The sequence below is a fragment of the Acromyrmex echinatior genome, chromosome 5 (assembly GCF_024713525.1).
Source record: "Acromyrmex echinatior isolate Ae372 chromosome 5, ASM2471352v2, whole genome shotgun sequence".
In the NCBI taxonomy this organism is placed as follows: Eukaryota; Metazoa; Arthropoda; class Insecta; order Hymenoptera; family Formicidae; genus Acromyrmex; species Acromyrmex echinatior.
In genome coordinates, this window is record NC_141856.1 from 10,253,342 (window position 1) to 10,719,104 (window position 465,763).

The 465,763-nt window shown below is 36.4% G+C and overlaps 24 protein-coding genes and 2 long non-coding RNA genes across 56 annotated transcripts; 9 read left to right on the forward strand and 17 right to left on the reverse strand.

The window, feature by feature from the left end:
• The first annotated feature begins 32,774 nt into the window (after nt 1-32,774).
• Nucleotides 32,775-51,756, forward strand: Hmx (H6 family homeobox). Its single transcript, XM_087406442.1, has 3 exons — nt 32,775-34,799; nt 44,880-45,214; nt 48,547-51,756. Exons 1-3 carry the CDS (start codon nt 34,192-34,194, stop codon nt 49,476-49,478), a joined length of 1,875 nt encoding a protein of 624 aa, XP_087262568.1. The 5' UTR covers nt 32,775-34,191; the 3' UTR covers nt 49,479-51,756.
• Nucleotides 51,757-64,525: 12,769 nt separating this feature from the next.
• Nucleotides 64,526-66,008, reverse strand: Tpx-3 (thioredoxin peroxidase 3). The gene is made up of 3 exons (XM_011068449.2): nt 65,829-66,008; nt 65,412-65,635; nt 64,526-65,332 (listed from the first exon to the last, which is right to left on the reverse strand). Exons 1-3 carry the CDS (start codon nt 65,871-65,873, stop codon nt 64,873-64,875), a joined length of 729 nt encoding a protein of 242 aa, XP_011066751.1. The 5' UTR covers nt 65,874-66,008; the 3' UTR covers nt 64,526-64,872.
• Nucleotides 66,009-66,572: 564 nt separating this feature from the next.
• Nucleotides 66,573-69,294, reverse strand: Nelf-A (Negative elongation factor A). The gene is made up of 6 exons (XM_011068451.2): nt 69,027-69,294; nt 68,396-68,828; nt 67,906-68,319; nt 67,636-67,835; nt 67,457-67,556; nt 66,573-67,374 (listed from the first exon to the last, which is right to left on the reverse strand). The coding sequence occupies exons 1-6, from the start codon at nt 69,234-69,236 to the stop codon at nt 67,142-67,144; spliced, it is 1,590 nt and encodes a 529-aa protein (XP_011066753.1). The 5' UTR covers nt 69,237-69,294; the 3' UTR covers nt 66,573-67,141.
• Nucleotides 69,295-70,976: 1,682 nt separating this feature from the next.
• Nucleotides 70,977-77,584, forward strand: p53 (transcription factor p53). Of its 3 annotated transcripts, none has more exons than XR_847099.2 (4): nt 70,977-71,682; nt 74,295-74,517; nt 75,264-75,391; nt 75,474-75,615. XR_847099.2 is itself a non-coding variant. In XM_011068453.2 (4 exons), exons 2-4 carry the CDS (start codon nt 71,645-71,647, stop codon nt 76,200-76,202), a joined length of 990 nt encoding a protein of 329 aa, XP_011066755.1. In that variant the 5' UTR covers nt 70,977-71,491; nt 71,625-71,644; the 3' UTR covers nt 76,203-77,584. The 3 variants fall into 3 exon arrangements, 2 of the variants coding, with proteins under 2 accessions (XP_011066755.1, XP_011066754.1); XM_011068453.2 differs by lacking the exon at nt 75,264-75,391 and having other exon boundaries at nt 70,977-71,491; nt 71,625-71,682; nt 75,474-77,584; XM_011068452.2 differs by lacking the exon at nt 75,264-75,391 and having other exon boundaries at nt 70,978-71,682; nt 75,474-77,584.
• On the reverse strand, nt 77,564-80,782 carry LOC105153547 (uncharacterized). Of its 2 annotated transcripts, none has more exons than XM_087406351.1 (4): nt 80,323-80,782; nt 79,915-80,014; nt 78,568-79,407; nt 77,564-77,926 (listed from the first exon to the last, which is right to left on the reverse strand). In XM_087406351.1, the coding sequence occupies exons 1-4, from the start codon at nt 80,562-80,564 to the stop codon at nt 77,684-77,686; spliced, it is 1,425 nt and encodes a 474-aa protein (XP_087262477.1). In that variant the 5' UTR covers nt 80,565-80,782; the 3' UTR covers nt 77,564-77,683. The 2 variants fall into 2 exon arrangements, with proteins under 2 accessions (XP_087262477.1, XP_011066756.2); XM_011068454.2 differs by having other exon boundaries at nt 79,915-80,134.
• Nucleotides 80,783-80,936: 154 nt separating this feature from the next.
• Nucleotides 80,937-83,597, reverse strand: LOC105153548 (oxysterol-binding protein-related protein 11). 2 transcript variants are annotated; one of them, XM_011068456.2, is made up of 2 exons: nt 82,749-83,597; nt 80,937-82,648 (listed from the first exon to the last, which is right to left on the reverse strand). In XM_011068456.2, the coding sequence occupies exons 1-2, from the start codon at nt 82,978-82,980 to the stop codon at nt 82,296-82,298; spliced, it is 585 nt and encodes a 194-aa protein (XP_011066758.1). In that variant the 5' UTR covers nt 82,981-83,597; the 3' UTR covers nt 80,937-82,295. The 2 variants fall into 2 exon arrangements, with proteins under 2 accessions (XP_011066758.1, XP_011066757.1); XM_011068455.2 differs by having other exon boundaries at nt 80,937-82,666.
• Nucleotides 83,598-83,744: 147 nt separating this feature from the next.
• vret (vreteno) lies at nt 83,745-98,629 on the reverse strand. 10 transcript variants are annotated; one of them, XM_087406332.1, is made up of 17 exons: nt 98,457-98,629; nt 98,156-98,191; nt 92,209-92,381; nt 91,905-91,959; nt 91,423-91,679; nt 91,142-91,312; nt 90,935-91,067; nt 90,581-90,747; nt 88,340-89,785; nt 87,432-87,636; nt 87,189-87,350; nt 86,735-86,849; nt 86,471-86,658; nt 85,767-86,001; nt 85,007-85,176; nt 84,700-84,940; nt 83,745-84,270 (listed from the first exon to the last, which is right to left on the reverse strand). In XM_087406332.1, exons 3-17 carry the CDS (start codon nt 92,259-92,261, stop codon nt 84,092-84,094), a joined length of 3,777 nt encoding a protein of 1,258 aa, XP_087262458.1. In that variant the 5' UTR covers nt 92,262-92,381; nt 98,156-98,191; nt 98,457-98,629; the 3' UTR covers nt 83,745-84,091. The 10 variants fall into 10 exon arrangements, with proteins under 10 accessions (XP_087262458.1, XP_087262455.1, XP_087262454.1 ...); XM_087406329.1 differs by lacking the exons at nt 98,156-98,191; nt 98,457-98,629 and adding exons at nt 96,783-96,858; nt 97,032-97,226; XM_087406328.1 differs by lacking the exons at nt 98,156-98,191; nt 98,457-98,629 and adding exons at nt 96,783-96,858; nt 96,949-97,226.
• Nucleotides 98,630-98,793: 164 nt separating this feature from the next.
• REPTOR (repressed by TOR) lies at nt 98,794-104,107 on the forward strand. Its single transcript, XM_011068458.2, has 5 exons — nt 98,794-100,421; nt 100,631-101,038; nt 101,237-101,728; nt 101,806-101,928; nt 102,089-104,107. Exons 1-5 carry the CDS (start codon nt 99,803-99,805, stop codon nt 102,181-102,183), a joined length of 1,737 nt encoding a protein of 578 aa, XP_011066760.1. The 5' UTR covers nt 98,794-99,802; the 3' UTR covers nt 102,184-104,107.
• A 1,236-nt stretch (nt 104,108-105,343) lies between these two features.
• LOC105153552 (uncharacterized) lies at nt 105,344-112,643 on the forward strand. The gene is made up of 10 exons (XM_011068459.2): nt 105,344-105,823; nt 106,239-106,314; nt 106,481-106,884; nt 107,243-109,429; nt 109,711-110,019; nt 110,122-110,464; nt 110,549-110,715; nt 110,922-111,205; nt 111,288-111,405; nt 111,525-112,643. Exons 1-10 carry the CDS (start codon nt 105,627-105,629, stop codon nt 111,631-111,633), a joined length of 4,194 nt encoding a protein of 1,397 aa, XP_011066761.2. The 5' UTR covers nt 105,344-105,626; the 3' UTR covers nt 111,634-112,643.
• LOC105153553 (SET domain-containing protein SmydA-8) lies at nt 111,587-117,135 on the reverse strand. Of its 2 annotated transcripts, XM_087406352.1 has the most exons (7): nt 115,556-117,059; nt 114,720-115,094; nt 114,521-114,655; nt 114,063-114,249; nt 113,848-113,943; nt 112,806-112,897; nt 111,587-112,740 (listed from the first exon to the last, which is right to left on the reverse strand). In XM_087406352.1, exons 1-7 carry the CDS (start codon nt 116,033-116,035, stop codon nt 112,654-112,656), a joined length of 1,452 nt encoding a protein of 483 aa, XP_087262478.1. In that variant the 5' UTR covers nt 116,036-117,059; the 3' UTR covers nt 111,587-112,653. The 2 variants fall into 2 exon arrangements, with proteins under 2 accessions (XP_087262478.1, XP_087262480.1); XM_087406354.1 differs by lacking the exon at nt 112,806-112,897 and having other exon boundaries at nt 112,660-112,740; nt 115,556-117,135.
• A 280-nt stretch (nt 117,136-117,415) lies between these two features.
• On the forward strand, nt 117,416-124,446 carry eys (eyes shut). 3 transcript variants are annotated; one of them, XM_087406346.1, is made up of 16 exons: nt 117,416-117,548; nt 118,303-118,530; nt 118,981-119,129; nt 119,222-119,332; nt 119,396-119,503; nt 119,618-119,731; nt 119,957-120,743; nt 121,022-121,421; nt 121,629-121,939; nt 122,015-122,225; nt 122,368-122,519; nt 122,734-122,870; nt 122,976-123,221; nt 123,553-123,750; nt 123,992-124,220; nt 124,346-124,446. In XM_087406346.1, exons 1-16 carry the CDS (start codon nt 117,541-117,543, stop codon nt 124,395-124,397), a joined length of 3,441 nt encoding a protein of 1,146 aa, XP_087262472.1. In that variant the 5' UTR covers nt 117,416-117,540; the 3' UTR covers nt 124,398-124,446. The 3 variants fall into 3 exon arrangements, with proteins under 3 accessions (XP_087262472.1, XP_087262473.1, XP_087262474.1); XM_087406347.1 differs by having other exon boundaries at nt 118,354-118,530; XM_087406348.1 differs by lacking the exon at nt 117,416-117,548 and having other exon boundaries at nt 118,440-118,530; nt 119,055-119,129.
• On the reverse strand, nt 123,240-126,301 carry l(2)k14505 (ATP synthase mitochondrial F1 complex assembly factor 2 homolog l(2)k14505). The gene is made up of 6 exons (XM_011068461.2): nt 126,035-126,301; nt 125,718-125,911; nt 125,322-125,432; nt 125,055-125,235; nt 124,871-124,986; nt 123,240-124,739 (listed from the first exon to the last, which is right to left on the reverse strand). The coding sequence occupies exons 1-6, from the start codon at nt 126,123-126,125 to the stop codon at nt 124,593-124,595; spliced, it is 840 nt and encodes a 279-aa protein (XP_011066763.1). The 5' UTR covers nt 126,126-126,301; the 3' UTR covers nt 123,240-124,592.
• A 387-nt stretch (nt 126,302-126,688) lies between these two features.
• On the reverse strand, nt 126,689-324,225 carry LOC105153557 (rho GTPase-activating protein 20). Of its 5 annotated transcripts, XM_087406343.1 has the most exons (14): nt 324,020-324,225; nt 323,597-323,658; nt 318,475-318,835; nt 278,120-278,309; nt 277,706-277,890; nt 263,584-263,629; nt 262,175-262,347; nt 133,595-133,777; nt 131,781-131,939; nt 131,442-131,659; nt 131,171-131,297; nt 130,115-130,779; nt 129,663-129,964; nt 126,689-129,500 (listed from the first exon to the last, which is right to left on the reverse strand). In XM_087406343.1, exons 3-14 carry the CDS (start codon nt 318,664-318,666, stop codon nt 128,299-128,301), a joined length of 3,642 nt encoding a protein of 1,213 aa, XP_087262469.1. In that variant the 5' UTR covers nt 318,667-318,835; nt 323,597-323,658; nt 324,020-324,225; the 3' UTR covers nt 126,689-128,298. The 5 variants fall into 5 exon arrangements, with proteins under 5 accessions (XP_087262469.1, XP_087262470.1, XP_087262467.1 ...); XM_087406344.1 differs by lacking the exons at nt 323,597-323,658; nt 324,020-324,225 and having other exon boundaries at nt 126,689-129,497; nt 318,475-319,776; XM_087406341.1 differs by lacking the exons at nt 323,597-323,658; nt 324,020-324,225 and having other exon boundaries at nt 318,475-319,659.
• Nucleotides 324,226-325,298: 1,073 nt separating this feature from the next.
• LOC105153558 (Suppressor of Cytokine Signaling at 44A) lies at nt 325,299-327,729 on the forward strand. The gene is made up of 3 exons (XM_011068467.2): nt 325,299-325,854; nt 326,002-326,540; nt 326,662-327,729. Exons 1-3 carry the CDS (start codon nt 325,564-325,566, stop codon nt 327,026-327,028), a joined length of 1,197 nt encoding a protein of 398 aa, XP_011066769.1. The 5' UTR covers nt 325,299-325,563; the 3' UTR covers nt 327,029-327,729.
• Nucleotides 327,730-328,072: 343 nt separating this feature from the next.
• Coq9 (ubiquinone biosynthesis protein COQ9, mitochondrial) lies at nt 328,073-332,094 on the reverse strand. Of its 3 annotated transcripts, none has more exons than XM_087406355.1 (5): nt 331,955-332,094; nt 329,195-329,389; nt 328,731-329,059; nt 328,426-328,644; nt 328,073-328,203 (listed from the first exon to the last, which is right to left on the reverse strand). In XM_087406355.1, exons 1-5 carry the CDS (start codon nt 332,004-332,006, stop codon nt 328,177-328,179), a joined length of 822 nt encoding a protein of 273 aa, XP_087262481.1. In that variant the 5' UTR covers nt 332,007-332,094; the 3' UTR covers nt 328,073-328,176. The 3 variants fall into 3 exon arrangements, with proteins under 3 accessions (XP_087262481.1, XP_087262482.1, XP_087262483.1); XM_087406356.1 differs by lacking the exon at nt 331,955-332,094 and adding an exon at nt 329,602-329,753 and having other exon boundaries at nt 329,195-329,405; XM_087406357.1 differs by lacking the exon at nt 328,426-328,644.
• LOC105153561 (glomulin) lies at nt 329,544-331,944 on the reverse strand. Its single transcript, XM_011068472.2, has 2 exons — nt 331,523-331,944; nt 329,544-331,424 (listed from the first exon to the last, which is right to left on the reverse strand). The coding sequence occupies exon 2, from the start codon at nt 331,412-331,414 to the stop codon at nt 329,645-329,647; it is 1,770 nt and encodes a 589-aa protein (XP_011066774.1). The 5' UTR covers nt 331,415-331,424; nt 331,523-331,944; the 3' UTR covers nt 329,544-329,644.
• Nucleotides 332,095-332,146: 52 nt separating the features above from the next.
• Nucleotides 332,147-336,463, forward strand: LOC105153560 (G patch domain-containing protein 1 homolog). The gene is made up of 4 exons (XM_011068471.2): nt 332,147-332,287; nt 332,437-332,713; nt 332,807-333,179; nt 333,378-336,463. The coding sequence occupies exons 2-4, from the start codon at nt 332,650-332,652 to the stop codon at nt 335,764-335,766; spliced, it is 2,826 nt and encodes a 941-aa protein (XP_011066773.1). The 5' UTR covers nt 332,147-332,287; nt 332,437-332,649; the 3' UTR covers nt 335,767-336,463.
• Nucleotides 336,464-336,514: 51 nt separating this feature from the next.
• LOC105153559 (uncharacterized) lies at nt 336,515-347,228 on the reverse strand. 2 transcript variants are annotated; one of them, XM_011068468.2, is made up of 29 exons: nt 346,818-347,227; nt 345,315-345,413; nt 345,161-345,244; nt 344,820-344,977; nt 344,596-344,687; nt 344,281-344,367; nt 343,530-343,695; nt 343,157-343,382; nt 341,955-342,108; nt 341,672-341,801; nt 341,370-341,597; nt 341,125-341,298; nt 340,814-340,974; nt 340,435-340,717; nt 340,253-340,367; nt 340,033-340,147; nt 339,829-339,951; nt 339,312-339,662; nt 338,950-339,120; nt 338,713-338,868; nt 338,522-338,629; nt 338,142-338,417; nt 337,962-338,016; nt 337,742-337,883; nt 337,548-337,656; nt 337,254-337,363; nt 337,012-337,153; nt 336,829-336,932; nt 336,515-336,711 (listed from the first exon to the last, which is right to left on the reverse strand). In XM_011068468.2, the coding sequence occupies exons 2-29, from the start codon at nt 345,410-345,412 to the stop codon at nt 336,642-336,644; spliced, it is 4,188 nt and encodes a 1,395-aa protein (XP_011066770.1). In that variant the 5' UTR covers nt 345,413; nt 346,818-347,227; the 3' UTR covers nt 336,515-336,641. The 2 variants fall into 2 exon arrangements, with proteins under 2 accessions (XP_011066770.1, XP_011066771.1); XM_011068469.2 differs by lacking the exon at nt 344,281-344,367 and having other exon boundaries at nt 346,818-347,228.
• Nucleotides 347,229-348,712: 1,484 nt separating this feature from the next.
• On the reverse strand, nt 348,713-352,035 carry ScpX (Sterol carrier protein X-related thiolase). Its single transcript, XM_087406350.1, has 4 exons — nt 351,867-352,035; nt 351,153-351,591; nt 350,690-351,065; nt 348,713-350,602 (listed from the first exon to the last, which is right to left on the reverse strand). The coding sequence occupies exons 2-4, from the start codon at nt 351,580-351,582 to the stop codon at nt 349,786-349,788; spliced, it is 1,623 nt and encodes a 540-aa protein (XP_087262476.1). The 5' UTR covers nt 351,583-351,591; nt 351,867-352,035; the 3' UTR covers nt 348,713-349,785.
• A 1,460-nt stretch (nt 352,036-353,495) lies between these two features.
• On the forward strand, nt 353,496-362,748 carry LOC105153564 (uncharacterized). Its single transcript, XM_011068476.2, has 8 exons — nt 353,496-353,996; nt 354,425-355,017; nt 355,087-355,419; nt 355,523-355,591; nt 355,735-356,284; nt 356,383-356,641; nt 356,788-356,970; nt 357,152-362,748. Exons 1-8 carry the CDS (start codon nt 353,825-353,827, stop codon nt 358,833-358,835), a joined length of 3,843 nt encoding a protein of 1,280 aa, XP_011066778.1. The 5' UTR covers nt 353,496-353,824; the 3' UTR covers nt 358,836-362,748.
• Nucleotides 362,749-363,886: 1,138 nt separating this feature from the next.
• ACXD (Adenylyl cyclase X D) lies at nt 363,887-384,980 on the reverse strand. Of its 5 annotated transcripts, XM_011068477.2 has the most exons (21): nt 381,649-384,980; nt 377,579-377,802; nt 373,110-373,244; nt 372,538-372,758; nt 371,551-371,707; nt 371,276-371,425; nt 370,404-370,528; nt 370,086-370,333; nt 369,268-369,625; nt 368,643-368,924; nt 368,301-368,477; nt 368,041-368,221; nt 367,850-367,933; nt 367,584-367,685; nt 367,333-367,476; nt 367,076-367,171; nt 366,871-366,994; nt 366,524-366,733; nt 366,244-366,424; nt 365,956-366,091; nt 363,887-365,876 (listed from the first exon to the last, which is right to left on the reverse strand). In XM_011068477.2, the coding sequence occupies exons 2-21, from the start codon at nt 377,720-377,722 to the stop codon at nt 365,709-365,711; spliced, it is 3,423 nt and encodes a 1,140-aa protein (XP_011066779.2). In that variant the 5' UTR covers nt 377,723-377,802; nt 381,649-384,980; the 3' UTR covers nt 363,887-365,708. The 5 variants fall into 5 exon arrangements, 4 of the variants coding, with proteins under 4 accessions (XP_011066779.2, XP_011066780.2, XP_087262465.1 ...); XM_011068478.2 differs by lacking the exons at nt 377,579-377,802; nt 381,649-384,980 and adding an exon at nt 375,175-376,983; XM_087406339.1 differs by lacking the exons at nt 377,579-377,802; nt 381,649-384,980 and adding an exon at nt 374,200-376,983.
• On the forward strand, nt 367,111-367,438 carry LOC147909798 (uncharacterized). The gene is made up of 2 exons (XR_015545129.1): nt 367,111-367,215; nt 367,290-367,438. It is a non-coding gene; the product is annotated as an uncharacterized LOC147909798 (long non-coding RNA).
• A 131-nt stretch (nt 384,981-385,111) lies between the features above and the next one.
• Nucleotides 385,112-392,486, reverse strand: LOC105153567 (importin-4). 2 transcript variants are annotated; one of them, XM_011068479.2, is made up of 15 exons: nt 392,001-392,486; nt 391,613-391,699; nt 391,420-391,527; nt 390,774-390,926; nt 390,397-390,582; nt 389,712-390,012; nt 389,497-389,645; nt 388,546-389,143; nt 388,224-388,459; nt 387,941-388,152; nt 387,532-387,872; nt 387,276-387,451; nt 386,990-387,201; nt 386,336-386,646; nt 385,112-386,071 (listed from the first exon to the last, which is right to left on the reverse strand). In XM_011068479.2, the coding sequence occupies exons 1-15, from the start codon at nt 392,052-392,054 to the stop codon at nt 385,947-385,949; spliced, it is 3,249 nt and encodes a 1,082-aa protein (XP_011066781.1). In that variant the 5' UTR covers nt 392,055-392,486; the 3' UTR covers nt 385,112-385,946. The 2 variants fall into 2 exon arrangements, with proteins under 2 accessions (XP_011066781.1, XP_087262475.1); XM_087406349.1 differs by lacking the exons at nt 391,420-391,527; nt 391,613-391,699; nt 392,001-392,486 and adding an exon at nt 391,256-391,287.
• A 5,122-nt stretch (nt 392,487-397,608) lies between these two features.
• On the reverse strand, nt 397,609-405,432 carry LOC105153568 (uncharacterized). Its single transcript, XM_011068481.2, has 2 exons — nt 402,592-405,432; nt 397,609-399,080 (listed from the first exon to the last, which is right to left on the reverse strand). The coding sequence occupies exons 1-2, from the start codon at nt 403,841-403,843 to the stop codon at nt 398,818-398,820; spliced, it is 1,515 nt and encodes a 504-aa protein (XP_011066783.1). The 5' UTR covers nt 403,844-405,432; the 3' UTR covers nt 397,609-398,817.
• A 14,596-nt stretch (nt 405,433-420,028) lies between these two features.
• LOC105153569 (uncharacterized) lies at nt 420,029-434,682 on the reverse strand. 3 transcript variants are annotated; one of them, XR_015545173.1, is made up of 5 exons: nt 434,437-434,682; nt 426,953-434,159; nt 423,039-424,817; nt 422,409-422,595; nt 420,029-421,227 (listed from the first exon to the last, which is right to left on the reverse strand). It is a non-coding gene; the product is annotated as an uncharacterized LOC105153569 (long non-coding RNA). The 3 variants fall into 3 exon arrangements; XR_847100.2 differs by lacking the exon at nt 426,953-434,159; XR_015545174.1 differs by lacking the exons at nt 420,029-421,227; nt 422,409-422,595; nt 423,039-424,817 and having other exon boundaries at nt 426,535-434,159.
• Nucleotides 434,683-446,583: 11,901 nt separating this feature from the next.
• Nucleotides 446,584-454,966, reverse strand: croc (forkhead box protein crocodile). Its single transcript, XM_011068484.2, has 2 exons — nt 450,697-454,966; nt 446,584-449,801 (listed from the first exon to the last, which is right to left on the reverse strand). Exons 1-2 carry the CDS (start codon nt 452,055-452,057, stop codon nt 449,675-449,677), a joined length of 1,488 nt encoding a protein of 495 aa, XP_011066786.1. The 5' UTR covers nt 452,058-454,966; the 3' UTR covers nt 446,584-449,674.
• Between the last annotated feature and the right edge of the window lie 10,797 nt (nt 454,967-465,763).

A 465,763-nucleotide genomic window follows, 5' to 3' on the forward strand; every position in this document is an offset into this window, starting at 1 on the left:
GCGCGACACTCGCACCCCCCCGAACGTTTCGAACATCGACAGTGGCGTAACTTCGTTATAGGTTTCTGCGTGCCGCGAAAGATTCTTTTTCTGAGAATTCTCCCTCTCATCTTGCCTTTGCAGTTACAGTCGACGTAAGAAACACTTAATTAATGATAAACACCGCGCTCGTTATGCTTCCAAGTAGCTATATGTTTGGCAAATTTATTTCCTCTGCTTGAACATCGTTACGAAAATTATCTTAATCGGTCTTAATCTACCTATTAATTAACTCTATGTTCAGTTTACAGAAATCTCTTAATTGTTGCTGCAATTATCCTAAAATATTTACGAAATATTGCATACAGCGTTACAGATATATCTTACATGTATAACGTATTAACATTATCATCACGTATTAATTTATCAACTTTCATGTAGCCGTTTATTGCTTCGATATAAATAGCAAGTATCGCTAAATTATACGACAAAAATATAAATCTTCTTTGGAACATTCAACAATATTTTAATTAAAATTCTATTCAAGGTAAAAAAGATTCGAAAAATAACAGTAGAACAAAATCTTTTCATTTCTTCGTACTATGAAGTCTTGTATTTTATGGTTATTCTAGAGAGTATATATTCTAGAGAGTATATATATTTTGGTGAATCGGACGTGTTAATTCGTGCGATATCATCACGCGGTAGAGAAATAATTCTAATCTGAGCCGAGCTCTGCGCTTTCGTGGCACGAACGTTGACGGGTTAAACAGAGTTGTACCGCTCTGTGTTCTCGGATTCGTATGGGATTACTCGCTTGAGGTCGTGACACCGCACGCATCGAGAGCAGCAAGGCACGCCACTGCAGTCAGTTCATTCCAGTTAAGCGTGTAATAGTTCAATAGCTGTCGCAGTCGTGTCTACGAATACTCACTCCTGCGTATCCCCATATGTATAAATGCGTATATTTGTATGAGCGTTTAATCGCGCATTACACCCTGCGGTATTTTTCTATACTTCTCGCCCCTCCTCGTCGCTGTCGAAGCGAGGAAAATATCATCGTGACGGAATTAATTTTGATTTTTTTTTTTTTTTTTTTTTTTTTTTTAGACGCTGAATACTCGCGAAACGCGACGATATTTAGTAAATTTTCAGTAAATTAAATTTATAATACATCGTCTTGCGTATGTCAGATTTTTTTCATTTACGCTTCTATTCGTTTTAACATTTCAATGATTCTTTTTTCTAACAATGTTTCATCTTACAAAATGTCTTACAGCATTTTTCTTCTCAAAAGTTTCAAATTTTATAACCACATTTATATACTTCATACTTTTTGTAAAATATAAAAACTATTGAATATCCACATTTTTTTATATCGAATTATTGAATTTGAAGAATCTGGAACAAGTTTTTTTTCTACAAAAATATTTTTTTGTGATAAATATACTTACGCTGATTTTTGTATGTAGTACTTTGAGCGTATGTGTCTGCACGCTTAAGATCTTCCTCCCCCAATTCTCGCGCGACGCTTTCATGCACTTTAGCTTAACCGGGAGATAAAAGCCGCTTCTTACCGGAACGCCTTGATACGCCTCTTTCCATCAAGTATTCGTAGTTAAATCGGATAGCAGGCCTCGTAGACGAACAAAAGCCTCGATGAATCGATCGATCGGCGGTGAGCCGTTATCTTTCACGTCCGCGCTTCTCTCTTTCCTTGTTCAGCTTCTGTCACTTTGTTTTCTGCCATCGTCACTGGAACGTCTCTCGATTATCCGAGGTATCATGGTTACAACGTATGTACGCGCGTCAGGGGAGATCGACGATTATGAGCTCGTCAACTCGCCTTTTCGCGCACCGTTAGTTTCTCATCGGTTCACCTTCACGTCACGCTTGTTACAGCTAAATAGGATTTATAGAGCTAGGCTGGTCTCTCTATATCTTTCAATAATATTTTTTTATTTAAATGCTAATAATATTAATATGCAAAAAAAAAATGTGAAAAAAACTATTAAATTTTTGCTAAGAAAAATTGATTGTAAGTTGTCAAATCTGCAAAGATAGCTATGCTTAAAATATTTTTTTAAATAGATATATATATATATACATGTAGTACAAAATTACGATCTCTCTTTCTCTCTCTCTCTCTCTCTCTCTCATAGTTTTCAATAACTGTACTTTATTTTAAAAAATTAATTTACAACAATAAGAGAAGCATAATAACACTAATTTTGGAAGATATCAATGAATGACCTCCAGCTGTTTTTATAAGTATTCTTAATCGATATAAATTGTTACAAGTCATCTAAATCCATTGTTATTAACTTTATTTCTACGATACTGTAATATGGAGAAAAATGGAATCGCTATCTAGAATTGCTCGATCAGCTGTCAACATTATGGGCTCTTCTAAGGAGCACCAATTCAGTCGAAGCGAAATCCAATAAGTGATTATGATAATTAACGTCGCGTACACTGACGTACACATACATTAGTCCGCTTTATTTGGCGAGAGAGTTCGCGTATTCGTCAGCACGTGCGAGGCGAACGCGTAAGTGTATAGGTGCAGGCAGGAACGGAATTTGGTTCGACCTCAACAGTGCAAACAGAGGCATTGATTTCACCGCTTTCAAACACCCCCTAGCAAAGCGTCAGTCGCTCGGGGTGGTCCCTGGTCCCGTACGTGTGTATGTATGTATACGTGCATGTATACGTGTGAGAGACCTGCGCGTTTAGACGAACTTGCGGATGGACGAGAAGGACGACAAGGACGGTAGCGACGATGATGACGACAACGACGACGTCGACAACATTCAACGTTCCTTGTCGACGACGCGGCCCTAATAATAATGCTAATTGAAATCAGCACCGCCACGAAAATCGGTAGCGCAACCCTCTGAGCTTCTACGCTCGAGTGGATTGCGCTTCAAATCGGATACCGACCTTCGCATGTCTCTACGAGTGATTAAATTTCAACGATTCGTGCGACGGTTAAAATAATATAAAATGATATTCACCAAAGCGCTTGATAACTTTGTCACGTTATTGACGTCGCTCGATTATGCGCAAACGCGTAAAGTGCAGTAAGTCTGTAAAAAAAATATAATCTTCCAATCTGTTGAAACCTGCAATTTATGCGTGAGAAAAAATAAAACAGAAAAATTATTAGATTAAATTCATTAAATTTATAATCGAATAAGTTCCTTCAACTCTTTCGCACGCGTTAAAATAACATCTCTTATTTTCTTTATCTTAATCAATAGATATATTTATCACAAGATATATTTACAAGATGTATTTGGTAAAAATAATAAATTCTCTCAAATGTTCTCATTTCTTATATGAATATCTAAAATAAACTTTAATTATATTTTATTCAAGATGAAAATTTTATTAAAAATGAAACAAGTATAATCGGTTACTAAGCCTTGATTTATCATAATATAATATTTATATAATATTTATTCAGATCGATTTTTATTATATTATAAAAAAGCTTACATGTTTTTTTATTGATATATGACATGACAATAATTGAACATCGATTCGAGAATTTCATCTGATAACGATACGACTTAAAAAGTGAAGAGAGATAAGCTAGTCGTAGCTGACTTACGATACGTCGGTACACGACGCGATCCTCGAGAGGAACATCGTCGACGATCTCGACGAAGCTCGCTCCATGGAACAATGAGGTATGGCGTGGATCGCACGGTCGGTCAATCCCCGCTCCTATCCTGAGTCCACCAAGAAGAGAGCAGTCAGGGTGGCAGTAACCCGGCCATGTCGGGGAGCGGGTTCAGGGCGGGATAGGTGGGTGGCACGCGAAGAGTAGAACGGGGAGGAAGCGCAGGATGGGCACGCAGGGGTATACGGGGCGAAAGGACGACGAAGCGAATGTTTAATAAAAGATGCGCAGAGATAGCGCCATTACCCCGGCCTGCATTATTTACCAGCGAGGCAACTCTCTGGCCGCGTTCCGCCGCAGTCGTCCGCGCTACGTGCGCGTCTATGTTGCGTGTGCGTGTACACACGCGTACGCGTAAGGTAGTACACGTGTAAAGACAGCGCGCACCGTACCCGTGTAATCACTCCTTCTAACGTCAGCAAGACCCTTGTTGTCCTGGCTCGAGGAGTAGCCTATGAAATCAGGAAAATCTTCACGAAAGCCGAACAATTTGCCCTATACGGACAACGTCTGATCTTGATGCGGTCGAAATTAAGAAAAGATTCAGAAAATATCATCATCTTACAATTGGTTCTTTGGAAGGAAACGTTATTTCGTTAATATTTATAATTCAATATTACAAAATAAAGTGTGAACAAAAATAATATGGATACAAAGATTTTTCCCTGTTATGTATTTTTTTATAAATAAATTTATTGCTTTTGAAACGAAAATTTTTCCATTTATTCTAAATTCTTTCAATTATTTTTGATGTGCGTATTTTTCCTACAATTTTTCTCGCAACAAATAATTTTTTTCCTTAATATATAATAATAATAGTTAGAGAATAGTATCATAGATCAATAATAATATCATAGGCATTTTTATATTCGGAATTAAAATATCTTTATCTATTATTACTTTTTTTATTTACTGTTATTTCTGTAGTACTGATCGTGCCGGATTATTTTCCATTATATATGACGGAGTTTGAAAATGTCGAGCGATTTACGCCATCGTGATCCAAGACGCCCTTGAGATCCGCGGTTGCTTTCATCGCGATCAAACGTTGGGAAACTGAGCCCTGCGCGCGAATAAACCTTTATTCATCCTCAGACATACTTTAGATAAGGTACAATCGCAGACAAAAGGATGAAGGGTACGTCATGGCGTTTCTGTAAATGTTGGCGATATTTTCCCGATTAAGTTATAACAATGAAAAATACGAAATCATAATCCGTCAAGACGTGCTTTAGATATACTGTAAATACGCTTGCAAAATTGCATAAAAATATAAAACTTGAAGAAATAAAGTTTACTTCTCTCATTTTATTATGTCAAGCTTATTTGAATAAGTAAAACTGCTTTTGACCTCCGTTGACGACTCAATCTATTAATTCTAAATTAATTACTGATTTACTCTCAATTAATGCTAAAGTCACAAAAATCATGAATTTTGATCGATAAAATATTGTTTTATCAATTATTATGAATCTTAACTAGAGGTCGATTTTTTGTTATCGCCATAAACTCCTTCTGATATACATAAAATAAAAAGCAATTCTAAATAGAGATTAACTCTCGGTTATTTCGCTCGGTTATTAGGTTATTATATATGATTAAGCGGCATTTTATTATTCTCATTATGTTGTACAATATGTTTGTCTCGATCGTCGTCGCTGAACTCATCGTGCACAGTCGAAGAAAGTCTACCCTTTCCTTGCTACAAACTTCTCTCCTCTCTCTGACCGTTCTATGTGCTCTACGAGCGGGAACCGTCGTAACGAGGAACATTACTCCGGGGGATGGAAAACACCGTTAATTACCTCCCGTAGGGCCGTTCGTTATCCGCCGGACCTTCTCCTCCCTCAGTCGGTGGTGTGCGGTTCGCCCAAATTGCCTTCTCACTTCCTGGGCGAAGATCGGCGCGATTACGCCCAAGCCGGGGCGTTGTTGCTCCTCTTGTACTTCGTTTGTTGTTTCGTCCTGGCGCGAAATGGGCAGGACTCGGAGGAAGAAGGGAAGGGAGGTCAAAAGGGGAGACGGACAACAACACGAGGGAGAGAAAGCTCAAGCGCGGGGACTTTGGAAAGATGAAAATGGATACATGTAGGTGTGCTCTCGAAAGAGACCGAGAGGAGTTGAAATTTCAAGGCGGTGTGAAGACGAAGGAAGATAAGAGAGGGTAGTTGAGACACAAGAGATCAGAAAATACGGGAAAATAAGGGAGGGATGGGACGTATAGAGAGGGAAAGGAACAGGAAGATACAGTCACGTCGAGGGATAGCAAAAGAGACAGTTTCTCCCTCGACGATGAAAGGCAAGAGGGGTGAAGAATGCGAGGAGAGCAGGGAGGAGGTGGAAAGCCGAAAGGCGAACTTGACATTTATATCGGGGATTCTCGGCTTTGCACCGTGAAGAACCCTTTCAAGAGGAAGATCTCGCGCACGCGACCGCTTATTGTATAAGAAGAGGGTGGAATTGCTGAGAGTGTGTAAACTTTTTTGAATTCTTCTTCAATAGTCTGAAATTCTTTTATTTTCCTTTACCGACGTGAGTTTAACACAAAAATTTATATTCAAATATTTTTACGTTTATTGTTAGAAAAACTTTCAATCAGGTTCGACGCTAACAGCGATGTCGCATAATTAATTATTCATATTTTACAATTGAATATGAAAATACCTATACATAAAGGAATAATGGATTGGCGCTAAAACTACTTTTATTTTAGTACCTTGTAATTAAATATCTTTATTTATTAATATAAAAGTTGAATAATTGCTTTCTAGCAAATAAAAGGCACACAATTAATAATTTCAAAATTAGCAATTTCAAAATAAATTATAATATTTTATCATATTTAGTATCACTCAATTAAATTAATATGCTCTGTTAATGTCAAATCAATTATTTCATGTAACATCTGTTTACATTTACACAGTACATCAAATCGATAAATACATCAAGATAAAGTTAAAGATATGAACTTATCGCACGGTAAATTCAGTTTTCTGTATTATCAAACAGTTCGATCAAATAAAAATTACAGTTTGAAATGACAATTACCATAGATATAAAGTAGTGATAAAAATATTGCCTATAGAGAGTGAGATAGGAAATGTATTTAGTGATAGACGATTAAAAGAAACTGTATTCGCTGTAAACGGTAACGTTTTGTGCAAGTTTGTATAGGGAAAAACAACTTTACTTCATGACGATAAAGCAAAATTACTGTCTGTAGTCATTCATTTCCAGGAGCACAGAATTGTGGTTGGTGCTGCCTCCACTCCAAGGGTATCATCCCTCGCGAACTGTTCGCTCCCCGGATACTCCACTTTTTCTTTAGTCGGCAAATGTCTATTAAACGGTAACTGAAACTTGTTGTTAATTTATTATGATTAAATATTACAAACATATTGTTATTTCATTTGTCTAAATAGTAAAAAGTTTACACCTATCTCTATTTCATGCTTAATTTAGATATTTTTGATATTTAACATGCTGTTAAACATTACTAAAACTTTATGTAACATAACTATAACACATTTATTTAAAACGTTTTTAAAACGTATTTAATAAAATTATTCAAGTAAAACATTTTGTATAAATTTTTATTGTAACAGTTTTTAATAACACATTTAGGTATAGAGCATATCCAAAATGTGCGATAAAAAATTGAGAGTGTATTCCACTCATAAATAGAATGAATAAACGTTACACATCTATATAAATCCTGAAATATTTTTGAACGTTTTTTCATCACAAATAAAAATCAACCGTACATCAAAAGAATCAAAGGAACATCAGATACACTCTATACGAACTATTGATATAAACACAAAATAGATTTTCATTGATTGGATAGCGTTTTTATCTGTCTTCAATGTCTTTAAATAAAACGGATAAAACAGAATTTTTTTTTTGACTTTCGGTTACGTATATAATTTTTTTTATTCTTTCATCGTTATAATCATGTCACGTTCCCCAAGTTTTATTATTAGAATTTATCGCTAATTAAATTAATTATTAAAGAAACGCTGTTTTTTAAACTTCGAAGGAAGTTGAAAATCTATATTCTTAATTCACAATTTAATTTTTTGCCAGAGACACGTTACTTCCAATCCTCTAGTTTTCAGAAAAAAGTCGTTACAATCGCTAATAATTAACTTCGATATTATATCAATTCTTGTGCGACGTGAAAGTTGCACAACATCTGTTACATGAGATGTCTTGAGGAGCGGTCGTGTCTTTGACGATCGGAGAACAAGCGGAGAGTTTCATAGAGTTGCCAAGTAACAAGGGCTCACTATCACGGAAAATCGCGGATGAAGTAGCAAACGCATTTGCCGCGCCTCCTAATGAGGTCGTTTAGCACGGCTCCTCACGAGTCTCTGGAGATCCGCGTTAATGAATCGGAGCTGAAATTGGTGCACCGTGCGGCCAACAGTGCATCGCGGCAAAGCGAAATGTGCATTGAGGTTTCGATGTCTGAACGTACAATTAGCCGTCGTATCGATGACAAATTGATACGCTTGCGGGAAAAGAGAACAATTTTCCTTCCGATGTCAGCCAATATAAAAAAGAAATATAAATGTAATGGCACACGCGTACGATTGATCATTGCACGGTTTGATCAATGAACATTGATAAATTTTTCCAATTCCTATACCATTTAAAATATTAACGACTTTTCGCAGTCTTCGAAAGCACTGTGAGTGCTCACTATCTTTACTCACTCATCCGCAACGATTTATAGTAATTTTTTTTATGTTTATCTCAAATCAAACGTCTCAATTTTATTTGCTACATTCGATCCTATATATAATTACGTGAGAATCTTATTTTACTGACAAGGAAAAGAAGACGTTCCAAATTGTAAAGACAAGACGAAAGTTTCATGAAAGAGAGATCGTAAGATGTCTATTTTTATTATTCAAATATAAATTTATAATAGAAACGATGGTACAGAAGTACCATTATAGAAAGAGGTATCATTCGTCTCTTCGACCGATTGAATATTTATGAATTATTACGGATCCAGCCAACGCGGGCCGAGCAGCATCGGATAATCCGGCAACTATTTCCTATCGGGAATTCAATGTAAATGCTGATATGCGCGTGGGGGTCGCGTTATTTCAAAGTTCGATAAGGAGACGCGACCCAACGACGCGACAGTGGCGAGCGTGATCCCGGCAAGATGGCGGGGATCCGGAAATTCATAAGAATCCCGGTAAGCCGGGGGGGATACCATCCACCCACGGAACGGTAGACGAAACCTCGTCGCGCGATTTTCCCCCTTTCGTCTTTCATCCCCGTCCCCGCCCGTCCCATGGCCACCCATCCCCTTCTCCATCTCCGCACGGTAACGGGAATAGGAGTCCTTCTGGAGCGAATCCGTCGCGGGAGCCATATCGGCGGTAAACCGACAGATTGGAGCTTGCCGCCTTAATGCGCGCGTGATGGGCGGGGGTTTGCAGTGGCAACGGGGTGGGTGACAGGGCAAACAAATTTATAGGTCTCTTATCCGAAAGATACACGGGATTATCCCCCAGGTCGCGCGCGCCGTCGCGAGGGACAGAAAAAGACATGAGCGAGAAAGATAGAGGGAGGGGAGGGGAGGGGAGAAGGGGGTGAGAGGAAGCGAATCTCGAGAGATAAAGCTCGAAAAATCGTAAAAACTTTATATAAGTCGGCTGAAAGAAGATATTCAGGGCATCCGGACGAGAGATGAGGGAGGGAGAGAGTGAAAGAGAAGGAGTGACAGAGAGAAGCGCCGGCAGGGGTTAGTGCTGGCAAGATTCAATGAAGGGCGGTGAAACGGTGACCCGAGAGAGGAAAGCGGAAGGAGCACATTCTCGATGGAGGCACAGGGATGATTTTGTGCGTGGGCGACGCACGACGGCGAAGCGTTTCAACAACTACGGAAAGATAGAATCGAGGAACATGTTGAGGAAAGAGAGAGGTTAGAGGATAGAAGAAAAATCTATGAGAGGAGAGAGAGTATCAAAGAAAGAATGCAAAAGGGGAACGAAAGACGGTGAAGGGAACCTCTGAAAAGGGAGGTGAGGGAGAGCTCGAAAAGCGCGAGAAGAGTATAAACAAGAAGGCGGAAGGGAGAAGGAGGCGAAAGGGCAGACGAGGGTCGATTCATTCTAATTCGGTTGTGAAGGCTACAGCTTGTCCAACAGCTCGGCGGTATCTGTGGGGTGGCTTCGGGGTTGCTAGTGTCGCTGCCGATGTGACTGCAGACCGCGTACCTCCGCCTCCTCGTTGTCCTCTTTTCTGCTCCTCTTCCCGCTCCTCCGCACCACCTCTTCCCTACGTAGATCTGTTCTGCCGATCCGACACTGTACGTGACTCTTCCTCCTCCTCCGAGGAAAAGGGCATTTTTCAAGCGATTCCTCTTGGACACACACGTTGTCAGGATGACAAGTCGAGTCCGCATTGAAATAGGACGGGTGCGCGAGCTTACGACGAAGACGAGACGATAACCGTTGCTTCCAGACTGTTGTTGCTTGAAATGAAATGAACCCTTGTTCCTAGCGTTATTAAGCTGACAGAAATAATGAGAAATATTGATATAGATGGATTATCGCGTTGAAAAAGAGAAGCTTTTGATAATAAAAAAGATTTTTTTTTTGTTATCAAAAATCTAAGAAATACATTAAAAAATTGAAAAATCTAGAACCGATCGTCTGTCGCAACTTTTTAGTTTTCAATGTTAAATACACCTTTGGAATTAGATTTTTAATCGAATTTCGGTTAATGTTATTCGAAGTTTGTGCATCTTCGGTGCAGAGATTGCGCGCGCGCGCACACACACACACACACACACAGTTCTCGAAATTAGTAGATTCAAATCTATTTTCGAGATAATTATGTAACAGGATATTCGATTTCGAAACTAATCCGAACGATTATGATGAAAAGCGAAACGTAAATAGAGATAGTACCGAAATCCATCGCGCTCCCGTTGTAATTCCGTACAGTCATAGACGTGTAATATTTTCATCTCGAATTTCTCGTAGATGTTGACCTTTTTATCCTTCACATCAATTTTTTTGCGCTCCCTTCTCCCAGCCCGAATGCACACTGTCTCTTTTTCTCAGCGATTTCTCGTTCCGTACGGAACCATAGCCGGCGAAATTTCACAGCTACGAAAGCCACCGCGGTGACAAGTAGCGCCATAAATAGGCCCAATACGACAGATACGTCGCATTCTCGTTCGTTCTGCCGCGCCTTTAGCCGCCACCTCGATATCTTTTCGTACTTTATTCCGATCCCGTTTCTCGGGGAAAGATCCGGGACCATCAACGAGCGGATTCTACTACCTTCGTGCATGCTCGAATCAGGCACGAAGTTATATCGCTGTAACCGAAAAATAAAATGCATTCCTTCGTGTATTTTCCAGAGCATATACTATATGCAAACAGAAGTTTTGTCTTAACTATTATATTAAAAGTATTGATGATTTATTTCTTTTTTCGACATAATTTGACAACGTTATTAATTTTTAATATATTTTTTTATTCTGGTATTAATAGTTAGCATCAAATATATTTAGTTTTAAAAAATTGTATTTTTATGCTACGTTTTATTAAGATGCGAAATATTCAATCGGAAACGTTTGTATAAAAAAAACGAAAGAATTGTTGATTGAAAACATAAGATATCTATTTTTGAAAATATGTAAACATTTACTGCTATTATTTTTTTCATAGTGGTTATTTGTAATAGATTATTTTATGATAACCGATGATCTAGTATGATGTATAATCGATGAAGTATGATGTATAATCGATGCATGTGACTCATATATTGTCAAATGGTTGATGATACAACTTTCGAATGGTATTTTTTGCCGTGAAATACTGTATGGCAATTTTATTATCGACGATTGGTTTCAGGCGTTAAACTGGCCAACATCCAACAATTATTGTACAGCATTGCGTAGTGAAAAATCTCACACCAGTTACACGATAAACCGGTACCGTGCGCACCCACACAAGATATATTTTACACTTTTTATTATTGCCCGGTTTCTCTTCGGCCGCTTATTTATCCGATAATTACCCACCTTACTAATTACCTATTCCGTATATTTCTATAAAATCCTTTAGTTAAATTGAGATACAAAATTGAATTTTGAAGTTAATTATTCGGACAAAGGATCGGTATACTATAAATTAAACGATTTGCGAATACTGCTTAATACGTAATAACTAATTCAATAAAACGGGTAAAAAGAAATAAAATCTCGCATTACGTACAATATTTGAAAATACTGGTAATTCTGGTCGATATTTAAAGTGCTGGGAATAATATAGATTTTAGTTGTAACAAAATTTTTTTATAATATATATATATATATTTAAAATTATAACAAGTATCCACACATATTTACATATTTTTGAAAATTCTTATTAATTTATTGCTAGATAACTCGCGCGTTGATTTGCTTATTACGTACTGAAATATCATTATATATACTATTTTCAGTTATTTACACATCACTTTATACGTCATAGAAATGCGAAATGTTTTTATCACATACTTATCTATATATTGCAATCGTATAAATTTTATTGTGGCGTCGTGTACGAAAATTGACAAGATTTGCCGCGTTAGGAAATCCCGGAATGATTTATCCCTGTCCCACGTGTTACAGAGTAAGTTTCCGCGCATACAGATATAAAGGTCCTCGACGCGTTTACAAGTTAATCGATGATAAATGCCGACAGATACGACTCGATTCGTCCCCGGCGAGAATCCACTCTCTACCGAGCTCTGCTCTATTAGGGAGATACATTTGCCAGCGTGGGCCGATCAGGGCGCGAGTCCCGTTTCCACTCTCGCCTCTTCGACGTTAACGACGACATGTGGGCTCACCGAAGCAAAACCACCGAGAGAGCCGCGGGTGTCGTAGGTGAGACAGCTTCCATCCATCTATTCCGCTCAGTCGCGACCTATTCGTAGAGAGCGAAGCCCAGGCGCGCGCAATATCCCTTTTGGGACATCTTTCGCCCTTTTAATGGCTCGGGCTACACCGAGGAGGGTGGAGAGACCCACCAGCAGTGGTAAAGAAGACCCGTCATCCGATCAGCAGCCCCGACATTCGTCGCTCATCATCGAGGATAATGCCATCGCTCGTACTCTAACGTGGCGTCGTATCGATCAAGTCCGCCCCGACCGACAATCCAAGTCCGGCAATGACATGTTTTGACTCCTTTGTCAATGGGTTGTTAAAATTGGAGCTGCATGCAACGCGCGGTGCAGCGACGCGACGTGACGCGCGGAAATTAAAGAGCGCTCGACGAGCGATGGACGGACGTTTCACCTGCGGTGCCCGATTGGTTTCGCGGCGATCATCGTCGCATATGACGGGGTCGATGCGCCGGCGATTGCATTCTCTCGCGGTTGTAACGATATTACGCTCGATTTTAACCGTCCGCACTCGGAACACCATTTCGTTCGAACGAATGTCACGCAATTCGCAACACGGAATTTCAACGAAATGGTACACGTTGAGTTAAAAGGGATTTTTTACTTTCACCGCTATATCATCTTTGGTATTTGCGAGATTAATTAAATACATCCCGCTCACGTATGCATATATACGTGTAGCTCTTGATTGAAAATGATTGAATATTTCCGTTTCCATCGGTACCGTTAATTAAAAATGTTAGAAAAATAAAAATCAGATTTTGTCGTGAAAAAATTTGGTCAAATGATGAATTTGTAGATGAAGCATTTTCGTGTTAAAGAACTAAAATTAACTGTTCCCGATGAAACAGGTCTTGATTCTCGCTGACGTCGCGAAGGAAAGAATCGTCCGAAAATAGAAGACTTTTCTGCTGTTAAACGTCTACTAAAAAGCGACGCGCAAGGAAGAAAACAAAATAAAGCTTCTGTTGGCTACCATATTCATTCCTGATACCGTCTCTTCGAGGAATCTTTCACGTAAACATCGGAGAGACGACAAAGTGGAGTATATCCGGTCGAGCAATCCGCGACGATAACAGTCTACGAGCAAACATGCACATTTTTCCGAGTGCGAAAGGTTAAATTAACATTTGAAAAACACACCCGAGAGCACAATTTGCATCTTGTTTGTTGTTTCGTAAGGTAAACGATTAAATTGCCGGGGAAAAGTCAACAAACCTTGTCAACAAAATTAGACGAGGTTGTCTGACGAATTTTATGATAACGCCGAAGTGGCTTACAAATTATCGGTTAAGTGATACTAACTGCTGCTGCGCGCTGCTCTACAGATGTTTCATAATGACGTTAAATGTTTTAAGAGCTTACAGGATTTCGCTTCAATATCGTTTAAGCCGTCCTGCCAGTACTAAAGTGCAGTTTACCGCGCCGGTCTACTATGTACGTGGAGAGGTCAGTTTCACGCTAAAGCGAACCACGCGCCACACACCATCGTACTTCTCTAATAGTCTGCATGTACGTTAGCTTTAGGGGCTGCTCGTATTTTGCGCTACTCTTGGCGGAATAATGCGTGTTTTAGCATTCGGTAAACGGGTAAACGATGCGTATTTAACGTCGTTCGCTTAATGTCGCAAAAACTTTCGAAAATGCGGGCGCGTTTCAGTCTCCAGAGATTCATTTAACTTTTCGAAAATACTTCCGAAAAATTGCTCCAAAGGGAGCGAGATTTTGCGTCATCGCGCAAAATCTGCCGTGTTCGTCACTGAAATAAAATAATCGTCGACGAGACGAACCGCGGGAATTTGCTCCGACGAAATCGCGAACGCGAAAATGCGGAGGACCACGTATTCGCGAAAAGTCGAGATTATAATACCGCTGTTCCACAGAATGATTAAAAAAAAATCAAAGTTCAAGTTACACGAACGCGAGTTTGAAACAGAATTAATTTAATGCAATTCCGCCCGACCGTTGTAAAAATTAATGCGGTGTTCGGGGCTGTCCGTTATTACCCCGATTTACGTGTAACGATATATGCATAATCCGAGAGTAATATTAGCGTCGACCAAATTACCATCTCCTGAAAACTGAAATCGGTATGCATGGTATTGTATATATATTAGTATATACATGTAGTACGCGTAGTATACATATAGGATGCTGAATGTTCCGTTTTACGTGAACTTTACCGAGATGTAACGCACCGATCTCTCAATGAGCTTTCGAAGCGCGTAGGGTTTCTAATATCAACCGATGCGCGAATAGAGACGACATACGAGTCCGTGGGTTATTGCATAAACACCGGACAGTTGTCGCCAAGTCGACATCAGATATCTCGGAGTTTGCCGCACTACGTCGGGCAACGCGTTTTTAATAAAATATTTCCGACGCAAATGAATTTTTCCATTAAAACGCATAAAAACATTTTCGCCGCCGTCTCCTTCCGATAATCGGCTTACAGCCACTCGATGCTGTTACAGCTCTCTTCGGTTGCGATTGCATACACTTTTTGCCTTCATCGCGCCGTATCCTGCCACGGTGAAAGAGTAGCGGTCGCTTTGGCATTTACATGTGTATGCTATATGTATCTCGCGTAGAAAATGTATTATCGATGAGATTGCTTTATAATTAAAGCTAAGCGACTTTAACGATTTATGTGAGATATTTTTCTCCTGTTGATTTCAAATAAATTTTACACTAATAGGATTTACTTTAGGAATTATTTTATTATTGTATTTACTTTCAATTATACGTATACAAGAAACAAATTTTTAGAAGAATGGCTTTACGATCGAACTTTGTAGAAAACATTTTGTTTTTCAAATTATCTATATCTCAAAACAGTATACGGTAAAAACAATCGAATTCATGCTTGATATTGAAAAAGTATAAAGAATAGAATAGATAACAGATTAAATTAACTGTACTTTTGGTTCTCATCACGAGAATGATTTTGAATCTCTTCGACAACTACATCACATAGAGCTCAATTGATCAAAATCACGATTCAAAAAAACGCATCATCGCGAAACGAGTTTGTGAGGATACACAATACGCCCGACCTCGCGAAGCAATCGTAATTCATTCGCTAACAAACGGAACAATTGTTTCGCTATTGGCATCCCCGCCAGCGGTGACGGCGGCGGCGGCGGCAGCAGCGGCGGCGGCGGCGGCGGCGGCGATGCCTGATCGGGGTGGTTTACGGGAAACGGTCGATAGCAATCTCGAGTGACGAACAAAGTAACGAACGAGGACGAAAAATAGTTGGCACAAAAGTAGATGTGCGCGTGTGTGTCTTCAATCTCTTCTCTCTCCCCTCGCCATTTTTCTGTCTTTCTGTCCGTCTCCCTCTCTCCCTTTTCTCCTTTCCTCTTTTTTTTTTTCCCCCCCAAGTACCTCACAACGCGGAAACGTGGAAGGCGATGGAGAAGACGAGTGCCGGCCCGGGGCGGTGGTCGTTTCCCGGGCAAGTAGCCGGAGTGGATGGATAACTTGGCCATTGTGACGAGCGATGGCCTCCAGCAAGAGTAAATGATTGCCGGGGAAGCGGATACGGTGCGGAGGTAGCGCCGGCGGGGTCTTTTTGTTGTTTAGAATAACTGAAGGGTTCCTCGATGGGGCCCATCGAAACCACCCTCCCACACCTCTTTTCTCCTCTACCCTGAATCCGCACGCCGACCACTCTTCTCCTCCCTATACCCGCACCTTTCCAACTATCCCATCATCGTTGCTCTCTACTCTCTTTTTCTCTGTCTCTCGCGCCCCTCGCTTTCGACTGTTATCGGTAATTAGAGGTACGCTCGTGGCCACGCGACCATTTTCGCCCGACCGAGGGTGTTCGTTCCCAATGAAACGCACATCCCTAAACGCGTCAGTAAGGTCGCTAATTCGTCCGCAACCCTCGATACAAATATTTATATACATCAGTAATCGTGTAGCAGAATCAGTTTAGAAATCTCTTCACTTAGAATTGATATCTGTATTCAACTTTTGGAATATGTTATTTTTCTTTTTAATTATATTTCAATGATTATCAAATTGATTTACCAACCTGAAAAATATTTTTTTTCTTAAAAAATTTTGTTTAACGTTTTTTTGTACATTTGCGGAAGTATATACTACTAGAAGATGGTCGATTCTCTGGTTTATGATATAATATATTTTTAAAAATGGAAGAAATCTTTCAAAAAATAATGAGTTCCATTTTCAAATAATCAAGATACAGTCACAATTTAAATAAAATTTATTTTTAGTTTTTCACAAAAATTTTAAGACATGTTTTAATATTCATAATTCATATTCAAAATTTAGGAGTATTGAACGTTTGATACCTGAGGTGAATGCATCACTTTTCTGCTCGATGTAAATTTGATCAAGATCAATTAACATTTGCACGCAGCAAATTCTTGTGCTTTAAAAGATTAACATTAACATTTGATGAAGTCAAAACAGTCCTACAGCCGCTTAAAATTACTGCAATATTTCTTTTAATTTTTATTACATTTACTCGCGTAATGTACCATTGCAATCTTTTTGTCATAACTTTTAATTTTATAACAATTCTGTTTCAACATAATCTTAATTCCACTTTATATCTTTTATTAAACTTTAACTGTTAATTGTGTTATGAATGAGAAATAGTAATTTCTTGCCAATAGATATTTTCAATTAATTAAATAAGACAAATATTAGCACAAAAGAGATTTCACATTTCGAATCTTTACGGTCCAATATTTCAGACATCAATCACATAGGTATTGTGTCGTCTGCATTATATCAATCGAACTTATCGAGAACAATATACTCCCTCGTGTCGCTACACCGTATAAGCATAGTAGAATTTTCGCGTCCATTGTAATGCGTCCACTTAGGTTTTCCTGGCTACATCCATCGCACTCAATGAGTTATGTTATCTCTATTATCAGAGGAGAGTACTGTAGCCAAAAGGCCAGAATATACCCTCAGTCGCATATTCTTCGGTCTTTGATCAGAATCTATTAAAAGGATCAGTTGCTCCATTGTGGGCCGCATTCCCGCATCGATATTACTTCCTAGCCACACCGAAATATTACTTCAACGTTACGAATAATATTCTGCACGAGAGTTGGAGAAAGATGGACGTCATTCGTCCGCGATATTCGCCGGCCAATCTCTCTAATAGATCTTGAAAAAAGTTTCATTCATGTGGCCTGTATAGCTCTGCACTTCGTTGTTAACTTAACGATATCCTTTTGTATAACGATAGAAAATAATCCGAGCGGAATACTCGTGCTTTTAACACGCATACATCGCCAACCTTACTAATTAGAAATAAAAAGTATGCACCTGTATTGAGGCGCGCGCGGACTCGTTTACCGCGCATCGTAAACTTCGCCATTGCGATGGATGTGTTACGTTGTATATTTCACCCTTGAGTGTAATTACGTTGCGATAGCGAGGTTTATGAATGCATTTATTCATAGGTTGAGATGAACGAGTAATATCGGCAGTCCGGTACTGGCAAGGAGATATTCAAGTTTGATATTATACAGAGCGCGTGTTTTATTAACCAGTGTTCCGAGAGTATTCTTTATCCGCGAAATTTCCACTGAAAAGGTAGATATCTCTAGAATTCTGTTCATCGAGAATCAATCTTAATTACATTTTAAATTTTTTAATTAAACAACATCAATACAGGAAACTTTGCGTAACTATGAAAGAACGAATATTAATTTAGGATTAATTCGGACGATTGAAATGTCTTATTCATCAACAATAGCCTTTGTATTTTTGAGACTTTTTTTCTCGACTCTCAAGAGATATAAGAAAAAAACTAAAGACTTTTTGTTCTTTAGTACAACAAGATGATTAATATTACTCGAGTATGCTTAAACACCCTCTATCATCTCCCCTATCATCGATCAATTAAAATCTCATCGATGCCACGTCTAATTGTGAACGCAGGTAGGAAAGGTAGCCTTGTCGATGGTGACGAGAAATTATAAGCGACGTGATAGTCGAGCAGCCCGTCAAGCTTTGGCGTCGGGGACAAGCTCGGTATGCTTGTGCATATTTATCAAGCGTGCGGCTACGCGATATCAAACAAGGTGCGTAGCAGGGCAAAAGATAAGCGAAGATGACGACGACGACGTCGACGACGTCGGTGACGGCGACGGCGACGGCGATGGCGGTGATGCGCGGTGTCGGGCGTATCCACCAGCAAGAGAACAAGCCCGCCCTCGGATATATATCCTCCCCCGTTTATGTAAAAGCCGCGCGTACGGGTACGCGCGTACGGGTACGCGCGGCTTAATAAAAGGACGATGGAACATGGGGAAACGAAGGGGGACAAGGGATGGAAAACGAGAGACGGAGGTGGGCGATGAGAGAGGCGATGTAGAAACGCGACGCACGGATGGGAATGCAGATCGCGGGATCGAAGGGATGGAGAGAAGAGGAGAGAACGGATGGAGAAGGTGGTTGCAAGAATCGAAACTCGGGGACTTTGAGTTCCAGTCGATAAAGCTATTAGCATTTAGACGAGCTGTCGTCGCCTCCACCGCCGCCGCCTCCGCCGCCGCCGCCGCCGCCGCCGCCATCCGCTCTTCCTCTTCGCCGCTGCTATCCCTCTGTCTCTCTTTCCTCTTTTTCTCGCTGTCGCCCCTCCGGCCGCCCTCTTTTTTCCCCGTACCGTTTCCTCTTTGCCTCCCGCCTCGAACGGTAGCTTTGCGGCTGAAATACATACCGATGTATCTCCAACCCCCTCGCGTACTCCACACCCGTCGTTCTCCAGCTTCCTCCCCCGGCACTCCAGCCCTCTCCTCCCTCTCGTCCCTTTTCTCTTCCCGCCCTGCTTCTGCCGCGGCTCCTCCTCCGCCATCCACGAATCTGCACGTATACACACGCGCGTGCGGTCGCTCGCGTACACACGCCTAGCACAGCGCGCCGTGACTCCACCACCTTCTATTGCCAACAGACCGAGCGGGCAAATGGTAGAAAAGGAGAGAGGCGGCCAGACGTCGTAGCGCTGACAAAGATAGAGAGAAAGAGAGAATGAGGAGGGTTAGGAGAGAACAGGATCACGGAGGACGCAACCACCGCACCGCCACCCAATCGCCCTTCCTGCCCCGAAAGGTAGTGTACTTCTCGATATGCTCTACGTCCGCTTACGACTCTTGCACGAATATCGAGGGAGGGAGAGAGAGAGAGAGAGAGAGTGTTAATAGCTGGCGGTCTAAACTCTACTTACATATAATATATACTCTTCTCGTATATATATCATATATCCGTATCCTGCGTAAAATGTAACAATGGCAATTTCCAACAACTCTGAGGACTGGTTGCCACAGCGATCTTTGACAATTAAACAAAAAAAAAAATGAAAAGAGATCACTGCAAGTTATTATAAGTCGAGGAACTTCGTTTACAGATTAATATACGCAGGAAAAAAAATAGAAAAATTTTATTCCGCGATAAATCTCTTGAAAGATTTTATTTTAACGGACATCCAATTTAAGGCTTTATCATTGGTTTGGATTTACGCTTGAATTGAAGATGCTATTAGCTTCTCAATATTTAGAGTTTGTAAACCTATATTGACGCGTCATAACATTTTCATCGAAAGATCTGTAAGTGGTAAAGATCATTATTGCGGATACACATAGTACGTGAATCAGTATACATGGATAAACCTAACCACCACAGAGACGAATACGGCGGAACGTTTACGTGGAAGCTAGAGGGTCCATCTCCACCAAAGAGATACCTATTAAAGGCATCTCTCTCGCAAGCACCCGTTGCCGTGGTAACCTGGCTCGGCCACACGCGTGTGCACACGCTCTCACGTGTGTATGCATGAACACATACTAACACACCCATACCCGTCGGCGAAACCGCACACTCCCTTCGCCGAATCGCGAATGTGCGCTCGTGTACGCGATCTCACACGTCGAGAAAGAGGAATAGAGTAGGTGGAGAAGCAGAGAAGGATGACGATGAGGACGACGACAACGATGACGATGGGACACACACACACACACACGCACACACACATACACACACATATATATATATATATATATACATACACGTCACATATACTGTTATACGCGCTACTGTTATACCACGCGGTGTTTCACCGACGAAGTAGGGGTGAAACAACCCTCTAATAGCCGGGGCGGCGCCTATAGCCAACCCTAATAGCCCTATCTCACCCTCGCCTCTTGCTGCATCTCACCTCAACTATGAGCGGCTTATCTCCTGTCTCTATCCCTTTAGTCTCCTTTTCTTTCTCCGGTACCGAGGTCCCTCTCTCTCTCTCTCTCTCTCTCTCTCTCTCTCTCTCTCTCTCTCTCTCTCTCTCTCTCTCTCTCTCTCTCTCTCTCTCTCTCTCTCTCTCTCTCTCTCTCTCTCTCTCTCTCTCTCCAGCTTTTCCGCGGTTTTCACTGTCTCTCAACCGTTCTCCTGATCTCCCTTCGTTTACTCACCGTATCTTTATCTCTCCCATCGAGAGTCACCACTAGGCTGACTTGTCTCGCGCTCTATCTACTTTCGCTGTCTCTGTTTGTCCCTGTTCTCCTCTCCCTCGCTCCACTTCCCTCATCCCCATTCTCCCCGTATCTTCCTCTTCGTTCGTCTCTCCCTCCCCGTTATTCACCCCTCGCGCCCTTCCGTCCCTCAATTCCGCCGCGCCATCCGGTGTTTGTTTATTTGATGCCTTTTCACTCTCTATTAGTCTCCCGCGCTCCTACATTTTCTGATTAGCCGGATGTCGCGCGTATACAAGCTTTACCTACCTACCTATCTACCCCGCCCGTCCGATTTCGCGCGCCGGCTTTTCTTTGAACCGGAGGCAACGAGAGCCATCCGATCGATCGTGCCATCCCACACCCCATCCCCTTGCCCGTCGGCCCACCACCCCCTTGCCCCCTTGCCCCCTTGCCCCCTCGCCCCCTCGCCCCCTCGCAGCCACGACCCCGCAACGCCCCGTCGACCCCCCCGCGCCACTCTTCTCGAGAGTCGAGCGTGCGTGCGGGCCCTGCCGCGTGTTTGTGTCCGTGCGTGTTTAACGATTCGAGTTTTCGTTTCCGCAATGAACGCTCTTTCCGCTCTTTCACTAACGGTCAACCGCTCGCGCTGCGCGCTCTACAGGGAGAAGGAAAGAGAATGGCTTGTCTCACGCCCTGTGAAACCGACGAATTTCTGTGAAGCCGAATTTCTTTATCCCGATCAGGGCCGCTCGCTCGTGAACGATTTCCATTTACCTCGCACCACAACCATGTGTAAAATTCCCCATCAATTAATTTCTATCGTTAACATAAACGATATTTCTTTACAGGGAACATGGAGGATAAAGCCTTTCTTTGAGATTACACGCACAATATTTATACACATTTATCTTCGATATAAAATCTATTTTTAGATAATTTACAGACTAATTTTAAACTTATTCTTAATAATCTTCCTGTTAAGCGTCTTAATTAAATTTTGGAAAATTTGTTAAAAGTTGTAACACGTGTCAACGTCTATATCAACACATTTTAATACGTATATATTTTCGTATCGTTTTTCACTACTACGTTTCTGCTATTTTAATCTTCTGAAATCTGCCACGGAATTGAGAGAAAACACAGAGCATCTAAAATGACCGCCAACGCGACTTTTGCCTGCTACAAAAGAAAGGAGGGAAGTAACAATGTATGAAAAATACTAAGATCCATTACGTGCTGGTTCGCAGTTCTGGAGTTAAACGCGTAGAATAGTGGAGCTCGCGCTTTTTCGTACATCATCAGCGAGAACGAAGCGAAACGTGATGCATCCCGATATTACTTTTCCAGCGCGCATTCGCGCCCGTAGCATTTTTCGAAATTAAATGGAAAACATCATTGAGCGGTGTATGGTGCGAAAGGGAGAAAGAGGGAGAGAGAGAGAGAGAGAGAGAGAGAGAGAGAGAGAGAGAGACGATCGATCGCGTGTAGGCGTCGGGACAGCTAGGCTCGGCGAGAGAGGTGCTCTCTCGCACCTCTTACTCGTCAGTTTTTCACGTGCGGTTTCATTTAGCCAGCCGGCAATATCACGGAGATCCATGCACACCACAGAATATTTTTCTCTTTCTCCATCCTCACGTTCCCTCTTCTCTCTACTCAACTACCACTCCTCTCTCCTCTTTCTTTCTCTCTCCCTCTCTCTCTCTCTCTCTCTCGCTTTCTCTTTCTCTCTCTTTCCTCTATCCTCTTAACGTATATTTTTTTCCATCTTTCTGTCTTTTCTCTCCTTTCAGAGATCGTTTTTGTCCCGCTCTTTATTTCTTTCGCGCGCTTAATCACCGCGAGCGCAAGACTCCATTTCGGTCTCCAAAGGAAACCACCACCCCCTATGCCCTTCATCTACTTTTCCAGCTACCCTGTCCATTCTCCGTTGCACTTCGTTCTTGCACGGTTTACTAAGAACCGAAACCCGCGAATCCGCGAATGTTAACGGAGACTAAAGTTTGTAATTCACGTGGATACGTGCGCGTAAGTTCTCTCTCTCTCTCTCTCTCTCTCTCTCTCTCTCGATTTTTCCCCTTTCCTTTGCGCGCATCAGGTCGAAACCGCGACTTTTCACGAGCTCTCGTTGGCCCTGGTCGACAGAATTTTTCAGGTTTCCTTCCAGACCACAGTGCTCGAAACGATGAGCACAAGGGGAAAGAGACCGAAATAGAGATATTCGCGAGGAAAATATGCCGGGTGGACGGAAAAGCCACGAGAAAAATGGTAACCAAATTAACTGTGCATTATTCACGAGATATATTTAACGGAGTGTAATATTAATAACGATGGAGCGCAATAAAAATTATATGCCAAGCATTGCGCGTCCCTTTGCGAATAGATTCGGAAGTATACAATGAATTATTTAGAGATGTGATAAAGAAAAATCATTCTGAATATTCTTTACACAAAATGATCCGAAATGACATATTTAAACGTAGATGGATAACTGAGAAATATATGCCAATAAAATTTTTAATAATTTCTTTTTATCAATTCTATTATTAACCACAGCTAATTTTTGTTAGTTAACAAATTTTGTTAACAAATTTTACAAGATAATCTTACAAAAAAATGTAAATAAAATCTTTTATCATTTCCGAATATATATCTTATTTCAATAGAATTTTAATTGAAGAGAGAAATTTAATTAGAAAAAATCTGAAAAATTAAAATCTCTTTTGAAAAAGAAGCTCATAGTTAATTGTTCAGAGATAAAAAGAAAGCGTTTCTTTTATATAGAATTTTTTATCGCGACGATCCTGTTAAGAAATCATACGTTATTATTTAATGACAAATAAGTTTATGTTTCAGAAGCAACTAATTATGCAAATGAATTTTATGTATAAAAGTAATGGATGTGTCGCGATGTACCATATTTTATGATACGTTTTAACTCGAAGAGAGGGAATTAAAAATTTACTCGTACGTAATACAACGCGATACATGCTCCTATATATATAGTTTATTGTTTAATTAATCATGCATTAAAATAAATGTGTACGTGTATTTTTAATTGCGCGCTTAATAATTCGATATTCGTCCACATTTTACTCGTATTTGTTAAAGTCATTATGGAATATTTTGCATTTTGCAGAAATAATGACGTATCAATTTTTCCGAACAACTACTCGCAACGTCATTAAGCATTAAAAGCATTAAACATTAAACGCGTAATTAAATTTATGGATAATGTCTTATCAATATGTAAAAATAGCAATCGATACGAATTTGTGATATATACATTTGTGTTGTATTATACACAAACTTCCAGCGATATTCTTAATTCTTTATTACCATTATTAAATCTCATGTAAATTTTACATAACTATGATAATGTTTATTTGAGTCTAGTAATGATATTTCATATTAAAAATATATTGTATTGATATATAAAATGTAATGAAGAATAACATAAAATTTATATCTTTTATTAATCCTCATAATATATAGAAAACAATAAGCAGTAAGTTGCAAATGAATTACATGTCTTCTCTAGATTATAGTAAATATTAAATATTCATCGTTATTTTTTTGTCTAAAGAAAAGATTTTACTTTCCAATTAAATGAAAGAGATAATTTCAGAAATTCTTTAACACTGCATATTTCCTGTTCTGACCAGAAAACCACACCAAGGCTATTCACGAAAGTTGCCTAATTTGACCACTACGATTGTCCTTAGGGAATATATCCCTCGTCCATTAACGCAACCCCCTACTTCACCGAAATGTAGATCGTAACCCTCCTCTGCTAGTTGAAACGTGAAAACGCCATTATTGAGTGTAATATCGCATTATCTCCCGCCGCAATATTGTAATATGCGCAACTTATTCTCAGTGACGTCTCTTTTTGTTGAGAACAGAGAAACTTTTGTAATATCATCTATGAAAATGAAAAGCTCAACCCACGTTGCAGAATGTAAAGTTGAATTTAAACGGTGAGAAAAAGGGAAATAGAGAAGAACTTCTCATTATTCTAATAGTTTTACATAATCACAAAATTGCACTGGAATATTCTCTGAATAAAAAGTAAAAATAGCGATTTGGACTGAATCATATCTTTAGAATGATTAATTTTTGGCAAAGAATGTTATATAGATGGGTAATTATTTTACAATTAAACGACGTTTAAATGATTTAACAGATAGAAGGATTCGTCATATACAAAATAATTTTGTACAACGATTTTTGTAAAATGTAAATGTCTGAAGAGGGCTCAATCCGGTAGCCGAAACTTGTAATATTTGCATTCTAAACTGTTTTAATTTTTATTTTTCTTTATTTATAATATATTCTATTTAATTGTGTGTCACAATTTTAAAATGTGTTCGACTCTTACTTTGACGTTTAAATGTTTTGATTAGTTTAAGATAAAATTAAATAAGATAAAATGAATTTATAAAACACTCATATCTTAATACGTCAAATTATATTAGTTACAAATTCTCGGACATATTTTGCCTGGAGATTTTACGCATTTATAAAATTAAAAGTCCATTTAAATTGAAAGATATTTGAAAAATCTACATAAACGAATACACGGATACAAGTTGTGCTCGTTAATTTTGATATCTTCATCGTTATCTTTGATCGCATGGGCATTTCAGACAGCGGGAAACATATTGCGGCTTAGCGGCCCAAATAAAGTTTACTTGGAAACAAACCCCCGGTACAGCTCCTTTTAATTCGCGTTTACTGTGAACGGCGTCACGTAATTAGTCGTCCGCTCTCCGAGCTTAATGTAAGGTATTAAAGCCGGAGTCAGCCAACGGCACCCACCTTTTCTCCTTGACACCTCATCCTACAACTTTCAGACTTTTTCTTTATCCCTGTCGCCATTGTGTCCTTTTCTTCTTCTTCCCTATCACCTCCTTACTTTTTAAATTGTAACTGCTCTCGTTAATAGCCCGTTATTTATAAATATATCACGCATATTCATACGCTCCTCGATGCTGCCTTTTAAGCAAGAGTAATTCAATTTTCTCACCCCACGATGAGAAATTCTTCGAATACTTCGTTACAAATTAATGGAATCAATGTCTGATGCTTTAGAAATGAAAATTAGTTACATATACACTAAACACTATAAATTAAAATATCACAATTCAAAGATAAATCTATAATGCATGGAAGGAATAACATAAACAATACTGCATACAATATATTGCAAGTATATTATATGAACATTTAATGATATTCTTTAAATCAAATAAATTCTTTACATGAATGTATTGCTCGCACACATTCGTTCACAGTAATTGCTATATTCTAGATATATGACATATTTTTTATTAACTTGGAATTTTTTAATAAACTTTTAACACATATACATAATTTGTATATCATCTTTCACGATTAAATAAACTTTAAATATAAAAATAGATAAAATTTGATTTCTCTATTGAATTATAAAGAAGAGAAACTGAGCTTTACGTATAATATATGTGTAAGAAGTTAACATAAATTATTATAAAAAAAAGTTATTTATAAAAACATTTAACGTTGCGATAATATGAGATTCTATATAGAAAGAGACGTCATCGAAAAAAAATTGGCTAAAAGAAAGCCGACATTAATTTTACCAAAGAATCTGTAGTCGAGAAGGATACATATGATACCTAAGACATCTTATACATATAATCTCTTTATACATAATATAATGTGCGGGGAAGAGCACGGTCTAATTACTTCTCAAAATAAATTCTCGTGGTAGGATGAAAGAAATCTTGAACGATAACACAAATCGGGCGTGCTAAAATGCGGAGGCTGCGATCATTGTTGCGGTGCACGGTAAGAGTATAAATTTCACAGCAGGTCGGCAGCTCCCGATTTTCCGACAACCGGCCGTGAGGGAACAGGATAGGGAAAAAGGGCACACGAGACGAGAGAACAGGACGGAGAAATTGAAGCGACGATGCTGATGCACGATAAAGAAAAAGAAAGAAAGAAAGAGAGGGAGGTAACCACGTCGAGTGGTTCAAGAAAAAAAGAGGAAATACCGAACGCCTCGCAGCCATCGAAAAGAGATAACAAGAGGGAACGTGAAGATACACGGAGAGTATCGGAAGGAGAGAGAGAGACGCAGAAAAAAAAAATATAGGGAAGAAGGAAAGTGAAACGGAGGGTACTTTGGTTTAGTAACAAGCCGATCGCAATTCTACGTCGGGGTTCGCGCGACTCGCGAGAGAGTAGTTCGGCTAGAAGTATAATGGGGACCCCCCGTGGTAGCTTACCTGCATCATCGACTAATCACATCGGATAATAGGGAACAAAGGCGCCCCTGTGAAAAGTGAAGCATACCCACCACTTACCTCTCTTTCACCCTCCGCCTCGTCTCGCCTTGTCTATCTTTTTCTTTCGCTATCTGGTCTCGTGTCCGTTTTCCTGAGTGTGAGAGAGAGAGAGAGAGAAAAGAGCACCTTCTCTCTTCTGAGTAGAGAAGAGAGAGGATATAATCCTCTTACGCACCAGGCACAAAGTAAAATACAGGCGGCACAAGCGGCGCACTCGACCGTGGACGTCCCTAGTATTACGCATCGGCACGAATGAGGAAGAGAAGAAAAAAAAAAGGAAAAACGGAGAGAAGAAACGTAAGAAGGAAGGAAAGATGCACGAAGAAGGTGGGGCATCGGGATACTCATGCAGGAGAGGTGCCGACGAGAGAGATCGACACACCGGGAAACCTCCTGGTTGTATTATTCAGCCTCTACACCCGCCCGTCCGCGAAATCTCTTAAGCGGCTGCCAATTTGAGCCGAATCTCGAAACTTTAATCGCCAGCACCAACCCCCGGCATTCTCTCTCTCTCTCTCTCTCTCTCTCTCTCTCTCTCTTTCTCTATTCATCCCCCTCCCGATTTCTCTCCTTCCAATCGCTCCTGAAACACGAGCCAGTTGCTCTCTGAGAGAGCTCTCGATGTAACCTCGTTATAGCGGCACGTCATAGTCTTTTTGTTCCGGGATCTTTTCTCACTTTACATTTAGCACTAATATAGCCATCTAACATTGAATATTATCCTTGTATTAAGGCAACAAAACTCAGAAGATTATATTTGAAATTAAATATTTAATAAAGTATATACGTAGATTTATTCATATTAACAAAGCTGTTTTACTAACTTAAAATGATCTCTAAAGAGATCTCTAATTTTTACTTTTTAACATTATCTTAGCGAAGACCTTAAATTGCTCGTACATTCTCTAAATGTCAATGTACAATTTTAGACATTAAAATTCAGGAAGAGCGCGATTTTCATTAATAAAGTTCTCAACTATGCACTTAGTCTAAAGAAGCAACTTTGTGCGAATGTACGCCAGATATGTGCGGCATAATAGGATTTCACTATCCGCAACGATTGTGACTATCGGCTATACGCATATTCCGCAAATATTCGGACGCCTCTGCATTTTCGATGCACCGGGCGGAAGTCCAATTCTGCGGAACACATAGTATTTGGTCGAACCATCTAATACTCTTTATAGGATATGCATTTTTCTATTTCCCCTATAGACTATTCGACCATTTCGGGGCGATATTAAAAGTTACTTTGCCCGTCGCTAATTCCAAAATTGGGAAACCACAAACGGCAAATCGTTCGCTTTCTAATAATTGTGTATTTTTTTTTTTTTTTTTTTGCTAATGCTAAAACAATTTGTAGTGCAGAGATTTTTATTCGGAGATATTATAAGAGCTATTTTTGCGCAATTAGAAAATTTACAAGTATAGATATTATCGTTAAACATTTATCTGTTACATTTTGATACAATCTCACCACTTACATTTATAGAGGAAACATTATTATATTATATTATATTTAAATGTATACAGAATATGGTTGCGTTAGATAAAAGTTTATGGTTTGATCAATTTTTAGAAATATAAACCGTTTTTTAATTCATACATGTATATTGATCTACCAGTTATATTAGATTATCGTTGAATTATTTTAATTTTTATTTCGTTCACACGCTGGTAAATTACATAAAATATTGCGTGTAAAATTAAAATCTCTGGGTAATAATGGTGGACGAAACATATGTACGTTAACGTACGCGGTGTTTTTAAAAAATTGCCATTATACGAAATCATATCTCGTGACTTGAACGCGTACAATGCAATTCAAACGCATTAGAGGATATTTGACCGAATCGTGATTGGAGCGTGAATGGAATATGACCATCCGTCATAACGTGAATCAAGTGTGCGTTTATTGCACAGAAACATATAACTGATCTGTGCAAAATCATATAACATATATATATATATATATATATATATCTGCATCGAATAGTAACATATAAATAATTATGCAATTTACATAGAAATTATATTTGATTAACATATTAACATTTAATTTTTAAATGAATTCGTGAAAGACGTCAACAATTGTCAACAATTTTCTTGAATGCCTTAAATGTTTGTTTAGAGAATTAAAAATGTTTTATACATATTTCCAAAACGATTACAAAATTATGAAAAAATTACAAATTATTCTAAATGACGTTTAAAAATAATACGACAAATTTGGTGACGGTTTACTATTTGAATCATGAGTTATTTTAATAAATAGTAGTCTTTTTTAATCTGTGCTCTAATAAAAATATATGGAAATGTATTATAAAATAAATGATAAAAATCTCAATTTTTTTAAATATAAGTACATTATGTATTCAAGATTATTTACATGGAGTTACATTGCGACGCATGAACTAGTTGTCCAGCAAATAAACAAAATATTTATTTGTTCTATATCTTTGTAATTAATCAATGAATCGCAAAATGTTGTATAAATTATTTTGAATATTTATTAAACAAAAATATAATCTTATTCACACAACTTTCATATGTATATAGTTTATTTGAAGTATAAATATTATTATACTTCCAAATTTAATTTCCTTTGCAAGAATTACGTCTAATATACATCCTTAACATAAACTATTTTGAAAACCCAACACGAATTAGTACAATAAACGCAAAATGATGTTAGATAAAAAAATACTTTTCATATTGTTTATACAATATTCTTTCTTATAGAAAACTTTTTATATTCTGTCTTTATTTATTACAAAGGACTTTCAAAATTTATGAAATACTAATATTTTTTTATATTCAAGCTTTTTATTCCTAAAACTATCAATAAATCACTTTCGGCAGTATTACAAGAACAGGATGCATAACGAACAAAGTACCTATAAAAAAAAAGAAGAAAGAAGAGCATCGCGAAGTGCGATGCCTTTGTCTTTGCTTATCACATATTGTAAAACGACGTCGCGTCGCCTACGTTTGACCATTTCTTTTTAATTCACGGGCGTGTAACAATTTTTTCCTTTTCGCCTTCAGGCGGAAACGACGACCACTCGGGACTCGGAGCTCGGAGCTTTGAGCGAGCTCGGGTTGCCGTTTGCGGCTTTTCGCTTTCTCGCGAGCCGCGAGGTGTGGCTATGGCTATGCGTGCGCGCCGCTCATTTGCGTCCATCCGACTTAGAGCCGTTAGCAGTGCTCTGCCTCTTTGTGTTTTTACCGCGTTTTTACATCTTGCTTATGCCTGTGTATTAATTATCTTCCGGTCCCGGAAGAGAGAGGTGGTTTTTTTGATACGGTTTATCGGCGACATCGAACCGGTTGAGCCAAATGGGATTAAATAATGCTTCCTCTAATTAGCTTCGTGGATTACAGGAAGAAAACTCGGACTAGATTAAGAGATATAACCTCTTTTTTAGATGCTAATAACATGATAGTTGGCAGAAATATATCTCATTTGAATTTTTTCTTTTTAATTATGAGCGACCATCATATTCGAATTGAAAATTGTATTTCTCCTATCTAAAGAATATAACATCACGCTTCGTAATATTTATTACCTTCATTCCAAAATTGTAAATTTTTTACTAGATGCTAGAAAATAATTTAGAAAGACTAATTTTTGTATTTTGTCGATCTCTTTTCCGTGGAAATTTTTAAAGAAATTTTATGGTGAATATATTTTAGTCAATAAAATATTATTTAGTATAAAGGGGATAAAAAGAATATTCAGATATATCAGAAATATTTGTTTTGCTATTCCTTTCAATATAAAAACAATCACTATTTTTAGTTTGACTTTCGCAAAAATAATGTGTTTTTCCAGCTTATTAAATAACATCCGGAAGCAGTCATTGTAATATTTATGTGTTTGAATATCTAACATTGTTCCGAAGCAATTGTTCAAAGTTAAAACCAATGCGATTACATCAAGCGGTGCGCGGAATAACTCCGAATGGCATTGTTATCGTTTCACGCAGTCGATTCGTGCGATTTGGAAAATCAGGGATTTTCACGTGTTTAAATCGATAAATGTGACACGTAACTCACAAGAAAAGGAAGCAAGAAGAGGATGTCGCGTAACATGGCTCGATCGCGTCCACTCTTAATTAGCGTTACCTTGCAGCGTATATCTAGTGCCGCCGCAAGAGCACTCTTCTTCCACTAAACGATGAGTATCCAATACTACCGTGCATGTGCATCTTCTGGCGCGTACGTGTTTAACGTACTTGCACGCGCGAATGCACCGCGCTAATACACCAACGCGCATAATGCTCATACATACATAACGAGGAGGCGCAAAGACGGAGAGAGAGAGAGAGAGAGAAAGAGAAAAGCCAAGTGAAGGATAACATTGAGAGAAAGAGACAAATAAAGAGAGAGAGAGAGAGAGAGAGAGAGAAGAGGAAGGAGGGGAGGAGAGCCGGTAAATTAGGTGGGTATATCGTGCGGTTGTGGACGAGGACATGGTATAGGATACGTAGGTACACCAACGTGGCGGCTACCATCGCGCGCCACGTCGGTAGGAAGAGACTCGACGAGAGGCGAGCTAGTAGGGTGGCGAAGAGAGGGATCGACGGGAAACGGGAGGACGGAGGGAGTAGGCTATAAAGGCTAATTGGTTAAAAGCTCACCACTGGCTGCAGGCTTAAATCAAGATCTTGGAGTGTTATAATGGATAAGTAACACGGCGTGGCACGGCCACCGCCACCGGGTTGTGTGTTACCCCCACACACCCCGTCGCGCGTATTCCGCCGCTTCCCCCGTTTCGCTATCCTTCTTTCCCCCTCGCGTCCCCTCTCGCTCGCAGACCTCCACGTTCACGTCGCCTCGCGTACAACCACCCCGTTCACCCGCCGCCGCTGCCGCCGCCGCCGCCGCCGCCGCCGCCGCCGCGCCGCGCGTCGAGGGCGAGTATCTTTCGAGTTAAGGACGGCGCGACCGACGCGATTGGTCCGCGGCGAGGGTTACCCCAGCGGGTAGTCGTGTGCGGCGCGAGTCATCGATCGCGCCTCCGTCCTATGAGAAATCCGGAAAGCCAACCCCTGGCAAGCCGTAGGCCCCGCCCCGCCACCTACCCCGGCCGCACCGACACCCCTTCTGGTAACTTGCAGCTTAGCCGTCCTCGCGCTCGCTTGCCACTCTCCCCTCCTCACCCTGTTCCGCGCGCGCGTCAACGTGCTCCATCCTGCCATCTTCCTCCGACACTCTCTAATTTATCCATTCGCCCCGTTCTAGCCACTGCACTGCCGGCCTTCCCCTCTCCCTCGCTCGTACCCCGCGCAGTCTAGCTATCGCGCGCGGCGCGCAATAACTACCCCCGTGACTCTCGAAGCGTGACTCCGAACCGTCCTTTCTCTCTATCTTACTCCTCGCCGCTCCGTTCTCCCTCTTTCTTGCCCCTCTGTCGCACCCCTCGCGCTCCTACCCTCGCGCTCCTACCCTCTCGCCTTCGTATCGTCGCGTATGAGCGAACAAACGCGCGAGTATACATATGTGAGCCGCGAGCTAAGTGTGTACGTTTACGCGTGTGCGAGAACGAGTTTCTCCTCCGTCCGTGTGACCTGCGGTTTCTCCGGCGTTTTCCTACCCTTAGTATAGCGCGAGCACAGTGCATCCATCGGCCGCGGCCCGTCACTCGCCCGTCACCGCGAAGCGTATCGCAGGACACGAGGGTGCTCGCTCTCTTTCTAATGTGAACGCGCAACCGAACGCGTTGTCAGTACGCGCCGACGCTCTGACGACACGCGCGCGAGTCGAAATTCCGACGCGACGCAACGCAACGCAACGCAACGCAACGCGGATACAGCGTCGTCGGACTCGCACGGACCGATACGATATTTCTTACCAATTGCGAACTCTCCATCCGAACGGCTAGACATACGTCTTCGAGTTCTTTCCGAGTTTCTCGTGTCCTCGACGAAAATCATCGTGTGAAAATTGCGGTTTCGGTTTCTCCAATCCAGAAGAATCCATAAATTGCGGGCGTCACGATTAACAACTCTCCCGCGATGACGACCGATACGATGTCATCGGTTTTGTGAGGAGTGATCGGCAATCAGTGAAAGTGACTCGAGAAAATTTAAGTGACGACACGATAGGGCATCTCGTCTCGGTGTTACTCACGCGGGAACGTTTTACGCTTACGCGGGTGGACGGTGAAGAGCGGAAAGCGAAAAGGAGAGGAGAAGTTACGTATCAGGCTCTGGAACGGACATGTAGTGGTGAAAAAGGAGAGAGTAAGAGAGAAAGAGGGAGAGAGGTGAAGATAGAAAGAGGGGGGTGTGGTAGGTGGCGGAAGGACGATAGGGGGAGAGGGCGACTCCGCGAAGGGTGGGCCGTCCAAGTGTCTTGTCTCCTATCATCCTGTCGTCCAGGGTATCGCTTACGAATGTCGCGCGATCGAGCGATCCGTCTGCGATCCACGACGACGCGCGAGGACGTCCTGGCGACGGTCGCGCATCGACTACCGATGAGTCGTGCGATCAACCTCGTCTGAGTCAACGACAGCAACGCGCTCCACGTACCTGTGTGTGACATCCTGATGTGCGATTGTCCGGGGTGGACAATCGCCGGGTCGCGTCGCGCAAAACGACGCGGGATATCGCTTAACCACCGACCAGTTGACGTCGGATATCCCCTAATATAAACGAGTACCGAAGCGTACTCGACGACGCGCGGCTATCATCGGGAACGAAAGCTCCGACCTTGTTCGAAAAGTCGTATCGGGCTAGCTGGGCTAGCCACGGAAGAAGTGCCGCAGCGAGGAATCTCCCCCGACGGGCCGGCTCGAAGGATGTCCGGCGAAACGGAGATCGAAGTGTCGGTTGTGTCGGAAGAGGATCTGGAGCTGGAGGGCTCCAGGAGTAGCTCGACACCGGCGGAGTTGCTATTGCAGGAGAAGAACGGCAAGTCTGGCTGCGGCCTGAGTAATCACCACCACTCCTTCAGCTTTGACACCGTGAGCAAGCCGGCGCTCAGGCCTGCCTGCAATCCGCAGTACACGTCCTTCAGTATCTCCAACATCCTTGGCAGACCGGAATCGCCGCCCGTTGATTCGACGACTTCCACGGGATCTGGCGAGAGACAGTCGTCGGACGTCGACCGGACGTCGCCGTTACCGCCAGCAAACTCGCAGAACTCGCAGAGAATCCCGCCGTCGTGCGGCAGCCCCGGAAGGATCTCATCCTCGCCCACATCCTTGAGATTGTCCGGCGGTCAACGCGGCGGATTGTCTGCAGCCGGTCACACCGGACTGGAGCCCAGAGCGAATTCCACGGGTATCGGTATCGGATGTGCTACCAGTGCTACCAGTCCAGCCGCGACCTTTTCGCCGCCCGGCGATGCCTCTACCAATCCACTACTAGGACATCAGGCGTCGGCGGATCTCGCGATGCTATCGAGGTACGTTGCTTTCGGTTTTATTAGATGACGAATTTCTAATTTCGTTACGTTTCTAATTTTGACAAATTTTATGAGAAAGAGCTGTAAATATATACGAAACTCTTGGACGATGGAGTATCTAAATCAGTTTCATAAAACGGTCGCTTTTGTACACCAAACTTTATCATTCAATCAATATTTATAATGTTAAATATTTCTCATTAGCACAATTTGCGAAAAGATGTCTTGTAATTATTAATTTAGGTACGGTAAGAGCAAACAAGATTATTGTTCTCGATATTGCTATAATTATGAAAATTAGTGGAGCATTTAACATCACAATTGTACTCATCAATTGCTCGAAAATGTACAGTTCGAAAATGTACAGTTTCGTCATAGTACAGCCATGTTTTTGTTATGTAATATCTATAAAATTATAAAGAATCGAAGTGACGAATTGACTTCCGTCAATTGAGAATAACTTCTGCATTATTTACGTACGTGGAGAATATTTTTAAACTGAATACAAAATTTAAATGACGTTATGCGTCAATGAATTTTACATGTCGCGTTTTGGGAAATAAAAGATAGACGATATATATCGAATGATGTCACACAGGTTTATACGAATGTAATTTCGCTAAAGATGCCTGTTTTCTATAAGAAAGAAAAATTGCCTGCATTTTCTCCTGACGCTTCAATTTTCAACATCGCATATTTTAATATTTACATTTTTCCATATCTTGCTAAACAAAACAGAAATGTGCATTTAAGCTTAGATGAAGAATAAGCCTCTTTTTTCGACTATTTGTATTTTGTGACTCTTCAAGTTTTTTCATCTTAATCGATTTTTGAAACCTTAAAAGCTATTGACGTATCAAGAACTGTCAAAATAATTAGTCTTCTTTTTCTTTTAATTTCAAACGACCGCAATTTCTATGACATCCTGTAAGTATATATCATAGTATAAGCGCAAGTAGCCTCTCGGTAAGAAACTTATGAAAGTGAAACCTTGCGTTTCTAAATTCGGTCTTGAAAACGATTAGCAGCGGAAGATTTGCGTCATTCCCAAGAATTTGTACTTTATTTCTACGAACGCTTTTTCGCGAAAAATAGCACAACTGATTTCATTAATAATGCGATACACATCGCAAGTATACTTTACATCGTAAACACGTGTATAGCGCGCATCATTTATTGGTATACACAATGCATACAGATACAATACCGTTACATTAAACTCAGTCAGATGCGGCAATGTGACCTTCGATTTTATAGGTTGGTGCCGCCAAAATAACTGGCCGAAATTCGAACCTTTATACTGATCGGCGATCGCCATTCATTTCACCGCATAGAACGGGGGGTACGTCAGTTACCCGAGTAAAATACATAAAACATGTTGATTTGTATTTATATAATATAATTTAACTTGTATTTACAATACGTGATTAGCGAAATTCCTAACGGGCATCTGTGAAAGAAAAAAAAAAAGGAGAGGAAAAGAGTCCTTCTGCATAATTTAACGATTTAAACGCCATCGTTTAAACGGCTAATTCAATGCCGTTGCCATTTAATATTAATGCAAAAGTGTCGGTAAATGGAGTTGCTAATACTTGCTAATGATTAATTAATTCGTAACATCGTCGTTATTCATATTCGCCGCTCGCGTAATTGGCGGAATTGTTGAATAAATTAAGACCGCGCCCTCTCTCAGGCAATTAGAAACTCCGCCGCGCTAGCGTTTTCCACGATAAAAACACGCATTCGCAAAGCTTTGACCCGAGAGATTCGACAACACCATTGCGATAGATTAATATCCGACTCTTCACCACCGTTATTCGCATAATTATACACAAACGCGTGTACGAATGCACGATGGGACGCGTTTCGCATTAGCGATGTATAAATTGCATTAACTGCATCACGCGCGTTAATAAGAGCATTCATTTAATAAAAATCGAGGGAGCCTTAATATTCGCAATATGCAACGTTGTGATTATTGTTAAAAAAAAACTTAGGAATTATAATTAAAGAAAATATATTTTTACGAATTATAATTTCAAAATTATAGCTCTCCCCTTCTCTCTCTCTCTCTCTCTCTCAATTTCGATTAATTTAAGAAGCTCTTCCTCAATTATACAAAAATATGTAAGAAAGTATCTTTTCTAGTAAAAGGTTAATATCCTGGAAATATCTCAATAATAAAACTTTATTTTTGATTAATTTCTCGTCGACTTTTAACAAAAACTTTATTAAGACTTGCTTTTTATCAAGGAGCTTAAAAATAAAGCTTAAAATTGAGAATTAAGTCAGAACGAGTTTTCTCCTCGACATCTTTGACCGAAAGAAAAATCAACTCCAAATTGTTCAAATGAAGCTCGAGATATTTTTCGGTTGATGCGGAACACCGTGTTTCACGACCCAATGTCCGCACCCGTCAACTTGGATTACCGGGCGGAAAGGGATGTATCCAGGGTCTTCGTAGCCGTCGCGTCGTCGACCGAAGATTTTTGTAGGCGTGAGCTCGCCCGGATCAAGATACACGACATATCACGGGGGTGGCGAAACGGTAAGGGTAACGACAACGAGCGAGCGCGTGCGGTGAGGATTATATTATGTGGGAATGGACCGACGAGGGGACCGTAATGGGCCTATTAGGCTGTCTCATTTAATAACAACCGTAGCAACAACACCACCCTCTTACATTACTTACGTTATTTAGGAGGACCCCCGCATGCTATCGGATATATCTACGAGGAATCTGAGCACGGTACTGTGCCCGCCGTAAGGGGCAGGAGAGAGAGAGAGAGAGAGAGAGTTCGAGGGTTCGAGATGATTTTATCAGATTTACACCCCCTCCTCGATTGACGACCCACCTCCTCCCCCTCCCTCTGTTCTCGTTCTCGTCCCCGTTCGCGCCCTTTCTCCGCGTCCTCGCCATGCTTGGCTGCCGACACGACGGCTACGATTGCTTGTTTTCCACCCGTTTACCATTTGATTAAGTTCCACTCGTATGCACCGTTGGGGTACACTTCGCTAACAGAGAAAAGCCGCGTCGAGTGGGGCCCGTCACGCAAACGAACTTATCGCGGCAGATAAATGGTACCTAAACTGTAATAAACAGATTTTCTTTTCAAAAGTACGTAGATAATTCCATTTTCACTGAGAAATGGGAATTTTGGCATCGTCTTTATGGCCGGTAAAACTCTTCGAAGTGTACGTGAAATATTTCTGATTTGTAAACACCTTTGTCTTTATCAGATTTATAAAGAATTTATTAATTAATATGCAATTGAACATTAATTCATTTAAAATTGAATAAATTGGATTTTTGCAAAGTTTTTGTTGTACATCCATGATACGTGTGCGATGATGTGTATAAAATAATCGAATTGTTTTCTTCTTTAAATAACGATGAGGAATGCACAAATCACACACAAATGCAACTTGCAAACGCAAAAAGGATACAATGACGGTGCAAATTTCCTGGTAATGCACGGCATAATTCACACATCACAAAGAGTTACGAAAGAGGCGCGTCTCGCTTGTAATAATCACTCCGCGGCGATACGTAAAATTACAAATGCGTATATATATATATATATATATATATTCCGTTCGGATCCATTTACGCGTTTAAATGCAATTCAACAAAAATTCGCGTGATGGTATAGAATTACGCGATGATCGCGCGCGTTTGCGCAATTTTCACACATACATACATAAAACGCGCGCGCGTGTCCAGGGCATAATTGTGCGAGCACGCTAATTAACGTCACGAGCAACTGGCAACCGAAATTTGTTATCGAAACGCGCGCATCGATAAGAGAAGGGGACGGCAAAAAATCAATTAGGCGTAGAGTGCATAATGGATGCGGATGAAACGCCGTACACGTATAGTCCAAGGTTAAGGAGTCTAAGATTCCCTCGAGAAACAGGCTACCTATCCCGCGGCCCATTTACTGCCGAGTGAGCAGCCCTTACGTCTCTTCCGGGAGGAAGTGCGCAAGTTCTAGGCTCGATTTATTATTAAATCGCCGCTCTACCAGCCTGAGATTCTCGTTCGCCAAGGTCGTGAAGAGAGAAGTTGGCGCCATGCGATCTCAGCAGAGCACTATCCATCTTCTATATATATGTATACATATATATATATATATATATATATATATATATAACTTAACTGATCAAATAATAATATTTCTCTACAAGGGAGTAAGTACTCGCACAGGGATTTACGCGCTGGATACGCCCGGTATAACATGCGCGCTTTATGAAATTGTAACAATCGCATCCGACTCCTCTTTAATGAGCGACTTGAAGATCTTCGTATCTTCATAATTGACACGTATACATCATATTCTGAATAAATCTTATTAAAGATGCCATGCTTTAAATTAATTAAAATTGTAATTTTTAGTTTTACCAAAGCATATTTGAGCTACGTATATATCTGTTATAATTTAAAGTTAGTTTTGCGATTACACTGTGAAGAACACAACCTAAAGTTGAGGTCAAAACATTTGTAGATTCTAACTTTTAATTATGTTAATATAATTTTGAATTTGTTGTACAAACACTTAATTTAGCTCACAGTCTCCTTTCTTACCTTATTTGAATTTTAATTTGCTAAATTTTTTTATATTTAATTAAATTTTTATATTTAATTAAAATTGTTACGTACATGAAATTCGGCTAAAGGAAACGGCTTATGTATTTATTCTGAAAAATTACGTTGGGTAAAAAAGTAACTGGATTTCATCGCAAGCCCTATATTTAGAAGAATTAATTATCTCTTCACGCGCGTCCATCTTGTTCGTTCTCAATACGTTTCGAATTCGTTCGCGCGGTCCATTGATTCTGGCGCGGAGTATCGTGAAAATATTTTTTTTTCGATTTGCTCGCGATTTCACGAAGGCTTACATTCAAAAACGTTACCGCGAACACAGTAGAACCGCGAACAGAAGATCCGTCTGATATAATCCGCGACAGAGACCGCCTCGTTAATTACAGCACTGATGAAATGATTCGTTAATTAGGGTGGGATCGCGCTACAAGTTTCAAAGGAAGATACGATAAAGCCTATTGTGTATGATCGCCTATTCGCGAGCGATATGGATGTTTCGACGTTGGGAACAAATGCTCGGGATGAGCGATGGCGGCGGCAGTATGGATCACGGATCGTAATTGCGTTGAATACAATTCCCTCCGATTTCATTCGACGCTGCTTCGTCTACGAAGTAGCAAATCCTTGATTAAAAAGTCACACAAGGAGACATGACTGACATAAGAGTCCAAATGGAATTACAATATAAATAGATAACACATTAGCATGTCATACTTCTAATATGTATCAATTTTAAGAAACTTGTTATAACTATATCAGTTCTATATTATTTCTTCACAAAACTTTCAAGTTTATCTAAAAATTCGTGTATCAAGAAACATTTTTACAGTAATAATAATTTTCTTTAGAATACACATATGTATATGAGTTACCGAGTTATTGCTGTAAACATGGAAATAGATTCGTCGTTCCGTCTATCGCAAGCCAATAATGTAACGAAGCCAGCTAGCGGATTTAGTCGAACGCTTTGAAAGCCAATAAATCGTTGTTGGGTCATCCTGACGACGCTTTATAAGACACAGTGTTAACAATAGATTTCATCGTGTTGCAATCGCACACACGTATGGGGAAAGAGAGAAATTAAAAATCGGATTGAAATAAGTAATATGCAAAAGGAATATATGTACAAAAGAATGCTTCTTAACATTCTCTCCGAGTCGATGTAATAAACATAACTTGAAAATTTATCCCATCCATCTACTTCTTTTCCATTTATTTTGCCTCATTAATAATCCGATAATCTATTTTTCGCCGTTTTCTTCGCCCTTTTGTTTTTATTTTTCTGTGTAAAGCACAACGTGATGATCGCATGTTGAACATACAGATTGCAAACCGCTTTGGGCGCACTTTCGCTAGCGAACGCGATCGACTTCTCTTTCTTCGCTGCGCTCCTAACTACCCTCGGTGTAACGATACACGACGAAACGTATCGTATTACGAGCGATCGTTAACGGCATAAAGAGTTTATATTTGAGAATGGCACTTACTGAGCGCGCAAGCAGAGGTAGAATAATAATCAATACAAGCAAGCGGTATAACACGTCATTGAAGACACGGAAGGAAAATTTTAACGGAAATGCCCAATAAAGATAACTCGAGCGCGTCTCGTATTAAAAATTTATATAGGCCTAATGAAATAAATCCTAAAAAGAAAAGAAGCGAATTTATTAAAAAGAATTTTTATTATGGCGGTAAGAGTTGCAAATTAATATTTCTGCACGTAACCAATTATAGTATCAAATCCTTAATATAAGAATAAATTTAAATCAAATTTTCCAATCAGGGAAATCATAAGAAGGAATTTTTATTATCGTGATATTGAATTTTAGAAGATATAAAACCGATAATTTAGAAATCTATAGAGCAAACAAATAAGAAAATTCATTTTCCAATTAGTTTTCAATTAATTTGTCTTGTTAGAAATTTATTTCGTATTTTCATTACGAATATGCATACATATATGTGTGTGTATATGTGTGTGTGTGTGTGTGTGTGCGTGTGTGTGTGTGTAACAGCATGAATAAAAATTATTAATTATTTCTTTTAAAAATTCTTTCTTTTTTCAACTACTTTATAAGTAATAAAATAAACAAATTAATCTTTAATATATACCTTTGAGTCATTCATGTGTCCTGCGAATTTCTTTTCTTTGATTTACATACAACAATATTATATACAACAATTTTATATGACAATTTATAATAAATATACAACTTTACAATACACAAATATACAAATACTTTCTTTTCAAAGATGTCAAAATATATATGTAAAAAATGCTTAATAATTTTTATATAGTATTATTTTTGTAAAAATGATGAAAATTAATTCACGACACGAAAGACCCATCATGCGTAGTAAGGGTGCCAAAAACTAAGGTGTGTACTTAAGGGTTAAGTTAAAAATGAAAATATTATTACATACAGAATCAAAAGGCTGCACAAAATAGAAAACTGGAAATCAAATATGAATGCTTAAATATAATTGTTACACTCGAAAGATCATCGACGACAGGAGAGAAACGGAAAGGCGAGTCACGCGAGTCAAATGCATGCTTGATAACCTAAGAGAGATTCGAGAGAGCGTGTTAAAAGGAGGAGACCGCTGAGAAAAGTTCTTGAGTGCCTACCTACGTAGAGAGTAAGACTCGTAAACCTAGTCAGCCACATTGAGTGTTCGCGGCAGTCTAAGACGTAAGATCTGCAGAATTAGGCAGTAAATGGTGGTGGATCTCTTCACCGAGAGAGATCCGAGTGTTTGGTGTTTATACCTGCTCCTTCAGAGAAGGGTCTCTGAATGCTTACAAAACAGGCGGTTGTCAGATTTCCTTTATCTTTTCCGGGGCATTTGTGTGTACCCGGGCCATCATTTCTCCTCTCCCGTTAGCCGCGCGAAGCCTTCTTGAGAATACCTCGATATATCTCGTCTCGATGCCGAGAGAATCGTGGGGAAGAGGAGTACCAAAGATCGCGTGTCATTGAGGAATTCTCTTAGGAAGGGTCTTAATTCCTCCTTTACTTCGATCCCAGGCAGCCTCGTCGTCGTCATCGTTGTCGTTATATTGTTATGTCCTACCTATCGCCTAACGTGACTTCCTCCTAGTGATAAACGATTGACACGTGTGGAATCGACGTGGCATTAACTTACATAAGTGCGATTATCGTTGATACAAGAAGATAAAGTTAAAAAGAAGCTCAATATCCAATCGATTCAGCGAATAAGAGATAGATTTCGTAAACCATCTCTTGCTTGAAGAACGAAAAGGGTTCGCATTTTATAACGCATTTGCTGTCTATTTAATCGAATTCTATATATTAAGCTTCTCAAGACAATAGTATCATTATTACAAAATTTCTTAAAAAAGTGCATTACGTTATCTCAAGATGAAGAGTAAAGAATATTTTCGGATAAAATAAATGTAACCAACTATTAAAAAACTGATGGTATATATTAGAACGCGAGATGGAATATTAGAACAAATAAATTGTTTGCCATATCTTCATCGCAAACGAGGCCAGAAATGAGCGTAAAGTGCCACTCATACGATGGCAAACAAAGTCAAATGCGCTTTCATGTGGCGAGCGCGTATCGAAACGAGATCAGATCGCTCGTTTCAGCAGCAGACGGACTACAACGGGGAAGCGAGGAAGAAACACGGGAAAGTACTAAGGCTTCCGAAGCCTCCTCGGCCTGACCAACCTGCCCTGCCTGCCGATATCGGCCAGTCGACCGGCGGATCCTGCTTGCCTATATTTCTGTTCACCACAAATCGGTTACTGTCGCATTAAGTTTCGACGCGTGCAGCTGCAACAATGGCGCTTAGCTGCGATCGGAAGTAACGGAAAAGAAAGAGAGAAAGCACATAAGCGGCGAAATAACAATCAGAGGACAACCAACCGTGAAGAGACCCAAAGACAGATTTACCGATAAACGATCTAAAGAAGATTCCGACCAAAACAAAGCCACTAAATTCGCAAAATTTCAGAGAAGCTTTGTTGTAATAATTTTGTTTACACTGTTATATTGATGTCGTATTTACATAATTTTTTAAAGAAACTACGTTTTTTATTGGAAACTATGTTATGATTAAAAATAATTTCAACACATTGGATACCGACTCTAATTCGTTTGTCCCTCTAGCAACGCCGGAGTGAAATTTTCACACTGTGTTGGATTTGTATCAATAAAATATACGATTGTGAATTATGCAAAATTATGATATACATAGTACGTTTATTGCTTTAGAGACTATTATTTGAATATTAATTATATGTAGAAATGTTATTTTGCACGAGTTTTGTATATTTTGTGAATTTGGTAGCGACGGGTCAGCAAACCAATCACTGGTGATCGGCAAGGCGCCACTAAAAATTCAAGTGCCGTTTACTAGTGACCAGCACAGCATTCAACGTGTTAATCAAGGTTTCCGCATAAAGCTGCTACTGAATTTGCCACCGGAAGGGTCCGCGACGCGCAGGTATGCTTCTCCCCTGGTCAACGCGACGATTTTCTCGAGAGCTTCTTGCTCTAAGCGGATTTTTGCTCTTAATAACCAGTCGAGCGTTTATTCGTAGCACGTCCAGCTATTGTTGCGGTGCAAACACCGTTTCCAAATATATTCTATTCAGTGAAGAGCTTTGCTTTCTCCCGAGTGGTTGAGTAAATCTGAATGGTAATAGCCGTCGGCTACGAGCTACGAGCGACGGCACTTATCCCGAACGTAACGATCCCGCATGCTCAAACTATACCCGCGACGCACACTAGACTTTATTCGTATATTTACACGTGTGGCGACAGTTCATAAATTTCTTTTATAAACAAAGCTAGAGACCATATTCGATTTGTTCGTGATGTTTCGGTGATTTCTTTTTTAGTCGCATATTAAACGAAACTCACAAACTTGGCACGATCTGTCTATAAAATAGTATCTATACCAATTGATACTTGACGTTTAATTACTCCTATTATTCCTCACGTTTGCATTATGTTATAATAATTACATTTAACTATTAAGAAAAATTATTATAAGATTATATTAATGTATAAATCTTTCATGTCTTAAAACATATGTTATAATAATCGTTATAACAAAAAAACCAAATGAGAATTCTGAAGAGTAGAAGTTTTCTTCATATAAATGTGTGAAAAAATTTTTTTTCAATTTCTCAGAAAGCAAATTGAAAATTCGATATCCTTTGCTTTCAATCGTTTCTGATTTCGAGGAGCTACCTATGTCTCAACATTTTAGTTAAGAAAAAAATTTCACTCCGAATTAATCGATACATTCTCAAAAATCAAAATAAAGTTTATCTGAAATTTATATAGGATTTACTAGACACAAAAATCTTGATTACGAAAGAATCTTGCTTCTCTCGTTTTGATTTTAATTATTACAATATTATTCGCAAAACCTTGGATCTATATTACATCGTATTTAATAATGATCATAAAACGACTTTTGTCATCTCTTGTTGTAGATTGATAGCAAGTCGATACCCAGTCGGCATCGGCGGCCTATTCTACCCGTCGACACTACAGCATCTCCATCAGCAGCAACAACAGCAGCATCAGCATCATTCGCGGCTGGCCGCCGCGGCTTCGTCCGCCCTCAGCAATGCCGTGCAGGTTGCCGGCCAATCACCGGACATTGTCGACGCCGACGGCATTCGTGGCGTTCTACTCGGCGGCGCCGGCTGGCCGTTTCCATGGAGGCCGGCGCACAGCCTGCAGACGCTCGAGCATCCCTCACCAAGCGACGTGGTCGGCACCCTCAGCCGCGTCAGTCCCGCGTCCGCATCTTTTCCTCAGCGAGGTGAGTTCGATTCTCTTCCCTGCCTCTCGCCCCGCTCTCGCCTACTCAGGCAGATCGAGACGGCTTATTAAGGATAATCCGAGGGAAAACGCGCGCCGCGCCGTGGTCGAAAGGAAATGTTAACATTGTTTCGCAACTGAGGTCTCGAACACCGGCTTTCACCGAGTCAGACAAAAGTAATGTGAAGTTCTCTTTTTTGAAATTTTCTTATTAAGTGGAAACCGAAACATATAATTAAGAATAATATAAAGAAACGAGATATTTTATGCCTGATGCCAAAATAGGCTTTCCTTTTAATCGTTATTTAATCATTATTATTGTAATAATTAAATTATTCTAGAGAAAAGTAGAATATTTATCTATATCTCAAAAATATGTCTCTGAGAAAAATAAATAAATAAATGTTTTTGATTACATAAAAATTTTATTACTTCTCTCTGCTTGATAATATAAAACTTTCACCGAGTCAGACAAAAGTAATCTGAAGTTCTCTTTTTTGAAATTTTCTTATTAAGTGGAAACCGAAACATATAATTAAGAATAATATAAAGAAACGAGATATTTTATGCCTGATGCCAAAATAGGCTTTCCTTTTAATCGTTATTTAATCATTATTATTGTAATAATTAAATTATTCTAGAGAAAAGTAGAATATTTATCTATATCTCAAAAATATGCCTCTGAGAAAAATAAATAAATAAATGTTTTTGATTACATAAAAATTTTATTACTTCTCTCTGCTTGATAATATAAAACTTTCACCGAGTCAGACAAAAGTAATCTGAAGTTCTCTTTTTTGAAATTTTCTTATTAAGTGGAAACCGAAACATATAATTAAGAATAATATAAAGAAACGAGATATTTTATGCCTGATGCCAAAATAGGCTTTCCTTTTAATCGTTATTTAATCATTATTATTGTAATAATTAAATTATTCTAGAGAAAAGTAGAATATTTATCTATATCTCAAAAATATGCCTCTGAGAAAAATAAATAAATAAATGTTTTTGATTACATAAAAATTTTATTACTTCTCTCTGCTTAATAATATAAAACTTTCACCGAATCAGACAAAAGTAATGTGAAGTTATCTTTTTTGAAATTTTCTTATTAAGTGGAAACCGAAACATATAATTAAGAATAATATAAAGAAACGAGATATTCAATATGCCTGATGTGTCCAAAATAGACTTTCCTTTTAATCGTTATTTAATAATTATTATTGTAATAATTAAATTATTCTAAAGAAAAGTAGAATATTTATCTATATCTCAAAAATATGCTTCTGAGAAAAATAAATAAATATTTTTGATTACATAAAAATTTTATTACTTCTCTCTGCTTGATAATAATACAAAACTTTCTCAGCTTGATCAACTTCAAAAATGTGTGCTCTCGACTGAAGAAATTCCTAAAAAATGTTATACACAAGATGCACTGATATTTCAAGACGATTGAAACATGAAATCGCCAACTCGTATAGATCGCGAAGAAAAGACGAAGGAAAACGAAGGTAACGCGGGGGACCTCTATAGATATACAGATATATTGTCTGTGTGCGCATTATAGACGCGTTCGTGTATCTATGTGTATATCTTCGCGTATACAACGCGTAAGGCTTCCACGGCTTCCATCATGACAAACCAACGTCGATCGCCTTACCCAACGATCGTTTTGCTTCTGCCACCTTGCCTAAGCACTTAGACAGTTACCATTCCCACCTATGAACACACTTGCACAATTATCAATTAGTTCCATCTTACAACGCTTAATTCTTTAACAGTATATATGATAACGATAATAACAACTGCTTAGTGTTTAGTTGCGTTATTTTTATTTTTTCTATAAATCTTGATACGGCTGAAAATTAAATTTTTTTCAAAATCAGCCATTTTTTTCGAAAATAAGCGAATATATTTAAAGCAATTGTAAAAAAAAATGAGAAGAAAAAAAAGAGAAAATATATTTAAGGCTGTATACAAAATCAACAGATTTTTTAATAAATCTTGTTTTAATGGTAATAATAATGATTCTCACTTTACGAACAAAAAAAGTTGAAAAGCACATATTTTTAAAAATATGTTCTGCTCGATTATATTTCCGATATAACAAATATCAAATTATTGATTATAAAAATGTATCGTATCTAGTTTCGTTTCAGCCGACTTTTTGTCTGTGCCACAACGATCATTTGTAGAGAGAAAGGATTAAACATTCTACACACATATTAATGACATATTGTCGCTAAAAATAAAACGATCATATTTATCCTCGATTTTGCATACATGGAATATCGCACACCAGTTAATAAAGACATAACAATAGAAAAAATATTTGTAGGAAATGAATAAATTATTGCATGTTTTATTGTCTCCCTCACGTTCTCATCGCAAAAGACACACGACTGTATAATGGTATTTTATACAAATATGTAGGTATACATCGCAAATAATGTCATTGGATGATGCATTTGCATCGATAGCGGCATAGGGAATTCAATACGCAGCAATTATGTCAAAATGGATTAATAGAATATTAATTAGCATTCTATTAATTGATTAAATATTCAATACGGATAGAGAAATGTATAATGGCGATTTATCGGAACGCGCGTGAGAGAGAATTTGTAAATTCAAAGCGCTCTCACCGGACTGATTGACGTATACGGATCGCGTTTAAAAAGAAAAGCGATTAACGCGTTTACCTTTCTCTCGTTAACGATTTGATTATATCGATAAATATACATGATGTGTCTTTCATACTTCACACACATTACAAATATCATTATTTGTTATCGTTATACGATATCGCAATTCTCTGATCTCCGCGAATTTTTGCGCCATTAATCAGACTTATCCCGCGTTACTTGTTAAGAATAATCCCAGTTGAAGGATAATAATCCTCGTAAATAAAAAGATCTTTGTTTCAGTAACTTGTGAAACAAAAGAGATAATTAACAGAAAAATATAACTCTACGAGGAGCTATCGATTCTAAGTAAAAAGTGTCCGGAAGCTTTTCATTGTGAGAAAAGATAATTGCATTGGAAGAGAAAAGTAATTATAATTTTCTTTGTTTAAAAAAACGTTATATATGTATATATAACAATTTTAAGAGAAAATTCGTGTCTATTGATACAACGATATAATAATATTAATGATAATCGATAAGCAAGAATAGTTTCGATAGGTTCTAGAAGAACAAAAAACACATGAAAAAAAAATTCGAAATAAATACATGTGTGTGAAAATCGCATATTTTTTTACATTGAAAAGCAGTTTATAAATAGAGAAGCTGTATGGTGATTGAAATCAACACGTGTATCTTCCTCCAGACGAACTCGACGATGACAACGGCGATGATCGTCTACATCGCGCGAGGAGTCCATCAAGTGGTGACGAGGCGCACGACGATCTCGGTGAAGGTGACGACTGTGCGGATGCCGACGGTGAAGGCGAATCGACATCGACAAGTCTCCATGGCACTTCGGTGGGCGGTGGTGGTGGTGGTGGTGGTGGTGTTGGTGGTGGTGGTGGTGGTGGTGGTGGTGGCGGCGGCGGTGGTGGTGGTGGCGGTGGAAACGGCAATAGTAACGGTCAAAACAACGTGCAAGTTGGCGTAGACGGTCGCGAGTCGAATAGCATAAAGCGCAAGAAGAAGACTAGGACAGTGTTCTCTCGGTCGCAAGTGTTCCAACTAGAGAGCACGTTTGACATGAAGCGCTACCTTTCATCGTCGGAGCGCGCCGGTCTCGCCGCCTCGCTCAGGTTGACAGAGACCCAAGTGAAAATATGGTTCCAGAATCGGCGGAACAAGTGGAAACGGCAGTTGGCCGCTGAACTAGAAGCGGCGAACATGGCCCATGCGACCCAGAGGCTAGTCAGGGTGCCGATTCTGTACCACGAAGCGTCAGCCAGCACCGGCGCTTCCGCTGGCGTGTCGGTGACGGCGCCGGGACCACCGGGACCTCCGGTGCCGTCCTCGGTAGGTGCGACCTCCGCCCTGTCGCACTCGGTCGGCGTCGGAGTGGGCGTCGGTGTCGGCGTCGGCGTCGGCGTCGGCGTCGGCGTCGGCGTCGGCACCTCGTGCGCGCCCACCACGGCGCAGCCTATCTTCTACTCCCATCACCATCAACATCACCATCACCACCCGGCGGCGGCCCACGTGCAGGCGCATAGTCTGTTGTCCCACCAGGTGCACCCGCAACCGCCGCCCCCGCCTCCGCCGCCGCCCAACGGCCAACCACCGCGGACGTCCTCGCAATAACACCGTCCGACGACTTACGAGGGTAGCGTGCGGTTGCTGCGGGAGACGACGACCCTGAACAAGATGATCACCGTCAACGATGCGACGGCGACGCCTTCTCGGCTGGACCGCGCCGTCTGGCTGATCGATGTCGAGTGACACGGCGAACGCACGCACGTTGGCACGATATCGACGCGAATCGACACGGACTGACGGACGTCCTCCGATCGTCCTGCGACATCCCCTGATCGATCCCACGATACCACGGACACGGACACGGTTGTCCCCTCGGCGCGACGCGGCGCAGCGGTAATTCGAGAGCGTTGGAATTTAAAAATGCTTTTCTAATATGCGGACTCTGGACGATGTGGATAAATGTGAGTATGCGCGAGAAATGTAGAGTTTTGATTCGCTTTTATATCTCAATTATATAAGAAAAATTATCTCGTACAATTTAAATTGTACTCTACATTCTACTTTATTTTTAAATGAGTGAGTTCACACGTTCTAGCAGTCATCATTTTACTCAAAACATTTGTATAAATGTATAAGAATTTTCTCTCGTGATTGTGTATTCATAATTACTAGGGAAGCTAATCTAAAATACTCGTAGATAAAAGAATATATAAAAATATTTTACTTATGCAAATTTTAATAATATGTAATAGCAATAAATAAAAAATTATTGTTAGAATATTATTTCCGTTAGAATATAAACTCAATAAGTTGAAACTCTACGTTTTCTGAGCATAGTAGACTAATTCATGTCTATTCACATCTTTGTTATTATCTAGAAAAGTATTATCTCTTGCAAATAATTTCGTAAAATTATTTTTGATGCTCGATAAAAAGGCTTTATATAAGTCAATTTGTTCATCTCGAAATAAATTATCAAAAAAAGATGCGTTAAATTGATACAATGTTGTGTGATCACATTGTAATAATAAAAATGATATTATATTTAGTATTGGAGAATGGATATCCCATTTTTTTAGTCATTTTATCTTTTCGAGAAAAAGCAAGACATTTTGACTTATATCTTTTTCTATCGGGCCAATTAGAAATATTTGTGCTAGTCCGCGCAATTATGCAGAGAACTAAACTGTGATTATAATGATTTTGTGTCGCTTCTGTGAGCTACGGGTGACGAAAGCTGGTTACGAACTCATACGGTTTCCCTTCCGGTTTGTCGAGATACAATATAATAATAGCGCATCGTTCCTCGTTCCAACTCAGTTTGTCAATGTATTAAAACAGGATGCAAAATTTCATGGTACCGCAATTGACGGACGGAAATTAGATTCTGTTTACGTTCGAGAATCCTCGATATATATTACCCGGGATCTTTGTAAATAGTATAATATATATATTGATAGCGATTCTTCGATTTTGCGCGGATATACGAGAAGGAAAATTTTTAAACCGTCCTTGATTGTGCGACGCCCGATATTTTAATTATGGTCGATTACCGTATCCTTTTCTCTGATCGTTTCTCCTGTAAATAGTCTTTACGCAAAGTGTAAATTTGTATTTGGAATTATGTGCGCCGAGGGGAACGCACTGTGAGCCAGTGATCGGAAAAACTTCGTTTGTATAATTCAGGGATTAAAATCGATGCAATTTCGAGTTCAATTTTCGATAGACGAAAGATAGTGAACCTCACGGCAATGTCGCATTTCCATCTGCCATGTGAATATAAGCGCGGAGAAAAACCGATTTCCACATGTGTATCTACAGAAATTTAAACTTGCTGAAATTGCATCGTACAATACCTGATGTAATCGGGATTCGCTGTGGTTGTAAAATTGAACACACACACATGTACGACATATATACATAGACACGCAGCAAACAAACACAAACGTATACAACATAAGACACAGGCAGGGTTCCTACGATATATTCCACCTGTTGTGATAAGTATCTAAACGAATAATTTTATTAAACAGAACGGTAGAGCTATGAAAATATCGCCTCTCTCACATTATATACTACCTATCTATAGACGTCAATTAAGGAGAAGGTTCGCCTGGAATACCGTGTTTTATACGGATATTTGTGATCCGGAATCTCTTATTGTACAGCCGATCGTTTCGTAATGAATCGCTAAATAATGATCGTTGAACCATATAATACACGTCGTTCGAATTTCCTCTTAAGAACTTAAGAACTGTATCGAGCTGATCTACATTGATGATCATCATCGAGCTTGGTGTGAGGTAATCGGCAAACGTTCCTAGATTCAACGATATTCGGCGAGATCGACGAACGATCGAATAAAAATACGAATACGTTTAAATTGCGCTTTTTTTTTACTATGGCGCCCATAAAGAGATAGCAACGAAACAATGGAACGCGCATCGACAGTGTTCACATAAAAATATTAAAAATCCGAACTCCGCGCGGGGATTAAAATTAATTGTTGTGCGGTTTCATAAGAGGTCTCCCTATAAACAAATTGACACAGAAATAAAACATAGTATTCCGTTTTCAAAATAAAATCAACGAATGGACTCTTTGATGGAATTCGAACGGATCGAGAAGCGTGTCAGTTGATAAAATCTATTAATTCACATTTGTATCACCGTCTGTACTGTCTCATAGAAATGAAACGAGGGATAAAATTCACATGGAGCGAGAAAAATCACCAATTAAAGATGCTTATTTTGTTATATTTTACAAGTTTCTAAATTCCTTACGGATAAACGTCAAAAAGAATGATACAACGTTATGAATTCTCTAAAAATAGCAAATTAAAGATATCCATAACTTTTCTATGAAATTCTACGATTTATTAAAACGGAGATGCACGTTCGTGTATCTAAACATTTTTCACAGAAGAGCAACAATCATTAATTCACTGTCACAATCATTCATTCACTTGCAAAAAAGCTTTTTCTTTAAGCAAACTAACAAACTGTGAGTAATATCAACGAGACAGTACTTAGAAGAAAAGCTTAAATCAAGTCATGCATGAATCATTTCCTACGGATCCGATAAATTGCGCTTCGAAAGATCTTAACTTTAAAATCATCAGCTGGAAATGGAACGATAAAAAATAAAACGGTCAGCGAAACTTCGACACATCTCAGGGAAAAAAGTACTCATATTTCTAGTCAATATTTTTATTGACATTTATTGAACATTCGTTGCGATGCACTTCACTTAGGTAGGTAAGTATGATTATTCTTTGTTTCTTAAGCAAAAATTTATTTAAAAATTTACGTATCAAAATATTTAAAAAATAGTAAAAGAGTACTTATCAAACGTCTTATAGCGCGATCTGTCGCTGCGTAATGAAAAACGCGTAAAATTAATTGCTTACTTGTAACTTTTCACATCGCTCACGTACTCCTGAAGCAACTTGCGTACAAGTATTTACGCGCGTCGCTCCTCGTGTCCTTTGTTCTAAAACGGTAAAGCTAGCAGCGTAATCACGAGGGACAATGCACCTACACAGCCCACATTCTGCATTCGCTGCACATGCAGTCGGCACACACGACGTATCCTGAGTAACGTAAGTAAGTACATGGCACTTCAATCAATGCGTTCTCGCGTCATCGCACTTTCATCTCTCTTCTAATCCCCCCCTGATCTCTCCACTTCTATCTTTTTATCCATAAATTCTCTCTTTCTCATCCTCCTCTCTCTTTCTCTTCTTTCTCTTTTTTATTTTTATTTCTCGCTTAGTATCCACTCGATATATCCGTGCTCTACATTTTGTCGCCATTCTCGTCGCAATTCTCGTCTTGTCTCGTGACATCCGCAGCGCAATGTCTCTTCGTGGATCGGACGAAATCGTTGATATCGAGATGAAACTGTTTAGCGTCTCTATCCGTTTCTCCGCGGTTGTTTTCTAGAGAGATACATCTCTCTATGATCGAACTTGCGTTGTACAATCATCTATATCGGAGACGGATAGACGGGAAATAGTGACAGATATCTCTTGGATATTGAATGACTGAATATATTGCGGGACATTTCGGTATCCAATAGATATCCGAGATGTGATCACTGGATATCTGTGTTGCATCCGTAAGAATGAATTAGGTAGGTATGTGGAAAATAATAAATTCTGATATAATAAAATAAAGACTTATTAAACATTTATCTTTCAATTTCCTCTTTGTGATTAAGAATTTTATGTATTTAATTATAGTACTTTTTTAAATATACGTACGGAAAATTATCTTTACAAACTATTGCTTTTATAAATAATTTATATATATATAAAGAATTTTATAATAAAAAAATTTATAATAATACGTCGAGAAGATTTGTAAAAACGATATCAGTCATTCAAACAAATTTTTAAAGTTTATCATATCATCGGATAAGCCTGATCCATTTCCAAGATTGCATCGCACCTAATGGCTTCGTGAAGTCGACTATACACAAAAATATATTTCGATAGATATATCGCAGATATATTGGAGACCATCCGCAAACATTTTCGCAAGACTTTTGTTGTTCATAAACGGAGAGCGAAAAACTATCTGTGTATAACGCGTCGTGTTGTACAAAAAACAAAAAGAAAAAGCAACCGTCTCGTTACGGAAAAATATCAAAATTGCATACAGATAGAGAAGTATATGTATAAAATTCAAATATATCGGTTATTATCTAATGTTCCATACTGTTGAATACTAATTACGAGACTAACAGGAAAGCTTCTGTATATCTTCAACATTATCTTTCATTAATATCGATAAGCAGCGTGGTTAGTTTTCCCGAATAAATTAAACAAGTCTAAATTTTTAAATTATAATATGACATTTTATAATAATTAATAATAATTTCCACGTGAAAGTAACATTAGAAAATAAGGATACGAATCTAAAGGTAGTAATATATTATACTGGATCATTATTACTATCATTATTAATCCATTTATGGAAAACAGAAGAAACTTTTCGCTTCGTGAAAAACGAATATTTAACAATCGATATGTTACATATTAATCAAATTCGGGATGGAAGCAAGCAAAAAATTCAACATGCTAAAACCCGAAATGCTATTGGTTGGAAAAATACAATAATATATTATCGCTCGCTCATTAAAAACGATTTTATCGTATAATTTGCAGTACGTGAGGAATATGCTCCGATTTCGTAATTTCTTTAAAGCTTATTATCTAAAGCTGCATTTTGATGCGTGACGTGTGTGCACCGATTAGCTTGTCCCTCGTCATATTACTCCTCTTTTGAAAACAGATTTTCCGGTTTTTAAAAGCAGATATCGAAATCGTGTTTGTCGAGGATCGAAAGTTCACCGGCTCATTGTCGCCGACAATCCGGAGTCGAGTTGCAGTCCTCTCGCGTCACCACGCCTCCCCCCCTCCCCCTCCCTTCTCCCCTTTTTCCTACCGTATCGTGTCCCAGAGTAATTTAACACGTAAGGGGATGACAACGGACTCGAAACCCGCGTCCTTTTAAGGGCCCGTAAGTGACGATCGTGTTACAGCACTGAATTCACAAAATTTGTCAGGACCGATGAGTTTTTCTCGTATTTTTATAGCGATTATAACGATTAATAGTACTGTCGAAAGTGTTCGACAATTTTTTTCGAAGACGTTAACAAAATTACAAAACGATTATCGTCACAGATTAATTGAATAAAATATATTAAAGACCCATTATTTTTGCAATTAATATTAAAAAACAGATCGGAGGGGGGAGGTTTATACTTTTCAAGTATAAAAGTCGGATTAAAATCCAACAAAGAAGATAGGAATAAAACTTTACTCTTTTACAATCTGTTTCGAGAGAATTAATTTTCAGAAAACCTCGAGCAATCCTAAATATTATATTATAGACATACTTTTATTATTTTCTCTTAAATATTTTATGGTATTTTTAGTCGAATCATTAAATCGGTGATAAGTAATTACGTGTCTCTCTTTAAATCACCGATATTACAATCTTGCAGTACTGCGTCATCCCTGAGATGTCATCTATTCTGCGTGATCCCAATTACTTCAACGAGATATGAATTGATAAGGAATTAATTGTCGCATCTACCGCGAAAGGTCGTTTAATTTGCTCGCAATCGGCGATCGGCTAATCGAGTTAATTACCGACGAGCAAGAATAACACAACGATGACTTGCGACAGCTGTAGCGTCACGAAATAGCATAGATGATCGTCGCAGATGACGTCTTTTTCTCTTTCCGAGCAGGAAGGTAAGCGCACGGTCAATTTATCGTGGCCCATTATCGCCGCCATGATCGTTCCGTGACCGTTATTATCCGTCTGACCGTAAAGAGGACTCGTCAGATAATTACTCTAATGGAATAATTTTTTGGAAAAATCTATCGTCAATGCCACGAGTGCGCACGATACAGCAACAACAAAGGCCACACCCCGAAGAACCGTGGCGTCCGCGTTCCAAGGCTTGTTAACTGCACGTACACGATTTCCTAATAAAAGAGAACGATAAACGCGTATCGAACGCGATTATCATTCTACTAGAAATTGTTAGTTGAAATTATAGTTGAAAGAAAATTTTCATTTGAGATATTGCGCCACTTGATATCTAATTAATAATTTATCTGTCTACTTGCTTGATGCATCTTGCATATTTTTAAATAGCGAAATTCCTTTCAATTAGGAACTATCCGATATAAATAACTTCTTTTAAACTTGATTATTTTGTATAATTTTATGTCTTAAAAAAGTTACATAAATGAAAGAATGATGCTTATTAAAATTTCATTTCAATTAAATATTTTAATTAAATATCCAAATATATAAATAAGTATATAACAATAATGTTAAATGTATAAATGAAATTAATTGGAGAACACAATTTTTAAATTATAAATATTGTGATCCTTGTAAAATGTTTCGTTCGTCAATCAATCTTCTTTTATGATTGTAATCTTTAGCTAATTCTTTTGAGTTAAAGAGAAATGTGTTGCCACGATTTTAAGGTTTTTTTATAGATGATGAAATTCTTTTCTATATATGTGGATATATATATATATATATATATATATATATATATATATATATATAATCCCTAAAATAATATTTTAATGTAGACACAATAACACAAAAATTATTATTCTGACAAGATATTTGACAAAAATTCGTGCATTTTTTGAAATTTATTATTGAATTGTAATATTTCCACAGATTTTAGAATTTGTTGCAATAATTTTTAACTGACATTTTTACGTATACGTAATAAAAGAGGAGAACGAATGTCTGAATACATTTTGCATCCCAATGAGACTCTGAAGGTTAGATTAATATTTATGATGTTCCATAAAATGTATTCATGTTGAAAAGAAAACTTTTGTCCCATGTATCCCTAATCGCCCCTCGCAATCTTGTGTTTTACTTTTTCACGTAACGTTTCGAGATCATATTATATGCTTCTAGAATTCTAGAAAGTCAATATCTCTTCGGAAACATAAAAAAAAATCTTCTATTTTCTTCGTACAAAATCAAATTACGTTCAAAATATCCAATGAGAATTATTGCGAATAAAATCGGAATACCTTCAAAAATGTAATAATTCGAAAAATAACTAATATATATATATATGTATCGATATCTTCGCGGTGTTCCACTTTCTGACATCGAATTGAACATGCACGGTTCTCAGCATTCGTATTCGATCGAGACAGTTTTCGAAACCGACGATAGAACTCGGGGTACGAGGCCTGACGCGGCGACAAAGAGGGCAAAAGAAAAGGAGGAAGGGAGCAGGACGGGGGGAGAGAGAGAGAGAGAGAGAGAGAGAGAGAGAGAGAACGAGAAAAGAGGAGGGAGAAAGAGGGAGAAAGAGAGAGTCAATGGCTATAAGCACTAAGCACGTAACTATAAAAGGAGCCGGGGGTTGCGAATCGTCGCTAGATTAAAAAGAGGCTCCCTTTTTCGCTTGCTCTTTTATGCCTATGCGCGCCGCGCCCCACACGCCCCACATACATCGCGTACGGCCTCCTCATCCTCCTCCTCCTCCTCCTCCTCCTTCTTCTCTTCGTCATCGTCTGTAACGTTAACGTTACACGCGCGCTTGCATGTGGGCACTACACGCACATTCGCACATTTACGCGCATCCGATATCTCGCGACCGTTCATCCGCTGGAAAAGCAATTCGATCTGGCGGCGCAAGTACGGTGGATACAGCCATCCTCTCTCTCTCTCCCTCCCCCCCCCCCTCTCGTTCCTTTTTATCTCGTCAGACGCTCAAGCGTCGGATTTCCTGATGCTGAATTCGACTTCGCGATGTATGCCCACTCTCGCGTTTATCGGAAATGCGAATTGCGGCGAGCGCAAGCGTGACGTTTGTCGAAGATACCGGCAACTACCTTGAATGCGACTTGATTCAATCATAAAATAGTTGAAAGAAAATTTTCATTTGAGATATTGCGCCAGTTGATATCTAATTAATAATTTATCTGTCTACTTGCTTGATGCATCTTGCATATTTTTAAATAGCGAAATTCCTTTCAATTAGGAAATCTCCGATATAAATAACTTCTTTTAAACTTGACTTGTATAATTTTGTATAATTTTATGTCTTAAAAAAGTTACATAAATGAAAGAATGATGCTTATTAAAATTTCATTTCAATTAAATATTTTAATTAAATATCCAAATATATAAATAAGTATAACAATAATGTTAAATATTGTATATAAATGGAATTAATTATTTTTCGGAGATATTTAATTCGCGCGAAGCAACTGCGTGTGTGTAACCATTCCAAATTAATTTAAAGTTTAACATGCTCGTTAGCATAAGTATAATTGTATTTTTCGTGCGCGCATGCAAGTTATATTTAAACATAATATGCAGTTCTGCATCATAGTCTGTGAATACTTAGAGAAACAATGATGATTGGAGTAAGTGTCTAATGTTGTAACACGCATATAATGCCTGCAAACGCACAATGCATGTCTATCCGCTTCTAATGCATACGCAAGGCTCATATTACAATTAAGTACTACGGCTGATCGTATTACCATTCGGATAATATACAAGGGCATAAGGAAATATGAATACTCAGGTATACTAATAGAAGCAATCAGCTGTTCAGATAAGTAATCAGGATTAGCGTCGGAATTGGCATTGTGAATTAACAATCTTCTTTTAAAGACTGTGTAATGCTCGATACGTAAACTTACTATTTCTTTTTGTTAATTTACAGCTACATTTATAGAAATTCTTATCGAGCAATTTTAACATAAAGTGCATTTAATAACTAAATATGCAAGAACAATAATTTTTTTCTTTCAGTTATAGCGCTTATATCTGTACCTTTTGTTTCAACTTTTCATCTTTGAACCGTCCAGTTCTCCAGACTATCTCGAGCCGGATACGAATTATGATCGTTCGATTCTCGCTCGATCTCGTCGTCTTTATCCCGAAAAACGAGAGATAGAGAAAGAAAGATAAGCGAGTGAAAAAAGATAAGCGAGAGAGAAAGAGCGCTTGTACACGCGCGGATACAGGCGGCCCATCGGTAAATGGATGGATGAATCTGGGCGAAAAAGGGTGCCTTTGAGCTGCCGAGTCCGTTGCTGCCAGATTAATTAACGAAGCACTCGCCCGGGGGCCGGAGGAGGATCAGCAGCAACTCCGTTATCAGGGTGGAAAGCTAATAGACAGATACCTCTGCCTACTTATCTATCAGTCCACCTCTCGATCAACCACCTTTCCATCGAACGGCGAATGCCGCTACCATTCGCGTCAATCGTTAACTAATCGCTCGTGCTATTACCATCATCAGTATATCACTTCGATCGGTGCTTTTTCTATCATTCTCTCTCTCTCTCTCTCTCTCTCTCTCTCTCTCTCTCTCTCTCTCTCGTTTTTTGCTATAAAAAATTGATACATAAAGATATAACAATATTTAATTTTTCCCATATCCAATACTAATGTGAGCTATTTGAATTTAAGAATTTAACGGTAAAAACGATTAATCCTGTATATCATCTAAATAATTATTTAAAATATATTTCTACATAAATATAAAAAAGCAATTTGAGAAAATAATAAGTTTTTATAATTCCTTTTTTTCTCTTTTAATTGGGAGTATCATATAATGACTATAGTAAAAAAAATGATTATTTGCTACATAAGCTTTCTTTCTCATTAATACTTGAACAATTTTAATTATTCTCCTACATTCCATACATCAGTGATCATCACACATTTATTTCCAAATCTAAAGACCCCGATGATGAAGTCCGGTAGGGTCCTGAAACGCTCAGAAAGAGTTCAAATGTAATCGTTGCGTCGAAAAAGATTGTCGGCCGATTGTTTTTCGCGTTACACACAGATCTAAAGATTTCGAAGCGTCCATCTAAGTAATTACTGCAGCTTAGGAGCGTCGTCAGAGTTGGGGTCAGCAATGGTGATTAAACGTGAGATAAAATACAACCGTACCGCCTCCACCGCACACATGCGATATGCGGTTCTTTCTCTCGTGTTAAACCAAGTCTCTTAATTGAAGTAGCAGCCTTTTGAATATTCCTAACAACGTGCTACATGAAACGTTGTAGCGTAGCGATGTTCCCCAAACACGCATCAAGATCCTTGATATCTGGTTCAGCATTTCATAATATTAATATTTACTCCTCTTTTTTACGTACTGTTTAAAAATTTTCTTTGAAATTGCTTCTTTATTATCTCTCATATCAGGTATTGAATTTATATAAATCGCATTTGTGTAAAATTACATGTACATGCTGTTAAATCTATATAGTGTCAATTTTAATCTAATTTAAGTTGCCACTGCGCCTACTCGATATATCGTTATTTTACATATTTACACTAAAACGATATAGTGTCAAATTTCTCCATTGTTTCAGTATAAAATAATGATATATTGAGTAAGAGCAGTGGTGACTTAAATTAGATTAAAATTGACGCTGTAGATTAAACAGAACATGATATAGTTTTACGAAATATAAGAAAAAAGAAATACGAACGTGACGAGAACAAAAAAGAGAGAGGCGCGGAAAGGAACTGCAGAGGATGGTCTACGTAATATTTCTATGGTATTGAAATTAATTCGTGAAAAGAGACTGACGTATACGCAAATGCGTGGCCTTTCTCCGCGCTAATAGACTCGTCTGCTCTCTTGCGCTTTCACTTTCTAAAGCACAACGTTGACCCTGGCGTTCTGGGGATAATCGACTGAAAATAACCCCAAGAGACGAACACCGGGGACCCCCCTAGGTCCCTGATAGACTCGTTCTTCAATACAGTCTGGTGCATCTGTTCCTTTTGAAGAGGACGAATGACTTCGACAATTAGAGGAGCAGCAGCAGAAATCCTATCGAAAGACTGCGCGCGCCGCTCGACCTGCGTCTTATTTCTCGCTTAGAATGATTGGGATCGTCAAGATTACGCGGACGTATAATATTGGATCATCTAAAAAGTATCCGCGGTTTTTTGTCAGATGGTGTTGATGGTCAACACATCTGAGTGACAAAAAACCGCGGATACTTTTTAGATGACCCAATATATCTGCAAGGATGTATTTGAAGATATAATAAAGGTCAACCCTGAGGAATCCGAGTGAATTTAAGCATGGCGTGTGAACAAATAAAAGAAGGTCTAATAAAGTGGAAAAATTAAAAAATTATTATCAACTCTATTTTTAAACGAAAAATCGAAATTTTCAGAATTAATGAAGATTAATGAACGAAACGTATGTAGATAATATTGCGAATAAAGACTATCTATCTATTAAAGAACGTTATACTTTTTAAAAACGTCTTATTAAAAACTAAGTTATTATTACTTTTTTGCTTCAATTAATAAAAACTAAAAACCGAAAAACCGAAATGAAAACCGATGAAATGTTCGTCGATATCGCAAGATCCTATTTGATCCCCGTCATTGTAACGGTCGAGGATTAATGTTGGTGCACAGTCAGACATAATTGATCTACTCATAGAATTTCCTACAATTAAAGTATTTGCATAACGCGATGGCGTGTCGGAAATATCTTTTCATCAAACTGATGAGCAACTAGCGGTGCCGTGTATTATATATACACGAGGTGATATATTGTCGGGGACGGACACGCTAAGGGGTTTGTTCGTTTAATACTCATCCCTAACTATTCAATACCACGTAGCGAGAGTGTAACTGCTTGTTTGTATTCAAATCAAGGGTCGGCAAATGCTTTTTTTTCTTATCTTTTCAAATCGCCTCAATGGCAAGCCTTAAATGAGCTGAGTACAAAAGAAAGAATAAGTAAAAGCTTTTTCCTTTTACAAAATATATTAATATAGTTTGCGCAAACGACTCCGCACATTTCCAATTTTTCTTCTAGTACTGTGAATTATGAAAATAAATATAATATTATTTATGCATGACAAGCACGCAGAACTTTAAAGAAAAACAAAACGGACATTTTTATCGCTACGCATTACGCAAGGATTGTTCGACTAAAAGATCTCTGTACCAAATCGGGAAGCCCCCAGCTTTAAATTCGACCTAACTGACGACAGGCAGCGCAACGTCGTGATTATTGGAGCATAGGCTGCGTGATCGGCGCGGTTCGCGGTTGAACGAGAGTGCTAAACGACACCAATAAGGAAGTAATAGCAATACGCAGGGAGGCAGAACCGTGGCTCGTCGACGGACCGGCGCGGCGCGGGCGAGAGAAGGGGCGGCTTCCGCGCGCAATTACGGATTTTGAGTGACAGATGCTCGCCCAGTCGGCAGTCGGAAGATTAAAACAAGTAATCAAAGTCCCGGTAGCCACCCCGGGATGGATATGGATGGATGCACGCCTCCGGTCCCCCTGTTCCCTTCCCGCGCTCCACCCTTCTGTCACCCTTCCGTGCGTTCCCCTCTGATCCCGCTACCCGTTCTTCCTCCCCTTTCGTCGTGTCTCCTCGCCTCGAACCCCCGTACCCCGTACAAGTTCCGCGCGCGCTCCTCCTTTACTCATCTTACTCCCTCCTGGAAGCAGCAAACCACCAAGGGTAAGCCCCGCTACTATAATATCCACCTATAGCCGTCATCAAGGCGCGCCCTGAATGCTCCTTTAAGAAAATGTTCCTTTCGCGAGCAGTCGCGTAGGAAGGTTATTAGGCGTCTTCAAGAGGTAGAGCGAGAGAGGCGGGGAGAGAACTTGGGATGAGTTATATTCAAACGACGCAGGTTCTCTATCATGCTTAAAATGCTAAAGACATGCCCAACGTGTCGGCGATAGGGATTCTTTCGAGATAAAAGAAATCGACGGAAACGTATATAATATTATTAGGTATTAATGTTATTATTAGGTAATAATAACATTAGTAAACATGCGTCTGAGAGCGTAAGTAAAAATTTTACTTTTTCTACAAGATACAATTTCCCAGATAACATACACGTTGCATAAGATATCTTAGAAAAGATATTTTATACAACATAAATGTTATCTGGGAAGTTTAATTATTACGAATGTTTAATAATTTTATTGCGAGAGAGACCTTCTCAGGAGCAAAGTAATTGGATCTAGTCGTCTAGTCAGGATTAACAATCATCGTGGGATAATAATTTTTTAATCAAAATAAAAATTTGTGTAGTGCTTACTAAGATCGTTTAGAGTACTGTCGTCAGCACAATTAGGATCCGAAACCTTACTGTTACGCGCTCAATTGTCCCACAATGGAAGGACCATAAACCGAGGGCGATGGACAAGAAATCCCTCGATTAGACTCGGCAATACAATGCCGATATAATCTGACCACTTAATCGACAAAATATAATAGTGAATTGAACGATTACGTTTGCAATTTTGTACCGTGGCTATTGGAATACAAAGCGAGTTATTTCAGTGAAATAATATTGCTTATAATTTGAAATATGCTTCACAAATCAATTGCTTTCTACAACGCAAATTACACAATACAAAAAGACATATAGAGAATATAAAAATTACATTAATTTTTATTATTTAACTTTTAACATTTCTACTAAATTTAATTGCCTACATGAGAATATTCTCCAAAAATAATACAAACAAATATAAATATATAAGAAGTCTCATTTTTCCCGACACACTCTTCCTACTATTTTATATTTTGATAACAAGGCTGTACTGCTGCGACATGCGACTTGTTGACACACAGCGGTGCCGTGAGACGCGAATGTGATTAGTCTTGAGATTCTCATGCGCGCACGGGGGTGACGAACTGGGATTGGATTTGGCGTGAGGATGACGTGTAGGGAGGAACGAAGGATGAGCCGTTTATCTCAGGCGGCGCTTTTCGGTTTTTCTCCCTCTTACGATTTCCCGACGCTCTCGCGACGCATTCTAGGCTCATCGCTTTCCCAAGAATCACGGCTTTCATCTCATCTCATCTCATATCTCTCTCCCCCCCCCTTCCTCTCTCTCTCTCTCTTTCTTTCTCTTTGATTATTTTATCTTCCTTCCTCGGAGGCGTTCCCTGAGACTTCGTGGTGCTCCGACGTGGGTATATCCTCTCTCTTCGCGAAATAATAAGCTCACTCTACTAAATTTATCATGAGCAGCCTTTAGAAGCAGCCTCCGCCAACAACGCGAGCTTACCTACCTACTGATATTGTAACGGCTTTTAATTCCGTCATCTGCCTTACGTTGCACGCTTTCTAATTATCTTATATTGTATCCGTACATACATCTATATAATGTATATATATATATATATATATATATATATATATATATGTAATATGTATTTACACATCTCATGTTTTCAAATAATTTTAGCAACCAACGCTAATTATTCATATACTGCGTTATCATATTTTTGCATGAATTAAATGATTGTTAAATGACAATTTACCGAATGCATTTAACATTTTATATTTTATAAAAGATAAATTAAAACATAAATATATAAAATATGACAAATATAGTTTTTTTGACCTAACTACTCATTTAATTAAAACATAAGTACTTTCTAATAATTTTAAATTACACTCGTATACTGCTGTAAATAAAAAAGTTGTTAATGTATGTCAATCTGTATAAAGATTATAATATCGATTTTTCTGAGCATAAATATATATTATATCCCATATATTTATTAACTGTGATGGGAAATGAAAAAAAAATTGAAACGCAAAATCATTCCATGTCATCTAATCTTCTAGAAAAAAATCAGATTAATTAACAATCCTTTTTCCCCCCCTCTATGTATTGAATTTATCTATATTCAAGTATGCAGGCATGTACTCACACATTTATCTTATTATCCACTTTTAAGATTTTATATAAAATCACACAAATAAATGTAATGTACATATAATAAGTGTAATGTACATATGAAAAGAATATATAAATATGATACATATTATAAAATTAATCTTATTGAATTAGAATTATATTAAGTTATTAACTATATTATATTAACTATATTATATTATATAATAATCTATTATGTTTTATATATATATTCCCCCTAAATGCATGCTTAATTAACCGATTCAAAATATTGTTTGCTATCTTTTGGATTTGGTTTAATGGTTTTGGAATCTGGCTGCCAATTTGCAGGACATACCTCACCATGCTCCTCAACAAACTGGAAAGCTTTGATCAATCTCAATGTCTCTTCGACACTTCTGCCAACTGGAAGATCATTAACGCAAAACTGTCGAAGAACTCCTTCCTTGTCTATGATGAAAAGACCTCTGAGAGCAATTCCTGAATCTTCTAACAAAACGTTGTATTTGGTTGATACGGTCTTGTTGAAATCGCTCAAAAGAGGATAGCCTAAATCTCCTCCAAGACCACCTTGCTTCCTTGGAGTATTAATCCATGCCAAATGGCTAAAGTGCGAATCTGTAGACACTCCGATCACTTGCGTATTCAAGGCTTCAAATTCTGAGATCTTTTCACTAAATGCAATTATCTCTGTTGGGCAAACAAACGTACTGCAAATAAAATATAATATAAAATTAAATATTATACTAGACGTACATTAGAAATGATAATCGAGGTAAAATTACATACAAATCTAATGGATAGAAAAACAAAACAACGTATTTCCCTTTGTAGTCGCTCAACTTGATTTCCTTGAAGTCACCTTTAACTACCGCAGTACCAGAGAAATTTGGAGCAGGTTTCTGGATTTGCGGTCCATCGCTGAATAATTTTGAACTCACTGTCAAATTACGGACACCTTTCGCCAACAATGTGTTGTCAGTTCTCACTAAAGAACTAGTTGCAGTGGCAATCTACAAATATAAAGATTGAATAAACAAATTAAAGCAGGAAAGAAATCCACCACGGATTGAAGAAACAATAATAATACTTTTGTTTGTATCGATATGTTAAAGCAGTGGAGAATTAACCACATTTGCATGCAATGAGTCGGCAGAATGTTAGAGCTTAATCGAAACATATAACGAGAAGTTCGGTAGCACTTACCAGTGTTCTACTTTGTGCGCGCAGCGAAGCAAGTAATCGAAACATTGTGAGAACAGATAATACACCCTAAATTCGCTGTGCAGTTGTTTGTAAAACTCGCAGAATCGTAGAACCGAAAACTAGATGCAAGAAATTTCGCCAATCTCCCTCAGCGACACGCGAACATTGCAACCGGTAGGATCGGAATAAAAAGGTTATGAAACATTTTGAGAGAGAGAGAGAGAGAGAGAGAGAGAGAGAGAGAGCGAGAGAGAGAGAGAGAGAGATACCAGCGTATTGCGCATGCATGCATAGTTCCTTTCATAAATATTGGATCATCTAAAAAGTATCCGCGGTTTTTTGTCACTAGATGTGTGTTGATGGTCATATATCTAGTGACAAAGTACCGCGGATACTTTTTAGATGACCCAATATATATTGTGTGTGTAACCTATATAAATTCTACGAATTTAATAAATTATGTGCAAAATAAAATAGCAAATATTTAGAATATAATCTCGTAAAAATAATTATAAAATTAAAAAATTTTATAAACGTAAAATTAAAAAATTAAAAAAGCAAGATTCGGCAGCTCTAACTAAAATATTGTTCCTTGTATATCTATTCAAAAAACTATTGAAAATTAAATTTTTTAAACAAAAATTATCATTTTTATATGAATGATTAAAAAATATAATACGACTAATGAATATAATTAATAACAAATTGCAAAAAATATTGCAAAAAATAAGCAATACACACAAAACAAATGTAATCATGTTTATTCAAATAACAATATTATAGAAGTCTTATATTCATTCTTATTAAAATATATATATATATATATATATGTGTGTATATATATTTTCATATATCTGTGTATGATATATAGATTTTTAATAGTAGTATTATAAACAAATATTTGACTATTCACATTGTATATATCTATCAAATAATATGTATTATAAATCATATATTTCTTACATATATAAATGTATGTTTAAAGAATAAGCAAAGATACTCGAAAAGCAACATTTGGATAAATTTTCATTTAACTGAAGCCTAAATATGAAAATTATCAAGACTTATAACTTATATAGTTGATGTGAGAAAGCGATAAAGTCCATTATAGAGGGATAAAAATTCAACAATTCAAAATCGACAATTCAACGATTCTTATTAGATTTTATATGAAATGTGAATTGTTAATTTAGTAACGTCTTTGTCAATTTATCAAGAAGACGTATGATCACAATATTTGTTATTCTCTAATAACCACAAAATGATATTTCATATACATATAAATTTTATATTAGCGATTTGAACAAATTCTTTCAATTGGAAGCTGTGGCGGTCGCGTTTGGCGCAGGAGTGGACGTTGATGTAGATTCCTCTGTTACAATACGTCGATTTTTCTTTATCCTCTTCCATTCGCCATTCGTGTAATTCATTTGGAAATGAGTTTCAACCAACATCGGAACAGTTGTTCCGTCAGACTGTGTTACTTCTTCTACATTCTCCGAAAGCATCACTGTGACTATATTACCCAATTTTGGACAAGGATTATCTATATACAAGCGAAATGATTGATAGTATTATTAAATATAATTTACAAAAGAGAAAAATACATGTGAAAGAGATAGACATACCCCTCGAACCAGCCATAAAACCTAAAATAAGAGCTTTTTCTGGACGCGTTACTTTATTTGCAGTTCTAAACATTTCTTGTGCTTCTAACATTTGTTCTCGCTGTAATCCAATAACAATAAACAGTAAGTATCCTATATTTATAATATATAATTAAATGCATACAATTAATCTTACGTACCGTAAGAGATAGGCCTTTTCTTGGGTTAGCTGCCGCATTAGTCGTAGTAGTCTGTATACGAATCTGTGTGACTGTCTGAGCTGGTCTGACAGTTTGCACAGCTACTGGCGTGCTTTCCACAGATGTTATCACCGTCGGTGTAGTCACTGCCAATACAGCAGTGGGTGTTGTGGTGGTGGTGGTAGTAGTTAACGTAGTAGCTATGTAATACGAAATGTTTAATCAAAATCTGAACAAAATAACATGATCTTTTTAATAACTGTAACTTACGTGTTTGCTGCGTAGTCGTGACTGAAATACTGCTTGGCGTGCTAGGTGCGGTATAGGATTGCGTTGTAACTACTACAGTTGGTGTAACAGGCGTAGCAGGCGGATTTATTGAGGCCAATCCTTGCGCGTACTCCGGAGTGGTAGTTTCTACAACCGATGGAGTTGCTGAATTCTTTTCTGCCACAGCGATCACTTGTGCTTCCACTGCTTTTTTCTGTTGCTCTTCGAAGTCCATCATCTTTTTCCTCTTCTTTGCTACAAATCCCATAGGTTGTTCAGTAATATCCAGCAATTTAATACCACCATCCTTTCGAATTCTGCTGATTGATGTTCTATTAGACATAGAAGTATTTGTAAGCGATGGGGACCGAAAACCGCTCGTTGGAACTCTACTTGGGATTCCTTTCAAAGGTGCTAAAAAAATATATACAATGCAATATATTGCAGATAACATAAAGAAGTAACATAGCATTTATAAATTTATATATACTTGTATCAGTCATTTTTCTTGGCATTCCTCTGCTTCTTACTGGTACAGTAGGAGCTGTGCTCTTTTTGAGATTACTAGCGGCATCAGTGCTTTTTTGAAGCAGTTCTGCTCTTAAGGCTGCACTTTTTGGTTTCCTCTTGAGAGTAAAATGTTTGACTGGCGTAGGTTGCTGACCTACCACTGAAGTCAATGCAGTCTTGTTAAGATAATGACATTCTAAGGGAAGCATAGCAGGATCATTCTGTTTCTTGAGAAGTTTCCGTAAATCATTGACTAATTCACCAAAAATTGGTCTATGTTCATCTAGATCAGTGATGTCTGTATTTAAAGAACCAGTCGATGGAAAAGTTTTCATCGCTTCGGATAACATCGATACCCACAATTCACTGTCCACAGCTGCAACCTCAATAATCTCCTCCAGTTCTGCACGCCACTGTCATCAGGTTTAAATAATAAAATTTTAATAAAAGTAAAAATATAAAAAAAAGTTCTAAATCCATTAGTAGGCGAATGCTTATTAGAAATATGAATTCACTATTAATTTCACTATTTTAGAAAGCAAGTATGTATATTTCGAGAAAGCAATACTCGATAAAAGTATGAAAATATAAAGATAGAGGAAAATGCTTACCTCTTCAACATTACGTCTAGGTATGTGAAAAAACGACAGCAGTAGCTTGAGTTTAACCTGCGTTTGTAAGTCGGGAAAACAATCCTTGATGTTCCGCAATACCTCGGCATTGAGTTGCGAGCAAATTGAGCTGCCGGTCCAGCTATCATTTGATGTACCAAGCTTATTATGTAGCCACAACGATGTATCGCTGTCCCTCACATTCGCCATATTGGAGTCGTTTGCTTCCGGCGCGTGCCGTACCTCACTGTAGTGCGCCACATGCGATGACATGCGGTGATATGCGGTTCCCGCCATGAAGCAACGAGCATGCGTGCGCATATCAACACAATGTGTTGATCCTTCCTAGGTACCCGTAGCCTATAAAGGTGTCTTTTCATGACGATCGACGCTTATTTTTGCCGTCAAAATAAATCACGTGATAAAAATTGACACTCGATATTCGTCAATTTCTATAACTTGATTTATAAATTGCCAACACACCATCGTCACTCGCAATGCGATAGCTTCACGATAGCCAATCAGAAGCATCACTAATTATTATTGACGACTTTATCGGCTTGTGCAAGGAAACCAGTTCAGTACCAATTTCACGACGCGAAACTAGAGAGCCTCAAGCTAGCATCACATAAGCGGAACAGAACAGCGAAACTAATCACAATCGCAGAAAAGAAAGTAAAGTAATGACAATCAACTGCAGAGTTGTGATTGGCCGCGCTGTTCCGTTTCGTTGTAAATTTCCGCTCATGGGAGAAAATGGCAAATTGCATCACGTGACCCATCTCCTCTGATTAGACATGGGCATCAAAGCTCCATCGGCATGGAAGATTGAAGAAAATAGAGTTTATACCACTAGAGGAGAAATACGGACGTCAAGGCTGTGAACAAGATTTAAAGGACACAAATATCTTTCTATCCTCTTCTAGCCTCTTTTGGCACATGCGCCAGAAAGAAGAAAAGTTAGCTGAGCAGAACAGAAATGTATCCATAGAAGTATTGGGTCATCTAAAAAGTATCCGCGGTACTTTGTCACTAGATATATGACCATCAATACACATCTAGTGACAAAAAACCGCGGATACTTTTTAGATGACCCAATATCATCTGCTGTCTCTCAGATCTTCCTCATACTTTCCATTGCTTGGATAAGTCATTCCCCCTCCTGTAATATAAGTTCTATGGAAAAAATTCCAATTACCTGATTGGACGTGGGCATTCACGTGATACAATTTGCCACTCTCTCTCTGTGAAGCTCTCTACGCGAAACAGATTAGTATTCATAGGCTGCTTTTTCATGTTGACATTTGACGCTCTTTTTCAGCATCAAAACAGTATCAATTCAATATCAATTATGAAACTTCTTTCCCAGGATAAAAAGTGAAAAGTAAAAAATTTCTTCATTAACTTCAATGATTACAATTTTCATCTTTCACTTTCCATTCTAGAGATAAAGTTTCATGATTGATCCAGGTCACGTAATCAAAATTGATGCTATTCGTCAATTTTTTGATCACGTGACCTATTTTGATGCTCGAATCGAGCACCAGCATGAAAATGTAGCATTCTGTCTCATTTTATCTTTGTTCTAACAAGGATAGTATTTAGATTTGTTCTATCTTTGTTATAAACAAGATTTGTTTTATCTTTTTTATAAATAACGAAGTTGTTCCTAAGTCAATTCGAAGATTAATAATCTCATCTTAAGACTATGGCTGTGTTCGCTTTGGCGTTCATAATGCTTTAACCGTCCTTTTCATCCTTGTTGTTTAGTAAATATTAAACAAGGATAATAATGCTCACGCTATAAGCGGCAAAGCGAACGCAATCATTATATTGGGTGTTGATGGTCAACACTATCTAGTGACAAAAAATGGATACTTTTTAGATGACCCAATATTTTAGGACGGTTTTAAAATAAAAACAAACTATGAATACTGCCCCATGTTTTTCGCGTTTCACAGGTATAGGACTTAAATCTACAAGGTGCTCTTTGTTTCCTGTTTCTTGCTTTTTACCTTTTGTTTTTTTCTCCTTTGTAATCGTTTTATCGACAATTGTTGAAATTTCTTGCTACATATTTCTTGTTTCTTTCAAAGTTGGTTAACTTTTATCTCGGGCGACAAAAAGCCGGATAAGAAGCAAAAAAACAAGAAACATGTCAAAAAATAGTAAAAGGCAAGATACAGGAAACAAAAAGCACATTATTAAAATAGGCTTTACGGAACGAAAAGGCAGAGAAATGATGAGACAGAGAGCGCTAATTTTAAAGAGAGACGCATACAAACTACGCCATATAATCTTTCCACTATGAATCATGACACACCATGTTATCCCTTCTACATCCACCATGGATTGTAGACGAACGAGATTCGAGATGAGAAAATTTCGATCCTCCCCGTAATTCGCATTACTGGATCCCACTGGATCCTTCCCGATCACTCGTGTGAAACTAGTGTGCAGCTTTGGTTGGTATATGTTCTGTGGCAGTGTTGTGTTCGATGAAATGTACTTGCATGTGTCCACTTCGATTTATGCATTTTTCTCCAATTAATCTTCAACTGCGAATCGCAAACATGCTAGGCTCGAATGTTGTTTCAGATTCTCAGGAATCTGCATTGATGGATGATGAAACGTATAAGGATATAGAGAAGACTTTGTAAGTAACTTTCATTTAGTTCTGTTGTTCGTCCATTGTACCGGTCGGACGCATTTCTGTATCACGAATATGTTCTTTTACACAATAAAAGGTTCTTCTAAATTAAATGCTTCAGAAAAGGGTTTGATTCAGCCTAAAACAAAGTTAATCAAGTGATATACAATCAATTGTACGAAATACAAATGCATGAAACTAGACCAAAAAAATTCAAACAAAAGATGATGCAATATTCAGATCAATGTTTCGAGTTCGAGATCATTGTTTGAAACTATGGGTAAAGCCTACGGCACATGATGTTTATTTTCTTGCTGGTTTAGCTAATAGATCCATTGTGTTGCGTATTGCTTGTGGCTTCGTATGTATTAACTCATTTGCGAGTTAGCTTGATGCTTGATGAACAATATATGGACATACACATGTAAGATATTACATACAATAACATAAGAATTATATTGAGACAAGAAAAAATAGATCATAATATATATATATATATATATGTGTGTGGTGTATGTATGTGTGTGCGTATATATATGTGTATATATATACATATATAATATATGTATATAATATATATATATATTGATAATATATTAGGTGCGCAACTAAGTTCTCGCTGTTATTTTGATAGCATTTTCATCAAAATAACAGCGAGAACTTAGTTGCGCACCTAATATATGCAGACTGCTAACATAATGTGATCTAGCAAAAAAACAAGCATTGTGTGTTGACTTAACTGTTTAGTTGCATACTGCAACGCATTCTTTTTTGTGAAACGAATAAATCTGGCAGAAAAAAAGTATCTGCTCCAAAAAGTATCTGCTCCGTGAACCGAGATATTAATCGTTGACCGACTATTCAAGTTAATAAATCTATCATGGCTATGAAAAAGTGAGAAGCTGGCATCTTATTTTAAAAAACCGAAAATTTTATTAACAATTCTCCTTGCATCCGTAACAGTTCTTTCCTATTAGGAAAGATATAATATAATTCTGTTAATTTAGTTAAAAAAAATAAAAATATGAGGTGCTAACTTCGCGTGGCATTTCAAGTTTCGGAAAAATTGATTATATTATGAAATTTTATGGTTCTCGAAGAATTATGTAGTTTCTGATATATTTTAGCAATAGTTCTTTAAAGACTCCTCTACATAGAAGTCGTAGGAAACTAACTAATCATAATCAAATACAAGGAGAATATTCTATTATGCTGATTCTACAATGAGTTGGTAGTCGGAAGTTTTAGTTTTAATCGATGATTGGCCAATCGGTTTTATTTGTACAAGTTTTGCTATACTATTGGTCAACTTCACCGATAAAACTTAGCGTTAGAATTGATCAGTTTCCTATGATTTCTGTGTAGAGGATCCTTAAGTATATTTAAATAAATTTTTTATCTGAGAGCTAGCATCTCAAGTTTCAAAAAAATTTATTTTTATTATGAAATTCTCTTATTCTCGAAGAGTTTTACAGTTTCTGATAAGTTTTAGTGACAGCTTCGGCCTTTAAATACTTTTAAACACTTTTTTAATATGAGCGCTGGAACTTCATCACAAACGAGTAAAATATCTCTTAACAGCCAGTTCCAGTCGACTTTTTGGTATTTTCCGATAATTCTGCAATAGTTCCGACACTTTCTATAGATTTTATTTGTAGTTTCAGTCTTCAAATATTTTAAAATAATTTTTTAATCTGAGCGCTGACATCGTAAGAATAAAGTATCTCCAGTCAAAAGCTGAAACTCTGAACAAAACTTATACAAAACGTTGGAACTATCGGGAAATGCCAAAAAGTCGGCTGGAACTGGCTGGTAAAGGGTTTCAGCACAAAGATGGTCATAACTGAATCGTGAAACGTGAGTCGTAGATTAACGCACAATGTTTTGGCCAATCTACAACTATGACTTACGTTCCACGCTCAATTATGGTTATCTTTGTGCTTAGGCTCAAAATCAAAATTTTTAGTCGTAATTCGTAAGATCTCGAGCAAATCGATCAATCACAATCAAAATTGCGATCTCATATTTTAAAACGCTCGACTGATTGATTTGCTTACAGTCTTATGATTACGACTAAAATTTTTATATGTGTAATAGCCATTCTATAATAAATCTAATAGTTACAAATCAGAAATTAGAAGTTAGAAATGGACCAATCACAGGCGTCAATTTTTAGCTTCTAACTTTTGATTTATGACTCATGGTAGAATGGCCGTTATGGTCTCCGTCTGGAGAGCCATAAGAAATTAACCAATTACAGTCGAATGCGAGGAGAATAATTGACTATGATTCGTCCATTTCTTATAGCCTAAGACTTAAAAACTTATTGTAGATATGCCTGGTAAAAAAATTTCGTTGAAATTATTCCATGTTTTGGAACATTTTAGTGAAATTTCTGAAAATTTGCTAAAATTTCACTGAAAATGAATTTTTCTGAAATTTTTGCCAAAATTTCGTTGAAATTTTGTTGAAAATGAACTTTTCAGCTAAAATTTTTCTGAAATGCTGAAATTTTGCCGAAAAGTATTTCAAAACATGGAATAATTTCAGTGAAATTTTTCCACTAGGACTGAGAACCATATAAATCTAAATTTTGTGTTTGTTTTATTTTTTCAAAGCGGAGGTACATTGCCGCTACCAGAAGATATGAACGCATTTGATGCAGAAGACAAATATGATATACTACTTACCGAGTCCATGTATATCCCTCCGGAAAAGAGATTAAAAAGTCAAACAGAAGAAGATGACGATATTTATTATTCACGTGGGTACGCCAATTATTTAGGCCCTCAATTAAATTTCCAGTATACCTTGGCAGAGAATGGTGGACAGGATTGGTCGGTAAGCAAACTTTATGTTATTTTATGTAATTTAAACTTTATGTATAATAATTTAAAATTTGTATTAAATTCAGAATTTATAAAATATTTATCCACAAAGTATGTTGAACTGTACTTATTTAATTGTTTTTATTTCACGAGTTAAATTGAAATCTATTATCACATAACATGTTCTTACTTGCAAATCAATTTTGTCCTTTAATGATAATTACAATTAGTTTTTATAATTTTTATATGGGATATTTCATGTAACTTGCAAACAATTTCTTGTATCATCTTATTCATTAAATTGTAAGAAGATAAAGTAAAATAATAAAGATGAAAAAGTAAGAGATTTTGCTTGGAAATGCTTGCTTTGATATCTAATTATTAATTGTATACTATACTGTTAAAAATACATAAGACTATTCTTTGTCGCTGTACTGAACTATACTTTCTGTCTCTTTAAATATATGGATATTTTCCATTTGATGACACAAATTGATATAAATCATTCTGGATATTATTATTTGAGTTATCGGAAACATTTAATAATGTTTGTATCGACTTGTGTCACAAAATGGAAAGCATTCATGTTTAATTCATTTTAAGTACAATTGTATATTAGTTTGACTACAAAGAATAGTTACCTTATGAATTTGCTTATTAGATTTGATCATTTAAACTTTCAAGTACAAGTTATCAGATTAATCTGTTTATATTGTAATCTTGTGTTTAATGTGTTTAACCAAATATTATATATCGCAGGTGTAAGATTTTTATGTAGTAGATAAATTGGTGCTAAATGTATCTTACGTATCAGTGTGATGATTTTCTGTTAACATTGATATAAACTAAACTATTTTATGAACCAAACTTTTATAATGTTGCATATAGTATGTATGATTCTTAGTATTATTTTTTTATATAGTTACAATAATTTAATATATTTATTTATCTGTTATTTTTTTCATGTAGTACTCTCAAAAATCGAAAAGAGTATTTCTAAAAATGGAAAAGACACTGCCTTTACGATTTACATGGGAACCAGCTGCATCCGGTTTATTTTTGCGTACAAAATTAGTTTTTGTATTAGAGCAATATAAAAACGATCCAGTAAGACGATGCCCTAATCATATAGCATCAACCAATTATATTAATCAATCAATAGATCCGGAAAGAATTAAACATGTAGTCCATTGTGTTAATCATGCCGCGAGTATCTACGAAGAAGAAAATGAACATCTTTCTATCTTAACACCGCTTTGTACACCCGAACCTGGCTCACAATATTTTCCAATGTGTTTTAAATTTTTTTGCAAAAATAGTTGTACATCCGGTATGAATCGTAGGGATACTGAGCTAGAATTCACTTTAGAAGATAAAAGAAAGCAAGTTTTAGCTCGCCAAACATTGGGAATTAAAATATGTAGTTGTCCCAAACGCGATAAACAAAAAAGCGAGACAGATCTGGAACGATCAATATCTGTCAAACGAGAATTTGTTTTAACATCGGGAAAAAAGTTACCGTCTTATGACACGCACGTTTATAAAGTCGAATTAAATATCGTCGGCAAAGAAAATTATTTATCAGTTTATAAACATGCATATGATATTATGGCCGGTCAAGCAGCGAGAACTGGTCAGCATGAATGTTTTAAACCGTATATGGATGAAATATCATGCAAAGTGCCTTTAAATCATTAATAATTTCAAATTTCAAATCCCGCTTTTGCACGACAGTTTTCGTTTAATAAAAAGAAATAGATTAAGTTTGAATAAATAAGATTTTTTTTTATTAAAAATATTTCGTTTTTGCTAATTAATTTTTTATTCTATAAGTATGCATGTGCATGTTATGTGATTTTACTATTATTCGATGTTCGTAATTAATGTTTACATATTATGTTTATATGTTAAATGCTGAAAATGTATTAACATAGTATTTTAATTAATGACTACTCTTTTTTTACGAGTTACAAAATGAAGTTAAAAAATAGTATTTGTTAAGTATGAAATTAAGTTAAATCTCCTGGATGGATATTCTATATTATACAGGATATTTGAAAATACATGAATTAAAGTCTTTGAGCAACTAACAAAGAAACACACACAAGTATCTTTCTTCTTTTTCAATGAGCTTTGCATATTATAATGTGTAATGTAAAACAACAAAATGAAAAGAAATATTTTTATAAGTATATGTATTTTATAAATAATTAATGCATATTAATGTCCATCAAAGTTAACTTTAATCTCAATTCAACTTACTTTTCATCTTTTCCTAATTTTTAGAACTAGAAAAAGATGAAGAGTAAGTTTTGAACAGAGATTGAAGTTAATCTATATTGATAGAAATAAAACAAATCCTTGACAGAAATCAAATTTTATTATTGTCTGAATAAAGTATGTGTATGTTCTTTTGTACGTAGTAAATATCTTTGCAATATCTATAGACTAAGTATGTCTTATTTTAAATAATAATTTTATTATTTTTTAGTTTTTACTAAAGGCGTATTCCAATATACATTGCCAGTACTGAAAATCTACAATATATAATAATGTGAATTATAGATTTTCAGTATTAGCAATGCATATTGGAACACGGCCTAACTTGTATTACTTAGTGTTATTAGAACTTAATTTTCCGTTGTGACTCGTAAATTTTGAAATATTCTGCGTGATGTTACAATAATATTAATTAAGATTTTAGCTCATTAATTAAGATTTTAAATAAGTACTTACGTAGTTAATTAAATCGAACCACAATTCGTAAATTATTATTATGGCGATCATCGATATTCGATTTTTTTTTATTTTTACAAAAACACTGACAATTGGCACAAATGACTGTCAAACAACAACTGAGCGTCCAAAATGGCTACAATTTTCATAGGTATCTTGCAAAACATGTACGATTGTAATACCAGAATGGGTTTTGATGAGTAATGCCATTTTCATGTTGAGGCTTAAAACTTTTCAAACGACCCTCGTACTTTATTATATTCGAAATAATTAACATATTACGTATTATTACATGTTAAATTGTATCAATGAAAAATAAATACTTTTGTTACTTTTTTATATAATTTTTATGTATATTTTTTCTATGTCCTTTCAATATACATTTTGCGCTAATTAAGTGTATAATAATAAATTTGTTGAAAATAACAAATGTATCGGTCTCTTCACATATATAATCTATCGTTTGCTCCATATTCTATTTGTATTTCAATGGCTTTCAACAATAATGTATTTGGCAATGGGGCAATATGCTGTGAAGATAATGTCGCGGAATTCTCGAGACTCGCTACGTGCCTTCGTAATTGTACTTCTGTACCATTGTCACCCCAAGCGTGCAATATCCATTCCCATGTGTTTGAATACGTCATCTTAGCAGGATGTGTCATCCATGCTATTTCATCTCCATACTATGTAAGAATAATACGGTTTTTATATTTCTGCAAAAGTTATTCCGCATATTTTTGTCTATGAACTAATATAAAGCATTTTCTAAGATAAAAATATATAGACTATATAATATGAATTCTTTACAAAACTTTATTATCAAAGTTTAATAATGCTAGATAAAGTAATCGAATCTTGATTCACATACACAGATATATTTTTTTATCTCGTACATTCAAAATACTTTTTCTCATCTTGTTTTGTTTTTATACACATGTATACAAATTGTATTGATACAAGATGATTTATTCTAAATTAAAAAATGACTATCTAAATTTTAATATGTATGTATTCTAAAAGAGTATATAAAATTTTTTCTATTTCTGTTGTATATATATTACAATTTTATACTAATACCAATATATACTGATACCAATATATACGAATATTTTTAATTAACATTAAGATTGACATCAAATTGTAATTGACTGGATAAAGTATACGGTAAATTTTATATACATTCAGATAAATATTTAATCCAAATGAAAGAATATCATTAGAAGTAATAAATATTTCTCCATATCAATATGATTAGATACGTACAATATAATTGAAACAACGAAATGATACAAACTTTATTTCGTTAAAGATAAAGATGTTATACCTGAAAGAAAAACATGTTGTTTCCATGATGGAATATGTAAAGAGCGTCGCGTCCGAAAGGAAGCGGAAGAGGAATTCTTGCGCTGCCAGAATAGAAATGAATTTGCGGCACCTTGTGATTCTTGATATGTTCCAGTAGAGAGTCGGACATCACTACTTCTGTACAAGATTGCAAAAGTGGACATGTCAGTTGTATACAAGACACAGAATCCGTGGAGCCACCCCAAATTGGCGTCTCAGGTAAACTTAGCGATTGGTGACTAGCATTCGCCGCAGATGATTCAACAATTTGCGAAGAGTCATTAATGCGAACTTCGCTGTCCTTCGACAATTCGCCGGTACTGGCTGATTTAGTGCGATCATTCAATCGCACACGTAAACTGTTAACATCTCCATTAGGAATCGCCACGGTTTCTTCCGATATGTCAGATACTCGAATTAGATTATCTACAGAGGCGGCTTTCTCTCTGCCTCCGAGCAACAATCTGGCTAATAAGAATTGTCTCGGTTTCAAAGCAGTACAATTGTTCTTTGATTGGTTTATAATTGGAGTCTCTTGCTTCTTGCTAGTTTTACCAAACAATTGATCACGCAAGTTACAGCGATCGGTTATAACAGATGTTTTGTCTATTTTCTCGTCATTATCCATGTTAAAGGCATCGCGAAGTGCTTTATGCAATTTATCTGCAAGAAGACATCGGCCTTGGCCAAGCCGGACTCTACAGACCGGACAACGCGTCGTTTTCGGCCTGCAGACGACGCACAGAATGTGACCATGTACACATTGTGAGACTGGAGGCGCAGCGCTTTCTAAGCAAATCGGGCATTCCAAGGCACGGACCTAAAAAGGAAAATTTTATGACAAACACATCCTTGATGCTTCATTCGATAAAAAGAAGTTTTATTTTTAATTAGTATTTAAAAAATTTAATTGTGTTACACTGGTATAGAGAGAAAAAATTATGTTTATGTAGCTTGTATTATTATGTAGTTTAATTTTATAATATTAATTTCTTGGATTTAATAATATTAGGTGTTGGAATTAATTCGTAGCGTTTTACAAGTGATGGGAAGTACTTTCATTAATGTATTTTTTAATGCTCATGTGAAATAAATAACATTCTTTCATTAAAAACGCTACGAATTAATTCCAACACCTAATAGATTAACCAGTTAATGATAGAAGACTAATAATGAGAATTCAAATTTTATATTATTCAATTCATGAATGATATAAAAAATAAAATGATTATTAAAACGATAATCGCTCATTTAATAAATGATATAAAAATAAGAAAAAAATAAAACAGTAACTCCATATTTTGAATTATAGAATGTGCATGCGCACCGTTCCTGATAATGCATTTGCAAGATTTCTGGCTATATTCGGAAGTGGACCCTTCAGAGCTAACCCACTATCATTTTGTTCCTCTTTTTGATGCGTGTACCTCCAAATAAAAAAATTTAAATCTCGTACATCTTCCTTATTATGAATTAAATTAGCAACGTCCTTGATCTTTAGCCCCAATAAATCGGTGTCGTCAATGCTCAATAAACAATCACCCGCTCTGATGGAGCATAATAAGAAAACAATTTATGTGAAATTAATTTACGCAAAAATATACTTATACTTGATTTAATATATAAAATTATGTGTTATATCAATATATATCTTCAAAAAATATATATATATATACATTTTAAACTTTTGTATCTATGATATACTCAGTAGTTTTTAAAATGAAGTAAAACTCACCTTAATCCTGTTAAGTCAGCAGGACTATTACTCTCAACATAACCGACCCACGGATACGGATCCCATTTTGATTTGGTCAAATGAAATCCATAAGATTTACCATGTATATATGATTCCACATTCCCTTTCCGCATTTTAAGAACTATTTTTCCTGGCGGAAGTAAATCTTCTTTGGGCAAAGACATCACGATTTTCACGCCTGCCGCTTTCGTCAAAACCTCAGAATACGAAAAATGCGACATGTTTTTTGCACTTTATTATTATTATTATTATTAGTTTTATTAATACTGTATATATATATGAAGAGTAAAAGTTATTTTACATAACATTCTTCAACTTCACTTTCAACCACATGAATTTTTCTTAACAACAGAGTATAACATACGAATAAATTCAAATAAACATTCGCAATTTATTCATAGACTTTATCGCTCAATACGTGTTAATTCATTTTGATCTTCAAAGTACCTTGAGCAAGAGCAGTACTGTTGTGGAAGCACTGAGTCGCGTCTGATCTCTTAGCGAAAGAGAAAAGTCACGTACATGTTTACCTTCACCCATTTACACATTCTTGACATTGAATCTTACGTCATATTACGATGAGACGCACATCGTTTTCTTTTTTTATTCTAATATACATCAATGTTTCGGAAATATTTTCAATGAAAATTGCATTTTGTACAGCCATACATTATATTGTAATTTATATAATATATACATACTTAACAGTCTTTATAATATGAAAATGGAGTAATACTTTAATTAATTAAGATTCTTAATACTTTACAATGGCAAAAATTAAACGTATTAATGTAAACGTTAACGCAACGTTTACATTGTTATAACGCAGAAACAAATAACATATTAATAATATATTTTGTATCAGTTTTCATTTGAAGTAAATAGAAGTATAAGGGAATGTATTATTCTGCTTAATATATATGTATAGTATATATACATACATACACACACATACACACACGCGCGCGCGCGCATATATATACACATATATATGACGGGTGTTACAGCCAAAGCGTTAACTCAATAAGGACAGGTTGTTTCATCTTTTGGTAAATTTTACCTATTGGGTAAGTAGCAAGATTACCTAGTCACATGCGTGGATTATCAGATTTACCTCACAGGTAAAATTTGCCAAAAGGTGAAACAACCGGCCTTAAAATGTATACACTTCTTACTGTAGTCAAGGTATACATTTACTAAAATTAACACTTTAACTGTGACATAAAAAAAACATAATTCTTTGTACAACGTTTTAATACAATTAATACGTAATATGTATCTTAAATTCTCAATTACATGGTATTGTTACATTGGAAGAACATACCGAGACTGTCATTAGCAGGCCTAGATTAAAATGGCAAACAAAACAATTGATTTAATATGCATTGTAGATAAAAATGTATTCATGTTATATAAATCATGATATGATTGGAAGATCAAGTGTAGAAAAATTTTAACATAAAAAATATTCAATAAGAAAAAATTCCTGTATTACATAATGTAATATGATCAACATCATTCAAAGAATCTACTATTAAAATTCAATGAAATGATGTACCTTTTTTTTCCAATGGAATAAATAAAAATGGGTTTTTATTTCCAATGGGATAAATAAAAAAAACTGTATTCTTCTATGATTGAAAATAGTATAAAGGCCTACTAATCATTAACATTCCATTTACAATATATAAAAAATCTTATTTTATAAAAATTAACTAATTATTTAAAATCAATTATTTATAACAATCAATTATTAAAAAATAGATACAATATCAAGAGGTATCAATCTCATTTTTAATTGTTTACGTCTAAAGCTAGCTTTAATTATAGATAAGTACATAATTGTTTAAAATAAAATAGTATGAATGTTGCATGACGGAGAAGATAATCTTACATATTCACGAGTATAAAAATCTCAATATTGATAAGCATAAAAATAGATGATTAACTTCCTACTGATATAATATGTTAAGACATTGGCTCAGTGTATGCAAAGTGGTATGCGCCATAGCTTTGAGAACTAAGAGATCAGAGTCCAGATGTAAATCCGAGTTTTCAATAGATTGTGCTAGGGCAAGATTGTGCTTCTCCACCTTTCTCAATTGTTCCTGGCAATTGGCAAAGGCATCCAATACTTCCAGCTTAACGACAGGATTCCTACTCGAATTTCCAGAATGTTCTCGTGGTGGCAATGGAGGATGGCTGCTGGCTATCGCTCTAGTATACATTTCTGTGACTGCTCGTAACTTATCGACCCATTCCTGGCGTGCTCGTGCATCTGTGGCTCGTAGTTTGATCATGTCACCTGAAAAGATATTGAAAACTTAATAATCAGATTAAATCAAATATCCATATTTATTATAAGAAAAACAATCAGTAATGATTTGATTTAATCAGATATATACCAGTAGCAGAATTGACGGTGAATGTGTTAGAATCTTCGTCACTGGGGGCTATTACAGCTCCTGCTAGATAAATTGAACACCGTGGCCTTTGATTCTTCTCAGATTCGCTGAGAAAGTAATGCAACTCGCCGGTCTCTGGACTCAAAATAAACCAACGGTATTGCCAGCCCTTCATGGCATTCGTATATTTGTGTAGCAAACCCTCGTAAGGGTGTCTCGTTTGTACGTTCATTGTTTATTACTCTCGCTTTTTAATTGGAAGCCTTTTACTTGATGAACAGCAGGACTTTCGCGCGAGATATGTCATTTGAGTTAAAGCGATCAGTCAGCGCTCGGTCAGCCGATATCTAGAGAGAGGTTAGGTTATCGTAAAAAAAAAAAGAAAAAGGTTAAGATTCCGTCATCTATTGCAATCCATTGTCATGCTGTGTATTGTGAAACTATGGAAGAAAACACCATGACTGTGAATACGCAGCAATTTACATATTCTATCGTTTCACTTATGACCAGCTACTTCAATCTTACGAATAATCCAATATTTCCTTAAAATTCTTTTATTTATACGAAACAATTAGATGAGTAGGTACTGCCCATCGAACAATTAAACATGATTGGTTGGATTCATAGGTAAAAATCAATGAGCGCGTAAGTTGACAAAGCAGACTAGCTGCTCATCAAGTAAATGAACATAATTGGTTGTTATTTATAGGTCCAACCAATCATATTCAATCACCTGATAAGCATGCCGCTTTGCCGGCTAGAACTCGCCCAATGATGTTGTATATACATAAAACGCCCAATTATTTGTACATACATAAAAAAATAATATATATTATATATATCATTTATATCATAATATGCGATATGTAATAATATAATCTTTTATTTAAAATACATAAAAGTGGCTCAAAGAAGTACTCAAGAAAAAATAATTCTAAAAAATTATTAAAATTAATAAATATATAGGAAAAAACAATACTATGAGAGAATAATATATTTCGATTATTTTTTTATTAAGAAAAATATAGTCTCTTCTTATAAAAGACAATTTTAAACTTAAATATTCATAGCAAAAAAGCGTCTTCGCAAATATAAAATAAACATAGAAATAAAACTGATCCTCGAAAAACAAAATATGATAACAGTAGACTGAAACATCAAATAAAAAGTAAGTTAAAAATAATAATCAAATACGTAATTATGCCCACTGTTTAAAATACATAAATGGCAATGCAGTCAAATCCTTAAGATCAAAAATTATCTTAATTCTACACAAGATTCACATAATCTATCAAATACATAATCTATCAAATATAGTAAATTAAAATTTTTAATTTAGAAGACTACACGAGACCGTGTTTAATTAGCATGGCACGAACTTCTGGTACTTCGATTTTATAATAACCATCTTCAGAATATTCGACAATTTTAATTTTGATGAATGAATTTTCCGTTATTAATTCCTTTAATTTTTTCTGTACCGCTTCTGAATACTGTCCATTATGGTCGACTGGTCCTAAATCTGTAACACAATAGATAGAAGTTTGAATAAAAGAATTATCTTTAAGTTAAGATGGAATGATACGATGTTCAATTTCTTAAATAATAAACATACATGTATGTTGTTATGCTTGCTTTAATGCATATAGTTTGACATTTGACAAATAACTATGAAATTATTTCTTCAGCAATTATTTCTTTTGATTGTGCTTACAAGGAAATAAACTATAAAGTAATTGACGCGAAGCTCGAAAACACTTATAAAAGCTCTTTATTAATTTAGAAATTATAAAAAATTTACGCAAAAATATTATTAAAGTATAATGTATATCAGCGCTTAATATATGAACGAATTGTAACATACATCAGAACAAGCATGTCTATATGCATGCTTGTCATTCAAGAAATCGAATAACATAATTCCACCTTTATTAACAACTTTGATACTCACTGACAAGATTACACATATTAGCAAATGCTCGAGGTAAAATGAAGTCTTTGGGCATTAATCTTATATCCTTATGCTCTACTAACTCTATATTCCCATAATCAATAAAAAAAATTTGAGCTGTCCTATGCGATTCTTTAGGATTGAGACAAACTGCCCGATACCAAATCCCGTCATACAATGCCAAACATAATTCTTGCGTTCTTGGAATATAATACTCCATTTTTTCACAATACTCTTTCAACTACAATAAAATAAAATTATACATTGTTGTATGATAATAAATACTTCGTAATAACACATCATTTACCATTGCCGGCATCACTTCGAAGATATGAGTCATTAATTCAAAATCTTCAGGACCAATCATATATGACGTTACATCCTCCTTCGCTACATATACTACCAATGCATTCACTGTATCACCCACATGTCCTAAACTTGCTAGTTTGATGTCATTGAACATATAGCATGTGTTATCTGTAAAAAATTCTAAATTTGCAATTCTTTATAAAACATAAAATGTACATATATTACGAATATATGGCAATATATTAGGTGTTGGAATTAATTCGTAGCGTTTTACAAGTGATGGGAAGTACTTTCATTAATGTATTTTTTAATGCTCATGTGAAATAAATAACATTCTTTCATTAAAAACGCTACGAATTAATTCCAACACCTAATATATATATATATATGCGCGCGCGCGCGCGCGTGTGTGTGTATGTATGTATGTATGTATGTATGTATGTATGTATGTATGTATGTATGTATGTATGTATGTATGTATGTATATATGTATGTATGTATGCATGTATGTATGTATATATACACATATAAAATGATCGATGTACTTGAAGTACAAAGAAAAATGTAATACATCGATGAATTTTTTAGTGAATAAAAATTATCTTACATGTTAAAATTTTTAAGGGTTCCTTACATTAAGGGAATTACTATTGAAAGATAATTAAGTAGCAACATAATGTATTGAAATTCTGTGTATAAATTGTGATGAGAAACAAATATTACGTTATTTTCTAAAAATATAATTTGTGATTAATTACCATTATTATTTGCTTGTTTCCATCCTGGGATTAATAGCTGATTGATTTTATCATTAACACATTCTCCCGTATCAGCAATCGTCAAACGAACTCCATCCTTGGATAAACCCTCAAATGTACATATTAGAGGCACTTCTGTGCCTGATATATGGCGAAGATACATGTCAACTTCTTGATTCATGGGTACATCACGAGGTACATCTTTTAAGATTACTTTTACCGCACAACTTTGTTGCTATAACAAGCATATAGACTTTGATATTCAAAATAACATGTATTTTTTTAATTAATAAAAATAATGAATTTTCATATTATATCTTAAATCTATGTTGCATTATGTTATGTTGCGTTTTATATTCTTTAATCCAACTTTTATATCGTTAATTTTATGTTTCGCTTTTGCATTTTTGTATCAAACAAATGTTAATTCTCTCTTTTCTGATAAGTGTTAGAGCAGCAGATTTTGTTGATGCCTTACCATTTTGTGCACTTATACTCTTAATTTTTCCCATCAAACTCTATAATCGCTATGTTATTTATTTTGTAATTAATGTACAAATAAATTGAAATTGAAATTAAATAATTCTATTTTTGGTCAAAGTGGATTTTAACGTTTAATAATACTAAATACAAATTTTTTGCAAATATATTTCAGTTTTATAAACTGAATGTTTTTTTTATTGTCTTAATATGCACATCAGTACCTGTGAATGATATGGCATGACTTTAAGATCTTTTATGTCAATTTCAGTTAGGTTACCGAAATCAATATATACTATCTGAGCTTTATTGTTCTGTGTCTTAAGTACCATTGCACGGTAATTGTTACCATCTTCTTCGAATGGCGCAATCACTACTTCTTTATCAGATGGAGGTTCGGTTAGGTATGGTGCTGCAAGTGAATAAAATAATTTGCAATTCTTTATATAATTGTCAATTTATCTCATTATATTATTCACTGATTTTACCTGTTTGTGCATATTGCGCAACAGATTGCATAACATTATTATAATATTCTACATCCACTTCTTCTAAAGAGCGTGCAAACATACAATAATGATTTCGATAACTTGTAAGACATATCTAAAATCAGTCAACACAGAAATAATAAAACTTCAATCAATAATAAAGCAATAAATATATTGATATGTTATCGTTTATTTGCTACAACATAATTAAAAATAAAATTAAAAAATTAAAAAATTATAATAAAAAAATCACTTTTATAAATCACATTATTTATAAAAAGGGGACAGGAACATTAAAAAAAAAAAACATGTAGAAGTACATATTTTTATTCTACAATTAGTTTTTACATTATTAATTGCATTTTAAATTTAATAATTTAAAATATTTGAATTTATCTTCTGAAAAACTTTTTTTTAAGTTATATTATGTTGTAGTAAATAAGTGATATTATACCTTAGATCCATTCTTTAACTCAAAATTTGATAAATTTGTCGGTTTCCAGGTCTTTAGTACAGCCTGTATCACTTCAGAGTTTACATATATTTGTATCTCGAGACTTTTTTGTTTGTTGCTATTCTCATTTACAATTGATGTAAATTCGTAATTGTGGTTCATCTTGTAACATAATACACAATAAAAAACTGTATTTGTATCTATAACTTGTGTCAGTAGACAAAATACTTCAAAGATACTTACTTCCAATTTGACAGTAGAATGATTTATTTCGCACATTACTCCAAAGGCACAAATATTCAAATATTTTTTGGGACATGGTACAATTTCATTTACTTGAAGAATTCTTGCCTCGTCTATTGCAAAAATGGAATCGGGATACGTCGAAATATATCCTCTATACCAGCATTCCTGCCAGTAACCGCAAACTAATTCTTCTGCTTTTGGTCTAAAAAATAAAATACTTCAAGTAACGAAAAAGCATTATCAGTTTAAATTGGATCTTAAGCCGGTATTCATAGTTGAGTATATATTTCAGATTGTCTTAAGTACAATCCTAAGATGTCATAAGCCAATCAGAGATTCTTATTAACATCATAAAATATTAGTTAAGACGATCTTGAAATAATGGACTATGAATGAATGCCGGCCCCTTAATGCTGAAATATTTCAGTGTGAATTTATATATTTCTACAACTATGCACTGAAATCTCATTAACAATCTTTAAACGCAATCTTAAATCAAATTGAAGCAGTAATATCAAATTAAATTCAAAGTAATTTGATAAGACTGATAATAACAAGCATAGAAAAGCTGTAAATAATCTGATAATTAAAATCTTAAAAAGCTGTGAATTTATTATGAAAAATATCATCTCAACCAAAATACCAACATGGATCTCCCCATGACAGATGTCTTAACCAATTTGACCAGTAAGGCTGTGATGATATTTTGTCGCAATAACAAATATATATAAGAAAATATTATAATAGTATAACATTTGTTAAAGATACATGAAATAAACAAAATGTTGTAAGATCATAATAAATAATAAAGACAAATAAAATACCCTATTTATTCCAATCTACGCTTAATGATATTCAGCAAATGTTAAAAAATTTATACTTATAAATTTTATGCATATACATACTTGTAATCTGCAGGTATTTGTATTTTTGAACATTCCTCTTGTATATCTTCGAAGATCATTGTTACTTCAGTACTGAAAACTTGTGGCAGCAAAGTTACGCTATAAACATTCTTTTGCGTGGATTCAAAAAATTGTATAAAACCGTCAATTTGCAACTCTGAACTATTTTGTGTCAAATCAGCCAAAGCATCTAAGATGCTAGATATTTGAATCGTGGAAGGATTAGTACTTTTATTTGGTGGTACCTTCTTTTGCGGTAATAATTTTTTCTTTGTACCGTTTGAAACACTTTCTGTAGATGAAGATAAATTTTTTGCAGTAGATTGCTCTTCTTCTACTTCTACTATTATTGTTTTCTCAGAATTTAAAGTCAACATTCTAACAGAAATTTTCTCGCCTTGCTGTAGATCTTTATATTTATCCCTTGTGCCTTGCGTCAAGCGAATTTTTCTAGCAAACTTAGGAAATTTGATCAGATCACCAATATCTTTGATCTCACTACTTTTTTCTAGTATCTCATAATTACCAAAGTCAATAAAATGGACCTTAGTAGGATTCAGAGATGTTACCATAGCTCTTTGCCAAACAGTTTCATGTAAAACGCCATAAATCTCACCAATGACCGGCTGCATATTACGTGATTTTCTTGCGATATCTTGTAATTTCGTCATTAAGTTCATACGTGCATCTGTATCCTCTAATTTATATATCCAATACTCATTATTATCTACTGGTATTATAACTTCCACAGTTATGAATTTTGTTTTTGACAACTGTGTATCTTTGTAAAAAGCTAAATCGTTGTTCACCGAACTATTACTGGAAATACTTCCATTTCTATTAGTATTTTCTCTGCCATTATAATCGGAGTCTTTGTCACTTTGGAAGCTATTCCTTTGAGAATCATTTCTATCATTATTGTAAGTTTTATCTCTTATATTGCTATTATTATCATGTCTTTCTTTAAGATTAGTCTTTTTTGAATCGTTTTGATAATTACGGCTATATTGATTTCGGCTAAATGATGTTGGGGAGCATCCATTTTTTTTTTTTGATTGATCAATACTTTCGTTAGTATTATTATGTCCGCGTAATCGATGCTGTTGAGAAAATTCTTTAGTGTTTGTGGCATTTACTACAGGTTGATCCGCCATTTTAGTTTGAAATTCATTAATATTACTAACACGTTGAGATGCAGATATGTGTTTATCCTTAATATTGTTGATAGACTTATAAGTAGCTTCTATATTATTTTCATGCTCATTAATATTTTCACTCGTATTATTCGAATTTTCAATTTGCATCACACTAAACGTATTAGGCCGTCGTAATTTCACATCACCAGATTTAATTTGTTTATCAACATTTGAGATTGTCTTTTTTATTTGATTTGCATCTTGATTAATTTGCAAAGATGATATATCATTAATTTCTTCCACTAATGCCCTGTGAAAAAATGTATAAATAAAATATATCTAAGAAAATGTATAATTTTAATTTGTTACAATTAACAGAATGGAAATTAAAGAAATTAAATAAATATGATTTTTAACATATATATATATATATATATATATATATATATATATATATATATATAGTTTATTTTCTTTAATATGCTACTTGATGATAATAAAAACATATCAATATATAAAAAAAAACTATTTTTAAAACTAACATAAAAAAATATGGATAAGGAGATTTGTATGTGTAAAAAATTTATTTAACAATAGTTATTAGAGGTAGCTCAATAACATAAAACATAAATGGGAAGGAGCATACAGATATAATAACTTATATAAATTTGTTTATCAGAATTTGGCAATCCCGTGGTTAACATACGGTGATCAAGAAATAAGATTTAATTTCATATGTCAAAAAGATCGAGGAATCAGAATAATTTTCAAATATAAAAATATTCCTAAAGTTCATATATACTTCGACATCTTAATTAGTGTTCTATTATTTAACATCTCGCATTCATTTATTGTACTGATGATGGCCAAGACTTGGCCGAAACATTTACATTTTTAATTGAAAATATACGAGTTTGGCAAAAAACTTTTTGTATATATGGCTGTATGCTTCTTCCCATTTATGAAAAAATTTATTATTTTATTGCATAAATTTAAGTGTATAAGTTTAAGTTTATAAATATATAATTATATATAATCATCTAAGTTTATAAATATATAAGTTTAATATCAATATATATGTATATATATATATATATATAATTACGGAATACGTTCGCATTCAGCCTGATGCTGTGGCCAATCTTCCAATTGGCAAGCTTTGCTACAATAATATGTACGGCATTTTTCACAATGTTTTGTTGTCTTTGTAGAACAAACGGAACAGTTCTGCACTTCATTCTTAAATTTGTCTTTAGAATATTCATATAATCCCTGTATAACAAACAATTATAACTGATTAATTCTTTAACAGCAGATTATTAATTGTATATATTAAACATATAACATATATATGTGTGTGTGTGTGTGTGTGTGTGTGTGTGTGTGTGTGTGTGTGTGTGTGTGTGTGTGTGTGTATGCGTATATATATATATATATATATATATTTATAATTTCATACATTCTTTCGTTGTTCATATATGTTTGAAATATATTCTTCAACTTTAGGATGCGGTTCTGGATATTCATATAGTGTATAACCACGTCCAAGGGAAACATGTCTTTTTCCATCTGGCGTAACAGTTATTATACCTCTGAAATGAAAAAAAAAATGTAAAATACAATAGTTTAAACAATCATTTAATATAAATAATTGTATTTATTTAACCTTGTCCACAATTTATTAGTACTCATGTAAGGATCTTCGAGCTCATAGGTACCATATGTTTGTGAACACGAAGATAAAGATTCGTAGTTTGGAAAACTACATGGTACTGTTATATGTGGCATTACATGCTTATGGAATGTATGTGTTGGTTGACCATGATCCACATTCTGACTAAAATAATATATATTACAAATTATCCAATTACTCTCTCGTACTAAATATGTAAAGATATACCCTTTTCTATAATTATTATTTCAATAATCAACATCGATTATGCTTACTATTTTATATCATTGTGAATAGGTGGCGGTGAATCGGCAGTATCTATCACCTTCATTTTTTCAAAATGTTCTTCTCTTCTAGAATTCTCCTTTGCTAATGCTACTTTCAGGCATAATGGTTTCTTTTCGTGTAGTTCTCGCATAGCGAGTTCAGCTTCACGATATGTTCCATATGTAACATAGGTCCATGTGGCACGACGAGGATGGAACATTTCCTTAATTTTGCCATACTGACTAAAAATATCTCTGATACCATCCTTAAAAATTATTAGAATTTATGTTAAATAAAGATATCTCATGGATATACAATATTGATTTGCAAAGTTATAATAATCTATATATACATATATATATACATATATATATGTATATACATATATATATATAATGTATAATTTATACGAAAAACCAATTCAAAAATTATTTTAATCAGAACCGTCTCAATAATTATAATTTATAATTAAACAAATTAATAATTTTACCTCATTTAACTCTATTGGCAAATTCCTCACATATATTGTATATTCGGCATCCATTCTGTAAATAATGTAAAATATAAAAAACTATGTACATACAAGATATAAATTATCATTAGAATATCGTTCTAAAGATACTACATGAAACAAATTTATAATTTCAGAGATACGTATATAATTTACTGATACCTTTCAAATTACGCAAGTATATACACAAATATTTAATGTAAAGGTTTTTTTTACTATACAATGCATCAATGCATTTCCAAGCAGATTCATTTATCTAATATACGTTTTTTTTTATTCTTACCGATCAACACCCGGCATTTGCTCAGCATTCATATGAGCATCATAGTACGCCATATTATACACGTTACTAATTTCACGCTTGCGAAGTTATAAACGATCAAATTTTTAGCGATTGGAGGACGTAATTCATCACGCACAAAGCCGTGAAATAAACAATAAAGGACACTGGTTGACCTGCAAAAGCGGCATATTAACACAACGTAATGAAGTTAGAAAGTTAAAAATATATGTAGATAAACACATAGAAAGAACGCAGATAAAAAAAAGTTATAAGGCGGCACACACGTTTTTGTCTGAAAGAAAAACGCGAAAGAAAGAAAATTTAAATGGACGAATCGGAATCTTCAAGATAGCGGAACAACAAACAGTTGTGTTGGTTTAGTCCAAAAAAAAAAAAGCAGCTCAAAGTTCTAAATCACTCTAGATATACTGAAGTAGCGCATCTCCTTTTACCCGAGTTAAAACGTCAACTTTCCTATTGGCTATTTCGCCATTTTTAACCTGGTGGCTGTAGTCCAATAACCGACTGTAATTGGTCATGTGCACCAGTGCAGAAATAAAGAACAGACCTAGCATCAAGTTCGCTAAATCAAATACTGTTTATATTATACAAATTATATATATATATATAAAGGATCCCGCACAAATCTTATGGAAATTGAATTTCGGTTGAATTGCTTGAAAAATTTGATATGTTGTAGATCTTGCCGTCCTTATAAAAAGTTTCCACAGGCACGACTCCCTATAATGAACCGTTTGACTTCTACGAGGCGTCATTTTTCGAAATAGACTAATATTACAATTTCTTATTTTCAATGTGTACGGTGCATTCCTACGTCATTATTTACACTTTCTATGTATATTTTTAAGTAAAAAGTTATAATATTCACCTGTTTCTCATAAATCAGGATGCTTTCGATTATTGTGAGTATTGTATTACAAGATTCAATAGAAAAATGAATTATTATATATATTTAAAAAATATAATTTTCTTACGAGAAAGAAATATTTAACAGATAAGAATTAATAGTATGAGTAGTTATGAAAATAATTGTTGAAAAATAGCTCTAAAAAAAAATTATTTGTAAAAGTAGTTGTGAAAAAAACTGATTTAAAGAGTAACTCTGAAAAGAATAGGTCGCAGGAGTTCAAGCATGATCTCGGGATGCGTACAAAGATTCGTTGTAGTCGTACAAGCCGGATGTTCATTGAAATGAGATAGCAATACTTCGACCGACACACGGTCTACTCAATATAAATAAAGCGCGCAGTGGTTCTTCGTGTGCGCTCCATAATCGTCCCAAAAATTCCGCGCTCTAAACGTGAAGCAACACAGCGTTGACTTAAATCTCAAAAATCAAGTTATCGACTTCGATATCCTTATAGCTTTTTTTGTCAGAAACAATTAATATTATTTTTGTAATTTTTTTACTTACAAATAAAGAAAGAGCAAATAATAATGTAGAAATGCACCATGCTCGTTGAAAAGATATTGTATTAGCCCGTTTTAAAAAATGACGCCTCGTAGAGGTCAAACGGTTCAATTATCATTACAAGGGGTCATGCCTGAGACTTTTTATTAGGACGACAAGATCTACAACATATAAAATTTTCAGGCAATTCAATCGAAATTCAATTTCCACAAGATTTGTGCGGGGTCCTTTATTTTCCAAAATAAAAAATTTGTTTTAAAAAATTGTAAATATGTTCATGAATTTTTAGAAATTTTGAAAAATTATTTATTTTAAAAGATGAAAAAATGAACGTGCTCGAGATATCTCTCCGAACTTGTTCGCGCAATTAATGCCTTCCACCCTTGTTTTAACATTGCGTTGAAGTTTATCTTCTCGACCGTAGTCAGACAGAATTGTCCGATGAGACAACAAGCCTGTTCTTTTTGACTGAACTTTTGCATCAGTTCATCTTTCTTCCTTTTCTCTCCAGGAGAAAAAAAGAAGAAGAAATAGGCCTACCATTTTGTGCCATTTAATAGTAATGTCGGCTGCAGACCAATGTGATGTTCGTCGCGTTCGACATGCGCGTAATAATGAGCGTATAGCTTTAGATTTTAGAATGAGAACATCGATAAAGCTGTATGTATGTACGCTCATTGGATATCGCATGTCGTGCGCGGTAAATATCGTGCTGGTCTGCAGCCGGCATCAGAGTTAAACTTTTTATAGCATTTTTGCTAAACTTCAAATATACATATATCTATTACATTTTTTAAATGAACAAGTGTTACTAATTAAAAGGTATAGTTCAGTCACAAAGAAGGCCTAAAAGACGAACTTATCAAGTGCCTGTAAAACAATCTCCTCAACCTTATCAGAAGTATACGATGTCTCGTGCATGCAAATGCATGCGTCAACATTTAAGACTTAAGAGTTTCGGCACAAACCATTCTTTAAGAGTCGACAGAAAAGACTATGAAGATCTTTAGTCGGAGACAAATTTCTTCCTATTGAAATTACGGCTAAAATACTGCATGAATAACATTTTAATTACGATATTCATAATCAGGTAAGTCACGTGAAGAAGGTTTGTACACAGCAATTTTTTTTAAAAAGACAAAATAAAAATTCGTTCTGATATTTCATCCGATATGTATTAAGGCAGTTGCACATAATTAATAATGTATTATATAATAAGTTATAATATATTATAATAACTTTTTAAGAATCAATTTGCAAAATCCGACTTTGTACGCGTCTTTGTAGCTTCATAAAAAAAAGAAATCAGAAAAATTTCTGACGTAATATTATTTCTCCGAAATAGAATATCATGAAAATATATGTATCTGCATGAAAAAGGAGCATATTATTTTAATATTATGTTTTTTAGAGCGGAATTGCAAAATTTGACTCTTTAACAGACTTCATAAATTCGTGAAATATAAACGAAAAAAAATTTCTTCTTTTTCTTCTTCTTTTATTGGTCCTGCAGCCGAATTTGACTGAAACTAAATTACTGATGTTCAAACGTCAAAAAATACAATAATTGAGAGAAGCACACGAAGTGATAAATTCTAATTTTAATGAAACTTTGTATATACATATAGATTATATAAAAAGATGAATTTAGAAAATGACTGTCGCGGCAAAAACACGGTTTCAAGGGATGAAATTACCCTTTATGTAGTATAACAATTTTCAGTTTTTTCTGTTATATCTCGAAAATTGTTCGAAATATCAATAAATGTTTTATATAAAAGCTTTGTAACAAAATTACTTCTACTCATTTACGTCAATATTTTTATTAAACTATTTTTTTTTAATTAAAAAAATTTTATTTTTCATATATATTATTGAATGAACAGAAGTAATTTTGTTGTAAAAGTTTTGTATATAAAACATTTTTAATATCTCGAATAATTTTTAAGGTACAACGAAAAAAGCTAAAATCCGTGTTATAAGGGATGATTTCCCTTCAAACTGTTTTTCCGCCGTAATTAACATTTTATAAATTTATCTTTTTATGTAACTTACATGTGTACAAAGTTTATTAATACCAGTGTTTAACATTTTATGTGGCTCCCTTGTAACTTGTAAAAAAGGTATGCATATACAATGCAGGTCACACAATCAAAAAAAATGGTTTTCCAGACACAAAACCTACGATTCTCTTTATACTCATTCTAAGGATGAAATCACACGGTGCAGAAAAGGACTGCGGAATAGAGAATGCGTCACTGAACAACCAATTAGCGCTATTCGGAATATTGGAATGTAGCCTAAATCTGAACATAACTCTAAGTTAGCATCATTTCCTTGTAGTTTCGCGCATTTTAAACCATCATGGCAGACTTCCTTTTTCGCAGAGGACGCTAAAGAGGATGCTAAGATGTTACGAATGGTAATCACAATCCGACTTTATATTCAAGATCTTAAGTCTGTTCGTGGATAATTTTAGTTCAGGTAATTCAAAATCAAGACGTAAAATGTTTAAAAATACTATTTAAAATATTAAAATATCTTTTAAATATAGTATCCGAAAGATGCGGAACATCGAGAAATTTCAAGAAGTTTCGAATATTTTGATATGCATGTTTGAATCTTGAAAAGAATCTGGAAAAAAGTCAGCTAATAAAATGATTTTAAGCTTAATTTTAAAGCTTATTCTACAATGTGCTTTTTGTTTCTTGGGAGGGAAACAAAAGCGTTTCCCTCTTTTTCCCTTTTTACAGCCAACAATTTTATATCTCGCCACGTGTTTATTGTTTCTTTCCAAGTTCGTTAACTTTTATCCCGTGCAACAAAAAATGAAAAACATAAAAAGAAAAAAAAAGTAGTAAAAAATAGAAAAATGCAAGAAACAAGACACTAAGGTTAATTCTACAATGTGCTTTTTGTTTTCGGTTTCTTGCTGTTTGTTTCTTGTCTTATTGACCAAAAAGGCAAGAGACAGAGACAAACAACAGCAAGAAACAGAAAATAAACTGTGCACATTGTAGAATTAGCCAAAAAGTACATTGTAGAATAAGTTTAACAGATCGAGCTTTGAATACCGTTTTACGTCATTAAAGAATTTCTCATTGAGGATTAATAACCTTTATCGTTGTGTAGTTGTACTTACTCTGCTGTTTCTCTCAGCATAAACGCCACCAGCCTCCGAAAGTATTAATGAATGGAATACTCTTTTTCACCTTTTCCTAATAATGAAACTCTATTTATGAAGAACTCTATTTATGAAGAACTAATGTCGATTTAGAACATTTATGCGAAATTAACTTATTCAACACCTTTTTCTGACTGCGACTTCCATTGGGGAGAACAGCCACAAAAACAAAGCACCCTTACATTGTCTTACTTTCCTATTACTTACTAAACAGTGATGAGGTCTGTTTTCTGTAATTGAACTGGTGTACACTTTTAGAACTTAAAGTGAGACAGTTATACGTTTGATATTTATCGAAAACGAGAAAAAGAGTTCTAGAGCAATCTAGTGCTCCATAGTAACATAAGACAGAAAACAATGGTATATGGATATACGGTCACTTTTCTGGCACGCGCATGCGTGGCACTGCTTCAGTAACGTATTTAAAGGGTATTCCGAATCGGGTTAACCTAACTTATTTTTTCCCCCCTAGATGTTGGTAGTTCCATAATTAAACCGATAAGTGTTTTGGCAGTCGATTCTGTATCTTCAAACAAGATGAAAATTACAAAAGTGAACAAATTTACTAGATATTGACCAATGAAATTATTAGTATTCTAGTAAATTCGCTCACTTTTGTAATTTTCACCTCGTTTTAAGATACAGAATCGAATCTTGAACGCCATCGTCGGTTGTCATAACTCATAACTAATGGAAGCCAGTAGCTGAGTTTGACGGCCGATGAGTTTGTGGTATCAATCATGAAACTTTATCCCCAGGATGGAAAGTGAAAAGTGAAAATTTTAATCATTGAAGTTAATGGAGTACCCTAAATACTTCTCGGTTTAGTTACGGAATTGCCAACATCTAAGAGAAAAAATAAGCTAAAGCAATAAGCATGTAAATTATCATGGCAACATTATGCTAGATGCTCATTGGTCCAGCAGTCTTATGTTATACTTATTCTGTTAGGCCGGGTTCACATTTTGATGGAAAAGCGGAGGCCAATCAGAACTCGCGAAAAGACAAGCGAAGCAGACAAGCGAAGCAGACAAGCGAAGCAGACAAGCGAAATGTACCGCCTACTACTATTGCGAGTTCTGATTGACTTTCGTTAAGATGTGAACCCAGCTTTATACGTTTCATGTGTGAAGCCCTTTAAGCCTTACACAATGCGGAGAAATAGCAATAACGATAAAAATAACACGATTTCCTATCAGAAAGTGTATATTCTAGTGTATTTGATTTCTGATAAGTTGAAATCGTGTTATTCTTATCGAATAGCGAATTGACCAATCACGGTAGAGTCCGTAACGTAAGCAATAGCCAATTCAACATATTGATTTCCTTACTGTCTTAAATTTGTTGTGTGCCATGGTCTTAAGAACCTGTAAAAGTAAGATATCGCGATTAATAAAGTGCCCAATGTGTATTTTATTAAATAGCACAATAAAATATATTGAATATTTCACAGTTTAATTCGTTTCTATTCCGTATTCAGGCCTTAGATTTAAGGCTTTCTTAAATTTAGAGATGCTTCACTTCAGGTGCTCTACGAATTTTATTGGCTATTGAGCATCGAAAGATAAAGTTAAGAAAACCTTAAATATAAAATAAGACTATGAATACGGAATATATTTTTATTAAACGTACATCTTTACGATTTTTGTACAATAGCTTTAAAGTGCACTGAGTACGCACTAATTCTGCCAAAAAACACTATAAGGCACTTGGGTAACTCGGATGAGTTTCCGAACGCAGTCCAGAAGTTTTGATCGACGTCCTTGACAGGTAGCGTCGTCGCGCTTTTTTCCGCACGCACGACAAATAACATTAGTAGAATGACAATTCTGCGCCAAACTGCGTCAAGTCGCAGAACGAGTCACAAGAAGATGCGCGCGTTTTTGCAGATAGAGGGAAACAGCGGCGCACGATTGGTCGGCGCCGCAGACTGGTCGACATTCGTTCGCGAGACGTGTCATGTGACCCGTTCTTCTATTTATGCAAACATCACCGATCACTCAGCCCCCGCAGTCTCGTGGCAAAACAATAACAAACAACACACGTCGTAACATCTCCGCGTTTCGACCGATTTCTCGCGCGATTCTCTCGCAAGTCGTTCGCACGTACAAGGAAAAATCCGTAGTACGAGATTTGCATGATTATAGACGTGCTCGATTGACGGCAATCGAGGATCCTCTCGCTTTCGTGAAACCCGTCTGCCGTCGCGGGCGCCACGCGAGTCGAGTGAGTCGGGTCTACTCCGACAATTCGGGGGGGAAGAAAAGTGAAACCTACTCTAGCTGGCCTCGTCGCGAGATGCTGTCAGCTGCGAAAAATGCCTACTGACGAGAGACGCGCGATGTGTGCGTACTGTGTCAACTGTGTCAACTGTGTGCGCGCGTGGACCAATATGTGATTTTCGACCTGTGCTGTGCACATTGTCATTCTCTCCGAGCAGGTCAGCTCTCGTTTAAATATCGCTTAAGCGGATTAGGAGACTACAGAGTAGCCGTTCCCTCGTGGCCGAGCCTTTCAGTGCGCGAGGCCACGCGAGGCTGCGAATCACTGCGAATCGATCGAGCGATATCAGGCGTGGACAAGTCAAAATCAATCAAAATTGTAAACGGTGCAATTCGCTCAGTGAGCGATAAGCCGCGCGCGTTTCCTCTTTCTCTTTCGTTATCGTCCCGCTGCGCTGGGACATTGTCCAGTCGCCGTGCCGTTGTAATGACGCGTTGTTGTAACGCGTGTAATAATAATACGTAACGATTTTTGTTGCCTGTAACTGCACGATATTCGTCTCTGATACATACAAAGTCGAACGACGAACAGATTGAGTTTGGGACGATTTGTTTTATTCAGCAAACTTTTGTACTTTTTACTTTCCGTAGAAAAATAATTTCCAGAAGTATAATTGTTGACATTGTTATAGCGTGCTTGAAGCGCGCGCGAGAACTACGTTCTCTGTTGATTTTTCGTCAACGCACTTGTGACTGATGGATGACTCCAAGTACAACGACTTTTCGCTATCTAACACAATGGATAGCATAGTGAAGCAGGAACCTGCCCAGGAGATGAATTCGGCGTCGGCATCTGTGCCGATACCGGGAGGACACAGAGGTACCACGCGAGGAACTTACGATCAGTTCTCACCGTCCCCTCTAGCGGTATCCTCAGGATGGGATATGAGGGCCGAGCAAATGGAATATCCTTTTAAAATGGATCCAGATCAGATGGACATCTCGTTTAAGATGGATGAGGACGACATATTTCAGGTGGACAAAGCTGAACTTATTCAAGGTCCAACTCTGGCCGAATTGAATGCCAATGACGATACCTTGCTGGGAGATTTAAATTTTGATGATTTGTTATTACCCGAAGAAAGAGTACAGCCGATAAAAATGGAATATGCTGCTCCATTAACTGGCTCTCTGTTTAGTAGTAGCATAGGATTTGCGCCCAGTAGTTTTCCTCAATCTGGAGTAACACACCGTAGTTGTCCCACATATACAAATACATGTGGCTTTAATTTAAATAGAGGTTCAAATATTGTGGATAATGCTGAAGCTGTTAGTCCTACTGCGTTTCCTAGTCCAGGCACTAGTAACATTGCAGGTATAGTCAAAAAACAAATGTATTTAATCTTTTAATAGCAATAATATTAAGTAACAGTATTTTTTTACATGTAACAGCAAAAACAATTAGATAATATTAATATTGTGTTTTTGTATTAAATATTAGTATTGTGCTTTTGATGATTTATATTTGTGTTTTTTTACGATTTGTTTGTTGATAAAAATGATAATGTATTACAATTCATTCAGGTAGTTCAACAGCAAGCTCATCGACTTCACCACATCCTGTAACTCGGCCCATTGGCTCATCTACTTTACACGAGCTACTTATGAAAAGAGGTGAAAATCCATTTAATCCAGTATCTAATCAGGCTGATAATATCTCTACGATAGGTGGTAAACCTAAAATTTCGAGATTGTCTATGTCTGCACCAACGCAGACAATGGGACATTTGGATCATATCTGGGCTCACAGGGAACCACGACAACATCTCTTGAGTACCGGTAGTTTGGTGGAGGCAGGATCGACGAGTAGTCTGAGTACTGGAGGTGCTCTTAGTCCAGATCCACTATGTATTGATCCTCTTAGCCACGATGAAGGTTATGAAGACAGTGATGATGATAGTGATCACTATGATGACTACAGCAGTGATAATGGTATATATATATATTTGTGTGATTAAGAAATATAGATATATAGTATACAATATAGTCATATAATTTATAAAAAATTATTTTTTTGTGTAAAATAAAAATCGATTGATTAAATTAATCTCACATTTTTATTAAATATTTTGTAAACTAAAAGAGAAAGAAATGGAAATATAGCTATATAAATCATCGTTTATCTATCAGATACAGGTGGAAGCGATGGTGAGGAGCAAAGTAATAACAGAGTAGGAACAGGAACTACAGAATTGGGAAAGGAAAGGCATAGTAAGAAAGAAAGATTCTTCTGGCAATATAACGTTCAAGCTAAGGGACCAAAAGGACAACGATTAATTGCGCGAGCGCGTTTGGAAGATCCACATGTCTTGAATGAAGCAACTGATCCAGTATTTAGTCCTCATTGTGCTCTTAGAGGAATTAAACATAGTGGAAAGGCACGAAAAGGCGACGGAAATGATCTTACACCGAATCCTCGCAAGCTCCATAACATCGGACGAGAACTAGATAAATTAAATCGCATTATAAATGATATGACACCTGTTTCAGAATTACCTTTTCCGGCAAGACCGAAAACGCGTAAAGAAAAAAATAAACTAGCTTCACGAGCATGCCGTTTAAAGAAAAAGGCTCAACATGAAGCAAATAAGATAAAGCTGCATGGACTTGAAACAGAACACAGTTGAGTATACGTCGAAATGATAAATGTATTGAAACATATTGAATATATTAAGAAAAACGAATAATTCTTTTATTAGGACGTCTTATACAAGGTATATCACAAGCTAAACATACACTTGCTGCTAAATTAGCTGAATCCAATCCTGACACTCAAGAAGAACTTACACGACAAATGGAAAAATGTTGCAAGCTAGCTACCAGTGAGTAATATCAATATATATATATATATATATATATATATGTATATATGTATATAATTTCTTAGATAAAATGTATCATAAGTATACAAATAAAACATACAATAAGCATACTCATATTAGTTATTATTATTTTAATACGTATGCAAATTTCTGATTGCAGAAATGCGAATAGCAAATTATTCAACAGATTTTGTGAACAAAGTGTTGGAGAATATTAGAGCCGGTATTCCTGATGGTGGAATCGATAATTTTTAATATTATAGCGAATCGTTTTCCTATAAATATGATGTCTACGCGTGTATATATATCTTTAGAAAAATATGCTATGTCTATACACACATGTAGGATAATATTGCTTTTTATCTTTAAAGTTGCTGTTAAATGCTTGACAAAGGAGATTTACAGTTTAACTTATTGGTTAACGTATAATTAACATATATCTTGTATACGTTATTTCCAAAAATGTTTACTGATGTAATAAGAAACGAAACCTTGATATACGTATTGGTTTATCTTTTAGACTTTCAAATCGTTAATTTTTTTTACAAAAGTATCTGCGTTTTCACCTATTGTATATATTGGTCAATCTGTATATAACATTTTTCATGCATCACGTACGATAGTTTCAATAATGTATTTATGCAAACAAAGGATACGATTTTTTTGACAAATTAGCTGCAAAGATATCATTTGATTAAAAAAAGAACGATTATATATCCTGATGAAAGTGCAAAGAAAAAAGTGCCGAATGTCACTTAATTATAATACATTAAAGAGAGATGATATCATCAATGTCCATTATCAATCAACGTTGCATACGTTGTGTGATTCTAAATTTAATTTTTAAATTACAGTGAATGTGTATCATACACAGCAGAACTTTTGGCCCTAATAAAATTGATATGTAAAATTTAATTATACTTAATGATATTAAAAAATATTTAAAATATCGACGATTTTTTTCCGAATAAGTCTAATCAATTCCATTTTTTACGCAATTACTAATCAAGGTTTCGGAATTATGATGGCGGCTGATGCAACAATACTAAGAATTGACATTGATGATCTTTTTTTTAACGTTCAGACGATGTAGTTTTAATCATAATAGTAAAAGATTTAGAATGTGCATTTAGATGCACTTAGAAATGAGCTTTGAATTATATAGTTGTTTGCTGTTTGCTGACTCGATCTACCTCAGAACGAAACGCTATACCTACGTACATATATATTTGAATTATATAAAGATAAAATAATAATGTATGTGGAAAGATTGTAATCGTGGCGCGAGGTGGAATATCATTGCTTTAGAATTTTAGAGAAGAGAGATATAGCGAAGCATATAGCGATGCATCTCTTCTGTAGCGTCTACATCTCTTTTAAACAATCTCTTGAACGATTGTTTAGAGCGATTTTACGCCGCGATTAGAATTATAATTATATTTTGCTAATCACTAATATACACATACATATATTTTAAATATGCAAGATGTTAATTCATATATTCATACTAATATTTTTTTAATCGATTTTTGTATGTAAAGTTGCGCTGAAGATCATGTTGCGAAAGAAAAAAAAGTCCGTGTGGATATATAGTCATACGATTACATACATATATAAATGATGTTGTATAATCCTTATCAAATCGTTATGCAGTCTAATTTATTGTTATGCGGGGTACCACCGTAGGTTTCATTCGCTGTGTACGTAACGTCGGCAAAAATTAATATGTGTAATATCAGTGTAGCACGAGACGTCACTTCGACGATATCACCATAATTACAAGTGTGCGGGAAATGTTGCGTGTAATAAAAATATTTCTTTCTTCTTTCATGGTGTGCAATACGCGCGTTTGTGCGAAAAACGCCACTTTATTGTTTTTCGACGACGATCCCGATTTTACGATAATGTGCTTGTGTTCGTTCGCTCGCTCGCGCATTCGTTGCCTCCGATTGCGATCCATACGATCTATATTCATCGAGAAGTAAGGATAAATGCGCACAATCCTTTGTTATTGCGCGGGTCAATGTAAGATATAAAATTGCAATTAGCGTGCGAATGCATTCCTGACGTTAATCGTGCTAATCGAGTTACGGCAAACGACCCGAGAATAAATTGATCAGAATATGTAATGATGATTGAATTATTTTTATTCTAATAAAAAAACACATGCGAACGGCAAGCGGATTTTTCATTAGAATTATTTTAAAGATAATATATATATGTTTACAATGTCTTTTTTAATGCAAGATTATACGTGATCAATGCAAAATTAATAAAATTTAATATACAAGGTGGGTGAAAGGAAAGAAGAGTTTGAGATATTAATTAAATTTAATTAAAAGAAATATATATATATATATATATACACACATAAATATACGAATATTTATGTTGTAAATAGCAAGATTCTGCGAGAGACAATACGGCACTATTCCACAATCATTAGTCATCGGACGCGTCCGATCGGTCATTCTCATTTAATTGGTATGATTCGACATGATTCTGGCGTTAAGTCATCCGATTTCCGCATGTTTTCTGATTCGAACATGTAATATAACGATGGATGTCACGCGCGCGCTTTGTCAATCTCTGCGAATTGATCAAAATTGAGATGAAAACAATTGGCATGCAACGCGAATATTCATTAAACGTGGAACATTCATGCAATATTTTTACATTGTTGCGATATATAAACGCGTAAAGCGTTTTATAATTGTGTATTAAATGTAGATACATATTTTTAAGGCAAAATATTGATAAAAAAATATGGATAATCGATTCTTTTGAAACTTTCAAATATCCTAGATGCCTTTGCTGATAAAGTTACAGTTGTAATAACAAATTTATGGAAAAAAACTTTCCAGAGTTTAACAATTTTATGAATTTATGCGACTATCAAAATTTGACTTGAGTAACTCATATATCTAATATGATATTAATTTTACGATTTATTGTTCTTAAATATATGTATGCATGTATGGTCCTTAGTTTGACTATGTCATCTGAAAAAACATCAAAACTTGATGACTATTCCAAAATAAATAAATTGAACCAAACGTTATAAGAAAATCGAACATCTATAATAATTAATCTATATTATAAGAAAAATAATCGACAATGAGATTTGATTTAATTAAATGTCTACCAATTAGACATGTCAATATCGAGCAAAAATATCAACTATGAATTCAAAAACTATTATTGAAAAACTAGTTATATTTATTCTGAATGAATAGACATTATATTAAATATACAAAATAAAATGAATAGATTTTTCTGAAAATATATTTTCTAAAAAGCTAAACAAAGCGATAAAATCCCAATTTTTTTTAATAGTAAAGCTAGATTTCATGGAGTTTTGACCAATACTCCAATTTTGATTGACTCCGATTTGCTCCGATCTCATTACCGACAGTCGGACGTTAAATACAAGCTGAAATCTAATTGGAGGAAGAGCATATTCCGAGCAGCCATAGCATAAATATATCTATTCTCCTTCTCGTATTGGCCTGTATAGTGTATTACGCGCCAAGAGCCGAGATCGGACCGGAGACGCCAAGACGAGACAAGCCGAGATCAGATCGCCAAGTCATATTGTTGCATGACGATCAATGACGGTTTCGCACGGCACGTAAACGCCTGCATGCTCGCAGTTATGCGCTTCCATTGTGAAAATACAAGTGCTTTATGGTGATAATATGTCAAAACCAAACATAAGGAAAATAACGGCTGACCCTACGAAATGTAATACAGACTCTTCACGACGGCCGAGTGTGTTTGAGAGGTTGGGCACCAAACCAGCGATCGCCGCCGCCGCCGCCGCCGCTCAAAATACATCGGATTATTGTAGAAATTGGGCCCTCAACGGCAGTTGTTCCTACGGAAAGAGTTGCAAGTGAGTGCCAATTTCATTTGTCATAATCTCTCGCCGAAGTACGCAGTAGTAGTCGGCTGATTGATTATTGCAAGAATTTACACTTGCAGTTTCACAAAAAAAAAAAAACAATTTCGCTTTATAATATAAAGACAATAGTAGAAGAATTTTTGTAACATATAGTTAATTATTTTACGGTTTATTATTAATTGGAGTCATGATTATGAGTGTGTACTATGATAATTTTATATTTTCTCCAATATTTCGAATAGCTGTTTTTCGATGATTTAACAGTCTTATTTATTTTGCACAATATGATATAATCCGAAAACTAGTTTCTCATAAAGATCTGATTTCTGATTCAATTTTTTATTCTTTATTAGCATATTGCTTATTGGTCTAATGCAATTTCTCATTTCTCTTATTTCTTAATTAGATACGCAAACACACACACATTGATAAGTCCATCCAAACGTGCTAAGAAAGATAATGCGATCGCAGGTACATCTGGGGTAAGCTCATCATATTTTTCTATTTGATAACAATTTTATTTGATATGCATATACATAATGTTTTCAGCATTGTAATATAATTAATAAGAGTAAAAATTGGCAGATGACTATAAATTATAAATTTAAAAAAGTCAAAATTTTTTCTTTGATCCTCTCGATATTACAGCTCATTGCAGAGGATCCCTTCAAACGGCTCACATCGAAGATCGTGAAAAAGGCGTCGCATAGTCCGGATTTAAACATAGAAGAGTGGAATCAGACAGATCTCGAATACGAGGACGAGAAAGTGTTGGAGAGACGGCGGCAATTGATACAACGGGAACTGAAATTACAAATGAAGAAGGACAAAGAAGTACATGGCAAGGATAAAGTAAGGCAGAAGAAAAAAGCGATGAGCTCTTCCTCTAGTTCGCATACATCCAGCACGTCTAGCAGTAGCAGCAGCTCTAGCAGTGAAGACTCTTCTTCTACATCCACGTCGGACTCGCATAAGAAAATCAAAAAGATCAAGACTAAGAGACATCATAGTATTTCTGCCGATTATAGTGAGGACAAAGAAAGAAAGAAAAAGTAAATACTCATTTATAGCATATTTGGTCCGAGCGAGTTTGCATCAATCTGGGTTGGATTAATGATATTGTATGCTCTCCTATTGGTAGAACATGTAACGTCAACTAAGTAACTAGCAAAAATTATCCAACTTAAATCGGTGCAAACCCATTTGAGTCGAAAATGCTATTAGTGTCTTTTATTTGTACTTTATAATGTGTGAATATGTAATTGCAAGTATTTGTAAGCAAACAAATTACTTGTAGTTTTATATTCAATAAATAATCTATTATTATATATATAATTTATTATGTATATTATATTTTAATGCTGAGGAGTTATATATATAAATACTTGCTGTCATGGGTGAATTTTATAGATTGAAACTCAAGAGACTAGGAACAAGAAATGACAAAGCCGTCAATAAGAAGAAACGCAAACTTGACAATTCCACAAAAAAAGATCTTACTACGAGACCAGTCAAGAAGTATGGTTCGTCATCTGTAACCAGGAAGCATACCAACTCATTGCGCGCTAGATCACCTGCGATACAACAGGGATCTACGAGTGGAGTCACCTCTGCAGTAGCTGCAACATTGGGCTCGCAAGTTTCTGTGGCGCATCACGCATCATCCAGCAAAATTCGGGAAAGGAACAGAAGCGAATCACCGAAAACGATAAAAAATAATCGAGAAGTGGACAAGGAGGACGGCAGGCATTACAAGAAGGTTCGTGATATGGATGAGTGTCTGTCCAAGGACGCTGTCAAGTGCAAGTCATTCGATAAAATCAAAGAACAACAGGAGAAAGAAAAGAACCGCTCTATTGATGAAAAAACCAAATCAGACGATCGGTTGAGGTCCAAGTGCAAAGAGAAGGATGTGCGTTCACGTACACCACCGCCGCCGCCGTCGTCATCGGAACGATCATCCAAGTACCAGCACGTTAAAGAGAATGCGTCATCAAAAGTACAACGTAGTCGAACGCCATCGAGGAGACGCGATCTTACCCCGGCGAAGAATGCGGAGAAGCAAAGCAACTCGTCGAGTCGCGTGAGAGATGCAGAGAAGAAAGATCGCGACTCGCACAAAAGAGATAAAAGCAAAGAACGAGATGATGTAAGAAAAAACGAGCAGGCATCTTCCGGTAAAACAAAACAAACAATAACTTCGAATCAAGATGACAATTATCGAAGGAACAACATAAATAAGGACAACTTTGATGATAAGACCTACGGCGGTGATAAGACGCGACAGAAAAGCCGTGAGCGTCAACGTGAAAAGGAGATGAGAGACGAACGCCCCTCGAGACTGACTCGTGATCAACGCCAAGAACCTCAGCGTGATAAGGATAAGGATGAATCTCAGGAGCGTTGTCGGAATGAAAGACAGCGCGAGCGTGATCGAGAAAGGACCGATCGGGACCGGGATCGAGAAAGAGAACGAGAACGCGACAGAGAGAGAGATAGAGATCGCGAACGAGAACGAGAACGCGATCGTGAGCGGGAAAGAGATCGTGAAATACGAGAACGAGATCGCGATCGCGACCGAGAAAGAGAGAAGTCTATGAAACCACGCGAAAGGGACGTGTCTACGGTAATTTCACCCGCGGCATTGAACCTATCGGCGGATAAGAATTCGCGTTACAATAATAGAATCAAGGAACGACCTTTGGGTAAAGATATGTCATTTGAGAAAAGCGGCGGGACTCGCGAGCGAAACAGAAATGAACGCGAACGGGAACGATCTGAAACGAAAGCTCTCGCCGAGCGTGAACGGAACTCCACGCAGTCACGACTGGATGGAAGATATGAAAGAAATACTGTTGTTGAAAAAGATGTATCGTCAAGTCGCAGCAAGTCGACAGTCAATTCACCCCGGGATCGCATGGATCGTTTTCGAGAAACGTCTTTAGATCGTGCATCCTTACACGACAAGAGTGGGCATGCCGCGCCGTCGTCGAACGTTCAGTCAACAGCGACGTTGCCACCCGTACCTTCGGCTTCATCTTCCTCATCAGTAGTGGCTGTGACACCCGCTTTATCATCTCGCGATCATCTTATAGATATGGTGGACAATCACTACGACAGGGACAGACATAGAAGGTTCGGCGTGAGATATGAACGGGGTCATACATCGGAGCACAGCAGCAGGAAGGATCAGGCAAGAATAGAATCGAATCGCGTTCCGAGCAAAATCAACCGAATGGTGGATCGTCGGGATGCAAACAGTCCGCGACGCACCATGGAAGTGGAGAGGAATTTTGGTAGGAACTACGGCAGATTGCCGGAGCACTGGGACGAGCAGGAAGAATCAGCTCCACACGTTGAGTATCGGGATCACGCTCACATTCATGAGGATGACAGAAGAAAGACTATCGAGGGTAGAAGGTTTGACAGTCCTTTTGAAGAAAGACGCGTTGCTCGCGACGAAAGATCCAGAGAGGCAAGATATGTGATTCAAACTACAGAACGACCATCCTTCGATGATCATCGTCATCATCATCATCATCATCGACATCCTCTGTATCCTGGCGATAAATTGAGAAGTGGTGGAGCCAGTATCAGGTAATAATTAATATATTAATATGAACTGAAGAAATATTATTCTTTGAAAGTTAGTTCGAGATAATATTGAATTATATTTTCTATGTTATTCTTTTATTAAAATAGTGTATTGTTCTATCTTAACAGATAACTTATCAGAACTAAAACAAAGATTTTATATGTTGTATCTTATAATCATATCTTATAATTATAAACTTTTTCTTTTTGGAATTTCTTTTCTTCAAATCGTTACTAAAATTTTACTTTTTTTTATTATTGTTTATGTATATTTTCTGTTTTAGAGATGAATCTGTTTCTAATGATAAATGGGAGGGACATCATCGTGATGTAGAACACGGTCGAGACCGTAATTATCAGACAGTAGAATGGGAGGAAAGAGAATGGCGCAATAGACCATTATGGGAAAGCAGAGATAGTCTTCCTCGTTCGGAAATACATGATGACGAGTGGAATTCCAGATATGATAATACTATAAGCGACTGGAAGCCTAATGATTCACGAAAATGGGATAATCAGAACGTTCACGTTCGATCGCATTACAGAAATGAGCGCACGAAGGACTTGGAGCACGGAGAATCTACGCAACATAAGTAAACATAAAATCTTACCATCTTACACGATTAAAATGAAAATTATAATATATATCTGCATTATATTAGTTAAAGCATGTTAAATGAAAATAATTCTTATAGCAAAAGACGATCGTACAATGCGCCAGAAACAAGAGAAGAGCCAGTGATTCATCCTTCTGCTAAGCAAGCTGCTATTTATGGCAGCATGAAAGAAGAGCCTATCAACAAGAAGTTGATGGAACTTGCTGAAGGTAGATTGTGCACAACTACTAGAGAAAAGTCCACGGATAACTTCCAAAAGAAGAATCAGCAAAAGGATAAACCTGAAATTAAGGAATCTGTCGCGGTGGAACCAAAGCGTCCTGTTGCCGATGAGTCTTTACAGACTCTTCATACCGAGAGCGATTTGAGTGATATTAGCGATGATCCTGATGATATATTGAACATGGAAGAAGATACTACAGTGCATATTTTTATATTCCTATATTTTTATTTTTTTTTATTTCAAAATGTCATGCTCACACTTTTATATATAATTTTTTAACAGGATATGGAAACTAATAAAACACGGACAAATAAGAAAGCATCAGATGTTGCGCACCGTGATGTACAGTTAACAGTACAAGAGTCAGCTCAATTATCTCCGAAAGAACCTGCAGAAGAAACTATTTTCAGTTCAAAATCTAAAGATAATGCCGATACAGCATCATTGAAGTAAGATATATAGATTATAAAATATTATAAGAGATAAAACGTTTTTGTTAAAGAAATTATTTGATATTAAGATCATAATTTATAACGAAAAATATGCGATTATCTTTTAAAAAAATTAATTTCTTTTGCTTCAGATTGCTTTATTTATGCGAAAACTCTAATTTTATATCTAAAACATCAAATTTTATATCTGACTCTCTTTATAGGAACATGGAAGACGATAATATGGAGACTATGGACTTCGAAGAAATTTCTGATGGTGAGTTGGAGGAGGATATCAAAACGAGCGGAAAAGGATTAGGTGATGCTTTAGGAGTCGATTGGGAATCTCTTGTGAAGGAAACGCAAGCGAGGAGAATTGTTCCGTCCAATGAAGACTCTACGGAGAATCGATGGCAGTGTAAAGCTATCTACTATAGAATCGGTATATCTAAGAAATATGCGGGTGAAGATTTCATGAAAAAGTTGATAAAAAAGTATGAGAAGAATGGTGAGTTTTAATAGTTTTGTTAAAATCAGAAATAGGTTTTTGTGCAAATAAATAAATAATTTTTATTTCTTTTTTTTTATAGATCATAAAGAATTTTTACTGAATGATATTGCGCTAATGCACACAGGACTTGCACGAAATCGGTTACTTCAAGATTTAGGTAATGGTGCAATGCATGTTGTAGACGATACTTTGTATAGGTAAGGTTTTATATTATTCTTATATTTAAAATTTGCTTTAAATCACGTTATAAATATCAGTTAGTTATATTATAAACTTTAACAACGTGTAATAGTATTAATAGAATAAAATTTTGTAGAAATAATAATACAAGTTACGATGAAGACGTGGACTATGATTGGGAAACATTGAAGCCAAATATTGCTTTGTACGAAGAAGCGAAATGTTTATTACAGCAAGTGAGATGAAAAAGATAAGTTTTGTACATAAAATTATGAATAGTCACTGTTTTCTTGTATTTATATATATATAAAGTATATTATACATAAAATGTGTGTGAGATACAGTCAGCAAAAAAGTTTACAAAAATTTACATTATTTTATTATGGAATGTACATTATGTATTAATATTTGTTCGAAACAAATTTGAAAACATGAAATCATTGAAGAATATACAAGAAGCACAAATATGCTATTAAATTTCAAAATCATGTTCTGAAAATGAAGGTTTGTATTTTAAAAAAATTTTTTATATTTTATTTTGTTGCAAAGTAACACTCTATTGTTACTTGCGCTATCTATATTGTCCTAGTGTGTGTGTGTATAGACATATGTATCATCGATGTTATAACTTCGGCGTAAATCGATGATTCGTGTAAACAAATAAAGTAAACAGCGTAAAGTCAGAAAACTGGTCAATCACAGTCATTACATTCTTCAGAAGAATAATTGACCAGTTTCATAATATCGATGTTATAACTTCGGTGTAAATCGAACCGTATGAACGTAGTCATTGTAACAAATCTTATCTTGGTTGTGTTCAGATATGCACTGTATTGAAAATCTGTAGTTCACGTTACGTATACTGTAGATTTTAGTATAGTGTATATGGGAACACGTATCTATGATCACGACTTATAATTGCTAATCGTATATTTGAATAACGATTATAAGTCATAATAATTTATGTCTAAATTTGCATTTTTATTTTGGCAAAGTTCATCAATGAATCTTCACACATTTTAAATCTCATGTTCTATATATATGTATACATATATATATATATATATATATATATATATATATATATATATATATAACTATTTTTGTATTATACTTAATGTATGTTCATGAATTTAAAAATACAGTATCAAATAAGTAATTATAAATTGTGAAAATTGTAATGTAGACGCATTCTTTGCTCTCTCGTAATACATGTATACAAATATTGGCAATAAATAAGAACAGTGTCAAAATAGTCATTTGCATTAATCGCTTTTGCGAACACAAACTGCACCAACATCGTTTTGTAATATACTCATTGCCTCTTTTAACAGTTGTTCATTATCGTCATTCTAAAAAAAAAAGATTTAAAATAATAATTAGGATACATATAATAAATATAAATTATTCGTCATACTTTTATGTGCAGATATGTCTGTTCATCGTTATCAGAAATCTGGCGTTTAAACAATTCAAGACTTGTGCGATACAATTCATATAAAACAAGACCTGGAATATATTAGAAAATACATTAAAAATTTTATTTCAACTTTTTTACTTTACTATAAAATAATATGTGTTAAAATTTTTTTTTTCTGAAATCTTTCATATTTCATTTTGACATAAATAATTTACGTTAACATATTATTATAGAATGTCCTTTTAATAAAAAAAAGAACACGATCTTCATTTCGGTCTTTCCTATATATATCTTTCATATATACCTTTCTGTATATCTCGTTCATAGGAACAAGAATGAAGGAAAGAAATACTTTATAGAAATACTAATGTACAATATAATATATTGGGTTGGCAAGAAAGTAATTGCGTTTTTTTAAAAGGCATCTATCAGTAAAAACCGCAATTACTTTCTTATCAACTAATATAAATATATCTTGATAGAATAAAGTTTTCAGCTTTAAGAATCTCTTTTTTAAATTGCGATACGACAATTTTTAACGGAGTTATGAGCAATTAAAGTCAAAATAATCCTTTTATTTAATCCGCGATAACTCAGTAACCAAAAATCGTAGAAATATTTAAAAAAAAAACGATTTTGTAGGGAAAGTATCAAGCTTTCACGATAGGTAGTCGAAAATTTTCTCAAATTTGTTTTGGGCACGTTACAATTTCATAAAGTGAGAAAAAAATTTTCCGTTCTTTTCAGCTCGTAGTTTTTGTTATGTAAAAATTATCAAACTCATAAAAAAATCACTTTAAAAATATGCTTTTAAAAGAGATTTCAAGTTTAAAAATTTTTTTTTAATTTAAATTTCATTATTGATGAAGATATTGTATATATAACATTGAGCTAAAAAAACGCAATTATTTCCTTGCCAATTCAACATATTATAATATAATATAATATTATATATATATATTATATGTATAAATTTTATATGTATATATATACATATAAAATTTAATATATAGGAGAAAAACATTTCTTACATCATTACCTTTTTTAATTGAATCTCCAGAACCCAAAGTGTCTAAAACAGAAAGTATATCGTCACAATACATCTTTTTAATTCTAAGTTCTGTATCTGTGAGATCTGCAATAATAAGAATTACATTTTACTATGACGTACACACATATATTAAGCAACATAAAGGTAAAAGGCTTCTATAAAAATGTCACAATAATATTTATGGAATATTATGTATATCTTACTTTCCCATTTAAGGTCGGGAACTCTGCCAAAGTAAGATATTATACGATATTTCATATCCATCATAATATAATTAGTGGCAGGTACCAATCTCGATAGTATTGCTTCTGTAAATCTTAGAATTTCTCGCGGAGTTTTATACATAGCATCGGATACAAATGTGTTCAATCCTGAATGAATACATTCGATCTGTAAAGCAACGAAATTCACATTCATAAAAGAAATCAGGATAAACTTTGGTATTGTCGAAATACTATAATTTTAATACTATAATTTTTCATATGTTCATGCAAATGTAAATGTGCGTGACTTATCAATATACAAATATTATTTTTTCTAAAATTAATAATTATATAAAAAACATTTATTTTTCTTATAGAAAGAATCGTTATAGATTATTTCAATTATTTTTATATTTTTATTAAAAATGTAGCGTTATATTTCAATGCTTAGATACCACCTGTCTGTAATTTACACTGATTTGGCATTTATCACAAATCCAGGATGATTCATGATTGAGAGGATTACGAGGTAACAAGCATCCTGAACAATTGTCCTTCGCGCAGAGAAGCGTGCTGAGTTGAGAACCGAATTCCTAGGAAAAATAAAAAGTCTTGCATAAATTTTCGTTGCGAAATATTGTCGCAATATTGACATACCAGAGGATCGGAGCACCTATTGCAATTGCAGGAGAAACGTTTGGTGACTTTTAAGAACTGCCTTCTGCTCGACGTATCCCACAGCAGATCGGTATAGGACATGGTGATCTCTTCACCAGCAGCGATAGGCAGCACGGCACTCACGTACAACCGTTGCTGATCGTCGAAGTGATGCCTGGTATTTGGCACGCAACAATGATTCTGTAACGCTCCCATTGGATAAAGACCACGTAAACTCGTGGTATAGTCGTTGTCCCGTGAAGGTACAACTACAACTTCGAACGAATTTGTATTGAAGACACCGCAAGTGCGCCTCATGAGTTCCATTTGCTCCTCGCTAGGAAGTTTGGCTACGTTTCTCTTGAGCAAGTCGATCTACGGCAAATTTGTAGAACGCATGTTATAAGATGCTTTATTTTATATTTTACACGATATTTTTTTACATTACATGAGGAAATTGTAAAGCGACACAATAGACTAAACAAGATAACTTGATGTTGAAGTACATATATTAATTATAAGAGGACTATGTCAATCACATTCTCTAAAATATATGGTGAATAGCTAAATTTTTAAAATAATATTGTTTATAGTATTGCAGTACACATTACTCAACAAAATTAAAGGATCATTTAAAATCCGTACTAAAAAGTTATCTTTTAATTTGATTCTTTTAGCGCTGATTTTAAGTGATTCTTTAATTTTGAATAGTTTATGAAGCAACAAACAATATTATTTCGAAGATTTAGCTATTCATTTTCCACTCTTCTACAGCTAGATATTTATTATACAAATGAAATACTTATGTGAAATCTTATATATAAAAGAAAACGTACCTCATAGTTGCGAGTAAGATTCGCATGACACTCAAGAGCATACAAGAGTTTATATTGATCTTTCGATAATGTAAGAGCACGTATCGGCACTACTGCGAGTAACAGGTCTTTGGACCAGGTAGAACCGCAAGTTGGCGTCCATTCTCTCAAGAATCGGCATTCCCGTTGGACATGCATCATGGAATTTTCGCATTCTGCAGAACAGATCGGCAAACCGCAGCCGTGATCGCAGGGGAACAGAGCGCAATTGTTCTTGTAACAAACGACGCACATTGGCAAGTACTTGTTGTAGCATCGTGGTCCTATTAACAATGGGACGTCTATGAAGATTAACTCGTTAGCTCGTATGTCTCGCGTGGCAAATATGCCGCGACCTCCGAGAGGAGAACGACCAACGATCCATGACCTGGGTTCATCTTGCAAAAGATTATTCTCTCGCAGATGAGACTTGAGCAACTCTTCCGTCTCATTCAGTTCCATCTGGACGATAGATGTGCTCTCTGCTTATAAGTGTTCCTGTCGATTCTCCTCCTCGACGATTTGATCTTCCTCTTTTATATAGATGATGAAACGTATCAGTTCACGGCACTGAGCCAGTTTTCGTGTAACTAAACAGAGAACATTTAAGAGCTAGGAAAATCTTGTTTTGTTGATCGGCACAAATAGCGAGTGGGTGTTGAGATCTTACAATGTTTACAAAATAGAAGCTCTTCTTTTGATGAAACTGATTTAATTTGTAATGAGATCAATTTCTAATCGTTACAAATACAGAGAGACATTCATGGATCTGACCTAAAATTTTTTTAATTGACCACAAGATTTCTAAATGTGAATTTCAGAAAGATTGACATATACAAAACCTACTTGATAGCAAGAATGCAACAAGGCAGTGATGGCACTGGGATATTTATACTCGTCCTTTGTCAGATGTGATATACCGCAGACCGGTGTTAGAAGTATCAGAGAATTTTAGCTTTCGTAATACGTATTCACGGATCATCTTACAAATTAATTATATAATTAAGATCAGGATTAATATTACGAAGTCGAAAGAGTTCTGATTGGAGGCACGCGAATAGCACTGTGTGTTCTATGAGTAGCTCTCGTTATAAATCTTAGTTTAAAATAGAATTATAATTTGGCAGCACATCGACACCAAAAACTAGCCAACTTGCCTATCTGTTTACACATTTACGCATTTTGTGAAATGTCAACAGATTGCAAATAAGATACTTAAATATTTGAATAAACAATTCATTTGGCAATTGGAGAAAGCACAAGATTATACTTTGTTCATTATACGTATACCTGCGCCTATTTTAATGAAAGTTTTCCATAGGACGGAAAGTTCATTGGATGTAACAATATATCATTACGACCTTGCACGGTCATAAATCGATTTATTCTTCTGTAAACGTGATATTGATCTGTTTCTTGACTTTGTTCGCATGACTAAAGTGTCTCGTGTTCTGTAGTTTGCAAATATTGTAATTCTCAAAGAACTAAATTTTACTTTTTATCGCAAAAAACATCAATAATTACAAAATTGGTGCTGATAATACAGCTATGTCAAATAAAAAAAGTTAGTTTCGAACTCTTTTTTTTTTCTTTTCGCAATTTGCAGACGTTACTCTACGACCTTGTGAAGGCAAAAAAATCCAAAAAAATATATCTCTTTCTATTAATAAATTTTATTTATGTAATAGTAATGTCAGAATTAATGTCAATATGATTGCTTCACGCAAGCGTACAGCATGTAATAGTTATATTTGTATGGTCGAGCGTTGCTAAGACTACAGGCTGAGTCCTCATCGTCGACAGGGTATCGTAAACGGTATCGTCAAGAATAACGTATATACATGGCCTATGCCGCGATATATGCCTACAGCATACCGTAATTGTGTACAGAGATTGTCGAAAGTGCCGTGTTTCTCGACGACTCGCGTTCTCCCTTTTTTTTTTCTATTGCCCACCGTCGTACAGAAATGGGAAGGTAATGGAAAAGAATGATCCGTCCTCTTCTTCCGGCGAATCATTTCCACTTTTTATATCCTTTTAGGGATCGTACCGATCAAGTGTAATTAATTTTCCCTCTGCGGCATTTTAACTGATAACGTAATGCCAAAATTCACGAGAAAGGTCACGGACGAACGTTGGCACAGTAACGTGACTCAAAACTATTACTCTAATTTAATCGAATCGTACTTTATATCGAGGCAACTAATACTTGAGAGAAATTAATCTCAAATATATCTAGAATTTTAATATAATATTTTATATAATATATAATTATATTAAAATTCTAAATATATTTGAAATTAGAAAAATTGAGATTAATTTTTCTCAAGTATTAGTTGCCTCGATATAAAGTACGATTCGATTAAATATATATATATACATATATATATATATATATTTACTCTTGTTTTTGTTAACATACAATTAATTATAGTTTCTCCAATCATTTTAATATGATACAACGTATTAATAACAATGATATATTAATTTATATAGAGATATTTTGTTATAATTTATTATAAAAATATAAGTATTATATGTTGAACATCTATACAAAAGCATTATTCAACCTGAAACAAATAGATCCATATCTCATTAATTTACATCATCATGTAATGGTTGTAGAGCTTCTTGTCTTAATATACGACATATAGTAAAAACGTAATTTATACACTTATACACATTCCAGTGCGCGTGCACACATCATACACATTATTATACATTATTAGCAATAAATCGACATGTGTGTATGTATATCATGCTATAATCATGCTACAAAGGTATGTAAGGCTATTTAAACTGGCTTATAAGTCGAGTTACTATCCATCATCTATGAGGACTACGTGTAAAAATATTTTTACTCTGATATTACTGTCGACTGCAATGGTGTTTGCATTAGGATCAGATTGTAGCGGAGATCCTTGTATGTATGGGATCTGTTTGGACAATGAGAACAGGTACATACATATAGTTTTACGCTTAATAAAAGCACGCATCTTAATAATCTGAGAATAAGGCAAACATTTCGTTAGATATAAGACAGATATAGCTCACGCTATATAATACATGAAAGATAAATATAGTTTTTTTTTTTTTTAATTTAGAATCTCGCACGCAGAAAATACAAAGATATATTATATTAATTTATTGAAACCAATTAATAATTGACATCTATAAGAAGTATTGTATATAGCAAAAATTATAAAAATGTTTCTTAAAACCATATATTTTTAATGTATAATAAATATTAGAATAAAAATAATTTATAAAGATTTAATATTATTTATTCTTGTTACATATATAGTATTATACTAATTAATTTAAAAATATATATGTATCAAAATAATTAAAATTATTAAAATATCTATTTATTTTCACTTTGTAATTTTTTCATGTGTATGACACAGCACTTATTCTTGTTACTGCATCGATGGTTACACGGGGATTAATTGTGAAATTAATTGGGATGAATGTTGGTCAGATCCTTGTCTTAATGGTGGCACATGCAACGATGGTGTTGCCGCATATAATTGTACTTGTCCCGATGGGTTTGTAGGTAATTCATTTTTTTTTTCGTCATATTGTTCGTCACAAATTAATACAAGAGAATTAATAAAAATAAATAATACGATTTTATATTAAAAATAGGTGCAAATTGTGAACAAAGATATAGCGAGTGTTCGAATCATCCGTGCCTTAATAATGGTACCTGCGTTGATTATGATGGCATCACTTGTCAATGTTTGGATGGATACTCAGGTGTGTGACAAATATGTTTATTAAAAAAATTTTCACGTTTTTATTTTCTTGTTTTATTTCTAGGAGAATATTGCGAGATCGATGCGTCAGTCTGCAACGAGACAATGTGCAAAAATTCCGGTGAATGCATCGAAGGACCCGGTTTCTCATTCTATTGTCGTTGTCGCAAAGGTAGGAAATTCGTAAAACTACTTACGTGCGTACAAAATATTTTGCTCCTCTGCATTTTTTATTCTATCATAATGGTACTTTCTCTTCTCATATTCACGATTTCACTTTGAAAAGGATGGACCGGTGTTCTCTGTGAGGTGGACGTTGACGAATGCTTGGAGTCACCATGCAGAAATGGTGGTCTCTGCATCAATATTCCCTCTTCCTACACTTGTGCTTGTTTATTCGGTAAATAAATTATTCTTGCCATGAGTTACAGATATTTTTGTCTAGAAATAGCACAAATAACTTATGAAACATAATTAAATTTCGGAAGTTACAAGTATCGTTATCTTTTTAGAGCGAGCACTCTTTAAAGAATTTAAAAAATAATATATACCACTTTCCTTATTTTCCTAACATTAATTACAACATATAAATATTTCAATGAACATTTTATTGTTTTTATTAAAGGTTTTACTGGCAAAGATTGCGATAAGGCAATCGTGCCGTGCAAAGAGAATCCTTGTCAAAACGGAGCAGTATGTCTACTGGAGGACGATCGTTCAGTTTGTTACTGCGTACCCGATTATCATGGTGTATTTTGTGAGCTAAGATATGACGATTGTGAATCGAAATTTGCACAATGCGATAATGGAGGTACCTGTATCGATGGTATCAATAGTTTCACTTGTGCGTGTCCACCGAATTACGGTGGTTCTATGTGCGAATATAGTTTTCCATCGACAACTACTCTAGAAATGGAAGACACATCTGAACAAGGAACGAGTTTAATCGGAACTACAACTGCCATAGTTTCACCTGAAGAATCGACTTCGCTAGTGGACACATCTTTATCTTCTCCATCTTTATCATCTCCATCGACTATCAGCTTTGCCACTTATTCGACATCTCCGAGAACAAGTAGTTCACCTTATACGAAGAGATATACAATTATGGAGAAAACTACGACATCAAAGTACGAAGATTCTAGTGTTAGCAGCGTTTTTCTTACTGAAGTTCCATCAACGAGTTCAACTCGAGATGATTTCGTTACGTTGGAGCCCGTAACGATATCGTCGATCACTGTTACTGAAGGCTACCTCCATGAGACTGAAACAGAAGTTTATTTGCCAACTGGGAGATCAATCCATGACGGTGAAATTACTAAAGAGCCTGACGATTATGGTCAGACCACAAAGATACGTCTACCGGTTTCCAGTAGAATAGACGATGTAACGGAGTACATGACAAGTTCTAGGTAAATGAAGTTTTCTTATTAGGATAGAAGAAATGAAATAATTCTCATTAAGAATATTGAGATCAATGTATTTGATAAATAATAATATTAATTATCTGCAGTTTAGCCACAATAATAAGCGATATAATTTATATCACATGAGTGAATTTTCATCCAATAACATGTAAAAAAAATATATATTCTTTAAAAGATCGAATCAATAGTTTTTTCGTATATACAGATTCACATAATTTTTGTGTTAATTTAATAATAATATCACTATATGTTCCGTTTCTTAGTTATCGACCTACAATAGATGAAGGCCAAAAGGATAACAGAACTAGCGTCACAAGTGCTATCATGGATCACGCTACTAATGTAACACTTCCCATCGATACGACATTTCGATATACGACGGATTCCATACAAAATAGAACATTTGAATTTGGAACTACGATCATGGATACACCAAGAACTGTTGTACCTTTAACTACCTCATCGACACTGCCATCGGTCTTATCTTCGACCATCAAACTTGACACTTCCACAGTACCTTCTTCGTTAACGTCTACTAGCATATCTTCGTTAAGCCAAACTACTGTTACTAGTATCGAAGTTAATACTACAGAAATAGGCGCCTGTCGCGGAACTCAATGTTCTACGAGTACTACCGTGATAACTCCGCGAAATATTACTGAAGTAAGTGATTAATAACAATAAAAACAATAAATAATAATAAATAACAATGAACAAATAATTTGTAAAGAATTTTGAAACTGAAACTATAGGTTTTCTAGCTAATCTTTGTAAGCAATCTATATGGAAAATATAAATAAAGTTAAAACTAAATTTCTCTCAAAATAAAACATTAATAGTTAATATGTCTGTATTATAATTGTTATTCAGTATGCCGATGGTTGCAAGACAGATTCGACTATTACGCAAGCGGCCTTTAATGGCAAATCTTTCGTTAGACAACGCGTCGAAGTAATAATGACCGAGAATAAGAACGCAACGCTTCGAATTTACGTTAAACTTAAAACGGCATTTAAAAATGGAATTATATTACACGTTTATTTTGACAATGAAAGATATTCTTTGGTGTACTTGGAACTCGGATCGTTAAAGTTCCAGTTTTCTTGTGGATTAGAAACTATGTTACTTGGTGAAATCGATGCGATTATCGATAATGGATACGAAGTGGGCATCGATATGAGGTATTCCATTTGCATTAGATTATTCTTTTAACTTTAATTAACAGGAAAGAAACATTTCTTTTCGTTTTATCACAGTTTTCAATATGTTGCCAATGATGAAAACGAAAAATGTTTTGCCAAATTGCTGGTGAACGGCACTATGGCTGTGACCGGCGAACAAATACTGCCACAACGAGGAATGGTACCAAAATACGCTAATTTGTACATAGGAGGCATTCCATTAACGTTCTCACATTATTTTCCTCATGTAGCTATGGGATTCATTGGTTGCATGGATTCCTTGAAGGTAAAGGAATTTGTTTTAATAAAGAATTATTTAGCATTCTAGGAGATTTAAGAAGATCGTTCAATTATTTTAAAAACTTTCTCAATAAAAAGTTTGTTAGTTTTATACAGAGTGGCTCAGAATTATTTCGATTACATTGCAGATAAATGGAATTATGCGACATTTTATTCACGATTCTATAGAAACGTTCCAAATTGAAGAATGCACATCATTTTTATGTTTATCGAATCCATGTCAAAATTTCGGCGCGTGTGAAGAAAGCGATGGAAGAATTCGTTGTAAATGTATAGCGGGGTAAATATCTATTAAATAGTAATAAAATTAATTTACGTAAATTTTTCCCTTCTTTAATACATCTTTATATATTTCTAATAAAAAGGAAGTAGTGTGAACGTAATAAAGAAAGTAAGAGCTAAATTATAGATAAAATATTTTGATTAACACTAATTAATTTTAGTGTAGAAGCAATAGTTTTTAAAACCTGCTCAGCAGCAAAAACTGTTTACAGGTATACTGGCCCTTTATGTGAACATTCGGCATGCAACGACAATCCTTGCTCGATGGGTGCCACATGCGTAAGCTCACCGGGAACTGGTTTCATCTGCGTCTGTCCACTCGGCAGTCGCGGACTTTTCTGCGAAGAAGGTAAATCGTAATAATAAAATATTCAATAGATATTCCATAGATGCAATAGCGATGCAATAAAATCGCAATGCAATAAAATTCTTATAAAGCGAATCGTCTTCTCAGATGCCATTCTAGTGCGGCCAGCTTTCTCGGTCCTCGTTCCTGGCTTCGCGTCGTACATTGCCTACGGCGTGTCTACTTCGATAAAGGACACAATGGAATTGAAGCTGCGACTCATCCCGCGCACGTTTGATCAAATCTCTCTGATAGCATACTTCGGACAGAGAAGCTCGCGCCGTGATGTTTCGGACCATCTTTCGATAACATTTGTGCGCGGCTATATTATGCTTACGTGGGATTTGGGTTCCGGTGAGTTATCAATAAGTGTAAATTAGAATCTTTCATATATTCGAAGCTCTCATCTCTTTTTCAGTTGTATCTTTAATAACAATAATCGCATAGATATAGATTATTTATGAGTCTAAAAAGTATCTAGGAAATAATTATATTAAGTATAATATAACAAATATTATGAGGAATTTTGTAATTTGCTCTATTTATTATATTTACTTTGCATCTATCTAGAATAAAAAAATTTTTCTTATAGAAAAATATATACTGAAATATATATCCAATTATATAAAGTTTTGGCATAGAGAGTTTAAAGAAATTGTATTTCAATATTATAATCTTTTAATAGGAGTGCGAAGAATCTTCACTAGCGATTCGTTGACCTCTCTGAGCGTGACAGGATCGGTTGGTAAAAGTAAAACGTATACTCTTCGAATCGGAAGAAGAGGCAAGGAAGCGTGGCTTGCTGTAGAGGGTCTCAAAAACGTGACTGGTCAGGCAGTAGGATCTATGACTCAACTCGATGTATCGCCTGTTCTTTATATCGGTACGTTGTTGCAGAGAAACGCGATTTGACATTTGGCATAATGTCAACACTCCGAACGTCTGTTATCATATATTTTACGCTAAATGTAGCTATTCAATTCTCACTCATATCTGACATTGACATTAAATACAATCTAGACATCTCAGATGAATAGAAGTTGAAATGAAATAATACTTAATAATGAAATGGAGATAAATGAATAAAAATATATAGAGAAGACATTTTTCTCATTCTTTTTCAGGTGGTTATAAATCCAAAAACTTTGAAACGTTGCCGCACGACCTCCCTCTTCATACCGGCTTTTCCGGATGTATATTCGACGTTGAATTGCGTACAGACACGACAATTCTTCCACTGACTGGTTCCAGTCCTGCCACCGGCCGTGGCGTAGGTGAATGCAATCGTAATGAATGCATTCGCCACTCGTGCAAGAACGGTGCGGTATGTTTACATCATGGAGCATCGTATAGGTAATATATAAAAGAAATTACAATTTCTCCTTTTACATAATAAGGAAATATAAGATACCCTATGTGGTCACAAAATTATGCCATCTATTATATATTATATATAAAATTGTTCATCGTCTTTTTAGTTGCATTTGTACAAAGGAATGGGTTGGGCCTGACTGTTCCATTCCTATCTAAACCTATCTAATCGTCGCTGAAAACGTTCTTCTAGATGTCCGTAAGGGATTTCTCTCTCGCAGTTCTTATTAATTACCACGAAGGGAGAAATCGGTCGGCATCGATGTTATGTTATACATATATTACAGTGAACATGTTGTTCTTACAAATTTTATATCTATCGATGTAGTGGTTCTCTAATAATCTAAAATAAGATTAGCTTACATTAGAGACGTCATTTTTTAGTCGAGAAGTAGCGGAATGAGAGTTCAAATATACAAATAACATCGCCGCCGATAGACGAGCCTGCAGATCTTGTTTGCCGTATTCATGATGCCATTCTACGTTGCCCCAATGGGAAATCTACGTAAAAAGAACATAATAACGACATACACTAGAAATATATCACTTACATATTATAACAGATAACGGAAAACAAAATGGACTCTCACAATCATTTTTATCACAAATCCAATCGAGAAGGTGATATATACCTGATATTCTTCTTCTAGACGTGAAAGACTTACAGCTTCCGGGATATTAATTATTTTTGCAGCTGTGGCAAGAGTTAAAATAACTGATTTTAATCCATCCATTGCATATACAAGACCTATTGTAGATAGCAATTAATATATATACAAACATAGATCATTCTATCTTACAAAATTCTATTATTACCATAAATACTATTGAAATTATGAGATAATAAATGTTTCGTTAATGCAGCTTTGGTTTCCATAGATACTGTAGGTGCTTGTATACTTTGAGTTCTCATAATCTCTACATTGTAATCTTCACAAAACCAATGAACTATTGGTTCCCACTTTTCAATTTGTAACTGATACAGTTCATCCACTTCCTAAAATCATAAAAACTATTGTAATCAAGATACTATCACATTAAAAATAGTATTGAAAAAATATAAATATTTATATAAGTACTTACACTCGAATAAAATAAAATTGTGTCTATTTCTAAACAGTTCACTATGTGATTGACTAGATCTATTTTGGTGCGATTGTGCGGATTGTCCAATACAGTATTGCACAAGGATGTCTACAATAGAAAACCAGAAAAATGTTAGCATATGTTTATATGTGTATTTAGAATAGATACAAAATATGAACTGATAATGCCAAATTACTAAATTCTAGAAATACCAAGTATATTTATAATTATAGAATAAATTTCTGTTAAATCAACTATGATTACAATAATATAATAAATTATTAGATTCAAAACAATTATTCCATCATAATTTTGTTGTGATGTGAAGTATGGAATGATAATATAAAATCATAAAGTAATTAAATTATTCATGTTTAGTTATATTGGTTATACCAAGTGCATGCTTCCTCTGTCGATTGTCTCCTTCTGCGCGTCCCATTCGGCGGCCACCGCTAAGGCCAGAGGTTTGCTGTTCACCTCAAATATTCTACCCTGCGGTGTTTTCAACTTTCTCTGGTCCAGAGTAACCTCAAACTTGTCGCCGCTCGAAAGTATGTTCGTCCTTCTATAAAATCGTTTCACGGTGGCTACAAGTGTCCAGTTTTATTATACACTTAGTAACAATCGTATTCAATTAAAGCACATTAGGAGAAACGTCAAGAATGTAAGCTAAAAAAATAATAGTATTTTGAACAAAATGTGATCATTACCCATATTTCTTACAACCAAGGAAGTTGACACAAATTTATGGCATGTAAAATAATACAGTGTATTGATCAATTTGTTAAGTATCTGTGGCATGTCGGTTACTATTGTTTATTTCAATTGTTTTTTTTTCTTTCCAAAACATTCAAATTCAAGGGAGAACGAGCAGACGATTCACAACAACATTAATATATAGCGTCAAATAGTGGCCAACTACGTAAGTTACTCTTAAAAGTACAGTAGGTATTACAGTATTCTGTACTGCTAATGATGATAATGTAATGGAGTACGTATTCAATAGCCATTGGTATAGAAGATTTCTTCTTGAAAATTTTTTGTATAATTTTAAATATATTTATTTTTATTTGTAAATATGTACTTTCATAGATTTCAAATCTATGCTTACTTTATATTTAAAAATCATAAAATAAATAAAAGATATTTAAATCTAAATTCTCAATATAAAAAATGAAATTATTGTAAAATATTTTTTAAATTTGTCCAATTTTTTCAATTTAAAATTAATCATCATTTTTCTTAATAAATACTTTATCAGTTCTGAGAAATATATTTAATAAATAGAAAAAATATTTTTGTAATATAATTAATTATATATGTAATCTTGTCACACAAAACAAAGGAGTATTGAAAAACATCCGTAAGTGTATAAAATATGAAATATATATATATTTGCTTTTTTATAGCATAACATATATAATTTAGATAAGTATACATATCTTATGGGTGTTACACATTGTACCATAAGTTCAATGATATAAAAGATGACAGAGTTTACAATTTAATATATACAAAGAACGGCAAAGTCGCATAGTATACAACACTTCAACACTTCTTGTATTCTATAGCCGTTAAGAAGATAATCGTATTAGAAGATAATTGTATTCACGCACACAATATTTTATAATTACAAATCATGTTACAATTGTCAGAGAAACAAAGTTTATCATTGTTAATTACGAGGAAGATTATTATTCAATGCAAATAAGGAAAAATCTGGCAAATAGGCATATCTGAAAAAGAAAATATTGAAGAGATAATTTTGTCAAACAAATTTTGTTAAAACACAACTAATGCGTTGTTAACAAAGCCATTAAAAAAAAAATGACACTAGAAAAAAGTGAACTTTCTTAACTTACAGTCAGCTTTAAATTGATATCAGTTATGAGTGCGCAAAACGAAATATCTTACAATGTTCTTTAGAAAACGAGTTCTCTTCTACATAACGTCATCGTTATGATTGTTCCCACAACATGGTCTTGGCTTTTCATAAACTTAAAACATAAACGCGCTGTTGCATCGATAGAAAAGGGCACTCGGTTTGAAGAACGCATCCGTTAAAATTAATTTATAAGAATAAAAGATTTTCTGTTTAAAAATAAAAAATATAATACAGAATGTTACATGATCGTCGCGCGCATGATTGTGCCTTTTATTGCGCCGCTAACAAGCAGCATCAGATTGTATTTTCACAAAACTTTGAATGTTTATAGAAAATTCATCTCTCATTAATGTTTTTATAAACGTTATTTGTGAGAAAAGAATTACTTATATATTGTCCGTTTGTTTAGTCTATGCTTCTTAGTTAGCTAAATACAAATATTAAACCTACTAACATAATATGAATTAACACTCGTGGAAGCACCCTGAATCACTGAATGACAATCGCAGGCCCGAATTCTCGATTTAGCGTAGTGTTTAGTCTTGATACTACCATAGCTACGTTCGAAAATACTGTTTAAATCCCCTTGTATGTCATTTTATTCTTATTGTTCATTAAACAATTCATTAAATTAACAAGAATAAAATGATACACTGGGCCACTCGGGTGATGTTTCCAAATGTGTCTCATCTGAATCAAAGTTTCGTCTGTTTATGCAAAAAATTCAAATCAAAATATATATCGAATGAACACAATATCGAAAACGCGACAAGAACACGGGCCAAGATCTATTATCGGCGGTTATGAATAAACAGCGAATTTTGCATTTCGCCGTCTGACTTTGTTTCATTCATCTCGCTATCTCTAAGTTTGATCAAAAAAGGACGATAAGTACTCATCGCTCTTAACGAAAAATCGCGACGGCGCGATTTAAAAACGCCATCTCTTTATCCCGATACATGTTTCGATTTGGACTAGGTTCAATCATCGTAGCGACTCTACGACTTAGACATTATACACGCCGGGATAATGAGAGGAATAGAGATATATTCGATAATTAAGAACCAGTAGAGAATTCGACATTTGTTCTCAGACATAGCTCTCATCGTCGACGACGGATCTGCCGAATCCTAGATGCCTCGTCGTAATAGGAGCGCGAGGTTGCGGTGGTGGTCGATAAGGCGGTGGCGGTGGTAGAGACCTGGACCTACCCGCCACTTTATGCCTGTCCTCGAGATTCATGTGCACCGGTGGCAGGTGTCTGAGCCTTGGCGGCAATGGTGGCGGTGTGTCTGGCCATGTAGTTCTTTCCTCCTGTTCATCCTCGCTGAGGTCGACTACACTTTTATAGGAATCGTTCACATCCGAAGTTCCATAAACTTCAGTCGATCGACTCCTCTCATCGCAATATGTAATTTTACCGTCAGATTCACCATTTGATTCCTTACTTTTGCAGTATTTAAGCGCTTCCATATATATTGCCTTTACTCTAACAAAGTCATCGTATAATTCACGGTCGCGGGCTTGACGACGGCGCTCTTTTTCCGACATTGGTGACTCCAGACTCACGTATTGTACCTCGGAGGATTTAGCTTTCTTAAACTCATAACAATCGCTACCAGAGCGAGGTGTATCGCCACCACTCGTTAGATCCTGCTCCGAATCATGAATCGATACCCGTTCGGCGCTTCGGATGTCCTGTTGCAAGCTTTTATTATTGTAATCCTCCGTTAATATATCATAGCTTACGTTTAATTGTCTGCTTCGATAAGTCTTACAGTTCTCCACATTTTCTTTCATCGTGTCCTGTCTAAGATACTCCCTATCATATGTGTCCTTGTCATTAAATCTCTCTTTTCTGTGCTCGTGTTCGTCCAATTTGTTCGTTCTGGGTGTTCTTTTAAGTTGTGCCCGCAACCAATCTTGCCGTTGGAAATTAGATGATTGAGACGGATTGGGGTAACACCCGTTGGTCTTTTCCTCTCTGAAGTTGTGCTCTGTATTACTCGTATGATTATGATTGCTGGATCCGTAACCATTCAATCTTTCCTCCCATCCGCATCTATAAACTGGCATGTAGGTTTTATTATTAGACTTCTCCTCTTTCGCAAAAGATTTCTCGTAATTGGTAGACGATGGGGCATTTGGGGCAGAATCTTCTGAGCCTACGGGCGATTCCGGGATGAATAATTGGCAATCTGATAAGGTCAAGCCTGAGTCCCTTGACAAAGACATAGGATCTCTACGTGGTGCTTCTGTTAGCTCCAGACTGTCCAAGGATATTCCACCTGCTGCATCATAAGAGACTTATTAATAACGGATAACGTAATTATTAAAATGTTTTAACCAATATTTTAATATTTTCTTTTGATTTAATATCTTTTGATATAATTAACAATAATTTAACAGCATAATACATAGTAATTGTATTACATAGTAATTGTAATACTTACAGTGAAGACTGTCGGTACTTTCCTCGGCTCCACTGTCGCTGCGTGTATCTTCTCCGAGAAGCTGCGTGACACTGGTGCCAAACAAATCCTCACAGTGACGTATTAACATTTCCGTGATTGTCGGAATCGCTCTACTCTGATTCACCGACGGATTCGAGGACCAAAGCAAACTCGGACCGCAGCAAACGCCAAGATTGCTGGCGCACATGAGATTACGTTTCGATCGCCTTGCCACATGATGCAGTACACAAATTAAATGCGACAGTAATGTGAAATTCGCCCTCGGTAGCCTATCTAAAATGCTGAAAATTTTTTCCAATTAGTTTCATTTTATCAAAAATAATTTTGTTAACAACAATAACAAATGTAATAATTAATATATAAATTTTGATAAGACGTAAATTTATATCATTTTAATTTTAACATAAATTATAATCTAAAAATAAATAAACCTTTTAATGGTTTGGACAGGATTCGGCGTGTTTAAACTGTCCATCCAGAGGGGAAATAGATGGAAGGTCAAGAGAGGATCCGGCAAAGATCTCAAGAAGTCTTTCAGCAAAGCTGCCACTGCTATAATTGGAGCATCCTCTAGACAACTAGGATCTCCTGTGGACTCGATCTGTTCTCGCAACTCTCGAACGATTCGAACATTTGCGGACTTGCGGAATATTCCCTGCATGAAAGGACCTTTCGCGAATAATTGCTGTAACATCACGAGAACGGGTTTGGGCAGGCCATTCTCGTCCAATCGTGATAGAGGTACACCAAAAAGGTTTGTATTTAACGACAACGAGCGACGCAGTAAGCCCGTTATTTTCGACCGATTGTTCTTCTTCGCGGGTGTCTTCATCACGGGTCTGAGAATGAAGTGGCACAAGTCGACGCCGCTATTGTTGATGTGCACCAGATCGAAACCCTCATCTGTCGATAGCATATGTCGTAAACGTGACATCTTCACGGCGAATGGTCGCTCGTGTCCTATCAACGGATATGGTGGTTCGTCTGGGAACGTTCGAGCCCAAAGCTGGAAGGGTCCTTGAAGACCCCACAGCGGTGTCGCTTCCTTCACGCAGTCATGCGCTGTCATGTCGGAACGGGCCTTGATTGTCTTGAACTACAAGATGCGAAAAATAGCACATATGTATTTTTCCCTCTCCAGATTACAAAGGAATGAATAATACGACGCGCGATTCATTGAAATTTGTTTACCGACGATAGACAGCGTTTATCTAACGGAAATTTATTCGTGATCCAAGTAGTTTATACATTTATACAACGTCGATGAATTATGAATTACGATGATTGAAGATGAATGCCGGCACATAGCGATTCTAACTCGGCACCGACGTTTGCGATACAAAAAAGATACCTCTCATGAAGAAAAATATTATCAGGAATGTCGAATGATTAAATCCCGCGGATTCGAGTATTCGCAAAGAATGGATTGTACGAAGGCGTGACTGTGAATGTATCCGCTTTTGCGTGAAAAGACGGAGCATACTTACGTAGTCGGTGTGCGTGTCGTTGTCATGATATACGACTTGAATGTTCGTCTCTGGTGGCTCCTTCATGCTCTCCTTTTGCACGAGATCACTCAAACGTCCCCACCAGAGATCTCGCGTTGCGGCGGTCCTGTAAAGATGATTTCACCATGATAATGATAATTATTGTAAGCTTTCCAAAACTACTACTGATTTTTAACATTTAGATTTTAATCATTATATTCAATTTTGAATATAATAAAGATATATTGGTTTTGGAAAAAAGCCTGTTTACATGAAAGTCGCTACAACGTTTGTAGTAGGCCAGCCAATGACGAAGCTGGTTTCAGCGGATTTGCTGGTTTCTGCCACGTCTTCTATGTGACCGGCCGTGAGCCAGAGCTCACTCATTTTTACAATTTGCTTCAGTTTAAAGTTCCCGCTGCTACGGGCTTTCGCAATAAGCAAAAGGTCAGTGAAGAGGAAGAGGTGCCTTTCTTGAGATTGCATGCCCTAAAATCAACAAGTCTTTAAAATCCGATCGCTTTAACATTAATCAAGTCTTAATCTTCATTAAAATATCCAAATGTATGTGCATATTTTAATTTTCATCACTTCCTGAAGCTTTTCGTACCGTGGTGAACTGAACTGGCGTTTCCAAAAGAAAAGTCCTAGTCGGCGATTTCGTTGGAGATGAAGTACTATCCGTGGTATCCAGAGTTTTTTGAGAAAGTCCTCTTGTTAGCCTGACTGGAGTACTACCATTTCTTTTACGTAACATATTTTTTGTTTTCTGAAAACAAATTAGATTAAAATTTAACGTACGACTAATAATGATTAAAGTTATTTCTAGAAAAAGAAATGTTTAATTCGATATAATTCGCATTTGTTGGCATCTAAATATATTTAATCTTTTTTTCATAGAAAGAAAGAGGAAAAGTTTTTACGTTAGATTATCTAAATGACAAAATCTAAATGCAAATTTAGAGCTCCTCTTGTAACGATTCGATCGGGGAATTTCGCAGGGCTTAGAGCATGCTAATTTTATCATCGCATTTAATCGCGTCGTGTAATCATCATATACGTGCCACACATCTGCGGAGTATTAAGCTGCGCCTGAAAAATGTCACTACCAAATTTGGCCGGCGAGTTTCTAAGGTGTGCTACAAGCGAAAGTAGCGAGTGCTTTCATAGCGAATGGACAGATTAACATACATGGGCTTATTAGATTCTCTGACATGGTCCAACGTTCTCTATTTTTCACTCGCCATTCTTTTTTACGAAATCACTTCTGGTGCCGATTGGATAGTAACAGACACCTTCGCGTCTCATTGTCATCGAGTTGTTAACGCATAAAAACCCAGACAAGGCATTGATACGTCCAACGCGTCAGGTAGATTATCTATCATTTATATTTTATAGCATTGGAAAGTGCATCGCCCGAGGATTTTAACAGCGAAAGTTTCGAGTGATTACCAATAGACACGAATGTTTTATGGGATAAAAATACAACTGCGCAAATGTTTTTCCTTGAATATAGAAATACGAAAAGTAATTTTTTGAGTGATTGTTATTTCTACCGTAATAATATTACGCCCGTAATTTTTGTACTCCACGACGTACAAGAAAAAAGCTGATCTTATAATTTCGAAATACGTAAGACAAAATATATTATATATTGAGATATTAAAGAAAAATCGTGATTCAACGATATCGGAATCTAAAGAAGCAAAGTCCTTTTTTTTATAAGACTCTTTTTACTTCTTTATAATATTAACTTTCCCTGTATTTGTACCGTTATTGTACGAAAAAAAGAATGACGTGCTTTTCATGGAAATAATATAAGTACGTTCCATTGTCATTTGCCAGTCTCTATCTCGGTGGCATAGTTTCTAGTTTGTTTCCATATATTTTTTGTGCTGACAGAAAGTGAGCACTCTATTGAACGAACGACACGCCGTCAATTTCACCGTTCGCAACAATCAGCGGGCAAGTCGGGTAAAAATATAGCTGAGAGAAATTATCAGATATACGCTCATATCCGATGGATATGCGAATGAACGTGGGAAGGAAGTGCGTATCCACGCCGACGACACGCGAGCATTTTTCGCGGACGCAGAAAAACGAGATGCGTCTAAACGACCGTGAGAAAGACTGAATTACAAGGCGCATTGTCCGCGATACCGTTCGTCTGCATCGTTTGTCGCTGCTCGTATACATTTTTCACGAGAAAAATAATAAGGCTGCTTTGCATAAACATTTTTATCACCGTCGCGATTTTTCACTGAAGTCCTGATCGTATCTTTGGGAATTATTGGGTCATTTAAAAAGTATCCGCGGTCTTTTTCATTCAAAAATTGAACAAAAAACCGCGGATACTTTTTAAATGACCTAATATATTAGATGGCAAAAAATATTTATTTTATGTCAATGAGATACGTGTCGTACCGTAGTGACAACGTCTCGCTCGTGCAGCCGCAAATTGTCACCGGGGAACAATTCTTGAATACGATGAAGGTCACCCTCTAACTGTCCACGATGGAGGACCGACCCGCTGTCAATGCACTCACTATCTATCAAGCTCCTTGCTTCTTGTCCCAGGTACCTCTCGTAATCGGCGAGCCTTTGCACCTGCGCAAATGAAATATACATTTCGTAAAATCTTTATCATAAAAAAATAATCGTAATATAAATTTTTTACATGACGAAAAAAATTACACGTTGCACACTTCTGCACCGTGGCTAAGCTTAGGAAATCTTATCGTGTAACCGGAGTGCGGAGGAAGAAATTCGCGATTGCATCGACGGTCCTTACGTAACGCCGATAATTTTCGACAAATCGCCGTTCGATGGAGTTGGCAATTTTCAAAGGCATTACGAAAATAGGAAAGGGAATCGTCGCGGTGGAGACACATGACTTTCTCTGATATCGATTTACTGGAAAAACGCGATGTGATATCTCTTTAATAATCATCACAGAATGCGGAAATAAATGGGAAACGTCGACCGGATCGGGCACGGCCTCGGAAATGCGTCGATTCGTGTTCTCTTCTCGCTACAACGAACGCGATAATTATCATTCACGAATCGGAGATGCGTTATGTAAATTGACAACATGTCATTTGATGTACGTACGTATTGTGCTTATGTCATAGTCGACGACTGTATGTAGGAACTGATTCAGACTGACTATTGCAACATGTCACGTGTACGGCTTCATTAGACGTTTATAAATGACAGCGATAATATATAAGCATATATTCTAATATATCAATAAATATAATATTGTTCAATGTAATAATATATAATATTTCTTTATCGTTGTTCATGTCTAGAATAGGAAATAATGTATGAATTAATATCAATATTAACAAAAAATGAAAAATGATGTGACTTCCTATACTATATATGTATATATAATCATTTTTCATTTTCTTTTCGTTAATATTAACATTAACTTATATACCGTCTCCTCCTATTACTTTGTAGAGATTTTGTCACATGTCTTGCGTTTCTCATAGTAATAATCTACATCATTGATCTTAAGATCAATAATCAATCACAGTTATAAAGTGAAAAAAAGATTCCATATGTATGCCGACCCAAATTCAAACATCTCAATTTCTGTGAATACTAGTGAATGATTCTACAAATTATGTAAATCCCACGACTTCGATAACAAATCTCACGTAGAATCCGACGACATGGTATTAGGCCACCGTCAAATTTCGTCGGTGACACTCGATTATCCCGACTGATAGCCGCGGTGCTCGCGCGATTCGCTTCTTAATTATCATAACGTGGCAGGTAGTTACCGTGCCCGAGGAAATGTGCGCGAGTAGGCGGCCGTTGATGGCTCTTGTACGTGCTCTGAATTAATTCGCAGTTACCGCAAAATATCGCCAGCGGCAAAATTTCGAACGATCGCCGCCGCCGCCGTCGCGTTCGCTATTATTCGCGAAATTCGTAAAACGGCGAAATTCTTTTAGAGATTCTGCGCGCAACACATTTACCGTCTTTCTATATTAAATGCTATTCCGGATTCAATAAATTACGAAACATTCACGCGATGAAATAATATCGAACGTAAAAGTCTACAGAAAATGCAAAAGATTGTTTAAACAAAATGGAAGACAGCGCGAATCTGTACCATTAATCTTTATTACCGATGCGATAATGTAATGCAATTTCTATTCTTGTTATTATATACGTATGTATTAATTAATTATAAATTATCACTTTATTTATTCTATTATATTATATTATTTATTATGAGCGTGAAAGCGTGGTATAGCAGACAACGCACTGGTCTATCATGCCAGAGGTCCCAGATTCGATCCCAGTAGAAACCAAAATATTTACGTTCGTGTCTCCTCTCGGAAAAGGCCAGCAACCTCTCGAGAGTATCTTTACTCATAGAAACACCTCTTGAAAAATCCGCCGTTCGGAATCGGCATTAAAACTGTCTGCTCGTGACAATTAAATAATCAGCGTGCGCACCACAAGCATATGAGAGAAATGTAACAGGTCAGAGTTCTTATAACATAAGAAAAAGAAGAAGAAAATATTATTTATTACATTATTTTATCACGTATTAAAAAAAAGTACATAATTAAAAAGAATTAATAGAATCAGAGAAAAAATATCACCTTGAGACTTTCTCGAGGAAAAACCGAAGCTTGCTAAGCTCTTCCTCGAGGATATCTTATGCGTTACGAAAGCTTCTTTTAGGTACAATTCCATAATGAATGCCACAAAACGGCATTCATTACCATGTTTTCTCTTTCGCGTGTAATCTCCGCTTCACGCGGAGATATTTGTTATTGGCATTCTCGGACGTATACCCGTCCATATTCGAGGATGGGGAATTTAGCATGTCTTCCTTATTGTTCGCATCTCTCGCTCTTCTTCGTTCCCTTTCTCGTCATCATTGTCTTGAACCTGTCACGTGACGCATACGTTACTTTTACGCGCCGGCACTGTTTCCGAGCTTCTTTTCGCACACTTTCACCGCATGTCGCGACGTGATTATTATGTTTCTAGAAATACAGACTCAAATACAGCTAACAGCTCGGTACGCCGCAATTGATCGTAAACGATACTTCATACTATCATCTCAATCAGATTTTAAGAAACATGAAGCAATTCTCGTTAAAGAGTTTATGTTTTAATATTTTAAAATTACTATGATAAATCGTTGGTTGTTGGTCAACTTTTCAAAATGAATTAAAAAAATTTTTTAAGATATGGAAAAGATAGTATTGACCATGGGGATCATTATTAATGCCAGACGATGAATGTCAGGATTTCTTCTCGCATGTTAAAGAGCCATCGTAACATCGCAAACACGAGATAAGAATATGGACGCGTAAAGGCAACCAAAACAGATTGACAGAGATTTATTCGTTACAGAGATTTCGATAAATCTCTGATCATATTATAAGTATTTTAAAGAATTTTCGTTAATACTCCAGATGCTAAACATTTTTTTTCAACATTATGAATAATCAATATTACACAAGTAGTATCACATGTTGTTTATTAGATACAGATAAATATTTCTAATATTTTATCAGTTTTGATTTTTTTCCGAAATATCTCGCCTATTTCAATAAATAAATAAAAATCCGGACAACAATTTTATCTACTTTAAAAATACCATAAAACACTTTGCATTTTTCATTTGAAATTTATTTTTCTGCTTATTTGAATAAATTATGAAATATTTATATTGTTCTTACATAATCAAGTTTTAGAGCTTTCTATTTGAGAAATGTTACTTATTGTTAGTCATATAAACTGTGAGGAAAGATACATAAAGAGAAAGATTCAATATAGATAACCGAGAACGAAGAAAATATTTCACAAATTACAAAAATCATCGATAACAATCATATTTCCCGTCATAGGATTATCGATTTCTATAACCTCTCCTTTTAAAATATAATTAATTCGTTACGGTTTATTACATCGGTTAGTGTCAGCAAATTTGTTCAACCAAATATATAATCGTTCAGGCGTCGATCAATCATTTACCCAGTCATTGATGAAGAGAGATGAGAGAGAACATTGAATGGTGAGGAAAAGGATTGAAGGATACGACATAGACAATATCCTTTTTCCTCGCTTTACGTGCACGCATCATCGAACGATTTGAATATCGTTACGACACGATATTCAATTGATGATACGTCCAATTCTACAAATGTGACTTGTATCTGTATACATCCGCCTTTAGGCATATATGCAGACGTACGTATCTGAAAGATATAATACCGTTAGCACCGACGGCGACCTCGCGAGACGACTACCTCGGGCGCGCTATTTCTCAACAGCGGGGCACGTTTACACCTCACGTGTATCCGCAATATCGCGCGAACCCTTCCGCGCTTCCTCGCGGGATTCCCCTTTGACGTTGAGCGCACGTACAACGGTAAATCGCGGAACGAAATTCCGCCGTGAAGCGCGCTATTCTTCCGAGAGCTCGAGAGCTCAACGGACGCACGTGGAATGCACGTGGATGTGATGAGAGAATAGCGATTTTTTACGCAAACAGCAGGAGCTTTTCATTTGGAGAATTTGTAACCCTAAGCTAAGCGGATAACCCTAAGTGGTCGGACATCTCGAGGATGAATATGTGGATGATGTTAATGTTTTGATACAGAGATTCCACGCAGCAGGGATTAGAATAATCAATGTTAATAAATTTCAATCTCTGCTATTAAATGGATATTCTAATTTCGGCCATATCTCGTTATCGAAACGAGAAAATCTAACGGTATATACCACAACGCAAGATGTTCGTAGCGAAAATTTTTTTATATTTTAATTATGTAACAATTGGAAAAATAAACGTTTCGACCTTAAATTAGGTCATCTTCAGTATTACGAAATTATAAATTCTGAACAACGCATATAATGCAATATCGCAGAATAATATAAAGAGTTTAAAATGCCGAGTTTATAAATGGTAAGAAAAATTTTTCAAATGATAATGTTCTCGTTATCGAGTTCTTCTAGACGTCAACTTAATGATGATAATTATCACGATATAACATTATGTTAATATCGATATTTGATAATTTTTCCTAATGTTTGAAAAGTATTCAATGTTAGAAGTAAAATATAAGATATCTAAATATTTCTCGTGTCAATATGGTACAACTCTTACGCTCAATAATGTGCCAATCTCGTCGGTTATTGCTGAGTCAATTTTTATTTGGATCGCTGCAACGGCGAGATACGCAAGGTATACGGAATGTCGAAACCCCGCAGGGCACGTGGAATATAACTTTTCCATCGGCATCTCTATATTACGAGAACGGAGAGAATACGCACGTACACACTGTCGCATACAGGGTGTCTTATAAAAGTCCTTCAACAAACGTAGTCTCGTTTAATTAATTTGCGTTCTATTCTCTCGTATGAGACGAGAATTTTATTCAGGAACTTAATTGGCAAAAGAAGGTTTGACACTGAGGAAAATATATTGCAAGAGTTACCGAAAATTAAGTAGGTAAATTCGAAGCTTTTCATGAGAAAACGATGATTCGATGCAATGATTGAATTTTGATAATGATAATGAATGTAAGAATGTGAGAAATTAAATACTTTGCCAAGAAAAATGAATTCTTGCGTAGCCGCGTGTACGCAACTTCTCGGGGGACACCCTGTACGTGTACACGCAGGACAAATTGCCACGGCGTGGCGCAACGTCGAGAACACCTGTCTCGATGTTACAAAACCCGCTTCCTAGGTGCTTTACGCACATGCTTGAACAGCGTGCCTAAACGTGGAGCAAAGGTCCGCCGTTTCAAAGGACATTTCACTCGTCCCAGGAGAAATGGAATATATAGGTGCATGCAAATAATGCCTCGAGATTCGTTTTATTCGACACGAAGTTCTATAATCAGTTCAGATTGTTTAGACTTTTAGACTGAAAATTATTTTGGAACACTTGAAACACTTCAATTTTGAATCGATCCCGATTCAAGCTTCGGATACATCTTTAATTTCGAATACCGTACTGCTGTTACTCAATACATTTTGTACATTAACTGTCACATCTTTTCTCTTTAATTAAAATTTTTTTTTTTATTATTGCAACTTTCGAGACTATGAGCGTAATGGTTCAGCGAGTCGTAAGCGAAATTGAAGAAACGCGGTATCCAATCCGATATGCAGTCCGGCGAAGCGGATTATGAAACAGCATTCGGTATTCCGTGGTAATTCCACGACGTGTCGTCTGCCCACATTCGCCTTTCGCCGTTCGTGCGTTCATCGAAGGAATCTCCGACGACATCAGGAGGACGGCGCTTCCTCGTGATGAAGGCTGAATGCCGATCGACGATCGTTCCGTCTCGTCTCATCTCGCTGCTCATTGCCCAGAATTATCTTCGTAAATTGCCACGATCCGGCCGCGATTCATCGCGCCGTAGGGGATCTCCTCTCTCCTTCTCAGATTAGCGAAACTTTCCTTCGTGACGGCGGTGGTGTCAATGCGCGACAACAGCCACGATGGCATTATTGCATGACACAAACGTGACAGTGATAAATTGGTTTCTTTGTGCGCTCATTGAGGGTCGAAAGGACTTTTCTCGCGTGCAACGTTACCGAAAGGCGGAAGGCTTCATTATGTTAGAAGAAAGTCGCCGTGACAGCAAAGATAATAGCCAGGCGTATTTGCAATTTTCGTTTTTGACATTTGTTGTGCTCGGTAATGTAACGCCGTCGTGATTATTATCGATTCGAAATGCAAATAATCCATCTTTGCCCTGAAGGCTACTTGCATTTGCTTGACCTTACTTATTGCTAGATTGTCTTAGCCGAGGTAATTTTCACGATAGATTCTTTGGGATGGTAGGAGTAGATTTTTTCCCGACGGAAATTTTATGATAATTAGTAATGGATAATTAGGCCAATTGTCGGATAATTAAAAATTACATAATTCTCGCGAATTATCGATTACGATATTATGTGTAATAAACGAATAATGAGACGTGATTTCCCGTTAATTTAGAAAAAAATGTATAACTTTACCAGAAATATAAAATTATACTGCCAATTATTGCTAATATGAATAATTATAGCTTGATTTTAAAAGATTACACACACACACACACACAATGTATAAGAAATAAAACGTAACTCTGACTAAATGATTCCTAATTGATATAATCCTTACTTATAAGATTGGGCTAATAATTAAAAATTGTCTGTCAGTATTCTAAAAATGTAATTTTAGAAATTATATAATAATCCATTTTTTCCAACAAAAAATTGAATTTGATTTTATTAAAGTTGTTATTGTGAATTTGTGTGACAATAATGATAAAGTATTATGTAATATACATAGTTGCGACAATTTACATATGTTGTACTGTTTCTACTGTCAGATATATGACAATATTCAGAACATTCTTGAAGGCCGCGATAAAATTGAAATATTGAAGGTGCTAGTTTTTAGTATAGAAGCCTTGGCTTAGATTCCAGGTTTGTCGCGTGCTCGGTGACGTAGAACGGAAAGGAGACTCGATTGTATGGTCTCCTTAACTCGTAATATTCCAATGACGAGACTTGCATACCTGTTGCTTGTAAAACGATCAGAATAGCTTTGCATCTGCGTGTTTAATGAAACGCGTCAAGAAGTCTTTGACTATTTACGTAAATTTTTATATCATTTTCTTCATATCATTTTCCTGTACGAGAGAATAAGTTCCTCTCATATATGTGTAAATAAAATTCATTAAAATTGTTTAATAACCCGGAATCTCTTATCTCTTTTTTCAGGATCTAAAATTCACATACGAATAAGTCACGTTATAATATAAAAGACAATGCATTATAATTCATCTTTCCCGAGATAACAACAATCTTGTCTTATTTTTTACCAAATTGAACTGAACGTTTAAATTATATTTATATTTTATGTCAAATATTTATATTTGACAGATAAACAAACGATATCTTATTGAGCAAAATAAAAAGATACCCCATTAATTTTTTTCTTACCGAAAAATTTCGGCATGCAATTGTATTGAATAAATAACTTTTAGCGTATCTATTTAACGGTAAATTGCTTAATATAAATACCTTTCCGAGAAAGTTAAAGAAGATTAATGTCGAACGGGATATTCGTTCGGACGATTCGTAATGGATCGCGTACCGCAGCACAAATTATAATCCCGACTTAGGTGCGTTGTGAAATCAGTCCCTCGAGGTATTACAACCGCAAAACAACTTATAGATATCGCTGCAAAAAGAATTGTCTTTGCGATCGGAATTCCGTCATCTGGATTGAACTGAATTGTGATTTCTTGATCGCATAACTCTACTGAAAATTATTGAGAAACGTCGCTAAATATCAGAAATATGTGCGTAACACCAGTCGACCGCAAGAGATGATTATGCCATTCGTTTCCTTGAACAATTTCGGTGTGACTGAGGTTTTGACAGTCTGCAGTGAATGGTCATTACAACTGCTCGATTATGTATACGACGCGTACAAAGGAACAAAGGTGTCTGAATAAAGGTATATTCAATAATTTACCGTTAGCACTTTATGAGGATACAAGAGAAGTATTTAACTTCAACGATTTGTAATGTTACCTTCTTGATACACTAAAGAATGCACTAAGAGAGATAAGAGAACAATGGTATACTTCTTTTTCTCAAAAGAAAATGAATGATAAATAAAATTATTAGATCTCGTGATTTGACATTTTGCAAATAAATAAAAAATTCAAATTTCTCTCTCTCTCTCTCTCTCTATCGATATCTTTTATTTATTAAATTTTCACCGAGAGAGAAAGAGAGAGAGAATTAACGAAATGAGAAGAAAAGGAAACTAAGAAGCTGAGAGCCAGGAGAATCAGCGTCGATGAAAGGAAGGAATTTGGTGAATGGGAGTGCCGCGTGCAACTCGTTTTTCCACTACAATGGCACTTATTGCGGTGTACGCGGCAATCACGCATGCACGAGAGAACGAGAATTCCTCGAGATCGTAGTCGATAGGCACGACGATCATGTTTCCAAGGTAATCGAAGAAGATACACGTCGATTCGCAAAGACATGGCTAACGTTGGCAACTCCCGCGATTTCGAAACCAACCACGAAAGACACTGGACTTGCAGTTAACAAGGCGTAACGTGGAATTTATCCACCTGTAAAATGTGTAACTTGTGAAATTTATTCACGTAGGCATTTGTATAAAACTCATATATATATACATATATATATATATATATATATATATATATACATTCTTTAGAAACTATCATGGAGCTCACTTGATATTTAAATAACTGATATATTGTTGTATTAAAATTTCAGACTTTTCTATCAGATGTCTCAAAAGTATCAAAATTATATTTATATCCTTCTAACAGCTTTCTTTTTTGCGCATAAACCGGAATAAATCACAACCATCGCGGTGTCCAAAAACCGAGAAAAATGGGTTGAGCATGCACCCCCAACCCCGTCATCGTATGCGTTATTGGGCGAATACACGCGGAGTGAAGGCGACAAACCGCTTCGACGACAAAACGATATCGTCGAATGCATAATGAGGCCTGACGTCATTGTCCGGAAAGGAACAAGCCCCCCCGATGGAGAGCCAAATATGCCACCCACGGATTTTGATCGCACACAACAGTTACCCCCCTGGTGTGTCTTGCTGCCTCTGAATTATCATTCGTCGAATATGCATGACAAAGATAAACAAAAAAGACAATGTTTGCATATGATTTAAGCGTGACGGCTTCCAAGCGACAGATATTTGTGTTATTTATCAACAAACTTTTGTTCAATATAGACACGTAGAATTGCGTGTGGGAAAAAGTTCGAAACTTTTTTCGTCTATGTTAAATTTAAATAATATCATAATTCCGATACTCTTTAATTATACGCAAGTCGAATGTAAAATTTTTCTAAATCTTGTTTTTTTTTTGAAACAAAACAAAATAATTGTTTATATTTTTAGTTTTAGAAAGAAAAAAGAAACTGCCATAGAGACATTTCTTTATTTAGCTTTTTTAAAAGTTAAGATTTAATCAAAACGAATTATTTTTTGTCAGACAAAATTTTCACAAGATTCAATCGTAGTAATAGTAAATATTAAGATATATATTACGATATTGATATATAATACAATATATTGCTTCAAGTAGATATAAGGACTTCAGTAGGAGAGCTAATTAAACGTAACATTTTTACAGACTATTAAAATGTATTTATACAGAATGTAAATATATTTTAATATTCGGTTCAAAAGTGTCTCTCCGTTTGGTCACATCTTGACGATCGACATCATAACGATCATCATCATTAAAGGACATGCTCGCGAGAGGCCTTGCATATAAACGACATTTTTAATCGCGTGCAATCAAATCTTAACCTACGGTTAAATGCGTAGCTTCGACTTTTTACGACATCGCCGAAGTCGGGCTCTTTCGTGAACCGAAGATTCTCGCAATTAGCACGAGATCCAACGAGCAGAGATTCGAGAGCGAGGGGAGAAAAAAAGGTTCGAAGCAAAATCCGAAGTTATCCGACGTAGATTCGCGTAGGGAACAAACGTGAGAGAGGAGAGTGGATGTCCTTGAAACGTGGTAGTTAACCGCCACGACATCAGCGAGAACGAAGTATTACCTATCCCATCGAAGGTGAGGATGCGCCCAGAGGTGCGTGCACGTACGCGCCTCCACCGAGGGCAAAAGAGAAGTCGGTCGTTGAAACGATACGCTTGCGAAGGAATCGCATTAAATGAGGATTTCTGAGGATACCAGCTCTTACACAAAAGTTTGGAAAAACAAAAAATTTACAGAACGTATTTCAATTTCAAAAATAATTTCTAGCTGTCGAGGAATATTTGAAATTTACGAATCGTTTTTACACGTAAATTTCTTCAAACTCTTGAATTTCCAAAACGTTAACGTCTCTACATTTTTTTTTTCATTTTTTTATTTTCGTATTTTTCGACTTTAAGAAATCTGAGATTCCCCGCTTTGAAGACGGATTAATGTAAAATGTAGCTGAAAGGTACAAAGGTATATAGAAAAAAATGAAGGAGAAAAATGGAAGGTGATTCGAAGGTCCATCGGTACGCCCACGGCGAGGACGCAATTACGGCTTAACATACGATTTAATGCATCGTCGTTTTGCCCGGGTTTGTTCGCGCATGCAGAGCCAAGTGGCCGAAAACTGGTTGCGCCTCGGTCGGAGATGCCCTCGGCCGAATTGAGGGGGCCAGGATATGCTGGACCGATATTTAAAGGGCCCATATTCATGCTCGCTTCATACATCGGCGCGATGAAGGCACTTTATTCAAACCCGTCATGCGAACACCCTCCGAATGCCCGACACTATGCTGCATCGTGATGATCGTCGTGGTTGTATTTCGATCAAAAATATCGTCGGCTGCGCCACTTCGATTCTATGTTTATATGTACTACTTGCACGTAATTAAACGAGCACTCTCTCCGCGTGAGAATCTCCTTTTGTACTTCGCCCATAATTGCGCGACCGTCGCTGACGCTGAAATAAATTCCGCAACCGGATCTTTTCTTTTTCAGACAGTCGCCGTAAAACTTTCAGCACAACGATTATATTCCGATTAAATTAAAAAGACAATTCCAATTAAATCTACTTAAATCAAAAAGATTCAATAAATTAATTTTCTTTTTGCCAATTTCTCGATTATTAGCGTAATATATTCTGATTTTCATGACATCAACTGAAATGCTATCGCAGTAAAATTTATATGAAATAAAAAATTCCACCAAAATTTTTTATTCCTGATCATTCAAAATAACGTTAGACATTGTGTGTAATTCACTCCTCATACCTATCCTACCCATATTCTACCCAGAGTAGAGAAAGAAGTTTACTCTCTCTCTCTGCCGTCGTCTTTTCCGCCTTTTCTTCTTTTTCAAGCAACGAACTCTCTTGATTCCTCAGCAAGGACTTTAAAGATCGCCAAGAGCCTTACCAGGAAACGCATACGAAGATACCAAAGGCAGTTTTCCCTTCTTCCTCTTCTCTCCCTTCTTCACTCTTCTCTCGCGTTCTGCAAGCGCTTCTCTTTACTCTTATTTCTTCTTCTCTTCTTCCGCCTCGCGATCTTCTCCCTCTCCCCCGCCCCTTCATCCCTTGTCCTATTCGCGTCTCCGGGAATGATTCCTCATTCGTCACAAACAGGTGTGGTTCTTGATAAACGAAACGTGTCCTCTCTCTTCGATTGCAGGAAATTAGCGTGGGCAAATAGAATCGCTGTCGATGTCACTGCCGGACAAGTCGCCGCGATACGCACTCGATATGCGCTTAATCGCGTGCATATCAAATTTCAGCAAAATTACAACGCGACGACGCGATAGTGTCACCTGTTAGGAGATACTCTCTGCCACCTTGGACACAAAATCGTTTATCATTCTCCGCTACTGCAAACAATTTCCGGAATATGCAGGAAAGCGCTGCACTGACGCGATCTTTCGCATTTCATGCGCGCGCGAGAATATTCTATCTATAATTACGATTCTCTTCATGGAAAATTACTTCATAAAAGAATTCTTCTCTTTATTACATAAGTATTATACGATACGACGACGTATATACGATATTACGATATATAAGACGTAATGCGTAATACCAATGCCTCGGAGCAATTGATTAATGCTCAATGCTTGGAACAATTATATACTGCCTCAAAGAATTCTTTAAATATTCTTTTTATTATTCGTTTCTATTATTTGTCCATTTATTATATATTATTTTTGGCGCGCAAATTCATTTCTTCGAATAAATTTATTGATTTATCGTATAAATTTATCGAATAGTTTACCGGCTCTCGTCATGTCTGACAACACCGGCTTCACTTTTTTGGTTCGAGCTGGAATTGCCAAAAAATATTATCGTCGTATTATTTCTTTCTGTAATAATTCCGTTGGCAAACATTCGCTGGTGCATCTATAGGTACTTAACTCAGCGTTTTTCTCTTGCATGCTCATTGACGAATAATAATAATCGAGTGAGCATCTATCGCAGATTATCGCGTTAAAGTGCATTTATGATGCGACGACGACGACGACGACGACGCCTGGTTATATATTCGCGTTTATAAACGTTCGTACGCAATACAATTGCTGCTGAAAGCGACTGGCGCCTTTAACGAGCGTGCTTTTCACATCCTTAAGAGGGGTCCTATGTAAAGCTTACGAAGGGTCGTGACAACGACCTTGCCGACGTCTGGCTACGCGGGACGGCCCTTAGTCATCGTTCAAGAATGCCGGCTGATGTGTATCTTATGCTGACACCTTATCTTCCTATTACGAGAGAAGCAACGAGTTTCTGTTCTCGCATGATTTCCACGTCATTCGAGAACGTACTTCTAACCCACATTTTCCATGAATGTTCGTAATGTATTGTTGAATGCTTTGATACGTCTAGTACACAAAGCTCGTTAATGAGTTCTGACAAGTATAACATGACGTCATATGAATTAAGCAAATGACAGAGCAACTTAATGCATTAATGACACGATGCACTTAATCCGTATTTATGTAATCTTTAATCATGAATAAACTACTAAATTTAAAAAATAAAATTTCGACATCTTAAAATTTTCTCATCCTAAAGTTGGATCTTAACCTATCCTATAGATTAAGTAAATCAGCGCGAACAGACAGGAATGAACAGCTTGTTTTAATGAGCACAAACAGCCAAGTTATTATTCATTCGTGTTTGTTCGCGTCCATTTGCTTGGTCTGATTTCATTTAAAATGGTTAACTGATTACAAGCATAATTAACAGAGGCATGGATAAATTTAATATCAATTGTAAAATTAATTAATCAACTCTAAATTAAATAATTTTACTTAAGTTAACATTTACATACACTTCAATTTTTCAATACTCGAGTTTTATATGTATATATATATATGTCACGTCGCAGTACGTAATCAGATAATGATTATTGTGAGCCACAAAAGTTTGTTTAACAATATTATAGAAAATTTTCTTCATTTTCTGATCTAGAAGTTCGATTTCCGACCAACATCCGAGAAGAGACAGTCAGTAGACCAAACGTGGAGGAGAACTACATTGCAGGTCAATGCACCTGGGCCAGTTTTCGAAATAACTTCAGACACAGGTTGTGTGTAGCACGCGGCCCTTCCCTCTGCTTCCCCGTGATCTGCGTGGGATCTCCTTTCTCGTTTCTTCGCGGAATTCAGAATATCGTCGGACATTCGTAGACAGCCTCTTGACCAGACGCCAAATCGCCCACTTTATATTTACACTCCGACATACGAGAATATGTACAGGGCGATTCTATAAACGTGGCGCACGCTCCTTAAATGCGACCGGTGTAAATAAGGGTCTCAAGATAAGATACGGAACTCCAGATAAAATTGGAAAGATGAAGAGCACTGTCAAAAACAGATAATTCTGCAACGTATTTGGCAGTCTTTTGTTAATTGTTTAATTCTCTTAAGTAATTAGAGATAAAATATCGAACAAACGTTTAATACTTGTAAAGATGTGTCAAAATAAATCATTATACCAATAATAAAATTGAAGATAAAGATACAAATTTTTTCATTTAAATATTTTTTTTGAAAAATATCAACATTATATGTGCAAAAGTGCAATAAATTTTTACATGCGCGCGTGCGCATGGTCTGACAATAAAATTCCCAGACTACTGCAGCAATAAAAGAGCATTTCAGATAATAAAATGTTATATTTTATCTTCCAAAGTACTGTTGGAAAAATTATGTCGAATATAATATATTTCACATATCCCAAATGATTCGCTCAAATTTTTATGTTTATTTAATATAAGATGAATATAATGTTAAAAAACTATACAGATATTGTATAAAAAAATGATCACAAAAAAGATAAACAGTGCTGACAGTGTAAACAAACTGTAGAAGTATATTTTTTTTGTATAAATAACATTTAATAATATGTTAAATTAATATTATTTATATTTCATTCATTTATCTTAGAATTTACATTTTAAAATGCATAATTTTATTTTTATGTTACTTGTTCACTTACTCATAAATTTTAACACATAATCTTTAAATAATATAATCACATTATGTTAAATTAACACTCGAATATGTTAAAAAATCCAACACAAGTACACAATGTTTTTTTACCGTGTAATTCTCCATGACATCAATACACTTCACATTTTTGATAAAAAAATTTCAAAACTTCTTTTAAAGTCCGTAATTGGAATGTTGTTTAGAGTACTTAAAATTACACTTTAAAGTTTTAAGGTTTTAAAACCAAGGATAAATAAAATATGTATATATGTAAATATGTATATATGTCATAGGAATTACTTTCAAAGATAAAATATAACATTTTGTTATCTGAAATGTTTGTGTTCTTTTATTGTTACAGTCCGGGAATTCATTATCAGATCATGTACATACATTATAATTTATTATGTATGTCGACATTTTTCATGAAAAGATTCATACGGAAAAGTATAATGTGATTGATAAACTTATTACACTTCGTCATTAGTATTGAATTACTCTAGCATTCATTTCTTGAAACGCATTTAATGCAGATTATTGGAATACTGTGTAGAATAAGTTACATGTTGAAGACGTAACCGATACGAATCATTTGTCATGATAGCATACAAATGCTCGAGTAGTCGCGAATTTCGCTTTTCGCTCGCGCCGTCGTTTCTTTGAAACGTTTGATCGACTTCCGCGTCGTAAACGCCATGCGAAAACTACCGGCTAAATTTACTGCACGTTTCATGGAAAATTTCTATGCTGAGCTACATTTGACTGAAATACGTCAGGTAAGCTCTCCTAGTGAAAGATCTTTGCAGTCTTTTCTCAACAGCGCGCTATATGAAAAGGCACTGCGGAAGACAATGCAAAAAGATACAACTTAAAGGAATTATTGTAGAATACAAGCGTCAAATTTTAAGTTAGGATAATTTATGGATAATTGATCTATATTATTAATCTTTTTTTTTTTTTCATTTTTATACTATACGTATCACTATTGATATATTTATTTTTACATGTACATTTATGTATACGTATTGTTAGAAGAATTGTCAAATTTTTAAACAAAGTTCAAGATTAGACACCTTTAAACGCCTAGATGCGCAACGAAACGAATAACGCTTCATATTTGTATTTCAACCAGAGCTTGAAAATGATATATCATTTTCTCTTTAATGATAATGGTACAGGAACTTATATCGTATCAATAATTGTCGAAAAATATGCTAAAGATAATTTCGTGAAGAAATTTTGAATTTAAAATCACTTAGATTATATACGGTTCCACAGACATAATTTTCCAATCTTTCACTGTTCTTGCGGCAACCGATCGTCCCAATTCTTGCACGAAAGAATCTCCTCGTGTCTTCTCATGCGCGACGAGTAGGTGTATAGAAGTTAGCGTATACGTGAAGTGCAGACTTGTTTATGAGGCAAATATTCATTGCGAAAGTAACCAATAAATTGATCAATTCGAATAGTTTTGAATATTATCTAAAACAATTTTGTTAAAAAAAAATTTATGTCCGTCTATAAAGACGACTATTGTAGGTTCTACTCGCGTACGTGTAGAAGTGCTTCTAAGAGGCTCGATTTACAGTGTTTCCAACTGCAAGACTTTCCACCCGCCTTTACTCATTTTCATGCCACATATTCTGAAGTAGCAGACCGGATGAAGTTCTTTTTCTTCCGCAAGTCCAATGTAGGATATCTTGGATGCGCCGCCGCGAGAACGTCGGGCACGAAATCACGCCGAAATAGAACGGGACAAGTGGGACGTCGCGTCGGGACGACGGCGCCGACGATGAAGAAGCAGAAGGAAATGAACGGAGCGCGACATCGGTATATACCGGTGCGAAGAACACTATGGGATCTCGCACTGGAAGTGATCCAAAACCGAGGGTAACGCCGTCGTAACCCCGACGTGAGACCAAAAAGACTTCACGGCGGCTGGATGGAAGATAACTATGCAGGTGATTAGATTCATGTCACCCCTGAGGTAAGTTTAAATTAGGGATTCAGTTATCTATTGAAGGCTGAGTCATTGGGATTCCTTAAATTGGGATTGATAAAAACTGTAAATTAGATCTGTCCAAAACTTAGCTTCCTGCTCTCTATCGTTTCGTTAAGACGTTGAGATAAAGAGAAAACGAAAAGAATAGACGTTAGAGTTTTGTCCAGTGAGTGTTATAGCGTCTTTTTTGTTTTCTATCAGTCTCACAACGAGGTGATAGTAAAGGTAGGAGCGTTTAGCTTGCAAGCTAAGTTCTGGAGAGGCTTGTAAATAGAGGGATGTACACTCTTATGTTTTTTTTACATTCCAAAAATCGTGGGAAATAGTAATTTCCCGAATATGTTTACAGCTGAAAAATAAGTTGCTCCTTTGTTCATACCTTATTATCTAATCAGAAGAAAAAATAAATACAGTTAATGTACAAAATGTTTTTTTTCTGACTTGACATCAACATGTCGTAAAAATAGAATAGAATTCTATATCCAAATATTAAATAATTCATTTATATCTCCTTTAGTAAAATCTTGCACGAGATTGGAAATATTTTCCTGCTTCCGAGAAGAGAAAGTCGTAAAAAATAGATAACAGTGAAACGTAACAAAGCAGCGATAAAGGAATTTCAAAAAGTTTGATAAATGAGGTAAGACGAGACGAGACGGATCATGGAGAAATCCAAGATGAAAGTTCAATCGTATTATTTCAACGGAATTTAATTGCATTCTCGTGAATGCACTTACTTATGTTGCTTCATCTCCTTTCGTTGATTTCCCGATTATTCACAAAAACGATTCCACAAAACAAAATTATGATCGACTTATTTAAAAAAGTTGAACTTAAAAAAACATCTCGAAGGAATTTAGTTTGTTTTCATTTAGTTGCCTGTTATTACAAATAATATATTATTTTAAAAGCTTTAAAAACATTAATGATAGATTTTCAAAAAACTGTTTAGGCACTAAAACAATGTCTGTAGACAACAGAGTTCTAAACAGAACATTCAAGTAAAATTTAAAACAACTATTAATAAATTATAAAGTTAAAACAACTATTACGTGCAAAAAATTATTAAAATATTAAAAAACATATTGTATTCTCAAAAAAAAATAAATAAATAAACTTTTTCAGTTTTATCGCATACTCGAGGAAAGCTCGCAAAACAGTTAATCGAATTCTGCCGCTTTTCTCGGCGCCGATATTACCACTCGCGGTGGCACAAAACACTCACCAGCTCCAGCTCCAGCTTGCGGACGTCGTAATATCCCTTGTAATACTTGAACCACATCTCTCTCACCGATCACTTGCGCGCCTGGACGGATACACGCATCGCGCGTTACGTTCAACGAGATCGACGACTCTCGAGACTCGAGATCGCTTTCTCGAGGCAAGTCTCTCTCTCTCTCTCCTTCGAGCGAGTCGTTATTATCCCGAGAACATCCCCAGACGCGATGGGGCACTTGGCTCGTTCGTACCACGGCGCTCTATCGAGAACGAACTGCCACTTCCGTGCTGCCTCTCGCGATGCGATGCCCGGCGTCATCGGCGTTGCATCGCGGTCAGTTCGATGAAAGAGTGCACTGTTTCTGCTCCGCGATCCACGGTCCGTATCGCATCGTAGTGCACGGAGACGAAGATAAATATACGGAGCGCGAGATGCAGCAGCGAGCGAGATGTGAGAGAAAGAGAAAGAGAGAAAGAGAGAGTAGCAGAGAAGAGCGGCGTGATACGATGCACTCGAGGACCTTTGAGAGACTGTACGCCTCGGCACGGCCAAGAGGCCAAGTATAGACGAGGCACGCCTCGTGTAGGTGCGTATTAATGCGTGCGTGCGAGTTCAAGATCGACGTGTGAGTCTATACACGCACGTGTATGTATGCGTACGTGTGTGTGTCCGCGCGCGAGCGAGCTCGTGGGCCACTAGACTTAATTAGCCGTCTCATCACTGGAACTACGTTCTTTTTTCCTGCGAGCCACGTGCGATTTCACAGCGCGAGGGCTGCTCGCGAGACCACGAGTCCTTTGTATCGTGTGAGCCGAGAGTATCTTAAAAAAAAAAAAAAAAAAAAACGCGATGAAATGCAAAGAAACGACTTTCCAAATGTCGCTTGGAAAGTGGATCCTCATATTCGCAACGCACGCCTCTGTTTCATGCATACGCGGTTGGGTGCTCTATTTTTTTTTTTTTTTTAGATATTCTAGAATTCCATGAAAGAATATCAGATATCATCTGAGTAAGTTATAACTTTATGCCTCGAATGCTCGAATTATAATAATTAATAACTAACTGTTTCAATTAATTTAGCGAAAAATAAACAAAAAATATAAAAATGCAACTAGGAATGTAATTTAAAATATATAAAGGAAACTTGCAACAAATAATTGTTGTATATACATATAAGAATTAGATATAAATGTCGTAGAAAATAAATATTGCTATCAATGTTACGCAAGGAGCAGCCTAGAAAAATTATCTTCTGAATGATTTCATGGGCACAGAAGAAACAGTACAGTCTTATTAGTACTATTAGCTTATCTTTCTGGACTAGATAGATAATGTGTCTAACCGGGTATCAGTGGACACAGTGACGACACTGCGTTAATCAATTCTTAACGACTAACAAACGAGCTTCGACCGAAAGGCTGCGGAATTGTGTCGAGGTGAACGACATACCAAGACGATTTTACGAAATTGTGAGTTGAAAAATTGCTATGCATCATGCACTGATCATAAAAACTGACGATATTTTAGTCATATCGCGTCGAGATATGTGACAGAGATAATCTTGCGGTATGCAGGAAAGCCGTTAAACCGTTCGGAAAGTTGCATAATACAGAGACCGATGTTAATTTACTATTCCCATATAAGCGACATAAATCCGATAATGCTTAAAGATCTTCTTGAAAATTTTATGTCTCTTGTATAGTATAATGTACGATTAAGAGAAAGATCAATATTTATATTATAAAATAAATAATAAATTTCGATTGGATAATGATTCGTGCGTTATAAGATAAATATAAAATTTGCGTTAAAGAACGATTCCATTATCGTACAAACAAGAAGTTCTCCATTCATTTCTGTACGATACAATCCTGAAAATAAAATAAGTTAAATGTAGATCTGATATCCGCACCCATCGGCTTCTCGGCGAGGGAATACATCTTCTCATTACCATTTAATAGTTGCTATAAATGAATGTTATAATTCCTTTAAGTTCTCGATAGCGCGTTGTAAATGACTTGATGCGAATAAAAGTGCAAGAATCGCGTGCAATAATCTTTATCTTTTCTCAAGATACGGGACATAGCGTTCGCATAATTACGGAGAAGTATTTAAGGAATATTTTAATTTCATTGACTCACTTCTGTTGACTTGCTTTTGCAACTACATGTTTTTTTGTTTATCTAAACTACATGCTTTTGCAAGTCAACAGAAGTGAGGCAATGAAATTAAAATATTATAATTAAAAATAAAGATCTAAAAATCCAGGACGATAATCATAAACAAAAAAAACATGTAGTTTAGATTTCTGCACTTTAAATGATGATAAAATTCGTCGAGATGTAATAAATAAAACGATAAAAATTCTAAAAAATTCTGTCGTAAAAATAACGTCAAGTTCATTGTCACAAACCGGCCTCCCCCTCCCCTTCTCTCTCTCTCTCTCTCTCTCTCTCTCTCTCTCTCTCTCTCTCTCGTCGCTTCTCGCTCAATCGGAATCAAATCGTTCGTATCCACCGACAATTCATTCGTTTACCCCTCGTCCTGAAATTTATGAACGAGTGGTCGCTACGCCATTAATCATCGCGCTCACACGCACACATTCGCGCGCGTTTATTCCAAAAGAAAAAGTCCGCGCATCTCCACGGCGGTATATTGATTTATGGGCCAGTCTCGTATCACTTTTAGAACTTGCTCGTCCCTTTTCTATGCATCGCGGCAAGATTCCGCAGATTGCACGCCCGTGCAATTACAAGACGACTCTCGCGCGCATACCTGCGAATGCCCGAATCAATTTCAGCGCGAAACCGAGAGCGGTCCTCTTAATCGACCGTGCGGTCTCCGCGTTCGCGAGGCACACCCTCGTTAATCATCGCCGTTCCTAATTTAACAACGAGATCTACGCGCACAGAACATGTAAATTGATTTCTTCCATAAGAGCGCACTGAAAGACGCGTAGGTGTCACGTTTGCTCGCGTCTGCAAAGGCGAGGGAACGATGACACGAACGAATCATGTTCGTCGATTTGTTCGAAAAGTCGCTTTATATTCGGCATTTTAAGAATTTACAATAATATAATAAAAGATAATTAACTCGCGGATGAAAAGATATCGAGATAATATATATAATATTTTTGTTGTTTTTACACCTTTTGCATCTGTGTATCTTTTTGTACAAACAGTATTTATAAAATTGGCCTTTATAATGAAAATGTTTCGGCTTAAGCAAATATTAATATATAGCAAGAATATTCTGCTCATCTAACACTTACAATTAATCTATGCGCGAATCGATTTAAAGTCAATTACCTATTCGCGATGTAACCATCGTCATGCGCTCATTAATCAATACTGGTTTCAAATAAAAAAATTGGCGGACTCATTTCATACATATATAAAAAAAAAAAGCACACTTATAATTAAACAGACACAATTTCGTGTCCTACAACATTCCTATACGATCACGGGATGCAGGCCATCAGGAACGCTCTCTATGTCGCGTTATGCGTTTTTTGATTTACGCGTAAACCGATCAAATGCAAGTATTAAGATTGTATCTGTACTTTCAATGTGCCTCGCATTACAATTTTTGTGCAATCTGCGTGAGTAGATATGCTCATGCTAACACACATACCTACACATTCAAACAGACATGTAGCCGCAACGATGCTCGCGAGTGTCCCCGCGAATCATTTCGAATCGTTGGTAAACGTCTAGCGTCTTATAACTCATCGCGAAATTTATGGAACCTGTTCCCCCATTAATCGGCATTACGCCCCGATTCAAGAAACGGGCATTCGCACTCGTGAACAGATGCTCGCCGATTACTGCACACACACACACACACACACACACACACACACACACGGTTGTAATTAACCGTAACAAATTGCAAATTTACGATACGCATTTAAAGACTTTGAAAACTCGTTGCAAATTACATTAATTACCAAAAGCATTATGTCACGACGTTCTTAAACACCCCTTTATGCACTCTCATTCACGCGCTGCTGCGTTAAATATAAAAATCAATTTACGGAACTCGTTTAAAGAAACGAAACGACGCTCCTATGCATTACATTTTTCCCTTCTTGTATTTGTAGTGGCAAATCAACGGCGTTACATTTATCGATGCATTAGCAACACGTAATCCCCAATACCATCGACAACCGTCTCGTCTCATCATCGGCCCAACCTCGTTCTAAGCGCAACCATCGTATCGACCATTGAGATCGCACTGATAACAAATCATCTCGAATCAATCCCCTCCCGAGAGCGATTTCATTATCCCCAGGTATTGATATCGTCTCGCAGACGCGTAACGTATGAAACGCAGCGTGCTCTCATTAATCAACGACGCGGCGGCGGCGGCGGCGGCGGCGGCGACTCGCGCTGGTTGCAGTCGCGACGCGGCGGAGAGGCTTCTCGTTCGCTTCTCTACGCTCTGAAAAGGGACTCTGAAACGGGCGCTCGGCGTAATTGTATGTACGCGCGGCATAATTTCGATTTCCATACGGGCGCAGAATGGCGAAGGCGACGCGGGGCGCGTCGTCCTTGCTACGGGATGCTCCTCGCGAGATACGAGAGGAAAGGATCATCCTGCATGTCCGACGATTCCTGATTTATGAGTCGAGCGCGCAGTCCGCGGTTTTCAAAACTTATCTATCCTGACCCTCTCTTCCGATGGCGCCGCTCCTTCTCTCGTATGTATGCCGGGGCAATCGCGCCGACTGCAATTATTGCACCGATGAATCTCTCTCTTTCTCTTTCTCTACTCCGATCGTCCAATTGCATCTCTCAACGGCGCTATCTCTCTCTGTCTCTCTCATTCACCTCTCTTCCGTCTTTTTGCTCGCAGTCATAGCTTAGAATGAGCCGGATTCAAACTAGTTTTGCTTTATCCTTCTTCTAACTCGATGTTCGATGTAATAAATGATGACGACAACAATTTTTGCTCTTATGTAAAAGTGGCGAATAGATAAATTTAAGAATCGTCGAAACATTTTCAAAGAAGAGAATCAAAGTTCTTTGACAAACTCACAAATAAGCTCCCATAGGTATAGACAAAGTCTCGTGTATTGTATTACTTGCATTCTGCTGAAATTAAGTCTACGCAGAGAATCTTTAGGTTTAGCAGGATGGGTGCATAGATGTTGACGTTCGTTAATACTGTAGAAGAGTAAATCGCTCAATTCCAGATAATATTACAGGTGTAACGAAGTGCAATACATACGATTAGCAATGCAAATCAGATTCGGATTTGTCGAGGCATTTAATTAGCGCGCGGTATTAAAGGTATTCGCGAGAACGCTGCTGGAAAACAAGATGACGTGGCGCTGCCGCTGCACACACTTCTGCATACGTAGAAGAACCTGCTCCTCTGAGGCAGCGATCGCAAAACGAACACATTTGTAAAATTAATGGGACACTAGAAGAAGCATCCAAGTCAGTGGCGTCGTTTGGAAAATACCACGGTAGAGTACGATCGATCGTCAAGTACCTACTTCTGCGAGTGAATCCTGAGAGAGATCAGCTAATAGCCGGTATCTGCTCACGTCATCCCGCAGCCCGTTGATCCCTGGCAACGTTGCTGCTCATGCATGCGTCTCTTCGTTGCGTAATGTGTAAGGCCTAGTCTTAAAATATACGCACTCGCGCTCGATACGAATGAGATGGGAACGCGGCGATGCGTTCCCTTCAAATATCTGGATCGGTATTAAGAGTCTCTTGCGAAGAGTCGCTTAACTAATCGGACGTATCTCATTACTTAAGCCAATGTCATACGGAAAGAGACCGTGAAAAGAGACCGACTTGACCGATTTAAGATCGGCTAATTTTAATGACAATTTAATTTATCCCATGTCGTTTTCCACTTTAATTCAGATGAGACAGACATCAATAGACTAGTTCGACGTTCGCGAAACAAGATTTAATGAATGTAGTTTATTTAGGTAATTGCTGATAATCAGACAGATCGAAAGTATTTACATAAAAGTGCAAAGTATTTACATAAAATTTTCGATAATAAATAAGGTTCAATTTGTTTTCTTTGATTATATAGTAATTATTGACACAATTTATGTAGTTTTTTTCAAATTATATTATAGAAAGTGTAAAATGATTTTTTTCCAAATATAAGTAATGACGATGTAGTTCGTTTTTCAAATGCATATAATGTGCACATAAAACAATAATTATTTCAGATATTATTATTTAAATTTCTGATACATAGTAAATCATCGAAATACTGTACGATGCAGGTGTAATGATCGAAAGGATTACCATCAACAGAATGATTGGACAGAATAGAACAATCCGATTCACCGCGAATTGTTTCAATGTCGATCACTCTCGATTCGACTTCCACTTCTGACGTTCTGTTTAGCGCTCCATTAAAGCATGTTAGGTAGACGAGGGTACGAAAGTGCGAACGTACGTCGGCGGAACGGTTTGCAAATCGCTTTCGCGATCGAGACGAACACCGCAAAGTGGTTGCGCTCTTTCCCTTCTCTCTCTCTCTCTCTCTCTCTGTCGACGCATCTTGGAATCGACTGTGCTCGAAAGAAAATAAATCGCGAATCGATGACTAGTTGAAACAGTTACGTTAGCCGGCTGCTGTGCTTGTGCTTCTCATTTCTTTTCTCCTCGGCTTCAATTCGTTAACTAAAGGCCGTATCATATGATGATGTGATCCGGTGTATCTTCAGATACCGTCCAAGTGAATCATGAATTAATAAACAAGCCAAATCGTTCATCCCAATAGTGATCGATCGTTTTTCGCGCGTAGCTGACGATAAATGTGGGGAAACTATTTTTTTCGGCTTGTTTGCGTCAATGTATTTGTCAATCTTTTCCACGTGTAGCATATTTATCTTTCTGCGCAACAGTGCAATGTAAAATATTTGTATTGCACTCGTGTAAGAGTTTCATAGCGGAAAGATAACGTCCGCAAATACGAAGCTGATGGTTTATTGTTTTTGTGCAACTATTATGTACAATTGTAAGAATGCTAAGTTCAGCTCAATTTTCCAGTCACTAGGGATGTACATAAACCTTTATGAATCTTTAATAAGCACGTAAGCGGTATACATAATCGCATGTTTCGAATAACTGAAAGACTAAACCTCAGCAGCACCTCAACACACAAAAGTCATTTTAACTCGTGTCGTTCATTTTAACGTCAACAAATTGTACATTTTAGTATCTATTTTTAAAATCTATAATTAAGAAATATTTGCAAAACTAGAGAAATACGATCAAGTTTTACACATACCATGTGAAGATTTAATAATGATGTAATAGTCCGTAAGTAACATTTACGAGCAAATTTATATAAATAGCGAATGTATGTGTGTCATGTGTGTTGTGTGCGTGTTTGTAAAGAATATCACTTTTTAAGTATATAAATATAAATGTTTTTTTTTTTTGAAGATTTTTATCTTCACTTTTTACTGATCTTCTTTACGTCAAGATTTATTTTTCTACTTACCACCGCGATCATAATTATTAATTATAAAATCAAGACTTCAAGACAACGGCTGCTTACCTGCAACAAATCAAAAGAGAGATTCACGTTATTTTTTATTCGAACATCGATCAGCAAAATCAGTATTTAATTTATAGCTCGGTACGCGTAAAAATCATCACCATGATTCGTGAGACTCGCGCGGCTTTATTGCGAGCGAGCATCTAAAGTCCACGTGTAAAGTTTAACGAGTTTCGCTTCTAGCGTTACTTAACGTTTGCAAAAAGATCAGCAAAACGTTAGCTCGTCCTTCGTCTATCGTAAAACGAACGTGAAACTTCCCGTTGTGGCGGGAAGAGAGAAATCCTGTACAATGGACCCTTAAAACGGCATTTCTCCGTTCGGTAACTAGACATTTGCAAAATTTCATGAGCTTCCCTTGAATGATGAGATAGGAACATGCTATTTCCATATTAAACAATTTCAGGCCCTTCAGGTTGTACCACGATATATATTATACCATTCATTAATATTATACTTTATAATAATAACAAACTTACAACCGTCGATTTTATCTTCAAATATTCTCCAATTTTTTCTCTTTTTTTTTCTTTCGGGTATTACATGTTGTTATTTAATCTATATTTATTTTGAAACCATAATTAGTACATACTTAGTCTGATTATTAAATATTCATATTTATAAAAAAACAAAAGGTAGTATAAAAGAAGGGCAAAGAGCCAATGACGTATATAAAAAATTATAATTCAGATAAAAAAACTTAATACAAAAACAATTAAAATACAATAAAATAAAACAAACGTTTCAACTCCAATTGAGTCATTTTCAATGCCATCATACAATAATATAAATGTCGTTCTAAATTAAAAATTAATACATAATCTTACAATATTCTTAAAATTCCTTAACAAAAAATTCTTTCCTCTTTCTGTGTAATACGCTGTGAGTCATTTTTATCAAGAATTAACAAAGTCATAAGAAAGTTCTTAGTAAATCTGTTAAAAGTCCCATAATACACAACGAGAAAAAATAAAAAAATTATAAAAAAATATTTTTCCAAGTTTGCAAGGTTCTGAAAACTTGTGAAAATTTGACTCAATCAATCCTCGACTTTCGATGTCATTTTCAGATGATATCAATTCTTGAAAATTTGTATTATTTCCAAGACTTGTCCTTGTTTCGTGCAGATTTGAGGCTTTGGTCATACATTTCAGATGACCCGATATAGACAGCCCGCGTGTTCTTCGTTACTCGCGCGAAAATCACTTCGCGGCGTGCAACACGCGTCGAGGATTTCAATAAATAAGACCCGTAGGCATTCTCCAACCCAACGTCGGCTGTAAAGAGCCGATAAGATCGGTAGCTAAATAATCACCTTGACTGTTACGGTCGTGATGCACATTTTCGCGACGTGCACGTATGCGTGCCGCGGATGAGTAGAACGTACGTTCGCACGTAAGTGTGCGTGCGCGTGCAAAAAGAACGCGGGAGAGTTAACGAAATCGCGTTTATATATGCTCTATAGCACCGGTCGAGATTTATCTGCCACTTATCGCGACGTACGCCAGAATCGCGCTGACTTTTTAGAGTCCATGGCCTGGCTGTACACCGCGACATCTGGTAAGAAGGCAACCTCGAGATAGGCTCTCACCAACCGATCGGTTGGTCCCTTTGGCTTTCCTTCACCCTCTAGGTGCCAACCCTTCGTGCTTCGTGGGTTCTCATCTCTGGCTCTGACACCGTGTCTCCATTACTGTCATCCAATTGGAATTTCGATAATAAATAACGAAAGCACGCCATCTTGATCGATTATTATCAATTGCTGATCGTGATTTCTTAATAATGGAATTTCGTCGAATTTTATTTACAGATACTAACGTAATATTACGACTCAATGATTTTCATCAATCAATAGACCAAATGTATAAACAATATGTTATAATAAAAGAATGTAATTTCTTAACTTTTCGACTTCTATGTTAATTTCCCAGATATAACTGTCAGATGGATGAGCTGACCTCAAAAAATTTTCTGTATATATATAATAGCATGTTTATGATATTAAAAAATTACATAAAAATTATATAGTAAATAAACATATAAATGCGTACATATATTGTAATACAATGTCATTAATTTTTATTCGCAAATCCACAAAAATTATCAAAATCTTCTAGCAAAATGATTGTGAAAAAATCATTTTTGGGGTGAGCAACCTTGCTTGGGAATCGAAAGGTTAAAATATGTAATATATATATATATAATTTTATTCTTGACTATTTCTTCGATATTGTTTTGAAATCGATATTTTCCTACATATATATATATTATTTTTTCTCCCAAACTTGACATCAACACGCAATTAATAAGAGATCTATACGTGAATTACATAAATCATCCAAAGCAAATGAACATATCGCCCATCATCGTCGGTTGTAGCGACTCACAAACTTGTGTTCGCTACATCGTGATGCCGAGGCAAATATTTGCTGAGTTTGTGTGGGCAAACCGGGGCCCAAATCACAGTGGCCCGTTTGTTCTTGGGCGCATCGGGGCGCCCTTTCACGGTTCTCAATCTCAATGGTCCGCCAATTCGCTCCGCAGGCGATGCAGCCGCTCGCGAAATTCGCATTGCCCTGCGTTTTTGTTGCATTCCGCGCGCATAACGGAACGTAACGCCGACGATCGACAGATCACCGTTAAAACTTAATGTACGCGCGTTTACGTATGTGCCGGCGCGGCGTAATTAGCGCCGCCTTTAACCGGGTCAGCTGCATCCGTCGTTGCAATGCGCGCAAGAACGCGAAATTGACGGGCGAAAGGATTATCTCAATGAACAAGGAATTAATCGATCGGAAAGAAATAAATAAATTTAATCGATTAATCGAAGCTTAAATTAATTTTTTTCATGGGTCTAAGAAAATCACAAAGCTCTTCTCGATCGATCAACTTCAATTCGACGTATTTATTCGTACAATTCTACTAGTTTAGATTAGTAATTAAAGTCTACAAAATTGTACATGATAATTATTACTTTACATTGCCAGTAATCCTTTCTGCGACCCGTAAACCCGACGGATGCACGCGAGCTGGTTTATAGCGAAAATTAGAAAGACGTAAACGTAATTTATGTCCGTATGCCGTCACGCGTGGACGTTTCAACCTCGACGAAGATAAAACCTTTCTTTTCACGAAGATCCCGAGTTACCGTGCCATCATCGTGAGCTCTCGGTGTCTAAAATCAACTCTCACGCGTGGGGGAAGCATAAAGTATACAGCGTATTTTACGACAATTTTTATAGGTTCCCCTAGCAACGTCAAGAGCATTTTATTCTGCCTCCTCGATCCCCGCACGCATTCTCTACGAGAATGCGTTTTGTATCGCATTTTTGGATAACGATAGAAAGAAAGAAAGAAGCATCTAACTTCGTTAGAATAAAGTTTAAAAGCACTTCCATCCCTTTCTTCCATCTCGAGCTCGTAAAATGCAACGCAGCCAGCATTCTCGATTTATATCTGTGGTTGCTTTACCATCGAAATTCTTAGGGCAATCTCGATTGGATAATATAAGAATCATTCGTGAAAAGAAGAAAAGAAGAAGAAATGTCTTGGGAGGGTTCGTAGGAAGCTATGGTGTAACTTTTCACACACGTTGAAAACATTTCACGTTATTTCTTACGTATCTTCTGGTAGAAAAGAATAATTTTATATTTTATTACATCGAAGAAAAAAATCACGTTACGCAAATATATATTAAGTTAGAATTATCTATTATTATATAATTTAAATTATTGCCTTTGTATGTTTGTATGTTTTTTTATGAATGACTCATGGATTGATTATGTGATACGTTTTTATTTATTAAATATAATTTGGATCACTTTATATATGTAAGATAATACGCAGTGTCGATTTTTGTTTTTCCCCTTCTTTTCCTTTCTTATCGTTGCTTTCAATATGAATCAAATGTCAAATATGTCACACAAACCGCCTATGTGATTCTAGTTCCAATATTCCAAAGACTTCAACGTTCTATGTGAAAAAGAAATTCTTTCCGAAGAAAGAAATTCTTTCAATTTCTTTAGCTTGGAAATATGAGATGTCACACCGATCAGCCTCTTGAACCTGATCCATAGTCGTATCAGTTTAGATCTCGTGGCGGCAAGTGTTGACACTTTTAATCCCTTCTGAAACGAACTGAGCTCGCCGACCGTTTCGTGTATCTCTTATGCAGACGTATGATTTAGGAGGAATATCACGTTCCCAGAAAACCCATTTTTATTTTCGTCATAATAAAATATTCGTTAGATCGATAAATAAAAACTCAAGGAAAAAAAAGAGCTGAAGAAAACCGAGAATATTTCCCTTTTTTAGACAAAATATGACATTTTTATCAAAATCTATCACGAATCTAAGAATCTTTCAAAGAGAAGAAAACGATGAAAAGCGATGCGTTGCTGCTAAGGAGATGATTCCTTATCTGGAATTATCTCTTAACGTTACTGTTAAGGGATAAAATTGTACATGTTGTTACATATCGTAATAATAATATAAAATATAATTGTTTCCTGTATAACTTTAATATAATCATGTAGCTATAATGTAATCAAGGTTGTATATAATTATACGCGGCGCACAATTTTTGCACTTTGGTAATATTATTTGCATATAAATTAGGAATCGCGACATAATATCTATTTTGATATCAAATAAGAACACATTCGTAGTGTTAATAGAGCAACTGTTGCACTCTCACCGCCCATTTAACGATCGCACAAGCAAAAAGATGCACGTCTCTCGTACACAGGGAAAGTTTTTAGTAGTTTAAATTCATTATCGCGTGCACCCCGTCTCAAGTGGAAATTAGATAGAGTGGGAAAAAGGGGGGGAGGCACACGAGAGAGAGGTATCCTATTATCACGGCACGTTATCGTTAAGCAAATTTATGATCCGAGCTTATAATCGTCCGGCTCTATCCGTTCGTCGATTTATCACCTTTAACGTCCGTAATTACAGCTCGATTGTTTCTCTCCCGTGTCCTCCCTTTCAGCTTCAACCATAGTCCAACCATGTGCCTCATCCATGTAGCGCGATTATGCATCCTGAGTGTGCATCATCGATTGCAGAGCGTAAGAAGTCGCCTTGTGTATAAGAAATCTCGTTTTCTTCCTTAAATCTTTTTTTTTTTTTTTTTCCAAAAGTATCGATGCCACTTTGACACATCGTTGATGACACGTTCAAAGAGAAATTCTCACAACAATAAAAAGTATAAAACATTTGTCAACGTTCGTTTACGTTTTTGTACTTACAGTTCGTGAAGAAGATATCCCGTTAACGACGATATTCCTGTTATTTCAAGGATAAATAAAAGGATATCGATGTCTGAGTAAACTCAAACGTGTTTAGTGGCACGTACTAACGTTACGGCAATGCCCTGAGCGAGATATAACGGAGGGAGAGAAAGAAAAATGAGGCACAGCGCGTGCAACGTTGCATAATGCGGGTGCAACGGTTGTGATAAATAAGCTATATGGCTTGGGTTAATTTGTGGATTCATCACGGAGGATCTGGCGGACAAGGTCCACCGCACCACGCCCAGGTAGAAAGAATCATCGTCGGGGCACCTGAGGCGTCTCTCTCGTGCCGTACCTCTAATCTTAATTATTGCGTGAGCCGTCAGGAATGCCCCTACGAACCCTCGAGTATGTTACATCTCTTGCACGAATGATCGATCGTCAATGTATTACCTTAGAATAGTGATATGTTCCAAAGGATAAAATTCTGTATAAAAATATAAGTGAAATCTATATAAAAATATTTTATGTATAAAATATTTATAAAATTTATTTATAAAATATCCTTAAAAATATGAAAAATATGTAATATTTCTCACTATTTCACTTTAATATCTTGAAACGTTAGTGATGTTTTCGCAGATAAAAGCAGAATCAGATAGCCAAGAATAGATGTACAAGAGACAGCTTATATCGTTTGCTTCATTTAAATTATATATGTTATCCTAAAAAGAAAACTTCTTTAAAAACAAAAATGTACGCCATCTGTATAAAAAAAAGTATTGAATATTACTTTTCTTTTAATAAAAAATGAATATCAAAGAAATGCAATTAACCAAATATTTCATAACGCAAGATAGATTGAAAATAGTCAACTAGTAGTTTTTTCTTCTATACGACATTGCCCAGAATCGCCCGGCAAAAATTGTTTCATATTTTCATATCGTAATACAAGAAAAGGAGAGGGATTACAAAATTTGAAAAAAATCTCTATAAAAAAATTTCATAATTTCATACTTTCTCATTTGTTGATAAATGATCCGCTTGTGTAATAAAAAATAATTTTGAGCGAGAGTATCCTTGCCAAATACACTTTTCTAAACAAAATCGTCGTTCGGAATCGAGATTAAACTGTAGGTGCTTTATGACTGTGTACAATCAATGTGTGCCACAGGGATATGAGAGAAGTCACCATGCTCGGTTAAGAGACGAACAATAGGATTGAGGATATTGCTATTTAACGCTTCTAAATTTGGAGATGATTGAAATGTCTTCATCTCTCGACTCACTTTTTTCACTTTTTCTCATTCTTCTACAAAAAACTCACTTTTCTTATTTTTTTTTTGTAGGTGTACATTACTGTTCATTAATTCAGGAAATACTTGCAATTGTCTCGCATTTTACAAAACTTAAATATCTCGATGAAAAAAAAAATTATGAAGAAATTTAAAAAAATGCAATGTAAAGGCAAAAAATAGAGCTTCAAAATGGCTCCAAATTTGAATTTTTATATTTGCGACACATTTTTCCTGAATTACTTATATAAAATTAAAACTCGATTTCTCTCTAATCGAGCTGCGACTCATTCCCCGTGTTGAGCGAGCATGATTTTTGAAAGTATCATCGAAGGAGACACCCGAGGCGAAGGTTATCCCGCACAGCCCGTCTCCTTACTCTTAATTATTATCCCGAAGCCCTCACGAAGCTGATGTGGCTCATATACGCAAGTCGGCATGCACCCGGCATTTAAATTTAAATTTGTGCAACATAGTCTCGTCATCACACCACGACTGTAATATCGCCGCAGTAGCTATAATGGTGGTGGTCTTATTTGTACAAGTGCCCCATAAACGCGAAGAATAATTTTGTGCTACTATGCGACCAAGTCCTCGTCGAGTCCAGGTAACTTTGCGGCGCACTTTCGTGCCACGGAATTATTGCCGTCGTTCTGAGATAATAATTATGATGTCGAGTTTTAAGCACGATGTTGTTTAAAATGTATGAGAGGGGACAGCGGCACGGAAACATTAAAATAAATTAAATTTTACTTTAAACAATCTTAATTACAGTACCTACAGCTTATCTAAATAAGCCAAGTATACGCATGAATGTAATTCAAAGGTAATTGGATTGGCAATATCGTTAAATTGGATGCGAGACCAAACCAAATAGCACTACTCGTGGCTATCTATTCCATGAAAATTGTTTAAGAGGAAAATATCGTTACGCAAACGCTATCTTAGATGATATGTGGTAGCGCAATTTTAGTTTGCTCTCGAGGGCTAGCTGAAGGAGTACATACGCAGTTTATGAAATATCTGACACGGCCACGAGCATAAAGACTCGTTTTGTGCGACTTCTTCGTGTGGATGCGTACACGCTTTCAATAGAGCGCACTGTATTCCGATTCTCTCGCAAGAAAGGAATGCAGAGAAATCTTTGACCTGTAACATCACACTTGTTTACGGCGAAGAACTCGCAGCTTTATGACTACAAATAGATACATGTAGCTTTTTCTCAAAGATCATATGGAGATTCTTCACTCCCAACTGAAACAACATATGGCTTGAGGTCAAGTATTTGTACACGCACAATTATTAAGTTACTTTTATGTTATATATGACTGAATATACATATTCATTTTCACTATTGTGATGAATAATGAGTCTGTCAAAATAGCACAATCTCCGAAATTATAAATTGATGTGTTCAAGTCTTTATATGTATGTATCTTGAGCGTCAATTATTCTAACAGGATTAAGGCAGGAAACGTAGAAAACTATTGTCTTTCTTTGATTTGCATATCAATCATAAGAAGCTTGATATCTCTCTAATTCCATCATTGGTTCGATCTGGCTTTTTGATTTTAAGAATGTTTCCGTCCTCCCTGATTGTTTCGCACGAGTGATCGAGCGTATCCGCTTTGCTCCCTCGCTTTCTTTCTCGGTCGCATGGCGTTTCCTTGTTATGCTAGACAAAAACGGTAACGTCTCTTCAAAACGTGCGACAGGTACCTATTGACGAACTAATGTCGTGCCACTGATATAATGCATAAGATTGAGCAGCGTCACGACGGTGCAATTATACACATCGTGTAGTTTTGTGAAGCTATTCAATTAATAGAGACTGGCCGGCTGTGTGCCGTTAACTGGCACACTTTTGTTATGCTAAATCGCATGCATTTAGCATAGGCTTCGCGGTTTGTTAAATAATATAATTGAAGCTGGCGTATTCAATTAAGAATATTAACAAATGCTATGCTAGTGCGTTTTATTACCTTTATGATATCGTTAATAACGTAACGAAAGTTTTCGAAAAAAAGGGACAAAGAATAATTAATTAAGTACGTAAAATAAACGTCACAGAAACAGGGGATTTATTACTGTATAATTTTAAGATGTCAAATTTATTAGCAAATTAATCATATTTTCAGAATAAATATGAAATACGAATTAAAATACTTATATTTATATTCATTAAAATTTATAAAAGCGGCATGATATTGATATAAGAATTAATAATGTGTGGTATATAGAGCGCCTCTACCTAACATACTCGATAAAAAGTAAATTGGGCAAAACTTGTAACACGTATAATATTGCAGAATAAACTATCAAATATTACAAATTTCGTTTATAATAGTTTCATTTAATGTACGTTAAATACGAATCGATGTAATATCCGTTACTGCGTTAAGCAAATGTTATGTATAACATTTATATATTTATATTAATGAAATAATCTTTCGAATCTCCATTGATTATACAGTAAGAGACAATCCTGCACGGTGAAAGAAGGCCCGACACGGTAGGACGTGAATAATAGCAACAATTGGCTAAACTAGTCCTACAACGGTGACAAACGCGTTACATAATTTATTGGGTTAATTCGTAACGCTCGTGCATCGGCCTCTTGCCAACGATGGCCTAGCATAAATTGCGTGATTTTCTTATTGGCAACGAAGATGATTAACCTGTTTCATGAGTGCAGAAACTGGTTGTCGTAATCTTCAATGTGCTACAGATAGGAATATATCTAAAAGTATAATTTCCAATGTAATTTCTCGACTCCGACTGATTTCAAGACGAGCAACACGGTTAACGATGATGAGCTAATAAGCAATTATTAAATTAAATATATACATACAATCTTTCTCATATAATTTATTGTCACTTATAAATAATTTAAATAAACACTCGGCCTTATCAATTTTTGTTCATTACCGGCTCGCTTGAAATATTATTACACTTTTGAAAGCAGAATAATAATATTAAATAATGACAGAAAAAATGACAAAACTTCTCGTCGCTACTGCAGGTGTAGTAAATACGGCACGCAAGAACGAGCTAGAAATCGCGAGTTAAAACGTTGAAATATGACGCCCATCTTCGCGTTTCGCAGCGGTGTTAAGAAACTGCGGCTTCAGCGAGCAGCAAAGAAAAGAAGAAAAAAAGGATAAAAATGCTCGACGTGCTGTCAAATAATTCTTCGTCGTTGATCGTCCCTCGTGCATTTTGCCGCGCGCACTTACCGCGCATAACGCGCTTCTGCCGTACTCCGTCGCTTGTGCAATTTTGCCGTTACACCGCCCGTAGTACCGTTTCGCGGGAGCACCGTCTAGGATCGTGTAATTCGCAAGAAATGAGTATTACAGCCGCGCGAAAAATAAAATGCAAAGAATTACGGGGATTAAGGCGCACGCAAATTTATGCCACATCGTAATCTTCAATCGGCTTTTTCTCTTTCGAGAAATCTTGGAATGTTCGACGCAAGCTAAAACACGAAGCTTCTCGCTTCTTGGAAATAACTATCGATTAATTAATAAGAGATAAAGTGTACAATCTTTTTCTCTTCATATCAAATATCATCTCGATAACGGTACTATTATATTTATATTCATAATTTAAAGTTAAGTCTGTCTTTTTTTATGTCTTATTTTTACTAGTCGATACTCTTGATTGTGAAACGCGTTTCATCTGATCCAATGTATCAGTAATAATCGAAAAAGTTGACCAGGAAGCGATAATGATTAAACGAAGCTCACTTTACGGCAAGACATTATTCAAGATAGTAATGGCAATTAATTAATCGATGCGGTATACACGAGCCTGTTGGTGTTGTTTCTATTAAGCTCAAAATCACGCAGGAAGGAGAGTAGACGACTCAGGAAGAGTTGCTGTTATAATTAATAGAAAACGAGCTCCTTCGGTCTATACCATAACACGTAATCGCCCTCTTATCGCGTTGAACAGTAATCATAGTAATAGCAAATAAACTGCTCCGATTTATGATTACGTTGTTGATCATCTAAATATGATTCAAGATGCAAATGTAATTATACGTATATTTATAGTTACATCAAATATAAACTCACGGAAAGTTTTCAACTTAAAGTTACCTAATGTAATGACTGTAATACAAATAATAATAATATCTCAATAAAAGCGTCAACATCGTTACTATACGAATTGCGTATTACATGTTCATTACTTTGCGAAATTATTTATTTCAACGATTCAATTCGCAAGTGAAGCAACTGCGGATCTCGCCATTATTCTCGTCTTGATCTTCAAGAGACTCAGCGAACGTCTCAGCAAAGATTGGCTGGCTTCTCCCCGTTCTTCTTCGCCAGCGCGTTTCTTCGTTCGGCAGTCTAAACGGTTTTCAGTTCTGCTGTATCGAGACCATAGCTTCTTTCTCTCATCCCTCATCATTCTTCCCTGTCTTCAGCAAACCTTCTCTTCCGCCTTCTTCTGCGTCGTTTCGCCCCAACTTCGTTACTTCTTACACGCGCGCAGTGGTACGGCACACGATCGCAAAGTTCTTCCTGGTCCCGCCGTGGTATTCTCTTCGCCGGTTCTTTCTTAAATTCTTGCGGCTTGGTATTAAGAGTTGTAACGGAGGAGAGACGCGTGATTTGCGCATCGCAATGACTCGTCGAATTACATGGGACGATATTTGGGTTGCGCTTCCCGCCGCATTCAAAAGTGCGACCCAAATGTGGTTACCCTATAATTCCGCGAGCCATGATCTTCATAACAATGTTCGGTGTAAACGGTAACAGAATATTATCGCAATTTCATCAAATTGCAACGAATTTACATTTGTTTTTACTCTTGTAAATTTATTAATCGATCGTGATTAAGATCGTATTCGGAGCAAACAAACAAATAACAAGAATATCTTTTTGCAAACAATTTTGTTCAAAATTCTATGATATTATTATTTTCCGAGCGTCCAAGAAAATTTTATGTCATGATTTCCTCACCGTATATACTGCGTATGAAGCAAAAAAAAAAAAAGCGTAACAGAACGGTGGTGAGCTTCTGTGATACGCATTATCATATGATCCTTATGCGTATTATCTGCGTCAATTCTCGGTATACTTTCTTCTGCGAGCGTGCATGAAACTTAAAACGTGGCAATATCAGTCTTATCTAAAGAAAACGTTGAAACGGAGCGCGTTTCAGATAGGTGGATTCAGAGATAACGAAAGGGGAAAGACGGTGTAAAGTTGCCAAAACGGAAAAACTGAGAAGGCTTCCTATGACTTTACGACCACCCTGTACATCCCCATCATCGTACCAAGAAGCTATCGTTACGTGTCATCCGACACCTGATCCGCACGTGATCGCTTCGAAGAAGTCAGCCGACTATTGTCTCTGTCACGAATGTTTGACAAATCCCTTGAGGGAGTAAAAGGAACTTTACCTGCGTGAAACTTAACCTCCGATCACACCGTGTTTTAGCGGCGTTATTCAGTGTGTGAATAACATAACGGAATTTTTAAATAACAAAAGCGAGTAACCGATATATTTTATTATATAGCGGCAAATCACAAAGACATATTTTCCCTAATGAAACAATTTCGTAAAAAAAAGATTATTTCCTTTCCTTTTAAATGTTGACGACGGCTTCGACGACAGTCGTCGAATGAGTATCGTCTTACGATAATTCGTTTCTTGCTTCTAATTGCCAGAGACGAGGTCGAGCGAATAATGAGCGACGATAAGATTGTAATTGTCTCTGGAGAGGCGAAACGCGTCTGCGACAGATATTCGCCTGATGCACCAGAGATGATTTCAACGTCAGCGCACGATAGAAAATTTACAATCCAATTATTCACTTATCTTTACCGAGAGGCATGCGCACGCATAAATCGAACGTAGGACCTTGCTTCGCGTACGTGACCGACCGATCCGTTGGTTCCAATGGGATAACGACAGTGGTCGACGTTGCGAGGAATCCGGGGAGGGATACGCACAGCGGGCGAAGGATGAAGGTACTCGTCGAGAAAATCAGCGCGGTTCCGGTTGCAACGACCGAGCGATGCAAGTACGATGCGGCGTTTCGCGCTTCGCTCTCTCCGTGTTCGCTCTCTTCGCGTTCTCTACGTATAATACATATACAAACGAGCGCGCTCGAAGGAAGAGGAGAGAATCAGGGCTGGTCTCTTTCTCCTGTTCCCGACAATCGTAAAACGGCATTCCTGACCGAGTACTCTATTCGCGTGGCATCGCGAAAAATTTCTGCAAAATCACGCGCTCCTTCGCACCGCCACTATTGATTATGCGTTCCCTTGCAGTTGAGAAGAACGAACGATGAGTATGGCGAGGGAAATCTTCTCCAGGAATCGGATCGACAGTCCGACTGGAGTCGGTAATCGGTTTAGCGGTTCTACGGGATTTCAGGCTGCGATTCATGGCGTCGTCCAACTTTAGAAAACCAATATTGTCTTTGCTGTTGACCGAGTTTACAAAAGGATATTGTTATAAAGAAACAACGTACAATATTTGATCATCGTGATTATTTCCATTTAAAAGACTTTGTATATATATATACAGTATTTATAAATTAATTTAGTTAGAAATACATTTTGTAATAAAGCATTCAGATAAATATTTGATTTTAATTTCTTTTTTATTTGTGGATCGATTAATCAAATTTAGTTTCCATAAAAATAATTTAAATTGCCTTAATTGATTATTAAAATTCTATAAAATTTCAAGTTCTGTATATACAATATAATAATATGTAATAAGTGTAGTATTTTATTTAGATAATTATGGAGTATCTTTCTTATTAACTTTTTTGACACAAGTTATCTGAATAATGAGTTCAATTTAGTTAGCTGGTTCTCGGATATCTAACTTTATTTCAGAAAATAAAAGAAAACAAGAGATACCACTGAGTCGAGTTAACGATGGCGAGCGAACATCGGCAAAATGCCGTTGTTACTATTCGCTCACTCGCCTGGAGAAACGAGAGGTTTCGTGCATACATACAAGTTACCCGCACTTTGCGTGTCTATCCTTAAAAATTACGAATTACGTAGCAAGGTACGTAGCAGCGAGGCGCATTTAACACAAATAGAATAAACTTCGCGAGCGAGTTTGCCGCCGCAAGCTATTCGAATTGCAGAGTAAGGGCGAATTTGTTGAGAGAATCGCCGGAAAACAATAGGGTTCTCTCAAGGATGAGGAGCTCAACTTCCCTAAAATGCATTCGCGCGGTAGAATCGATAGAGAGAATCGCAGCTGCAGTTTTACAATGCAGGCGTGCTTCCATTGCTCTTTTTAACTTAAATTCCGAGGACCCGCTATACAGGCCCCAACGGCATGCTGTCGTATGCGAAAAAATAAAACTTTATTAATATGCGCATATTTTCTCGATGCGTTATTTGTTTCGCGTATACGCCCGTATGAGAGAGAGAGAGAGAGAGAGAGAGAGAGATTTGGGACAAAAGAATTGAAGGGTTTGCGCGTCACCAATGATTGCTATGTAGAATTTTTTAAGTCCGTATTTATCTGTGCAGCAAAAAATGGTGCATTACTTTTGAAATGTTTTTCGGTAATCATTTTTTAAAAAGCGTCTTTACAAAAGCGTTTATTTCAATTTGCGTAAATAAAAAAAAAAATACGAAAATAAAGAACGGAAAATAATTTGATATTTCTTCTTGATGATTGATGTAACTTATCTCAAATATTTATCGCATAATTTGTTTTTTCAACATTTAACTTATACAAATTGAAGTGAACACAAGAGTTAGTCGTCTTGAATCTTTCAATCGTCAATTAATTTATCAAAATCGCCTGTTTTTCGCTGACAGCCTATAGAGACATCAACAAGAACAGAAACAAGAACAAAAAACGCCCTTCTATCGACACGCGCGATCACGTATAATTTATATAAAAATCATTACGATTCACGCACACAACCTGTGCTAATTACGTGTTTCCAACAATGTAACGATGAAAGAGTAAAAATTATGTATCGTCCATGGATCTCTCATCCTAGAGAACGTTCTCGGTTATTTTTCTGACGTCGATACGTCGTCCTCGCGAGTTCAAGCGAGAAGCATGCGAGTGCGCCTAATTAATCCTCGCTGCATTTATTAAATTTGCTCGAGCACAATCGATAGTAACGTCGGCAGCATAAAGTGGGCAGTGCCGACGAGTATTATGATTAAACCACGCGGTAATAGACCGATCATTACGCCTCATTATCATTAACTACGATAATTATGTGCTCTACCTAACCCAACTGTGTGCGCGTCTGTGTTTCGTGAGAGAGTAAATTGTCGGTAAGAGGACCGTACGCGGAAATTAAATGGCCGGGGATCATCACGCGCTGTCACGAATACCTGCCAGATCTACGCCAGACACATCCTCCAAGACACGCCGATACATCGTCATCGTCGTCGGGATCTTCGTGCGGGACCATCCAGGAGCGTGCAACGGTCAGGATGCGCTCGCGCAAGCTCGTAATAACGCGCGTACCGTGGCGTATACAGGGTGTCCGAGAGACATCCAAATTTTTGTATGCAAATTCTTCGGCAACTTTCTTAAAATTCCCAATTTCAAATTATTCACAGTTTCAATGTAATTTATCATCATTACCGAATTATAATAAAGCTAACTTGAAATCAGACGTGTAATAAATAAAAATCACTGCTGAATCTCGTATTCTAAGCGATATAATAAGCCTCAAGTCACAAAATTCTGAAGACCCTTCAGAAAGAATGCATAAAAAAAATCTTTTACCTTACGCTCCGTCTTACCGAAATGAATATTTTTTTAAATTAGGCATCACGTCAAATTTCTAATAAAATAAAGCATCTCGAATTTAATAGCAGATAGGACACCGCCGTTTCTTCGCTTTCGCAAAGTTTGCTATATTTGATCTGTAATCGATAATTCGAAGATAGGAGAGCTGCAATTCGAATTGACTTGAAAAATCTGAGCGGATAAAAGAAGGAATTGAAGAACCTGAACACCGTGTATACGTGAGAGTGCATGGATGTGCGGCTGCGTGCGACAAGCTCCGTGTGTGCGTTTGTACGATCGAGTGTTACGACGTAGCGAGCGCCATGTGCGTGTCCCTGTGGTGCATACGCGTGAGTATGCGTGTTGAATACGTACGTGTCTGTGGAGTGAGGTGGGGTACTGACCGCACATTCCACGAGGGAGGTGACCGCCTCGCCTCTCCTGTCTGCAAGAACCTATATATTACATAGACGTCGGTTTAGCCGACGTCTACCGAGGTGCGGTGCGTGTGCATAGAATTTCCTGTAAAAAATTACTCCGCTGTCCGTTCTTATGCGCCGGTTATTAGAAAGTTATGCGTTTTTTCTTTCGATCTGCACTTTGGATTTTCGTTCCCTGCGGTTTTAAAAAAGAGCGTCACTCGTGGTAAGGATAGTAAAGTGGAGAAGTACACAGAAGGAACAGGAAATAATCAGTTATTACGTGACGTATGAAATATTATCGATAATATAATAGTAACGTTTTACTAATAATTTAATTTAATTTACCAAGAAGCAGAATATTTCCTGAAAATTTCTCAAATCCTTGAAATCATTTTTACTGTTTGTTAAAATAAATTTAGAGTCGTCCAATAAATAATGTAGTTTGATTGACAAGTTTCACGTTCATTGATATTGTAAAGAGGACGAACAAAATCTGAAGGAACGTGTAAAGAAAAGATTAAGAAAGTTAGTTTAGTATAGAGAATTAAGGATAAAACTCTCGAGTTATGCCAAACAAGACAAGAGGGAGGAAAGATGCGGATAAAACCGCGCGTGAAAAGTATTTCATATGGAGTTATCGCGGAGAGATTGCTCTTATTGCGACCGACATCATGTTCACCGATCGGGAGGGGAGAGAGAGAGATAGATAGAGAGAGAGAGAGAGAGAGAGAGAGAGAGAGAGAGAGAGAGACCATTAAACGATTACAAAGCGCGAGCGAGCGTGCGGATGACCGCCGTCGTCGCGTCTAAGCGGCCTCTAAGCAGCCTCTCGGCTCGGCGATGCACGCGCGTATGTGTACACATAATGCGATATAATACGTATCCCGCGTTACATATACGGGGAATCAACGTGTTCACCACACGTGCGCACACCTTTCCCATTGCCGACTACGGTCAAGCTGCAAAGTGCTCCGAGTTACCGAGGGAAACCCCATCATATGATCGCGCGTGGACGTATTATTACGGCGGCGGCAGTGACGGTGGGGTTGGAAATTCTCGATCCCCGAGGTACGAGATACTTAGTCGTATAATCGAGTTTTTGCAGGCTTTCTCGCGACTCGCAATGTTCCTTTTAGCGGGATTAATATCGGAAGATGATTCGCCGCCGTGTCCGATCGCGCAGAAAACGCGTGCGTCTCTTAGTAATAACACCCGGGCAAGGAACAAGGTAATACAGGAAAACGCTATCTCTTCCGCTACGATTCTCGATAGGATCGACTGATTAAGTTCTGGACTTAATTTAAAATTTAAATGCCACACCGTAACGATCGCTCGCTCACGCTGAGAAATTGGTATTGAGTGATCGCAAGTAAACACGGAATTAATTCTGAAAATGTTTTCTGAGGATCTTCGATGGATCTTCAGCATTTTCATCTCGCTATAATTTTCAACTTAAGATATCGGCATATTCCGCAGTATCTCTGTATCGATTCTCGGTAGAAAGATATTTCCAAGATCGTAACATGTTCGCTTAAGAAGAAGGTAACCATCATGCAAAATGAACATCGTATGTATACGTAGAGGAAAGAAATATTTCGCGGCGAGATAAATAATCGAATTAAGGCGATATCGGCGCGGTGCAATTTAGTCGAGAGTAAGCTCTCGTTCTCCGCAGATAGGATAGAGGAGAGTTGCGCATTAGGTGCGATTACTTGTATCGTGGAGCTTATTAAATTAAGCGGGAGAATATTCGATCGATCTAGGAACCAAAAGCGCGCAGAGGAAGATTAAAGCCGGCGCTCTCTAATCGATAATTCGATCGGGCCGGCCCGCGATTGCCGATCTCCGCGCATCATTACGCGCGCGGAACTGATGTGGGCGACGGTGTACCCGGTGTACCAACCACATACAATAGAGAGAGAGAGAGAGAGAGAGAGAGAGCCAGTACTCCAACACATGGTAGATACGTGATACGTACGTGCCGTAAGCGAGAGAGCGAGCCAGAGAGAACTAAGGTCCACCCACATTCTAACCTACATACGTATCCCGTGTACCGTAATCAAAGGTAAGGTACGCCGCCCTGGGACGTTTATCGTCGCGGCTACACGCGGACGCGCAAGAACGTGTACTTGACTTTTCCCTTTCGCTCGTTTGCTTTATCCTTGAGATACGTAGAAGAAACGTGGCGTTTATCTTCGGACTGTCAAGAGAGGGGCGGAGGGGGGAAATAGAAAAGAGAACACTCTCGGGAATACAACGTGTACGTTTCTCCACTCCCTTTTTTCCATTCGATGGTATCCGTGGCACAACGCGTGAAAGCGATGCTGGATAGAATCAATACAATTTATGCAATATCATAATGTACCATTGTAAAATCGAGATGTATGTAAAATAAAAAGTTTACGGACAATAGAAGAATATCGTGGAACGTAAGCTTGAGAATAATATTTGAAATTGAGAGTCTATAAAATAATGATTTAGAAAGACAACGACTTACGCCTCGCGCACGTAAGATTAATAAATCTAAAAAAAAAAAAAATATATATGAGGCGCAATATAAAAAATAGAAGACGTTGCACGCATGAGAAACAAAGTATAAACATATGCAGGAGAATAAAGAAAAAGAACGCGCTCATTCTCAAGACAAGATTCAGGTTAAGATAGAGAAAAGAGCAGGAGGAGAGAAGAAAGAGGGAAAAGTCTAACTGTGGAAACTCGCCCACATGGTACTCACCTAGCGGAACATTTGTAAATTGTACGTGATGCAGATCCAAGGAAAGAAAACGAGAGAATGACCAGAAACTGCCACTGTTAACGCGGCTATACGCAATGATTTTAACGACTCCGACCTCGATACACACGCCGTATTTCTGTACCATAATGTTGTGCGCAAGTATCTGAAGAAGTTGGTACAAGGCGGCCGTGCTTCGAACGGATCGAGTTTCAAAGACGCAAATAAGCGCAAATATACAAAGTAAATTGATTTAAGAAATAAGACGGAAAAAAAAAGAATAAGATGAGACACATAAATAACATACCAATTATCATTATCAAGTATTTGATTTATCTAAATCGATATTCTTAAAGATTATTTTAATAATTGAACCGAGGGAGTAAATTTTGTTACGTTATGTGTTATTATATCATACATATTGACAGTCTTCCTATCATCTTCCGTAGAGTGTCCTTCTTGTATATACTTGAATCCGTGCTTAGCTGCTCGCGTGATTTTATGCTATTCCGCTCGACTTTTATACGCGTTCGTCTTCGAGATAAACAATAATTTCCGTCGGTCAGTCGGGTGTATAATCGTGCCAGTTCCGAGGAGGAACGTGTGGAGTTATTCCTCGTGGATCGACGATAATAATTGGTAACGGTATGAGAGGTGGGTAGGATGAAGAAAAATGAGGGTTCGTTGGGGGAGACGGTTTTCTTCGAAATGATGGAAATATGAAAGTCCTTCCTCTTATGAATACTGGCCAGTAACGCATTCTAACATATAAAATGATGTATTAGGTAATAAAAATGATATATTGAAAATATTTTTCAGAGAAAAAGAGATCTTTCAAAAAAGGTACTTAATTAAATTGCGATAGCATTTCAAATGAAAAGTACAAAGTCTTCCTTTCTATAATATTCAAGATAAGGGATGTAGATGTCGTCGAACCTGGTGGCTTCCTTGGATCTTGAGAATCAATTTAGCACCTCGAAATACGCGTTAAAGTATGCGGAAAGGAAATAAGACGAGCTAATGACCGAAAAAAAGAAATCACGAAGAATAACAACACGCGGTGATCATTAGCGTTGTTATTATCCGAACGTTATTATCCGAAGGCGCGTCAATCCCGAAAAAGCAACGGAGCCAGTTTCAGAGAAGAAAGTTCTCGCGAGTGGGAATAATACGCGTTTACTCCGGTTACACCTGCAGTGCGCCTACTTTCGACGATGTTCGACTGCTGCTCCTCTCTCTCGTTCGCAGATTTATCCCACCTGCGACTTCACCTTTCACGACGAACGCGCGAGAGCAAGTATAATAAAATAAAAAGAAAAGAGAGCGTAAAGGAAAAAAGAGATAGAGATAGAGATAGAAGAGAGGAAGGACGACGCGAGAAGAATCAAAGTTGCACACAGTTGACTTCAAGGCGTAATAAACTTTCTCTCCCCAAGGAGAATCTCGTCTCTCTCGTCTTTCTCGTCTCCCATTGTTGGCCAATTGAAATAAACGACGCGTCGAGGACGAGTGTACGACGCCGAGATGTAACGAGGCGCTGTGCTTCCTGGTACCTCGACTTAACGAACGCGGTAAACGATAGGAATGCGGACAAGGCGGCACCGTAATCTGCCGTAAGCTCGCGGATTATCCATTAAAAGTCGGCTGCGTGTTAGAATCGCGTTAAACTCGATAGTTCACGGTATAATAAATCGCTCGCCGCTTTACTCGTCGTCAATCCTTCATGAATTCATGCCGATCCGCACTCGAGATACGGTCCTTGACTATAAACCCTACACATATATCTCGTAATTGGTAAAATCTGTATATCACTAGTGTTAAACTTAGCGGCGATAATAGTGCACTTTAACAAGCTGCACTTTATTACTTCGACAGTTTCTTCTGTGCCACGCGGAAGAAACACGTGTAAGAATTGTAACTCGTGCTTCTCGGAGAATGAGGTTGCAAAACACGATCATAGAGATATTGAGTCGAGTAGTCGGGAGTCGTCCAATCATTTGCAGAAAAACAATGACGTATATCGTTGTTTTAGTGAGCAATGTAGAAGGGAAAAAGATTAGTAAAGGAGGTACAAGAAATGTCACAAGAGATAAAGAAGTCGATAAATATGCGCAAGCATTGCTACACTTTATAAAATATCTGCTTTTATTATATTTATTAATTGATATTCTATTTTTATTCTTGTAGCAATATTATATCCTATACAAAAAAAAAAATAAAATAAAAAAATCATAATTTCATTAGTTTCCAGAAAACTTTTCATTCCAAATCCTCAACGTTAACGGCGACTTCAACTTTTTTCGACATAGAACTGACTAATGATTCTTGCCGACTGCGATGATGACGGTTGGTAAAAAAAAAAAATCGAGCAACTCCTAGATTAGACATTTGATTTTCCACGGATGCAGTTAAATTAACTGGGCTATAACACGACGGAGGCCTTGGGAAGGTCGCTCCGTCCTGGTTCGTCAGCCACATTGCTGGAATGGTCGGCTAATAGGCCGATTCTAACGCGCGCGCGATGCCTGGGGGTCTCTCCAAGATTCCCGACCACAAAAGCGCCTCCAGGAAAGAATGGGAGATCGGCAGGAAGGAGAGAGGGGCGGGCTCGAAAGGATAGAAAACGTTAGACCTCTCGCCGGCAGTAATTACCAACTACCAGAGACTGAGAGGAGAGACTGAGAGCGCGGCTAACGATGAGCAAGCTTGACGGCGAGGTAGCGTCCAGGTAGCGTTTCTGGTATTCGAGTATCGCGCCCACGAAAAGTAACGACGAAAAAGAGCCGCGAGCCGAGATTACGAGCCGCGACGACTGATCATAGATCTCGCGGCGGGATAGCTCTCCTCTCTTCCTCTTTATATACGAAGAAGGAGCGCCGCGCGAACTCCGCAGAACTCGACCGATCATTTGCGGCGAAACTTCGTAATAGAATTTTCAAGTAAACCTCCTAGCGACGTGACTCGCGCGACGCTACCGGGTCAAACGACGAAGGAGAGGAGCCTCCTCCTCTCGCCGAGCCTTTGATCTTAGCCTGATGAATCAGTCTCTGCTCTACAATTATCCCATGAGAAGACGATGTCGTGTTTGCGGAACGTTCAATTTCGTCGTGCATACTTTAACGTAGCCTCAGAGTACGATTCGGTGAATGAGACGGATGGAAAAGAAATAAATGGAAATGTCGTGGAAGAAAACGTTCAAGGAATCTTTTGTGAATTTTCTAGAGTACTATACCGAAAATTTCCTCGTAATTTTCTATAAAAACTTTATTTTGTAATGTGTTATTATATTTCATTCAAATTTTCGAAAAAGACACATTGTGCCTTCACGTAAATTCTGTAAGTAACCTGAATTCCGAAGATACCGAAACGTGCCTCTGCATCAATATTGCAATAACGAGAGATGGTAAAGTTGAAAAAAAAATCCTACCATCATTCATGAAACATCACGCTACATCGGTCTCGCTCGATTAGTCACGGATTTAGCAGAACAATGGCTCGAGGAAGAGGAAGCTCGCGTTACGGGTTTCACGGTAGTCGGCTCTCGACCGACCGGCTGCGAAGTCGATATATAGCGCCGGCAAAGAAGCGTTCGTTAAGAAGGATCGACGATGCGCCGGATGTTATTCCAAGCAGGAAAGCAAGAATCGCTTCGATTAGACGATCGCAGAAAAAGCGACGGGTCGAACCTGCCCTTCTTCTTCTTTTAATAGTTTTTATAACTTTGCGGGAGTCTGTATAATAATTTCACATTCTACGCTCAGAAAATGTTAGTAAAATTCGAAATATAAAATCGAACGCTTAATTGCTGTTCTTGTTGGATATGAAAGGTAGGATCGATACAATCGGAAAAAGAGGAATCATCAAATACTTTCGCTATTTATCGATTTTTTATCGCTGCTTTTAGTGCTGCTTGATGATCTAAGACGATTGGTATTCCATACGATTTGAATATTTCAGAAACATCGATAGACCCGAGTGACCCGATTCGTGGATGCATGATAAACGTCGTTACCATAAGATTCTATTAAGAGGATCACTAAGGCAAAAAAAAAAGGCAATCTTGGATAAACCACAAGCATCGCTCGTTTCTTCCGTTGGACACAATTAAACTTTTACAGCGGATTCCTCGATCCACGCTCGATTGGCTTGACCGGCTGACTTTTTCGGACATTCCCACCAGTGCGGCAGGACGAATCGGTAGACACGATAGTTTTCGATCATCACGACACACCCGTGCCGACAAAGTTTCAATTCACGTAAAACAATCTTATTAACTCGCGTAGAATGCCCCAATTAAATGATGGACATTTTTTTCCCAACGCGAACGATCGCGATGAGGTAGTACTAATCAAAAACTTTCAAAACTATTACTCTACTTTTTAATCGATGACGAAATTTTTGCTGGATATAGATTTGAAAGTATAATAATTTGTTATCAAAGTAATTATGTTGCAAACTAAAAAAGTAATGAGCAAAAAATTTTTGATATTCTAGTGATTACCAAATTTGATTTAACCAATAAAACGCTAATTGTGCCAAAAGTTAATTTTTGTAAAAAGCAACTTTGTAAAATATGCATCGAAAGAATTTTCTCTTAAAATTTATCCTGAAAATGTGATAGTTGTGATAAAATATAATATTTTAAAGATTTTTACCATCTCCATTTCAATAAAATTAATCAAACTTATTTTATACTTTATTGTAGTTTTATTAATGAATGAAAAAGATTTATATAAAAATAAAAAATTTTTTTTTTCTAAATATACAATGTTCCACGACTACCATTTTTTTTTAAGGATAAATTCTAAAAAAAATTCTCTTCTCCGTATGCAGACACTTTTCCTGTAATTCTTTTAGATCAGATACTCATAAATTTCATTTCTGACACAGGTATGGGGTCAAAGAAAATCCATCTCTCGAAACCAATCTTTCAAATGTTTGTCTGCCAAACACGATGCGTCAGCGTACGGCGCCTGGAAACGTGACAGAAAGCGAATTCCTGATATTCTGATATTTCGAAAGAACAGAATCACCATTCGGAAAGTGATATTTCATAGGTTCGATTGTCGAAAGAAACATAGAAAATTAAGTACCTTTACGTTTGCTATACGGCAAGGCCGCTCATTAAGGATGATGCCGTAACAGAAACAGCTACAGCTCGAATTCGCGTAAACGTTTCTCTCTTCCTTCATCGTGCATACGAAATTCGATACGGTCGACGGACGGACGATTGCCACGTACGCGATGCACTATGCAAGAACATAATCTCGGCGACGGCAGTGTATGTGCACCATAGTTTATCGCGCAAATAACGGTAGGGCGCAACCTCTGCGTCACGCATTCTGGGAATACATAAAGTACGCATACGTAGCATCGGTACGCACACGATGGTATCGGTATCGCTATACATTGTCACATAAATATGCAATCTCGTGCAATGAATGATCGCAATACGAATGACTTCTCTTCGGTGGCCGAAGTGAATGATTTTCAAAATACAAAACTAACCGAAGCATGAAAAAATTAAAGAATAAATGTGTCTCCTTTTCCACGTAATGTTTAATTAAAAAACCTAAACATCAGGTATTTCTAAAGAAAATCGTTATTAAAAGTATTATTATAAAATAATAAAACTTGAGGAGATTCAACTTTTTAGTTTTTATAATAGTATAATAAACCTATCTGCTATTGGATAATTGTTTATTTACTGTTAAAACGGTAGATAACGACGAAATTAATTGCAAGACTCGCGAAAGAGTGAATGGTATCTGCTCCTACTACGTGTACTTATTTATCGCGAGCAAAATTATGACGTGTAGTCATCATTTGTCGTAGACTTGTCAAGCTTCTAACTGTACTTACTAGATCGCGCGAAGATTGTGAAACCGGCGTGGCGGCGTCGCTTCGTTATCGTCCGCAACGCGAGAAAACGAGATACCGTGACTGTCGCTAATTGGTTAATTAATGTGCGTCAAACGACGCGCGTCAAACTACGGTTTCTAATTCGTGGAACGTCGTCGCGTGGCGATTTAAAAAAACACGAAGGACAATTTAAAAAAGATAAACATATATCTAGTCTAAAGTCTAAAATTTAAGGACGGATACAACCAAAAAATTCTTAAAACTCCTGAATTAATGTCTACAAGAGTTTATATAAATAGAAAGTTTGAAGACACAAAAGATTTCTCTTTGCGTCTTTCAACTCACGTGTACATCTAAAATTTTTACTTTATAAAAGATAAATGGAGAAATAATAATATAATAATACTTAAGATTCTCTAGCATAAAAATCACGTGACTGCGCACTTGCTCGGTACAAGTTCCTAACGATAAACAGCAAGACCGGTCTCGGCAAAAGCTACGCTCTACAAAATCTGCATCCGCCGCCGCCGCCGCTCGATGTTCTTACGCGACTAATGCACAAACGAGCGATGGTCGTTAGACCTGCTAGGCAAGATCGCGAGGAGAGCTACGCGCATTATCCAACGACTTGCAACGTGTATTTATCCTAAACTCCGGTTCAATCCTCCAGAATCGTACTCTCGGGAGTATCGTACTCTGACTGGCTCTAAAACTCTAATTACGAACGTGAAATTCATGCATCAGTCGCACACGTAACGAGGCGCGATTTCGCCAGCTCGCTCTCTTTTTCTCTCCCGAGTTCTTCTGACAGTCGCGTGCACTTTCCACGTGCACGAGAAGAGGTTTGTGCCTCTTCCGCCGATGCGGTGGACGTGCACGTGAGTGCACGTACGTAGGAAGAGGTATATGACGGCGTCTCTCGGGCGGGCAGGTAGGTACAGGTAGGTACAGGTAGGTACAGGTAGGTACAGGTAGTGACCTTGACCCAGCCAATCAGGCATCCCCGAGGCTGACCTAACTGCTGGCACACATTCCTCGGATCTATACTGCTCCATTCCTCCTTAACAACCTGCCGAGAGACCGACCTTCAATACTGACTCGACCTACGACCCGATAGTCACGACGATGACGGAATGATCACGACCGAATAAAACCGCGACGATTTCTAAGCGTTTATCGCAATCTTGCACGAAGATCCACGTCTATAATTTGCGCGTAGAAAACAAATGATGCGCAATGACTGAAAAAAAGAGCTGCAGAAAAATTTGTGTTCCACCATGAGATAATATAATAACGTAGCGATGTGTGTATCTATATGTATGTGTGAAATTATATCCTTGTACTATTATAATACTATTCTTCAAGAATATTGTACAATCCAACACTACTTTCTAAGCTCTTTACTTGCTCGTCGTATATTACAAGCTCAATATGATTAAAAAAATATTTGTTCCGGCTTGGAATACATTTGGTTATTTGAATATGTAACTATGATGCATTTTATCAATGTTGTACATTAAATATAATTGTACCCCATAACATAAAATTTAAGAAAATATTCTTTTCTTTAGAGATAAACGAATTTTACAAATTTAACAATATACAAACTCACACTTTGAGATCTAAATTTTATTATGCCCTCTTATTTGCCCTATATATAATTTCTCTGTTAACTACGATGAATCTCTAGTCACGCCGATACTTCATCCGTAAACGTGAACTCGCTTATTCATCGTGCAAGGCTTCGTCACGCGCGGCGAGTATTCGAAATCTGACGGGGAAAAGGAATGATCTTTCCTGGTTGAGTAGAACGAATCTTCGGTAATTCGATCTGTCCTACCAGAACCCTTTTCTCATCGCCCTACGGTATATTAGACCCGCTTCGATATATCGCAGGCACGATGCCACCTCGAATTCATCAAAGCCGCGTTATTAAGGAGGAAGTCGACCTGTCTCTCGGTGAATGGGACCGTAATGTCCTCCGCATAAGAGCAGAAAGACGGTGCCGTAATCACGGATTTGAAGAGGGACGATCAAGCGCGGTCGCCATTAAGAAGAGATTACGTGCCGCGAAGTAATCCTTTACCCGCGGACGATCTTTCTCCAGGTCGAGGATCTACTGTCGTTCATTCAGATATATAATCCTGCGCGTTATATTTACATTCTAATATAAAAAGAAAGAGGATATGAAGCTCCGCTATTAAGCAAGGATTTCAATATCTCGAGAGAATATTGATATACTCTCGTATTTCATAGATGTACATTATACACAAGTTTGTAATTACAAATATTTGACGATATCTTATTTGTGATATTAATAAGACATCGAATAAAATATTATTAAAGCATAAGGATGAAAATGTTTTTTTAAAAGATTATAATATTTATAAATAAATAAAATAGAAATATTACGTTTTTCATAGTTGTATGCTACGAAACGATTATGAAGAAAAATTTATATGTATTTTAATTCGCTAATAAATTAAATTGTACTTACGGACGGTGCAAATAGACGATATAAGTTTGTACGTAAGTTGTGTCTGTAGTAAGTAGAAAATGCTTACCTAAAACAAAAAGAAAAATAATAAATTATTCCATTGAACACTTGAAATTACTCCAAGGAACTTGTACATATATACATTCTTATTCAAAACAAAAATTCTATAAATTTACGGAATTTCTGAAACGAGAACTGGCGCGATGTTCTTAGGCTATATTTCAGAATATTTAAACTTTACTATCACTTTGCCAAGATTAATATAATGGTTATAAACAATTTTGATGCTGACTCTTCTCCTTAAATTTATTATGCACGTTTTGCGCAAATTTTACATTTAAAAAAATGGTTTGGTTAAAAGTGGACAAATCGGAAAACTCTGATTAAATCAATCAAAATTCCGATTAGACCTTAATTAGAAAATTTCTGATTAAAATTCTAATTGAGATATAACCGGAATTCTGATTGATTTAATCAGAATCTTCTGGTACATTTTCAATCATTTTTCTCAGTGTATGTTCATATTGTTCAGAAAAAACATCAGTAGAATTTTTATGCTATATATTCAAGAAATGTATAAAACTCCCTTGGAACTAAAAATATTTTCTGACCGTCGTCGATGGTTTTGCCATTTCGAGGATAAACGCTCGAGGTACTCTCTGATTTATACTGTTTGATTTGGCTGGTACCGAAGGGAAAACACGTAAAGATGTTTTTCCAGGCTTGAAGGATCGACCGACCGAAAACAAATCTCCATGTTTGCGCACGTGAGAAGACGTGACCAGTGCTAATCGCCCATAATGTCTACTGTCAGCATATGGTGCTGTTGAATTCTCGTTCCTCCAATAACTACGCGGAACTACTCACGTTAAGCTTATCTATCCGTCTAGACTAGTGGTCATAAAATTCAAGGAATTTAAAAATTCCATGATAAAAATATTTTCTAAAGGTTTATAAAGTGTAGTCCCAAATTTAATGACAGACCATAAAACTAAATTCAAAACTATCAAATAAAATATGTTACGTATATATATATATATATATATATATATATATATATATATATATATATATATATATATATATATAGTGTTTAATATTCGTATATATTTCTTATAATTTATAGAATAATATTACGTAGTAATACGAGACACCAATCGCAAAAAATGGAAAATCATTAAAGGGGGATCTGAGAAATGAAGAATTCGAAACAGGAAACGAGCTTGTACATTTATCGATACTCCTGAGAGAAAGAGAGAGAGAAAGAGAGAGAGAGAGAGAGAGAGCGAGAGAGAGAGAGAGAGCGGGCAAATGCACGCACATCGAAGAACAGAGATGCTCCATCGCTTCCTGGCTGAAGGGATCGCGTGCCATGGGACTTGGTCAGCATTGAGAAATGCAGACGGGATTCGTACAAGAGTGGCAAAAGGAAAAAGTAAACACCGGCGATGCAGAAGAGAGATGCTTGAAGGGAAATCCCTCCAGAAGAACGAGCCACGGACACTGGAATTAGAAGGTACAATGAAAGAGGAAAAGTAGTTAGTCGCAGGTTGTATACCCTTTCGTTAATAAGGGATGAAGAAAAATAAAGACTTACAAATCTCGCACAATACTTACAAGACTCGCTCAAAAATTTGTCTTTGAGAGGGTGAAACAAAGGTGAAAAAGCGATAATAGAAAACTGAATGTAAAACTATTATCCCTAATTCAGATAAATTTCTAGTAGGATAAATATAAGTATTGCACAATTATAAAAATTCCAAGTTTTTGAAATCTTATTAAATTAAATTTGACTCGCTATAAAAACTTGAAAAGTCACTCTTTTTTTTTTTAGAACACAAAATATATGCACATTTACGAAACAAACATTATAAAAATTAATTCGACTTATATATTATTACTATAACGTCATTTAAAATAAACATTCATGAAATTATATCGAACAGCGAGATGTATAAAAATAGAAAAAATAAAAGGTTACGTTATCAGCAATTCGAGGGGTCGTAAAATGGTAGTCACGACAGTTTTGTTATTAATAAATACAGCTTAGATACGTTCTTTGTTATCTCTAACGAATGACAGACGAATCTTTCAAGGAATTGAAATTCTTTAGTTACAGGGCATATCGAAAAGAGAGCATCTGTCGACACACCTGCCAGTCTTAAAACTGCAACCTTGCCTACGGCGAGTCCGAACAAGAATCCAACGAACGGTCACGTCGAAATATTAGGAAACAATATAATCAGAAAACACTGAAATATTTTGTAAACTTACAAAACCGTAAATATCAATTATCATAAAGGTAAATTGTAAGCTACGGTAAAATCAAAATATTTATAAATTTGTAAACCAAACAAATATACATGTAGGTCATAATTTCGAGTTAAATAGTAATCGAAATTATTGCGATAAATTAAATTTTTGTTAAATTTTACCTTCCTTTTTTTGTATCATGATAACATTTTCACGGACATTAATAAATGTAATTTGTATGTGCTTCGATATATATTCTTATCTATGCATACTTAACATCATAAATTCAAAGTATTATTAATGTTAAAAATATTAATTATCAGAAATGTTCAGAATAAATTGTATGCTTCCCTCTCTTATCGGCTCATGCGATAACGATATCTTGCATATTTGAACGCTCCGCGAGTATTACTAGAGAGAGACCACCATAAATTACAACACGACTATGGTGTGTCGATGAAATATGTCGACAACGTACAGGAAACGATCGATCTATCTATGCACGAGAGATATATTTTCATTGCGCGTAATGTAGAGCAGGGTAATCCTCAGTCGTTAATCATGTCGTAAGAATTCTTACGGATTATGCTGAATTTCTTTTGCCACGTCACAAAGTACGCACGCAATAACGCACGTTATCGCAGAGAACGATAGAAAATTTGTCGTTGTAAAGCGGATCTTCTGTGAGGTGAAGTGGATATTTATGATGCGCAATTACGGCGCATTTTAATAAAACTTCGTTACCGATCCCGTTTATGACAGGGACGGTTCCGGAGTCAGGCTAGCCAGGCGCGGAAAGAAGAGAATGAAAAAGAAGCAACCACGGTCGTTTCATGCGAAATGGCGATTCCGCTCGACCGGAATCACCCTTAATTTGCGCATCGGTCGAGCTGGAGAAAGAGAGCAGAGAAGACAGAAAGAGATAAGCAGTTGGCAACGGATGGATGGATAGATAGAGATAAAGAGAGAAACGCACTCTCGCGTTGGTATACCGTAGACAAATGCACCTGCATTCCGTCCTACTGCATCTCGTCCAATTATCCACCGCGCTCTCACAACCACCGAGAAGTTTCGTGGCAGAGGGAGAGAAAGACAAGCAGTCGAGAATGGTATGATGGAATTATTTTACTCGATCATGCAATATTTGTATCGCGAGCAAAGATCGTCAGGAAAGTAGGGATCGAGACCTAGAGAAAGAGCAAAGCATGAATGAAAAGCAAAGCGATGAGGAAGATGAGGATGCTGTCCGTTAATCGTTAAAAGAACTAATGAGTGTAAGCAATGAGTATTCGATTTAAACCAGTTGGCTAGTGACGGGAGCGACATTAGTGATTATCGGTGAAGATCGGAAGATTGAAGAAAATCGCGAGAGCAAACGGTCGCGGGATTGCGGGATTGTTTTTTGCGCGGATGCGTGAGAGCATATTAATTCCTCGTTTTTCGACCGTTCTCGTATAGGACGTATAGAGATAAAAAAAAGGGAGTGCAAGAAAAAGAGAAAAAGTTTCTGGAATGTCATGCGATTCCCGCGGCGAGAACCGCGCGATCCAACAATTTTTCATGATGTGACCATCGATTTGTCAACGGCGACAAGCTTGTCGACTGTGTAATCGTGAAGCTGCTGATGAAAAATAATAAAAGTAAATGAGCGAGCGAGTGAGGGAGAAAGAGAGAGAGAGACCCGTCGATGCAGCATTCAATCGACCGATTAACGCACGAGAATATACATACGCAGTACTTATTAATGCGAGAATTTTGAAGGTGAAGAGATCTTGTTAGAGATTAGATGATCAAAAATGATTGTCATATGTTCGTATTGTACAAATATTTTTTTTTCTTGTATATTTCCAAATATACTATATTACTCTGCGTTCTGTTGTTTCTCATCGCTCAGTGTTAAAAAAAAAAAAACCATGCAATAATAATTTTCAATTTTAATCTTTTCATTCCTATGAAAAAATTAGTACTCAAGCATCAAACAGTATCATTAAAATCACGTGTGTTTTTAATGAAATACAATTCATTACAAACAAGATACAATATACATGAAATATATAAAATTCCTCAGAAATATTTTCCTCCCTATGAGCACGTAATAGATCAGTCACAATTTATTCATTCTTGACTTCCGGTGCGTGTCGAGGACTAATCCCGGAAGGACGAGGAGGGAGAGAGAAGGGGGGGGGGAAACTCTGATAACAAGAGATATTTAAATATGCGCTTAGAGCAGGACTTGTGAACGTAATATCCACGCATCCCCGAGAGCGTCTTGTTACGACTGCGTCGCAAAGAATCGCCTGTTCGTTCCTGTTCCTAACCAGTCCGACAGCAGTCTGCTGTGCGTACGTTGCGTACCGATCGTTCTCGCCGCGCACACTACGGGGAACGAACTCTTGCGCGCGATGACGAGCGAGCGAGTCTCGAAGCTTGCGAGACCAGTTCGTTGAGGTCGAAGTGAGACACGAGAAGAAGCAGTAGCAAAGGAAAGAAAGAAAGTGAGCGAGAGCGAGAAAGAGAGGGAGAGAAAGAAAGAGAGGGAGGGGAGAGGATGTATAGGGGGGACGAAGTATAGCGACTGAAAAATCCCGTACATAATTATTCGCAGCGAAGGCCGTCCTGTGCGTTACGCGACGCGCGCGTGTGCGTATATGTACGAGTTAAATGCGTGCCTGTGGACGCACGCGCCCTCCTCCGCCCTGTGATGAGAGCAAGATAGAGAACCAGCGAGAAGGTGGGAGAAGAGGGTAAAGAAATGAAAGACGGAGAGAAAGAGATGGTGAGAAAGGACGAGGAGGGAGGGGGGGGGGATGTAGGGAGAGGACCTGTTCCCGATATACTGGTCTTTGCAAAATGCCGCGGGATTCCAGAGTCTCGCGATCTCGATTTTCGCTAGTCGATTCGCCACGAGCAAGATCAGGCATATCGTTAACGTATCTCGGAGTTAAATCCGCTTGCACGCATGTCGACACGATTTAGCGCGCGACCGTCTCTAAGCTGACTGTCTTGCGAATCAACTCGTGGTATGACATAGAATGATAACGGCATAAATATAGTGCTCGCGATAGCGACTTATATACGACAGTGTGGTCGCGAGGGCATAGCGTTAGTGAGAGTTCCATTACTTCCGAGATTGAAAGCGCTATCAGGGTATTGCCACAGAAAATTAATTTTAAAATTCCCTGACTTTTCCAGGCTTTCCAAGATGAAAATAGAAAATTCCTAGATGAGTAATATGAAATATGTAAATTTTAACATTTAGACTCACGGATTGTGGGAAAGAAAACTTTCCTATATTATTAAAAACAACACAAAAAAAGCTTAGTAGCATAGTATAATTTTGGGTGCAAATTCAAGCCACAGCGAAAAATTAATTAGTTTTGGAAAAAAAGAATGCAGTTATGACGAGACAAATAAAAATGTCGAATTAAATATAATTTTAATTATTTTATTAAAATCGTTTAAAGTGCACAAATTTTGAACGTGTTTGACTGTAAACGTCATATATAATTTACAAAATTGTAATAATTATTTGGAATAGGAGCAGTTTCAGGGAATTGTGAGCAAATTTCGAAATTCCAGACTTTTTTACATTTTCCCCTAACTTTTCCCGGTTTTTTCGGTTTTCTAGGTCTGTGGCAACCCTAGCTATATATAATTTCAATTTAAACTTAAGTTACATGATGATAGAAATACGAGTTGAATATCCAAATCTGAGCTCAATTGCATGGAAATTGATTTTTAAATCGTTTAGCTACAAAGAATTGATTAATGATCTTTAAAGCGCCACTTTTAAGATGTCCGATATGATATGCGACAACGAAATCGCCAGTAACGTAAGCGCGAATAAAGCCGTGATAATTTGAGAACCAATCGCATCTGACTGTGCAAGTATGTGACTGAGCAAGACAACTATCGTATGATTCATCGATTCATCAAGTGTCGCACGAGTAGGAACGATTTGAAAAGTTCAACGAGTAGACAAATATGCCAATACACGCGCAATTCACCGACATTGATGTATAGCATAAACATATTACATATTCTGTATAATTAACATCTGTATTATGACATGGTTAAATAATTCAATCGTTATAATAGGCTAAGCTTATAAATAGTTACACATTAAAATTTACAGGTACTTTCAAAATAATATGTTATTCCTTACAAAGAAAGATAATAGCATCTAACGGAGCATTGTATCAAATATTTGGAATTAAATAATTAGTTTTCATCTTTTTTATCATTTTACTTCCATCAATGAAAGATTTTTTTAAGTCTTTCCGAGCTGCGATAATTCCGAGTTGCAATATCAACGAATCACTCGATTTAACTTTGAGTCTTCAAAGAAAATGAGGGTAACTTGCGTCGCCTCTTCGTCGTTCAGTCAGGTTGTCACAGTTCAGTCACGGATGGCAAGATCGGCAATGGGTGTAGGTCGTGGGACCAGGTGAGGAGGTTCGACGACAGTGGAAGGCCCGACGAGAGCCAAGGTTACCGAGCTGAGGTTTCTCCACATATGCGCAAACTTGTATACGCACACACACACACACACTCCCCCAAACTGCAGCACCTCGCTTTTGCCGACATGGATCGCGATTCTATATGCCTACGTGTGCGTTGCGTTGTTCGCCCCGCCACACCCCGCCATACACAGAAGAGTCCGGTGCACTCGACCAAAGGAGAGGCACGGTCATTCAGAGAACCGGCGGGCAGGACAGGCGAAGAAAAAGTCTTATCCTGAATGGCGCGAGGACGGATATAGCGCGAGAAAACTGGAAATAGACGGAGGAAGCGAGAGAGCGAGAACGAGAGACATTGTGAAGTGCAGGGTGGCAGAAGGGATTTATCGCGATCTGATGTCGAGGATAGGACGTGTAGTACTGGCTCGTCCTGTTCGACAATCCTGGGAGAGGGTAGAGAAAGAGAGAGAGAGAGAGAGAGAGAGAGAGAGAGAGAGAGAGAGAGAGAGAAGACCAGTGTCTTCGAGTTCCGAGTCCGCTCGCTCGTGATAGGGGAATAGGAACGTATATTCCGCGCGCGATCGCAATAGCACGACGCGGAGGATAATTTGTAGCGTTGTAATTGCGATTCATCGATCTTTCAGCGATCTCCACGGCGGGCGGCGAGGACCGGAAAGCACGCGGGTTTCATAAAGAGCCACAATCGTAAGCTATTCGCACGTCACAGTTAGTTACGTTGAGAGCTCGGGCCTCTCTCTTTCGCTCTCCGGCCTTACTCGCTCCTTTTTCCTCTCGCCCTCTTAGCCCATGTTGTTGTACCCATAAATCCTCCGCTATAGGGCGCGTAGGTAGATCATGTGTGCATGTTGTCTCTATGAGGCAACCGGCTGCGGCAGTGTACTCTCACGAAGCGCTCTCGGCTTGCTCGCGCGAGAGATCGATGACGGATCGATTTACATATAGGCACCTAGGACGGGTATTCAGCATCTGATAAGGTCGGGATAAGTGGACTTGCGAAATATATCGCTATGCAGGGTAAAAATACAGTTGCGTTTCCATTCGGCGACTGCTACCGGGCAGAGATTTGATTAAACGTTCACGTTCGATCGACTCCATTAAGTCGCGTTGCTATGAGAAAACATATCGATTCTTCAGGAATTCGTTGTGATCATTCAACTAGTTGCGTGAGCAAATTAGTTATATCATATCGTTATATCATACAAATTCAATTCATAAAAAGAATTTAGAAATATATTTTTGTGTTCTTTCGCAAAAATATTTAGTTTTTTTTTTTTTCCGTAGAAAGAAAGAAAAGTTCTTGCGTAACATCCTAGATCTGTAAAATATAAGATATGTCGTAGGTGGAGCGATCTCAATTAATAATTTATCAACGTCGAGACCGAGTGAAATATATAATACAATACGGAAGTTGCGCCTCATAAGTATTGTGTAACGTGTAATTGAGTAATAAATCATAATTTAGATACGCGCGTAATGTTCTGCCTTGTATATATTTCAATATTCAATTTCTCGATAGAACGGATTTGTCTTGTCCACCATCTACGAGTTCTTTCCGGTTTGTCACATTGAGAAACTCGGTTGTCGAGGAACGCCTTGGCTATGCCTTGAATGCCTCTTGATCGGTTGTCCATCGACTCTGCGTTTGACACATTGCATACGTAGGTGACAAAGAAAATGAAGAAAATAATCAGGATTGCGCACGTATCATGTCTGGATCCCAAGATATAAAAATTAATACACAACTAATTTAAAGAAGAATGAAAATTAATTTTCTCTATTTATAAATAATTTCTATATTTGCTTGATTTATATTACTATTAAAACCTAATGTTTCAAAATTGATTTTTTTCTGTGGCTAAGTTGGTTTAAATACAAATTGTCGTATAAATCAAGATAGAAAAATAATGTCTTCGTATTTTCACAATGTTCTTGAGACAATGATTGTATAGTCAGAAAAACATCATTGGAAATCAATCGATTGTTATACGTCATCAACATCATCATACAAGGCAAGGTAGATATAATGTAATAGGAGAGAAAAATTTCTTTAAACGTAACAAACGTATTAATTGCATTCAAAGCTCCGGAATATATTACGTAATGATAAAATTAAAGATGACTAGTTACAACTTCTTTTATCAAAGGTATTTTTAACGAAGGTATTATTAAAATCTTAATACGTTTTTTTCGTAAAATTTCTTTTAACGGTTTTAATTCCCATTGGAGATCAATTCTATCACATTCAATGGGAGGGTTCATGAGACTAATATTAATCTATTGATCATAATGTTAGCGATCTGTGCCACAATCGCGCGTGCGTGTCGCGCACCTGCGAAACAGTCGGACAGCTGGGCGGGATGGGATCACATAGCATGTAACGGTGTCGCAGATTCGAAGAAACGAGAAAGGAAAGAGAGGAAAAGAAAAGAAAAGAGAGGGAGAGGAAAGAGACACGGCCGTGAATATGTAAGACCTAATGCAACAAATTGAGAAATACAGACGTTTTATGCAAATACAGCGATTTTTATAGCCCATATTGATGATTACATTTAACTATGTAATCATCTGAATCTCAATTTTAGTAGTCTGGATTAAACAGATTCTTGAGTGAATATTTACCAATTTTAGCATCAAAACAGTCAAACTTGATTATTTAAATGAATGCTTTGAGAAACTTTAATTATCAATGTATTAATCAATTTTAATTCAAGTAGCATAATACATTATTCTACTATTATTTGTAAGAAATGACGTTATATATTTATAAATTCGTTATATATTCATCAATAAAAATGCAAATGTTAAACTTTTCACGATGTAGAATAAGGAATTCTCGTATATTATATTACATTCTCAGAATATCGATTTCAGGATATCTCAAGTAAACTTTCCATTATGATAATCCATTTCTACAAAACATTACAAGGCTACAATGGATTTCTAAGAATTTTTATTTTTTTTCGATTTTGCATACCAAAATAATTCTGAAGATCATGAATGGCATTCTGCATGTATAATATTTCGAGAAACAATTACACATCGTTAACGCAAACATATGAAAAAGAATATAAATGTGAATTCTCTCTCTCTCTCTCTCCCTCCCTTTTTCTCTCTTTCTGCGTAATACTGAATATAAATTACTGCATTGCGTGTCCTTACTATGCGTAATCTTACTCTCTCCCCTCGTCTCGTTTCACTCGCGACCGTCCGTCCGTCTGTCATTCACCCTTTGTTACTTATTTTGCACCGCGAGGCATTTAACACACCGGAAGTAGAAGGTCTTTATTCATGAGTCAAGATATTCTTCGTGACGAAGCCAGCGCATTAGTCACGCTTCCACGAGAGGCGGTAGGAACACGAAATAATTCGTGTTTAATATTAAAGTACGTCGCAACGATCCGATAGCATCGACAATAATACGTTCCTGTACAGTATTATTCAATTCTCAGCTGATTTATTGTTTTATTTCCATTGGAAATTATCCATCTCATTTTATGCCTACATAGAAAGACGTAGCCGGATATTTCAAATTGAATTTATTCATTGCAATAATTTCGCTAAAATTTCACTTTAATTTTCCTAAATTTTAGCATTTATAATTTACATATATTAATAAGCTGCAGTAAACGTCAGAGTTTTTGAATTTATTGCATATATTGCATTATCACGAATATTTTGATTCATTAATTCGTAAATAAATTAGCTTCCGGTTTTTCTCTAAATGCGAGATATACAATTTCTTCTACACTTTGTAGAGAGAAAAAAATAGTCAGTATTTTATTTATTCATTAAAGAAATTAATTCTAACAGCAATTGTAATGAGAAGTATCATAGCACGAGGTAATAAAAATACTAATTACGCGCGCACGCAATGCATGTTTCAGGGTGCAAGTATCGCAAACGCAAGTGTGCAGACTGAAGGAGAAAAGGAAAGAAAGAAGGCGAGGGAATAATGCGTGCGCTACTGTCGGAAGCGCAACAGGTGTATACCTTTTACTATGTGGGGAGGGGGTGTGTCGGTTGTGTGGGAAGGGGTGGTTCCGCGAGTGCGGGAGCAAGAAGGAGCATCTGAGCACACTGAGTGCTGTGAGCAAAGTGCGTGTGAGCGGAAAGGTCGCGCATCCGGAAAATCAGGAATAAATATAATTATATTTCTCGCGAGAGAAAAATTTTATTTTAATTTTCCTAAATTTTAGCATTTATAATTTACATATATTAATAAGCTGCAGTACATGTCAAAGTTTTTGAATTTATTGCATATATTGTATTATCATGAATATTTTGATTCATTAATTTGTAAATAAATTAGTTTCCGGTTTTTCTCCAAATGCGAGGTATACAATTTCTCCTACACTTTGTAGAGAGAAAAAAATAAAGAAAGAAAATGTAGCTGTGGATTTAAAAAAAATTCCATAATAGTGTTCATAATAGTTCCGCTAGATCACTGAATGAAGAGAACAATATATGTTGAAATTAAATGTGTGTTAAATTTGAAAATTTGAAAATTAACAATGCAAATTGATTTTCAAGATTTTGTAAGTGTTAATGAACAAATGGTAATATCAGGCAATAATTGTAAAATAGATAAATATATAATAATCCATAACAAAACAAATATAGATACAAGAGCAAGTGAGTGCATACTATAGACACCTAGTTTCTCAATTAAAGTATACATAACATCATATTTTTACATTAAATATTATATGTGTGGCTATCATATCAATTTCCAGTAAGATTTTTAATTGTATGATAGAACAAATTTCAGCTTGCAACAAGGATGCCATTATTTCGCAACTCATTAGCAAATATCTGCAAATTCGGATCTTTTTCTTACGCGAAAGGAACACGTGATATACATGGCTCGAGCGATGTATGCATAAGATTCGCGGCATGTAACCGTGCATTATGTAAATAACACCCAGTGAAATACGTTTTACACGTGAACGTAGGTGTATCAAGATTTCCATGGAGTCTCGCGTTACCGACAACGACGCGTCGCGTTGCGAAAAAGAAAGAAAAAGAGAAGGAGAAGGAGAGATGTTAGCAAGGCTTTCCAGGCTTTTTTGCAGATTATTACGTCCGTAATACGAGAGTCCTTGAAATTCGCGATGCTCGAAGGTGTCGCTCCGAAAATTAACGCGACACCTTCAAAAATATCTCAAGGCTTCCTCTCATAATTTCGAGAAATACCGCGAGAGTGCATGATTTGCGTTTCTCCAAACACACATGTAATAAGAAGATAAATAATTAAATAAATCGCAAAAGTAGCATGCATTTATTTCGATACGAGATAACGGATAAGTGCAGAGAAAAAATAAATTATAAGGAATGATTGAGAAGCAAGACAACGCGCGGGATAATTTCTTTAAAAGTAAAAGAAAAAATTTCATTCTTTTAAATAAATTATAATACATAACATCTCATTTATTGCAATCAATTAAATCAATCAAGTGTGTATTTATATTTCAGAATTTTTCTATAAAATATTATCCTTCGAATATATATCTTACGATTACAAAACAAGTTATTTTATAGTTTAATTAATACATTATTAATTTAATCAAGTATATTTCTCAATGGTTAATAAATTTACATCTTTAATTTTTCTTCAATCGATATAACCTCGATAATTTCTTTTTCTGTTATATAATAACAAGATATTTGCCCTTCGATTTAATTCGATTGCAAATAAATACTTTTAAGAATTTTATTTCGAAATTCTAAGACTCCCCTCTCCTCCCCAACATCGATTTTTTCAAAAAACCGTTTCTCTTCAGATCGAACGTTGATAATGAAAATAGGACTACCGTTGGCATGAAGCTCGTACGTACGATCGTAAAGGTGGGTAGCTGCGAGAGAGCATGCACATAACGAGAGGCATGAGTGTAAAAGCCCGTCCTGCCATAATCGGTACAGGCGAGTTATACGGCCTGGTTGCCTGTATCTGGAGCGGAAACCGCAGAAAAACGTCACTGAGATCGCGCGCGCGCGTATAATCTCATTTCTTCTCGTTCGATATATTTTTGTAAAAGAAAAAAAGATTCTTCATGTCTATCTGTAATGCTTCATACAAATACCCCGTCTTCCGTGTATACGTTTCAATTCCGTATCATTATATACGGGATTATGTTAATTCAGTTCAGTTAGAACGCTACGAATTAAAATAAGTTTACTTCCGCATGTGGCGCTTAAGCTATACTTTCGTGAGAATGCTGAAACGCTAATTTGGTATAAATTATATAAATTATATATGAATGTATGCATGTATGTATATTCATGTCGTACACAGAAAGAATAATTTTGTTAAAATAAAAAATTAGATAAACATTTGTTTTTTTGATTAAGAAATATTTGTATTCCAATCATCAAAATAAATATGCATGTGGGACGCTCAAGCTAGTTGCTAGAATGTTAAAACTTTTTACTATCAAGCGTTCTACATAATTATTCTGATGATCCAGCAAAATTATTTTCAGATCTGTATCGAGCTAAATTTTTAAGATACTTTAACAAAATCATTCTTTTCGAGTACATATGTTGTATTGTTTAAGAATATAAAAAACAGAGTAATTAACGTGTAAAAAAATCGTTTTGTCTTAAAAATATAAATATCAAAATTAAAAAATACAATACAATATGTGGACAATAAGAGCGTATCATATTATTCGTACGTTTATATCCCATGTAGAAATTTTTGTTAATTACAATATATAGAAATTCGCGCACCAATAATCCGCGCTGCGTATATTCTCTTATTGTCCATGTATTATATTGTACGTTTTATCTTAATGACACGTTTCCCTCGCATCGCAAGATTTCGGAAGGTCGACGACCGATAATCATTCGCTTTCCTGATTGTCGGGCGCCAGATGATTCGATTGATTGACGATGACGAAATAATTAGCCGTCCGTTCACATTGGTAATAGAACGCGAGGGCAAGCAAGCGGCGAGACTAATTAACGAGAGAGAAGGAGTTACGTGCGCGGACTCCTTTCGGTCGACAAGAAAGGATGGGCATCTGCTTGTCGGCCGGTCAGTTCGACGTCGTGACCTGGGCGCGAAATTTGCGACTCGTCGCGCCGAAGAAACGAAATCCGCGAAAAATCGGCGATCGGCGGGTGCCCTAAGTAACCTAACGGTACTCTCTGATGCGAGCCTCCAAATATTTCTTCGGCCGAGAGTTCTCTTGTCGGCTCGTTACCGGTACACGAGCCCTCCCGCGACTCCCGCATATGCACGATAGTGGTTTCAAAATAATTTCTTTAAAGTACGACCGAATCATAAATGGAAAATATCGTTTAAACGCGAGACGTGTAGTTTTACGATATTGAAATCTTGCGTGGACAACCGAATTTACAAATAAAAAATATACGTTTTTGTACGACATTAATTTACCAAATGAAAATCAAGAGAATTTACTGGCAGTTTTGTCATCTCACTGATAAATATCGCCTATCATAATTTATCCTCTTTTTTTTTATTTCTCCTATCACTTAAAAATCACTAGAAATACTAGATGATTCAAATTATAACTCACAACGCGTCCATGAACCGGAACAACGGTACTCTCGGCGTCTCTAAAACTTTGTTTGCGTATTTGCAAATGAAGAAAAAGTGTGTCCACGATCGGGGACACTGGAAGCGAAAGGGTTAAACACCGAGTAAGTACGAGATACGTATACATACGTGTACGTACGTCGTGCAAACAGAAACTCGAGCAGAGAGGATCGTCGACTGGGACTCGTCGCGTCACGTCGCGGTCGCAAATCTTTCCCTTTTTTTTTTTTTGGTTTTCATTTACGGTGAGTTCGTGCGCGCCTTACTGGACGTGTGTTCGCTCGCTCGTGAACAACGAAGTTTCGATCGATCGACGCACGTCCTATCCACGCGATCTCGCGTAGAAATCGATAAACGTCGCGCACGTACATCGATCACGTATCTAACCGGAGCGCTTGACTCTTTTGGAGTTAAGAAATCGCTGCGATTTCCAGTACCAGCTCTCGAGACCAGCGGTCGCTCTTCTCTCTTCTTCTTTTTTTTTTATTCGTTCCCCTCGCCGTTTCTCATAACGGATTGGAGAGTCGTAGCATCTCGAATACTTTTGAGTCAGCAGGAGAGTTATCACCTTTATTCAAAGGTCGTTGGTCAAATGATTCGCGTTAATAGTAATAAAATGTTTTAAACATGAGCTCGTTAGTGCAGGCTGGATGAAATGCCCGATTAAATAAATCTGGGCGCGCAAAATTACAAGATTTCGTGAATTAATCCAATGCGTGTAAAGATCGGTCACGATAAATCAATCAGCCTCTTACGAAACAAATATTTCTTACATTTAATTAAAAATTCTTTGTGTGCGTAGGAAATTATATTTCAAATAAAGAATTTTGAAATGATTTTTGTGCTATGTTAAAAAAATATTATGTAATATGATATTAAATTGAGATAGAATTGTAAGAATGTATATCTTGGAAATACATATATCATTTTACTTTGTTTCATCGATGAAAGAAGTTTTTTATTTATGTATATGAGAAAGATTTAGCGTTACTTTTTTATATTATTATGAAATAATAATCATAACATGTCATAATATATTCGATTCGAGTTGGAATAGCAACCAAAGATATATGACGGTAAAAGGTTAAAATTCAACCGAATCATGTACTATGCAAAATCGTTTCGCATGAGAGTTACCAATAATTCTCCATTGTAATTCCCACACAATGGGCGCCTTTTCGACCGTGTCGGCGCGAACGTTGAGATGTATCGCGGCAAGTGAAAGTAGCTCGCCAATGGATATCTCATCAATCTCTCGTTTTATTCCGCTGTCAACGCACTTAATTACCGCGAGCTAAAATACAATTTTCACGAGAATTGTTTAAAAATATATCATAAATCCAACGAGCTTTCAAATCATTACGGTAAGGTGATATTCGCAAATACAGCGGATGGTTCGTGGGACACAATAATGATAGTGTCAGTCCGTGATACGTTTTTATCTGAAAATTGCGGAAAGCTGTAGTTGCCAGCAGAAGCGTAATCATATAATTTTCTACTAATTGACGTAGACGACGCAAGTTTCCACGCTGGAATTTTCTCGTCGCTCCAGTGGACTAATTAATCAGCATCCGCGGCTTGGAGGATTGAAAAGAAAAAGACGTACTCGTGCAATTTTCTCAAATTCCCGCGCAATTGGTGCGAATGAAATATTCATAAAACGGCGCTACGCACATATATGAGAATCGAGAGAGACTTGCATCGCGTTCAGTATTTCCAAGTGTGGAAGTTTTCCCACAGTTCCGGTGTACACACAATGCCGAAAGGACGTACGCGCACATCCTGTTGAGTACCTCCTTCCGGTCCTCCCCTCCTCGCTTGTCCTCTCTCTCTCTCTCTCTCTCTCTCACTCTTTCCTGGTCCCTCACCTTTGCTTCCCTTTTGTTGGAACCTCTGTATATGTATGTATGTATGTACGTGCTACTAGCAACGAAATAATCTCCTTGCCCGTTCCGGTTCGTAAATTTCGAGGAATCATGCTCTGCCGAGGAAGACACGTACTGCCTTGCATGTGCGAAATCGAAAGTGCTCTAAAAGATCAAACAGAACGAGCTTCATGCAAGTCATCGTGGACAAAAATCAATTTTCCCAACGCTGACTTTTTGCATCTTAGAAAGTTGTTGTAAATTTTTCCGTTTAACAAAACGTATTTACTGAGAAAAAACATTTTTATTTTTTAACACTTTAACGCTAATAAGTTCTTTCTTCTTTCCATATAATATTATTGTTAATAAAGATCATGTAACAAAGTTTTGACAACAATTTGTATCATTACATAACGATAACAATCTTTAAGATTAATTTCTTTAATAACTTCAAAATAGTCCTCAGATTTTATAATCTATGTTGAATTCGCGGTAATTCTTGAAAACCGAATATTGCTCGATCATATAAATAGCTCGATATAAAAATGTCATGTTCAGCACAAAGCCAACGCGATAATGCGTTACAAACGATGCGACAGGTAATTCCGTTTCATAACGGACATACGTCAGCGTAAACGCGCGGTTCTCGCTTTCAAGCGAGGATCAACGGACATTTATAGTTTCCAATGAAAAATACGATACGCGAACAATGAGCGTAACATCTTAATAAAAAAACATGAGAAACTGCGGTAGTGGCGTCTTGTTGAACGTTTGCTTGTCTCTCTTTCTTGACAGGAAGAAAGAGAGAATCCTATGAAACAGACGATACCGCAAGGTACACTCGAAATTATATTCGTGCGACATTTCTTCATACAATGGACCCTCATTTTTAACGCCCCTCGGACCACCCCGTCAAGACGTGCCTTGTCTACAGAGACGACAGCTGATGCGGGTCTCCCGCGATAGAAATGAAAAACGTATGTAATACAGGCGAAGTAAATAACTCGCATTCTTTACATCTTTACATAAAAAATAGAATAAAAATTTCTTTTTGGATTACGTCGTCTAAATCCGTGAGCACGCCGGATTCTCATTCCATCGCCTGTGTATTAGTAGAACTATTGTAACTTGTACGAAACTCATACCTTTGTACTTTTCGTTCCCTTCATGTGTAAGGTGAGCTGAGAAGCTTGCTTTCGCGATGGGAAGTTCACTGATTACTGTGAGAAAAGCAAATAAAAGCTTGCACAGGTGCACATGTTGATGCCCGAGAGGGAGGGAAGGGGGGAGGGAGAGGAGGAAACATGAACCAGCAAAGTCGGAATTGCGCAAAGGCAGTAGCGCCATGAAATTCCTGTCCAAGGACAAGGCGTTTTCGAGCCGCTGATCAGCGGCGTCGATTAAGAAACGTATCTGTGAAATTAGCATATCGTTCTATTGATATAAAGAAAATAATCACAGTTCCGATAGCACTTTTCATAGTTTTACACTTCTACAGAAAAAGGAATTCCGCAATTTTTTATACAAAAAAAAACCGGAAATGAAATGATTAATGTTGCTGTTATCTTTTTTTTTTCATTTTTTACTATAAATGCGGAATTTTTTTTTATTTTTGTGTAGAACTATAAAAAAGTGCTACTGGAATTGTATATATCTTTTTCATATTAATATAATACAATGTCGTATAATACTAACTTCGTAGGAACCGTTTAATGGGTCACGTATCGGGAGTTTCGGGTTAGTTTCACGTCGTGTTATACGATGAAAAAACAAGGCCACTTCGATCGATATCACGGAGTGACACCGATCAGCAATACACGATTGCTTGCTCTTCCAGTTTTGATCTTACGAAAGTGTATCGTTTACGGCAACGCGGAGCCGATAATAAAGATCCGCTTTTCCGATAAGAAGGATTGACAACGTTCGAAAAAACTTAAGAGTTTAATTATAAATTGTCTCTTAACTAAATAATCTCTTATGAGAGATCATTTTTTGACACACAGTATTATTTTCAACATTATAAAAGAACTTAAAAAAAATCGTAATAAATGTTCTCTGATAAATAATTACAATAAAAATAATCTGTATAAATCAATTATCAAAAATAGACAGAAGCCTGAAATTCAGACTTCAGACTAATAGTATTCTCTACAAAAATCAAAATTAGTAAATTATGAAGACAGTCGATAAAGTAATGAAGAAGCTCCCTCAAATTTTACTGATTGTTGCTCTTTCCTCCACGATGATTTTTGTATTCGTTCAAATGATGAGAGTTGAATAAGGGTGTACGAATCTCTGCTCTGGAAAAAGACTATAAATCATGTTCTGAAAAAGTATACCGAGACCAGAACAAAAAAAAAAAGAGACGAACTGCAAAAGAGCAGAGGGGAAGAGAAAACTAGAAACGTGCGACGTTCGTGCATGTAAGATTCATCACGGTTGCGTTGTGAAACGAAGAGGAAGATTGCTGAAAGAGAAAGCAACCCTCTCGAGCCCCAACTTTTCTTCATCCCGATGGGTGTCATCTCCCTACCAACCCCCTCTCACTCTCTGTATCTGATTCACTCCTTCTCTTTCTCTTCTTTTACCACGAATCCCTTCTCTTTCGCTCAATGCGATCTGCCCGAGTTGATTCGGCATTGTCATGCAAATTCAACGCATGGGATTTCTCTAATACGACATGCCCCACGAGATTGCACGTGCACGGAGAACCTACTCGTTTTCCATCTTGCCCTTTCGGTATCATCGCGGTTGATTAAATTAATCTCAAGTTGTTGCCAATCATTCTCGAGACAGTGCTATTCTGAACTTGGTAAATATCGTGCGTGCTTCATTATCTTTTAATAAATGAGAGAGAGAGAGAGAGAGATTGATAAATAAAATTGAAAGTAAATCAAAGCAGAAATACATCGTGTGTACTTATTGCCTTTATAAAGAACACTGATTTACAAAATTAAGTTTCTTTTTCAATAGAATATGAGTAAAATATTGTATAAAAGCGTTCTTTTTTTTTTTTAAGTTTTATACCTTTCTCGTTTATTAGTAACATATTATTATGAATGTGTAATGGAGTATGTTACTGCAAAACACACTCCGCGAGTAAAATACAAACCAACATATTTCACTCGCAACGCGTGCTTGTCGCATTATATCTTTATAGAATAATACACAATGAATGACAAATATCCACGCATTTCTTGAAAGAGGAGACTGGAACATTACTTTCGGTTCTTCTCTCGTATCATTCACGCGCTTTAATATTCAACAATGCTAGTAACTATGTATAGCCCTACCCACCTACCTACATTCCGCTTAAGGTCTCACATATTCAGACACCTAAAATTCACACAAACTATAATAATTAATAATATAAATTACAAAAAATTAATTTATGAAAAGTAATTAAACTTTTTTAAGAATTCTACAAAGTGTCTTTCATCCGCTTAGAATGTTTGAATTTGAAACAATTGCTGCACCATTACTAGAGTCCGAGTAATGTACGAGTTATTAAAATAATGTTAATGCTACAAAATTTATTTCCCACTTATCTCGTTCTCTAAAGCAAGCGGAGTATTACCGTATTTAAGATGCGATTAATAATCGTCGCGCGTTGTCTCTACGAAGATTTCGTATGCATCTCTACGTTCCAACAAACGTATCGTGCAATGAGCGCATGCACGTGCGCATCAGTCCGGCTTAATATTTGAATACGTACGTAGGTTTGTGACCCGGTCGAATCAACAGCATATCGGCGCGGCCATAATCAGACGACATTGTGCGACTGTAGATTATGGGGTAGAGAGAGGACTGCGAGCAAAAGACCCGGCTACACGAATGTATAAGTAATGGATCTAAGAAACGACCTCGCTTTCTCGCTCCTCTCGTGATGTAGGATTTCGTTGATTTGGTTTTTGTTATATCGTACCGTTCCACTTCGCAATCTTCGCACCTGTCAGCCAAAAATTCAATCGAAACGAAAAATCGAGGAACGTTGAGGAAGAGCAAAAAATTCTCTCTCGTGGATTTATTTATAGTTAAACTCACGCATACAAATGTTAATGTGAGGTGAGTACTTGAAAAGCCATTCAGTAGCAAAAGGATGAAATTAATCGGGTATTAAAATGAATTATGGCGTTTCTTGGACACGATGAGATACAACTGGTACAATGATACAACCTCTAAAGCTCGATCACGAATAGAAATAGAACGTAAAATATATATTCATAAATAATTTCACTTTCGCTTAACAGTACATTGACAGAATTATGTTTCACAACTTTTTAATGATTGCATCAAAATATTTGTTAAACAGATAAGTATTTAGTAAGCATTTTTGCAACATTTTTACAAATGATTTTTCTTTAGATTTCTAATATACTTATCTGTTTAAAAAATATTTTCCGTCCTATTAATATATATTAATATTATTATTATAATAATACATATACTTTATTTCTTTCTGATCGAAATTACATGCAACTAAATAAGAAATACAGTATTATAAATCTATAAAAAAACATTTGTAAAAATTTCTAGATTTCCACACATACACAGTGTATGTTCACAAAATATTTTATATTTTTTTATATATTAATAATGTCGCGTATGTAAAGAAGAATTTGCTTCAAGTCGGTGCCATAAATAAAAGGAGATGCAAGCAATTTCTGGGAGGGCCGCCTCCCTTATAGAACGCACGAAGCGAATTTTGCATTATACGCGAGTCGTGTAAGTACAAGCACGAGGAACGCGATCGCGAATACACGCGGATGCTGGGCGCGAGAGACATGTCGGAGAGATATGTCTGGCCAAGCCGGGGCTACCCGCGGCGCATCGTTCGCGCAATCGATGGATCATCGATCGGCGGCATCGGCGGCATCGGCGGCATCGGCGGCTCGCGAGGAATCAGCGGGTGGGTGCATCAACGCGCTATGCAACATTCGACACGTGCGAATGCACGCGCGCGTCCCACGTACAAAACGGATTATTGGACGCGCGAGGGATATGGGCGCGCGTCCGATGCGATAAAAGCGATAACGGTCATTATTATCGGCGGGTTACGTTCCTCGGAACCTACCAATCGCTTTGAGAGATAGGCGCACGTCCGATTTCGATATCGCGAGATAACGATCGTCATGGCGCTGCATCACGCGAATAAAAAAGAAATACGGCGATACGTACCTGTGTAAATTTTTTTTTTTTTTTTTTGAAAAGCACGAAAGTATAGGCAACTCCCTTATTGTAGATGGAGTAAAGAGTTTTAAAAGAAACGATTAAGCTTTCGAGTCTTTAAATAATTTACCGTAAAAAAATCAGGAAAAAAAATCTTCTTTAATCAAATACAAATGTAATGAAGCTCTTATAAACCTTTTAAGCATCATGATAAAAAATGCTACGAATGCAAATTTCACAATCCTAGCGCGTAACACAACGTCCATTCGTCAAATAGTCACTTCTGTCTAGACAGTGTGCTGGGAATATATTCGATTATCGTCACAGCACCGCGATTCCGTGACATGCTAACAAGTAATCCACAGCTTGCCAAACGAAGATCGACGATACCCAAGAAGACACGCGCGTTCCTATACGCAATGCAACGCGTAGAGAGGCGGAGGGAGGACTCCAAGGGGGGTAAGAGTAGCTCTCTCGCGGTGTATATCTCGTAGGTGTTTGCAAACAATGGCGAGGAATCATCCTCGTACAATTTCGACATACACTTGGAACGACACGCTTGTAATATGACGCAGGGTGTGCCTCAAATGAGCGTACTTATCCGACAGGCGGATAATAAATAATTTTTCGCGCGAGAGAACAAATCATCTTGTCCCGCAATTATATTGTACATTCCGGCATCGTCGAAAAAAATTGACGAAAAGAACGAAAAAATTTCTTTCAATAAGAAATTTTTCAAAAAACGTTAAAATAAACAACAATTAATAATACATAGATATATGAATTTCTATTAACGATCTTTGATAGTACAGATCCTGGGATTCAACGCTAGTAAACGTGTCGGGTGTGTTTTGCCCATCGTCGATTAGGGTCTGCGAAATTAAATGTGTCATTGATCGAAGATCTTGATTTTATATTGGTAGAAACAAGGGGGAGAAGGGAAGTACAAGATCGACGCTAATACCACTCTTAAGCAACCGCGCGCGGGATCGAGATATCGATCGTTTATCGTCTTTATCGGCACAGGCTCATTCGCTCGCTCGCGGCCCTCGCTCTACGTACACTTGTTCGTTCGCTCGCGTGGCAGGCAGAAATCGATGGCATCCATTGCGTAACGAGGCACTTACCGCAAATCAAACTAATGGCCAATAAAACACTCGCTCTAAAATCGCATCGAGAGGCGCGCCTGGATTCATCCGGAATTCCTGCTCGGGCACCGACATCGTGTTATTAACGTTTAAGTAGCGGCATGAGTTAGGTATTCGCAATGCTATTTATTTCATAGTGGCGTTATTAGCGGCGCGATAGCGTATCGAGAGAGATTTCCTCGTATGAACTGGATTTAATACGAGCACTCTGCGGCAAAGCTGTAAAACTGTATCACGGCACTATATGAGAAGAATTACGTTACGTATAGAGCAACGTTCTGTTGAAGCCGTAATTTTCACATTGATGAGTGGATTGAGTGTGTGAAACACTCGAGTTTACATTATACGTTTTCTATTATAATTATAGAACGCAAATCTATCATGAATATATATGCGTTCATACTTTATGATCGCGATGATCGCTTATTTAAAAGTAAAAGGCGAACGTAAATTACAGGTGCCCTTCAAGGTTGGCGACCTTCGTTCCGCTGCAGCAATGTCAGCCGTATAATCCAAGAGATTTATTCAATAACTGTGCACGAAAGTATCCCCAGCTCATTACGCGTGGAAGCTAGAGGATAATTAAATATTGAAAATGAATGAACTGATGAACGCGGCGTGCCGCCATCTTTTCCAAGTGCATGTGCGTTGATTCTCATAACACATCGCGCGAGATACGCATTAGTAAGCAGATTAAAATCGCATTGTCCAGAGAGAGGGAGCAACGTAAACCGCTACTTTTGTGTTTCCTAGTAAGAAAACAATGCCTCATGTCGCGATTAATGAAACAACGAGAGATATCAGTCTTCCATCGAGTTCGCGGCTTGTTACAGCGAACGTGCTTCGCTCTTCGTATCAATCCTCAAGATATTCTTTCATACATTTCTTGTGTATTATCTTTAAATTTAATTATAGAATTTTTCAAAAATGGTTATAATCAAAATTGATTAATAAACGAAAAGAAATACTTTTTACGTAAAATATCATTAATCAATCGTACAATATTAATTAAATGAATGATCTACCAAACTGTCATGTTACGACTATAAATTTGAAAACCATCGCATCCACTGCAAAACGAACAAAATATTCCCACTTGTTTAAATATTTAAAAAAACTCAAAATTCATTCGACAGTCATATTACTGATCAAAAACCGGTATATGAGATTATTAAGTAATAATTTTGAATATGTACTGCAGGCACTTATAAATATGTTGACACTGATTAATTGCCGTCAGAGTTGAAGAAGAAGAAACAAAAAGTAAGATATCGATATCGAGATATTTATCCAGCAGTATAGCAGTATAGCGACCTTTATCATTGAAACCGCGTTTTACGAGAGTCCAACACTCACGACTGACCGTTCGTCAGCGAGGAAACGACGATCGCAATGTATAATTGTTAATCATCTCGACGATCGACCATAGCTCGAGGCGAGTTAGCAATTTCGCATTGACACGCTCGACACGCAAGGTGTAATGCTCGTGTATGGAGATACTAGATGGAGAATCTTTCACGCCTTTTACTCTCAACGTAACCTCTCAACGTAACTTCTATTTCAAAGATAAAAAAGGACGTTTATTAATATGCAATATCAAAAGGACACATATAATTGTACCAAAATTTGATTGTCACATGTTAAAATAAAGAATCAGTAATTTGAAAATTTCCAGAAAAGCTATATGGTAACATTTTTTATAAAATTTTCCAAAATATAATAAGATAAAAATATAAATGATAATAACGAAAGTGCATCGTGCATTGTCAAAAGAGATTATTATTGTGAATTGCGCTAGGAAATAACGGTGCCATTGAGATTTCTCTCGAGTTACTAGGCCACCTTATTTTCATCCACTTTTCCCTGTAGACCGTACCTCCTGTTTTCTCGGAGGAAGTCGAGGATCTTTGACATCGTCGTTGGGATAAAGTGTGCGAGAAAGAGAAAAACGATAAGGTACAATTCTCGTTGTCAAATCCTCGTTTTCGCTACATTAATAGATTTGATAATCAATGATGATTCGTAGCAATTCTTTATGAAATACCGAATGTTTGCTTTCTGGAATCATAAGGATAATTATCACTATAACTTTTGAGAAATCAACCGTTAATTATAGGAAACCTGTTTAAAAACGTCACATCGCCATATTTCTGTCTCTTTATAATTACAACCAATCGCCTAGAAGTAGCACGCTTATCGATCGATTGCAATTATTGGATAATTAGAATATCTCATATTAATGAATAGAAAATATGTAATTGAAAAAGGCATATTACAAATTTCAGTTTGAACGGAATCGACAACAATCTTTATGATATGACGTTAAAATACTTTCAATCTTTTTTTATCGTGCAACTAAACGTAATTGTTAAACATAATATTTTTAGGTATCTATTTGATTACGATAAAGGATGGAATTCAAAAGATAATAATACATTTATTCGTTTTTAAAGGAACATGCTTAGTGCATTATCGCATTATTGCTATTAATTCATAAATCGAGTCACTGCAAATTGATATATATTTTCTATCGTCGGTGATAATATCTTGATAAATAATGTTTTAGATGAGAGAAGATTGAAAAATAAAATACACAAAGATGATCTCATACAATCATCGCGGCAGAAAGAGAGAATGATTTTTATCCAAACTCGTAGCGCAACCATTTACGCGAGTTTCAGTTCCAGTTTCAACATAAGCGAACAAAGTTATTGCATGCTTATTCAATATGCGTATCCAATGCACACGATTGGTCCGCATACCCAATTCGAGCACCGCTGATCGATCTCCTTATTCATCCCCTCTCTCCCCCCCCCTCTCTCTCTCTCGTCAATAACGCTCCTATTACGCATTATAAAGCACATCAAAGAAAATGCGGGCCGATTACGACGCCGCTGAGTTTCGCACGAAAGCTGTGGGAGTTCCATGGAATTGAATTATGAGAGAACCCCCGAAGAGAAAGAGATCGTATCTATCTTCTCCATAACGAAAGAATGGAGTCCCGATGATATTGCATCTCCTAACGGAGCGTGCATCGCGCTAGCGAGAGAGATGAGGCGCATTATCGTCGAATTGTTTCACGTCAATAGAGTTTCCGCGTACAGTTTTTCTCGGTGATACTCGGTGATTCCACACGCGTTTCCATCGCGAAAAAACGCTTGCCTCGTCACGGAAGATGTCACGGATCTGTCCTTATCACCTATGAGGTATGATTCATTCAATGAAAAATTATTATTACGTAGAAACAAAAGTTAATCATTTTCAAAGAAAATTATAAATTTTGTTATCGCCTTATCAATTAAATCGCATTATATTTCTTGACATTATTGAGGAAATATTTTATCCGTGAAGACTTCCGTGCATGTTTCACGTTTACGGTAACATCGGATAGAATATATGTCTTCAAAAACTTTCAGTTTTCTAGTTAACACGTCTCTTTATCTATTTTAAATACTTGTTGAGAAGTGTCCGTGTCGTAATCGTGAACACGAAAATATATGACGCGACCGAAGAAAGAAAGTATTTTAATGAGATCTCCCGAGAGAAGCCGGGTCTTTAATCGCTCGAAAGTCACTCGACAAGAACTCAGTAAACTGAATTAAATAGATCAACGTATGAGCGAGTACAGACGAAGTAAAGTTTCGTGGCATTTGAACCTCGAGAATCCGAATGACCGAATACCGAAAGAATCTCGTTTAAGAAAAAAATAAATAAATGTACAACGTGTATTAGCTTATCTAATGTACTAAATCGAAGCATTAGGACAAGTATGTTCTTGGATACCATAAAATTCTCTTCTCAGAGCTTGAACGATTAGTTCGATGAAAGAAATAAAAAAAACTATCGTATATGAAAATATGTGAAATATTCATATATTTGATATTCTGTTCATATTTTGAAAAAAACAAAAAAATTATCGAAATATATTTAAACAAAATATACAACACAGAGTTAAGGTTTATTAAGCAAAGAAAGCAATTTACATAAAGTTCAATTGCAAACTACGTTCTTAAAATTAATTTAAAAATTCTTATATATAAAATATATAATATTTCGTTTCATACACACACACACACACACACACACACACATTTTTAACACTTCACAATCAGTTTAAATTTTTATGAAGTGAATTCTCAATATAGACAGTCAATGAAACAAGTAAAGTGCTGATAAGTTTCTTTGGTTCGTTAAATCGGTTTCTCTTTGTTCAAACAAAACGATTACACTTCGAGAGAAATCAAAGTACTTATTTAAACAGTTGAAGTGGCGGAAATATTATGAAATCTCTTATAAACGTAGCTATCTCAGAAAAAATATCATAGCGCCACGCTAATTTGTCTCGAGAAATTTCTCTCGTCCTACTCAATAAGTTCTCAGCAGGTGCGTGAGGTGCAAGGTGCATCGATTCAACCAAAACGAGAAAGTTACATTATTAATGAGTACGGAGATACCTCACGGCTGACATAGAAAGTTTGCAATGTCGATCTTTCGACCTTACGATCACTAACGGCGAGTTAAAAATCAAATTTGCATGAAAGTATACGTAAAATTATTGTACTTAACACCTGCGAGATGTGCTAAATTGCGGCGCATTTTGCAAAACGAGAGAGAAACGCGATGCAAATAGAATACTGTTCAGATTCATTATTTTACGGTATTGCTAATCAATAGCAAAACATGTGTATAGCCTCAATTCATTATTACTTTGTACAATTTTTCTTGTTACTGTCACTTATACAAGGTTAACTAAATTTAATTACTTAATTAGTTAACAAACAACTTACCATGCTCTCATAAATACACGGATCTCAAATATCGGAGGCAGGTGGAATTGAAGTCACAGAACAAGAAACCACCACAAATTTAATTACCACAATTACCGTGACCAAGATAGCGTAAGCTGGAATTTTCCCAACAGTTAATAGTTAGCCACGGAGAAGGAAGTCGGACAAGTGGTAACGGAGGGCATTTGCTTTCTTGGGATGAAACGTAATAATCGTTCGAACGTCGCACAGTTTCGTCGCATTTGTCGTATTTCCGTTACAAACGTAATACAAAAAAAAAGAAAGAAAAATGTATAATTAGCGAAACGATTGAGTCGTACTCTAATTATTTAATTATTACTCAAATTATTTAATCGAAATAATATTTGAGTAATAATTAAATAATTACTTTGAGTAATAATTAAACAATCAAAACGTTGATCTTTTATTTTTAAAATATATGAATTAAAGAAAAAAATTTTTGTATAATCAGCCATAAATAATAACTGTGTTCTAGCTCTTATTTGTCTGAATTTGTATTAATATTAGTTTATTTAATTCATTTAAATACGTCGAGCTATACACATAAGACGACTCAAATAAATACCATTTTTAATCGGATAGCTATGACTCATGCAGAACATCGCAAATTATACTGCATATAGTAATGCGCAACGTAAAAATATTTGTTATCTGCGTAAGCATTAATCGTTCCTGAGAATGCGAATGAAAATAAAGATTGGAATTGCTCGTTGAATCTCGCAGGTAAATCTCAACGTTGTTATTACAACATTATAATAATTAATTCTGAAGTCTTATGATGAAGAGGAGAGTCTTGAATATCTTAGTATCGTCTTCACCTTCGGATTTTTAAATGTATGAATATTTTTGAAACTCTAAAATATTTGAATCTTAAAAATTCTAAATCGTTATTAAATTGCAGATTCTAAATTGCAAATACAAAACGTATTCAATCATTCTAATAAATTCACATGCAAACAATGACTATTTTGATGCAACGCAATACGTGCAATACGTGTTTTTTTTTTCATAAAATCAGTGCGTAACGCGAATCTTTGCGCAAATCATTCATACGATAAAAGTCACGCTAGTTCGTGCAATGTGTTTACCTTACAAGAATGCGAATTGCATAATCGTCTTTGAATTATTCCGATTCGATGGTAAACGCACATAATTAAAAATAAACAAGCGACTTGTGAATGAAGTCACGCTGTAATATCAAACTGCAAATTCAATGCTTGTACAGATGACTCGCTCCCAAATTATTCCATAAGATATGTATATCACGAATCTTTTGCGTCTCTCGGATCTCGTAATAGTAAAGCTCGGTGCTAATTACAGTGTGACGAGTACCTTTAAGAGCCGTAATAACTGGGATAGCGATCGACCGAGTCGAAACTTCCTGCTGACGCCAATTTCGCGTCTCGTCTGTCCGTGCAATTCCATTGTTTTATTTTTCTTCTGCTCTTCATCCGCGTCCTCTCGCAGCATTCGCGAGAAGAGTTGTCTAGCGTGTTCTAGGAAGGATCAAGGACAAAGAATTCATCGGACAAAGAGTTAAAAGAATGTCATGGACGAAATGATTTATAATGGATCGTTTTAGATCTGCATACAAAATGCGATAAATAAGATTTAATAGATCCGCTGTCACGAGTTTAAATGAAAGGGACAAGACACGTTTGATTCGGAATTTGGATAACTTCGATATCTATGACTCGACCTACGAAGAGACGAAAAAAAAATGTAAGTCTATTTATGTATACATAAAATATTTATTTTTGCAAAATAAGCTTTAACTTTAAAAAATGAAACAAAGATGGAAAGCAATATAAGGTACGTTCGGGAAGATATTATTAATGCGATTTGTGTAATTCTTTATCGCTCATTAGACGTAAAACTAGAATAGAATAATATAAATAGCATCTCCCTAAACATAGTCATATATAGATGTCTGAATATTGAAAATTTATGTCTTCCTCTGATTCTTGCTTTAAATGCGAAGAATATTTTTTATAGTTAAAAATGTTCACTATTTAATATTTCGCAAAAGATTTTTCAATAGTTAAAAAGTTATACTTATGACGGATATTTTGTCAATCTGTTGAATCGAAAAATTATGCTCTATTTCGTTTTCGAGTAGCGCGATTTTCTTCGAAATCTCAACGCATCGCGAATGTCAAGGACAGCAAGTGTCATAACTCCTTCGTTACAAGAATTCAAAAGGGATCGTGAAAAAAGGCGACAAGCCTTTCACGCAGGACGTGCCTCGTAAAGAAGAGCTTATACGGTGGACACCCCTGCCGCGATTTTCATATTCACAATTAGCATTTCTTCTGCCCGTCCAGCCTTTTGAGCCGCGATGAACAATGGCCGAAGGGGGGAAACTGACATATGTGGACACGCGAATCGCCGGAATCCCGCACGTGGATTTGTTCTACCGTGAAGATTCTCCGTTCTGACGTTAAATTATTACAACGAATTATGAGGATCCGTCTACTCGCGCCGCCATTGTTAATAGATATGCGCTGGACTAAATCGCTCATGACATCTAAACCCGCATTAACATATCAAAGAACAACTTTTCTAGGCTAGCGATATAAATAGCATTCGTGACGATTAGACGGAAAAATATATTGCAATTTTTTAATGGAATAAATTTTACCCAGCTGTTTATTCAGGATTAGAGCAAACAAAAATCGTATCATCATATTTTATGAAAGGAGATTTATATAAAATGTTCATCAAATCTCAAATTAGAAAATTATTAAAACGGTTAAAATTATAATTTATCAATTTTGTCAAATTTGCGTTTAATTTCTTTACGCTGAGGATGACCTAAGAATAAGGTCGAAACGTATGTTCTAAGAATTTGAAGTACATAAAATCTGGCTTGTAGCTCCTTCTTGTTATTTATTGTTTATTATTATTGAGCCATTATAAGATTATTATTTTTATCAAATAGAAAAAGCTTTATGTGTTAATCAGCTACTTAAAAACTAAAGTCAAATGTATCGATAATTGAATATAAATTTATTAAAAAAATAATTAAATGCTGTAGTCCGCGTTCGCATTCGCTAATATTGGCCAGAGAAAGTAAAACGTCCCACGTTTGCAAAGAAAGATTGATATGACGCATCACGTGAGAAGAACGAAACTAGCGTTTTACGACAGACGGAGGCTCTCACGACACAGAAAGGCGTAATGTTCTTTTTGAACAGATTCTTTGTGGTCGTCAAATCTTCGAATGGGCGAGCAGCGCTCTTTTTATGCTTACGATGCCAGAGATGATGTCTCATACATTTGCAATCGGTGTCAGATCCACGTTCCTTACCGGTCATAGGAATTGGACGAAAGCAGCTTGATTCAGAGTCTCGGAATGTCCGCGGACAGTCCATAGAAAGCCCTCAGGCCAACGGAGCTCCCTTATAAGGCCACTTTCCGATGGATATGGGTTTTTCGTCACGTCTACTGAACGGTGCTTACGTTAGTAAAACAAGATTAACCCTTCGTGTGCATAACGCTCGCGTCAAATATTCAGACACATCTTCTTTCGTTTTCACACTCGTCTTTTAGACTAATTCATCATAATAGAGTATGGTTTACTGTTTAGTACATAATCGATTTGATTAAATTCTGCACTAAGAAAATCTCTAGAATTATATAAAATTCACTAATTCATATAAATAATAGTAAAAATACAAATTGTGAGTGCTAAGAACGAAAATCTTTCAATCTTATTCTTCTATAATAGAGTTTCATGTATATAAGAACCCGTATATAAGAATCTCAAGGATCTTGTAGTGGATCGACCAAAACGGGAACAAAAAGGAGTTAATATAACTAAAAAGGGAAAGAGAGAAAGACAACAATTCCGATGCGAACAATGTTCAGCGTTTGGGATTCGGCTACTGTGCTCCATCACCCGCGATCGCGGCGATCTTATCGCGCGCCGAAACAAGGCAGCACGAAGTAACGCTTCCTCAGGACTTCCTCGTGTCTCTCGTGATACCTCGCTCGCTGTACCGCGATTTAACTAGCTGCACACCGACAGATTCTTATCTCGTATGCGGCTGCAAGCGGTGGACAATATTCCCTCACGGCTCGTCCGAGAAGGGCGGATCGTTAATGGTGAGTTTACACGAGGACAGTAGCAAGTCGAGTCAAGTGGCAAGTTGATCGTTACATCCTTTTTCACGTTTTCAAAAGCTACTTGTGCCTTACTTCTTTTTTCCTCTTAGATAGGTAATAATTGAAAAAATGATATGTACAAATTATTATCCACAAGTTTTTTAAATAATATCTTTTACAAATAACAAAAATTTAAAAAGATGAAAAAGTTATTTAAATTTCTCTATTGTTTTCCATTTGGTTCGTACATTTCGTGCAATTGAAATCTATTAAAAAATATTGCAATGAATAATGTAATTAAAGATGATCGGTTGTAACAGTGGGTATTAATGGAAAACAGTATTGCTAATGACAACATTGATAATGACCCGATTGAGTGATGAATGCTTCATTACTGCTCTTTACAAAAGTGAAATTGAGGCTAAGTGGAATATTAGCGTGATGGAGAAAAACAAGCGTGCCCGAAAGTAGAAGACGTTTCTATTCACTTCCTTCAGTAACCAATAATTTGCCTAATAATGCCTTTATACGATACGATAAATACAAGTGTTCACATAAAGATACAAGTACTCGGTACAAGTCGTATACGTCTCAAAATAAATTTACTCAGTAAACTAAACATCGCCATCAAACTAATTTTGTACGTATAAATTTGGTAAATAGCCTACAAATAACACGTTCACTTGCCTCGCTATCGGGCATCATATAAAATCCGCCACAAGGGCCGAGGCCGAGGATCGTCTTGACGACGTTGCTAACGTATTTCATCCTGCATCCTGTTCCTTTTTGATTCCATCGCGAAATTAATGGCGCCTCACGTGTACCTTTCCACAGGTAGAAAAAGGGAGTCGCGAAGGCGGGAGAGGCGGGGAAGGTGGACGTAACGAGGAAGAGGCGACTGGACTGGACTAAACTAAAGTGGTGATGGAGATTCGTAACATTGCCCAGGGTAGGGCAATGTCGTCGTTAAGAGCCGCTCGAATTACGAACATTCGGCAACGTCCGCTTTTAGTGACGACCTTAATGCTCCTTTCGATAGCGTGGGTATGTGCGTGTGTGCGTGTGTGTGTGTGTGTGTGTGTGTGCGTGTGCAGTGAATGTGCAGGGAAAGGTACAAAGCGCTTCTTGGTGGGTCGTCGTTCAAATACTGAGGTCATTAAAGAACCACGCAATTTCGTCGAATTACGAATTGCATCGCTCTCGGCCGACGACGACGACACTTAATAATCCCAGAGAGACCGCTAAGTTTATGCATGTCATGAATGGCACTTGGCCATTGCGCCGGATGACAAAAAAATAGAACGGATAATTTTTAAGTAGACAGAAGCGATGGGTGTAGCATCGATATACGCTCGAACTTTTAAAATTAACTCTTTGTAATAAATTATAGAAAAAAAAACGCCGACTTATGAAAGAACCAATTTGATTCCTACTTGTTACTGGTTTTGATTATAAATTCATTTTGATAGACCTTTCGAAAGACGAAATATACAATAATGTAGCACACTTAAACTTTAGGTCACGAAACTGTGTCTACTTTGCCTTATCTTTTTACTTGGTTAATAGAAGAAAATTAGCTTTTCAGTGACCTCATTTAACACGCGACTGAGATTGGTTTTCGAGTAAATTGCTGGAACAAATTACCACCGAACAAATTATTAGACAGATTATTTCGCTTTTATGAATATTTGGATAAAATTTCCGAGATCTAATGGATTAATACAACGGTCCGCGTTTCACTTCTACGGCTTTGATAGCCTAATCACACGGTGTGCGTTGTGTATTATGTATGTGAATTGTGAATATGTGCGAGTCGGGCAACGTAACGCGATTTCGCGTTTATCGAGAAGGCGCGGATTGATCGCCGCGCAATTTGCACGAATTACAGCCACGTTCGGCGATTCGCGGTACGTCGTCGTATTACGCTCGGTGAAAGCCGGTGATTTTACGGTGCGATGGGTATTCAACATTCGAGGCTTTGATCGCGAGCAAGGTTAGGAGGTAAAGGGTGGCAGCCGGGAAGTTAGTAACGTATATCTGTGCCGCGTCGTGAAAGTCGACGACGATAAAACAGCGAGAGAGGACCGCACGATTTTGTGTCGCATAAATCGATTCACAAATAGCTCGGACAATTAACGCTCGACTTCATGTTTATCGAGTAGAAAGCTAACGAGCACCAGGTGGCGGATTTTCATATTTGTATATCCATTTAGCTAGCTAAAGAAACTTACCAAAGATGTGTTCAGTCGTGATTAAGTAACAGAACCAATGAAAATAAAAAGTTAAGGGATTCATGTTAAATATTTGCAAAATTATTCGATAATGTACTCTCTAAAACATTTAGAGTGAAATCTCACTTCTAAAGATTAAAAATTAAACCTTTTTCCATCAATTTTTACTCTGTGGAGTGAGATTTCACTTCAAACAATTTAGATGGTACTTAAAACATTATTAAAACATTGCACTGTTCACGTTTCTTTAAAAGAAATTTAAATTTCAAAATTTTAAAATAAATTATATATGTATACAAATCAAAATTCTCTTGTGTGTGTGCGTGTTGTTCAATATTGTTTTTAAGTAACGCCTAAATGCATTTTAATTCCTCATCTCTGTTTTTCCCTCGTATACATCCTATTAAATTATCGAATCAGTTGTAACAACGATATAAATGCAAGCAGATAACGTAAATTGATAATCACCGTCAAACACACGTACATATGTATTTCTACGTAGCAAATGCGTGATCGATGTGCCTCGACTATCATCGTTTGCTGACGACCTCGCACGACAGTAAACAAACAATCCATAAAGTGTCAACTCGCGTTCAAGACTGCGGCCAACATTTTTTCACTCGTATCTGGTCGGTTCACACGTCAATGTAAACACGCGAATAAGATATATAATGTATATCCGTTCCTTATTCCGACAGCACTACATTTTTCAAATATTAGCAAAAATATTCGGATTAATTTTTGCGTGCATTCTTAAGATTTTGGGATATTTCATATTTAAGCGGCATGTCTCAATATTCCCCAATAAACTAATTTTAAAATAAAATATATAATCTTGGAAATAAAAAAATGTATATTTGAGAATCTCATATTCCTGCAGTTAATTCTCTTTTTTTATTATGCAAATTACGATACATTGACGTCCCGATTTTGTGTTTTAAAAATCTTTTCATGTGTCACGTACTCTATTTCGGTAGTTTTCGAAAATTGTATTACTTTCAAAGTAACAGGTGAAAAGTAATTTATGCTACTTCCAAAAGCAAACGGAGATTAACGTGTAACGCGCGTGAGACAACGGAGAGAAAAGAATACCACAATACATAACCGACCTGTGCAAGTTACGTGAACTTGCGAACTACATATGTATAAATATAAAAACCGATGTGTTACGTTAGTAATTATATAATCAGATTGTGCGAGATACGCACATTGTAACGTCTGAATTCGTTCAATTAAAGAAAGAGAAACAAAAGTTCATCCGAATGAAATCGCAGTGAGGCGCCCAATTGTAAAAAGAAGTCTGGCAATAAACCCTGGGAAAACGAGATTGTTTTTTCTCAAAAAATAACCGTATATTTATTTCTAGAACTTAATATAAGCTCAATGAAAAATTTCGGAAAAAATATTATTTACAAAATTGTATTAATTATTCATTAAATCATACTAATTGCTAAAGTATCTAAAAATTTAGCTAGATACAGATCTGAAAATAATTTTAATTCAACTATTACGATAATACAATATATAGAACATTCAAGCTGGATTCTAGAATGTTTTTGCAACATTGCTCGTCATGCTTGAATTTCCTACATAATTATTTTTAATGATGTAACAAAATTATTCTCAAACCTGTGTCTACTTAAATTTTTAGATGTTTCAACAAAATCGTTCTTTCTACGTAAATTTTTCTTTATTAATTTGATGGAGTCTATATAAATTCTATTGTCTTTATTCGTAGAAAAAACATTGCCACATCACTGAAAGTAATTCCAGGTTTGCTGATTTCACGTAACATCATTATCATTATAGATAAACTCCAGCGCTTGATTCACATCGTAGCGATTTCTTTGTTTGTAACATCAACGTAATTTCGCGTATTTTAATATTGTTAACAAGGAGGTGAATATACGTAGAGAAGCGCGCGCGTTTTTTGTCTATTCGCGAGATTATCGTTTTTACCCTCAACCTGTCCTACGTAGACACATCCTACATACACACAGTCACAGATACGCTCACGATGTAGAATGTGGTTGCCAGTTACGAATGCCTGGTACCTACTCTACTGGAACAGCAGATTATCCAATCCATAAATTCGTAAAATAATTGACGCGTAAGATACCTCCGACATTTCGCAGACATGCGTCATGATCCGATTCCGAGCACTTTCGATACCTTGCGCAGCCGAAGATTGTTAATATGTAACGGATCGTTGCGTCAAGTACATTCATAGTGAAACTGATCCGTTTTGAAGATGTAGAAACTTGCGTTACTAGATATCAAGCGGGATTATGATTACACGGAAGTAACTTACGGGTCGATTACGGTATTCCGCTTAATACGCAAATGCGCGATTAATTTACCCTTCTGTCAATGTATAATTTTTCACCCTTTCACTGCCTTGTTTCACAAGGTCGTCGCTAAAAATGTACGAGATAAAATCTGTGGATATTGTTCTTTGTTGTTTGAAGTGTGGAGATTTTCAGACGTCATAATAAAATTCGCAAAAATATGTTTGTTTAAAATTTGATCAGAGTATTCGGGTACTTACGTGTCGATAAAATTAATGAATAATAATAATAATAATAATAATAATAATAATAATAATAATAATAATAATAATAATAATAATAATAATAATAGTTGTTAAAGTTAAGTGTGTAAATGTAAAGCATAATGAAAATAACAATAATAATAGTCAAACAATATTTTTTAAAATAAAAGTATTTCTGTCCGAAAAATTATAAAATACTTTATAATGTTAAATTAAATCTTTATTCGTTCTGCTCGCTGTTTTTTAAATAAACAAATCAACAAGATTATTTAGAATCACATTTTGCCTAACGCATATCCTGATATCAGGAGCGTTATAAGGTACGTCGACTGGTTTCACGTAAAGAAGTAAAAAAAGAATTGAAACCGTACGCCAATTATTATCGTCCGCTACAACTTTTGCCGTTTAACGTTTCAGCGGTATGTTTGCGCGATGATAAAAACGTGGCGCAAAAAATGAGTAAGGATGTGCAGATCGCAAAACGCGATCGGAGTCCGACAGTACGGAGAATTCATAATATACTTCCGGGACGAATCATATTATCTAACAAATTCAAAAAACATCTTTCCAAAATCACCTACAATTATTATTAATCATTATTTGCAGATGTTGCATAAAAACGAAAGCTATCCTCTACTCCGAAATTTCGCAACTTGGATGAACTTAATTCGCTATCGCATCGGAGTGTTTCGCATCCTCCGGATCGAACCCTCGTTGATACGAGGTAAATGTAAACACTCGCGCATCTTTGCAAAGATAACGTCCTCGAGGATGGACTCACCTCTTTCATGCCGTCGAGCCTGCCGAGACTCTTGGTACCTCGCAATGGTGGAAAGGCGATATCGTGCCAGCTACCGTTGCCGGAGTTACATATCTGCAGGTGGTCCGATTGCGAGGAGTGCAGTCCGCGCGACCTGCTCTTGCTCTTGCGCTTGTCGAGGAGATGCTTGGCCCTGGATTTCCTCACGGGCGCAGCCGGGTCGTCCTCCGGGTCGCTCTGCACTTCCCAGCGCAACGGCGGCGACTTGTAGCGCCGTCGCGGGCTCGTCGGCGAGGTCACCGGCGAGGTGAGCCTCTGCACGAGAGTGCCGAACATGGTCATCATCAATCGATTCGCGATTAATCGCCAGCGAACGTGTGCGTTTACGGCGAGACTTCTCCCAGAGACCCTCGCGCGCCTTCAATCGTCACCGGCATTGCCGACAACTTCTCACAGCTTCGGTGTCGCAAATGGGTGTCACTGTCACTTGTATTATATACTAATATAAGGTAAACGTAAAGAGATCCACAGGTGGTACTCCGAGGACACTGTCAACAACGTGGCGCGAGCGCGCGACGAATTAGACGCGACGCGTAAGAGGTTAGACTTCGGATGCGTCACACTCCAATTATGACGGCGAAAATGAACGGGAGTTCCCTCGTAGTCCCGGCGATACTACGATACCACGTTACCATGTTTCACGAAACACGCGAGACGGAGCGGAGGAAGGATCCTGATTACACTAACAAATCATCGTGGCGTCTCGCGTGAATAATCTCCAGTCCGTGAATCGTGATTCGGCGTGCGTTGGAAATGCAAAACGCGCGAAAGGACGTGCTGAAGACACCGTCTTAAAACGAAACGAAAAACAAGACTCAACTCGGCTGGCTCGAAAGTCGGCGGACTTACACAGGTATTTGCCTTCAGGCGCCTTCACAGGCCATGCGAAATACACTCCGCGATCGTGTGGTTTACCGAAACGCGCTCCGTTTCGGTAAAGGACCGTCGCGCTTTCGGAGCAACTACGACTAGACGTGTGTCGAGTCGCACTACACGCAAGAATCGAGGCACAAGATGTCGCCGGGTAAGAACTGCGTACGTACGTACGTGCGTGCGTGCGTGCGTTGACGTAGGCAAAACACACGCCGCACCGTGCCGGAACACCTGAGAGAGCCGACCGCGTCACAGCTACGTGCGAAATCAAACTGGTCGCGCTAGTCGCGAAGAACTGTTCGACTAGTCGACTCCGACTGGTTGGCCTCGCTCGCGCGCGGCGGAGATGACCGAGCGTGCGCGAAACCGGCCGAACGCACGCGAAATCTCACGAAGCCGCACGATCGGAGTTTGATGACGGACAGTACGTGAGTCGTGAGTACGTACGACGAGGCGGGCGCGACTCAGCACGGTTACCATGGCGATCGAGACTGATTCTCTGATTCTCTGATTCTCCGATTCTCTCCCTCAGGCCTCAGGCCTTAACGCAAACCGTTCCGCTGCTCGTCCTCGCGAAAGGGATCCCGAGCACTCCGAACTCCGTGTCGGTGCACGCATGCGCAATTCCAGACGTGTGATGCATCACGTCGCGCGATTTTCCTTCAAATGGAAAACGTCAAGTACCGAAAAAGGATAGACAAATGAGAAACGAAGACTGATGTCCATAGTCGAGACTTATATTTAAGACCAGTCTTAAGATAAGAACGAATTGTGAATACTGACTGGTTAACTTTTAAGATAAGATCGTATAAAATGATTGTAATATATTTTTTTTATAGTATGTTAAACTGTCATAAAATATATTGAGGAAGATAATAAACTTCGTCTCGTTTCAACTGTCAATTCTGTAACGTTCGCATGTACAAAATTGGAGTAAATTGTAAAAGTAACGGGGAATTTACATAAGTTCCTAGTTTTATATTGCAATACTGTATGTGCCACCTGTTGTAACATATGACAGCATATGACTTTTCGAAAAAAAAGTAAACGTAACATAAAATACGTTAGTACACGCATCAGTAATACGATCTGTACTAACGATTACGATCAACAAATAAAAGTTAATATCGACTCTACATTCTGGAATGAATTCCGGTTTCTAAGCGTCGATTAATTAATAGTACGGTTGCTGGTTTAGTTATACGCTTTGCGGTTAATAATCTCGTACATATCGAAGAAGGTAAATGAGAATTAATCGTGCGAAACGTAGAATTGTTAATAACACGATTTTCTGACTTATCAAGTCACTTATGTTAATTCAAATAATAGACGTAAAGGCAAAAAAACCATTTTAAGGCTTTAGAAAGATCAGATGTAGACTTAATATACAGGTTCGAATAACGACCCGATTTTCAAGTTAACGCTATAAAGTAAATAGCGTCATAAAATGACACTTGCAGAAAATTATTGTCATCCTGTCAACTAAAGTGATGTGACGCGTAAAGATTTGTACTTTTCCAAATTTTAATGCCAAACAGATTATGCATTCAAAAATAAAAAAAAACCATCCTATAAATATTTTTTAATTTGCTTTTAATAGTTGTAATATTTTAAAAGTGACTTGAGAGATCGCGTGACTCTCGGCTATAAAACTCTTGGTTCTGAAATCTTCAAGAATCTCGCAATACAGAACAAACATTTTGTCGACTCGTGTAACGATTTACCAACTGCCATCTTCGTCAAGGTTCCTCGAGGTAATTAACGATCATCGATCCACGCGCCAATTCACCCTTTCATCTTCAAGGACATCGAAGGTGGAGGTGGAGCAGGGCGTGAATCTGCGCGCAGTGGTTTCTTATTACTCGAACGATATCATTAGAGTGGGAACTCGTCAAAACTTCAATTATTCCCGTGGCTATATACGGCGAAACGAGGGGCTTGATTAATCGTACGCGAGAGCCCCGGTGTGTGTCGTAATTATTAAGCGAACAACACGTAATTAGCGCGTATCACCTGATACCCGTAGCGCCCTTCTTTTCGCGCGTTTCTTTTCAGTCGGAGACAGTGCTTATGAGAAACTGAATTATTACACGTTGCGTTGCGAAGAATAATTGTGACTAGTCGTGTGTAGTCATGATTCTTCCCCTGCTGCTGCTGCTGCTGCTGCTGCTGCTGCTGCTGCTGCTGCTGCTGCTGCTGCCTGTTCAAACATATTTTTCGTCCGCAGTCCTTCATCCTTCATCCTCAGCCTACTTCCTCCCGATGCGATTAAGATAGTCGACAGACGTTAGTCGGAAAATTCTGTGTAATTACGGAACTCGTGCGCCGTGTGTGTATACAAGACAGCCATAACGAGCTACGTGCAGTCTTATTGACGTACGCGAGAGATAATGCAACTATGCGATGTTCATTTTACGCTGGCGTACGTGTAACGTAAAACTGCTTTGTCGCCTAGTGAGTCATACACCAAGACGATTTTAGATACATAAAAGACGCGTGTGTGTGTGTGTGTGTCTGCTGTATTCAATACAACGAATGAATCCCATGCAACGTAATTACGTGAGATGATCGGTAATATTCCGATGTATAACTCGTGTTAGTGAAGCATCGAAGAATGTAACCTCGAGAATTGTTCGTAATAGCATGTATACTGTAACAATCGTAAACCGAGAAGCCGCAGAAGTATCGTTACTTGATTCTTAGAAAATGATCCTAAGATTGCGCATTAAGAATACAGTGCATACAGGGCATAAGTATATATACCCATGATACGTATCGAAGAAAATTTGAATTGTTTTTGCTATTTAATCCTCCGCCTCAGCAACATGAATTCTTGTAATTCTTTCGTTAGCAATAGAAGTCTTTAAAAAACAGAGCAAATTTTTTTATTTATCTGAATTACATGAAAACCTGAAAAAATTCCGATATATTTGTCAAAGTTTTAACAACGAGTTTTTTCATTATAAAAATAGGATCGTATTTTATTAATTTTTATAGATTTAAATTTATCTAAATCTATAAAAATTTATAATCGAAATATCAATAGTGCTTTTAAATACTTCAGTTGTCGGCAGAGGATTGAAATTATTTTGTATACCACAAGATACTCGTATTGTATAATTATATAATTGATTCTGACGTAACAACATTGTTATGTAACAAAAAATTAAAATGATGAACTTTTATATTCTTTTTATTCACTATTTAAGAAGCAAAGGAATTATGTTGTAAATTAGATTTATAAACAATTTTACCAAAGAAAATATCTGCAAAGTACAATCAAAGAAATGTGATCTTTACATTGTGTATTGTTTCCCTCGACAAATTGTGCATGACAATTTCGCTGCAAGAAACAAATTTCAAGCTTGCGACAGGTGCAAAGGAAGAATACAATAAATATCCCAACTATCGCAGCATCGCGTCACTCTCGCGCTCCAGCTATATTTTTTCCCACGTTTTTGCTGCTTTGGGCAGCGCTCGGCGATTTGCGTTCGCGATTACGATGAATTCTCCACAACCGCCGCAACGTTTATCTCGAATAACGATGTAACGGGGAATAAATAGCTACAAAAGATCCCCCCTCGTTTCCCTCGATCGTGTCATTATGATTATTGCTGATTAACAGGATGATTTTTTTTTCAAACATTTTATAGTCGCCCGGAGGTCACCGGTGACCCCCTCTTTGGAATTTTGAACGAGCGCAGATGCTTCTGTAATAAACAGCAGTTATCGCGAAATCACGACACGGTTTGTGCGATGTGTTTTTTTTATTTCTTTGGCGCTTGACACAATTTACACCTGTTCTCGGATATGTATCACGAATCCTGCAAAAAAGCGATTACGAAATATTTCCTGGGAAAGAATGAATCTTGAAGCGGCCGCTCATATAAAGTTTCATTATTCTGAGAAAATAATTAATTCTCCGGTACTTTTTCGTCTCGGCCAACACAAATATTAACCCAAAAATTACTTTTGTTTTTTGAAGAGATTTTGTTAAATATGACGAAAGTTTCATTTATCTATATTTGATTCTTTTATCCTTTTTTTTTAAATATCTAATAAAACATTCGCTATACGTTCTACAGCGAAACTCAAGTACTTTTTTATATGAGGATAACTGTACAATTTTCCTCTAATATTCGCCTTCGTTTTCTGTGAAAGCTTTTGTACTCGAGAGACAAAGTGCACAACTATTTGCTATACCGACATCTATTTGCTTCCTGCGCGGGTCACGGTCGTTGTTATTTCGTCTCTTTTGTCTACCTAGGAACAATGAGTCACCGTTGTGCGGAAACGTCAGATTCGCGTTCACAAATAAGAGGCACAGGCAATCGAAGAATAAACTAAATTCTAAGGTTGATGACTCAACAGACGATACGTGCCTCAGTAAGTGCAAGGATATCAAAAAGAACTGCTTAAACTAGCATTAATTCATCACTCACTAATTTTGCTGATACTATGATTAAAATGATCAATTAATGTTCCTTTTAATAATATTTAGCTTAATGATTAATGCTTTCTTTTAATAATATTCTAACGATGGCGCGTAAATATGCATGTTTTTACGGAAAAAAGAAAGAAAAAATATTCTCACACTTTGTGAGTGCATATTGAGCCAGCTCAGCCGCTGTACCGTCGCAGATGTTTATTTATCCAAAGATGCTAAATATTCAGTAAATATTCAAATTTCTGAGCGCGGCGACGCGACGCGACGCGACGCGGCATCTATTTACTGAGGCGAGGCTGCTAATGTAATGTTCGGAATCCTGCATCGGCGACCTTGGCGAAGATTAGATCTGCGCGGTAGCGTCGAGTGCAGTCGAAACACTGCACTCGTGCATCTCGTGCATGTGTGGGCGACGAGAAAACTGAGACACGGTGCGACAACGTCCTCGAAGATGAGGCGTTAGAACGTACCTTAAAGAGCTCGTTCACGTGTACTCCAAATACAAAAACGTTCGCATCGATGACTAATTAACTCTGAACGTTCGTGTCTCGAAACATATATTGCGCTAAATGAAAATGGTAGTTAAGTCTATATAGTGTTTACGATGCTTCCAATGTCCATAGACTTTTCTGTCAAATGATTTCCATCGTAATGAGATAGAGAGAACCGTGGAACCTGAGATCCTTGTAAAGGAGATACCCATTCCAAGAGATAAAAGAGAATACGGAGAATCGTTCGTAGTAGACACAAGTAGACAGATTTTAATACACTATACGAGATGATTCAGAATTTTATCGAAGAGTATATTAAATATAGGGGAAATTTTTTTACGCGTTTGAAGTGTCGTGCATAAGAAATGTTTTTAAACGCTCTCGTATTTACACAGTAAAAACATTTTGTATTTGAAACGATCCACTCAAGTCTTTGTTGTTGAATTTTTAATTTAACGTGATTATATTATTTAAATATTTTGTGTTTCAAAATTTCTTAATGTCAAAATAATACAATTTACGAGTGAGTGAACAAATAACATAAAAATAATGTGTTTTAAAACGTAAATTCTTAACAGTAAATGTTAGTTTTAGTGAAAAAATATGCTTTCACAGTTTACTTACAAATTGTGTCAGTATTACTTTTTTTGCGTTACTTTTAATCTATTCCTCTTGTATTAAACTAACATAAAAATTTGAATAGGCCGTTTGGGATACACGTGAAGGGTGTTGAATGAATTTAACGCAAATTTTCCAACTGTGTATACGCGTATTCCCTACACGATAATAATCACGAAATAAATATAAAATTGCTGAGATTTTTTTCAGAACGTCAATATTTTGGTCAAAAAGTCAGAGTCTCTAGTTACAACTTTTGCATTCCTAACGTCTTATTCCCTCTCGTTACGTCTTGATTCCGAGAAGAGGAAAGGTGCGGGAAAGGCGTCTTTCATGACGGGAATCGCAATCCCGTCTCGGAAGTGATTCTCGCGCATGTCCGCATGATTCTCAACGCGTTTTACTCTTCACAGTTCACTCTGCGTCGCGTTGAGATCTAAGCGGATGCGTTTCAGCACGACGGGAAAGTGGCCGGTGGCTGGAACTCTGAGACGAGACCGAAGTGTGCCGCACACCTCGACGAGTCGACGCGGTCACCGATTTTCTCGCACATTAATACGCGTGTTCGCGTATTAAATGTACAGCAGCACAGGCGTAACGCTCATGTATACCATATTATGAAATACGCATAAATGTGACGGCATGGACGTGTACGTAGATGAAACTACATACACACACGCACGTATAGCCGGGCGAAACGTTGCGTGCCGATTATACTGTCGGCCGGTGTGAGAAATATTATCCTTTGATCTCCGAGGTTCGAACGCGCGCACAGTTTCACTCCGGCAGGAAATTAACGACCGCGGGCTCGCCGCAGTTTCAAATACGAATCGCCGCGCGAGATTATCAGTAATATAAAAGATCGAGACGGAAGTAAAGCACAGGAAATGCCCCGGGAATTGCCCGTCATTTCCCCAGGAGCTACAGCATTACGATTCAGAGATGCGCGATACACGATTATCGAGGCTCGCATAAATAAGAGCAATTATGCCGATTGATAAACTATCGCGCATGCAGGAATCTTGCAAGATTCTTAAGCCGGCGCAAAAATTTTCGCTCGTCGCCACAAACCTTCCCGACCGCGAATGGCAAACACACGAAGCGAAATAGACTCACATTTTCCGTTAGTAATCATTCGACATACCTCAGATAAAGGTGCGTATCGTAATTACCTAATGGAGAATTCCGAAGATATAGCAATCGTAGTCACGGAAACAGTAAGAAAACACCGATTAGAATAAGCCATAATTATTGGATAGGAACGAATAAATGTGTTGAATGTCACGGACAATTAAGAAATAGTTGAGTACAAACATATATATATATAGTGAGTGCAAAAAGTATTTGTACAGAGAAAATATTTTTAAAAAAATTTTATTTTTCAAAAGTAAATTATCCAGAGAAATGAGTCATCAAATTGATGTCGAATCGATTTCAATACCAATTCGACGTCGATTGACAATCATTTCTTGCTGGGTAATTAACAATTTATTCATAAAGAATAAAATAGACTGTATGTTTCTTAAAATGATATATACCAAAAAGATGTGCATTAATTATAAAAAATATATCATCTGAAAAATAAGCGGAAATAAAAAATTCTATTGTTTGGATGCTCAAAAAGTATTCGTACACTCTTAGAAATGTAAACACGAGCTTCCTTTACATATAAATGAAACTCGTGGTTATGAACGAAATTAAAAGTAATGAATGATTTAACTGAAAATTAAGTTACAGTGATTATTTAAACGAAATGAACGTGTATATTAAATTGATGAAATTTAATGTACTTTTAATAAAATTTTATGAAAAAAATACATTTTTACAAATTTTATAAATTTTCAAATGAAAAAATACATTAAATTTAAATGTAATGTCATGAAATTAAATTCGAATTGTGTAACTTAAAAGTTAATAAAATTTAAGAACATTTCTAACAGTGTACAATCGACAAATTTGACTTCTAAATTCAGGAAATACATGCGAAACTTATTTGTTTATGTTAAAACAGAATATATTCATTGTATAAAATAGCTAATTAACGTTTATTTTTTACAAACAAGACTTCTTTTATAAAAAATTTCCTTGTACGAATACTTTTTGCTCTCACTGTATGTATGTATGCGCAACTAACGCGTGAATATGTTAAATAAAAATTATCCTAATGCATATATACATGCAAATCATTATTATATAATATCGAAACTATAAAAGCTCAATATAAATAATACGCAAACACGTAATAGAAATCATATCGATATACGCATGCTTATAATCAACGACGATAATCAAATAAAATAAGTCGACAGTATACAAAGAGTTGAAATAGTCACATAAAGTTCACGGACCTGCAATCCTCGAAGCTGTAGAGCGGCAGCTTAGCGCGAAAAAGAGAAAGAGGTACAATTTACAGCATCTGTGCGCGTACAGCGTAACGTGTTCGGCGATCGTTCTTGAATCGTCGTATCTAACAAGGTATGTGATCGAGAGTTAAGGTCGCGAACGAGATCGTTTCTTTGTGAAAGTCGCAGCGGGGTCCGGGCGGGACCTGGCCAGGAAGTGCTCCGTCCCAATGGCGATCGAACACAGCGTTGACGACGACGACGACGACGACGACGATGGTGCAACGATCCGCTATTCGAGAAACAACGGCGATTCTAATAGCTCGCGCGATTCTCGTCGTGTCTCACCAGTTACCCATTGCTTGCGTAAACCGGGTTAATGGAGAGGTCAATGACGGAGAGGAGGTATTAATAAATGACTCCGACAATGGGCGCGGAATGCGCGCCTTGCACTGCAAGAAACTTCGAGACTTTCGTTTTGCAATCGGCGGAACGCGCGGTCGCCGACTCAATTCAACCTGCCGAAGTACCTACATTCATTATCTGCGTCAATCTCTCGTCTTACGTTGCGCTTTCGTCTGATTGATAACGAGCAATCTCGCTTCGTCACATCTTTCGTAACTACGGAATTGATTGACGCCTCGCGGCGTGACTCAAACCTTGACTCGTTCCATTTTCCTCTCTAGTTTATATTCCTTTTTTTTTCTAAAGAAAAAAAAAGGAGATAATTTATCGATATAAAAATATCTTAACTTGCAATTTTGATTTCTGCGCATGATCTAAAAATTTATAATGCAACTGTTATACTAAGATAAGGTGGTCCTGGAATCTTGACCTCGCACAACATTTCCGCATGCTACGTGTTCTTCGAATACCAGGAAATGATTGTATCATCTGTGAAGCGCTCTTGTCGACCGACGAATCTTACGGAACCTCACAGAATGTCGAATGTTATTTTCAATATTCTATCGCGTGATCTATTGACCTACAATTATTCTACGGCTTGCGTTATGCATCATCGATACAACTGTAAAACAGGTTTACGCATATCGGACGCACGCATTATGCTATTTGCATGATTATTTATGTATTACAACGTAAAGAAGATAGAAGCTTCATTTATTTTTCAATTTATCTCGTTATTTCTCGATGAGGTTCGTTCGTAAAATAAGTTTTGATATAAAGTTTGACTTTGTAATATTGTACTTTGATGTAATATTGTTCTTTCGAGTATGATTGTTTTCTATGATACAACACCATTGAAGAAAAACATTTCTTGACCCAATGTGAGAAGATTATTTATTGTAAATAGCAATTATAATCAATATAATATTTTATCTTTATTAAAAAAATATTTTTCGTATGTTCAATTATAGGTATTTTATTTTTCTTATATCTTTCACCCATTCCTTCAGATCATTGAATAAAATTTCAACAGTTTTTAACGCATTTATAATTATCATATGTAATTATCATAATGTAGCTATTGTCTCTATACAGACAGGGATAAATGTTTCAATTATTGTACTTGTTGGCGTCACTCCCACATGGTAGATGGCAATGCCGATTAGATCCTAATCTCTTGCGTGTGTGTGTGTGTGTGTGTGTGTGTGTGTGTGTGTGTGTGTGTGTTATTTCACTCGACAAATTTTTACCAAGGGGAAAATCTGGCGATCGCGTTGCCTCGAAATTAATAGGGTTATTCATTGCGGGGTAAATCATTGCGTTGTCGTATCTCATCGCGAGATTCTAACAAAGTAGACGCGGCCGGCGAGGGCGAGGGCGAGGACGAGGGCGCGGAAACGCAACGTCTCTATTTCCGGGTACCGACGTTAATTTCCTCGCGATATTTTTCCGCGCACGGCTGTGTTAATTGCGAGGCCGCGTACTCCGATCAATAGAAACTTGTGCCTCGCACGCATCGAGAATATGAACACGATAAGATCTTAATTTCCACACATCTCGCGCAACAGACGAGCCGCGAGCCGCGAGACCGCGCACTTTGGCCAATTTTCCGCGCGAAGCCGAGGTGTCCATCCTCTCTCTCTCTCTCTTTCTCAATCTCCTGATGAGCCTTGACCTCGCACATTGCGTTTCCGCATGCTCGCGGCAATATATTTCCTCTGTTCCACGTACCGTCAAATGTACGCACCGCCACCATCAACCCTGTCAGAATATATTAGGGCTTTAAACTAAGCAATTCTATATGATGTACATTACTGTTCATACTCATTTCACAGATTCTCCCTGGCTATCATCAAAGTGAGTATTTCAAAGTTTCTTAAAACTTATTACCTATAATATAAATTACATGTACACAAAGGTATTTTTCATTTATTGTTTTACTTATTTCCCTTGCAAACAAAATACCTTAGAAATACATATGCATATATATATATATATATTTCAATATATCTTCATACTCTTTGTTATAAAAAAAAAAAAAAAATTTAGATGATCAAAGGACCCCATGCTGAGTTGTATTTAATCCAAACAAATTCGCGATAAAGTAGCCGGGAGATGTGAGAAAGAAAAAACTTTGAATTTTTACGCTCGGCGAGGAAGAATCCGTAAAACATGCCCCGAACAAAGCTCCCGGTGTGCTTGATTCTTCGTTTTTTCTGCGCGAATCTCGAGGGGTCGCGGCTCTTAACGGTCCACAGCATATTGCATCGGCGGTTTGGCGTGCACATCCTCACACATCCTCGGCGGTGATTCAAATGGACATTATAAAGCCCATGTTTGCGCGCGCGCGTGCAAACAGGCTGACCACCGTGACAATGGGGCATAACGTGCGGAATAACGAGCGCGAGTTATGTCCCGTCATAATTTGCAATTTAGATTTCATTATCGCCCGGTGGTTGCACAGCCACCGGACACGGGCTGTCGCGTTTCCGTATCGACCGCGAATCGAGAATCTTCTGCATCCGATAGTATAATAATGGTGGAAGTGAGCCTGCTTAATGTCGCCGCTCTAAATGTTCAAACTGACGATGCGGTTAGAACTCTTTGAACTCTTGCGTGTAAAATTCATTGAGATTTTCATTTTCGTATTGCATATATCAAGCTTCTTACTCTTGTCATTGTGACACACATTTTACAAATACGTATACGGAAGGAACGATTTTGCGTGCGAAAGTATCCAAAAATTTAATTTGATACAAAATTTTTAGACACAGATCTAAAAATAAGATTTTGCTAGAGTGAGCAATGCTGCTCGCTCAAAAAAGTTTTAGCATTTCGGCAATCAACTTGAGCGTCCTACATAATTATATCTTAATATTCTAACAAATCTAACTAAATTTTTATCGTTTTTTTTCGGATCCAAATTATTTCAAACCGCAAATTTCTTTGCTAATAAATAAGCAAGCAAGCTAACTAGCTAAATAAGATTTATGATTATTTAAGATTAGTAATTAAACGAGGCTCTCAAATACAAAAATTTCTCTTTCTCACATATCGTGAGTGACGAAGCATAACTCAGCATATAAATCAGTTGAGAATGAAAGGACTAACGTTTTTGAGACGCCAACATCTTCCGCAAATTTTAGATAACTGCGAGCGTGCAGCGGAATGGCGCCTGAAATGAAACCGAGCAGCGGACGCGCAAAAGTGTGCTAACGACGTGCAAACCTCCCTCGAGCGTGCATTTCCGCATTGCGTGCGAGTCTTTAAAGCACGGAAAAAGGCGCTTCGGAACACGACGAGACATACGAAGCGCAGGCTCGCCGAGTAACGATCGCGGTTAACGGTACTGCAGATTGGTGTAGTAAAGGACCTGCGAAATCCTGCACAAAAGTGCACGTAGCGATAATGTTGGCGCAACTAAAGCGATATCACGTCTGAAATCGGATAAACGGCGGCGCGTCTCTCGTTAGTCGCGTCTGGAAAATTGTGACAATCGCAAGATCGCAAGATATAAGTATAGTCGAGTTTATGGATGTAGATCCTTGAATCCTTTTCTATGTTCCAGTGTACTCGAGTGTACGTTTTAACAACAGTAAAAAGCAAAATGCTAATTGTAAGATACGATGGTTGAGGAACCACGGCTCGTTTAACTCACGTCGCTTTACGTCGCCTCTCTAATCACTGTGCTGTCTTCTTGCCAAGATCAAGCCTTAAACGCGGCTCTTTAAATATGAAATTATGCAACAGGAAATATTTACTGATTGTTTCATATGAGAGAATCTTGTCGCCGCTTTGGCAGCAGAATCTTGTGTAACACTCACAATCAGTATAATTTTCTAATGGATGATGATGATGATGATGATGAAAAAGCAACGCCTGTATCTGAGATAATAGTTCTTTTCTCTACAATTGTGTTTCATAAATTATCTTTAGGATAATTTGTAAATGCAATTGCCCAATATTTCGTACATATTGTAACACATTCAAAATTATTTTTAAATGTACGTTGAGTTATACTATATTATCTACACATCTTTCCTTAAACTGGTTATTTTTATGTAAGTGATTAAAATTTATTTCCTATAAAAATCTATATACATAAATATACATAGTAAATGCGTACATATTCCTTAATGTTGCGGCATAAAAAATATCAGATTTGTAGACTTGTTTGGCCAAACGCGATTTGAATATTTCAAGGGATGCGCTGGATCTTCACGACGACATATCTCCAAATTCGGATCGGTAGATCGAAGAATGTCTTTCGGTGCAATGTCCTGCCGAGGATTTCTCTTGCTAGCTGGCACCGTACGCGAGGTTCTTTCGGTCTGACTCACGTACCGGTCATTCAAGCCTCTCTTCTTCCCGCCACATTCCCATTTCGTTTCAAAGACGAGCAGGACTCGTCGTCTTTTGGACGCAAGAACGTGGACGTGGGCGAAAGGATATCCCCGATGGTCTGCAGATTCTTCGCGATATATATACATATATATACTTTTCTTTCACCCTTAAATCTTTACAATTTCTGACTAGAAATTCCACTCCACTATGATTACACGTATGTTTTATCCTAATAAAGAATACTCTCATCCTTATAAATAATTTTTTCCAAAAAGGACATACTTTTCTATTTTATTATTTTTTTTATCCTTAATGATAAAAAAAGTGCAATTTCTTATTCTTTTATTTTCACTACAATTGTAAAATGCTTTGATAGAATATCACTACTAGAAGAAAATCTCTTATGATCGATTTCACCGACGTCTGCTATCTTTAATCTCAATTCTAGTTTCAGTATTAGAAAGTTAAGTCATCTGGGGTTAAATTGAACTGACGTCCGACAGCCATTAATGGCGCAGAACCAGGACAAAGATCTGTCCATGTACTACAAATGATTTTAATTTGATAAAGAAACCGAAAAGCATGCAAAGTTACTAACGTCCAACGAGAAGGACCATTAATGGCACGATACTAAAAACGTTCCGTGCACATAAATTCTTTTTATCCGTCGAGTAAATCAAAGCTGGAAAGATCTTTGCCATTTACGTTTAACCCTTGTACTCTTGCGTGTCGCGGAAGCGCGTTTTTACCTAAAAGATACAACACGCGCGCGACGTCATGGATTGCCGCCTCTTAACGCTTTTATCTCGCGTCTAGGCAATATTTACGGCACGGTCGCCGAGCTTGTGCATCGTCGTTATCCTTATCGAGCACTCCTTAAGTAGGAATTCAATCTCGGTTACAACGATCAGGGAGAACGCGGGTAAACGCGTATGTAAATGCGAACGCACGAATCGGCGCCATAATCCGCGTGCGTATGAACGGAGTAGGTAAGTACACGGCGGGTGCGTGTGCGTGTGCGTGTGCGTGTGCGTGTGCGTGTACGTCGTGCGAAGCGTGAAACCGCGTAACGCGTCGGCACGCATTCGCTTAAAGGGATGGCTCTCTGTGCCGCACATTGCAGACCGCTTACGCATTTTCCTGGAACGTGCAGCTGCGCAGATTTCACGCGTACTTCATCACGCGTGTCCTCGTGCGCGTTCACGAGTCAGGTGAACGCTCGAGTACGCAGGATGACACTTTGGTGCGAAGGTCAGCTAGACGACCTTACTAAGATCACTAAGATCGTACATGGGTTCATATGTACGTGTATGCGTATAGTGAATTCGGTATGTGACTCGTTTCAAATTCTTTTCCTCGCCACACTGAGAGAAAGGATTTTGTTAATTTAGCCAAAGCCATCAGTATATAACCGGTGACCGGTAAATATGTGACAACAAATTTTCTTGTGTTTACTGCTAGTCTGCTATACTATTCAATTATTAGTAACAGAAGCAAACTATATAGAATCTAATCTATCTTTTAGATAGACTTTAAGTTCGTTTACATAGAATTTATAGATGATCGTGCAGTCTTAAGGAAACCGACCAAGCACAGTCAAATGTAGGGAGAATATTTGGCTAGAATTGGTCAATTTCTTACGATTTGGGATCCTGTAATCATCTACAACTTATGTATATATATATATATATATATATATGAGCTTCTTATTTACTAGCGATACTATTGATTATGTGTTACATTGACGAATTAATTTGTAATAGTAACAAATCGATCGGTTTTTTATACATTTACTTTCCCTTGATTTGTTCCTACAACAAAATCATTCCTCTCAGTGCACCAAGCACAAAACTATACTAATGATAGTTTAGTTTTAAATGATGAAAAAACAATAAACTTTACATTCGAATCTTTATCTTCGATCGTTTTTCCCAAACGTGTTTCTCTTTTCATTTACTTACGGTATTACTTGTTATTACAAGAAAGTATGATTTGTTACAGATATACGGGATATACAAGTTAATAATGGCCATACAATGAAATCACGCATAAGGAAAGGTAAACTCCCCTCGAATCTGCATACTAATTTCGAATTGCACATTCACTTCCAGCACTTGCATTTTATTCGCGCACTCTACATTGCACGTATAATTATCCTCGCTTATATATCACTACATAGCATCGGTAACTCGTGACGACAGCATATGTGTAACATACTGTATTTTTTATCTCATTCCTAAGTGAGCCTAGATGTAACACGTCGCGGTGTTAATAACTTCCTAACGTTAATTACGCGTTTCGCCGCTTCTGTTCCTCATCAGTATCTTTAACGATATATTAGTACTTTCACGTCAGACGTCGTTTATCGTTTCGCCGAGAGAGAGAGAGAGAGAGAGAGAGAGAGAGAGAGAGAGAGAGAGAAAAGAGAGGACAGATCGTGACAATACAGTCCACCTGGTTTGTAGTCACCTCCGAGAGGCGGAAGGGATTTTTCGTCGATCGGGAATTGCTCGGATCATTTTCTCTATTACCGTAGTCGATGGTACGATCGCACTCTCGGCGCCGCTCTCAGCCCACTTTCGACGAGAGGGCTACGACCTTAAAGGAAGTAAAAGCCTATTTAAAGACCGCACGAATTTTTGTGACCCACTGTACAAACTGTGCAACCGCCGTCGATGCTCGGACAGCACCTTGGCCGTCGGCTAGCTTTCCATCGGTGAAAGCTCTCGCAGGCTTTGTGAAACGACGACGACACAACGCGTTCTCAGTACACAGTGCATCCATACACATACACACACGCACACACACACACACACACACACTTACACACGCGCACAGATTGCACATACAAGGGTGGTACCTGAAGAACTGAGAAATCTTCCTCTCGTACGCCGACCACATCGGTGCGACGATGAAAAATTAACACAGCGCGATTTATCGACCGACAGCATTGTATTAAAGTGCATTTCTCATCGGTCCAATCGGTCATTACATGAAAAGTATACTGTTATGTGTGCCGATATCTCTCGTCGTTCACCGTGTCGGTTACATTTATTTACTTATCATAAGCTTTTACGTATCATAAGCTTTTACGGGGTATTCGGTAATGTGTATTCAATGAGCATAACGGCCGCGGCATTCCTTGATCTTTGACTGAAACATTGAACACCACCGTGACCGAACACTATCGTGGTTTAAAAAAAAACAAGTTTTTTGGCGAATTTCACTTCCAGAATATAAATAAAAATATAATCTTTGTTCTAGATAAACTATAACGGAATCTCGATTAACGATGTAGTCGGAAAGATGTTAACAGTCGCGTAAAAATGTAGTATGTATCTGATTAAACGTTATCGGAGGAGAAATCATTTTAATTCTCAACGGGAAGAATATGCCCGATGAATATAAAAATTTGTGAGCTCCAAATTGTATTTATTCAAAAAAAATTTAATCATATTTTCATTCAAAATTTTGAGTTTTCAAAAAATATTTATTCACAAAAAAACTATGAATATTTAACGAGTATTCATTCAAACAAAATATAAACTGAAAAAGAAAGCTCCAATAAGCAATTGTTACCTCTTAACCAGTACTTTGATGACTTTAAGTAAAAAAAATGAATTTTATTTATTTTTGTCATTGTAATATTTAGATTTTATAAAGGAAACTAAAAAAAATATTTTAAAAGGATATACATTTTTTATTTATAAATCTATCTATTTGATAGAGCGCCATATTTCGATATAATTCCGATTATATAACAGTAATGTTATAAATATTTTATAGGATATCTTGGGCGCGACGTTTATTATGGTTTATAGACATTAAATTCCAAGATATATTATTTATTTTCAATAAAAATGTCTATAGAACGCCCATCGTATCAATATAAGCGCACGTGTAATCGTAGCCATTGTTTTTTATAGATTTTTTCTTGTAGGCTTGCAAGCTATAGATAATACAGAGTAAAAAAATGAATATGAAATGAAAATATTCGTAATTATATTTAAAAAATATTCATTCAAATGGAATAAAAAAATATTTATTCGTTTCTTAACGAATAAAAAAGAAATATATTCGAATGAGTATTTTCATTCATTTTTTATTCATTTATTCGAATATTAGGTTTATTCATCGGACACACTAGGAAAGAGTATCGGTTTACTAAATAAAAAAAAAATGTGTGAATTCCTATCATCGAACTCTACGTATGTCATGCCTTCGCATCGCCGGTTCGTCTCCTTTTCTACATGCTATGAAATTTATACGTGATCTGAATTGCAAATACACGCGCCTATCATCAACGGCCACCTCCTCTAAGACATCTTGGAAAAATCGTAAAGCAAGAAAAACGCGTCTCCTTTTACAGTGCGTCTTCGCTCCCGCGATCGTCGTCGATAGGAGAAACTGGAAGGGAAATCTCATTAAGCGATATGAGCTCGTGAACGTTAACGGCGCCGTTAATGGTTCATCGATGATAATTAACGGCCTAGATCGGCGGCGATGCTCTTTTTGCCGTGCAAACAATGATCTTTTCGCATGGACGCACTGGACCTTGACGGGATTTCAATACCATTTATTATGTCCCGCACCCCTTCCGTTAATCGCGACGATAAAGACTATTGCCGCATCCGTGATCGATAAGTAATTTATGAGAGAGAGAGAGACTATCAATTTTCGCATAATTAACATTTTAATCGCTATTTCTTAAATAAATATTAAGAGAGCTTTGTACTACATTAGTTATATGAATAGACGTGCAATAGATATGCGAAAAGTAGATTGCAATCGCAAATAAAAACATGTAGGACGATATATATGCTACTATAATACTTCCACGAATCCATCTGTTAGCATATTAATGATAGAATGTTCAAAGATAAAAATGTAAAATACGACCTAAATGCTATACGCGCGTGTTTGATGTTTAATTTTTTATTTTTTCCCAGTATTAGGTGATGCCAATGTATATTTGATGAAGATTTTCCACGTTTTTAACTTACAGTATTTACCCTTGACGATATTTACTCGTCTTGCACTTCTTTGTTTACGTACATCGGGTGATTTTATTTGTATAGTTTGTACGATATCGTCGCGATATCTAGTGACTGTCACTTACCAAGCGTAAACCATTTCTGACAACACTGACAGATGATCAAGGCAAATAGACGATAAGCAGGCAGGACAACGAAATATGGATAAGAGGAAGGTGGGAACATGTACATAGATGGAAGTAAAGCTCGTCTCTTCTCGCGCAGGACGAATGCCTAGTTGGAACGCGACATAGCGAGAGGTTTCCGATATTTTTAATAACAATCTCGATCCTATCTACGAACGGGAAACCGAAAGAAATTGCGATAACGGAGTTGGGTCGGTACCGCTAAGAACAGCCGATGCCAATCTGGCAAATCTCCCGCGATGCGGTTAACGTGGAAATCGTGGTTACAAAGAGAGTCACGTGTATTGATTATTATTATAGAGGAGTCGGACAAAGCTTTCACGTGGCTGTTCGAAATAATTCTATTTGGTCAGACCAGAAGACTCCATCGAAGAATCAGCGGCGCGTGAGTGAAACCGATTATCATAATGAACAACTTTATGCGTTGGCAAATATACAGGCGCGCTATTTGCATGTCAGAGTGTCGCGTTTTCACACACTTGCCATTACGTCATTACATTCGTTTTCGTTGCAGGCGAAATTACGTCAGGCAGTTAAGGGGGAAAAAAAAAAAATTGAAACAAAACGCATGATTTACTGATCGCCCATAAAACTTCGTCTCGACCTTAAGAAATCCACTTAATTCGTTTGAAGAATGCTTCGTTTGTATACGGTTAGAATATGGTTAGGAGGCATCCTAATAGGCTAGTTCGTTAGGGTCTTCGGATTAATGAACGACCTGTTGAGCGTATCGGTAACTCGATGTGAAAAAAAAATGAATCGGACTTTACAAGACCGCAGTCAGAAACTTTGTAATAAAATTACATATCATATATTATCATAGAAATTAAATAACCGTACAAAGAGAAATTAATCATGGATTAAATCTTATTTCTTAATTGTTTTGTTGACGTTGAACGTACACAAAATTTTACATTCAAAATTACATTTATTTTACATTTAAAAGATAAGTAAAAAATATATACCTAGCAAATTTTGTGTAACATTGTATTGAATTGTATTAATATAAAATTTTCTCCGTGTAACTTATCAATCTACACTATTATAGAGAAATATACATATACGCAGTAACAATATTACTTCGCATTTGCGATTCTATCAAATTATAAATATTTAAGATAATCATATATGAAATTAAATATTTTTCTTCTTTTAATTTGCGTAAATTTAATAGTAACAATATCTACTAGTGGCTATTTTACTCCAGTAACGGCATTTCGCGCGCTCTTTAACGCAAAGTCTATCTTCCTGTATGTTATTTTATTGCTGCATCATTTATGGGACGTGCATTGGGTGGCCGGTCTATCAGCATACGAGCGATTAAAAAAAAAAAAAATCACTTCTTTTCCTTCTCTCTTTTCCCTCGCTCAGTTTGTCTCCAGTTTCTTCTCGGCCTTACGGAACGCGGCGCGCGCTCGTAATGCATGGAACGATTATCTAGCGGCACATTCATAACGTTGAATTACGCGATTAATCTCACTTACGAGGGATTTTTAGCCCAACGTCCTGTTAGACGCTCCCTTGTAAGCACGCGGCAGGAAAAATGACGGTTCCTTTTATTTCTAACGAGCGATCTATCTCGACGACGACGACGCCTTCACCTACGTCGTTACCGTGCGCTTTCTATTTAATTATACGTTATGTTTTCCAACAATTTTCTGTTTGACGTTGCTTTATTTAACGTAACCGTGAGAGAGAAGAAGTTGGGACCGCACCCGTCTACCTGCGTGCGACGCACTTCAAAGTACGCGCGAGTATACGACTGTATTTACGTGGCCACGTGCGTAACGTATGCGTAACGTTTATAGCAGCGCATACCGTAAGAGCGATTACGCTCGGCCGTCGTAAACGCCACGGTGGAACGATCTCTCTCTCCACGGGTGTTGGCGAGAGCCCGGAGGATCCAGGAAATTGGATTAAGCCTTAAATGCATCTTTACGCACGCGCGACCGCGAAAGATAACAAGCCGACCGCGCTTATCGTTCATTCACCTTTCACATTACGCTTCTAAGTTTTACGCTGCTTAGAAAGATATTGTACATCCAGACGAGGACGACAAAAGTTTCAAGTTGCCGACCTCCTAACTAAATAAACGACTTAACTCTACGTGTGTCGAGATGAAGTGACGTAGAACACAAATGACGGTAATCATTTTCCTTCAATGATGGACATTCTCTTTGAGTGAAAACTACTCAAAGGAAAGATGGAGATGCGATTACAGTTATTTATTTATTTATCGCATGTAAATGTATATCTTCATTTACTTTAGGTTTTCATTTACTTGCGAATTACTTGTCTGATTTTTATTATTTATCTAGCGGCTCTTTATCTATTCACCTTGGCGACCGTACCTATTTTAATCTTTTGCTCTCGCTGGGTCAATAGCGAACCAACAAAGATCTCGATCGACCCTGACATCCGCGAAGAATCCGTGATCAAGAGTCTTCGCACCGATAAGCATCTCGATCGTCGATGGACCTAAGCTAATCCTTGAAGCACCGAAACGTCTGGAGAAACTTCGTCTCTCCAGAGGTGGCGTCATAACTTTCGCGCGAACCGGTTATTATTTCGCGCCATCGCATTATGAGTCTGATCAGCCGGCGATTAGTCGGGAAGGGCTTTGAACCGACGATGTTGCAAGATTAATTTAATCAAATTCAAAGTTAGATATATACTAGAGATTCTATAACAGAGTCTGATCACAAACAGTTTTGTCAAAATCCTAAGAGAGAGGAAGATATATATATATATATATTATAATATTCTCCCCATGTATATACTATATCACTCTAACTTATTATATATTGTTTCACTTTATAATTTTAATTAAAGTTATAGACTCTGATATAGGATCTCTAGAACATACGAGCGTTAATTAATAACACAATAACTTTCTTTCTTTTATACTACTATGAAAATATCCATCAATTTTCGTTGAAAGTTTGTTCGTACAGATGAACACGAAACTGATTGCAAGGGGAATTAACTTTGACCGCCACAGACACTAAATAGTAGCTTGTGATTAATTCTACAATGAATAATTGTAACGGTAATGCGATATTACTTCCGCAATTTACTCGCTCGGGTCAAATTGTGAGGCAGTTATAAATTCTGCGAGTATGATGACATGAGCCAAAGCTTATCGCTTAAAGCTCGAACGTTGCGCGGTATAAATGAGAATCGCGTATTCGAGAAAACGAGGAATCCAAAAGAAATCACAGATACAAAATGCTTCGGGTGAAGCAGTTTACAAAGCAGAGTTCCCTCGTTACGTAAGATATGCAGATACCTATATCTATGAAGTACGCGTTTGCCCAGCGACTTCCGCGTATCGGTTAAGGATACAGTTTACACATTTACCTTTGAGTATCTACGCAGAATTTCTCACATGCACGGCGAATTTCATAATTATTCTAAGGCTAGAACTACCCCGCACGAAGGATGCCGGAAGAAATACGGGGAACCGGAGGGTCTCGTTGCGCGGTTGATTATGCTCGCTTATTATATGAAATTGCCGGAGAATTGCATCGGTTCGCTCAAAAGTTTTAATGTCGAGGATTATCAGATGCTCTTTAAACAGCCGTGTGCGCGTGTGTACTGCGTAGTAATCAAGTAATCGTATCCATTCGTGATTGTTATCAGAATTAGGGAGCAATAACTGCGAGTGAAAAATATTCCGGCGGTCAAAACTTAGAAATGTCAGTAACGTTCTACATTCTGATTAGTGCAAGAAAAAAAATTATTACAAAATATTAACATTATTTATTTGTAATTTTAGACTTTTATAATATTAGACTTTCGTAATATTTTTTTTGAAATCGAAGTTTTTAAAGATTTAATAAATATTTATAAAATTAAATCTGTAATATATTTAATTAAATGTGAAAGTAAAAAATTTTGTTTACAAAAAACAAACAGAACCTTGTTATAAATTTTCATTCGAATTAGAGAACTCTTGTAAAACTCTTTCTTTCTTTCCTCTAAGTCCTCAATTAATTTTGACCGAACTTCGGAGGTAAAAAAAATGTTGATTAACGGCTGTAATAATTCTCGTCAAACTTCATTGACCGAAAGGCACTCGATTCGTCGCAAGCGTTATACGTCAGTGGCGCAATCGTTCCCGGACGATACTCATCGAGAAACCAGCAACGGCAACGGCAACGGCAACGGCAACGGCAACGGCGAGGTGCGCGAGAATTCGCTGTTGCAATGGATCGATATCTCGACGATCCTCTCTCGCGGATCAAACGAGCAGCAGCCGCGGAGTTTAACGCCCTGCATGTAGGCTACTTTGCAGTTCCGCAGTGCACGACGGTGAAAGTGCATGCAGGCGCGCACGCGTGTGCGTGCACGCACACACGCGACGCGGAGATCAGCCGGCCGGCTCCGCTCCGCTCCATTCGCCTCACGCACCTCTCGGCGTGTCCTCTTACTCGAATCGTTCATTCGTTCGTTCGTTCGTTCATGCACGCAACTCGCATTGGCATCGGGAATAAAAAATCCTTCCCCTTTGTGGCAAAACGGGGAAAATACGACCGAGTGACTCTACGACCTGTACAAGATTTACATAACACTTGGAGCAAGACTACAAAACAGCGGTTAATTTATACCACGTATATCGGATACTGTTTTAAGGTTTCTGTTATTAAGAAAGGTCGACCTGGAAAACATCAACAAGAAGCATCCGACGGTTTTATTTCTAAGTATAAAGGAGTAATTATTGAGTATGAGAATAATCAAGTCCGTAGGAAAACGTCGATTTCCAATTTTTATGATTGTCGAATCATCCTCCATTCCGCGATCTACATTATTTCAGATCATTAGCTTAATTTCTTGAACCGAATTCTTTCAACCCTTTTTCTTTGTAGAAAAGAAGACTTTGTGTAACGAAATCTGGTAAACGGCGACAAAAGTTTGTTTTCCGGAGAAAGTTCAAGGGCCTTGATAGGCTCGCCTCGGTAGGTTGGTTGAACGGGGTTCGACGAGCGTCGCCTTTCCTCAATAACTCAGCGCGTGCCTGGAGTTACGAGGAGCGCCGATGTTTTATTCATGGGGTTCACGTCGTCCTTTTGTAATTACACTAGTCGGAGCGCATAGGCGCATACTCTCTATTTTCGATTGGAAATTCGATTCGATCGTGCACGCGACGGAGGACGAAATAGTATCCGCATCTATACACACGGCAATAAAATATTCGCGCGATAATAACAAATCGCTGCCACCGGAGCTACGATCGCTCTCTTTCTCACCGTCCGTCTTTCTTCCGCTACCTACTAAGAATAATTAACGATAATTGTGGAGCTCACGACCGTGAAGCTATTGCGTCGCTTGATTGAACGATTTATTGTTGATCGATTTTATTTACTCGGGCGTTCATTTACTTTCCGTTACTACCCGGCGAAAGTCATCTCGGATCTCGAACGCGATTATTTACGTTCGTTATTTATCGGCCGATTTAACTTCAGATAAATTTTCACTCGGTGTGCCGTATTTTTTTTTTTTTTTTTTTTTTTGCGCCGGTTACATCTGATCTAGCAACGCGGAATTATTTCGCGTTGCTAATATATCATTAACCTCGGAACCGCCGAGGTTGATTCTACGAGATCTCTTTTTTACTTCGTTAAACTACCAGTAATCAATCTTAAAGTGAAAAAAAAAAAAGATTAAGAGAAAATTGGAAGATAATTACCCGAGGTTGTTCTAAGATCGCAACTTTCTCTAGCAATGCGAATTGAATTATTATTAATTACCAAAAACAATTTGCAAAATATAAAAAGTTCAAGAAATTATATATAAACGATTTTTATCAGCAAACGTATTGGACGCTACTGCAATCGAGAGTAATCTCAACTAATGCTTCGATCAACGGATACAGAATTGTACGTATTTATTCCTTCGAAAAAATGCGAAAGATATTGCTGCTGAGCACGAGAAAATACATCGCGACACCTCTCGTCGCTGTCATCTACCAGGATATTGAATTGCCGGTTATCTCGACGGTAATCGCACTCGCAGGAGGAAGCAAAGCCGATTTCGAAGCCACAGGGCAAACTACGGGCGGCGCCATCATTCCATAAATGTATGTGTGGAATCTCACGAGATATGAAAATGCGCATATACAAGCGGATATTTCGCAGTTTCCCATGCTTCTCGTCGTCGATGTCCACGCAGCATCTGCCTCCTATGCCTATTAAACCCACCTTTCGCAACGATAATAACTAACTTTCGTTTCCTTCCCCCGCGAGCGATTTGTACCGGGGCGAACATGTCAAACGAAATCGACGGTAACGATTGAAATGTTCGAAGAAAAAAGTGAAAACATATTTCATACGTTATTACACATAATACGTTCGAGACTAACCTTTAGCGTGAGTCGACAAAATTCGTCTATGTAATTTTACATTGACGTTAGTATACTAATTCGCGTCTTTATGCGTTCTGCTAAGACATAATGAATAACGATATTAGCTCTATAAGTAGATATCGCAATAATATTCTATCATTCAAAGAAGTATTATAAAAATTGCTTTCTCGAGAAGAAAGTTCGTACCTTACATGCCTCGGCAGAAATATAAACTTCCGTTAATAACTTTCTTCAAATCTGATCCTTAACCTTTCGTACTATGAAAGGTCCATCTAAACGTTTACCTTCTTATATTAAGTATAAGATTTAGATATAAACGGCGGGAAAAATCAATTGAATAAGATATTGTCCTTAGATAATGTCCTTAGATAAATCCTTTGGATGGATGTAAAAACGATGAGGTTCATTCATTTAAGACGTTCGTATTTTCGAAACGATCGCAGGAATCGCTCTCTACTGCAGGAGATTAAGTACTCGACGATATCAAAAGCGTTGACACCGAGTGCCTTCCGAGAACTCTTTCTCTTCTTGGGGCGCGTTTGATTCTCGTCTTGGAAAAAAGAGAGTCTCCCGATGTAGGCCCGAGATCGGCTTATTATTCCAGAAGACGCTTCGATGTCGCGGCAATACCTTCTCCACACGTTTGCGATGCACGCAATGCACGCGTGACATCCGGCCCTTCCCCTCGCGAGCGCACGCATCTTAGAATTTTATTAAGAGTAAAGTTTCCCGCGGGACAAATGCCTGACTCGCTTCACTACTAGCAAATTAATTAATTTCACGTAACATTCCTAGGACGTAACGTCCCTCGCTTTACGTTGAACGTTTGTTAAATTTGTTTTTCTCAGTGTTCCTATAATAAGAGTTAAGACAATGAGGTCGCGATTGGTCGCTTTTGATCGGTTGCCCAAGTCCTAGAACGCGAATTTTAAAATATAACATTTAAAAGTAAAAAATAAAAAAAGCGTTGTACACGCAGATATAAAAACACTAGTTTTTCTAGCTTTATCAGTTGGGATTTAACACGTGCGGGAAAATCTAAAAATTTACAATAATTTACGGAAATCTATAAAGTTAAAATTTACCTAACTGCAAGTCAACATAAATGCGTTGCATAAGATAAAATAGAAAATCTGTAATAACAATACGTAATATTATAGAATATATAATAATCGTGCGTTAATAAATCTCTTTACGTTACAACGGCTCCCCACGACTATAAATTCGGCTTTATACACAGTGTGCAATGTCACTGGTTCGAATATCATAATTTTTTAACACGAGAATTACAATCAATAATATCAGACGTTGACATAAATTATCGCCTTCAACGCTATGAGCGGTTCTTTCGTACGTAAAGCGAAATATACGTTGCCCCACGTTTTTACAACGTAATTAATGCATACAAATCACGAATAAAAGCGCACGTCGCACAAATTCCAGGAATGATTATCTCGACTTATATTTCCACGAAATTCCAGCATACGCGGTCTTGGGACCCGTCGCCATTGGACCTCTCTTGCGCGTGTGCATATATACATACCTATGCCAAGGAAGGTATTTATATTCAAGACGGTAAGAACGTGTTAGTCGATTCGCGCTCGTGCAAACGTGCCTTTACACGTGTTACTTACGACGTGCCGCAAGTAACACGACGTTATGCGCGTGTAAGGAGGCGAGGAAGGAAAAGGGGACATTGGGATCCATAAAGGAGTTACTCTGACGATTGTGCACGTGCCCGACGATGTGTACGATGCTTTATGACGGTAACGCTTTAACAACGCCGGCTAGGCTTACACTCGGACTGCATATTAAATATTAAACGATATCGGTGGCTCTCGCCAACGAGCCGCAGGTAGTGTAATCGAGCCTGCGAGAGAAAGAAAGGAGAAAGAAGCTGCCAACCTGCGGCAATTGCTATCGCGGCGAATCATCGGAATTTCCTTCGTCTTTACGTTTTACGGAATCTTCATAATATGCTATCATAATATGCTTGATGAGGGCTGGAGGTTCTTTCAAGTAATTATCTGGTTGGTCTTTTCCATTTTCCATTTCTCGTTTTTAATCTTTCATTCGAATCTTATTCATCCCATTGTCTCGCGCCGATAAAAATTAATTAAATTGCGATCGTGGCTTAGATAAATTCATGCGAACGGTTTCACTTTTCACTTTGCCACACCTAAGAGAAAATCGTACAACTGACCCTTGTAATTTACTTCGTGAGTACTAGTGGTAGTAAATCACAGAGTAATAATATCAAATAAGGTAATAATATTCAATTGCTTTCTAATTGTCAAGAATGTTATTTAATTGTCTGATTATTTTAAAAAAAAAAGACCATCTTCGTCGTTTAATTTTCAAAAAAGATGCAAGAAATTCGAAAATGGTGATGACAAAGGTGTCTGGTGTCAACAAATTCTAATAATTGTACGGAAAGAACAATTTTGCTGAAAAATTAAAAATTTTGCATTTTTTAGTTTTAATTACTTTGATAGTCTAACAATTATATTTGCAAATCTGTATCCAACAGAAATAAAGATCCTATAATAAAATAATTTTTCCCATGTAAAAATTTGATGTGAGAAGTCAATTCGATACACAAATATAATATAAAACTTTTTATTTCTTTTAAGTTACGTACCATCGTTCGTATATTACACGGCATATTGATGTTAAATTACTGCGGTAATAATAATCACTGTGTCAACGTTATTTATTTTCCGGGGCTACTTAGCCACGTTTGACTAAGAGGCACAAGATTTCCGCAATGCGGAAACGTGATCATACTTCATCGTTGGGAGAGTAATCGATCTATCCGTCAGATCGATCATCGAGTCGCGATATCCTACCGGGCATCCGGTTGTTTCCACCGAGGCGTAAATCTCTCTTCGGTATATCGAATTGAACGTGATAAAAAATTATTTGCGCCATGTCGATAGCTCGATTTCACTACGTACAGTTCACGTCCAATTAACCGGTTAGAACGGAAACGCTTCGAGCGAACGGGAAACGAAATTCGAAAGCAAGTACGACGAATCCGAAATGCGATGTTTTGCGTAAACTCACCGATGCATAATTAATTCTGAAATTAATAATGATAAACGCGCGTATATAACAGGAAAGTTTTTATGTCAATTTAATTATAAAGAAATATCTCTCTTTTCAGTATCTCTTAGATAGGCATAAATACCACATAAGTTTTCAAAGTAGCGTAATTAGACACTGGAGCTTGTTGCGAAAACTGGGCACAGATATTTATCCTGTCACAAAAGGGTAAAACTAAGATATCTTATGTTACGAATCATAAATAGAATCATGGAGATTATTTTCGCAATGTGGAAATCTCGCAGGGATACAGTCATACCGGTTTCAAGCTCTTCATTCCAGCGCTAATATTCAGATGAGACTCCCAACGAACAGATCGAGTCGCGTCGGCGGGCTCGTGAATTTCTCCGATTAGCGCATCGCCGCAACTTAATTACTAGTGAAGCGTTTCTTGCTGCGCATCTAGAATGACCTAACGACTAGTTTGCAAGACTGCTCCGTAAATACCATGCGTGGGTCGCGTGTTTTCGTTTGATGAACGGGGCACAACGTAATAATTTCCATTTATTACAAATGGCATTTTGTTCGATAAACTCGGGCAAACGCGAGCAAATAATGCTGGCTAATAATGATAGGAAAAGTTAACAGCATGGCTGGCTGAGTAGAAATATTTTCGCACGCGACATAGATAAGAGATGAGCATTTCACGATTGGCGGCACATGTACTTTCGTTATACGTACATATCGTCGCAGAACGTTGGCTTGTTCTTGCGTGCCTTACGATGTTGGATAACTAATAAATAAGTCATCAATAGAAGAACAAAACTGTGTATAGCGGTGGACTGTAACAAACACTTTCGAACCTATTTATTACCTAGTACGCACGTGACTTTAACGGGTGAGAGTCGTTTTCGAAGAGCGATCTATTTGCTCATTATGATTATTAATTTTATTTCTTTAATATGAAAGTTTAATAGTACCGTAAAATGAAAATGATACAATCACGATTAGCCTTTCGCTATGCTTAGAAATATGTAATTATCTCAATTCCGCGTTTAATTCTTTTGCAAATGTATATATATTTTTATATATTTTTTAATAATGGAAAAATCATAAAAAAGAGATTAAATAATCATTCAACTTTAATGTTATAAAAAATTAAACTTTACAACAGTTGATTCACTAGACCGTGGCAATTTTAAAACGCGTAATATCGAAGCTTATCAATTTAAGAACCAAAAATCACATTGAAGATGTATTTCTTGAAAATAACATTTAAAAAAGATATAATAGCCACTTTTTGTGAGATAATGTATAAAGTACTTCCAAATTTAATTATTTTTGACATTTACAATCTTCCTTCAATCAAGTCTTCATTCGATGTTCATCGAAAACTAGAAGACATCAAAGAAGCATTTCAAGGCGAACAGCATACATGATGTTAATGTTGAAAGGTCTTGTCCGTACCAATAACTAGTATGTATACACACTGTAAACTACGAAGGCACGTATATTAGAGAGTATATTACAGTATCGAAAGTCCATTATTTCGCTGCAGGTGCTTTTTTCGCGGCTGTCTGTCGATTAGCGAGCGTTGTCGGCGTAAACGTGCAGGCTTCGACGAGGTAAATAGACGGCGGAAGATAAATGATCATAGCGGTGAGGCGAAGTTAAATTGCATAAGAGCGTGATTAGCCTCGATTCCAGGCTGGCGAACACCATGTCCGGCCGGGCGCGATCGACGCAATAAAATATAAGCGGGTGAAAAAAATCCAAGGTTCCCGCGATCCTATTGTTCATGGCGGTGTCCTTATTTACCGTCTTGGAGTAGTGCCTGGTATGATCTTGTCCGGTACGGGAAGGAATCTTAAAGTGTTTTATTGGTAGCAATAATCCGAACCATCCAATTAGTAATAATTACTCTCCCCGTTTACGTGGTGAAACGATAACTAAATACGTGCCGCATCAATATCTTTGTCCTTCTCCTCCTTCAGCTTCCGCCGCATCGTATCACAAGTGTCACGCGATAAATTAACATCGTGACGATAATCGTCAGTCTCGTTCGCTTTACTTTCGTTATACAGTGGCAAAGCCAACTGGTCGATCAAACGATCTTCATCCGAGGACGTCTATTATCGATCCAGGAATAATCACCAATAAATTATCGTGTCATGGCCAAGCGCGAACACGCCTACGTCCTCATGATCGCGATCAACCAATCGGGACACGGCGATCAATTCGTGAATCAAGGGTTAGAGTAATTAGCGTGGATCTCATTCAAACCAAAACACTACATCCTAAATTCGTGACGTTTTATTGATTGAATTTGAAATCTCGATTGTAAGTAGAAAAGATCAAATTATATCTTCAATAAAAAACAGCGAGAAAGAATCTAATTTGTCAGCTAAATTGAAAAGAACTAAATTTATTTATTAACGTTAATTTAATTAAATGTCTGTTTGCACATTTTTCTGTGAACGTAACGATTTCGAGCAAAAAACGTACAAACAGATCAGAATTCTGAATACTTATTTCCGATAAATTTAATAAGCGAAATAAATGAATTTCAGTTTCTTCTAAATTCAGCATAAAAATTTAGATTTTTCCCTTTATTTTTTAACGGAGATATATATGATTTTTAATTAAGAAGATAATCTAGAAAAATATTATATTGATAGCTTAGTTTTTCTTATATTATAATCAATGAAAAATCCTTTAAATATGTTCACAGACATCTTTTTATCAAAAACAAACTAGGAATACAATTTAATTCCATGCTATACAAGTTAAGTTTTGCAAGCGAGAGAGAGAGAGAGAGAGAGAGAGAGAGAGAGAGAACTGTATACAATTACTAGTTTAATTAGGTAGCTTTGATGGAGGATATTCATTTTCGTGACAATTTAGTTCTGCTCGACAGGTGTTTTAGTGGATTATAATAAAGATTTATATGGATCGAGCAAGAGGATGCGACGTTTCATCGGATACAATTTGTGATTACGAAAATTTCCGTGTTGCGCGTAAATTACTTCGACGGCAAAAAGATTATAAATTTGATCCTACATTTCACTTACGCGACTTTATTTATCGTGATAAAAATCCGAATGCAGGAACGTATATGATTATTAGTCGATCGACTATGTAATTATGCATGTATTAAAATTTATGAGGGACATCGAGCTAGGCGACTGTACGTTATCATCGACGTGTATCGAAGATTCATCTCGTTCGGATTATGGTCGAGATATTACATCGAAATCACGTTTACATCGGGGATGCAACGATTTAATGACAAAAATGATAAAAAAACTAGCCACGTAATACACATCTTAACATCAGTTAAAAGTATTTATTATGCTAGATTTTATGCGTCAACAGATACTATTTATGCTTGGCATATTGACGCAATAGCGTACGAATAATCGAAGGACGATACTTCTGAAGAAATTAATGAATGATGAATAAATCGCAATTTCATTTGCTTTGTTTTGCCGAAGACAATTAGTTATGGATGATGTGCGACAGCCAGATAGTGCGCGGGAGAAAGGAAGTTTTACTCATATCACTCACGTTAAATGTATATAATTATACGCGAGTGTATAAAAATTATTCGCGCAACAGGAGCACCGATATAAAAAGCTCAGACGTAATTATCGTTCGAGTATCGGAAGAATGCAACGAGCAATGGGCTTGGTTCGATGAAACATTGCTAATAAGGATACTGGAATGCAAACGCGCAGCATAATAATCATTGATTTAACTACCACCTGCATTACGAGCATTTCCATAATTCGGGGTCAAATCGGAACGATTGTTCGTATCAGATTCTTCAGATTTGCACGCGCTTAACCATAGACCAACAAATGAAAATTAACGACCGTGCGGGAACATCTTTAAAGGCAGGAATCTTATCCAATCAGTATTTTATCCAGCGACAATGGCTCGTTACGTGACGCCGTGACATTTTTCGTGCCACTTTTCTGCGAACGCGCCGCCGAGTTTCGGCGTGGAGAGTCGCGCGAACGATTATTATTGTTACCGCGAATGGTCATCCGGGACAAGCATTTTGTACTAATTACAAGATTCTCTGAGCAATTATTTCGTTATTCCGAGGTCGTCGTAGGGGTCGCAGTCGCTTTTATGGTAATCGTTAGTATTAAAAGCTTCGCACGTGTCTCAGAATGCATTCATCGCGAAAGACCACGGAGAATATTCGCGCGCGAGCTCCTCATTACGACTAGCTATAGCTTTATTATTATTGTGAATTAATCTCCTAGGCGTAATTGGAAAATCATAGAGCCAGCCTGTAAAAATACCGTACGACATTTTCGCAACATTTACCTGCCATTTCATCCTCAATTCAACCAAAAACGTCATATAGAATTTCTTATATAACTCATACTTTAGATGTAACATATGATTTATTGTATAATATCATTTATTTCACTTATATTGAATCAAATAAAAATATTATGTAAATAAAATTAAAAAAAAATGTTATTCTTAAGTAAATGTAATTTATATAGTTTATGTAATGTTTTTTTCTTTGCCTGGATGCACGTAAGCCTCGAGTTATGCAAATTTTTTGTGAGTGCACCTCTCGCCTAATCGTTAGGGAATACGGATTTTTCGGTTTTTCATTCCTTCTCGCAAAAAAGAAAAAAAATTCGTTTTTCTTCCCTATATATATATAAGTTAAAAAAAAAAACTTGTGTTACGGACAATCTGAACACGCGATAAGATTTTATGTGAGGATGCGGATCGATTAAACCACGTTCATGTTGCAGCCACTCACGCGGTCGCAAACTATGACTAATAGCTTTCGTTGCGTTATTTATGGCGAAGCAGCGATTACTTCCTATGCGCTGGCACGATCGAGAAACGTCCGCGGCTTTCGCGATCGATCGATCGTGGCGAAACGACTTCTTTCCAGTCTTCAGCACCTGAAGAGGTCGTCCATCATCACCTCCGCGATGATGGAAGTCAATGGGCTAATAGACGTGTCACTAGACCACACAAGTGGTGCATTCGTCTTTCATCTCGCACTAGGGATCAATGGGAATGCCTCGAGCCCCAGAAATTGTCGCTATCACAAAATGATTCTTTCCCGAGCATTCTATTTTTAATTTAAATTTATATAATAAGAAAAATCGAAGAATCAAATATAGAGAAACAGCCGCTCTTTTAAAAACTTGAAATACTTTGATTAAAAAATTCAATTTAATTTAAATTTCATTAATTTTATTATATTTTATATTGTTCTTGATTGCAATTTATTTTGATTTATCGAGTTTTTAAGAGAACTTTTTCGGTCGAAATTAATGTCGTAATTTTCAAATTGTTTTATTTAAGCTTTAATTAACGCGAACTTTCTAATTAGGAAGTTAACTTGATTTCGAAGTGAAGTCTCTTGATTTTTGATCGCAATAATCGAGTTAAATTGTTGAGAATTTATGAGAATCATTCGACTACGATTAATACTGGAACTGTCACGTTAATTCAATTTTGAAGTACAACGTAGGAACAGTGTCCAGGTCCAGGTAGAAGATGGTAACTTTGTACGCGGTAAATTTGTACGCGAAGTTGCAAATTGAACGCATGTAATAAGTTCTCGGCACGTTATTTCTCGTGGGTCGCGATTAATTGCCGAGCAATCCTTGCGACGTCTTTTGCAACAGCGAAGTTAGACCGCATCGCGTGTCGCATAGCGAGATCGACTGATTTATAAGACGTGCATTCTCGATTCGATCGAGGCTAGACATGATACCGCGAATCGAACACGAGAGTGAACGTCGGAAAAAGGAGAGAGGACATCGAGAAGAAGAGACCTTTGAAGTGCTGCACTGCATCGCTGCGGGTCTTCTCTTCATCTCCTTCCTCTTAAATCTCTTCTTCATCGTAAGCGCGAGAGATTCACGATTCCTCGAATTCGAAAAACTGGTTCCGCAACTCTTCGACACTCAACGAAGCACAGTCCGATGAGTGGCAAACATTTGTTGCCGCTCCGTCATCCGTTACGGATCAAATGAAAATGAAGATTGATTGCCGAAGATTGTTGATTGTTTTAATGCGTGGGGAATGTCACGTGTTACGAAGGTAAAACGAAGTTAAATGTCGCTTCGATCGCTTATTAACGAGCTAAAAAAAAAAGCTTCGATTTAATTAAACGAAGATACATTCACGCGTATTTATTGCATGTAAAGAAACAGCGACTGACATTAACAGTCATTTTGCCAGAAAAGACTTGTAATCGTGCGTAATTAAAAAAAAAAACAACAGGATTTCAATGTTGCTTTTGATTTGTGATATATCTGCCTTATTTGAAATTATTCATTTGCAATTGAATGGCGATATTTTTGCAAACCATTATAAATTGCCGTTTGCGTTTATTTCGCGTTCCGTCGAGGACGAGCACAGTCGGAATTGCGTTTTAATTAGTTATAAACGTATTCGTCTTCGTATTTACTGCGTAAGCACGGCGGCTGCAGTTCGTTGCGACAAACCAGATTCTTCACGGTTAACTTGCAGATCGTGGCGGCCGGTTTTCACTGTTGACACTATCACACGCTGCGCGCTCGTCTCTCTTTCGAGACGAGAGAAGCGCGTACATAGATAGAGTAGGTATGCTATACCTACTGTCTATTATATTGCTGGGACTTATCGCACGTCAAATCGTCTTATCGATGCCTGAACGAGTCGCTGAGATCCGACTCTCGCTATAAAAGAGAATATTGCCCGCGCTGCCGTCAAATAAATGACTTTGTGTGCACATTCCTCGTGTATCTGCCAATTATCCCCGTGGAATTAATTGATAGGACGATCATATCGCCGTCTTATCGTCGACGGAATAGATACCGTGCCCTTAGTTTCTTACTTAATTATTTTCAACTTCGCTGCGGTGCTGCGTAGCGAAAAACTGATGTCAATGATAAATCGGTCAGTGCAAGAAATTCCCTTCAAGATCCGATTTTATATATTTGTTTTGTATACATGTTTTATATATAGCACGTGTAATTGCGATATTCATGGTGATGTGGGTATATTCCTTGAGTCTCTAAATATCATTCCTAATTAATTAGTTGAAAAACGTTGTGTTTTATAGTACAGCTTGTATCAAGACCTCGTTTGACGTTTCAGAGAATGATACTTGGTCAGATTCTGAAAATTCTTTCATAAAAACACAGGATCTTTCAATTCACAGCTTTCCTATCGACAAATCGTGCTTCAATTCTTGATTCTACAGGGCTTTTCAAAAAAATCTTTAATATTTATACAAATCCTTACATCCATAAATATTAGATTGCGCATATTAGATCCACCAGAATATTTCCAAATGGATCTTGCCTCGTAAGTTGGACTTACGCATATACTTGAAAAAAATATTCAGATTAGTATTCGCAATGGCACGCATACTACATATATGACTTCATACAATTCGCGTATTCGCGTCTTTACGTTGTTGAGCACGAGTCAGGATTTGACCGTAAGGAAAGGGCAAAGTTCGATCTGTCGACTTACATGAGATTGCCGCGGTGCGATGATCATCGATGACGCCGCGAGATCATTCATCATCCCCGTGACACGACGTACAGAATCACGGCCTGTTGCGCGTACAGGCGCACACACATATATATATATATATATATATATATATATATATATGTATATATAGCGCGAATCGAGAAAACCGTTAGAAACGCTTGGCACATTCAACCTCTTCGGACTTACGTCGCAAACCTCCCGATACATACGTGGTTTACGGTTAACTAAAGTTCATGCACGATTCTGCATCCCACGCGACGAAATGAAGATTCGTTTAAATCCCTCCTTCTCTTCTTCTCCTCGTCAATGCAAAATTTCGGTTTGATCAAACATTAAATATTACAATCGCGACATCGACCGATGGCAAGAGTTTTACTGGACGTGGTGCAACGAGAAAAACAATTAGATCAGATAATAAAATTGAAAAACACAAAAGAATGTTTAAGGAGGATAAAATCTGATAGTTGATGCTATGTATACGATTTATGGTAAAGTAACAATTCCGCGGCCGTGTCCTTCGTCAAGGATATAATTAATTAGAAAACAGACGGATACATATGTGTGAAAAATTATTATATATTATAGTAGTAAATAAACATAATGTAGATATTTTCGCCTAGCAATTCGTTTTAAAAACTATTCCAATTCCGTTTTCAAATAAAAATTTGAATTAAATGATTTAATGATAAAATGTGTGTATGACGTAATTAATTTAATAAGTAAAAAATAAGAATCAAAGAACGTGTATCTTTTTTTAAATATTACATAAATATAGTATATGCTTAAATTAAAAAATGACTAAGATAATTGATAAGAACAGTAGCATAGGATAAATTTAAAAAATTTAAAACAATTTAAAAAATTCATAAATCTTGATAAGTAAAATTGTATTTCATTGAGGCTTTCTCTTTCTGATATTGGAAAACTTCATTAATGAATTTATCCTTCGATTTATCTCGTAAAATGATCTTCGATCAACTGTCAAAACCTGAAGCAATAGGATGGGAAAACATTGGAAAATCAATTTAGACTTTAAAGCACTCAGAGTGCGTTCTTAAGGCTACTTTTCTTGCAAAATTATCTCTCCTTTACTTCCCCTTGGCGAGGCATATATTACCGCGGTAGGACGAGTGCACCTCGTAAATCACTCGTCGTTCTGCAACGTACAAAAGAGAAACAATGACTGGTTCTGCAAGAGTCATATACACGTATAAGTGCGTATCGAATGCTGCATAACTGTGCCTCTGAATAATGATGTATTTGTGCTACATTTCTAAAACCTTAAATTAAAATTTAAATCTTTTTATTATGTCTTTAGAAAAATATCTCACATAAAAAAATAGAAGATATTATACAGTTATATGAAAACATTGTATGTGTGTGTTTGCAATATTTTTAAAATAAATATAAAAAGATATATTACTTGAAAGATATTACAAGCTTTTCTTTTTTTATTTAATCAACGTATTGTAATTAAATTCAACTTTCTAATGCTCGAAAATGTTTAATAAGATGATAATGTTATACTGTGAGAAAACAAAAAAAAAATATATATATATTACTAGCGTACTTACTTAACCACCTGCCTACAAGAAATTATCACATAAGGTAGTCGTGGGCGTCAGTAGGTCACAAAAAGAAAAATACTTTTCCGGAAAGTATTCCAAACACTCAGGCGTTCGTGATTTATGTATTACATTGCGGATAGCTGTAATAAGCCGGCACATCGTTTCGCGCGTAGGTGCTTGGGAGATCAAGATCAGCGTTTCGTAACGACGTACCGCAATTTCTTACGTACGTCTGCCGCTATTCCCTAGACTTCGTGACGATATAAGTAAATAACGTATCAACGTGGCGTAAACCTCATATACCCGTGTACCACAAACGGATACCGCTGACCATTGCGAACCACCCACATATAACATCTCGTAATCTGTTGGATGCTTGGCGTAGGCAGGACACTGGTAGCTTTCCGACGCGATTACAGGTGCAGAAATGGTCAGATAAAATTTTGCAGTTAACATTCTCGGCAAATCTGATAATGTAACGTCTCATTGAACGTTCCTCGCTTAACGATGTCGCGCGAATACGTCGAATAGCAAAATGTACATACAACAGAAGAGGCTCGTGTTACTCAAAACTCGTTTGTAGAAAGATTTCGCAAGTGCGCAAAATCTATTTGCTAAGCCGTGAAGCGAGAGTAAAGAGATAATAAGCAAACCGGTATATCCCATTATCAATAATTGCAAAACTTTGTTATGAGGCAATTAAAAGGCTTAGCTAGTGCAGTAAAGACGGCGCTTGAGGTTTACTGGATTTCAAATTTAGATAACAATGTGCCCAATAACGAAAGCGTATTTGCCAACACTTATCAACGTCGTATATACGCATTAGAGGTAGGTGCGCGCAGGTTCTCTTCTGCGTACCTGCGTGACTTACAAGACCCAAGTCTATATTTCAACGGATGTTAAAGTCGCGGCCGCCGATTCCATCGGTGCGTTCCGGACCTCCGATCATTACGCCCGTTATAAGCTGTCACATAGCTCATCTCGTACACACGCTTCTTCTTACCGATATACGGCCAGTGTTTCGAATTTCTTTTTTCCCTTCCTCCCTCCTCCCCCTTGATTTTTCACAATCAACCGTCTACGTAGAATTAACTTAAACTGTACTTACAATCGGTTCGAGGTATCTGAATGAAATACTTATCGTTTTGTCTAACATACATACATAGAGAAAGTTCTTTGTCTTCATCGAATTAACCGATTTTATCATCTCTTTGATGAATTTCGAATTAATTCTCACGTTCATGCCTGATACTTTCGTTCCAAACAAGAATAAAAATAAAAAAAAAATGAAAAACCTTATTGTAAACTGATCGGAGAACGTATTGTGAAGCGCTCAGGAAGTGAACAGTTCTCGTTGCACGCTCGCATATGAGAGAATCCTGAAAGGTTAAGGAGAAGATGATGCTCTCTCGCGTACCGTTGCGTCAGCGGCGCAAGATAAGACTTTCACTGAAGAGTCAAGTGTCCAGAAGTGAGAATACGAAACTCGGGATCGCTTTTACGATCGTCTTACGAGAGTTTGATTTCCGGCTTCGCCGAGCAATTTTCAGCCGTCTCATGAGATTCGCGTCAGTCGCAATTTAATTCATGGTTCTCCTCAAGGAAGAAGGGAGATTCGCGATATTCGGCATTTGAAAGACTCGAGAAACGAATTAATGTAATCAGACTTAATGACGGCACGATTAATTAGACGTATCTCGAGATGGAAATTCCACCTTTCTCTCGTGAGATTCATTTCACTGTTCTCAACCGGCCCTCCCACCGATCTTTTCCTCAGCGCATACTTTTGCCGTATACTTTAGAGATTGAGACTAAAACCGAAGATATGTCAGCAATTACTATTTACGAAGCTGAATCTTTATTAATCAAACGTAATCGTAGGCGTACATTACAGAATGGAACATGCGTGATATCGATTAAGCCAGTAATGGTGATATAATTTATGACGTTACGAACACACGAACGCGGAAAAATCAATGCAAACTAAACTTTTAATGAGCACGAGAAAATTAGTAAAAAAAAACACACTTTTAGTAAAAAAAAAAAAAAAAATTCGACATTGAAATTGTTAAAAAATGGTTCGATACTCCACAAATGATCAACGTTTTCACTTATCAATGAATTAATCTGAATCGTCGAGATACCTTTGTCGACAAAACTTAAATATTAGATAGGTAAGTGTGTGGTTTGAGGTGCTATTGATAACTCACCGGTAGGAGAAGTAAGGACAAGGGCGAGTGCCTCGCGGCCGCCTGCCTGAGACTGAGAAAATGCAGTAGGGGGTCCTCGGCTGCCCTCAGCTCGTCCAGTGTCCTCCTAGCTTCGCTGTATTTCTCCAAGTATTCCCAGTAAGAGTTCCAAAACGGGCCGGGGAATAAGTCACCTGTTGACAGCGTACACCGCCATAATTAAAATCTGTCTGTGCCGCGGCGTATGGAAAAAGCACCGAATTCCGTTATTAAATTACATGAGACTATCTTTCGCCAGCCGTAAAATAATTGCGCTTGTCATATCACCCGGCGGAGGGTTTTACGTTCACCTCAGACGGTAATTAACAGCACCGTCCGACATACCGTGCGGGCATAAACGCAAAGCGCGTTGCGGTAAACGCAAAGCAGAAAATAAAATAGTATGTCGCGTGCAGTGAAGTAAACCGTGGCGCTAAAAAGGAAATTAAAATTGAATCGGGAATTATTACTACATGCCTCTATTTTGTTTCATATGTTTTTCATTTTCGCCGACGAAGAGATATATTCCTCCGTATCTCTCTTTCCTTTTTTTTTTTGTATTGGAAAATGATTTACCTTTGGAATTAACATTTTTACCCGCGTTCCGTTTCCCGCCGTGAAATGCAGGCTGCACCGTGTAATTCGCAGAGATTCAACGCATCGCGAATTTACGGTAGTCCATAGCCTCATGTACGTTCGCACCACCATGAATTGACATCGCGTAATTACATCCTTCGAATGACGGCCTCTGCGTGTAAAAAATGCGAGCTCGCACGCGTGAGTCACGGCCGGGCGGGCGTGAAAAAATGCACGCGGTATCGTGTTTCGAGATAACGCTCGAACGGCACGAATAAATTCCCCTCGCGATATGTACACACGAGCCGCGGTGCCGATTTACGATTCGCCGTCGTCGTCCCATACGATAAAGGATCGGCAATCGTATTAATGTAAATTCGAAATGGCTGGTGATAGTCATTTCACGGTAATAGCGGCAATGCGAGATGAAGAGTACTCGCATTGCCGGCAGTAGAGCGCAAGCCAGTCGAGAACGAACCATCCGACTCGCCTAATGCACAAAGCATTAGGAATAATGGAAAGTCTCAGGTGGGTATCGTTTAATTAGCGCTCTTTTTTTAAGTCGGGAGCAACTACGCTGCTTGTCGATCGTTGTTGCGACTATCACGCGCGATTATCGAAGGGAAGAACGCATCTTGGTAAGGTCGCCCTTGATAAGTTCCACTTTACCAGTTTCCTAAGCTGTGCAGAGCCGAGAACTGCTTGTCTCGGCCACTCTCTCGCGGGGCATAATAAACTCGTTAAGATCGCTTGGCGTCGTAATCGATAATCGCGCAACGATAGCTAAGAAGCTACGCGTATGTGTGCATACTCACTCGTCTTGAAAGCACCGCCGTCCCAATTCTCGAGTGCCCCGCGGATCTGAAAAGAAGCAAAAGGGCACAGTAGAATTGGCTTTTAAAATACAATGACCAATGTATACGAGGAAAGGAACGGGAGGGGGAGACTATGTATAATGTATGAAGAGAGAGATGACTTGAGTTCGAGGCGCGATATAAACGCTCCTTTCCGATTCATTATTTTCGATCTGTCGTTTCCATCACTTGTCACTTAACCCAGAGCCTTCATACGTAGCTTATTACTTTGTGTTATCGTAAGAATATTTTCGCACACTTGTGCCGGCGATTCAATAACTACCGCTGAACTGTCCTTACTATGATACGTTAGCAAAATTATTCGAGATTGTTAAATTTATCACGGTTAAAGTATGATGATTCATTGTACATAGAATCAATTTTGATGATAGAAAAATTGATTGATTGTAATTAACGTATGTGTTCAATGATTTCTTCAGGATGGAAAGTATGAAAGATATTGTCAAGTTAATAAAGTAAATTCATCCCTACTTCGTTTCACGATAATTTTGCCTGAATATCCATATTTCACTAAATACAATAATTCTCTCGACGGTTGAGGGCAGAAATATCATATAGTTGTTCCGTTGACGGCGCACTCTTCAAGTATCTGACTGATCGTTAGAAATATTTGTAGCGAGACGATGTCGAAGACCCTAAACGGTTCGAGGTCAGACTACGTCCTCGAGAAGAGCGTATATTTATCTGTTGACTTATGACGCAGCATTATGCCCAATCAGGACATCATCCAAAGAAGCACATTCGATATGAATGAGCTTAGTAATCCTCAAGACTTCCATACACAAAGGCGGTCGGCAGGTCATCGATAATGTTACGGTAGCTAGCAAAGCAAAGTCGGTAATGTAAATTCCACGTGGCCCACATTCGCATAAGTCATTCTTAGGATTTTAATATTAATCGCCTTATGATACAGTTATAGACAAAAGAGGGGGGGGAGGAGAGGGGGCGAGACTCCTCCGCATCTTTTCGATATGCGGATGTATGACTCTTTTTATGGGCGCGATAATAAAATGGAAATAAACCGGTCTACGGAAAGAATAGCGCGATACATCTGGCACGTAGTAATTAATTTCGCCGTAATAAACGTGCCGCGCTTCGTGAAATTCTATTACACGGTTTTGGTGTAAGAAGAGCCGCGCTCGCGCGCACCGAGGAAAGATGAGCTCATGGTTTTACGTTGTGAGATACGCAAAAGAGTGACGGACGGGATGTAGGGTTTCTCCAAGGCCCTTTAATGGCAAGGTCTTCCAGGCCACGCAGGCGGATGGAAATTATCGACGAGAGTCAATCAGCTTGCCTCCGAGCTACGAATACGTATCTATCGGAGGCACCGTGTAATCACAATAAAACTGCCGCCGCACTGCCGTGCATCGTGTACAAGAGAGCTCAATTCCTAACAACCAATTTGTTCCGGTTTAATTGCTACGTCTCTACGTGTGCTATCACAGGAAAGCAGAGCTCTCTTGACTTTAACGCAGCAGCCGGCCAACAATTATCACGATAAATTGTACGCCGATCTTGCGAGCGTACACTTCAAATTTCAAAGGCACGTAGACTGCAACGTTCTCTTCTCGCACAATGCGAACTCTGAAGAATGAAGGCAAAGAAAATACGAGGGAAGGTCTCTTTTCGCTCGAAATATCTTTACGCTAAATTGGAATACACGGGTAGCTTTTAAGAAAATATACGCGATTTTATAGACGAATACAATTTTATGGGGTAATAAAATCACTTATGTTTTTAGCTAATATGTAAACCGTTATGATACATATGTAAGATTTTGAATAATTAATTTCGAATAATTTTACTTCCTTTACTTCAACTTTTTATGATTATTACATAAACTTTAAATATAGAAGCACGTAGCGTGACACGAATAAATTCCTTCGCGTATTTTCGCATATAAATAGACTATTAGATTAATTAAAAAAAAAATCAAACATCGGATTAGAAAACATCGGAATTGAGTTTAACTCACAATCAATCGCTGGAAGAGGTCAACGACCCATTCTTATCCGAACCTGAAAGATTAGAAGAACGACGACATGTTGAGCTATAAACCCAAGCGATAAGGTATGTGGATGAGGCAATTTCTGAAGAGAAGATCAGATCTTCATTTCAAAAGAGACTAGACTTTCCGGAGGTAGAATTTTAACATCGCCCAACTATTCTTCTAGTTTACTATAATTAATAATCTTTTGACCATAAAATTAATACAATCTTTAGTTATACATATATGAGGGTTCCGTACATAATTACACGTTTTACTCGAAACAGCGCGACTTATTTGACGGTCATTTAGTTGTATTCATTAGCTATTAATAAGAAAATTTATATACGTCTGCATATAAAACAGTGTAATTATATGTAAGTCGCCTCAATATACCTCAGCATAAAAGGCTGAAAGTGGATGTATAATTAAAACATTTACCGCGGTAAGCGATACTTCATGTAGCATAGAATGTTGCATTCCATGTAAGGAATTTTTATCGTACCGTCCGACAGTATCACGCATTACGTATCGATAAGTCACTTGGCTCGAATCGAGAAGAGAGATGATACCTGGCGTGAAATGAAAAAGGGAATGCGTGTGTGTGTGTGTGTACGATGCATGTAGAAGCAATGATACGTGCGCTGCATCATTCCTGGGCGTCACGATGTGATGCGTCGGCGTGTCGATGCGTTTCTTATTGTCAGATACGTATCTATGTTAAGCGCGCACGCACTGCGTGCCTCCATGCATTTATGCATCGCATTATACGCGCCGACCAACGATAGGATAGATACAGGGTGACCCATTCGTTTTCGAGGCTGTCGAGAGTAGAGGAAGTGTGTCTATGTCTCGAGCGGTCATGAATTATGTATGCATACGCGCTCGGAGATTGTCATGCCGGTCATCATTTACTCTTGCCGTGAATGGCAAGGAAAATAATTAATAAAATAATTACACAGAACCGTGATCACAGCCCCGATTATCGGAAATCGCGTTGAATTCGACGTAAACGTCACCGCGCGCGTAAAACGCGATCGCACCAGCGGTCTGATTATAAAGTCGCGTGAAATAACGATTAGACGATCAAGTAAATTAATCGGCTGTGAAATTATTAATTAAACAGGCCCTCGGAAAAAAAAACCCACGCGTGATGTGCCTTTGATTCTGTCGCAATCTCGTATACGGGGTGTACACACACACACACCACACACACACACACACACACACACACACACACACACACACACACACACACACACGTACACTTACCTACAATCCGTGATCTTCATTTCAACGATAAAAAAAACTCAAGACGAATCCGGGATCGAGTTTCTATCCTAGTCAGCATCTCGCGAAACGAAAAAATCCAAAGTCAAATCGCGAACTGGCTTACAAATAAATTTAGCTGTCCTAAAACTGAAATCGCGAGACGCGGAACAACACTGTATATGAACAATCGAAGGCAATGGCCGCGGCTCTTCTATTCCCTGAATAGTGACGGACGTTCGATTATCGATAATCTCGGTCGGCGTATTACGATGGACACCATGGTCAATTTTTCGCTCGTGCTGCTCCTCTCCGGATATGCGCAGATGCGCATTCCTCGGAGGCGGTTTTAATTATACGTCGCACGCGCACGCCCGTCCCTTCGGCTCTTCGGCCCTACCGCCCTACCGCCCTACCATCTAGGACGACGACGAGTATGCGAGTGGAGGGCGTACCCAAAAAAAGCAGATCGAATTCTTGCACGTTATTAAGGGCTTGCTACGCGAATATGTATACATATATTATATGTATGCGTTTATCCCATTATTATTTTATAGTCGACAAGACTGGTCACACGTCTCTTCTTTTCTCTCTTCCTCCCCGCCCCTTTTTTCTTTCCTTTCTGAGCAATTGACGAATCGTAAACAAAATCGTACGACCTGCACCTGTGGCATCTATACTTTCTACATGATGTTGATTCATCGGCCATCCACACACGACCAAAAATTTTATCACGTTTTATTAATGTATAATCGAACGTTTTATCCCGATATCTCACTCGAGTAATTAAATTAAACACCGTATATGCCATCAAGACGATAAACAGTTCTCTTCCCGTTGCAACACGATGAAAGAATAGTGAGTAATCAGGTTACAGTAAATTTGATTATTTTTGTCGCATTTAACTATCACCCTCTGCTAATGGAAAAGACGTAACGTGTGATTAACATTTAATACATCGATCATGGTCATTCGCCGAATGATACATTGTAATTTCACAGAATCCAGTTTGTCAAGGTATGACACTTGATAAAATACGTATATATAAATGTAATTGCAAGGTAATTAGCATATAAGATTAAAAGAGTTATAATTTTGAACAATTTTTCAATGATTTATGATTTATGAATAAAGAACACGGCATTCGTGTTAGTGATATTAACAGAAATGTCGATCTAATTACTAAAAAATCAGAATCATTTCGTAGTTCGTATTATTTACGGGTGTCGTGAAAAACAAAAGGACATTTCTCATTGCCGGTACGTGTTCGGCAATTCTGTCGAATCCATCATAATACAGACTCACGGCACCCACGTGCGCCAGATGTACGTCTCTTTAACGCTTGACTGCCGAATTAAACAACGATTCTGAACGATTCTCGACGATGCTCGTCTTCATAGCCGTTTACCATGTGGACACGCATCGGAGAAAGTAGATTTGCGCGTAAAAAAAAAGTCTCTCTTTCCGGCCGGCCAGTCGCCCGTTCCTTTCTGCACGACCGATCGGCGGCTTTTACTTACGCTTTAATAATGTTGTAAGACCGCCTTGCTCGATCTCGCCATCGAGGAGTCGCCCTTCTCTTCCCGTTCCAGCCTGTCGAGAAGAGTGAGCCGCGATGCGGAAAGCAACGGGAGAAAACGCGAACGATGATGCACACATGACGTATGTACCCGGAATGCAATACGACATGGGCGGCGGAAATCGTGTAGCATAAGAATGCTTGTGGCACTTCTTGAATTCATTACGAGAAGTGATGCCGTAGAAGATAAATTGTTGCTTTATAAAATAAGTTAAAAATAGATTCTATGCAAAGATACAAATTTTGAAAAGCAACGAACCCAGAAGATTCTAAGCATATCAATCCAAGTCATAGTTATCTTAACTAGAATTATAATTTTTCCTAATATAACAAAAAGAAAATAATCTAATCCTGTGTGATTTATTCTCTTTAAGAGTTTCAGATACTATTTTTTTTTATTCTTCTACGAAAATTATTTTTTAACTTAATTTTAGCTGTATTATAGATATAGACTGTTAAAAATTATATCGCTGGCTGCTCATGGAAATTATTTACGGTCCAACCTTGTGGGTTCTGCTACCCCTACAAAAAGGTAGCGGAATTCGCCGCCAATGGAATGCGAATTCCATACGGGATTATCGCGAGCGCAATGTTTGATCGCATACAATGGTAACATGGGCGTGTGCAAGCAATGATATCGCTGACGATTAACCATGCCTGGATTACTTTGTAACCGTACGAGGTTTTTTTTTTATCAAACTTGCATATCAGGAAATCTCTGTTCAATAAATGCCTGGAAACGAAAACGTGGGATCCGCGAAACAAGATTACACCGTAAAATCAAAGATCTACATACAAAACGTACGATGATGTATGACACAATATATCATTGGTATCGAGAAATATCGCCGCAGAGAAACCGGAAGAGAAATTTGTGAGAAAGCAGAGATTTATAGATCCGGGATACAAGATCTGTTTATTGCTGCGTCATTCGATAAAATCTCACCTTCAATTCACCTTCAATTTCGCGATATCAATAAACGAATGTCTAATACGTAATGGAATTCTATTATATCATAAGCGAACGTAAATTTTAAGATTCGGATCAAAACTATGCTCGATTTAAAAATGCTAATCGCATTAGAAATCGTAATCGACCTGTCACGAAACGCTGCAAAATTAACATATCACGGTGATTAGAGAGGATAGTGATTAAAGATTGTCCATTTCGTCTTAGATCAAAAGATCGGAAGGAAAAGGTCTCGTATTTCCTCTTCCTCCTCCTCCTCTTCTTTTTTTTCGTACGAAATGTGCGAGCGCGTGTATACCACGAAACGCACTTTCTCCTGTATCAGGTTAAAGCGCGCCGCGCCGGTGAGAACGTTTCAACGCGATTTCCTAGGGCGTTCGTTGAGAGATCGCGATTTTGATTAATGTACAGGATCGACCAACAGACACGAACAACATTCTGTATTTAACTAACGTAGAGCGAGAGCCTCGAGCATCAAAAATTGATAAGGAAAAAATTGTCTTAAATTTTGATATATTAGATAAAAAATATTTGATCGTATTAGTAATAAAATTAACATTGAAAAGAAAATATATATTGAAAGAAATGTACATTAAAAACAAAATCATGAAAAAAATAAAATTAAAGAACAAGTAAGTAAAGAATCCATATGAAAAACAGTGATGGAGAAATAATTATTTTTCGAATTATTACCTGCGTAAATAGGTATTTTTTAAACAATTTTTTTCTTTCCTTTACATCAAGAAGAGATTTCTAAAATTTTAGAGAAATTTAAAAACCAAAATGTAACGGTATGTCTACTGGTGAGTACAAATTATGCGTCAAGATACGTTCATTCAGTGTGCATACATTGGAATGATTAGTCACGAGTGCGATCATCTTATAAATTATCCACGTACAGCTATTACGCGGCGATATGCTTCTCGTGAGAATTCTAATCCTTTGGTGGTCTCCAGTTCGCGATGCGCCGGCGAGCTTGAAAACTGAATGCGTTCACCGAACGAGACGTGCGACGTGTGAAAGCCCACGTATTGGACTAACTGTAACTAACTAGCTACGAAATATGGTCGAGCGGCTTTCTGAGCCTTCACACAGCGCATTTCAACCGACTGTGTATCGCTCTTTATTACGCGCATTTTGCATCTTTGAGTTTAGCAACAATCAGACTGCAAAAATTCTGCGATCCTAAACATTTGCAAACGGTCGTTATGGTTTATAAAATTTCTTGAATCTTCCTCCCTTGAATTAACTCGAATAAAATAATTTTCAAACTATTTTATTAAGATTAGTTGCTGTGATTTATTCGCTCGTAAAATATTCTACTGAAGAATCATCGGATTTGACAAGGAGTAATATTAATGTATGTTTTTATTATATATGACCGTAACAATTTTCTATTATAAATCCTTTTATAAATTCAACTATCCTAATGGCTTCTAAGAAAAGGAGGAACGAAGAATACAAAATAGCTCATTTTTCATTCTCTCTAAGATTTTCTCCTACAAATGATTGAAGAAGAAGAAAAAAAAATTGGCAACTCGCAGAAATGATAAGGATGGTCCCATTAGCGATGGGACACGGACGAATCGTCGAATAGGGACATTTATCATTTTTTCGATACTGTCGTCGGATATTCTCTGTTAGCTCGTCCACAAGTCTCGTCCACGATGGCGAAGGCACGTTAAAAATAAGTGTCGTCGCTAAAAGGCGCAGCTCCAAAGTGCGATTAAGCCTTCCGGCGACTGATCTTTTTTATATCTCTTGCCTGGTTTCTTTCTACAGTTACATTCCCAGCCGCTTCCTTATCCTCGCACTAAAAGCTCACGCAGACTCGCGTTATGATACATATAATCTAACGAATGGAATTTCTTTGTCGGTGTTGCGACTAATAATCTAAGACGAAGACGAACAGAGAATTGGATTATTAAACTTCCTGCCTTCCGAGATGACCAACATGATGTATACTTTCGCATAATCTCTAATGAGCTTTATAAGCTTGCGGTTGATACAGAAACTGAGGAAATAATAACAAAAAATTGTTGTATTGTAAGACTCATATTAAGCGTGAGTAATTTCTGCGCCGCGCCGCGGTGTCGTTTGAAAACATTTTTAGATTTTTACAGTCTGTCTTGCCAGCGAGTATCATTGCGAGTAAACAAGGAAACGACGGAGATCTTTAGATGTGCCGCTTTCAATCTAATTATTAACAATTGGATCGTTGACCTCACATTGACGACGGAAACGTGACGACTAAAACGGCAGTCGAAGAACACATTTTTCTGTTACTATTTTATACATTACAAAACGAACTAAATTTAGTAAAATTAAGCAAAATCTAAAATTCTATCATTAAAAAAGTTAGAAAAAAGATTTTCAAGAACATCTTTTTTTATAAAATATTTCTATGTATCATAATTTATAAAACTAAAATAATTACAAAAAGGTATAATAAAAAGATATAATGTAGAGTTTATACGAGTCTAAAGTACTTAAAAGTATAAATTGGCGTCTTACAAAAAACAAGTTGCCTGTCGTGTGTTACATTCAGCGAATAGAAATTCAATTCTGAGAAATATCTGTCCTCATCTCTCTCTTGTATTAAAAAATGAGATTCTAGACGATGAGATCAAAACCATTCTCGGTGATCCGGTATCTTCGTTCACTTTCCCGATAAATGCCATGACAACGATCATTCACTTTCTTTAAGGTACATCCGACCCTTTTCCTCCTTTCGCATAGCCGTAGGTGTTCCACTTTCCACTGCGCCATATCTTTTTTCACTACAATACGAAAAATACGAGAAAAAACAAGATCGATTGCAGCAAGCATCGTCTTAATGCGAATAAAATTACCCGTGTTTATAATTCTCAGTCTAGTCAATTTCTCAAAATCAAATACGAATTATGGCATAAATTGTTTTGCAGTTAAGTAAGATAAATATCGCTATTAAATACCATTTTTAAAATGTCAAGTTGATTGGAGAATATGATGATTTTCTTTAGCGATCATTATTCGTTTTTCTACCATAATTTATTTAATAAGAAAATATTAAAGTTAGTAAATATTATTAATATCATTATAAGATAATAAACAATAATAATATTTAAAAAAATTTACAAATTTAAGTGCAGGATCAAATTTTCAATTATATAAGAAAATAGCTATATAATCAATAAAAACTTTATCAGATGTCACTTCAATAGACGATGTCAGCGACTCTGATTAAGATTTAAAGTCGTAACAGGACGACTGTTCGATCAAGGTGTAACATTGACAAGCAGTAATTTGCGCTCTATATAGACAAACTGCTAATTCATCGCGCTCCAAAAACGAAATTGAATCAGTTCCTCACCGCGACGAAGTCGAAGGACTTCCGGATAAATCGGTGGGTCAAGGTTTTCGCTAAAATTGATCAACGACTGGAATGCTCGCTCGCCTCGCCACGCCTCGTTTCGTCTCGCCTTGTCTCACCACGTGTACGATTCCCGAAACACGCGAATCTGTCGGTCGACTCTCACCGCAATCTTCCAACAACGGGACGCAAGAAGAGCGATCCGGGCAAAACGTGTCATCGCGCTCAGTGCAAAACCGCCGGTTTCAGGTGCAGCTTTCACATTCTCGCGCGGTCTGACCGACGAAGAAGAGGCATTGCCCTGCAGGTGCAGTGCCCGTCCACCTTCAACCGGCCTGACCGACGGTGTAGCGCGCAAATTTTTCGTCCGTTATTTTATAAACTTTTAAACACTCGGTTTCACCAGCTTTCCACAGTACAGATGCGATCCATTAAGTTTTTAACGAGTCTTAATTGCAATTTGTTTTCTCAACAATCTTCGAGCCATCGATTCCCTTTTTTAATACTTAAAGAAACGTTACGTGTTGTGAATTTAATGCTATCTCAAATCTGAGAAAGAAAAGAGAGGGAGTATAAATTTAAATATAACTGTTTTTAAACTTTCATTTGTTGCACTCAATATAAGACAATGTCATAAAAAACTTTAAAATTAATGAAAAACAAGAACACGCGATTGAAAAGAATCCTGATTAAAAGTAGATCTTTCTCCAAAAAAAAAAGGGCCAATCTCTCAATATTAGAATTCAAAACATTAATGTAAAAATTGAACAAACTCGATAGACTGTTAACTCATGCGTTACTACTCCGGATGTGTGCGATGTGAAGAGGTAAAACGTGCGAAAGCGAACCGTGCATCGCACGGCGCGGCCGCAATCGCGGCAATTAATCTCTGCCCGACCGATCTCTTGAAACTATGATTCCCAAGCGAATTAATTACCGCTGCCGCTGCCGCGATAAATAAGTTAATCGCCTCACATGCTCGCAAAAATACAAACGATGCAGAAGGGCGTTGGTCTCCGGATGGCGCGTCGCACTGCATTCTCGCGACGCGACGCGACGCACCTGCATCGCATCGCATCGCATCGCATCGCCATCGTATTAAGCTCTCCTCTCCATTGCATCACCGCAACGGCCGACCACGACTGCTGTAGCGTTGCGTTGCAGTGCGACAAAAACGTAATTTACGACAGCGGCGATGCTACGAGCGAAAACAGGACGAAGAGCACGCGGCTGGGCCGTCCTTCCCTTTCTCTTTTTCTATCTCTTCAAAATTCTGGACTCGTCAGTCAAAATAACAAGGATTCGATAAAAAAAGATGCTCGCTGCGACTGAAACTTCTTTGTTGAAGAACTAACGAAACTTCGAATGGCGCTTGCTAAGGATTCTCTTCGAAGAAGAGAAGAAGGAAGATCATTATCGAATTTCTGAATTATCGCGTGCTCAAATTGTTTTTACTCGCCGAAAGAAATCATTTCGACATATTTATTCGAACTGTCTCTTAACACTATATAGTGATCCAAATAATTTAACTGAAAGATTATTTTATGTATATAATTAAAAAAAAAATGGAACTCATCAAAAAATAATTTCGTAAAAATTTACTTTAATATGTAACAAAATTAAACAGCAAATATGAAGACTTCAATTCCTCATCCAATTTTAAACATTTGTATTAAAGAATGTGAAAACGTATCAATCAATATAATCAGTCGAGAATTGATCTAAATAAATTCTACATCAAATATGTTTATTTCCTGATATAGTATCGTGAAAGATTAAGGGAGCAATACCGAAGGGACATTTTCTCGCCAGTTCCACCTCCATGGAAAGAATCCTTTTGAAGCTACTTGAAGAGACAAATAAAGCAGAAACGCCTCTGTTATTCCGTGTCTATCAAGGAAGAGAAAAGAAAAAAGGTGGAAAGAAAGGAAGAAGAGATAAAAGGAGAGACGAGGAAAGGTAGACAAACGTCTCTCCTTCGTCTTCCAGATGCGCGATTGCTTCTAATTGCCCTCTCAGTGACCACGAGGTGCCTCCAAAGTGAAATTGCAGCAACGAGGAACAGGCAACGGGTTGCGAATAAAAAGAGCACTTCGGGAAAAAGCGAGCGACGTGTATATAGACGAAGACAGAAAAGATTGGTCGTGATGCTCTCCACGAGAATGGCGAGAACGATCTCGAGCGTTTTCGCTAATTAACCTGCGGTTTAGGCCTCGTACTTTTGTATCGCGTCGAGAAACTCGCAAGGCGCAACATCATCTTTACAACACTAAAATTTAGTAAACGCTCTGCGGTAAATCTTCACGTGAAATACAAAGTTTGGCTTGCGCTTCCTTCAACCAAATTAAACCAATTTCATCCGTATAGCGTTTTCTATTCAAAATTCGATCAAGATAAAACGTCACTTTATTATACGAGAATTAAGCAACAAATGTTCATCGATCTTATATAATTGATAAATCTCGTTACTAATATTACGCAACAAGTTATTGCTTTGATTTAGAAAAAAGCTTGATATTAAATTTAATTTAATAGTAATAATTTCAATAATAATAATTTTTAATACATAAGCATAAAAAAGGTTTTCCTTAACAAACAAATAAAATCATATTATATATGCATAATCATATTTATATGTCATTAGAATTCAGAATACACGTTAATTGTAATAAATCATAGGGAAATATCATTAATAAAAAGTAATTATGATTCAATTCGGATGCAAACTCAAGGAGATCCGATCTGTCGATTACGATTCACAAAAGTTAAGTCCGCGGCGAAGATAGCGTCTTAATCATGATGTTCGCCCTAAAAGGAAGTTGGCCAGTCACGAGAACGAAGATCGCATGTAGCATCCCCCATCAGAGTGAAATTTTTCTCTCGAAATTATCATCTCTGCGAACAGCGACGGTTACGAACAGACCGATCGAAGTAACCGATAACCATTTAATGCGCTCATTAAAATAAAATGTAAATCGTATCGCACGCTGGTCCAAGGTCTGCCGCCGTTAGCACCGCTTAAAACGTCACTCCGCCCGAGTCAGGACGAAAATAAAACGAATGTAGCGTAGGAGATCATAAGTCGCTGCAATTAATATCCGGCGGCCCGCAATAATCTCTCTCTCGGTACAGGATCCCCGAACGCGAACACAATTCACCGCGAGGGAAAATCAAGAGAGAAATAGAGAGATGGAGGAACAGGGGGAGCACGAGAGAGACCTCCGATTTTTGCGGCGTTTTTGCAATCTGCACAGCAACTTTGTTATTGATGGCCGCAATGTTGAGAGCGCAGAATAAAGAAGGTAGGCGTTTCCACCCTCGGTTTCGCCTCGCGAATCCCGCGCAACGATCTCCGCGGACGTTTTTCACTTTACGAGGTTGTTGCTTGCGAGGCGCAGCCTCCAAGGTACTAAGGTAGTGCCGTCGTCGCGATTCGAGACCCGTACATACGCCGCTCGTCGTCTTGTAAAAGTCAATATTTATGAGGGTGCTAACCACCGTCATCGCTCATCCCGACTCGTTAGCCAGCTCTCCGCCGGCGCAGCTTTGTATTTACATCCGAAGGACAGGTATCCTCTCTTTATTGTCTTTAAAGAAAACACGTCCACTGTTGCGCTATCTACATGTCTGTAGATCCTACTGCGGTTACCGCTGTTGAGACCGGGACCAGAAATCGCATCTGTTTATCAGCATATATTCGTACGCACTGTCAGCTGTCGACTCACTTTTAGAAAACACGCGAATTGTCGTTTTAAATTCATGAAACCAACTTACGTGGCTTTGAGATTGAGCTTTTACTTATTGATCCGCAGTTGCAAGTTTAAATGAAAATAGGAAATGACAGAAAGTTATCTAATTCAGCTTAATTCAAAAGTTTTTGCTCGATCGAGCTGATTGCTCTTGAAAAATATAGCCATTGCTGCAGCAATATCGCACTTTTTTATTTGAAAATAGTCTGTGATGAATTATAACTTAAATAGACGTTATATTCTTAGATTGTCTATAACTATATACAATTTGCATTTAACTGGAACCATGTACATTTGATATGGCAAGTAAATAGGCATATCGTAGTATTCATTTTTTGCTTTGTACAAGACTGTATACTTTCTCTCGATTACGATTTCTATATCGAAGCATTGATAATTTCTCGATAATAAACGAATAAAAATGATTTTCGTGAATTTAACTTTAATACTACACCGATACTTTCTACTTTCATTTGATCTTAGAACATTGTTTAATCAACATTTTAATTCAAGGTTCGATCACTAAAACATTTAATAATAAAATCGTATATATCAAAAGACACTTCATACTGATTTTATTAAATAATGATTGATTTTTAAAATATCGATCTTAATAGATAGAAAGAAGGATCAATAATATCAGAGCTCATACTAATGTCCGACTTATCGCAATTTTAATCATTTATAGTCAGTTTCATCAATGTAATTCTTGGAATTAAAAAAACATGAGAGTTGAACCAAGATTAAAATTAATATTATATTGGTAGAACTAGGCCTTAGCATTTGTCATATTTTTTCTGTTTCTCTCGGAAAGGTTGCGGTGACTCGTGCTATGAATTGTGACACACGATGGATGGAGAAAGGCTTCGCAAAAGTAACAGGTGTCTAGCAAGGTAAGTCAGTTCACGTGCCGCCATCTCCCACGGAATTGCTCAACGTACCTTTCATTTACTCGGGTCTAATCCGTCGATAAGAACGCTCATGCGTTCAGTAACGTATAGCGCAAATCGTAGATCTCGCACTTATATTTAAATCTTGTGTATCTTTTCAGATATTTCACGATTCAATATTTCAAAGTTCTCTTGCGATTTTACATATGTCGCTTTGAACTCAATATGCCAAATTTGCATTGTAACGTAATTGTACTACTCACCCTCTGACAATGTTCTGCGCTGACTCGCGACAGATCTGCGAGAGGTTGAAAGATAACATCGTGAAATTCGGGGTAACTCCGTGCCAGCGGACGTGCGTATAATTCTTTGGCGCTGCACAATACTTCATGATACTCTTCTTCCGCGTGCAACACCTTCTCTGTAGCTCTATACTTGCGATCTGTGTCTGCGAAACAATTTCAATTCGATTTCGTCAGAATGATATGTCAGCGATCATCTTCACGTGGATAATAATTGCATAAATATCTTATATTATACTATAAATCTTAATTAAACCTTTAAGTCACAATTTAACAAACTTGATTTTTTTCTCTCTCTCACATATAACATAATTTCTTAAAATTAAGAGAAATCAAGGTTGTATGTAAAATATGTAAAAAGCAAGGATTAATTACCTCCGATTGCATTGAATTGCCTTGCAGAATCCTCGATAAGTAAAACTTCGCCATGTAGAAGAGCTACATCGGCCGCAGGATCGACTTCAGCCCTTGAACCAGCAAGCAGCAATCGAGGTCTGCAAACTCGATATTTCAAAAGTATCGGGGCGACCACAGAAGAAATAGCTCCAGGCGATGAAGCTGATAACTGTAATAAAAAAAAAAACGAATTATTGTACAAAAATATCGTTAATTATTCTCGAATCAAACCATCATTGAATTTATTTATTTCAGTGCATGGATAGAATTCTTCCCCAAAAATTTTTAGTTCCTTATATAATATATTTCAAAAGACATTAACATAACTTCATAGAACTTATAATTCACGTAATTTATTATACATGTAATCCGCAATCACACTTTACCAAATAAATAACGATAGAAATTCATACTTGTTATCTCACCTTTAAGTACAATTAATGACAGAGGCAGACACGCATTAAATTAACGAAATCCAAAAATAGCCGAAAAAACAACAAAACCATTCTGTCAAATACGTTAGAAAATTAGATATTTTCTGCAAAATTGATTTGATGAAATCTCCTTTGTACGAGGAAGATCGGTCTGTTCGCAAGACGAAAAGTTCGGAATGTCCTAATTACACGGAGGAAGACTCGCCTTGCAAAAAGCGTCGGATGTCGAGACCGGACATCCCATAACTTCGCACGGTAGCCCCGGCGTGTTAATCACCGAAATCTCGGTTGAGAAATGCGAAAACAGCGCATAATTAAACCGGGTCCGCGCGATATTTACGATCTGACAATGCGGCGGTGTAAAAAAGGGAGATCAGATAAATTTCGAGGGTCCGAAAATCTACATTGCAGAAGATCGTACGTCGACCTTTCAGTGGCCTCTTGCGGTCCAGCAATTCGTACACAAGGCGACTCCCCAAGCGTTTGCATCGCATATGAATATTTATAATATGATAATTGCGCGGCCATAATTCGCACGAATTCTTCAGAAATTCTGGTATATGTACAAGATGCAGTGGAAGTACAGTTGTTTTCTTACACAGCAAATTCACGATTTAACGACCTGAGGGTGATGGAGCTGTCAGTTGAAACCAAGAGCTTCTTAAAGTATAAATTAATTCTTTTGAATCTTCAGACGTGCGTACATCATACAATATTCAAACAAGTAATCGTATTGTGTATTTCTATTGTTTTTCCACTTTTTCTTCATGTATCATGCTGTCTTTGATATTTAAAGTGTATTAAAATTGGTAATTGTTGGAATTTTGTTTTCAAATTATATATATTGAGAAAAAAATTATATACAATTCGAGAAGTACTAACGGGAACTGTTTTATTACAAGTGAAAATATTTATCTTTTTTGTGGACTTTAGAGAAGAAGTATCGTGTTAGATTCGTGAAATTAGCGCACTATATCTTCAATTTTGGTTTTTCGATATAAAACAGGCGAAACTTTTTTTAATTTTTATAAGAAACTGTAGAACTATGAAGAGAGAGAGAGAGAGAGAGAGAGAGAGAGAGAGAGAGAGAGAGAGAGCGAGAGAGCGAGAGAGAGAGAATGCTGCTGAAAGTGTCATTATTTTTTTTATATTAAGAGAATGTTAATTAATTTCACAGATTCTATTATACATATGTATATTTTTTATAGAAAATTTGTTTTTATAAAAAGACAGACAAAAGTTCATCTTCATTTTGCTATTACAAGTATTAATCTTTAAAATTTCAAGATAAACATCTAGTGTAAAATAATAGTAAAAAGAAAATAGGACAATTTCCATAAGATTGCAAAAATGTTTTCATCAGTAGAATTTTTTACCTTTCCTCAAATTATCATTAGAATTTAAAATAATCTTAATTAAAGTTTCTGCGTTACTTCTTAAATTTTATATGTGCATTATTTCTTAAACTTTCTCTTTGGTTCAAAACCACTAGAAGTTTACATATAGATAACTGTAATGACAGACAAGAAGTCCAGTTATAATATTATATAAATCGCAAAATTATTCGACCGTTATATAATATAATACTGGGAATCGAAGGTTAGGATAACATGTCGTTCTTAACAAACGACCATTTTCATGATTAAATGAGTGAGGCTGAAGTATCTTAATCAACACGATGAAAAACGGGAATGTAATTCTTCGTCGCATTACCGTTGCTTGTTGCCCGCCCAACCTTAGTTTACAATCTTATGAGTAACCTTATGCCATCGGTGACAATTTATCGATGCCCCTACAACATCGATAATGCAATTTAATAGTATTTTTGCGATATGGCTAATTACTGTAATAATAGAATTATTAAAGCATTGCCAGACTGAAAATCTCAATTTAACATCTACAATTTTTATATATCAATATTTTATCGAATTTGAAGAAAAAAATCGTACAACTAATGATTTGTCATTATACATATTTAAATCTTAACTCAAGTTTAAATTTATTTATCTTCATTTAGTTATCTTGGAATCAAGAGTTCATATTTCTAATATACTTTGTATTTTTCTATTCCAATAAAATATAATAATCACTTAAAATTTCTAGTATTATACACGTATAAGATAATTCCGGGAATCGAATCCAGATTTTTTATTTGACAAGCAACTATTCCAGCACTGAGCTATCCAATCTCCCCGACATCGGACGCCAATTTGTTTCTAATCTTGGTAAACACAAAGTTCCTTTCATGTTCGAATAATCGTTGTCTCGTGTCAAGGAAGGGCAGGAGAAGAGAAAGAGCAAGATAAATTAAGGAAGATGATACGTTACGATCGCATTATCCCCAGGATCGACGATACGATCGCTATGATTCGGTGGAATCCGGCAGTAAAGAGGCTTACACTTTAAGTATACCGTTAATCAGATTGTAATTTTTCCCTTCCGCTTTTTTAATATGATGCAGCCGAGTCAGACATTCGGCGATTTACATACAACATACGTAATGAAGATAAGCGCATTCTTTTCGGCCAGATCCAGACGAATGTAATAATACAAAGTGGGTCGCCGTTAAAAAAGCCTTATTATTAATTAACGCGCCGTCGCGCCTTTGTAACGGACTTTGTAATTTCCTAATCTCTGCATATTCGCACATATGTTTATTTTCAAGCCGTCAATGAGTGTTTAATGAGTTGCGTGAATATCGTGACTTTACATTTATGAAAAAAAGAATTAATTATCAGTTAAAATCAGATAGTATCTATTAACTGTCAAATTATAAAATCATTTACATTAATGTCATTGCTGTGACGCAACAATTCACTTTAGTTCCAAAAGAAAAATTTCAAAATAATTTCAAAATATATAAGTTGAGATACATATTAAAATAATATGTATCTATATTGAAGCTGTGTCCTCTAATAAAAATTATATTGTGCCAATAATAAGATTCTCATGGATTATTTCGTAACAGCGGCTAAAGTTGTTTATTAAAATGATTCCAATAACAAATGAATCAAACAATGAAAAAAAGTCAAGCTATTGTTAAAATATCGTCCGATCTAAGACATTCTCTGTACAACTGCCAGTCACTAATGATTCCCACGATACTGACGAAAGTGTCGGTCATCCGTGACCCCGCAACAGCATTGAACTCGTTAAAACGACGTAACGACGATGAGTCGTTGAATCGTCGTGCATCGTTAGTCATATAATTTCGCATTCGCGACGAAAGAAAATTGAAGTGTGTATTTTCTCTGTCTAGTTATCTGTGACTTGCATTTCATCAGTCCATGTACTCGATCCCTCTTCATCCCGCTATTGATACGTACATCCATCTCTTTCGAGTATCCTCATCCTACATTATGTACGCACGCAATATATGTATAACCGTAATTCTTTCCTGTAATTCTTATCTGAAAGAGATATTGCGCGAACTTACCAAATTCGCGAGTATAACGCGCGTCGTCGAGAAGATTCATGGCAGCATCTCGGGGAGTAATGTCCTCGCGGGATTCTCCGATGTTGTATTTATGCGGAGAACGCGTTATCCCTTCCCTTGGCGACGCACACACATGTACGTACTCTCGATCGGAGAGAGGAGACCGCGCGTCCACTCTCGCTTTTAATAAAGCCAAACCGGAATCGTAAAGCTGAATCTAAATTGCATAATTATACCGGTCTACGTCTCTCTCTTACTCCAATGTACATAGCACTTACATCCCTCCTATCATTTCTATCTCTTTTTTCTCTTTTTTTTTCTATCTTTCTCTTTATCTTCTTTTTATATTCAATGATTTTTTTTTGCAAGCAGTCTTGAGTCGTTTCTATTCTCTTCGCCTCTTTTCCGCGAATAAAGATTAAGAAAATAATGATATTACGAATCAATAGCATGAACGTTAGCATAAACGTTAGCATAAATGTCGGTTGTCTTTTAAAAAGATCTCAAGTATTGCCGTAATCAATAAAAAAATAAAAAAATGAACTAAAAAAATATTCTTCTTCTATAAGAGATTTAAAATTTCAAAATAGAATTACAATTACGATTATCGCGAAGGTATTAAATAAAAATAATATTCAATGTATGTGTCGTTGATAGTTTTCATTTTAAAGATTAATAGAGATAATGTAATAAATAATAATTTGCATAAATTAGAAAAGAATATTCAAAAATTGAGCAACAGTCCAACGAAATGTATAAAATATGTCAACAACTACAATTTTTAACTGAAAGACAAATAATCGGTATAATGGCGCACTGTTCAGACAGTTAGTTTCGTAACTATATACCCAAAATTATTATACGTTATTTATAATATATATAGAGCATTGAACAATTAAATTCTCAAGAGGATAAATTATCTCTTTGCAAATACACGTACCATTTAAAGTTCAGTAGTTATAAAATGAAATAAAAGAACAACAACTGAATTCATAAATACATAAAACTGAACATTTTCATCTGTTTTTTAAATTAAGTCTAGAATGACAAAACAAGATTTCCAATAGAAAGATTCCTAGTAGAAAGAGTAGTATTCAAGTATTTACGAAGGAAAGGTAACAATTGAATGGACGTGTCGAACGATACGGTTCATTCGGCTAGCCGGAAATGATTCTTTCAGAATGGCTCCCAGAATTTACTTTCTTCTCGGCGTGGCACACCGTCTCTTCGTCCAATTATTCGGCCCAGTGATTTCGTATGCGCGAAACGACACCGCACCCGCATTCTTTTCGGTCAACATTTCGCAAGGTTTACCTCCACGAGTTGAAAAGATTCGCAGGATTTGCGTTTCGAATCGGGATACGATCGAAAAGAGACTACATTGTGCAGCGCGTCTAACTAATTTCCCCGCGAATCCGTCGCCGACGATTCCATCGCTCTTCATTGTTTGGTGAATCACCTGTCGATGTCGTTGCACTTTCCCCGTAATGTAGTACCGCGATCGACGCACCGTGTGCATGATGTACAAGCATGAATCGCGTGTATATGACATGTATAATCGACAGCAGAGTCGCGACTCAATGATCGCGGACGCGTGCTCCATGGAATTTACGGATATGCTTGCACCAGACCAGTATGCAGACCAATAAAACGGATTCTTCGAACACATTTTTTGGTTTTTTTTGCCCGTCGTAACAGATGATGGATCGGCTGCGTTAAATAGGCAAGTACGTGTCCGTGCGTATGTATAGTATACACTTCGTACGATACGAAACGCGCATGCACGAGCATCCTGTCCCTCCCAACCTCATTACCAGACAATGAGCGTCGTTACATCGATCACAAGCCAGGGCATTTTGCCGAGACGGAAGAGAGTGGACTGTTTTGCGTGAGCAGTAGTGAATTTAGAACTCCCAACATATTCTCGAGCTCCAAAGGATAAAATATTTCCTAGAATATAAAAAAAAAACTTACAATTAAAAGAATCCAAATCTTATGTAACTAAAAAATTATTTTCCATACTATTATTAAACTGTAACAAGAATGAAGAGGCAAATTAGAAAGAAAATGTAAAGAAACCTATATTCATCGATTCTTATATTTAAGATCGTCTTCAGTACGGTCTTACGATGTCACAAATCAGTCACAAAGCCGTATTAGTATCTTAAGATATTACTTAAGACAGTCTTAAAATAAAAACGGATTATGAATATCCGCCTGTCAAATTCATTCAAAATATGTTATTCAAAAGATCGTATATAAATGAATTAAATATTGGAAAAGTAAAAATTGTACTTATTTTATTTATAATACAAATATTTACTAAAAATTCAAAAAAATTTTTATGACCTAAGTCTATTACAATTAAAATTGCTAAGTCCGAGATCGAGATCGAGAGAAGGAATCGAGCGGTTGTGGATTAATTTCATCAGGAGACGGACTGCGGAAAATTTGCTCCGAGATAATGCACAAGAAACCACTAATCGTTTTGTGCAATAGAAACGCACGTAGATACAAGAGACCGAAATCTTCGTGATACAATTTTCCGTGTATGTGTGTGCATGTAAAAAATTTCCTTTTAACGGAAGACTAGTACAAATGCGGAATAAGCTGAATAATGTGCTACACGGTTCTCATTCGTCAAGATATTCGTGCTTAACAGAGAGAGAAATTTATATAAAACGCGCGCATCAAAAGCCCGTTTATCTTCGTAATTGAGATTAAGCAGCTAAACTTGAAATTACATTACACGAATTACATTACTAAAGACTTTTAAATCTGAAAAATTATGTAATTGCAAATTCGTAATTTTATCTCCTGTAAAAACTGTAAATTCAGATTTCTACATAATTAGATTGATCAAATGAGACGACGATTCATATTTTATAAAAATTCATAAAATGTGAAACACTTTAATAAGAAAAAAAAAAAAAATATTCGTAAATTAAAAAAAGCTTTGAATAAAGAAAAAACAAAAATTTACTCTTAAATTCCATTCTGAACAAAATTCTTTTAAAATGTTATGTTCTGATTGTTGTATGTGTGCGTTACCAGCGTATTTTATAACATTACTAATCATTATTTTTTTACATGATTACAAAGAAGCTAAAGAAGCTTCCACTTGATGTTCACCAGCGCTTGCAGTACATGCCTCCTGCTGCTTGCACAACTAGTTGCTTAAGCACCCATCGCTCGTTACTCGAGTTAAATTTGTCACTTTAGTAAATCACATCTCCACTGTCATTATTCATTCAGCCACGCCGGAGGAGAATTAGAATAGAATGACCACGGCAGATGATTACTCGAGTCAAGCGTGTGTCCGACATTATTTCATAAACATTGTCTGACTGATAGAGTCCACTTCTCCCGAGGCATTTCGTTATAGTACGTTGTTACCTCCGTCGGGATAATGTCACACTTGTCTTGTAAGAATTTATAACAGAGGCTCCCAATCGCGTGAGCAAGTAACTTTAGAAATTATTTGCATTTAAATTAAATATTAGTAAAACAAATAATCATGGATAAACGTAGCAAATAGTCATAGATAAAAAATTATAGATAAATATAACATAAATTTGAAAAAATTTTTTATTTTCCGCAAAGTGAACATTTATAATTATAAGGTACTTAAAAAATAAAAAATGTAAAAGTAAAATCTTAATTTTACAAGAGAAAAAAGAGAAATCATACCGGAATTACGAATTACTGGTAAAGAAAATTTCACTTTCGAGATAAGTTGTAAGATAAATTTGCGAGAATATCTGTAAACAAATTAGACTTTTTAAAAAGTAGTCAATAACCAATAGGTTTTTAGCAGTTTGAGAGTCGTGATTGTCATGTAACGGAGAGAACGAAGGCCATATTCTCGGTAACTATATATAGATTTACTCTGAGGTGGCATGGACTGCAGTGTAAGCGCACACACACACACACATATATATATATATATATATGTATATAGTTATGCCTATAAAATATAGGTCGCTTCAAAATATCGCCACATCGCTGACGTAATATGTTCGTACCAAAATTCTATTTTGTAACGATGAAACGTGTCCTTAATTTCATGCACTGATAAAACTTGTAACGGAATAGCGCCACACTTTATATTTAACAAATCATATGAAACATAAAAGTAGAATACCAATCGAGTATTAATATTTTTTTACGTTTTTCTACAAAAATTAATATCATTAAAAATTTATACAAATTAAATATAATGTTTTTTAATTAATTGCACGAGATAATTAAATAATAGATAAAATCAGAAATCAAATAAATCAAGGAAACAAAATTAATTAAAAATCAATTTCATAAATTTGAGAAATCAAATTTTACTGCGAATTAATCTTATTTCGAATGAAAAAAGTTGCATCTTTGAAAAAGACAGTATACATGCCGCGCTGACGTGCCACCACCACATGTCACTAGCGTGAAGTTTAAAGCTACCGTCAATGTATTTACGAGAATAGCAAAAAGTATTTATGCGTTGTGTGAACATGTGCAGGCCTCGCCCAGTGTTAGAACGACCGAACAACCGATTCGCCGAACCGCGCACCTTTCGCTTAAGAATCGAAACGAACCGCGACAACCACTACGACACAACAAATAAACGCAACTGTGTGAGCGTAGACATCGACGAGAGATCCCTTTTGCTCAGAGCGATCGTGCGCTACTCAAGGATTCGTGAGAACAAGTGTGAATGAAAAATCGTCATTCAGCGCGCGTGATCGATTCAGCCGCGTGCGTTGCATTTAACATGCGTGATCTTGAAAAGCATCGTCCCGACTGAAATTGTTCTACGCGAGAATTTTCGACGTGGAGTTCTGCATTTTAAATGACAAGTGTGACCGCGATAATCGGAAACTAATCGGTCCACTGAAAGATCGCACGCGAGATTAAAGTTAATTGCAGCACATGGGATGATCTATTTTCAATATCTCGATTTCGAATCAAAATATTAGATAATTGTGAGAAATATATGTCAACTGACATCGCGCATATATGTGTGAAGATTTATTAGAGGGAGGATTTAAGGATTTACAAAACAAAGTATATGCAAAGTTAAGGATTTGTAGAATCAAAGCTTCGTAGAATTTACGGCATCAAGGATAGAATCTATGGTAGTAAACAGCATTCCTAAAGCTATCCAGCTGGAATTAAGGATTTATAAAACGCACGGGACTTATAAGATTTTACGAATTGTTATGGCTCCATATTTTAGTGATAAAAAACATATATATATACAGAACTAAAAACTCATAAAATCAAAGATTTAACAAGTCATACAAATTAGAAGTATATTCTATATTTAAGAAGTATACATCAGGATTTATATAATCTTGGAAAAAAGCTACAATTAAAATAAATTACAACCAAGACTTTAAAAATAAAACCGTTTATAATATAAATAAATCAAAATATAATATAAGACAGTCAATTAAATGAATTAAATGATGTATAATGTTTTAGAGTTTACTTTTATTATTTCATGCATGATTTAGCATCATGGTTCATGTGTACCATAGTATTCCCATTGTCAGTTATTGTCGTAGGTTCAAAATCTTTTTCGTAATTTATGTTTTTATCGAAACTATACTTATACTAAATTCGGAGGAAATAAAGAAAAAGAAGAGAAGATTTCTCCTGTGCTAGAAATTGCATCAGCAAATACGCGGAAACTTTGCTGCGATGATAACAAAACAATTTTTATTCTTCTTAGTAGAAAGCTGTGACCTGTAAAATAAGTGACAGGAAGTGCAGATTCAACGGAATTTCCGCTAGTTAAGTTTCGAGGCTAAAGCTCTTAATGACACTGTTTACGCTTTATGTGATCTAGTCACAGATGCAGGGACGTAGGAAGCTTCATCATTGAGAACAATACGAACTATTAAAGCGAGAGTACAGGAAAACAAGAACATTGGAAAGTACATCTTACTTTTCTTTTTATATAACTAATATTAAAAAATATTAACAGATTAAAGTTGATATTATATTGAGCAATTTATCGCTCACAAATATTTGTATGCAAAAATAAAAAAAAAACATTAATTATTAGAGAAATTTAATAGAAAATATAAATCAAGGAAACTTATTAGAATTATATAAATCTTTTGTCAAATCAGAATTGTCATTGCAATTATATGATCTAAAATATCAACCTCAATCTAATCACAACGAATATAACAAGAATATTTTTTAAGAACATGTACAATAGGTATGTTCTCGACATGTGATACATAATTCCGGTAATAGATGAGACAGACTTAGATGAATCACATATAGATGTGCATAACGGCCCCATTCCTAAGGACACATGCGGCCCTACAGGCAATTCCACTCCCCTAGATCATCACACCGTGTCTATCGTATTTCTGCGCTAATAGCAGTTGCGAGATTAGCAGCGTGAACAACACTTAACTGCGAAGGCGGTGATTATCCTCATTCAACGACGATTTCAACGTGGCCCGGTTTGGCAAGAAGTTCCGTTTACGTCTCGGTTCGCGCATCCATGACTATGATTCATAAACTGTGTGAGGATCGTCAAAACATTCCTCTTTACACAAAAAATCTTGTCACCAAATGCATTTTTCCGTATTGGTATCGAAGAAAGAAAAAGGATTTTTTCACAACCGGAGAATAATAAATTAGACAACCGCGAACTATAAATTAGATTGGCTCTGACGCCATAAAATCCGCCATAAATACTCGCGCATACAAATCCGCAAACGTGACGGTCTATGTTTGGCTATTCGTAAATTCCAATTACCGAAGGACAACGAATTGTATGTGTTATTAATGGCGAATTCCACACACACATATATTATGCCGCTCGTTTATTATCATCGACAATTCAACGGAGTGTGGCGTAAGATTTTCTATAAGCTGTCCAAGAGAAATGTGCATTGCGAAATCCACGATTCTCGACTTATACCAGGTTGAGTGATACCAAGTTGTTTGATTTAGCCGATCGTGGATGTATTACCTCAACGTCATTGTCCATCCCGATAATGCACTTTCGACGCTCGCGTGAATCTCCGGCGAGAACAGACGCACGATCGCTGTGCGTGCACGGCGTGTCTAAATTTGCCTGACCCAATGGCAAGGGGCCACTGATCTCCATCTCGTCGAAAATGAATTTCCTAGAAGCGTCATTCCGAATCGCGTAACCGCGCATTACGTTACATCGTGCCGTTCGTACACGATCAAAAATAGATTTTCCGGATGGCCGGTATCTCCGTAAAGATTTCTCACCTTTCATACTGGCACTATAATATTGGGTCATCTAAAAAGTATCCGCGGTACTTTGTCACTAGATATATGACCATCAACACACATCTAGTGACAAAAAACCGCGGATACTTTTTAGATGACCCAATATAACGAGCTCTATTTGAAAAATATCGAAGTCTAGTGCTAAAAATGACACTGTCTTTTACTCAGTGTTCCATTCTAATCCAAAGTTGTAATTATATATGCGATTTCCCATTTTTTAAATTATTATAACTACAGATGTAATTTATAAAAATAAAAGAAAAAATTACTACAATCAATCAAATTATTGCAGAAGGAAACATCATAAAAATGAAAATTATATTGAAAAGCTTAAAAAAAAAAATCCACTCTTCCTTTGCATACTTGAAAAAATTGGAAAGAAAATTGACATAGCAGAGCTAAACGTTAAAAGAGCTACATTAATTGTTTAGAAGATAAAAAAGGTACACCCACTGTCCCTCTTTTTCTAGGTCATCAGGATGATCCTTTCTAAACAAAAAAGGCGAGATGAATGCGCCGACGATGGCAAGGACGATTCGCGTGGGTGGTTTTACGTGTGTGCGTGTGTTGATTTAACGATCGCGGCTTTTGCCAATGTGAAAAGAGGAAGGTTTGTCGTGTAATAATGGATTAGGCCATCTTTCAAGTCGACCTGCGCATCTATCTTGATAAAACTCTACATAATCGCAACATGATAACGGGACCGATTTATGAGCAATTTGACCTTACGAATCACTTCAAGTAAGATACTAATCTTGTGCATTAATACATTGTTTAAGCATTATGATATATATGAAGGCTAAAATTTGATATATTTGCCAAATATGATAATAAAGTCGCGAGATAAACCATTGATTAGGATTGTATACGTTAATTTTGTAAGACAGACACAGTTTTGGATAAATAATTTCATCTGTAACTGTTATTACTTCTTTCTGTCACAAAAATAGACAAAAATTATTCCTAAAGTTTATGTTATTATTAATATAATAAGAGCAAAAGAAAAAAATTAATAAATGATAATGAAACATATTGTATTATCCGACGTCGTGAAAGTCAGATATTCGTTACTCTTGCAAATTTGCTTAAAAACTAATGTATTCTACCACGATATGTATTACCATCTTCCTGCGTTTTTTTCTCTCTTTTTTTATTAATGAACTCTCAACAATTTTATTGATATAACTGACAAGAGTTACTTTCTTACTACTTTGATTTTCGATATTACTCGCAGCGCAAAAATGAAGAATATGTATTTTAGAATTATAAGTTTTGTAATATTATATATATATTTGTTTTATAATGATGTTTGAATAAGTTTACAACATTGAGAATGACTCGAGCGGAGTCGAAACGTATGTTTTTGTCCTTTGTAATTGTTATATAAATTTTATGATTTAAATTAAACTTCTTTGCTACATTATTGGCTCTTCTTTTGCCTATATTAAAAAGAAAAAAAACACTTTCACTGGAAATTAGGAAGAGTTCTGGATAACTTTAAATTTCTATAAAAATTCTATCCAAAGATATTAAAACCCAAATCAATTTTGATTGGAATAAAAAAATATCAGTAACAAAACTGTAAAATTTCATATCTTCGAATTAGACACTTGCCGGACACTCGTTGAGAAAAAATCAATACTTATCATCAATTATGTCCAAATTTTGGAAATGGAATTCCGCGGAGTAAGAATTTCTCAGACAATTTTTGTCTTACGTATAACTTTTACGTAACGAAACAGTCGGAGAAAATCGATTAAGAGTGTAATAATACTGACAGTGGAAAATTGGACGAATGCGCGGTGAAGTCTTCCGTTCGGTCGATTCCGAGACGGTGATATTGTTATTTTGCAATAGCTCACGCAGTGCGCAACGGACACCGGTATCTTCTTAAAGACGCAATAAATTTCTATCTGCTTTCTAGACAAGCGTAAAGCAACTATTTAATGTCACGCACAATGTATTACAGCCAGAGTACGTTGCAGCCGGAGGGTTTAACGACCCGCGATTTTCCGGCGATGGTGCAGAAGAAAAAAAAAGAAGTAATCGGGCGTTTACAACGTTTGCATAGCTCTCACGATTATTATCGCACTAGATCTCGTCATTGAAAGTACGCGGCATTTTCAAACGAGCCCGAGGTCGGTGCGTCGGCATTGAGACGATAAAGTTGGCCGTGGAAATTAAGAAGGATCGGTAAATGCTTCCCGTCGATAAAGTCTGGCCAGAACTTATCGCACCTACGGCCTTGTATTTTTTTCCTGATACTTTCTTTACGACTGTTTACGATCAAGAACCGACTGTTTCTCTCGTTTACGAGTAATAGATTCCAAAGTAATCGTTGCGTAAAGCGAAGGCAAAACTCGGCACCGTACAAATATTTGCCGTTTGAGAATGGCGAGTGTAAAAAAAGTTCCCGATGAGTTTCGACTCTTAAACGAACCAACGTTTAGAGCAAATGATGGACGAACTAACTAACTAACTAACTGATGCTGCGTGCATGGAATTTGGGAGCTCGTTAATGACATGCAAATTTTATGCACACGTTAAAAGAAAACGCTATCAATGGCGAAGGATATTCTGCGTATACATTCTGACTTCGTTTATGCTCTATTTCATCATCAATACCGCGAGAAATAATCGGTACTCCGTAGAAACATATTATTATCTTAAACGGAGACGAGAATCGACCGAGAATGAAATACTCGTCTGCGTATTTAAGAGCGTTTCGATTTCCACCCTGTAATATTTAATAATATACTAATAAACGTTATATATGACATCTGCTTCATGTTTGCAATTGTCATAGACTTTGTGATACGTGAATCACAAAGCCAAAAAATAAATACATTTAATTGTAATCTTCAGAGTAGAATACGAGATTCCTGACATTGTTGAATATAAAATTAAATTTTATTACAACTGAGCTGCATTGTATTACTAATTTAATTAAATTTTAATGCATTCTCCAAACACTTTCACGTTACATAAACATTTTCATTGAATATAATGCGATGTAACGTTTAATTTTCATCTTTGATATTATGATATGATGTTACGATACGTTCTTAGTATAAGAACGTGATATGATCTCGACTAACGCAGGAAGAAAGAGAAAGCCTATCGAGTCTACACGAGCGTAAAATAAAAAGTACAGGAATTCATACAAAGCTAGCGCGATGATTCGTATACGCAATTTTGTTGTTAAATGTCATCCTCACAATTCCATATCCTTCTTACTTATTTTCCAAAAAAAAAAATATATATATATATAAGTATATGCACAGATTGAAAATCAGTCTTTCACATACGCGAATAATTAACTCACTGACACGAAATGCTCGTGACAACAGTCTTCATTTGTCTCACGTTTTGGAACAAAAAAAAAAGAAAGGTTCGTGAAAGCAACTTTGTATCGCAGTATGGCGAAGATTCTTTATGCAGCGGTGAGCTCAGAGAATGCGATCTGCGACAAGATGCGATGACAAAGTGCGCATAAATCGACGTGAGAAATCTGTTTGGCAGACGCTGATTTTAATTGCCCGCTAGCACAAATTCCGCGGTGCGCGTCACGAGATATTTTCACGAGAATTCTCTCGTAAAGTATACATGCGTACAAATGTACGCATATACATATAGAGTTACAAACATATCCGGCACGCGTCTTAGTAATTGTCGTCGGTATTCACGATTAATTGTGCCGGTGTTCGTGCGGTCTGCGTCTGCGGGACGCCGACTTAATTGGCCGACGCCTATTAAAATCCTGCCGATGACTAATCTCCCCGACAACGTTCACTTTCGTAATACGAATACTTATAGAGACACGCGTGTGCGTGCTCCAAAAATGGCGCTGGAATCCCGATTCGCGCGTCACACAAACTCGATTCTCATGAAGTATTCGATACCCTTCTCATTGTGTCATCGAGATCCGTGATTGCCTCATTTTATAACACGAGTCTCTTCTCATTTCTTCAAGGGATAATTGTTCACTGAATTTCCTGTCAGTTGCCGAATTTAATCTTCGCGATCAATCGAGTCACCTCTCTTCTTCGGGAAAAAAGAAGTGGGAGAAAAACGAGTGAAAATTAATATCGTAAGATTAGAAAAGGAATCTACAAAATCATTGAAATTTATGAGCGACGACAATATAAACTTGAAGCATAAATATAATTAATTAACACGAGGATATTTTGCAGCTTCTTCAGTCTTAGAATTCCCAAGACATTTTCATTATTTCCATTTTGTCGGCTGACATTACAAATGTGCCTTCTTACGCGGAATACAAAATGCAAGAGATAATTGAAAAAAAATATCGCATTCGAGAACACTGATATATATATAGTCGCGGTGGAATAATTAAGGTCCCGGTTGACAGAAATATTTATAGGAGAAATGTAGCGATGAAATTTGAATTAGAGAGTACAATTTCACAATTATGAAATAATTGCTCTAACGAGCGCATATGATTATGCGAGACGGAGAGATGGGTGTGTTTAATAATTATATCGGTACTTTCGAGCGTTTCGCCTGTGAGAGATATTAATCGCTTTCAATCTCCACGTTATTCACGATTCTAGCAAAGAGATTCTAATCCCATTGAAATAAATATTGTATGAGTTATTCAGTTTACGCTACTTATATACTGTCTACATGCTGTCGATGAAACTCGATGATAAAAGTTAATGATATTGCAAATACTGCAAAATCATTTTTTTCCCGCAGAATCATATTTCACGGATTTCGATATTAACGGCGTGAGTGATTAATAAATTTTTGGCAGACACGATAAGTAAGTATAAAACATTGGGCAATTAGAAAGACATAACTTAATACAATTTGTGCAATTTGTCGAATAATATGTTTCTCATTAATACGTTTCTCAAAATGCGACAAATTTTGACACACGTATAAAAAATATCGTTTTCTTTTTCATTGAAATAAATTAATAGATTATTAAATCATTTTTGTATACTTTAAAATGCAAAGAGATTCTCATATTCAAATTTTCATGGTATAATTATTATCTTAATTATCATTCAGTAGGAATATGTTTGATACATTGCGATTGGAAGGCGAATGCGCGCCCACATGCATAAGCAAGGTAACATTATACATGTATAGTAAAGATAAAATGAATATAGAGCGAACTCGATACGGCGAATGAACTGGTGGGACACGCAAAGGTGAATTAGGATACCGGAGGATACCGTTACGATAATGGTGAAAGTAGAGACATCCCACTTGTGCTGAGCTTCACTGTGCGTCAGCATGCGGTTCGAAGATTAGCATAATTATCGCAATTTCGCGTAAAGATACCTCGCGGTTGTCTCATTCGGGAAGGGCCATTGTACCTAGTTGTTCTCTATAAAATATTCTTATTCAGAATAATCTTGAATAGTTCTTTAATAAAGCTTCGACAATACGCGGAAAAAAACAACAATAGCGAATAGAAAAATCTTAATCATAAAAATAAATGTTCTTATATTTATTAAGATATATTTTTAAATATCTTTAAAACTAAAAAGCAACTAAAATGAATTAATTTAACGAGCAAGTGCTTATTGTACTTAAGAACATAGTGATATAATAGCGCGTATAATATCTCGACGTCTCATTAATTTATTTGCCGATAATATTTTTTATAAATTTCATCTTTCATTCTTTCGAGGTTGAGTTTATATCACCGTCACGAACTAATTTTCCGAATGCACTCACGTGCGTGTATCATCGCCCGCAATTGAAACGGAGGAAAACGCGTAATTAGCATGAGACTTTGGCTCGGTCGTCGTAGCTCGTCAACGTCTCGTCTACCTACTTTTTCCAGTACTGGAGCCCCAAATGCGATCATACGAGGATATGAAATCGATGTCAACGCCCTCGCGAAATTGATCGATCGCAGAAATACGAATGTCACCAGTTCCTGCAAGCGTTCGAGTGATATCATCGACGATGATGATCGAAAACGTGGGCGAGAGTACCGTTTATGCTTGAACGAAAAGACAAGTCCCTATTAGAGGAATTATTGTAAAGAATGATATGTAATGTATATATAGAAAATTTATTTAAATTGGCTTACTAAATTAAACTTATTATAAAAAATTATAAAATGACATATTATATCGTATTAGAGTGATTGTCTCTCTGGTTATTGCAAGATAAAAATCGAAAGACACTTTGTACTCGATACCAATAATGGTTGCTAACAAATCGCAATAATCAAGAAATAAAGTTCTAAACACTTCAGAGAAAGAACACTGATTAATTCATAATATAAATATTATAAATGCTACTGGAAGCTTATTTTTCCCGTTAAAACGGTTAAATCTGCGTTGACCTTTCCATCTAGCATAACGAGATCTAAGATTTTTAAAAGATAAGGAGCTACCGTATACCGACTAAGAAATTGTTATTTATAACGTGATAATAATAGAACATGAGATAATCCTTCATTCTAAATTCATATCTACCTTTAATGTTTTTAGAAATAAAATGGCCTGATCGTGAAAGAATTATTGATATGAATCGTAAAACATAATTGAAGAAGAATAGAACATCTAATAGAATTTTAACTATGTCTAAAACTTGAGAATGAGAACGAATAAATTGCGATGCGATCAAATGGTATAGATAGTATATATAAAGAAAACATAAAAAAATCTTAGATATTTTTTTTTTCTGAAATACAGGTATAATGACTGATCATAAATTTTATATTGTAATTTCAATGTTTTTTAAGTTCTCCTTCTAACAGAATGTCGTAACACTTAACTATTAATCATTTGCAATGGATACTCGGAAACATAATAATCCATGTAAGAATCGATTGTGTAAATAATAAAGTTTCAAAAATATCGGCGCATCGGGAATGCGGATCCGCAACAAGAACTGTGCGTTCGGGATAAATGAAATGGCAAGGATAAATGAAATACCGGGTTCGCGATCGACCGAGATAATCGAACGCTCCTCTAACGGTGCTACGTTCGCAGATTTACGCACCATCCAGCCAACCTGTCAACCGTCTTTATCAGGACGAACTCTATATCTTTATCTCGCGGCATCTCTTATCACTCTATCTCGTGCAGCATTGCTCGATGCGCACTGCTAACGGTGCGTTATAAAGAGGCACTAACTTATTGTTAATTACACTATACCATTTTATTGTCATTTTATTTACAGTACCTATATCATTAGAAACTATTTCAATGTCAAAATAGTTCATTGATATGTATACATTGAGAAAGAATACCTGCTCGAGAAGTATATCAAAATTAAAATCAATATTCGATTATTATGTTTGTATTTAAAATTTTCTTCATTTATATCTCTTCCTCGAATACATCATTTGAACGTATCGAAATTTATTCGTGCTGATTCTCGAGTTTTTACTATGAGATACGAATTTTACTCTTACTATACATACTGTAGTATTATTTACAATGATTATATTGCGTTGCGGTCCAATAAAGATAAAATCCAAAAATTTGCAAAAAATTGCAAAAAATATAAATTATTTTACATTATGTATCAATCTTAAATCATTGGAAAATCGTGTAACGTAAATATGCAGGAAACGAGGGATCTCTTATCTACCACATGTAAAATACAATGTTGCAGCTGCGATCTCTCGATGGCGCGAGGAAAGAGGAAAATCTACTCGGGATAGTAATTCATCGGTGGACGTATAAGAGGCACATGGTGAGCAAGGCGTGGTGGACATTACAATTTCCGCGAGAGTAATTTCGATCCGGACTGGTTAAGGAAAGAATTACGCTCTCAGAATCGGTGTATCAGACCAATCTATAGGCGAGCACGTGCCTGTTCCAGAAACTGCATCCATTGCGGCACGATAAATCTCGCGAGCGAATTTTCGCAACGATGAAGCGCCCGCTGTCAGTCTGACGTTAGTCATTCTATTATGCTTCTCTATTAACCGTGGTGAAAGAAGATACATCGCGGTGAATCCAGTATGATACGCAAGTCTTTACACTAACAATAAATCCGAGATGTATGCACACTTATAAAATAAAAGAGTCACACGGAACAGGCAAGAAGAAAAAGTAAATTTCACTTGTTCGTAAAAGACGATTTCTTAGCAATCATGCGAACAACATCAATCAAATTTAATTTTCAGATTTCATTGAAATTTTTGTAGAAAAAAAAAATGTCTGGTACTACCAAGTAAACGATTTAATTAATTAATTAACAATTAACAATTTTTTCGTCTATTTAAGTATTATAATATAAGATAAATTCATTCATTAAAATTAAAGGAAAATAACTATTTTACCATTCTCTGAACAAAAAGACTTAATTTCAACGTTACCTTCTCGTATTACAGAAGCTAATGATTGATGGGAACACATGTTTCAAAGGATTCACAAATTTACCTTTGATACCGCGCCATAAATCCAAGCTTACGGTTATTCCAATAAAGCGATTTCTCTTTAATCGATTTCGATTGAAACCCCTGTGATCGATGCGCGTGCCTGAAGTTTGCGAACTTTCGGGAAACATAATTAATTCAACGAGAGAAATTAACCGCATTCTGATCAGGCTCGCCTCTTAGGCCTTCCCCTCCTTCTCCCCCCCGATATTTCCGATCGTCATTGATTGTGCACGAGAGAGCCGCTCCCGGACATGCGGGATAATCACACAGGCGAATTTTCGTAAATGCCAATAATCGATACGACCGTACGTAGACATTACTCGACATTCCGCACGATTATGGCATTACCGTATCACTTTTTTCCTCGATGTGCCGCACCGAAACACACGCGGAGAACTAACCAAATGCTCGTAGCAATTACTCACTCGACTCGCGAACCTCGATCAGCTGTAGATCGATAACAAAGGTTATCCACGCCATCAATCCCGCTGTTATTACGTTATTATTATCCCCGGTCTCTGGCTTACGTTGCACCGCACACGGGAAGATAAAAAAATGCAATGCGGGCGCACTTATCCCCGGATGAACAATTGCATGGCTGCGCTAAACTATCGTTCGGTTATCTCCTCTCTCGGGATACCAGATAGAGAAAGAGAGACAGTGTATGTGTGCGCGCACATTAATTCGCGGAAGTTTAATCTTCGTGAGCAGAAATCAAATGAGATTATAATAATCAAGTTAGGATATTAATAATCACAATAATTAATTTTCCTGATACTGATTTAATCGATCGGCACGCCTTCTCGATGACACACGATTCTGATTGAAAAATTCTACAACGCGTTCTTATTTTTATTTGCGCAAGAAACTTAAACATCTTGAAAATTATCTTATATGATCATGCATACCGATACCGCGTGTGAGAAATATTAAGCGTACATACACAAGTACAGACACGTTACAAAATACGTCAAATTAATATATTACAATAGCCGTTCATTCGTTTTATCAAAAACAATACACTTTAGCTGTGGAAAACATTGCAACATTTTTCACAAAAGCAAATTATATTTTACTACAACTACGTAAAAAACAAAAAAAAATCTGGAAAAATATATAATCGTTATAGAATAAAACAATAAAAAAAATTTCTCAACTCGTGAATTTTTAGCTAATGTTTTAATTCCCGAATAGTTCCTTTAAGAATCTTGTTGTGTGCGAGAAATGTGTAATACAAAAGTGTAATTAAAAAAAGATCTTTATTTCTTCGATGATTATTAAGATTACAATATTAAGATGCTGTGCGATATTACCGCGATAACTTTAACGGGTCGACGACTGACTCCGAGAGTTGAGTGAGACAAATGGTGTTTTATTTATCGCACTTCGCTGAGGCGTCGCCTAATAATTTACAAATGAGTCACTTAATCCCTCGACTGGCATCATATGTGGCCATTCACTCTCTCGCGGCACGCAACGCCCGTTCCATTTCCTCGTGTCATATTTTTCACGAACGCACATATCGAGAAGGATATTAAAGAAACATTGGCGATAGAATATCACGGAGAATCTCGTCTGGCGCCTTCCTTATGACCTGCGGTTTGCTCGGTCATATTTCAATCATACGACCAACCAATTTCCAAGATGGAAAAAGAGATGGAATGAAACGCGGCATTTTGTTTCCGTGCGTACGCGACGAATCGCGAAGAGAGAACGTCGCAACGTCGTTTATTCGTTTCTCACACACCCTCTCAATCGAGAAGATAATAAGGCAACGTTAATTATAGCGAACTTAATAGCTCATGCGGCGTAAATTTATGGATTTGACGAGAAACTCTCTCGCGGCGCGGAAAACGCGCAACCGACGCGAAAGGAAAAATGAATCACCGTGTCGGTGACCTGGTGCCACAATTTTACTTCTCAAAGCACAAGATTGATCTCATTCGTGCTTGGTAACATACACAACGCACGTACACAACGCATAACGTACATGTACAGAAACAATCACTCAGGGATACGGTGAGTTTCACGACAAATAAATTATCCGATTAAAACCGATTAAAACGTTCGTGAAGCGAGTCGTTCCTCACTTTGCCGAGAAACGAAGTAAGCCATTGACTCTAGACAATGCAATGGATATTTGCATAAATATGTGAACGGCGTGTGCTATACGAAGACGACATCGTATGCACAATAAAAATAATGTTACGGAACGCCGACGATTTCCGCGGAATCTTGCGCAAAAATATTGTAAACATAAGTCGGGACTCGACGTGAAAACGGCAATAAGAAATAGAAAGAAATAGAAACTGGAAATTAATGTGCGTGAAAAAGCACACTGTATTGTACGCAAAGAACAATTTATCATTCAAAATCGTAGTTGTGCAGTGTCCTAATTTTATTTTCATTTCCCGATCCTCAGAGGTTGCTGCTACAAGTGACTTCTGCACTTTGCAAAACGACATACAAGTAATACGATAGATTTTGGAAAAGCAACAAGGCAGGTGTAAATCATGGGACACTATGAATATATTACTTTCTCTCACGCAAGCAGCTTCGGCCTTTACATAGCTATGAATTGTCCACGTGAATACGCGGTTGGCGCAACTCGGCTCGAAATGAAATTTACATTAGAATATGCTACGGTAGCGCATTTAGTCGTAGACGAGGTGTCGTCGTGAGCGAGGTGTCGTTGCGCAACACACCTTAAATTCGCAGAAACACTCGGGCAAGCCGGTGTGTAACGATGATGTACGTTTAAGTTACAGTCGATTAGATTACGGACGGCAATGATTTTTCTTTTTGCGGTGAACGGAAAGAACGGACGAACGGACGGACGAACGGATGGACGGATGGACGGTGCGTCGGCACACACATGATACAATGGTAAGCAGATTTGCATAAAAATACCTGCAACCGCTGCATAATGCGCAGCCGTGCGGCATACCTCGAAGGACCTTGACGAGGTGAGACCTTCCTGACGTCAACAGCTGCGCTGTATGCGAGAGTGTGTGCGTGCCTACGCACTTTTACGATCGTGTCTCTCGCCTTCTGTGATTGCGGCGCCGAGCGGTACCCAAAAACGGAAAGCGATCCGAACGAATATCCAAAACTGATGGATTATTTAGAGATATGTGTTTTTCGTTTGTATTGTTTTATTAAAGTAAATAAAAACACAATAAAGTTTCGCACAAAACAGGGAGAGATATGAAAAGATAGAAAATACTATTCAAACGACAGATGTGTCGTGTCAACCGACAAAAAGTAAGTTCAATCAAAATGATTCTCGAGAAATTGAATTGACAAAATTGCGTAAATCATGAAATAATAAAATTAAGAGATTCTCTCCCCCCCCCCTCCCCCCAAAAGACTATAATAATAACACTATTCAATATAAAGAAATTAGAATGATTAGATCGTCAAGAGATTATATTGGTACACACTTCTTTCTGCTGTGCATTGTTAAGATAAATGGCATACGAAATGCTGACATCGACTAGGTCGAAACAAACAACGACGTTAATAAATCGTGATAGACTAGAACGATTATGATCTTTAGTAGATATACTCACTGATACACATGTTTCTTTCGCGCAAGGATCTACTGTGAAGTCATAAGTGGCACATAGAATAATAAAACTTCCCACGAGATTACAGCCGCACGTTGCGCGAAGCGTATCGCGCATCCTTGTGCTTCTTCCCAGAGATACGCCAAGCATTCGCGACAGGCAACACGTGATTCAATAATCGAGAGACTCGTCGTTCGTGAGGAATACCACGTATCTTACATCCTGTTACCGCGATCGTGTCCTAGGAGTCAATGTGTCACGAGTATCTTCTTCATTCAATTGCGCAATTCGTTAAGTAATCACAAATTAAAAACAATTCTTCAAGATAATCTGCAGATTCAAATCGATCCAACCTTAACCTATCGCAAGCTAAAGTTTAAAAAGTTATCCTTTTATTGAGACTTTAAACTTTTTTTGCAAAACAAATCACGAGGGACAATCTAATAATAATTTTAATAATTTTAACGATATGAAAAATGAGCGTTTTAGGCAGGAAAAACGATATACGACGATCGGATATTATTTCGACGAGCGAGATATAATTAATGTTTTTCTTTTTCTCACTCGAGAGACACTTTCTCTCACCATACGCAGTCTTTTTTCACTTTTTTTTTTTTTCGTTTCCACCGCAGTGTAGTCTGGCCTTCTCTCTGCCTGAAAGCAGCACGTATTGCGCGCGAGCGAGGTGCAAGGCAACATCGAAAATAGCCACTCGACGATCTACCACAAAACCGCAGGGAAAAGCTAACTGACTCCTCCCTCCCCTCCCCTCCTGTCCCCCTGAATTTCTAACGACCGGCGCATACACGTAGCCGGGGTCGATACTCCAGTATTCCAATACCGGTGGCATGGCGGTTCGAGTATACCGATCAACTCGTCCTTGACGTGCCACGACGACGACACATGCGTCTCTCAACATGGGGAGAGATTGACGACCGCATCGACAAATGGGTGCCGACCGCGTTCCTAAGTGTCTGTCCTGGGTGTTCTTCGCTCATGCACGACGGATGAAGATCGATGTGTAAAATCGGAAAACGCAGTTGACGATTGAGGCGTTAATCCTCGAACACTTACTCACGAAAGATTACACGGAACCTGCGATCGAATATCTGCCGCACGCGGTAATTGCCTTGAAGAATAAATTAGACACGCAATATGAAATTATCAGGTATCCACCATAAAGGAGAAAAATCATTGTCAGATTTCAATCGAGGAATATTAACTCCTTGGATATTAACTCCGAAAATCGATAAATTCTGTTCAGCCAGTATCAGCGTATAGATTGTCTACATTTAAGAATTATATTTATCTTATCTGTCTATAAATAAAGGAATACTTTCATTAATATTTCGATGCATTAATCAAAATCAGTATTTCTCGTTCAGTTATTTAATGTTATAAATGATACAATCATGATAAAATAATCACGCATATCAGTATTTGGTTAATTTACGCAATCATTACACCATTAATCTGCTTGAACAAACCATGCGATGCGCATTGTAAAATCTGCGCATATAAAGGCTAGTTTGCAAAATTATCGCTTTGCAGTCAGGTTGTAAAATATATTGTAATGCTGTTCGCGCTATATATATGTGTGCTATGAGCGATGGAAAGTTGCTTTTAATTGCCTGCACAAACACACAACGTCGCAAATAAAATACGATCATGATAACTCATTGCAAGTATCATTGCACATGAGGAAGTATGAAGAAGAATGAAAGACGATCGTATTGCGTATATCTCTAATGAGACGTGCATAATCGCAAAGATAATATAATGACGCATCAACCAGTGACTTATATGAGGGTTTTTTTTTTAGTTAAATTATATATTTCGACAGATTCTCTTTTTATTAGCGATTTCAAGAGTTCATCGAATAATCACTATCAATGTATGCCAAGGTATGCGTGTTAAAATGTGTGCCACTTCATCAATGAGTTACTGGGTTACAATGAGGCTGAGAACTTTCTATTTATGTTATCAATTGAACCAATATTATCGCGGTTTTCGTAAAAATGTATTGAAAACACAAAAGATATTTGATAAATTAAGAAACGATTGCAACAGTATAATTGGTATTCTTCTCTCTCTCTCTCTCTCTCTCTCTCTCTCTCTCTCTTTCTCTCTCCGTAATTACATTTATAAAAATTTTTATAAATTGTAAAATCTAAAAAATTTTAATAGTTACACAAATTTAAATAATCTAAATGTTTCCGAATATGATAATTAAAAGATCTAAGAATTCGTGTTCGAAAAAGAGTTAAGAATTTGAAGGATCAAAGGAGCTTCAAACCTAAGGAAATCCAAGAATCTGTTGGTGTTAAAATCTTGGGATTAAAATTCCAAAGATTCAACGGCTTGAACACAAGTCTCTCATTCTCTTTCTCATCTTTCTCCTCTGATTTACAGAATCATTTAAATGATAATAGATTCTTATCTCACAAATAAAAAAATCAATTTATATAAAAATAAATCATATATTCGTAATTTATTCTAATAATATAAAACCTCTTGAGAAACTCCTATTCAAAGAAAAGAAATTCATTTGTTGTACCACGTGTAAATGATAATAATATTTACGCGTGGTCAATTCTATTCATTGGTATTATTTTCCTGCTGTTATATACCTGCTGTTTTTTCGCAACTCATAATTTCGAAAAAGATTTTAAACACATAAGACGCGCGTCCACCTATACCTTTCACGTACGAACGTGCGGCAATCTCATGATTCTATGCACGATTAAGATTCTCGTGCAAGATTCTCGTGAATCGGTGCATGATTAAGTATAGCTACGGTGTCATTATCTTCATTGATATTTCTATCGAATGAGAGAAAGAGAGAGTTTGTTTCTAATATTACGGCTGAATTACGAATGAGGTCAAATTTGCAAATATTATCGATAATTAACGTACGTGTGCATGTCATGTGTCGAATGTCGCACAAATCAGAAATTCGCGAATGCTATCGTATTTTACTTGTATAATAAATCATATTGCTTGATTAGTGGCCGTTCTTATTACATACATTTTAAATTTTTATTGAAATATATTCGTTGCTTTTCTTTTTACCATCACATGGATTGAAACTATTCAAAAATAAAATGTAATCGAAGTGTATTAGAGAGGACAGAATTTTCTTTTTTAATTAGAGTGAAAATGCTCATATATTTTCAAAACAAATTAATAAAGTCGTGGCTTATTTTGAGCTTATAATTAAATTGACTTTAAATTAATACAATTAACAATGTAAATACTGTATAATAATCTAACATTTAATAAAATAATATTTAAAAAAATATAAAATTACAAACATTTCGGCTTACAAAGTCTTCTTCAGAGTGTATAAAGTAAAAATATACTAAATATATTAAATTAACGAACCAATTAGATAACACCTTTTTCCTTTTTTTAAAACACTTTCGCTAAAGTATTGCTGTAACATCTAAAAGTTTAGCTAGATGCAGATCTGAAAATAATTTTGTTGGAGCATCAAAATAATTACGTAGGAATCTCAAGCAAGATGAGCAATGCTGCAAAAAGTTTTGACATTCTAGCAACTAGTTGAGCATCCTATATAATAATTTTGATAGACCAACAAAATTATTTTCAGATTTATATCCAGTTAAATTTTTAGATATCAAAGCAAAACCGCGTCCTTTCCGTGTACTATTTACAAGACAATTAAAATGCAAATTTTTTTAGGTATTGTTATGTATCAATTGTAATTGGATGACGTGTTGTTTCATAGAAATTTCATAGAATTATAAATACCTTTTACTGAAAAAAAAGAAACAATCTGCGAAGTGAAATAGTGTATGCCTTGTATAACCATAGTCATTACGACATTATTGATATTCTTTCCCGTAATAGAGACGATTTTCCAAAGATTATACTGACGAGTCGTGAGAGAACCTTGACTCTCTCCCGCGTCGTCTCTCAACCGTCTATCATCGTTACGTAGAACCACGACGTGAACATACGATATGTATACGTCGGTTGCGAAATCACGAATGCGTTAGGAGTGCAGAACGCGGTACGCGGAATATTTTCTCGAAGCAGAGATAAAGAACTTTGCGAATAAAGCATCGGCATCGATTGTTGCTTGTAGGGTAGGACATCCAAAAAGAAGCAAACTCGCTCACGAATGTGTCGCGCGATGAGAGTTTAGATGCGCTTTTAAGATTTAACTCTCTTTCTCCCTCCCCCCTCTCTCTCTCTCTCTCTCTTTCACGCTGCCGGGAGATTGCGGAACGACGGGCCTATATACGTGTGTCGGCAATATTGCGACATCGCTAATGCATCGTGAGTGCAGAATGCAGCCGTGGATGCACTGCTAAACTACCATGGTAAAGACAAATAGCGAGTATACGGAGAATCTACTCCCTCAAACAGAAGTTCGAGATGCCAATGCGAATTTTTAGCGTTCATAGGATCGTGCATTACAATAGCGACGCGTGGACAATACGCAAATAACAATTTATATGGCTGTGATGTCTTTGCGATAAATACAAAAATCAGTCACAGTCATATATCATTTAGATAAAATAATAAAATATTGACATAATGTAGATGCACTGCTATAAAAATGATTGTAGATTTTCATAAAACATCGTATCTAAGAATAAAAGAATACAATAAGAATACAATACAAAGATATGATATATATCTATCAATCACATGCGATCATAATTGATTTAATATCCAGTTTAATTATCAGATTTATGTTTTCATTTAAAATATTTACGAAAAACTTCATTCAAATAAATATTTTTGAAACAAACTTTCATTATGCAGTGCAGAAAGGAAACATGTAATGCATATAGATCGTTGACTATAAGTATTCTGCTAGAATGCTCGCGGAATAATAAAGGAAACAGGAAAAGAGTTTTGGAATTTACGACTCTATCCTAGTAATACTTAAGGAATACAATCGATATATATCTTGACAGCATTCATTTGTATATTTACATTGTAACGAACAGATGTAATTACGGAAATATCTTTGCCAAGTATTTTTCATTATGTTATCTGACCTAAAAGTCCACACACCATTAAATTACAAAATACTTGTTTATCTCTGTTAATTCATTGCCTCTATCTTGATGGCATACATTTTAATTGTTTTTTAACGAGCTTTAAAGAGATCTATCTATTCTATCTTTCAATCATGTGTAAAACAAAAATGTTCTCACAGTCAGTCATTTTTAACTTAATCATTTCGAAGCTTTAAAGAATTCAAATTCATGTTTAGAAATATTGTCACAACATATTACACATATATCGCAAAAGAGATTTCACAGCAATCATAATCGCCCTAACAACACGAAGAAATGAAACAGAAAGAATGTATTATCACCATCGATTTATTCTACTGAAGAAATGCGAGAAATATTTGTATGCGAAAAATTTCTGACGGAATCCCGCGACAGGAAAGAGTACAATCATACGTCGATAGCCGGTATTGCAAAATCACTAATGCATGGAGTTGTGCAGAACTACACCGCGGATACAACGAGAAATACAAGCGGTGAATCCTCTTTTGCGTGTACCTAAGCATCATTCCCTGTCACTAAGAGACAATACGGCGATGGCGATTGTCTCACGTGTATATCGCTTGCATTTTCTCATGTGATGTTTGATCACTGTCGTATAAACGTTTTCAACGAACAACACGTTCCTAACGACATTTCAAGGTTTTGTTCTTTTTTTTTCTCCTCTTAACTACTCTGTAACTACTCTTTCCCGATGTAATTCCATGCACGCTTTACTGACCATCTCCCAGGAAAACGCGTGGCCTCTTTTTTTCAACATTTCTATTCGCGATTGCTAATTTTTATCTCTTAACGAGCGCGCGAAGGCGATATGTTATTACACACAGAATGGCTCTCACGATAAATTATAAATATATATACGTACATTATTATACAAGAGTGCGAAAACCGACTAAAAGCAATAACATTTTTCAATGCGCTTTAACTCGGCCGTTGAACTCGACGGGAAAAAAAATCTCGTTACACGCGTTTGCGTGCACCACGCACCGGAAATTTATCGAATTCCATTACGTGAAGTAATACGCAGAAGTCTTTACGATTGAAGATAACACGGGCGTAATTCAATAATGCGCCAGCAAGCGGCAACCATATGAGGTTATCGATTATCTTTCATTTTTTTACGAATGAGATGCTAAAAGAATATTTCTTTTAACTATATTATTTAATAATTCTTACGATTATTTATGAGCAAAAAGTATTCTAATAGTCTCTGAGACTTAACGGACATGGCTTAAGATCTTTTTCCCTCCGCGAAAATCCCAAACTGGCAACGAGAATTCTTATGATCATTATATTCAGGGAACGAAGTTATTCATTTCGAGCGGGTGTAGATAGACGAAGAAGGGATAAATAATTTGCGAGATAAACGGACACATCGCCGATTCACCGCTGGAATCTGAGGAATCTTGACGCAGGAGCCAGGTAGTCTCTCGCACGCGATTCTGTCTTACAATAAATACCTCAGCACACCCAGTTTTTCTTAATTATTTAAGTCATCGCGTACGGTTACGCAACGATGCGTAGCTAATCGCGATCTTATGATTCTCACTAGCTTTTCCTCGTTTGACGTTCGACCTTACCGATCGATATTTCTTTTTCATCACACGCGCAATCTTGGTAAACCTTCCGTTGCGGAAAAAAAAAACAAGTTCACGTTCAGAATTTGCACAATTAACGTAGAAATATCAATCGAAAATTTAATAGTTTAAGGCATTAAGCGTAATATAATAATACAATGATAAGCTGTGTGCAAAAAAAAGATCTAGTCTTTATTAAACACGTGCACAAAGTTTGATCGTCGTTCTTATAAATGACTCTAATGTTTTCGTAAAATGCACGCAAATAGCTCGTGAACAATTCTGAATATATATGTGAGCGATAGATTTCCTATAACGAAAGTTACGACGGAATTTGTGACGTGCCACATGGAGCGTGAAAGCGTTCACGAATACAAATTGCCATATGTACTCACGTGTAAACGTACGTATGTGTGTTGTGTGTGTGTGTGTGTGTGTGTGTGTGTGTGTGTGTGTGTGTGTGTGTGTGTGTGTGTGTGTGTGTGTGTGTGTGTGTGTGTGTGTGCGAAAGATTACACTTATCTGTATGGGCGTATATCGGGCGTAAAAGTCTATTGAAACATTCCCTTTTGTTTTCGATCACAAAAAGTCTCACAACCTTTAAAAAAATAACTTCCAACAGAGTTGTGAAGTTGATTTCAACGTCCATTCATAAACATTTAAATATTGATCGGTGCAACAAGTATGTAATTAATTTATAGTGCGTAACGCAATACTACATGAATCACACATCATTTCTCTCTTCTTCCTTTCTCATGCTATTGGATATAATTTATTTATACTATGCTACGTTAAATTAATAACACTTTCACACTAAATATTGCAAATTTAGCTAATACTGTATATCTAATTTGTATTTATTCATATTAATATTAATATTAAACCCTCAAAAATATACAAAAGTATTGAAAAGCGAATATTACAGATGGATTTATCTTTTCCAAAAGTTTCGCACTTCTCACCATTTTTCTTTATTATAGATTCTAGTTCATACATTATTGTTATTATACTACTATTATTATTATTATATTTACACTTATAATCACGATAACAATTCAATATCGTAAAAAACTTTATGTAATTTACGAAAAAAAAAACAATGAGAAATATGAATAAAGAATTCGCTTTTAAAGTACCGTTTCCAATTTGTCGTCACATTTGTCAGAAGAAAATATAAAAAATGTATTACACCCGCTTGTATGATTTACGATGAATGAACTTGCTAATAACGGTACATATGTGCAGACAGTGAAAAGATCTTTTCTTATTTCGTTTTCTTCTTATCGAGAAGAATGATCGTTTTATGATGAATGACACAATATCCAGTTCCGTTTTCCTTCCAGAAGAATTCTTTCTCGAACTGAAAAATAATTACAACAAAGACTACCAATAATTCTTTCTTTTTAAAAAGAAAATCAAGAAGACGAACATTACATAAATATTTCTAACAATCCTCAAAAGTGTTTATAACACACCAACGTAATAAAAAATACATATGTAAGAGAGGAGAAAACTTGATATTGCATTAACGTCGTTTCACGCGCAAAATTATTATTTTTGGCAAAGAGAAGAAACCTAGATCAAAGCCATGACAAATGTCCAACAAATTTTTCTCGTCAAATCGGACGTTAGCCAATCGTATGAGACAAGATAGATCAAGATTAATCGCGCTTCGTTTTTATCAGACGCTCGTTATCATATTACGCTCGAGCAGAGTGCGTCTCGTCAATGTTACATTCCTTCCTCCTTGTGCGGACAACCGCTGCATTAAGTAATCGATCGTGGCAAACGGCAAGAGACAATTAATCGTGCAACATGGAGAACGCACACTAGTCCGCGCGCATGGGCACGCACGCAGGAATGTGCGTGATGTGCGTAACGTCGGCAATCAGGGTCGTGATTGCACTACACGGGAATCAAATTAGCATTGAGCACCGGCCGTCTCTCGCCATTAGAGCCACGATGGACGGAAAGGTATACAGAGAACGATAGTCGTATTTGTCGCCGATCGGGTGGAGACACGGCGAACAAGTCCGGTGTGGCTTTTACGTAATGTTTTTATCCTTGCTTCTCTGTAGATCTCTGCTTATGCGCGGCGACGAATCTTTGGTAACTTCAGAATAAGATAGCAGGAGCGTTTGCGTAAACACATCCCTATAAAGAGTAACTTTTATTCTAGGAAAATACTGAAGCCAATTTTACTTTTACTCGTAATCGTACAAACCTCACAATTTAGTAAAAATTGCATAAAAAAATCTTGTTTAGACTTTTCGTGTCATTTTAGATGTTATTCATTTATAAAATTTAATTATTTATATATTGATTTTAATTATTTATATAATTAAATCATTGATTGAAGACTATTATCGACAATCCATCAAGTTTTGATTTTATGATTGACAAGTATTTCTAAACCTTAATCACGTTAAATTAGACCTGTTGCTCGTGAGAGATATCGTGCACGAGGTGCTGCAGATATGCACGTGCTTCTGTAAATACGCGTTAAATTATCCAAGTGTATGTTTGCTGTCGAGAGGCAACTCTGTCAAGGAGATAAAAGTCTCTGACACGCAAATGCGGAAAGCCTTCGAGAATCAATCGCCCCATTGTCTGATTGGAAACAGATGAATAGGAAATGAGATAATAGATACTACTTAAAGCGTTTATCGTGTTTGACGAGAGTCTGGTATTTGGTATGCTTGTGTCAAAAACGTGACAGAAAGGTGCGAGAAATAGTTAGAATTCCAATTTTTTATTTCAGAGATAAATAGACTTAGAAAAGATATATGCGTTGCGTAATTACTGTTATTAAAAGAATTTTATATTCAATTTCAAAATGAAAAATTTTGTATTCCATATCATAATTTAAAAAGTTTACTTTAAACTAAGAATCTCATAGGACCGTACATGTGAAATACACAATCAAGGAGAAAAATACCTTAAAAAAATGCCTTTAAAAAATTATATATATTGACTTTCAATTTGATCGGAGCAACTTGAGCGAAAATTCTTGAGCATGATTCTTGAAAAGTGAAATCAAGATTATTTGAGTGATAAACTTTAGAGATGACGCCCGTCATCCTTAAAAAAAAAGACGTGATCTGAAATTTCGGATTAAAAAAAATTGAAGTAATTTTATTGAATTTGTTACCGCTCGTTACACACCTCCAAGCGTGATATAAGTCCGTGCAGTGAAAGCTTTGCCAACTTCAGAACCACGAATTACTTCCTGAAAATTTTGCTTGACTTTTTTTTTCAATTTAGTGAAACATACACACACAAGCATGTGAAAACACGTGTAGTACATTGCCTCTTTTTAACGTCCTACTTTTGTTGCCAAAATTACTGGAAAATGTCGAAATACGCTTACTTAAGAGTCTGTTAAAAATCGTAACAGTGCGATGAAGTTATTAACTATCACGCGAGTATTGCAAAGCGCGAGGAATTTCTAAGATTCAAAGTCGCGGCATTCGGCAAAATCGAAACTTATCATACGTCATTATTCGCCACGTTCGCACTTCGACCATTTACAAGCAGCATTTCTCGAATTGCCGCCGCGTGCGGCATAATTATGGGACATTAGCAGCACGCGCGGCACGCACAAACGAATGCAGTGCACAAAGATCCCGAAGAGTCGACGGACAAAAAGCATCACAAATCGACGACTGATTTTACAGCCATGACTTGCGTTATCTGTCTTTTCTATATAATAATAGGACAATATTCTAGAAAAATATTCTAGATCTTCTTTAGGTTTATTAACTTTCATAATCAACAACTACCGATATCTTGAAAAAAATATTTGCAATCGATCTGTGGTTTTCAATAAAGACAACGGTTGAAATTTCGGCAGATAATTTTGGTGTCCTTGTTTAATGTCACCTCTCAAAAAAAAAAAAAATAACATCGTAAGAACATTATGACGTTGGTCATAATATTTTCAGCAAATAGTCTTCGCAGAAAAATACTATTTATTACAGAAGAGAAGTTTCATGCTAATGATGGAATTCCAATTGACAAATGGAAAAAAAATGAAATAAAACATGAATACATAAGTCGAAAGGTAAAAAAAAATTATTATTGAAGATAATACTGTAAAAACTCACAATCATTATTCCGTCATTCTAGAACAATTATGCCAATACACACATTTCATTTAAATTATTAAAACTTTTCCTTTTTTTAGTTGAAAATATAATAAATAATTTTGAAAATTAACAAAGCAAACAAATCGAAAGAAGCTTACGAATAAAGAATTAAATTGTTTTCTATAAAATTTTATGACGCGTAAAATTACTCAATTTTACTGACTCATTGATAAAATCGACTATAATGATACATCGCCTTTTTTAAGAAACCCGATATTAATATGTATCATCGCGACTCAACATCGTTCCGGCAATATTCTTTATCTCGGCTTAATTGACTCAGCCTGTAATGAAAGTCAGTCTAGAGATATATATGCGTAAGAACGCAAAGATGTATACGTAGTAATTGATAGGTGCGTGATGCACCGAGATTCAATAAAGTACAGGTAAATATAACTGGTATAACTGCGCGGCCTAATCATATCGCGATAAACGTGGAGATCTAATTTGAGCATTGCTTTCTCTCGTTCACATTACGAATTATCTCTCCCAGCCATTCATATGTTCGATGATCAAACAATCGTATAATTTACATATAACTCGTACAGTGAATGAATCTAAAACCTCGTTTAAGAGTTATTCAATCCTTGTTTCGCATTTACTTGGGTAATCATGTACGATTAACAAATTATAGTTGTACAAAGTTATATGAAGATAAAGTATTAAAAGTATCCGCGGTTTTTTGTTCAATTTTTGAATGAAAAAATCGCGGATACTTTTTAAATGACCCAATAAATTGTATTTTAAAATATATATTTTTATATACAATTTAAATTATTTATTAAAATTAACTCGTTAAATTAGGCTATTAAATACCCATATATCCCCTGCATGCATATCAAGTTCAAACAACTTGATTTTTGAATTTTATTTATTCTTTGATGCAAATATTCACATCTATAATCATTTCACAATTTACATAAATTACTTAAAATATATCCAAAAGAGGAGAAATATTACACTCTACGAGAAATCTTTTTCGTAAATGTTCTTTAATAATATGATATTAATGCCGACATTGAACGATGCTCTTTCGATAGTATATTATTTCAGATCGAATGAAAAACTGTACATAAGTAATTCGTCTAACCTGAGGTAATAACTAGAGAACTTTACCACATCAAGCATAATTAACTTGTCAGCGTGAATGAAATAATATACGATATTAGTCGTGAATCAAGTGAAAACGCTGGCAAAACTTGTGCCATGCCATTCCTGTTCACATATATGGATACGTATATCGGCTAATAAACAAGTATGTAATGAGTGAGAATCGAACTTGTCGGATAACCGACATAACTAGCACCAACATTCTAATCACAGCACCATAAACGCTATCACACAAGCATCACTTTCTCTATTCAGCTAAACAACCATCCTGTTAACCTTTCCTAACTGCTGAAAAGGATGCCATGATGGCGAGTTGTATTTAATTTCCTGTCTAAGAATGACCATAATAGTTAGAATGAAACTCTCAGAGACTATCGAACATACGTAATGAAGGTGAGAATTTTATTATCACAATTAACTTTATGTAAGTAGATATGCTGAGCAACAGTCGCCCGTATGATACATTATAGTTTCACTGATCCATGTTGGTATGTGTATACAATAAGAACATAAATTGCGAGAATTAGGAGTTTCAACTCGCTGATAACTAATTCATTTTAATCCGAATATTAAAAATTTGAACAGAAATTTACATTCAAGATTATATTGCTAACAACATTTTTCAAAAGAAGTAATTAAAATTTAAAAAATATATGTATATGCAAATAAAAAGATTTTCTACCATAATGATGGCTATTTTTTGAGTTAAATAGCGAAAAAAATCGAAGACATAATCAACACGATATGATCAAGAAATGTGATTAATATCGTTTTTCTCGAGAAACGAAAGTGAATTTCGCGAGCGACGAGTCAACAATCTTTAAGTATTCCTCGTGTCGATTCGAGCCGAAAAAAATAACGTCTGCAAAGGATGCACGATATTCCTCTCTCCTATGTTTTTGTGACTGATATAAAAACATCTTACGTCGCATTACAGAATACCCGCATTTATGTAGACTTTACATACTTTCATCGAACTTGTTCGGTCTGTAGAGTAACGTTCATATTTTGCACAAATTTATAAAAAGCAAAAGATAAATGTCATTTATTTGCGAAGGAAAATTATGCAGAATAAACGCAAAAATTAAAAATTCATATAAGAAGTAATATACATGTGTATGTGTGATCCATTTCATAAATCATTACTATACTTTAGACTGCGGATTATCTTTATCCGCAATATATCGAGATATCTTATGCGTTTTGTTACATGCACATGACACTATTTATGCGCCATATAATTCATCGAGAATGACTTTCCGACAGCCAGGATAACACGACATAATTGTACAACTAATTAAATGACTGCAGAAACGTCGAACGCGTCCTTGCATTTTACGCGCCAATATTTCAGGATACCTCAAATACTTTTGTAAATAGCTGTAAAGATCAGACGGAGAAAAGCACGTCTTAAGACACAGGCCATTCTAGACATTCTAGAATGTCAAAATATTAATTTTTCTCTTTTTTACATTTTTTAAATATTTAAAATCTCGAAAATTAGATACTAAACATTTTATATTTGATATTCGTCAAAATAATAAAAGGTGAGCATGAAACGCATGTATCGTTTTATCCTTCTTTATTAATTGATAAATAACAAGGACAAATGATACATCACGCGCTTCATGCGTAACTTGGAATGCATCCAAAGACGTAGATATTTTTAAGTGTATCGTATAAGCATTTAATTGACTCTGTCAATACTCAAAGGCATCTTATCAAGTGTAAATTGGACAAAAATGAAAAATATAAACATTTCGAATTAGAAGAAGTATTGATTTTTTATAATCCCGGTATATCGCTAATATTAGAAATAAACCTTTATTTTTTTTAATCGTAACTGTATTTGAAACTTTAAACACATTTTTTATTAGATCACATTTTCATGCTCTAGATCAGAATATCTTATCCTTAATTTCATCAAGAATGGTACACGATTTTTTCCGCAACAAACTTTATATTAAAATAGAAAAACTAATATAGTAATTAAAAATGCGAATAGATTAATAGAAGTATATCTTCTAATGTATATTGTTTTCAATTTTGTTATGCAAAAAACTACGTTTCTAATACATTTAATTACTTAATATTTTTAATTTCTTTCAAATCCAACATAATTCTCTAAAAAAATTTCAAACTATTAATTCTCTAATTGTACTTCAATTAAGAATTTACATTGCAATCCGAGTAAATACAATATCCCTCTATAGAATGGAAAAATAGTTTTAATTAGCTAGTTATTTGCATGTATAACATATATCCCGAGATAGAAAAATCGAACGATAATCGTAATCTTTAGCTGATAATAAGGGAAAACAGTGAGAAATCGTAACAAATTATTTTCTGAGGACAGCCTTCACAATATACGCAAACTCAGACATAATCGGGCGTAATTACGACATAAATCACACGTACTTATCACGCGATCGACGAGAGATCTCGCCAAGAGCTCGTCGGCTCAACGGTCCGCGGTATTAGCGATAATATTGCCGATTATCGTTTCGTGTCACACAAATGCACGTGCGTGCTGTGGAATCTCCTTTAACCCTTTGCGGTTGAATATCGGCATTTAACTGACCACGGACTTTTACTCTTTTGCTCGAATGCGTCGGCGCGTAGCCACGTCGCAATTATCCATACGTTTAGAGTGACGAGTGAATTGCGAAACGGCAATCTACATTAAGTACCCAGGTATATAGTTGATACCGTTAACTCGTCTCTTGATTATTTTTATTACGACCACACCACCACACGTGCTAATTATTACAAAGTGATCGAAATTAGCTCGTGTTTGAATCGTAGGTTTTGTACGTCGCAACTCCTTTGATATATATTACGTAGAATTATTGTCAACAATCTTCCCTTTAAAATAAAAAAAATTAATTCTTCGTGAAAATGTCTACATTGAATACATATAAAATATATATTGCTTCTTGTATAAATTTTATACAATATTAAATATCTTATATTTCTGCACAATTTTCCTTCGTATATAGATAAATTACATCGTCTACAAATTTTCATAAATTTTCGCATAATACAAACGTACTCTATAAATTGTACAAGTTCGATAAATGTATGTGCCTGAAGTCACAAATGCGTAATACAAAATTTCAAAATATAATTTCTCTAAAATAAAATTGTTACTCGAAAAAGTCAGAAATAAGACACTGTTCTAAGTGTTTCATTTAAGTTTTCAAAATTTTTATGCATTCAAGTATTTAAAAAACATTTTTATTTAATGTGCGATTCAGGAAACATTCAAATGTTCCCTCCCCCCCAAATAGATTAAATCTAAAAGAATTCGAAAGAGGAGAAGTCATAATCGCGATTATCACGCAATAATCATGCTTGGTCGACAATACATTTATGTACGCCACAAAATCTGAATCGATTTTGCATCAACCCACACTAAATCGTTGACCCAGTTTGAGAATGAGACAAAAAAGACAAAAAAAAAGAAAGAGAGAGACACGTCGCTCATTACTTCGCGCATGAATAGAAAGCTCCAGCCATCGATCGCGCTTTCCTTCTTACGACCGATTACGTACGAAAAGACGTCGGAATTGAGCGTACAACGCAATACGCGTGTATACACGCGCTTCTTTCGCCCGCGATTGAGCATGTATCCGGCACTTCCTTCCTCGCAATCGCGGCGGAAATGCGCGAGGGAAGCCAACGTGTATCGGGAGGCTGGAGATTTATTTCTCTCCTTGATGGCACCCGGATAAAACTGCTTCCTCGCGTGCACCGCGCGAAAGAGCAAGTGTGAAAACGACGTTACATTGCATTAATTCGCACGCATCCGCGGTGCTCTTTTTATCCGCGTCACGCGAAATAATTCTATCCGATTCACTTGAGGAAGAGCCGTGAGAATACGTGTATATTGATCCCGATGTAAATCTCAATATATTTCTTTGCGATTTTTTTCCGGTTTTCTATACATCTTACTTCCTTCAGGACTTTTATATGGCATTCATATTTGAGATACATGTACACTGACAAAATGTGTACTAAATATTATTAAATATTTGAGAATACTTATTTATATCGTGTTAAGTATATATTTATTTGGTACAAGAACCATTAATTTGATTTAACTTAATTTTTTTTCAATGAATAAATATTTATTTACTACAAATAAACGTTTAATCAGTACTATAAAAAAAATACGTATTAAGATTTAGTACACTTTTTTTCGCAGCGTAATAATAATTGATGCGACTCTTACTTTTCGCGCTTGCAATCTCTTGTTCGCAAGAGGCTACATATTTAATTGTCGACGTGTACTTTTTATCGGTATGTCTGAAATCTAATTGTATCAATTATGTCAATCATGATTTTGAAAGCAGAATGCGAACTTTGCAAAGAGAATATATTTGACAATGTGCGCGCGAAAGCGGTACAAATCAACGGACCGCGAAATATGAGAATGAAAAGTGTAAAGAATTTCCCTGTAGAGAGAGAACATTAAATACCGAAGGTAACACCTCTTACTCCCGTATATATAATGTGTAAACTCGATATATTTATACTGCTACATTAATCGCTGAAGCCGATGACGCTTTGATTTCTACCTTGGAATTTGCGCCGGTTTCCTGTCACAAATTTATGCTTGTATTCTTCGTAACGTCAACGGCGAGCAAGTAAAACCGTGACAACGATATATTCTCCAGCGATCGGTTCTGTTTATAATTACATCGGAAATACTTTCACAATTCGCGACGACCGGAATAGTGCTCGAGGTCGAAGATTTCATTTCGTCATAAATAGTTGTACCTATAAAAATTGTTTTGATTCTAGCATAAAACGTATTTTAAATTTATTTATACAAGGTGATTTATTGTAATCTTAGCAGGCAATTATTTTTCAAAGGTATGTAATTTTTTGTACTAAACAACACTTCAAATAAGTTGTATGGTACTTTTATTTGGAGTTTTTTTTTTTTGGTAAAGTTGTAATTTTTACAATATTTACCTTTTAAAATCACTCTGTATAAATATTTAAAATACATTTAGGACTAGAATTGCACGCGAGGATAAAAACAATTTTTATACACAAGCATTTTTGACAAAATGACACCCTGTATAAAAACTTACAAGACAATTTGTAATTCATATCGTAATCAATATACATGTATATATATATGTATATATATATGCAATTTATTTCAATATCATTAATTAGTTAATTAAATATCTGTTAAATATATCGAGCACTCATATATGACTCCCGATACCAAATCTTTCAATTACGAATACTTGTATATAAGATTTAATATCTAGGAATGTCGGCTAGCCGATATCAACAGGTATGTTTATGAGTCAACAGAGCAGTTTACTCACCGTGAGCTGCGTCTTGTCAGGTGCAATCGCCGTGATCTCGACCGGTCTTGGCTCCGGTGGGTTCGCCCTGCTGAGAATCGCAGCCGGCATTTTCGCAACGAGGGACAGCCTCCTGGTGAGCCGTCTGCCCAATTTCGAGCGACGGCGCAACCTGATGTGGGGTCCGGTACCCTTGTAGCCCCCGAATTCCATTCTCGATCGGACGTAGTCGATCAGGATCCCTGTCCTTCCTAGCAACCGCTCTCACTGCTCATGGTGACACTGACACGTATACCCGATGCCACCGTTGCAGTTACGTGATTATTTGAATAAACGTCGTGTCCTCGCCAATGTCCATCTCGAACTCGCTCCAGGTTTCACCCTGGAAATGAGATTTCCCGTCACACACGGTTTCACATCTGATCACTCAGCCGCACGAGCCGGTGTGGCTGATGTGACGAATGCTCCAACGTTTTCGCCGCCATTTGCATTTTTCAAAATCGGCCCGCGATCACCGAGAGAGACCAACGTACGACGTATGTTCGCGTATGCTCTCCCGCGATTCGGAACTCCCGGAAGTATCTCGCGTTTGAATAACAATCCAGATGATAATCTCGGATTGAATCTCGCGACGTATACGAAACGAACTCGGAGCGCGCGCGACGTAATAAAAACCAACTGGATGCTGGAGCAGCTCAAGTATACACTCACGCACACAAGCCTCCTTCGCGCGAATGCGAATGGACTGAAGTTAGACGGGCAGGAGAGGAGAGGGGAGGGGAGGGGAGGGGACGAAGACGTGCGAAGGGAGCCGCAGGGAGCCGACGACGCACAGCCACAGTCACACGTAGCCACGTTCATGCACCTGCGGGCATCACGCGCGACATGCTGGCCATAGCACGAGCCACGAGCGCGAGCCTCCTATTTTTCCTCTCTTTTCCGTCTTATCGTCGAGCCGTCGAGGAGTCGAAATATCGAAATATCGAAACGCCGGAAGGAGAATGCCTGTCCGACTCTTTCGTTCTCGCTGCCCTGGCGATCACTCGCTCGGTCTGCCTGACGCGCTTCGACTGAAATTGAATCGCGGCAGCCTCCTACCACGCGGTCCGTCGTCGTGCCGCCTTGCCGCCTTGCTGCCTGCTGGCCACCACTAACCGCCCGCGCCGCGCCTCTCTTTCCTTTCCTCGCCTCACTTCACCTAGCGTTGCGTCGATGCGTGCGAGGCGAGGAGCTGCACCGCCGCACGCCGTTGGTAAACAAAACGTGTCCCCGCGGGAGATTAGCGTCGCGTTCAAGACCGATGATGTAACGGGTGCGCGCACCATCTCCACACGATTAAATTATTATGCTCTTAGTCGTAGAGACGCTCAAGCTGCACTGCACTATTCGCGAACAACTTCATGTTGTCACTAACTTTATACTACATGTATATATCGACTTTATAACATTTCCAGACGTCAATGACGCGCTAACTCATAAAAGTATATGTATATAAATACAAATATTTTTATAAAAGTAAATCTAAATAAAAGAAATATAAAATCTTTATGCGTATCAAGCTAAAAATCTTAATCCGTATCAAATTAAAAATTGAGATTGAATTTAAGAATGCTTCAGCTGACAATTAATCAGCTAAAAGTATTAACCAAAAAAATCAAAAGCATTTGGCTTTTTAACGGCTTGTACAGCGTAATAATTACACTTTTTTGCAGTTTTAGATGAATAACTTATTTAAAGGAGCAATGCTTGTTTCATTAATGATATGGTTCAATTTTAATCTCAGTTCAATTATAACGACTCTTTATTTTTTTTTCTAGTTTTAAGAATTAGAAAAAGATGAAGAGTAAATTAATCAAGAATAAATTTAATCTGGTGGAAATGGGCATAAGTGGATCCAAATGAACTTTTGCATGAATCTTTATTATAGAATTTTAATATGTATAATAAATTTAATCTAATTCGTAAAGCTATTTCCCCATCAAATTTGCAAACAAGTATTACAAAACGCGATTTTACTTTATAAGAATTGAAGCAAATGAACAAAATTAAATGAATCAATAAAAAAATTGTGCTCAAATTTTTCACAGATATTCAGATGTAATAATAGATAAATCTATGAAATTCTTATATTTTTAGTAATGTTTTGAGTTGTAACACATATTCTATATTTTTAACTAATCAGAAAAAAATATATCGAATAAACTTTGATTAGTCATATTCAGTCTCAATCTCTAATCCGATACGATATTAGTTCTTGATTTTCAATATGCCTGTTTCTGAAAGTAAAATAAACGCTTAATATATAATTCGATTTGAATTTGTTATAAACACTGTGCCGAATTTTTGTCTTCATTTTGTCATAGTAAATACATTAATTTGTATTTGAGAGTCTTCTTAGAACGATTTAAATAGACGAGACTTTTTCTTAATTAAGATCAAGAATTTTATGGGAAATACAAGACGCGCTCACGTTAGTTTCACTTTCTACTAAACATCTTGTTTCTTTTTCCTATCGTCTCTCCCTCCTCTCTCTCTCTCTCTCTCTCTCTCTCTCTCTCTCTCTCTCTCTCTCAGAAACTTTTAAACATGCTTTACTTTATCACGAGAGCAATTAAAATAAATCGATTTTCGTTTAACAAGGAATGATCTTTGCGAGACGTAACATTGCCGCACAAGTCACGAGACCAATTAACTCCGTTGCGCTTTTACGCGATATTGAATAGACGAGGTGCATCACGACATCCGGTGTTTCTTCAGGCGAAAGCTATTGTTTCCCGCGAGAACTCGTCAGACGCGTAATCGGAAGCCGCAGAAGGTGCGCGTCACGATAAGAAATCACGGAACAATCGATTTATATCCGCGCGCGACGGGCGTCGTTGATAAAAGCATCCTAATAACGTATAGCGTCTCGCCAATGTTTCCTTCCCCGCCTATAAATAACGAAGACCTATTAGAAAGCGCATTTCTACACCGATCGCGTAGTATGTATGTATGTATGTATGTACGTCCCGATCAGTTGCATAACGCATCGCCATGTTACTCAACGTTCGATATCTGTCGAAGCTCATAAAACGTGCTCGCGGCATCACAAAATTCATCAATGCCCTAACGAATACACTGAATATGCGTGCGTATTGGAGTGTATTCAAAACGCATGCTTAATTTTAAATATTCGCATATTATAACTGTTATTCGATAATAATAATAATATAATTAATAATATATACATATATAATAGCTCTCCCTAATTATGTATTATATAAAAATATATGTATTATATAAAAATAATTATGTATTTAATTATGTATTGTATTATATAAAAATATAATAAATAATAGTAATAAAATTAACATATATGTATGTATAATAAAATGTTATATAATACCTATAATTACAAAATGTTATAAAATGTTATACAATATCTATATAATTATATTTAATTATCTATTTTAATTAGCTATTATTATATATATATTATCAAAAATTATTTGTTTCATATAAGTATATCGAAACAATTCGGATTCTTCTATGACACAAACTTAAGTATTCATGATCAGTTCTTATATTTAAAACCGTCTTAAGATATCATACAGTCTTAAGATATCATAAACCTACAATCACATAGTCGTATTAACATCTTAAGGCATTACTTAAAATGATTTTAAAATAAGAATGAATTATGAATATCGCGCGTCTTAGAATTGATTTTTTTTCAATGAGAAGTAATCATATGTCGTTCTCATTTTAATGTAATTGTTGCAAGATATTTGCCTTCATTATTAGCATCGTAAACGAGCAGCAGTCACCAGTTTTTCTGCAATTTAATTATGATTCAATTTTTTAATTTAATTCTTTACGACACAAAAAACGCTGATTTCATTTAGCTTCGAAAATTGTTGTAAAATTTATCAAAGGAAAGAATCTGTGAAATGGAAGATTTGTCGGATTAAAAATCTGCGATCTGTTAACTTGCAGCAAATATATTCGTAGTAAAACTGAAGCTCTGAATTTACGGATTGTAAAATTTTCAGTTGCTCATTAAAATTATAAATTTACGATTTGACAATTGTCAATAAATCGATGGGAACAAGGAAGGATTGTGTTTAAGAAGTCGAAACAGCTACTACTTGTTTTGAGAAAGGTTGGTGAAATCGACAGTTAATCTACGTTTTTCCTTTCGCCGAGAAGTAGCTATTCAACGCGAAATGAAGTTCGAATCCTTGCATACGTTTGTACACAAATTGAAACTTGGCGGAAGCGACATTCGCACCTTTCACCTTTGATCTCTCACCGTTTCTACGATTTCTTCTACGGGTTCTCATTATACGTCTGTGAAAAGTACACGGCCTTGCGCAGTCTTATCGAAGATGTTAAACAAGGTACGCCAACGTGCAACTATATATAGATAACAAAAATGTAATCGATCTTTTTCAAACTATGCTTCTGATAAACACGAGAAATGTTAAGTAAATCGGAACTCCTACAGAAATTTTTGCGAACTAATTTTAAAAATATATTTTTAAATTTTTAATATATTGACTGTGCGTTGACTATGTCTTGATTTCAGACATACGTGCAATCTGGATTTTCTTTTAATTTCAGTTGTTATTATTTTTTAGTACAATTTTATATTTACTATACATGCAACCACTGGTTACTTAAATAGAACAACAAGTCACGATAACATCAAAATGATATTAAAATGAATCGGAAATTATTGAAAAATGACTTTTAATAATCATTTTGATATCATAATGACTTATTGTTCTGTTTGGGTAGCGTTCATGAATTTTCCGGTATTTCGAGCATTAGATATATCTAATGTGAAACATAGAAAATAACACGTGATTGACAATCATATGAATAATTGCCAATGAGATTTTCAGATATCAATCATACTTAATACAGAAACAATATAATTGTCATAAAATACGAGCGTAATATAATGATGATTATTTATATTGTGTAGATTGATCCGAAAATCTCATTGTCAATTATTCACGCGATACACTTTCGATCGAACAAGTTTTACAAAATACGTGTTTGAATGGATCATTAGTATACATATAAATACCGAATCTATAGTTACGTGGTAGTTACATATCGAAAAAGAGTTATACAGGTTTAATATAGGTTTCATTACCATATTTGATACTTGTTTGAGAGCCGGTCCGTTTTGCCATGTCATCCTCTATCCGCTACATTCTGCGAATAAAACGTGAATACGATCAAAAGAGGGGAAAAGCATCATTTCGAAAACATCATTTCGTGCGCGGTTAACTTCACGCATAAAAAGTAATGCGAGACGCGACGGCATAATCGCGCTTTTGCGTCTTAATTTTTTGACCAAACGAGTACTTATCGTCGAAAAATATTCTCGGCCGAATAATCAGTTTACTAATACTGCTAGAATCTACATTACGCGATATTGATAATAACAATAAATATTTTAATAACACATTAGACATTTTAAAACTGTTTGAGAATTTAAAAGCGCTTGGTTTTCAAAATATTTCTCGCGTCACATGTAAAAATATTAATAATTTAATAATTAATTATTGATTACCTCGTTGGTAAATAATTCCAACGATGCTTTCAAAATTCAAGTCGTTTCTTGTAGTTTTATTTGTTGGTATTTGGAAGTTTCGAGATTCTTCGTAGAGATTAGGATACTTTTAGAGGAAAGGTCATAATCGATTCGAAGATACAGGAGTGCGAACCTGCGAACTTCTCCAACTTAACAAGATATACTCCTGACGCCTGCTCGAGTCGTAAAAGCACGAAGGTGCGAATTACGCGTTATTTATAGGAGCCGTCACTTCGCGAACCCCACCACTCGCGTATCAGCCAATGAACGCGGTGCTTCGCTGCGCTCGTTGTATTCAAACGCTCATTGGATAACGCTAGCTTTCGAATAAGGTATATAAATGCTGCGTGCTTAAAAAATTTCAGTTTTTCTTGGGAGCTGGTATCGGCCATTTCTCGAAAACTTATCTAAGAAGTTAAAATGAGTTAAGAACGAATCTAAATAATTGGATGATCGATTAAATGACCGTTAAAAAATGTATAAAAAAAGAAAGTATGTATGTAATTTCTGTCTTTGATCTGACGAACCTCCAAAAAAATTTATTTCAGCATATAGCGTTTACATTCATATGTATACCTCATCCGAGAGCTAGTAGTTAGGTAGGAGAGTATAATGTAAACGTCGATATAGAGACGATCATGAATAATTAATGCTGATATAATCTCATTTAATTTCCGACGTCGCGTACTTGCAAGAAAAGAGCCTGAATATGTCGTTTATAAACATAACAATTATTATCAGAATACATTATTAATACCTAAACAGAACTCGGTGAAGTTATATTGTTGTTATATTAATATTTTGATTTAAAAAATTTTGTTACAATTTTAATATGTTTTCTATATTTACAAAATAATGTTTAAATAATTTTTAATTTACATTATGCTTTTCTATCTTTTTCTTTTTCGAAAATTAGAAAGAAAAAGGATCCTTATTTGTAAAGTCTGTAGAGATCATCAAATCATGGATCACATCTAACTTTCTTTATCTCTATTTCAAACTTATTTCTATTACGTCGTTCGATGTTGGCTGCGTTTCGTTATCTTTCTGATTTCGAAATATCTCTGATAATTGAAATCTAGTTGAAGTTATATCAGAAATTATATTAGCTGCATTCTGTTACCACTGTACTAAAAATCTATAATACACGTAACATAAACTATAACTAGATTTTCAGTATTCACAGTGAATAAGGGAACGTATTCGTACTTTCGTAATCATTGTTGATAAATCTAGCATGTGATGGTCTTCGCTGGAGGTGTGGTGTGCTCTGTCGGGTGCTCGAAGTACTAGGCAGCATCGACCTCGACAAAAAGGGCGACATCTTCCATTGGTGTCTGCCCGACAGAATTTTTTGACAGTAGTCCGTTGCTGGTTTTCGAGATAAATTCCGGAGTAATCTCGACGCGAGCGTCACGAGCACACCGGCCGCGTGAAATAGATGGCGCGTGCGAGTACCGCGGCTACAGGAACGGCGGGTGGAACAATTCGCTCCGAGGACTCGGACACTACCACGTACGAATATGACAGATCAGAACAGAGAGCCGGAGTCGACCACGGGCACCGCTGTGGAGCAGGCGGGCGCACGACGGAAATCCAGACGTGGAAACACGGGTGGAAAACTTGCGACGCTTCTCCGGCGGTGTGAGAGTAATCGGCATCAGGAGTACAAGAGAGAAGACCTGACGAGCGACACTAGGTCGACGGAGCGTAGATTCAGAGGCTCGTCCAACAGCAAACTATCGTTCTTTGATTTCGTATGTAATGTCAAGAAGCACTTGTTACTGAAGAATTTATGCAAGTCAAAGAAAAAGGTAGACTTTTTTTCCTTCTTTCCTTTTTCTCACTTTTCTTTTTCTTCTTCATTATACCTTCCTTTGTTTGGAACGAGATTTCTTTACTCTTCTTCTGTGATGATTGTGTTTTGTCTAAAATAATTCCTTCTTGACATTCTTTTTCAGAACAAAGAGATAGAGACATCGATCTCTTGCTCTGGTACAAAGCAGAATAATGTTATATCTGTCATTAAGTCTTTCAAGTCTTGTGAAAAACGAGAACATTATTCAAATGACGAACCGGCCTCATCAGACAGACTTTTGTATGAAACCAGATTAGGTGACATACTTGAAAATTCCTGCCACATCGAAGAGAATGAAACTAATAGAATGCAATATGGTATAACTGGTATAAATCTTCATACAGTTCCTATAAGACAGAATAAATTGATAAGCAACATTACAACTGTCAGCGAAGCAACAGTAATGCAACCTACTTATTCTAATGCAACAGTAGCAGTTCTTAATGCAATAGCAGATGTTCCTGGCAGTGTGAACGAAACGTTAAATAACGAACATAAAGTTAAAGCGAGTCTCGCAAAGGAATTGCTTAATTTAAGCAAATATGGATGGTATTGGGGTCCCATATCAGGAGATGAAGCTGATGCTAAACTCATATCTGAACCAGATGGTGCATTTCTAGTTCGAGATTCGTCAGATGATAGGTGCATATACATTACTTTATTACATACTTTATTACATATACAGACTTTATTACATACTTTGACTTTGCAGAATTTTATACATTCATACGTATTAAATAAAATTCTATATGATTACCTGTAGGTATGTCCTAACACTCAGCTTTAAATCATCTGGGAGGATGTTACATGCGCGAATGGAACACAGCGGCGGCTTATTTTCTCTGTGCAATCAAAGTACTGAGAACGAAGGCTTCACTTCAGTAGCTGCTTTAATAAATCACTCCATGAACTTCAGCCAGTCCTCTGTAATTTGTTATTCGAGGCCAAAATATCCAGGATATCCTTCATTTCCGGTTAGATTAACGAAACCAGTGAGCAGATTCACACAAGTAAGGAGTCTGCAATATCTTTGTCGTTTTGTCATCCGCCAATATATTAGATTAGATAATATACACAAGTTGCCTTTGCCAAAAACTATCAAGGGATATATTCAAGAAGCGCATTATTAAAATTTAACAGATAAAGAAATAAGCAATGTTGAGATTAATAATAAAATTATTTTTTATCACAATATGTATTAATAAAAAAGTGGTATAGAATAGATTTCTAAAATGAAATGGCAGCAAAAGTATGTATGTGTGTACACACAACACACACACACACACACACACACATGAGGAATTTTATTTTCAATATGTATTATACTTTGCAAAAATATTTTCAGGAATATTTTTCTAAAATCATTATTTAATATAAAAAATGTAAAGCAAATAAACATTATAAATTATTTAAAAAATGAATATTAATATTGTTTTTTATAAGTATTACACATTATTTCTATTAAATTAAATGAGAATATTTCATATTTATTATAAATTATGTAACTCTTAGAGAAATTTGCAATAAAATTTCTATAAGTTAATTATTGTGTGTAGGCCAAGAATTTAACTTTTTCTACTATTTTATGCTAGCAGAGTGTAAAGAATAACAGGATATTTGTATAGCTGATTCCAGATGATTATATGATTACTTAATTATGATAATATGCAGGGTAAACGAATAATTGTTTTTAATCTATTGTTAAAAGAATGTTGATATAGCTTTATGTAATCAACAATTTATATCTTTATATTTTGCATGGAGATAATATAGATTTACTATCTATTTTATTGTACAGATTTTGTTAAAATATATTACTGTGTAAAATAAATTAGCTATATTTGATACTAGTTCCTTAATAATAATTTTTAATACAAAATTAAATAATTATTTTTAATAATTATTATTAATAATAATTATATTATTTACTATATTCGTAAATTAAATAAATTTCTCTCTTAAGACCCTGCATGATGAAGGAAATATTAGCAGGAATAAACAATAAATATAAGAAATAAAAAATTGAATAGAGATAAACGTAACACACAATGAATATAAATAAGATATATGATATATCATATGTCATATATGTATCCATTGTACGTTACGTTTAATCTCTATTTAATATCCAACATTTACTTTTATTTCTAATATTTCTTCTATTGTGCAAAGAGTTTAATTTTAATAAAAAAAAATTTTAATTATATTTATTTAAAAACATTTACAGAATGTCTCTCTTTTCTTAAAATCTTCTCTCATTGATTTATTTCTTCTTCTATTAACGCAATCCAAGTATATTGCGGGCCTAGAACAAAAATATAATTATATATGTATATATAATTATATATATGTATATATATATATATATATATCAAAAATGGCTCATAATTTTTAGGAAGCATAAATTAAAACGACGGATAAGGTTGTACAATTTCGAATGTGGTACAATTTTGCACGAAATAAGATTTGAATTCAATTTTTGAGGTTCAAGATTAATCTGAATTATAATCAATCAGAATTAATCTACCGTTATAAAAACAGCAGAAGCTGTTTCTGTAACTCGATTTAAAGCTTCATCTGGCTTAACTGAATTGGAAAGCATTGTCTGTATTTGTAAAATATCCTTTAGTCGTCTCTCCAGGAACAACCATGTTTCTTTGTGATCTTCACTTGTATCTTGCAACATATATAATTCTGTAGCTTTATAAATAGTCGCTAGTATCATTCTCCTGGCATACCAGTTAATCTAATCAAAGTAATGTACTCTATTTAAACAGCACATCCGAACAATGTCTCTCTTATATTAACAGATAAATATTAGTGACAACTTACATCAACCGATCTATCGCCGGCATAGTAGCAGATATCATCGACTAAAGTTAATAAATTTGCTAAAGCAGTTGGTACATTCGGTGGAAGGGACATAATAGCTATTGCTTGTGGCCAGGTTTTTTTGTAGGGAACCACCATTCTCAACCGTATTTCTACAGCGTCAAGAACTTGCTGTTCTGGTGTCTTCTGTGAACTTGAGGAATTCGTTTCTTTTTCTAGGATTTCATTTAATTCCCGGTTACACATAGAGTAAAAATACTCTACTAAGGCCGCACTACCTTTTGGAAACAATCCATGTATCACGCTCGGATATCCAATTGATTCAGCACCTTTAGCATCATATCCGATTATATCATTTTATTTAATTTGTACATAAATATAATGCGATATTTTAACAAATCATGATAATAAAAAAATTAATTATAAAATAGAATAGAATATAAAAAAATAATGATTTAAATTACCAGCACTAATAGCTTGTTTGCTCCATCCCATGTCAGGAACGAATTTTAAAGAAGCGCCAAGTATTTTTAACTTAATATTTTTTTCATATTCCTCATCATTCTCCTCATGAGTAGATTGTTGTGGTTCCGCTTTTCTATTGTCATTTTTAAATTCATCGGCCAGCAAAGCCCTAGAAGTCCATAAACGTCTAAAACCTAATAAAATCAATATCTACTTTTAAAATTATCTAATAATAATAATAAAATATGCGTTAAATATATTATATAAGACATAAGAATTATTAGCAGAAATTAATTCAATTTTAGTTTAATTTTTATCACAAATATGATATTAATACAGTACACAATCTACTTAAAAAAATTTTTTATTAAATTTAAATTACAATTTTACGATCTTAAACAATTACAATTTTATGATAGTATGACATTTTCGATTGATTTTATTTCTATTCAGGTAATACATTCATCAGATTTTTCCACCAATTTTTCATTCATATCTATACATTCATTAACTCGTATAAGAATGCTTTCCATTACATCTAAACCATTTATCACTTGATAACAGACAGAAATCTTTTCGTGGAGCGGCATAATTGGTAATTGTTCGCCACCAACAGTCAATGTAACTTCCATATGAGCCTTCATTAATCTGCTATAATCTTGATTTTTAGCGAAATCCTTTTTCTGTTGCTCCAAATCCTTTTTCTTCACTCTCCAATGTGCTCTGCATAAGTCTATACCTTCTCTTAACGGATTCAAATAATTAGTTTTCAGTATATGTGTCATATTCCAAATACCTGTCTCATTGTTCTTATCTCTGATAAATAAAAATCTCAGCAAGTTCAGCGCAGTAATGATTTCGTCTGATATTTCCACCACATCAGATGAACTTCCATGAGGTAGATTGCAAATCTTTTTCAATAACAATTCCATATTTTTTCCAAGAAATTGGGGATTTCGTGGAGTTGAATCGAGACATTCGATGATAGAAGATTTAAATATGCCAGTGATAAAGCTTAATAGACCAGAATGTTCAATATTTTCATATAAATACAAGATAATAGTATATCTAGCTTCCATGTTAAATATCTCGATATAATTTTGAAAAACGCGTACTGCCTTCTTCCGTTGCTCATCACTATTAGAATAAATCATTACTTTAGTGATTGGTTGAAACAATTCTGTATATATTTCCAGGCTCAACACCTCAGAATTTAAGGAGCGAAGTGAAATGCGTTTTATAACATTTTCCATAAAATTTAATCCAGTGGAGATTGAATAATCTTCGCTAAGCAGTATTTTAAAAAAGTATGCACATGTTTCAAGGATATAATAAGAATTATATATTTGTGGTACATTTATCCAATAATTTTCTTGGGTAATTACGTAAAAATAAAAATTAGCATAAGCCATATTAGATATGTTTTGACTCCAATCTAAAATTGTAGAACAAAAAGAAGATTCAATATCTGTTTTTATATATTTGCGTAGTGTTTTAACATGAGTAGATTCTCTTTGACGTTTGCTAACAGTATCTAAAAAATATAATATATCTTCAGTGAGGTAAAGTGCTTGTGTTACTATGTTATCAGCGATTTCTTTATATGTTATTTCTTCACTGATGTATTTGTTCAAACAGCAAAAAGGTTTCCCACACAGAAAAATAAAAAAACTCAAGAGACGATTTCCAAGTAGAGATCCTTCTTCCTGCTTAGAATTGATATCTATTGCCTCTTGCACCAATGGTTCTAGAAACACTATGATTGCCTTATATGTATTTACAATTCTGTCACTAGCTGCTTCTGGATCATCGGCTTCATCTGGCAGTGGTAGATCTTCAAGGTATACCTTGATCGCATCAAAGTACCAATCGATGGTTTTACTCTTGTTTCGTATCAGCATTAAACAAGTCTGCATTGCACCCAAAATAGTACAGAAATTTACATGGTCACTCGCCCGCTTTAAATACCTTGGGAACTCTATTATGGCTATTGCGGGCTCGCAATTCTCAATTAAAAACGTCAATACATTCAAACAGCAATCGAACATCGCTTTGTGATGTTGTAACATAGGGCTCGTGAGATTCGGAACGATGGCAGATACGATGCTACATAAGCTATTTTCAGTCATCAAGTGATCCTCTTTCAAAGCCTGTATAGCTTCTGCAGTTTTACACTTGTTCAAAAGCTTGGTAACTCGGCTGATAAATGCTCCTGTCATCTTGGTAAAGCTTCCGATGGCGAAAACATATAAAAATATTACATGCAGATAACACTATTCTTCGAAAAAAGTATTTATATTACTTTTTATATGTATTTATGTGTTTACCTTCTTGTGTCAATCTCAAGTAATTCCTGCTTTATTGTTCGTCACTTGTTTGAAAGATTTTTTCATCAAAGAAATATGCAGATACGTGTATTCCTTATCTTCGCTTTTGAGGAAGAAATATCAAACACGAGTCTCTCTCGAAAACGCGTCTTTAAGCGAGATTACGTCTTCGCGTAAGAACATAGGTTAGGTTAAACGAAATGTCACGCACCCTCCTATTCTCAACACGAAAAGGCACGAAATTGCGTAGAATGGAATCTAACGACAATCAAATTTGATCGAGAGCGAGCGGTCGCGGTCGACCGAAAAGTCACAAAGACAAAGATTCCTAGAAAAAAGGTTTTGTAGGTAGGAAGAAGGATAGGACAAAACAGGACGAAAAAAGTGTGGGATAGAAGTTCAGTTCGCGAGCGTCACTAACAATTTGCTTACCGGTCGCTGCAAATTTGTTCCGTGCCAAGCGAAATGAATTAAACATCGCCATGTCACCGAATATCTCAATCTATCTTCTATCGTTAAGAAAATTCCGACAAACCATGCATGTTCTTGAGATGCGATTAGAATTTTGCGATTAGATTTCGTGAGACTATTTCTAGTTTCTACATCTGACGATTGCGCCGCAGCGTTTCTCAGACCTGATAGGTTAAGGATGGATTATATATTCGAAAGCACATTTTTCGAAGCAATCTAAAAATGATAATGTAAATTTCCACTTAATGCAGAATTTAAAATAATATTGATATTAATAAAGATCAAGTAAACAAGGTAAGTCTAACCTGGCTCGCATATTAAAGAATTGAAAAGGCATAGCAATCATCGAGATCACATGAGATTCAGCCAATCAGAGAAAAGAAATTTTACTTTTTTTTTATTCCATTTGAAGTACAATGTCGATTGGCTATGTTTGATCGCAGTTTACCGTCGAGACCAATGAACGCCGATTCACGTCGGAGATCGGAGCAGGTCGGAGCCGTCTGCTGAGTATACTCGTGAATGATGTCTCTTTTAACCTCAAATGCGTTCTGCGCAATTTCAGTTTTGTGATCGAAGAGCACTTGATTAAAGTTATCGCGTTTAATTAAATCAAACGAGAAGATTTCACCGCAGGAATTTGGTTTTCTTTAGAAATGGGTGATTCGGACGAGGAGAATTACGCGACATTTGGTGTTCCTCTTGACCCTTTGGACGAAGGTATACAAACAGAATAAATTATAGTATTTAAGAATATATTGTGTTATAAATATCCTTTTTGTTGCGTTATATTAAAAAGTTTTGATCTCACAGAGAACATCCCGCGAAAGAAGCCCATCACGATTGAGGATCAATATGCATATGATGCTCAAGGTAGACGTAGGTTTCACGGAGCCTTTACAGGTGGTTTCTCAGCAGGATACTTCAACACCGTCGGCACTCGCGATGGCTGGAGACCACAGCAATTCAAGTCTTCCAGGAGCAGCAAAGCAGACAACGTTGTTCAGCGACCAGAAGATTTTATGGATGAAGAGGATACTAGTCTCTTTGGGATAGCTCCTAAAGGTATTCGAGCCACCAGTGATTATGCCGATCATGGACAGAAAGGAAAAAAGAGAGAGAGGATAAGCCAGGAAGGACCTATTCCTGGTACTCCCATCTTGAAGGAACTTTTAAGACCTGTCAAGTTAGTATTTGTAAAAATTAGTAATGCCAATTAATAAAAATTTAATTTCTGTTTTAAATTGAAATTGTTAACAGTATGTTTTTGTTTGAGAAAAAAATAGAGTAGTGCATTAATTATTTATTAGTATGTTCAATTTGTATTCCATTTAGATTTAAAGTGATATCAATTTCTGATAATTTTAAATATTTATAATTACAGAGAAACAGTGGGTATCATCCTGCTCAAGAAAATGGGCTGGAAACCTGGTCAAGGTGTAGGTTGCAGACTGACAAAAAAAGAAAAGCAGAAGATAAAGTTGCGTAATGAAAAATTAAAACTAATACAGGACAATTCCGAAATGACAGGAAGCAATTCTGAAGATTCGAATGATGACCTCACTAATATTACTTTTGCACCTGACGATTACGAGCCATTTCGATGTAAACCGAAAGATAATTATTTTGGCATTGGTTACTCGGGTTTAGATAGGCGGAAAGTCCTTTCCAGTCACATCAATCTGTTTGAGAGTCCAGCTTTTTGCGTCCAAGATAAAAACAAGAAATTATCGATTCATGGCCAAGCGTTTGGAGTTGGTGCTTTCGAAGCTGATGACGAGGATATATATGAGAAGGAAGACATGTCGAGTTACGATTTTGCTTTGGGCCCCGAGCGTAAGGCAAAGACAAGATGGTCTCAGGATGGACCGAGTAGTTCGCAAACCGATTGTTTGGACAATTTTATTCACGCGAAAGAGAGACTAGAGAGTAAAAAAGTCTTCAAACCTCCAGAATTGCCGAAGAATTTTGCACCGGTACACACTATTAGGAAAAGTAGGTTTTATCCGCCGATTACAACCCCAGTAGAAAATAAACGCAGGGAACCATTGAATGCCATAGACAGAGCGCGAATCTTGGAAGATCCTGATGAATGTTCGAAAAAGCCACAGGCATCATCGAGTACATCCGTTGCCTCTAATATTATTTCAAAAACCTTAAATTTGCATGGTAAACAACAAACAGAAGAGAGAAGAAAATTGGAGACACAACAGAAGACGACGAGCAACTCTTGGCTGGACAAATTAAATGCACAAAGCTTCATCAAAGGTGGTATTGTTGGTTCCAGCAAAGACGATATGAGTAACTTAAAGAAATTGGAAGATTTTAAAGAATCTTTATCTGCACAATCAAGCACTGATAAATCAATGGAGAACGATTTCTCAGATAAGGGTGAAACGAGAAAACTATTCTTGTCTGATCCGGATAAACAGAGACGATTCGAGCAGTATCTTATCTTCTCGAAGAACGGCGAAAAGGATAAGTTCGAAAGTATTCAACCACTTTCTATGACTAATTGGGAGAGAGAGCAAGAACGCGAAGAATTCGAGCAAGCTACAAAACTGGAGCAATCGAATAATTATATGGCGGATAAGTTTGTAAATAGTGCTAATGATACGACGGACAAAGTGGATCCGGAAAAGGACATAAAGGAAGCGGTAAGATTGAAAATGTTCGGCAAACTTACGCGACAACGGAGTGAATGGAAGCCGACGAGTATCGTTTGCAAAAGATTTAATATTCCCGAACCGAAAGTCGGGTGCGCACCGATCGCAACAGATAGGAAATCAGCCAGATTCTCAGTCTTTGATTCCTTGGACTGGTGTAGTTCATCAAAATTCACGAAAGCCGTGGATACAGTTAAGACACAAGTGGAAGACATTCCCTTGCCATCAAGTAAAACGGAAGAAAATTTAAACGAAACGATTCCCATTGGCTCCAACGATATTCCGTCTAACATTTACCAACCTTTAGAACCTATTTCTGAAAAATTTAGAATTTTCGAAGCATCTTATGAAAAAGTTTTCGGTAAAGGTATTCACAATATTTCTTCCGCGACAACCAAAGATGTCGAACAAAATACAGAAAATAATTTAATAAACGAAACAATTCAAGAAATGAAAGAAAAGGAAAAAACACCTGAGCCGATATCTGCGCTTAAAGATCAGTCGGAAGAAAAGAAGGATCTGTTCAAAGCGATCTTTCTCAGCAGCAGCGAAGATTCCGACAGCGAGACGGAGGATAATGTTGACAACGAGGCTGTCAAATCGATTTTGATTGGAAAAGATCCGAAGGAGATAAATATGCAACGCAATACATCGCCGCCACGAGGAATCTTTGCGAAACTAGATCTTGACAGCTTGGTGACACAACCGAAACACGTTAATGACGAAAGTAAGACTAACATTTCAGAACCTAGTCCGCCAATTATTGGTGAATCGCAGAATGATCTTATAAATCGTAACGATGTAACTAATGATAAACAGACTACGATACTGCCAGATATGTATGGTCCGGTCCTGCCACAAAGATTATTGAAACAAGACAGTACTGCGACAATGACAGAAGTTGATAATACTAATCAATTGTTCAAACCAGTATTTCGAAGTGTCGTGGTATCGAAAACTATGGAGGATTCGAAACTCGGTGGAAAATGGGTGGAACGAGACAAGATAAAAAAATCGAAAAAGAAACATAAACATAAAGAGAAAGATAAATATAAGAGCTCGAAGCATAAGAAAAAATCTAAGAAAGAGAAACGTTCGAAGCGTTGATTTCTGTTTATTTTATCGTTTGATGATTCGAGTAACATAGATAAATCGATTTACCATCAAGTAATGAAAATATCTTTTAAGTACGCATCATAATTATATTCGAGATGCTTTATGCCCGATTAAAACTGTTTCATACATTATTTAATTATATTAGGTGTTAGAATTAATTCGTAGCGTTTTACAAGTGATGGGAAGTACTTTCATTAATGTATTTTTTAATGCTCATGTGAAATAAATAACATTCTTTCATTAAAAAACGCTACGAATTAATTCCAACACCTAATAATAATATTTATTATTTATGCACTTGTTTCGCGATGCATATATGTACAGCTGTAACATAAACTGAAAATATATATTTAGACTGCAGTTCTGATTATGTTAACAAATCTAACACTATTTGATATAAGGTACTTAAAATAACTCTGGGATACAGTAATACTTTATACATTATATTTTTCAATGATTGTACATTGTACAAAGGATATGTATATTTTACACACACTCATATTCACGAGCCATCTTTTATCTGTGAAAAATTTTCATAAGGTAGATATATATATATATTAAATGGCGACTACTTGTTTTGGATATTAAAACATTAGATATCATGGTATAAGGATTTAAGATGCTATGGACATACGAGAATACACATGTACGTACATTTTTCTATTAAAATCATCCCGATATATCTAAATATGAGTTTTGAGCAGTCCGCCTTTTTATTACAGTGTCATAGAATGTAATATTTCTCTCTCTTTCTCTCTCTCTCTCTCTCTCTCTCTCTCTCTCTCTCTCTCTCTCTCGCTGTGGAAATAATCGTGACGTCCAGTCAAAATATCAAGTCTCTTAACAAGATCACACATGTGGGATTATTAATTCGATGTCATGGAGTTCCTTGAAGCAGGTCTGCTGGAATTGCCGGTTCCAGTCTTTTTCTCTGCGCTGAAAAGGTATCGTAACTTTTATTAAACATTGTTATATTTGAATTTTTTAAGTAATAAATTCTTTTGTCTATGCTTTTTTTATGCATATTAAATAATTTACAATTTTTTGATGTACCTGCTGCTTCTTGAACCTCTTTTGAACATAGCTGTTAATTTCTTCTTCAAGTTCTTCTTTTCCAACTTAAGGGTTTCGTTGATGCTGGTTTCAGAACCAGATGTCTGTCAAGTATTCGATCATTTTAATAAATAATGTTCTATTTGCGTAAAAATAATTTCGAATATTTAAATATCTTCTTGCCTGAAGCGAGTAGTCGGTCATGTTCGGATCATCGACGCTAGACGATTTAGTTAACTTATGTGTTAATTTTCGTATTATACCCTTGCCATATTTCTTGTCCCGATCTAACATTTCGCTCTTTGTCGATCCTCCGGAAAGGCGACTAATAATATAATAAATATAATAATTATCAAATATATTCACATTACCGGTATGTATATATTTCAAAAGATCATGTAATGTTACGAATAATATTTCGATACCTATCTACACTGGAATCTCTCTGTCGACTAGTTCCGCGAGATTCGACTTCTGATCCCTCTAATGATTGCATGCTCGACAAGTTGCTATCCGTGCCCCAAATACCTGCAGACTATTTTTTATACAAAAGTTAACAGTAATCAAAAGAAGAAGATCGAATTTCGTACAGATTTTTTAGATCGAATTTCGTATAGAGAATAAGAGATGTAAACAGCATATTTGGCATAAGATCTCATTAAAAAATTATTTCTTATACTTTATAGAGAGATTGTCTGTATAATAAGTTTTCTGTTTACCTCCTGGTGCCCAGACGTTTGTTCCAAAGAGAGACTCTTTCTTTTCAAACGTGGTTTACCGCGATTTAACACCACTCCTTTTCCTGGATCACTTTCTACTGACGTTGCTCTAAAACAATATTTTTACATAATATTTTTCATGCTCTGAATAGTTTGGCAAGAAATTAGATTGATTATAAATCGCGAAAGCTCACCTCTTTCCCAATTTCTTCAACCGCATTGCGTTCGTTTCATCTGTCGTCTTCTTTGATTCCTTAAGTTCTTTCGCCACGCTCATTAATTTTTTAATAGTATATTCTAATTTTTCTGTTCTTTCGCCAAGTATTGGAGTTACAGCTACAAACGGTTTAAAACAACATTAACAGTAAATTATTTATATGTACAAAAATTAATTAAGTCTTTATTTCAAAGTACCTTTGACATCGCTTTTTGTCTCTAACATTGGCGATGACTCCCTGGATTTTGGTCCCTACGAATAATTACACATTTTTAAAAAGTTTTTAAAGCATTTGTAATTTTGGATTATATGTTAATAATTGAACATGTTTCATTCCCTATTAATATTATATATGAATAGGTACTCATTTTTTATACCTTCAATCGTCTCGGTGGTGTTGGCGTGTATATATCAGGTTTTCCGTTCTCCGTTACGGTATTTAATTCAGGAAACAGCTGTAACAAATCTTGTACTTGTTGCATAAGAATATTAATGTTCCGCAATTCGGTTTGCTCCAATTTGCATTTATTTAATATAACTTCTTTGAGTTCTTGCCTCTCCTTCTCGTGCCGCTCTTTTTCACGTCTCATTTTTTCGTTGCTCGTTCTTAACTTCGCATGCGCGTCCCGCAGTTCAAGTAGGTCGCATTGCAACTAAAAATTGATTGATACGATTTACGAATGAAAAAAAAAAAAGAAAATTATTAATCTTTCAACGATTATATTTTCAGAGCACACTTATACAAATATTTAAATACCTCCGATAATTTTTTCTTATTTTCATCCTTCTCTTCGTCGAACACTTTCTTTAACTGATCTTGTCTCCTTTTGTTTTCAAGCCGCTCTTTGCTACGTTCTCTTTCTATCTGCAAAAATAATACATGTAAAGTTGTAAAAAGTTTGAAATGACTATGTCATTTTGTTTATATACTAAATTACTAATCAATACCTCGAATAGTGTTTGTCGCAAATCTCTCGCTAACGTTGCCGTTTCTTGCAGTAACCTTTGATGTTCTTCTCTCTCTTTTTGCCAAGCCAACTCCATACGCACTTTCAATCCTGGAATCTTCGAGCGTCCGCTGGTGAGCAACCGCTCCTCTTCCAACTACAATAATGAACCAATAATGATATATACATATTTGGAAATGTATTATTTGCATCACTAATAAATCTAATTTATAATTGCCTCGTTAATTCGGGATTGCAATTCTGAGACTTTAACGTGACTAGCTGATTTTTCCGAAACTAATTCAGCCTTTAGTCTGGAAGCTTCTAGTTTTGTCTCAGAAAGTTCGTCTTCCATACAACTGATTTGTTTTTCTAATACTAAGATGTTAGCTTTCGATGATTCTTCATCCTATAATAATAGAAAAATATATTTTTCCTAATAGAAAGAAGAATTAATAGTAAAGAAAGAATAGAACACAGTTTGAAAATATTCCCAAAGATGATTCTTTAAGAATATCTTTAAAATCTTTAAAATAGATTTAAAAATATATTGATATAATGATACCGAAGCCATTTGAAAATATATTGTTAATTATTTACCTCGTCGGATTTTCCCGAAGATGCATTAGAGAGTCTACCTTGTCTCGTAGATTTTAGCTCGCCTATAGTTTTTTGCGCGCCTTCTAACATATGCTTGTAAGTATCACGTTCGCGCTTGTATCGTGATAATTGATTCTGGATTGCCTGTATCTCATCGTTGATCGCCGTAATTCTATGCTCATAGCGCATTTTACACTGCGCCAGATCTGCCTTTTTAGCTTTTTCTGTGTTTGTCAAAGCATTCTTTAATTTTCGAATTTCTGACTCCAATGCTGTGGTGTCAGGTGTCAATGCTTGATGAATCTTGGAAACTGCCTGATAATCTTTTAGTTTTGTAGACAAATCGTCATTCTGAAAATTAAAATAAATTATATTTTTTACATGAGAATAATTAAATATTTAAATAAATTTGAAAATTAGCCAAGATAATATAAAAAACAAACAAGTGGATAATACATTGATGTTTTGTATATTCTCGAAACAGCAAAATTAAACATAAATAATAGATATTACTTACTATCTTTCTTACATCCTCCAATCGTTCCAATAAAGTGGCATTCTCTTTCTTCACTGTATTAATTTCGTCGTTTAATTCTTCTACAATAACTTTGTTCGGCAATTGATTGTCACGAATTTGACCCTGAAAGTATGAGTATAATTTAATGATAATAAGATTTTTCAAACTGAAATTTCTAATAATTGTATGATGAAATCTCTATACCTCAAGAGCAGATTTCTCTAATCGCCATTCACTCTCTTTCGTTCTCATCGAATTACGCAACTCTTCAAGTTCGGTTTGTATATTTTTTAAGTCTCTCTTATGTTCCGAACATTTGCTATAATAAAACGTAAGATTAAATGAAGAAAGTTATATCAGGCATTTAATATTGTTGGCAATGAATTCTTACTCCTCACACCGTTAGTGTCGAATTGCTGTTTACCTATTCAAAGATTCATTCTCCCTTTCAATCTGCAGCTTTGAATTCGTAAGCTCTTGATATTGTTTCGTAAGAGTTTCTTGCTCGTATTGATGTTTCTTAATCTCATTCTCGAGATCTGAAAATTTCGTCACGTTAAATCCATAATACATTTGAGAAATAAATTGTATCTTGCGATACTGTACTTAATATTTTTTCATCGTAAGTTTCTTTCATCTCGTTCATGCGTTTTGTATTTTGCCCAGCTTTTTCTAAGGAAGTTATTTTTTTCTTAAGTACTGCTACTTCGGTTTCCTTCGCTTTTCTCTCGCTATTAAGTTGCGATGTTAATTTCTCTCTCTCCTGCTTAACTTCCGTAAGCTCTGTAGTTAGATCCGTGATCTTCATTGACGTCGTAGACTTTGTACTTTCTAATTCCTTTTTCAAACGTTTTACCTCAAAATCAAGTTTGGCTTTCATCTGTTCAACCTATTTTAATCGAAAGAAATAATATGAGTCGCAAGATAGATTATTAATTTATTCAGTAAATAATGTGTTTCTTGCTAGAATAAAAATGATATTTACAGATGTTATCGATTGCGACATTTTTAATTCCCTTTCGGTGTACGATGATAAATCATCTTGTAGCCTTTTACACTTTTCTTGTTCCAGCGAAAGTTTTTCTGTTATTTCATTTATTGTTGTCTCCATCGTTGCTGTATCTTTTTCTGACGTTTTAGCTGTTTCTGCAATATAATGAAAGTCGTATTATATAGTTTTTTATCAGTTTTTTATCAGTAGTTTTCTAATAATATTTAGATATATATTAAAAATATACAAGATTAGTTAAAAAATTATGATTTTATTATATTAAATATAAAGCGCAAGTTTTTTACCGAGATCTTTCTTTAGTTGTACAACCTCGTTATAAATTTTTAATTTTTCGGACGATAGCGATAATAGTTTAGATTTCAATTTCTCCTTTTCTTCTGAAAGCGCCAGTTTCTCTTTATCCCAGGCTTTTCTTTCAGCTTCTCGTAAAGTAACTACTTCGTCCAACTTTCTCTTCACTGTAACAAGATTTACAATTTAAGTATATCTAATCTTACTGTTGTTAATGCAGAATTCGTGTCTTTTCTACCATTTTGTAAATCCACATTTTTGGTATCTTCTACTTTTATATTTGGCTGAACTTTTTTCTTCTCTTTTTCGCTAGTCAGTTCTTTTACAGCAGATTCGAATTTTTCTTTAAGCAATTCATGTTCTTTTAGAAGTTTATCATACTGTACAGTATTATCTTTCGATTTTACATCTGGTATGTCGACGTTATGTCCATTTTTAATATTGGTAAAGATATTTAGCATGTCCTCTAAAACATTAACAATTTAAATGAGATATTTGATTTTTACGAAATTTATAAAAATACAATGATCATTCATTAACCTATTTCTTTCTCCACTTCGTCAACCATCTTTTTAAGTTGCAATTTTGTTGTGGATTCTGTCGGTTTCTTTTGCGTTCTGTTCTGGAATGCACTGCTTACTTTCTGTAAAATCTCTTCTGTTTTCTTTACCTAATAAATTATAGGTAAATAGGAAGATTTAATATGTAATATAATTTTACACTTAATGAATATGAATTATATAGAACGGCAATTATTTGACTATATTGTATGCTATTAAAATTTAATAAGAAAGAAATTTTTTATTTCTAATTATACATTTACCTCTTCATATTTCTTCTCTAAAGCTGACCGATCATTTTCTAATTCTTCGGCTTTGCGTTCTACTTTTCGCAATTTGAATGACAATATTCGACAATTTTTGTTCGACTGCTCCAAACTTTTTCGTAAACGAGTATACTCATCTGCTTGTTCGTCCCTTATATGCGAAAATTATATCCATATAAAGAACACATATTGCACCGCGACACAATGTAACCATTTACAGATTTGTCGCAGATTTTGTCACGTTTGAGTATCTCTGTTCCTCATAAAGACGTGAAAGAAATTCTACACAAAATTTGCGAGGGAAAAGCGGTATGATATTCCACGTATTGCTCTCTTTCAAAAAATTCTCAAATCTTATAAAATTTTAACGTAAATTTTCTCATAGTCTCTCCACTATGAGACTTTTCTTCCGATTGGGATATAATCGCAAAAAAGTAAATGATCCCATAAAAATGAAAAACGATAAAAAAGTTCATGGATTTTACTTTATGGGTATGATCACGATTGTCAAATAAAGATTCAACAAGTGCCATCCGTATTAAAGAGGGAATATATATACTTCTCAAATCTGTCCAAATCATTGTCCTGCAACAATCCATATATAGCTCATTTTGCAAAAGATTGTGATCTCTTTTGAAACTTATGATTTCCGACACACACAACAGATTTTCAGGTTTTTTTTTGTATAAAACGGTTTGACTTTGCATACGTGTTGCATTGTCATATGCGTAAAGATCCTGAATAAATCTTTTGGACATAAAAAAGTTTTTTCGCAAAAATTGAAATGCGATAATAATTTATTGAAAGGAACAGAGATACACCAATTTTGATAGACATGTAATATGCAATATTAAAAAATCATAGAATTACTCATTTTATATAAATAATGGCGAGTCGTACTTCGCAAATTTTTAGTAATGATATAAATCTATTAGTATATTTAATTATAATTTTTCTTCATAATATTAATAACTACATATACCAAAAATTGCCGTTGTTATTAATTTTAAAACAAAAAGCCATTTGAAATAAATAATATATGAGACAAAATGTTATTATATATAATTTTATTAAGCATAAAATTATATAAAGAGTTATATTTTTAAAAAACTATAGTAAATAAGTAGCATGCATAACATTATTGCGGGATATCTCAATAGGATATTTCATAGTATCCTTTATGCAAGAAAATATAGTACCTAAAATTATCTTGCAACTCATAGATTTCTTCTTCTAACTGTCTGATTTCCTTTTTCATATCCTCATTTTCATCCATTAAACTTTCGCAAAGGTTTTCTGCGGCTTTCAATTTCGAACGTAATTCGTCGTGCGTTTTGTCCTTTTCACCTCTATACGGTTTACTAATCGTTTCTTTTTCCAAACTTTTTACCTTTGCCAGCAATACATTTTTCTCTTGCGCAAGTGCTAAAACATGCATGTGACATTACACTATTTATTACATACATAGGAATTTAAAAGAAATTCTTTAACGATAATAATGCGATGAAAAAGGATAATATAATACAGAGAATTTTTCTATAAAAATTTTCTATAAACTTCAAAAATTAATACCTTCATTTTTCTTCTGTAGCTTTGTTACTTCGCTTGTCGATGTTTTGTTCGACATTGTCTCCATGGTCGTCAATCGACGCAGTAATATCTCGCTTTTTTCTTTCTCTGCCTTCTCACATCTTGCTCTCATATCATTTAACTGAGACCTCAATTTTTCTATTTCATTCTGCGAGGAGTAAATATCTGTTAATTGACACTTATCAACAAGATTACGCTGTTCATATATTCAATCTTCGCTTAATCCTCTCAATTCTGACACTCGGAAATAATAGAAATATATATACAAGTTAGAAATTGTGACTATACAAATAATGTTGCGCTTGAATAATTTAATGCACTTTTAAAGCATTGCTGCATGTATGCAACATTTTTTCTAAAAGTCAGATCTGAGAAATTCAAATACTCATGATATATAGATGCATTATCATGTATACATATATAAGACAAACATCAAAATCTTTTTGATAGAAACTTTTCTTTAAATTATACATATACAGGCGTAACATCGCTCTACATACAGTTAATATCTGAACAAGTTAATTAACATTTAAACAAAATGCATTTAATGATAGTTTTGAAGTATAGTATCGCGAAAATGCTTTATAATTCACGACATTATGAATCTGATATATCAAATGCATAAACAACGGCATCACACAACGATACGATGGGCAATATATATATATGATATTAATCGCAAGATATTAATCGCAAGATATCCGTGTTATATCGAAAGCGACGATCGGCTCACCTCCTTGGTATCTTCTCTCTTTACCATAACATTATCCGGCCCGTCCTGGATCACCTGTTTTGACGGTGCTGATCGTGATTTCCTTACCTAAAGTAGTGTGACAAATGAGAGTGCAAAAGAGAATTTCACATTTGTTCACTCTTTTATCATTGAATGTGATCGCTACGCTACCGTCTGCTGTACAACAACTACAAGGCGCCTTTGTATAAAGAAGACGTTTATAAGCGTTTATGTGCGTGTTTGTATGCAGATGTGTATGTTTTATTTGACATAAAGCATTCCATGCCACTAGTGGGTTAGTTAACGAAGGGATACCTGAATAATAAATTCGACGTCGTTTTCCGAAGTGCCACTCTTACTGTTGCTTATCACATTTTTTATTTGAAGCTTCGCCGGTTTTCTAACATCTGCATCGCCGCGTAGATTCATGCAACCGTAAATTAGGGTGATTTAAGAAAAAAAAAAGAAGATCTGACATTAATTACTAATTCCAATATTAATTTGACGTTTAATCTGTCTCAGTACTTCGCTTTTATTACTTTCTAATTTAGGAGCGTCTTCTGGATTCTTATCTATAGCGGAAAGATCCATCAGCGATGTCCATCCAGCTGACGCCGGCGGTTGCAAATGATCATTCTTGGTTTCGTCTTTCGCCAAATTCGTAGCGGAAGACCATATCCTTTTATTCTCGGATCCGCTTTAAAATTCATTCATAACAACCATCAATTTTTCTATAATATTCACAGTTCTTCAAAACAATTAACGTATCATTATTGCTATATTATTTTGCAGATATTTTATTAACTTATGCTAACAGTAAAGGCGCGTTATAATAATTGACATTTTATGCAATTTATAATTAGTAGGCGAAAGAACCTACCGTGTAGAATCTGAGGAAAGACTGGGGGACGAAGACGTGATGTCTCCGAGACTGTTTCTTCTGCCGCCATGCTCTTTGTAATCCCTGAAGAGATATTATTATTAATTTGAAATGTATTTTGTATTGTTTCTTAGCTTCTGCTTTAAATAATTACCTAAAACATCGTTTGCAACGCGTTGGCCATCGAACCTGTGGGTGGAAACCCAAAGGGCAAAGAGGATCACCTTTTTTAGATGAATACATGGAGTGCATCCTGTGTGCAAGTTTTTTTTTCAGTTATATTTTCTTATAGTATCTCGAAATAAAACAAATTTATATAAAGAGTAATTGAAAAAGCAAAGATAGATCTAATTATTCGTTCTAACGGAAATAATATTTACATTGATTTTTCAAAGTTCTTAAAAACAGCTAACGTAGATATTGTCATTTAAAAATATTACCGATAATATATATAATATTTCAAATTTTAAATATATTTGTTGATATTATTTAATTTGAAGGAAGATTTATGTAAAAAGAAGCATGAAAAGATTTACATAAAGATTACAGATAAGAGTGAAATCACGTTTTAACTTTGCGAGATCTTTTTAAATTTGTGATTATACATTTCCGTAATTTATTTTTTTCTTAGTTGCGTCGCATGATATTGCTGGTATACTTTATACAACATTGTATAATGATTTTCTGCTTTCATAAATGCGAAAAAAGAAAAAAAATAGATAATTTGATAGGAAAATTTAAAATCAATCGGAGCAAAATACACTTGTCTGGAAGAAGAAGTATTTCATTAAATTATCTGTTAAAAAGTTGGCCAATTTTTATAATTTTATATCTATTGATGAATTTATCATTATCGATAAATTTAAAGAAGCTCGCAAACCTATAAAAAAGACTATGCATGTTTAATCACTTAATTTCAAGTTGACTCGTCTTTAAAAAAAAATTCCTAATTATAGTGAAAAAAAATTATAACTAGTATAATACATTTCAGAGCACTTTTCTCAAATCAATCTATATCTTTTCTCAAAATTTTTCATACATATTAATTATAAAATATATCGTAAGATTTTTAAGATTTTTTTATAAGTATAATTTCTGATGAAATGTTACAAAATCTAAAAAATTTAAAAATTATGGAATGAGAAATTTCAGAATATTTTAGAATTCACTTATATGAGAAGTTCTGAGAGAAGGCGTAAACTTTCCGAATATTCCTCTGAGTATTTCCGAAAAATGTTCCAATTCCTATAAAAATTATGAGAAAAATTATCAGCAAAAAGTTGATTTCTATTAGTGAATTTGTCGCCAGCGAACATTCACGAGCTGCATTGTCGTCTTTATTATACATATTTCTGACAATACGCACAGACACACACATACATACGCACATATGCGTAACAAGCATGGCACTTGGAGAACTATGCGCACCGGCGCGGCGCGGCAGTTTATTTATAAAATTTCAATGCCATGCTGTCTCTTTCCCTTTTTTTCATCCATCTTTTGCCTACGTAAAACGGGAATCAGAGGAGCCCCGGAAGAAACGTGGGGGATAGATTTATTCGTGTTCTCCATTTGATCGCGATGTCTATCTATCTCTCGACGATCTATCTCTTACGCAATCTGTCGCGTCGGTTTTTATATGATGCCTGCTACTCACTCAATCGACACCGATATTAATCCAAATCACGGCGGGCCGACGTGAATTAAATTTATCCTAGGCTTTGCCGGTCGGTCAATCGGTCGGTCGTCGCTCGGTCAGAAACGGGCGTTCGTCGTCGCGGCGCTCGTCGTCTCTTCCATTCTGAATGAATACGGTAATCCCATCGTAATCGCGTAATCGAATAGCACTCGCATCGTAAAAGGGGGGTAGTTTCTCGCGATCTCGTCTTTCCCCGGAAGTCGATTCGCCTCTGTAGTATCTATACGCGGATCTCGCTCATTTTTTTCTATTTTTTTCTTCTTCTCTTCTTACACGCGTCCGCGTTTGAGATTCCTACACTGCGCGCGACGTCACTAATAGCACTGACACAGCTCCGCTATTACGGGGTTTGTCCGTTTTCCCCGTAGACTGTGTGCGGGTATACGGGCGATTGGACCTACGCCAAGGTGTATATTTGTCTCTAGCTATAAATATAGAGAAGCGCGAAGACATCTTGAGCGCGTGTTGCATGCGCGATGCGAAGTAGCTTCGTCTTCATTCATTTTTTGCCTCAAATGCGCGAACGGAAGTAAAACACGCGATCGAGCTTAAAAAATTACTATATCCATGAGATATCTTTCATCTTTATATCACAAAATGTCACAGTGGATATTCTCTCAAAGCTTTATATTTCGAACGTCTTCGTCAGAAATGCGATTTATATCAGCGACAGATTTATATTATATTTATGCGTTTTTCATTTTGTGGATGTGCAAAATTAAGGTGCTATTAAAACCTAACTTGTTAATATATTAATCAAGAAAACTATATTAATCTAAGAAAGATTATTTAATCACTCTCTCTCTCTTTCTCTCTCTCTCCCTCTCTCTCTCTATGGTGGATAAAATAAACATTCGTGATAAATATGCGGAATGCGAGAGACGTATAGCGAAAAGATCGAAATATGTATTATAAAATTGACAGGTATTAAAAAAATAGGATTAATTATTTTTATTAACTTTTATTAATACACCAAACATTTCACCCATCTCCGTCACACAGTATAAAATTGTATAAATGTAGTATATATGTTTATATTTATGTGTATATATAATACATTTATAATACAACATAAGCGATTAACTAGTCGAATGCAATATTTTAATTTTGCATTTTTAATTATCTTGTCAAGTTATCTACCCTATCTTGTCAAATGATTTACTCCTATTAATCATTAAGATACTTACGCATTACACGTTATTAGAATTTAATTTCTTTTAAAGAAAATAATTCGAAGTCTTGAAACTTTATATTTATGCTCATGTTGTCTAATATTATTTTCATAAGAAATGCAATTGTAAATATCAAGCTTTTATATATTTTTCCCCATTTTCATATAAAAATGTATTAGTTCCCTATAAAAATGTGTTAGTTTCCTATATATAAAAAAAACGTTGTTTTGTTTTTCTATAATTCTAATAACAAGAACTCTTAATATGATTATGGAATGTCTAGTAAAAAGGATAATTTCCTCAATGAAGAATGGAGATAAATAACTTACTTCAATTTAATATAGATCTTGAATTTTTGGAATAATTAATTTTTATATCTGTTATTTTTATTTATAGTATAACTGTTATGCATTTATTATACCTTTTTATAGAAATATTTAAATTAAAAAATTTTTAATTTAATATTTAAATTTTTTCATCTATCGATATTTCCAAAATTCTTTATATATATATATATATATATATATATATATATATATATATATATATATTCTTGTAAAAGCCTAATAAAAGTCTATAGGTTTTCAGTATATGATTATTCAGTATATGATTATTAATCAAATGTAACTGTTTTTTTTATAACTAATATAATTATCTACTTAATACAGAAGCAATCGAAAATTTCATCCAGTCCATATTCAAAATTTTATTTTTTAACAAGATATTTAAAAAAATCTAATAAACTTTATAATAAACTTTAGAATAAAAAACAATAAGTATAAATATAATTCATTTATACTGTTTATGATGCATTTATACATATAACTGCGTCCTTATATAACAGCGTATAATTGCACCTTAGGTAATTACAATGCAATTATATTATATTATACTTCTTGGAATAATACATAGCTGATTCGAAAGTATTTAAAAAAATTATAAAATGTATTTTATATAGTACATGATTTATGAGTACGAATGATTCTCATTGCTTAATCAGAATTTGTGTAAAAAAGCATAATAAATTCGCGTCTAAATACACGCATGTTGTTCTGGATTCAGTTGAGAATATTTGACTACTGTTTACCACAGCTAAATGATGAGCTGTTGAGATTATTTATATATATATATTATATGTATAAAATATATTTTTTGTATTTAAAAGTATAAGTATACATTATAGAAACCATTCCAAATATTGATATCACATGTCCCGCAAAAAAATCAATATTATTAATAGAAGACTTACATATTATGTATGCAAGTTATACTTTTTTGCATTTGCGTGCAACTGTCATTTTCTGTCAAAATTTATATTTAAGTGAATAAACATCAGTTGAATATCTCGAATGTATAATTACAAATTTGCATAAATTTACATAGTACTATATTATTTTCTTGATTTTATATATATTAAATTTTAAATATATACAAAACGAAATTGAAAATTTCTGTACTATGTTTCGAATATCATTTTAGATTATACGCATAAAATATCAAGACTATCGCACACGAATATTTTACGCGAGAATATAATATGAAATCATTTTATTATCAATTTTATAAGGATAACTTTTTGCATTGAATCCGAATTTCATAACACATTTACGTATTATAATTATAAAACTGCCGATAATAATCTTTAGTAGCCAAATAGAAAGATAAAAAAAGGGGGAAAGATAAAAAAAAAGAAGAGAGACAGGGACGTATTTTGTTTAGTGTGCTACTTTAGCAAACTTCGCATTTTGACCATCTTACAATTTTGAGCGAAGCAGCTCGATCTTTTTGGCGGCGCGTTTCTGCAAATCGGGCAATTTCATGGCAAGTCCCATGTTGCCTTGAATTTTAACTTTCCCTTGGAAGAAAGCCTTCTGCGGATTTAATTTTCCAGAAATGAAATCTACAATATCGGTGTCGCTAATCGTAAATGTTACATCAGGTTTGGTTTTGCCATTGTATTCGACTTTGCCTTTGCCCGTTTTTGCATCTATAATCCAATATCCTTCGGCGCCTCCGGGACCATTTGTAACTTTAAATCCGTAAATTCCACGCATTCTCTCAATCAGATTCTCATCATCTTCCTCCATCGCAATTGCCAATGTCTTGAAGAGCACATCCGCTTGGAAAATACTCGAATCGGCGGCAACATTCACGTTTTTTCTGACTATCGCCTGTTTCGGGAAGCCCAAGCGGTAAAGAGCCACGACGACTGCACCACCCAGACCTATGTTGTGCTGAAGTGCCAATTTTGCATCCTGCACCTGTCTCTTGCCAGCTTCACCGCGAAGTTGCCAGGTAAGTTCAGCACATTGTGCTAATCCTGTGGCACCCAGAGGATGTCCTTTCGAGATTAGACCACCGCTCGGGTTCACAACATACTTGCCACCGTAGGTGTTGTCTCCAGCGTCTATCATTTTACCGGCATAACCGGGAGTGCACAATCCTAAGGCTTCATAAGTTATTAACTCGTTTGCAGAGAAACAATCATGCAGCTCTATCACATCTACGTCGATCGGCCTGTAGTGGGTCGATGTGAAAACTTTCTCAGCTGCGTTTCTTGTCATGTCATATCTGCAAAGTATCACAATAGAATTAGTAAACCAGCAATTGATTCTATTGGGAAACATAAATACATAATAACTTGTTTATTTCTCGTACCCAACAATATTCATACACGATTGAGTGTTAAATGTCGAGGACAAGTCAGTGGACATTTCCATAGCGAGGATTTCGACAGCCTGTGATTCCAGATGATGCTTATAAACGAAATCCTCGTTAGCTAGAATGACAGCTGCTGCACCATCGGAAGTGGGACAACATTGGAGCTTCGTTAATGGTCCAAATATTTTGGGAGAATTCATAATTTGTTGCAAGGTGTATTTCTCTTGGAATTGAGAATTCGGGTTGTTTATAGAATGCAGATGATTCTTATATGCGATTTTTGCAAAGTGTTCGAGCTTTGTGCCATACTTCTTCATGTGCTCGATCCCAGCATTGCCAAACATTTGAGCGGCGATAGGACTTTCGGACAGACCTGTGCAATCGATGATTATAAGATAAACAAGTTAAATATATCAAATATTATTCCATTTTATATCAAAAAGAATTCTGTAATGCTGACCTGCGATATCTGCCATGACCTCAACATGCTTAGCCATGGGATTCGTGCGATCTGAAAACTTGGACATCAGGGAGCCTCGCTCCATCTTCTCAAATCCAAGCGCTAGAACGCAATCCGCGTTGCCGCTCTCAACGATCTGTTTGCCAAGGTAGAGAGCTGTGGAGCCGGTGGAACAGTTATTGTTGACATTGTAAATGGGACATCCAGTGAGTCCAATCTCGTAGATTGCCCTTTGACCGCAAGTGGAGTCGCCGTACACGTACCCAACGCAGACGGCCTGCACGTTGTTGTAGGATACGCGTGCGTCCTGCAGAGCCTTGGTAACTGCCTCCTTCGCCATTTGCGGATAGTCGAAGTCATCTCTACGGCCGGGCTTCTCGAACTTGGTCATCCCGACGCCGATCACGTACACTTTCGGCTTGTAAACCATCCTGGCGATCTGTTTTTTTTGGGCACGAGTAAAACACCGGGAAATTTCTGTTTAGCAAAACACTAGCGAGAACCGTTCTCTTTGCGAGATTTCCTCGTGTGACGAATGTTCAGATTGTAGTGAAAGTAGAAACGGAAAAAGAGAAAAAGAAGTGACACACGTAACGTCGCTGTTATAGGATTACCGAGATTAGGCGATCAAATTGCGAGACGTACGTTTCGTTGGACTTTAATCTTCCATATATTATAATAAAAAAAGATTGTGATAAAAAAAGCAGAAATTACAATGACAAGGCGGTTTCCAGCGAAGACTTCAACGTCTTCGATTCACGATAACGAGCTGAACGAGCGACGATCACATCTCAGTTCTCACCACGGCGCGAGTAACGACCTAGATCGTTGCCTCTGGTGAAAATAATATACTACGCGCAAGGTGTTACTTAATTACAACTAAACACGTAATCGTGCCTCACGCAAAATGTTTCTTTATCGAGGAAACTTTCTATTGAGTTAATAATAATAATAATAATAATAAAAATATACTTCGCATAAATTTAAAGTTATGCAGTTTTAATAATTGGATGCGCGAAACATACGATTATCTTTTGTCAGTAAGATCAGAATATTTATGACCTTCAACTGAAGAATGTTTATGATTGTTTCATTTCCCTTGCAAATCTGTTCATTTCCTGTATGTACCGATTTTTATTTTAAAAAGAAACGTATAATAATAGAGGAGAAGGAACATGATTATACATTTATGTATGATGAAATTAATAAAATAAATTTGTGATATGTATTATAAAGAATTGTATTTTAAATTGAAAAAATTTCCAAATAGATATTTTCAAATGAGAGGCTCTAACATTGCTTTCTATTTGTAGTAACATGGATCGACACAGACATTCTATCTTTCTTGATATTAATGAGTAACCAAGACGACGATACTTGTGTGATCAAACGAAAAGAGCTCCCAATAGTTCTCAAAATAGTTACTTCAGCTTACACAAGTTTTATCAACAACACATTCCTGGTGAAAATAAAAATCAGAAAGAAAATCGAATAGAAACGTAAATCGAATAGAAGTATAAACGTCTCTTTTATGTTTCGTTGTTTCAATTTTCGCCTCTTAAAAGCTTCGTTTTTATTACTCTTCCATTATATTCGACTTACGCTTCGATTTTTATTTTCATCAGAGCGATTGAATGCCATTTAATGACACAAGTCGACACACGTGTCGTTTTGTTTTTTATTCACTGAATATTAAGAAAGATAGAACTGATATGAAAATGGAAAGCACCCAGCATCAATGTTATGTTACGTATGTTTACGAGGTATAAATTAATAAATAAATGTAATGCAATATTTGTCCTTTGAACTACATTTATTTTTTATACCCGAAAATCTGAAATGCTGAAATTGATGAAATAGCAATATGGCAAATCGAATTATTTTATACATAAACTCTCCTCCCTTTGAAAATTCAAACGTATATACCTGCGCGTTTCATCCGAGGAAGAGCCGCGAATGAACTAAAATGAACTAACCCGTTTAAAGTGTCGCGCATTGGCGTAGACTCGCCGAATGTCTACGCCGCTGGACGGCGCTGCGCCGGCCATTGCGCGGTCGTGTTTTGGCCGAGCGAAAAGATGGCGGATCGTTGTTTTCGATATCGTTCGCGCTCACAACACGTCGCCGAGATACGTCGAGGTTCAGCGCAACTTTGAGGTCAATCTCGCGCGAAAGTTGACATGCCGCACGTGCATCAGTCCTGGCTGTGGTAGATAGTCGTTGTGCCAGTGACAATCGCCGGTGTGACTGCATCGCGCAGTACTCGCTGCATCGTCTCGGCGTCATTGTCGCCGCCGTTGTGGTGGTGTTAGTGGTGGGCATCGTTGTGGTTGTGATCGTCGTCGTCCCGTGTGAAGGAAGCGGTGTAAATCACACAAAATTTTCGGATCTTGACGAGCAATTCCGACAATTTGTCGCCAGCGCGTCCAAGAGTCGATGCAAACAGGCGCGAGGACGCCATCGAGTCGGTAAAATGGTTACGCATCACTGCGAGTTTTTCTAACCCTCTCTTGTCGCTGTTTACTGCTCCCCCGCAAGAGACACGATTTTGGTTAGGTTACTCAAGTCGGGATTCGCACATCCTATGACACCGGAACGCCGTCGCGCGTGTTCCTCGCGGTGGCCTACGTTGACAATGTGACGCGACCTTGGAATCTGCGATTTGATAATCGATGGATAACACATTCGCGATGGCAAACGATTTTGACGCAGAGCAATTCGAGCGGAGGCTCCACGCACTGAAAGACTCGCAGGAGTCTATCCAGGGCCTCTCTGCATGGTGCCTCGATAGGAGACATCATCACAAGAAGATTGTCACCACGTGGCTACAGGTTTTAAAGAAAGGTAAATTATTTTCTGTGTTCAGCAGAAAAAGCAGCTTTCCTACTGTTAAAATTTTTTAATATGATTGGTTTTGTCCTTAGTTTCTCACTGGAAATGTATAAACCAATATCATTTTAATGAATTTTATTCACAATACTTGTGAAACTATTTTATTTGCTGCACGCAACTATAGATTTACTCTCATAGATATAAAATATTATCTTTTATTACAAATAAGATTGTTTGCTATATTTGTGTTAGATTATTTATATATTAACTTACATAATTCTATCATATTAAATATTCCATATGACTTTCATTGTCTTAAATATTTATTTTTAAAATAAATATTTATACACATAATTATTAAATAAAGAATGAAATACATAGATAACATACTAGATGAAATAAATTGTTGCTACGTAAAATTCATTTTTTTTTTATAACAGTGAAAGTGGAACATCGGCTCACATTATTCTATTTGGCCAATGATGTCATTCAATATTCAAAGAGGAAGAATTTTGAGTTTGTGGAGTCATGGGGAACTACTCTGCAACGTGCGACTCCTATGGTTCGCGACGAGAAAGTGAAGCATCGTATTTTGAGAATTTTCAAAATCTGGGATCAACGGCAAGTCTACGATGAGGAATTTCTTGCCGATCTATCCGGATTAATTTCAGCGGCACCAAAAAAGAAATTAGAACCTCCACCGACCACACAGCCTGATGAGTTTCAGGCAGCTTTGCTCATTTCTACAATGAGGTCTTGTGCGACTCTGGAACAAGCTACTGATGCTAGATTACGTGATCTACGGGAAAGTAACATAGACATAGAATCTGCAGAAGAGTTACGTTCGTCATTAAAGGACCGAAGACGCATGGAAGATGCAGAGAAAGAAATAGATTTAGTCGCTAGGAACGTCGAGAATTATGTTCGTGCATTGGAAGCAGAGATTAGGGAAAGGGCACAAGTAGTTGAATTGTTGGACCAAGCAGATCAGTTTTATGAGACTCAACGTGGGGAAGTTAAAATAGTAACGAATGTAAGTGTCAGATTTTATTGCAAAGTATTCAATATTGTTGGTTTCTCATATTATATTTTTCATAAATAGGCATACCGAAATTTTGGCAGTCGTGTCAAGAATTTGAAGAAAAAGTTAGATGAATTACTACCTACGTTCGTCTCACCTATACCATCGCCGGATATAAACGCGCCCTCGCCGAGTCCTGACAGTGATATAGAGCTACCAGGAGAAGAAACTCAGTCAGTAGCTAATCAGTCGGTAATGATCGACGTAGCACCACCGTCTCTGTATGGTTCATATTCTCACGAGTATGATCCTATTCCTGTACCTGCACCTGACATGGTACAAGGCAATGAGTCGACGGACTTTACGAATAATTTTCCTTCTTTTATGGGGGGAAATGTAGATTTTGGTAATATGGTAAGAATAAAGTTGCATATATATCGTTTTATAAAGGAAAGTTTTGCATTGTTTTAAACATTCAGTACATTGTATATTCTTTTTGTTTTTTTTTTTTTTTTAGAGAAACATATTTAACGAAACCACTGAGACATCTCCTGGGATGTCTCAACAGTACAATGAATCTTTAGAGGTAATTATTACATTTACAACATTCTATATTATTTACATTTGTAACATTCTATCAAAATATGCGCTTTATGAATTAATATATTATTTACATTTGCAACATTTTATCAAAATATACGCTTTATGAGTTCTATGATTTTTTTTCAGGCAAAACCAATAGAAGTAATTAATATGAGACCTTCAAAAGATGAACAGAACAATGCAGATTTTAATATATCTAGTTTCCTGAAGACGGTTCTTCCATCATCTGATGGAACGTCAGACTCGAGTGCAATTCCAGGTTTAGGCCTGGACGTTTCCGAAAATCAAGTGGAATCGCCACAACGTCCTAATTATTCGCCCTCGTTAGGACCTGTAACACCTGTGGTCTCAAGAATGATGAGTAATCAGGGTACATCAGTCGTTAGTGGAGGCGGTGGTTTAAACAATTGTCAGATGAGTCACAGTACCCCTATATCGGTTCGCAATCTGCCCGAGTCTCACACTCCTTCTCCGTATTCTAATCAAAACAGTCAAAATAACATTACTGGTCTCTTTGATGGACCCACCAACAATACAGTTAACCCTTTACCTCCTCCACCCTTACCACCTCTCTTCCTTGATGATGAGAATTGTTACAATAAGTTACCACCAAAATTTCCTACATGGACGCCGGCGAACGAGGGTATTAAAGACTCTGCAAAATGGGAGGAAAAAGGTATAAATAATGTTTCATGATTCAATCATTAGCTTTATAATTATTCTACAATAATGCATAATGCATGTTCGTTATAATAAATTTTGCTACATATTTAGGTAAGAATAGCATGAATCCTGCGTGGCCTGGCGATTGTGATGATAAAAATAAGAATTCCTGGATGGATGGCGATGGAGATAGATGGGACTCCAATAACGATTCCACATGGCCGGTCAATGACAGAACAAAAAATGACATGCTATCAGAGACTCCTGAATCACCGCCCATGTATGAAAAAGCTGGTTTTGCCGAGCCGGTGGAATACAACGAGCCACAACCACAAGAATCTCTAAATACTACAGGAGATGTAGATCATAGGTAACGCAATTTTTACACCAGTTTCTATCAGAAACTGTAACTATATATATTATTGTTTTAATTTTTAGATTGTTGATCAATTATATGATTTTCTAATTATTAAAATCTATATATTTTATATATATTTATTTTCATATCATTTACAGAGTGATTCCAATGCCAATGACCCGCGAAAATCAGCTACCATATCGCTTGATGAAAGCTGCAGATGTGGATCATCGTAATTTGATCAGTCTGACTGGCAGCCCGGCAAATAACCACAATCCTGGTGAGCCGTCTTCTTTAGCCAATAACAACAATCTATGGTCTACAAGTGATCAAGATTATCGGTGAGCTTTATACTATTTTTATGTCCATCCATTTTTATAACTAAATATATACATTTCTTATATAGTTTATATTTATGCTCATATATATATATATATATATATATATGTATGTATGTATGTATGTATATATGTATGTATGTATATCATCATATATAATCTTTATATGATTTATATAATTTAGGCGACACATGCAGTCTGGTGACATTGTTGAAAGTGTTGATATGGAAATGTCGGACGATGAGACTGACAGCAAGCCGAAAGGCAGGGTTCTTGTCGATCTGAGATTGCAGGATCGCGACATGCGTGTTGGTGTACCAGTGCCATCATCTCATCACGACATGGATATGCGTATGATTCCTCTTCCCATCGGGCAAATGCCTGATCCGCATGATAATCAACTATTGCAAGATATGCACTTGATGCGTCCGGGACCACCTCCACCACCGCCGCTACCGCAGTTTCAACATCAGGGTCAAGGTGGTTTCCGACAAGATCAGCCGATAGATTTTCATCCGAATCAACCGAAGTTTCCGCAGAACAGACCACCAAACTTTCTACGGAATCAAGATTTTCATTCAAATCAACAAGAATTTCATCAACTTCATCAATCGCAACAAGATTTCGAATATCGCGATAGAGAACACAATATCCGTTCGAAGCAAGATTTTTTGGCGGAATCGCCGGGACGTGGGAGATATTCGCAATCGGGGGATCATCAACATCAACACGACAATTCACCCTTTCATAGAAACGAATGGAATAATCGTGGTGGTCGTGGATTTCCGAGGAACCGCCGGGATAGATACTCGGAAGATCACAATGTACAAAAGCAGCGGAACAATTTGTTGAATAGTCGCAAGTCAAGATCGCAGGATCAACAGCATCACCAGTCACCGTCGGAGATCCCACCCAACAATAGACCATTACTGCTACCTGACACCATCTTCGATGAGAAGGGCATGCCGATTGGCTTACCGGAATTTGATCAGGATAACAACATACTATCTAACACTCAAACAGAATCGGAACATAATTCTGATAACTGTCAGAATTCTTTAGTACCACATATACAACAGACATTGCATGACATGCCGAGTTCTTTTGACGATTCTGAACGCAATCAACAACAACAGAATTGTCAGTTAATCTCTGATGAGCAACGGGTATCGTCTTTAACTGAATCGGAAGATCAGTCATCAACGATAAATCAAACGATGGTTATTCCGATAAGGACAGATAACGTTGATGATGAATCGCAACAAATACAACATGTCCCTATTTCAGAATGCGAGGAGCACGTTGAGTCGACTGAACACTCCGATTTCGCAGAGAAGACAAGTGTGACTGACGAACTGATTAATCAAGGACAGAACATGAATTCTACAGAAACAGAGTCATTAGATGAATCAATGACTATAATAAATAAAGAGATAAAGAGAACAGCAAACGGTGATTGCGACGAGCAAAGTCATGAAGAAGGAAGCCCCAACAAAAAAAGGCCCCTCTTACAGAACGGACCGCCAATGCTGAACGCCAATGATGACTTATCTGGCCTGAATGGTCCCACACCGACGGATTTACATCCTGCCATAATATACGAATACGATGGATCAAATTTTCGGCCACGCATTGGCGCTCCACCTTTCCCACTCTGGCGAGGTGGATTACCTCCTCCACCTTCTTCCAGAGGAGGCAGAGGAGGTTTTAGAGGTGGGCTCTTGGGGATACCGCGAGGTCCATGGATGGACAGAGGACCACGCGGTCCTATAGTCGGCAACTTCTTACCAAGAGGATTGAAACGTGGAGGCAAACAATTTTGGGGCGGCGGTGGTTTCAGAGGCCGGGGACGAGGCAGTAACTGGTAGATAAAGAGAAAAACTTTGAGACTCGACGATTCCGTCGTCGTAATCTGACCGGATACATATGCGAAACGCGTTTCGCTCTCTGTAAATAAACAAACCGACACGTTTCGACATTCACACACGCGTGCGTTCGCGCGCGTATCTACCCACTTGTTCATACATACGCACACACATTTAATACATACACGTACATAAAAGTAGATACAGAATCGGTTGGTTCTAAACAGTGAGATCTTCAGTGATGAAGATTCTTCACATTCTCCTGTGCGATTGATTCGCCTATATAAATATATAAATAACAAAACTATAGATATATATATATATATATATACATATATATATAAAAACATATAGCTATATGCATACTTAGTACATGTTTTGTTAAGATCTTAACGAGTGTTATCGAAGCGGCTTGCGTTCGCATACATGTATATACATGTGTACACACATATGTGCTATTATCGAGCTCAGTAAATAATTAGGAGCAACGTACGGGAAATCTGGACGCGATATGTCGTCGTTTATAGTCGCTGCGATAATGACTACAATCGTCACTCCCATAGGTTTTTATGTTAGGAGGATTTGTGTTTATGTATGCGCTGAGAGAACTAATGATAAATTCTCCATCTCGTGAAGGAGGGTCGAGCATTGAGCGAAGTTGAACACTGAAAATCATAAAAACTACAATAATTAATTGACGATAGTTAATTGACAGCATCAATTGGAACCGAGCGTAATTTCACCGAGTTCAAATTTCCGTGCTGTAAATTTACGAAAGTAATCGTTATAAAATGATAATATGAGCGGAAAATGAACTCTCTTTTTCTCTCGAAATTACGGCAGTTTCAATTTTTTTACTAATAATATGTGTTTCTGACCTGATCACTATTCATATTCTATGGTCCATGTTCCAAAAGTCTTCTATTATTTCCTTTCCTCGTCCACCTTCAAAATAAGAATTGCAATCACTTGTTTTCTCCCCACCTATGCCTCAACTCATCTGACTGTGTTCTCCACCGTTTGGTCGAGGTTCATTATAAGAGAAGAGAAAAAGGAAAAATGGAAAATATACAGGCGTGTCAATGAACATTTTTAAAGTGTACTAATAAAATACAGTGTTTACGTTCTGGTCCGCTTCGTACATTTTCCCTATTGTTATTTCTCGTTTGTATTTCGTAGATGATGAGTGTTTCTTCTCGATCGTAAATTGTCCTTGTTCATAAGAAAGAAACCGCAATAATTAATTTGTCAGTTATCTGAAGACTTAACCGAAAGCGTCATATTTAATTTGTTTTATGTTAAAAACACAAAATAAATTAAATATGAAAAAATTATAAATTATATTTTATAATTTATGTTATGTGAAAAAATTATAAACTATATTTTATAATGTATGGTATTTTTTTTCCACATTTAATTTATTTTGTGCTTTCAACATAAAATAAATTAAATGTAAAAAAAACTATAAATTATAAAATTATTATAAAATTGTTTTTAATATCGATTTGAAAGATGGGCTTATAAAATGCTCTTGTAATAACTAATATTTTTCTATATTTGTGATTGAAAAAAAAAGAGATTATAAAATGAATAAGACTTTAATCCAAAACGATACGCTTGCTTAGCTATTCGCAAAATTCTTTATCTTTAATTTTGCTTGTGTATTCAAATATCGCCAAATTATTAATCGCGAATTTCGAGTTTTTGTGTAGAAATCTTTTAAAAATAAATTAATTTTTATTTTTATGTCCTTCAAAAATTTATTTTTATTTTATTATGTCCTTCGAAAATCAATTTTAATTTTTATTATATCGATCAGTGCATTTATTTTCTCTGCTGTAGAAGAGGTTGTATTGTTTTGTTAAAAGCAAGCGAATCGTTGACACTCGAACTGAGTGTAACAAGTGCAAAAAAACCCGTGAAATTCTCTCTTTCTCTCTCTCTCTCTTTCTCTCTCTCTCTCTTTCTAATTGTTTAATAAATAATATTGAGGATCTTTCTCTCTACAGCTCTCAAGTTTGATCGGTGTAACTGTATTTCCGTTCTCGGACGACACCGTTTTACCGACGCACACGGATCATTCGTGGCTCGTAAATATGTTATTGTTACGATTATTGCGAGAACGTAAAACGCACGTATCTATCTCGTATATATCTAATAGTTCCCTTTCCTTTTTTTCTTTTCTTTTTTTTTACAAGTATCGCGATCTCAATATGCACTGCCTTACGCATTTCTCATTTATGATTTTTTTTTCTGTACGTAATTGCAAAAGTACAAAAAAGAGATATGATTTAATGATCGATGATTTTGTGACTCGCTGCCCATTCTTTTCCAAGTCCGCGATAATAGTGATTAAATTAGATTAGGACGTCCTTCAGCGAGTGAAAACGAAGACTATATTGCTTTAGATTACGCGGGAGGGTTTGGGAAAGGGGGCAAGAGGGATGTGTGGGATACGCGTGGAATATTACGGCTGCAATGCAATTTCATGAACAGGCTATCCAAAATGGCGATATCCAAAATGGGTAGTATTTTCGAAGATCTGTTCTTGCGTCGAATAACGGTCGGATATGAAACTTCTGACACTTCCGGAAGATGTAGGATATATCCAGAAGATATATTAACGATATAGGCTGTCTCGGAAGAGATGTGAATTAGTAACAGAATTTTATCCTCGCGATATGTATATAGTTTAACATTTTCCCTTTCTTTCGAAGAAAATAAAGTTACACAATAATTTTTCTTTCTCTTAATTAAAATACGATCATAAAAATATTAATAACGCATTTATGTTTTCGATCTATTTATTGTGTATTTGTAAATGTATTAGCAAAAGTTGTGTGGAATTGTAGTCGATTTGTGATCTTAAATAAGATAATTGTTAATTAATATAATATATTATACAAATAGTTGAATAGATAATTTATCAGCTTCGGTATTGCAATAAAAATTAATGAAGTTCCTTGCAGACGTTAGAATGTGAAACAATTGAAAGTTTGCTGAGAATTACAATAAAATATGTCGAATGAGTTGTTTCAATAAACAGGGTGCTCTTTGTATGTAAACGACACAATCTTGTTTCTTTAATAATTTTTATCCATTTTTTTTTTATATTATAACAGAAACGTATCTTGATGTTAAATAACGGAAAATATTCTATTAATGATAAAAGTTATACGATAAAAGAAAGTAAACTTGATAATTTTTCTAATCTTTTTATTTTTGAAGATAGATCAAGGCTTGAATAGTAATATAAAATAAAAATTTTAAACAAACAAAAATTTTTCTAAAATCTTTTTGTAGTGTTATTACTGATATACATCACGTTTGAGACAGCCTGCACATTCGTGTACATACTACGTATTTCTTCGAGAAGCTACATTTCGCACTTGAAGTTTTAATAATGGAACCGCCCTTGATTATCGAGAGTGTTTTGCAACTTACATAAATTTATGAGAGTTTTAGCTAGAAGTGCCTTTTTTACTAAAGTGAATCTCCATCTTGTTTTATAAGGGAAAATGTAATATCTTTTTTGATGAGGAAAATGTATATGAACAAAATTACGAATGCTTCTATAATTTAATTAGTCGAATATATGCACGAATAATGAAAGGTGAGAGAATGAAACAGTGTTTGTATGTGTGTGTATATGAGAGCGAGCAAGTGGGATAGAGAGAGTGAGAGAGGGTAGAAAGTAGAGAATAATCGATTCAGAGTTCTATTAATAAACGAAGTACGGTTATTTCAGCGAATTATCATGTATATACATTAAATTAATGTTTAATTAATTAATTTTACATTAACGTTAAAGTTAACAAGTTTTATATCAGGATATAAAACGAATGTGCATACTGTGTATGCGAAAAGTTTTGTACATTGCTTAATAAAAGATTGATCTTTATTATTGCAAGTCCAATTTATTTTTATAATTACAGAGTATTATATATTTTTTATTTACTACGTACCAATGTAGATAAATTATATGTTGACGTCAATTACTTTTGAAAATAAAAAAATACTTGCGTAATAATAAAATTATCAGTTATAGATATTTTGTTTTCTAAACTTTTATGAAATATATTTATTATATTTTTATAAAAATCGAGAAAATTTAACATTCGAAGTTAGTTATTTTTAAAAGGATAACTTTATATTGTAAAAAGATTTTTGACCAAAGGAACTCTACACTTTTATATTGTATTAATTTTTGCTAGAATTTAGAACAAGATCTTTCTTTTATTTGAAGTCAATTTCTATGAAAACATAACATATAAATTTTGTATTATGTTGTTGTTTTTTACTTATACGTAATTACTTTTATTATTATATATTATTTATTTATAAAAATAATTGTATGAAAATCCCAGGAAAAAATGTTATATATGGACATGTGTTTTATATATAATTATATATAAATATAATAATTATATATAATATAAATATATTAGGTGTTGGAATTAATTCGTAGCGTTTTACAAGTGATGGGAAGTACTTTCATTAATGTATTTTTTAATGCTCATGTGAAATAAATAACATTCTTTCATTAAAAAACGCTACGAATTAATTCCAACACCTAATATATATAATATATATAATATAAATTATATAAAATATAAAATTTTATATAATTTATATAATTATATACAGAAATAGTTATATACGAAACACTTTTTCTCGGGTTGTTTTTAGTGAGCGTTTAATTAAGCGCTATTCTTTAAATTCTATTTTATATTAATATTAATATTTTTAACGTGCAAAAAACATTGTCAAAGAGACTGTAACGATAGAAATTATTTAAACTTTGTTTGGAATTATTTCTTTGTTTCTCAAAATTTTAAAGCTATTAATGATTAAGAAATGTAATTAATATATCAATATATTTGATGAATTATACAAATAAATAATAAGATGTTATTCCAAATTTAATTATTTAATTTTAAATAAACTTTATTTTATTAAATGTCCCGTATATTATATCAAACAATACATTTTTAAAAGACTAGTAGGATAAGTGGATCGTGCATATATGAATCAAAGTTAAGTGAAAATACAAATACATGGTAATAAATATTTTATTCAAATCGTTGGACAGTCACATTAGTGAATTATTTCTAATATTTAAAAAATATATACAAAAGATATTTACAAATAAACAATTAAACGATCCGTCGTTACTGCATTTGATATAAAAATAAATATGTCGTAACACATTTCCTCCTCATAATCTTTATATCTTACGACACGCAATCGCAATCGTAAAGTAATGAGTCGCAACACTCAGGAAAATACGCAAACGCAAGGAAAAAATAGACGTGCGTTATTAGTTTTGTGATGCGCGCTCATGAATTGACAACTAGTATTCTTGAATTGATTTCAAGCTCGTCGCAATTTCTTTCGCTTCCTTTTTAATTGCGAAGTAAAAAAGAAATACTTTTTTCATCTCACAATATTTTATCGCAACACGTTGTCGTTTATTTGGCTGGTAAATATATATTAAAGAAACAGATATTAAACTCAAGTAGCACACAACGCCTACAAAGCTTTAACAAAGCGCTGAAAAAGAAGATATAATCATTTTTTAGCGCTTTGCGAGCACTGCTTTGCTATTTGGGAATCTTGTTTTTCGATTATCATTCTATTTTTAACCAAACAGATCAATTCAACGAGCACGATTTTCCAATATCACTCTTTCGACATATAGCAAAATATAGTCCCAAGAATATCCAGCGGACATATCCTTAAGAATCTTCGGACGTTCGAATTTGATTTATAATTTAATATGTAGGTACTTGCGATAAGATTAACATTATTGTTTAATTACTTAGCCGTTAAATTAACGACTGCACATATGAGATATCCTTAGGATACACGCGGATGATTTTTAGAATATTTCTTAAAGGTATTTATAGTATTTTATATTGGGATAAACTCTCTTCGCGTCATTTTATACTTTACATTTTAATATTGTATATCTTTGGATTTCTATACGGAGATATAAGTGTCAGAAATATTGTTCTTAGTTAGCTACGTCCTTAAAGTTGTTAGTGTGACATTGGATGTCTTAAAATATTCTTCTCAACATTCTGAGCAAATCGGAATATCCTAGAATCGCGTGCTACATGGAAATCGAGCTGATCCAATAATAGCAATTAATTACAATACATCACGTAGCTCGATGCGGATATCTTTCTCTGTATATATCTTTCGGACATGATACTCTAACAAAAACTTTGTCGTAGTTTTAATTGCGCGTACACGGAATATATATAGTCTCTTTCATTTTGATTAGAAGTGTTACTCGGCGATAACAATCGATCCGCGAGAATAACAACGCTATTATCGCGCGTTTTCGCGTACAACCTAAATCATTCGAGATATATCTCCTTATGTTATTTTACTATCATTTCATGTCATCTCGTGCCCCGCAATCTTTGGTCTCTCTCACTTTCTTTGGTTTCTCCGCTTTCTCGTACTCACTCAAACATGACAGGGTGTAGATAACGTCGCTTCTACATTCCTACAATATCTTTATTGTATTGACTATCTTTATTTACACTACAAATATTAATATATTTATGATATTATAAATCACAAATGAGTCTTTTTTAATAATTATTACTGGACATTAGCCACAAGTTTTATAGAAATATGTCTTCCTGAACACAATAATACTTCATATATCAAACTTGATCAGATATGGATAGAAGTGCATTTCAAAGAATGAAAAATTCTTCTTATATTTTTAATCTTCAATCATAGTTTCTTATCATTTTTGCTTAAAAGCGACCGTTCAACTACACCCTGCACGCTTTAGACGATTTATCAATCGGGAGAGCTCAATCGCTAAAGTTAGTTCAAGTTGTTATTCATCGTTTGTCACAAACTGGTACTCTCTTCCCTCGCATCTACTCTTTCCAATATTCCCTTTTCGTCGATACCTACAAAGTACGTCGTGACCTCTCCTTTCGGCTTGACGTACGTTTCGCCACGTAAATGACATTTGACACCTTGTTGCTCCAAGACGGCAGCCGTATCCGCTGTCACCTATTTCCGCGAACGGAAATATAAATAAAATCATTTTATTGCAAAAATTCATTAATATTAAATATAATGTTAAATTTACTTGTATTTTTCCTGGTAGTCCAGTAGTATCCATCCTAGACGCCATATTTACGGCATCGCCCCAAATATCATACAACGGCTTTTGAGCCCCCACGACGCCGGCCGTCACCTCTCCGTGAGAAATACCGATTCTTAATCTAAAAAGAAAAATCGGATTTTGTTTTTTATATTAATCTTGGAGCAGCATTTGTCCGTTTAAGTTATTTATAACATTCTCAAACTTTATCTCAAACGTTTCGTCGAAGCTTCTTATAATTTTGCCTACCGACTTTTACTTGAAATCACTTACTTGTGAGGTTTCGATGTAGTGAACGACCTTGCGTTCATCTTATCGAGCACGGACATCATGTGTACGGCGAATTGCGCCATCACCTTGACCACATTGTCGTTGCAATTCTCGTCACTCTCGGTGCTGTGCATTGAACCGCGTCGGTACGCGTCCAATCCGCAAGCTGCCATGTATGTTGTTCCTAAATAAAAACAAACGAAAAACAAAGTCAAATTATTATTTAGATTTCAGCTTGTGTCAGTATTAATTTATTCATTATAAATATCCATGAGACTCTCACCCGCGACCTTTATTTTCTCTATGCGACACATGAAGCTAGGTTCAAAGAGTAACTTGTCGAATTCACAAATAATTTCGTTCAGGTCGCTAAGAATGTTACTTTCGACAATCGACAGTTCTGTCAGAGAGGCAAACATCACGGCAACATTGTTGTGAGCCTCGTGATAAGGCTCGTTTTCCTCAGTTCGGTTCATGTTCAAATAAAACTCCGCTAAAAATACAAACCAGTCACGCAATCCGTCTTGGACAATAATGTAATCATCTCGTTTACTAAGTGTTTTTTAAATCAATGTATCGATCGGAGAATTCTCATAAGGACTCGTAAAATATTTGCAGAGACCAACGCACCGACATGTTCTGGTAAGATATTACGAAGTAGAAGTTTATTGGCATTCCTCGTATGAAACGCTTCGTCCTGTTCCTTCGTTAATTGACGTTTCCACTGATAATCCAGCCTACTTAAATATTCTGCCTAAATAAATGTTCGTAAAATTAACTTGTTGATGAACAATATCAAAAAGATTTCGCGTGAATGCGATATTTCAGGACTTACCTGACGATCGATGAGATGCAAAGAGAACGTGAGAAATAAAACGGATAATATATGCGCCAGTCTCGGCTCCATGTTAGGATTCCATGTGTCGCTCAACTAAAAGGCATACTATCTGTCATTTATTATTAACAAACAATTTTGTAAGTGTATGTCAGATATTTGGAGGCAATATGGATTTTTTTATCGATTTTAACAAGAGAAATTTTTGTAACAGGAGAAAGAAACATTTTCTCTTTAGAGAAATATGTATGTAACACCTGAAATATATTAGATCGATGCACCCAAACGTTCCACGCGTAAAAGGCTACCACGCAGATGCTTATCACGAATTTCAAGATATAGTGAACTCTTAGAAAAAGAAAACTCGTGAGAATCGCCAACGAGCAGGTTTCTGTCATTTGCTGAAAAAAAAAAAAATCAGTGACGTGCGGGAACATTGAAAAAGGGATTGTCAAGATGGAAAATTTCACGTGAATGAAGACACCGTGTACCTACTAAATAATCTTACCCAAGGTGTAGCTATGCAGTCAAACTTGGAGGAGACCTCCGACACGCTAGACGTTACATTAGCGTCCAATAAGTTGTCTTCATGGTGGTTTTTACATTCAAACTAAAAAGAGTTTTAACTCTTTAATTGCAAAAGAAAGAAATTCGATTTACAGCTAATAGATAACTTCCAAAGTTGATTTTGTAAATGTATATGAAATAATAGACAGAAAAGGAAAGAATTAATTTATTAAGAAAACTCTTAATTTTTTTAAAGAGAAATCTTACAATCATATCAAGCATGGCGCATGCTGCTAGCATTATCGTAATCACCAGGTACAAGATAGTCCTCAGAAGGGCACTCCATACAACCTACGAAAATTATAACACGAAAAATTATAAAGAAAATCAACAGAAAGCTGATATAATTGAATACGTATAAATAAGCATTAAGTACTATAACAACGTTAACTATCTACCTTTACACTTGTTTGATAAAAAAAATAGAGCAATTTGTTTCGTGGATGCGGAACGTGTCCTTCGTGCTCATCATGCGGGTCCTTACAGCGATTCCATACAAAGTGCATCCATGTGAGGGGCATTAAAGCGAACAGGAACATCAATACCGAAAAATAACCGACAAGTGTGCGCAGATGCCATCTAAAAATTTATCGATTTTCGTTAAATTATTAAATCGACAATCTATGATTACTGGACAAGTTACTTTTGATATACGTACTGAGGCAGCATAAACGTGGGCACAAGATACATAAATCCCATGAAGATGAGCACGAAAGCAGAGCAACCGATGTAAAACTTGAAAACAGGATCTGGTTCACGCAGGAATGGAATCTCCCAACTCCATTGTCGAAATGTCAGGAAGAGTGGATTAATGTGTTTCCAGTTGCTCCATTGTCTAGAAAAAACGTAATTTAATTTTATGATCTTCACTCTCACTCTTTCGAATATCTTTCTATTGAAATGTAATACTTTGCTCAAAATTTTAAAAATTAAACAAGTTTCTGAGAACTCAACGATTGGATTTTCAGACAGACCAGATATAAAAATTTTAAATCCTTACTCCCATTTACTAAGAGGCATCTGGTTAATTGCGTTCTCCATCTCGGCGTCCGCTGCTTTCAACATCAGATGATAATCTCGTAGACAAGAATCCATGAAGTGCGTTCTCCGTCTGTAAGTGCTCGCAAAAACGTCCGCCTGATTGTTTACCATCAATCTTGTTCTGGAATTGGTGCTGATGATGGTGTTGGTACGTCCATTGTTGAACTTGACGTAGTGCTTGTTAGACACAGAATATGACAATGTCGGCGTATCCGGACTAATGGTGTTCAAACTGTTCTCGCTGTTCTGCAACAAAGTTCGTCTGTCAACGATGCGAAACACTCGAATGGGAATTCGCTCAAGAGCATAGTATGAAAAATCAGTGGCGCAGGAGTATTCGTTCGTGATATTGAGTGTTTCCGTATGTAAAAGCCATAGAGAAAATGTAACACAAATTGTAGGAATTATTACGTTGAAAATTTTTCTCAGATTTTTTAAGTATAATTTTTTAGAATTTCAAATTTTTTTATACAAATTGCAACACTTTTCAGAAGTATCGAGAAAATTTACATCTTTTCTAGAATTTTTAAAAATGATATTAAAAATAAATTTGTGATTTTCCCACGCCACTGGGAAACACGCACCGCGTCGGTGATAGTATCGATGTTTCTGGCAAAGACGGCGTGATGAGGTAGCTACGGATTTCATATTTTCGAAGGACCTCGTCATCCAACCTTTCGACCGGGATGTAGTTATAGTCGCTCGCGTTCACGAGATCCAGCGTTTGCTGAGTAACGTGAACCTTTCCAGGTTTCCCAGTCTGTTCCATTTTGTTCGCTATCACCACATCGCGCGACCAAACATCGTATTGCCATTTGTTCGTACCCAGGATTCCGGATATTATGTTGCCTGAATGCACGCCAATTCTCATATTCACGTCCACCCCGCTCTCGCGATAAACTCGTGTCCTCACTTCGTTGATTATTTTTATCATATCGAGGCCTATATATATATATATATATATATATATGTGTGTGTATCATTTTATGAAGCAATATTTAATCATACAGGGAGAAAACATTCAGAAATATTTTCTTATAATTGAACATCAATCATAAAATATTAGACTAATATAATCAAATAGAAAAAAGCCACGAAGATTTTTAAGATTTTTAATCTTCTAATAAATAAAGATTTTTAAACTTCTAATAAATGAATATCTGTGCAGATATCTCTGAATTAATGAGTATATTAAAATAACGTTGTGCATCAACCTAGATTTTCATAATAAAATTAGATCCACGAATTACAACTTTGTCTATTATCGAATTTGGAAACAACATTATTTTACAAATGTAAAATGTATAAAATAACATTTTCTAAATATTCGCTCGACCTTTACTAATTGAATTACATTCTGTTGAATGATTGCAATGGATAAATAGACACTCTGCCATTTTACCGAGATCGACGCAGCTCTTGGCATGCTGAGAGTTCGGCGTGGGCACGCCGCTCACGCAGTAGTAACAGTCGCCCAAAAATTTGATTCTCAGTACATTGTGCCTTTCGGATGCTTCGTCGAAACTGCCGAATAGATCGTTCAATGTCTCCACGAGTTTTCGTATCGGCAGCGTTACAGTCAACCCGGAGAAATTCACTACGTCCGCGTACAGGATACTCACGTTATCGTGCGTCTCCACGCATAAATCGCTGAAAGAGAATAATTGGAGTATAATAATCGAATCGAAAGAGAACATAGTATTTGCTGAAGACTTCGTACCTGTATGGTCTGCCTTTTGGCGGAGGACTCTTTTTGTGCTCTTCTATGAATTTGAAAATATCCCGAAAGTCCTTTTTTATTTTCGCCACTATGTGTTGTGGTAATATACTCCGTGTCAATTGCTCCTACAATTATTGATTATTTCCAATTTCAGATATGTTCGATCAATCACTCGATTTTTTTATTGTAAACTCTGGTAGATAAATTTCAGTTTGTAAAAAATACAATCCAGCTTCTATGATAGTAAAAATTCATTAAAGCTTTCACAAGTATGTAAGAATTTTTATAGATTTTTATACAATGCAGAACAATAAAAAAATCTGTACTGAAGTTCGAAGACCCAGGTTGCAAACGAGGCGTGAAAATTTCACATTTTACTGATGGTTAAATTTCTATAATTTTATATTTAGTTTAAATTTTTATAATGTTCACAAATTCCGATTTTTGGACTCTATCATTAGATCAGATCTATGATCACTTTTATAATATCTTTTTGCAGTTTTCTATTTTGCGTTTATATTCTTCGCGGAGGTAGAAATATACCTAGTAAGATGATGGATAGTCGATCTAGGCCTAGAATGAAGTGTAAAGGACAACAGGAACTCAATTGTGTTTATCACGGTCGCATGTTTACGTGCTCAGCATCGTGAATTTGTTTTTACATTCTTCGTACGGAATTCTACACATTTGTCAAAGGAGAATTACTCGAATAGAACAGGAAGAAAGACAAAAGAAAAAGACAGTGAAATAAAGATTTAATACACGCTTTACGTTAATGAAAATTATCTCGAAATTGTCTAATATCTCATTTTTAATCTGACAAATGTGACGAGATGTATCGCAATAATTCAATTACGCCCGTTTAAACCTACTTCTTGATCCTTCTCGTAATTGAGCCTGAGCGTGGACTCGACGCATTTCCGGCGGTCCAGGAAGGAGCGTCTGATGACGACCTCGTTCATGAACCTGAAGTAGAGTCCCAGAGCGTTCACGCACATGAAGTATATCGCATCGCTGATGATCTGCGATTGGGGAGTGAACAAAAGAAAGAAAAGCATTCCATTCTTAGCTGCTGGTTTACTCGAGCAATCGCACTGCGGTTTTGCGTTAGCGCGATTACGTCGCGTATCGTCGGTGTAGGGTTTACCTTGGTAATGTAATCGGACGTGTTGTTGTAGGTGATTATTGACAGGGTCGCCAAGTAACACATGCTGGCCGTAAGGCCGAGCACGAGAGCGTGCGAATTCTTTGTGATCGGCAGGAACACGTAGCATGCGAGAAGCGAGTGCGTCGCGTATGCCGGTCTGAAAAGAAAGAAATACTGCTGGAGAAAGCGCGTGTACGCACGTGACGCACGGAATTCGCGGATGCATGCTTATTGGCGAACATTGAAAAGGTATACGAACGTAATCGTCTAAATTTACTGCGTATAACGGATCTCAGGTTTAACGAGGAAAAAAAATGCAACCGGGGCACGCACGTTAAACGAATGGAGAACGTAAAATGTATGCACCCGTATACGCGCATCAAGGATATTTTCGATTCTATCGTATGTCGACTGATTATTCTGTTAGGAAGGCCTTTTACATTATTAACTTAAAACCAAATTATTAGATCAATTTTTTCGAAATTTCGTTTCTCAAAGATATTCTCTTTATATTCGAAATGCAACGTAACAATTGAAAATATCTATAATTATATATAAAATTTAATTCTTATAAATTAATTGTTATACAATTGTGACTTTTCAGTTTCCTAATCTTCTAAGATATGTCATAATCGCCTAAAGAATACATCGCGTAATCTTAAGCAGCATTCCGTTTGTGCCTGTTCTTAAATTATTATTGTTTTGCGTATATACATCAGATAGAGATCACAATATCAATAAGTTATAATATCAGTTGCTGTTCTAACAGTTGCTATTTTTGTGTTGCGCGTGCGAGGACAAAAGCACGCGCCTTTATCAGTAATAAATATTTACGCGATTTGTGTCATGCAGTTATCGCGGAATAATTTCGATAAACCACTAAATAAACGGCGCAAGGAAGTGTATCACCACGGCTGATACTAAAATAGTGAATAATCAGATGCAATCTCGCATGATTATCCCTGTCACAGGTCAAATTATCGATACCTTATCGGTGGAATATCCTCGGCGTAAGTGAAAACGTAAAATAAAGGTATGGTCAGATCACAAACGACCAAAAGCACAATGATCATCCAAGACAACATGATCGGCAAATAGGTGTTTTTGGCGATGTGCCTCGATCGGAATGATAAGGCGATCATAGGACACATCAGAGCGCCCACGATGCAATAGACTACGATTTCCAACAAGCATTCCTTCATGCCGACCTAAATCAAAAAGAAAACTCTAGCTTATGTTCCTCAACGTTACTTACAAATTTTTCAAACTTGCATTATCTCTAAATAATTAAGGAATTACTTAAGGAATTAATTAAGGAATTACTGCAGTAGGAACTAAATGATTTTTAATCTCTAAGTACTTAAGTTTCCAAGATTAAACGGTAAGTAAATAATTTTTTGTATTACGTTTTAAGTGAAAATTTAATTTAAAAAAAAACATATAAGTCCATCGAAGATTATATAAAGTTATTATTAAACGTATGTAGTTAAAAATTTTTAAATAAAATGAAAACGCTTTTTTCTCTCTTTCTGCTGTATTTTTAATAAAAATGAGCTTACCGTTATGATCAGAGACAAGCAATACGCAAATCCAAGTAGCAATTGTAGTAAGATGAATATCGAGAGATAACCATATTGTATTCTTCTGTGATAGATTGTATACAGCTTTTCTAAGTTTTTGTACCTGAATTGTTTCTGAAAATGAAATGATCGTTATAATCAATTCGTTGAATCAGCAATGCTATAGAAATACGCAAAGGAACTTATTGCGATAAAACGATTAAATTATCAATTGTTACAAATATTTAGCGATTCAAAAAGAAGATTAAAAAAATGTCAGGATCTTATTTCTAAGGAAATTTAATCGAGTTTAATCTAAACATTTTATTCGTCGTGATTATTTAATTCTTAATTTTAAATAATTGTTTATCAATTATGCTTTTTAAATATTGGTTTTACAAATATATATAACAATAAATTAGATGCGAAAGTAATATAGCATAAGATCCTGCAATTACAATTCAAATATATTTTTGTTTCGTTTCGGAAGTAGTATTATAGATTATCTGGAGTATGCACTGTTATCGTTCCAGAGAAAGTATCAGTCAATATAGATTAAGGATGATGAATATCGCCATTGTGAAAAATACACACAGCTCAACATCGTAATTCATCTCAGCGAGAAGAAACTAGAGCACAAAAATTATTTTTCATTCTGTTAAGGGCAAAGTTCTTTACTATTCATTTTACATCTTAGTGTGGTCCATCGATTATGTCAGGATTACGTTTTAGTTAATAATTGTATATATCAGAGCAGGATATCCTTTCATAGAAGCAGGAATTTCCTCTCACATCGAAACATCGTTTCGATCGGTATAGAGGTGTAACTTATCAGAAGTATCATCGTCGCATTATTATCACTGTATCATTCTTTGAGAAATGTCCATAAATTTTCGGACAAAACACACGCTCGATCACTCAACTGGAGCTAGGATACTCCTTTACTTCAACTCCTTTCATTTCTGTTACTCAACATAATAAATGCGTAAGATTGATAATTCTCAGTTCGTTATTTATATAAAAATGAAAAAAAGGTGATTTTAACGATCCAAGAATAAATTAGCTGAGATTAGGTTCAGTAAATGCACACTTTTAATCACTTTCGTTTACTCCGTACTCTGCTAATCTCCATCACAGGCCAACAGGTATCACAAGTCGTCTCAAGGAGATTGCGACAGAAATCCAGTCCTTACGAACTCATCCTCGCAGACCGGGGCTGCACTTCCGCCAGTAGTACGTCCGTTCGCGCGACGATCACATAGCGATCTGCTGATCGCGTGCGTATGGCGCGTGGCGCGCGCAAATTACACAGCTAAGCTCGTAAAACGATAAAGCTGCATCCGGCTGATCCGGCTGTCATCTGGCGCAGTCGCGCAGTCCCGGCTGTTCCAGCATGCAACGTGTGCACCGTGGAATGCACCGCAAGCTCCCGCTGGAATTGCGCGCCTTCGAGTTGCTGGTATGTCGGAATTACGGCCAGGATTAATCCTTATATCGATGTATCCGCGAGAGTACCAAATATGCTCCCTCACGCGTTCGTTCGATCCTTCCTTCATCTAGCTTAATTCAATCTTCTTTAACGACCAATTAAAATACGTTTCATTTGAAAGCTCACTCACTGGTCAACTTTCTAGTTTCAAGAAATTTCTAATAGTCACAATTTTTTCTACCACTAATTAAGAGCGAAGAAGTTAGGATTAAATGTCAATGTCGAATTTCGAGAGAGGCAGAGATTGAGTTAACCGCATATTTTTCCGAGACAATTTATGAGACAAAGAATTTTTGAAGAATTTCTCATTTCTCACGATAAATCTTGCGATAAATTACGTGAGCAAGATTATTACAAGTACGCGACGGATTTAGATATTTAAAAGCATCTGTGTATACGTTCTAAAAAAAGATTTTTCCCCGACAATTTTGACGAGATTTCATCATTGCGGTCATCGACTGCAAATAGAATATATTATCATCCCCAACGGCTGACGATATTCAGATAACGCGCGACATCGTATCGAAAAGCAGAGTCCACAAGGCGAAACATCTGTTTTTACTTGACGATACTCACATGCGATCGGCCGAAAGATCCGAGATTTGCACCGCGAAGTAGACGTGCGATTTTTTTTTTCCCCACGCGATGCACGACCACACCCGCTGAAAAGTCGCGTCCGTCTAAAATGCAACGGTTAGCCAAGGTGCGCTTGAAGGAACCTCCACTTGCAGCAGCAGCAGCCGGGGGAAACGTGCTTTCGTGCTTTCGTGCTTTCGTCTCGCGCGTGCGTTTTATCCGCACGTTCCCGCTTAGCTTGGTGAATCTCTCTCTCTCTCTCCCCCTCCCCCTCTCCCTCTCTCTCTCTCTCTCTCTCTCTCTCTCGTCCTCTCCCTCTCTCTCTCTCTCTCTCTTTCGTCTAGCTGAATATTGATCTTCAATCCCGAATTCGCGCAGCAGGTCTCCTTTGCGCCTCTCCATCTCTTCCCTTTTTGTCTTTCACTCTCACTATTATTCATCCTCTTTGTTCTTTTCATCCTTCAACCCTTTCAATTCAATGTCATTCGAATAATGTCATTCGGTAACGATAAATGGCATCCATAAATGACTATTAGATAATGATACAAGTATTAGATGGAAAACATATAAATTTTGCATAAACATTTAAACTATTACACTGCACATTTTTGCAACATTTTTGCAATATCGTGCAATTTCATGTTGGAACTAGTAGTTTCATATCACCGAAAGTTGTCTCTGCAGTATTTATTGCGTTGCAATTTACCGTTGCTAAAAAATTGTCCGATATATTGAAATAGAGGTATCTTGCTATCGAAATTCCTCGAATAAGCAAACGTGAACAAAAACTGCTTTGATGAGATTATCGATTTCATCACAGCAAACGTATTCGAGTGAGAGGATTAATTGAGATCTGATCGATATTCTCATTAATCCTCTGAATATTTTGATTTATTAGTATAACGATCAAATCAAAACAAACTTTGAATCGTAAAAATGATTTTAATTAAGCAAGTTATTCTGTTCGGCGTTTAGAAAAAAATTCACGTGTTCAAAACGAATGAAGAATAAAACGTGAAACAATAAGTATCTCGTTGGACTGTTCATGTGAATACACAAATACCAATAGAAAACACAGCCCACAACGGTCGAAGCTGGATCTTTGGTTTAAATAATTCGGTGCAATAAAAGTGATACTATTTTCAATAGGAAATTATCGTAGAAACTTCTTTCAAGAAGTTTGAATTCTATTCAAGAATGAAATCTTCTCCAGAATTATTATCATTGACTTTTATGACATTTCCTTCTTGAATCGCTTAATTAATTGCAATAATTAACTTACAATAATCCACATCACCCAAGAAAAGAATGTAGGAAAAGAAGCAATAACGTTTCTTTCAACTTTACATAGCTCTTCTAGAGCTTTCGAGCGTTACAGTGAACATCCTTCGGCCATTTAGATAAATTGATCGCTGCTCGATAAGCAGCACCTTCAAAGAAGTCACTCGTTCTTTCTCACTCATTTGACGAGTCATTTCCTTCTGATAGTGACTCTCGCGTTAAAAATTCTTCCACAATCTTGTTTTCCAGGTAACATCGTTTCAAAGCGTTATCAATACTGGGACATTCCGAATCGTTGGCGAAATTCTCTTGGACTATACAATACTCTTGCGATTACGCTCCATTGTCAATGTAAATTCTTCATTGCTAAGTTTTTTTTAACGTGCTTTAGCGAACAATAACTTCGATATTTAATCAGAAGTTTTAATTTCAAAATCAAGATATTCAACTGTTTATAAATTATATTTGCACTTTAGAAAGTTTCTTTTATAGAAAGAACTGAAAGAAATGCTTGGTCAAGGATTTCAAGATTTCAAGAATATTAAAATAGTTATTTATTTAATTCAAGATTTTTTAACGCACCGCAAAGTTCGATAGGTTCAGGAACTTAAACTTTACAAAATACCTTCACTATCATAGATTTTCAACCTAGAATTTGAGTTTGAAAATCTAAGAAAAAAAATATAAAATAAAATAATACAAATCTTTAATACAAAAAAGTGCATTGCCTATGTTTATATGTACGTTCAATTATAAATTGTAATTATTTAATTAATAATACATAGATAAAACAAGTGTGTTAATAATTTTTCAGATTTATTTTATTTTATGCAAACAATTTCCAAATTATAATAAGAAAATAATGTCACATGATCTGAAACAATTATAAAATACAAATAAAAATGCATATTTATTTTATAAATTATATCAATAAAGAAATCTAATAATAACAAAGCAAAATAAAAGATAGCTAATCGAAATTCTCGGTAACGTGGATCGAACGATAAGACGCCGTATAGTCTACTAAGAGTGAGGTACCAAGAGTTCTCATTAAAGTGAGACTTTTTAAACATTCGTCGATAAAGACAGATGGTTCTAACGTATGAATTGATCGTTCACTTACCCGCAGACCAGACCACGTCCACTCGTCAAAGCTATCGGAAGAGATGATGCGGCCGTCGTCTTCCTTCTGCAGCGAACTGAACGATGCTCGGGTTACCAGTTCCATATCCATTCTAACTTCGTTAGCCGATTTTGGATCATCCATGTCGATGATAGTCACAGCAAGACGACAACGGCGATAACAGCGAGCTTGTCGTACTCATCATCGCGATGACGGATTCGCGACTGGAGAACGAATCGCAATTGAAAAGCGAATCACCCCGAGCGTTGAGTTCCATGATGATTAAGCCAAGCCCAGGCTTTATCATGATAAGAGAAATGGGCCACTCGAAACCCCCCTGCGACTTTCCTACATTGTCTCCCCCCTTCCCCCCCCTTCTCTCTCCATTCATTCATTCATTCATTCTCTCTCTCTCTCTCTCTCTCTCTCTCTCTCTCTCTCTCGTTTCGATCAACTATAATGCATGCTTCTGATTTTTTATGCTTAGGAAAGGACTTTGTCTAGTATATAGTATAGCATCGATCGTGGGCGATAAAGTGACTTGCGGGAAAGCTCGAGAAACGTTGTCTCATTGTCGGAAATGCTTCGTGAGGCAAATAAAATGTATTTTTGGATGGAAACACCTTTCTGAAGAATTCACACACAGAACTCACAACGAAGACCAACCAATACAAATGCCTCAATAATAACGTAGTCAGAAACATCCGCCTCCCGCTGACATTTTAGAGAGAATTCGCATTTCTCGTTAGTGAGAACCGTACGATTCACTTTACACGTCGAGGAATACCAATATATTTATGCACACATGCTTCAATTGTCTCTTTTTAAACAAAATAAATAAATAAGGAGTCACTCTGTCGAAAGCTTTCGCATTTATTGGCAAGTTGTGTTAGGCACGATTTATCCAAGCGATATCGAGAATAGCTATCAAGTTCCTTTTGTCTTTGAACGTTTTCAAGGTCAGCTAATCGATTCTCCTTGCGTTTGAAAATTGGATTTATCCCGCCTGAAAAGAGGACTTTTAAACTCATATTTGACGTTACAAAATGCCGTCCTGGAAACGTAGTCATTGATTGTTGGAAAGGCACATTTTCCAATCTTGGAAAATATGCACGTTCAAAGTATCTTACAAGAAACAGAGAACAATTACATTTCTGTGCATAAAAAAACTCCATAAAAACGAACGAGATTTTATATGTTAGAATCCAATACTTTATTCGATCATATAAAATATCCACAGATGACTACATAGTCATCAGCTTAAAAACTATTAATAAGAACGTCTGGTAGGATAAAATTTGAATGCATTTTTTTCTTTGAACAGTAACATTTTTGCTTACATTCTTTCTCCAGCAATTATACCACAATTGAATTATCGAACGGTAGTACACTCGATAGCGGCTCTTCTGTATCTATTTTTGAGTAATTTCTCCTCTGTGGCTCCCCTTTACTCGTTTTTATAAACGAGATAAGCCGAAATTGATTGAAAAATTAGATGGATATTTTTGCCAACTGATACCACTCGGTTCTTGCAAAATTATTCTGCTGATGGTATCAATTATTAAAATGTGTCAAATAAAACGTTTGCAGATTTTTCTACATAGAATATTTATTAAATTACGGCTTAGTCTTTTATTATTATTAATAACTTCTTGTATAAAATTATTTCTTTTTTAAAAATAATTCTTAGCCAACTATGATATTTACATTTAATGAAGATTTCAGTTATGCTGATGCCTAATTATTTACAAGCTATTATAGTCTATTATACTATATGTTATTCTAATTAATTAATTCAGGAACATAAAAGCCAAACACAGGATGTTGGTGCAATATATAATTTATATATATATATATATATATATATATATATATATATATATATATATAAAACGATGATATAATAATAGATAAACGACTGAGACCACAAGAACAATGTATAAGCGGATGAAATGAATTTATGTGGCGTTTATAAATATTGTACGAAGTAAGATTTATAATTTATAATTTGTTTGGATACTGAGGATGACCTAATTTAAGGTCGAAATGTTTATCTATTATTATATCATCGTTTTATATATATAAAAATTATACATTGCACTAACATCATTTGGCTTTTATGCTTCTGAATTAATTAATTCGATTTGTTTGGAAAGCTATTATATAGAAATTATATGTTACTCTGTTAACATAGTTAACAGAGGCTTTTTATAGAGCAATAAAATAAATTGCAATAAAATAAATTAAATTAAATTACATTAAATTAAATTAAAATTTCAAACTAAATTGCTTACGATAGAGAGTAGCTAATTAAGAATATCAGTATAATAAAACTAATTAAAGTTAAAATTTAAAGAACTTTATTCAGTTTGCTCTAAGTTGACGTATATTTCAAATTATCATATCTGACAAACCTTCAAATTATTCTTCATCTTTATCCTTACCGTTTAATTATATGTACATGAATCAAAGATTAGTCAAGTTACGTGATTTCGTTATAATAATGTGAATCAACAAACCGTGATCTGAAAGTAAAATCTACAAAGAAATGAAGAAAATATTTTCAATGCAGTTATATCACTGCGATTGGAACATTTTATGCTGATCATCGTGAATGTTTCATTGTCTTTGACTTTCTTTCTCCGACACTTATTCACGCTAAATGCATCGTTTATCATCTCGTATTAAAAATCGTGTCCTCAACAATGCGATTGCACGTTAATTCATGGAGAAGACCTTACGATCGCTTAAACCCACGTGTAGTCGATCTACCGTGATCATCAAGATCGGCTGCAATAATAACATGATGAACAGACATAACTGTTGGCACTCTTCGAATTTTGAGAAGGCCAGAGAAAAGCATAGAGATAGCAATTTTAGCGAATGGTAATTGCGAAGATTGATCGCTAACAATAAGTAGCAATAACAATGGAGAACCGGATGGAAATTGATTGCGGGTAATCAGATTTGGTTCAGCGTATACGATTTTGGCGATCGGACGTAAGCTACGAAATTAACTTTCCGAACACTATTAATTGCATCCTGCCCCTTCCGGATCACATAGCTCCGCGACCAAATCGAGTGATCTAAACGATTAGTAATGTCTGTACGAGAAAGGACGCCGTCTTAATGGACTCTCTTTAATGGGCCGTCTCGATAGAATAAATCGAATGAATATTAATTATCAATCGATTATCATGACGGATGATTCAACTGAGAGGAATCTCGAGTTTATATTTGTTGATCGCTACGCGTTCGCAGGTGTTTTTTTTTATTTATTTCTAGAGAGCATCAAAAAGAGAAATTTATCAAAGTAATGACTGGATAAGCTTGTTCGAATAGAGAACATGAGTCATGTAGATAAAGAGTCTAACAAATGCGTATTAAAACTTACATGACTGCTCGCAATTTCTTTGCAGAGATACCAATAAAACTGAAAATGCTTTTCATCTAATGTCACATCAAGTAAATAATTAATTAATACATTAAATGATTTAAGGAAAGAAGTAAATAAATCAAAGCATTTTATTATTGAAAGAAAATAAATCGAGATAGCCGAATAAATGAAACGGTGATTTAAAAGTAATGAGAAACGACGATATCTTTTTGATACTTTCATTGAAAAAAAATCAATTTTAACCCTTTGGTATCACACTACATGAACGACACACTTAAATATGACATACCCAACCCCATAATTTGATTGCTTGTAACTTTCATAAAAGTGAATATATTGTAAAGAATTTTTTCATTGAAAACACACAGTCATTAAGGAACATAACAGTACCAAGTAAATGTATGTACTTTATTCAAAAAAGTCATAAGCAATAGAAAAGCATTAGAAAAACTATAGAAAAAGAAAGTTTGATCATGCCATACCCAGAATGGTACCAAAGGATTAAATTTATCTAAAAGCTCGTTAAAATTAAATTCGTGGATGACAAAATGTTCCATATACCTATTCTAAAACGACAGGTAATGAATTCTTAATGTCATCATAAATCAATGTTAAGAGTATAAGTCAATTTTATTCGTCACGCGATTGAAGCTTCGTTACTTTCGATACCCACCTGATCGGAGGTTCACTTCACTTTCGGATAAAAGGTCAATCGATCGGTAACTTTCGCGGTGAACCGTGGCACGGATGTACGACTTATATTATTACTATTCTCTTTCTTTTTGTTTATTTTTCTTTTCACACAGATAGACTCTTTCACGTAGACGCTTTTCAACGCGCGTTACGTTCGGAAGTGCGCGCGAGGAATGAAAGACGAGAGTACGAGACCGCTTTCCACCGCCGATATCACCGCGACTCGCGACGCACGACAGCGGACTCGGCAGGTGTGACGGCGACGAGCGAGCGCGACATGGGTCGTGTACCCGTGGCTTCTTTTCGATTCGAGTCATGGTGGAGGTCCTCAAGGTCTACCCCGCGCTTCGGCACGCATGCACGCACGCATGCATATTGCGCTTTCGAGAGCCCTGGACTCCGAAGGCTCTCGATAGTCTCGGTTCTCAATGGCACTTTTTACGACTTCCGTCGTGCCGTCTCAATTGAGGAAGATCGATTCCGGACACCGAATCGTGGAAATCCACCGGCGATCTCGTAATTCAGAGACGCGATAATGTTGTAGCAATTATTTATCGCACACTCGGGAACGTAAAATTATCTCGATCAGTCGTAATTCTGATATTAAGATTTTAGATCGTATTATTTGTATTTAAAAAAAAATAGAGAAAAATATAGTAAGATATGTAAATAAATAAAAATGTCATCTATCCCAATCTTGGAATATCGTGTTTTATTATTGGATTCGCAGGAAGATTAGCATTAGAATAATTTCTTTTATTTAATTCTGATTTTAATCCTGATATTAAGATTTTAGATCGTATTATTTGTATTTAAAAAAAAAGTAGAGAAAAATATAGTAAGATATGTAAATAAATAAAAATGTCATCTATCCCAATCTTGGAATATCGTGTTTTATTATTGGATTCGCAGGAAAATTAGCATTAGAATAATTTCTTTTATTTAATTCTGATTTTAATCCTGATATTAAAATTTTAGATCGTATTATTTGTATTCAAAAAAAAAAGTAGAGAAAAATATAGTAAGATATGTAAATAAATAAAAATGTCATCAATCCCAATCTTGGAATATCGTGTTTTATTATTGGATTCGCAGGAAGATTAGCATTAGAATAATTTCTTTTATTTAATTCTGATTTTAATCCTGATATTAAGATTTTAGATCGTATTATTTGTATTTAAAAAAAAAGTAGAGAAAAATATAGTAAGATATATAAATAAATAAAAATGTCATCAACCTTGGAATGTCGTGTTTTACTATTGGATTCGCAGGAAGATTAACATTAGAATAACTTCTTTTATTTAAGGATCACGTTAAACAATTTTATAGTTCGGATTACGTGAATGTTATATAAAAATAAAATAACATTTCTACAAACTGAAAATTAAGATCTTTTACTAAAAAATCTAGACTCGAGCGCGCCAAATAATATTCATCATATATCTATTAATTAAACGACGTAGACATTCAAAGTAATTCGCTAATCACTTTCAAAAATATAAATAAAAATAGAGATGCTTGCTAAAAATTCTTTCAGAACTAGGACGAATTAGTTAGTCACTTTTTTCTCACAAATAGAGAAAATAGAGATTGATAGATCTTTGAGACGATGCGAAATTCGTGCGAAAAATAGTGCCGCGTTTAAGACAATTGTCATAGTGATAGTAATCGTCACAAGATCGTCGCTGAACGTGACTCGACGTTTTTACACACCTGATGTCAATTTTCACAGTTGTGCGATTTATCATGTAAAAAAAGAAGCAATACTAACCTCGATTATCTGGTGTTAACTGGAGGAGTCTGATGGCGTCATCATGAGTTTCGCGCTGAATATTGCACACGCACCCACAACACATATATGTCAGTAACAATAATAAACCATCGAATTGGGTTTAGATACGATAAAGGTGTTCTTTGTGTTCAACATTGAAAAAAATTTGCCGCAAATTTTCTATCGTTTAAAATAAAATCTGATTGGATTCTTCTCATTTTCTGCAAAGATCTCGTAAGCTATGTGCATATTAAATATTCAATATGATTTTGTATTAATCAACAACTCAAATGAAATAATTTGCATGAAAATATGATTTAATTAATCGATTGTGCTTCAAATTAGAAATTATCTCTTTCTCCTTTTTAATTAAAAAAATGATAATTTAATTTAAAATTTGTAAAGCGTATTGATATTCACTGCATGTGAATACTTCGAGAAATTAAATTATTATTTTCCTCTTCTTTAATTTAAGAAAAAAATGTTTCAAATTTTTTCAAATTAAAAGTGTTTAAGGGCGCCAATTTAAGGCGTTAAAAAAAATTAATACGTATATATAAAGTGAGATATGTATGAATTGATAACGTTTTGCTTAATTAATTTCGAATGTTTGTAAAAAAATACACACACACACACACACACACACACAAAACACTTTTTTTAGAATATTACTTTTGAATCAGCGTTGCACGCTCCTGGTCGTGTATTTATTCGTAAATGATTTGGTCAAGGCTTACCCAATTAAACATATTTGTCACATTTGTCTTCGATATTAGCATTCCATAGCCTTATCGGACGCGAAAAATCCGAGGAATATCACAACTATCGTCGTTCTATCGCGTTCCATAAAAGAACGACTCGCGTACCGCTATTGTGACCCGATCAATCACATTTACTGGAAACAATGCATACCGTGCACACAGTGCGAAACAAGAGAAAGAAAGAGAGAAGGCGCGTAAACTCAATTCAACTATTTTTATTAGCAGCTTAATATATAAGCTACGACAACTAAGTTCTCGCGATGAATTGCGAAAAAGCGCAAACCGTCGTCGTCGTTCGACTCCACGTGAACACGTTGCTCGGAGCCGCAGCTGATTACGTTTGACGGAGGATTTTTCAGATGTCGATTGCGGCTCGTGGAGCTTTATCTCTGCTGTCTTTCGATAAAGTGATAGCAGCTTGCCCGATATCAGTGAATCGCCGCACAAGAATTCCTGTGCCTAATAGAAATTTTATTTCTCGTCTCTCTCGTTCACCGATCGTACCTGCTTAAACGACTGTCGCAAAATTACGGTGACATATCAGTAGCGAGAAGTGTTAACTCTTTCGCAGTTTCGCAATACTTTAAATAATATCAATTCTAAAAACATCATTCGAATGATATCTTTTAAGGAAACGTCACATAAATTCTATAACAAATTATAGAAATAGAAAAAATATAAAATAAAAAAATGCATATTTTAAATAAATTTTGGATTTATAACGGAATATTTATATAAGTATTTTGAATGTTGCGCGTGTTACATCATCAACAGTTATATTATTTTTTTGCTTTACTTGATAGTAAACAAATAAGATTTAACAGATTATTTTTAGCCGCGATTCATATTTCGACAGAATGAAAACAGAGGAAAGCTATTTTAAGATATGTTTAAAAACATCGCAAGAAAGATTTATAAAAAAGCACATACAACACTTTTATTAGTCACATAATACATTTATTTACGCTATTTTATACGTTTTTGATTGCAAACAGAAAGAAATACGAACTACCTTCTGCTCATTGATAACAATTACTATGTCAGAGGCAGAGTTTTGCTTGTATTCTCATTAAACAAGTTTACATTGCTTCTGCATGTCAACCAAATCTTTTATCTATACGCTCACTGGACACTGAAGAATTTATAAATCTACACAGCTCCAATAATTCCGTGAGCGAAAATCTAAAAAAAATCTAACGACGCAAGAGGAAATCACGTGAGATTCCCTAATTATTCCATATAAATCAGATATTCTAGATTCTTCTCTCACTAAACTTTTCTTTCTTTTCTCATTTTACTGTACAACGTTTACAACGATTATAGACTGTCTATTCATAATAAGAAAGTAGAGGAAGAATTGCTCGATGCATGCGTTATAAAGATAACAAATGCTTATTTAATTGTAAGATCATATAAATTATTTACTTATCAAATAAAAGTTACAAACAAATATTTTATAAAGCTGCATATCGTAATGAATAAAGACGGCGAATAAACAAAAAATAAAAAAAAACCGTTGAGTATTTGTCTATAAAGCTGATAGAAACAATTATTTAACTGACTGCAATTATTTTCACCTCGTATCCTATTTATTCAATAGCATTCGAGTTGCAAAAAAAAACGGCAAAAAATCTACTTTGAAAAGGTACTTAAAAAAAGCCGTTTCAAGCGTATCAACGTGCGAATCAATAAACATTTTAAATGTTTAAAAATGATAAAATGACATGCATAACATAATCGTTTACATTAGGAAAATATACGTTGAATATTTGTGACAACTTCTGGAGGGAGCTCAGTGAAAAGAGCATTCCAATCGTTTACAAAATCTCGTTGAACAGACTTGATAAACTCCATAACGAGATTTTGCGTTTCTGTAAAAAAGAAAAATATATTGTAATCTTTATCAAGTCGAAAGATACTGCAAAGAAAAAACAATTATTTTCATATATTTTTCAAACAAAAATATGTAAAAATAACATACATGCATTATTCTCAAATTACTTGTCACAAAATTTATACAAGTTAAAAAAAAATAAAATCGTATTTTTAATTTTAAAAAATCTCTTGAAAAATTCTTAAAAAATGCTCATCAAAATGCTATTAATTAAATTTAATTAATTAAATTAAAATCTCACCAACGTCAAGAGCCTTTTCTTCATGTAATATGATAACTGCAACTTTCAACAACGTATGAATGTAAGACTGCAAGAGAGTGACTCCAGCTTGATATAACGTAAGAATACTTTGAAACACGGCTTTATGCTCTAGGAAGTCAGCCTTTAAAGGTAACTGTTCAACGAAAACTGGAAACACTTGTTCAAGTGGCAAATTCGAATAATTTGTGATAATAAGTCGTGCAATTGCCCCAACCACGTTATCACGTGCAGCTGCATCTGTTTCTTTTGCAATAGCACACGACAAAGTTTGAAGAATATTAGGATAATGTCTGTGTAATAATTGTTAAGGAATATCAATAAAAAATGTTTACCTGTATAATTATTTTCATGAAAATTTGCTAAATAACTATAAAAGAATTACATTTCTTTATAAAATAAAATTATATAAAATAGTATTTTCTATATATAATGTATATTTTTAATATCTTAATCATAAAAAAAATAATTATGAAAAAATTAAAAATATTTTCCAATATTTTACAATATCTTTTAATAAATACTAAATTTGTATAGTATTTAATACAATATATTATTGAATGGCAAATTATTGCCAAATTTGAAAAGATAATTAATGATAAATATACTCATCATTATAAAATAACAAAAGGATACGGATAAACTGCTTCTTTTCCATACAAGGCAAGTTCTCCAATTCCAAAGAAGCAATTACTACGAACTTCGCTGCAAGGATCTTGGGCTCCAGTTTGTAGAAAAGTCGGAAGCAATTGTGAAACAAACGCAGCTGTCATATGTTTAAGTCCGGATAAACATTCAGATATTGTTCCAACAGCAAAGGATCTCTGCGCCTCTGAATTGTCCATTTTCTGTAAGCATTTTGCTAAGTTAAAATTGAAATCGAAAATTTTTCAAAAAAATGCAGCATAAAAATCAGTAGTACTAGTCTTTTTAAAAAGAAAGGCAACATGGTTTGAAAGTAAAGTGCAAAATCTTCTGCCGAGAGTACTCTGCCCAAATGAGAAAATACAGTCCCCGCGCATTCTATCAGTAATCCGTCTTGTTCTGCTTCGATGTCAATGCCTTCGATCTCTTCTTGATCCTGACATGCTGTTTTGTCTTCGATAAAAATTATAATTCTGATTTGCGTGTTGATTTATTAATGTAACAAACGTAAATAAAATACGCAACGCAAATACCTTTCATCACATCCATTACACAATTTACTATGGCTTCTTTATGACCTATGCCGGCGATAACATCTGATTTAACCTGTCTTAAAAGTGTTTGATATGCCTCCAAACCGCAAATGGCAACCGTCGGTTCTTCGTCTAATCTTATGAGCTCTGACAATTTCGGGATAAACATGGAAAGAGCCTTCAATAGTGCCTTTTTTCCTTCGTCAGTATTGATTTTCGATAAGTTAATGCAAAACTGTAATAGAGCCTCTATACTCGCTTTCCGTATATCTTCTTGAGGATAATTTATCAATTTAAAAATCTCTTCGAAAGATCTTTCGAGGTACGGCATGAATGCTTCTCTGCAACAATATTTTTAAACATAATTAATCCAGTTATTAATTAAAAACTCGAAAAAAGGAAAGCTTACTCTGTGTGTTCCGCAATCTCCTTCAGCGCCATCACGCTTTCTTCTTTCTCTTCCATATAGGCATTTTCAACAGTGTAACCTTCGACCTCTTCATCATCATCTTCGTTATCAGTGCATTCAATGTCTTCTTCTTCATCTTCTCGTTCATTCTCGGTATCGCTGAGATCATCGTAAACTGTAAGAGCGTTAGTTTCGTCGTCCTTAAAATGCATCTGTAATGACAATGTCACATTTATACCATTTTCATAAGTTTTTCAACTGTCATAATTTGTGCAATAATTACTAAAATTCCATCTGCACTCCTTATACTCATTATCATGTACTCGACAATTTCGGGCAAAGTCACAGCCATCTCTTTCTTCATTATTGTGCTAATAGCGGCGAACAACCCATAAAGAGATTTCCGTAAGTCTGGATCGACTGTATTTCTTAGTAGTTTTATTCCAAGATCAAGTGATGTAGCTGCTAATGGGGCGAAATGTTTCTCACCTATTGACCTGGCTACCACTCCAAGAGTATCTAAAATATTAGAGGTATAAAATATAAAAAATATAATTACAGATTGTAATGCAAGTAACTAATTGAATAAAGTGATTCTTACTAACCTACTGCTTGAATTTGAAGACACATGTTTTTCTCGCTCGGCTCTGTGGTAAGATAATTATTAAGAATATTTATAATTGTTTCGAAATACGGTAACATATGCTCCTCGCTGGCACAAGCAGCAGCGCCTACTGCGCTCAGAGTGAGCTCCTTCACGTGCGGCGATGTATCCGCGTTTAGGATATCGAATAATCTCTCCATTAATTTGGGCAAGTATGGCAGGATCTTCTCGTTCAAGTTCTCACAAAACATTTCGAGAGCGTAGAACATACGGCCGACTGCATGCGGTTCTTTCTTCTCTTGTTTGATGTACGAGCATATTTGGCCGAGATATTCGAACAATACGGGCAGCAACTCGGATGAGTATTGTGATATCTCCGGTTGCAGATGTTCGGAGTATTGTCCTAAGGCATAAAGCGCGGCATTGCGCACAACGGGCGAAGGATAGGAGATTCCTTCGCAAATACATCGCAGGAAGAATTCAAGATAGTTTGAACGAATATATTCAGCGCAACCTTCTGCTAAGACAGCTATAACCACGTACGACGTCTTCTTTACATAATCATCTGTGCTTCGAAGTCCAGGTTCGATATGTCGCAACTATGAAATTAATATTTCTTCACTTTAGTATAGTTTTCTTAAATTTGATAGAGAGAATAATCGAAGACGCAAAATAATCAATAATTTATGGAGACAAAAAATGCATAAATTCATAAATTGTAATATCGATCGATCTCAATAGAGTGAAATATCAAAGTTTTATACGATATTCTATAATAGAAATTTTCTGTCGTAATAATTTTATTTCTAACACTATGAAATAAGAAATTCAAGATGTAAAACTATATTATAAAAAAAGCAGATTATATAATTAAATTATAATTAAATTGTATATAATAATATATATTATAATCAATATATCTGATGTAATAAAAAAAAATTCTGAAGCTTACCAAATGTGGAATTAACTTTTCCGGCGGCAAGTGCATCGCAAGCAAGTCTAAAGTTTGAGTAATGCTTGTTAAAACAGTATTTCCATTATTTGTATTTGAACAATCATCGTCTTCCTCTGGCTTACTCATCATGACTGCGAACAACATATCTGCAAATCTCGAGATTATTGAGTCGTCCTGCTAACATGGGTTAATTACTGAAATAGATCGCTCACCGACGATAGATTCCACTAATTTGTGCTTTACGAGAGCCTTTTTCTTTAATCTTGCTAGCCAGCCGATAAAACTGATCACCTTAATTTTCAAAAGTTCGTTTATAGATTTATTAGCAATGATCGTAAGGCACATATGGACAAGAGATTTTACATGGGGCGTTATTACAACTATCATGTTCATTTCGCATAATTCATCCAATAATTCAAAACTTTGGACAGCAAAATCATTATGTTCAGCTTCGGTAAAAGTCTGAATTGTGGTCATTATTAGCGGCATCATTGTAGTATAAGTATGTAGTGTCTGAAATGATATATTTGTCAACAACAATATTTTACAATAATCAACTTTGGGGTGACGAGTGGCTACGTGTAGGAGCGACCGACTCGTAATCGGCAGGTCCCGAGTTCGATCCCGACCTTCACTCCATATATCTAGTTTACAAGAGGTTTTCTGAGAGATTTACCTCAGTTTTTATAAGAGAGATGATTCAAGAGTTAGAAAAAGTTTTAAATAAAACTGCATAAGTTAATGATTGTAATCCGTTTCGGGATATATATTACATATAAATAAATAATATAAACTAATATATAAAAACATAAATAACTGTAAACACTGACTAATATATATATATATATATAAATAAGATTATAAAAGTTTGACAAAAATACCGCGTACGATACTAACCGTTTCATCGTGTTTAGCTACAGGAATAAGATGCCGCAATGTTTCCAAAATATAAAAAGCGGCAGGGTTTCCTAAATTCTGAAGACTGCTCAACGTTTGAGCGAGAAGCATCACTAGAGATCTGGCATGCGAGGAATAAGCATCCGGAGTAACGTCTGTCATAATTGATAAAGTATAAAGGCCTAGCTAAAATCAAATATTTCTTGATAAAATAATGGACAGATTCTTGAATATCTTCTTTAAATAAATCTCAAAATTAAATGGAACCTTTCTTGGTTGCATATGACTTAGTTGATAATAAACATGATATTAAATATGTATTTAATATCACTTTGAAAAAAAAGTTGATATTAAGTTAAGTTTAAATTTTTGCTTACTTCTTTATTCTCCAACCTTTCATTAGTAATTAACTGTTGCACATAATGTATAATTTCTGGCCAACTATTTGTAGGTAATTCATGTTTAACAATGACACCTATTAATTGAGCTATGCTATTTCTAACCAAGTTTGCTGATTCATGTTCTAAAGCCTAAAAAAAATGTCATAGATAACATAAAATTAAAATGCATAATCCTAAATATTACTTAAACTGTAAAATTTCGAGTTCTATCGTGATATTTGTCTTTTGTTTAAAGAATTATTGGTTACGTTTACACTGTGCATTTAGGCTGCAGCCTATACTCCAAATTCAACTTTCAATTATTTAGACTCCTTGGTGTAAAGTACAGTTGGTAGATGATCTATCTTTATGGTCAGATCTAGTTTTTTGGTGACTCGACTTAAAATATAGGTCAGGCCGCAAAATAAATCTCTTGGTGTAAACGTAGTCACTTTCTAGAATCGAGCTTTAAAACTTACATTCATTTATTTCTTTGTTTGAGAAGCAATACAACTTTGATAGATTTATCTAAGAACATGTATACCAAGAAATATAAAATGTATAACGGAAATTGAGTGAACTTAATGATATGAAATTTTGTAACTTAAATCATCAAATATACAATATTATAAAAATTTCTCACCTGTAATATAATTTTCTTAAATTCGGTTCGTACAGGTATAGACAATTTTGTCCAGTATTTTCCTTTAGTATAACGTCTTCTAAGAATGAGAGTCGCATATTGCCGTACCTAAAACAATTTATCCTCTATTTACATTCTTGCTCAAAGTATAAAGAGTGAACTTAGTCGACTTAATTCTAGAGAAATTACAAACCTCCGGATTCGATGATGTTACAACAAGTTGGCATAAAGCTGGCACACTGTCTGGATTCTGAAGTACTTTCTTGAGTTCTTTAGTTGCCTGAAATTAGACATATTGATGCAAAACCATTTCGAGCAAATTACCGGCTGTTTAATATTGCAACAGATGACAACAATAATAGATAATCAAAACAGAAGAATTAAAGACCACGACGTCGAGGTCTGATCAAGAGAATTCTGTGATTCTGTGAGAAGACTTCGCGAGTGTCCAGCGAAATATTATTCCAATAAAATTGAAAGTGCAGCTAATCGATGGAACGGAAGGAAAACACGTGTTCGCAGTGCTTCAACAGGCTCCGATTTGACAAAGGGAAAATGATAAATATTGAAAATGCACAAACCTCCTGTATCGTAGCGCTATCGGACGCGAGCAGGTTTAACAACAGACGTTCCATTTTTCTTTTTCTCTTTTTTTTTCTTGCTTTAGCCGAAAGGTAAAAATTCACTCGAGAGCACGGACGGAAGGTCGATTCGACTGCTACCCACCGCCGCCATTCAGGCCTACGAGGGACCTGTTCAGAGCATCATGATTCAGACTTGTTGGCGACGTCTATGTGGATACTCCTCGCCGTCAGAGGGCTCGTCTTGTCGTTGCTGACGATACTGATCTATTCATAGTTTTTTTTTCTCTTTTCAAATCGCGGTGATTCCACTGGTCTCAAATGCCGCAAATGGGACACGTGACAATTGACACACGAAGTTCTTCCTGAACAATATAACTTAGCTGAAACCATATCAAAGAACCATATTAAATGAGTGTAACTATCAGTATTTTTTATTTTTTTATTTCATGTGTTTAAATATAATATTTTCTAGAATGTATAGTAATTTTATCTTCGATAATACTTCACAATTATTAGTGTAGAATAATAGTGTAGAAATTTGTGTATCGTATTGTCTAATATACACTTATTATTACCAACGATCGGTCATGTCAACATCTTTTAATGAAACATTTAATCAAAATCCATAAGATTAATTTTCCTTGATATGAGTCAATGGTTACCTTAATATTATTGTGTGATTCTATTTTGCTTTCTAATAATATTTTTTTTATATATTCATCAAATTCTGTTTATAATGTTATGCGATAGTTATGCAATTCTTATAAATTAATATTGTCTTTGTTTTGTGCAAGAAGTGATATAATTATTTTATAACAAAAATTATTTTAAATAAATTTCGATTAATTATACATAGTAAATATTTCCCAGCAAATGAGAATGGAACTGAAATGAATTGAAACGGATTCAGATTTTCAGAAATATTGATTCACGAATGTTAAAATGAATGCTTTTCAATCCTGAATGCATTTTTATTTATTTATAGGAATTGCATGGAGCATATCTCTATGCCTTTCTAAAAATAATATTAGCTTTTTCTGTGCATTGTGAATACTGTTTAATTCAAAATTTTGAATAAGAAATGCAGTTTTTCAATCCAATTGCATCCAATTGAATCCAATTAAATCCACAAAAAAAATATTCGCTATTTTTAAAATACGTATTCGGATAGAAAAAAATTTCAATCCATTTTAATCCATTCTCTCCCCTCTCCCTTTTGCTGGGTTAATAATTACTAAGGTAATTATTCTTTTATGATGTACTTTTCAATCGTGACAGATCACTGATAAACACAGCTTCCATAGTTTCTGCCGATCAAATTACAATGCCGCATAAAAATTATTTTAATCGATTTTAATTAATATGTAGTATGTAATATATTATTTATTGAATATCATATATTATATTACATTTAGTTTGTCAATTGGGGTGTTACTTTTTAATGTCGACATAATCCTTGCTTATCATTACAATAATAATCTTTTGTATCTTTTTAAAACATTTTCTTTCATATCTAAACATCTACACACACAATAATCTTTTTTTTATCTAAATGTTCACATAGTATAAATCGTAGTTTATCGTTCTGGATCTAATCTTCCCACATATTGTGAACCAACAGTTTATTATTTTAGAACAAACTCCCTCCTATGAAATGCATCCTCTACTACTCTTCTCATCTTCTTTCTTCGTTCTTTCCTTTCTGTTTTCGCTCTCGTAAATTTCTCGATATAATTCAGTCATCTTAATTTTTTTTAGATCAGTTTCAAAAATTCATCTATAAATGCACGTCTACAATGTGATCATAGTTTAGCTTACATCCTCTCTACTTGAAGTTCAATATGCTACGAGCATTTTGGCATATAAGTGAACTGACAAGCAATGTCTATCAGTAGATTATTGACAGATTCGAACAGAAATTGCAGGGTGGCATCGATTGTGTACATCCACATTAAGTTCTTCTGTTAGAGAACTGCAAAGCTTGCAAGCAGGAAATATGACAAATCACTGGCAAGCTTCCATAGTTTTTGCTGATCAAATTGTGTTGGATATATTTTGTTATATTTTTTCGAGGAACTTAACTATCTTCTGCTAATATTCTGCCGACAGCATTGCACGTATGGTAAATTCTGTATGGTCAAATTTAATCTCAAATTCAATTTCTTTCTACCAACAATATTTATGAAAAACATTTAGTTCGTTTTCATCGAATTAGCTCTGTCCAATATATAGAATAAAAGTTATGAAAGGCGTATTAAACTTATCGGTTTACTTGAGATTAAAGTATTTTATGTACAGTTGAACACGCGTGTGCGATACTTGGGGTATCTTTATGCATTCTCCACAACATGAAGCTTGACATAAGTGTTGGTACTTGAGCTATAAGAGAGCAAATCTTGAGACTTACCTTCCTTGACCTCCTTGCACTTCTCATCATTTTTATTACCACTCGTTTAATTACACTGAAAGTACGATTTAGCTGAAGTATCTAAAAATATAGCTGGATATAGATCTGAAAATTTCGTTAGCTATCAAAATAAATATCTAAAATTCTCAAACTAGTTGCTAGAATGTTTATAATTATCGTATCATGCTAGAGATTCCCATGTAATTATTTTGGTCCAACAAAATTATTTTCAAATCTGTATAGAGCTAAATTTTTAGATACTTCAGCAAAATCGTTCTTTCCATGTGACTAAATATTGTTCTTAAAAGTTTGCTTGTCAATGTAATTTTCGAAATATAAAAGAAAATATAACTGAGAATTTATTATTTTCAAATTTACACATTAGAATAAAGTAAATTGCTACTAGAAACAGTGAGATAATTTTACATATAATTATAATGTATCATTATTGTTTCATCTGAAATCTTTAATTTAAATCTCAACTGAGAAAATTATAATTTTTATTTGTTAAATTCTAGCAATTCGGTTTTTAAATTATTAAAGAAGAATTGCTTCTTGAAGATATTTTTGCTATTATTCATATTAATAATATTTAATTAATTAATAAAAAAAAAGACATTTTACTACAATTTTAAAATTAGTTGAATATAGCGAAAAAACAAAGTTGTAAATGTTATCGTTGTTTAATGTTTTTATTTATTAAGTTTTCGCAAATATATGAATTTCCTATTTTTCATTGAAAAGAATCAAAATATTTTTTACTACACGCGCGAGGCTTATCTTCTTCCTTGATGGAACATCGCCTCAGCAACACGAACACTAAACACCAAAACGGAGGCTGTCAGCGACGTCGTTGAGCGACTCTTGTTGCACCTCGTGCATGCATTCGTCGTCGGCTTAATGTGCATTCCGCTCGCGACGTTCACTAAAGAAAAATTCCTTTCGTGCTATTTTATTCGATCTCGATAACTAAAGACCTTTTGACGAAATTCAGTCACAAGATCACTTCTTGAAAGTCGAGCGAAAACCACAATAAAGTTTTATTAAATTGTCTTGTTCTTCCAGTTGTCTTGTTTTTTGACTGTCGTTTCGTGAAATTTAATATTTTATGGGTAATATAAATATAATGCTTCTTGTAACAATTAAAATACAGCTTAATTAATTAATTCTTTTATAATTAATACGAGAAACATTAAAAAGACAAAACTTTATCACCCAAAAGCTTTTTCATTATGAGAAATATTAACAATTTTTTTTCTTCTTTTATTACTTCTCTCATTTTTTTCTCGCAAATATTAAAAGACTTGTATCATTAAGAACATGTTTATTAATAGCAATAATAAAGCTGTATAGTAAATATATTCTACATCAATGATAATTATAAGATTGTTTGTTGAAAGCGAAAGGATTAAGAGGTCACAATATAGTAACATAGGCTATACATTCATAAATTTATACATTGTATTAGATGATTTCTTGTCGCATGCAATGCTATAAGGTCTGCTATATGGCTGAATTAGTATACTTTTAAAACTTAAGGTAAGATAGATATATATTTGATATTTGGTTAAAGCAAGAAAGTTCTAGTACAGTTTAGAATCCCTCCCCCCCTCTCAACAGAATTTGACCACAAACAATTTTGTTAAAAATTTGCTATTTCATTCTACCTTATACTATTTTATTCATTCCACTTACTAAAGTTGACAAAAACAATAGGCCAATCAAATGTTTACCATCTCATGGCTAGGCTCTGTTGTAGGGTTTCAGTGCATCTATTAATATAAGAACAAAAAACAAACCTATGATTCCAAGCCTCGCGTTCACACGAAGTCCCAAGCTATCGGAATCATTAGGAATCCGAGAAAAACCGTAGAACGGGAACATCCCAATTTCATCATCAAAGGGAACTTACCTCATAGAGAATCCGTCTTCCGAGACGTTTCCTCTAACCGCACCGATAACGTTCTAACATCAGCGTTAGTGTCAGCACTATTTCGGGAGCTGACAAAAACTGATCGCCGCGTTTCCGCGATAGAAACAGATGGAAAAGCGCGACTTCGTAGGTCTTGACACCGTCGGACGCGATTTTCCCAAAAGACTCTGCCGGTGTCTTTGAACACGTGACGGACCGACCTCTCTCCTCCCCGCTGTTGTTGCTTAAATATAAGGCGCGACCGCGTCGGCCGAAAAAGGCCGAAAAAGAAGAAGCCTTCCGCCGCAGTTACTTTTATGGCGGGCAAACATGCCCTTCCCAGCAAACGTGGCGCGCAGCGTTTCTTAACGACATGTTGCTGTCGCTCACGATGCATCCTGTCCATCTACGAATTCGTTCAACATTGAAATTCGACAAATTCGAGATATAAATCCTTGTGCGGAAACCGAATGATTTTGATATCGTTTTTCTTATGCTCTATTTAATTTCTTACAGAATATCGTTTGTAGAATTTTTTTGTTAATCTTTTTTATACAATTAAGAATTTTTTTAATATTATAAGAACGTAAAAAAGAAGGAAACTTGCTTGAATTTTTGATAAGCCGCGTTATTAAAATCCGTCGTCGATGATGACGATGACGATATGCCTCCAAATTGTCTGATGACTGATGTTGGGGAATTTGCTAATCGGGATCAACTAAATATCTAGAAGAAATCTTCCGCGGTATCAACAAACTTATCGTCACCGCAAAACGTTGTGACGTAAACGACTTTTGTAGGGTTACTGTTTTACAGTTGAATCATCTGCGTTTATAGCATGTATGACACCCTCCATTGACGTCACTTGAAATCCCTTGTTTCGAGCAAATCTATCTGCGATAATAATTGTCAATATTAAAGATCAAAATAAATTAATGAATTTGTAATTATTGCGAAAAAATTATTTTTTTTAAATATTTTCACTAAAGTATCATTAAAAACATAAAGAAATGGAATTATTAGTTTATTCTTATATATTTCACACAATTTAAAAAAATTTTTTTATTAAAATTTCTAATTTATTTCGCAATTCTTATTCTTATTTACAACAGAATGTATTTTTATAAAATGTAACTTTTTATTTTTTTACAATTATTATCTTATATCTAATGTTCTGAAAAAAAATCATTAAAATTTCGTGAACATTTTTCATGAACATTTATACTTTTTGAATAATATCAGGATGGAAAATCAGGCACAAGATTAGTGAAGAGATCAACAGAGAATTTTTTTAGCAAACATTATTTAATTCTACAGACTTACTTTCTGCGTTCAAGACTTAAATTAATTACATCGATTAATGAATTATAAATATAAATAGGATACGGTAGAGATAGCAACCGCAATTGTTTAAAGCGGATGTATCTCTCGATGCGCGTCACATTATATGCATTTGAGCCACGATTGATTTTCATACAGCAGAAATATCCAAATTATGTCACAAGAACAATCTAAAGATATCGCAATGTGTAAGATATCCGTATGATATACAGGGCCATATTCGACGGAAAGATGTTTTTTTTTCAATCATGGGAAAAAAACACATTTTTTGCTGTTCATTTTAAAAATCATTATCATTTAATAGGGTTCAAGGTCTTTCCGTCGAATATGGCCAACCCTGTATTCGGGATATTTCTGCTGTGTGAGTCGTGATATTCATGATACATCTTCCGTAACTATATTTTACATTTTCCTTTTTACATACTTTGTTTATTTACGTCCGTAAATCAGAAATCAAATTATCCATCTTTCTCATGTATATTTCTACGAATTTATTGGATCTATGAAGATCTATGAAGATCTTGAAAAATCTGCAATTCTAAAATTGTGTGCGCGTAGGTCAATGATTTCCAATTCTAAATAGAGCAAATAAATGTTAATGAACTTAATAAAATATTAATTTTTATAGCTAGCGAGATTATGTCCTATTAATTCGAAAATATGTGTGAAAATGTAAGAAGTGTTCAAAGTAAAAGATTTACAAGAACTCACGTATTGAATTCAATGTTACTTAACAAAAAACTGCCATGTTGTTAAATTTAACTTCTAATTCTGCGTACTTTTTTTGTCAAATAATATCGGAATGCACGTGAGAGAACTTAAGATTGGTCGTTTTCATTCTCACAAGTGTGAAGCGTTTCAACGTTCGAGATACGAAATTAATAGAAACAATTTTACGAATAAATTATAGTACAGGATTCTCGATAATAAATGTAGAAATAATGTGACAAATGAGAGTACTAGCGCGATTAATTTTTTTTTAATAATTGTATATAAAATTTATTACATTACAAGTTCTTCGGACGTTTCGGTCTCATTTAGGATCATCTTCAGCAAATTTTAACGAACAAAGCAAACTTTACGCTCAATCGTGATGGTGATCAATAATTTAACGGATTAATGACTTGTCTCTTTTCTTCGGAAAAAATATGTCTTCACATACTGTATTTGATCTGATCGTAGTACATCGTCGTGGGTGGAGATGTCGACGCGTGATGAATATTCGTAGAAACTGTGCCAGGTATGTTGGATATGCTTAGGCCGCCGATGTTGCTCAGATTTAACGAACCTAGTGAACCTAGAGAGCTCAAGGTCACCGAGCTTCCCGGATGCGCAAAATAAGATGGTTTCCGATCAATGATGCCGCCACCAGAACTGTTCGAACTGGAGTTGGAATTGGTGCATTGCATTTTTATTCCTGAAACAGATTACATTATCGATTATTTCGAAGCCGTCTCTTCAGTAAAAGTATACTTTTCTAAATACTTGAAATTCTCTTAGCAATCTAGAATTAATTTTTTTTTAGTGAAATTACAATTGAACTACTGTGCTTAAAAACATGTGCTTTAACCTAAATTACTTTACTTAAAAGTCAATTATTACTTTTTAATCTTTAATAGCTTATAAGGATACTTGTGGATACTTCTTTTGTCCGTTTTAATGTAAAGTGTGAAATCCGAAAATATTTAATCCCGATCTTCAAATGTTCTACGTATCCGGATAAGATTTCATCCAGTTTTGCTACTTAAGAATGCACACGATGTAAGAGTAATGGTGGAAAGAAACGAAAGATCTCACGATAGAAATTGGTACTTAAGCACAGGCACCCATAAATCTAAAGCTCCGCCAGTTCTCAAGTAGCTTCCTCTCGAGCGACCTCTTCACTCGTGTCTCAATTTTATTCTGACTTTTTTTTCTTTTCTCTTTTGCATCCCCATACATCAATTTTTGCTTTTCCACAAGTGGATTCACAGATTTGCTCGATCACGATTTGAAAACTCTTTCCTTTTCTTGAACAAAACTGCTTGAAATATTTGCATATATCGAGCAAATTTTTAATCTTTTAGATATTTTAACTTTCTAACTTTAAAATTTCGAAATTACGTCATGTCACTCGTTCGAAGATTGGCGAGTTCTCTCGATTCGACATCACGACGCCTCGGAAAGACGTCCACGTGGGTGGTCCGATGGCGCTGCTGTCAGTCAAAATCCCTCTCCGTAGATCCAAATGCTCTCGGGCACGACCGTGCTTGCGCCATTTCTTCTTGTTCTTCTTTTTCCTTTTCTCTTCTTCGGAAGCACACGAAGAAGCCCGCGGGCAGAGCCCGCGCGAGGATGCTGGCTTTCAAGAAGCACAGAAGTTGCTTCTAACCGAATACCGGCACAACAGGCCATAGTTCCGAGCAAAGAGATCGCGCTCCAGAAATATACGGAGAGCACGGCGTGTAAAGAAAAGTAAAAAGACATGCCTACGTGGCGTCTGTGTGGATCGATCTCGTTTACACTTCACTGTGACTGACGGAAGACGAATAAGAAGAAGAAGAACAAGAAGAAGTCTGCGGTGGAGGAAGCGTGGGTGGCGGCGTTTATCTCCTGTCGATCCGCGTTGTATCGAGATACAGAGGAGAGAGAGACTTACTCTCCTTAATCGAGATTAGACCAATTTTCGTAAATCGGGATAGATCGAAGCTTTTGTTGTGTTTTGTTCAGAAACTTTGAAACATACCGATGAATATTTTTCGCCGCTTACTTCGATCAATTAAGTTGAACGCACAATGATATCAAATTACACGTAATTAAAATACATCTGAAAATTTTTTTCAGATACTTTAAACTTGCAGAAATAGTGAGTATTTAGAATAAATCATTTGATCATTTTCTCAAAAAATATATTTCAAGGAAAGCTTTTTCAAGGAAAAACAATTGATTTTATTCGAGATTTAATAAAACTGTTAGATTAGCTGATAATTGTTGAAAAGTTTAAGAGCGAATCGAAGACTTACGAGGGTTTAAATGAATGATTTGCGGATCTCGACATGCTGTTGGTAAGTTAACGCTGTAAATATTACGATGCTCCATTCTCCGTAGGGTTAAGGCCGAATTAAGTCACCTCGTTTATACCTCCGATAAATATTTAGGCGATAAACGATTCGAGCGCGCACTTGCTAGCACGCGACTACACTGAAGAGGCAAAAAGCATTTTACGCGCGTTTCACTTCAATAGTGATTATTTTGATGCACGAAACGTCTACTTATCATACCGACTTCGTTTATCAAAGAAATGATGCCTTTCTAAAATATCATCAACACAAAACAATTCACAGCTGTAAGAAAACGAATTTAAAGTATAATTGCGTAGGCTGCGAATAAGACGTATTTCAAATTCAGCACGTACGATATCTTTGCCTCGCATAGAGAAAACTGTCAAGTGTTTTGTTATCGTTGCCATAACGCGGTGTTAACGAGCGTTTTTATTATCGCGTTGTTGGACGCAGACGTTGGCTAAATTAATCTCGCGAGGAAAGGAAACGACGCTTCCAGTCTTACGGCGGGTTACACGTGTTAAGTTACAAGGTACAAGTTACGAGCTCGAAACGTCGTACAGGCGTGACAGGGACGTCGCCTCGGTTAATCGTTTCTGTCAACGGCGACGATGTGCACTGTATCCACCCATCCTATGTATTCCAGTGATATTAATCTTTTTAACATGCTATTATGGTCAATCAGAATTATCTAAATACATTTATATTAATTATTTACTAATACAAAAATTATTTAAATACACTTTATTATACGCTTATATATTTTTTGTTTTATGTGATGTGAAGATAAATGCAGTACGCAGGATTCGCTACAATTAATATCGTGCATGTTTGTACTGTTTGTAAATATAATTACGCATTGTAGATTTATGCATTGTAGATTTATTGAGCACTATATAACATATGTAATTTAAAAAATGAAATTGAATTAAAGTGATATAAAATATGTTCATATAATAAAAATTGTGATAATTACATTATATATTATATCAAAGCCGAGAATAATTTTTAACTGTATGAATTCAATTAAATAAGAATTAATAAAAAAAATTACCTCTCCTAAAATAAAACGTTATCTCTTTTGTATCGATTTGACGAACTTTGACCTGATATACCCATGAAATTCTATAGCTATAGAGGAAGGATGGAAGGCTCGAAAGAGTGCCGTCGTTTTACTTTGCAGGACACGGCGCCTGAAAGATCGTAAACTGTCTCCAATTTTCCAGATGGCCCCTAAATGACGTCGCGGATCCATCAACGTTATTCTCGCAATGCAAAAAGAATTCAAAAATCATTGCAGGCATGATTTCGTTACGTTGCATTTGTTCGCGTCGTGTTCTGCGGTTTTGTATTTTGTTCAAGCTCGTATAAATTTTTGAAAAATTTTTCAACAACGTTCCAAAAGATCGCTTTCAATTCAAAATACCTTCAAATACCTTCTCGCGTTATCTTCAATTCGAGTAAATATCTCACGCCTCTCATTTTCAAATCATTCTATCTTCCGTTATTTGCAATTTTTTTTTATATTTTTATTTCGTATTTTATATTTCACTTTTAGTATTATATTATATTATATGCTTATTATAAGTTATTTTAATATTTTAAGTAGGTCATCCGATCATATATCATTAAAATTAAAGTTTTAGAGATTTTTCCGACTCGTAACATTTTACAAAATTCACTAAAAAATTATGTAACTTATAAGCTATATTTAAAAACTAATGACACAAACTCATAATCCGAATAATGATTCAAAGAAAGCTGTTCTAAAAATTACTGAGACTAATTTTTAGCAACTTGCAATGCTTTGGCAACTAATAACACGATTAAAAATACACACACGGCAAAACGGAAGACACTGTAAAGTTACACGATAATACTACTCACCATGATCCGCGGCAGGAGTCGGACATCCACTGTGCGGCGAACTGACGTTGGTCACAGGACTGCTGTTACCCGGTTGCTCCTGCATAGATTGCATGGTGATGTTAACACCATGGCCGGCAGCATTGTTGACCCCCGCGAGGCCATAACCGACATAATAATCTTGTCCAGGCGCTTGAGTGGTAGGTGTCGAGTTGGCACACTTATAACCCATCATGGCCTCGTCCTTGTAGTCGGCGTGATGTTGCGGATGATGATCCTTCATCGTTGAGAATCCGTCGGCTGGCGGCCTGTACGCCGTCAGCTGATCCTGGCCACGAGCACCGAAAGCTCCAGGCTCGCTCTTGAACGTCACTAACTCACCGTTCCTGTAGACCGGCGTTGGCTCGCCGCCGGTCTTATACGTGACTTCGGTGGTCTTGTAGGTCACCTCGGCTATCGATGGTCCAGATTTGTACGTTGCTGAACTCTCCGGATATGCCCAATCGGCGGACACCGCCGCACTCGGCGCGTACATGGCGTACTCCTGGTAGTTCTGGTACTGATTCTGATAACCGTTCGCGTATTCGATGCCACCAGGTCCGGCGGTTAAATTTTCGTAGGGACCGGGCGTCTGCACGCCGACTCCGGGTGCGGCGCTCGAATAATATTGCGGATATTGCGGCTTCAACGCGGCTTGACACTTGCGTCGAAAGCCGCGTGGTCGCCGCCGAAAACTGCCTTCCTCGAACATGTACTCTGTGGACGGATCGATGGTCCAGTAATGACCTTTGCCGGGTCGTCCCAAACCCTTGGGTAGCTTGATGAAGCACTCGTTCAGACTGAGATTGTGGCGCACCGAGTTCTTCCAGCCCTGATAAGTGCCACGGAAGAAAGGAAAACGCTGCTGCAAAAATGAATAAATCTCCGACAAGGTCAGCCTCTTGCCTGGACTCGACTGGATCGCCATTACGATCAGCGCGATGTACGAATACGGCGGTTTTTCCTGCCGTCGTGCACCAGGTTTCCTCGCCTGCATCTCGCTACTCGTCGGATTGCACATGAGCGGCTCCAAGCTTGTCTCCTGGGACAGACTACCTGCGCTCATCGGCAATATCGCCGATCGTGCGGTCAAAGAGTTTGGATGCACGACGACCGTCTGTTCCTGTTGCTGGTGCAGATTGCTGCCGTCGGATTCGTTCTTCATGGTCAACCGCACGTTGTCGACGTGACCAGGGTCACGGGGCATCGACGGCACGATCACGCTCTGGTCCATCGAGCTTTGATTCCCGGCCGTCAAAGTCCGCCCGTGGCGAACATCCTACACGCGAATATATCCTTCGGATTTCCACGATATATTCGGAGTACCACAATCTTTGAACACACTAAGATTTCTTCGAGTGATGCTCGGCACGATTGGAAACCCGAAGGATTGTACAAAAAATGGCAATGTCACGCGCTATATTTTACTGAAAAATCAACATCAAGCCGATCCGTTCGAGGATCCCATCGTTCAGCGGAGCAACGGCCCCCGCCGCCAAAGAGGGACCTTCGCCGCCTTGTAGTAAGCGCGACGCCGAGGTCGCGGATATTTACACGGTTGGATGTAAATTGTTTGCGCGATTCCGCCGCGGAGGGGTCAATTATTTAGACTCGCTTCGTCGGCACGTAACGGGCTTACGTCGGAGCTCGAGTCGGCTATGATGCGCCGCTAAGTGTTTTCGGATGACTGCTGCTCGCCTCGCATGGCACGGGAGCGGAATCTGGACCACGGATGACGTTGATCGCGGCGTGACAGGGTCAGAAACGGGCGTCTCCCACGTGGGCGGTTCGGACCAAGTCCGGGTATCCGAGACTCGGATTGGTCATGTGCTGATGTTCCATACGAAAAGTCGGATGCTGCGCTCAATGGCGCCCCGTACCGCCTTCGACTCCAACGTCTTCTCCTTTCATCGTCATAGAATTATGGGGAAGCGAATTGCGTAATGACATTATTTGGATTTGTCGGCGAAGGTACGTGACGTCGTACGGCTCATTACAGTCTGTTACGATAATTATTACAAGAATGTTATAATTATCTTTTCATTCTGCCAAAAGAGTATGGGATAGAATTTGATATTCGCTCGTTAAAGTGACGTGGAAAGTGTATATCCAAGAAATGAAGAAATGTTGATTAAAATCTGCATGATTTTAGAATGTTAAAAAAATCCAGAAGACGTCTGAGAGTCGTCCAAGAGATATCTTGAAAATTCAGAAACATTAATTCTTTTACCTTTTCATTAGTTCCAAAGTTGAATGTGTAGATCAAAATGAGACACTCGTGAAAAAGAGAGATATATTTATCACAAATTTAAAAAACGTATGAAAAATATATGTCGCAAAAACAAATTTTTTTTTTAATGTTAATTTACATGGTTTTATATCATGATATTTGCGTTAGAGAAAAATAACGACCGAATCAAAATATTGTTATTGTTATTTTAAAATATTGTTATTTTAAAATGATAATGAATCGAATAACATTTATTTAAATATATACATCAATATATTTTAATAAAACAGTAATTAATAATGTTTTTTCAATAATATTTGCAAAAATATCAAAATCGCTTATCAATCCTAAATATTAAATATCGTTAAATATGAAGATCTTTGTAATTTCAAAATTAAAAATCTTCTTAAATTAAAAATTATACTTGAACTTCAAATTTTACGTTGAGATTTCATTTACTTATTCATATTTTGTCAAAATATCCAATATATTAGGTGTTGAAATTAATTCGTAGCGTTTTACAAGTGATGGGAAGTACTTTCATTAATGTATTTTTTAATGCTCATGTGAAATAAATAACATTCTTTCATTAAAAAACGCTACGAATTAATTCCAACACCTAATAATTGAAGATATAATTAAAAACTGTTATTTCTCCATCAAAAAAAAATTAGGTTTAAATTAATTAAAATTCTCATAATTGTACATTGATTTCAAGATATCACGAGAGTACACTTGATATCGGTTTATTGACGCAAAAATCCCACTACGATGTAAACGTTCAAGCGTTCGCCAATATCCTTTACACGAGCGGTTCATACTTAGTTTGCTTGAAAATTACAAGTGAGTATTGCTTCGTCGGATATCGCTATCTGTATACTTACGATGAGTAATGTATCCGTCTTCGGAACCGCGTGATGCACAGCCGCGAATGCATATGACGCGAAGACGAAGAGAAGCCTATTGGTCCATTTCTTAGCCAACGAGATGCTGCGAGTTTTGCTCCGCCCGTAGAACCGCCTTAGCTATCTATATCAGAGTTGTCACAAAATAACAATTTTTTCCTCGAGCGAAAATCTCCTACATCAATTTTCTTCAAATTTGGAACCAACATGTGATTATAAAACGAAACAGTTAAACTCGACAAAAAATTGAAGTTATTTGCCTATTAATAATTCAATTGCTAACAATTAAGGGTATCTCAATTAAAATATCTTCAAATAATCTTTCTAATAATGTAAAAAACGAATGTGGTTATAATTTCAAAAAATACGAAAAGAAAGAGCATAAAGAACCACAGCACAAGATATAGTTAATGACATTTAATTATTCTTGCATTACAAATTACAATAAAAACATTAAACGTTTCGGCCACAATCTGGCCTTCTTCAGTAAAATTAATAATATTCTTAAGACGCAGAGTTACATCAAGTTGGATTAAAATTCAACCGTCGTGTGTTATAATTGTAAAAATCGTGTTTGCATTTATTTTATTATTAATATCTTTTAAAACGGAGTGTAAAACAAAAGAAACATTACCTGTTTTACAGCAAAATAAATCGATGAATTTCAAGTATAATCATTGATCACACAATCACAGATAGAAATTTGTCATGACACTATGTGTTGTTATTGATCGTATCACATATTTTTCCGCTATTTATATCCATGAGTCAAATAGTTTAGAAAGTTCTCGAATTATTTATTAAGTGCGAGAGAGATCTTTCTTTAGAAGAGGAAGATAAACATCAGGCAAACCTTCAGTATCACTTTATTTATTGATCTCACTTATTTGGTTTTTAATATGTATCATTTCTGAAATTCTTCGTTTCATCAATGATTGTTCTGTATCTAAAATTTTAATGTTATCCCAATCAAACTCATGCATTTCATTCATACGGTGACGTGAAACAACTGATATCTCAGAAGTAGATTTCTTAATATCAGTCTGCAAGAATAATTAAATATCACTAACTACATCTTGTGCTTTTTCTTTTGATATTTTTAATATTTCTAATGTTTTATCTAGAAAAAGATAATTAATTGGACAATTTAACGTCCGCATATTTTCTAAGCGGTTTCTTTTTCGCGAAAATTTGAAGGATTTGGAAATATTGCTTTATTTTGAAACATATATTAATAAATTAGTACACAGAGAATGTCTAATATTTTCAAATATATATGTACACTATTCAGACATCTAATACATTCTTTTTTTTTAAATCTGTTTCGATTAAAGAATTATCACATATATTTTGTCTTTCCGATTTGCTTACGATATAATTATAAATGACTGTAAAGACTAGAAATAATTTTCTACATTTTGCTGTGCGTGTAAATCCTTGTACGTCTTCGAACGATACTTATCAGGCAATCGTCACTCGATACCAAAGAGGACATCAATGATCGAAGTGTCAATGTCGGTCGATCGGGATGAGATGTTTATTCGCCTTCACGCGTGACCAAGTGTCGAATGACCAACAACGACAGAAAGAGAATTCATGCCTTATCACGGCGCCCTATTCCACGTGTTTCACTTTATTACGATCCTTAAGAGACTGATCTCGAAGGGATGGCACTTTCGAGAGGTCGTAAAAGGGAAATTTTACTCATAAAATACGAGAGTTCACCGTGGTCCCCATTGAAAACAGTGCATCCGTTAAAAGAAAAGAGATGCTATAAAATTACGAAATGTATCCAGATAAATTAAAATAAAATTTATTACAATTGACATAGTAATCGTCCACCGTGTAAGATCAATTTTTAATTTAAAAACTTACTCAAATTTTTGTAATAAAGGTCGACAATTTTTCATGCTCGATCGCAGCAACAAACATTTAATTTCTGAAAAAAATTGCGCATTTGTTTTATTTTTTCGAATTATGTTGCTCAAGAAAGAAGGTAGAGAACAAATATTAGGTCTATATAATAATCTATACAGATCATCAATAATTCATTTGTTATTAATTAAATTGAATATTAGAGAAATGATGGCGAGATTGTTAGACCACACGGTGAATACTGTAGACCACGAATTCTTAGGAAGAGTTTGTTTGCCTTAAAGCAAACGAGCCGACGAAAGAGCAGCAGCGCGGCCATCTTGTCTCTGTCTTCGTACTTCCTCTCTGCAACGAGCATCGGATTCTTCTTCTTGCGATCTGTGTCGTCTATCCGTTTTCTTAGTTCGTTTGCTTTAATTATAACAATGAATATTGTATATCGTACATATCGAGTTCTTCTGATTACTGTAATTCTATAAAAATAAAAGGCGATGCTATCGCTGTAAATTAAATTCGAATTTTATGCGATTCTATCACATGTTAATTTGTTCCGAAAGATTGTGTTTTGGAAAAAATATAAATTCAGAATTTAAAATAGAATATTACTAACAGATTTTTAATATCAAAAGGATTCTTTTTATACAGGAATCTTTTTTTACGTAACAGAATCCTTTTTTACATAAAAAAGGATTCCTTCTTTCAAGAGAAACTTTTGGAAAGAAAAACAATATCCATTTTTTTTGTATTGTTATACTTACATTAAAATGCGATCATTCGCTAGTGAAGGCTGCCCACGTTAGTAAAGAGCCTCGTGTCTTAAGGGTTGAAAGTCAAGTGTTTTGGCCCTCGTGATGATCTCTCCTGTCTCTTCCTTCTTTAAACCGAAAAACAACCCTCGCCTGTTTACCGTTTTACTACTTTCGAGCCCTCCCGTGACATTTTCTGCGACAGTCTCAAGTGCCTCTCCAAGGGAAAGTAATTGGCTTCCGTCATAAAAACCAGAGGAAAGTGGGAAGATGTACAGCGCATCTCGGGTGACAATTAAATATTTGTGTACACAGAATACTTGGAATCTAACACTACAGGAAATATCGCCATATCTTACCACTTCGTTCTTTATTTATTCGTTAATTTCCATTTGTCAATTGTTTATAATGTAACGAAAAAGTATATTATTGATGTTCTCCAGCAAGTTCTCGACGAGTTCCTGTGCAGTCGGCGGATTGGTAGACAATCGGGCGACTTTATTGCAAGGGCCATGGATGCTTTATTTAAGATAAAAGCGCCTACAAAACCAGGACCACCCCAGAAAAACTCGTGTCGGTTGCACGTGTGCTCGTAGGAAAACCGCAGACCGGAACCAGAGATTACGGTCAGGGTGGCTTCCGCGCGTTTATACGTATATGGCAGGGCGGTCTTTTTAATTACCTCGGCTATGTTTCCGAAAGCGATTATTAGATACTGTCGTTTTTCCTGCTGGATCCAAGTTTCTTGTGGACAAAAATGATTTTTCAAAAAAGAAAAGAAATTAATAAACTATTTTGCTTTCCACACAATCCTGAAACGATAATTATTTTCCTAAAAATTATTATTTCTACACACTCCCAAGGAGAACAAGAAAATCAAAATAATATCAATTTGACGTATTGATTTTACGAATTTATATTATTTTAACTTTTTGTCATGATGAAAAATGACATAAATTCAGTCAATACGACGTCTGATTGATATTATTTTGATTTTCTTGTTCTCTTCGGGCTATTATAACTTCGTACTGTATTATAAATTATGCAGTATCGTTTATACTTATGTTTATTTTGTCACGCACGCTTAGGAAGGTAGAAAAAAAATGAAACAGTCGTACAAGGGATAACGAACTAACTTGCGAATGGTAGGAAATTCCGAGCGATGTGTTTCGAACGAATTTTGAACGATAAAACGTGCGGTAAGACGAAACCGTCAACAGGTGCATTTGTGAATGGTCGAACAAAGTCGACACGCCGCGGTAACACGCGCGTATCGGATGCGCGCTAAAAGACGAGGAGAGGGTTCGTAAGGCGGTGCGGCGACCACGATCGACGGCGATGGTATAAAATTACGGTATCGTGTAAACAGAGTATCTCGTCGGCACGTCTGATGGCGGCCTGGGTGGCCGTGGGGTTTGGAGCTTCACGTGTTCTTTGCAAGCGCCGGAGGCTGCAACAGGCAGCGAGCCGAGCTGAGCCGAGCTGAGCGACTTTTCTTTCTCTTTACAACAATAGCTCTGACAAACGATCGAGTAACGCTTTTATTTATAGTACCTACGTCATCTTTTCCATTAATTTTTCCATTGTGAATCACGCTAATTCACGTCGATTCACTTTGATTTTCACGTCGATTTTCTCTACCTCGATCGCCACGTTGATCGAAAATCTCGCGAGTTTCCACTCGGGCGGCGCTCGTCGTGTTTGTTATCTTCACGCGATCTCTCTCCCCATAGTTTATTATATCAAGATTGAAGATCGCCAGGAGCGTGAATTGTTCGGAAACACACACACGTGGAAATTCGACGATCCATTTACAGATTTATAATTTTCATCGACATTAATAAAAACCGTACTGAGAACCGTTGCATTAGGGATAAGACGCACGATCACCTACGGTGCGATTCCGCGATTTTCGATCGAAATCCGCGTATAGAAGAAGAACCCTGCGCTTTCCGAAATAACCAGCATGGCCGGATAAACGTGTCTTATTTTGAGAACTAACCTTCCCTCTCTTTCTTGCTTTCTCTCTCTTTCTCGTCGAACTCCGTGATCTTACGCAAAAGAAACATTATCCAGACACTGCGTGTGCCGAGGACGAGCCGCAGAAATCGGGAGAAATTATCGGTGCTTGAGAAAAGCGGAGCAGACGAGTTGTGGATGGAATCGCCAAGTCATACATCAATTTGTTTTCTATTCGCGTTTACAGTGACAAATTTTGACTAGAAAAAAAAAAAAAGAAGAGGAATGAAGAATTAAGAAAAAAGCAAGCGGTAATTTTTTACAATTTACAAAATATATCTGCATTGGTTTTTTTGTTTGTTAATAGTTAATAGTTAAACTAAAGTCCTCATTTGTGTTCAATTGTCGCAATAATAAATCTCTGCTATAAAAGAACTAATATAATTTGTTTCAGAGATTGAATGACATTATGACATTTTTCCAGCACTGCACGCGGGAAAACCGTTCTATAAACAACGTAATAATTTATCGACCGTGTTTATTGCTTTTACCAAGTGATTTATGGGATTAGATAGTATCTCGCGACGCGCCCTAAGAACCGAGATTTTTCACTATTCGTGGCCGTACCCCCGTAGAGTTTAGCTGTTTATGTAACGTATGTACCCCACTTAATCCTATGTTTTACTGTTTAGATCTTGACTACCGTAGGGGGTTGTTCCGACACGATCTCACTGACGTTTCGTCTCGGGTCTTCTGCTCGTACTTTTTCTGCTCTGGCATCTCTCTTTTTTCTTTCATCGACGCAAAGCAGGTCCTCACGGATGTGTTCATGGCAAAAGATACTTCTGCTGCACAAGATAAGACATCCGATAAAAGCGAAGATCTGAAGAATCGGATTACTGATGTCGCGCAACAGCATATTCCTGTGTTGATCTCTCTTACAATTAATGATATTTTCATTTTAGCATGTTCGGATCACTTTAAAGTATAAATAACTTTTTATAACAGTTAGTAATTATACATCTGTGGCGGCGTAACTAACATCTTTTGTACTAATTTGAAATTACGTAAAATAGAGAAAAAAATATGATATACAAAAAAAATAAAATTTGTAATATTAATATAAATAATCTTTTAAATAATATTAATTAATATAAATAGTTTTCCAATAATAATTAATAGATATAATAAAATTATGACAATTGATTATTTCAAACAAGTACGCGTGAGGTAAAAAATTATTATTACCGCTTTTCTCGTACACCATCCAAATGGAACTTGGAACGTTACAGCTGCGGCCATCTTGCCGCCTCGGGACTTAACAGCCTCGTTAAACATTAACGAGCCGTTTGTTAGAAGGCTACCGGAATAGAATGAGGAGTCGCAAATGCAACACAGCTTTTACTCCGCGAATCATTGGTGTCGGTCTCCAATTCCAGTTTTCCGCATTCCGATACTCATTGTTATACCAGCGCTAAATGCGCTCATTTTGTGCGCGTTTATCGAAGACTAGCTTGAAACTTAGATTAATAGAAAGAATAATTTAAAGTTATATAGTTATTTTTTACAGAGATTTTTTTTATTATTAAAAGACAGATTAATTAAAAATAATTCAAAAGAAAATAAAGAGCAATTCAAAATTTAATTCGTGCTTTTAGCACTGTTGTTCAGTTTACAGATTTGATTGTTACTCTTAAATGCGAATTCTATTAACGAGATAAATATCACAATGTTAGGATAATCAACTTGTGAATCTCGTATCTATGAAATCTATTACAACAATAGTTTCCGCGCAGCATCTTCCGGGAATTGTGTTCGCGACGAACCGGAAGATATAAATCTCAACTCTTTCTCCCACCTTCAAACGTTGGCAAGTTGGAAATCTCAAGACCGATCCTTTCACATAGAACACGCTTCGACCTCAAGCAATGGTGCGGACAATTCTTTCTCATCAGCGTGATGTTTACAGGACGGAGTATCGTTACGAGCTATCGGACGTGAACCATCTGTCTCAAACGTCCAGCGAAGAGCGAGAGGCCGATACCAAAAAAAGTATCTCTCCTCGTCTTCCATTGCGCACTCACATTCGCTTGACGCTCCGTGTACGACTCGTACGAGTTTTCGACAGCATCTCTATCCTTCTACATGTTAAATATTGATGATAAAGAAGCGGCGAAGACGCAAGAGAGAAGCACTGGACATTCATATCGACGCGATACAGAAAGTGTGAAAGACAAGCAAAGATATTTTCTCGACTCTCCCATTTTTACGTATAATTATTTGAATAATATTTTGAACACACACTCTCTCTCTCTCTCTCTCTCTCTCTCAGACTAATGGCCTAATTAAAAATTCTTTTATTCTGTTTAAGTTTCTAAAGATCATGAAGTGATATTGTCAAAACAGAACTAGTGCTCAAAAGTTGCTTACAACTGAAGAACAAAATTATCATGTAAAGTGTTTTACATTTGTAATTTATTAAATTTTTTTTATCTTCAAAATATGAAATATATCTAATTCAAAAATTAATTTATTTTTTAAAGTTCTTATTGTATGGTAATACATTTATAGCTTTAATAGATCCTTAAAAAATTAAATATAATATTAAATATATTTAACATTATTATATATATTTAACATTATTATCACTACATTAATAAAATATATGCATACTTTTCGAAGAAGAATAAACGGTTACAAGAACTACACTCTACTTTTGAATCGTTCTATTTTTTTCTGCTTTATTGTGCATCGATACTGTCCAACGTACAATGAGGTACCTCCACTCGAGAAGGAAGAAAAAGCAAACTACTCCAAACTGCAATTGATAAAGCAGTTTTGCTCTTTCAGTCGATAATACTGTACGCTACACCTTATCTTAGAACTTTGTATTATCGGCTTGCCAACAGTTTCATCCAATAACTTTTCAAATGTACGTATGAGGTCTCTAAGGAAGTCAAAATTACTTCTGAAAGATCGTACTTCACTAGATATTAAATCAATCAGGAAACAATTAAATCTCTTGATTGTCATGCACCTATAATTATTTTTTTTATTTCTTCATGTTTTAATGTTGTATAAATATAAATTTAATTTGTATACATTTCCTTTTTTCGTTTAAATATTAAGTTTTTTTTTTATTAAATTCTGTAAAATCTATATAACCGCGTTCTTCACCTTACTAGATTCATTAACTTCTACAGTTTCTCAAATATTTGTACCTTCAACCTTCATATCCTGGAATATTTGAAACCTAATTCCTCGCACACATTTTAGTAACCATCTCGTACATATATTCTATGTGAGTCTTTAGAAAATCTGAATCTATTAAACTTGCATCATTGTATCATCAGATGTAATCTCGAGACTCGATGACTTCGAAATCTTCGCATCTCCAGGTGTTCAAGAGTTTGATCTCCTGTTCTTAAGAATATTCTTAAAGAATCTACTGAAATCTTTTAACGATACAGTTAAAAACAGTGGAGGAGAGCTGATCGAGATGCCGCACCCTATAGTTTGAATTCTTAAACGCTTTAACGCCAGACTAAATAAAAACACCGTGCACCTCGAGCTCCCTATTCCGACAACGACCTGCTCTTGCCGACAGATTTCGTATATTTTCTGAATCAATATTGAATCTTCCGCATGACCTTGGTATAACAGGTAGCACGCTTAGTTGCAACGTATCCTTCCCGGATTCATTTTCTTTTTCTCACCGTTTTTTGATACCCAGATCTTGCACTGTTTCATGTTTCTATGACGCATCTTTACGTCCAATTTTAATAGAACAGCAACGCTCCTTTTCTTTCCCTTACAGCTCAATGTAATTTGCATCATTAATGAAATTTGCATATGACGTAACGAGCACGGTGATAGTTTTTCAGCATCGGCTTTTTTATCTGTCAATCTATTATTTTAAACTATTGCGCGTTGTCATTGTTTCTCAGATACAATAATTTCAGAAATTTCAGAAATTTTGCAAACTTTGACACACATGCAACTTCTGCTTCGAGACATTAGTGTCTTCGCATGAAAAAGAAAGATTAGTAACATGAGGAATAGTCCCTGCGGAATAACTGGTCATTCATTGTAACTCAGCTAACTGTCTATTTTGTATAGAAACCATTGTATAGAATATTTATCTAAAAAATTTTTCTTTTATTCTTTTCTTCGTTTCTTGTATATTAATGAATTTAAAGTATCGAATTATAAAATATCTTATAACAAAACACGCGAGTAAGTTTGTATGAAAAGTAAACTTTGTAAGTATGAAAAATCAAAAGCAGATTATGAGTTGCTATATGCCTGAGCGTATTATAATAAAAAGAATATATTATAATTGTGGAGAAAACGCAAAGATTTATATTTATAATTTAAAAGAATTATATGTACTTTTTATTATACAATCGCACACTTATAATTAAGTATATCATTTATGCTTGTCTTCATCACATTCTGTTTTATTTTGCAATTATTTAAAAAATTTATTTTTTGTTGATTTTGATTCTACTGATTTTTTAAATAATCTGTTAATAACGTCTTCCAATGAAAAAACTGATGTATCGCCCTGCTAGGTTTTCATGAAAACTAGTATAATAATAGTATAGATTTAATAAATATAGAACACATCGCTGAATTACTTATTTTATAATATATTTTGATTTCTTTGTTTCTTACACAAAATTTTTTAATTAATTTTTTTCTTGAAATTTAAAATTTTTAAATATTATAATGTTTATGTTATTACATATTAGAACTAAATTAGAATTAAAAAACAATGTCGTTGTTATAAAGATAATTAGAATAATATAACAATTATACGCGTAACATCATACTTTAGCACAAATACAATCTCAGTTTTAATCAATTTCAACTTGTATCGTCTTCACCGTCTTTAAAGAAAAAGTTGAACTCAGTGTAACTGTTTTGCACTAGTTTTATCAGTGTAACATTAAACACTGAAAATACATTAACTAGTAAAACAGTAAAACAGTACAATTGCACTCAGTGTACGCCAATGTTACATTAATTCCCCCAGTGAAAAATGCTATAAGATTTTTATATCGCATATTTATTAAATGTGACAGATCACTCATAAAAAGCATTTCGCTACATTGATAGAAAAATGACACAATCAAAAAATTGTCATTAGTTGCTTGAAAAAGAAAGAGAAAAACTTAAAAAAAGGGGAAAAGTACAACTAAAAGAACATATTATATATTTCTCAACAAATAATTATTACATCTAAATTACATTTCAAAATTAATATCACAAAATTTGAATAATTTAAAACAATGAAATTTATTTTCTGGAAAACTTGGTTTCTCAAATTGTGTCGTTATTTTAGCAAATGAGCAACATGTGAGATAGTTTCTGTTGGACACATAACAGGAAGTTCTAAGAAAGTTTCATCTATCTAAAAAAAACTTTCATTTTTAAAGAATATTAAAGAATGGAAAAATGTGTGTAAAAAATCTTTCACAATTAAATCCCTTGGGTTTTCAACACTCTTATATGTCTACTGATAGATTTGTCTGGAAATATAAAGAAAGAAAAGAGCTGTAATTAGACATGGAATAATCTCAAAACTTGAGTATTCTATTGAAAATATTCTATTGTTCATTTGAATCATTAGTTTAATCATTTACATAGATATTATGTACATTTTTCAAAAATTTTATAAATAAATTAAATAATTTGCGTCTCCATTAGAATATCAAGTTGATATAAGTCTACATTGATTTGCCCGCATTTTGTGTTTATCTTTCATCAAACTTTACATTACTCTGCATATTTACTTATATTCCTTTTTGTACAAAAACTTATGATTCTTTATATAAATATAGAGAGATAAATTATTATTTATCTCTTGTTATTTTTTTATATGTCTTATGTTCTAATTTTTATTTTGTAATAAAGCATTTATCTTTTCTTTCTTTTTTCTTTTAAGCAAAATTGTAGCGTTCACAGGAAAATAGCGATCAATTTAAAATGCGTAAAGAGATCGAAAATGAAAAAGCAAAGATACATAATAATATTCTATAATATTTTATTAATAACGATATAGCCGTAACTCGATATAATCAAATTCATTGAAATTCATTGTGGCGAAAGTCAAAGCTGATTAATGGCGATTTCGGGAGAAATGCAGGCCAAAAAAACTTCTTTTTCTCTAGTCGTATTAAATTTAGTAATTAAACCAACGATTTCATTAATAATTTTCCTTTATTTCAGCCTTAACGATCGATCCGGTCGACGAATCACGATCGACAATAGCAAGTCCATCAGACCAAATGGCACAATCGGAAATTTTGATAAGAGATTCGCTTGAAAATAATGATGTATTGAAATAAATTCTTCGAATAATTATATAATATTGACAGAAACGCGTTTAAAACTTAAGGTATCAAATAAATTTCAAAAAGATAACTATATAAATTAAGATTTAATATAATTATCGTGAATGATTTTTCTCACTTATTGCCATGAACGAGAAGAGTTTTAATCTTAGTCAGTTTTCATCAGCATCTCATGCATTTCATGTTATTTGTCTCAATGTTGAACCGTCTCTCACTGATACAATCCACGAAATTATGACAGAGCTCGTAAAATCTCAATGGCTTTTCTATGTCCCCAGCAATAATTCTCAATCGTCGAGAACTTGAGGACACTTCGAGTGGTTAGAATACTCGCGGATAAGGTGAATGAAAATTATTCTAAGATGACGCCAGAGGACATAAAACCGGATGATAAAGTTGATTTTATATATATACATACATATATATACACACACACACATATATATATATATATATATATATATATAAATGCAGTTATAGTTTAAATTTTCGACATTGACATGACAAACATTTCCGAAACGATGGCATTACAATTCTAATAAAAAAAAAATGTTTATAATCAAAATATATGTACTTTCACAAGTAATCATAAATTTTATATTTGTAAACTTACCATTCAGACTACTCGATTTTTTTTCATAATTACACATACGATAGTCACGAAATTTCAAAAGAAATTTCAATTTTTGTCTTATTTCACGAATTTTTTAATTCTTTGATCTTTGAATTCTTGAGCCTTCAGATCTTTAATTTGTGAACCTAAAGGAAAGAACTAAACAATTTAATACACTTATGCCTAATGAGTGAATATAGCATTCGAAAAATTGCAAAAGAATATATACATACAGCTCGCGGTAAAAATACAGCTTTTCAAACCGTTTTAATTTCTTTAAATAAATTCCTTTAATCTAACGCGGTATAGGTTTTAAGAAAAGCATCAAAATCGATCATTGAAATAAGATCGAGCTGTGCGAAACCAAAGGGTTCGAAAGCCAAAGAGTTCGGCATCGTGTCGCTTCCCCACGTGGTGCTCGAGGATGAGGAAGCTCCGGCCGTCGGGGGATCACCGAGAAAAAGCGGCGGAAGGCCGAGGTAACATCAAAGGGAAGCGACAACGGATATGCGTAAACCGTGGCCGCGCGAATGCCGAAAAACCGACAGAACGGCTGCGGTTAGGAGTAGCCGAGTAGCTAACCGTGGCGTGCGTTCTCGGGAAAAGCTCATCAAAGAACCGCGGACGGATAAATGTAACCGGGCCGTTTAACGCGAATCCCTCGCTAATTTTAATTACCGGCTGATTTACGTCTCGATATGTTCTCTCTCGCGTGCGCGGGTCGATGAGCTTCTTTTTTTCTCTTCTTCTCCACCCCGCAACACGTTCCGGTTTAACACTTCTTCTTCTTCTTCTTCTTCTTCTTCTTCTTCTTCTTCATCTTCGGTGTGGTCGTCTTCTTCTCGTTCTCTTCGCAACACGTGGGCGGAAGATGCCTCAGGAATTCGTCCCTTCTTTCTCTCTTTCTCTCCTCTTCTTCTCTTTCTTTCTCTTTTCGTTAACGCGTCTGCGATTGCCTGCGTTGAGAATGATAAATTCATCGAAGACGAGCGGATATGGATTAGTGTGATTTGTCGTTGCCGAATAGCGAGGGTTTGTCGTCTGTGACATCTTGTTACTACTTCCTGAAACTTTTTTATTCAACACAAATTAGTGAAGAAATGATATTCGGAGGTCAAAACGGATTTTTCGCCTAATAATATTTTTCTATGAAAATTTTATCATTTTCAGTTCAAGCAAACTGCACGCTAATTTTTATTAATCTTGAAACACAGTCCTAAACTGAAATTGGAGCACGTAACTGACAAACGATTATTATTATTGTAAGACCCATATATTGACCGAATATAACCTTCGCTTATTTGAACATTTCTCGGTCAATTTTCACTTAATACTGTTTACTTTTTCTTTGACCGAGAAAAAGTGTGTCAAGGAAAGGATTTTAAAATTTAAAAAAATATTTGAAAGAAATATTTTTCGAGATTTATTATGCCTCATCATTTTTGTCATACGTCATATAAGACACGAAAATTCATTCGCTCGTGATCGATCGGCGTTTCTTCCGCCCACTCATAAGGATATTCCTACACCTATCTACCTATCTACCTAGCAACCTACCTAACGCGGGCACGAGGACATAACTGCCTACGCAAGTGTCAGGACGTAATATTCAGTTTGGTTTAATGCCACAGTCCGTCACCCCGCGAAGGTGTTTTTACACAAAACAGAGAAACCCATCTCCCTCGTCATCGTCGCCGTCGATATTTCCTCTTTTCTGCTTTTCCGCCCGCTCGCGCGCAGGAGATCCTACCCTTCCTTTTCCTTTCCACCTTCCTTCGATCGTACAGCTTCGGCTAAGCCCCACGAGGAAGTACTGGGGCGTATCAGAGGGTTGCGGACCGGGGTGGTTGCGAAGAGGTCGCTTTCAAGATGGCCACCGCCTCTGTAATCGGCACTTCTGCAAGTGCATTAATCTAATAGGTTTAAACTCTATCAGAGTCCAACTTTACTTTTTAATCCTACTCGCTGCATTTCTGCGATAACCACTCGCTGTATTTCTGCGACAACGTGACATCATATGACATATATATGTTGCCAATTTATGTTAGATAATTATTTCAGGAGCACTAAATTGTGAATTTTGAAAATTTTTTTCACTTCCTTTTCTTATTGGACTTGATCGAAAAGTAACGTTAACGTTTAATTCGGAGCATATCGTTTGAGGCGTGATTGATCGACACAAAAGAGGAATTCTATTCTTGCCGGCGAGATTTGACTGGTGCTGACTGGCTCGATTGTTATAGATTACATGATGTTATATCCATTAGCTACTGGAAGAAGAATTTATAATGGAAACCCATAAGTGGTAGACAGCGTGGCACCGAAAGTCTCTATCTCTCCTTGTTTCTCTTCTCTCGGGCGTGGCAATAAGGAAGTGGAATCGTGCTTAAGAAAACACAAAGCCGCCAATACCGGATAGGCCCGACCGAGTGCCTGAGAAAACATCAAAATGTTCTTGGAATCCTGTGGAGGAGTCATGACGTTAGCCGCTGCCTTCTTATCAATCGCAAAGGATCGAAAAAAACTGATGAAAAGTGAATTATTCTCTCAATATTGAAATATTTAGTAAAATCTATTGCTACAATTTATATTTCAACGTATGGTCTTTTATTATTATACAATAAAGAATTATTTTATTTCATTTTATTTTGGAAATATTTTCTAAAGTATCTACTTTAGACTTTCTAATATATTATATTAACAATTAATCGTTATCGCTACAATAATGGATAATTATAGGATATGAATTATGAAGAATTATTCACAATATAATAATATCATGATAAATATATGTTATTAATTCCATATGCATGTAATGCAATTTTTAAATCATTATATTAATAATTTACATAAACATTTATTGATTTTGTAATTTGATTATTCATCATCATCTGTCTCCACGATTATAAGAGATTAGAACATGAGAATGATCTCGTATGAATAGCATTTCGGCTTCCGCACCGAAAATGGAAAGAGCATGCCTTTCCGTGCCAGACAGCGTGGCACCGATGGTCAAAAAAAATTGGACCGACACGTCAGCGATGGGCGGCCACCGGCTAATTAACGATCTGACGAAAGCCGGCAGCGATTAACATGAAACTCGCTTCCTCTTCGGAAACTTCCAAAACAGGGAAACAACTTGGAGTGCTTTCTGAGAGGGTATCAAGCGTTCGCGAGCGAAATATATATATATTTCTAGCATGCTTATGGTATTGGAAAGTTAAAAAAATAAACATAATGTCTTCAGTTTTCAAAAAACAGTTTATTATTTTCACCTAATTTTGCTCTTGTCGCTCTTTCGTTGCTCTTTCCAGGTAGAACACAGAGTTACAATAAAGGCATGACGATGTCGTAGGACGTCACCACGACATCATTTAATACTTAAAAATAGACTTTTAAATGACAAATAAAATCATGATATCTTTATAATATTATTACGATGTATTCTGTGTTCTACTTGAATTATTGCGTAATCCCGTTAGGCATTTCGGAGTTTCGTCAGAATCCATCGTCGCATTAAAACGAGCCGAAGTTTTTCAAGTTTTACGGCCGAAGGTCGCCCACATATCAAATAATTCATCGCGCACTATCGATCCCACGCGATTCATAATAACGCCGGTCCGTTATTCCCTCGCACTCGTTAATCAGCGGCGACCTGTCTCGGATTAACGACTCGTCGTCGCGCGAATGACGCGCGACGGAAGAGTTTCGTTCGCCGAGTCGAATATTGTGTATCTTATGAAGAAAGGCCATAATGGGCCTTAATGGAGTTGACTGTCAGCGGGGTTCCTTCTCGCGGAGCGGTGGCGCACACCGGTGGACTGGACAATGGCCGCTTCGGTAGCCATGCCACGTACGTCTGTGTGCGCGTTTGCGTGTGCGTGGACGTTACTCGACAGAATTCCATATATTTTTCCACACACGGCAGTTCCTGGAAGGTGAATTAAGAATATTAATCCCCGCGTAATATATTAATACGCGGAATTAATAATAATTGCCGGCGTGTTATTTAACATAACGTCGAAATTGTTGTCGACGGTACGACGTGTCGTCGCGGGAGATTACTCTTGTCACAATATTATATTCTTTTTTATCAAGTCGTTATAGATTATGCCGCGTTCGGCAGAAATGCAGTTTTGTGCATCGATTTCGCTTGACGGCTACGTGATGGCCTCGTTAACAGGAAGCTTCGAGTGCACGCGCCTTTCACGTAACGCCTACGCGATTATTATGCTCGAACCGAGAGACAGCTCGAAGAGCCATGATCGCGAGCGTTATGGCCGCTAGTTTCTATTTTATGAAACTTTTATACGGGGTATTACTAGTGAAAAATATCTCGTTACTTAGCGCGTCGAAGCGAGTTTGAAGAAGCCTCAATTAATATCGCATTAAAATGTGAATCCGAAATTCAATCTTTCTATGATGATTTTTGTAGGAATATCATTTTCATCTTGATTGAAACCAACAATTAGCAACCATTTTTTATAAATAAAAATAATACTTTATACGCGCGTGGCCAAATACCTAAATAAATTTAACATTCATAGTACGATAATAATTAAGAAATGTATATTCTTAAATATAGTTTCTCGCAATTATATTGATTACTTTAATTTAATGATAAGATCTATTTTAATTATTAGAAAACTGTTTGTGTATTATTATTAAATTAATATGATTATTGGCAATACAAAACCGTAACTTTGTTTAAAAATTGTCGAGATTTACAGAGAATAGGAAACAAAATTACAAATAAACAAGCTCGACTTTTATTTCTCGAAAAAAATGCTTATTTGTCGAAAAAATTTCACTATGTAGTTCTATTAAATTAAGATTTTCAATAAAGAGTACATCCGTTGTCAATCAATATTATAATTTTTCGAATATTTGATGAAAACCTTCCCTTTGTCCTTTTACCTTCTCTTTGTCTCTCATAAATACACATACACTCATTCACACGTATAGAGTTTGAAAATGACAGGGTTTTTTTGGTGGTCGTTACGTTTACTGTTTGAATTTTGCGGTTTAGATTTTTTCCTGTCAACCAACAATAGGTTTCATCATTCTTTCTTAGACCTTTAAACCTTTCACTACCCCATTTTACTGAGTCACCTTGGTCTAAGTCAAGCTATTCTTTTTCGTGTTTTGGCACTTCCGACAAGCCTTTGCCCCTAATCCCCATGGGTGGTCGTCTGTACCTCATCCTGTAATCTTTCCTTTACAGCTTTCTCATCTGGACATGGTTGAATTTTAGCACAGCGGACACTGAATGTGACGCGAAAACTGTCAGATTTGTAACCTGAAAAAGATTCCAATTGCGATTAGGTTGACCTCAATTAGCATCAACATAAATTTGACATTTTTGTTCATGGAATTTTAACGGATTAGTTAGATATATAATGACCGGAAATTGTCGGATTAATATGCTCGAGCAAAATTCCCTTATAATTAGGTCGATTTCAAGTAACATTGTGTTAACATAAATGTCAACGCAATTTCGATCGCATTTTTGTTCAATAATGTTGTAATAACTGAAAAAGAAGAAAGTGATCTTAATATGAAATTAATTGTCAATAGATATTTTACAAAGATCTATAACGTAAAGTAAAAATCACACAAAAATGAGGTTTACAGTAATCGAAAGAATTTTTTTTTGTTGAGTGGTGTGTGTGTGTGTGTGTATATATATATATATATATATATACACACATACATAATAGCTGTTTTATGATAAAAACATACCTTCTTTCGTTTTCTCTCTCCATCTTTTCTTCCATCATTCTTTAGAAAATTTTCTTTCTGAACTAGGAATGTTATAAAAAATAATTTTTTATGTAACTTTATTATACATTTATTGCGAAAATATAAAATATAAAAAAATATTTATGCTGGAATTATGATTTATAAAGGTAAAGTCAAATAATATAAATAATATAAATTCTGTGCCCTGTGTTTAAAATGATAGTTTAAATCTATCCCTTTTGGATAATTTACTCTCAAAGTTTCTATTTTTTTGTTTAGAATTCAAAGCATAATGCTACCTTTATATGACAAAACACACGCGAGCACATTCACACAGAAATAAACGAGTGTTAGAAAACGAGGCATGGTGCGAGCCCATAACCCGATATTCGAATACAGAACCGTCTGTCAGAATCGAGAATCATGAAAAGTATCGGATTAGAAGGAGTGGAGGGGGTATCGTTAAAGATGTTTTCTAATCTCAAGATCTTCCGAGGCGCGTTAGCGATCTTCTATGCCAGCCTGTGTATTCATATCATCTCCAATAAAATTCTCAATAATAGAAAATTAAACAATTTTTCATTAAATTTTAAATTTTAAATTTTATTAATTAGACTAAATTAAGTTATCATAAAAATAGTTCATTATAAAAATTATAAAAAATAAAATTGTTCAAAATATAATATTTATAACCTTTTTTTAAAGACGTCATTTCAAGAACGTTTTGATCATTACGCGGAAAACATAAATTTTCAATTCGTTACTTGTTGTATTACTAACATATATACGTATAGCTGATACATCCTTAAAACATGTTAAGAATGTTGAAAAGTAGCAATGTGTAAAATGATTATTTATCTTTCTCCAAGATGATGAAAGATGATCGCACTTTCACAATAAAAATTTCACAATATTGTTTTTATTTACTTATTGTGACACTTGTCGAAGCTACAAATTTATTACAAGGTCATTCGGCACCATCAGCGTAACAAAAGAGTTGTAGTCTGCGGGCAAAAGAAAGTTCATTATCGGTACCCTTAAAGTGGAAAATCTCCTCAGGCTTTGAGGATCTATCAAGTCATGCTGTGATGTGGCCACGACCTTCGTCTCTTTACTTCTATGCGGCATCCGTTTCCGGTCCTTATCTTACGTTACACATGTAACCACCAGAGTTCTACTCGACCCATTGTTGGCCACATGTGCCTGGTCTCGAGAAGTTTGCTTATGTTGGCCCATTTAACACAATGAAGCTATACGCCTAGACCTGAGTGTAAACCCAAGCATCGAATCTGCGAAATCACTACAAATAATTCTATCTAATTGTCATGATTCGACGAACAATTCGAGTGATCTTTGATAGTGCAGCCGGCAAAGAGGATGATCTCTCCGACAATATAACATAAAGAATCTCCTTCTCACATAAATATTACGAGATTGTAAAACTTGCCAGAATTCTAAGCTGATAATTTTAAATTCGTCGCACAATTTTGCTAGTTTACGTACGAAGATACATGATGTCTGATTCGGGAGTCTATGAAAAGTTTCATGGGTTAACTTGCTACATTTATCCAGGATTATTCCTCGATACTTCGTTCTACGCGAGGGAATTTATACGAGTTTCCGCCTGTGTTACGAACGTAAGCAAGGACGAGTGTCGTCCGCTCCGTTGGCTTGGAATCGACGGGATCACGTCGAATCTCGTAGAAATCTCGTTTCCGACGGCAGCGACAAAACGGTCGTGACACGTTTCAAGCGTTGCCAATTTTTTCTTTCTTCTGACTGCAACCGAGAAAAAAATTGTATTATCAAGAATAAATATTTTTGTTTATAAAATTTTTTTATATTGTATCAAAAGTATTTTTATTATTTCAGTACTAAGAAAAACTATGTAGCAAATCTGCATAAACAAATCTATATTAAACTGGCATATCAGATCAACATATAGGTATATCTAAACCAAAGAAAGTTGAGTTAAGCCTATAGAATAAATGAGAAATAATATTAAGAATTAACATTAAGAATTCATATCCGGTCTACTACAAAAATTATAGCGTCCATTATGTATTTGAATTAAATAATAAATGTTAATATGGTAGGCCGAATAATAAATAAATAATAAATTAATAATACAGATAGATGTATGTACTTCAATTATTTCCAAATATAATATACATATTAATTCTACGTTTTATTTCCTTTTTCCTGCAAATTTTTACAGTTCTATCTTTAATTTTTTGTGTTGTATGATTTCGTTAATTTCCGATAAGTGTGCGAAATACTCGGATTCCTCATTTCGAGATTGTAGGATTGCGTCTAGTTTTACTGAGGGTGAAAAGATGATGAAAAGTTGACGGAGAACAGAGGGAGAGAAAAGAGGGCGAAGAGTAAAAGAAAGAAAGAGAGAGAGAGAGAGAGAGAGAGAGAGAGAGAGAGGGAGGGAGAGAGAGAGAGCGCAAGCTCTCTGTGTTGACTTTGGCTTGCAGCCTCCAATTTCGGCGACGGCGGCGGCGGCATGGATGGAAATATCGGCCGCTAAAATAAATCGACGACAAAGACCGGCGATCCAACGACACGCTCACTCGCTGGAATGCTCGATCAACGAGCCCTTTCCCTACCGAAGATAACAATCCCGCACGGCAGATTGCAATCGGAGTTGCATTAAAAGCAGCCCGATTGAAACTCAAATTTCCGCGTCAGTCTCATACATTTTCCATATGTGGCAAAATTTTAGATTGTTTTCTCATTAGTTAGAATCAAAGAAGATATTCAACTAGAAGACATGACTAATTGTGAAATAATTAATTTCTCATGTTTTCTCGCTGGTAAGTTAAAAAGATGATTTGCTGCTCCAATAGAGAGAACTGGAACAAATAAATGTGAATTGAAATATAAGAAATAAAAAAACAGAATGTACAGAAAAACAGATTCCGGAAAAATATATTCTTCAATAAATTCCTTACAACATTTTAAAATAATTATTAAATTAATGATCAATATAAACTTTGATTATGTTACTTTCAGCTTTAGTTTGTGATTATATTTCAAGTATAATAAGCCGAATCGATGTGCATTTTATAGAACTGAAAAATATATTTATAAATCTACATATAAATATTATTTAACATCAAGATTTGCTTGGATGGAAAATAGAATTCTATCTCTTATTTGAGATTTATTTTTACTGATCTAATTCACACACTTCTAGTTGAGAAATATATTGTTTCAAATATACGCAGAAAGCAAGTATAGATAAGACTTGTGTTTCAAAAAATAAAACAAAAGTATTAATAGAAAAAAAGAATGAAAAATTTTCTCTATCATTAATCCTATAATTAATCAGGACTAAATGTACATTTAAATAATGAGAATCTTAACCCGATGTAATTCGAACTAGAAAATTAGTTTTCTTGTTTGCACATAGTGTGCTTACAGAATTGGAACTTATTGTCAATCTAATCTTGATTAAAATTAAAAATATGCTACATTTTAAGCCTAATAACGTCAAACGTTGTGACATTCGTGACCGCCTCCTGAACACGAAAGGATCGGTACATTTAAATCAAAAAATCGCAAGCGATTTGTCGCCTAAAAGTGGCGAATTCATCGCGCGGTTGTTTTTCTTTTTTTTTCCCCCGAATCAAAAACATTTCCCATATCTATAAATCCGCGTGCGGATGCACGCAATGACTACCGTCGGCGACATAAGCCGACGCATTGAATTGCGACGTAAACGTCACGTGTGTATCCGGGAAGCTGTGATAGTGCGACGGCGAGGAGAGGAGGGACGCACGGCGTCGTTCAGCGTCTCTCTCTGTTTAGCGTTCGCGGAAAAAAGGGACGTTGGAGGAGAGAACTCGCGAGACGTGGGAAAGCTGGCCGGATGAGGGACGAGCGAGATGCTCGTGACCATTCACCTGTCAACTGTCTTCCTCCGCGCCGTGTCCCGTCATCGGTGATGCTGCTGTTGCTCTGCTCTGTGCTGCTGCTGCTGCTGCTGTTGCTGTTGCTGGCTCTTCTTCTTTTTCCACCTTCTTCTCTGTTCTTCTTCACGGTGGCACATCGGCAATGCCATCGGCTGGCTCACGTAGTCGTGCCTACCAAAACATCTTCGACGATCCTCCATTTGACTCGCCATTCAGCGCCGGTGAAACAGCTTAATATAATCCTATTTAAGAAGACGACCATTGTGGCGGGACTCGGGGAAATCGATGGAACGTGACCGAAATTATTTACTCGTTTATTAGGATCCACATAGATTTGAGATTAGAATTCACATTTGACGCACGCGACAACGTGAGCTCAATGACAACTTGACGAGATCGCAGGAAGTAATCGGCATTCCGTGACTTCCAACTATGTATATCTCGCTAATCGATAATAAGATAATCCGGTTACTTAAAAAAGTTACTTAATTCGGTTACTTTCTTCCCCGCATGCTGCGATTAACTAGCAAAACATTATTTATTGTCAATAAATTTATAATTATATTATTATTTATTTTTTTTTTTTTAATAAATAAGTATGTAGTTAGAAATATAAACATTTATATCCCGCGTGTTTGTTATTTTGACCTAAAACAATGCGTAAAACAACAGATTGCTTCGCAATGCGACGACGAGTTAAGACGTCGAAAGAATTTGTCGTTTTATTACAAGGCTTGCTGAGGAAATCGCGATTTCTAGGTGTAGATTTCTAGGTGTCGATTTCGAAAACGCGATAGTTGGCGGCAAGGACACAAAACGACGACTACATATAGGTAGACAAATTCTCAGCCATGTGTTCGTAAAGTGTCCCAGTGGAATGCCACGTACGTGTCTTTGAGAACTCGCCGCGTGAGTGCCAGGGCGGGGGAGTGCTGTCAACGACAGGGTAAAGTTCCTGTATTACGGAAGAAGAACGGGATTTTTACGTGACACACCAGACACTCTACTCGCGCCCGATCGAGGTGTCAACGACTTGACCGATGGATCGACGTCAAATTCTTTCGGATTCGTGCCTGGATCCTGGATCACGCACTCGCGACGCACCCAGATCGCGTGATCGATCGAGAACCTCCGTGACGACGCTCTTCCGATCGAGCCGTTTAGCGGTCCTCGCGTTCATGTTAACCCTTTTGTGATCCGCGCTAAGGTAAAGTACGTCAGGTCGATGAAGACACATCGGGCATAAAATTAGAGCCATTCACTCCTCCTCGGCATTGTGCCCAACTTTTATTGTCCGTTTGTTGAAGCTAAAGTTACATCATCTTTCAAGCCAGTGACGTAAAAATTTAAGAATCTATAATAATGATTTGACGACGCGAAGGAATTCGAGAGCTTCGAGAGATATCTAACAATTTCAACACGGATCCATCGACTTTCCATACGAGATGGACTAAAATGCGATATAAAAAAAATTTGGGATTCGATATAATGAGCCCCGAGAGGAACCTGCCTCCAGTCGCGTCCGATCGCTCGAGGACAGTCAATCGTTAACGTTCATCGAGATAACATTCGATTCGAGAGTCGCGCGAGCCTCTCCGCTCCTCGCACGTAAGGTCACATTGTTTACGGACGACGGGGCCCCGTGTCGCCCCTTGGAATGATATCGCATAAATAGCCGTGCGCGCGTGAGTCGTCTTCCACGATCTTCCACGACGAGACCAGTCATCGTCTCTCCGGTCGCCGCTCGTCTTCCATTGTTGCGCCCTTCTCGATGCGCAGGAATCCCGCAGGATGTGTCACTGGCTGTGACGCAGCAACCTGCGCGCAGAGCAGGTCGAAGTGGCGACGACGGCGGTGGCTGCGGTGACGGGGAGGCGGGGAGACGCGTTTTTATTGTTACCTTCGAAAAATGACCACACGAATTTTTTTCTCTCAATTCCATTGAGCTCCTCCTGGAGGGCCTCGAGGAACCCCTCTCGCTCAGAGTTACCTCGGACTTAGGAGTCGGGGATCGGGGCCCGCACACTGAACCGGCTTTGCGCGGTTTCATTCATAATACCGGCCACACCGGGCCCCGAGGTCTGCCCGGGGCCAGCTCGGATCTCGAGTGGAGGACTCGAGCGCGCGAAGTGGACCGGATGGTATTTCACTTCTTGACAGCCGTCGCTCCTCCTCGTTCGTTCGTTCGAATTACGAGTATACCGAAGCAGGCATTTTGCTTACTGTATAAATAGTCACCGTGCGATATATAGATGATCCGTGCGAGTAGCGTCGACTGCGAGGTAGAAGAGGAGGTAGATCCCGATAATGGCGTGGACCGGTGAGGTGTGTTGGTATATATTAACGGGTACGTTTCCTCTGTCAACGTGTCAAAGAATAGTAGATCGATTGATAATGAGAGTTAACGGTACTGAAATATCACGAAAATTACGTTCCTCTGTCCTATGAGAAAGAGGGGAACCTTGTGTGATATTTACGCTTCCTCTTAGCTATTGTTATCTACTGCAATAAAGATAGTTCACCTAATTCTCTGTAGATTTATAAGTTATTGATTCACTCTAGTTATTTAAATAAAAGTATGAAACTGCGGTTAAAATTAACAATACTGATAAAGATAATCTTTTAACTGTACGCTATGTAATTCGATGCTAAATCTTGTTCAACCTTGCGATGGAAAGATTAATGAGCGGAGTAACAAAACATCATGATTTTCGCAAGTCTATTCTACAAAATCATTTATCTTCCCCCGTTTCGATTCGAGCAAGGATACTGATTGAATATTATGTTCCAATAAAAAAATTCATTATCATTCGTACTACCAAAAGCATTTTCTTTTTCTTAAGAAAACGTGAATATTTAAAAACCGTATTATTTATCAATTATATAATGATTACATAAAATTCAATTATACATCTCGAAACGTTTTTATCTTTTTTTCTTAGGGAAAGGAAATCGTCTTTCTAAGTTTCTAAGAGAAATGAGATTATTTTTCGGTGTACCTCAAGTGAGATAAAAATTCTATACTTGAAAAAATTATATTCAGTATCATGATATTTCGGTAAACGTGACAGATGATTAACGTTGATGTATGGCGTATTGTAAGGTAGCCAGGCTGTCTAACGCGAGAACAGGAATTTCGTTGGAATTTCATTTTACCCCATTAAATATTTGCTTTTTTCGCGAGGCACTCGAGCGTCGCTTTGACGCCTCACCGCAACTTCGGGTATGCTGACGATGATTTTGAACTTAGTGTTAACTCCACGTGGATGACTTCAAGAGCGCCTCGATTTTCAACCGCGGCTAAGGACGGACAATGCGCCTCCGATCTTTTTACGATTCTCGACATTTATTATTCATACATTTATACGACGATGCACCGACTTATGCATCAAAATATTGACGGGAAATACAGTTTCCCGAGAGTTTCACGAATCGCACCAGAGGAGAGTAAACGGTTTGCTAACTGTATTTGCAAAACAATTTTGTCCTCATGCCGTAAATAAGCGTGCAAACAAAACCTGTTTAGGCACCTATGAGAAATAAACAACAAATACGTTGAAGATTCGCAGGAAACGTGATTCGAATGATTAAAAACTGTAATTGACCGGACAACGCAGGACTGAGAAGGTTATGAAAAATCTGTATCTCGAATTCGAGTAGAATCTTGATAGCTTCGCCATCGCGCGTCTCTGTAACCCAATTTCTCGAGTTCCCCATCGTTAAAATTCGTTACCGGCCGCATTTATTTTTATTCCCATTTCCCGAAGTAACTAGCAGACGGCTTGGCACCACACGCACACGGTGCCATCATCGAGTGGCACACCCGAGTATTATTCTTCCGGTCGACTCATCGATCGCCGGTCCATTTTATGTGCTGATTTATCGCCTGTTTGCTCTCGTCCGGCAGTGAACTGCAGAAATGCGGCGAACGACCGATTTACGATCGACGACCGCAGGAGACACGGCATAGGAAGCGAATGAAGGCCGTGAAATCCATGTAAGCTTACATCCCCGAAAAATAAATATTATCACTTTTAAAATGATTAACAGATAATTGCATTTACATAATATATAAAAATAGAAACGATTGGATAATCGAGTAATAGCTTACGAAAGTCAATAATATGTGTGATTTTATTCCTGTTTCTTTAAAAAATATTATTTTAAAGTAATTTAAGAATTATTTATTCAAAAGTCTTACTTGTACAACGTTTTACTTGTTAAAATGCCAAATGTAAAATAATAAATTTGAAAAACAAAAAGAAGTGGGAAACGATGTCAATATTTTTTATTAATTAGTCATTGATTTATACGTATATAAATTAATTTCAAATCAGTCGGAATAGACTGCTATTTATACTTGTCGTTGATTTTCTATCCTATATACAACAAAGTTATTTGCGAGGGGTTGGAAGGGTTAATTGGTCGACAGTTTGCTTTCGGACTTAGCGGTGGGTTCTTATGCTACTTTTCGAGTAGAGCAGAGGAAAGTAGTGCGTCGGGAGGTTTTGCTATCAAACGGCTGAACGCCTTCGAAGACGAATGTCCCTCGCGCCACCCTCGAGTTTTCATCTCTCTTTCGTCGGCTCGGTCCTTTCTTTCTCCATCAAGCATGCATCCTCCTCCTGCTCCTCCGCCTCTTGGTTTCCGTAAAGACACGCCAGCTTTCATGCCCCATTACCACCGCTTTGAAACACACCACGGCGGACCAATGAGCTTTTTTATTGCTCTATTATTGGCAGCGCGGTTCGCCGAGCCCGCTCAACGGCGGGCCTCGCAAAAGTTGCCACGGCGCGATTCCACAAAAAGCCGCCGACCGTATTCCTTTAGCGTTGCCGCGACGAGACGGCAGGTCGGCAACCAAGTAGCTTCCTCTACGAGAAGTTATCTCTTAATTTAAAGGCTGGCTGAGTTCTCCCTTCTCTCGAGTGTCTCGTTAACGTCGTGTTTGGCCTTTGAACAATATTGGCCGCGATCGAAAGAATTCAGGCTTAAGTACAATTAAAATGAAAAGATATATGGTCATCGCTATTTACTTTGACATTGCTACACTACTTATCGTTTTGATAAGACATTAATATTTTTTTTGACTCAGAAAAAAAAATTAATCAATCATATGTCTATAAATGACTAAAATGAAAGAGGAAGAAATCTTGTAAGTTACGGAAATCATGATACCGTCAGAAGCTTGCGATCACTGGATTACGAAACGTCTGACGCTTTATTTATTGACCCGCCAACTAACTCTTTTCCGGAGGAGAGAGATCCACGGTTAAATCGACAGAGCGATCCAAGTCGATCCTCTTAATCTTCAATTCTGAGGCACAAGTAGGTTGTTAATCGATAATAAACATAATAACAAAGTGTAAGTATGCGAAAACGAAAAAATAACGGAAGTGAATAAGAAAGGATAAGAAAGGATTCTTTCGCCAAAGTATCTGAATATATTTTGAACGATAGATTAGCACTAATCAGCCGGGCTATTATTAGAATGTTAAGGTCGCGTTCGGTTTTAACGCACTTTAGTTTTAAATAACAATAGACAGTGATCAAATCCATTGCAAAGGCTGTGATACAGGCACGTTTATTTTGCAAAAGCTATACTTCACCGAACGCAATCTTCTGCTACGAACGGTTGACATTTTCGCGTGACATATCTGTCATAAATGCTGTTCCTAATATACTACAACGTCCATCACGGCAACGGGTTAAGTCAACATGGGTTACTGTCATCATTAGCGGAACATTATCGCGTACCTAGATCAGAAAATACTTCTACAACCTTCTGAATGCTTCTTGAATATAATAACCGACAGCTTAATTACCACGCGAGATATCATGTCTGTTTACATATATCGTCACTATTAATTTTTTCGTAATTATTACAACTTATCACTTTTTTCGTGTGCACACAATTCATACAAATATGTCACTTTACACTTCGAAATGTTAAACATTTGAAATTTTTAAACAACGATAAATTTTTCTGTGAGAATTTAATTTTATATATATTGCAGTAGAGAGATTTTCTATTAACGTTAGATAGCTCGTCATTTATATAATTATAGAATTAGAATTAATTATTTGTTATAAAAACTTTGTTGTTTACAAGAAGAAGAGAGAATCATGCTCGTATTAAATAAAAAATGGCAAGAATTCTCTTTGAGTATTAAAAAGTTAAATGTTATAACAAACGCTCGTACAGTTGCAAAGCAATAAGAAATCATAATTTTAAAGGTTAAGAAATTCAAACGAGCTAGCAAGACAACAATGATACATATGTAAACATTTCGGCCTTTACATAGTCCTCTTCAGCAACACAAAAAATTAGTTACGTATATTAGTTAATTTATATATTAGGTGTTGGAATTAATTCGTAGCGTTTTACAAGTGATGGGAAGTACTTTCATTAATGTATTTTTTAATGCTCATGTGAAATAAATAACATTCTTTCATTAAAAAACGCTACGAATTAATTCCAACACCTAATATATATATATAAATCGAATTACTTAAGGCTTTCATCTCACAAAAATTATCGACTCAGTGTCAAACATTTTTCTATTTTCGACGTCAATAGATAGTATTAGGTGCGCAACTAAGTTCTCGCTATTATTTTGATGGCATTTTCATTAAAATAACAGCGAGAACTTAGTTGCGCACCTAATATATATGTATTAAAAGATGTAGATACCAATTCATCGGTCCGTAACATAACTAATTTTTTGCATTGCTGAAAAGGGCTAAGTAAAGACCGAAACGTACATTTGTATTATAGAACGAATAAGAATAAAAAAATTGCCATTGTCAACTTACTAGTTTAGAATTCTTTTTGGATATTAAATCAAGGATTTTCATCCTTTTCATTGAACGATATTATTTCGCAGGGATAAAAGGTAAAAACGTTACAAAGAGAGAACGAAGGTTTTTATATCGCACAGGAGTACTTCCTACGCTTCCTTCGGTCTCAAAGTGTACACGTCGAACAAGAGAGCTAGGGAGTACTTTTTATTCTACCTCCACGTCCTACGCGTATATTTAACTTAGCATTCCTACTTCAACACCTCCTGCGCATTATTCGCGTCGAGGATGTCTGGCACCTCGCCGATCCTTTGCATCTTTTCGCTAAATATACTGCAAATTTGAATTTCCATCTAGAGTCTTGTGGAAAGTCTATACTTCCAAACACACTTTTACGCTGAAAATTCGATAACGTCATTATTTATATTAGGACAGAGTCTAACGCATAACAAATAAAAAAAAAACAAAACCATTCAAAGTTTTTCATTTCCTTCTTTTCCACGAAATAAGAGACTGTTTTTTTCATTTTCTTACATATATATGCTTCATTATGCGTTCAGTCCAAAATACAATACGTGTAATAAAATAAGCCGTAAGCTTTAAGAAATGAATCAATCATAGTTGAATGTAAGAAGAATACTCGACTATCGGTTTTCTTAAGATTTAAGACTCACCATTACACCTATTATATTTCAGGACTCAAAGATCTGTGCTCCGGCCTTTGCACTCTCACGCAGTAATTATTTAATGCTAGCCGTTGGAGTGAAATGCATCCCCAATATTGCGGCGCGAGAAACGGCAGCAAACGGAACTCGCTGGCTCGCGAAGTGTCAAAGATTCCACGGACCGCAGATAGGTATATTCGCTGTTACGTACTGAGAATATTCTGTCAATCGTCGGCGGAGCTCGTTAGCGGCATCCGTCACAGCCGCGGACACGTCTCGGCGCCTTGGCTCTCGAAATAATCGCGCAGACGCACAGAATGTAGACCTCGTCTTTTCTTCGCTGCAGCCCCCCCCCCCCCTCCCCTCTTTTCTACTACGAGGGTATACAGCATCCCGCGTGCTGTTAAATCTCGCATTTTTCACAGTAATTGACTTAGCGTTTCGTGATCTTCCGATACGAAATGTTTCAGATAAATAATTCTTCGCTTTTTTTCATCTTTAGAGTACCCTAGTAGTACTTAACGGTTAAAATATTTTTTAGGTTTCTCTGTTAATCGTAATCTGTTTGTTAATCGTAATCTGATTTTCCTATATTTATAGTTGTAATTTTTTACTCGATGCATTTACTTTAACACACAACTCTGTTAAATATATATAATATTGGTATATATATATATATATAATATTGTATATATATTAGGTGCGCAACTAAGTTCTCGCTGTTATTTTGATGCAAATGCCATGAAAATAACAGCGAGAACTTAGTTGCGCACCTAATATATATATATAATATTGACAATTTTGTAACGGGATTAGGTGCAAGGCATTACGTAATGCACTGCACAATGAACGATCGGCCACGGCATCATTCGAGCGAACGGGAAAACAATTCGTGATGCAATTCAACGAATTCTGAAGGGTGTTGCAACTCCACTTCCGTGCGTATGATGCAATGACGAGAACAATGAGGGAACTATACGATTAAGACTGCGAGGAGCGAGTTATTCCGGATAAAACGCGCAAGTAAATAAGTAAGATCCTTCGCGTCCGGAAGGATTGGGGGATGGGGTTGGGGAAGAGGAACGGCGATCGCGGTAGTTCGTTCGTCCGTGCAGGTGGTTTTGTGCGAGGACACGGACGAACCGCGGCGGCCGACGTTGTTTTCAGAACAAACCGGCGAGCTTATACTCATAACAGGAAAAATATTAAATCACCGTCCGCCGTCGGCCCCCTCGAAGCTCTCGTCACCCCTTCCGCGCGCAACGATCGAGCGATCCTTAATCTCGCTAACTCCTTTCCGCCGTTTTTCGAACGATCGCGCGCGATTACGCGACGATTAATTATGCAGATTATTATGTGAGTTACTGAAATAACTGGGCTGGGAATATCGTTCTTCACATTGCCCGTACGACTACCGTAATCCTATTTCTCATATTGCGAAAGCGGAAAAGCAGGATTCTACCTGATTTATTAATAACGTAAAATCGCCACGACGCGATAATTAATTTTTTTTTTTTTCTTCCAATAACGTAGACTAGTTATAATGTAGATTTATATTGTAAAAGTACACGAGATCTCTGTGAACAATAACGAACAGATAGAAGAAATAAGAAATGACTCACCCGCTCTCTTACCGTAATTACACCCTACTAGTATCTGGCGACTACACTGTGCTATTATTAATACTTAATCCGTTGTACGAGAGACACGCGTGTACCACCTCAGAATTTGTTGGACGTCTGCCACTTTTAAACGAATAATGATTTATGATGAAATACAAGCTCTCTACCCGAGCATAATGATTTACCTTCCTTCCCACAATGTAATCTGCCATTCTCAAACATCGTTTTCGTCGCTTTGAAGAAAATTAATCTTCCTCGCCATATACATTTCCCCACTAAACTCGCCATCGGTGCACGTGAAAAATTCCAATTTTTTTCCTCTTTCAGCGTATCGGAACGGAGGTATCGAAAACATCAGTTCAATGTCCAAAACAAGAGAATTGCTCTCTATTTCGGGCTCGCGGCAAGTAGTAAACAATTCCGCGGATGCCGCTCGTTCTCCCCAATCTCTCGCTTCTCCCTCCCTCTCTCTCTCTCTCTCTCTCTCTCTCTCTCTCTCTTTCGCTCTCTACGTTGCTCCATTCACAGGCGAGCGTATACAATATGTGCATCGGGCAGATACCCCAAATAGCATTAAGTCATTGCTGCTGCCCGGTCGTGCGCGCTTTAGCTCCTGCTGTCGCAGCCGATCGCATTGTGCAGGGCGTATCTTAAGGGATCCCCATTCTCGCAGGCCGAAAACCGAGAAATCCGACAGGATACAATGCCGATCATTGTTTCTCAATTCGATCAGGGGCGCCGAACGAGAGGCAGCGAGAGAGAGAGAGAGAGAGAGAGAGAGGATACGCGCCCCCGTAACGTCGTCGGACCAAATCTCGTTGTCTGTTTTTTGCTTTCTTTTTTATCAGACAAGTATTTAAAGCACGGATGCATTTTCATTTCCAAGATGAACGTGCAATCTTTGCGAATACTTAATACAAAGGTATTCTTCTAATCCGCTGTAAAAGTGGTAGTCGAAAGTAAAAGTCCCAACGAAGATGTGCACCAGATGTATCGGAAACGTAAGCCCAGAATATGGAAGTTTATTCACGTATCACTTAAATACAAGTGCCACGTGTTTCTATCTGATCGGCAATACATTAGAGCCAATGAAGACAAGCTCAGATCTCCGAAAATGATCAACGGGCCTCGGGGCCAATGGGGGCCAATCCGAGAACGCGTGTTCGCGGATGCGTTCATGGATTTCACGGTAAATCGAACCCTGTTAATGGCGGGTACGTTATTGTTACGCAACGCTATTGTACACGAATGCTTCCCGTGGTGTCACGGTAGAACGTGCGGTATCTTGGCAAATGGAATTACAACACAGGGTTTCTATAATGGTTCAATCGACCCGCCTTTGATGCGGCTTAGTCGAGGAAGAGGACGCCAACATGTTTGACGTATAAAACCGGGAATATGCTCCGTATTTCGTCTATTAAAGAGACGCAGGGTAAAATAGGTTGCACCTACATGGCTGTCTACGTGGCACGCAAGCGTTCCAAGAAAGCGCATAATGCATTTTGTATCCTTTAAGGATATCTCTTGCGCAAGCGTTTCCATGGCGCGTAATCCCGTTCCGCTATTATTTATAACACGGTTAAGACTTGTATAAACCTCGATATATCCTGCTGTCAGATTACATCGGAGAGGAGCGTGAATCTTAAATTTGATCTGAAAGCGTTTATTTGTTTTCTGCTTTTCTGGTATATATCGCTCAATAATGATAGAGGGTTCCAATTAAAATCCTATCACTCTCATTTTACCTACTTTTTAAATATATTTTTCAAAGACGAAGGTCCCTGATATTTTCGAGTTCGAGAGAAATCTATCGAGGAATAACGACGCCTCGTTAACGCTACTACGTCGAGTGAAGAAATGGACTGGAAAACAGATCCCGCAGATCCCGGCGCTCGTAACACGGCCGTCGGTTCTGAGAAGCGGCGAGTTTCTCTCGCTTCGAAGAGTTAACGTACAGCGTCAGGGAAGCCGGGTGTCGGAATTCCCTGGAACGCACGTACGTGTAAACAACGCGTCGGTCACAGTGTCGACGCGCGCTCGCGAACGTAGCAACCAGGGGGTTGAAGCACCCTAAAATTAGCCCCGCGGGAGTAGGACACCGCGTGTATGCGAGCCGGACCGCCTGGGGCCCGTCCGCACCCACCCGCGTTGAAGAGCGTGAAAAAATGCTTACATTATCATCCGTAATTTTCCGTAAACACCCGACCGACCTCGCGGATGACGCGCGCGACGCGTCGCTCCGCCACCGCTCGTTGCGGGTGGCCCTCGAGTAATCGACACTCTCCGCTCGCTTCCGTCGGCGTCGCTGCGCTGCGCGACTCCCGGGAGAGTCCCGGGCCCGTCCGCCGTCGAGTCAATCGGAGGCCCTGAATTAGGCTACCGCAGGCAGTTTTCAAGACGGATTTTATGGTCGGGGAAACTCGACACCGCGCTGCGATCGGAAGAATTTCAACGAAAGAAGAATTTCGAGGAAAGAACGTTAACGCGACGTGGTTGCCCCAATGATATTTTAATTGCGCCGTTTGCTTATCTACGTGCGAAAATATAGACGAAGGATAACCAATTTCGTGGAAATTCTGTTCCACCCCTTCTCTATTTTTTAAACATATTAAATTGAAAATTTAAAAAATAGATTTCAAATTACGCATAATTATTTTGACGATCCAACAAAATTATTTTCAGATCCGTATCTGTAAGTTAAGTTTTTGGATCCTTTAGCATTATTTCCGTATACAGATAATTATAGATCTTTCTAACTGAACTTCTTGCAAGAATATACATTTTTCTTCTTTTTCTTTTCACGGAGAGAAAAAAAAACTGTGCAGGTTCAGCTAAAGAAAAAAAAACAGATCTCGTATATAACACAAGACTTAAAACTCACACGATATACAACTCTTTCAATATTTATTCGATTTCACGTCGCTTCAATTTCGATAACACTTTTTTTGGTATTACGCTCGATTCGTCGGGATTTAAAGTATTAATATTTGAAAATGCGTGAATCAGACGGATATTATAAAGCGACTTGTTGGATATATAAAGTAGCCACGAGCGTGTTATAATTCGGCGTAGCCGAATCGCGAACGGCGAGATCACCGTGCGTGCAGCACGCGGTTAATTAATTGCCTATTTCAAATTCGAATTACGTGTCGCCTGTGCCAATGCCGGTGCCGCGGTGATAGCCGTGGGCAACGTATATACCGCCCACGTTGTAGGATGGGATGAACGTTCGGGCGGACGCGAACCGCATCCGACGCGTATCGTTCGCATCTACCCCCTCGTCGCGGTAGATGTGTCAATTAAATACGAAATTAGCGGGTAAAACGGCCCCGATAGTTGGCCCATAAACAAGATCCGCCTTGCGCGCCCCATTTAGCGTTTAATGTCATAATGACGTTTGCATTTTCGAACGCGAGCTCGACAGCCAATGTTTACTTTATTTCGCATTAAAGCGCGATTAAGCAGCCGTCCGTCGATCGCGTCTCTCCATATATATCCGAATATGCTCCGAATGTGATATATCTCCGAATGTGTATATAATATTAATTCGATATCTCGCCACGGCGTCTCGCGTTTCGACAAAACCTCTTCAACGAAAACATGTTACCGCGGCGCGCGTTTCCTATTTTTCTTTCCATACTCTCGATTATATTTCTACAGAGCTCTCGTCAGCGAGATATCTCGTTACGTTTTTCCCTGGCTGTTTCGATGTTACATCGAACGATACGCACACATTTATGCGCACATCACATACACACACGTGTGCGCGTACACACATTGTACGAATGTGAAAACTTGCGAGTGACCGAGTGAAGAACTTGCACGCGACAGGGTGCGGAAAAATAAATTAGTAGGGCAAAACAGAAACCGCGACTGTTTTTATCTCCCCCTCCCCGCGCAAAAGTTCAACGGAAAGGAGTCAACACGAAGGTAACGTAACTGTCGATGGATAACAAGCTGTGGGTATTGTTTGGGTGTTATCACGGACGGTGGAATTATAACGACAATTGAAACGAAAGAGTGACTAAGATAAACGCTGTAAATAATATGAAATGACTTTTAAATCGATATAAATAAATCAAATTTTTAAATAAGAACCCTGGATACATTCAGAACGACAAACCGTTCAATGAGCTCTTTCATCCTGATTGACCGATATTTTGGGATCTAACGGAATATGCCAAACAGATGAAAGAGCTGACTGAACGCATCCTTATATTCGATCTTGATGCTTAAATACATATTTCTTGTGTGAATTTATACATTCATTTATACATATATACATTCTAATTCTGCATGTCGCGTGTCGAAATAATTTTCTGGACTTAAAACGCATTTATAAGCAGAATCAGAATAGTAATATCACTTATTATTAATTGTACAAGCAATTTAATTATTTGTTGATACTATGAGCATCTTTTAACAAAAATATTCTCAAATGTTGATGAAATCTAAAAGCCGCGAATAATTTATTGCGATAAATATTAATATTAATTTCTCTCTCTCTCTCTCTCCTTATTTAAAAATGCTATAATATCAAGTAGAATCGATATTTTATTGAAATATGTCAATATGATTTTATATTATAAAATATAAAAATAATATATTACGAGAATCCAGTTATGTACAATCAAAATAATAGATATCGAGAGAAACAAAGAGAAAAGAAGAAAAAACTAGAAAATTCGCTTTAATCGACATAGTCGAACGTTTCTCAATTATTGGATCGTATTCGTAAAACGATTGCGCAGCTATTAAATAACAATAAAAGCTGATTGAAGTACATATACATGTATACCTGACCCATTCGATTGGGTTGCCACAAATCGTTAACTCAACAACTGCCTGTGCAAATTGATCGCGTCTATATATTACAACTCAGAGTCATATCGATATTGTAGTTATTATTTTAAAGTCGAAATAAAAAGTATATATCTTCGTGCAAAATAATTGTAGCCGTTGGACAAATTTACTAGATCTTCACTACAGTATTTCGATTCGGGGGGGTTGTACTTGACGGTACTATCTCATCACTCGCTTCACCACGTATCCTCTGAACGCTAAACTTGTTCACCTTTCCACCCCTTTGCTTCGTATAACACACACCGCTCACGCAGTCTATCAATCTATCAATTTTCGTCTGAGAGTATGCGCACGTTGGTTGTTCGATTTTTCCTGTGTACCGACACGCAAACCAATTTTCATTGGTCCATCATTCTCCAGGGCTTGTTGCTGTCACCCTCCAATCCGTTTCCTTCTCTCTCTCTCTCTCTCTCTCCCCTTCTTTTCTATCTCGATTCCCTGCAGAATTATTGCTTTCTCTCTCGTCGCTGATTTCTGCGAAAGGGATGGGGAGGTGAAGTGAAAAGAACGCGGATCGCCGTATTGTACGTACAGTATATACGGGGGTGTGTATCGTGGTTAGGTCACGATTCTCTCTCTCTCTCTCTCTCTCTCTCTTCCTCCCTTCCCCCTCCCCCCTCTCTTTGTCTGTCTCTCACTCTCTTTCTCTTTCCATCAGCGCGAGCGAGTTCGCGTTTCGCATTTCGCCGCAGGTCCCTGGGAAACGGTGCACCTGTGATCCTTCCGCTAAAACGGGCAGACGACGGCAGAGCAGCACAGTTTCGCCTCTTGTCCTCCCACTGCTGCCCTTCATCCCTTCACTCTTCGTCCGCTGCCAGCAGCAGCCATGCGGGCTTCTTCGTCTCGTATCTTTCTCTCCTGTAACATCCGCCGTCATCCTCCCTCTAAACGTCCTGCTAGTACTAATTAATTACGATATAACGGGCTACATCTGTCAAATTCAGAATTACAAACTGATACGATGAGCTAAAGTGACTATGGTCAAAGTTTATTTTTGAATAGCTTTCTGCGTTCGTGATATTCTTTCAAAACTAATCGAGGGATCGCTGATGGGCTTTCCCACATAGCGTGGCTTACGGTTTACGATCTCGCATAAGAAGGGAGCATCGCGCAAGAAGAGCAGGAAGAAAAAGACATCGCGGCGGTTCCACGCGAGCGTATAAGACAAAGAGAGGGAAGGCACGCACGCACGCACGCACGCACGCACGTACGCACACGCCGCCCTACGTTAGTTTCGTAGAGCAAAATGTTTGTTTAAGTAAGCCCGGAGCCAAACTCTTTTTACTTGTCTTTTCCTCGCTCGAAATTGATGATTGCGCGCACCGCTAATATGGCCACAACGGTTACGCGCAACGGAGGGCAAAAAAGAAAGAGAAAAAAAAAGGGCAGAAAGAAGAGAACGCGATGATGCGCGCTATGCAGAGAGATTTTGCAATCCCAAAATAATCAGAGAGAGAGAGAGAGAGAGAGAGGGAAAAGAGACTGGACAATCGAATTTTTTAATTTAACCCGGATTCTCTAAAATTTTGTTTCATAGAGGAAATACTTTTTATTGTCTACATTTGTTTTTCACCAAATGTGATTAAAAAACGACTGCAGTGAAACTGCAAAATAACTGTTACCTCTAAAATCGTTTTGTCTTGTAAACTTTCTGAATAAAATGTAACGAATAATTTACTGAGCTCTGTCAGTAATATATTTTTACAAAATATTTTAAATCAATATATGCTACTTACAATTTATCAACTATATATAATTTGTATTGTTTGCGTAAACATGTAATTAAATGTTGCATTATGTATGTGAACATTTTTTTCTGGATATCATTTGACAAAATTTTAATTATTTAGTGTTTCTTTACGCAGAGATGCCATTTCGTTATTTAAACGTTACGAAAAATTAAAAGATTTTAGAAAAAATACATAGTCGAAATGCTGCTTTCCTATCTCCTCTGTCTCGTCATATAATTCCGAAATATTCGAAGCATTTTTCTGTGCGTGTTTACAGTGCACATGTGTGGAAAGCAGATTTTACGCTTCAGCTTTCTGAAAAACACTTTTCTGACTAGATGACTCGTGTCCTTTTCATTGCCACCATGTGTTTAACAATCCTTTGACGTCTAACATTCAGTTCAACGCTTGTTTTCATCGTAATTCTAAAAAAACGAAAATGCGAGTTACAACAGTTACATCGGTGAATCGATTCTATATATTTTTAATACTGTAACATTTTTCAAAATATTTTTGTTATTTTTCGTAATTTTAACACAAAATGCACTACTAGTTTTATTATATATTATCTATTTTTCGTATTTAGAAAATATATTTTATTTGTTAAGTAAATATATATTTTTTATTTGTTAAATTAAGAATTGAATTTTAGTTTGCGTCGCGATATTTGTCGTGTCGAGCGGAAAGTTACATCGTGCAAGCAACTTTGGATGGATAACGTGAAATGTTTGCCATGGAGATAAAGGACGAGAGGGGCTATGCTGCATTGACTTTCTCACCCTCGAATCGCGGTTCTTAGCGCGGGTGGATGAATTTGTGTGTTTGCCTGGATTATTGGAAAGCCAATAATGGCACGGGCGTTTACGCGTAGTGCAAATAGCTCTTTACACGCTTCTCTCTGTCTCTCTCTCTCTCTCTCGTTTTCACTCGTCAACACTAATTTACTTCGAAGTGTAAATGTAACAAGTACACATGCAATACATATATGCACCTTTTTATACATTTATTTACATCAATTGAATGCTGTACAAGTAGTGATAAACATTTATACTTATGTGTATAATATGAAAAGATTAATTGCACGAATAAACAATGCTTTTTGTCCCGAGAGACACAAGAAAAAGACATTAATGAATATTTACAAGATGAATGTATATGACTCAGAAAATGGTAAAATATTGATAAAGTTGGTTAAAGATTTATAAATTGAACAATGTCGCTACTTTGTAGATATAAACATAATAAATTGCATTATATTCATTTAAATAATACATATATATATAGTATTATTTAATTGAATATGTGTATAAATGTATGCGAGCGAAAGAAAAGCAACTGTAAGTCGTAACGTTCAATTCGACGTTAATTGTGAGCTATATTAGTGCGATAACAGTTCCCACGAGATTGCATAGTCAAACGAGTATTAACGTTTTGTCTGCGCGGAGAATAGCTGTGGATTCGTTTAAAATTACATTTTGCAAACGACTCGACCAGGATAGTGCCTTTCGCCTCGGGCTGGACTTAGTTCCATCTGCCGAAACACGTGCCCCGAACAAAGCAGATGGATTTTGGAACAAGGTTTCGAGCAGGGTCCACGAAATCCGTTCGTCGAATATGCACCTATTGCCTGCGTACCGTCGCCGAAATCCCAGAACCGTCTCGAGTAGGTCAATTTCTGTTGGTCCTCCTGCTTAAAAATCGCTTTGTCAAAGCGTTTTCGGTTCTTTCTGCGTGTCTCTGCGAACACTTGCGTTTTATGTCTTACAAGTGATTTATAATGCTCCCGATAATCTTCTAGTTCGTAAAATCGTAAATTTTTATACCTAGAAATATAATCAAATTAACTATTATAAACTATTTGAAATCCATACTCTATATATGTGACTGTGCGATTGTAGTATTTTCTGAATTTTCCGTCGGATTTTTACCTGATCATTATTTACGGAATATTTTGTGGTTTTAAACTTCTCTTTTCAGGAATCTAATCATGTCGACTATTTATTTTTGTTTCGTAAACTGACAATTATTGTTTTATAAAAGGGTTTTATTAGGTATGCAAAGAAAAAGTTATTTTAGTCGAAAGACATAATGTGAAACATGATATTTTATTCTCAAGATTGTGTCCTTGATGATCTCTTCTAATGTCTCAATTTTCAACATATCGTCATGTTGACAACGTGGATAATTACCGTCTTGAAAATATAATGTATTTTGATGCTATACCTTCTAACAATTCAACATCCACGGTTGCTTCATTAGTTTTCGGTAGAAAACTCCGATTTTTTAACTAAATCTTCGGCTCTACGGCACACGGAAAAATCTTCGGCTAATTGTTCAAAACTTTGATATATTTTTTTTTTAAGTATGCGCGATGATTTTTCTTCGATTTTTGGAAAGATTTCCGGTAGGAAGAGTCGAATCTAACGACCTTTTTTTTTTTAGAAAACGTATTTTAAAAAACAATACAAATTTAATCAATTTTCGATGGGATAATGCTCGAGATTTCCAATGGGAATATCGATAGAACACCAACTGAAAAATGCTTATCCAGCCTTTAAATTTACAAGAGTGCATTGCTTTTATCTGGAGAATGCCGACTCAGATTTCAACACGAGATAAAAAAAATACGCTCTTTAAAAAGCATTTTTTTATGACATGTAAAATATAATAAGAAATAATATTAATTAATAGTAATGTATTAATATTAATTTAATAGAATCACGTGTATACAGGAGAGCAGTTGTACATTATAAACATATAGATTTACATATAGATGTTACAAACGAAATATAGTTACCATAATAAAATCATACCTAATATTTTTCGTGTTTCAATAATTGCAAAATTATTACATCAATTATTATACTAATTATTATATTAATTATTATATCAAAATATATCCTCATGTACATATATCATTTTTAATTTAAAAAGAATATTTATATTTGATAATTTTCTTTGATTTGAGTGATGATTTTAAATAATTTTTGATTAACTTCAATTTACTAAAACTTCTTTATGAAACTATTTTATAATATAATGGAATAGTTAAAAATATTCTTGCAACTACCTCTAACTTTGGTTTGATTAAAGAAATAATCATAAATTAATTTCATAACATCTAAAATAGAAATTGATTCTATATTTTATATTCTATATTAGCATCAAGCAGACCGTAAATCAAAATCATCATTAATCAACAAATTAAGATATGAAAATTACATTGCCATTTTTGCACTCCTTTAAATTTTTTACACGAAACAAATGTCTTGCATCTATTAACTGCTTTCCTTATTTCGACTGCAATTTTTTATCTAATTAATCTATCATTCAATAAGCGCTTAGTAATTTTTTAATATAATATAGTTAGATATGATTGTCAGAACTTGACGATCATTTAAGCAACTCTTGTAAATCTAGAGCTTTAATTCAGCCAGCTATAATGCGCCCTCGCCGGGATAACGGATTCTCGGATCGTTACTAAAATTAATAGTCGGCTAATACAGAGCGGATGCGCGATGCGTAGATTCGTGCGATCGTCGTAAATCCTGCGGAAAAGATGGAATGTCGATTCGGTTTGGTTGGATGCTGGAGCGGCATAAACGTTTCCGCTCTCGTGTTACTTATGAGACGCGACATTAATCTATCGAGGATTCCGCGAAACTCAGCTCTATCATTTTCATCGTCAACAATTTCGCTCGGATTTTACGCGGAAATGTCTGGATCGCTCGTTTATCACGAAGAATGTAAACAGGGGATTAATGTGAGAAATTAATTATGTAAAATTATGTGTTGGAAAATATATAGCGATATGCAAGTGTAATAATGTTATTTTCAACAAGATATTACAAAAAAATCTTGCAGAAAAGAATATCGTGGAAAATCAATAAGGAAAAATGTCGACGGATATTACGCGAATGAATTGAAATCTCATTTGAAACTTTTCTTCCAATTTTGTTCTGTTCTTAAATATTGGTACGTCAGCGTACATAAACTCATAACAATCCATATTTCGTCGATACACGATTAAGTTTCCTACATTTTTTAAAAATATTTTGTTTTTCAAAACGTGTAAGTACAATAAATTATTAAATAATAAATATAAATGTGAATATAAAACGATAAACGCGCGAATAATGCTCTTGAGTAAAATTGCAACGATGGATGGTCGGCCGCCGGGATGCAAGCAACAATTAAACATCGAGTTATTTTCACGTCTACTTAGCTTATTTTCACAACGCGGTCATCAATATTTCCGCCGGTAGTTCCGCCAATAAGTACAAATATAAAAACATATTTCGCGTCCAAACATGAAACGTCGCACGAGCGGCAAGCAATAAACATTCGACGGGTTTTCACTGATAATACTTTCGTAAGTGCACGGCCGTGCAAATAAAACGGTGATGCGTGTGTTGCAAATGGATTTCGTGGCGGGATATGAAAGAGAGGCAAAACATAATTCGAGATTTTTCCGTTTATTTCGTATCGTAGGTGTGTCTTACGTACTGATACGTAATAGCGTACTAATAATAATATTAATATCAATATGTTCCGCACGTACAAGTATATACGTGCATATATTGTTATATATACGTCATATATACACATATAGATATATATGTATACATACAGATTTGTTCTATTTATTCTATCTATGCTTCATTCTTCGTAATAATATACACGCAGATTCGAGCATTATTAACGCTAATTATTATTCACATGATCCGTGTTTATAATCAATAAATATACTTATGTATATTTTATATATACATATATATATATATATATTCCTGTGTATATTATATATATATATATATATATGTATATAATTATCTCAATTCTCTCTTTCATCGAATACCGCACGAATCTCCGGTATCGAGGAAGGTTATCACGTGATTAAATGCACAAGAACGCGATGCAATTTTTTGCGAAGAAAGTACAATATCTCACTAATTACTAAAGCTATTATTCTTTTTACAATACTTGTCGCTTTTCGTCGTCGTGACAGCTTCAAACACTTCTCTCAAGGTGAAGATTAAAACACAATAAATTTTCATCGTCGACAAAACTTAGAAGACTATAATCAGTTTTTTTCCGGCATACTATACACACTATTAGACTATTTTCGCATTTCTATCGGGACGCTTGAAATCGCGACAATTATCACCATTTACATTTCCGTCGATTAAAACGCTCACGCTAAAATTTAATTTGCGGCATTTAATTTGCAATCAATCACAAGTGTATTGCCGTCAAAGCAAGTATAAATAAATACAGGAAGTTATTGCATATTGCCGAAGTAATTGCTAGAAGTAGTGATAAGCCTATTAAATGTTAATAGAGGGAATTCCGCGGACTCGCCATTCTAAAATATTAAAATGTTAGTCTCTATTTACGATAAAACAATCTACCGATATATACCCGTTTGTTTCCCCAAAGCTGTTCGTGCGATTCGTTTATTCGTTATAATCGTTACGTGTTCAACGATACAGTGTCGCATTAAATGCGAAAATTCTGGATCGCTTGTTCGAAAATAATTACGGCCGCAGTACAATAAAAACGGACATTTCGGAATCGGGAAATACTCGATGCAAAACGCGCCGTGCAAAGCAAACAATAACTTTTTCAACCCGTTTTCCAAGGATGTCTTGGCAGGAGCATAGAAATGTGATCGCATTTGTAGAATATCGAGATTCAACATCGTAATACGAGTCGCGCTGGACTATGTGGACCGATAATTCTGACTCGTCCTTATCGCTATCTGTCGGAAACAGACGTCTCAGTATTATTACGGATTTCACGTGATCTATGACGCAAAGATGGGCGCGAAAATGGTGGTGAAGAAATAAAAATTCATCAAATCAGCGATCAGTCTCAACATTTGCGTAGATAAGAGCGATTATGATTATGAAATTCGCATTTATTTTCTTGTTCCGAGCATCCATTCGCGTTTCCTTCATCAAAGCGAGGCTTTTGATCGAAATACGAAAACTCGTGCGATCATCGAGTTTACAATGCTGTCGAAAATAATGAATTAACGTGCGTGAAGAAGAAATTTACTGATTAAAATTGAACTCGGAGTTTTCAAATTTCATTAAAATATACGCGATTGGAACGTTTTTTTGCTTTGCTGAGAAAAGTCTCATTATGTTCGTTTAATATAATAAAACTATTAGTTATTTGATTAATTTCGTGGCACGAATTTCTTCTTCTTCACACATCGATTTCTACGTTTTGTCTATCGTTGCCCTTCTTCAACTTTTATGATCATGTATTTTAGAGTTTAATATTCTTTTTAAAGATTCATTTTCTTTCTCATACATACGTTTTTTTTTTTTATGTATGTTACGCATCATGCTGGAATGAAGGCCATATTCGATCAAGACGGGTTTCAGTGCCTAATAATATTTTTATATGTAAATTTTACAACTTTCAATTCAAGCAAACTACTCAATTATTTGGATTTTACACAGTTTTCGGAATCTTTGAACAAATTTTTCGTCGCGAATTTCTCTAGTTTAATCTGACATCTCATGCAGTTTTTCGACTCTTACAAAAACCGTTTAGCAAATGTGTTTTGTGAATGCGAATTAAATAAAGATTAGACTATTAAAAATTATGATATTAAATTAAAAAATAATGATATTAAATAATGAAGAAAATCGATATTAATATATACTTCCACGAAGAAATTTCGGTAAAAACCGTTAGAAGTTTTAGCCCGAAGACTGTTCGTCGATTAACGATGCCCTTATAGAGAGATTGACGATTTATTACGCTAATTGTCGTATTAGCTAATCGCCTATGTGTTTATCGTTTCTACGCGATACGAGGATACGATCCGATACGAGAAACTATACGAGAGATTTACAATTTTTACCAGAGCTCATTACGACCTTTCTAGTTCCATTCCTTGGCGAGCTCGTCCGTCGTGGGAATCCATTCTTGCTTCACGTAAATCAAACCCGGATCGTAGTGATCGCCGTGGTGCTCTTCAAGGTTCCGCTGATGGGACCTTGAATTCCGATATTCTCAGTACTTCTGCAACGTTATCGGCAGATTACCGCTGGTGTTGACGGCATTACAGTCTTGATAATATCTGTGATACAGCGGCGGAGACGGCGCCGCGCCCGTCGAAAGCGGCGTCGGCGGGCTGGACCTACGATAGATCAGACCGTGTTCTGAGGATATAGTTTTTCTGTAATTTTATCTAATTTATTATGTCTAAAAAAATGAATTTAACACGCCACTATTCTCGGTGACAAATACTGTTACTTTTTTCTATATTAACGCCCTGTTTGTTCAGTGTATTAAAATTTTCAAAAACGTATGATGATAAAATATTATGTAATTAAATAATTCTCTTTTGTAATATTGAGTAGTTTTTTCATTTTATAATATCTAGCTGTTTATTTTATGTCATTAAAAATTGTCTACAGGATAACGCCAATTTTGATAACGCCAATCATCAACGAAGATAATACAATAGAAATTCTTGGAATTATGAATTTTTTTCTAGGGTTATGGAAAATCCTATGTAACAATGCTTAGGAATGGTGACAATAATATTTATTTATTTATTATATATTATTTTGAGTTGTATTAATCACTCGATGCTTATTACTCAAGAATATCAAATCTTACTTGGATATTAAATCAGCAAATTAATTGTGATGTAGTCTCACTTACTGTTTACAATAGTATTACCTATTGCTTACTGTTTTTACAAAATAATGTATAATAAAGTATACAGACAAAATTAAATGCCATTGACACAAAAATTGAATACAATCGCAACTGAATTCTACAATTGTCATATAATGAAAATGATTTACGGCAAAATAACTTGTATTATTTCTTTATTATTTATCATATGATTGGTATAAAAATTCGTGCCATTCTCTTCGTTCTCCCTAAAGAAACAGATTTTGCGTTTATTATTCGTACAAGCACGAGACTTCCATCATCGAATTGGGATCTCGTGGCGAGCGTCACGTTTTCTTGAACGATGCGAAACAATTCAGGTATTCTGGTACTCATTCTGGTACTCGTACCTGTAAAGCTGACAGCTCGGGGACTGGGTGTCCTGATAGATCGCCGTGTCGGGACTGGCGTCTTGATACCATTGCGAATGGCCCACGGCGTTGCTCGCGTGATTCCGCGCTGTGTTGTACTCATGGTCCATAATGGCGTATCCGGTGGCCGCCGGTGCACAATACGGGGTGTACATGGTGCCGGGTGGCGAGGCGTTGCCTCTGGAAACGGTACTGGTATGTCCGTAACCGCTGGTGGCCATCATCGCCGCCACCGCTGCCGTCGTGGTAGTCGTGGTGGTGCCCGCGGATGATAGATCCCTGCTGCCGCTGCCCATGGATTCCCTGCTGCTCATAATTGAATGCGGATGCTGGAGCCCATGCGGATGGTGGGAGTGATGCTGGTTATCACGCGTCATCAGACCGGCGTTGTTCTCCCGTGTCGTCATTAGTGCATCGACGCTGAAGCTGGTTGGATCCAGACCGGCCATCGACACGTCTTGGATCGACTCCTGGTGCACTTGGTGCGCCTGATGCACCTGATGACCCAGAGCTGTCTGTATAACGCTCTGACCAGGCGCCGCGACCGTCGCCGTCGTCGTCTTATCCTCCTGTATCGGGCTGTGCAGGCCGTATTTGCTAGCTTGAACCGCAGCAGCCGCAGCCGCCGCCGCTGCCATGCAATGGTTGTCGTTCACTGGTTCCCGTTTAGGCTTGCATAGACCGGTGACCTCCAGACCGCCTCCCAACTTCTTCGTCGAAGCGTCCGACGGTGGCGGCAACGCGACCTGACTACTACTAGATTTAACGTCCTCTTGACGTTTCTCCGGTAGGATACCCTGTCGTTTTAACGCCTCTTCCTTCTCCTTCAGCGCGTCCTTCTTCTTGAAACGCCTGCGACGTCTCAAATAAGAACCATTATCAAACATATTATAGCTATCCGGATCTAAGGACCAATAACTCCCTTTTCCGGGTTTCTTATCGTCTCGCGGCACTTTCACAAAGCATTCGTTCAGGCTGAGGTTGTGCCGGATGGAGTTCTGCCAACCCTGCTTGTTCTCACGATAATATGGGAAACGGTCCATAATGAATTGGTAGATACCATTTAGCGTAATCTTCTTGTCGGGTGCATTCTGAATGGCCATCGCGATCAGTGCGATATAGGAGTAAGGTGGTTTCACCATATCCTTGCCGGCGTGATGAATGTGCTGCTGTCCGATACCTGACACTGGGTATCCTGTAGCCGTCGCATAGCCGCCGTATCGATACTGCTCGTAGTAACTCCCGGGAGCACCGACCGCCGGATACGACGGCGCGCCCATGCCCATCGGCACCGTCGCGTGCCGATAGTACGCATTCTGCTCGCTGAAGAGCGTGTGCATCTTCGCGCACTCGCTCTCAGTATGATCCACGGGCGACGATCGCGAACGAAACACTTGGTTCCAATTGGAGCGAGGGGATGATTGTTCTCTTCACTATTCTAGGAGAGATTCTCTAACGCACATGTTTCTGTTCTTTTTAACGTCTCCGACTCGCACAACTTGTTCTTCGTGAATGTTGGAAAGAGCCTGGGAGAATGTCGTTATATTGGAAAAGAATTCCAAAATATTCCAAATTTTATTTTATGCAGTCTTTTATTTTCTATTATTATATTGTTTGTCACTTTTCACTCCGAATTCTTCCTTGAAGAAATTCTTCTAAGCTGCCTATTAATAGCGATCATGGTTTTCTCTCGTTTTCGAATCATAAATCACTTGCGAAGTCTTTCTTCACAATTCACTTCGAATAGAACTATAAATCGGTATCTTTTAAAATATACAAATAATATATAAAAGTTTACATTCGATAAAGAGTGTCGCTATTTTTCGAAATTATTATTCTTCTACGTTTATTCTGCATTATCATTGTCCTCTTTTCACAGTTTCACTTATATCACTGACTTGGCAAGTAGGTATTAAACAATAAAACATTCTTCTTAATATTCATGTCTTAATTTTTTATTCGAATGTTATTTTTTTTTTCGTTACTACGATAAAACCCGCGTTTCCACTGTCACTTATTTGTCGCTTCGAGCGCACTTGAAGCGCCGTCACTGCATCACCGCGCAATCCAAAGTATCTTCGATCGATAGATCTCTAATGAGCGATCACGCTAAAATCCCGAAAAACACGACGTCGTCGCTCATAGAGTCTGCGGCGCGCCCCGCTGCTCCGTGATAGTATTTTGTTGACCGTATCCCGGGAATCTTCGTCTTAGACACGGTGACGGAAGACGGGGTGTACGAGGCCGCGGTGAAGGCAGGAGACGAAGGTGCATTCAGTTGAACAGTGCGACTCGGCCGCTAGCGCGAGGACGCACGCTAACCCCGTTAGCACCCGCGTGTGCACGCCACGGTATTATGATACACAACAGGCCGGAGTTTACTCAACCCCGAGTAAAAACACACTGGGAGCTCGGCGTCGCGCGCGGATCGGAGTGCTCGACGGCTTCGGCACGGCCGGAGGACGGCTGCGCCGTTCGTGCGCCTTCGAAAAATCACGAGGTCTCCTACACATCGTATTACGCCATTGGCTGCGCGATCGTGGAGCCGTACCGTGTTTCCGCCCACATCGCAGGACCAATCCGCTCGGAGCGGTGAACGCCGTTGTATAAGACCGCCCTGAATGAGATTCTGCCAATCACCGCGCGGTAAACGATCGCATGGTCACGCCCTCGTCACCTCGCGCAAGGGCTCAGGACACTCCGCTCGTGAGACCAGCCGTACTGCACGCCGCGATGCGGAATTTTTCCGCGGCCATCGGCCGTCGGATACTTTTCGCGATACCAAGCGGACAACGAGCACGAGGATTAAGGTGGTGATCTCGGTGGATCTTGCCCGGAACAGCAGAAATTGCGGAAACGAGTGATAGTTGCATGCGCGCGGTGTCTCAGCCAGAAATTGAGCAAGTGTCGAGGATGTTTAGGGTGACAGTGACAAGAATGGTTTCAGACAGCCGTGTGATTGCGATTTCATAGCGCGCGCCTTTAAAAAAAAGAACGAGCGTTAGACGTCATCGAGCAACGGAGTTGTCAAGTATTTCTTCAAATTTTTGTTAGTAGGGTATCAACGAAATCAGATTCGAAGATGGCATTGAGATTCGTCGATTTATTTGTGAGATTCGTCGATTGTGAAATATTTTTGTCTTTGTTATATGATGTAATTCGCAGGAAGTGCTTTATGGATTTTGACAGATCTAAAATTTAAGCTATGGCGATCCATTCATATTCATATTTTGTATTTAGCGCTAAATCTACTCAAGATAACATTTGTGCAAGCTTGATATAATACAATAGAAAGAATTAAATGGTAATTTAGTATTACACTGATTAAATACGAAGCTACATCTCGCAAATGAGTTCTGCGAAATGTTTTAGTTGATTATATATATATTATATATATATATATATAAGAAATAATTTAAGTTGAAAACTTTTAATTCTAATAAAAAATGCCAACTGCAAAATATATTTGCCCAGTTGATTATCATCTAATCTTCCTTATTTTGATTGATAAAAATGATTTAAAGTCAGCAATATATTAATTTTATTATATTTTACAGAAAATCATTCTAGATGTAATTCTAATCAAATTATTAAAAAAATAGAATATTATTGTTTTTAATAATTTATTTTAATAATTGACTACTAATTCTTCTATTTAGAGCAATGTTCATCCTAAATATCACATAATTTGCAAATTTATGCGACCAAGAATCTCGTGGAGGACGTTGTGACGATAATGTCACGTGGATAGATGGAAAAGAGGCAACCTCGCGTTCTTGCAGCACGACACTTTCAATTTAGCGTCTGTTTTTCCAAGGGTTCGACTCCCGCCTTGCGAAAACACTCGACAGGACACGTCGCCACCCTCCATTTCTCGTCGTCAAGTTTCCGCCTCCGTCTGAATCGTGCTATCCAGGTTCTCAAAATACCTTCGATCCTTCTAGACGCTCCACTTTCCGCCATTTAAATTGATTCGACGCAAATATAGTGCTTGTTACTGAAATCAAGTTGTGAAAGCTGAGAACAAGTTTGCCATCGAAAGCGATTGATTTTCTGCGTGCTAACATACTTAATTGTCTCCTATATTACAGCATATATAATTTTAATAGTATCTATATAAATATAGAAAAATGGCAAGTATGTGTAAAAATATAAAAAATTACCATAAAATATATAAAAAATAAAAGTATAATTTAAAATTTAAGAAAAAAAAAATATATATATATATATATATATACACTGCATGTGTATAGATTTGATATTTTTATAGATTTATATAAGATTTCACTAAATTTATAATCATTGAGCACAATATTCAACCCTGCCCCCAAGAAATTTTCGCTAAAAAAAAAAAATAATTTTATTTTGTTTAGACGTTTTGTTAAACAACTAAAAAATTTAACTCATAAGATATTTCGTAAGTAATTATAATAATATTAGGTGTTGGAATTAATTCGTAGCGTTTTTAATGAAAGAATGTTATTTATTTCACATGAGCATTAAAAAATACATTAATGAAAGTACTTCCCATCACTTGTAAAACGCTACGAATTAATTCCAACACCTAATAATAAAATAATAAATTAGACAAATGAATAGAGGAATGTTAAATATGATCTTATGACTGGATTTTGATGCCTAATAATATTTCAACATGAATTATTAAATATATTTTCCAATTCTTCAAATTTTTTAAGATGTTTCAAGACTATCATTATTATTCAATTAATCATCAATTTAATTTGTAATATTAATATTCTAGCTTCAATTTAGGACTGCGTTTCAAGAACGGCTGCAGTTTGAAGAACAGGAAAATATATAAAGTACCTAAGGTAATAATTCACGTAGAAATATTATTATCGTATTAAAATCCAACCTCGATCGATATAATTGGCGCTCCTTTATTTGTGTTATTCACATAAGCGGCCTAGTTTAATTTGTTATTATAATAAATTAAAATATATATAGAATCATTCCAAATGACACATATACATGTATAATTCCATTCCAACAGTTATTTCTCTTTGGTGCAATTTATGCGCGAAAAACGCAAGAGGAGCAATAACTTTCCGTTCGCGCGATCGTTATCGTGTATTTTCTTGAGCCACGCGCAAGTGTTAAATTGATCATTGCCTCTACCAGGCGACTAGGCGGTTAATTTTCATTTAAATGGAACGACGAGCGAGTGCTGTTAGGCATTCCACCTCTAGATCCACGCGATCTCTTTCCCTCGCCCGCGGGCCAACTGACGCAAAACCAAGATGCAAAACCCTTTGGAAGTTCTGGCGAAAGTTTAATTGTCTTTTGCTTGCATTCTATCTAGGATTCCGCACCGAAGGGACGACGTGCTCTCGCAACACAATCTATAATCTGCCTGCGATAAGATCAAAATTCACTATCTCATAATACATTAAGGATATAGTAGCTTTACATTTTTTTTTCTTACGTATATAAATATATTTTATATATATAAATTTTATTAAAAGTTTTTTTTAGCTTGAAAGATTTTCAAGATGTTTAACATTAGTAAAAATAAAGAGTTATTGCTATTACAAATATATGCTGAGTAATGAATTATCTGTTATTTAGAGAATAATCAGGAATAATTTAGAAAATGATATAAACTATAAAAGAGAATGTTATTATGTGCAAAGAGAAAAAAAATTAAGATTTAAAAGTAAAAGTCATTAATCGTTTCTATTTAGTTGATAAATTCCTAAATACTAATCAATCGTAGATGAATTCGCAGTTTATTGAAATTCAATGCTTCATTTATTTGATCATCGCAAACAATCGATCAGGATACATTTGCAATATCTGAGAAAGCCGGATTTACTTAGTCGACGTTAAACTTAATAAGATTGCTTCATGAAGCAGAGTTTGTTCGTAATCGGGATCAACGTCGATTCGACGTAGGGCGTACACGAGTGATTTGCATATTTGTTATCGCCCCGGGCGCCGAAATCGATTAAACGGGCGGAACTAAAATTAATTATTGAAATAATTATCGGCTTCCAACTATGGCGCCATCATCGAAGCTAAATTAAGCTAAGCCAAAATACCATTAAATTTATAAAACATTAATCTCGTTGCACATAATATTTCTCTGTATTGATTTTAGAAATAGCTCTAATTGTAAATACGATAAGTGTAAAGAGCGTTTTGTTTAAACGTACCATAAATATTGCTCGCGACATTTCGTGCATCTTAAGATTTTTCAGGAATGACGTTTTATATTTTGACTCGCACAGCTGTTGCAAAATATTTTCCTTGTACTGCACCGCGGACGTGTTTGGAAAATTTCAAAACTTTTCAAAATAAACGATCTCCCTTGACCTATCCCACGCGACCGGATTCTAAACGATATGAACGTCTGTGCCCCTCTAAGCTCTCTTTTCTTTTTCGTCTAGAAACAATAAACTTCTTATTTCGGTATGACATCGTTGTCGTCATCGTCTTATTAATCGGTCCGATCGATCGCAATTTCCGCGAAAGAAAGTACATTGTGACGCATATACGAAATGTTATAAATAGCGTCGACTAAACGTTATCGGTATTTTGTGCAAATAATTCGTGTCTGCGAATTGCGCGGCGTTTGTTGTCTCGTATGTTTTCTTCGCCGAAACTGTGCCATTGCTTGACAAGTTCCTTGCGTGTTTTCCCGTAACTCCTACTTATATCAATATTTTATCTTTGTAACTTTCTCTGTAAAAACACAAGTTTGTGTACAAGATATTTCGCGAACGAAGCTAACCTTACAATACTCCATTTTAATATTATACATTGTTCTAATATCTATCTTTCTGATATATGAATTATTGTTGCATATGTATTTTCAACAAGGTATTTAACACAAATTAAAAATAAAGAAAGTTCTTATTATATTTATCAAAAATTATTTGAAAAATAATAACTGCATTTATACAATTAAAAACAGAGAGAGAGAGAGAGAGAAAAAGAGACAACAGAAATATCACAATACATATTTATGGTAAACTAATTAAACTCTGAAGTTTTAATTCCAAAATACAATCAAGAGACTCGCAAAATAATTTTATAAATAATCTTTCGACGCATAGTGGAAAATGTAATGAGATTTCTGAAATAGTTTCGGTCGGATAGTTTCGAAACAAAATTTAATTTTGTCATGATATGAAATATATAGGTTTTTCTTCTGAGCACTCTTACCCTTGCTAGCGCGACTATACGAAGATGCGCATCGAACGATCCGATTAACTCGAGGAGAACACTCCTATTTCGTTCGGATTCCGTATGTTTCTCGTCTCGGTCAACGGCGGCAGTGTTTACATAGCGCGGTGAAATTTAATTCTCGGGACCTTCGAACCCACACGGAGCCGAGTGTAAACCAATACTCGTGCCCGCTTCGCTGATATCCGACATCAGGAAAATGGCGCCGTCGTGGAAAAAGGGACGGGCTCAAGGAAGAGATAATGCGTCGCTCCGAGAGACACACCGAAACCGTTTCCGTTCTAATTTTCAGAAACCACACGTATCGGTGTGTTCAAAGAAAACAGACACTATTAACCTCTAATTACCGCAATTCGTCGCGCGTCTTCCCCCTCGCTTCGCTTTCAGAAAACCAACTTCTGCAAATCCCCATTTTTGAGTTTTTTCGTGGGTTTCTATAGAGGATTTATAAGATTCTAGGTAGGAATTTGTGGACCTATAAGATTTGTGCAGCATGCATTCGTAGGAGTACAAATAAAAAAAAAGAGTAATATAAGTATCTACAGGAATATAGACAGATGCCTCATGAAAACTAAAAGGTCTACAGGATATCAGTTTGACATAGTAAGATAAAGGAAAGAAAATCCCCTCCATAGGGACTGAAAATGCCTATAGGTTATATACAATGATATATATGTCTCTGTCCTATGTGCACCTACATGTTCCTACGTCAAAGTGTATCCTATAGGCCTTTAGGCATTCCCATGAGGCATTTCTTCTGCATTTCTTGGGTATATCAACTTGAAAGAATAATTCGTAACTCCGAAAAACTGAAAACCACGATGATAATTAATAAACGAAGTACGTTCCACGTTGTAAAAAAAAATCCTGATTGCCATAAAGAAAATATATATTCATGATTGTTTTGAGTCACCAAACACACCTTGTTTATCACGTGACCTTCAATTTTTGGAGTTATAGAAAAATTATGTTAGATATTTTCATGTGGAATTACATCAGTCGGCTGTTATAGCATTTTGTGTACACTCTAATATGTACATAGGGATTATACAGGAATTATAGGGATTATACAGGGTATCTCAAAGTATTTGGAACTATTTTTGTGTGCAAATAGAGCGGTTTAAACTGAACCGAAAGGACCTCTATCATTTTGCAATTTTTGCAATTTTTGCAATTATTACCCAATGCAGAATGTCTAAAATCGACGCATGACACACTTTAAGATATCTTTAAGGGTTTTTTGAAAAACATCTTTAAAATATGTCATAAAGAAAAATATCTTAAAGTTGTCTTATGCATCAATTTTACCCACTTATTCGGCAATTAATCTTTAGAAACTAACTATTGTGAAAATGGTACAGGATTCAGTTTAGTTTACTTTATCTGCACACGAAAATAATCCCATACGAGACATCCTGTATATTGTCATTTAAGCCCGATTGCCTTAACATGCATTCTTTTTCCATTTTCTGTAAGAGCCTTTTTTTGGACTATCCTAAATTCCTGTGTAAAAAATTTCCTATGTTATATATATATGCATGCTGCGTAAATCCTATAGGTACCTACTATCAGGATTGAGTAGTAACTAGTTAAAAAAAAAGTTAAAAAAAAAGTTAAAAAATTAATAACTTTTAACTTAACTTAATTAATTTTAAATGCAATTAAATTTTAATTTAACTGAGTTACTTTTAAACCTTAACTTTTTAACTTTTTTTTAAGTTTTTTCTAAGATATAATAAGACTAAGGGCGTATATTCGTAATTTGTTTTTTTAAGACCATCTTAAGTAATTTCTTAAGATACTAATACAGCCCTCTGATTGGTTTATGCGATTATGCTTTACGTCATAAGCCTTAGTCTGAATCTACAATAGATGTTTTAAACCTTAAGTCATATGAAATTGACCAATTACAGTCAAATATTCTTCTCGTATTCGATTGTAATTAGTCAATTTCTTATGGCTTAAGACTTATTAAAAAGTAATCACTAATCTTGTATCTTCTCTATGGGCTGGCTATTTTTTTTCAAGTTATATAACTTTCTCATTTTAAGAAAAATTAGGACACTTTGATCTAAAAAATAATTTTTTTCAAAATTAATTTTTTTTTTAAATTAATTCAATATTGACTTAACGTTAAGTTAATTTTTTATTCCTTTAACTTAACTTTATTAATTTTGTAAAGCTATTAACTTTAACTTTATTTAGTTAAAAAAAAAACATTAACTTACCCACCTTGCCTACTATTTATACAAGATCCTACAGGATCTTATTAATTATTAGTTCTCTATAGGATCCCATGAAAAAATTTGTTTACAGCAAGATAGAAGTCTCCTCCCTGGAGACCTGTCGAATTTATCATAGTTAGGCAAACCCACAGGGAAATCTATCCAAGAGACGGACATTCCACCAAAAAAAGGAACCTTCAGAGAGTCATTCGTTATTAACCTCATTAAAATTCACGTAGACGCGATGGATTCGCGAATATACGTACATAAACGCGTTGGCGAACGTACGTTTATCGAGGGATACACGAGCCGAATTTTAGCAGCAATAGTAGTCTGTGTCGATTTTCCGCGACGTTCGACGATTCGTGGCCTCCAAATTTTCGCGAGCTTCCGCTTGTTTATCCGCGCCGCACCGCCGAATTTCTGCACCGTGTCTCGCGGATGCAATACGTCGGTTTACGCTCCCGCGAGTTTCCGCACGCGGCTACGATGCATACCGCGATGCGATCACGCATAAAGATAACAAACACCGAGGCGTTGTGCGCAGCGCCTGCTGTATCTCAAACCGCTTCTGAAAGAAAAGAAAATCCGGCCGACGCAACTGATCCTTCGCCTTTGGTTTACCGAAAACGTTACTTATGCTCTTTATATATGTATTACCAAACCCCAGCCTTATTTTGCAAAGTCTTACCTACCCTTGTAACGTTTCGTAATTAACCCACGAATTATAATTGAATTAAAAAATCGCGAAAGCAATTCTACGAATTCACACACGTCGGAAAATAATCATTCCGTCGCGATTGGGTTCCAAGATGTCTGAGTAGTGATTCGCTATTCAGCAAGTCGTCGTTTCGGGGAGGATTTTCTCTGTCGTGGCTCTCTCGGGAATCGAGAATCTCGCCGTTAAAAGCGTAGGAAACCTGCGGGGCCGTCGATAGGATTGAGCCGTGCGCACACGGCGACGGAACAGGGCGACAACGGAAGGCGAAGGGGAGTGAGCCATGAAGAGAGAGAGAGATAGAATGGCACCGAAGCGGAATTCGAGCGAACAATGCATACCGGGTGGCAATTTCACGCGACAAGTCCCGCCATCAGCATATCAATGGGCCCGGCCCGGGTAGGATTATCTGGATGTGCCGCCGCACAGTGATACTCCGCGGTTGGCACCGACAGATAGGGTTGCGCAGTTTCGCCTTTCCACCGTGTACGTAATGCGGCGAATCAATCCGCAGCATCCCCAAAGAACGCGCTCACAAGCGCCAGATTAAATGGAGACACATCTCATGCGCGAAATGACAAGGACCGGCAGTCTATTATCTCATCCCTCGTGAAGACATCAATCTATTTACGTCGTCTATCGATTCACTTCGATTTGGTGAATATTATATTTCTCTTATTATTGAGTGCTATCCAATTGTAAAATCACTAGACACTTTTGTGCACCCGCGATAACACAAGTTGTTCCAATTCTCAAATCGTCGATACTACACATCTGCATTTCAATATTTTCAATCCGAGAGACTACTAATCGGCTGTAATGTTACTAATTGCGGCTAAATGAGATTGCAGGACGTTGAGCGGTCGGCATTTTTTGCTTTATTTCATTCAGCAAGGCGGAAAAAGCTACATTTAATCTAATTCTACCTGAAACAGTACACAGCGTTATTCTGTTCCAACTGAGTCGTGCATAATTAATTTATGCGTTCTTGTATTAAGCAATTGCAAAGCGTCCATTGTTGTTGCTTCGTGATTTCGTCCACCTTCTATTCTAAAGATAAACTTAGTCAATAAAACATTGATTTTATAAGATTGACAGTCATTTCTGTTTCTCCCATGATGTATTGCCATGTCATTGAGCTATTGTACGTCGAATACTTGAGGATGGTAGCACCATATCAGGTTGTCTTTCATTCTTAAAGTTGCGCGTGCTCTCTCTCTCTCTCTCTCTCTCTCTCTACGATAGACGGAACGTCGCTAATATTTTGATTCGAGCTTAGTTACGTTACAATGCGACCGACTCGTTCAGGACGAAAACAAACGGTGGCGCACAATCCGGTTCCGTCGCTTTCGTGCCTCCCGCCGCGCGTCCCTCTTTCGACCGTGAGTCGTTTATTTTTCTTGAAAACGTATCAGCCGCATTTCCTTCCTCATTGTCTGGCTTAAAGAAATAAATCTACCGGCGCGGCGTCGACTCAAATCCCGCTTTGCTCTCTAGTAAAGTTTGCACGTTCTAACCTTTTCGATTGCCATCAACGCACTCCATTTTACTCGGACATCCTTCTTTCCGGTACATATTAATCGACTAGATCCCGCAAAAATCGATAACGAAAATTGTTCGTTTCTGGTCGATCGTATTATAAGATTCCGCAATAATTGATAATATCACATAAAAACAAATTTACTTTTCTTTTCTCGTAGAACGACTTCTTTCATGAAACGGAATCTGAACGTTATATCGCAAATATCTGGAACAACACTGTATTTTTTACGTTGAAGCGAATTTATGACGTTAAATTGCGACTTGCGAAAACATGATTCCCAAGAAAGACTGCAGAAAGGCATACAACGTTATCAGAGGTGCTAGTCGCAGAAACTGGCCACCACTTCGTAAAGCGTTCAGACTTCCGTTATGGTTGACAGCGCAGGGGTCGAAAAGTGGTAGGCAGGATCGGTGGTGGAGCAGTGGAGAGATAATAGCCGTGGAGAGGAGTAAACGGTGAAAGCACCGGTTCTCTCTCTTTCTCCTTCCCTTCCTCTCCGTCTCTCGTGGGCGGCGTAACGCGGCTAATTCCGACTGTTTGGTTAGCAAGCATTTAAGGTTTGTCTTGGCTGTTGCTTCGTGTCTTTTAGACAGCCGATCTGTGTTCCGACCAAATGAAACGGAAACTAAACGGCAGTGCTCCCGTGACGAGGTGACGAGCTGACGAGGTCCGCGTCCGCGTTCATGCGATTAGCGTGCCACGCGCGACGAAGGATCTGACCGGCACGGCGATCCCGACACCCCGACACGTGGTGAATCTGTCGCGAGAACATTTATTCGTTCGATCGTAGGAAGCTGCTTGATCGCGAGAGAGAGGGAGAGAGAGAGGGGGGGGGGGAGGGAGAAAGGAGACTGATACGATAGCTGCGTCGAGCAGAAAAAATAGCTTTGTACATAATTCTTGTAATATTCTTTAATTCTCTAGAGACAGCCTCGTCTTATCTTATTAAAAAATGATTTTTTATTACTTTTGTTCAATGTAAGTGGAAAATTTATCGATATCTACTATTGAAAAATTACAAGTATTTCTAATCTGCAAACACAGATCCCGAGTTTAATTTGAAAGTGAATGTTGCAATTATGCAATCACCTGTACAAGATTAAGAATTATACTAGATTTAATGATGAATTCAAAGTATGATGATATTAAAGAATTTTACAACTTTGCTTTTTCTGCCGAAAGAGTAATCAATGTTTAACGTTTATTTTCATCTAATGCTATTTTCAAATTTTCGCTTCTCTTACGAATCGCCTCTGTAGATTGTAATGCAAGAGATCTCATATTTTTGTCTATTAATCTTCTATTCAGAGTTCATTACAAGGGGTTATCTCTGTTTATATTACTCCAAAAACAATTGCGCGAGCGATTGATATTAAAAATCTGCGCTGATGTATTTTTTTCAAGCAGTCAGGATTCAAATAGTAAATAAATAGTGTAAAATGCATCTCGCACAATGAATTCATGCGCGTCCTGGACGATGGTGCGAAAAACGTAGCGGCGCGTGGGCGTAAACAAGTAAAAGTTAACAAAACAATCCACACGTTACTGTTCGCGCCATGTGTTAAAATGTCGAGAGCAACTCGAGCTTGCAAAATGACCATTTGCGTATTACTGTAGTCTCGTTAAATGCGCATAAAAAAGTTGTTCATATCGGAAATTAGACAGGGGGAAATGACAATGTGTAACGAAATACGAATCGTCCATCCGAATCGACGACTTTTAATTTCGCTATTTGTCATCAACACACATCTATGTTTTCATTGTCCATCCTCGTCCATTGACACGTTTTTTTTCATGCGATTGTTGCTAAAGATTTTTTTCCCATGCGTTTCACACTAGAAATTTCGCTTTTAATTCACGTTTATTATTTTACAGAATAATTCAGTCCGTGGAAATAACAGTTTTGTTTGATTTCGGTATACCCCAGCATGCTAAAGAGTTAAATATTCCAAAAATTCGGAAAATACCGTCTCGCGATAGAAATCGAGGAAAACATCAAACGTTCCCACAAATCAGAGACTACCGAGTCGCTGTAACTCGGTTCTAAAAATTATCTATTACACGAGTCCGTTTAAGATACGATGGAGTTCTCGACAACTCGCCCACGACGTTGTTGACTGGTGGATAAAAAAAAATGGTAAACGACTCTTCGACTCTCCGTCGAAGACGTGTCTTATATATCGGCGCGCCGCAACGCGCCGCGTGCACGCAGAGACGCGTATATAACGGGCACGGCATAGGACCAGGAAAAGGCCGAAGGGTGGAACGTGCTCTTGCGCCGGCGGTGTTTGTTCAGCCGCAACTTCTCTAAATCTTTTGTGCGGCACGCGGAGAGCGCGGCGGTAGACTCGCGTGCACACGCGGTTACATGCGTTTCCAAGTAGCCGCCTCGTAAGTCGTACAATATCTAGTTGGCGCCAGAATGATTCAAGTATTCCCGAGTACCTATGTTACGCGTAAAGACGCGTATAGGTCTCTAATTATGTAGGTATTGGGTCATCTAAAAAGTATCCGAAGTTTTTTGTCACTAGAGGTGTGTTGATGGTCATATATCTAGTGACAAAGTACCGCGGATACTTTTTAGATGACCCAATATTTATCTACTTGAATTTGTCCCTAGATAGAGAGACTAAGGTATGATCGTTAAACGACGTTATCAAGCAAATGCCAATCGGAATGCGACTGGTGGCGACATTTCGAAATTTTTTCGAAGATTTTATTTTGTGAGACGAACGTTCGTGCAAATAATATATTGTAAGAAGCTTGTTGTTTATGAAAATACGTAATATTATAAATATAAGATGTTATTATATTATCTGTATTATTATAATATAATAATATAAATGCTTATGTAGTAATATAAACATATGAGTAAATGTTATATACATATATTATAAAAATAATTAATGTTTCTATAAATTCATATCAAACAAGACTTTAGGACGTACATGGTTTTTTTTTCAATAATATGTACAAAGTTATGAAACAAGAAATGTGTAATTATCCCACAAACATTTGTGAATTATCTTAAAATTGATATTGTTAAAGAAAACCTTGAAGATTAAAATAATCGCTATCCATAAACAGAAAAAGGTCTAGAGAACGTTTCCTATTTTAATTTTTTGACATCTATGTTCTGTTACAAAAAGAGCGCAATATTAAATAGTGAAAGTTTTTGACACAACAAGAGACACAGATGACACAATGTAACACAGTGAATCATTACATCCTTGTTGTTCGTCAATGTTAAACAAAGATGAAAAGATCATTGTTGTACACAATGTCACTTGTTGGAAAGCTCCCAGTATCTCTCTTTAGGTGATCCTACACAGTCAATAATACTGTCAGTAC

Bases quoted from the DNA above. Each gene is read 5' to 3' on its own strand.
- LOC105153559 (XM_011068468.2), bottom strand. From the start codon at position 345,412: ATGCACTCCATGTATTCATCTAAAAAAGGTGATCCTCTTTGCCCTTTG. The intron at 343,383-343,529 runs GTATTAATTTTT...TGCATGTTTTAG, and splicing joins GCTACAGAAGAAAAATGAAG to CACTTGCGCAAGAGAAAAAT. The intron at 338,418-338,521 runs GTATTTAAATAT...ATCAATTTTTAG, and splicing joins ATAAGAAAAAATTATCGGAG to TTGCAATGCGACCTACTTGA.
- Tpx-3 (XM_011068449.2), bottom strand. From the start codon at position 65,873: ATGTTTCGATTACTTGCTTCGCTGCGCGCACAAAGTAGAACACTG. The intron at 65,636-65,828 runs GTAAGTGCTACC...TTATATTTGTAG, and splicing joins GCGCACAAAGTAGAACACTG to ATTGCCACTGCAACTAGTTC. The intron at 65,333-65,411 runs GTATGTAATTTT...TTTTATTTGCAG, and splicing joins TTTTTCTATCCATTAGATTT to TACGTTTGTTTGCCCAACAG.
- LOC105153548 (XM_011068455.2), bottom strand. From the start codon at position 82,980: ATGAACGTACAAACGAGACACCCTTACGAGGGTTTGCTACACAAATAT. The intron at 82,667-82,748 runs GTATATATCTGA...CTGATTATTAAG, and splicing joins CACCGTCAATTCTGCTACTG to TTTTCAATATCTTTTCAGGT.
- LOC105153567 (XM_011068479.2), bottom strand. From the start codon at position 392,054: ATGGAACGTCTGTTGTTAAACCTGCTCGCGTCCGATAGCGCTACGATA. The intron at 390,927-391,419 runs GTGAGAAATTTT...CATTTTTTTTAG, and splicing joins TTAAGAAAATTATATTACAG to GCTTTAGAACATGAATCAGC. The intron at 390,013-390,396 runs GTTAGTATCGTA...ATATCATTTCAG, and splicing joins TAGCTAAACACGATGAAACG to ACACTACATACTTATACTAC.
- LOC105153553 (XM_087406352.1), bottom strand. From the start codon at position 116,035: ATGGAACTGAATGAGACGGAAGAGTTGCTCAAGTCTCATCTGCGAGAG. The intron at 115,095-115,555 runs GTACGTTTTCTT...AATTTGCCGTAG, and splicing joins ATCTTACTCGCAACTATGAG to ATCGACTTGCTCAAGAGAAA. The intron at 113,944-114,062 runs GTAAGATATACA...TTATTATTGCAG, and splicing joins TCCCGACCTTAAATGGGAAA to ATCTCACAGATACAGAACTT.
- Nelf-A (XM_011068451.2), bottom strand. From the start codon at position 69,236: ATGGCGAATGTGAGGGACAGCGATACATCGTTGTGGCTACATAATAAG. The intron at 68,829-69,026 runs GTAAGCATTTTC...ACCTGATGACAG, and splicing joins CTAGACGTAATGTTGAAGAG to TGGCGTGCAGAACTGGAGGA. The intron at 68,320-68,395 runs GTATATATAAAT...ATATTTTTTTAG, and splicing joins AAGAAAAATGACTGATACAA to CACCTTTGAAAGGAATCCCA.
- eys (XM_087406346.1), top strand. The intron at 121,940-122,014 runs GTATTCCATTTG...GTTTTATCACAG, and splicing joins GAAGTGGGCATCGATATGAG to TTTTCAATATGTTGCCAATG. The intron at 124,221-124,345 runs GTAATATATAAA...TCGTCTTTTTAG, and splicing joins CATCATGGAGCATCGTATAG to TTGCATTTGTACAAAGGAAT.
- Coq9 (XM_087406355.1), bottom strand. From the start codon at position 332,006: ATGGCGATGTTTAATTCATTTCGCTTGGCACGGAACAAATTTGCAGCG. The intron at 329,060-329,194 runs GTAATTTAAATC...ATGATGCTAAAG, and splicing joins CAAACAAGCTATTAGTGCTG to GTGCTGAATCAATTGGATAT. The intron at 328,645-328,730 runs GTAAGTTGTCAC...TACTTTGATTAG, and splicing joins CCGGCGATAGATCGGTTGAT to ATTAACTGGTATGCCAGGAG.
- LOC105153560 (XM_011068471.2), top strand. From the start codon at position 332,650: ATGGGTGATTCGGACGAGGAGAATTACGCGACATTTGGTGTTCCTCTT. The intron at 332,714-332,806 runs GTATACAAACAG...TTGATCTCACAG, and splicing joins TCTTGACCCTTTGGACGAAG to AGAACATCCCGCGAAAGAAG. The intron at 333,180-333,377 runs GTTAGTATTTGT...TTATAATTACAG, and splicing joins GAACTTTTAAGACCTGTCAA to AGAAACAGTGGGTATCATCC.
- LOC105153547 (XM_011068454.2), bottom strand. From the start codon at position 80,564: ATGTCGCATTTTTCGTATTCTGAGGTTTTGACGAAAGCGGCAGGCGTG. The intron at 80,135-80,322 runs GTGAGTTTTACT...ATGCTCCATCAG, and splicing joins GCTGACTTAACAGGATTAAG to AGCGGGTGATTGTTTATTGA. The intron at 79,408-79,914 runs GTGCGCATGCAC...TTTCCTTTTTAG, and splicing joins CAAATGCATTATCAGGAACG to GTCCGTGCCTTGGAATGCCC.
- LOC105153561 (XM_011068472.2), bottom strand. From the start codon at position 331,414: ATGACAGGAGCATTTATCAGCCGAGTTACCAAGCTTTTGAACAAGTGT.
- REPTOR (XM_011068458.2), top strand. From the start codon at position 99,803: ATGGATGACTCCAAGTACAACGACTTTTCGCTATCTAACACAATGGAT. The intron at 101,039-101,236 runs GTATATATATAT...TTTATCTATCAG, and splicing joins TGACTACAGCAGTGATAATG to ATACAGGTGGAAGCGATGGT. The intron at 101,729-101,805 runs GTTGAGTATACG...TTCTTTTATTAG, and splicing joins TGGACTTGAAACAGAACACA to GACGTCTTATACAAGGTATA.
- LOC105153558 (XM_011068467.2), top strand. From the start codon at position 325,564: ATGACAGATCAGAACAGAGAGCCGGAGTCGACCACGGGCACCGCTGTG. The intron at 325,855-326,001 runs GTAGACTTTTTT...ATTCTTTTTCAG, and splicing joins TATGCAAGTCAAAGAAAAAG to AACAAAGAGATAGAGACATC. The intron at 326,541-326,661 runs GTGCATATACAT...GATTACCTGTAG, and splicing joins CGAGATTCGTCAGATGATAG to GTATGTCCTAACACTCAGCT.
- Hmx (XM_087406442.1), top strand. From the start codon at position 34,192: ATGTCCGGCGAAACGGAGATCGAAGTGTCGGTTGTGTCGGAAGAGGAT. The intron at 34,800-44,879 runs GTACGTTGCTTT...CTCTTGTTGTAG, and splicing joins GATCTCGCGATGCTATCGAG to ATTGATAGCAAGTCGATACC. The intron at 45,215-48,546 runs GTGAGTTCGATT...ATCTTCCTCCAG, and splicing joins CGCATCTTTTCCTCAGCGAG to ACGAACTCGACGATGACAAC.
- LOC105153564 (XM_011068476.2), top strand. From the start codon at position 353,825: ATGGATAACACATTCGCGATGGCAAACGATTTTGACGCAGAGCAATTC. The intron at 353,997-354,424 runs GTAAATTATTTT...TTTTTATAACAG, and splicing joins GCTACAGGTTTTAAAGAAAG to TGAAAGTGGAACATCGGCTC. The intron at 356,971-357,151 runs GTGAGCTTTATA...TATATAATTTAG, and splicing joins ACAAGTGATCAAGATTATCG to GCGACACATGCAGTCTGGTG.
- p53 (XM_011068452.2), top strand. From the start codon at position 71,525: ATGAAATGTACTTGCATGTGTCCACTTCGATTTATGCATTTTTCTCCA. The intron at 71,683-74,294 runs GTAAGTAACTTT...ATTTTTTCAAAG, and splicing joins AAGGATATAGAGAAGACTTT to CGGAGGTACATTGCCGCTAC. The intron at 74,518-75,473 runs GTAAGCAAACTT...TTTTTCATGTAG, and splicing joins ATGGTGGACAGGATTGGTCG to TACTCTCAAAAATCGAAAAG.
- LOC105153552 (XM_011068459.2), top strand. From the start codon at position 105,627: ATGTCAAAACCAAACATAAGGAAAATAACGGCTGACCCTACGAAATGT. The intron at 110,465-110,548 runs GTGCATATTTTT...ATTTTTTAACAG, and splicing joins ACATGGAAGAAGATACTACA to GATATGGAAACTAATAAAAC. The intron at 110,716-110,921 runs GTAAGATATATA...CTCTCTTTATAG, and splicing joins GCCGATACAGCATCATTGAA to GAACATGGAAGACGATAATA.
- vret (XM_087406332.1), bottom strand. From the start codon at position 92,261: ATGGCGTACTATGATGCTCATATGAATGCTGAGCAAATGCCGGGTGTT. The intron at 91,960-92,208 runs GTAAGAATAAAA...CATTATTTACAG, and splicing joins CAAATGCCGGGTGTTGATCG to AATGGATGCCGAATATACAA. The intron at 84,271-84,699 runs GTGAGTATCAAA...ATTGTGTTACAG, and splicing joins TAATATGTGTAATCTTGTCA to ATTTAGGACCAGTCGACCAT.
- ScpX (XM_087406350.1), bottom strand. From the start codon at position 351,582: ATGGTTTACAAGCCGAAAGTGTACGTGATCGGCGTCGGGATGACCAAG. The intron at 351,066-351,152 runs GTCAGCATTACA...TCGATTGCACAG, and splicing joins GGTCATGGCAGATATCGCAG to GTCTGTCCGAAAGTCCTATC. The intron at 350,603-350,689 runs GTACGAGAAATA...GATACTTTGCAG, and splicing joins TCGTGTATGAATATTGTTGG to ATATGACATGACAAGAAACG.
- croc (XM_011068484.2), bottom strand. From the start codon at position 452,057: ATGCACACGCTCTTCAGCGAGCAGAATGCGTACTATCGGCACGCGACG. The intron at 449,802-450,696 runs GTACGAGTACCA...GATCTATCGTAG, and splicing joins CCGAGCTGTCAGCTTTACAG to GTCCAGCCCGCCGACGCCGC.
- ACXD (XM_011068478.2), bottom strand. From the start codon at position 375,576: ATGGAGAGGCGCAAAGGAGACCTGCTGCGCGAATTCGGGATTGAAGAT. The intron at 370,334-370,403 runs GTACGAAGTCTT...ATTCTCTTTCAG, and splicing joins CCAAAAGGCAGACCATACAG to CGATTTATGCGTGGAGACGC. The intron at 367,686-367,849 runs GTAAGATTTCTC...AACTCTTTTTAG, and splicing joins GCGCCATGCTTGATATGATT to TTTGAATGTAAAAACCACCA.
- LOC105153557 (XM_087406343.1), bottom strand. From the start codon at position 318,666: ATGGAATTCGGGGGCTACAAGGGTACCGGACCCCACATCAGGTTGCGC. The intron at 131,660-131,780 runs GTACGAAAAGCT...TGTTGATTTTAG, and splicing joins CGCCAGTTCAGTTCACCACG to GGCATGCAATCTCAAGAAAG. The intron at 131,298-131,441 runs GTAAACAGGCTT...TCATCTTTACAG, and splicing joins AACGTTGTAGCGACTTTCAT to GACCGCCGCAACGCGAGATC.
- LOC105153568 (XM_011068481.2), bottom strand. From the start codon at position 403,843: ATGGACCAGAGCGTGATCGTGCCGTCGATGCCCCGTGACCCTGGTCAC. The intron at 399,081-402,591 runs GTGAGTAGTATT...AATCTGTTTCAG, and splicing joins GACTCCTGCCGCGGATCATG to GAATAAAAATGCAATGCACC.